Genomic DNA, 576,716 nt, shown 5'->3' on the forward strand with positions numbered 1-576,716 from the left:
GTCCAGAAGGAAGTCAAGGCCCAGGATTTTAAGGAGCTGTCTCACCGTGAAGGTGTAGACCTGAGGGTGATCGCACCTCTTTACCTGAAGCTTTGCCTAAAGTGTTGGCACCCACGCTCCTGAAGCCCCTCCTGAAAGCATATCCACCCAGGGCCTGCAGCCCAAGCCCTCATCGGCCCTTGAGGCCCAGAGTCGAGGATCCCCGGTTGGAGCTGAAATGAAGGTTCAGACCCTTACCTGATGTTGCAGGGCTGAAGAGAGCAAGCCCTGTGCTCCAGGCTCCCAAGTGGGGTTCCCTTCAGGGCGGGCAGGGCTTATAACCCCGAGGCCACGTGGGCCAGATCTCAGGGCGCCCAACGGTCTTGGAGCCCGCCCCCACACTGCCTGGAGATCAGCGTGCCCCTCCCCTCCCTGGGGAGGACAGACTGACAGGAAACCAGAGACAAGGCTGGGTATTGGCAGGAGGGGGGCTGAAGAGACCATCTCACACGCCCTGGGCAGGTGGCTTCCGGGACCCCAGGCCTTCCCATCCCCCATGGCACCAGCCCCAGAGGATGGTTCAAGAGTCTGGGACTGACTCAGGACATTGGGGCTACTGTCTGGGCCTTCCGTGAGTGCCCAAAACACAGAGTTCTGCATTCCGGCACAAGAAAAGGACTTTTTCTTTGAGCTCCACCCCCACTGACCCCAACTCAGAAAACTCCCTTCCGTTGGGAAAGCAGTGGCATTCAGATGAAGCTGTGGCTCTTCTCCAGGTGCTGCCCAGAGCGGCCACAGAGGAGCAAATGCATGAAGGGGGTCTGGGCCAGCACATGGCAATGTCACCTACAGAATCAGTTGCCCTCAGCGCCCCACAAAGCCACCCCTCCCCAGCCCCAGCCTGCAGGAGGCAAGACCTGCACCCTCAACACAGTATGGGGTCACACTTGGGTCAGGTGGGCCTGTTGGCCCTAGACTGGGTGTTCATGCTTCCCTCGGGCCTGTAGGGATGGGAAGGCAGGGCAGAGCAGTGGTGAGGACAGGGTCTCAGGTGGGGCATGGGTGCCATTGGGCTTAGAAGGGTGGAGGGAAAAAGGCTCTGAAGGGAGGTTCTGGCAGTCACCGGATGTGGGCATGGCCCGCCCACCTGCACGCCACCCCCGCTTTCCCCATGGGGAAGGCAGGAAGCTGCCCATCCCAGGGTCCCTGGCTGGGGGAGGGGAACAGGGTGTGGGTATGTGTGGGGAGGGGGCTGGGTTGAGCTGGGCCTAGGCCACACATTTTCCCCAAGGTTCTCCAAGCTTCTCAGTGGGTTTGACTCTGGAATATAGAGGAATAGATTGAGGGAGGCAGAGGGCGTAGAATCACCCAGATTCCTTCCCAGAAGGCCATCGGCTTCTTCTCTGGGTCCCCCATTCAGGGTCAGGCCCACACAGACTTGAGGGAACCCTCAGATTCAAGGCCCAGAAGAGGACCAGCATGGGCTGAGGGCAGCAGGGAGGGAGATTGCCTCCCATCCTTTCCTTCAGGAAGGCAACCCTCAACCTGGAAAACTGGTTTCCATCCCCAGTTTTCAGAGAAAGACCTGCCAGGGTCTGAAGAGACAGGGGTAAGGAGGGCGGGCTGGCCAGAAATGGGACAGTGCCCCTTTAACAGCACCCCGCTGCCCCAGACCCTGGGTGGAGGGGAAGTGGCTGCCCCAGGCGATAAGAAGATAAGAATATCAAAGATGTGCAGTAACCTGGGTTCCCGGACCCCCACCCTTCAGGGCCCCTCCTCCTAGAGGTCTTTGCCCCTCACCCTCTGTCTACAGCACCTCCATGGCCATCACCTCATGGGTGCTCTGCCCCAGCAAAGGGGAGTCACAGGCTGGGAGCCAAAGGGCCTGGCTTCAGAGCCCAGCTCTGCCATTGACCCCTCAGCGTGTGACCTGCAGCAAGTCAGACCTGAGGTTCCTTCTGTGGGACACACTCGTCCCTCTATAGTCTCCAGCCCAGACCCCTCCTGTCCTGAGTAGGGTAGGGTGCTCCTGGTCCCTGCTGTCCTGTGACAACAGAGCCTCCTTTCCTTTGCGTGTCCTCAATGCCCAAGACCAAAAACCACCATGATTTTTTAAATTATATATCTCATTTTTTGAGGAGAGAGACTGAGTCCCAGCCTCTCCACCCACAGAGCTTCTGGGGACAAGAAGTTTCTGGAGGGGCTGGGGCTGGGGTTGAAAGGGGATGGAACTGAGGGGGCGCTCAGGGTCCCTGTACCCTGGAATTCTCCCCCAGTCCCGCAGTGAATCCCAGCTCTTCTGGGCCTCAAACCAGGAGAAACGGGACAGGGCCAGAGACAAATCAAGGAGGAGGAAGGGGCATGGTCTGAGATAACGACACAGAGAGAGTAAGAACCAACCAACTGAGTGGCGGGAGCACTGGACTAGAAGCCCTGCTCCAGGTGAGGCCTGTGTGACTGACCGACAGGAAGACCAGCAGGTGCCTACCTGTGCACACATGCGCGCACGCAGACACACACAGATACACATGATACACACAGACACACAGGGCCCGAAGACCCCAAAAGATTCAATCTCTTTTCCAGAGAGGCAGAGCAGGCCCGTAGCCACACAGGCACACTGTGGGTGGCACCCAGCTCAGGCCTGCAGACACACCTTGCAGGAGGCCTGCTGCACACTCCTGGACATACCTCCCTCTTCCCAGAAACACCCAGGAAGGCTGGCTTGGGAATCTGAGGCCGGTGTTTGGGAGGGTGCCTAGAGGGAGCTGGGGATGGCTTCAGAACACAGGCACTGTTTTGAGAGAGGCTTGACTCCCACCTCAAAACCACCTGTTGGCTGAGTTCCCCAGGATGAGCGAAACTAAACAAACCCTTGAGGATGGCCAGTGGCTGAGAGAGGAGGTGGCTGAGAGGGGATGCCTCTCTTGGTGAAGGAGAGAGTTCAAGTTGACTTTTCAAACTCCACCCCTTGGTGGTAGGTCTGGGCTCAGCCAGAGACTCCCTGGGCAGCCTGAGCTCACTAGGACTCTGCTATAAAACGTCCTCCATGGTCTTGTCCAGTTCTGACATTCTAAGTCTAGGGGTCAGATTCCTGCCCAGAGTAGCAAAAGGGGAAGGGGGAGTAGGGACCAAGATAAAGAGTAGGGGTGGGGCAGCGATATCAGAAACAAACCGGGTACAGTCCTTCACCGGGCGGCAGGGCTGAGTTGGCTGGGGTCCGGACTTGGGATCCTGGAGGACACCAGGCTCACAACTCCTCACTCCCACCTCAACCCCACTGACCCCGGAGACAGCCATCTTTGTGTGCAAGCTGAGGCTGTGGGCAGGTAAAGGTGAGCCCGAGGATTAAAGGACACAGGACCTGTCTTCAGGGACTCCCACTCTGACACACACGCCGGCTATGGGAGCTTTGTGTGTGGGTATCTAAAGCAGGCCCAGAGGTTCAGGTCCGATGGGGACACTTGGCTTCTACTTGTACAGGCGTGAATCTGACAGTGAAGTAGGACACAAAGACACACCTCCACAGGTACCTATATCCTACAAAATTAGAACAACACGTGCAAATTAGTCCTGGGTGGGGCCGAGGGTCCCGTGGGGCTGGATGGATGCTACAGTGACAACCCCAGAGTCACAGGGGGTCCACCAGAAAAGGCTCCCCAGAGGAAGTGAGTATGGACATGAGAGGGTTGGCAGGAGAGGAGTTAGGGTAGAAGCTGACCGGGCAAGGAGGGGGAACAGAGAAAAAATGTTTGAAGGCCTAACACCCACAAGGGAGAGCAGGCCCTGAGGGTGGGAGAAATGACCGCGCATTGTCTGAGAGAAGAAAAGCAGGCCCTCCCCTCCAGCTGCACGCCCCCGGCCTCACTCAGCAGGCAGGCGGAGATGGCAGCACAGATAACCTGCCCCGAGGAGACAACAGGAGAGAAGCCACAGGCCTTAACCACTCACAAACAGGAAGTCAGAGGCTGCGCAGGCCCGCCCCTCCTGGGAGCTAGGCTTGGGGACAGGCCTGGCCACAAAGGAGGGAAACTGAGCCCCGGCACTGCAAAATGGGGCTGAAGACTGTTGGAGTCAATAGTCCCAAATGTTGGGACCTTTTCCCACTTTCCCCGAAGGGGCCGCCAAGGGAAGCAGGTGCTGAGAGGGAAGTGCCTCAAGAACCTGAGCCAGCCCGTGTCCCTTGTAGAGGTCATGTCAGTATCTAAGACTCATGGGGTGCCCCCACTCATCTCAGAGCCCAGGGAGCAGCAGGAAGGCTGAGAGATCCCTAGGCAAGGAGGGTAGCAACACTGTCCCCTGGGCCCTGCCTGCACTGCCCAGATATCCTTCAGTTTAACTTGAAGCTCCCCTGCTCTACCCGGGAAGCCAGCACTGCTCTGGGACGGGCTTCTGGCTCAGCTCTCCGGACCACAGTATCCAAGACTTTTTAAATAGCAAGGTCAGAGTCAGGAAACTGAGCTGCAAGCCCAGAGAGAGGCAGTAGGCAGCCTGAAGTCACAAAGCAAGTGAGGGCCAAGTTCAAGCTTTTGTCCACAACATCTGGGAAGAGGCAGGGAGGGCTGGGTAGGAAAGGGGGTGTGTAAGAAGGCCACCCTGACCACTGCTGTGGGAGTGGCCACGAAACCAGAAGTACCCTCCACAGGGAACTCCCAGGGACACTAGCAGGGAAATGAGAGAAAGCTCCCTCCTGGCTCCCTCCACACAGGGGTGCCTGGGCTAACTCGCAGAGCTGCACCTGCACCCATTTTAACGGCTACAAATAAAGTGTGTGTGTGTGTGTCCAGAAAGCTGGAGCCAGGCAGTATGATCTTTCATCAGCCTAAGTCCCTACCCCCAACATCAGGATCACCAAGCAGAGGGCAAAACTAGGGGCAGGAGACTAGGGGTCCAGTCCCCACACTGTGGTTATTTACAGTGACTTTGGGCCAGTCACCGAATCTGCCCCTGAACCCCCAGGCTTTGTGTCTTCATCTATAAAATTGAGGAGGAGGTTGACCAAAGCTGCTGTTTATATTCTGGGAAGTCCCCGAGAGCAAATGGGTCCAGGGAGCTCAGAGGAGGAAGCAGCGAGACCTGTGTTCCAAGACTTGCCCAGCCGCTGAGTAGGCCATGGATTTCCTCCGCTGGCTGAAGGGCAGACCTCCCTCAGCTCAGAGAAGGCAGGAGGCTGGGAAGGGATCTGGAGTAAAACCCTTCCCTCATGGTGGCTGGGAATGAGGGGCACAGGCCGGGTGGACTCCTTTGTCATCCCTCCTTACAGCATCCTGCCCCCTCGGGATTCCTCGGGTCCCAGGGATAGCTGGAGCAGCGAGCGAGGGGAAAGAGCAGAGAACCCTGTGAGGACTGCCCCTCGAATGACTCCAGGCTGTTGCTTCCCTCTCCTGCAGGTCCACACCCTGAGGGGGGTGGGGTGCAGCAGAGGCATCTAGAGAACTTTATAAAGCACATTCAATCTGAATCTCATTTGATCACCGCGCTGACCTAGTGATGTAAACGATGGTATCCCCATCTCCGAGGCGAGGAACCAGAATGAAGTTTCACCTTCCTGAAAGTCGGCCAACAGTCTGCATAGTTTCTGTCCCCCTAAGGGACTCCATTCAAAGTGCCCTCAAAAGGACCAGGCCCCGGCAGACCTTGGAGGGGGTACTCAGACAGGGGCCATGCGGCCTGTGTCTGCTCACAAACCCAGGCGCAAGAAGGGAGCTGGAAAAAGCAGTGGTTGGAACTCAGGGCAGACTTCCCTGCCCTCAGGCTCGAGGGTGGGGGGAGCAGAGGGGTCTAAATGGGTAACCGAGTGGTCTGCACAATCTGTCCAACAGCGAATGGCCACCCAGCCCCTTCCCTGTGAGCCCGTTAAGCAGTCAGATGGGGGAGGGTTGGCCACGAAGGCTGGAGCCCCAGCAGCCCCAGCAGCAGCAGCTCACAGCACTGGAGCCGTTAAAAAGTGACTCAACCAGAAAGTGTGTTTGAAGCGACGCCCGCCAGGGCCCCAGAGCCAAACCTCAAAAAGACGAAGTGAGAAAGACAAGCCTGCGGGGGCTGGGCTGGGGGTGGAGGCCTGGCCTGGAGCCGCCTGGCCAAATAAGGGCAAATGTTCCCAGGCCAGCCAATGGGGCTCAGGCAGCCATGTCATGGGGCTGTGGCTGGAAGGGGGAGGGGAGAAGGAGGTGAGAGAAGTGGGGCAAAATGGGGGCCAGGGGTGGGGGCAGGAGGCCCAGACCCTCCAGGAAGGGTCCCGGGTGAATGAGCATAGGGAGGTATTGTGGCCCTCAGCCCCCAAAGACCTTGGTGCTGAGGTTAGTAGACTTGGACCCTCAAGAGCCCCACTTGCAGGCTGGGGCTCAAGGGGACAAAAGGAAGACCCCCTTACCCAGGCCCCAGTTATGGGCCCTAGATCCCCATGTGCCATGGCAGAATGGAGGCCATAGGGACAGCTGGGCTGGGTGAAACACCACTGCAGCTTTGCCTGGCCACTGACCTTGGGCAAGTGATATAACTGAAACTGTTTTCTCCTCTGTGAAAGGGGAATAATGCCTCACAGGGTGGTGGGGATCAAGTGCAATGACGGAGGTGGCCAGTTTTGAACCTGGTAATGCCACACTGCTAATAGGTTATTATTGTAGAAACACTGGCCCAAGGGCTGCCTATCACTCATATCCTTGCCTCCCAGTTGCTGTGAAAGGTCCCTTTGCTAGGACACCATGTGGTTCTCAATTCTGGCCTCTGGTGTCTATAACGGGGAGGGTGTGGAGGCCAGAGGGGTCCTTCCAATCTAAGCTTAGTCCCACCTGCTACCGAAGCAGATTAGACACGCTCTTCCCAGGCTCACCCACCAGGGACATGCCTTGCCCACCTAAACCTCCATCTCATCTTCCCGCCGGCCTACTGAGCTCCAGACCCCGCCCCCATCTCCCTGCTCCCCTGGGGTGCAGGGCTGAGGAAGTGAGTCTACTCAGCTGCCCGGAGAAAGTGTCAGTGCCGCAGCTGCCGGCACAGGGTGGGGGCAGCTTCTGGCTTCTCCCAGAGCCTGTGATTCCTCCCTTGCCTCAGGCCTCCCCAGGCTCTTCTGGGACCACAAGCCCAGGAGGAAGGCTGGGCCATGGCTGCCACCCTCTTCCTCTCTGTGGAGTTCTTCTCTCTCCCAAGCATGGATTTGCATTTTCCCCTCTGCCCTCGCTACTCAAGCCCCCAGGGACAAGGTGACAGTTAAACCCCCTCTTCCGGCTAGTGGCCTCAGAGCACTCATTTCCTTCCAGGTATTTTCCGGGATGGGGGTTGGCGCTGAGAGGGTGGCAGTTGCTGGGTTCAGGGAAAGAAGTAATGAAGAATCTATTTTGGACAGAAGCTGCCCCCCCCCCCTTGGTGTCTGAAGCTGTTCCTTACCTTCCTTCCAGTTCTCTCTGTAGCACAGAGCTCAGTTCAGAGAAAGAAGGGTGCACAGACAGGAAGCAGCAAGTAGGAGTTCTTGAAATGGGTCTGCTAGCTCCCTGACTTCTTTCAGCCCCAGGCCCCCTGTGCTGTGGGATGGACACCCCCTCCCCAAAAGCTTGGGCTTCAGATCCTCTGTCCAGGACCCCATAATGCCTGCCCTCCACTCTGGGGGAGTGTTGAGCATAGGAGTGCCCAGGTCTAGAGGGGAGATGTTTTCTATTGTATTTCTCAGAGGACCTGGCATCTTGGTGCCAGCAGCATGGGGCAGAGTTTTCCATGCTCTCAGTTCCTACTTTCTGGAATCTTAAAGCAAAAAGAAACACCAGCATCTGTAGACAAAAGGTGCTGAGGCAGGCAGTGTAGGACAGACAAAATAGCAGTGACCCCCTCTAGAGGTCAGGCTGACCACTGGCTCTGGGGCTCAGTCTTCTCACAATAAAGTGCAGGGCTGGCCTAAGTCAGGGCCCTCCCAGGCCTCACATGCTCTGTCTGATCTGCCTTCACTTTTTCTGCAGCCCCAACACTGGACCTCACCCAACATGGTGCAGGCCTCCGAGCCCCAAGGCCCAGGCAGGCAGCCACGTGCTTTCTTCCTCAGTCTAAACCTTACTGGCTCACCCTACAGCAATTTTTACCAAGCACGGCTGTCTGTCCTTTTAGCTCAGATGAGGCTGGAAGGGGGACAGCCATACATGAGTGGCAGAAGTGACAGCTGACAGGTTGACATGAATCCAAGAGGTAGAAAGTGATCAGTCCCAGAACCACTGCACCACATGATACAAAAATGGAGGTTTATAACAACGACTTTGAGTCAAGTAGAGGTTAAATCATATCCAGAATCTCATATCCAAATAGCAAGGAAGTATACATTTAAAAAAAACCCAAAACATTAAGTCATAGAAAATGAGAGAACAGAAAGATTAAAATAAAAAACTATGTACTTGAAGGAAAATGTTCCAGTTTTGATATATTTATATATGACAGGTGTATTGGAACATCTACTAACCAACAATGCTAGCGGGATGACAATCTTGCCACACGGATCTAGAACTTATCTAGAGGTGGACAATTTTGGATCATGATGATTTCGAGACAGTCACAGCTCTCAAATTGCTTTTACCTAAATTAATGTATTTGATGCTCCTAACTATCCTCAGGGATGGCCATCTATATCCTTCAGGGAACTTTTGAGGTATAACGTACAAACAGAAACGCTGTGCAACACAAATCATGAGTGTATAACTCAATATATTTTCAGAAAGGGAGCCAACCTATGTAACCAGCATCCAGATCAGGAAAGAAACTATAACCAGCACCTTAGGAACACCTCATGCCATTTTCTACCCCGACCTTTCACAGGTAACCACTATCTTGCTCCCTAACATTAGAGTTTTTTGTGTTTTTTAAAAAATCCTCACCCAAGGATATGTTTTTACTGATTTTAGAGTAAGGGGAAGGGAAAGAGAGAGAGAAACATTGATATGAGAGAGAAACATCGATCAGTTGCCTCCTGTACATGTCCTGATCAGGGATGAACCTGCGACCTAGGCATGTGCTCTGACTGGGAATTGAACCGGCAGCCTTTCGGTGCACGGGGTGATGCCCAAACCAACTGAGCTGCTCCAGCCAAGGCAACATCAGAGTTTTTTCAACTGCAATGTATAGAGAGGAAACTTCGTTTTAAAGAAGTAAAGTTACTTAGAAAAGCCAGGGCTGGTGGGTGGTGAAGGCACAGGGCTGGGAGGCAAGGACAGTGCCCCTAGTTGGATATGTATATTTTCATCACGCGAGCCTCAGTGTTCTGGTGGTATGTGAAGGTGCCATAACTGGGGTGGAGATTGAGAGAGGTGGGAAGTAGAAAAAGCAGAAGAGGTTAGGGGTATGGGGCACAGGTCAGCAGATACCTAGGAGCTGCTGGAGAGGAACACAAGATTCAGCCAGGAGAGAATTGGACAACTGACCGGTTTCCCAGTACTCAATACAGGGATCCTTGAGTAAACCCCAAGGTTTTCTTTCATGGGCTATTTCCCCACACTGCTTCCCTATCTTTGGCTAATTTTAGACTTGGGGACTAGAGTTGTAGGTGTTGGGCATAGGGTGGTTGGGGCACTCAGTGTGCAGGGACATGTAACTTTCACTCAACAAGCTAATGCCTCACGCTGGTTCTGTGGAATACTCATGAAGGGAGCAGGCCTGCTGCATATGGGGATAACTATGTTGGAAACGGTAGCCCTAAACTGGGTGTGAGCAATGAACTTTTTGAGCTAAGGCTCTACTGCTTGATCATAATTAAGTCACTTTAATTCTTTGAGCTTCAGTCTCTTCATCACTACATAAGGATGTTAACTCTGACACAGGGGTTTTGTGAGGATCAAATAAGGTAATGGACATAAAGTCTCTTTTGTCAACTGTAAAATGTTATTTAAATGAAAGGCTTTACTGATGCTAAACCTGAACCAGATTCCCAGACAAAGCAAGATGTTATTAGTCTGTCCTTAAACATTACCTGTCTCTTTTATACAGATCAGCTGTCAGGAGGGGACTTGAAGATTAAATAGCAGGTTATAGACAGGCTGGGAGTTAGAAGGCAGTGGTTGTGCCCAGAGGGGTGAGGCCTCAGTCTCTAAACCTGAGACCCCAGCCCGAGTTTAGGCCTTCATCAGTCCATCCCCATTACTCTGGGGGAAACAGTTCCCCTCTAAGACCAGAATGTTCCAACCCTTGTTCTATCAGCTACCAATCCTGTCTTGAGCGGGAGGCTGCATTCAGCAATGCAGTGCCACTTAGTCCTCAGTCTTTGGGAGACACCCTAACCCCACAGCCTGTGGTGGGTGGGGAGTGGAGAATGAGGAATAGGTGGGCAAGGGGAAGGCGGCCTGGTCACTACTGTTTCTAATGTGCCTCACTTGGGTCTGTTCTTATTTATTTACTTTTATATATCTTTATTGATTTCAGAGAGAGGAAAAGAGAGGGAGAGAGAGAGATAGAAACATCAATGATGAGTCATTGATCGGCTGCCTAGCCTGCAATCCGGGCATGTGCCCTGACAGGGAATTGAACCCTGATCGCCTGGATCCTAGGTCGATGCGCAACCGCTGAGCCACGCCCGGCCAGGCCAGTCTGTTCTTATTGAACTAGGGAGGAGCCTTGCCTTTCTGAAGGAGAGAAGTCAAACTTGAGCAAGAGACCAAAACCCTGGGCAGATGTGGGACCTCAGCTGTCAGAATGGGGCCGAAACTTTGACAGGCACAGTGAACAGGGCAGCAGTGCTGGCACCTGAACCATCTTCCACACAGCACTGCTCTCTCCCAGGGAGCCTTGAAGAACCAGCAGTCCCTGTTTCAGCTTCCTTGGGCTCCCAGCAAGGCATGGGACTCCAGAACTGTATTACCTGGTTGGGCTGCTGAGTGGCACCACAAGCAGGTTCAAGGACCAGCGAAGGCACGGATGCAAATTCTGAAGCAGCTCCCAGGCAGAACCCACTTGGCACACTGTGAAATCGGTCACTGCAACTGGCCGCCCCTCCCCCCAACCACCAGCGCCTGTGTCTTTCGCTTCCTGCGAGGCTGACAGTTAAGGCCCCAGCGCAGTGTGGCAGCCTGAGTGTGGTTATTTGTGCACAGCTCCTCTTGCCTCTCCTCCCCACAACTGTTTCCATTCTCACCAAGTAGCCACGTCCGGGTCAGACACGCAGGACAGCAACTGGGGATTTCCAAGGGACTTTTTGAGAAAGCCAGTGAAAGTTGGGTGTTGGCTGCATGGCCTAGGCACTCTTGCTGAAACCCACTTCTTCCCTCTGGGATGTTAGCTCTAGCCTGATGGGGCCGCTTCCCAAAGCTCCTTTCAGATTGAAATTGAACAACAGAAACCACCACAGCTGGAGCTCTTTTAGTTTGCTGGGCTGGGAAAATCCTTAAAAAATTGTTGGAATTGGGGTTTCCAAACCATTCCCTCAGAACCTGAAGGCATCAGAGAAAATGGTTCTGGCTTTAGGACCTGTGAGGGGTGACTGGAGCAGCTGTGCCAATCCCAGCTTCCTTCCCATGGGCCTACGAGACAAGGGAGGGGGCTGGTCACTTGAGTCAGCACCTCTCCCTCCTTCCCACTCCAGGCCACAGGTAACAAGATACTGACTCACTAGCAACACCAGGTGGCCAAGAGACAAGGCCCCAGTGCAGGCACCTCTGCCAGTCAGAACGCACCCTTCAGTGGGTGGCTCTGAGCATTTTTCCACTATTTTGACTTTGCACATATTGCTAATATTGAAGAATGGTTAACAAAAGGAGAGCCAATGAATTTTACTTTTCTTGTTGCTAATCCTCACCAGAGGGTATTTTTTCCATTGATTTTTAGAGAGGGAGAGAGGGAAGGGGAGATAGGGAAAGAAAAAAACACATTGATACGAGACTCAATTGGTTGCCTCCCACATGCACCCCGAAGGGGGCCATGCCCTTGACCAGGAATCAAACCCAGACCCTTTGGTGCATGGGCCGGCACTCTAACCACTGAGCCACAATGTGCAGGGCTGAATTTTGCTTCTATAAAACTTAAGTGGTAGAATTTCCACATGGCTTTATTTATGATTACCAACAATCTTGAGGTACATAGGCAGAGCAATCATTCTCATTTTAGATGGAGAACATATCTAAGAAAATAAAAATGGGAATACTAACAGGATTTTTTGTGGAAATTTAAGAAATTGAGGGGTTTTGGTAAATTTTTAATTCTAAAACAAATAACTCACCTTGGCCAATAACATGACATTATTTAAGGCCCCCTACTAGGCCAGAAAAGGGAGCAGCCCACCTCCTATGGAGGTACAAACTAGCCAGACAAAGACCCAGCAGCCATCTGAGGGTCCCCAGTTAGGGGAATGTGATCGAATGTAACTGAGGGAAAGGGAGGTCATGGGTTCCACTGGCTGGCCTAAGGTATAGGAAGAGCGGTAAAAAGAAAAAAGACAAGAAAGGAAAAAAAAGTATTAAACCTGGTCAAATGGTAATGAATATTAAGTCTCAGTATTTCTTTAAGGGACACCTGTTGTGCCAGGTCTAGAGGGCAGAAGGTGGCAACCCCCAGATACCAGGACTACCAGGATGATGGGATTGCCTAGACTCCAGACAGACCTCCCAATGAGACCCAAGGAAGCAAACCACAAAGGCTGCAACCCTGGAGGCCCAGAGACAGCAGGGGCCTCTGTTGCTCTGGGAAGGTGCCTAAAGGGCAAGTGAATTCTTACTGTACCCAGCTAAGAGAAAAGGAGGCAAGACACCTGTCATGGGCTATGGGCTAATGTTTATTGGCATTTGATAGAGTCCTGCCCATGGCCAAGGAGGGAGCCCAGGACTGTGGGTAGGAAAAATAGCATCCTACTTCACACTCAATTCACTCTATTAATCCACCAACCCACACCACTCCCACCCACCCCCAGTAGTTCAAAAATGGTAAAATGGCCCAGGAACACGCTGTGCTGCTCTCTCAATAGTCCAGTGAGCCTCAGAATTGGTGAGGAGTATTTGAAGTTCTGTCCATTTCCTTTCACAACAATAAATAAGCAGAGGCAGGAGACAGTGGCAAAGACACTGGCAGCCATGCATCTTGCTAGGTCTTTATAGCTGTGTCTCTGGATTTGTAGGCCACTCCTCGGCTTTTCAGCTCCCGCACGATTCCTATGGCAGAAAAAGAAAACAGCTCTGTGAGTGAAGAAGAAAGAAAGGTCCTTCAGCTACCACTCTGGGTGCAGGGAGGAATTCCTAGACTGCTCAGAGGAAGTCCTGCTTGGTTGGCTTGTTACCATCGAAGATCCAAGGAAGTGTTTTGGCAATGACTTGGTAAGAATGAAACACACTGTTGCTCTGGCCAGTGTACTCAGTGGTTAGAGTATAGGCCCCCCGCACCAAAGGTTTGCGTGTTCGATTCCTGGTCAAGGGCAGTACCTAGGTTGCAGGTTCAATCCCCTGCCCAGTTGGGGTGCATGCAGGAGGCAACCAATCAATGTGTCTCTCTCACATCAATGTTTCTCTCTCTCTCTCTCTCTGCCCCCCCACCTCCCTCCCTTCTACTCTCTCTCTAAAAAAAAAATAAAAAAAATCAATGAATTAACAAGACAAAAAACAAGAAAAGAGAGAAAGACACATTGTAGTTGTCAAAAGCAAGGATTCTGGAGTCAGAATGCCTGGGTTCAAATTCTGGCTCCTCACTTACTAGCTGGGTAACTTTGGGCAAGTTATTTAACCTCTCTGTACCTGTATTCCCTCAGAATTATGAGGACTGGTGATAATTCACACAAAGAAATTTCACAGAGCTTGGTGCAATAAATAAACACTGGCTGATACTGATTACTGTTACCTTGGGGCAGGCGACCAGTGACTGATACTGCATACACACCAGGCTTAAAGTTACCTGAAAGAGAAGAAGAGAGATTGCAGTGAGAGTGAGTTAAGACTAAAGACCAAATAGAAGCTTAAGCTAAAAATAAAAGAAATGCTACCATTGCAAGAGAAAAGCAATCACTTCTGGCCACAAATAGTAAATGACCAGGCACAGGACACTTTCCTTGCCTGTCCTCCATCTTTCTCACTCTTGAGGCCACTTACTCACTGATTTAAGACTCCCCCGCCAGACCAAGAGATAGCAACAACACTAGTCCAGGATAAGGAGGAAAGGAGATACTTACTAACTCGCTGCCACTTGGAGACCCAGCTGTCCTCTGGGCTCATCATTGCAATGATTCTAGAAAGGGAAAAAAAGTAGTCAGCCAGAGCCTCACCTACTAAAGAAAAAAAACAAGGAACTGCCCTCTTTTTGTTCCCAGCCAGCACAACAGAGGAAACCCAGAGTTGACTGAAACTTTGATTAGGTTGTTTATTAAGTTTTGGTTTGGTGACATGACTTAGCAAAAATGACTCCATTTTGGCCTGCTGTTTACTTTTCTTTTTAAACAATGCTAATAAATGAACAAGGGGACTAAAGTATCTGAGTCTGCACATGTATACATAAGAAGTAAAGGTTCTATGACATTTTTTTTGCCCAATCCTTTATTCTTCCTTAAAAGAAACCAAAGAAAGAACACAGTTGGCCCTCCTTGAAGGAACTTTAGCAAGTACTGGGTTTGAGCCCAGTTTGTGTGTAAACCCTTAACTGGCTTATGGGCAAAAGAAACAACAGTACCTTCTTAATCCCCAAAGAATACTGCCCTCTAGCTCCTACCTTGGGAAAGGAAAATTGAGACCTGGCCACCTAAGTTTATCTCATTTCCTCTTCTTCCCACTGGACAATCCTGACAAGGGAAAATTTTCCTTATAGGGCTTCTTGAAGATATCTAAAAGCATCAGCTTTGGGCAATAATTTACCATCACTGTACCTTCCCTTCCCTTCATTTTCAGAAAGTATCTTCATGCATTCAACAAACATTTATTAAGCATCCATAACCTTCCACGCCCTGTGCCAGGTCCTGGTGCACAAGATAAAAACAATCCCTACCCTATCATCATCAATGAGCTCACAGTCTAGTGGAGGAATGTCCAGTGGAAATACAATAAAAGCCACACAAATTATTTTAAATTTTCTAGTAGCCATGCTTAAAACAATAAAGACAAAAACGTAAAATTAATTACAGTAATATATTTAACCCAATACACCCAAAGTATTATCACTTTGGCATGTAATTAATACAAAAAAAATACTGACATTTACATTCTTTTTTCTCATGCTAAGTCTTTGAAATCTGGTGTATATTTTACACTTAAAGCATATGTCAATTTGGACTAGCCACAGTTCATGTGCTCAAAGCCACACATGGCTAGTGGCTACTGTACTGAACAGTATGTCTCAAATAACTTTGAGATCAATCAGGATTATGGTATCAAAAGTCTGCCACACACTTACTTGGTGGTGTGGTGTAGGGGTAACGGATAAGTGAATAAAGAAATCTAAAGGAGCTTACCCATCAAAGGAAGAGCTGGTGCAGTCATATACCATCTCTCGGTTACCCTTCATCTGAAGGTATGCATCACAATTGTCACAACCGTCATATTCAAACTGGTCTATTGTCTGCGAGGGAAAAATTTTAAGATGATAAGTGAGTATGAACAAGGCCAAACAAAAAAGCTGCTTTCTCCATACTTCTACCTGGTCAAATAGAAAACTCCATATATTGGCTCTGTCTCATCAGGTCCCTCACTCATCACTCCCACAGTCCCTAAGTTTCATCCTCACATTCCTCCTTCTCTTGTTTCCACTTGCACTTTACCTGTCCCTTTCCCTAGTCTCCCTAACTACTCTCTCTCCTACTGATCCCCACGCTTCTCCGACTCCTAGCGTCATTAGGATCCATCAGCAGTTCACTGAACGTCTGTTAAGGGTCAGGCCTGTGCTAAGAGTTGAGGAGTCAAAGGCATGTAAGACCGCCGGTGCAAGCTGCAATATCTGTTCTACTGATGTAAACAATGGCCTCCTGCAGTTTCCCACATCCCGTTCCACCCTCTTTCCCCCAGCTTGGTCCTCCACTCCTCCTACAACCAGGTCCCCCACACATACCTTGACCAGCGAACACAACAAACACGCCCGGAGATGCCGCAGGTCCTTGGGCACCGTCTCCAGAGCCATGGTCTCCAACGGAACAGCGAGAAGCTGCCAAGCCGGCCAAATCCACAGACTATAAACAGTGAATTGCCCAGAATGCCTAGCACTTCCGGTGCCTCGCACTTCCGCTTCCGGCGTAGGAGGCTTCAGGCCCCTTCTCTACCCCCGCCGTAGGAGATGGTTTCTCCCGCCTGGAGGCGGGGCCGGCCGGGAGTCACCTGGGCCGGCGCGCGCCCGCGCCACCTGGGCCGGCGCGAGGGCGAGGCCGGGCCGGCCGTTGGGCCTGTGGGCGGGGCCCTTGGGGGAGGGGCGGCGCAGCTGGCGCCTGCGCGGGAACACGCCCGCGGCGCGGGCCATTTGATCTAGGCCGCCGGCTCCGGGCCGCGCGCCAGTTCCCTTAGGAGGCTCCCGGGTGACAGCCTGGATCCTTTTTTGTCCTCCCGTTTTAAAAGGGCAGGGCCAGAGTCCACTGTGTCCCTCTCGGTCATCTCTGCAGAGACGGGAGGGAATGCAGGGGCAGCCCCCTCCGCGCCAGCTGCGAGCGCGTTCTGGGGTGTCCCCTTGCCGCCCGCAGGAATGCCGGCCTGCGAGTGGGCGGCGGGCGGGGAAAATGCCCATTTCATTATCTTTTAAAACGCTTTACGTTCGCTTCCTCGTCCCAGCTAACTTATGCTTCGTACAGCTTTTTTCATTTAGACAGTTCTTTTACTCCAGCACATCTGTACGAGATTAAGCGCCCTTTATTCTTATTTTCCTTTTACCCTGTAGGAAGCTAAATGCCGTGCCCTGCCTGTGGTTCAGAATTGGGCACCAGACAACCGCCACCCCGACCAAGCCTTCCCGGGAGAAGCAGAAGGGGAACGTGCTCTGTGGGGAGGGGGGCAAAGGCCTCCCCAGGCCCGTGGGCTTTCACGCCGACGCCGTGCGTTTACCTGCCCGGCGGGGTTCAGGCAGCTTCTGCCCTTCTGGCTGGACCGAGCCTCTTCCAGGCGGGGGGCAGGCTGTGTTCGGCTGGGCTGTGACTGGGGTAGGACCGTCTCTATCACTGAGTACTTTCCACTTGGGAACGTGCTCTCCCTCTGTCATCTCAGGGGAGCTCTGCAAGAACTGTGAAGTAGACCCATTTTATGGATGGAAAAGTGAGGCACGGAGTATTAGGCCGAGGTCACAAAGAGAGCCACTGAGGTATCATGAATTAGTGTGAAGTGAATAGTACAAGAATAATACAGACTGAACCACAGTGAGGATCCAGTCATTCTTCTTCCCTGATCCCACTTAGCCAAGCTTTTAGGGGCTTACAGACCTGTTCTTGTTGCCGAGCCCACCGCTCTACCCTATCCTTTCATCAGTCAGAGCCTGGCCTCTGATACCATTTATTTCTGTTGATGTAGACGACGACATTGTTACCCTGAGTGACAGTCATAACAGAACAAAGCCACGAGACCAGACTGCATTTATGGATAAATATATTAGCAAATAAATACATTTCTCAACATAATGCCTGATTCAAGCGTCTTTCTGTCTGGTTCAGATATAAATAACCATGTGGGCGCCTAGGTGCCAGTTCCCCACTGACTCTGAGGGAAGATTCCCAGGTGGGGTCCTGAGCCCACTGTGCTCCCACATTCACATTCCAAATGGGATAATGTCTGAGGGGCCAACAATGGTCAGGCTGCCCTGGGGGGAATGTCACCCCAAGGCGGCCCCTCAGCCCTTGCCCACTCGGTACCAGCTGCTCAGACCAGACTTCCTGCTCCAACTCTGCTCTCGCGTGCACACCTTCCTGTGCGTCCCTGGCCTATATGGCTTATACTGGGAAACTGAGCCTGTGGAACATCTAAACCCAAGGGTCCCGCTTCACTTTCCTTTGTTCTCTCCTGTTCCCCATCCCTGCTCTGAGAAGAATTCCTTGCTGTTCTTGTTTGGCTTTTCTGCCTTTATTCCATCTGCCCTCTTCCTAGATGAAGTCCAACAGAAATCCTCTTCTTTCTGTCCACTTTAGGACTTTGAGATAGATCTCCAAGAAGTTATTCCCTCCCACTACTCCTATCCCCAACTCCTGGAGAAATTGGGGCTGCTGGAGTGACAAGGGAGTTTGACGATGAGAGGCTCCACCTCAGGGAGAGAACTCCATACTCTGGCTTCCCAGAGCCTCCCCTCTGACTTAATACAGTGTATCTGAAAATTAAGGACAAGAAGGGAGAAACATATTCCCTTATGTACCAGGCAGTACTGCCTGGAGAAACTACATAGTTCCCTCCTCCCCACCACTCTGCTTCTAGGGCTCAGGGGTCACCTCAGCTCTTGATCCTTTTGCAAAGAAGGCGAGTGATAAGAGCCAGGATTGGCGCTAAAGCAGCAGCCTTACCAAGGAGGAGCCAAAGCTGGTGTGCAGGATTCACCCAAGAAAGGAGGTGAGAAGGGGTCATGCATTCGGCTGGACCCACTGGCTGGTATTAACATGAGGCCTGGGATGAGGGAGACCTGCTGGGGCTGGGGGAAGGAGCAGCACCTTTATAACACCTATCTACCCATACCTAGCTTCCTGCTCTCAAAAAACAGCCTTCAGGGGAGCCAGCCCACACAGGCAGTAGCTGGTTCCCTGCTAGACACAGACATTGCTGCACCGCAGATGTCTGCAGACAAGCTCTGGAGCTGGGAGCAGGAAACACCACCTCCTGCCACCCACCATCACCACTCCTCTTCCAGTGGTTCCAGAAAGGGCAGCAAAAAGAGGGGTGTTTTCTGAGATCCTTTCTTCTCTCAGGAGCAGGACTCTGTGTCAGGTAGGCTCTGAGTCACCCCAGAGCACACTCTTGGTTGGAGGTAAGCCTGAACATCTCACACGGCCTGTTCACACAGCTCCTCGAGCTCCTCCTCCGAGCCTGCATGTAGAGAGAGGGGAGGAAAGAGGTCACGGAGGGTCACACAGCCCCTTGCTTATACCACCTGCAGGAGAGTATGGCTGGGAGGGAACCACAGAGAGGGAGGAACAGGGAGTGGAGATACAGTTAACAGAACCTGGCATTGTTTGGATTTGAGGAACAGGGAAAGGGGAGTCACTGAAACTAGTTCTGAGGTTGGGAGAGAGGGGAGGTGGTGGTCTGTCACTGGCAGCACTGAGAGTACACACATGACAGGGTCCAAATATAATCATCAGACACATGGCCAAAGCCTGCATTGCAGGGCTCTATGAAAGCAATTATGTATTTTCTCTACTGTAACTGTTTGCATGCCTGTCTCCCCATAGACCTGGGTCTCCTGGTTGACAAGTTCCATGGCCTTGGAGCCTAGCATATAGCAAGCATACAATACAGAAAGGAAAAAGGGGGGAAAAAGGAAGGAAGGAATGAATGAATGACAGCAGCTCTAGGATTCCTAAACTCCGAGGTCTTATATTTCAAGAACTCTGAGTCCCCTCTTGGATGGAGGGATCCTCCTAGAGATTTCTGCAGGCAAAGGACTATGTCATCCACACAATGGGAGAAGATGGGGGAGATCAGGAGGTCGAAGGTCTGGAAGAGGAGGGTTTGAGCCAATAAATACCAAGTTAAAGTTGAGGATTTACATGATCATCATTGGTTGTGATACAGTAACAGGGATATACTGAGCCTCCCCCCCCCCCCAAGAAAATGAGGTCCATCTTATTAACAAGGTGCTTCAAAGGGAGGCCCTACCTGTTCTTTTACCCCAGGGGAGAGGAGAAAGCCAAAGGCCCCATACGGCTGCTGGGACCACCCCTGACCTGTTTTTTCTTTCTGCATCATTCACGCAGCAGTTCTCACATGGCCTAGTATTATATTATCAGTGATTATTTCTCCTCCGTGCTCTCTTCAATGGCAAGGAATACTTCTTGGCCTTCTTTGCATTTAAGGCTAGCATTGAGCTGTATGCATGGGTATGGCTGTACCAATTATTAAAATATTAAAGCACTTCCATCTGAGCTGCTGCCTCAAACCACCCCAAATGCTTTCTACTGTCTCAGCCACACTAGGACTTTCCCTGAGACCTCCCTATGATCTGGCAGCCAAGGACTGACACCTGGCAGAGCCAGAGCACTCTAGCCAGCCTCCTATGCTTTGCCAGTTGTTCATTATTTTGAATGTCATGCTTGTATACTTCTCAGCTTCCATCAACCCCTCGTTGTTTGATTTCATTCGTTCTGCAATAGACAGCTCTAGTCTCCTCTCCCCACCACACCCGCTTCCCCTGAAAACTCACCAGGCTGGGCTGGCAGCACCTGGCAGTGTGGGTAAGGGCATGGCCTGCCCTCTGGGGTGCCAGAACTCCATCTGGAAGGCGCTTCCCCAGGTGGGTGTGGTCCCAGGGGCTGGCGTGGAGTCAGACACAACCACACTGGCTGTGAACTTGAGTAACAGGGGCCTGGGGTTTCTGGTAGCATCCTCCTGTCCAGGCCCGGAGGTCCAAAGATCAAGGGGTGGGCCTCTGGGGGCCAAGGGTATGCGAGGCTGGGCTCATAATGGGGGAAAATCTGGCAAGCTGGGTGTGTAGTCAAATCCTGGGGCCGAGAGGCCGGGACAGGCTCTGAGGGACCCCCCCGCCGTTTCCTCTGTGGGTGTCGGACAGGGAAGCTGGATTTTTGCAAGTGGAAGAGACTGCTGGGGCTGGGGCTGGGGCTGGAAGCATCATTCAGGTCTGGGGCTGGCTCTGTGAGGGCCCTGGGTCGCTGTGGGTTGGGGGGCTGCCCTGATGGAGCTGCTGGGTTGGATCTGGCAGCTTGTTGATCAGGAGAAGGTGGCTCTGGCTGGGGCTGTGTCCGAGGAACCTCATGCCGGGACTGCAGGACCCCCGTTTCGGCACCAGGCTTCCTGCCGTGCCACTGGAAGCGCTTTTTGTAGTGGTGGTGCCGATGGCGGTGGTAGTGGACGTGGCTGGTTACCTGGGCTTCCCCTTTGGGCACCACAGAGTCCAAAGAACGGGGCCGCGAGGTCACATTGGGCTGTGTCTCCTCCCCCTGGGGCTCCCCCTCAGGGCTGCAGTACACCAGGGGGTCAAAGTCACTGCTTAGAGAGCTGCGGAAGGTAGAGCTGCTGCCGTGGATACCTTGGAGGCTGATGTCCGTGCAGTTGACCACTGAGTCACTTGAAGAGCCATGACAGGGCCCTGAACTGGAGTCACTGGCTGGCCCATCTGCCAGGTAGCCGCTGCGTTCTGTGCAGTAGCTTTCTGCAGACCCACTGCTGTCATGAGGCCTGGACCGGCGCGGGGGTGCTGGGCAAGCGGCAGTGTGCTGTGAGGTGCACTGAAGGCGGCTCAGACCCCAGCCCTGCGCAAAGGGGTGCTGGGCCACCGGAAGGCGCTGTTGCTCACTTGGAGCCAGGGGATGTGCAGTTCTGGGGAGACGGTGGTGCCGGGGGCCCATGCTTGGCTCCTGGGATGGTTGGAAGGGACCAGGTCGTGGGGGCCGAGCCACTGAAGTCTGGGAAGGGCCCAGCAGGTAGGAAGCGGGGAGGTGGTAGTGGGCATGGCCGGGATGCTGACGAATGAGGTGGAGTCTCCGGCCTGGTTCCTGGTAAGATCGAGAGGGTCCCAAGGGCTGGGAAAATGAATCTCCCTCTGGAAGAAAGAACCAAGAGCACAGGTGTTTGCACAAACCTATGGAGGGTGCATTCAGGAAGGTGTGGCTATAGCATACCTATTGGAGCCTGCATAGCTTTAGAGCCCAGTCAGAGTTTGGAGGACCACAGACATTCCTGACCTGCTTATGCCCTGGGCTGTCTTCACTCCCTCCAGTCAGGTTGTCCCCTGGGAGTTCCACTGTGCATGTCAACCCCTGCTCTTCCCCCAGTCATTTGGCGCTCTTTCACACAGGCCACTGCAAGCCCACACTACACCTTTGGGTGCATTAGAAAAAGGCTCTTTTCCTCAATGTACTTTATTTACATCTCTTAGAAAACTGTCATATAATATCCTGGTTTTGTTAGAATAGGATACTTTATTGCCAGAAAGCTGGAATAATAAACATACAAATTCAGATTTAGAATTGACAAAGTTGTCATAAAAATACGAATACTTTTTGGCATAATAAAGATGTCCACAACGTGAAGGGCCGGCCCCTCAGACAAGGCATCCTGAGCAGTGCTCAGCTTAAAGAACAGTTGAGGCAGCGTGGCTTCTCCCAGCTTCAAGGCAAAACCCTTTCCCACAGGGAAGCCACATTCTAGACCCATCTACCTGTACACAGGACAGACCTTGGCCCACCTCCTACCTACGATGTTGAACATGCAGAGGGGACAAGTCCGATGCTGATGTAGCCAGGGGTCCACACAGACACGATGGAATTCATGGAGGCAGGAAATGACTCGTAGCTCCTGGAGAAAGCAAAGGGGCCCGAACCAAAGTTATCTGTAGCTACAGGAGCGACCAGGAACCAGGACGTCCCCCTAACTCCCTCTGGCCTCTCCTTTTTGCTTTTATCTACTTGCAAAAGACCTCCTAGTGGAATAGAAAAGGTATGGGCTTTGGTATAGGGTAGGCCTGGATTTTGCCACTTAGCTGCATGACCTTGGGTAAGTTTCTTAACAGACAGTTTTCTGCTGTACAAAAGGATAAAACACTAATCTACCTTTATCCCTCGTGGTCATGGGACTGAAAGGAGATAATGCATTGAAAGCACCCACTGCAGAGCCTGGCACATAGCACATACTCAACAAACAATAGTTCTCTTTACGGCAAGACCAGGAAAATAACAAAACCTCAGGGCTGCCCCCCTGCCTCTGCCCCATGCATGGCACAGAGGACACAGATGCAGCCGGAGCGCCCACATCAGCCTCCTCCCCCAAGCTGCAGTCTCCCTCCCCAGCCTGGTCACAGAGGTGACCCACAAGCCCTGCCTTACCTGGCCCTCAGAGAACTCCTCCAGGCAGATGGCACACACAGGGGCTGAGCTGCAGCTGCTCCCTGAGTCCGGCCACTCAGCCCGGGCCCTCCTGCAGCTGGCCCGGTACCTCCTGGTGGCCAGCTGGCTGATGGCCCAGGCTGTTCGCTGCTGAAGGGAATCCTGGGAAGACGGGTAGGGCTCGAAATGGGCAAGGGCTCCTTTTCCCTCATCCCTGGGTCCCAGCTTGGACTCAGTTCCCGGTCACCCAGATAGATTATGGGTCAATTGACTACCTTTGAAAGTTTGTCCCTTTCGAGCTCATATATGGCTCTGCCAAGCAGGCCAAGCCCTCCCACCCCACTCCCCCACTCATCAAGCCTTCCTTCCCTTGATGCCAATGGAAAAAGTTTTTATACAACTGTCTGCTTAACATTTCAACTTGCATATCTAATTGGCATGTCACACTGTATCCAGCCCACTCAAACACCACAATGTGCCACAAATGGAATTCCCTAATCCCAATTAACCACCCCTAGCCACATATCTGCCATCCCCCAATCTTCCCCATCTCAGTAAATGGCAATTCTATTCTTTTAATTGCTCAGGCCAAAAATCTTGGTGCCATTCCTGAGTCCTCTCTCTCACACTCCATGATCACCCCATTAGTAAACCTGTTAGCTCCACCTTCAAAATATGCCAAGAATTTAACTAACTCTCACTACTTTCACTGCTACCTCCCTAACCCAAGCTACCATTATTGTCACCTGGACTCCTGTAATAGCCTCTTAGTTGGTTTCCCTGTTTCCAGCCCTGCTTCCCTGTAATCTAGTCTTCTCAAAGCGGCAAGAAGGATCATGTTAAAACTTAAGTCAGATCATGGCACTCCTTCTGTTCAAAGCCTTCCAGTGGCTCTCATTTCACCCAGAGTGAAAAACAAAATCCTGACAATGGCCTAAAAGGTCCAATGCAACTGGGCCCTCATGAACTCTGTCCTGACTCCTCCTCTGCCCTCTCACTCACTCTGTTCCAATCACATGGCCTTCTCACTGCTCCTCAGACATCCCTCAAGGCCTTTACACTTACTGCTCTCTCCACTCAATCACTTCGTCCCAGATACCTGCACAGGTCACCCCCTCCCCCATTTAGGGTCTTTCCTGTAATGTCACCTTCTCAATGAGGCTTCCTGGCCTTACTTTTTAAAATTAACCCTGTCTTCTTTGCATTCTCTCTCCCCCTTTCTCTTTTTTTTTCCCCCTAGCACATACCACCATCTAAAATACTATATATTTTACTTATTTTGTTCATTGTCTGTCTCTCCCCACTAGAATGAAAGCTCCTGAGGGAAGGGATCTGTTGTCTTTTTTGTTCCCTGCACTACTCAGTTCCTGGAACAGTGCCTGGCATATAAGAGGGAGATCAGTGTGTTTGTTAAATGAATGAACAAAAGGGCAAACCTATGGAGAGAGACTGCTGGACATCAACAAAGCCAAATGCCAGTGTATTTAGATGTAAACTGTTTCATAAAGGGCATAAAGGCACCTTCTTTCCTCACTTTTCTTTCCTGCTCCCCACCCTTCCACACACATGCACACGCCCACCTCCACCAGGGAGCCCACCCTGCTCACCGGCCTGCTGTGGCGGGGGCGGCACCGGATGCGGAGCACCGAAGCCAGGATGACCACAAAGATGGTACCCACCACTGTCAGGAGGATCCACACATCGTAATCTGGCTGGGGGAGATAGCAGAGAGGGAAAGGGTTATAGTTATGGAAGGAGCTGCGCCAATTTGGCAGGAACACGGGAGCCCAGGTAGCATAAAGATTGCTAAAGATCCCCTTGAGTCTTCCAGCAGAGGGGATGGGGTGGGAGGCACCTGCAGATGGGGTCAGGTAGTTCTCTCTGCCCACGGGCACTTGTAGGAGAGGGTCCTCTAGATGTCAGCTGTGAGAGGCACTGTCTAAAGACTTGCGTGCTTGGGAAAAGGGGGAAAGGGGCCCCTCTGAGAGGTAGGAGCTATCCTGTGAGCAGCTAGGTGAGGTTTCTAGCCAGCAGAGAAACATCAGCCAGGGTTTAGGGGGCCAGGAGGCCAAGGTTTCATTCTGGCTCTGCCTCTCTGTGCCATGAAACCACAGCACTGAAAACCACTTTAGAACTCAGCTGGCCTGGTCTGCTCTTTCTGTAGATGAGGCCCAGAGAGGAAAAGAAAGTGCCCAGAGGAACACAGCTGCTGGATGAAGTTGGACTAGGGGGTTTCTAAGGTCTCTCCAGCTCCAGGAGTCTAAGGGCTTTTGATGGGAGATGCTGTGAGACAAAGTGAGGGTAAGCGCAGTTGCTGGGGCAGGGTCTGGTGTGCTTACCCAGGCCGGGGGCTCCTTCAGCTCAATCCTCACAAGGGCCTTTCGGTTCTTGTACACAAACTCCATCAGCTTCTCGGCATCATTACCCCAGATCAACACCACTGGCCAAGTCAGCCCCAGGGGCTGCTGCAGCTGCAGAGAGAAAGTGCCCGCAAGGGCTACTGTGTCCTGACCTTTCCGTGCCCTGTCACTTCATCTTCCTCTGTCCAGCCCCCACCCGCATCACCCCAATGTCCCTGGGTACCTGCTCTGCAGCAGCTCGATCCTCAGTGATGTCAAAGAGGACAGCACTGGCTCCTCTCTCACCCGCCATTCGGGCCTGCAGAGACACACAGCAGAAGCCCAGCTGGGGTCAGAGAAGGACACACCCCATCCACGCCCAGCCTCACATCCTCTCCTTCCCAGGATCTTGCACGCACCACACGCCTGCACACTTACATGTAAGGGGTCAGCGGAGGACTGGGACCCTCTGCCCTGCCCTGAGCTCGCCTGGGTCCTACTGCCTTCAAGGACAACATTCAGGCCTTCCTTTCCTAATGGAACAAGCCTTTAACAAGGGTTTCATAGGTGTCAGGTGGTCAACTAGGCTCTAAGGCTAAGGCCAAATAAGGCAGCCCCTGCCCTCAGGCCTCCACCAGTCTGTCTCCACTAGGAAGAGTGAGAACAGAGAGTAGGGAGTGGCCAGCACCCCAGGCAGTGAGGATGGCGAGTCCCCAGTACAGAGAGGGAGGGGCGGGGGCAGAGAGGTGGAGAGATGCTTCCGAATGGAGCTGGGTAGCCCTGGCCACAAGAGGAGCCTGCAGGGCACCCCCCAGCGCAGGCAAGGTTCCAAGACCCTGGGACACAGCTCCTTCCCAAGGTCTCCGTGGCACAGCCCCAGGCTCAGCCTGTCCCTTGAGCTCTCTCCCCCTGCCACACTCTAGTTTGCCAGCTCTTTCTCTAACTCCAGTTCAAGGACTTGATGGAGTCCCTGTCCAGTGCTTTTCCTTTCATCTCCTCCCTGAGAGGTGGCACTAGAGACTCGGGTGGGGAGGGACCTGAGAGGCTGTTCCCACAAGGACACGGCTCTACGCGTGTGCACATGCATGCTCGCCAGGGCTCCAGGAGCAGCAGGCTTGGGGAAGCAGAACCCAGCCAACCAGGCGGAGCAGAGAGCACAGCCAGAAAGACAACAAAAAGTGGGAATCTAGGGGCTCAGGGTGTGGGCAAGAGAAGGGAGATAAGAGCTGAGGGTGGGGTTTAGGCACCAGGGCAAAGGACCGACAGACAGAACTGCTCTTGGCCTTAGTGTCAGGTCTCCCTACCCAGCACAGCCACCTCCAGACTTCCTCCCTACAGCAAAGGCTGGGCCCCCATGACCCTGGGGGCCTGCTGAGTCTTTGGGGCCTTCTGGCAGGCACTGAAGGAGTTAATCCTTCTGCAAGTAGTGGTGGCAGGAAGGGGAGCCAGTGCTGGGGCTTACTCACACTCTCAGCGCTTTGATCTCTGTTTCCCTTCCCGGAGAGAGCCTGTTGGGGCAGGTCTCCTGCCAGGCAGGCCAGGGGAGCGGCCAGTGCTCCCCGCTCCCTGCTCCTACTCCCCAGGTGGCAGCAAGGCCAGGGGCCCCTCAGAACAGGCAGCCTGCAGGCAGGGGAGCCAGGGGATGGTGGTGGAGACGCTCAAGTGGGGCCCTGTGCTTGTCAGGAGGGTAACTTTCCTCTTCCCTCCTCTCCCAGAGAAGCTGGGCTGGGCCCTCTACCAACACCCAGGCCCAGCCCAGGCCCAATTCACCAGGCTAGTGACTGGAAATTCACAGGACTCCGGAATGGAGTATCTGGTGAAATTCAGAGGTCACAGCCTTTATTCCCCTCCTACCTACTTCCTCTCAGAAAGTCCACCCCATCTAGGAGACCCCAGGCAAAAAGCTCTTCAATTTTCAGAGCCCTTCAAGCCAGGGTATGGGAACAGCCCCAGGGGGAAAGCAGAGGGACTCCTACAGCTAATCTCAGAGTCCAGAACTTGGCCAAGGGGTGGGAGGTCACCCTCGAGCCACAGAATTGAGACTCTGGGATCCTCTGTGCTGCCAGGGCCTCATGTTTCTCATCCCCAGAATGAGACCCTGGACCCAGCCCGGCCTGGAAGAGCATGAGGGAAGGGCACAGTCTTCCTTCTCTGGAGATTTTCTTATTTCCCCACCCGGCTCTCTTTGAAGGATTGGGGTAGGAACAGTGGAAAGTAATTACCCTGACGTTCAAACACCCCAGCCCATTACAGCCCATAATTACAAAGCTGTAAAAGTGATCAAAGAGAGAAAGTCGGCCAAGAGGGGAAACAAAAAGGACTTTCAGGCAGTGGGTGCCTGTGTCCAGAGTTCTAGGAATCAAAAAGCAAGATTGGGGGCCTCTGGGGCTCTCTATTTCCTTCCCTTCAGTCCACCTGCACCAAAGAAAGTGGGAGAGAGGGAGAAAAAGCACTTCTTCAGGGACTGGAATCTGGAAATCAGAGAGGAAGAGAAGACTGGGCTTTAGAAAGATAATCTAGAGACCTCTGGGAGCTGCAAAGAGTCAGCCAGCCCCCTAGGGGCAGCAAGCAAGGCTGCCCACAGCCTCCAGCAATGGGAAACAATACAGCCCAGGACTTCTACACTACACCCTGCACTTCTCTGGGCCTTAGGTTTTCCTCTCCAGATGCAGTGACAGTCTCAGTACATCTCCTCCTCATCAAAGATTGACTGAGCACCTATTGTGCCCAGGGCCTCAAGCCAGGGAAGGCCAGGCCTCCAGAGCAACTCATCATGTAGTTGTGGAGACAGGGCATATACATAAAATTATAACGCTGTTAACAACATTCTAGAGCACAAATGAAACAGACCAGTAGTTTCCAACCACTGAACACACACACACTCACACACCCAATCTGACACAAATCTTCAATATATGAAACATATATTGGGGGTAAGAAGGACTCGTGTGGAAAGCATGGCCAGAGACCCTGGGAACGTTCCAGGAGTTAGGGATTTCTGCTCTGGGTGGGCTAGTTGGGCTGAGCCTGTTGGGAAAGATTCAGTGAAAGAGGTGGGATTCATCTGGGCCTGAAGGCAAGGGTAGAAGGAAGTAGAAGGGATAGAACCTTTATTGACACTCACTCTGCCCAGACTGCTTAGGTTTGAGTCCTGAATCTGCTACTAATTATTAGCTGTGAGACTTTAGGCAAGTCACTTAACTGTTCTGTGCCTCAGATTTCCTTTCTGTAAACTGGGGGTAATAACAGGACCTACTTCACAGAGTTGCTCTGAGGACTATATAAATTAATCCGTGTAATGCCTTATAATAGTGCCTGGCACATCATATATGTTCCTTAAGCATTAGCTATTATTACATCCATGATTTCATTTATTCCACACAGCAACTCTATGAGATGGTCATCAGCCTCTCTTTGGAGCTGAGGAAACCCAGGACCTCAGCCTCATGAGCGCCTAGTTACCAGAGAGCGGTCTCTATAGTGAGAGAGGCAGGGCTTGTGCCCATCTGCTTGCCCAGAGCCAGCTCCTTCCACCAGGCAAAAGGCCATGGCTCCAGTGAGGCACGAGGTGACAAAGGCCTGGGTAATCACAAGAATGGCTGTGGAGTTGCTAATAAAGAAACAGCAAGCAGTTTGGGTGACTGGATAGGGGGAGAGGGAGTGGTGCTGAGAAGAATGGATGAGTCCAGAAGAATTAGGATAAAGGTTTCAGAGTGAAACCTGAAAGAAAAAACCAACCTCATCACTCTGAAAGCGTGGGTGGATGACGACAATAGTTGTACTACAGTCATTTATTGAGTGATTGCGATGAGCTTGGCATAAGGCTAAGAGCTTCCATCTGGACCATCTCATTAAATTCTCGTAACTACCTTATGATGTAAGTCCCACTATCATTCCCCTTTTACAGGTGAGGAAACAAAGGTTCAGAGAGGTGAGCTAAAATGTCCAGGTAACACTGAGGGGCAGTGGAGATGCCAGGTTTCAGGCCCAGGGCTGTCTGGCTGAAGAGCCCCAGCTGCTAGTGGTGATGGTACCACTGACACTAATTGACATGTCAGAGCAGAGTGGATCGAGGTCAGTGGTTTTCAAACCTTCCTTACCAAAGGCCCACACTTTACCTATGACTCCCTTGAGCTATTTTAAAAATATATATATTTTACCAAACTAGCTGCATTTATTCCGTACCGCATTTTCCTATGAGATAACTTGTATTAGCTGTTAGAACTCTAACCAGAAGCAAAGTTAGAATATTTCAGTTAAGCCTATGGGACTCTAAAGTATTATAAGGAGCTCAAAGACCCACATTACTACCTTCACAGATCTGATTTGGTCCAGACAGTCCCAGGTAGGAGCTACTTGGTGAGGTCAAAGGTGAGGGAAGTCTTGGCCCTGACCAGTGGGGCAGCTTGGGGCTACAGCAGTTCCCACCAGAGGTTCCTACCCAGTGGAGGGGGAGATGCCAGGGGAGAAGCCGAGGGGAGAGTGCAGTGGGGGGCAGCGGGGAGGAAGCGTGGGCAGTGACCGCAGAGGCTGAGAAAGACCAGGTCCCAGGGCAGAGGCCAAGGTGCTTCTAAATCCCTGGCTTTTGTTTGTTTCAGCTCAGGCACCATTTGGCACTTGAAATACATTATATTCATCGCAGGTATCACTGGGGTCGGAAATAAAAGTCCCACTTTAAGGTGGTGGGAACAGAGGCCCAGCGAGGTTCAGCAGCTCAGAGCCCTGGCCACACACAGGTTCCTCGCCCCCCAGCGTCTGTGCGCAGGCCCCATTTCTCCCACGGGAGTGGGCTCCTCCAGGGGGCGGGAAGGGGCCTCCCATGCAGACAAGTCCCGACAGGCTGCCCAGTTCACAGGTATGTGAAATCATACGCTGCGCTGCAAGGACAGCAGAGCTCCTCTGAACCCCCCCCGCCCTCTGCGCTCACATTCACACCACCTAACACCGAGGACTTCTCTACCAAATGAACAAATGAATGACATTTGCCCGTGTTTTGTAAGGCGAGGGAAATGAAATGGCCAGAAGCAGGGGAGCTTCGGCCTCGCACAGTCCTGCTGCCGTTAAGGACCCTCCGCCTTGCAGAGGGAACATCTTCACCTGCCTGTGGGCGCCCACACCCTGCCCCCCACGGGATCACGGAAGAACCCCGGCTGTTCCCTTGAGACGCATGGTTCAGGAAACAGCGCTCAAGGGGGACCAGAAAAGCCTCAGGGGATCTGGGCCTGCGCACCGTGAGCAGGTACACAGGCAGGGGCTGTCACCCTGCTGGCAGCAGGACCTCGTCCCCCAAGTCCGCGTGACTGTGCTGCGCACAATCTAACTACGCTCTGGCTTACGTCCCCATGAGGATCTTTTCACCTATGTTCTGTTCTCCCAGCCAGAATGGGAGGTAACAGAGCAGAGAGAGTAAAAGCCCGGGTTTGAGAACTGGACAAGGCTCAGTTCACATCTCAGCTCCACCCTTCCCAGCTGTGTCATCCTGGCAAGTTACTTAAACCTTCTGATCCTCACTTGCCTTATATGTCAAACAGGGAATAGCAATGTCTAGCCTTCCTGGTTTTCATGAGTCGCAAATGAGAGAATCCGTCCCACGTCCCGCCTGGCACATGGTAAGCACACAGAACACAGTAACTTATGTTAAAACAGGGCTCACGGATGCAAAGGTTTCCAGGGCCTGCGAGGTGGCAACCAGACAGCCCATGTCTGAAAGGCCGCAGCTGCTGCCAGCTGCGGCCAGTAGTGCCCCGTGGAAATGCGGGGCTGCCAGTTTGCAATCTGGGAGGAAGAGCGGGGCCACAGCTTCGGGGCCACAGCTTCTGCTCCTGCTGTTCTTACTTAGTGCCCAGGAAACAGTCCCCAAAGATGGGGAAGCCCTCTGACTGGCTCTGTTTGCTCTGATGCTGGGCAGGGGAAGCGGCTCAGCAACTCCCAGGTGATGGAGGAGGAGAGGGGGGAGGCACATGCCCTAGGGGACAGTCAAAAGATTCTGCTGATAGGAGGGTGGTGGGAAAGGACAGAGGCCTGACTTTTCTCTCTCACACCTGGCTTAGGAAAACCTGAGTGAACCAGGCACACATCACTCATAGGAGACAAGGGGCCAGAGGGCCTCTGGAAGCCAGAACTGTGTGAAGTTCAGAGTATACGTGGGGTTGAGTATGAATCTACCTTGCTGGCCAGTGACAGGCAGGGGCGGGGAGCCCTCTGGGGACTCTCCAGCTTGACAATGCTGATGAATCCAGGCTCCAGATTGTCGTCATCACTGGCGTTGCACAGGTACAGGGGGTGGGACTGCAGAGAGAGAGAGAGACAGGTTAGGGAGGCTCCAGGGAGCAGGAGTAAGCTGTGAGAGCCAAGCACTTCTCCACTGTTCCAGGCAGCAACCAGGCAGGCCCCTGGTGCTAGGAAAGAGGGAGCATTCTTATTAGATAGCCTCTTAGTGAGCTAGTGAGCTGCTCCCAGAACTTAAGGACTATTAGTCTAGTGATCAAGGTTTAGGTGAAAATGGAGGCAGGCAGTAAGAGGTTACAGCCGTCTGCTGCTTTGCTTGACCCCTCCCCTCTCCCCCGACCCCACCATACTACCCGTGGTCCAGCTTTCTCAAGATAACTCCAAGAGATCTCTCACTGACCAGAGGGTCACTTGGGAGAAGGGAGAAAGTCACTTTGGAGAAGAGTAGTCTTTAGAGAAGGATCTGCAAATACTTAACCACCTCTCCGCCCCCAGGCCTTCGCAGTGCTATGTTGTAGGATGCATCTGAGGAGGTGGAGGGGGAAAAACTTGGTGTCAGAGTCACCAGACTGTCCTAGTCCTGAACTAACAACTCTGGGAGAGGGAAGGGGGGGAGATGACCATTAGTAATGCCCCTGGTGTGCCAGGGCCTTTAGATGTTACCTCACTGTGAGTAGGTATGATTATAGCCATTTAAAGAGAAAGAAGCTTGAAGCTCAAAGTTAAGGTCACTCAAGACTAGAACCCAGCTCTGTCTGACTCCATCCTCTGGAGTCACGAAACTCCAAGTGAACCCCAGTCAGCCCTCCATTGTTGTTGACGATGACGATGATCGTGATGATCATCACGACGATGACAGTTTAGGGTTACTGGATGGATACGGTGGGCCATGGATTGTTCTGAGCACTTTGTGTATTAACTCTTTTCATCCTTAAAACCCGATGAGGCGGAAACTATTATTGTCTCCATTGTAAAGATGACAAAATGGAGGTCGTAAGAGGTGACATAAGCGCCTAGGATTATGCAGCTAAAATCAGAAGAAATGAAGTATAGGATAAGATAGGTTAAAAAAATGTTTTTGAGAACAATTTCCATTTGACTTTGACAACATGATACTGTCCTTCAGCTTATGACCAGGAAAATTTGCTTTCTTCATTCCACATTCCTAACGCATAAAAGCCCAAACACAAGTCCCTGGAATATTAGTGCAGTGATGTTGTCCAGGAATCTGTCTTAGGCCCTCTTCTCTTTTCACTCTCCATGTGTCCCTGGGTGACCCCACACAATGCCATGGCTGCGTTTTCCACAGAGAGGTTGCTGACTACATGTGTGCAGCCCACACCTCTCTTGAGTTCTAGACTCAGATGCCCAACAGGTAGGGCCTAGATATTTCTGCAGAAACTTAAATGGCACACCTCAAATTCAGCATGTTCAAAATGGAACTAATCCTTTTGTCCCTCAAAACTTCTCCTCCAGGGAGTGGAACGACTCTCTGCCTATCCCCCACGTCAGATGTTGTCCCCATGGTCTCTTCTCTTTTTCACCCTCTACCACCAACCATCACATTCTCACAGTTCCCTCTCCTCAACACTTACCTGTCGTCTTTTCTCCATTCCCACTACGGCTACTCAATACAGGCCCCCACCATTGCTCTTCCAACTCACTGAAACAGCCTTTTAATTGGGGTCACCTCTCCCCACTCAGTTCTCTATACTGAAGCTAAAGTGGTCTGAAATGCTAACTCAAGCATGCCACTCTTCCAACTTTAAGCTCTTAAAAGGCTCCTTATAGCTCTTGGAATAAAGTCTGTGCTTTGACACATAGCTTAAGAGGCTCTGCCTGCTCCGGGCGATGCCTCCATGCTCTGCCTCGAGGCTTCCCTTTCCCTTCCCACACCTCTTCCTCCCTTGCAGCACATGATCCAGAAATAACTGTTTCATGTCCCTACGTTTGGCACTTGCTGCTCTGTCAGGACAGATTAGAGGCCTCTCCTCGGGGCCCCTCAGCACCCTGTATTTCCCCAATCATAGGCTTATCCCATGGTATTTCAATCGTCTACTACGTGTCTCCCCCTCCCCCCCCAGGCTATGACTGATCTCCACCGCCGCCCCTTCGGAGCCTGCTACATGGTTTTCTTTTATTAAATATTGAGGGTCTACACCCAGATTACTGGTGGCTAACCTTAAAACAACACAATGCACACCCAAACCTCGATCGTGGTGGCTCTGGAAAGAGGAACCAGAGAAGAGGCGATGAAGAGGGACTCTGGTGCTTTGCGTTGAATATTTCAACCGTAGGACAACATATTGAGATACTGATTTTTATTTTTGCTTCTGTGGAAGAATTAAAAAGAATAAGAGCTTTTTACATTTTGTTCTGGGTCTTTTCCCTCTTCCCATTCTAAGAAGATAGCCTCACCTTCTATTTCCTTGCCTCAGGCGCATTTGCCAAAAGCAAATGTTGCTAAAGACCTGGCTTTTGCAAGAGACTGAACTCTGAGGAAATGTGAGTGTCCTGAAGGCGGAGAGGAGGGTGTGTGGGGCAGGGCAGGGTGAGAGTCCCTGGAATCTTGAGGGATGGAAGGGGGGTCCTGAGGATGAGCGGCAAGGTGTGGGAATCTATAGCCTTTGCCCAGAAGGGGTGGACCCTGGGAGGCTGGTCCCTGGGCTTGCACAGATTTCAAGGGAAGACTTGTGCTTGGACACTGGGCATATTTGTGACCAGCATGGACAAATATCAGAGGGGCCCCTTAGATATTTCGGTTTGGGCTTTTCTATGAGGGAAAGCTCTCACAAAAACTGAAATCTCCACCCACCTAGTAGAATAGGGCGTTGAAGTCAGGTTTAATTTGATAAAAAGGGACCGTATTTCTTTTTCATTTTATATATTTTTATTGATTTCAGAGAGAGGAAGGGAGAAGGAGAAGGAGAGATAGAAACATCAGTGATGAGAGAGTCACTGATTGGCTGCACCCTAAACGGCCCCAACTGGGGATCGAGCCCGCAACCCGGGCATGTGCCCTGACAGGGAATCGAACCCTGACTCCAGGTCCATAAGTCGATGCTCAGCCACTGAGCCACGCCAGCTGAGCCCCCGTTTCTCGTATAGTCATATTTGCAGCATGAAAACCATACTCCCTACACTTCTATATGGCTTGACTCATTTACAGTGAGAGTTTTTCAAGTATTTTCTGATTAAAGACAAAGAAAGGTCATTCAACCAGGACAGGAGTCTTCCTTGGGTGTAACACAGGGGCTGCCTCTGGCCCTCCTTAGGGAAGCTTCAGCCGGGAAGTGAGCTCCTAGGAGGAAAACTGGTCCAAATGCATCTGCTTCCTTAAGATGCGTGGTCTCCTAAGAAAGAGGCAAACCTGACTTCTGCACTGGGCCACCTATCCCATCAGTGACACCAGGAGAGGGCCAAGAGAAATGGGCTGGCAGGATTTGGGGAGGGCAGGGCCGGGGAGGGCTCCTGGAAACTTGGTGGACTTAAGGATCCCTTATCTTTACCTGCATCTTCCTGAAAGGCCAGGAGATGGGAAGCCCCTGTCCCAGATCTGGCACGAGGGACAACTTAAAAGGACTTGCTCTCAGGGTCCAGGCCGCCCCAGCTGAAAACTCAGCTTTGCACACACGTTTCGTACACTTTCGTAAGGACGTGTGTACTGTCAGTGGGGTGCATTGTATTTCATATTCTTGAGTCTGTTCTCTGTGTCTTTGTTTTCCTCCTTAAACTTATTTGTTCTGACTTTTTTCCCTTCCTTCAAAAACAGACCTAAGGTGTAAAACTCTGACTCCATCATTTACCTGTGTGACCTTGGGCAGGTCACTTAGCCTTTCTGAGCCTTGCATTCCTCATTTCAGAATGGGATCAAAAATGCCTCATGATTATCATGAAGACTGGCGATACTGGCTATGGGTGCGAGCACAGAGCCCGACACGACCAGTGCTCACTGAATGGTGGCTACTTTTATTATTGCATTTGGAATAATAAAATCCTTCCTTACTCTTGGACGGAACAAAGCTCTGACCGCTTGTCCCTTGGCAATCTCAACTGTGCCCCTGAATGCCAGCGTTCCACAAGGCGCAGCCTGGGACAGCATTACCCACAGTCACTTCCCTCCTGAACTCGGCCCTCCAAACCCCACTGAACAAGCTCTTCCAGTTCCCAGCCCGCCTCCTTCCCATGAAGGCGGCCATGTGATCTCATTACCTCCTCACAAAGGGCATTCCAGGGCTCAACTGAGCCCCGAACTTAATGCTGGTCTTACTTTATCCGTGGCATCTCCTCCTCCTGGGGCGTGTGCTTTTGCAAGCAATTCTTTACAGTCTCCTGTTTCCCAGCCACCCTCCTCCCCCCACCTCTGCTGGAATAATCTCTTACTTCTCTGATTCCACATATAGACCTTCACCCAGGCCTTGGACAGGTAACTTTACTGCCTGCTACAATTTTGCCTTTGTAATCAGGAACGTTGGCCAGGCATCAAAGGCACCCTTCTCCCCATTTCCTCTTTTCAGATTTTATAATCATCATCTCCTGTGCAACCTCCATTACCTGAACTTAGAACTACCTGGCTTTTATCTCAGGTAGCAGGACACACCAGAGGTATAAAGTCAAGCTCCTGTAGCGAGGGGGTTGGGAGAAAACAGATTGGCCTGGAGCTGTGGCTTCCAGCTCCAAGCACCACAAGGGCCTCTAAGGCCCAGATTGGTCCCCTTGCCTTTATTTAAAGAGGTCGGTGCTAATCTACAGGTTAATCCTACTGGTGATTGCTTGGATTTGGCAACCTCTAGACCTCGTTTCCATCCTTACCTTAGCCTGTTGCTACCTCCTGGGGATAGCTGAGTTGCCTAATGAATTAAGTCGGGAGGCTAGGGAATTGTCAAGAGGATTTCCCCTTTGTCTATTTTGCTAAAATGTTTTTTACAAGGAAAATGTATTTCTGCTTAATTGTGTAATTTTTTTAAGGTACAAAAGAAAATAACGTTGGTGGGATGAGAGAAGCATAACCTCAGGCTGCCTGATGGGAAGGGACTAGCAGAGAGATTATAGATAACAGAGGCCTCCAGTACTTCTTGCTTGATCTAGAAACCTTCTTGGGGGGGCTGGCGCTGGCGAGCAAGGGGGCTGACAAGAGAACTGGAATATGCCATCGTCTAATGGAAAGCAGGGTGACAAAATCTGAGAGGAAAACAGCTCATTGAAGGTCCAGTCTGGGGCTTTGCATATTGTAGGCCTTCCATTTACTACTCAGTTTGAATCCAGTTGCCATACAGTTTATAAAAGAGATACGAACCTAGGAGCTGAGCCTGGTTCTCAGCTGAAAGGGACATTCAGAACTCGCTTTTTAAAGATGAGGAAGGTGAGACACGTTACAGGCTGCCCAGTTACACAACTAGAGCAGGAGGCTGAGGGCTCCCGAATTCAACCCCGGCCTCTGGTCCACTCCACATGCTGCCTCCAAGGTAAGCCCCTCGGAGAGCACTCTATGTGGTGCAACAAATGGGAGCTGCGTATTATAATGCATGAATTGAAGGCTTCAGGGCCTCCCTTTCTAAAATTTCCAAAATTCTTAGCAACAAGCTCCTTTTCCCTCCAGGCCTAGGCTCTCTCTGCCCTGCAACCTCAGCTTCCTTCCTCTCCCCTAGGGCTTATCTCGTGTGTTCTCGCCACAACAAAGGCAGCCAGACCCAGACTCTGCTCAGAAATGCCTTCCCAGTGAGTAGTCCCTGTTTGTTTAGGATGAGAAAGGTGTGCCCTGAAACTAGAGGTCACAGAAGCTCGGGCCAGGATAATGGTCCTTCAGCCAGACTGCCATTGCCCTCACTGTCTCCCCCGCACTGAAGACTTCATTCTTCAGTTAAAAGTTCACCTGTCCCTGTCTCAGACTGTGCCCAAGCTCCACAATGTAACTGGGTCCCTTTGCCCTCCGACGGCCCGCACGGTAGAGTTTTTCTGACCCCACATTCTGCCCGGCATCTTCGGGTGCTTCACAGGGTCATAAGCAGAGTTGTAAGCAGAAAAAGGAAGGAAGGAAGGAAGGAGAAAAAGAAGTGAGTTGCTTATGAAATAAATTGTACCGGAGAAGGAAGCTTACTTGGCAATAACCAGACAGAGAGGAGAAAAATCTCAAGCAGCCAAAAGGTAGAGCTTCTGTGCATTATATTCCCAGATAGAAACAGGTCCGTTCCCGACTCAGCCCAGAATGACCTCTAGGTACAGGGGCACCAGGAAGCTACGCATGAAGTTAGAGCAAAAGAGAGGGAACCCATCAACTTGGTATCATGCTAGTTACTTCAGTGCTCTTTGGAAGGAAGGCTATGAAATAGGATATCAAGGTTCTGAAGCCCATGAAGGTCAACCTTAAAAGACAGCCAGTCATGTGGTTTTGGCTCCTTCCCTCCACCAGGTGAGGAATTCAGGGCTCCAAACACCAAGAATCCTCCTAGGAGATCTTGAAATGTCATTTGGGTTCTGCCACTCAGTTAATGGCCACTGTCCCAGGGAGATCTTGCCACTTTCTCTGGCCTTCATCCTCTAGAAAGTACCACTTGAGGGACCTCATTTAGCTGTCTCGTTCAAAATGGTCTTTTGTAGACAGGCTGAGGTCTTGACGCAGGTGACAGTATTGCTAAGGGTAATACCGACTCCTCACACTTCCAGGATAAAGGTCTGAGAAGGCTTTGGCCAGGGATCTTCCCAGGCATGGCCTAAACTCTGACCACAGTGAGGTAAGTAACCGAGCTCTCACATTAACCCGGCGTGCTATTTGCAAACAGCCTTGGCACAGTGTGCTTTCTGATTCTGCTGTTCTTGCTCCAGCCAAACTCATGCCAGAGGCTGCAGGAATTTAGAAACCTGCTGGAAGCAGGTAGTGTTTGTTTTTAAGTTATTATTCAGGTTAAGATTTTAATGCTGAAAAAAGCCAAAGGTGAAATCCAGACAGTCCTTGTGAAAAAAGACCAAAGAAATGAAACTTGAGGAGATCAGATTATTTCTTTACATGGGCCAGAGGCAGATCAGGATGACCAGCAGAGCTACTTGAGTGTTGCCAAGTTTGGTGATTTCAGTGCAACGGCGTAAATGGCTAAACTCATCTGGTTATTCCATACACGTTCCATGTCTTCCAGGCCTAGTCTCCTGCTTAGAGGCTGCAGGGATTTCAAGTTTCCCTGTTAACTCTGCTCCATACTGACTGCTGTCTTCCACGACTGGCTCCTAAGCCAGTGAGGGCAGCTTTTGCATCCAAGTGGGCCAGCTGACCTAAATCTATGCGTGGAGATGGGGTGAAGCCATGCAGTTTGCTGGGCTAATCCCAGTGCCCAGCTCCTGGGCAGTAACACACAGTATTGCACTGACGTTGCAAAGAAGAAAAAATATGGGACATGGGGCCTGTGCTTCAATAAAGAAACAATAGAGGGGATGGAGGGGTAGTTGCACTTAGAATTACATCAGGAGGAGAAAGACAAAATTATTCAAGCCAACAGCCAACTCAGATGCCCAGAGTCTCTCCTCAGAAGCCATTGGGGGTTGAGACCAGGCCAAGGAGGCTTCTGTTCAGACGAGGCAACAGTCAAGAGAGGCTTGTGTTGGAGAAAACCCAAGGGCTCCAGCGGGACTGCTGACAGCCCTTTGACCACAGCTCTGAATCCCTGTCCATGGGGTGGCCCTGGGGAAGAGGCCTGCTTTGGGGGGACTGTTTAATGATTTGCCAGCAAAGAACAAGGCAAACAGACTTCTGGCAGCTGCCTGGATGCAACAGGAGAGTAGATTTTTATTCCCACCCACAGTGTAGCCTTCCAGGCAGGGGATAAAAGAAAAGTGAGGGATGGTGTTGTGAGAGCCTGGGAGGGATTGCCACTTTGGACTCAGCATTTCCCTGGGTCTCTATGGATGGTGCCCAGATATCTTGGCATTGGTGCCAGTTGGTATTTCTATCCTCTGAATATTTCAGTAATTCCTAATAGCAGCATCTCTTGAGCTCCTAGGAACTAAAGAGTAGGATATGTAAGTGGCCTCTTATGGCAGAGATCTGGGCATTAAAGAGAATGAAACAATGACCCCAAAAAAGCAACCACTGTCTTTGCTCTTAAGAAAATCTTTTACAGAAAATGTCTGAGATGGGAAAGTAGTTGGTTCTCGGTTGAATTCCTTTTACTTTCTTTTCCCATGGACCTTCCCTATCTCCTTGGCTCTACACAGAAAAAAAAATGGTGGCATCTCCCTTTCCCCTGTGAGCCAGGCTCCAAGATCTAAGTCCTGCAGCGCTCCACTTCTTTATGCCCTGGACCTCCCAGCCCAGCCCAGCCCAAACTGGCTCCTTTTCTAATCCTGACCAGCCTTCAGTGCCAGAATTAAATGTTGTTTTTTAATATGTCTTTATTGATTTCAGAGAGAGGAAGGGAGAGGGGGAGAGAGAGAGAGAAACATCAATGATGAGAGAGTCACTGACCAGCTGCCTCCCGCACACTCCTCACTGGGGATCGAGCCCGCAACCCGGGCATGCGCCCTCACTGGGAATCGAACTGCGATCTCCTGGGTCCTAGGTTGTCACTCAACCACTGAACCACGCCCGGTCAGGCCAGTCCCCAGAATTAATCATGTTTTCCCATACAGTCCCCTAAAGTGACATATGCAAAATTATTGAATGACACATTTGCCTGCTAGTTCTATCAGTCATTGTTCCACTGTGACCCACCCTCTTACCCACTCCCAGCAGCAGAATGCCTGCTTCTGAAATGTTTAACGAAACACGAGTTCTTTCCTCTTCCCTGTAAACAGATCCTGAGCTTCTTCACATCAGGCACTAGGTTGTATTCATCCCTTAGCAGAATGCCAGGCACATAGATGTAAAAAAAAAAAGCATGTTGAATTATCAGTTTCAATAAACAGAGGTGAGATCAAATAAATGTGGTGGCTGTGTTGTCATTTGATCAGGATGTTTATTTTCAGATTTCTGCTTTCTATTCAGAAATCTTCACACTCCCTATAGGTTTCTGACCTCCTGGGGAAGGGAGTGTGCTCTTCCTCTTTTTTACATCACACCTAAGTCTCCCCTATAGCCCTGAACAAAACTCGCTTCCTTCAGGAAGACCTCCTTGCTGAATAACCTATCACTAGTTTGTCTTTTGCCCTCCCTCATATCAGCGTGCTGAGTAGAACATAATCCCTAACGGGGAAGAAAGCATCTCTCCATCAAAAAACGGGAATGGTGCCCAGTTGGCATGGCTCAGTGGTTGAGCATCGACCTAGGATCCAGGAGATCTTGGTTCGATACCCAGTCAGGGCACCTGCCCGGGCTGCAGGCTCGATTCCCAGTTGGGGGAGTGCAGGAGGCAGCCGATCAATGACTCATCATTAATGTTCCTATCTCTCTCCCCCCTCCCTTCCTCTCTCTGAAATCAATAAAGATACATTTAAAAAAGAAAAAAATGGGAATGGCTCCTGCTCTCAAGAGACTAGAATCTGACTGTAGTAGACCCATAGCCATGCATCCACATGCTCACGCACGGGGTCTTAAGGCCATTTGTCAAATGACAAAGAATACAAATTCACAGAGCACAGCATTCACATAATGGGAGAATGGGGAATGAATGGGAAATTCCTTAAGCTTGCTATGTTGCTTTGGAAGTGCTCTCTAGTTATTTGGGGCCCTTCGGTCTATCTCCCAGATCTGAGGGGAAGCTCCTTCAGGGCAGGAGCTATTTAGGGACCATTAAAACACAATTTTAATTATGTTTTTATCCCTATAGAATTGACTCAAACTCTTGCCCACCACTGGCTCTAGGCCATAGTGTTGGCTGAATGTCCTAGGTGAATGAACTTCAGTCCCCGCCAAGATTTTATGAGGATTTGACCAGTGATCTGCATGGAAAAGGTCTAGAAAAGCTCAGACTTGATTTACTCCTAACAGTATTTCCTTTTTTTTTTCTTTTTCCTGAGTGGGCCTTTTATCTTATCTTTAGTGGAATGAGAAATGAATTATATCTCTTTTCTCCATTTTTAGACCCTAAAAAGTTGATGCATCTAAAAGTCCACATTTTAAAGACCAGCTGAGGAGCCATTTGGTCTTCACCTTTCCTTTGTTCAAGCTTCCTAGCAGCGTGGCCAACTCTCCAGCCCGCTCTGGCCCTGAAGATGGACGTAGGCTATACACGCAAATACTCCAAACAGCCCTGGACTGGCTCTTTGTGAACTGTGAGATCTGTTACTTCCTAATTGCTCAGACCTCTTTATTTTCCTTGCTAAGTGCAGATGGTAAGAGATACGAACAGATAATCAAAGTGCTGATAAACGCAAGAGGCATCTTCTCAGTTAGCAAGTTGGCTGTGCTGAATAGAAGTTCCCGTCCGCATTGGTCAGCAGGCCCTCGGGAGTGCCGTGGGCAGCCCGGTGGGTAAGGCGAGCACGCAGAGGGCAGGGAGGGCGCCGGGCAGCGAGGACCCACCGCACACTTCCGCTTCACACACTGTTATCAGGGTGCAGAGCCGCACTACCCTTTGTCCTTTTGATTTTTAATCTGCTAATGGAACCCTTTACCCCAAATTAAGACTATTACTGTATTTTATATGAACAAAGTGCTTTATAATCCTTCATTAGCTGTTTTATTCTCCCTTTATCAGTCCCGCCCGTTTCAGAAATTCGGTGGAAGAGGCAACGCAGTGCACACTGGGCTTGCAACCAGGGACCGTGAGTTCTGGGCACGGGTTTCTAAACACTACATACAATGTGCTAACTACGGGGAAAGGAGACTTGACGGGCCACAGGCAGAGTCACAAAGAGCAGAAGCACCAAAATTATAAAAGCCTTCTTGGCAACAAAACCTCCAATGATTTTAGAGCAAGACTTGACATTTTTACTTTATTTTGCTAGCAGTAAAACTAAGAGCCTTTACTAGTGTAAACTAAAAATGTGAACACTGGACACATCTTTATTAGGAAGACAGTTCCCTTGATGGCCTTTCCTCCATCACAGAGGAAAGAAAAAAAGGACATACCTGCACCTAGTGGTGCCAGCTGTTTCCTAAAGGACCGATGCTAAAGGAAGGCAGAGATCCCTAAGCTCCTTCGGATCTGTCCAATAGCCTTCTGGGCACCCTCCTCACTCTGTCTCTGCGACATAATGCTATCCTAGTTCTTCCACTTCTCTGTCCCTCGTCTTGTCTTCCCTTCTCTCAAATATAAGGACATATTCTCTGATTTTTATTCTCTCTCTGGGGTTCTGATTCACGCCAATCTCCAATGATAACTCTCAAATTTGTCCAAAGTCAAATTCCTCTTCACTTCAGAAGGCCTGCAGACATTATTTCTGTGCAGTCTTACTGGGATCTCCAACTCAGCTATACCAAACCTACCTATCATCTTCTCCCTGCCCTCCACCCCAAACCAATAACCCCTCCTACCTATTTTTGTTAATGGCACCGTCATTCCCCTAGAGACCCAGGCTAAGCTCCTCAGTCATTACAATTCCTCCTCTCCATATCCAATTACTTTAACTTGCCTTTGGAAATCTACCTTCTCTATGTCTCTGGAGTCTGAACCATCACAGTAGACTTGTTGTACCTATTCTCCAGTCTCCCAGCATCCTAGAGCTCTTTATATATCTCTGCAAGATCAATCTTCCTAAACACGGCACCGATCAGATCACAGTCCTACTCAAATACCATCAGAAGCTCTCCACTGCCTTCTGAACTCAATTCAGCATTCTCAGCCTGTCAACTCAAGGCTCTGCACTGGCTTTGGAATTAGACAACTTGGTTTCACATTTCAACTCTGCCACTTACAAGACGTGTGTGATTTTGAGTGGGTGGCCTAACCTCTTGAGTCTTGGTTTCCTTATTGGTAATAAATAAATAAACTAATTAATTAATTAATTAAAAATGCAGATATTACCACCCACCCAAGAAGATCATTCTAGAAATGAAATGAAATAACATATTTAATAAGTACCTGCGGTTCATGCACATAGTAGGCACTCAAAAAAGTATTAATTCCTTCCTCTTCCCCTCTACTTTTTCAGCTTTAACCCCCCTCCCCTCCTACTTGTACTATATGTTATTTGTCCAAACCAAAGTATATCACTCACTACTCTCTCACTTCTCTTGGAATGCCTATTACTCCTATGCTGTCACGTTCTAAAATCCTACTTATCCTTCAAAAGCACATTTATATGCTACCTCTTGCATGAAGAAATTTCTTCTTCATTTGAAATTTCCCAGTCAGCTTGTTTGTATTTGTAGGGTGGCACTTTTCACCTTCTGCTTCATACTCTTATCTACAAAACTGAGGGCAGGGACTTCTTTATAGCCACATGGCACAATGCCCCACCATAAGGCAATCAATAAATATGTGCTGAATTAATATTGAAAGCTTGAGCTTTTGGTCTCCCCAGAGTCCATTCATTTGTGATTCATACTTCACACTGAGCACTCTTTAGAAACAATCTCTGGCGGGATATCAGAATTTCAAACAACTTTAGCAGAGAAGCTGAGTCAGTCTAGGATTAAGTTCAGTCCTAGTTCAGCCAACAGGAATTGTCTGGACCCTGCTCTTGCTTGAGATATCATAATTTGGCAACTTGTATGAGCCATGGGAGCTCATTTGAATAAATTTAGATGAGAACATATATCTTTGGAAGAGGCCAACAGAAATGCATGACACCTATAGAAATGAATCACTATTAGGTTGACAATGACAATGGCTTCACTGGTATAAAAAGGAATCCCCAAAAGCCATTTGGTTCCACAGGTTTGGAATGTGGCTCAGCTAAGAGGTTTAACTATACCTTACTTTGACTTTCATCCAATGCATTTCCTTTTGGCCCAGTTAGCAAATGGGTAATTATATGACATCAGCCACCATGGGGTGGCTGGAACACAAGGTGGTTTCATGGTGCCATATAATGTGGCACCAAGTTTCTGAATCACCAACCGCAGGTGCATCGACTCTTCCCCTCACCACTATCCCCTCCATAAATCATATCTGATATTGCTGTTGACACAGTGACTATGCTTAGGTCCTGGGCGCCTTCCTCTGCTTCTTGTTAGTGTTTGTTTGGGTGGGTACTTCTGTGCGGAGATGCCTACAGTGAGGACTTACGGTGCAGGAGTAATCACCCAGTCATCAGGCCATGCTTTTGCCTTTAGGTAGGCTGACCTCAGAAAGTAACAGCACACCTAATTGCTACTCCCACACCTACCTGAAATGCTTCAGAGGCTGAACTCCCTTCCTACCCAAACACCTAACTAGCGGAGTTGCTGTCATTGAGTGTGTCCTTAGCCTGGACATTATCAGGCCTGTTTCTGGAGCCATCTATCTCTAAAACAGCAGCTTCTGCAATTTTGCCCTTTGTAACAGGGAAGATCAATAGCCCCCAAATGCTCCTTGTCGAGATGTAGTCACTTGATGTTATTACTGAGCAGGATGTTGGATGGGTACTCATGGAGATTTCCCCATGAGCACATCAGAATGGGCCTGAAATAACAGCCTCTTAGCTGGAAAGCATTTGATGAACACCTATCTTCTTCCAAAAATTGTGTTAGGTCCTTCCCAGGAGTTACAATCTTACTGGGGAGGTAACAAACACATATATACAAACTAAATGGTGGTACAGGTGACATATTATCAGTGTCACATGGTATGGTACAACCAATAGCTCCCGTGGGCTTTGTGGAGGAGATGAACCTTCAGCTAGCCCCTAAGGAAGACAGAATTTGAACAGAAAAAAAATAACTACATAAGTAAAACATGCAGGACCTGGCCCATAGGTACCTGTCAAGTGGATTTGGGGAACTTCCCAGCTATAGCCTTGAGAACAAAACAAGGGGCCAAGTGAAAGAAAAAGTAGGGTTCTTGACCAGTTTCTCTCAAGTTTTCAAGGTATAGGAAGACTTGTCTGACTGAAGAAAAGATCTACAGAGACAGTTTGAGATAGGGTCAAATTCTGAAGGCCACTGAAGGCCAAGATAAGAGTTAAACCCTGCAGAACAATTTAGTATCAGAGTGGAAACTACAGAGGAATGAAAAGAAAGCCAGCGGTAGAAATACCAGTCAAGAGAGCTGTTCCAGTCATCTAGTACTGGCACGATGAGAGCTTGAACTCTGGTGGTAACAGTTAAAAGGCAAAGAGATGAATCACAGAAATTATGGAGAAAGCGTTGAAGTACTTGCAGACAGGCTGTGACCTATAGGGATGAAGGAATTAAAGGTTCTAAGTCTGGAGAACTGGGGAGGAAGATTGTTGCATCAACCAAAAAAACGAATCTTAGAAAAAGAAGTTAATTTTGAGCAATCAAATTTTAATTGTCTTGGGAATACCGAATTAGAGATGATGAACATTTAAATCCTACGGGCAATTTGAAATAAGAATTGGAGTTTGAGTGAAAAGATAGGGCTGCAGATACAAATTTGCCAAACACTGTTGATATCTTTAGATATAGTATTATTGATGTAACATTTTATTTTATTTATTTTTATCTTCATCCCAGGATACTTTTTCCATTGCTTTTCAGAGAGAGTGGAAGGGGGAGACAGAGAGGGAGGAAGGGAGAGAAACATTGATGTGAGAGAGACGCATTGATGGGTTGCCTCCCGCACACGTCCTGTCAGGGGCCAGATCGAGCCTGCAACCCAGGTACGTGCCCTTGGCTGGAATTGAACCTGGGAGCCTTCAGTCTGCAGTCCGACGCTCTGACCACTGAGCCAAACTGGCTATGGTTGATGTTACATTTTAAATGTCAAGTTTAATGCATGAAGACACTTAGAAAAAGTTAGAATGGCTGCATAAGTGAATCCGATTAAAAGTATAGTTCGTGGTTATTGGTTCTCTTGAGCTGGTCCCACTACAATAAATCCAGAAGGAAGGATGCTGTGTAACCTGCTATGCTAGAGTGAAACTCAAATCACAAGCTTCTTAAATAAGCTAACGTACAACCTAAGAGGTTCCATAGCTCAGGGAAGTGGAAAGAAGAAAAATGAGAATTTCTAAAGGCAAGGCAACCTTGGAATCTTCTTTTTGAGGGTGACATAAAAACCAATCAAAAGCACTGGTTTTATTCTCCTTATGTCATATCATATGTTCTGTAGCCTAGCTAATAGTTTTTTTCCAAAAGCAAGTTCCCACCTGCTAGCTGCTGCTTGAAAGAGCCAGTAAGCCATTTGCCAGGTGCGTGTAGGTAAATGACCTACCTTTCTGGTCACTTAATCTTTGCAAGTAGGACAAATCCCTCATAATTGAGTGTTCACTTTCAGACATTCAAGCCACAGTCACCTCAACACAAGTTGGATGCTCCAGCCATGTAAAGGCAGCCAATCTGTTAAAGGCATCGTGGTTATAAAGTAAGCAGTATCCTTGAAGGGCGGATCTCAAAATGTGGTCCCCTAGACCCAGCAGCATCAGTATCACCTGGGAATTTGTTAGAAATGCACATTTTCAAGCCTCGCCTCAGACGTACAGAATCAGAAACTCTGGGGGTGGGGCCCAGGAAACTGCTTTAACAAGCCTTCTAAAACTGATTCTGATACACATTAAGAGGCATGAACCATTGATCTAGAGGGACTGAAATAGTTCTAGGAAAGCAATGAGGGTGGGGAGCTAAAATTCAAGACCTATCATTTCCCAGATGAAAAACCATATTCAGGTAGAAGAGCAGGAGCTTCCTCCATTATTTCCCAGTCACGCCGAACCTGTAAATGTCCTCAGAATTAACCAGGGCATTGGAATGGGTGGATCAGATCGCACGCCTCAAAGCCTCCTTGTAAAAGGACCTTCTAAATTCTGTATTTCTACAATTCTACTGAATAAATGTGATTCAACACATCCTTTCGAATAACCACTCTCCTGTTTGCCACGAACAAATAACGATGCTGAGCAAATGGTAAAGAAACTTGATTTTGTTTGCTCTGGTGCCTGTTTTCCTCTAAAGGATTTCATTTCTGCTTTAAAGATTGAACTGCTTTTTCCTGTGAAGTAGGGGAAGGTACTAGTCGTCCTAGGCAAGAGAAAGGCCTTGCTGGAGGCTCACCCTCAGCAGATGAGCAAGTCAGAAGCAGAGCTCACAAAGGAGTGCAAGGGTGCATGTCCTCAGGCCACGCCTTCTCTTTTATTTTGTCCATGCTCCTCCAAAGCTACATTCAGAATCAGCAAAGAAAAGTTAGGTGGTAGGACAGATGCAAACCCCAAATCTAAAACATGTAAAGGGAATGGAAAGGTGACCCAGAAAATTAACTAAAGAGAAAATGAAACGAAAAGAAGAGGCGTGAGATCAGAGCTTTCTAACTAATAAGTTATGAGGCCTCCAATCAAGTTAATTATAGAGCAAGTCCTCGAATAACATCATTTCCTTCAATGTTGTTTCCTTATAACGTTGATGAGGAAAAAAATTGATTTCTAGCCAGGGCCACTGTGTGGAGTTTGCATAGGTTTTCTCCAGGTGCTCTCGCTTCCTCCCACGTCCCAAAGATGTGCGGCTGAGGATCACTGGTGTGCCTCGCTTGTCCCGGTCTGAATGAGGGGTGTGAGTGCGCCCCGTGATGGAATGGTGTTCTGCCCAGGGTGGGTTCGCTCCTTGCACCCTGAACTGCCAGGATAGGCTCTGGCCATCAGCAACCTTGAACTGGAATAAGCAGGTTGGAAAAGATTGACCTTATTTGTTTTTAATCATCTTTTTTATGTGTATGCGTAGCTCACGTTTATTTCCTATTTAACATTAGAAGTGTCTTGGGTCCTTATTTAGAAGTCTGGTGATGTTGCTGTGATGGGAAATAGGCCGTAGAAACGTAACTCTTGTTTATATCAATCAGCCTATGGCCACACTGGTTTCATTATGCGTCACTCTGCTTAAAGGCACAGTTTCCCAGGGCCCATTGATGACATTCAGCGGGGACTCACTGTATAAGGCAGTACACAGTACTGCCCGCCCGCGCTTTCGGATGAAGAATGTCTTAAGGCTCATCTAAGTGGGGTATGAAGATATTGTTCACAGGGGAAAAGAGTCTAGATGCTTTACATTTGGGATTCTGGTGTAAGGGACAAAATCTGGGTCTTCCACGCCAACCTCGAATGCGGTGAGTATTGGATTTCATTCCCTTCTTTATTTAAAACCCTCGGCCAAGTCTAAGCTTCGCTCCTGAGCAATGGGAACAAACTGCTCCGGCAACAGCAGCCTTCAACCAATCTGAACATCTTTGGAAACAGTCATCAACCAAGGGTCTTCTGCAATGAAGATGCTTAGAATCCGCTGGGCTTGGTTTCCTGCACCATCTTTTGGAACCAGAACACTCAGTGGGAAGGCAGGTCTCATACTCCACCTCTGCAAAATTCTACTCAGAAAAATTCTCCGAGGGGCTTAATGGTGCCATTTTCTAAGTGCCCGGAACACTCGATATGTGCCTAGCAAAATTAGCAATTTAATGAAAAAGGCATTCTAAAGAAAATGAATGCGAAACATGAAGGAAAAGAAGCTAATAAAAAAAAAGGACTGAAAAGCATTCTTTTCACAGAACTGGGAAGGAGTTTCCCTGACCACCCCCGTCCACATTCTGTTCTTTCTCCTTACTATAAATTCCAGTAGAAGCTCATCGCAACTTTATTTGGCACTTGTAAACGGTCATGGTGGTAGTTATCTCTGTTATACATCTAGTATTATCTTAAGGTCTCAATTAGTAAGCACTTTGAGGGCAGGAATGCTTGTTATTTTATGCTCCTTTGGGCCCTCTCCAGGACCCAGCACCGCGCCTTGCACTTAGGGTCTAGTAACTCTGAATAACTGTAAAGCTAGAGACATGGGACACACTGAGGATAAAACTTGGAATCAATTTGGAGTAAAAAGGCAAACTAAAAAGGTGAATGTAAGGTTGTAAACCTTTCGGAACATGAATGTAGGTAGGAAAATTGAGTTGAAAAATGAAGTTTCCAATCCCAGGTGTTAATTCCTTACCCACTATTTATTCCTGTTCAAGGTGGGTCCCCCGCCTGCCATTTTAAAATCATTTTTATTTTTTAATTATAGTTGACATACAATATTATATTAGTTTCAAGTGTACACACCAGTGGTCAGACATTATATAACTTACTAAGTGATCATCCCAATAAATCTTGTACTCATCTGACACCATGCAAAGTTATTAGAATATTACTGACTACATTCCCTACGGTGTACTTTACATCCCCAAGACTTTTCTGTAACAACCAATCTGCACTTCTTAATCCCGTCGCCTTTTTCAGCCATCCTCTAACCTCTCTCCCATCTGGCAACCATCAAAATGTTCTCTGTTATCTATGAATCTGTTTCTGTTGTGCTTGTTTATTTGTTTTGTTTTTTAGATTCAATTGTTGATAGCTATGTATTTATTGCCATTTTATTATTCATATATATTTTTTCTTTTCTTCTTCCAGCATCAGCCAGGTACAGAACAAAGGAAATGAATGATTGAGTTACTGCTGCAATGCTGAACGTTTGGAATCAGTCATTCGGAGCAGCCCATTGTATGTCCCTGCGTGTTTTGGGAGTTGCTGGCCGTGCACAGAGTGCTGTGGCTTCAACTGCCACAGTGGGGGCCAATGCTGGACGCCTGGCTTCTAAGCAAGAGAGATGAAAGGCTTCTAATGTAATAACTGACGGCCTCTCAGTGCCGTTTGAACTGTTTACAGACTGAGTTAACGATTACAGGCAATGTGTATCTTGGCCAGGTGCCCAAATTTCTTACCCACCCGCCAGATATTATCAAAGAGCCCTTCCATGCCTGGCTGGAGTCCTTCCAAAGCACCTCACAGAGATGCCGACACAAAAGGAGTGTTCAGAATGTGCTCTCTCTCTCCTGAGGCCGGAGCAAGGAAGTCAGAGTATCAGGCATGAATTAGGTGCTGAGGGGGCTAAGTTTCCAGGGCTGCTCAGGACTGGGGAAGGGGTCAAGGTCAGCTCTGAGGCCGGGAAACCCAGATTCCTTTCTGAGCAGTTTGGAAGGTGTAGGTAAGAGTCTTCACAGCTGGCAGCCAGAGGATGGCCGGGGCAAGGAAACACGACCCTCGAAATGGAGCAGGAATCTGCAGTGCCACATGGCACAGAAGCCCCTGTGGCAGCAGATCTGTAAGGCTGGAAGGAGGGCATCCACTCAAGACTAAGACAGAATAAAAGACTTCGAAAATGATAGTAAATGAAGTTAGGGGGAGCTAAGAGGACACCTCTTTATTGGTGTGAGTCCCAAGAGACAAAATGGCATTGGTTTGAGTATTATCAAACTGTTTTTCACACAAATACACATGAGTATTAATCATGAGATATAACGGGAAACTGGTTGGCTTAGGGTAGAAAAACAGACACCACCAATAATGCCAGAAGAGCTTTCTGGGGGCAGCAAATATTTAAAGAGCACTTCACCAGGGAGAGCTGAGTCCAGTTATTATTTAATTATATGTTAACTTATGGACTACAAAAGAAGATGGAAGTGTTTACTTCTTTATTAGGTATCTATTGGCCTCTGGATACATTTGAAAGTGAAATAAAAGACAGCTCCTACAACTAAGACCTATACGTCTGAAGTCAGTACGTAAGATAGTTGCACATGCACTCCAAAACTATTATGATTACTACAGCTCTCTTGAAAGGGAACACCTGTCTTCAAAATCTAAGGAGGGGTTATATGGCTTTTTTATTTCCACACATGGCCTGATGTTGAGGGAACAGATATAACATTATAAAGGATCTCACAAGAAAATGTGGGTACAGTGGCTGTAATTCATGCTCTTTTATCCATATATGAATATAATCATCATCATTACATTGTTTCCTTGAATTTCCTTTGCAGCATCAATTGGATATGGTTGTTTTAGTCTCTTGCCCTAACTTGCTGGGTAATGTTGCTATTATGGAGCAGCTGGTGACCCACCCTGTGCAATGGGGGTTAGGCCTTCATGTTAAAAGATTCTTCCTCAGACTATCCACCTAGAGGTGGAGATGAATGTGACATCACTCTTTTGACGACAGTATGGGTCAAGAAACTGACGGATTAGATTTTTTAGATTCACTGTAATGTTTTATATTTTCTAAAAGAGACCACAACCCATTTACTTGCACTATGCCTTGACTAGAAACACAACTGAATATTATTAAGTGGCTTCACAGGAGCACTTCCAATATCCTCTAGACTCCCATCTACTGGGGATACGCTTCTCTCCTGGGAAAAGATTAGCATTCAGTTCGATTCTCAGAATACAAATCAAAATCTTGGTTACACTGAAACTGTAGAAAGAATGTGAGTCAGTGGTAAGCCTGAGAGGTAAAACTATGAGAGTAAATCCTATCAGTCGATGGTAAATTTTATGAAAAAGTTCCAGATAAACCCTTAGATTTAGGCCCCACACTCTTCTAGAAAATAGCCTCAAAGAGGAAGAGGTCAGTCTCCAGCCTCTCCAGGTAGGTGGTTATCAAGGACTTGATATTGGATAGAACAAAGAAACATAGCAGCACACTAAATATTGTACAATTGGAGGGAAATAGTTTAGAAAGCCATTAGGGAAACAGAAGAAATCAAGTGAGCAAGAATTTAGAGGGTGATGTTACCGCAGAAACAAGGCAGTTCAACAATCCACCACACAGAGCACAGAGCGTGGCTGAGCGCGCACCTGGAGTATTTACTACCCACCGCTTAGCTTAGGGCCCTCACTTTGTACAAGAGATTAACACACAAGGAGTTCAAAGCAGCCAACAGAAGGATAGGTGGACTTGAGATGATTCACAGGGAGGGGCAAGGGCCACCTAGACGAACTCTTTAGAGGATAAAAACAGGAGGCTATAGTGCAACAGTTGCCTCCGCAGTGGCTGGACTAGTCCAGATGCATCCGCTCCACTGGAACAGCAGCTGTGTCTTTGAACTTTAGGACTCTTGGGGGTGGGGATCAGGGCCCTCTTTTCCTCCCAACTACTCTCACCTTCAGGGCTGTGAAAATCTATGGAGGCCCAATGGTTTAGCTATTTTACAGATATTCCACCTTATCTAGGGAGCCGAAACTACCGCAGTGTTCTCCCAAGTGGGCCATGGTGCTGTGCGGGCAAGTCTATCAAGAGCAAAACAAAGTTCCTTATCAGTTTTCCATATAATCGGTTTGCTTGCACAGATTGACAATATATGGAAAATAGATAAGAAACCCTGATTTCCTCCTCCACGAGATTACTACTACAACCTCTCTGCCTTCGGTACCTAACAAAACTGGCAAATATTAAACAGGATCTGGAATTCCTTTGGGGAAAAATATAAGGTAATGGCTTTGAGGCAGCCAAATGGTCTGTCAGAGCATGACCTACCCACCCAAAGACTATGGAAAGGGTACTGTCAATCCCAGGCAACACAATGGGACGGTAGATTTCCTAGCTGCAATCATACACGCGTTTCGGTTATGTCAGAAGCCTGGACCCCGGGAAGATCCAGACCTACTCTCACTGCAGGAGCCATGAGGTTATTCCTTCTTTATGAGGGGCAGTTCATTATTGTACATACCTGAACTCCTAGAAACAGTCACGGCTCCCTGACAAGTAAATCTATCGTGGCAATGAAATCAGAAAGCTATACAACACAAAAATCTGAGACACGTTCTTTTGGAAGGAAGATCATATAACTTAGTTCCTCGCCATAAAGACCAAGTGTTAAACAAACTAAAAGTAAAAGAAGATTAGATTGTTTCTGCAGCTTAAGAAAGAAGATAAATGTGGTTTCTCTAGCTAAAAATTTTCTAGATGATGCAGGAACTGCTGCTTAGAAACTCCTTTCTAAACAGACTGCAAAGGGATGACTCTTAACATTTCATCAACATATTACAACAAAGTCCTCTAGGAAGCTGCCTTACCATTAAGGATAGAGAAAACCACAGATGCTGTGATTTCAGTTCTTCTCTTTCATTTTCTGGATTTTGTCATTTTCTTTAAAATCTAAGCTTTCATTTGATAGGGAGGGTAAAGGGATCTTTTTCTGATGGGAAGACACAGCTGTCAGCATGTAACCTGGCATGCACTTGCCTGTTAATACAGCCTGTACAAAACTGTCTCCAGATGAACAATAGCAGCAACACACCCACTGACTCAACAAAATAATGGTTATTTTATGACACTGACTAAACACATACAGTGAACCTGGTGCAGTGGACGGCATAGAAGGAGATGAGCCCAACCTAAGTAAGATCAACAGAATATGGAAGCTACAAATGTGAAAAATTGCCATAGTGAGAAGAGACGTTTAATCTGACAAGGGGCATAGATTCTTTAATGAACCCAAAATGAAAACAAGAGAAAAGAAACAGAAGGACCATTATGTAGGTTAAAATTTTGAAGGAGAGAGGTACCCAACAAAACTGAAGAGAGATAAATGAGCAGAACTTAAAAGGATAGAGAAGAAACTCAGTTCCGAAATGCTGAATTTGAGACAAGGCTGAAACAGAGAGCAAGGCATCGGTTTGTGAAAAGGTTAGACTTCATTGTTTTCTGCTAGGTGAAACTCACTAAAATTATGAATACAGGGAGGGGAACTGTCCCTAAGGTTATCTATTTTTCATGTGACTGTTTTCTCAATAGGTGAAATTTAGAAAGGCCAGATAATTAATTTGGCTTCAAAGTCTCCAAAGCCAGCCATTTTCAGAGGCTGGTCCAAGGTTTGCTGAGAGGAAGTAGCTTCCCCTAAAGGTTTGAAAATAAGTATTTAGAATATGTACATATATTCTACATTTCATATTTATGGTCTATATACAATATAAATAAGTATATTATATATAAATATATATATTATTTATAAGTATGTATAATATATTAATGTGTATACACACAGAAACACATATTACCATAGTAGTCTCAAGGTGGATGCTTTTGTGTGATGTTAATTTTAAATAATTGTTTATTTAAAATTTTTATTTATACCATCCTTATCTTCAATTTCCTATAAAATCTGTTGAGTTCCTTTGGTTCTAAGGGAAATTTTCCATTTTTTCCCCTTACTTTACATTTATGTGGTGAAAGCTAGGTTAAGAAATTTAAAAATCTCTGTGTGTAGAGATATGTAAATTGGGGTGGGGATTGAAGAAAACAAACTCAATTGAAAAACTAGAGGGATCATGTGATATTTGTCTTTCTCTGCCTGGCTTATTTCGCTTAGCATAATATTCTCTAGGTCCATCCATACTGTCCCAGAGGGTAAGAGATCCTTCTTCTCTACATGATCTCACTTATATGTGGAATCTAAAGAACATAATAAACTGATGAACAAAATAGATTCAGTGTCATAGAAGCATGGAACAGACTGACGAATCTCAGAGGGAAGGTGGGGGTGGGGGTGGGTGAGTGGGGAGAGATTAACCAAAGAATTTATATGCATCTATGCATAACCCATGGACACAGACAATAGTGTGGGGAAGGCCTGGGTTGGGGAATGAGGTGGAAGGGTGGGAGGGGTTAATGGGGGAAAAAGGGGACAGCTGTAATATTTTCAACAATAAAGATAAATTAAAAAAAAAAAAAGAAAAACTAAAGGGAGGGGAAAAAATATATATGTGTATATAAGCAAGTTGTAATGTAGGAAAGCCATTTAAAAGCTAAAGCAAATAATTCATCAAGTAGGGTTATGAAAAATGTGCCCTTTTTTACATAACAATACAGCAACCCCACAGACTCAAAAGAACAACTTGAGCAATAATTCCACTTGATTTTCAAATACAGCTGCCAATCAGGGAATTGGATAGTCTGATTAGCACAAGTCCTGGAACACAGAAGTCGCAAAATAAAAGTTTGTGATTTATTTAGCTTTCCTAGGACCAGCAGGAAGTCCTTTTAAAAATTTAATCCATACTACTGAAACCCGTTCTAAAATGTATTGGTGTATTTTCCTGACTAAATACGATATACTGAACATAATTTAACCTTTATTTGGTCTCTTTGGTGTCTTATAACACTACAAGGCTATCATTCTGGTCATTTTTAGTATGAAATAATTCACATTCTGAAGTATAGAAGATAGGGCTGAACTTAACAGTGTTCCTAGGAAGTCCCTAGGAAATTCTTATATTATTTGCTTTTTAGATCCTTTATATCTGTTTCTTTTAATTTATATCTAACTCATAAGCACAGTACAGAAAAAAATCCCAGTTAATTTGGTATTTATTCTATTTAATAAAAACTTCTTATAAAACTCTGGTTCTAAGGTAAGGAATAGAATTGGAAATAAAAACTCAAATGAACAGATATAAAATTAACTTTGCCACCAAGATGGCCAAATTTATACAAGGTATCCAAAGACTGAACTATTTACTTTAAACACATTTTCAGACACCCCACCCATAAAAATGGAGGCTGGCAGTCGTTCATTCTTAACACCCTATTGCTTGGGATCTCAAGACTTTGTCCAACAGCCTCAATAAAAGTATAAAGATATCAAGAGGTAAAGGTCAAAAAAGGAACCATGAACATCAAACAAGGCCGCTGGAAGTGACCCAAAACATCACATGCTGGGTTTTCCTTTTTAATGATAATAACAGTGATACTGAGTGTTTATCCGTGCCTTCCTTTCAAAGAGCTTCAAATGCTTCCCAGACATCTCTCCCTAATCTTTATTAGGTCTTGGGAAGAAAACAGTTTTCCCCAAGAAGTACCATCAGAGAGGGAGGACGCTTCGCAAACCCAGTGGAAGGGAAAACATTTGCCTCTCTCCATCTCTGCCATACCCACTTGTTTTCTGACTCCCACTGCGATCGAAATGGATTATAATACCACCAAGTGTTGAAAGGGTAATAATGGTAACTGAGTTTGTTTCTAAAAGAGCTATAAGCTCCATGTGTTTAATCATAACACGGAAGAAGTAAATAGCTTAGAAACCCCATAATTACCTTTATCCCATTATTTACCTATTTTGCAGAGAGACTTCAAATTGGTAAAGTGAGAGTATGGAAAACAGCTTTTCCATACTGCAGAACATTAGTCTCTGAAATGGCTCAAAGGATGATCTGTACCTCAAAATGATTTCTGGGCCACAAATATTTGGTAAGTGTTATGACTGAAACTGCTTAGTCTCATCTTGATCTAATACTTTTCAGATGGGGAACTGGGAGTCTCAGGGACTTGTGGGATCATTTCCAAGTAGGCTATAGAACCTTATCTGCTGAGCTTCAAAGACCTACATGTTGGGACCAGCATAGCACGAGTATAATGACCTGGATAAATCAGTTTCCTTCACAATTCTGAACTCCCTGCCTTCGAGCCCTTAGAAAACACCTGCGAAGGTGGACAGGGACCCGAAGCTTCAGCATTCTGAGCAAGTCTTTCCGGGTCGCAGCAATTAAAAGAATACCCCCAAATTTCAAACAGGGAAAATGTAAGAGTGACATGTAATACGGTTCTAGGATCCCTCTGACTCTGAGAAGTAAAATCTTAGAAAATAGCTGCTTTGTATTGTGTCAGTGATCATGGAAGGAAGCTAATGGGCTTACTAATGTAGAACAAGACCCAGGGAGGGCAAGTGATTCACCCTGGCACAAGCAAGGCGGTAACAGAACCTAGGTTCCCACCCTAGAACCTCTACACTATTAGTCAATCCCTAAGACACTCAGGCTACTGGTTAGCATATTATGGTAACATTTGATTAGTCCTCTGGGCCACAACGTTTTGAATTAAAGCTTTGTCTTTTTAGCTACGTAAAAAAAGACAAGTTCTCTTGCCTAGTTATTTAAGGATAATGCCAAACTGAATTCCAAATCAATAACCCTCAAACTTAGTATTTAGGTGAAGAAGAAAGAATTCAAGTCTAATTATTATTGATAATAAAACCTTACCTCTGCGACTTTCAAAGACAATTCTCATACATTATTTCACTTCACGTAGGCAGGCTATTTATTATTATCCTCATTTTATTCACGAGGACACAGGCTCAAAGAGGTTAAGCAATTTTCCTTAAGGTCGTAAAGCTCAGAAGGATCAGAGCTGACATTAAAACACAACTACTGAGAGCTCTTTTCCCCGCAGGATGTTGCAACTCATTTCAGAATGCACTTTATGCCTTATTATCATATTATATCATTACATGTGGACACTGTGCAAAGAGCACTATTTGACGGGCACATTATCTTCAATTATCTGATTGGTGAGAGAAATTATGTTCTTAGGTCAGAAGGCCTCCAGTTATACATAAAATTAGAAGATAATGAAGTAACTCTACCCTGAGGGAACCCAAGAAAGGCTCTGATAATTCAAAAGGAAAATGTCCTCATCAAGGAAGTGAGATTGCCTCTGAAACAATTGCCTAAATGGAGAACATTCAAGGGGTGGCCAACAAGGGTAAGTTACATTCCTGAGAAAAGGAAAAAAGAAGCCAGGGACAAAGGGTAGCTCCTCACTCCTGGAAATGCTTCATGGTGTTCTGACTTCGGAGATGTGCTCCTGGTCTCTTTTGGATAGATCATACTCTCCTTCATGTTTACTAGATGCATAAATGCACAAGGCAATTTCCAAATAATAAATTACCAAACAATGCATTTTCATTAATAGAGCTGCACAAAAATCTTGAAACCAAGTGAACCAGAAATTTACCTCCCCTCCATCTGATGAAGCAGTAAAATAACCAATGAATGCAATGCTAACACTACCTTAGAAGTGAGTAGGGGAGCTAGTACTAGTCATCCCGGAATTGGGACTCCCAGTTTGGGGGTATGTGCACCCACTGGTTAGGTGCCAAGTACTATATAGTTTCTGGGTCGAGTTTGGCTACAGAAGAAAATCAGGTCTTCTGGCAGCACTTGCAAGGCAGGTGCAGTCATAAAGAACTTGACTTTTGATTCCATTGTCTGTGTCAGGACAGGTGGTTTGGTAGAAGTATGGAATCCTGCCAGACAGGCTCCAGCTCAAACTTCCCTTTAGAAACAAAACAATAAAAATGGAAGCAAAATGCCAAATCCTGTTCCATACCTTGAAGATTGATACTGCTTGAGAAACAGGGGTATTTTATATAAGAGCACTAATTTGGTTCAAGCATATATCAACTCAGGAGAAATAACATTACAGAAATGAGAGGTCAGTTGTAGGTTGGGCTCTCCCCTTATAGCTCAGTTCCTTCCCTATCCCCTTATATAAACCAAAGGGACACTTACATTTCAGTGAAATTTATACATAAATTCTTACTGTAAAAAAACCCCAAAAGCCCAATCTGTAATCTAATGCCTACACAGGCAAGTTAGCAATGCTGAGTGGAATAAAAACCTTTGGCAAATCCTGCCTACCCCACACACCCTGACTCACCTTCCTAACACAAACTACTGAGACTTGGTCAGTTGATGATTCCATCAAAGAGACTGTCTTTCTCTAAAACGAAACTAGAGCATGTTAGTTCAGAACAGAGCAAAACTATAAAGGATTGTTTCTGGTGACAAAGACAACTGACATTTTTACCAGGTCTGTCTCAGAGCAAGCCTTTGTGATTAGTGATGCAGGCTCCTAACCACCGCGAGGACACCACAAAAGGCGCTGAGGAAGAGTGCTCAAAGAATCTTTGTGAGGGCACTGTAGCTGCCACCATTGGAAATTGTGAGCATTTTTGGTGTTCTTGGAATTCTATTTCCAACCACTACTTTGTGGTTGCGATGAAGGGGTAGGAAGAGATTGGAAGTCTTCTAGAGCAAATACTTTCTTCTGTTCATAATCACAGAGCCAAGATTAAAATAAAAAGAATGTACTTTGCCCGGAGCATAATTCTGCCTGCATCTGTCCTACCCATCACTTTATTTTTCCTAATTCTTGTTTTGGTTGTTGTTAATTTGCTCTAGGAAGGAAAGTTAGATCATCTATAAAGGGGTTCCAGAAAAGCTTGGAAAAATTCATGGATTCAGAGGAGGATATTTAAGAAGGAGCCATAATCTCTGAGAACAACGCCCTATAAATGTCCCAAAGTGCAAGAACCAAAATATTAAATGAATCATTGTTCTTACCCAGTAAATAATTTCTTAAAGTTACAGTCTTAATTCTCCCTAAATGACAAATGGTCTATTCAGGCCCCAGAGATGAGGCTGTGAAGCTAGTACTTAACGTGGTTGTGCCTCTTTATGCCTGACTCAAACAGTTTAAATCCAAAAGTAAGTTCCTCCTTCATTTACCTGCCAAGACCTGAGTTCAGGCCCTCAGGGTGCTAAGGTTTTCCTTTGTGGGTGAAAATGACATCATCAACACCTCAGAGACAGTAGGGTATGCAGGGAATGTGGCTCCCAACATCGGTGATATCATCAACTGCCCTGAGAGAAACACAATCCCCAAGAGCTGAAGTCCTGAAGGTTAAAAAGGTGTTTTTGCTGTTGTTTTAAGCTTACCAACAGAACGTGATGTTTTAAAACAGCAGGGAGAGGAAGGGTACCTTTTCCAATGAGAACCTCAAGACCCGAATATACAGGAGTTAGGTCCAGGTAGAGCCACTCAACTGGGTTGTATCTTAGGGGTACATCCAACTGAGGAAGAGTAGAGACTTAGTTATATTAGGCTCTCTCCCAGCTCTGAGATGAGTATATTCTTTGGGGGGACTTGCTAATGTTGCAAGTTTGCATTCAAAATAAATTCTAGGCACTCACATAATCCCCCAGTCTCCTCTGAACTTTCTTTGATGTCCAACAACTAAGGATAAGAATCTTTGATTATAAAACAATTTCTTTGGCTGGAAGAAAATTCTTTGCAGGGCGTAAATAGCAGGAGAAAGAAAAGATTTTCTGAAGTGCAAACTAGCTGGAAACCCCCTGGGGAAAGAATCTGATTCCCAGTCTTTGAGAGGAGCGGGCCTGCCTGTACAAGCTGCTTCTGCAGCAGGCCTCTAAGACGCTTTTGTGTCTACTATATGGCCCTCAGCAACAGCAGCAGCCCTTCTTTTTTTTTTTTTTTTGCCAGCAGAAGTTTTCCACCTCTGGGGACACACAATGCAGAAAGTCAGGCTTTAATAACAAGGCGTAGTTCCTAATCAGATGGCCCCATTTCCACTCCTCCCAGATGCCTCCAGATGCATACAACCCCCAGCCCCACACATCTACCAGCTGTGCTGAAGTCTTATTTCTAATGTAATTATTCAGCTTATCTCCAAAAGTTCAACTTCACGAAGTATTTTAGGACCAGATGCATTCTCTTCCTTCTACTACTACAGCCCTTTCCAAAGATGCAGATTCACTTAGATGCAGGTTTGTGATGGAAGTGATCCAAGTCAGTGTGGTTTGGCCACTGGGACAGCCTTGAGGAAGGATTCAGAATAAGGGTCCTCAATACACTACAGATATTTTAAAATATAAAACTCCAGAGAAACACCCCTTTTTGTGTGTTACCTGAATGTAAAGACAGTACAGCACCAGAGGAATAGTACAGCTGAGTCTGATGCTTAGTTTCGCTGCCAAGCTGTTGTGTGACTAGGTAATTCGGTCAGGTTCTTTTGTACTAACTTCCAAACAAATTTTGTCTCAGGGAAAAGAAATAAGTAAGCAATTACATGTCCATTTAGTATACTGAGTCCATTTCTGGAATAAGCATAAGCTCTAAGTGTTTAGAGCTGTTGGGGTGGTGAACACAATACAGATGATGTATTATAGAATTGTACACCTGAAACCTATATCATTTTCTTAACTAATGTCATCCCAATAAATTCACTAAAGTAAAAAAAATTTTTACAAATAAAACACCAAAATTAAAATATTTAAATAAATAAATGTTTAGAGTTGGAAAGGATCTTAAAGATTAGTTACCCCACCAACTCTACCCCAACAGATGAAAGGTTAAGTGACTTGCTTTTACTTTTTAAGTGGACATAAAGCACCTATGAACTTCTCATATACCCGAAGGGGACAACTAAACTCCATGTAATCTCTAATGGTAATAAAAATGTATATAATGTATACCATCCAGTTTACTAACTTTAGAGCAAGTAATAACCTAACGTCATAACAGATATGTACATTCTTCTTGAGTTGGTCTTTATATCCCTCATATAATACTAAAACCAACAAATTTCAGAGAATGGGAATAACAGATACTAATGACTAAAGTCAATCATTTTTTTTAAAAAAACTTGATATTAAAAACAGATTTTGCTCAATCAGGATGATATTCATATACTCTTCTTATTCTACACAGTAGTCTTAGTATTTATTTCTTCCTCATGCAGTTTGTAAAGAATTAAAGGAGAGTCTGTGAGACTATCAATTTAAACAGAACTCCCAATATGCTGAATTCTATTTACAGCTCAACTTTCTTTTCTAATTTTACTACAATCTAGCAGGAACTTCTTGTACATTTTAAAGTCAGTTTAAAATTTGAAAAGGAAGCCAGGGTGTTTAGTTATTTGGACTTCTAAAGAAAACACTACAGATGAGCATTACACACACAGGAATATTTATACAGCCAATGTTATAGCCTATATTATAACCTATATAACTGTTAACAAAAAATAAGAAGGTATGACTGTTTGGGATTAGTTGTCCTCTCGCTTTAAGTTGCCTGGGTTAAAATGTTATATTTTTGGGGTTTTTCTTTAGTCATAGGAAAGACCTCAATACAGAATTACCAAAGTCATTTGGATGCCTCCTGAGAAAATGAAAATCAGCACTCTAATGTGTCTATGCCTGTACCCCTCATTTGGCATTCATCACATGCTGCCTTCTGCTGTTGAAGCTGAATCTCCTCCATTGCGCTAGGCTAGGGTGTTCTTTGTGTTTCTACAGGAACTGCCACAGCATTTGGTACATAGTAGGAGACCCACATTATAAGACATGGAGAGAATCCAGTGTAGCTCCACAGTCAGTACGATTCCCAGCCTAGACTTCATAAAGAGCCTCTATTGCTGTGTAGTGAGTCTCTGGCAGAATAAATGACAGGTGTACCGCATAAAGTAATGCTGTGTTGCAGCAAGGTATTTTTTGTTTGTTCACTTGTTTTAAAGTATGCCTTCTACTTGACTAGGAACCAAAGAGGAAAGAGACCCTATGGCAGTCCATAATATCTTCTTAATGGAATGTTCAGGGGAAAATACCTGCCAACATCTGCTTTTTAATCTCCCTGCAATGACCCAAAACAATTTAAAATAAATAAGGTTTACTGAAAGTACTGGCCAGTAAGATATGGAGTAGATTGGCAGTTCTTTGACTGGCAAACCACTAATATCTCTGAGTCTATTTCTTCCTCTGTAACATGAAATGATTGAATTAGGTGTTTCTTCTAGCTTGAAATTTGATGATTATATTTTACAAATGAAATAGCTTGTCCCTCTAGCCCTGCCCCCCAAAAACCCCTGTATTTGATTCTTGGTATGGAAAACTGAATAGGACTTAATTCCAGGATAAGGCCAACAAAGTCCTTCACAAAGTTAAAAAAAAACACCAAAAACTTGACCACAAGAATTTTAAAGTCTGATAACCAATATGATTCTAAATAGAAGATATACAAATGAAAAAACATGAAAACTCAATCATACAAAGGACTTTTTTTTTTTTTTTTACAGTGGATAATACACAAGACTATAGAAATGGTTTAGGGGGAAAATAATGGGAATCTGTATTTTAAGGCCTTCATTCAGTTTCACCCAAATCTTCACTTAGTATCTGAAGAGCACTGGTTTTTTTTACTACACATAAGCAGATCCTCGTCAGATACCAATTTTTACAGCTAAGGTAACCTTAGTTCAGGCTAACCTTCTTATAATTACATCATCATATTGTCTGTCTGACTTCAGATAATGTATACAAATACTTTTAAAATTAAGTAAACTGACAGTAAATTAGTTTTGAGAATTTGGTTTCATTTCTTGAAATAATTGGGATTACTCTAGGATAGCGTTCTTAGTCTGGTGTTCTTAGAACCCTATACATGTCTCAGAGAGTCTCAACTCACTGAGATTTTGTGCACAATTGCATGTTAAGTACATATGGCCAGTAACTTTCATCATGTTCTCAGTACCCCAATAAGTCTCTTGGAAAAGTGAAAATTCCTAAAAAGCAGGGGTTGAGCTCTTAAACCAAATAAATGCTGTGTAAAAATACTGTATAAAAGAGCACCTAAAACGTATTGTTTACAATTTGGAAATAACCACCAAGGAGACACGGTCAGTAAGACAGAAGGACTAAGGAATAGAGCATGCTGTCAAACTCAGAGCACCCAAAAGAGCTGGCTCACAGTCTACTTAAAATGTGGTGAGATAAATAAGCCCGCTTCACCTTCAGCTATCTGCCAGCTGGCAGAGTCAGCACCGTAATGGTCCCTATTTCCATTAATGCCCACTGTGCCCACGGCACCAAGCAAACACGAAGGCGCCATTCCCCAGAATACAGCCTGACCTAGACACAAAAACCCCTGCTTTTGCAGAGGGGACAGGCAACTGAAGAAGTAAAGCATCACAGTATGTCCCACGGCAATAAGTTTATAAGAAAAATAAAGCAAGGAAGGAGAGCGTGACTCAAGGGGGGACAGGAAGCGTCCTTTGGGATAGGACGGTCTAGACAAGCCTCACTGAGAAGGTGCATTTGACACTTGGGGTGGCACTGGAAGGACTAAGAGGAGAAAGTAACTGGGGAATAAGTGGGGCTCGCAGTGGAAAGGCCCGGAGGTGGAAGTGCACCACGTTTAGCTGAAGGACAGCAGGAGGTCGGAGTGGCAGGCGGTGAAGGGGACAGCGGGAGAGGCGGGGTGCCAGCCAGGGCCTGAAGAGGCCTAGGGCTCACTGTAAAGACTTGGCTTTTACTCTAATTACAATTCTCAAAAGAACAATGAACGCAGGTCAGAGCATTAGCTCATAGGGCTTTTTGAGACATAAAGTTGGCAAACAGCTTCACCAATAGTTTTTTGACTGAATTATCACATTGAGCAACATAGGTCCAAACAGAGACTATCTCAGCCATTGACAGTATTTTAGGTTTTTAGGATTCTCACTCAGGAGCAGTGAACCCTGGACAATTTACTTGCTTTCTCTGCCCCATTATGTTTTCTTTTCTGTAAAATAAAGCAAATATCACCTGCTCTTACGTGGCTTGTACATATTAGTGAATCATTTTAGGCTTCTTGGAAGAAAATATATACATTCAGTGGAACATCATTATCACATTACCAATTCTGGTCCCCAACAGGACATTTACAACCCTGGTCATTTATAACATCTTTTTTTCTCTACTCTACTTAGCAATTTGAAGGGAATAGAGGAAAAAAACAAAACAAGAGTTCCAAGAAAACCACTTTTCAGTGAATAAAATATAAAGGCAAAACCTATTAAAAACAAACAAACCTAACCATAAGCCCCAGGAATATCCTTAATACTGTATGAAAAGTAAACTATGGCAAATTTTTATAAAGAAAATTACCACACACACAGACTTTACTATAAAAAACAAGGAAACGCTTACCCCCAGAATCAGCTAACTGAACACTAAATAGACTGGGAGGGACAATAACCAGGGCACAGCTCATTCATTACATCCTACTAACCACATAGATTTACGAATTTGAACTTACAAAATTTTTGCTGGACTCGGGGACATGAAGTATGAAACTATTATATATACAAATCTGTTTGATGGGTGCTTACAAAAGAGCTATCTTCTTAACTTGAAAAATTATCATTACAAATGTCCTGCAGCTTCCTTCTCTCCTCTGGGTGCCAGGCTTCTAGCAACAGTGCCAAGTCAAGAAGGTGCTGAGCTGGCACTGCAGGAGGCAAGCGCCTAAGACTGTGCACACAGAGGAATTACGTCTGATGATATACTGCTGACTATATTCCAAAGTCAATTATAAATTAAGTGGATTATCTGCACCTCCATTAACAAAAATAACTGAGAGTTGACTGTACCTCGAATATGAATACTTCTCTTAAAGGTTGGCCTCAAAGCAAAATCACAAAACCTTTGAAATCTCTGCTTCCAAGGAACTCTAACTTAAGTAATGACAGTGAAATGCGTGCTGTTTCGAAGTTTATTATGTCGGGTTCCTATATTAGATACTTTACCATAGGCGGTTATAAAAGAAAATGAAAGCTGTTACATTAAAGGGGAGATACTGAGTAAATAAACATTCTGCTTTACAAATATCTTTGCAAATGAAACACAAATGAGAGAATAGAAGAGATACAGAGGTTATTAGAAGTTAGCAGGATATATTTTCTGGATCAATCTCAGAGAATAATGCCCATCATTTTCACTCCTTTCTGTTGTAGAAACGAATTAATCATTTACACAAACCTACGCTGGCGTTCTGGTCACCTATGGCTTTCTCAGCTGTATAGAATTGTAGAGCCGGAAAAGCATAGGCTCTAGGGTTCAAGTTCCAACTGTGCCACCTACTAGCTACGGTCATGACCTTGGCAGATACTAGGTTGGAGCCTCAGCTCCCTTACCTGTCAAATGAGAAAAATAAAGCACTGTACTTCTTTCTTGAAGTCATGGTGAAGAATAAACGAGCCAATACATGTGAAGTTCTTAGCACAAGGTTGTTACACTATTATACTGCAGTCACTCAATTTCACAGAATATGAAATCTAAGGCCTAGAACTATAAAAACCATTTTGTCCCAAATCACCCAACTACTTAGTGGCAGAGTCAGAACTGAAAGTCAGTCCCTTCAGTCACAGTTCAGTTACTTTGTCAACTACAGTTTTACTGTATAGCTTTCTTTCTCTCTCTTGTTTTGTCCAAAACTCTATAATAAAGCTTTCTCTCCCTCCCCAAATAATTCATTTCAGGACCTGGCTACAAATAAAGTAAAAATGCAAAGTTGGGATAACTAGATGTTGACTAATAGGTAAATTAAGGGGCAAGCAGAGACACGGTGCGAGGGGGAGTTTGTCCAGGAGGTGCTCATTGCTGCTGCCCGAGAGCTAAACCGCATCAATCCCATTGCAGGGCTGAAGCCTCAGGGCAGCACATTCTAATCCTGATCATCGCTTTGTCCTGGTCTAAGAAAATCCAAGACAACCAGCTGAGCAGGAAGAGTGTGAGAGCTGAACTGGCGACCTCTCTACCCTACACTAAGATCCTCTAGCACTTCTGCTTTTTAAAAATCATTTTTTAATTTTTCAATTACAGTTGGCATACATTATTATATTCATTTCATGTGTATACCTCAGTGAATGATAAATTTTGAATTGTCCCTCTAATGATTAACATTTATAAATAAGGAACAGAAACTGAGAAAGAAGATAGGGCTGTAATCATTTTTAGAAGGGGTAGCAATGATATTACTAGAAATAATACGAAAACACTGAAAAGAGGCAAACAAACTAGAAAACTGGAAATTAAAATATGCGTAAGCTCCAGCACGTTTCCCATCTACAATGGTCCAAACCAGAAGAATATATTCAAATGAAAAATAAAAATTGTAAGAAGTCATAATCACTATTTAGTTAGTTCTCTTTATCAGTCACTGCCATGTAATTAGGAAATCTGAAAAGTTTCTTTAAAATTAAATTTTTTTTTGGTCCCCGCCCCCCAATGTAATGGACATAGAACATTGTATTAGCTTTAGATGTACAACATGATTTGATACAGGTATACATTGCAAAATAATTACCGCAGTCAGTTTGGTTAACATCCATCACTACACAGAGTTACAAATACTTTTTGACATGGATTTCTGCTGGCTAGTTAGAAAAATACTGATCAGAATAACAGTGGGAGGTTATCCTAAATATAAAAATTAAGTGGAAACACAGACAAAAAAGTGGAAGGAAATCAGAAGAAAGGAAGAGACGACGATTGTGGCAAATGCAGGGCCAACCTAAGAAGCAGACACTTAAAAGACAAGCGGCACACAGGCACAGGGATGTGAAGTGACACAGTGATGTAAAGAAGCAGCTCCTGGGCAGAAAAGAAAGGAAAACAATATAATCTGGTCAGGGCTACGGTGAGGAGTTATGCAATGGAAGAACACAGCAAAGGCAACATTTCCTCTTCTGTTCTGACTTTCTTCTGGTAGTCCCCAAAGAATGCTACAATTTAAAACTCTAAACATATCTTGTAAAATGGATATTACTGTTGGTAATAGGAAAACTAAGCACAAAGACTGAGGTGGAAGAATCAGGACAAAAATTCACCGAGGCCTGACCTTCATGTCCTTGAATACACAGCCTCAGCCTCAACTGAGACAAGCTGCTTCAGAGGCAATTATTTCAGAGGCAATTCATGGTCCATTTTATTATTAAACAAATTGGGGCACACTGTCAAGGGATGTTTCTCTTTGAGAAAAATTAAAACTGCAGTACAAGTGAAAATCTAGTAAATTTGTTCCTTATGAAACTGTACATATCCTGAATTAATTGAGCAAAATGTTAGATATTCTGAAACTCTCTGGGAATTCGAGAAACCACAGCAAGGTTATTAATCAAACTTAACAAGCAGCTAGAATAATTCATTCATAGGTAGAAACATACATACAATTATCCCAAATTCCTCAAAGCCAACAGAGAAGGCCCCTTTAGATCTGTGACACCAGGGTACAGCTATCCACCAAGAAAACTAAAGTGTGGCAAAGCACAGCTCTAGGAGATACAAACAGAACTCCGGTTAAATGGAAGGCTTGGTTAACCACAGTTGAGTAAACCTGAGTTGCAGTGTAATCTGATAAGGAACGAACAGCATGGATTCTAGGAGTGTAAAACCATGTGTCCCCAACACACTAGAGTTCTCTGAAAGAATTAATCAAGTAGTGGATGAAGAACAACTGATGCTTATCATTCAAAAAGTTGTTTTTGTTTTTTCATAAGAGACTATTAAGAAAATTTAGTAACTATTGTGGATTAAAAATTGATTAATAGACAATAAACCAGGAGCAATACTGAAAGTCTCCAGAGATTAATACTAGGCTAGTTTATAAATTTATTAATGACCTAGAAGCAGCTTGCATGGACAGAAAAGGGAAATAAAGATCAAAAATTGCCAATGACTCAAACTATCCACTATAAAGCCTGAAAGGCCTTGCTGAATAATAGATACAAGGCACTTTCTCCACAAAATGAAGAAACAATACTTAAAGTATATTAATAGGCTCAACATTAAAAGCTGAAAAAATTAGCCAATTTTACCAGAGTTAGAAAAAGAGCAGAATAAGAGGAGATATAATCAAGATTAACAAAATAATGAATGGCAAAGAGAATTGCCAGCTAGTGCCTCTTATATACCTTTTCCTTTGTGAATACATAGGAACTTTATGTAGAGCTTTATGGAAGAAGATAAAAAATTTAAAATAAAAAGGATGCTGTTTTATGCAGTATATAAGTAACCCATTGAACATGCTGCTTCCACAGGACATTGACAAGGCACAAAACTTTGTACGGCTCCCAAAGATCTCAGAGATCAAAATATGGTTCTACAGTAAAATAGCTGAGGGTAAAAATTAAAATGGAGCACATATCTCATGATTCAGGGTATTAACTAGGCAAGTTCAGGAAGGAGGTTTCCTTTCCAATTGCTGTATTCAAAATGACTTACGTTTCAACTTTTAAATGCTCCTAATTCCATCCTAGAGTTCAAATTAAATGATTAGACTCTTATCCAAAAATTATTATGCCATAGTTTTCCAGATTTGTTCTCTTTCCGTTTTTCTAAATAGCAGGGCCTTCTCCATTTCACCCAATTCTTCTTCCACTTCACTTATCCCAGCTTCAAAATATTGCTTAAAAAGTAATCATGAGGAACCACTAAATCATATATGTAAAAATCCATGTTTGGAAAAGAGAGTTCTAGAATATGTTAAATTTTCTCACTGTCTCTCGCAAAATAGAGCAGAATTTAAATTACTGTAATACTTTGGTTTTGTTCATATCACAAAATAAAAATCTGAGCCTGGGTGATGAGATAAATCATATTTAACAACATTTTAACCTGTGTCCAAGAGCTACAGAAAGAAGTGTCCTTTCATAAAATCAAATGTAATCAATAAGCAACATAATTTTATGGAATAAGACACTGGATGGCCACATTAAAAAGGTACAGCCCTCTGGGCTCTATCTTCTCCATGGGGAATGAGCAATTCCTCTGTGAAATGCTGTGGCCCCAGTTCATAAATTCAACACATAAAGAGGAGGCTATGAATGAGTTATGGGCAAAATTCACAGCCTGAAAGCCTGAGAAACTGTGTCTAAAAAACTTTGTGGGTCAATAAAAAGACATGTTAAATTTTAAAATTTTGAAAATAATAAAAGTACATGTAGACAAGACCAAAGTGACCAGGAGGCAAGTTGACACCTTGTGTCCATTTTGTAATCCAGTCCTCTCCATTTTGGACTTAGCAATAGGGTGCCACACGTGGTAGAAAGCCAGCCTTAGCATTCAAGCTTGACGGAATTTTAAAAGTGACACAGTGATCAAATATGCTCCAAGGGCATTCTAGAATTTCAGGGTACTGTTGACCACTAAAACCAACCTCCTTAGTGCTCACTTCAAATTTAAATAGGGTATAAAGTACAGTCCTCAATTAAATACAAGCCCATGCAGTTCATCTATCAAAAAATTGTGTCCAGAATATATCACTTGCAAAGAAAGGTCTTACTATGTGTATCTTAAAAGGCAATGTACTATCAGAGCTAAACACAAGCAGATGATCTTCTAAAATGTAGGATTTATATGTTTCTTCTCGATTATGAAATAAGAATTTGCTTTAGAATGCCAATGAGGCAACATCGCCAAAAGATGGAACAAATAAAAAGCGAAGCAACAGAAGCCCTTGAATAGTATTTGGTTTGGGAGACAAAGAAGAAAGGCATATTCCAAACAGATGGAAAGTGAAATATAATAAAGGCATCCTTACCTGCATTAATTTTCCTTCTGCTGGAGTTATTTCAGCAACACCAGCAAACACACCTTCCAAAGTGAGATTCAGTTTTCCTGTGGGGTCCATTTTCAAGGGGATCACTCTGATAATAGCTTTCTGCTCTGCTGATCTTTCAGACTCCACCGCTGCCGCCAGTACCAGTCCTGTGCGTCCGAAGCCTGCCTGCAGGGTAGCCATCAGCAGCCAGGGCCAGAGGGCAGCCAGCTGCAGCTGGTGGCCGCCACTCATGCTACCAGCTGCAGCAATGCACTTCGGCCATACATACTGCTTCCACTAGCTAATACCAAACGCAGGTCCTCAGATCCAGACAAACGAAGGAAGAGAGAATTTATGCTTCAGTTTCAGAAACCCAAGTCAAAGTTTTGGCCCTTCCTTCTTCTAAAGTATATTCCCAAGAACAGGTGGCATTCCTGATCTGGCAGGGAAGAGGGTGTTTTCAGCCCACGTCTGCCGCAGGTATGTCATTTTCTCCCATCTTCGCTCTTATTAGTAAGATATCACCACTTCTCTTTGGAATTTCCAACTTTGCTTGAGGTTGAATGTCACATCCTGAATTTTTTTTTTAATGTCAGATCACTTGGTGCTGGTCTTCCATATGCATCAAGTTGTCGAGCCACTAAACCCAATGTTAATGAACAAAACAAGGCAAAGTAAACAACTAAGGCCATGCATTGAAGGTGAGAGTGAAAAACTCCAGCTCAGAAAATGAAGACATGGTCCTTTTTAAGCCACATAATTTGTCAACGGTAAAAGGTTAAATATCATAGGAGAATTTTTCTTTTAAATGGGGAAGGAGAGGGAACAATATTTCAGGTCACACTTTGAGAGATGTCCAAAGATGCTACAACATGTATTCATAAAAGTTTACACTTTGAACTGTATTTCAACGTGGCCAAAGTTCTAGGCCCATTGAATTTATAATACTTTTCATAAACTTAAAATATACTATAATATTTTAATGTTCTACCTAAATTTGCCCTTAAATCAGGTGGTAATTTATATGTCTTCACATATTACAGGATACTCCCGAGCATCCCAACCTTTTCTTCAAATTAGAAGACTATTTTAAAAGGTTAGCTTTTCAATTATTTTTCCCAGTTAAAAACCGTATTTCTATCTTTATTTCACTTTCTCTCTTAGGGATTCCAGCTTGTATTCTGCTTGAGAATGCCAAGTACTTGGATTTCCCATGAGATGCTTTTGGAAACTACTTTATTATCCCGACTTTATAATCTGTAATTTTCTAGGTTCATAAGTAAAACAAAGGACTATTCCTAACACGTTTTCAAATTCCTTGAGGGGGTGGGGTATAAAAGATAGGGGGAGTCGGGAGGTGATTAGTCTACAGGCTGAGTAGAATGCCCAGAAAAAGTAAAAAAGCCTGAGCAGGGTAGATCTGTGCTATTTCTGGGCACACTTCAGAATTTGGGTCTTTTTACAAACAAAATCTTATTCTAAGATTTTAAAATGTGCACCCTTAAGTAAATACAAATGCACTTCAACCACAAAGCCCACGGTGTTCAGAGGTCAAATTTTAAAAATCTTATCAAGTCTTCAGAATAAGTGCTGAAAAGCCAAGCAATTGAACATGAACCTGTTATACAGATTCTTTCTTTTGCTGAGGCAGAGGGAGAAAAAAAAAGAATTTCAAAAGAAATCTGCAAACCTGTTGCGCTGTCGGGCCCACTGGAGTCCACGGGGGTGAAACAAATTCAATTATGCTTTTATAGATCCTGCTCAAAAAAGATTTCAACTGTTTAACCAAGTACAGCTCATTCTTCCACCTTCTTACTCTGCAACCAAACCAAGTGCCCCGCACTGCAGGTAGGTGCCGAGAAATTCCGCAGCCTGAAAAAATAATCCATGCAGGTCAAAGGCAGAAGCTTACTCCAGGGTTAGAGCTACTGTCCCCAAGAACTCTAAAAACACTTATAGAGGATCCAAAGTCATTTCTGAAATCTCCTTTCTAACAAAAGTTCTTTTTCTCCCCGAACAGCATATAAAATGATCAAATCTTGAAAGAGAGAAGCAGCAAAGCAACAATTCACTACCAGGAACACAGAAAATCCCAGAGGGAGAAGGCAATATCTCTGAATCATGGATGGACTTGGAAAGTTCAGAAGGATTCGAGTGCTTCCCTTCCAGAAAGACAATTCTGGATCAACTCCCTAGAGGAGGAAGCCTGTGGTTTGTAATTGGTGTTCTAGCTCGGCCTCCCTCCCCTGAGACTGCAATCACGCTCTCTACCTGCTGACACAAAGTGAGGGTGGAGCAGCCAGAGGCAACCACCCCCCAACCTGCCCCTCCTCCTCCGGGCCGCCTAGGGCCCGGCTGGGGCGCGCACACTAACCAGACACGTTCTTTGGCTTTTTCTCTCAGCTCCTCTGCTCCCTCTATTGAGCCACAGCCAAAATGCATGCAGCTGAATCCTCAGTTCCTTTCCCCGGGTAAGCCAGCTACCGCATGAAAATCAGGGCCGCTCCAACAGGTATCTAAGCAGATTCTGCACCTAAGAGAGCATGGTGGTATGAGGAAATAAAGAGGGGGTAAAGGAAAACCAGAAAATAAAAAGAACAGACCCAAGGTTTTGCAAATATGAGTTCGGAGATTTCTGCTGTTTCCGGGTTTTGGTGTCTGTAAGTGGAGCAAAGCCAGACTAAAGTGATCCTGTGCTGTCGTGCTTACTGATTTATTGCTCTCATGTCTACCACCCTGGCAAGAAGTCCGTCTATTTTATGCATAGGTTTTCTCCAGCTCTTACTAATTTAAATTTAATAGCTCTTTTCTAAATTGTGTCGCTATGGAGTTTTTAGATCAGGTTGCTGTCAGAGGTCTGGAATCTGTTATTTTCTTCTCAATCTTTGGGAGCTGAAATAATATGTACTATGGACCAGACCTATGCCCTCAGTATCAGACTGCAAGTAAGTCTACATCATAAGTACAAGCAAAGGGGTAAAATATATATGCCTAATGAGAAGGTAGGCAAAAAGAAAAATAATTTTCTGCCAATTACCACATGCATGAACTATAGCCCTTCCAGTAACCCTGTCATTAGAAATAATGTGTTTCTAATATGTTCCTAAAATTTGAATTTTCAAATTTATATTTAACTATGGCTAGACATTTTTTTTTACCTGCTGCCAATAATCTTTCCAAATTGTACAAATGTACAATGATGTGAATGTGGTTAACTACTGACCTGTACACTTAAAAATGGTTAACATTTGTGTTATGTGCTTCTTTAAATTGTGGCAAGAAGCACATAATATTAATCTTAAACAGTTTTTTTTTAATTGTACAAGTGAATTCTACAAATTGGTTATTTGTAAAATGTGGGTAATAATAATTGCATTGTAGATTTGCTGTAAAGATTAAAGGACATAATGGCTCTGAAAGGAAAAAGTATAAGTGTCTATTCACTTTGAGATTTTTTCCCTAAAGAAGGGTTATGGGGATAATTTTGACATTTTAGGCCTAATAACTAACCTAGAGCAGAGAGATACATTCTAATGTAAATTCTTAACTTAGCACTTTTTCATTATTGGTTGGACATTAATAATGCAAGTAGAGACCTTTTATAGCTCCTTTCTAAAGAATAGAAATAGATCGAATTCTTTTGGAGAGAATTTTTAAAAATCTGTTATGGTTTAATATTTTTATTTTATGTATGCCATGTAATAGTACAGCATAAATAATGCAAAATATACATTATTATATGTGCAAAAATATATTTAAAGTTAAACTGAACAAAAAGGTACTAATGGCCTTTGCCTCACTTACTCCTACTTGAATCTTGCAAAGGAAATCAAAGAACCAAACCTAAGAGTTAATACACACATTTAGTTGAAAGAAGGAAAAAATATGAATGTGGCTTCCCCCTCTTAGGGAAACTCCAAGATCTGGGAATGATAATATATATCATGAACCTGGGTACCTGGAGATGCCCAGCATCAAACCAAACAGCTCTACACAGTTTAGTTCACTGATATGCTGTGTTTGTTTAGGCCACCAGAATTGACAAGCAAGAGAAAGTAGTCTTTGACTTCAAAGTTTTGGAGTTATCCTTCAGGGGTCGACATATCACAACTTCACAGAAATGTCATAAAGATGCCATCACTGTGGTGAGGAAACGTCCACCTCCCTGACATCTACCACCTGTTCCTACACAGGAGACAGGTCATCCCTCAGGATCTGCTTTCACACCTGGATGGACTGAAGTTACTGAAGACCATTCTTCCTCTTCCAAAAAACTAGGTTTCTAAAAATATGTCCAAGAATTGTCCTTATCACAAAGGCATTTAAAAAATTCAATCTGCCCGGCTGGGCGTGGCTCAGTGGTGGAGCATCGACCTAGGACCCAGGAGATCCAGGTTCACTTCCGGGTCAGGGCACATGCCCGGGTTGTGGGCTCAATTCCCAACGACTCTCTTATCATTGATGTTTCTGTTTCTCTCTCTCTCCCTCTCCTTTCCTCTCTCTAAAATCAATAAAGATATATTTTTTAAAAAAGGAAGAAGAGCCTTTAAAAAAATTCAATCTATATTTCAAGTGCAAATGAAAAAATAAAAAAGCCGGAACACATTTTCTGAAAAAGTCAGATTCTTTGAAAAAAAGAGTGCATTCTCCTTTGAACTTTACTGTTACAATTAATAGTCATAATGACTAAGGTTTCTAATAATCACCAATTAACAGCAAAAACAAGCAAGACAACAAGCCAGGTTGAAACACTCACTTTATTGTTGACTGATCGAAATTTATCATGCTTAAGGTGCTGAAACACTGAGGTGCTAGTCGGGAACCTTGTTAATATGTGTCAGACCCGACTGGCTAATTCATACAAAGATTTTATTTTATCTTTTTCCATTTACCCAAGTCAGTGATGATAGCTTTAGTTGATAGGCAGCAGGCATGTGAGTATAGCAGGAGATCTAGCTCCTTGGCCTGTTGTATTCATACATAAGAAAAGTTTGGAAAGCTGATAAAGGCATTTCATTAAGCCTTAAAAACCACTGAAACCAAATCCATGCCAAGGTTCTTACTTGACACATGTTCCTCAAAAGATATTATCTCTTTCAACATATACAAAGCTAAGAAAGGCATATTTAAGGGAATAAATATCACCACAGTATATCGGCTTTTCAACACGACAGAGAAAAAGCAAAGTTCCTTCATTTGGAAATTGGGTCTCCTCTTCACATACTCTGCCAAAAGACAGTCTGGCCAAAAGATGCAGGAGTCTTGATAATCTGTTCATCGTTTAAACCTTGCTAATAAAGATGAATAAATGCCCACCACATGGACATCAACTTGTAGAATCAGATGGACCAAACAGGTCACTTTTCAGAACCTACTTTCATATCAAACGGAGTCACCAATACAGAGCTCATCCTTTTCCAAAACACTACTATCTCTGTAACCTCTGGGGTTCGACATCATTGGGAAGGTACAACGCAATTCAATGAATGGTCACACTCACAATGCTAACACAGTACTCTGATCATATCACTAAGTGCCTTTTCAATTACTTTCATATTCCTAGGCTTTCCTTTGGTTTCTGCAGTGCTTATTAGGAAAACGAAAGCAGAATCCAATTAGAAAGTTCTAGTCAATTTCAAAGACTTTAAATCAGAAAGTTTCTTGCTGTCTTTGGATAAGCAAGTGAGGGATCAACCATAGAAAGTGGACAACCAAGATACCTCTCCTAAAAACCAGTCCCACAATCCCACAACTCAAATTTAGAATCCTACAGAGGGGACAAGATAAAAATGGTATAGTATTTCCCACTATCCAAAATTCTCTCAGAAGCTTAAACCAGACATAAACAATTAACAATATCAGCGGTAGAGCTTCTGTTAAATGACTACTAATCAGTTTCTCCCAAAATTTGCACACAATATCTTATATAGATGAGAATTTATACTTACTGGGTGTAAAAATCTAAAATAAGAAAGCACTGTGTTAAATCTCTTAATGTTTTTGTACGCACATTGCACATTTCCCCCTCAAAGTAAAAATATTACACATGCATCCTTTATCCTTCTATCCTGCAATATTAATAAAAATATAAAGCTTTAAAACTTTAAAAATCTATCAGCATTTATAAATATATTAAACCAGTTGAATACTTTTCTTTAGAAGACATTTAAATAAGTGATATATTAACAAAACCTTATCATTTATAATAACATATCATTAAAATTAAAGAAAGATATGAAAATAGAAGAATGCTCCCATTAATATAAAATAATTAGAAGCTGTTAAGTGTGATGGATGCTCCAAGTCCGGATGCCTTGCTCTTGAAACAGAATGCTGGCTAAGGAAGTTAAGAGCATTTCCTGGTTAATCACTTAGAAAATTAGCTCTTTCCCAGAGTTTTGTCCCTGGAATTCCTGAACCATTTAGACCTGTGGTCTTGGTGACCTTACATGCCTTTGTTTCTCACACAAACTTCTCTAAAAGAATCACACTGTGACTTGAAACAGATAGACTGAAGTCCCCACTGGAGTTGTGCTGATCATAATTTGAGTGGCAAGATGACAAACCAGCACACACACCGATTATCCTCCAGTACCATAGATGCAGCAGTTTTTAGGTGCTTCTTGACTGTAACAGAAGGCCAGGACTTTTCATTTGAAAGGGATCTGAGCAGCAAAAAAACAACAAAAAATGGCTGCTAGATGTTTAGTAGTTTGTCAAGGTAAATAATCTGAACAGCTGTAGTAAATACCAAATTCCCAATTTTCAATGAACAAAATTCTCAATTAACAAAACAAAAATATCTTTTTTCCTTAACAGAACTGAAAAAATCCCAACAGTGTGTCATGTGCAAGGCTAGTCTGCTTCCAGCTACAGCTAGTGCACAATGTCACATGTGTCATCCATGCCTCACTCTTTTAATTCCTCCTCCTTTGGAAAGTGCTCTTGCTTGCAGGCCACGTCCACCAGCAGATGAAGATCTAGAAAGAAAGGAGGTTTGTTTACTCCCTCGGAGCCTCTCAGGCTGCAGGGTTCACACGCAAGTCTTCAGACAAGAAGAACAAGTTGCTTAGGTTTCTAAAACCATTCTCTCATCAGAGTCTCAACTTTAGGGCATTCCTGTACCTCTAAAGCACACAGATACAGCCCATTTGTTAACCCAACGAGACCAACAAAGTTTAAAGTGACTATCCCTTCAGTGATGTGGCCAAGCCTTTTTTCATTTAAAATGCCTTTAATTATAAGTGAAAATTTAAGAAAAAGTGTCAAAGGGATTAGGTGAAAAATACACATGAAAATTCGTTTCTTTGATGCTAAAGAACAGGTAGGTGGGTTGTGGGAATATGAAAAAAAGTAATGCCTTCAGAAATACAATGTTAAAATAAGTAATCACTACTTTTCAAAAGTTGCCCCCCTAATCTTTTTACTTGTTGACTAACATAGCTGATCTCTTACAAAAACATCTATCTGAACTGTCTGTAAAAACAAAGCGTACCCTTCCTTCACAGAGGTCGACAGGCAAAGAACAGTCCATTAAGAACAGAAAGAAGTAAAAAAATCAGCTTTTAGCTCTGGTACAAGTTCTGTAACGCAAAAAGCTAAGACTATGTAGAGAGGTAGACTAAATGGCTTACCTGAGTAACAGATAGAAATAAAAGGATGCTAATGAGGCTTCTAGATTCAATCTAATGCGTTCATAACTTCTACAGTCACGCCATGACTAGGGAGCTTTTTAGGTTGGTTCTGAAACTTACAATTTTGCCCTAGTGGCATTTTAGAGTTAAACTAAACTATACAGCATGAATCCTTTATTTCATTCTAGACAGAGACTTTTGTCACTATGTTTGTAGAACACAGCCTCTGCAGGATTGATCCACAGCCTGGGTGAGAGTTGATTCAATAAAATAATTCTTTAAGAAAATCTAGAAAGCATCTGAAAAAGTACCTAATTTTTGTCATATTTTGTAAAAGACAGACCAGTCACTATGGGCAGGTACTCACTCATCTGGTGAACTGTACTACAATCTATCTATAAAGAACAAGCAATTTATCCAGATGCACATCTTACAGAGGAACAGGCCATTGTTTATCACTTAAAATTGGCTTCTTGCACACCCATGGCCATAGCAGCATGATTCACAACAGACAAAAGGTGGAAGCAATCCAAGTGTCCACTGATGAATGAATGGGTAAAAATAATATTCCATTGCATGTACTTTGTACATGCAATGGAATATTATTTAGCCTTAAAAGGGAAGGAAATTCTGACACATGCTATAACATGAATGAACCTTGAAGACATTATGCTAATTGAAATAAGTCATTCACAGAAGGACAAATACTGTATGATTCCACTTATATGAGGTAATAGGAGTAGTCAAATTTATAGAGACAGAAAGTAGAATGATGGTTGCCAGGGGCTGCAGAGTAGGGAGTTACTGTATAATGGATCTGGAGTTTCAGTTTAAAAAAATGAAAAAAGGTATGGAGATAGAAATGGCAGTACAACAATGTACACTTAAAAATGGTTAAAATGGTAAACTGTATTTTATGTATATTTTACCACAAAATGGCTTCTTTACAGTCTAAATAATAGTAGTAATAATAATAGTAATAATATCTTATATATATATCACATCATTTTTTCAAGTAACTAAAATGCATTTTTATAAGGTCATCTAATTAATTCTGAAGAGTAAATAGATACTCAGAGGAAGAACCTCTAAGCTATATGGCCAACAAGTAAAGCCAGTGGTTTCTAAACCTTGCTGCACATTGGCAATCTTTAAAAAATATACTGATGCCCACAGCTCCTACCCCATACATTCTGATTTAGTTGGTATAAAGTGCAACCTAGGCATCAGTATTTTTATTTTAAGTATATCTTTATTGATTTCAGAGAGAGGAAAGGAGAGGGAGAGAGAGAGAGAAACATCAATGATGAGAGAGTCGTCATTGATCGGCTGCCTCCTTCATGCCCCCGACTGGGGATCGAGCCCGCAACCCGGGCATGTGCCCTGACCGGGAATCGAACACCAATCTCCTGGATCCTGGGTTGACGCTCAACCACTGAGCCACGCCCAGCCGGGCGGCATCAGGATTTTTAAAAGCTGACCAAAAGGAGTAGGAGGAGTAGCACCTACTTAGGATCATTCTCCAAACACCTTAGCTCCATATCAGGCAAGGAGAGGCCATATCTTAATGCTAAAATAAGATTTTGGGATATGAATAGACCCAATTGTAACCCAGCTTTGAAAGCAGAGTAGGAATTCTTGATAATGACAAAGGTAAATACTATTAAAGCAACTACAGATTTCATATGGGGTGGCAGACTGAAGGACAACAACAAATCCTCTTCTTTTTTTCAGTGAACAAATGTCATTTATTTAATGGCTTATTAAGACTTCATCACATTGATAGGTTCAAATAATGGACAAGGTCCCAGCCAGGTGGCTCAGTTGGATGGAGTGTCATCCTGTACACCCAAAGGGTTGAGGTTCAATACCCAGTAGGGCACGTAAGGAGGCAACCAACTGAGGTTTCTCTCTCACATCAATGTTTCTCTCTCTCCCTTCCTCTCTCTCTAAAATCAATAAAATATATCCTCAGGTGAGGATAAAATATAATAATAATAATGGACAGGGGCACATCACATATAGGCATTTAAAATAACAGTAGATATATGGCTTTATAACAGCCTCTGAGTGAGTTATATAAAGTAGTATGAGCAACAAACCATCTTAACCTTAATGATTGGCTTTAAAATAGTATTTGGCACATAACTTCTAATAACAAGCATCTAAACATAATAATTTTATTAAAGTGAACTTCCTTAATTAGCAAAGCTACCAATCAAGGAGTTAGAATCTACAGACCAATAAAAATACAAAAAGAGCCCAGCCCACATGGCTCAGTGGCTGAGTGTCAACCCATGAACCAGAAGGTCACGGTTTGATTCCCGGTCAGGGCACATGCCTGGGTTGCCGGCTCGATCCCCAGTAGGGGGCATGCAGGAGGCAGCTGATCAATGACTCTCATCATTGATGTTTCTCTCTCTCTCTCCCTCTCCCTTTCTCTCTCTGAAATCAATAAAAACATGTATTAAAAAAATATAAAAAGATATATATAGCTTGAATCTACTAGACTTCATTCAGAAGAGAACCTTGCATACTTATCAGAGAAAATAAGTATTTGAGAATCACAGTAGCTGAGTTGATTTGAGAGCTAAAAGGCTTTGAAGAACAAGAGCACTATGTCTACTTGTTTGGGAATGTTTATTCCTACTACAAGCACTCTCTACAGTTTGGGGGCTATTACCTTAATGAAATCTCACCCATAATCCAACAGCTACAAAATTCCTTTCTTCAGGAATGAACTGAACTTTACTCTTAAACATTCAGTTTCCCTTAACTATAAATACCCCATCAGAATATAAGACAGTGTAGCTTCCACAATAAGATTACTATTTGGGTATATTCAGTTTAGGGTAATATCATTATAGATATTGGAGGTGCATGATTGAATCTAACTTTCTTTACCTCTTGGTATTTTTAATCCACAAGATATTTCCTTAAGTCAACATGTGCTCAAAAGGCCACACAGCATGGCAATCACTGATTAACAACCTCCTTCTAATAAAATGCACGTCTATTGAAATCAATACAATGTGGATACAAATCAAATTGAAGTCACTTATTTTAAAAATTTCAAAGAAATCTTGAAGTGTGAGGAGATGCCCCTACTTAAAGAAAGCTGATAAATTTTCAAAATAATTCAGTTATAGAAGGGCTCTGATAAGTTCTGGAATACAGAATGCTCCTGTTCAATGGGATATTGAGCAACATAATGACATTTTCACATTTAATGTTAGAATCATAGGTTCAGAATTTGGAGCCAAAGGAGTTTCTAGAGGTGATTTCATGAAATTGTAATGTATTATGAGAGCTGGAACCTTATTTTTAAAATAATTTTTATTTATTGATTTTAGAGAGAAAGGGAAGAAGAGAGAAACATTAATTTGTTATTCCACTTCTTTATGTGTTTATTGGTTGACTCTTGTTATGAACCCTGACCCGGGATAAAACCCACAACCTTAGCATATCAGGACAACGCTCTAACCACTGAAATACCTGGTCAGGGCAAGAGCTGGAACCTTACTGAGGCTCTGCTAATCACTACTCTTAATGATAGTGACAGTTGAAATTTAAGTGATACTTTAGGAATTTTACATTCGGTTCCTATCATTAATAGTTTAACCATATATTTTAGTAGCTACCAAAATAAAAAACATTTGTCATCTACAAGAACTAAACTGAATACTAGTCTATTGTGAGTCCTCCCCACAAGTACCTCCTTACTCTCTTAAGGGCTTCTCTGGTCATCAATGATCAGAGCTCTGAAAAGATCAGAAGCTAAGTCACAAAGATTTTCTAATATAGGGTGCAACAGACTGAATGTTTGTGTTCCCCCCAACCCAATTTATATGTTAAAACATAACCCCTGATGAAGGAAAGGTGAAAGGAATTTCTTTTAACATAGAATCTATAATGGCATATTTATATGCTTACGGGAATTATCTAACATAAAAGGTAAAATGTGATTATTGAAGAACAAGGGGGGGTAACTGTAAGTGCTAAGTCCGTAAACACACAAAAGGGAATGGAGTCTATACACAAATGAAAGGACTGGCCTTTTCCCACTGTAACAGGAAGAAAGGCAGGGTGTATGGTTACAACAGGAGGTAGATTTGTTGGTGGGAAGATATAAAAGTTCTAGCTGCTTCTGTTTTCTTGGGAAAATAAGCAACAAGATCATACCTGAGAATGAAAAGAAAGGAGGGGTGCTGGAAGTTGGAGCAGAGAGAAGGTGAGAGTGGCTTTGGGAAATGGGGAATGCACTGACTAGGGAAATATAGAATCCCTCACAACACTGAGACTTTTAAGTGAGACCAGTCATTTGAAAAGTATTTAACAGTAAATCTTACACTGACTTTGGGTAAGGTTTCTAAATGCCACAGGACCATGTTTTTGTAGACCAACTGTTAGGCTAAATCCTGTCAAGGAATAATAATTTTCAAGTTCATAAATTGTATGTCTGCTTACACTTCATCAGAAAAGCTAACTCTTTAGCAAAGAGGTTCTAGCTTAAGCATAAGTCATTTATTTGCTCCCTGACCCTAATAAAATGAACATGTAATTAGATGTCATAATAACTCCAATATTTCACAACTCTTGTTTCACAGCAGGAAGCCAAGGTCAATTAAGACTCATTTATCAACACTACTGACCAAAGGATAAGGCTTTCCTCAGAAAAGAGGGGAAAAAAAAGAAACAGGAAAAGTTAATAAAGATAACTAATGTGCTAATTATTTTATCAGTTACACTTATAATCATACTATGAGTGAAAGAGAGGAAATCGTTACTTTAACAGCAGACACCAGAGTTCCTCTTGGGGAGGTAACTGTCATTGTTGAGGAGTATATCTTGACAGGTTATCCTGGTGAGAGAAGATGTGGCCTCAAGGACATTAGGAAATAGAAGAGATACCTAACCTTCCCTGCCTAGGTAAGATGCAGAATTCACGACCTGAGTAAAAAACAGGGAGAAAAGAGGCAGGAGAAGAGAAGGAGCGGTGCTAGTACAAGGAAAGACGGCAGCGTGGCAGGGGGCCATACTGACTAGTGACAAGAAAATGTGAGAAGTGGAAAAGTGACTGAAGGTCTTTCAAAAAGAGGGATGGTTAACACTCCATTAAATTATTTGCAATATTTTAAATGCAAACCCTTTCTACCTCCCCAAATCTTCAGAAAAGTGTGCTACGCATACAAATGCCTAATGTAAATGCTTAGGGGAAGGAGGGAGCCAAACTCTGCATCTGCCATGGCATGGAGCAGAAAGAACAGTTTTAGGAGGTGAGGAGTGGATGAATCTGGAATTAAGCAGAAGTAGACTAGAAGTGACTAGAAATAAAAGTGACTAGAAGCTCTAGAAATTCTCAGAAATCTCAGAAAAGCATTTTTGGTGTGGGATAAAGGTTACCCTGAGTTAGTCATATCTAAACCTCAAAAGTGAGGTTAATATCTGGGATATAATATTTTTTCAAAACATTTTTTAAATCACTCATTCCTATTTTTAGTATTTTTGAACTTTTTTTCAATTTAAAAAAAATCTAGGAAAACACAAAAAGTGGTGAAAATTTCCCATAATCCCACCATTGTGTAGATTCATATAAAATTGAAAAGTAAAAAAAATACTTCTCAACACCACCAATTCTACTTTCCCAGAGGTAACCACTGTTATATGTATATCAGTGTTATCATATATACTTCCAGATTTTTTTCTATGGCTATATCGTATATGCTTTTCTTTCTTTTATTCTTTCTAGAAATGGGACTGTCCTAGACATATTATGCTTCAACTTGCTTCATTCACTTAACATATTATAAACATTATCTTTCCAGGTAACATATCAAGCTACTTCATTTTCTTAAACGGTTGCATAGTATTTATTGCATGAGTTTATCATAACTTAATCTAATTCCCTATTATTAGGCATTTATGCTTTTTCCAAATTTTTGTTATTATCAATCACTATAGCAAACTCTGTAGGAGAGATTCCTAGGAGTGGAGTTCCTGAACATTCTAGTTATTTATAGATAATGCCAAATTGTCCTTCAAAAAGTCCTATAAATTTACATTCCAATTACAGTTATAGGAGGTTCCTTTTGCCCTACACCTTTATCAAACCTGGATATTAGCAGTAGTTTAAAAGGTTTTGCAGAAAGAACCCAATGAGTCTGAGCAACATCTTGATCATATCATTATTAATTTACCTTTTGGAGAAATTCTCACAGTTCTCAAAATTTTTCAAATTTTTATAGGTTATAAAATTATTGCTTGACCTGATTAATTCTACCTTAACTGCATGCCTCTGACATGCATATAATTTGAGAATAGTAAAGTTGTCCACTGGAGATTTTGATGACATGTTCTTGGATGACATAAGAAAAACATTTTATTAGATGTCACTATTTTCTTTAAAAAATGATTTTGTTCAATTTTCCTAGAAAGAGTAGATGTATTATTTCCCCATACACAAACCATTGAAATGTATGTGGAGAACAAGTGTTTGTGCCTAAAACAATCACTAATTCTGTGCACCTACAAACCACAAGAGAAACAGTCCCACTGAAAGAGCCATACTTTATACTGTCTTTATAATATGCTCAGGATAATGTCTTTAATGTTCATCTAATTTTTTCCTGCCATAATTTAAGCACATTCTCTCCTGTCCTATACCCTGTTAATAAGAGAACAAGGACATCTATTATTACAAAGTCTTTAGAATTGGAAGCAATTATGAAATCACCCGTCATTCTTGCCTTCTTCAAGTTAAATAACCCAAATTCCTTTGCTTTTACTTAATACGTTCTATCTTTTTAAAAGCTCAAATTCTTACATAAAATATTAGAAAAAAAATCTTTTACATACTTTACAAGGATAATTAAGAAAAACAGTTAAAATTACATGTAAAATAGCAATGTGATAAGTAAAATACAATTAGTAATTAATGAAGACCCAGAAAAACTGTTGTTCATATATTAATTCTACACCACAGTTCTACTTCTAACATTCTAGAGCATAATAATCCTTACCAGGGGACTTTCCTTGCTGTGAGCTGCTTCTTCGCTCCCTGTATCTGCCTGGAGTGGATAAATCTGTGTCTTTACTTGGCTTGCTAGCAGGCCCCATCTCTGAAATAAGGAATCCCATCTGTTCTGAAGGCAAGATGTTCTCAGGTGGATTGGTCTGGCATTTTATACTGGCATCCACCTAAAATATTAAACCCACTCATTAAACTCACTCATTGTTCTGAATTTCCCCCAAATATCTACTAAAAGTTAATATATTTTATCAGAGTTCTATTATAGAAACATGATCCAGTAAACATGTTTGTAAACATCCTTATGAATGATATTATCTTTGATTTTGTTGATTTAATCTAAATATTCAGTAGTAAGATGTATTATTTCCCCATACACAAACCACTGAAATGTATGTGGAGCTTAAACATTTACTTACACCCGGAGAAAAATTTACCAGGAAGCTTGTTTTGTGTTTTTTAAATTCTGCTTTAGGAATGCAGATATTAGTAAAGAAATTGCAATACAGTATACTCACAAGTCAATTAGAATTCAATAATGCCATAAGAAAGTATAAAAAGACCTCCAACCATCTCATTTCGATGCTACAAATGCCTAGGAAGTCCTGATGTTATCTGTCAGATAAACTATCCCTTCCGAGTAGGGGAATTTAATCAGCCAAGCACACCTAGTCCATCCAAATTAAGATAGGAAGCAAAACTCAAGGAATGCTTTTAACATGAAAGCAAGTCTTTTACCACAATGTTCGGTCAGACCACCTCTCTAGAGGTTGACTTCAGATCATAATATAGTGAGAGGAGGCCTGAGGGTTAAGATTACTTCTTTCTGAATATTTTGTGTAGAACCCTTGGGACATGATCCTTCTAGAAAGCACAATAAATTGGTATTAAGCCCAAATAAAATCTGAATACACCCTCCACTAGAACAGCAAGAAAACTAGGCACTTTAATAAGCTTTATTAGCACTGTTTCTTTTCCCCTTACCTGGTGTGGGCTGAATGGTAGCCCTTCCTGCACAAATACTACTGAAGGTGGAGATGGATTATGACTTAGCTGCTCCTTCAGTTTGACATGAGCTTGTTGGATGGCAGATTCCTGCATTGTAGTATTTTCAACAGGCTGAGCTGTGTGGATGGTATACATGTACTCAGGTGACTGTGGTAGAGAGCAGGTAATTGCTTGTTCTGTTCCAACCACAAAAGATGTAATATCTGAACCTACAGGAGTAAGTGGCTCCAGCTGGCTAGCCTGACTTGCGGAAGATGGATTGTTATTGCTTGAATTAGCTAGGATATGCTGGCCTCTGTTAGACTGAGATGTTGGGCACTGATTCTCAACAGGCTCCACCTTTACCATCTCCAATTTAGGGGAGGAATGCAACTCATCTAAGATCCGAAAAACAGCCTCTAGGTTTACTTCTGTCTTTTTATTTTCATCAGTAGTACCACAAGGCCAATTAGAAGGCAGAAATTCAACTGGATAGGAGGATGGCATTGGAGGATTCTGGGAAAAGAGAAAATAGGACTGTTTGGATAGAAAATCAAATATGAGATTAAGGAGGAAAGAAACAACATATAGGCTGATGAATGCTAAACATAAATAGATTAAACTTAAAGCTTACTAAAAAACTTGAATACCAATCAACTTTTCAGCAGTGATAGCTTCAATTCTACTGTTAACAGTTACTTAGCAACTATATGTCAACCACTATGTTAAGTTTAATATTGGAGTGGACCAAAAATTCTCAGGGTTAAAGTATACAAAATCAAAAGGCTACAGTCCCCAAATACCTAATTTGCTGATAAAATATCTATATGCCAAGTTTTTCCATAAAGGTTGACAGACAAAAACATCACTTGTATCCATCATATACTGTTTTAGGAATGCAGTAAGGAAATTTCAAACATAGGATGCTCATAAGTCCACCAAGGCTTCTATAGTTTCAGGGGGAGGTACTGTTCCAAATGATCTGAGAAAAAATGGATGGAATATCAACTGTCCTTTGGTTTCTGAGATTGTTTCTTTTTAATAATAAAACAATAGATTAAAAATAGCTATCAATTCTAGACTGATCTTTAAGATGTATTATCTTATACATTGGACTTTGCACAGAGTATGCATTCAATTACGTTTGGTGATAAATGATCTCAAGCTATGAACATAAAATACTGAAAAGTAATGATTAAGTAAAACATGTAAAAAAACAAACTTTGCACCTAATAGGCATTCAATAAATGTTTCTTGATTATCTCAGATTATAAACCTAAAATACAGGACAGTTATGATTAAATAAAACATGTAGTGTGCTGATGTTGCTAAACACACTCCAAAGATTGTGTCAATGATTTGAAGAACATTAATGCCAAATAATGTAAATTTAATGGTTAGAGCATCAAGCTACTTTACTACAACAAACAGCACCATTTACTGAGTTCTCACCATGTGCCAAGCACATGAAACGTGCCTTACATATATTATTTCATTTAATCCTTACAAGAGGTCTATGAAATATGATAATCTCCATTTCCAAATGATGAAACTAAAGTTCAGAGAAACTTCATAATTTACTGAAAATCACAATGAAATAACTGATAGACCAGGTTTCAAACTTAGGGTTGCCTGACTCAAGATCTCTTGCTCTTAACCATTACAGTATACTGACCATTCATGCACTTTCACCAATACCTACAGTCCAATTTATTGCATTTATTTCCAGAATGGCATCTGAAATACTTTCCCTTTCTTTCCATTTTAAAATTTTGTCCACTTATCTTTATTTTCCTATAATAAACATGCATTGTCCTTGTAGTAAGTCTTTAAAGATGCTTTAAATTATTTAATACAAACATAGTCAAGATAAAAACACTATCAGAGTATTGCCAGTATGATTCAGGGAAGATAGTGTCTGGGTCCACAAACAAGAGCATCCACTTTGTGTGACAGATATGTCCTTCTAGAAAGATAAACAGAATGGACTTTCATGATTGATTATATCTACCATTAAAAATGTCAAACTAAGCACCCCTGATCTGATTCTATACTCTTCAAACAATCTGATCATAATTTAACTTCCCACATAGACTTTCTAAAAAAAAAAAAAGAAATGTTCTTTTGAATATTGGAATGCTACTAATAAGATATTCTCTTAAGAACAGAAGCTATCTTGGCTACATAATATCAAAGGCAAACACGTAATTCCAATCTTTCAACAATTATTATAGCATAAAATACAAAGCACAGAATTTAATCTTATCCTAGAAATAGCAATCTAAAACAACTGTTTCATAATAAATAATGAGAAGATACTTGAAGTACATTGTTTACAACATGGGAACTGAAGGACCACCACTTAAATTTGTTTTTTATATAATTTTTCTTTTCTCCTTAAAAAAAATTATCATAACCTATGGACACGGACATTGGTATGGGGAAGGCCTGGGGGTGGGGTGGATGCAGGCTGGAGGAAGTCAATGGGGGGGAAAAGGGGACATCTGTAATACTTCCACAATAAACATGTATTAATTTTTTAAAATTACCTATACCATCTTGGAAGAATCTGTCATTTGAAGGCTTATATACTCTTAAAGTTTATCTGGTATTCATTTTACCATGGAAGAGCCTAGAATAGCACTTGTTCCAACTAACCTCCGACAATGATGGAAACGTTCTCGATCTGTGCCGTACATTCGGTAGCCACTAGTCTATGAGACTACAGAGCATTTGAAATGTGGTTAGTGTGACTGAGGAATAAATTTCATTTAATATTAATTAATTTTAATTTAAACAGCCACATGTGGTTAGTGCCTACTATATTGGACAGTGCAGGTCTAGAAGAATCCTAATATATCATTTATATCAACTCTTTTTTCAGAACTGAGAAAACTGAGGCCATAATCCACAGTTTACCTGTGGCTACTCATTAAGATAAAATTACACTCTGAAATTCTGCAAGGTCAATACTATTGCGCCTGATGTACAGAGTATATCCACTGTTCCAAGATCTTACCTGGAAGTAGTTGCAGTGTGCATACGTAGAGGCAGTGGGAGTGACACAACTACTGAGAGCGTCCATGTGGGTAGGAGGAGAGCAGCACTGTAACACAGCTGGGACAAATACAAAATAGGATGTCCATTAACCAAACTAAACCTCTATAGCATTCAAGGTACTCCCCTCTTTCATCTTGGAAAAAAATGCTTTCCTTTGTAGGTGCAATAAAATATATTTAATCCAATTAGGTGCTACTGTTTGTTGAAAACATGGTAAGAAATCAATTTTAAAAGTCACTATAAAGTGTCATGTCTACTTTTATAAATGATTTTTTTAGTACCTAAACATTTTTGTACCTTTCTAACCACACATTTACTCTTATTAAAAGTAACTTCTTTTTGTTGAAAATATCAGAACAAATTTTGGAATTCCAAAATAATTATTTCAATCATTTTAATAGTGGCAAACACTTGGACGAGGGTGTGCTTTTAAGGATAAAATAAGTGTGAAATACTCTCCAAACATTCCTACCACCATACAATGCATCCAGTGAGATGTATGCAAAAAAATGTTTAAACATTTAGACAAGTGGTTAGGAAGTCAAATCCTAGTGCCAGACTGCCTGACTTTGGAACCCAGATCCAAAAACTTAATAGCTGCATAAGCTTGAGCAAAGTTCATCTCTTTGGGCTTCAGTTTCTGCATCCCAATAGAATAGGGATTATAATAGTACCTACCTAATATGTTTGTTGTGAGGAATGAATGAGTTAATATACATACAGCGCTTAGAACTGTACTGGCATAGAGTAAGGAATCAATCAATCAATCAATCAGTAACACTCCTATTATTTTAACTAAAAAGATACATTTTCCAAACTTTCTCTTTATAGCTAGGATACCATGAAAAGATTGAACTCTTTATACTGGAATAGTTATACTCACAGATGCAGTCTTAAAAATTGGTTGAGTATGTCTTTTCCAGAGAGAGACTCTCCAGAATGAATGAAAATTAAGTTATTATATCACACCTTTGGATTAAATAGAGAATGACATTTATTTGAGTATCTACCATGTTCCAGGCACAGTAGTAGGTACTTTACATATATTGCCTCATTTCATCCAAACAGCAATTGAATGAGGTATTACCATTACTTTACAAAAATAGGGAAACTAAAGCTCAGAGATATGAAATAATTTGCCAAAAGTCACAAAGCTGGTAGTGATAGATGCACTGATCAAACTCAAGCACGTGTCCTTTAATATTCCACAATACTTCCCTAATCTTCCTTCTTCCTAAAACGTAACATTTTAATTTTACTAGAACTCTACTTACTGAATATTTTTAAGATGACTTCATTACACAGTGCACTTTCTCTTTTTATGTACACGTTTTTCATATTTCCAGTGTGCTAATAAAATTACTAAGTAATCTCATTCTGTAATCTCTGAAAGTAAAGTAGCCCAAGGACTGTAAAAATCCATTGAAATGCTTCCCTATTTCTCCATTATTGACTACTGACATTTAAAATGTCAGAAGTTCATAAAGGTACACTAGAAAAAAATATTTCCTTATATTTATGTGCAATTTAAGGCAGATTAACTTTGCACATGAAAGGGAAAACTTGAAGTACTGGATAGAATTCTAGTTCAGATCCAGATATTACTTAGAAGGTCACATAAAATTCAAACTGTTGTCACTTCCTTTATCCTTGAAGATTCAAATTTAGTTAAAATGTTTTGGATTTGAATTTGGTTTCCGAGGATATTCAAAAGCATGAACATCCTAAGAAATAAGTTAAATGTTAAGAAAGCCAAACACGGTCTGCAGGGTTTGCCAAAACTCTGAAAACAAAATGGGACTATAGTTTTCTAGTTTTAAGGTAAAGAAAACCTAGCCCCCTAGCGGCAGGAAAAGATGATGCAGGTTTACATCCATCAGGGCACCATCAGTGTGCCAGAGAGAAGGCTGATGGAGGCAAGGTAGAGGTGGGCAAAGGGGAAGAAAGTGGGGACAGAAACTCTGCTTTGGGTGGTGGGTGCACGAAGCAGTGTGCAGATGATGTTTTGTTGAGCTGTACACTTGAAATGGTTTTGTGAACCAATGTCAGCCCAATAAATCCAATAAAAGAAAATAAATCAATGAAAGGTTATTAGCTTTATTTTTCTGATATTGCTATGTCTGACTCTATTGGTTACACATTTTAAATAGTTGTTAAAAGTGTACTTTAAATTTCTTGGAGAAATAAAACAGAATATGCAACAGAGAAAATATTTGTAGTTGATAGCTAATTTGGTATCTCAGAAAACAGCAAAATAGTGAATGTCCTCTAAAGTGTCCAGTAACAAATGAAAAGTAGAAAGTTACCTCATGAAAAAAAAGGGCTTGAATAGGTAATCCAAAAAGATTCCTCATGCAGCTGTGAGAGAGAGGAATCTCTTGCCCTTAGGGACAGCATGGACGGACCTGGAGAGTATTATGCTAAGTGAAATAAGCCACGCAGAGAAAGACAAGTACCACATGATCTCGCTCATATGTGAAATATAATGAACAAAATAAACTGATGAACAAAACAGATCCAGAGACACTGAAACATGCAACAGACAGACGTATCTCAGAGGGAAGGGGGGAGGGTGGGAAGAGATTAATGAGAGAATTTATATGCATATATGCACAGCCCATGGACAAAGGATAGTGGGGGAAGGCCTGGGGTGGGGGTGGGATCAGGATGGAGGGATCCAACAGTGGAGGGCAAAGGGGCGATATCTGTAATACTTTCAACAATAAAGCTTAAACCTATTAAAAATAAAATAAAAAGATTCCTCAATGGCTCCTTCCTTACCCATGCAGTCCTACTTTGTACAGTAAACAAAATAGAACAAAGCCAGGCACATATTAGTAAGCTTATTGAATACAAAAACCTAGCTATAAAAATGCAACTGTGTCCTTAATACATGTATTAAGAGTTTCTCTAGCATGTATTATGAGTTTATCGCTATGTCCTAAAACACATTCTTCGGCATAAAAAACTTCTGGTGTCTTCCTGAAGGCAGCGTTAAGACATTAAATTGCACGTAAGATGAAAAACTAGAAAAATGAACAAGATTCTATTTCAAATACATTCATATAAGAGTTGACTGCATTTTTAAAACAATTCTAGTAATTCAGAAAAGCCAGATTACTAAAAATTATCTAAAGGTAAAGCTTTTCAAAAAATTAATAAAGGTAAAAAATTTCACTCCCGTTGTGAAAACAACATCAAACGGAAAAAACAGAATTTAAAACAGGGCAAAAGTAAAAAGAGTCAACTAATAATGGATCTACAACATTTTTGTCTTTGAAGGAGTGACGAGAGTGGAAAAAATGTAAATGAGCTAGGCAGAAAAAACAGATGCTTCAAGAGAGGAATGAAAAATGTAAGAAATGATTCAGCTGAGTCATTTTATGAGTCAGTCTGATGGCAATTTTTTGGTCTCAATGTTTAGCTTTACTAGATATAACAAAATTCAAATTTTACTGGTTATACTATAGGAAGACCAGATCCACATTTATTTTCAAGGTAAGTAATTTTTAAATGAAAATTTTTTTTTAACTAAAATTTCATCAAAACCTCAGGTGATATAACTCACTTTGAAAGGACTCAAGTATGACCATTATTTCAAAACTGGTTACTTTATTAGGACTTACAGGGCTGGATTTGGGAGTATTATCCTGCCCCTGAGAATAATATTCTACTTAACTTTGGGCAAAGTTATTTGTAATGCTCATCAAAAACTGTGTTTAAGTTACTGGTTAAATTGCTTACTACTGTTTGCTTCCTTTACCTAAAGTTTGAAAGAATTAAGTACTTGTACAGCATTTTTATGGCACTTTTTTTTCCATAGTAGGTCTCTTGTATTTAACAGTCCAACTTTTTATTTATATAGTACTTCAGAATGTTCAAAGCAATTTTGCCTACATTATATATTGAACCACTCTACATATTAGAAGTCATCATGAGATCCCGTATCCTCATAAGCTCAGAAACATTACAGTCATTTCAATTATCCCTACTGAGGAAGACAAAACAAAACTTCTGGCAACGAGGTTCTACTTCCTAAGCACATCAAAACTTTAGCAGCACGTACCTGTTCTTTCAATGTTTCTTCCCTCGTCCTTACCTTGAACTCTTGGAGACAATTTTCAATTTATAAATTTATATCCAAGCTAACATAAAACACTTTTAAATAACATATCCTAAGTCATAATAATTTAACAAATAGTATTTCTATAATGAATGAATAATATTAACTGTAGTGTTTTCTGATAAATAATATATAACTGGCTCTTATAAAATTTAGAACTAGGAGTTTCCAAGAGGAGTTTCCAGAATGGAATTTGGAATACATTTCCCACAGAAGCATCATCATACAGGCTAGTTTGGCTCCTGAGCCAGACTGTAACCATCTGTACGTTAAGTGTAGGACTAATACCAATATAGAACCTAACCACCATATCTAATATGTCCATAGAAAATGCCTCCAAAATTCCAAACTGGAAGGCCAAACACATTTCTACATCTCTTTGCTGCAGTCTTTCCAAATTTCAACTCCTCAGAAGCTTTTGAGTCTTTAGTAAGTTCAAGGAGGAGGGTTTGAAGGGAGTTAGGAAAGGACAGAGAAACATTTCTTGGTAAAAGGAGGAGAGATAGGGTTACTATGTGGTTATGGGCTACAGAATATAAAGCAAGTGTAAGGAAGACAGGCTGTCTCCATGCATATATTCTATGAATACAGGGGATGCAGCCAAAATTACAATGTAGATAGCCATACCTAACGTGTGTTTATTAAAACATTGGATTCAACTCACTAATAAAAATCTGACCCTATTTGTTGCTACACGAAAGATATTTAACTTATAACATAAAATTAGTCATCTACTGTTTTTAAAGATCACACAGATATTTTTGTTCTTCAAAGAGGCTGAACCTGGCCAGAGTGGCTCAGTGGTCAAGAATCGACTTATGATCCAGGAGATTGCAGTTTGATTCCTGGTCAGGGCACATGCCCGGAGGCAGCTGATCAATGACTCTCCCATCACTGATGTTTCTATCTCCTTCTCTTCCTCTCCCTTCCTCTCTCTGAAATCAATAAAGACATATTTTTTTAAAAAAAAGTAGCTCACAATCTGGAAAAATACTAGCCCTCAACCTTTTTCTACATAAAAAGGTGAAAAATAAAATTTCTAATAGGCAAAATGATTAAAAGTGCTAAATCATCCTTAGTCCATATAATCCCTTCCTCTTTTTCTTCTTAGCTCCATTCACAAAAACAGTAGCAGCTCAAAAAAATCTATAAAATCCAATGTAATTTAAACTCTGGTTTTATTATTTTAATATTATTAAAGTTATATGTTTTGGGAAAATAAAGCAATCCCTTTAGTTACTGTATTTAGATAGAATGAAATGAGCCAATAGTAAAAGAATATAGTCGATATTACAGCTAGAAAACAGTGAGAACAGCTACCAGATTTACAACTTTTAAAAGGGAACAAATTTAGTTCCCTTATCTAATTTACATTCCTTCCATTTATTTTAGCTTTTGATGTCGTCCTGCCTGAGAAAAATAGTCTAACAAATACCTTCAGTGGTTGCTTCCAGATCTACATATCTTGAGTAAATTAATTTTCCTAGAGTCTTAACTCACAGGGCAAAGAAATGCCCCCTTTCTTCTCTCTCTGGTCTTTTCTGAAAGCCTTGACCCTTGTCTTGTTTCTATTGCCCCATTTCATCACTGTGTAAAGCGCACTACATTATGAAACATACACTACAGCTATGCTGCTTCTGCAAAATAGAATATACATTTGACTAAAATAGTAAGGCTTTTACCTTGCAAAAAGGTATTCCCCCAAAGAAGACCCCCCCCCAAATCTAAACAGATGGTCACTATCATAAGGATTCCCAATTATTGGCTTGAGATCTACCAGCATGTCTTCAAGCCCTTGGCTGAGCTCTAAGTCAGTTGTCATTGTCAGGTCCTCCTTTCTACTATTCCCCAGTTCTTAGTTGGCTGGAATTAACATTGCAGGGACTGTACTGTCAAACCACACCATCAGAGTTTTCCTAAAAGAATATAATTTATCCCAGCCAGCGTGGCTCAGTGGTTGAGTATTGATTCACGAACCAGGAGATCACAGCTTGATTCCCAGTCTGGGCGCATGCCCCGGTTGTGGGCTCAGTCTCCAGCAGGCGGCATGCAGGAGGCAGCCAATCAATGATTGTCTCTTCCCCTCTCCCTTTCGCCCTCTGAAATCAGTACAAACATATTTAAAAATATGTATATATAATTTAGTTTTAAGAGACAGAAAACACACTCTTTTATTAAACTTCATTACAGGGATGCTAAAATGATTTCATTATGAAGTAATCTCACTTATAAAATCAAAAATATATAAAATATATAATATGTATATAAATATATTTTAAAAAGAAAAAATAATTCTGCATCAAGCACAGAATTATAGCAAGGTTCAGTGTAGTCTTAATTTCATTACTCCAACACAGTTTGAGAATACAAACGTTTCACTAAAAATATACACCTTTATGCACCAACAGAATTTTTATCGATTCTTAAGAACACATGAAATTTTATAGATTGCTTAAAAATATATCTTGATGAGAAATCTTTGACATTTCTGAGGTGAATATTCCTAGGATTTTTGTTTAAGCATGCAGAAATGTATTAAAAAATATAAATGCTCCTTATAAAGAAGTACCTTAAGAGAAGCCATTGAACTTTAATTTCTCATACCTGTTGGATAGTAGGCTTGGGAGTACTGTGCTGAGGGTGTGTAGTTACTATATTTTTGGGAGGAGTTGACCATTGTTTGAGGACCTTGCTGAACATGTACAGATGTGGCACTGGGCTGCAGGGTATAGGTAACTTCAGTTGGAAACCTCTGCAGTACAGGAAACGGAACCCCTTTATCTGAAAAAGTCGGAGATGTTTCTACTTGTCCTGGGTGCATTCCAAGGGAGTTCTGCCATGTTCTAGGAGGAATCGGGGTCCGATCTAAACCTTTCAGAGGGAAGGCACTGTGGTTGTGGGATGCAGTTGATACGTAGGAATAAGGAGACAGACTATCTCGCCGGAATGACCGATGGAATTGTCCTACAGCCACGGGTCCTGCATAAAAGAGGAAAAGCACATTTATTAATTTTACATTACATCACTGGGGGTAGTAAACCAAACATCAAAAAATACATACAATTCTTCACCTATGAAATGTTGAGTTTTCAGTAATTTTTTAACACAACAGAAATTAGGTATTGTACAGAATCCAGAATATGAGATTACATATATAATGATGAAAAAATAATCACATAAATTTTTGTTTGGTTTTCAACTGACTGTCATAAGAGACAAAGTGACCAAACTTTAAAATTAAATCAAATGTTAAATTAAATATTCAATGTTAAAAGCCTTTTATAAATTATTCAATCCTTTTACCTTTTACCTCAATTGACTGATCCAGATTTTTCCTATGTGTAAGTAACTTCCTAGAAGTTTTAGAAATTCCATTCTGGCCTGGCCGGTGTGGCTCAAAGGTTGAGCATCGACCTATGATCCAGGAGATGTTGGCTTGATTCTCGATCAGGGCACATGCCTGGGTTGCGGGCTGGATCCCCAATAGGGGGAGTGCAGGAGGCAGCTGATCAATGACTCTTTTGTCATTGATGTTTCTCTCTCTCTCTCCCTCCTTTCCTCTCTCTGAAATCAATAAAGACATATCTAAAAAAAGAAAACAGAAATTCCATTCTGTGTTTCAAATCATTTAGGAACCTTAATAGGCACAAAAATAAGTACCCTTTTATATACATAAAAGAAATAAGTGTGGAACAAATGAGAATTATAACACAAACCAAAAAGAAATTTAATATTCTTTGCTCCCTTTCAATTAAAAAAAAGAGATAATTTTCACCCTGGCCAGTGTGGCTCGGTTGGTTGAGCATCATCCTGTGCACCAAAAGGTTGCCAGTTCAATTCCCAGTCGGGGCATATGCCCAGGTTTCGGGCTCAATCCCTGGTCAGAGTGCATGGGGGAGGCAGCCACTCAGTGTTCTCTCTATCCCTCTCCCTTCTGCTCTAAAATCAATTTTTAAAAACATATTTTAAAAAATGATAATCTTTGCAGAAAAATCAGGCTTGAAAACTTTGACTTAGTTCTCTATTTCATTCCTTAAATCAATCAGTAATTTCCATGGTCTGTTTTTCTTCAAATTATCTCTACTAGTGTCCTTTCCTAGGTATCAGTGGTTCTCAAAAACTGATTTACATATGAGACACCTGGAGAGTCTGTTAAAAATCCACATACTCAGGCCCAGAAATTCTGATTATTTGCTTTCTCTTATCTAGCAAGGTAGAAAAGAATTAAAAAGTGGGTATGAAGAAGAGAAAGGGCAATATTATGCAATGAGAAAAGGGAAAATATAAATGTTGCAAGCTGAACTTATTTTATAGACCGTGGTTCTTGAACATAAACAAAGCTAGCCTAATTTATTCCTAGGAAGGGCTTTACGTATTATGTGGTTCATAAATGCCATTCAATTCAATTTGTTTTATTAATCAAATCCATAAAACAGAGGGAAAGTCCAATTTATATGCTACTCATCTGTTTAACTACATGGTGAGAATGACACTCGAATACTTACTTTTTCAAATATTTAAACTGTAACCCTATTCTACATGTTACACACTGTTCATTTTGCTTCTATGGTGTTTAGTTTCTCTAAAGAATAAAGCATTAGAGAGTGCTCCTAATTTTTTGCTCAAATAAACTCTTAAAAAATAAAATAAAATAAAGAAAAAGCATTAAAGCCAAAAGTAAATACATACATACAAATATATACAAAACATTCTGGAACCCTGGATCAAGAGCTCTAAACTTAATGGGGGGAAAAAATCTTAGTTCTGAAGAATGTATTTAAATGATATAGCTCTTAAAAACTACTTTTCCCATTTCCTTTAAAGAACAAAATATAGTTTTTATGCTACTTGACTAGCAATTCAATATGTATACACTTTGAACTCACCACTGACAGTTCTTTTAAAACCTAGAAACATTTTTTGCTCTTCACAACAGGTATTTCTGAGGTCCCAAACTACCCAACACTTCATTTTTCCTCCACACTTCATGGGTTGTCGTAAGCAGACACACATGAGCAGAGTAGGAACCATAGGCCAGGTGCGGAGGGTCACCAGGGCCTACAGTGCTGGGTGCTTAGCAACTGGCAAAACTACAAGCCCTTGCACAACCACTCCCTTAAGTATTAACCCCTGGAAATGACATCTAGGCCTTAGTTGTGGTTCATTCAGCTCCAGGCCCAGAGAAGCAGCAAAACCAGTCAGAACCAGCTGCATTGACTAAGGACCCTCTGCCCAGGTGCAGACAAATTAGTGGAGGTGAAGACCCTAGGGAGGCACACCTAGAAAGCTAATGAATCTTCTATTGAGATCCTGCCCGAAGGCCCCCAGATAAAAGCCCTCAGGGCAGAGGACCCTGCATGGTTTACTCTATGGAACACACGCGCCTCCTCAAGGCACATTTTCCTTGCTCTTTCTCCTAAACTCCAAGGACACTTCTTTTGTCTTCGAACCTTGTTTCCTGAGCTCATTTCTTCTATGGCTCACTTATACCTCTATGACTTTCTAAATAAACTTTCTCTTATAGTTTGAGTCTTGACTCTGAATTCTTTCTAGCCAGTACTGAGGCTGCTGAATCGAGGTCAGGTCTCACTCCACAGGTCTAACACCTGTTGCCCTTTTCCCACCGCTAACACTATCAACAGTGCAATAGCTCACTAATCCTTTTTGTACCCTCTTTAGAGTTAAGCTGTTGATGAATTTTTAGACTGTCAATAATTTAAGCAGCTAAAGAACTCTCTACCTTGATTTCTCAATTTCTGGCTTAGATCTGAATTAAAATATAAATTCTACTTCTACCAAGATAAATTCTGAGTGACGGCCAAATATTAACATATTTTAGATGCTGCTAACATAAGGACAGTTAGGATTCGAAGGACATTCCTTTAAATTTGTTTGTTTTTTTGAAATAAAAATCTAAAAACATGTTCAGGTGTTTTTTTGTTAATATGTCTTTATTGATTTCAGAGAGAGAAAGGGAGAGAGGGAGAGAGAAACATCAATGACGAGAGAGTCATTGATCAGCTCCTCCTGCACGTCCCCTGCTGGGGATCGAGCTGGCAACCCGGGCATGTGCCCTTACTGGGAATCAAGCTGTGATCTCCTGGATCATAGGTTGATGCTCAACCGCTGAGCCATGCTGGCAGGGCTGTATGTTTCTTTGTTTAAAGTAGTTACCCTATTTCTCTCAAGAACACATTTTCCAGTCTTTTCTCATTATTCTTATCAGATACACAACCTGAAAAACAAATATCCATGGCAGAGAGTCTGTCAAATGTATGCCATCGTATTGTCTCCACTGCCCTTTCCCCATTCGATTCCCTACCAAAACCAATAGCCATCATATGGAAGGAAGTAGCTTAATAATTCCTTCAGAATTCCTTTAGAACATTCCTATGCCACTGCTATTTTTCCAACTTGTTACTAGAACTCTAACCTAATCCCTTATCTTCTAAACTCCACAGAGGCAACCTAATCCCTTATCTTCTAAATTCCAAACAAACAAAGTGCTGCTTCATTCATAACTCTTGGCTTACATTAAGTTGAATGCAGTATTACTTTTATTTGTATAATTTTAAAGGTTTCCATAACTAAAAAGTAACCCAGAAATCTTTATGTTAAATCCACGTTAACATGCTGAAAACATTTCTGTTCTCTCCTACTTGAAGGTAAGGAGTGAATTCTCAATATTATATCCTGTTGCTTTCTTGGAGTTCACATCATAGACTCCTTAAAAAGAGAAAGGGAATATTGCCACTCTTACCTTCCTGGAAGAAGGGGAAGAGCATCAGAAATCAAGTTTATAAAATTTTCTATCACAGAGAATTTCTGAACTTTTAGTAAACACAGATTTATAAACACAAATACTTTTTCCCCCCAAATACTTATAGCCAATAGTGAAAAATTCAAAGGCCATAAATGTGAGCTTTCTAAAATTCTTTGTAGTAACTGAAACTTAACAGTGTAAAGAAAATCATTTTTGCCTTACATGTGTCCTACCATAACCTCTTAAAATAAGTACCAGCTCTAATTAGCTATACTGAAAGAATTGTTTAGCAGACTCCACCCACATACGAAGGGTATCTGGTAAATAAAATATATTACTACATGTTTGCTCTTAAGATATATAAACAATGTCCTATCCTTCTATACTTGGAGCCTAAAATATGACTGTCAGGACACCTCTTCCAAGATTTCTTAGTTACGTCAATGGGTGGAAAATGGCATCTCTTCAAGGGCAAACTTCCACTCAGCGTACCCTGTTTACGTTCCCTTGGTTGGTATAAATGGTCTAAGTTCTCCTTAGAAACTTGGCTGGGACTTCGTTGCTTCTTCCTACCTTGACCCCCATCAGTCTCACCCTGTAGTCACTGCATTCTGCTTCCCGTTAGAGTGAAGGAGACCCTGCCGTGTTTCTTGCAGACCCGGTGCTTCAGCAAAGGACTCCTTATTCTAGATGCTCACGGGTCTCAAGAAGGGAATGGCTGCGGCCATATGGAGTCCCAGAGGGGTACAGGAAGAGGAGAAAGAGCCTAAAGAAGAGGTCCCTTTGGCCGCTAGCGGATATAGAAGGGACCAAATGCCCGCAGGCTCTTTCCACGGGTATGGCAATTAAGGGGGTGCTGGTGAGAACGGTGATGGCGACGTGACCTACATCTGGGGAAGCACAGCGGAAGGTGGATCCTGGGCCCATCTCGGATACCTCAATGACGAGGACGTGTGACAGTGTCTTTGAGGTGGCGGTTGCTCCCTGTGCCCTGCGGGGGCCGAGGGCACAAGAGACCCGATGGGACTCACCGTGCGGATCGGGCCGGGGCCCCGCGGGCGGCGGCGGCTCCTGGTGCTCCAGCGGGGAGGTGGAGGTGGAGACCGAGGCTGAGGCCGGCACTGAGGAGGAGGCCGAGGCGGAGGCGGAGGCGGACGCCGAGGCGGACGCCGACGTGATGAGGAGCCTCTGGAAGCGGTTGGGCGGGCGGCAGGGCACCTTCAGGCCGGCCGCCAGCTTGGCCTTGTTGGCGCTGGTGAGCCTCTTGAGGTGCACGAGCAGCTGCGGCTGGTCGCGGCGGAAGTGCGGACTGTGGAAGTGGTGGAGCGGCCCGTCGCCCGCAGGCCCGCCGCCCCCGGGCCCCGGCCCGGGCCCCGCCGCGCCCGGCCCTCCCAGCACCACCTTGCGGAAGCCGTAGAGGTTGAGCTGGCGGATGAAGCTGGTGAAGTTGGTGGTTTTGAAGAGCTCCGGCTCGGCCCCCGCGCCCCCGACGCCGCCGCCGCCGCTGCCCCCGGCGCCGCCGCCGCCGCCTCCCGCTCCCGCCCCTGGCGGGCTGAGCAGTTCGGCTTCGAAGAGCGGCTGGTCGATGAGCAGCCCCTCGCCGCGGCCGTCCCAGCGAATCGAGCGGTACCGAGGGCTGTTCACCAACCGCCACAGTTTGGCGGGGAAGTTGTTGGGGTTGATGGGGGTGGAGAGCAGCGCCTCCTCCATCGCCCCCGCCCGGGCCCTGGGCCTCGCCCCACCGAGCCTGGCTCTCCTACCCCGTTCTCGATCCCCCCCAGGCCTTCGCTTCGCCCTGCCCCCTCCTGCCAGCGCTCGGCCTTCACGGACCAGGGGACCGTTGGCGTACGAGCCCCCACCGCGCCTTCCAGCGCGGCCAATGGGGCCTCGAGTTGCCACCTCGCGCCCGGAAGAGGCGCCAGCCGGCCTGCCTCCGGCCCCGCACACCCGGCCCTCCCGGCCCGCGGGCAGCGCGGCGCCCGGGCCACGCGGCAGCATGGGCGGCGTAGGCCACGACGCGAGGTCATTCCCTCGGACCGCCGGTTTGGGCTGGGAATTGCTGCCCACCAGGTAGGGTTAAGTCCTGCAAGGAACAAGCCGTTATCCACCGTGGAATACTAAGGTTCCCCAGTCAGCGTGCGGGGATTTAGAATTCAGGAAGTGTGCGTTTGCAGTAGGAAGTCGATCATTCTTGAGAACAAAGGGCCCAATTCTATCATCTTAATACTAACAGTTGAATTGCTCATCTCTCCAAATAAAAATGGGGATGGTCGGGTAGTATCCTGAGTAAACAAATTCACCTTTTAAATAGTATTTTATATATTTGTAAGCACAATTTTAAGCCAGGAAAATCTACTCAGGAAAATCTGCTCAGGAAAATCAACTCAAGGTAGGATGAAAACAGGTGACTGAGGAGGGTATCAGGAGACTATAGGCACAATCCTGTGTGCCTGATCAACTAGTTGGTGACATTTTGGACCATAAAGAGAAATAAACCTCACGATGGGATAGAATTCTACTGTATCAATAAGGTAACTCCCTAGATTGATAAAGAGGAATGTAACTGGAGCTGTGCTGATAAAACGAGAAGTCCATAAAAAATGGAAAATGTTGGGAGGAAGGGGTGTAATGTTTTAGTCCTTTTTCATGATCAAAGAAAAAATTAGTATTTATTAGGTTTTCTTAGAAATGAAAATGAATAAAAAGACCCAACAAAGCAGCACTAATATAGAGATTTTATTTAAACTGTATTGAGTTTTTACAGCACATTGCATGTTTGTCACAACGCAACTGCACAGTTTGGATTTTTGGCCACATCATGTCACTTACACCCACAAGAGCTCTGAAAGGAGTATTTGATGAATACATCTGAGCTGAGAGCCCAGAGTCTCTCTCCAAGGCCATGCAGTATGTTCACCGATGGGATAGCCCCTCAAAACAGACAGATACAGTCCCCTCAAATGTCACCAATCTTACTCCCCCTGAAAATGGGCAGAGTGAAGTGCAATGAAAGTCAAGTTAATTAAAAAGCCACTCACAACTGGCAGTAAATTTTAATGATTGAGAAAATGCTTAAAAGAATTTTATGTGTCAGAGACAAGGGATAGTTTGTTACTTTTTCAATGATCTCAGGAATTTCCCAGACACAAAATCTCCATTATTCAACTTCATTTAAACCAAAGAGTTCTGCTAGGCTGACCTAAATACGCCAAAACTTTTTAGGTTACATCCATGGCATGTATAAAAGCACAGATGCTTCTCTGTAGGATTGAAGGAAAGGTCAGGACAAATACGATTCTTGTTCTAAATGCAGATCCTAGTTATTTTCAAATAAAAAATTTTTTTTCTAGGAAGCAACATTGAAGTAGCAATTAGACAGCTACCATAGTAGTTTTAAAACAGGATAAGCCTAAGTGTAATTTACCTTTTATACACCAACAAATTAAGAAAAATGTATAAAGGAAATCCTAGTGGTTTTGTTATAGGTCAAGAAGACTGTATCTGTCCCACCCATAGTACATGGCTATATCATTGTATCTTTTGGTTAAGTGCCACTGGTACATATTAAGATGAAAAAAACAAAAAATAAAACACGGTTTGGTCCAAATGGACACATTTTCTCTCCCAATTTTGGTATCAAGGCTTTATTCTCTTCTGTTTGGGTTCCATTGTTAAGTGCACAGAAATAAACAGCAGCATTTGTACTGAAACCCTCACATACCAAACAGCATATTCTAGGAGGTAAAAACCAAACACTAAATTCTACCCTCAAGGTGTCAAGTGTTCAGGATAAGAAGCAGTGTGACCCAGAGGAGGCAGCAGCCAAGGGAAAGACAACATGGGGGAAGTGGGCAATGGAACGACGACAAAAAAAACATGGTTTTATTTTCATGCCAGGAGAGGATCAAGGTGTAGCTCCTGTGTTAGCACCAGGACAACTAGGAAAAATCAGGCGCAAAGGGTAGGGCACAATCAGCAAGTATTTCACAAGGATAATTTCTGCTTTTTCCTTCTCCTTCACAGTGCATACCTCAAGAGCCATCACTGAGTAACAGATTCCTGCCTTCATAGCTCAAAATAACTGAAACTGATCTTTGCCAGGACTGAATATCAGCAGAGTTTTCCTCTGCTCCCAAAAATGTCTCCTTCCCTAGAACTGACCCCTAAACTGAATATTCACCGATGCTGGCCAATAAGCCAAGTGAAAAATACAGCAAAACCTCCACTTGCTGAACCAGTCTTTAAACCAAACTCCACAGAAAGACAGAACTAATGCAACTAGAGGAAATGCCTCTAAAGACTGAGCCTTCATGCACAGACACAGAGCACAGAGGTACAGGGTATAGTTCATTTCAAATAGGATAGGAATTCCTATCTTATATACTATAATCTGCTTTTTTCAAGGTGGAGGAGAGATGGATCTGGTTATCACTTGGAGTTTGGTTATACATATGCCTTTCTATTGCTGTTTGGGGCACACATCACCAGGCAGTATCTATTAAATCATTATCTTGTGACTCCCCCAGGAGAAAGAAGCTGGAGTCACCAACTCAATGTTAAGCTTCCAGACTCTGGGTCTGGATCAGAACCATTACCCCACGGTGAGGGTCTCACCCGTAGAGGACCTCCTGTGAAATTGGAATTCCTCTGCTCCAGTCTCATGATACCGAGGATTTCTCAAGATGGTATCTTGGAGCTGTGATTTCATGAGCCACACCAAGGAACCTTCAAAACTACACCTGAAGCAGATCCTCCCTTCAAACCTGCTATAATTGGACAGGTCATCTCCTCTAGCATTCAACTGGAAGCTGTAGCAATGGGTTTCTTCAGATGTTGGCTCATAAGTTCCCTGGCACGAGATACTTGGATGTGTTCGTAACATGAGTTACAGACGAGAACTGGGTCATAGAGTTGTTGATCAGGAATGGGCAACTTCAGGTGGCAGCAACCAGCACAAAATACATTCCCACAATTTCTGCCAATGCACAAAGAGGAAAGAGTTCATCAGAAATGCCATTATGCTGCACACCTGAAACTAATAAAAATATTGAATGCAAACTGCAATTGAAATACATTTTTTAAATAAAATAAATGCCACTATACTGAGAATGAACTGATACTCTAAACGGCTTTACATGAGTAAATAAAAAAGTTGGGAGCAAACAAAAATAGTTCTTATAAAGATGTCTCCATTTTCAGATTAATTCAATTTCATTCATATATATGTACCTCACTGTTTTTCGAGCCATACTAAATCATATAAAACATCTTACCTGCAATGGTGTCTTCGTTTGGCCAACCAGAATTCACAGTCACAGTTATAGCAGTGTGATGCCATATGGTCTGGAACCCAGCGAGTCACCTAACAGGACAAGAAAAAATCCCAGATGGTTATCAACAAAGCAGAAGAGCAACACTGCAACAAGGAGAGTGTCCCAGGAGAAAAGGACAATGCCTGTCTTTAGAGTTGGCCACTACTCGCCTAAAAAGAAGACACTGGTCTATAGCACGTCACTCATCTCTCAGAAATGTGAGAACGCACTGGCTCACATAAGTACCTGTATTTGCCTGGACATACCTCAGTCTCTTTCTTATCAACAGGTTCCCAGCTTGCTTCTGAAAGGCAGTCTTCACTGTGATCAGATCCGAAATCTTCTGTATCACTGCCATCTGACTCCTTCAAACACGTCTGAAGAAAAGGTGAAGACATCCACATCATCTTCATCTCTAACACTTATTGATTACTATGTGTCACCCACTGTTCTAAGAGTGAACTTCTTTAATTCCTCACAACAATCTTATGATGTATACTACTATTATCCACCTTTTTACTAATAAGGAAATTGCACCACAGAGAAAGTTAAGAGCTGACTGGTAGTAAACCTGGGACTGAACCTGGTATTCTGGCTTCAGACCCATGCTCTTAACCAATATGCTGTAGCACAGTATGGAAGGAATATTTCTGTTACAGCTAAACCTGGGGTTTGCAAACTATAGCCCACAGGCCAAATCTAGCCCACTGCCTGTTTTTATAAATCAAGTTTTATTGGAAGAGAGCCACACTCATTTATTTACATATTGTCTATGGCTACTTCTGCCAACTAGCTGTGAAGGAAACTATGTATGTCCCACAAAGCCTGAAGCATTTACTATCTGGCCCTTGACCAAAAAAGTTTGCTGACTCCTTCTTTAAATCATCACCCTGCATAGTAAAAAGTTGTTGGACCTTCCCATCCCAACAAGTGTGCGTTGACGAAGTGGGAATGTCTTAGCAGGAGGAAGTGCAGTGCCTGTGTAGATGACAAGATATTATGGGCAAGAAGCTGACGCCTAGAAGCTCCTTGAGGACTGCTGTGCCAGAACCTGAGGCCTCCCAACACAGCAACGCCTAAATGGGTCTTATCACCTCTCACCTGGATTATTCTGAAACATCCTAACCAGCCTCCTAACCTGGGTTTCAGCTGCCTCATCCACTAGACAAACTATTGCTATAGTAGTATAGTATTCTTAAAATACAAATCTGATCATGTTACTCACTGGTCAAAAATTATATTGCCTTGAGGGTAGAATCCAAACAATAAGGGAACTCAAGCTGACCTTTCCAATTCCTGTCTACTTCCCCAATTCCACCTCCCACCACTACCCAACTGCCTCCCTCACCTTTCTAGCACAAGTATATGTGTACTTACACACATACACAAACACACACATGCGCATGCACACACCCACTACCCATTTATTCAAGCCATACCATTAGAATACCTATTGCCTCCATACTTCTGAAAATGGTTATTTCCTTTTCACTGTCTACTGAGCTAAACTACACATTCTTCAGCACTCAGCTCAAGCATTATCTTCTCAGAACACCTTCCCTGACCTTTCACTCTACCCTGGGCCCCAACACCTGATGCTTCCTTCAAATAACACTTAAATAATCATTCTAATTGTCTGTCTCTCCCAAGAGACTGTAAACTCCTTGGGAGGAGATCCTATGTCTTTTATCCTACAGTGCAACCAACTAACACAGTGGCACACAGCAAGTATCCAATGAATGAATGTTGAACAGATGGAAGGCTAAACGAATGGATGGGTGGCAGTAGGTAAATACTTACAAAATCATCCTCATAGTCCATGGGAGGCTCTGCTGGAGGGGCACAGCAATGACGGATATCCAGCCTCATCTGCAGTTCTCGCACCTGTCGACGTAGCTGCTCCACCTCTTGCTTGTACCCTGCTTCAATTTGCCGTAGTCTATGCTGAATCACATCCGTGGGAAAGGGGAGTCCATCATCATCCAGATAGAGAGGAGGCACTGGAGAAGGGCAGCTCATTGGAACAGGCTTTGTGCTGGAGACCTGCTTGGAGTGACCGGACAACCATATCCGGTTGTTTTTTCCTCCTGGACCAGTACAGTGTCCATTGGAATGACTAGAACAGAGAGGAGACTTCACCCCTTCTCTCTGAGCCCACTGGCCCCCAAAGCAGGGCCCCATTGGCCGCATATGCTTACTGCTCAACCTCTTGCTACAGCAACCATAGGAAAGCAGCCGCCGAGGGGTGGTCTCCCCACTTGGGAATGAAGTTACCATCCCTTGGAAACTGTCCCAGTTGGACCCTAAGAAAGAGAACTCACTGATCTGGCTCTGAGAAATTGGCTTTCGGACCAAATCCAATGGCACTTTCCCAAAGCGAGGATTTTCCAGTAACTGCCCATTCCTATTCCCTCTTTTGCCAGTGTCTTCTTCCCCATGAATCAGATCTGGCACAGAACTGGGCTGTTCCTGTTGGGAGATACTTGCCACAGACCCTGGGGGATCTTGGTTGAGAAAGTCAGTGCTTGGGTCTGGAGGAGTTTGGCAGGTAGCACTCAGTGGTTTGCAAAGGGTGCCCAGACTGTGATCTGGAGCAGATCTGGAGGGTTCACCTAGCACAGAGTCTAGCTGGGCCTCTTGGGGGGCACCTGTAAGGGAGTCCTGGGAAGACTCAGGAAAATCACAAATTCCATCACACTTGTTGGAAATGACTTTAGAGAGTGCACTGACAGCTTCTTTTTCAGGAAAATGTACAGGTGGCCCCTCTGTGCCATCTAAAGTCCTACACAGCTCCTGGGCAGGAAGGTCTAGAACTGATGCCTTGGTCTCTTCCAGGACTTCAATCTCAGGATCAGAGGTGTTGCTCTTCATTTCCTGGGGCACTGCGACATTAAGCAGTTTGTAACTTGGAGAAGAGCTTTTATGACTCTTGAAAGGTTTATTGCTCAAGTAGTCTTTCTGGCTGCTGGGCAGAGGGGGAGGAAGACCCATTTCTCCTGTAGTCTGCTGAGGACCTCCTACCCCAGATTCCAAGAAGGCTGTCTCTGATCCCTCAGGATTGCTATGCCAGGGCTCCAGGCCTACTCTGGCCTCCTGACAGTGGTTATTCAGGTTAGGGTCACTGGATGTGCGTGTCAGAGGGCTGCTTGTGTCACAGGCAGAAAGGAGATCATCCATAGATCTGGTTTTGGGTAATCTGGAATGACAACACAATGCCTCCAGGTCAAGAAATGGGAGCCATCTCCAATATATAGAATCAGGTCATCAAAGCATTATCAAAGCCAGAGTCACAAGAAGTAATGACATTTAACATTACATATAACCAATGTTCACTGCAAAAAGTCTACTCTGCAAAAAAGTGTAGGACATGAACCCTGTCCCAAGCTTTCATCAGTCCTCACCCTACACAATCTCCCTGGACAATCTCAACCACTCCCGTGGTTTTAACTGCCTTCTAGGCTGATGCCTTCTAAAACTATTCTAGCTAGGACTATACCTGAGCCCAAACCTCTGTCACACATGGTAAGACAGAAAGATGGGCTTTGGAGCTAGACAATATTGGCTCTGACTCTGATTAGCTGTATGACTACAAGTAAGGTATTTAACCTCTCAGGCACTTGGTTTCCTCCTCTATAAAATGACAATAAATTATACCTTGTAGAGATGCTATGATCCAAATATAGGCAACCAACCTCAAATTGATTAAGACTACACTTACCACTCATTGTTACAACTTCCCTTATTATAAATTATCCCTCTATCACAGTAGTAACCAACACAGCTTTTTACAACCACTGAACAGCAGTGTTCTCCTCTGAGTCCCAAGTCACCATGGAAACTCCCCTAGTATACAGCACTCAGAGTTCCAGAGGCATGTGTACACACCAGATGTGTAACATTTTCAAGAATGACCTCTCTGATTTTTAACAGTTCAAAAGTCCTTAGAGCAACTAAAACTTCAGAAAAATTTGCGAGGAAACAGCAGAGACATCAACTGGGCTCCTTCTTTCAGACACCTCAGTCCAGCCCATACAGAAAAGTCCCTTGAAGGTAGAATTACAGTATAGCTGAGTTTTCTAAGTGTTTGCTCTTTGAAACGTATTATATTTTAAAGGTATGTTTGTGATTTTACTTATGTAATCAAAATTTTTTTCTTTGTGGGATGAAATTCCAGGAAGGTGATAGCAATGGTTATGATTACAGTCTCTGGAGTCCCATAAGCAGGGCTTGAATCCCAGCTTGGCAACTTTTTAGTTTGTTTGTTTTTAATAGAAACTTTCAAATATGCAAAAGAAGTAAAGAAGTAGACAAAAGAATATGAATAACTCCCATGTACTCTTTACGCAGATTCAACAGAACCAACAGCCTGATTCCTATATGCATCAAAGGTTTAATTAATACAATAATGCTGGTACAGGGAGTAATGCCTGAGGAGTTTGGAACAATGAGAGAACTCATGCAGCTAGGGCGGTCAGGGAAGGCTACACACAGAGGGTAGTATTTCAGCTGGGTATAGAAGAATGTGCTGGACTTTAATGGAAGAGGAGGAAAGAGGCCAAGACATTTTTGATCTAGGAAAAGGTAGAACCAAAGGTAAGTCAGGTCAGCTGTTAGAGAAACCATTTCCTTTAAGACCTTTACACCACTTATTCCTCCAAATCCATCTCTCCACCTTGAAATGCCTATAGCACACCTTGTTGCTGTCAGCTAATATTTCAATCCCAACCTGCGTGTATCTCCTCTTTCTCCCCAAACTGACTTCTCAGCTTTTCAATATCTATAGGTGGGTCTGATATCCTCCTGGTTTCTAAACTCAGAGACTTGGGACCTGTCTTTGGTCCTCTTTACTCTTCACTTCTACCCTCCAACATTCAATCAACTCCACAGCCTGCTAATGACTTCTCTATAGTGTCTGAATTTAACCCTTATCTTCTCCAAGGCCTCTTCCCCCTATATCTGAATTACAGCAGTGCTGGCTGGTCTCTGGGCCTCTTAACTGCCAGGCTCAGTGATTAATCCTCCCCAAATCCCTGTCCTGTCACCAGGCCACAATGACTTCCTACAGTGATTTATTATTGACAATGGAATCAAAATAAGCTCCTCAGTGTAATGTTCAAAGCCCTCAATGAACTATCCTATACCTATTTCTATTCCTCAAAATAGCCACTTCCTAACCCCTGCCAGCTCCAGAGAGCTTTTTTTATAAAACTCATGTATCCAATTCCTTTGGACCCAACTTCACTAACCCTATTACCAAGCTCACAGCTTCCTTTATTCCATTCATTTGTTCATTTAAGTATTTACTAAAGCACCTATTATGTGCCATGCCCTGAACCAAATACTAGGGTACAAAAGAGCCATGGTTCCTGCCTACTCTTCCATGAGAAGTTCTCTGAGTACATAGTCACCAAATGGCCCGTCTTACTTCTCAATTCTCTAACAGCTTTGAACTACACACATTCTTATTTGCTTAGATGCTGAGTCGTTCTCTAATTGTCTTATGTCTTATTTTACAGCTTTTTAAAATATCTTAAATAGGGTCAATATCTTCTATTTCTTTGGTATAGTCCATAAAACCTAGTACAGTACCAGGCAACTTGTAGGTTTTAAAGAAATATTATTGATGTAAAAAATTACATTGATTTACAGCAATGATTATTAAATGGGTCACAGAACTTATTGAGAATTTGATAAAAAGTTATGGCCCATTTCCCTGGAAAAGTAAACTTATAAACCTACACCCCAATTCTGCACAGTTTAGGGAAGGAGGAAAATCACAGAATTCCTGAAGCCTACCCATGGGTCCCTGACAGTGGACTCAGCTCCAAAAACCCTAAAACCAGTAATTTAGGGGGTTGGGTTTTTGTTTTCCTTTATAATATTCAACCAATTATGTAAGTTATATTTTAATTTTAAATAACTTTCTGCCAGTACACACAGATCAAAATTTGAAATGTACATATCCTTCGAACCCAGCATTTTCATTTCCAGGAATTTATCTGGCAGAAATACTACACAAATGCAAAGGTATACATATAAGGTAACACTACAGAACTGTACACTTAGAAATGGTTTAAATGGTAAATATTCTGTTAGGTGCATTTTACCACAATTAAAAAAAAAGATATGCATATAAGGATGTTAACTAAAACACTCCCTGTAACAACAAAAAAATGGAAAATCACCAAATGACCAATAGAAAACTGGTTATATGAACTATAACATACTCTAATCTATACAGCCACTAAAAACAATAAAGCAGTTTTATATTGTCATGGGGTGACAGCCTAACACAAAGTGGGAAAAACAATTTGCAGAAGAGTATGCAAAATATGACTGTTTTTGTCTATTTAAAAATATTTAAATGGACAATATTTAAAAATAGTTTCTATATGACAGTGTGAGAGTGTGAACGTATCTATGTAGCTAAACATCTGGAAAGACATGCACCAAAGTGTTAGCAGTGGACACCTGTGGGGACAAGGAGAGAGGACTTTTATTTTCTAGTTTTATATTATTTGACTTTTCCTTTTAAATAAGGGACATGTATTACTCTTATAGTTTAACCAATCTCCATTCTATTTCCCCCCCAAATATTCAACCAGAAGATATCTAATTTTTATGTCTCCCTTTAAATTCTGGCCTTTTTCTGAGAAAGTAATGTGAAGGCCATCCCCCTTCTGGGAGCCTATTTCCCTGAGAGTCAGATGCTTCTGGAACATAATGCTGGACACAGCAAAGATTACTACTAAGATAGCAAGCTCTCCATGCCTTCTATCAGTGAACATAAGACCATTCCCACAAACTTTCCAAAATAGTCCTTTCTGTCCTGTTCTCCTCTTCCCTGCTTGGTATGTCACATAGGGCGATAACAGTTCCAGGAAAGGAGGTAGCCAGTCTTATCTTAAGAGAGGACCTTGAAAATGCACACAGTGCACTCCAGGCTAGCTACAAGTCCTGGGCCAAGTTTCTCCTTCAACCAACTCAAGAAGTTGCTTTTAGATATTTTGTTTTTAAAAGAGACTAATTCAAAATAATATTGAACATAAGCTATAATTTTAAAAGAAGAGAACATTTAGGCAAGACACAAAGCAGCTATTGACTTCTAATAGAGAGAAGAGAGAGCAAGAAGGGCAATCTTACCTGTCCAGAGAGCGACCAGAGAACTCCTGACTCTGAGCCGCTGGGGAAAGGTAAAGATCCATGTTCTCTTCCCCGAGTGTGCACGGGGATGATGCTGGCAAGTAAACAGCCGTCCAGAGGTGCAGGGCCCGGACGTGACACACGGGATGCAGGACCTAGGGAAGTAGACCCATACTAGTGTTGTGTGAGACGTTACAGGCCCTCTGCCCTCCCCACTGACTCAGCCTGTTCTCCCTGCAGGTCTTGAAGCAGCACCTACAGGCTGAGGGTTCGTGCTTACCATGTCTGAGCCAGGTGTGTAGAGGAAGTTATGAAAGTTCTTATTGCCAGCTCGCAGGAGGGCCCACACAGAGCAGGTCCGCTTGTAGATGTTACGCTTCTCTCGTTCACAGGGGTTGTTGGCCAGGAACGTGCCGTAGAGGCAGGAGTATGTGTGCTGCACCAGTTTGACCTAGAGGGCCAAGACAGCTTGCACCTGGGGGCCTCGGCTGCCATCCCCCACCCTGGTCACAGGCTTTAGATCTTACCAGGAATGCTTCATTAAACTCAAACAAGCAGGGGAACTGTTTGAGCAGCTGATGAACAGAGTCAAGCCACTGGAGGAACACAGGACACTGCTCATTTTGGTCCTCTGCATTCTCCTGGTGGCCACAGCGATCTCCAAACTTGTGTCCAAAATCCAGCCAGTCAGACTCTACTAATACTTGGAAGCCCTGCAAAGAAGACAAAGTTCAAGCACAGGGACTCTGTGAAAAGGCTAGTGTGCTACTCCCCAGGGGGTGCCCGAAGCAAGAAACTGGCAGCTTCAGAGAACAGAAATGAACCTAGAAGGGGACTCAAAGCTCCAATGGCCTCTACTAAAAATCCTCAAGAGATCCAGAGGGCCGAACACCTCCCCCACCCCACCCCCTTTCCCTCTGTTCTTTCCCACCCCACCCCTCTCAATACCTCCAATGTCCTGTAATATGGGTCCAGGAGTATTTTGGCCAGGGCTACGATCTGTGGCGTCCGGTCCCAGCCATCTGAGCAGTGCACCAGCACAGGCCGGCCTTCCCGGTCTACCGTATTAGCCACGAGCACAGCTGCCTTTAGCATCATCGACAAGTGCTGCAGCCATTTGGTGCTCTCCAGTGCCGACAACCAGCTATACAAGAGCAGAAATCAAGTCTGTCACTAACAGCACTGAGGCTACAACAGTCTCTTCACCACCTACAGCTAGCCACACCTAACAAAGTCCCTAAGAGGGCTGAAGCAAGAGCCCAGGCCATGGCCTTTCTGCCAAGAGATACTTAGCAGGAAAGTAGGGAAGACAGGACCTGAGGCAAACAAGAAACTCTGAGGATCAATAGAGAACACATTTAGCCACTTTCTGTCCCCAGTTCTCTGTGTTCTTTGAGTACACAATTGATTCAAACAAAAGGAACCCAATGTCCTATGGCCGTGCCAGAGTGTTGGCTGAGCAGAAGCATTCTTGGAACTGGCTCACTGCACCCAGGCCCTCAGGTCTCCTGCATCTGCACACTTCCCACCTCCCCATCTAACCTTCCAATTTCAAGAAGCCCTGGGTTGGGCATAAAACTGGAGGCAGGATAGAATCTGAGCAGGGAACACCTACTTGCTGGGGTCCGGCATCTGGCTACACACAGCGCGAAGGTATTGGAAGCTGTTGCGGATGGCATGGATGTTGGCCATTCCCATGAACACAACCTCACAGTTGGGGTAGTACTCTGTAGATGTCAAAGAGGAGAGTGAGCCTAAGGCCATGTCCTGGAAACAGGCATGCAGGACAAGGGCAGTCCCAGTGAGCAAAGCTTCCCTGGCAGGACGAACACTCCAGGATGGGAACCAAATATACTCTGGAAATCTCAATCGCCCTTTTATCTCTAGATACTCAGGTACCATATACTAATAGTAGTAATAATAATGACAAGTGACAGCCACAGTATTACTAGTAATAACAACGTAAATTCTCAATAAGTAGTAGTTGCTCTGTGCATGCCAGTAATTTTATACATGTAACCTCTAATCATCCAACAACTGTGCAAGATAAGCATCACCCCCATTTTACAGAGAAGAAAATGAAACAGATTAAGGAACTTAAGCATAGTTACAGCTAGTAAGTGACAGAGTCCTGATTCTAAGCCAGGTTTGTTTGGCATCTTCTACTACACAACTGGCCCCTGCCCTCTCCTCACCAAGGCCACCCCGAGCACAGACTGGCTGCAGACGTTGGAAGAATAGCAATACCTTCGCATTCGCAGCCTCCACCCTTGGCCCGGTTAGCCACTGCTGCTGTGTAGGACCGAGCATCCAGGATCAGCAGCTTCTGGGGGGCTGCTGTGCTCTCCACCCCAGAACATGCAGTCAAGGAGGAATCTAAAAACACAGCAGAGAGAAGACCCTGGGTCAGCAGGCCACCCAGCCTCACCCTACACTGGGGCACTCCCTTTCAGAAGAATATACAACTGGGGACCCCTCACACCCCATAGCCTCCCAAAAGGCAGGGACCCCGGCACCCTGGGTGGTATAATTTTCTTCCCATCCTCTCACTGAGGACTACCTGGAAGCCAATGAGGCCAAAGTGGGGGCAGCACCACCCACACCTTACCAAAGTCAGTGTCACATGCCTCGCTGGCATCACTGTTCCCAGTGCCGAGGGAGCCCCCAGTGGCCCTTGTCCCTGGGTCGAGGGCACAGGCTTTAGCGATGGATGTCACCAAGTACTCATCGTCAGCATTGCGCCAGCCCCACCAGCTGATCTCCGGCTGGCTGCAGCGGGCGATGGCAGCCCCATTGCGTAGGTGTCTGACAGAGCAGAAAAAAACCATCATGCCCTTGGCATTCACAGCCCCCAGAGGCCTACCACTGAGACTCTAGGGGGCCAGACCAAGATCTCCAAAGCCAGCAGAGGCTACTAGTTCATCCAGGCCATGAAAATAGCAACCAAAAGCCCCTAGAGGGCTTTATAGTTTACAAAGCGCTGTCACACACATTTCTCAAATGGGCTCTATATTCCCAAGGTGACCTTGACTCATCAAGTCTGCACAGCACCTGCTCCAGGTACAGACACCCAGCAGGAGAACAAGCCTGAGCCCAGAGCATGAACAACTCCAGACCTCAGCACCTGTCTCACTTGACTTTAGCTACAATGTTCTAGTCAAGGGTCGGCAAACTTTTTTGGTAACGAACCAGACAATACATTTTCAGCTTTGCAGGTCACAGCCAGTCTGTCACACATTCTTTCTGTTTTTGTTTTGTTTTTTCAAATAATCCTTTAAAAATGTAAAAACCATTCATAGTTCACAGACTGCACATAAAGGAGGCTGCAAGCTGGATTTGGTTCACAGGCCATTTTGCCAACCTCTGTTCTAATGCAATATTTTTATACAAACACACACCCTCAAAAAAAGGAAAGTGAGGCAGTTTTTGTTTTAAAATTATTTCAGAGCCCTTTCCCTGCAGGGTGTCAATCCTCAGTCAACCATGCTGCTGCAAACCTCCGCTTCTGACTCCTTCCTTATTGCACAAAAACACTCTGCTTATTTCTATCCCCCATTGCCTCACCTATACACGACCACGGGGATCCGCTTCCAGGAGCGGAAGGAAGCCACATTCTCCAGCTCTTTATCTGTGATCCACACAGGAACCAGCAGCTTCTGGGGATAACTGGGGCACAATCTGAGAAGAGACCAGATGGGGTCACTGAGCTTGATCTGAGACAGGTAATAACAAGATCCTGAGGGATGGCTTTGTGGGAAGAGGGACTGGGAGCCCTCCTCACCACAGAGCCAGGGGAACTGTGCCCACTGTGCTTTATCCGTATGTGCAGGGGACCTGGGTCTGAATTGGTGTTTCGGTTCCTCACCCCCTGCCCTCTTACTTGTAATTGCTGTTGATGTGAGAGACTCTCCAGACGTTCTGCAGGTCAAAGCCCATCCTCACAAGCTCAGCCTCCTGCCGACATCGTATGTGTTCTCCTGCAACACAGCCCCCACAGCTGTCAGCATCCAAGAGCACCACGTCCAGGGGTGGGGAGGGGTGAGAACCAAGAGATAAGAAACCTCACAAAGAAAACAGCCTGGCATTACCTGGCTGACACAAGTGGGTATGCTGGTCCTCCTCGGTCAACCCCAGGCACCAGGCGTGGTAGGCAAAGGCAAAGAGGTCCTCAGGCTTGGCAGGTCTCGCTGTGGCCCGGCTTAGCCGTGACAACCACTCTTGGCACTGCTTGAAAGTGGAGAAGTGACACCTGCCAGGCAAGAAAGCACAGAGTGAGGCAAGAGACAGGTGTGCATTGGGGCCAAAAGGGTCAAAAACGGGCATAGGAAGGCTGTGGGGAGAGGAGGCTGCAAAGCAGGAGGTAATAGGTACCCTGGGGAGGACCAGGGACACTGGCCAACACCCAAGAAAAGTTGTCTTTGTGACAACTCTTCCCAAGAGCTCTTGTCCTTGAGACACACTTGTCTCCTCTAATAGGGTCCTGCCATTGCTCATATCAAATCTAAAGGCTATCACATGGCCCTAAAAGTGACTATTCCTTGTATTACTTCTCATGACTCCTTAACACAAACCTTCTGCTTTAGACAGGAGGTCCTCCTCACACTAGTCCTGGCTCCTTGTTTTTTCACTTCTGCTCGATAATGTCTTCTCTCAGCCTAGCAACATCCTACCTATACTCTGAAGATAGTTCCAGTCCCACCTCTTCCTTGAAGCCTTCCCAGCCTACTCCATTCCACAGACCCTTCCTTTCTTATTCTTACTGTGCCTGAGTATTAAACGATGAGCTTTTCCATAGCACATCGCCACGTTAACTCTTCCTTCAGTACTGGACTTTCACCTCCTTGAAGGGAAGGGCAGTGGATTCCCCCTCTGAGTCCCTACAGACTGAGCACATGGCAGGCTCTAAACTGGGCATCCTTTAAATGATCCTTGGAGTCATCCCAGTCTCCCCTTTTTCTCATATCCAATCTGTAAGCAAATCCTGTCTTCTTTACCTTTAAAAATCTGACTGCTTCCCACCATTTTGAAAATAGTAGACCTACCGCCCTTTTGAAAATAGTAGACCTACCATACTGCACAGGCCAGTATGATCTCTCACCAGGATAACTGCAAGAGCTGCTTAACTAGTCTTCCAGCTTCTCTGCCCTTGCTTTTGCCCCGTCCCCTTCCACTTATTCTCAATATAGCAGACAGAGTGATTTATAAAACATTAATCAGATCACATTACTCCTTTGCTCAAAACCCTTCAGTGGTTTTTCATTTCCCTCAAAGTAAAAACCAGTCATATGACAGCCTGGTGCGCCCCTGACCTCTGAGGTCTTATATCCCACTACTCTCACCCACGTACACTCCACTCCAACCAAGCTAGCGTCCTCACCATTCTTTCAATATGCCAGGTACAAACCCACCTCAGGGCCTTTTGCACTCAGTTACCTCCATCAGGTACACTCTTCCCCCAAATATGCACATGGTCACTTTCTTCAGGTCTTGACTGAAATGTCACCTTTTCAGTGTAGCCTTCTCAAATCCCTTTGTTTAAAGCTACAACCTTCACCCCCATAACACTCCACATCCCTTTTCCCTGCTATATTTTTTACCTTTACACTTAGCATCATGTAACATGAGTTTTACTCACTTATTATTTACTGCTAGTATCTCCCCTCTGGAATATAAGCTCCATGAGGGCAGAAAATTTTGTATACTTGTTCCCTTTTGTATCTCCAGTTCTTAGAACAGTCTGACTGAATAAATAAATGAACCAACAATAAAGATATCATTCTACATGTTTTCATACATATTATCTCACTTAATCCTTATGACAATCCTGTGAGCTAAGTATTATCCCCATTTCTTCAGGTCAAGATAATACGGGTAAGAAAACTGACCTCCCAACCCAGGCAAGATTTTTCACCTTTTTTTCAAATTGCAAAAGTTAGGCACTATTTTTCCTTTCTTGCTCCATAGAAACCCTGCAGCAGAGAGGTCTAGGCTAGACCAGGGTGAGAGGACCTGAGTAAAGCCCTGTTGTTCTCACCTCACCACTTTGGAGTCCTTGCAGGCAATGTGCAACTGGAACATATCACGGCTCTCCACACTGTCAATCATCCGGAGGGGGACCTTTAGAGGAAGGGCAAACTGAAGCTCAGATCCCCACTGTCCACATCACTCCTCATCCCCACCCCAGCCCAGATGTTGATGTATTAATAAAAGAAAGGAAACTGACATTTACTGAGTGCCTGTTAAGTGACTGGTAATTGTGCTAGGTCCTCTACACATATGACCCCAATTAATAATCACAAGAACCTTGCAAGGCAAGTGTTTTCACCCCTTATTATCAAGAAGGAAATTGAGTCTCAGATGAGTGACTTGACAAAGGAAACACAGTTGGCAAAAGGCACTCTTCTAACAGTGCCACTATGCCCCTTAGAAAAGCCAGCAACAGAATACGGGAAAGAGAAAAAAGGGGAAGGGAGACTAAGTGAGAGAGACAGAAGACCTATAGCTAGGAAAATGAAGCAGGACAACAAAAAGTTACTGAGAAAAGGAAGGGAACCCCAACTTTTTGGAGACATGATCAAGCAGAGCATTGGGGCAATCCCACCTTGCACCTCACAGGAATTCTGGCTTGGTTGTGGGAAAACAAGACAGGAACTCACGTTGATGACAGAGTCCTTGAACTTGATATGCAGCCGGTAGTTGGAGATGGCAATGAGGGCATCAGCTGCCCGGCCCAGGAACTCCACTCCCTCACCCTGCAGAACTGTGAAGGGCACCTGGCGAGAGGCAAAGCATTTCTCAGTCCAGAACTGAGTCACCCTTCCATTCGCCTCCCCAGCCCCTGACCTGTGGGATCCCCTCTAGAAAAGCTGGGCCAACACAGAAGCAGAAGAGTCCTCTCCATGGTTACGGCACCAGGCAACAGCTGTATAGGAAAGCTGCCTTTCCTTCCCTGGGGCCAAAGGCTCCATAATGCACATGCAGAGACTCCCTTACTTTCAGAGACTAGGGAAGCAGGAAGCCAGAGCTCTGGTACTAGATCCCCTTGGAGATATTTGGGAGGAGGAAGGGTATTTTTTAATAAGACAGGGAGCTCCACCCACCCTGGGCCCCCAACTCCTCCTTACCTGCAGATTCTCCTCCTCTTTCACCAGTTCCTTGGGAGGGAACAGATCCTTCGCTTGGATGTACTCCAGGCTGGGGGGCCCCTCCTCACCCTGTGGGGAAGGGCTCAGTCTTAAGTCATTAGGTCTCATTCTGCTCTCCTCCCCTCAGTAAACCCATATACAACCCATGGACACTTATAAAGGTTCTAGTCACGAGAAGAGGGAAAGGAGACCTGGCTAGGTGGGAGGGGCAGGCTGGAGGGCGTACTCAAGCCTACTAAGCCTCAGGGAACAGAAAGGTCCAAAGAGGAACTAGGAATCTATACTCCTCAAAGGGGAACTCTCCTATAAAACCAGAATTTCCCAGGAGGAGGAGAGAAGCCTAAGAAAAAGAAAGTAATGTAAAGGTAAGAGAAGGAATGGGGAGTGCTGTCCCAAGGAAACCAAACCAGGTGTGGCAGCTGGTGAGAGACAGGGGGGAAAGCAGGCACCTAAGGCCACTGAGGCTTCAATCCGGTGGGTAAAGGAGACAAAGAGGAGTGGGCTGGGGGATTCAGTCCTGTGCCTCTAGAGGGCCTTCATGCATGCTTTCAAAAGAAAGATGTTCTGGAGCTGAGCTTATCTTCCAGTTAGGCCCACACTGCTAACCAACCCCCAACACCTGCCAGGCCTGCTGATCTGAGGGGAATTCCTGAGGATACCCACAGCAAGCAGAAGTCACTCCTCTCCCAACCACCAGGGAGGGGGGTAAGAGGGGATCCACGGGCCTAGGAGGAACAGAGAGACCCAAGGACAGCCAGAGTAGAGAGGCCTGGCAGACACCCACAGGGGGTGAGGAGGGGAGGGTGGGAACATCTGAGAGGACAGATGGGGAAGCTGGGAAGGAGCTTTAAGCCAGAGGGGAGGAGGGGAGGGCTGGAAATAATGCAGAGGTACGGAGGCCTGCAGAGTCGGGGAAGATGGAGAACAGAGGCTGTCTGGGGGACAGTCAAGGAGAAAAGACTGGCGTGTTAGATGAGGGAAGGAGTGGTGGAAGGGGGAGGGGACTGGAGTCAGGGAGACAGCTCGGACATCCAGTGCTCCCCAACCAGCCCCCTAACATCCCAGACGACGTACTAGCCACATCCCACATCCCCTAGCAAGAATGCAGCGGGTGGGACCAAGATGGAGAGGAGGAGGTGAAGAGATGTACCCCTGCAGGGCGGGGCTTGGAGATCTGCAGTCAAGGGCAGAGGCTGCGGGACCAGCACGGGTCACAGAATTTCCATCCCCGGCCTTCCACAATACCCAGCACCCGAAGATCAAAGCAAATCCAAGAAAGAAAAGGAATAAGCCCCCCTCTCCTGCCAGGGTCCTTGGGAAGGGGGATGGGCTGAAATTCGGAATCTCGAGGGCTGGCGCTGGGCGGGGCTGCGGGTGCAGCGAGCTCTGGGGCCCCGGGGCCCACGCAGGCGGGGCCGGCACTTACAAAGCAGCTGAGCATGGAGCAGGAGACGCGGGCGGTCAGGCTCATGGTCGCGGGAGGTCTGGGCCAGCGCACATGTCCCAGGAGCCGCTGCGCTGCCCGCCAGTCCCGGGCGCTCGCCGCATCCCGGCTGCGGGGCCCGCCAGGTGCAGCCGCGGCGGCCAGGAGGCAAGCGCGCCGGCGGCAGGGCCTCGGCGCGACTCCCGCGCGCCTCTCCCCTCCTCTCCACAATGGAGCGAGCCCAGCTCCGCCCTCCAGCACGAGCGCGCAAGGGAGGGGAGCCAAGCGAGGGGATCGCCCGAAACCGCGCGGGGAAGGCGGGGGGCGGGGCGGGGCGGACACGCGGCCCCGCCCACACCCCAAGCCCCTCCCTCCCCTCAGCCCCTCAGCGGCGCGGGAGGGCGTCCTCAGGGGACTTACAGGGGCTTTCGGGAGTCTGGGTTACTCGGCTGTCCCCAGACCGCAGGAAAGGAGAGACGCCTACATCTTTTCATTTCCCATCTTCCCAGGTGAGCCACCCCACATCCCTCTTTACGGATCCGGCCCCGCGCCCCCCCACCTCTGAATTCCCAAGATGGAGTCACCTACCTCCACCTCAAGCCCTTTCCAGTTTCAAGGCTTCATCATTTCCCTCCAAAACCACCACTATGGGACCCCTGTCCATCACTGTCCTCCAATCCCTCGACTTCACTAAATCCCACTCCCTTTTTGCCCCTTAGAATGGAAACTGGGCTAGTGCCAGGTTGGTCATTCCATACTCCAGAAAGAGAAATGCTCTGAGTGTTTTATTCCAAGGCCCCTTGCCCAACCCTACTGCTTCCTCTCCATCTCTCCCTTGTTTCACATCCTCTGACTTCTGGGTAAGAAGGTCTTTCTTAGAAGAGAAAGAATTTCTTAGGTTGAGACACAGAAGAGCTGGAACTATGGATCATGGAAGCTATGCAAAAACAGAACTTGGAACCTAAGGGTAGGGGCACAGTGGGAATTAGATAGCGGGCCAAGGAATAAGGAGCAGTGATAAGAGGCTTAGAATGTCACCAAGAATGACAGAAGGAGCTGGTTGGAACCCCACACTTGGGCCTGGTAACTTTCAGAAACCAAGGCTTTAGTTTGGATTTGGGTTTGGGTTTTGGAGGAAAGAATGGGAGAAAACCTGACATTTTATTAAGCATCTATGAACCAGACATATTTCAAACTTTTATCTCACTAAAACCTTTCAACTCCCAAAGAAGTAAGCCTTATCCTGTTTTACTGGTGAGACTTCAGGCTTAGAAGTAGGTATACAGTTACAGTTAATAGAAAATATAGGGGATCATTATAACCACCCACCACCCCCAGAGATATTCTGGCACCTTGAGGGTGCTATGCTGCTAGATATCCAGTCATCTGTTGACTGCAGTAGCTTAATGGACAGCAGCACCTTGGAGCTGGAGAAACCCCACAGTTTTGGTGAAGTCACTTCTGACACAGCACCCACAATATTCAAGGGTGCCACTAGGAAGTAAAAGGATCTTGAGATAAAGGAGGCCTGGTTTTTCAGACCAGAACAGAGAGCTTCTACCAGGGACCCAAGAGAAGGGCCATTATGAAAGGCTAAGAGAGCCAGTGGTAATATGGGGAAGGCATGGCATAACAAATGCAAAAAATGATTTCTAAAGCCTTCCTGTCCCAGTGCCTTATATTGGCTGATGTTTTGCAATCTAAAGAAACTTAATTTAACTCCAGAGCAGATGAACCTTTTTAGGGCCTGAACAGAGTAGCCTGGAGCTCAAGGTCCAGGAGGGGTAGGTCAGCTTCACCGAGAAAGACACAAGGATGACAGAACACACAGAAGTCTGAGGAAGGAGAGAGTACTCACCATTCTACCGTGGTGAGGGTCCTGGCTGCCTGCTTCTCACTATAAGGAGACAGAGAAACGTAAGAGTAAAGAACAACATTAACATCACCATAGAATCAACAAATGCTGTATACACATCTACTCCTGAACTTCTCTACAACTTTTATTATCCTTCCTCACAGAAAATCCAGCCTCTCCACAAGTCACCATGCCAGAGAGGCAATGGGAGCTACATGGGAAGAAAGCAACAAGTGATTCTGCGGGGTATGAAGCCAGCCATGAAGTTCTGGAGCAAGAATGAGTATTATCCAAGATTATTCAGCAGAATTCAAGAGTCCTGATTTCCAGGCCCAGAAGGAGAAGTACAAAAACACTCCCAAACCCTGTTCTTTGTGGGAGGACAAAAGAACTGCCAACTCTGAAAAGACAGAGGCTGCTCCACTAGGACTCACTTCTGGCCCTGGTGGGGACATAATCCGCAGGAATGCTCTGCCGGCCTCTGAGTCTGGGAGTAGCACCCACCTGACATGTTTACTGGGGGCAGAGTCCAGAGCAGAGGACAAGAGGGAGGGGACCACAACCTGAGATCACAAAGCAGCAGGGCTGGACAGGTCCTGTTGAGTTACTTGACACTATGTGGGTTGTGGATTAGTGAGAGGAGGCCACATAACAAGGATAGAATCAGGCCTCAGAGTCAGGACCTGTCAAATGGGCACAAGCCACAAATTTCAAGATGGGCCTCCTTGGCCCACTTAAGGCACGAGGCCCAAGTTTCACTGACACTTTCTTTCTTGCCTGCTATCTGAGCTTGGGCTGTCCAGTAGTACCCACCCCCTCCAAGGGTGCAGGGATAAAGGCCTCCATCTGTACTCCTGCCCACCTCCCTGATCACAGCCCACGCTTCCTCATGGGAGAGCCAGCAAGCAGCAAGCCAAAGGTGCTGCCTCACCACCCACTGGCACGCAGCCTCAGGGAAACGGAGGGAGAAACATGGACCAAGCCTGAGAGGCCCAGGGTTCCTAAACCTAAAGGATCTGGCCCGGGGCTGGGTAGGGGGGGCGGGCCAGGCTGGCGGGGGATCCCAGGTGCCCAGGTTCCAGGGGCGGAGCCTACAGGCCCGGAGGCGGGGCCCCGAATGACAGAGGGCGGGGCTCACGAAAGCCCGTGGGGTCGGGGCGGGGCCGTGCAAGACGCGGTCTTTGCGGTTCCCAGACTGGCAGTGTACGGGGCACAGTGACTCACCGAGGCGGCGTCCGCCCGACCCTCCGAGGCCGAGCTCTCACCACTTCCGTCTCCCGCAGCTGCTGAGACCGCGCAGCTACAACCCCACCACGGTGCCCCTCTCCCCAACCAATCGTATCCCTCGTCTGTGCCCGCCCTGGCCAATCGCCACACCAAGTCCCGCCCTGCCCCCATCACGCAGCCACCGCCCTCACTCTTCACGCAGCTCATTGGTCAAATTGGGCAGACGCCCTCCCAACCTTTAGCCTATCGGATGCCGGAAGACAAGACTGTACCTGGAGGGAGGAGGCGCGGTACTGGAGAAGAGATGCGACCAATGGGAAATCACAGCGCGTCCCTGCGGCAGCCAATGGGAGGGCAATGAAAGGGGGGCTGCGGGTTAAGGCTCCAGGGGCCGGAAGTGGGAGAGGCCTGCGGCCTACCGGCAGTGCAATTGGAGGCGGGGCTTTGTTGGGGCACAGGCCTTTACAGCCACTTCCGGTGGCGACCCCTCCTTGGAGATGTTTCTTAAAAAGATCGCCCGTTCCACCTCAGTCTATCCATTTCCCGTTTTGGTTTCGCTGCTATCGTCCCGGCCCAAAGTCGGAAAGAGAGGCGAGACCCCGTAGGCTGAGAGGAGGAGGAGGGCTGGGCCTAAGGCTCCGTATCTCTCTCTCCTCCGACAGGCGGCGGGAGGGTTTTCCCTCTTCGTGTTGACAGGTCCCTCTGACCCTCACTTTTCATCGGCGAGCGGGCCCTGCCGTCCTTCATGACCAGCATGGCTCCCGTCATTCCTGAGTCAAGACCTTTCATCTGAGAGATAGGAAATCTGGATCTGAGACAGCCACTAGCTAGCCGCCACCGCCTAGTCTGTGCAGGGAGTGGTGAGTAAGACTGTCCCGAGACCAGGCTCTTCGCTCCTCCCTTCCTCTCTTGGGGAGCCCGAGCGGAGAGCAGGACGGAGGGTGCCGCTGGGGGGCGCCGTGGCCCCGCATACACCGCCCCTGACAGAAATGGAGAACAGTGGGTTCAGGTTCTCAACGGATAGCTTGAGTTTGGAGTGGGCCCTGAATGCTTTAAGGCCACGCACGTCCTGGAGCCAACGTGTCTGTTTATAGAACGTTGGAACTTGTACCACAGTTAGTAAATTCCAGAACAGGAACCTTGCCTGGGTCTAGTGCAGTGTCTGCAACCTAGGAGATGCTTAATAAATATTTGTTAAATGCTGAACTCTTCCGGGGCAGTGACTATTCATTCCCAGCATTTACTGTAGTGTTCGGTGATTACAGAGGTTTCAACGTTTGTCCAGTGCTCTGTCACAGGATTCCTCGAGTGCAGAGCTTAATTCTTTATATCCCTTTCCCCAGATGAGGGGAACAGGAAAGCAGGAGGCTACATGCAGTTAATACCATGTTTTCCTAAGGGCAGATATCACATCCAAAACTTCCATAGAACTGAATGTACTGTATGTGGGAAAAATGAAGAAAGGCCCATGTCCCAGATATTAGAGGCAGGATAGATATAATCAGTAAAAAGGAGAGGCCAGACTGGGTTCTAGGGAAGGGCTGAATCCTGTCATGGGAGAGAAAATTTCCCCCACTCTCCCTTCCCTACTAGAAGCCATAAACCAGCACCCTCATCCGGCAGCCTTTCAAAACTGAGTCCTAGGATCTTCTTGGTTCCCAGGAGGTGGTAAAGATACAGACAGTGACACCAGAAGCCACCTATATATTTGTTAAACTTTATTTCCTCTGAGTCTCTGGGAGGCAGCAGGGATGTAAGGCGAAGTGGCAGTAGCTGCAGGGGCCTGAGCAGAGCTGGTGCTGGGAGGGGCTGGCATAGGCAAGACAAAGGGGAGGAGATTTAAATATCCAGGGCTGACAGCCAGCTAATGGGTCTCCTTCATCTGTCTTTGGATTTTGTACAGCATCTCCTGCATCCGCCGCAGCTGGAACAGGCACATGCATCAAAATAGGTACTTTCAGAGAGTCCTATAGTGTTAGGGAAGTATCCCCAAGCTCTAATCCCTTGAGCCAGGGTCTTGGTAGCCCTGGGGTATGTTGGAGACCCTGGGTAGAACCACTAATTATCCAGCCCAGGACTAAGATATGCACCAGGGCCAGGGATCTTCCTATTCCCAAACCAAGGGACACTAAGGTTTATGATCAAGCAGGGGAATTCCCAGGCTGTCAACCCCTACCACCCCATACCCCTTCTCACCTCCTCATCTTTCTCTCGGATCAGCCTTTCAGTTTCTTGATCTGTCCCTGGTGGGACAGCAGGGATGGGGAAGTCGGTACCACTCTCTCGAGTCAGTTTGCTGAGGGAAAGGGGAAAGGAGGGCTGGTAAGGCTAAGGGGACCCCAACACCTGCTTGGATCGAGCCCAGGGTCTGTAGAAGAAAAAGGAAGGGCTCAAGGGCTCCGTCTCACCCAAGGCTGTGCTTGGGATCCCCCCTGCCAGCTCTGCCCTGGCTTTTGACCATACTTGCGATTCCGTTCTTTCACCACCAGGCGGGTCATGCTCTGGATACACTGTGCCCGGTAGTTCTCATAGTGTGTCTCCCGTGTCACATCCTTCAAGTCCTGCATGTGAGTACGCACCAGCATTGTCCTCAGCTTCACAAAGTCGCAGTGCCCTGGGTTTTCCACTGCATAGCAAGGCTAGGGGTCAGCCAGGGACGTGGGTAGGGTAGAGTCACTGAGGGCAAGGAGGTACCCCAATCAAAAGTTCAGGGCTTTACCTTCCACGATGCCCCAAGGGTAGAGACGACCCCTGACTCGTCGCCCTCTGGCCTCTACCACAGTGTTGCTACCAATGACAGCAAATGGGATGCTTTCCTGGAAGAAGTTTGGGGTGTCTGTCAACACGCCCCCTTCTCACCTGTTCCTTTTTATCCACATCTTCATCTTCTCTGCTTCACTCTAGGAAACCAGGGGCCTCTCCCACCCCACACAGCCCATCCTCATACAGAATGCTACTTCTTTCTTCTGCCCAAAAGAAACAAGATGGGAAAGGGATGCCCTGGGGTGGCCCCACCTTTAGGGCTTGGTCCTGTAATTTGAAGTCCTCGTCCTCATCAGAGTCACAGTCTGGGAACTGGTAGACCTTGATTCCAAAGTGCTCTATCTCCTCCCGAATCTGGCAAACACATGAGGGGCCCACAGTTCTGGGGACCCCATCCTTTCCAGAAGCCCGCCTACTCCCCTCCCCGCACCAGCTTCCCTCACTTTGCGTTTCTTGCGCTCCACTTCAGGAGGTGTCAGTGTGTCCGCCTTAGCCAAGATAGGCACGATGTTGACCCGCTGATGCAGGGCCCTCATGAATTCAACATCCAATGGCCGGAGCCTGGGGAACAGGAATCTGTGACCACCTGCTTGTGGCAGCCCTGCCCCTGGTGCTCTTGGCCTGTTCCCTTGGCAGCACCCGGTGGTGTCAGGAGCCTCAGGCTCGGACCATACCCGTGGCCGAAGGGTGAGATGAAGTAGAGGCAGCAGTGCACCCTGTTGTCTTGGATGTTCTTGCGGTTCAGGCCACTCTCATCTCGGAAATACTGCTCAAACTGCTGGTCGATGTATTCTGCCACAGGCTTCCAGCTGGGGCAGGGACAGACAAGCAGAGAAACTGTGGGAGTGGGGGCTGCCTAGTGAGCTTTGGGACTACAGAGTAGCCCCCGCCCTGAGCAGTGTTTTCAAGACTTTGTTATTCCCTGGCTTGCTGCACTACATCTTCAGGAAGGTACCTGGTGGGACGTGGGTGCATCTCACATGTCCTGATACAAAACCAGACTAAGCACACAGGCGGGGTTCAATAATACTAGTTTGATGGGAGACAAAGAGCTCAGGTGACCAAACAAAGCAATAAGAATAGCAAGGTGCCTGCAGGTGAACACCAATTGGGGGAAGCCAAGGCAGCCCTAAGTCAGGTTCACGGTCCAGCCTTGGAGCCTTTGTTCATATGGTTCCACCCTCTTCTCCACCCCTTCAAACCCACTCCATCCTTCAAGGCCATATCCAAGAACCAACTCTTCCATCAAGTCTCCTTTGACTGCACCAATGCACACTCTCCCCTTCTCTATACCACACAGTGAGATAGATGATAGACAGAGATAGATGATAGATAGATGATAGATAGATGATAGATAGATAGATAGATAGATAGATAGATAGATAGATAGATAGATAGATAGATAGATAGATGATAGATAGATAGATGATAGATAGATAGATAGATGATAGATAGATAGATAGATAGATAGATAGATAGATAGATAGATAGATAGATAGATAGATGATAGATAGATAGATGATAGATGAGAGATGATAGAAAGGAAATCAGGGTCTTGAATATATATGATTATTTATAGAGTATATATATATATAATCTCACAGTGTGGTAAAGATGAATTTATATATCTGTATCTATCTTGAATATATATATATATATATATATCTTGGATATATAGATATAGATATATAGATTCAAGACCCTCAATTTTCAAGTCCTTAGTTGAATCCTCACTGATCAGTGCCCTGATCAGTGGACATTCTGAGCATCATCACTCTCATTTTATATATGAAGGAACTAAATCCAGAGCAGCTAAGAGATTTAATCCAGATCATTATGGCCAGGAAATTCTCTACCCAACCGTGTCCCTGACCTTCTGATTCTCAGCTCAGTGTGTTTATCACTACACTGCCTGATCCATTAACTAATTTGTTACCCAACTAACACTCATATTAGAGAACTATTGCTCCCCACTCCCCTACTCCCACTGCCACTAGACTGTACGCCTCTCAGGGACAAGGATCATTCAAACTTGTTCTGCATCCCTTAAAGTGTCCAACACAGGCTAGACACCTAGTATATGTTCAATAAACTCCTGCTGGTTGACTAAATGAATATATGAGGAGGCACAGTAAACTGTGAGGTGCCAGGCAAATACAATATTATTATTATGGACAGTAAAAGGAGCTAAGTAGATTGAGAGTAAAGGAGGGGATGATACAGTGGGAACCAGGAGCTGGCTGAAGCAAGAGTTTCAGGGAAAGGCCAGTTTACTGAGACACATTCCTAGAGCAGGAAGGGTAGTGATGACATGGAGGCCACCTCAATCCATCAGGAATATTTGTGGAGACCACAAAACATGTACTAGCACAGTGCTGCAGCAAGAATGTAAGAAATGACCCTTCCCTCAAGGCTCAGACTATGAAACTGAAGATAAACCAGAGTGCTGAGCCAAAAGTCACATGCTGCAAGGATAAAGCATGTGATGATGGTCCAGAGCACAGAAAGGTCTGTAAGGGTCTGATTAGTTTGTGAGGCAATTATCCAGAGTCAGCTGCATGGGCTGTGGGGTCAACAGCAAGGGACCCCACATTTTAATTTTGCCCTGGTCTGCAATTATCATCTTAAAATCCATGGGTGTGATGTAAATGGCACTTTACAGCTTCTAATGCACATTCCCATGCATCATTCTAGGTGATTTTCAGGTCAGCTGGGTGAGGTGAAAAGGGCCAGTATTTTCCAATTGAAGAAACAGGAATGCAGTCATTTGGTCAAGATCGAGCAGTTCCTAAATGCTGAGTCAAAATTTGAACTCTCAGTCTAGAGGTCCTGGCACTACCCTAACTTCTTTATCAAAGGCACCACCCTTTCTCCTGTCTTTATCATCTATGCGTCTCCTCATCTACGTACTTAGGTCTGACCATTATCCCTCCAGTTGCTGGAAAAAAAACCCCAAAAAACCCAGGGATGATGTGGGTGGGGGGCAGTGTAGCAAAGCCACCCTTTCTTTTGGCAGGTAGCCTAGAGTGTGCCTGGAGTTTAAACAAAATTCCACTTTCTTCCCTTTGTCTCTTCTTTCTCTCCTTCCATTTACTCCTCCCTCCATTTACTTCACCCCTTAATAGCACTTGGTTGTGGCCCCTAGAATGTTGCTGTGAAAGGAAAGGAAGGAAGGAGGGTGACATTTACTGAGCACTTACTACATGTCAGGCCCTATTCTACATGTTTTGACATGTGTTTGATTGTTTGAAGCTCTTCTTTCTTATCTTGTGTCCTCACCCCCATTATAGAATTACAGGTCAGAGTTAGAAGGAACTTTAGAGACCATCTATTTCAATCCTTCCCTCTCACTTTTCAGAGACAGCTTCCAGTAAGGAGCAGTGGCCACGAACATCTTCCTCCTGACAAATTTGAATATGTCTTTGCCTATGTGTGCACCTGGGTGTGTGTACGGAATGGGTGGTAGGTGGGGAGGCAGCTGGGGTTGTGCCTGGTCAGACATACCACTCTGTGTTGTTGACTGCATCCCCAAAACCTGGCGTGTCCACAATGGTGAGCCGCAGCTTCACGCCCTTCTCCTCTATGTCCACTGCATGCTTAGTGATCTCCACGGTTTGCATGATCCGCTCTAGAGAAGGGGGAAACTGAGGCCAGGGCAAGAGCAAGGCCCTTCCCTGTCAGAACAAACTGCCCACCCTAACCAGCCTGGCTGCCCAGACTGCCTTGTCCACACTGCCCCCCTTCCTACCCCGAGGCTGCCTGGGGGCCTGTTCTCTGGGAACCAGCAAGGAGCACATTTCCCAACACAGGAAATGCCGGTGGCTGTTGGCTCTGGCCCCAGCCTCTCGTTGCTCTCTGCTCTTTTCTTGGATTCCTGGAATCCTTTTGGAGGTCAGAGACTCACTCAAAGGGCAGGATTCTGGTCCCTGCCCTGCCTCAGCACCCAAATCTTTAGGGAGCTGGCTGGTGGGCTGCCAGGCTAGATAGGCCTAAAGAGAGATGCTGTCAGTGTGTCTAGAAGCCATGGTTTCCTGCGTACTGGGGAAGGTCCCATCCCCCAGACTCAAGTGAGTTTGTTTTCCCAAGTCAGGTCTGCCTGCCTGTCTTCATGCTCCCCAGCTTTCCCTACCTTCAGCACTGAGGAGTTTCCGGTCCTTGTAGAGATCAGTGAGGAAGAGGCTATTGACAAGAGTGGATTTCCCCAGGCCAGACTCTCCTGATAGGGGAGAGAGCACAGAATTACCAAATCAGAAGATGAGATCTATAGCCAAGAGGCAACCCCACTAGACAAAGGTGTGAGGGGAGCTTCTTCTTATCTAATTGGGAAGAGACCAACCAAACCATAGCATTTTAGAGCTGGAAGGAAACAGAGAAAACAGCTTGTCCAGCCTTCTCATTTGAAGGAGGTCCAGAGAAGGTAAGAGATCACCCAAGGTCCCCCAGAAAAAGGCAAATACAAGAAACCTACTGGTCAAGTGTTCTTTGTACCACTTTATCCCGCACACAATTTCAGGCACCCATGGCTCCTAGCTACTTTGCAAAAAGGGATCGCTGCTAGCTTTCTCCTTCGCTCCCCATACTCCCTCCCCAGGTACATACCGTCCCTACCTGAAGCACCCCAGCCCAGGTCAGCCCAGCCCTGCCCCTGCTCTACCTGCCACCATGAGGGTGAAGTCAAAGCCTTTCTTCACGGACTTTCGGTGAACTTGATTGGGGAGAGTCGCAAAGCCCACGTACTCCTTGTCATCCTAGTGTCCAGGGAGGCAGAGTGCATCAGGGCAAGAGGCAGGAGGGGCCCCAGGACCCAACACCAGTCTTCTGCCTCCCTCCTCAGTCTCTGGCCAGCCTTAGAGGAACAGTGCCAGAGTCCACCAGCTGGACTCCTGCTCCTGCTGATAGTCAGTTTTCAATGCACATCAGGGCCCACGCACAGAGCTGGGGCCAACACAGGACAGAGAGAAGCTCCTGCTCAACATGCATGAACATGTGTGCGTGCACATACACGGGTGCATATGCACACGCACACACTCAGGCTCTCTCTGCTTCCTCCCTGGGTCTTCCTGCACCAGCCCACTGAAAAGGAAGGACAGGACTGGCCGCTCTACCTCAGAGGAGTCATAGGGATCAAGCCTGCCCCATGGGCTGCGGGGCCGGGCTGAGGGGCTGAGAGGGGCTGAGGCAGAGAAGCACTGCTGACTGTCAGAGGGCTGGGGCCACAAGGGGGTTCTGAACTCCGGGTCATCCTGGTAGAGGTCTGGGGCCTGGGGCCTTGGCTCCGGAACTTGGGGCCTTGACACCCAGGTCTTGGCCTCTGGTTGGTGGCTGCACTGGTTTCCTGGGAAATCCTTCACGAACTTGTTCAGTTCTGCATCATCCGTGTCCTCCAGGAAGCGCTTGATCTGGGGGGTGGGGGTGGGGTAGGTGGGTAGGTGGCAGGAAGGGAAGAATGAAGGAGGAAGACAGGAGAAGGCAAGAGGAAAGTGCTTGTGGTTAGAGGGCAAAGAAACTGCACTAGCAGCCAAGGCAGAGGAAGTGCTCACCATCCCTCCCTCACCTGCTCACACACAGGTCCAAAATGCCAGGAGAGGTCCCAGCGTCCAGGAGTAGCCCTGGGCAGCCCCAAAGCCTAGCAACTGCCTTTGGGAACTGAGTGGCTTCAGTCCTGATGCCCCTCTCAACAGGGTGCTGGTTGAGGCTGCCCTTCCTGGGGGTCTGGCCAAGCCTGAGGCCAGGGATTCCCCCAAAGGCCAGAAAGTCAGACTGAATAAGGGGGAGCAGACAGAGGCATCAGAGCTGAGAGGAAAATGTGGCTCAGGATTCAAGGAGAGTGCCCAGAGTCAGAGGGGGCAGGGGCAAGAGGGCAGGAGGGAGGGGAGAGGGGACCTGCCAGCTATATATCAAGAACCAGCAGGGGGCTCCATGCCTCCTGCCACTGCAGGTCAGGGAGCTCTGGGACTGCTGTGCAGACTCTATTGGGCATGCTCACTGCCCTGAGCTCAGTACAGCTGACCTGACTCCCTCTTATTCCAGACAATGAGCCACACCAGAGCCTGAGCCCGGGCCCCAGGGGAGAAGGGTAAACCTGTCAATGAATGCTGTGTCTGGATGGAAGGGATCTGGGAGGGACCAGAGGATGTAGGATGGGAGGACATCAGCCTCTGGAGCTGCTGACAGCCCCCAACTGTGAGGGACGCATAAGGGGAAGCACCCCTCAGTTGCCCCTTGCCCCCTCTGCCTGGATCTGGGCTTACCCAGCAATGCAGGAGGGCATCTGTCCTGAACTGGGAACCACAGGGGTCGTAGACAGAGAATGGCTGGCTCCTCTGTAGAGACCAGTTCCACCCTATCTCCAGCTTGGAAGAGAGGCCGATCCCCTCACTCTCACCCTCAGCTCTAGACCCAAAAGCTTCCTCTCTCTCTTGGGGGCAGCACCCTTTGTGGGGTGCCTGGCAGTGCTGGGCTCAGCTCTGCCTCACAATAGCCACGTGCTACCCCCAGACAATGGACAAGGGCCGGCATCAGAGGCTAACTCAGCCTCTGGGGATGGCCAAGCCAGCAGGGGTTACCCTGGACCACTGTGGAGTCCCAGCCAGGGTCAGGGGAGCTAAGATGGCCACAGTCTTCCTGCAGGTCCCCGTTTTACAGATGGAAAAACTGCAAAGGGGGACATGCATAATGCCAGGTTAATGCCAGGGGGAAGGGATTGAGAGGGAGGCTAGGGGGAAAAGTCCCCTTAGAGCTGTCACCTCTTAAGTCCCCATACTTGCTTATAGACAAATCTACAGGGCTTGCCCAAATGGGGGAGGAAAGAGGCCCTTTAGACTGAAACTGGAACCAGCATGTGGGGGCTTAGGGACCAGAAGAGGCTGTGCTGAGGCAAGCCTGACCTTATAGGCTTTCTTGTCCATATTATTTGTAGGGTCTAGTGGAGTGACAACACATCCCAGTTTATGTTTGTTGTCCAATGATTAATTGCGCCCCTTTCCACTCTCAAAATGTCCCAGCTTAGACAATGAATTATATGGCAATAGAGAAGGGATGGGGCTGGCGGGTAGCAGGTCTTGTTTTCTGGTAGCTAGATAGTCTGGGGAATTCCAGGAAATCCTGTCCCCTGTACAACCCCACAGTGGCCCAGCAGTTGGTCTGGGCGTCGGGGGAAGGGTGGGAGAGGACTGTGGTCCAACTGGCTTCCCCAGGGGTGCTGAGCAGGGAAGGGAGAGGGAAGGCGCGGATGGAGACCCCCACCCCACACCTCCAGCAGAGCCACCAGGAATCCAGCACCGTTCTCCCTCCAGCCCTGGCTGCTTGTCAACAGGGAGGGGCCCACAAGGGCTCTAGGAAAGGAGTCAGGACACCAGGGTCCTCACCTCCCTTCTGTCCTTCCCCACCCCCAACTGTCAATGACTAAATATCATTTTTTGACTTTTCCAGCCAAGGCAGGGGGAAGACAGGTCAGGTCCACCCATCTCCCAGAGCAGCACCTTACCCCAGCTTCAGTCCTGTCCTCAGGGACAGAACTTCCTTGACATCCCATTGAACGATCCATGTCCCACGCTTCAGACTCCCTGTCAGCAAGCTCTAGGTCTAAGTTTATCTCTCAGGCAAAGTTCCTCACACACAGAAACAGCCTGGTCTTGATGCTCTTGTTGTAATCCCGAGTCCTGGCTTGCTCCTTTCCCTTTCTATTTGACCCCCCTGTCTCTGTCAGGGGCCAAAAAAGCCTGTGGAATGTCCTTCCCCACCCCCTCCTCCTCCCCTTCCCTTGGCTCCCACCCTCCAAGGACAGCTCAGCTGCAGCAGGATCACTCGGTTTCTCTGCAGTTCCCTCCTCCTCTGATTGGCTGCCCCATGACGCCTGCCCGCTGCCTACCCGGGTGGGCACAACACCAGCCTTCCAAGTCTGTCTGCAGCACAGGTTCTTGATCTGTTTGGCCTCTCCCGTTAACCCCCAAGGACACCGAGACCTGTTAGAGGGTCGTGAGCTATCCCCAAGGTGATCTGGCCCATCTGTCCATGGGGCTGGCTACCCAGGAGACTCCACTCCCAAAAGGATTCCAGTCTCTCTCTTTCACTTTAACTTTAAGCAGTGCTCAAGTAGGGTGGGATGTCCTACAATCCCCTGGTCATAGGTCTCAGGGAAACGGATCCAGTTTTCTTCCCAAGTGTCCCTTAATGTTTTTCCAGCAGAGAACCCCACTATCTTCAGAAATCTGCCCCTAGATTTCCCTGCGGAGAGCCACAGAGGGACTCCTCCCACCCAAGGATAGTCAAGGGGACCTGTATCACTTCCACCACTTGCAGAGTCAGTGGGAGAGCTGCTAGCAATTGGTCTCTGAGGGGCATGAGTTCAGGCAAACAGGAGGCTGGCACCCCAGTGACGAGCTTCCAATTAGGTGGGAGTCGAATTAAGGGGCCTGACTGGGAGTGTGCAGATGGAGCACTTGACTAGGAGTCAGGAGCCCAGTGTTTCTGGTTTGGCCAGAAACACCCCTTGTAATTTTTGAATAGTGTTTTAATTTCAGGGCCTTAATGTCCAATTGTGAACAGTGAACCTGAGGAGAGAAGGTACATCACAAGTCTCAGGATGGTTATTAATGTTGGCCTGTCATTCTTTTTGCATGCAGATTAAAACCCCCAGGGGTTCCTGGATTAGGGAGCTCTCCCCACTGATCTCCTTTCAAAAAGAGACCCTCACAGAGGACACTGGCTTGAAATGAACCAGTCTAAGGACTGAGCTGGCTTAAGGGCAGGGGCCTGAGGCTGAGGACTCTGGTAGTGGTGGGGTGCCTTTAATTAGAAAGGAATAGGGTGGCCTCAGCCAAATTGAAAGCACCAAGACCTCAGCTGAACTGAGCTTAGTGTGTGGCCGAAAAAGCCCCTCTTGGCCTCTACTGGGCTTGGCACTAGGGACAATCAGTGCTCCCCCAGGCTTCCATCTCTGGAACAATCCTCCTGCCCGTCCCCCTGTGGGGTGAAGGATAGAGGGAGGGATAAAGACAGGCACCACTTGGCCTCTCCCAGGAACCCCCCTTTGGGGAAAGTCACAGGGTCACCAAGACTTCCTGGCCAAGACTTGGGCCTCAGCCTGGACACAGCTTGAGAGACAAGAGCCCAAAAGGTTGGCCTTTCCAGACCCAGAAACTTCTGATTCCGTGGGGCCCAGGGAGCTCCCTTCTGGAGGTTGCCACAGCCAACATCCTGCCTCACAGGCTGGTTATGGATCTCCTCCTGCTGTAAACAGCCTGTGCCTCCCAATGCAGAGGGCAAAGGCTGGGGGGCTTCCAGACTGGGAGAAGCTGGCACTGGGCCTGACGCCCTGACACTTGGCACAGTGTGCTTGTGGTAGGCTCTGGCAACAATGGCAGGAGATGAGCTGGCCAAACATCAAAAGTTCCTACCTGGGGGCCTCCAGGGAGGCTGGCTGGGGCTACTGTTTCTCCTCCCCCTACAGGCAGGTGGCAGGAATGAGTCGTCCACCCCCACCCCCCACCCCCGCCCCCCACCACTGCAGAGGGACCAGGTTTGGAAGGGGGGTGGCATAGGATGCTGCAGAAGGGAGCTTTCCCGTGGTTCCTCTCTTACAGGCAAAGGGATATAGCTGATCCCAACGAGTAGATGGTGGACTGGGCTTCCCTTTCTCACGGGTTCCTGGGCAGAGGGCCCTGTGGGAAGGGCCCAGGTGCTGTCCCTTGCCAGGCTGTCGGAAGGAGGGCCCAAGCATCTCACCATCCCGCCACAGGAAGCAGGCACTGTTTGTGGGCCTCCTCTGTTTTCCAAAGGAAGTTGGTGCTGGCCCCTGAGCTTAGGGGAGGTGGGTGAGAAGGGGTCTCGCAGTAATAGCTGACCCAAGCAAGGGCGGGGACGCTCACCTCCGCTCATCGCTGACGCGCCCTCCCTAGCACAACATACGCTTATGAGCCGGTGCACCCCAAACCCCAGCATGGACCCACCCCTTTGTCCAAGAAGGGGATCGGGCCCGCTTCGTAGCTGCTCAGATCAGAAATAGAAACTTGGGAACGGCGATAGAGCAGTGCCTGCCTGTGACCACGGCCGGCCGGCGACAGCGCCCCACCCGGCACATCCCGAGCTGCAGCCCCACGGTCCCCGTGAGCCGCGCGGGAGTGGCAGGCCCTACGCGACCCGGCCCTGCCCGGTGCCCCAACCTCTGCCTTACCATGGCTGCAGCCCGGGCAGGGCCGGCTCTGCCTGGACAGCGCCAGAGGAACCCGCGGCCAGAGCTGCGCGCCGACCTCGCCGCGCCGCACCGCCGGCCCCTGCCACCCTCCGCCCTGAGCGTGGACCGGCGGGGGGGCGGGGCCCGGTGGCAGGGGCGGGACGAATCAGCCCCGAGGCGGGGTCTGCATCTCCGCGGAGCGGGTAGCGGCGTGAGGGCGCGAGCAGGTCAGGGGCGGCCAGCCGGGGGCGAGCCTTGCAGCCCGCGCCGGGCGCAGACAGGCGCCCAGACAATGCTGCACCTGGCTCTTCCTTACTCAGCTCCTGAAGAGCGGCCTCTTGGGGCGGCGCATCACCCTCGGGGTTGAGCCAGTCCCTAAAGAAAAAGAAAAGGTCCACCGGGCATCCCCAGGAGATGCCTTTGGAAGGAGAGGGGGGTTTGCCCCATGAGTTGGAGAGAACACATGAACTCCCCCAGAGTCCTCAAGGTTTTCAAGAAGTGCATCTATGTCCAAGTTACTGATTATCCGTAACCCCCCACATGCCTAAGGTTGAATGGCAGACATTCTCTACCTCCACCCAAGCTGTGAAGAGACAGGAGGTACCCTTTGTGCAGGACCCTAGATTAAAGATTAAAGAGGATTTGCTGCAGGAATTATCCAGGGATCATCTGCTGGAAGGGTGGAAGGGAGAGGTTGAGTGGCCTTTCCAGCTTGCCCAGCGCTGAGGAAAGCAGGGAGGGCCACAGGAGAGGCCATCCCAGGCATGCTGGGCAAGCAGGAGAGGTGCTGTGGGGACAGATGCCCCCGCAGCTTGAGGCAGTAAGAGGCTCACAGGGTCAGCAGCAGTCAGGGGGAAGAAGATGCTCAGGGGGTGGGGATTTCCTGAGCTAATACAGGTCTGAGCTGGTCAGGCTTGGATGGAAGTTTCCAGAAGCATGCCCTCCCTGACTCCTAAAAGCCCTCCCCCAGAGCAGACTGACTGGCCCCAATCCACTCTGGACAAAACTGAAGCCCATAGGCATAGTCTTCTCTATTGGTGTAAGTGCGAGAGACCTGCCTACCCTACTTCAGTATGATCTGTGATCCTATGGTCATGGCTGGGATCAGTTAAAACTCATCACAGGGTGGGAGGGGAGCCTGGGTAGACAGATGAGATCAAGCTGAGAAAACCAGGGGCTGCTATTGGAGATGGCATTGGATATTTGGCACGAGTGGGCTGCAGGATGGAAGGGGCGGTTGATGCTTAAAGAAATCAGTTCATGCAAGGAAACTTTCTACCTGGGTGACTTTGCCTCACCTCTCTGGGCCTCAGTTTTCACACCTGAAAACGAGAGGATTAAACTAGGCTAAGAGCAGCTTGGCTCCACTAAGAGGATGAGAAAGTCTCCTGCCTGGGGTAGATCAGGAGATCTGACGCTGCACTCAGGAAAGCAAAGACATAAAGGACTTTCTTTAGAAAGAAACCAAAGGCTGTTGGAAGTCTGCAGAAGCACCAGCAGTTGCTGCCGTGAGGCCCGGATGTCAAACTTGGGCTACACAAAGCCCCACTATTGAGAACTAGCTGGTAGCCACTAGTCCTCATGCACCCACACATAAGAATACCTCTTGGGCGCTGCCACCAGCAGTCTGCATGGCCTGGGCTGGGGGTGCTGGGCCCAGGGGAAAAAGGCCCCATCACAAAGCCTTGTCTTCTACAATCATAAAACATCCTTCCTTCCCCCAGTCCCAGCTGCAGTCCAAGTGTGGACACAAACACATCTCAGAAGGCTGCTCGGCTAGCTCATCCTCAGCTGCGACTGGAATCCCAGCTCTGTGCTGGCACCTGCTGCCCAAGCCCCAGAGAGCCTTGTGTGTTCTGAGGCACTTTGGAGCCAACTTGCTTTGAGGGAAGTGAGGCCCCAAGAGAGACCTGGGACCACTGAACTCATCCATAAGCCAAGAAACTTGGGGTCTTAATAGTCTTTTTGTAAGCACTGAACCACAGGCTGGATGTGAGGCATGCTGGGCAAAATAAAAAAACAGATATTGAGTCATTCTGCACGTGCAAACCCCTCAGCATTCAGGGAGCTCTGGGAGAACTTGCTCTTAAGTCCCCATGCCAGCTTTGATGATTATTGCACTGCCTGCAAGTCCCTACTCCTCCTTGGACCTCTGTTTCCCCAGTCGAAAGAGAGGACTGGACTCCCCCCAACTCCAGCTCCCACATTCTGTGTTGGTACAGGTAGGGTCTGACACCTGGTCAGAAGCAGGACTGAGATACAGCTGCCCTTGCCTGAGTCACTGACCACTGAGTTCTTTTCCCCACCTCCAGCCATCAGGTGGCCTGGCCAACCTCAGTGCCCTTTGGCTCTTAGAGCTCCAGTTTTCCCTTGAAATCTAACATCCCACCAGGCACTGATGTCCTTACCTAGAGCACAATTTCCCAGGCACTACTGGGGTAGGGTATTCAAGCCAGAGGTCTGAGGAGTGGACATTTAGCTTGGCACAGAGGGTGACTCTTCTGGGAAACTCAGACCAGCAACCACAGCTCCAGCCTGCTGTCCTGGGCTCCCTCTTCTCAGGTCAGACCAACATGTTCTCTATAGAAAATCTCTTGGCCCCCTCCACTGGATCTTTCCTGCCCACTCATCAGTGAAGGTTGTATATCACAGAGCTAAACAAGAATGCTACCCCTGGGCCAAGCTAGGGCCCAGGTTCAAAGCCAAGAATAAAGAGTGAGTACCACAGGAAATCAGAATTTCAGATCTGCATGACTAGCAAAGGCCATTTTACCTCCTAGTAGCAGAGTTTCCCTTAAGTGGTACAAGAAATAATTGTACTTCTCTTCCCCCAGAGGTGATGAGTCACTGATGACATGGTCAGAGAGCCATGGTGGGGCCAAAAGGCTATCATTGGGTTGTGTCTTTCAATGAAACCTTAGCCAGTCTGTCCAGCAAGGTCTGTGCAAAGGCAAGAAACCAAAATAACCTAAGCCCTACTCCTCTCCCTACTGCTCCTCAGTGTCCCATGATCCTGGGGCAGGTGTCAGATGTAGGTGGCAAGGCCAGGGAGCACTGTTTCCTGGCACATGCTGCATGGCTGTAGTTCTGGAGCTAGCTGGCAGGATGCTAGAAGCTAGCCAGAGGGCCCTTTCAACATCCTCTCTACAGCAGGGCAGGGCACAGGAGCTTAGGGGTGGAAGGGACTTACACACCTCCCAATGCCACCACCCACTGGAGTCTGACTCCCTTCAAGGACACACTGACCTCCCAGCCTCTGCTTGAATACCTCCTATGACCAAAAACTCACTCACTCTAACAGCTGTTCTTCCATATTTGGGCAGTGAGTTCCCAAGGTCATTATACTGAGCTGAAATTTGTCTCTCCCTTACCTTTACCTCCCCAGTGCCTTCATGCCAGAAGCTTTGCTCACTCATTTTGCTGGACTTTGTTTTGTCCTTTGATGTCCACTCCCTTACAAGTGACTCATCTGTATACTTTTCTCTCCCAAATTCACCACAAACCCCTCAAGGACAGGGAGAATGTCTTCTATTTTAACTTCTATTTACTTCTGATATCTGTCTGGATGAGTGACCAGGCCTCTGCCCCCAGGAGATGTCTGGTCAATAAGCATTGACTGAAAGGATTCATTGATCAGTTTCCTACTCTGATTTTGGAGCACAGACAAGCCTTGAGGCTCTGGGCTTCTTTGACCCATAACACGCCCTTCACTCTGGCTGCTTACCAGCTCACACCCAACTCTAAGCCTCAGAGTTCACATGCAAAGACACAGATGCTACCCCCACTAAAACCTTTCCCTTCATCAGACTTGATCTCTAAAGGTGCTGCTGAAATATTGAGAAGTTATTTTCCAGGAAAATATGGCTGCAGAAGGGCTTCTCCACCATGTCTGAATCCCTGAGGGAGGATGCTCCCTAAAATGCTCCCAGCTTTGATAAGCCAGCTCAGAGTCTCTGTTTCTTCTCAAAACAGGGAGAAAGAAGTTCTCCTCATAGGGGTGCTATGAAGGTTCACTAAGGTAACACATTTAGGATGGAATAATCACAAAAATGAGTGGCAGCTATTATCTCAGCTAACGAGAAAATTATTGATACCAAAGCAGCAACTGTCAACTCTGACCATTTCAAGTGCCTTTCCTACCAAAGACTAGGCATGTGCAAGTGTGTGTAGAGTGATGGGAGAAGAGCCTTAGACTAAAGTGACATGGGAGTGACCAATGACCATGCTGCCACCAACTGTGGGGTCAGCTTTTCCAGCTAGACATCACTTCATCTTTAGAAAGCAGGTCTTGGTTTCAGGCTCTCTGAACCAAATTCCCAAAAACAGCCGCTGTGGAGACTCCTGTAACCAAATGACTTGGCCTGTGGTGGGTGTGCCAAGGAAATTACTTTGGCTGGCCCAGTCTTCCCACCTACAATGGCAGAGCCTAAGCCTCTCTCAGGAACTGCCTCGCATTCTGTCCCCCTCCTCCAGGCCTCCATTCAGCCCCCAAGGTGCAGCTGTCCTGTGCTTCTGCCTTCATGGCAGCTGGGCCAAAGGCAGCTGAGCAGAGAAGGGTGAAGGGACATGATCATTTCTGTCACTCAGGACAGCCTTCCTCTGGCTGAGCAGCTGTAAGGGTGCTCTCAAGTATGCACTCTGCCCTCAAAAACCACACTCACCAATCTAGCCAGGCCCCCTGTTTTTCCTCTTACTTGGAAAAGAAAAAACCCACCATTTCAAACATCACGAGGCTATTCTGACAGAAAGACATAGTGTTGGAGATGGATTCCAGGCAGAGAACCTAGTAGCTTCTGGAAATACACCAGCAAGCCCAAAATGGATGTGGCAGATTCTTCCCTATGGGGACCATTCTGGGCAGAACAGAAAACGGAAGGATTCTTGCCTCAGTTCTGCCATCAAGATTGAGGAGGAGGCATAGCATTTTCCTCCTCCCAGTTTACGGGCAGAGGTAGCAATCTGCCTAGGTCTCAGGTGAAGGTAGGGCAGTACCCCTCTGCCCTGTGCTTCCAGATGCTCTTGCTGAGGCATGCCGCATCCCAGCCTGTCCTGGGGTGACCAGTTGCCCTGGTTTGCCCAGGGCTAAGGAAATTCTCAGGATGCAGCACTTTCCATGCTAGAACCAGGAAAATCCTGGGCAAACCCTGATGAGTTGTTCAACTTAGCTTGTCCCCAAAATAGCAAGACTAGGCCAGAGATCACCAGCCTCCCATCCTGCTCTGGACTTGAAAAAGGTTCCATCTGACAGGAAAAGAAGCTGCGCAGTGAGGGTCAAGCTGCTATGAAAAGCCTCCTGAGGTGCCCTGTCCCATTTTCAGCATCTCTGCTTCATTCTCTCAACAATTCCCTTTCGTCTCAACTACGAGCCTCTGTACAAAGAAAAAATGAGAGGAGTGGGAGAGATGGGTCCAGGGCTCCTTTCTGACAGCCCAAATCCTAGGATTCTGTTAACATCCCATGAATGCAGAGCCTCTCTGCTTCCTCCTAGGCTCTGGAGTTTTTCTAGGAAGTCTACACGAGCAAATCATCCCCATGGCTCAGGAGCCAACAGGAGGCTGGCTGTATCATGTCCCAGGCACCAAATGACATGTTACCCTAAAGACACTGAAGTCTGCCTTAGGTATCACCGAGACGACCTCGTCTAGTTCCTGGCCTGCTTTCCAGAGTTGGTTTCTTGCATAATTGATAGATATAGCAGAGAGTAAACCACCTTGTCCGCTGACAGCCTGAGAAGTCACATCTAAGGGTAAGTAGGTTGGGTGGCTTGAGGACACAAGATCTTGGGGCCAAGGCAGCTCCATCCCATCATGGGTGTTACAGCCCCTCCCATGAAGAGCTATTTTATTTCACAGAATCCCTCAGGGCTGTGTGAGAAGACAGCTCCTGCTGACCCCATACGGCACCCCTCAGACCTTCCTGTTGAGCTTTGGCTAGTTCTGATATAAAAAACAACAAACAAACAAAAAAACCATCAGGAATGTGTCCCTCAGTCCAGCATAACCTCCTCTGCGAAGATTCCAGCCCCTAATGTCCCAATCCAAGGATGAGAAGCATCTGTCCACCCTACCCCTTAGACAGAAGAGCCTTGAGGACCTTGGGAGGAGATTGACACAGAGAGACGGGCTGAATCATGTTCCATCCCCAGCTGCGGACCCAGAAGGGCCTACAAAGCTCAACAACAAACATGCTGCTATCCACGAGCCAGACGCCATGGCTGGGCCACCAGACAATTCCTGGCCAGGAATGGAATCTGGAACAGACTCTATAGTCAACTATTCCCAGATCAGAGAAACCAGAGGCCTTGGACACCAGCATCACAGTGTCTCCATCCTGGGATTGCCTGTGGCCCTGCAGCCTGGGGGGGCAGGCTGGGGAAGGCCTAGCTCTCTCTTTGTGAGGATAGTACCTGACCCACCTTCACACTACTCCACTTCCAGAGAGCCAGGAAGACCGGCAGGCCCAGCTGCCTACGAGTCTTCTCTTCCCAGCTTCTGGGGGAGCAGCTCTGCTACTGCACAGGGCTGGAGAGCTGCAATTATCCAGACAGGATAAGAGCTATTTTGGGAAGGAGCTGTCCTGCTGCCAAGGCATTTGACTTCCTAAACTAAAACAAGATGGGGCAGAATAGGGAGGAACTTGCTCAGTCAAAAACATCATATCCTGAAATAGAAGAAATACCCCTTCCCAAAGGTATAGATTTGCATCCAGGGGTGAGCGAGATGCTAGCTGTTAAGATACCCCCCTGGCTTTGGGAAGGAGTGGGTAGGTAACCTGACCCCATTAAATTCCCAGCTCACTCCCTCTCTCCTAAGACCTTCCAAGAGCACCTATTAAGTCTGTTGCATTTATTTGGACATCTGAACACTATTTTATATTGTTTCCTGTCCATGTCTTATCTCCTCGTCCAGATGGTAAGTTTCTCAAGGCCAAAGAAGCGTATGCTATGAGGCTTCAATGCTTTCCCCAGTAATGCCTAGCAGAGTGCCAGGCATCTGAATAAAAACTGTTTGTGGGAGGAAGGGAAGGAAGGAGGAAGGAAGGGAGAGAGAAAGGGAGGAAGAGAATGATTTACTGTTTCGCACTGAGATAATCTCTAAAAGTAGCTGCTCCCTCCCACAGCTGAGCTCCAGGAACAGGGCTGGATAAGAAGCCATGGCAGGGGGTGGCAGCCGCATTTCTGGCACCTCCTTGGCAGCTGTTCTGTTATCTGAGCTCAGGCTGTCCTGCCCCTCCCCCCACTTGTTTTTCATCTGTAGTCAACTGTCCATCCTGGGCTAACCCATGGATGAGACCCATTAGAGGCCATACTAGGCTTTGGGAAAGAAAGAGAGATGGCATGAGACAGAATGGAAGCAGGAAGAGCTTGGACTATCTTATCAAACACAGGCCAAGAACTAGAGTACTTAGAGGAACAATGAGCTATGAAATCAGGACACTGCCAAATTCAGGACATGGGGCTGCTGAGAGCAGAGTTCACCTTGTGGCTTTCTGAGGTGAGGACTCAAACAGTGTATAACCCAGAAAAGTGTCCCCTTTCTGGAGTGCCCTAGGCTGGAGAGGGGAGGGCCAATGGGGATCAATCTATGGCTTCCCAGACAGCCTTCCCACAGAGCACTTGGCAGGATTCATCATTTGCCAAAAGGTCTCCACTCTTTCTCTCCAGGGCTGCAAATTCCCCTCTGGGGAGATGCAGCAGCGGAGGAGCACAGCTTGGCACGTGGAACACAGGCTAGATTTCAGCCCCCGCTTGCCTGCTCTGCCAGGTGCCCTTGTACAGTGAAGAGCCTGCCCAACAATGGAGCAGCTCTGTTTCCCTCCACACCTGCTTCCATCAGAGAGCAAGACACAGACTTGGATACAGGGGAGCATGGGAAGACCAGAAGCAATTCCCAGGGTATTCTTACCTCCTCATCTGTCATAGGGAGAAGTAGAGGCCAGGCGTTCCCAGTGGGCAGCACATGGAAATCAGAGAGTGCCAACGGAAGGGGAAAAAGAGAATTTTACTAATGATGTGCAGTGGACTTAGGCATAACCTGGACCAAATCCCATCCTAGTGCAAGTGGCCTACCTAACAACAGCTGGCATTCACCGTGCCAGGCACCATACCATGCTAACTGTTCTACATGTCATAGCTTGGTCAGTCCTCACAGGAACCCTAAAAGAAGCCATTGTTCCCATTAACAGATAGAGAAAACTAATGATTAGAGAGGTAAACTACTTACCCAATGTCCTAGTTAGAAAATAGTGGACACAGGGCTCAAACCCAATAATATAACTCCAGAATCCATACTCTACTAAACCTCTAATTTATGGAGATTTGCTCCCTTTGTGGGGCAGGGCTGCCCTTCTCTGCTGAGGGCTCATCCTGGCTGGGATCAGATTGCATTCCCAGGGCTCTCTCTTCCCTAGGAACTTTTTCATCCAGAGCCCTGGCCTCCCTCATGCTCATGGGACTGAAGCATATTTTGGACTACAACACATGAAGCAGGGACTCCTTGCCACTAAGATTCACGTATGATTGGTCCTTACTTTCCTTCCCACTAGAGAAGTCAAGATACAAGGGGAGTCAGGGAGGGTCACAGGCCCTGAAGACACTTCTCTTAAGGACTTTAAAGTTGGCTGCAGAACCCACTGATGCCTCAAGGTGGAGGCCCAGACATCCCTGGAGATCTTGCTGGGCAGCAGCCAATAAGGACCTCCCAGGCCCTGGAATAGAGGTGTGAAGAGGGTTCTGAGGAACCAGAGAGACATGAGGAGACCCCTCAACCTGCATGACTGTGGGGTCAGCCCTGAGTTAGACAGTGAAGCAGGTAATTTGTCTTGGTGGGGTTTGTTTGTTCGTTTATCATAGGATAGGTAAGATCAGCTAAGCTGAAAGGTCATGGGCCTAAATTGCTCTTCATTCCACAAGGGCCTACTTCCCATTATAGGGAGACTCTTGAAAAGGGTTCCTAGTCCCAAAGGAATACCTAATGATGGAATTTTAGGCAAGACAAGAAGTCCCTCTGCTTTTTTAAGTCAAAACCCCAGCATGCATCACGGCCTGGTAGACCTAGCTCTGTATGTACATCAAGGCTACCCTCCCACCTGTCCTCCTGCCTCCCAAACCCCCACCAGGGACCCACAGGAAGGAAAAGCACAGACCTTTTAGCCACCAGATGACACGATTGTACATTTCCTCAGAGACATCTGAAAGTAACAGAGATTTGTGCTTTTTTTTCTCTCTGTGGGATGCATACTTCCTTCCCCCCACTCTTTAACATCTCCCTTTCTAGCTCCACATTTCTCCACCCAAAGGTGCCCTCAGCCTTTGATGCTCTCCAAGAAGGTCCTCCAGTCTAGGACAAAATGTCACATTTTCTACTCGTCCTCTCCCTTTCTCCCACCCTCTGTGCCACACTGTTAATGCCTTTCCCCTCTTGGAAGTCTTAAGTCCCAGTTCATCTATGCCCCACCTCCTCCACTTGGTTTCCAGAATATTTACCTGAGGACCGTCTTCTCCTTACTGGCCCTTACCGGCCCTCACCCCAGCTGTTCTTCATGTGCACTCTCGGGAAGCAGCTTCCCCACCCTGCAAACCACTCTCTACTACCTTCCATTGAAAGGTTAAGCATTGCCTGGAGAGTCAATGCCTGACACCTACCCAAGCATCATTGGCAATGTCATTAGCCTGGAGCTCAGATAAGCTGGCAGGGAAGGAATGGAGCAATGGGCTCAAGGATAGGTCTAGCTTTGGCACTGGCAGGAGAGCAGCTCAGAGGCCCAGAACGAAGAGGCGGCCTTCCCTGCCCATGTCCCACCTCACTAAATCAGGGTTGTACCTGGGCAGTCTGCTTCTTCACATACCCAAGAAGAAAGCACTAAACCTTTGAGTGGGTTGTTTGGAAGTGTGCTTGGGAGTCTGTGGCACTTCCCTCAATGGTGCCCAGCTTGGAGGCTCCTTTGGTAATTGTAGATGTGGTGGTGGTGTTGCTCGTGCTGGTGGTGGTGAAGGACTTGCCTTCTCTCTCTGGAACACCAGGTCCTCACAGAAAGGGCTTGAGTCCATTTCAAAAAAGGACAATGAATAGTCTACAGGAGAGGGGTATTTAGGCTCGAAATCAGGTGTTGTTGGCCGGCTTTGAGGCATTTCAACATCACGATTGAGTAAGGTCCACCATGAGCAGTCAGGCCCATACCTAGGTAAGGACCGAGGGGGTAAGGGCCGAGGAGTCAGTTCCACTTTTGCATGAGCAGAGGGATTTGGGGAGGGTCCTGGGGGCATGCAGATACTTTCTGAGGGTCCTTGGGTTCGCTGCTTATAGACAGGCTCGGGAGAGGTATACATGGAAGGTCTTTGGGCACTCTCAGATACTGCTCGAGGTGTCACACGGTAAGATGACTGTACTTCCTGTACTCCTGAGGAGATGGTGACTCTGCGGTGGGTCTCGCTGTCTCTTAGCACTGGGGACTTCATGTTGGCCTCTACTTCTGATGACATGAAGGCTTTTGGGGAGGGCCTGGTTTCGGTGTAGGCAGAATGCTTGTGGGTTGATTCAGGCTCTATACGCATAGAAACTCGGTGTCCACCGCCCACATCTTTAAGGACAGAGAGTCTGTGAGATGATTCCAAGTTCTTGTTCCTATGCAAGGCCTTGGGTTCTGTATAAATTGCGCTGCGATGACCCAATTCAGACTCTTGGCCAGGGATCCTTCTCTGGGCTGCATAGAGGCGGCTGCTGACCTGTTCTGGGCTAGAGGCTCTCCTTTGAGATTTGATCTCAGCAGCAGTCATACTCTTTCGAATGGGCTCAGTTTGGACTGCTTCATTCTTTGGGCAAACCAAGGTCCTACGAGGAACTCGGACCCCTTGTGGGTACTGGACCTTGGAGGGTGGGTCTTCTTCTTGTAAGGTTTGTTTATTGTCCTTCTGGTCTAAAAAACTCAACCGAGGAGGGGGTTTGGCATCTGGGATTAATGAGTAACGATTACTGTCACGCCCTGACTTGCTCTCACCCCTTCTTCGTGGTGATTCCTCTCTGGTGGGACTATTCTGCTTCATCTGAACAGCATAGGAAGGTGGTGTCTGAGCTTGCTGGAGCTTTCGCTGAAGAGAGGAATGGCGGTATGCTTCTGATTTTGATCGGCGATCGGTTCCTCTGGGGATGGGTGCTCCAGAGGAGCTGGGTCCTGACTGGGGGTAGCTAGTGCCAGGATAGTTTGGTGATGTATTGGGAATGATGGAATGCGCAGGTTCTGATCTTCGATGGGTCGGAGGGCTCACGGAGATTGCAGCACTTCGATGGGTTGAGGCAGCAACGGACGCTTGTCCCTGCTGAGGGTTTGTGGTAGTAATTTCAGCCCCTTTATGTGCTGAAACTGTTACCTTGGACCCAGTTTTATTTGTCTTGACCATTTGATAGATGGTGCCCTTCTGGGTAGAACCCATATTTTACCGGCTGGCTTGTATTCAGGGTCCTAATGAAGCCTGAATATTTACCCTCAGTTTTAAAAGCTGTTCTTGCACTCCCACAAAAGTGGCTGTTGTTCTAAGAGTGTCTCAAGTAGTCAGCCCCCTTAGCTACCTGCCTGGTGATGTCATAAAGGAAGGAGCTTCCTCTTAAACATCCTGGCATATAGCCACAATTCTTCAGAGAATTTCAAGCAGTAACTGCAAGGAAACTGGACTTGTCTTTGGAGTTGACACCAGCAAGGCTTTGGCTAAGTTCTCAGCAAAACCAGGATTTCCTGGTGTTTAGGAAAGGCTCCATACCCTCCTCTTACTCTCCTCAGATTCCAGGAATTCCCAGAGACTCATCCAGAAAAGGAATCAGCCTGAATATCCTCCTAAGGCAAGGCTATTCGAATCAATCACACTGCGTTAGCCCCTGTCTTAATTAGGTGCAAGGTCCAAATCTGTCCCAATTTGGTTTGGAACTGCACTGTATACAAGTCAAAAAATACAGTCCAACCTTTTCCAGGTTTTGCGGGTGGTTTGGTTGACCCTGGGGTAAAAATGCAGCATCATAAATTCTCACATGCTTGGCTCAGGAGTAAGAGTAGGATTGCAGAAGGAATCTGCAGTCATTGGTTTCGGTCATAAGTGACTACTTGTGCACCTCAGACAAGTTATTTGGCTTGCCTGAGCTGTAGTTTCATCGTCTGGAAACCACTGTCCAAAAGGTGGGTGTCACAGAATAAATGTTAGTGTCTTTTCTCACCATTCTCTTGTCTCAGCTATTTTTATCAACTGGACTCTGGCTCTTTCTTTATTTGAAGGGTGACTTTCCAACTTGGATGACCATTTTGGATAAGCGAGACACTGTCATCTTCTTCTCCCTTTCACATGCTTCTCTGTGTGTCTCTGTCTCTGTCTCTCTCTCTTTCAGACACAGACTCTACCATATCCAACATTTATTTCCCTACTGACTCTAAAGGTCATCAGTTACACAGCATGGTCAGATTCATCGTTTCTGGATCTTTAAATTCAAACTTGATAAGAGACAAAGTTGAAACTGAAACCACATGGGTTTTGTTTTTTAATCCACATCCGAGAATATTTTTTCCATTGCTTTTCAGAGAAAGTGGAAGGGAGAGAGGGAGAGAGAAATATCAATGTGAAAGAGACACATCGATTGGTTGCCTCCTGCACATGCCCCAATCGGGGCTGGGGATCAAGCCGGCAACTGAGGTACGTGCCCCTGGGGGGAATTAAACCCAGGGCCCTTCAGTCCACAGGCCGATGAGCTAACCACTGAGCCAAACTGGCTAGGGTGTGAAACCACATGATTTTAAGTAGCGGGGATCTCAATAGATTGAGAAACTGAGCTACTGATACAAGTCTTTAGAATATAAAACATGCAGCTAGTCATTGTGTCTTTTTTTTATGTAGAAAAGGATAAAAGTGGGAGAACATGTACAAGTCAGGTATTTTGAAAACATTAAGGGTGAACCAGGTTGAAGTAAAGATGCTTTTTAGTGATTTGTAGTCATTTGTTATCTTGTCATCATAAAATTGAGACTGGCTGACTTGAACAGAGCTTTGTATGATGGTTTACTGATACAGAACCTTTAACCACGAGCCTGTAATGTGTTATTTGTTGAGTTTCAGGAGTTCTCTGTATCTTCTGGATATTAATCCCTCATCAGACATATGATTTGCAAATATTTTCTCCCATTCTATGGGTTGCCTTTTTACTCTGTGGATAGTGAAATTGTAAATTTTCCTGAAGTCCAACATGTCTTATTTTTGCTTTTGTTGCCTGTACCTTTGGTGACATATCCAAGAAATCACTGCCAAATCCAGTGCCACGAAACTTTCATCCTATGTTTTCTCTAAGAGTGTTATTGTTTTTGGTCTTATGTGTAGGTCCTTGTTCCATTTTGAGTTAATTTTTGTACATGCTGTTATGTAAGGGCCCAATTTCATTATTTTGCATGTGGATATCCAGTTTTCCCAGCACCATTTGTTTAAAAGACTATCCTTTCCCCGTGATCTTGGTACCCTTGTCAAAAATCATTTGGCCATATATGAAAGGGTTTATTTCTGGATTCTCTATTCTATTCTGTTGATCTATAGTTCTGTATTTATGCCAATAGTTTTGATTACTGTAGCTTTGTAAGCTTTCAAACCAGGAAGTGTGAGTCCTCCAGTTTTTTTGATCTTTTGCAAGATTATTATGGCTATTCAGGGTCCACTAAACTTTCATATGAATTTTAGGATTGGGATTTTGATAGAAATTGCACTGAATTTGTAGATAGCTTTCGGGAGTATTGACATTTTAAAAATATTAAGTCTTCCATTACATAAAAATGGGATGTGTTTTCATTTATTTACATTTTCTTTAATTTCTTCCAGCAATGTTTTTTCGTTTTCATAGTATAAGTGTTTCACCTCCTTGGTTAAATTAATAAGTATTTTATTATTTTTGATGCTTTGTAAATGTTGTTTTTGTAATTTCCCTTTCAGATTATTCATTGTTCATGAAAATGCAACCGATTTTTGTGTGTTGCCTTGGTGTCCTGCTACTTTGCTGAAGTCCTTTATTCTAACAGTTGTTTGTATGGAATATTTAGGGTTTTCTACATATAAGCTCATATAATCTGAAAACAGAGATAATTTTACTTTTTCCTGTCTGCTGCTAATTTACTCAGTGGGAGAGTAGACTTATATAATTCCCAGAGGATCAACTTATTTCTAAGCAACATATACAGCATTACCATTATTCAGAAAAAGGCCAAAGGAATATATCTGGAAAACAACAACTGAAATATTATCCTGTTTTCCAAGGACGGGGCAGTAATTTCATTCAATAATGAGCCAACATTGATTAATCATCTACTATTGTGTTTAGACCTCTTCACATAGTCTCTGCTTCCCCATACTGACAAAAAGTGAACAACTCAGTATACTCCAAAAACTTGGCACCACACCCACAGAATAGATGTGAGGATGGGAACTAGATTCATAGAGGATACATCATCAGTTTTAACCTGAAATTAGCTTTTGGTTCATTTCCACAATCCTTAAACTTTGCTCAGGGTACTCTTGAGCTACAGTCTCAGGGAAAGCTACTGTGTTTTGTTGTAAGGATATAAATATGTTTGTTCCAGTTTGATCTTGGGCAGGTTATGGAACCATCTTTGGGCCAGTTTCCTCTTTTGTAAATAGGGATAATAATAATACAACTTTTAGTGGTGTTGGAGGATTAAAAATAATTGCTCAGTTAAATATTTGCTGAGCACCTAATGTGCGTAAGTTCTGTGCCAGGACCTAGAGATACCTCAGTGAACAATCCGGACATGATCCCTGGTCTCACAGAGCTTACAGTTGTATGGGGATGCATGGGGGTGGAATATTCTAGTGGTTTATAAGTGTGCCACATGTGTGCTATGACATAAAAATAAGGTCTATGTGTGACGTAGGGGCAGAGCAGGCAGGTACTATGGGAGAAATCTTACAGAAGGCCCTAACCTAGTCTGAGGTTCAGGGACTTCAGGAAGATTCCCTGAGGAAATGAAGTCATGTTAGTAGTTTTGGTCGTGGGAAGCTGAGTTAGTTCCTATCTGATGGCTTCTGTTTTCTTTGTGAGACTGGAGGTGAAGTCATCTGTTGAATGTTAATGGGAAGTGAAGGATGGAAGTTTGAAATAAGAGCTGCTGAGAATGGGCGAAGAAGCATACTAAAGAAACACAGGGGGACTGCCACGTGCAGGAAAAGGATTCATTTATATAAACTACCCGGCACAAATACATGCTCCATAACCGATAAACACTAACTACCAATATTATTATGGTTAACATTTGCCACTATTACATAGTCACTGGCCAGATAGAAGAGTCTACTCTGCCAGACCTGTAGGCAAAAGGTTACAAACCTTTTGTGTAGGATTTGTAGCCTTTATGAATACTAATAAATAATGCTACAATATCCTAACTCATCATTTATCATGATATATCTTCTATTAGCCCATAACAGAAATTGAAGCCTCTCTGGGTGGTGGTTTCTCTCCCAATAACTAAAATAAACACATCTTACACAACTGAAAGTCAACTGGTATTAAAAGTAAACATTTTATTATATAACAGAAGTAAAAGTTTTCAAAAATCTGTGTCAACAAAACCAAAGCTATTCTGGGCACAATGAGAAACTTTTATGATCAAAAATACTACCTTTCACTTTTCAGAAATCTAACTGAAAACAAATTATTACAACCACTGTGCTGAAATAAAAGCTTAAAATACAGCTCCGAAAAACAGAAACAAAAACAAATGGTTACATATGCTATAAACAGGCAGGGCCAAATCTTTCTGTCTATTACGGCAGCTGAACAAAGTGTGAGTTACGGAACCATTACCCTGATGGTGACTGAAGGAGACTAGGAAGAAGGGAGCTCACAAGCAGGATATTCAAACTCAGGCCAGGAGTCCATCTATGATCCAGTTCCGGTCAGTCTGACAAGTCACTCTGATCCAGCACGATTATCCTGTATGCATGTTTTTTAAAAAACAAAAAAGGGAGTTTTGAGTTGGCATGTACATTTTTAAAAAAATATATGTTTTTATTGATTTTTAGAGAGAGAGGAAGGGAGAGAAAAAAGGGAGAGAGAGAAACATCACTCGGCTGCCTCCTGCACGCCCCCTACTGGGGATCAAGCCTGCAAACCAGGCACATGCCCTGACTGGGAATCAAACCATCAACCTTTTGGTACACAGGAAGACAACCAACTGAGCCACACCAGCCAGGGCAGCATGTACACTTTTAAAAGACACAAGAGCCCAGCTGGCATGGCTCAGTGGTTGAGCATCTACCTATGAACCAAGAGGTCCCGGTTTGATTCCTGGTCAGAGCACATGCCCAGGTTTCAGGCTCGCAGCCAACTGATGTGATGTCCCTCTCATCGATGTTTCTATCTCTCTACCCTTCTCCCTTCCTCTCTCTTTAAAATCAATAGAACATATTAAAAATTTTTTTAAAAAGAAGACACAAAAACAGCCTCTTTCTGAATTCAAGGGAAAGGGATTCTGATTTTTAAAAAATTTTTATTAAATTTATTGGAGTAACATTGATTAATAATATTTTTTTATTTTTATAATCAAGGGAGATGGGCTCAACTAAGGTATCGTGGAAACGCAAAATGACTACAAAGCAACTGATAGCACCTTCTGTAGTTCCTCCATCTAAAACTGTTCTTTTCTAACTACTGATTACTTAACCAAAGTTAGTGTTTGCTTTATCTTACGTTTTATTAAGTATAAACATTAACATTTTTAAAACTGAGCAACTTTGAAGTCAAGTCTGTCATTAATGTTTATCAAGATGCTGATAAATGTTTATATAGTCTGCCTGTGTTGTCTAGAAATAGTGAACTTTGACCTACGGACATCTAATATCTCATTACCTGGAAGGTTCCGTCCAACTCCGTCGCTTCCAAAAACAAGATTTCAGTTCCTCTTGATGAAATATAGGAGGAAGAAAAACAACCTGATTACTTTCTAGGTCAAAAGGTACCAGTATTCAGAAGTCACATTACTGCTCTCTAGTTGAAGATGAACTGTTTTACCTAGAATCTTTCTAAAAACAGTTCATGGGTTTCCTCTTCTAACATTCTGCAGTTCCCTGTCATAGCTATGGACACTATCTATGATGCTAACTCACAAAGCCCCTCCATTATATTCTCAGTGAATTCAGTACTAGCCAAATGCTCACACACCTGGGCTCTCTCCCAGTCAGGGTCCTGGAGGAAACAGAATGCCACCCCAGGCCCTTCGATGAAGTTCTTACTTAGAGAAGTGTAGTCAGAATTGAGGCAGCAAACAAAGGATGGCAAAGCATCCCATGACTAGCAACAGTGGGAAGCCATTATTACTACTAAGTCTGAAAGGACTGGAGGGTGGAAGTAGGGACAAGACAGTTACTGGAACCCAGTGAGAGCTGGACCTGGGAAGAATGGGCTGTGTTTACGGAGGGATACCTCTTATAGGCAGAGGTAACGTGCTGAATTAGGCAGGCAGGGGAAGTAATACCCCAACCACTCTTGTGCCCTCTGATATGCTGGTGCCTCCCACTGGCCAACAGGAAGCCAGCTGGCCTTCAGGAAGCCCAGGAGATGCCGGGTTAATGGCCTGGGGCACAAAGCAGGGCAGAGGCAGAATGAGAATGGGCCGGAGAAGGATGAGAGGGATTCCTGATGACCTGAAAGAGTTCATGTCTCTTCCTGAGTAGAAGGAATTTAAAAACAGGAGGGTGTCATTTGTAAATGAATCTTAAAGCTCTACCAAACTGTTTTGAAATTAAGATTAATTTATACCTTTCACATTACTTGCAGACTCCATTTAAATTCTACAATTTATGATTTCTTATTGGATTCTGCAGCCTCTGTGTGAGCTAAATTTAGAACTCTTTTGAAGGCACTAGACAGTTAGAAGCAAAACATCTTTCTAGGCAATGTGCGAGATAAGAATGATGAGACTGGCCAAAGCCTTGCTTTAGAAATGAAATTCAATGTTGTTACTGTTTTGTGATGAAGACATGATTGGCAATTAACAGAAATCCCTGGCTGCGCTATGGGGGAAATGTGTACAAGGATTATGTACAGCATCTGGGGAACACTTCTAAATAACTTTGATGTCCATCAAAGCCCAAGGACTCCAAGCTACACTATCAAGGATTATTCATCCATCCATACCTTCTTTAGAAGTCCCTAAAAAGCTCTCTGATGTCTTCTCTGGCTTCATGCCTTCTTCCTCTCTTCTCTTCTTCTCACCAACTTCTCGATCCTTGGTATTTATCTCCCTTCAATAACAATGATTTTTGGTATCAAAACATATGCACAATGGCCAGGGCAAGAGGACTGTGCTCCAAAGGAAACATAATAATAGCTAGCATGAATGGAGTGTTCCCTATGGGCCAGGCATCGCTTCAAGTATTATAATGTATATTAACTCAGTTTTCATCACAACTATGTAAGGTAGTTACCACTACCATCCCCATTAAGTGATGAGGAAACTGACACACAAAGAAGTTAAATTACATGCCTAGTAAGCCCCAAGAGCTGGGATCCAACCCAGGTGGTCTGTCTCAGACTCTGCTCTCAATCACTAGGTTATATTGTCCCAAAGAAAAAGAAGGCATTTCACTTATGTTGTCATTGGTGTTCTTTTACAGCCACCACTTTATTACATCTTCCTTTCCTGAATCTCTCTGAAATGAAATATCTAAAGTATCTAACAACTTTTGTCAAACTAGTAAGCAGAAACTTTCTCTCCCACTCAACTATAAGCTCTTAAGGGCAGAGACGTCTTATCTCTCTGCATCTCTAGGCCCTAGCACAGCACTTGGCTTGTGGCCAAAGCTCCACAGACGCTGGCTGAACCAAACTGGCACTGTTCAAAGATTTCTCTTCTGTTTTCACTTGCTGGATATTCAAAACAAATATGTAAATGAGAGAGAAAATAAAGCCTGGGGGGTGAAAAGGACTTTTTCATCCTAGCCTCTCATCACTAACAGAATCATAGGCTCTAGAGTCTGTCCGGAGGAGGCCTTCAGGTTATCTTCTGCTCTGTCCAAATGCCCCGGACCAGAGTCATCCAGCCTGTGCTTGAGAGGAAGGAGCTGTTTTCTCTGCCAGAGAGCTATGGCTATGAGAAAGTTTATGCTTTACTGAATAAAAATCCCTTACTCTGCAGTCTCTAGTCACTAGCTCTGTCCTTTGGGGCAGAAGACAGTAAGCTGACTCTCTTTACTTTACGATATTTCAGGTGTCAGGGCAGCTATCAAATTCTCCACTCCATCTGCTCTTCTCAGGCCGAGCCTCCCCAGCTTCTTCAGCTGTTCTCATATGACATGGGTCCTTTCCAGACCTCTGACTGTTTAATGGCCATCCTCTTCTGTTTGCAAATGTCCCTTTTAAAATGTGCCTCCCAGAAAGGAGCCCCATACTGTGTCACAGCAGCATGAGTCATTACCTTGACCTGGTCAATACATTTCTGCTGTTCATCATTCATGCTGCACCGACCTTTATATTTTTATTTTTCATTGACTTTTTAGCAACTGCATCAAACTGAGGCCTCATGGAGTTGCTGTCTATGCCTTCTTCAGAAAGAATGTCTTGAATTCGTATTATCTCAAGATGCATGTGAAATGCCAGGCATATCAAAATAAGACACACACATACTCCCTCTCTTCCTCTCTCTCTCAAAAAAATAAAAATAAATAAAAGTAATACATATTTCCTGCCTTCAATGGAATTACAATGAGTAGGATCTTCCAATAAAAAATTCCCCGTTAGGTCAGAACTCTCACATTCCATACTTTGGGATCCAAATGCTCTGCTTCATCTTTGAGGGAAATCTAACATTTCCACCTGTTGAGACCATTTTGAATCCACAGTCTATCACCCATCACATTAGTATTCATTTTAGACTTGTTATCTAAAAATTTGATAAGCATACCTTTTTTTATTTAATTCAAATGACTGATGAACATGTTGAAGGTGACAGGGCCAAGATATAGCAATCTTAGAGGCCTCTCTCTATACTGATATCAACCTGTTAATATCTTGAGTACTATGGGTGTTTGGAGGAAGACGGGCAGACGGAAGTCAGGGCTGGCTTATCCACAGCAATGTAATGCCATCACCAGATATTCATTCTCCCAAAAGGTGTTTTTTAAAAACTGAAATCTAGTCCCCCTTCCAGAGAAAGAAGAAAACAATCCCTGGATGGAGAACAATATAATAACCTTGCAGAGCCCTTGGGGAGATCCTGTTGCTCCAAGATGTCCTCAGGTGGCAGCAGCCATCTTTCCAGGTCCTCGTCTAGAGAAGAGTGAGCTCTGCCCAAGGGCAAGAAGAGAATTGAGACCAGTCACTTCCCGTCTCCCTTAACAAGGAGGCACAGCACCTTAGAGTGCGAAAGGACCTTCAAACTTGTGCTTTCACTATACATATAAGAAATGGAGAGCTTGCTAAGATTGTATGCAGAGTTATAGAGGTCACCTAGATCCGATAAATGTGCACAAAATCCTCTTGACAAAAATCTTCGGCACCCATGACATCCCTACCTTCCGAAGTCCAATGCTAGACTATCTCAATTCTTGATCATTAAGTCAGTTTCCACCTGAGGCTAGAACTGTACCCTCTGAGACTAAAGGATGCAGTGTGTGTTTTCAGAAGGCCCACAGAGTTCCACCCATCTGAACAATATCTTCCCCTCTGGCTTGGTGCCAAGGACTGAGATGACGGAGCATCTGTGGGCATCTCTCCTTGCTCGGCCCTTTTGGGAAAGAAAGAGACAACAATAATAGTAGCTACATTTTGACCATGTGCAAAGCACTTTATATAATCAAATGTAACTCGGCCTTCCTGAGCTACTCTTCTTTTGCCTTGAATAATGGCATAGATGTTACTGGAGATGTTTTGGAGATGGAAGGAATGGAGTTACACCACACATTATGGTCAGAAGATTTCTAAAACTTAAAGAACTATATCGTCCTCCCCACCCCACCCCCCGCCTCTTTTTCTTCTCTGTCTCCCCCAAAACCCTCTCCCCACTTCCTCGCAGGTCCCAAGGCTCTTGTCTCCTCTTCCACTTCCCAGACCTTCCCTTACAGGTCTCTCTTTTCCTTCCTTATATAGAATAATTTTGCCCTTGAAGAGTGTGGCAAAAACAAGACTCACTATCCAAAAGCTACTCAAACCACTCTTCTCCCTTGCCGCCTTCTTCTACAGCAGCTAAAAAGTTAAAGGCTCAAATTCCAGTCTCCCTTGTAACTGAAGATGATCATGCATCCCATTTGCCCAATGAGATATAGTGAGAAAAGCGGCAGAGTCAGCTAGAATAGTCCTTTGCCCCACCCTCTTTTCTCTGCCTGGTGTGTGGACAGTAGTCATCTTACAACCAGGAGGTGACAAGCCTGAAAATAAAGGCCAACATGCTATGCTGTTGCTATAGGTGGCACACCAGGAAGATCAAAAAAGCCTGTCTCTGGTGGCATCTTTGATGCCCTGCCAACCTGTGGGCCTCATCATGTGTGACAAACTCATTTAGGCATGATGGTGGGGTTTTCTATCACTGCAGCTGAAAGAATTCTGCAGGGCTACCTTAAGGATCCACAGGACCAGTAACAGGATGAAGCAAGTGGTCCAAAGACAAATTCAGATCCTGTGTTTCTTTAAAATTCAGATATTCTGTTCATCATGGATTCTTTTGTATTAATTTTGATTTTTAAAAATATTACATTAAAATAGCACTTATCTTGACTCCTGCGTTTTCTGGGGCCTCCTTCAATTTTGTGTACAAGGAGTGTCTTACTCACCTCGCCCTGAATGATAGGACAAGGCAAGAGAAGTCGGGAGGCAAAGGAGATGAGCTGCAGTGGTTTACCTTCCAACACAGGTCAAAGGAGAGCTCCGAATCAGGACGAGAATCAGGCTTCCTGAGGCAACCTTGTGTTTTAAACTGAATTGTCAGATGATTGCCCCCACTTCCTCCTATTTGGCTAGAAAGATCTAACAATTTCTTTTCCAATGCCTTTAACTAAGATGTCTTGAAAAAGCCAAAACCCATGTTTGCCTAAACAAACCACACAACTTGACAAGAAAAAAACCAAACAGCCCTATTAAAAAATGGGCAAAGAAGTTAAATATTTCTCCAAAGAAGATACACAAACGGACATAGAACACATGAAAAGATACTCAGCATTAGTGATGATAAGGGAAATGCAAATCAAAACCACAATGAGATATCACCTCATATCTACTAGGATGGCTACAAAAAAAACCCCACACGCAGAAAATAAGTATTGGCAAGAATGTGAAGAAACTGAAACCCTTGTACACTGTTAGTGGGAATGTAAAACAGTGCAGCTGCTGTGGGAGACAGTCTGGTATTTCCTCAAAAAAATTAAAAATAGATTTACCATATGATCCAGCAATACCACTTCAGGGTATAGATCCAGAAGAATGGAAAGCAGGGTGCCTTGAAGAGATATTCATACACCCATGTTCACAGCATTATTCACAACAGTCAAAAGGTGGAAGCAACCCAGTCTCCACTAACGAATGAAAGAATAAACAAAATATGATATACACATACAATGTAATTAAGCCTTAGAAAGTAAGGAAATTCTGACACAGGTGACATGAACAGACCTTGAGAACATTATGCTCAGTTACAAAAGGACAAGTACTATATGATTTCACTTACATGAAGTCATCAAAAGTAGTTAAACTCACAGAAACAGAAAGTAGAATGGTGGTTGCTAGGAACTGAAGGGAGGGGGACATGGGGAGTTTTTTAATGGGTACAGAGTTTCAGTTTTGCAAGATGGAAAAGTTCTGGAGACTGGTTGCACAGCAGTGTGAATATAATTAACACTAGTGAACTGCACACTTAAAAATTTTATGTTATATGTATTCTACGACAATTTAAAAAATGTTTTTAAACCTTTTAGGAATAGGGGCTATTAGGATAGTATTGAAAAAGACCATTTTCCCCCTTCTTCTTATTTGTCAATAGAGGAAAAACACTAATACAAACTAATACAGTATTTTAAAACCTTTCAAAAGTCCAGCTTTTTCTGTTACCTCTCTGTGTCTTCTCCTACACACTGAGTTTGCTGGGTCCAAAGTATACTATCTTCTTTTGTACTGTTAGTTTCTTGTTCTTCTAAATGACTCTGATCTAAAAACAGTTGAAAAACTTCACTTTATTTGAACAGCAACAAAATAATTCAAAAAGACTGCCTTAAAATGGAGTGCAAAAAACTTAGGGTTAACAGTGGCCTCTGTATCCTGCAAAGCACTAGTCCCCTCTTCCCAGGAAAGCAGGGGCCAGGTGGCAGTCTGCAGGGTGCCTGTGTTCACAGCAGCTGCTTCTGGGGTCTTGGGAGCTCTTCAGTGCCAGGTAAAGCTACAGGAAACCCAGCTTGTGCCAGGGCTCAAGAGAGACAAGGAAGCAGAGGAAGGAAAGGGCACATAAGAGAGGAAGTAAGTGGCCCTGAAAACAAATTGCACAGATTTACTTGAGGACCACCCTGTTCCCACTTGTTAGATATTTCTAGGTTGGAGCCCCAGGGAAAATATTTGGGTGGGGAAGGGTAGTACCCTTTAATGTATGCCAGGCATTTTACACATGCTATCTTGTTCCATCCTGCCAGCAATCCTATGAAGGGAAAAGAACTAACATTTGTTCAGTATCTTACAATGTACCAGGCACTGTGTATGGAGCTATTACGCACATCATGAAGTAGGAATTATCATCCCCATTTTATAGATGAGGATAACTGAGGCTCAGACACATTAAACAGTTGGCCATACAAAAGCGGAGTCAGAAACAGTTGGCCATACAAAAGCAGAGTCAGAATCGAGGTGGTTATGCCTGACCTCAAGGTCTACACTCCCCCAAATGTACCACTGTGCTGCCAAGGACAGCATCCCAGCATGAATCAGATGAGAAAGATCTGGGTAGTTGGCTTACCGTTTGCAGTGATGCCCAGAGGACTTGCTGTGTCCTCACCCAATGCGGTGGACGAGGCCTGCTGCCGCTTCAAGTGTTCTGTCCAATACAAAAGCAGAAGGCAACTTATTTCTTCCTGTTCATGTCACACCATTCTCTAGGGCAGTGGTTCTCAAAAGGGGTCCTCAGGCCAGCCACAGTATACCTAACTTGTTAGATATGCAAATTCTCAGGCCTCATACCAGACCCACTAAATCAGAAACCCTGGGGGTGAGGTCCAGCAATCTGTAGTTTAACCAGCCCTCCAGGTGATTCTGATGCCTGATAGCTTGGAAACCACTGCTTGAGGACATTCAATCCCATACAATAAAACTAAAACTGATGATGGCAGGTAAGACTTGCAGAGCCCTATGTGGCAGGTATGGTTTCTAACCCACATTAAAATCAATGTTTGCAGTTATTCTCACAACAACCCTATGAGATGGATCACATTATTGTTATTCCTGTTAAAGAGACATGGAAATGAAAGTAAAGAAAGGTTAAGGAGGAATTTACCTAGAATCATAGAGTAAGAGGTAAAAATGGGATTTAAATCCAGGCAGTCTAGCTCTAAGGTTTATGCTCTCAATCTCCATTTTCTAATCTATGTTTGTAACAGCATCAGAACAACCCATAATTTCCTCCATCTCTATTAGACTATTTCATAGTTTTACCTAGTTTATGGGAAAGACAGAAAGCAAAGAATATCTATAACTTCTAGTTCCTAAAGAATTGCTCACTAGACCCAGACAAGCAACTGCTAAGCTCAGCACACTGCATTTGTTAGGTGCTTAGTTTCCTCCAAGTGTTCCCAGAGCAGAGCAGAGCAGACAGCTGGGAGGCAGCATAGACAGGAGCCCTGGGCTACCTCACCACATGGCCCTGCTATGTGCAGACACAGGTCTCTCCCTTCCTGCAGGTCAGGATACAGGCCCTACGTGGTAGTTCCTGGGCCATTAAGGGCCCCATAAGATCATTTAATATAATTTGAAATAAAAACCCCACTTCATCCTTGTTAAAAGTAGTCCCTTGTTGATCATAAAGGATCCCCTAGAGTTCTAGAGGACCTCCCCTTTAGGCCCTTGTCAGAAGCCTAGGGCTTTGGATGTGGGCGCTCCAAAAGCACAGGTGTTAGCTCTGGGTCACTCCCCAAAGCGCTCTGGAGGGGAAACAACAGCAGAGTGATGATACAGTATACAATAACCAGATGGGAGCACCTATTAGGAGAAACTACCCAAATGCCCTCTGCCTTTTGTCTTTCTGGAAAATTACTGACCCATCTCAAAGTACAGACATCACCTATAAACCTGGCCCAGATAATTCCCCTAAGTACGTGAAGGGAAGTTTCACAAAGTGCACAGGGATACAACAGTGCCATGAGGCTGGAGCCTGGGAAGAGACCTGGTGACAGCTGCTGAAATGGGGGACTCCACGTGGTGACTGAAGAGAGAAGACAACAGAATCCAGAGGAAAGTTTCACTAAATTCAAACTGCAAAGGAGTCTACAAGTACTGCCTTAATTAAGGCAGGACCAAGGAACAGATGACACCCGAGCAGGACATGTGTGGTGACCTCTACTCTCACAAGCAGCAGTTCTATTGCTGTATTAAGAAGAGCAACTGGAGAGCACTTTGCAAGGACTCCCTAGGGAGTTCCAGAGCAGGAAAGTCGGTGTGGGGGTAGGGCCCTGAGAGAACGACACCCAAATCCTGTGACCTGTATGAACCTGTGGCACCAGGAGAGGGGTGCAGTGAGGTAAGAAGGACCTAGGACTACAGAAAACAAATCTAAGGAAGGTTCTGGCAGCTCTGATCAGCCCCACCCAAGTTCATCAGACCAATGGGGCTCGGCCTTGTGACAGCATAGACTGTAGCTTTCTGTTGAATCACAGCAGGTAGTCCTCATTCACTTTCCTCTTCCTGATGAGACACAAAACCTCTGAGACCCTGAAAACCAAAAAGTTCCCCTCAGGAAATTCTCTAGGGGCCGCACACCAAGAATCGAACCAGCAGAGGTCTGACAAGATGTTCCTCTAAGAGTGCAAGTCTGGTGGACCAAGCTCTCAAGAAAAAAGCAGTCAGGTCGTTTCTGGACAAGCAAACCACTTGCCCCAAATGTCTTTGTACCATTTACTTCCAGCATTAATTCAACTGGGAAAGGCTAGCCAATCAGCTACAACTAAAACTGAGCTGGTATTGCTCAGTCTCTGCCTGAAATGGAAAATTCTGGTCACATTAGGTTTTGTGCCACTGACTTCTCTGCCCTAGGGAAAGTGACTCATCCGCAATGCCAATACCTTCAATACCTCCTGCTAATTGCAAGACTAAAAGAACAGGGTGTCTTGGTCTCAGTAGCCAGACATCACGCCTTCAAGGTATGGCTGGTTTGGTTAGAAAAGGAGATAACAATTCCTTCAATAACAGAAGTTCATCATAATAAACCACTTGTATGTTATTTCCTCTTAGAATCATTACCATGGACCGTCTAAGTAACGACAACAGACATAGGCTAATTATCCTGGCCAGGCTGGTAGTAATCTGAGGTCCATTTTATTGGAAAACTGCCCCTTCCTGAATTCTGTACACTCATATTGCCTTCCACACTATATAGTGCTCAAGCCCAAGGCAAAGAATCATATTGTGGTCAGTGACCACAGCTAACAGGGCCACCGTGTACATTCTGTATTGAACATCCCTTACCAATTTCGTCAAGTAGCTCCTGAGATGGAGGTGGTAGCTTGTCAATGTGTTGCTGCGAGATGGCTTCTACTAGTTCTGAAAAAAGATAAAAGGGAAAATGACTTAACACCCTCCTGGACCTGAAGTGGATTTTCTAGGCTCCCACATGGATGTACCTTAGGATTTCTCAATGATGAAACAAACTAAGGCAGGAAGAAGGCCTCTTCCAATAACAGACCTATTTGAGACCTCCAAATATGTGGATGGCTTTACTCTCCCTTTTACTCCAAACCGTTTCCTGTATCACCCCTATCCCAGGACTGCTTAATCTGTGCCCCGTAATCTGTGCTCCCCATGGATATTTGGGGTAAGTGAAGTACAACTTCTTACTGAAAGGCTGGGGGTCCAGTCTGGAACAGGGCTATTGGAGGTATATAGAGGCTCTGAACCAGTCAAAATGAACAAAACATAAAGTAGAAGGCCTTTCTCTGTAGATTTTGAGGCCAGGGCACATAGGAACAATCATCCTTTGGGCCTTCCCCTAAGTGCTCAATTATAACATTAACCAAATTCCCTCAGCATAATCCACAAAATCCTTATACCCCAAAGCGAGATTGCAAGAGTTGTACCAAAGGTGCAAGACATTAAAATTAATGTGGCAAAGACAACATGCCTGTGTAAGAGCTGTTAACACATTCATACCTTTGCTTTGGAATTGTCTTCTGAGAAGCTATCCTAAGGAAAGGAGCCGAGGTGCAGACAGACTTCTGCACAGTTCTTCAACATAAGGGCATGGTTAAGCGGGATATGCAGAACGGACTGTGATGCAGCCATTACATATATTTACAAATAATTTTTATTGACAAGAGGAAAGCCTCAAAATATATCATCAAAGAAAAAAAAGCAGGCCAGAGCTGATATACGATATAATCTCAGCTATGCTAAAAATGTTTTTTTTGTATATTTCCAAAATATAAAAAAGATATGTACCAAAATAGTACAAGAGGTTAAAAAATGGTGGCAGAATTCAATGCTTTTCTTTTTTAAGTTCTTCTTTATTCTCCAAGTTTTCTATAATGAATGTGTCTTTTATAATCGGGGGAAAATAGTTTTGTTTAAATCGAATGCAGCATCAAAGATGAGACTATGGCTCCCTTAAATTGCCTTCCTATTATGAACCTGTATTTTGATAAACACAGGGTACCTCTTGGCAGGCTCCTCTTCTGGGTGGCATGGGATGACGTGTCAGGTGCCTTAGCACTGCTGGAGGAACAAGCCCCGGTACATGTAGATGATCTTTTCTATGAGTAAGACATAAATAAGGTAATTGACACATATATTGAGCTAAAAAGGCCCGTGCAGCTCCATCATTTCCAACATTAAGGCTGTGTATCATTGATAGAAGTAGCCAGGTATCTGTTGATTCCTTCTCATCCCTCCTCGCCTCTGCAGCACTGAGTACTTACCTCTTTGTTACAGTCTTTCTCACTAGGTGGTGAGCTCCTTGGGCACAGGGACTATGCCCTTTATATTCACATTTGGATGCCTAGAAGAGGGCCTGGCACTGTGCCTTGTACTTAGAACCTGCCCAATTAACAGTTTGATGAATGAAAGCATAAAATTCTTTATTGCCCTACTTCAGAGTGAGACCTTTTGTGAATCAAATGCCCAGAGAAGGTAATAGTTGGTTTTTCATTGAAGGCCAAAGCCAGTCATCAATCTGCTACAGAATGGTGAGTCAACAGGTTCTTTTTATCTTGTTTTGAGTGCATAAACATAAGCATTTTATTACTCATGATTCTGGGAGTCAGGGTTCAGGCAGTGCTCAGTAGAAACTGCTCCACATGATGGCAGTTGAGGTAACAATGATTTGGAGGATTCGAGAGGGTTTCATTCACACGTCCAAGGTCCTGGTAGTGGCAGGACAGGCAAAGTTACATTACAAAGGGATGGAATGATAGGTTCTCAATGCACAGTACCAAGCAAAGAACTTAGTTTTCTTGAAGAGACTACACATGTGAAATATGAGGGAGGAGAGAAGGTAGCACACAATTGACTGTTTTTACTGCAGACTATTCATTCAGGAGTTCAGAGAAGACTCAATATCAATCTGGAACTAACCAGAGGAGGCTTCAAGGAGGAAGCAGAACTCGAGCCTCCTCAAGTGGGTAGGATATGGTTAGAAAGAAAGAACAATGCAGGTGAAGGCAGCATCATAAGCTATGGCAGAGGTTGGCTCTTAGAGAAATTGCCAAACATTATCTCTAGGGAGAAAAAAGGCACAAAAACCCAGGGTCTATCTTACAGTACAGACTGAGAGAGGAGCCCCAGGAAAGCCTGGAGAGGAGCCAACCTACTTCTTGCCCTCTTTGTAAAATGGATGTGGAGAAATTGTGGTACTCTAGACCACTGAGGCCTTTGAGCTAACACCATGGAGTGGAACGCAGAGCTGGCATACTTACGTGATCAGTCCGTCTTGAAGGGAGAGTTCCAGAGAAAGTAAAAAGGGACTCTAGGCTCTTTGCTTTCTCTTGGACAGTTGTAAATTTATCAGATTCCTGACAGCTCCAGCATGAGGAAGACCCTGTTTTCACCTGAAATGTGATGCTTTCAAGGCAGTCTTTATAGCGACTGTCAGTTGAAGAAATTGACTCTGTTGTGGAAAAAAGGGCAGTTAGTGTCTGAATCCTTTATATTATTTAAAAACAAAAACAGAAAACCCCACACAATTCTATACCTATACCAGGGATTTTCCAAATTGTTAATAACGGAAATAATCACTGATTCAAGACACAGCTCCTCAAAGTATAAAAAATGACAGTCTCTAAACTGAGTCATCAAAATAAAGGGAGATTATTTGAAGTACAAATATACTGGAACTAAGGACACCAGAAAGAGGATATTGATGCTGGCTGCATACACTTGCAGGACTCAGAACTACACATGTTTAAGCACAAAGGAATGAAGTTACAAACTCTAGAGAATGCAATGTATTTGCACTAAATTCAATAGTGCTCAGAATACATAGTAGCTTTTGCATTTGCACGTCTGTACCTCTGAAGTAAAAATGCCTCCTATAGCTGTTTAATAACCAACAGTACCACCCCTCCCTGGCCTCCCATGGGCTTATTCCCTTCAGCTTTGGCCCTAAAGAATGCCTCTGCACTGGGAGAAAACACCAGGTCTGCTCCCAAGACCTGGCTTCCCAAGGCAAACGGGGCAGGGGCTCACTCCCTCTTCCAAAACACTTCTCCTCCCTGTGGGTGATTACCTGGGCTGAGCGGAGTGCTGACACTAGTAGGTGCGTGGTTTGTTTTGGGTGTTTTGCATGAGAGTTCCTTAAAACAACCATCTTGTTCATAGGAGATACTAGACAGGTCTTGAATGTCTGTCAATGATCTAAAGAATTAAAAACACACAATAATTGGGAGATGTCTGGAAAAATCAAACAATATATTCCTGAGAGGGACTTTTTAAGGATGCTCTTGACAAAAATCTTTATTTGGCAATAGGTCAGAATTAGAGAATATCTTATATATATATTAAAGAGAATATTAGAGAATATCTTACCAGGAGATACCAACTTTAAATATATCTCAGCAACTAAAAATATACTATGTCCAGAGATGAAAGTAACTTGTGTGGAAACCAAATTTAATCTGTTTACATAAATATGTTTCTACCTCAGGTAGAAACATATAGTTGTTATAATTATCATCACTGTCTTTCCTTGACTGTAATTTAGATCCCATCTTGGTGACAGAAGAAATAGGCTCACATAAAATGGGAAGAATGCAGATTCTTACAAAGGAAATACTATTCCCCTAAAATGAAAACTTTACACAGGCAATCCTTCAGTGGCCATACATGTCTTTCTCTTTCAGTTCCTTCAGTGACTCCTTTAACGTCTCCTCTTGTTCACCTTCAGGACTGTAAGAGAGAAAGTAAGAAAATTACATGAATTGCCTGTCAGCTGAGTGGACAAAAGTGGTACAAGGGACCAGTGTGAGAAGCAGCAGGAAGGGCACTAAGCTCAGAAGTGGAAAGTGTGAATTCTGGTCCTGGCTCTGCTGTCAACTAGCCACATGTTCTCAAGCAAGTCTGAGCCTTGCTCTGCACCTCAGTTTCCTCTTAGAGGCTGAATAAATGCTCTCTAAGGGTCAGTCCATGTGAAATCAGCTAATGATGCTATATGACAGTGAGCAAGTTCCAGGGGAAATCATTGGAGCACAGGAACTTTGCTGGGGATGGAGGCTGGAGCAAAGGGCACAGTCATGGGGCCTGACCATATGAGGTAGCTTCCAGGCGCAGAGTATCAGGAGAGGCCTGTGCCAAGAAATGGCCAGAAAAGAATACTGAAGGCAAACTTGACCTGTTTCTACTTGAACCAGTATTTAGGATTCAGTTTCAATACTTGTTGAACACAAACTATAAGCCAGATCCCAAACTAAATCCTTCCATGTTTTCAAAATTTTAATCTTTGCAACAATCCTGTGAGGCCAATGGTAAAAAGGAAAGGGCATGGACTTTGAGTTGTGACTTTATTCTGTTCACTAAAATATTTGTTTCTCCTTCTAAGCACACAGTAGAACAGCACTTTTTGGCCCTCCTAATTTGCATAAATGGCCACATGTCTTGTTTTAACCAGTGAAATGTAAGTTAAAGTGATGTGCGCAACTCCTGGGAAAAAACTTCAAAGGACAGTGCACAATTCACCATGTCCTCTCTCTGCTGCCTCAGCAATTAAGGACGCACGACAGAGCCCATCCTCAGCTTGTATCTCTGACAGAAGGTAACACAACACAGCACACTCCTGGCCATCCCATGATGGACAGGGAGCATGAGCAAAAGATAAACTTTCATTGCTTTAAGCCACTAAAACCTGGGGATTGTTATGTAGCATAATGTAGCCTCTCCTGGCTGATATAGCCACTCACTAACTGTTCAACCTTAGAAAAAATACTTAAACTCTCTCAACTTTGCCTTCCTTACTGGCAAAATAGAGATAACAGTGTGTACCTCCGAGGGTTATTATATGACTTAAATCTGACAAAACAGTGTACCTGGCATGTGGTAGCTGCATAGGAAACACTAGCTATAATTATTATAGATAAGGAAATTGAGGCTCAAAGAGGGGGAAAGTAAATTGAATGTTATTGTACCAGGCCCTTTACATCTATTAGTTTAATGAAATTTTTTCTTTTGAGATAACTGTATATTCACAGGCAGTTTTAAGAAATACACTTAACGTAGTTTCCCTCAATGGAAACATCTGGCAAAATTATAGAACAATATCACAACCAAGAAATGGACACTGATACAGTCAAAACAGAGACATTTCCGCCACCATAAGTCCCTTCATATCGCCCTTTTATAGCCATGTCTATTTCCCTCTCACTCCCTACCTCTTCCTTACTCCTAGTAACAACTCGTTTGTTCTTTATTTCTGTAACTTTATCATTTCGAAAATGTTATATAAGTGAAATCATATAAATAGCTTTTGGGGATTGCTTTTTCCACTCTGCATAATTCTCTGGAGATTTATCCAGGAAGTCACATGTATCAATAGTTCATTCTTTTTCCTGACTGGGTAGCTAAGTTAGCTAGAGCATCATCCCAATACTCCCAGGTTGAGGGTTTGATCCTTGGTCAGGGCACATACAAGAAAAAAATATTAAAAATAAAATGAACAAATAAATAAATAAATGTTCATTCATTTTTATCTTATTTTAAGAGAGAGAGAGAAGGATCCATGTGAGAGTGGAACATCCATCGGCTGCCTCCTACACGTGCCCCCTACAGGGGATCAAGTCCAAAACCTGGCATGTGCCCTGGCCGAGAATGGAACCAACAACCTTTCAGTGCACTGATGACACTCATCCAACTGAGCCACACTGGCCAGGGCATTGTTCATTCTTTTTTATTGCTGAAGAGTATTCCATGATACGGATGTATCACAGCCTGTTAAATCATTTACTTGTTAGAAAAATCTTAAAATGTACTAGCCAGTTTTTGGCAACAACAAAAGTACCTATAACTTCCATGTATGTATTTTTGTGAGCGTAAGTCTTCATTTCTCTGGGACAAATACCCAGGAGTTTTATTATTACTTTTAATCCCTATGTCAACATTCTCAGTAAGGATTCTTATTCCTTACAGTTTTACAGACAGGGAAACAGAAAACAGGGGCTGAGAAACTTGACCCAGGTTCACACGGACAGAAAAGCAGTTAGGATCTGAATACAGATAATGACTGCCTTTCACGACCCCACACATTCTGCTAAACAAGTGCTGACAAAGCTAATCTGCGGGGTCTAATTTTTAGAATGTGGTAGCTAGTACATTTTAAGATGAGCAATATATAAATATGGGGTATTATCACCAATTAACATTACTACTATGAGTGAATAAAATCAGAGCACACACCTTGGTATAGTTTGGAACTGAGACCTGGTAAAAACCTCAGCATTCTTTCCAAGGCTTTTTCTCATTTGGACCTTTCTTTCACCTGAAAGAATAAAGTAAATATATTTTGGCCAACCCAGATTATTATTTTCATTCCCTTCACTTTCCCTTGGTCTTGTCCAGAATAAGAAATAATCTGGATAAACAAAAGCGCTTCCTAATTGGGTTTGGATTGAGTGCTGTAGAAGAGGTTTTTGCTCCAAAAGTTTCTTTTCCTTTCTCAGAGGGGGAACTCTGACACTCAGAACACAATCAAGCCATTTACTGGCCTTCCAGTTATAACCACACAGTTATTTCTGGAGACAAATGTTGTTTTGTCTTTTCAGGAAGGCAAACTGACCTGGTTCCTGTCAACAGACACCAGGGGGCGTTGAAACCAAGAACTATTTGTTCACTCAAGAGTCAGTAGAAAAGACCATTAGTTGGGCGTTTCCAGAGTGCTGTGCCTCTTGGTCATCAAAAAGCACTTAAGGAGTAGGGGTGGGGTCTTGAGTACTAAGGAGCTAATTCAACTGTTCTCTGTTCTTCCCGGTGCTCAGTGAGATACTGTGCAGACCTCTGGCACATAGGGCGAATATCCATGTTCCTTCTCAGCACTCTACTGCTGTGGTTTACAGAGAAGAGGGCAGAGCAGCCTGCCCTATTGGCAAATGCTCATGATCCCCCTGCCATTCCATAGGTCCAGGCAGTCTGGTGGGCAATGGGGAGGTCCATAAGAACAACGCCACCTTTAGCAGGTACTAATGAGCTCTGAAACCTCACCAGTAAAGACACATTGGGGTTCTTCCTGTGACCTTTCAAATACTAGAAAGCATAAATTCCTAATAGGTTCAATTTAGAGCAGGAGGGGAATTTAGAGATTTTAGAGCCTGACCATCACCTTTACTTTATACAAGGGGAGAGTGGGACCCTGGGGTAAGGTGACTTGCCCAAGGTCATGCAGGGGAAAAAAAATCAGTAGCAGAACTAGATTTGGAAGCCAGCATGTGTCCAACTCTTACCCCTGTTTCATCACCTGGTGTGAAGGCGATATATATCAGAGCCTAGCAGGAAAGGGGGAAGAAAGGGCTGAAAGAATGAAACAGTAGAAATTAGAGGCTTCTTCATGTACTGCAGATGTCTGGATCGAACTAGCCCAGGTTTTCTGACCTGTCTGCTCCACAACTTCTCTATTCCACTAAACTCTCTTCCAAACATAAGCGAAGTGGCCACGTGCAGGCCAGGCTCACCCAGAAAGTGATCATGGGCAGAAGTTACACAAAAAGAAGTGGGTGGCCCAAGACCTAAGTCTGTGGACTTTTAATACTTATTATCCTGAGAATTTAACTGTTCATCTAAAAGCATAGTTCCTTAAAATGCTCCCAACTGTGACAGGGGCCTGGATCAGGTTAGAGATGGAAGCTCGAATGTGCAGCAGGAGGAAAAGAGTGAGTTCACAGCCCAAGCCCACCCTGCCTGGCTGGGTTCAGAGTGTTGAGACGTGACTGTGGACAGCTACATGGCCAGGACAGCTGGATAACTAGTTTTAAAACAGACAGACGGTTATGTATCTTAAAAAAGCAAAAGTGTACATTTTAAATGTCTGTATCAGTACCAGTAGCTCACTTACATGTGGTCTTGTGCCATACCTCAGCTGCTGATCCAAGGTAATTTGCCATGTAGCAGAAAGCAGTTGCTAAGCCATATAGAACCTAAGGCCTCCCAAGGGAAGGATGTTATGCTGCTGACTTTGTGCTACTGGCTGTTGTAAACTCTTTGCTAAGATGCTAAGCAAGCAAACAAAAATGATCATGAAACTCCACCTTTTGGGGTGGAGAAGGACATGGAAACCTAGTTCTGGGTTTGGTTGTGTCAATAACTAGCTGTGTGACCTGGGCAAATCCCTCAGGTCAGCTCAGCAAAGATAACTGAACACCTAATATGTGCCATGAAGGAGCCTGAAATGTAGTGAAAGACTAGGGAAAAAAAGGAACAACTTCAACACATGCGGTAAGAACTCAAGGCGAGGATAGGTAACATAATGTGTGGATGTCTTGAGGCCGATGAGGGGCAAGAGATTCATTTTAATGAGGGGAAGTCACTGAGCTCAGGTTTTCTACTTTGTAAAATGAAAGGCCTGGAGAAGATTATCTCCAAGGACTGCTCCAGCTCCAAACATCTATGTTCCAACACAGGGAAAGCAAGCAGTTCTCAAAGGAATCTGCCCTAATGGCTGATTACCAGAGCCTTGACCTTGGGCAAATGCATCTTGTATTCCTTTTATGGGACTTGAGGTCTGCAAAAAAAAGAAAGGAGGTTCAGTGGAGGCAGACATATCATCAAAAGGTCAAGAAAATTTCTTGATGTTCTTAAACTTTGAAAATCTTCATAAGATTCCTGCATCTTTTATAGAAAAAGAACAAACCTGATTCACAGACACTAAGTTCTTATACGTTCCTCTTCAACAAGGCCTCCCCTCCCCTTCCACTGTAAGGAGGAATTAGGTGACTTTTCCCTTCATCATTCTACCGTCCTCACCCCAACCTTCCAACAAAGATGTTTTGATTCCTGGGAGCTTTATCAGGAGAGCCAAAGAGCTGGAAAATGGTCCAGCCTGCAAAGCTACTCCATGGGGCAAGAAGTCAGAACACTGGTTCCTTTGAAGGGAGGCAGTGACGGGGAGGAGGCACAAAGCGGGTCTTTTCTGGGACCAATAATGTTGTGTTTCTTGATCTGGATGCTGGTTACATTGAGTATTCATTTGTGGAAGTTCATGAGCTGAACACTTAAGATCTGTGTACTTTTTTCTATGTTACACTTTTTATGTACGTTTTTATATATATGTATATATTACATGTATATACATACATATATATACTTAATACCTTTTTATTAAAGATTTTCATGCTGTCCCAGTCTGCTCACAGTAAAATCAAGAATGTGTAAGGGATTAATAATGGAAAACTGCTCTGATTGAGTTTTCAAAAGCACAGACAAGTGTAAGTGATGCTTTTTGATGCATCACTGAATTCTTCTTATCAGTCAAATGTTGTGATTGACATGCACAATCCTCCCTTTCCTCTACCCCACCTTCCATAATAAAAGAGCCAAAAAAAGGTAGCAGATTAGTGGGGAGATGTGGTAGAAATTGTATAAGTAAATAAGAGAATCCAATGAGTTTCATTTTATAAACGAAACTACTCTGTACGAATAGGTTTCTGCAAAAGCCAGGCAGATTCCCGAGAAAGCCTAGTGTGCTGGACAGCTTCATGTCCACTGCTGAACCCTTGGTCTAATCCTGGCTCTGGGGGTCACTAGTTCTTCTTCACAGAAAAATAATAGCAGATCTTTTTTCTGTCCCCGAAAGGATATGTGAATTAGATAAAATGAAGAAAAGTGCTTTGAAAAAAGTACAAAGTGCTGTAGAAATAAATGCAGGAACCATACATTTGGGAGAAAATACATTTGACTTTCCATTCTCGTCTTATTTTTCAGATTTTTTTCAAAGCACATGAAAACACTGATTAAGTTGACATTATATACCTTTATGTGTAATCTATTTTCCCTCAATACAAATAATTTAAAAGGAATAGATGATGGAGAAAGCTGAAAATGTACCTTACCCTGAACTGTTAAATTTTTACCTCTAGAGATAAGTTTTCTTGAGCAGTCGTGGAGTAAAAATATTCATTGTCTGGAGTTAAAAATTCATCTCTTATGTCCTCTGAAGACTCTGGTGAACCAGTCGATGGCCAGGACTGTTCCTATTAGTAATGTAGGAAATCACTTTTAAGTTGGTGTTCATTATAAAGAAATCTCTTTACAGTGGGACGCAGTGTTAACAACGGGGTTCTCTAAAATCACCCAGCAGTCAGGGAGACGCTTTTTGACCTGGCCCTTCCTGCCTGCTTGTACACCTGCCTCTGCCCTCCTTCCCCACAGTGAGCTGTAAACAGGACAATCCCGAGTGTCCTCAATCTCAGTGTCCTCATCTGCACAACGGAGGGGAAGGGGGCTGGGCAACCTTTCTGCTCCAAAATTCTCAAAAAGAAGAAAGGTCCTAGACAACTCAAGCTGAGGACTGAATTTAAATACACGTGCTGGCATCATTCTCCGGATGAGAAGGCTGAGGCTGCTCAGAACTGCGGACTCCCTTGGGTGTTGTTACAGTTTAAAGGCAAGGGAAGGATCGTGATTTTAAAAATAGCAATGCAACCTCAATAGTAAAAACAAATTTTTTTTTTTTAATTGTGTTTTTGTTAATCCTCACCCAAGGATATTTTTTCCACTGATTTTTAGAGAGTGGAAGGGAGGAAGGGAGAGAGGGAGAGAAATATCGACGTGAGAGAGACACATCTATTGGTTGCCTCCCGCATGCGCTCAGACTGGGGCCAAGGATTGAACTTGCAACCTAAGTACATACCCTTCACCAGTAATTGAACCTGAGACCCTTCAGTGTGTGGGCTGATGCTCCAGCCACTGAGCCTCACTGGCCAAGGCCAAACATTAAAAATTTTAAAGTAACAGTTATTTCTTAAGCATCTCTGCTCCACCCCTCCCTCTGCTGTTTATTCCCCTGTGTTCAGGCCCTGACCCCACATGGCAGACAACTGGCTCCTCTCCTCACCTTCAATCATCCCTTTGCAGAGGTTTTGTGGTTTATTTCCTTGGACACCGCTTTTGCCACACACTTCCTCCTCCTGGGCACTTAGCAGCTGCTCGCCTTTACCTCTCATATCAAACTGAAACTTCTCAGACAAGCCTGGCCTCCCATACCTTCCCCACTTCCCTGACAGACCTGCTTCTCTAGCCAAGCCAGTCTGCTTACTATGGCATGTCCTTCTAGCCCTCACGTGACAGAAGGAATAAATTATCCCGTGAGTGGTTTATGTGCAATGATAAAATACAGTAGTATGTTCTTTGAAAGACCTAAAATGTTATCACAATTGTATTTTTACACTGTTTCGTTCTTGATTGATATTTACATTTTTTAAGTGATTGTGGCACCATGTCAATGATGATAAAAAACTTGGTTCCTTAGCCTGGATGGACTGTGGCCCAATTGCAGGCTTCAAGGATGTATTAAACCCCTGAAGCAAAGCTGTAACCTCAATGCAAATACTGGGAAATGACTGAACCCCACAGATCCTGCTCAGGCACAATTGTCAGGCACGAACGTATTCTTTCACTGAGCTGAGAGCTGAATTTGGGTCTTAGAGGACATCCAGGTGAAAGTGCTCTCATCACAATCCTGGACTTGCTTTTCCTTCTCCAATCTGGCCTCAGTCACCTGCTGGGCCACCAGCTCTGGTATCTAACCCATGCTGTACTTCCAGAGTTGATTTTGTCTACCCAACTAGATGGGAAGTTCAAGAGCCAGAGCTGAATCTGATGCCTGTATGTGTTCCCCAGAACCAAGCTCCAAGATACACAACACTTTGAGTTGAACTGACTCAAAAAGTAATACGTAGAGAGATAAAGACTTCTTCATCCATGTCAGAGACATGAGGGCACATACTCCAACAAAAAAGAACTACTACAGATATTATTTCAATGTCATAATACATAACAACCTCTCAGTTCTACTTTATTAGGTCCATGGGTTCAACCTGGCTCTCCGGAACATATTACTTACACTGCAAGATTTCTCAGTGACCACAGATGCTTCAGAACTTGCTTGAAAGACTTCACTAAGCTCTGGCTGCTCATTTCCTCTGGGGCACAGGTGCCTGTTACCTAATGATTATAACACAACCCAACCAGGGCCATAGTTATTCAGTGGTATTCAGATGGCATGAAAGGGAAAAGGGCAGCGTGAGAGAAGAGATGCATGGCTATTCTGGTGGCCATGTCCCAGATGGCCAGGTCAGGTTCAGTCTAGAGAGTAGAGACTGTTAGTTTAGCCTGGCCCCAACATAAAGCCCTAGATCATCCACATTTTTGTTCACCCATTCAAGTGTGGGGCTTGACAAGTTCCAAAAACAGAAAAAAAACAAAAGAAACCTAAGCCAATAGATTTTCTACCTAAAATAAATGATCAGTTTAGATGTACCTTTCTTTGACTTGTAAACAACTTTGAAATAATATCCTATGCCTTAATTGCAAGCAAACTACCAAGTGGAAATACACAGCCTTCAGTTTTAACCTACAAATCTATAAAGTGTTGACAGCCAAAGATTCCTCTGGCATAGACTCTCTAGGAGCCAGTGGAGTATTTCCAGCTTAAAATGAGATGCAAAGAAAAGGGCAGTAGGGAGTGGCTGTCCACCACTGCCCTCAGGTAAGAAAGGTTCAGTTCCTCGCTAGGTTACACCCAGGACCAGGGGCAATGCATGGGGATTATTTCACTTCATTTGAGAAAATGGGTTTGCTCTGGCAATAGAAAAACTCATGAATCTCTGGATTTCTTTACCTATGGGAAGGATAGTGGGATCAAAAGGGTATTCTGCTTTCCTCTGGAACACAGGGTTCCCAAACAGTTGGGAAGGAGAGGAGACCAAGCAAAGGAAATATTCCAGGAGGTTTACTTTTGACAGCTGATTACTTGACAGAGTTCACCTATCTCAATTCCTCCAAGTGAACTTACTGGTAAAGCTTCCAGGCCCAGGCTGTGTGCCATGCTGGCAGTCACGGTCACTGTTGTCTGTTTTGTCATGTTTGCCATTTCGTCCTGGAGCATCACTTTTCCTGGGATACTCTACAACATGCCGCCAAGTCACATTCTCAGGGTCCCTAATGGGGGGCTGCAGCAAGTGATCAGGCTTGTTTTCAGCCTCATTCTCTAGAGTCAAACCACTCTGAGGATGCCAAGGAGGTACAGCCAGCTGCCCAGTAGCTGCTTTCTCTGCCATTTTTTTCACCTCCACTGGATACAAGAGAAAGTCGTTATTTAAAACAGCACTGTGAACATTGGAAACAAAAGCTTTTGATTCTTAAAGAGCTATATAATATTTTTATAGCTCATATTGTCACATAATTGCCTTTTTAGAATTGCATTGCCCTTAGCTTACCCTGTTTTGCTTGAAGGGCTGGAGAGAGAATTGATGACAGAGTGAGGAAAGGGCAAAAGAATTTCCATTAGTTCCAGGCCTTGTCACTGAATTCCAGGCAGGAGAAAACTTGTAGATGGGCCTCCTTGCTCTGAAGATGTCACAAGAAAATGACATCTGAAGCCCCCAGTCTGAAGAGATTCTACAGGATTATATTTGAGTTCGTCTAGCCTTTCTAGGCCATGATGAGTTGCTATTTTGGGAATGTGTATATTTTCATTCCAAATGTTCTATACTTTTGCTAATGTCACTTACCATTAGTGTTAAAAAAAACCCACATGGACATTGTTTCCTTTTAAGCTTACAAGATAAAACTGACACAAAAGGATAATGCCCACAGGATATGTGAAAGTGACACTGCAGGCTTCTACGTTAATAATGGCATGTATGTTAAATATCTCTATTGTAGTATATTTTTACTACACTTGTTATATAATTTACATTAATATACAATAGAAATATTTCTTATATGGTCTAGAAATGAAAAAAGCATTTCTCTTCTTCATTTAGTAATCAGAAAGGCCTTGCTTTTAAAATGGAATGATCTAACAGAAGAAAAGAATATGGGAGAACAGTGCGATACAGGCTGTGCACTTAGAGATGCCAACCAGGTTAGAGACATACTTTAAATTTCATTTTGTCCAACAGAATCCATGACTTTATACTTACTTATCCATTTTAAGTGTACCTTTCCAGCATCTTCATTATTTCTTGACTTTGTATTATATGTTTTGGAAGACGCCGATTCCATATTGATCCTAAATTGTATAGGTTTTTTTGGAGGGGGAGAGGAGCGGGGTGGACACAAACCATCAGTTTGCTCAAGTTCTTGACACAATCCTGAGCCCACCAGCCCACCCAGAGGACTGACACCACTTTAAGCCATTCCTGGGGTTTTACTGACTCCTGATCACCACCAGAGGGGGCCAGACTCCCCAACATTCAACTAGTAAGACTCCTTACCTGGTAGAGCCTTGGACAGGGATGGATGTTACTGGAGGTCCCTTCGGGTGGTTTGATGCAGCGAAGAGTGAACTATTCAGCTGTGTCACTTTGGCTTGGGCACTGAACTCTCTAGGCTGTCCCTGGCTAAGAAATAAAAGGAATGGGTTAGAAGATCTCTAGGGGTTCCTTTTAATTTCCAAGTTCAGATTTCAAGATAAAAATGCTCTTGGGAGATTTTCAGAAGTAGAACAAACCCAAAATTAAAATACTGTTTCACCAGACAGAATCCTGGTTCTTAGGCTGTTGCAGAGCTCCCTCTTCCCCTCAGTGCCTCAGAACACTAGCGATGGTTCAATAACTGCTCTCGCCCTTCTACCAGAATTCTCCGGCAATAGGCCTCCTGCATACCAGCGATAGCACAATAACTAACATTTGTAAAGATGGACTTAAGGTACCAGGGATCTTAAAGACACTCAGAGATCATCAGCCTAGTTTCATTAAGTTCTAGACCCTGACCTGCCACTGGCTGACTTTGGCAAACTTCAATCTCTCTAGGCCAAGGTTTCCTTATCTGCAAAACAAGAGAGTCTCTTTTCCTCTAAATATCCCATGGTCATATATATTTTATTGTCTATTAAACTCTCAAAAATGTATGTGTGATCTGTGGCATGTATATGAACTCCCTGTTATCCAGAACATCCTATTCTGCCACTGAACCAGACAGCAGAGAGACTGTTGCATTGGAAAGGTCAGATCTGATCAGCTTCTTTAAAGAGCAATTTGGCAACAGCTATCGAGAATCTTTAAGACGCTCGAACCTTTAACTAGCCTAGTAAATTTGCTCCTGGGAATCTATCAAGGACCTAATCCAAAATGCAGAAAAAGTTTTATAGACAAGTCACTGTGGCACTATTCATAACAAAAAAGGTAATGAAACAACCTAAAATTCATCAATTGGGGAAATCCAACAATTTCAAAATAAGTTTACATTACAAGAATGTTTTAATAATGTGGGATAATGCTCGTGTTCAATGTAAAGTGAAATATCAGGATATAATACATTATAATTAAAATAATATAATCAGGATATAATGAAGATTTATACATGTACTGTAAAGTTGTGCACCTAAAATTTATATTATTAACCAATGTTACCTCTATAAATTTAACTTTTTTAAAAGATATATACATGTATATAACTTTTATATTTTAAAAGCATACAAAGAAGACTAGGTGGATTGGTAGCAAAATGTTAAACTTTGGTCTGTTTTTTGTTCTTCTGGAGAAAAGGGAAGGTCACAACCACAGCTTTTGCTTTGTCATCTAATGGCTATACTGGCACCCCATCTGCTTCTATCAATGATGTGAGTGCTAAACCTGATGTCAGGTGGTTCTTCAATAATTCCCTGCGTAAAGGTAAAATACACTAAACTAAAATGTCTGGGCATTTTCCTTGATTCTCTCTTAATGTAGATATTTACCAACATGCAAGGAGCAGCAGACTTTTGTCATTAATCTCAGTCACCATTGCGGGAGGGAATAAAAAAATTTTCTTCCAGAACTGATTTCAAAGCTGTGAATAAATGCTGCCATTTAACCACAGAAAAGGGAAACTAAAATTGACATACTAGTCTATCTTGAAAAACATTTATTGCTCCTTTAATAATTCCCCCAATGCAAAATAAAGTTAGCTTTACCTAAGTTCTTAAAAACCCAGGGTACACATATGCTCTCCTTCCAGTGATCTGTGCTGAAGCTACTTCACTTTACTGATCCAGCTGGAAATCAGAGGCTGCAGGATAACACTGATAGCGTTCAACCCTCTTTCTGCCCTCCTGTCAGTGACACTTTTTTGGAACCAAATAGTCTGACTTCTGGACCACAAGCAAAGGGAATACCTGGCATTTCTTTTTGATAAGAAAACCCATCTGGGCAGCTTTGGAAAGGCAAAGGTGCTTTGCTTTTGACAAGTGATGAGTCCTGATTAACCTGCCAGGTGCTTCACCTTTGATGGCTCCTACAAATTTCCATTACCCAGCTCTTTTTGTTCACTTAACAGAGAACCTGCCAAGATCTGTAAACTATTTCTGTGTCACTATTCTTCATCACTCACAGACTCTCTGTCACTAGACATATGAAGATCAGTAAGTGACCTCGGGGTCACAGGGGAATCTAAAGGCATGGAGATACAAAGAACAATAAAACATTAACCCACCTGCCAGTATTTTGGTTCCTATTTCTTTCCAGACTTTCCTTGGCTTCTTGAGTGGGCTGGAATTGTTCACCTGGGCTCTGTTTTCCAGGACCACAAAGAGTTGGCAGCTTGAAAAGAAATAAACATGCTTCAGTAATTTGATGGAGTTCTTCTCTTCACTCTCCATTCTAGTTTTTAAAGCTATTCTTGCTAAAAGTGTAGAAATAATCAGACCTGCCCAGCCGACGTGGCTCAGCAGTTGAGTGCCGACCTATGAGCCAGGAGATTGCAGTTTGATTCCTTGCATTTGGCTTAGGGGCAACGTTGAACCCAGCTCTGGGTCCTGCTCAGACACCCTACCTCCCACTTCTTAGCTTTACCTGATGGCTCTTTTCCGATGGATCCCCAGTGCTTTTTTCAGAGACTTGAGTGAAAGCAGTGAGAGGTTTCCAGCCACAGCCACTTCTTTCCCTGCACCTTTTGCCAAAATGTCCCCCTTGAAAGTCTCTCATTGTTCTGGGAGACCTTGCTAGGATCGGGCAATTGCTACCTGCATCTGGCCACTGGCCCCCTGGGAGTTGCAAGACAGGAGGAATATAAACAAAAGATGGGGGGCCCACAGCTGCAGGAAAGTCGGAGAGGTTAGAAAACATTCTTGAAGAAGTCCACAGAGAGAGGCACTCCTCCTGCTCCTTCTGCATCCTTTCAAACTCATTGAATTTCTGCTTGATTTTCCCCAGTAACTCGTCATTCTGGTTCGCTATTGCCTGTGCAATCTTTACATCCAGCATGCACTTACTGATGTACATGTCAGTCTTGGACCACTTGTTCACATTGCCCTTCGCTTCTCTCGCTGGCTCAGGTGGGCTGGGGGAACTAAGTGAACCATTTTGCCGGTCCCAGTCCTCAAAGGAGAGCTCTGTGTCAGCTTCTGAAGAGCTCCCACTCTTTTCACAAAAACAGCATGCCTCTCTCTCCATCTTTTCCAACGCTTCTTCCAGGGACTTCAGATCATCTACCTGGTTTGGGCTAGGCCCCTCCAGAGATAAACCAGCTCTTGGGGGCTCTTTCTTTTTGTCACTTTCCATGTCCAGGCAGCTTGAGTAGATTTCATTCATTTCAAAGCTGCAGAGGCTTGCCTGATCTGGGCTGGGGCTTCTGGCCTCGTCTGCCACAAAGGAAGCAGGAGAAGCAGCATCTTGGTTTTGAGTCTCCTTGGCCATCAGACTGGGATCTGGGGCCTGAGGATCTGGTGTTGCCTTTTCACTGGGACTTCTTGGTGAATGAAGCTGACTGCCTGTTGAAAGAAGCAGCAACATGCAAATGGTTAAAATGATCACGTGCAGCAGCTAAGCAGCCTCGGCTATTGCTCGAGTGACATGAGAATGCAAAAAGAAGCTTTCTATTTTCCCACTCCCTTCCCAGGTGTGGGAGACTACCAGGCACACTCAACAGAGGGGGAGAAGGTATTTCTAACCTAGGAGAAAGTTCCCATTTTGACATGCGCTGAGGTAGAAAATCTGGGAGGGACCAAATCCTGGGGGAAATGTTCTAAGCTTAAGGTCAGTGTGGTTAAAACATGTAAAACTGGAAACTTCCACTTGGGCCCTGCAGTTATGGCTCAGGAGCTCAAACCTGGGATTGTCATTCCAGTTCTGCTCTGAGTCCAAAAAGTTCCTGGAGCCATACGTATACTTTCTGATTTCCCCCTTTGTTAGTCATGTGTGGCCTAGAAAAGCTACACAAGAATCCTTTGATAAAAGCAAAGGCAAAGTGGACTGTAAGGATGCAGACATAAATGGATTACCAACAAAAGGACCAACAGAAATCTCTGAGGACCTCATTATTTTCAAAATGGACCTGATAATCTGAAGCACCTTCTTAGTAACTGTCTTTGACCTTTTTCTTAGACCAGAATTCAATATAAACAGTTTAGATATTTACCTGATACTAATCAGGAAATACATGGTATTGATATTGAAAATGTACTTAGTTATATTTAATGATCTCATTCCTGAATTCCTTTTTCATTAAAGTAGCTTTCATTTCTATTACAGCAGTTTTAATAATATAAATAAATAGAAGGTTGGTGCCAGCAGACCCTGTCACTAAATCAGTACCTAACCCTGGGCCTCTGGTTTCGTCCAGGCTCTCTGAATTTGAGTAGAACATATTTTTACTGTGAAACAGTGTAGTGAGACTGTACAGTGAAAGGAAAGGGAGTTTTTGAAGATGATAACAACTTGAAACGTAAAGTTATAAATACTGCTCAACACAACAGAGCAGCGTACCTATGGAAGTAGTAATTACTGTTTACTGCTTTGAAGAACGTAGCAAAGACAGGGAAATGAGGGAAAAGTCTTTGGGGAAAAAAGGAACACCTCTTCCATAAATGTCTAATGTATACCATAAAATTCTAATCCTTGTTGCATTTCTCCTACTCCTACAAAATGTATTACATATTCAGTTAAAAAAACAACACATGCCTAACTGTCAAGACATGCAAATTATAGGCCCCTGATTCTTAAGGACTAAATTCACAGCTTTCTTTACACACACAAGAGTCTGAATAGTCATGTCAGTTAAAGTTATGCTCTTAGTGAGCATTTGATAAAAGTAGACACTGCCCAGCCCGGCCAGCATGGCTCAGTGGTTAAGCGCCAATCTATGAACCAGGAGGTCATGGTTCAATTCCTGATCAGGCATATGCCCTGGTTTCAGGATCAATCCCCAGCAGGGGGTGTGCAGAAGACAGCCAATCAATGACTCTCTCATCATTGATGCTTCTGTCTCCCTCTCCCTTCCTCTCTCTGAAATCAATAAAAAACATTAAAAAAAAAAAAAAAATAGACACAGCCCAAGACACCGCTGCATCATGGGAACAATAAGACCTCAATAAGTAATGCCAGAACTGACCACCCATCACCCTTGGTTGATGGTGTATAGCTCGCAGAGAACAGGACAGAGGAGCCAAAGCAATGAGAGCTTGGGGAGCCACTCTGGAGGTCTCTACCCCTGTCCAAAGAGAGTTAGAGAACATTCAGCTGGCTTGGGTTCCAGCTCTGTAACAAGCTCTGGAATCTTGAGTGAGCCACGACCTCTATGACCTTTAGTTTTCTCATTTGGAATGTGAGGGCATTAAGCAGGATGACTGCAAGGCTCTTTCCAGCTCTGAATTTTAAGGTCCCAAAATGTACTAAAAAGCAGTAAAGCCTATAGTAAAAAGTTAGAAACGCCAAAATGTTAGCAAATTATTTCTAAGTAGCAGAATGAAAATGGTAATCTTATTCTTTGTACTGTCTCAAATTTTTTGAGCAGATAATAGTTTTTTTTTAATATTTGACAAAATTCAACATCTATTTATGAGAAAGACTTTCAACAAACTAAGAATAGAAGCCTGGCCGGGCATGGCTCAGCGGTTGAGCACTGACCTAGGATCCAGGAAATCAGGGTTGGATTTCCGGTCAGGGCACATGCCCGGGTTGCGGACTAGGCAGCCGATCAATGACTCTCTCATCATTGATGTTTCTATCTCTCTCTCTCCCCCTCCTTTCCTCTCTCTGAAATCAATAAAGATATGTTTAAAAAAAAAAAAATAGAAGAAAACTTTCTTAACCTGATAAAAGGCATCTACAAAACACCTAGCTGACAAGCAGATAATAATTTTAAATGAAGAAATCATCATTTTTATTTGTGAAGCAATTAGATAAATTCCTAAGGGTAATCATGCTAGAAATTAACTGGTTACTACTTAGTTCTGGATCCACCAAGGTGTATATGGAGCTCAAAATTTTTAACAATAATTTCAAGGATCTTGACTTTTTTTTCCCCTAAGGCATCCATCTTTTCCCAGTGTAAGCAGCATGTACAGTTTGGGGGAATTGATTAGTTGCAACTTGTGACTCTCAGGACACATTCATGCCAAACCTGTGGGTTAAGCCCTAGCTGGTCTGGCTCAGTGTTAGAGCATCAACCCATGGACTGAAGGGTCCTGGGTACAATTCTGGCCAAGGGCATGTACCTTGGTTGGAGGCTCGATCCCTGACTGGGGAACGTGCGGGAGGCAACCAATTGATGTGTCTCTTTCACATTGATGTTTCTCTCTCTCTTTCCTTTGCACTCTCTCTGAAAAAAAGCAATGGAGAAGACGTCCTTGGTAAGGATTAAAAATAATAATAATAAAATAAATGGAATGATATAATAAAGTTTAAAAAAACCTGTGGATTAAGGCCATACCCGCTTCCTTCAGCTCTTTTATTTCCAAGTCTGGGTTCTCTTTCGGATGTTCTGAAGTCAGTCCTAGATAGACACTGATATCAGGATGGGGTTCATACCTCTGCACCCTGGGGCTCTCAGTTGGCTGAGTTCTCTGGGTTCCAATAAAATCCTGTGACAGGGGAAATATCGTTAAGGACATATTTGCAATCATCTGAATGTCACTGGTGTTTCTGAAACAGATCTAGGTATCAAATAAACTCCCTCTTACTCCTGTTGGGTAGACTGACTGTATTCCTAATTAGCTAATTCAATGTTATTATTTTAAAAGTAATAACGATAGCTGCTATTCACTGAATCTCAGTATGTGCTTACTGGGTGCCCCAGCTATGTGTTGACCCTTCCCAGCTTCCCCCATCAATTCCTTGCTGCCCTCAACAAATTAGGCAGTTAGGCTTTTCTCAGGAACACAGAAAGGGTGTAATAAAATGAGGATTTCCAAAACTTCTTACAACCTGACCTCTAGCTTCTTCTTGGTCTCTAACTCCCCACTCTCCCGAGATGAGCAAGCAGAAATAAACTCCTAACAGCTTCAGAGCTTACCTTTAGGTCATTCTTCAGGATATACTGGATATCTTGAAGGTTCATAGTTCGGTCTTTGTGTTTGACCTGGATGCCTGACTTAACAATATCATAGTAAGGTTTTGGAAGCCTGAAATCAGCTTCTAAATAATTTCCCGTGACTATGGCTTTTTTAATAACTGAGCCATCTAAGCCATCCCAGGGTATGTTGTCTGTCAAGGAAAAGGTAAGAAGAAGGAGTAACATTAAGAAATCAAATGAAACTGGGTTCCCTTGGTCAAGTCACTCAACCCCTTTAAACATTAATTTCTGGAGGAAAACTGCCTGGAAGTCCAATCACAAAGGAGAAGCCACTTTACCCAGTTACTTGGGAAATCCCTGCTGTAGAAATAGGAAAAAGTAGTCACAGAGTCATGTACACATGGGCTTCCCACAGACAGACGTGGGGACCACAAGGACTATTTCATGGAGTCAGGGTGGGTTGCCAATGCACTCCTCTCATGGAAGGTGTGGCTTTACCTCTGAGACTGCGAGCGCTGCTAAACGAGGGCTCTCTCTTGCCCCTCAGTAAATGTGGCTTTATGGTGTGCGTGTCCTTCTGAAGGATTCCTTCTGTCTGCGGGTATGTGACCATATCTTTAAGTGACCCTGATTATACATACAAGGAACCTGGGTGTGTTTAATTTCATAGTTTACTTCTCAGAGCTCAGTCTTTCCCCCTCACATACAAATTCTTCAGGGGATCCTCACAGAGATGCCTATATTCAGTTTAAAAACTTTGCTTGGATTAAATGCACTGCCACTGATAAGCTGATCGGTGGGTGTTGCTGAGTCTTAAAGAACAAGTTAAAAGAGAAGGATTTCTGGGAGGTTATCTTATATCCTCCATAAGGAGGAAGAGGTTTCCTTGAAGAAATTTCTTTTTTCTATGTCCTACATTTTCATAAAACTCAGTAACTCTTGGGGGGGGGGGGGGGGGGAATCCAACCTAAGAATAGGGACTTTGGTCACAGTCAATGTACTCTTTGATCTACCTGTTAAAATCTCCTGTATGATCATAGAAAAGCTGTAGATGTCCGACTTCACTGTGGCTTCCTTCTGCAAAATAACTTCTGGGGCAGCCCAGTTGTACAGCTGGGCTGGGAGGGGTACTCGAGTCAGGTCCCTGTGTACATCTCTGTCCTGGCTACAGAAGGAAACACAAGGTAGAGCTCATGTCTTAAAGGATCGTTGTGATTGATCATCGCACAGTACATTTGTACATTTGCCTCTGAAGACTAGCAACCTCCTTGAGCTTCTAGAAACTCAGCTAGACCCTAAGCTAACCCAAGCTGCCTGCTATTCCAACACCTGCAATTCTTCACTGTTCCTACACAGTGGGCCCTGCCCATTCTCCCACCTCATTTGGCTGATCTCTCTTGCTCACTTACTCCACTCAAATCACAGGAACCCTCTTTCAGTTCCTCATGCCAAACATATCACCACTTCAGGTCTCTGCACTGGTGGCTTCTTCTGCCCACAGATCCCAGTGTGACTGCTGCTTCTTCTAACAGAGTTATTAGCTTGAAAATCACTTCTTCAGAGAGGCCTTCCCCTAATTTAAAGTAGTCCCGTTTTATTGGCTTCAGAGCAGTTATTATCTGAATTTCTTGCTCATTTATTTATGAACAGATGTTTTCCTTCCATCAGAGTCAGCTCCATGAGGGTAGGCAGACACCTTACCTGTCTTTTATATCACTGTATCTCTAAATTTACACCAGGGCCTCAACACTTACTTTTGGCTAAGACTCTTTCAAGACCCTCTTGAAGCCCCAGCTCTTTAGCAAAGCCTTCTGGGGCTCCTCCAGCTCCTTGTGGTTGCTTCTTTTCTGAACTCTGCCCTCTTGGGAATGAGCCCTCTCAGTTCAGCACTCAAAGGTTCACAGATTTGCTTAAATAACTCAATTTCCTCTGGCCAGGTATCTCAGTTGGTTAGCGCATCGTCCCAATATGCCAAGGTTTTGAGGTCGATCCCCAGTGAGGGCACATACAAGAATCAACCAATGAATGCACAAATAAGTAGAGCAACAAATCCATGTTTTTTTCTCTCTATCTCTCACTAAAATCAATAAATAAAAATTTATTAAAAAACAACAAAAAACTCAACTTCCCAACCAGACTTCTTGAGAACTAAGTCAGAGCATCCTAAATGTATTCTGAGCCAACAAGAGTCAGAGTGAGGTCAGCTGACTTCTGCACCCAGCTGTCATGAGCATCAAATGAGATCATGTGTGTGGAAACACTCCGTGAGCCATAAAGCACTATGGCAGTTAGGAACTAATATGAACATTATGGTAGGCATTTGGTAAAGACTTGATGACTGCTGATTAATAATTAAGAATTAAGTGTTTAAAAAGAAAGTGACCAGCAGTTCTTTGCTGGTCTGGGAAAGGACAGAGGACAAGATGCGCTTCTCAGACTTTGAACAAACTTCCCCAAATAATATTCCTTCAAGCAGAGCTTTTGATAGATGGCAGTGAGTTCAGGAAGCCACAAAGTCATATAAGCTGATATTGACTTTTTAGTTGCATTGCTAATAAGTTAGGTGTGGCCTGGTATAGTGTAAACAGCACAGATACATATGCCCATATTATATTAGTATCACAGGAAAAGCAATGGAGTGTTTTATGGTCAGAGATATATTCTGAGGACCTGGCACACTTGGCTCTTTAAGTTGTGGGAAATAGTCACCTAGCGTGTCAGACCTCTCAAGTTTGTCTAAGGCTCTAGCAAAGGACAAGTCACTTATAGCCAGAATTTATATTCTTTCTCTTTTACTTCCACTCACCTTCCTCTCTCACAATCCCTCTTCCTTCTCTCTTCTCTGTTAAAGCTAGTTGAGTGTGGGAGGGAGGGCTCTTTTCTGGCTGTCATTCTAGGGCAGTTATTTTTCTGGGCTTCAGCTTTGACATCATTAAAATTACATTTGGCTGTGGCTATGTGATACCACTGGCAAGGTCAATTCCAGCTCTCAAGACTCCATTAAGGAGCTGAAGAATAGGAGATAGTGCTGTTATCATTTTTACACCAAGAGATGGAGTGCTACCCTTGACAATGACATTCAACAAACGGACCTGCTCAAATAGAGTGTTACCAAAAATAAATGTGGAACTGGAAGCTATTTTGGATTCTTGTAGAATCAACTGGTGTTATCAGCTGTCACAGAAGGGTACACTGCTATAGATGCAACTACTTGCTGACTGAGATTTCTGTCTGAAGTTCCATTCTGAGATCAATAAGCCCAAAAGAGAACTCACACCTTCCTACCCACTTACCTTCTAGACCCTCCATTGACCAATCTGTGGACACCAGCAGCTCAGTGCATCTCACATTTCCCTTCTATTTTGGCTCCTTGGTCACCACCAGGCCTTCTAGTGAGTCTTCCTTGGTCACCACTCTATGGCCTTCTAGTTAGTCTTCCTACCTTAAACCTCTAATCCATCCTGTCCCTATAGCCACAGCTGGGTAACCACACTATTTCTTCATCTCTCTGGGCCTCTGTTTCCTCATCTATAAAAGGACAAGGTTGCGCCTCTCCAAAGCTCCCTTTTACTCTAGGATTCACATTTCTACTAAGAATTCAAACAGAAGACACTGTTATACCTCCACGTCAACAACAGATGGTGCTCCATCACTGGCAAATGGCTTGGATTCTGTCACAGCATCCCTGAAAAGCCTTTGCTATCCACAGCAAATATGTCCAAACCACTTAGCTTCCACTGCTGTTGAACACACAGCCAAAGTGATCAACCCTGTCCTAAACCACTTCCAGTTTTCCCTTCACCTAGACTCATCCCTTCCCTTAATAAACATTTGCTGAGCACTTACTAGGTGGCAGGCCCTGAGCTGAGTGCTGAAAATGAACAAACCATGTTCGTGCTCTCTCAGAGCTTGCCATCTGGTGGGGCAGACTCACTTGACTGCAGAGAAGTGCAATATGCCAAGTGCTCTGGGGACAGGGCTTCAGTATAGGCTTCATGGGATGCAGTGGGAGAAAGTGTATGAAGTGAGTTTAAAAGTATAAACAGGTGAGTGCCAAGTATTCCAGATGTGGGGAGCAGCACTGTGAAATGGCATGGACTGAAAGGGGCTTCAGAGGGCCAGGTGAGGAATGGGAAGTGATGAGGTTGGCACTGGGGGTAGAGCCCCACTCTGGAAGGCCTCACACCCTGCAAAGTCCCTGGACTTAATCTCATAGGTAGTGGTTTTAAAAACTGAAAGGTTTTGACTGAGACTGAGAATGGACCAGATCTGAGGCTGAGCAGCTCAACTGGAGATAATGGTCTGGACTCTACTGGTTGCCATGTGTGCAGGGGCCATGATGGGACAAGAGGCAGGCAGGGACAGTTAGACTGACTCGAGCAGTTTTCCAGTTTCCCCTTTAACCTTGGCAGACAAAGCACTTGGAAAACCTCTTGCCCCACTGATGGACAGTTCAGCCCACCAATGAGGAGCAGCCTGCCACATTAGAAGTCATGACTGAAGCTGCACCTACCTTTCCAACATGTACTCCAGGTTGGTCAGCCTCGCTTCCCCTGTGGAGACGATGTGGATGGCATAGGAGCTGAGGGAGCGGTGGATAAACCCCCAGGAATGCAGGTATCTCAGAGCGTCAGAGATCTGGAGCAGCAGGTGCACGATCATCTCCATGTGCAGCAGAGGGAACTCAGACCGCTGCAAGCAAGAGATAAATTGACCAGGAACAAAGGGACTGGGCCCCTGATACTGTAAAATGCTTTGTAGCTTCCAAAGTTTTTTCAACTGATCTTCACAGCTACCCATTGTCCCCATTTTACAGATGGAGAACCTAAAGCTCGTTGAGGCAAAGTGACTGACCTAACCTCCTACTGATCCAGGCCCCCTGGCTCCAAACCTGGGCTCCTTTCCCTCAGCTCAGCTGCTTTACACCACAAAAAATGAGGAGAAAGTTCTCAAAGCCTGGTAATGGCATCCAGGGTGGGCACACCAAAACCAGCATGAACCTGCCCTGCCCCTCAGCCCTCATCCAAACCTGTGCTGCTGGGAGAACCTAGAACATTAAAGGACCAATCCAGACCCTACCCTAGTCAGGTAGCCTAGAAAGTTCATCCTAAGAGGACAGAAAATCACTCACACCCAGATGATTAAAGCCAGAATAGGTCTCCCAGGAGTGGCATTTCAAGTTAATGCCCTCACCCACGGAAAGGAAAGGGAAACTCGGATACTACCAAGAGGTCCTCAGGCAGGAGGGATGGCTAGCCACAGTGGGGAAGGGTCCTTCCTGGAGGGTCGCTTCTCACTCCTGCCCAGGGTCTTTAGAACAAAGTCATGGAGGAAAAAACAATGAATCTTTCAGGACCTCTCTGAAGCCAAAGCACACTTGTCAGGGAATCTGTAGGCCAGGGAAGATGCACCTGCCCCCAGGAAATCCAAATAGTGAGACGGACTAACAAAGGCTTGTATGTTAACAAGCCTCTCTCTATAGCCAAGGTCCTGCAGGGCACAAATGAAAAGACAGGAAAATAAGGCCTGTGGCTATTTGATTAATTAGCTAGAAATGCTTCTGTATGTCTTCTGGGTCTGCTAAGCTCTCAGATATCTGCTACAAAGGCAGGCTAACAACAATAAAATCACAGTAGTTCCAAAGCACTTAGCCTTAAATGGTGTGTTACATAGCCTCCATGAAGTAAAGAATTAAGATTTATCTTCCAGAATGAAAACAAATTATAAATAAATAAATGCCTTACTATTATTTTAAAAAAAGAAAAAAGATTTCTCTTCCACATATGCACACATTGGAATTCTCCTGCTCAGGCAGGGGAAGAGGGTAGGGAAGAGAAATGGGGAGGACAAGGGAAAAATCCATGGAACTTACCCGTTCATGGAGGACACTAAACAGTGTGCCGATGGCGATGCGCTCATAAACCAGGCGGGTCTTCTCTAGGTCCTGGGACAGGCACACAGCCATCAGCTGCAGCAGGTGGCGGTGCCGCAGCTTGCTGCAGAAGAAGCTTCAGGTGAGGCACAGGGAAGAAGAGCATGATGGGGAGAAGGGGTGCTTTCCTTTCTTCTAGGCCCCTTGAACACATTCTAAACAAATACCATTTTGCACACAATGTTTTTCTAAGAAAACAGGATGGAGTGGGTGGGATTCTCTGTTGGTGCAATCTGTGGCCTCTCACTGATCAGATCCTTATGGCTTAGAGTCATCAATGACAATGTCACTAAGAGCTACTAAGCAATCATCATACATTGTCTCCATCCCAACAACCACCTGCAAAAAATGTATCATTATTGTCAATTTAGAGATGAGGAAACCAAGGTCAGAAAGATGTCAGGAACCTGCCCAAAGTAACACACCCCACTCAGTCTCATGTCAAAGTCTATGCTGTACCTGAGCCCTTCCAACCTCCTTGGGTCCCTTTAGGCTGACTTCCCCAAAAGGAAGGGTTTGGCTTCGAACACACTTGCTGCAGGAGTTTGACCTTCTCAGGAAAGAGCTCAATAAGCCAGGGTCCATTCCAAGGCCTCAGCAGCCCTGGTGCGAACCATAAATCAAGATCCTGCCCCCACCAAGAGCTGAAGGAGTTAGCCTGGGGCCACACGCAGCCTAAGGTACTGAAGAGACCCATGGGTGGGTCCTCAATGGCAGACACACAGTTACTCAGATGGGTGGATCTCATGCACTGCCATGTCTATGAAGTCAGGACAGCACATGCTGTCCTGATGTGTACAGGGCTGAAAACAGGGCAGGCCTCAGGGGCTGTAGCAGGAGAGCCAGTGGGGTTATAAGGGAGTCAATCAGCCAACAGAAGTGACCCCTCTCACCACCACCATCCCCATCCCTCAGGCTTTTCATTAATTCCTCTTTTTCTTTCTTGGCAGCCAACAGTCAGGAAATGCAGAGCCTGAGGGGGGCTAGTCTCCACACCCCAGTGAGCCCTGAACAGCTCAGAACTTAAGTTTGTCAAGAGCCAGAACATGTAATGCCCTAGGGCTTCCTTCTCACCTGCTGTGCTCCTGCTCAGCAATTAACAAGTCAGCCAGCCGCAGCTTGCTGCAGTGTAGGTGGGTGGGGAGATTCAGCTCCTTCACTGTGACCCTGCTCCCCTTCCACACCAGGCTGCAAGGGTAGAAGAGAGTTTGAGCAGAAGGGGGTGAGCTGCCAGTTCTTCAGGGAGTTCTCCAACCAGAGACCAGAGTAGTGTTTACACAGACCTGTAAAGTACCCATTGGGTCTTCTCTCCTCCTCCCCCCAGGTCCTAAAACACCTTGAAGAACTTAGTACAGGTGGTAGGGAGCCACTGAAAGATTTAAGGGAGGGAGTAACTTGACCAGGTTTGTATTTTAGAAAGACAATGGTATGAGCAGTGTGGAAAACGGTAGGGCAGGGGTGGTCTGGATAAGGGGAAGCCAGTTAGGAGGCCAATATGGATGAGGCACAGTGATAACTTGGGCAGAGGCCATAGCAATGGACTGAGAGGAGGAAGGGACCTGATGACAAATTGGTGGCATGGGCAGGAAAACAAGATGCATATCTGCAGGGGACACAGAGTCTTGCCAAGTCTAGCAGAGGCCATTTTAGAAGGGTATTTCTTCTAAGCAAGAAAGTGTCCAGGTTCAAGGAAGCCAAGAGACCTTGGCCAGGACAACTCCTGTGACCCCGCAGGAGGGAGGTCTCCCAGGGACTTTTGTCATAGCTAAATCCTGTTACTGCCACCTCTGCCGCATTTGGTTGGTAAAGGATGCAGCTAATACCGGTTCTGGCTTCTATAGGCGCCTCGATACCGTCTGGCCTGTATCAGAGGCCAGATAGCTACAGCTATGCTGCTTCTAGCTCTCTAGAAAGCAGAGTTAAAACACGGTCATGAGTAATCTTTCAGAAAATTGTTCTCACCGGGGGACCATTTGGCAATATCTGTAGACATTTGGGTTGTTACAATCACAACTGGAGGGGGTGGCAAAGAGGGCTGCCACTGGCATCTAGAATGGAGACCAGGGATGCTCCTAATATCATACAATGCACAGGACAGCCACCAACAACAATGATATCTGGCCAAATATGTCAATGGTGTCCAGGCTGAGAACCCTTGACCCAGACATATGTCCTTCAATGTTAGGTTAGAAACCCTCCACACATAAGGAAGTCACTCAAAGCCCATACTTCCCATGGGACTAAATGAGAACCCCCACTGGCTGCTTCTGCTTACTTGGTCATGACCATGTAGGGGCCACTGCAGAAAGAGAAGGCGGGCTCATCATCAGCTTGAATCACTTCCTTTTCTCCAATTATTGGAAGAGATCCTAGATAGGCCACCCTCGTTCTCGCTGAAAGATAAAACTAAAAGCAAAGCACAGCTTCAAATTGTGAGGAGAAAAAAGAAAAAGTAAAATACCTTCAGAATCTTATCAGCCAGATAAAAATAATGATGGCTGCTATTTACCAACCTTCCAAACACCCCTGGGGACATTATTCTGTAGTTTCTACTATCTTTAATCTAAAACCTGCAAAGTTATAATACCCTTCCCTTTTTACTAATGCGGAAACTGAGGCTCATGGAAAGACGTCAGAAACCTGCCTAAGGCGTTGGGCAGGGGGCTTAGGTGCCTCTGGTAGTCCCCACAGAACCCAGGCCTCTGTGCAGCCAACATCCCTCCTCCCCTACCTCACCCCAGGCCACATTGGCACAACCAACAGACTCAGGGCTGGGGGCTGAGCTGTGAGCAAACATCACCCAGCCACCCAGCAACATTTTTCTACTGTCTCTTTCTTTGATGGGCAGAACCAAGAATCCAAAAGATACTTTTCCCTCAATTTAAAATTTCAGTTCCTTAAAGGTATTCCAACAATACTCATAAACCTTTGGGAGGGCAAGGTCAATCACAAATAAGATCCACGGGGTCAGCACAGCTCTCTGCCTCTCTACAGGAAGGTCATGTTTGGCGCCTTCACTGGGAAATTAAAGGATCATTTTCTAAACTCCGCAAATCTAGGCCAAGGTCATTCAAGGGATCCCTGCAGAGTTTCTACCTTTTTTTCAGTAAGGAGAGCAACGTAAGAGGTACTTGTCCTGCAAAAGCGGTAAAGAAGGAAAAAAACCCATCACTTTGGAGACAATAAGAAAGAGGAGCTGGACAAAGTTGAGGGACATGGGTCCAGAAGGAAGGCCAGGTGACTCTCCATTAGTCCTACAAACACTGGCTATCAGTGACAACCTCTTACCTTCCCAAAGCCAAAGCTGTGGATATTTTGGGCAGAAATTACTCCAGTTTTATGCAGTCGGTTAGAAGGGCCATTAGGGCTTCTAGAAATATTTAAAAAAGAAGAAAAATAAGGATTAACCACCCATGTCCAGAGGAACAATGATGAACCAAGTTTTTAGAATGTGTAGTGGGTTTTGTCTTTACTACTTGACTTGTTATCGTGGAACTACAGATGATACAATAGCCAGCGTCTCAGAGGGTACCTGTGATTCTTATCTGGAATTCATGACCCTGTGTGGCCCCTCACACAAGGTCAGATAAGGCTGACCTGTTAACCCAATAGGATATTGCAGAAATGAGAGTGGTGTGACTCCAAGGCTAAATCACCAGGGCTTCTGCCGTGATCTCTCTTAGGTCACTTGCTCTGGATAAGGTCAGCTGCCACGTTAATGGGGACACTCCAGCAGCCCAATGGGGAAGGCCAAAGCCCAACCACATGAGTGCACCATCCTGAAACTGGATCCTGTAGCCCCAGTCAAGTCTTCAGGTGATTATAGCCCCAGCTGACATCTCTACTGCAACTTCATGAGAAACCCTGAGCTAGAACCACCCTGCTAAGCCATTCCCTGATTCCTGACCATCAGAAATTATGTGGGACACAAATGTCTACTGTTTGAAACTGCTAGGTTGGGGTGTGGGAGTGATTCATTATGCAGCAATAGATAATCAATACAGATGGTCAGAGTTGGAAAGAATCAAAGCTTATCTTGTCCACCTTTCTCATTTTACAAATGGGGAAAGTGGAGCCAGAAGGGGAAACCTGCTGACCTGGGTCACAGAACAGCAGCAGAGACTAGATCTGAGACCTAGTCAGTCTGCTAAGATCCAAACACTGGCTGGCCAGGAGGTGAGACAGGGTAGGAGGTGGACCAAGCAGAGAAACAGGCCAGATGAGGAATGTGGGAGTTTATCTTGATAGTCATGGGAAAGACCCTTTTTAGCAGAGAGTGGCACAACCCAATTTCCATGTTTAACAGGTCATTCTGGATTCTGGGTAAAGAACCAAGACCAGCAAGAGTAGCAGCAGGGGGAGCAGTTAGGTGTAACTGGTCCTCAAAGGCCTCTCTGACTCATCTTGCCTGAGACACCAGCAGCATCCCAGCCATCGGAGGGAAACCAGAACTTCATGTACACGGAAGGACAGGATGGGGGAGCCCTCAAGAGTGACAAGTCTAGCCACCCTGACTACAGAGAGACACCATCAGAGAAAATCAAAATGAAAAGGATTCTCTGAATACAAACCCTAAGTCAACAAATCCAAAGAATTTAAAATAACTCTGAGCCTGGGCCCATCTCCTGCAGCTGCCTACCCAGCTAGCAGCAGGTCTCTCACAATAGCTTAAAATAGCCTGAGGAACTGTAAATTAAGCATCTGTGGTCTTTTGCAATCTTAGTAATAAAGAAACAAGTTTTCCATAGTTCAAGATGTCAAAAAAAAAGCCATCTAGAGGCTCTGAGAAAGGGTTTTCTGCTAAGCTGCCCAGACCTAAAAAGTTCCTTCTCTGCTGAGCACAGGGTGGCTCCCACTGGAGCCCATAATTCATCTCCCCCAGACATTCCTGGAAGAGGGACATGGCCGAAGGTGCCCCTCTGGCCATCCTTTTCCAGTGGCCACATCTTCTTCTGAGCTCATCCCTATGGGTGGGCCAAATGCTGGAAGGGACTTATGTGGCCCATGCTGCTCCAGGCAGCACTCACCCCTGCATGAGGCCGCCAAACCGGGGCAGGCTGCAGATGAGCCGCTGAGTGGAGTCGATCCTCTTCAGGAGGTCACAGGAGAAGTCCTGGACGATGGCCTGCATGTGCGAGGCACAGCGATGCATGAACTCCACCATCTGCAACACCACAGAGGTGCTCAGTGCCGGCACAGCGAGTGGCCACCCGCTCTTCAGTGAAATTGTGAAGTGGTCTGAAGTGAACAGCCTGAGTAGGCGGGAGCCCCCTCCCCACAGGAAAGGGAGGAGCCCAAGTGATTTTCTAAAGGCATGAGATGTTTTCAGGGAGATGTTGGCAATAATTTCCCCCAATCCCCTCCTCCTTCAACAGATGAAGAAACTGAGGCAGGAAGAGTGAATTTATTTTTCCAAGGTCCAACAGCTAAGGAGTAGGGGAACCAGAGGAAGGAAGTGAGGGGAGAAAACTCTGCCTACCTGCCCCCCTCCCTCCATGTGCCAATCGCTCTGCATGCCATTCATGCTTTACATTTATGTTACTTAGCTCTCCTTTCAACACTTCACACCTGCCAGTGTGTAGCTCAGGAAAGTTACTTCATGTCAATGGGCCTCAGTTTCCCCATTTGTAAAATGCAGTTAATAACAGTACCTCCCTGGGAGGGTTGTTGTGAAGATAAAATGAGTTAATATTTCACTAATTTAATTACAATGTCTGATGTGTGGTGCTAGTTAAAGATCAGACAAAATTACAACTGTTCACCCTCCCCACTTAATGAATGACCAGAACGGTTCACTGGAGTTGCCTGAGGTTCTACAGCTAATTAACTTGCTTCAGGCCAGGCCTATGTGTCCAGTGCCAATGGCAAGGCCACTGCAAGCCTTGTGCTGTCCCCAGGACCACCCTCAAGCCCCTGGGCTCCTGACTCCCAGTCCAGTGCTCTGCCTGGGACAGCACATGGAGCGTGTGGTACAGAGTGGGTTTACCCTTACCGTAGTGCTGGACTCTTTCCCTGCGGTAAGGGCCCAGGTTTGTGGGTTTTGACCCTTCTCATCATGGAGTCGAAGGTCACCGCCTGCATCCAACAGTTTGCTGAGGATCCACTGATTGCCTGAAAATGCTGCTGCATGGACAGGGGTACTCCCATCAAAGCAGCGGCTGGAGGGGATACAATGAGTGTCCATGGCTACACTCCTCCCTTCCGCAGAGTGGGGTGGGGAATTCAATGGGTGACACAGGGCTCCCTTTCTAGAGAGGCAGCCTTTGGAGATAAGGATTATAATCATACCATTTAGAAGCTCCCCCACCGTCTATGCCAACATGAGTTTTACACACATCCTCTCTTCATCGTTGCCTCTACCCTTCAAGGCACCATCATTTCCCAAGATACAGGTGGGGAAACATAAGGGCAAAGCTAAGGGACACACCCGGTGTGGGTGTGGTTCCAAATTGGTGTTCTTTCCCCCTCTAACCCGACACTAGCTGCCCTGAAACAATTTCTTCATGAACGCTGAGGCACAGCCCAACCAGAGACCATCTCTCTCATCTGAGAATGTCTCTATCTCCCAGCTCCTCTGGCAGAGGCCCACAAACCGCAGCATGAGCAATCTAGTCAAGGTCCTACAACTCAGAAAATTTAACCAAAGCCAAGAAACTATCTCAGCCCTTATTGTGTCCAAGACACAGTAAGATGTGATCTGAAGCTGTGGTTTCCTAACCTGACTGCACATCAGAATCACCTGGACAGCTTTCTCTCTTTAACTGAAAACAAACACACACACATACACAAATGAGGAAGCAGAAGTTCTTCAAATAAATGAGGATGAGGATGGGAAGGAGGAAGAGGAGGAGGAGGAGGAGGGGAAGGAGAGATAAGAAAAAAGTCTCCCAACTCCAGACCCCACAGATCTCTTGCCCAGAGACAACTACTATACAAGTTTTTGTATCCTTCCAGAAATTTCCTATGCATATACAAGTAGGGGTAAGAATGTGTTATATAAACTTTTCTGCACCCAAATTTTCCATTTAATAATATATCTTAAATTTTCCATTTGAGAACATACTGGGTGGGGCAAAAGTAGGCTCACAGTAGTTTGTATGGAAAATAAAATAATTAACAAATAATACAACAATAAACTTTCATGTACTCACAACTGTAAACCTACTTTTGCCCCACCCTGTACAAGCTACACAGTATTCTAATGTATGAATGTACCGTAATTTAGTTATTGAGCCACTGAAATACTTGTCAAAAACATAGATTCTCTCCCTGGCAGATGTCATTCAATTGGTTGAGCGTTGCCCCATGCACCAAGAAGTCGATTCCTGGTCAGGTGACATGCCCAGGTTTCGGGCTTGATCCCCAGTAGGGGGAGTGCAGGAGGCAACAGATTGATGTTTCTCTCTCATCTATGTTTCTCTCTCTTCTCCCACCCTCTCCCTTCCTCTCTCTGTAAAATCAATAAAAAAGTATTAAAAAATATATTTTTTCAGACTACATGCCAGACTAAATCAGAATCTGCAAGCTCAGGAATGTATTTTTTACAAATTCCCAGGTGATACAACATGGCTGGCCTGTCCCCGGTCATCTGGAAACCACTGGGATGGCTCACTGTGAGCCAGCTCCTCTTGCTGGGTTTGACAAGCAGTATAGCACACATAATAATACCCTCTTTGCTGTAAAAACACATCTGTATAATGTTTTACAGTCTTCTAATCATTCTTCCCAGAAACAGTTAAGGAGGGTAGGTGGGAAGAGAGGGGTCAATATTATTCATTTCTCATGAATGCTAAGAAAGAATGTTTTTTATACCAAACTAAACCTTTCACTTAAAATTTCTGGGCATTGGCTCCCTAATCTGGAATGCTAAAGTTTATTTTTCTTTTTTTTAAACTGATTTTGACAGAGAGAGAGAGAGAAAGGGACAGAGAGAGAGATCATGGATTTGTTGCTCAACTTATTTATAGAGGGTGTCCCAAAAAAAATGTATGCACACTTTAACAGCTGATAGCTCAATTTTGAAAATGAAATGTATTTTAATAAACACTGCCTTTTTAATTATTCAAAGTGTGTGTATACATTTTTGAGGGGACACCCTATATATTCATTGGTTGTTTCTTATATGTGCCCTGACGAGGATCAAACCTGCAACCCTGGCACATCGGTATGTTGCTCCAACCAAGCGAGCCACCCAGCCAGGGCTGGAAACCTAGAGTTGAATAATTTAATCTTTAAAGAACCCAGCATTGCCCTGGCTGGATAAAGCGTCATCCTGATATATCAGGGTTGCAGGTTCAATCCCTGGGTCAGGGTGCAACAACAAATCGATGTTTCTCTCTCTCTCTCTAAAATCAATTATAAACAAAACACATAGCACTAAGCCTCTATGAAATAGAAGTAAATGCCAAATGACTGGAAAATGTTGCATTTTCGCTGAGGAACTGCAGGAGGTCCCGAATGGCCTCCCTACAAAGCTGTTTTCTGCAAATATCAGGTGAGCGAGCCCTTTATTTCTGACCTTTGAAATTAAACAATACTGTAAAGACAGTAGAGTGTGTGTTAGTCTAGAGAAATTCTGGATGGAAACACAGCAAAATTTTCTTTGTGTTATCTCTGGGTTACGGATTTCTCATACTGATTTTTCTTTTCTTTTTACTTTTCCAAACTTCCAAGTTTTCTCCCACTAAATAAGGAGACTTTTTTTTTTTTAATATCTTTATTGATTTTAGAGAGAGGAAGGGAGAGGGAGAGAGAGAGCGAAACATCAATGATGAGAGAGTTGTCACTGATTGGCTGCCTCCTGCAGGCCTCCGACTGGGGATGGAGCCCGCAACCCAGGCATGTACCCTGACCGGGAATTGAACAGCAATCTCCTGGATCCTAGGTTGATGTTCAACTGCTCAGCCACACCCAGCCGGGCAGTAAGCAGTTTTATAATGGGGGTGGAAGGGGGCACACAACATACGACACAGGAAAGTAAAACTTTCCGACATCAATATGGTTTGTTTTTAAGTACATTAAACAGGACCTCCTTATGTAATATGGGAAAGCTACTATATGAGACTTTTATGATTGGTTCACATTTTGGCATTACCATGAAAATCAGGTGGAATCATATTAAGTACTCAAAACGCATTTCTGGTTATGTCCAATGTGAACTGTAAAAATACATGCTTGTCTCGGCCCTGTCAAGGAGGCGGTTGTAAAGATCTAGAGAGCTGTGTCTGGGAAGAACCTGGGAAAATCAAAAGTGTTACACAAAGAAAAGGGATGTTCACTGGTAAAGTGGATTCATTACATTGTGCTGCTGTTACATACTAAAATTTGGGCCAACTATTAATCAGAGATTCTTTAAACCACAACTACAAAAGCCAGGCAAAAATCACTGTGATAAAGTGATACCAAGTATGTTAATTGGTAAAAACTTGATTGTTGGGTATATTAAGCTGCTTAAATGAATCATACAAATTATAACCTGGGGTGGAAATATACAAACCTTGCTGTTAATGACGAATGAATGAATGAATGAATGAATGAATGATAAGTTTCACTTTTTTTTTTTTAAGATTTAACTTTTTAATTTATTTTATTGTTGAGAATATTACAGGTGTCCCCATTTACCTCCTTTGCCCCCATCCACCATTTCATAGGGCATAGTAAAACTGCTTTTATTAGCAGTTGAAGGTATGTTTCAACATAGTAGAAGTGTATTTCATTGATAAAAGTTAAAATTATCTTAACATCTTGTCAAATTAGATTCCAAATGCCCCCACTCATCTTAACAGCATATACTACTACTTATTTTCTAAATAGCGATGTTATTGTACTTACTGATTTGGATCTGATCCATAATCCACCAGAATATCAACTAATTTTGTAAGGCCTAATAATGATGCAAGGAAAAGCGCAGTCTGGCCCAAGGAGTTAATTGCATCAACATAAATTCCTGCAAAGCAAATACCAAGATCAATGTACACAAAAGGCCACAGATGAACTTAGAAGACCGTGAAAACACACCTATCTCAGCTCTGCCTTCACGTAAACGTTATTGACTTAGGTCAGAACACTGCACTGGAGCATTCTAACGCTTCATTTAGAGTAATAAGGGAGGGGGTGGGGATAACGATAACTTGTATCGCAGAAGAAACAGCAACAAAACATTTATTTGGAACAATAAGCTCCACATCTTTACGCCAGCTAAAACGTGAACACCAGCTTGAAAAAGTAAACAAAACACTGTAATCCTGCTAAAAAAACACAACTGAAATGTAAATGCACATTCCTGTAACATGGAGCAAAAACTAAAAAAATGAATCTTGTAAATAAAAACCTCATAAAGCTAAAAATACCACCGAAATGAGTTTCCCCACTGGAAAAAAACTTGAGGGGCATTTTAAACCGAAACCACTCAGACTGCGTTCTCTCCCTCTCACCCTCCCGAAGGAGAGAAGAACGATCATCAATGGCTAACAGCAGCTGCAGAAGCAACACTGAGAGCCGGCTTCACGCTCAGGAGAGAACACTGCACCTCCTCCTCGTGGCTTCGGGTGCTCTACACGTTCAGAGAAACTTCTCTAGTCACAAACTATAGAAATGATCCCTGAAAGTATAGTCTTAACTGTGAACGTACAGCTTTTCCCAAGTGAACGAAACCCACACATATTACACTGATGGTGAATTTTTCTACCGGTTACCATTTTACCCAACCATATCCTGGCATGTATTTTCTCAAAAACTTTTCACTCGCAAAGCTAGACAAAGCGTTTTAAATACTCCTGCGTTTCCGAACAGTTCAAGCTGTCACTTTAATTAACATACGATTCTGAACAGCCAATCACACATCACCTATTTCCAACTCCACCCCACTTCTCCTCGCAGTTCCGCAGCCTCTGGATGACCTAAACGCTGACGCCTACAAAGGGCGCCCCCGCGTCAGCACAAGCCTCAATTTAAACCCATGCGTACAAGCGGGAGATCTTCCACAAAAAACGCAGAAGAGGAAGAAGAAAGCGACGACCCAAAGCAGATCTCTGACATTTGCAAAGCACGCCCTATTTTTAAATTTTGTCCTGTGATCAAAGTACCAGACATATGTGGAGGAAAAGGGGCCGCATGCTAACCCCACTAACTCAGGGACCTAAAGTAACCACAATGAATGGTCTGAAATTAAAACTTTTTAACTAAAAAGCAGTTTATGGTGGGTAATAATGTCCTAGGCCGATATCTTCCCTGACAAAGGCCAATCTTTACCTTAACTGAGCCTGTTGTCTTTTTTGCATCTATGATAACGTATCTTTGGAATGTCAAAGTAATTTTCCTTTTTCTGGACGCCTCAAAGCTCAGGTACTGCTCTGCGGAGACCACAAATCCCCTCATTGTTATTAATTGTTGACTTAACTATCCTGCACCCACCTAAGTAAAAGAAGTATGTCTATCATTTTACTTTTTACCCAATCCCAGAGGTTTCTGGGATTTGCTTTCTCCTGCCTCCTTTATCTACCACCAAAGGATTTCATGTAACCCACTTACATCTCCTCTTTTGATTGTAATTATAAAACAAGATGCAAAACTGCCATTCTCCAAAGTATTATCTGAATCCATTGAGATTCTGCTTCCTGGCACGCATCAAAAGTTTGGCTCAAATAAACTCAAAAATTCTTCGCAGGTTTGAATGTTTCTTACTTTAACACATATAAATGTTCTTTTGAGTTTTTCCCCAAATCAAGGGATTTTCAGGCACATAAAAATCGTGGATTGTGTTTAAACAATCAGGACAATACATCTGTGAAGGAAAAAAACCCCATAGGTCCTGGGCTAAAAATGGTATCACCTGGGCTATAAGCCCATGATGCCAAACCCAGATTTAAATACCTAACTGCAGTTTTAACTCCTTCCAGAAACATAATTTTAACTAGCAGCCTGGAATTTTCTGGTCAAGCACCAGTAGGTAATCTACAGGATTTTAAAAAACCCTTCCCTTCTCTTTCCCCCAAGAAAACACATCCCAACCCAAAAATTATCATTTCTTTCACTAATAACTCCCTTGCTCTACCCTACTTCATATAAAAACCTATTTTGTACCCCTCAGAGATGGGCTGGTGCCCAATAGGTGACTTGCTTAATAAAGCAAATTATATCTTCAGATATACTTGAGTTTTGTTTCTTAACAAATCATTCCCATGTTTAAAGCTTCCTAGCTTCCCAGCTCTTTGGCTAAAAATAAAACCTATTTAAGTAGCTTATAAGGCCCTGCACCTTTGTCTCCCCTACCAGGCTGTCTCCCTAACCTATAGGGTAGGAACTCCCTAATTTGCAGGAAGCAATCCACCGACATTTCTCTGTCTCCCTTCAATAAAAACATACCTTCTTCAATAAAAACATACCCTCTGGTGAGGATTAAAAAAACAAAACAAAAAGAAACCAAACCAAAATTCCAGATGCAGAAAACCAACAAAGACTGGAGGGTGGGGGGGTGCGGTGGGAGGGGGAAGCCTCCTGCCAAAAAAAGACACAGAGATTAAACTACAATAGTTGAAAGAAATAAAAAATAAAATAATAAAATAAAAACATGATAGAAACAAGGTTAAGAACTACACTTCCCCCTGGCCGGTGTGGCTCAGTTGGTTGAAGTGTAATCCCATGCATCAGAAAGGTTAGATTCCTGGTCAGGGTATACAACTAAATTGAGGGTTCAATCCCGTCAGGGTGCAGGGCACAGGGCGCAGGGTGGGAGGCAACCAATGGAGGTATCTCTCTCACATCTGTTTCTTTCTCTTCTCCTCTCTCCCTTCCTCCCTCTGTGGAATCAATAAAATTAAATTTTAAAAAAATTTCAAGAACTACACACTCATTTTGTTTTGTTTTTGTGATTTTTTTTTTTTTTTAAAGAGAGAGAGAAACAACTAACCCATGCAGTCACTGGTTGATTCCTGCACGGACCTGACTGAGGATGCAACCAGCAACCAGCAACCATGGTAACCATGGACAAAGCTCCATATATTGAATCTGGCCAGGGCCTATGATTTAAAAAAAACAAAAAACTACACAATCCTAACTGGTTAGAACATCGTCCCCACGTTTCTCTTTCCTTTAATTCTTTTTTTAAAAATTAGTAAATCAAAAGTTACTTTAAAGAAAAAATGAAGCAAGACACTCAAAAACAAAAAAATAACACCAATGTCATTCATGTTTAAACTAAAAATCACACGAAAACCATTCAGACTGTGTCCTCTACCTGTTACTCTCCCAAAAGAAGAGAATGATAATCGATGGCTAATAGCTTCATCCCACATCACTCTCTCTTATCCCTTCCTTTCTCCTCCAACTCAAGTCATCCTCTCCATCCTCAGGGTCTTTGCATCCCTTTAATCCTCCCACACCTCTGACTTTTACCTTTTACCTCCAATTTTCACCCCAGCTCCTTTTCTTTCCTCACATCCTGGCCTAAATATCACTTCTTCTAAGTTTCCCTGATTACCCCCCAAACAAGGAGGCTGAGATGTACCAGCCGTACTCGCCCTCCTGCCCTTCTCAGTACATCAATTACTAACTCACGTCGGTTTCTTCTGTTGTATTACACTTCTAGAAGGCAGGGCCATACATCTCTTCTTGGCTGTTCTAACCCCAAGGTTTGGTTAACATACATGTGTAATTAAAAAATTAAATGTGTGGGTTAAGGTTCTAAAACTCATCTTTTGGGTTTTAGAACTCATAATCTGTAGTAACTGATCTTCTGGATGGGCTGAACTGAGGATAGAATCAGGAAACAATGATTACCCGTCTACTACCCTCAAGTGTACTCTGTCAGTTGGCTCTCCCTCCCCCTCTCCTGAGAGACATCTCAGGCATATTCCATAGTCTTTCAGTCACTTTGAAACATTCAAGCACAGTCTCATTTCAGGTAATAAACTGTCCAGTATGCTCTTACTCGGCACCACCTACAGAGGTGGCAGTTATCTCCTACTCAGCACCATGGCTACCCTCAGACCCCTCAAGAAATTCAAGATTGTCAAAAAGAGGACCAAGAAGTTCATCTGGCACCTGTCAGACCGATATGTCATAAAACACACTTAAAAAAAAACCAAACAAACCCCAGCAGACTGCGTACATTTGTGCTAATAAAACCATAAAATTTAAAAAAAAAATAGTTTGATCTTGTTGAAATCAAAACTGCTTCCTTGCTCTTCTACTCCTCTGATCTCAAGGCTGTTTCTGGCCTCTTCAGAGCTGAAAGTAAGAGAACCAATGAGATGACAAGGGGCAAAGGACTTTGTACACAGCTGATGTTCTTTGTAGCTTTTGGCTTCATCCTAATGCCTCTTCTTTTATGGGAGAGTTTAGTGGGCCCTTCCGGTACCTCCACTCCACTGCACAGCACCCTAATGTAGGTCAGTGCCCTCTCCTGCTGACTTCTTGCTACACCTCCAGCCTCTCTGTTGGGATTCTTCCTTCCTTCATAGGTGAGATCCCTTTAAAAGGCTTAGCTACCTTCTGGAGAGTCTACTTACCCCACAACTGGTAGAAGTGTGTGACTAGTACAACTGCTAGTCTCCCATATTCAACCAACCATCAAGGATTGCTTCAAGTAGGAGGCAGATGGCAGTCTCCCTGACTCCTAAATTCCAGGTAACATGCCAGGTTCTGTTCATGCCACCTAAGTGGCAGGCAGCTAGAGTGGGCTGACACATTACTGTTCAGCAGGCTGGGACACAGGCTCCCATTTTGTCCTGCTGCAAGTACCTCCCCATGAGGTTCACCTGAAGGGTCTCTTAGTTGGCTTGAGGCTGGGAAGAACAGGAAAAGCCACAGCATTCTATTCTTGTGTATACATACATTTTAAAGAATCTCTTCCACTGACACTCCACCACTTCTCTTAGATAAGCCTGAGGTGGGTGATGGAGTTGAAGGTCCAAGGACCATTTTGGCCATCTTCTAAGAAGCTCTGCTTATTTATTTCATTTATTTTTTAAATATGTTTTTATTGATTTCAGAGAGAGGAAGGGAGAGGGAGAGAAACATCAATGATGTTTGATCGGTTGCTTCCTCCTAACCCCATGCTAGGGATCAATCCCGCAACCCAGGCATCTGCCCTGACCAGGAATTGGACCCTGACCTCCTGGATCATAGGTCGATGCTCAACCTCTGAGCCACACCGGTCAGGCAAGAAACTCTGCTTTAGACTGTGGGGAAACATATCACCCATTGATCCCGACTCTGAGGCTTTAGAGGAAATTCCCAGACACAGATGAAGTCCCGCTTCGTATCTAGTTACACCCGTCAACCCCCTCCCCTGCTCTAGCTTAATGCCAAGAACTTGAAGATGCAGAATGTTCATGTTCAGAAATGGCTAGGGGTTGGACACTAATAAATGTCCTAAAACTCTGCTTCTCACACTAGGGGGTATAGGTAGGCAGACACTGAAAGCAATATGCCTATCTTGAACATCAAATTTTATGTTGAAACACACACACACAGTGGAACAACACTCAGCCATAACAATGAAATCTTGCCATTGTGACATGGATGGACCCTGAGGAGGATAACATGCTCAGTGAAGTCAGTCAGAAAGAGAAAGACAAATACTGTATGATTTCACTCATATGTGACACCTCAAACAAACAAAACAAAACAAACTCATAGATACAAAGAACAGATTGCTGGTTACCAGAGGGAAAGAGGGCTGGGGGGGGGGCAAAAAGGTAAAGGGGGTTCAACTGTGATGGACGGTAATGACGATGGATAGTAACTATTCACTGAGGGGTGACCACTTTGTAGTGTCCACAGATGTCGAATTATAATGTTGTAATGGACACACACAAACACACATGGACATGTTATCGGGTAAAATGCAAAATTCTGAGGGGGCAAAGGAAACCTTTAAAATAAATTATTGAGCTCACTGTCAGCCACTTCATTTACAGACTCTAGGGGTGATATATGAAAAAGTTCAAGAACTTTTTGAGGAAATTATTTTATGCGAGATAGTTGGATCCTACAAAAATTGGGGAACCCTTCTGGAAGTCCTCAGGAATGCTACTGAGGAAAATGGAGAAACACTATAGAGAAATTAGGTCACCATGACTGTTCCACAAACAATCTGAGAGAAGCTTCATAAGCCTCTCCCCTTCAGTACTAAGAGCAGAGAGGGGGAATCCAGCAGGACTGGTTACTCTGAGAAAAGCAGGGCTGGATCTCCAGACTGGAGGCCAAATACCAGAGAGGTTTTGTTCAACTGTGGCTTTTTTGCGTTTGTTCTTTTGAAGATTACCTGAGCTATGTATGCTATTTCTGTCTGCCCTATAGGCTGAGTTGCCTGTAGCCTCCAGCAAAAAAACCCACCTGGAAACAAAAGCACCAAGCACTTGGAAGGAGCAAGGATGAGGAGAGCTGTGAAAGGTGGCCTCCGAAGACTCAGTGGATAAAGTAGATTTGAAGGAAAAAAGGGAATCAGGCAGAATCAAAGGTGGGAATCCAGGGCCTGAGGAGAAACCTTAGGAAACTAACAAAAGGAAGACTGTATGGTTCCCCAGCACAAAACAAAACAGCCTCCAAGCGGTGATTTAAAACCTCTAGTGAACAATGACTGCACTGGCAGAGAACATCTCGTCTCATTAATTTAACTTCTGATTTCCCCAAGAACTCACCGTTTTAGGATATGCCTCTTTTTCTTTCCAACACTATGCAGAAATGTGTACCAAGTGGCATCTGCCATTTCAACACCATGCCTACCTTTCTTAAGAATCTTCTTCACTTTTACATAGCTTCCTTCTTTGACATACTCATGAAGCTGAGCTTCCAAGGAGTCATCTTTTAAGGAACCAAGCTGAACAGGACAGGGGATTGGAAGGTGAACAGCCCGAGACATCCTGTTTCAAAAGAAAGCAACATGCTTATTCTAACTGAATCAGAAATGCAAGCAAGCAACTTAGATTCTTTCACATTTCTTTCACTTTTATTTTCATTTATAATGAACAGGATTAGGGAAACAATTACTGAAATTCTACAAGATTAAAGTATATTCTCAACGTTACTGTTGAAATTGAAGCACTGAATATGTTTATTACTAATTCCCATGACTAATATAGAATTACTACTAGGAAGTAAAATTAGAAATAAACATGTTTGTTGTATCATTGAGATAACTAGGAGAGTATTAACTCTGTAAGGTTAGTACACAAATGCAGTCATTATGTAAGAATGTACACAGTATAATGTAGTGGGTTGAGTACACAGTTCAGACTCTGAAGCTCTGTCGCTCCCTAACTATGTGACCTTGGAAAAATTATTTAATCTTGATAGACCTCAATTTCTTCCTCTGTAAATGGGGACAATAATAATCAGAAGTTTGCTGAAAGGTTTAAATGAGCTAATATGTATAAAGAGCTTAGAGCTGTGCCTGGCACCAAGTGAACTCTCTGTGTTTTTAGCTGTGACTATACACAGTACGAACTATGCTGAGAAATTTTAACTTTCTACATGTGGCATCCACACCTGACCATAATACAATCACGTGTTTGTGCCACACCTACTGTGCGTCTCAAATGTGACAGGTGCTGTGTAAGCCACCTCAAAGTGGATCACTGCCATCACAATGCTCATTTTAGCAGGGCAGACAAGTGGTACCATGTTGGTGCTCCATAGAGTGGATATGAAAAAAGAATTACACCCACATGAATCAACAAGCATGCACATCAAGGGCATAACTAAGTGCTACATGAGACACACAGAGGGTGTGATATGAGGTGAAGTAAAAGGAAAAGCCATGAAGGCTGACACATTTGGTAGGTGTTCACTAGCCAGGAGGCATTAGGTTACTGAGAAGTAACACATTCTTAATTTACCCACTGACAGAATGTGGAAAATGCTTAAGTTGAATATTTTAACTTTATTTCCTTTGGTATTTGTTAATATCCACATCAGTGACTAAAAGCAGCATCCTGGTAATTCAATAACATCACAACATTCTTAATCAAACAATAGTAACTAAGAAAATACTCTTTAGTTTAAATATGAACTGAAGCTTTTTATTGAAAAAATATCTTTATTGATTTCAGAGAGAGGAAGGGCGAGGGGAAGAAAGAAACATCAATGATGAGACAGTCATTGATCAGCTGCCTCCTGCACGCCCCCTACCGGGGATCAAAGACCGCAACCCCGCATGTGCCCTTACCAGGAATAGAACCCCGATCTCCTAGGTCGATGCTCAACTGCTGAACCACGCCAGCGTAGCCATGTTTAATATTTTTGAGGAACTGCCATACTATTTTCTATAGTGGTTGCACCAGCTTTGTATTCCCACCAGCAGTGCACAGAAATTCCAGTTTTTCCAGATCTTCACCAACACCTGGCAGTTCTCACTGGGAGTTTCAGCTACAAGCACATATTACTATTACTACTTCAGACTCAATGGTTTCCTCCTCTCTATGTAACAACCATTATTCCACACCTAGAGTAAAAATTAACCGAGGGCTTTGGCAAAATAGCTGAATTGGTTGGAGGGTCCCCGGAACATACATAAGAGTCGACCAACTGGGTTAACATTTCTATCTCAAGTCAGCGAACAATAACTTATACTGCAACAAAATGTCTACAGGACGGGAATATCAACAAAAAAAGCCTACAGTAAACATACTGAGCAAATGGAATTCAAAACACATTCAGAAAATTCAGTTCTTTTTCTTCAATACCAGCTTAACAGGGGAGAGCGCGAACGCAGTCCCCCACTACCACAAATTATGCAGTCGAGTTTCCCACATTTGGGGAAATCGCAGGGGTCAGCACATCCGGAGTGCAATGGATAAGCCTCGCCCTGGGAAAACCACCTTCTTGATCATGGTATCTCCCCTGCCAGGTAAGTATGAGTTGTTCAGTTTGCCTAGCACGTCACCATGGTCCTCAACACACTTTTAAGTCATGGTTAATTATATTGCGAGTTCTTTAGCCCTTCAGTTCTAAACTGCAGTGTTATTTACTTGACAGAGACTACGGTACATTCTTTTGGATACCCAGAGGAAATTCTGCTCCGTTAATACCATCAAACCAGCAGTCACCGCACTGCTCATCTACATATCCCCGCCTCTTGTCACTTACGTCACTCTGATACTTAAGGCTGATAAATTGGCTGTAGTTAGGTCTGGTGACCACCCAGAAGCCAATCGTTCACAGGCGTGGCTGGGGATAATTTTCAATTCCTCGCCTTTCTGGGTGCAGATTCTGGCGTGGATCTGTTATGATGAGTCTGCGTTCTGCGCTGCAAGGCAGGGCCAGTTTGGGTGGCAGAGGTCTGCAGCCCACAGAGGGGAAGATAGTATAATGGTTATGCCGGGGCTGGGTCGCGGCTCCACTCTGGGCCTAGGTCATACCCTCAAGTTTCTGTAAGTCTCCATCTCCCCAGGTTGTAAAGTGGGAGTAACATGCCGGTCTACCTAACAAGGTTTCTGTGAGAACTAAGAAAATGCATGTGTAACAGGCAGCCTCAAGCCCCTCCACACCCACCCGGGCCATTCCACTTCTGGATAGGTGCCCTGTGTAGATGGGGGTCCCAAAGTCGGCTTCACTGTGACTAGTCTGCAGTACTTGGCATAAAGGAAATCAGCATTCGGCCTGGATGTGGTAAAAAACCGAGTGCTCCTCCCCCCTTTTTAGACAACGAAAATAGATGACACCTATTGTCTTTCCTAACCTTTTGGGTAGGCCCTCTGGGCACAACCTCTGCCTTTAGGGTCTCTGGCTGGGCCTAAGAATAAACTTGGCAGATACAGTTTAACACAACAAAAGCATTCACATTTATTTAATGTAAGTTTACCTGACACAGGCGCCCTCATAAGAAAAGAAGACCCAAATAAGTGGCAACACCTGAATGCTTTCATATTAGGTTCAACAAAGTGAGGAGACTGAAAAAGTAACTAACATATATGGCGCGGCTAAAGGTAAATAGGAGTTGTTTTTTAATACACATATATCTTTATTGATGTCAGAGAGAGGAAGGGAGAAGGAGCGAGATAAAAAATCAATAATGAGAGTCATTGATCGGATGCCTCCTGCACGCCCCCTACTGGGGATGGAAGCCCACACCCCGGGCATGTGCTCTGAACGGAAATCGAAGGGCAATTTCTGGATCACAGGTGGATGCTCAACCACTGAGCACGCCGGCCGGGCTAAATCAGTCATTTTAACAAGGTCTGTTTGTACAGAATTCTGTGGCTTTGACTCCCCTTCTCTGGGAATGTTTATTTTTCTCTGGTATAAAGTATCCTCCCGGCCCGGCGTGGCTCAGTGGTTGAGCATCGACCTAGGATCCAGGCGATCAGGGTTCGATTCCCGGTCAGGGCACATGCCCGGCTTGCACGCTCAATCCCCAGTTGGCGGCATGCAGGAAGCAGCCCATCAATGACGCTCATCATTGATGTTTCTATCTCTCCCCTTTCCTCTCTCTGAAATCAATAAAGATATATTTTTAAAAACAAACAAAAGAAAGTATCCTTTACGTGGAAGCTTTATCTCCTGCTTTCAGGAAGAAAAAGGGAGGTCAGAACACTCTTCATATATCTGGTGTTTTTCAAATGCTTTTAGCTAAAAATAATCCTTATGTCAAAATGGCATGCTTTGGGGTAGCATATTCTGTAACCCTTCAGGGTACTTCCCTCTTAGCCACACAATTTTTTAAAAAGCTTTGCTTTATTTTTTTGAAGGGTATTTTTATTTATTTTATTTTTTTAATATATCTTTATTGATTTCAGAGAGAGGAAGGGAGAGGGAGAGAGAGAGAAACATCAATGATGAGATAGTCATTGATCGGCTGCCTCCACCCCGGACTGGGGATGGAGTCCGCAACCAGGCATGTGCCCTGACTGGGAATCTAAGGGCGATCTCCTGGACCCTAGGCCCACGCTCAACTGATGCTCAACTGCTGAGCCACGCCCCACAGGGCTGAGAGGTATTTTTAATTAATAGTGATAAATTTCCCATGCAGATGATTAGGAAAAGACAAAAAGTGTTTATTTAAATTAAAATAATTACAATCCCACTAAAAAATTACCACTGTTAATACTTTGATATCATATGTGATAATTTCAATTCTTTATACATATATATTTTAATAGGGTTACACTTCATACCTGTTTTATAACTTTTTTCATTCATTTTATTATATACTGTCATAATTTTTATGATCACTATTCTGCTGCTTTCAGTTTACTGCCATCATATCTATCTCTACATCTATCTATCAATGTATCTATCTATCTCTGTAATGAACAGACTTGCAGATATATCTTTGTGAATAATTAATAACGGCCCTGGCCGGGTAGTTCCATTGGTTCGAGCATTGTCCAATGTGCCAGGGTTGCAGGTTCAATCCCTGGTTGAGGTGCATACAGGAAGCACCCAATGAGTGCATGAATAGATGGAGCAGCAAGTCAATGTTTCTCTCTCAAATCAATAAGTAAAAAATTTAAAAATAACAAATAATTATTTCTTAAGAGTAATTTCTAGTTGTTTTCCCTGTTATTTTAATGTTTTAGGCATCTTAAGAAATGCCTTAAATTATTTGGAGTAGAGGTGACATATAAATATTCTTAAATTCTTTACCAACTACTTTTCCCTGATTCCTTTAATCTTTCAAAGTGGAGATCTCTTTTTAATTTCATGATTCATAGTTAATTATAAAAAGAACTTCAAGTTAAGAATGAGAGGGAAGACTAAATTATATAATGTTACATGCAACAAAGAGCAGCATATGAAATTGAATACTATGATTAAAACTATTTCTAAAAAGGCAAAGTTTAAGAAACTTAAAGGAAATATACCAGAATGCAAACTAACATAATTATGTTAGTGTCAATACGGAACTATGGACTAATGTTCCCCCCCAAATATTCTGTAACATGATTATATTACGTATAGTAAAATAAAAGTTTTAACCCTAATTATATACATCTACTGCCAAAAAATGTTCATACTTTTTGACCCAGAAATTTCTTTTACTTGACCTAAAGGTAGTAATTCTACAGAAAGACAATGTCCTATGCACAAGGGTATCCATCAAAGGTTTACTTACAAATGCAAAAAAACAAAATCACCCTCAAACCCTAGATATCAAAGTAATAGAGAAGTGGAGCATTTAGCCAATATAATAGTAATATAACAGTTAACAACATGAAAAAAAAATTGTTATCTAAGGTTAACAGGAAAAAAGGGATATGAAATAGTATGCATACCATGACTGCAATTTTGTAAAAATATGTATCCTTAAGGAGAATTACTAGAAGAAAATGCATTAAAATTATGTTACTGATTTTGAGACACAGGTTATATACTTTCAATACTAGACACTATTTTTCTTCATAATGACGGGACCAAATTCTAGCTGAACATCCACCATAGGGGTATTTTGCATAGTATTTAAAGAGTTTGAAAGCAGGGTTAGCATCAGATAGACATAGCTTCAAACTGTGATTTTATCATATTTTAGTTGTCATCGCTTGAATTTACCCTCCAGGAATGAAAATATTATCAGTGATTGTATCCCAGAATAAAACAATTACAGTGACCAACAAAGTCAAAGATCCCAAATAAGGCAATATAGAGGAAAACAGCCCCACACCCAGTACAATAACTATTTGTAGAGTTCCTGAATACCTAAGGAAGGGCAGCACTAAACGCACCTACCAATCCGTCTTTTATCATAGATACCCTGCCAATACTCCATGTTCCAACAGACTGTGTTCTAACTTATACCTACACCAGATTGTTAATAAGTGTTTAGTTTTTCTTCTCTACGAATAAGTTATAATCCAAAAAAGCACTCAACGTAAAGAAAAAGTCTATCACAGCTCCACCAGCCTAAAATAACCACTGTTTTAAGGAAAAAAGCCAATAAATATCTATTTTTCACACAAGAGACCAGGGGAGAGCGCGAACGCAATTCCCCACTACCACAAATTATGCAGTCGAGTTTCCCACATTTGGAGAAATCGCAGAGGTCAGCACACCCAGTGTGCAATGGGCAAGCCTCACCCTGGGAAAACCACCTTCATGATCATGGTGTCTCCTCTGCCAGGTAAGTATGAGTTAAGTTTGACCCGGGCACTACCGGCTGCCGGACACACCACTGTAAGATTCGGGTCACTCCTGAACCGACTCTAAGTGGCCTTTATCTACATAATAGCGAACAAAAACTCAGATTTTCGTACTATATCTCAGTATTGGTACCAGCGGAATACAATGCATATTTTCCCAGGGAACGCGGTTCCAAACGGCCCTACATGTGTCATCTACATACTCCACCTCCCGGCGTTACGTCACTGCGTTACCTCACGCGCACCCCGTGGGTCGCAGCCTGCAGCAGCGCACCCTCGAGAGGCCTGGGAAGGTCGGTTCCTACCCCGAGTCGGGGCGACGTAAGTGACGTCTACGAGGCTAGTTTCCTGACCGAAATCCCCCCATCTCCCAAATTTGTGTAGCTGAAGGTCTTCTGGCCTCCCCGTGTGGAGTCCCCTTGAGCAAACCGACACCTAGCCGTTTAATCACTAGCCGGCCTCAGGCGGTCCCTGGACACAAACAGCCCGCGCGAGCACGGGCGCCATTTCCTCCTAAGAGGGGAGGGGCAGGATGTCCGAGCGAGAATGCTGACGCTACGTGCTAGCGGGGTGTATTGCGAAGAGTGAGGGTTTTGGCATCCAAGATCTGGACTGCAATTCAGTGTTCACATTGCTCGACAAGACTCTGGCCTCTGGATGTGTTCTAGCAGTGAGTACGTAATGGGGATGAACTATCCAGTCAGACCTCCCACCCGGCTCAGGCTTTGTCTCCTGCTAAAACTTAGTCCCCAAGCTTCTGCGATGGACAGATGTCCTCCAAGGAATCCACATGAATTTTTTTTTCTTCTGATCTTAGTTTCTTTTCTTTTTTAAAGGTCTCACTTATTACTGAACTAACCTACTAGTGCAGAAAGATATTAACAAAGAGAAAAATCATTCTTCCAATAATTTCCCAATAAAACACACCCAACTGTCAAGATAGTGGTGATCTTTTCAGTGATTATGGTGAGATGCAGGCAACCCAGATACAACTATCAAAAATAAAGCAACTAACTTTCCCACCTTTAGAGAAATCACAGGGGTCAACACATCCATAGTGAGTTAAGCCTCAACTAGGAAAAACCACCTGCATCATCATGGTACTCCCCCTCCCAGACAAGTATGAGCTCCTATGCTGGTAAGCCTCCAGACTCCTCCCTGCACAAGACTGTTTATACAGGGTTACTACAAAAGCCAGTATCCACAGACCTAACTCAGTATCATTAGATATTTCAAGAAACAGGAGCATCAATATTGCTTCTAATTTTTTTCTGACATCTTCAGAATACTGGCATCCCTGAAGATCTGAGCATGCACTGTGTTTATTTGCATATCCACACCCTTTGCCCTGTGATGTCACTCCCTTTGCCTTTTTTTCTCCTATGTCTAGTTTATTTAGAAGTCAACTATAAAACACAGAAGACACATACATAAGTCTTCATAACTTTAGTTCAGGAAATAGTTTCTTATATATGACATCAAAAGCAAAAGTGGCAAAGGAAAACCTAGATAAATTTGACCTCATCAAAATTAAAAACCTTTGTTCTTCAAAGGGTTCTGTCTATAAAGTGACAACCCAGAATGGGAGAAAATATTTGTAAATCAAATCATATATCTAATAAGGAATTTGTACCTAGAATATAAAGAATGATTACAACTCAATAAAAAAGACAGCCCAATTTGATATTTAAAAATGGGCAAAAGATCTAGGTAGATTTTTCTTCAAAGAAGATAGGCAAATAGCCAATGAGCACAAAAAAAGATGCTTAACACCATTGGTCATTAGGGAAATGCAAATCAAAACCACCATGAGATACTACTTCACACCCAGTGGGATGGCTAGAATTAAAATGACAGATAATACAAACGGTGAGGATGTGAAAAAACTGAAACCCTCATACACTACTGGTGGAAATGTTAAATGATGCAACCACTTGGAAAAGTCAGGCAGTTTCTCAAAAAGTTAAACATAGAACTACTGTATGATGCAGCAATTCCACTCCTAAGTATATACGCAAAAAAATATGAAAATATATATGTCCACACAAAAACCTGTACATGAGCCATGGCTGGATAGTTTATTTGGTCAGAGCAGAGTCCCTATACACCAAGATTGTGGGTTCAATACCCAGTCAGGACACTTACAAGAATCAACCAATGAATGCATTAATGATGTTTCTCTCTCTCCCTTCCTTCCTCCCTTTTTCTTTCAAAAAATCAATAAATAAAAATTTTTAAAAGATGCAGAGAACTTAGAGAGGTGGGAAGTCAGCCCTCTACTGGTGAACAGAACAATTACACCCTACTCTGATAGGCAATTCGGTATAGGTGAATCAACATGCATATTGTAACCCTTGCCCACACCAAAATACATTACTGTTGAACATAAAATAAAACAGAGGAAAGCGGAAATGCAGGTGCCCACCGCCACAAATTATGTAGTTGAGTTCCCCACATTTGGAGAAATCACAGGGGCCAGCACACCAAGAGTACAATGGGTGAGCTTCACACTGGGAAAACCACCTTCATGACCATGGTCTCTCCTCTGCCAGGTAAGTATGTGTTGCTGGTGTTGCCTGACACCTCACTCTCAGATTCTAAACACTAAACATATACAGTCACTCTCTTCATGCAAGTTCTAGACCACCACTTACAAAATAAGGACTTCTCCAAATCTTAGTAAAAGCCAGACAATAACATATTGGATACTGTAATATTTGCAAAAATCAGAAATGTATGTATAATGTGAACAAGACACTGCACTCATTTACATACTCCAAGCACCTTTTAGTGACATCATTCTATAGCTCCTGACAAATCTATCATGGGGTTTTGTTGATAGGGCAGGCTGAGTAATAGCCCACCAAAAATAACCAAGTCCTAATCACTGGAACCTGTGACTATTATTACCTTACTCTGTAGGAAAAGAGATCTTGCAAATGTGATTAAGGATCTGAGATGGGAAGATTGTCCTGAATTATCCAGGTGAGCCTAATGTAACCTTTCAGGGCCCTGATACAATGGAAGAAGGAAGCACTGGCAGGCCTAACAGATGTAAGGACAGGACAGAAGAGATAACAGCCTAGAGAAGATGCTAAATTGCTGTCTGTGAAGTGGAGAAAGGGAGAACAAACAAAGAATATATAGATGTAGCCTCTTTTTAAAAATCTCATTTATTGATTTGCAAGAAACATAGCTGTGCTGTTTCAGTTATGTGTTCATTTTGTTGACTCCTATATGTGTCCTGACCAAAGAACCTCTCTACATATAACCTCTTGAGACAAAAAATAAAGGTAAAAGAACTTTTTTGCAAAAGTGACAAATCTTGCAATTAAAACTTCTGCTCTCCAGAATTACTTACAAAACTCATAACAAGGACTGACTGAGATCTACATGTGAAAAACAGTAAGTAATACCCTAAGGCAAGGACATAAACAGAAAAAAAAAACCCTTCACAAACCTTTTTTTAAACACTTTAAGACAGGGGAGAGCGCGAACGCAGTCCCCCACTACCACAAATTATGCAGTCGAGTTTCCCACATTTGGGGAAATCGCAGGGGTCAGCACACCCGGAGTGCAATGGATAAGCCTCGCCCTGGGAAAACCACCTTCTTGATCATGGTATCTCCCCTGCCAGGTAAGTATGAGTTAGGGAAGTTGCCTGGCACTTAACCCTCTGAGTCAAATCACTCTAACAATAGGATCATTTTTATCACTCATTCCATCGACCCTCTTACTTCTGGAATAGAGTCTCCAAACTACAATTACCGTGAAGCAATAATTTCTATATCTAGATATTGCCAAAATCTTAGGAAATATACGTCTAGTATAAGCATGACCAGCAGTCACTGCGCTTATCTACATATTCCACACCCCTTTTGATGATCTCAGCAAGTCCATTTCCTAGTCGTTAGTGCTGCTGTTCAAATAAAATAAAGGTAAAGACACTCCACAGATTTAAAGATAAACAATAAAAATTTCTTCTTTCCTTCAAGGGCTTGGAGCTAATGATATCACTGTGATGTCTGGCACAGGTCATCAAGGCACTATCTACATAACTGAAAAAGCAAGTCTGAAAAGATGAAATTTGGCAAAATCACATTTAAAAGTCCAGTCCACGTGTTGCTAAAAAGTAGGTTATCAGTTCAAAGTTTCAGGGACATGTACAAAACATGCTCTTTCAAATACGTGGCAAATGATCACCCTTACTTGAAAGACAAGTTGCACAAACACTAATTCTAATTTTGAACTGAGAAAACTAGGGAAAAGTTCGCATAGCCTGTGACCCCTCACTTTTGAAGAAGTCAAAGAGCTCTGCACAGCGGGAATGTGATGACAGCCCTCAGGATTAGAAACCCACCTTCATGATGAGTGTCTCTTCTCCCAAGAATATGTTCTGACATATTCTTAAACCTTCCATGCTCAACACTACACAGGTCATCCTTTCGGCTTTTCACAGGTGCCTATGAAATCTAGAGCAAAACTATCAGAGAATCCATCCTACAAGAAACTCCTGAGCCCTCCTAGAACCATAATACACTCTTCAAAAAGAGTATATCCTGTCTTCGGCAATGGTTAATACACACACACACACACACACACACACAGTCTTCTCAATCCTCCTTCATTGTAAATTGGAATTGGAGTTTCCAAGTTTTAACTGTTTTGTCTCGTCAAGATTCACACTAGAACCACCCTATTTTCCAAACTTCCTACTTTATATGACTCTTCTGCCAAAATAAAATAGCCACAGTTTTACATCTCTAAAACACGAAAAAATGCCCTGGCTGGTGTGACTCAGTTGACTGGAGCTTCATCCCGTGCACCAAAAGGTTGCGGGTTCTGTCTCTTGTTGGGGCGCAGATGAGAGGCAACCAATAGATATTTTTTCTCTCACATCTCTCTCTCCCCCACACCCCCCCCCTCTCCCCACCCCTCCTCTCTCTGGAATCAGTAAACATATCCTCGGGTGAGGATTAAAAAAAAACAAAAAACCCAGAACAGTAAGAAATAATGCTGTTTTTAAAAATCTTATTAAAGATTAACACACAATAACTGAGAATACAGAGGTGTCTGAGATTGAGGGAGAAAAAAGTATAGGGTTGGAGAGGGGACTATATGATATGAACTGCATCTACTAAGATTTATTATATACCTTTTCTGTGCCAAATACTTCATATTTGTTAATTCAATCTTTCCAACAAGTAGAAATATTATCTTCTACTTGCAGGTGAGAAAACTGAGTAAACTTGCTGAAAGTCTCACAGTTGGTAATTTCTAGAGATGTGATAAAAACCAAATTTGTATGACTCCAAAGCTTATATCCATCACAGTGCCTCTCAAACTTTTTCAACAAGTAACCCTGATTACAAATGAAAATAAAAACATATACGTAGGAGGCTTTGGGAGACTACTGAAGTGTCCAGTTTAAACAGACTCTTCCTTCAAAGTCTTATGTTTATCTTATAATGTATTTTTATGTTTTCAGTTCACTCTACAATATATTAATACTTATTCAATAGAAAACATTTTAAGTGGCTTACCAATTAAATAATTCAACCCTTCTCTCTCTCTAAAAAAATACCTATTTGAGAAAACCTAACACTATAGGAAGGAAGATGCACCTTCCATATAAATCCTATAACTTTATTAGTTCCTGGTGCCTGGCCTCATAAACCTGGATCTCAGTTTGAAAGCCTCATTAATACAGGCTTTTTAAAAAATCTTAAGGCCTGGCTGGGCGTGGCTCAGCGGTTGAGCATCCACCTAAGATCCAGGCGATCAGGGTTCAATTCCTGGTCAGGGCACATGCCCGGGTTGTGTGCTGCAGCTAATCAATGACTCTCATCACTGATGTTTCTGTCTCTCTCTCTCTCCAGCTCCTTTCCTCTCTCTGAAATCAATAAAGATATGTTAAAAAATTATAAAAAAAAAAATAAATAAAATAAAAAATAAAAAAATCTTAAGAATGATGATGTTTATAGGCAACTCAAGGGTCACAATAAGATATAAATAACACATAATTGTATAGCTACAGATAGCTTTAGTTTAACTCTCCAATGCCAATGAAACAAAATTCTAAACACTGCCGATCCCACTGAATTTGACCAAACTAATTGAAGAGCTTTCCTTGAATATGTTAACACCATCCCTTCTCCCCCAAGACTCCGGCTGCTTTACAAGTACAAGCATGAATCCTCCCTGTGGACAACATTTATGAAATGCCCACTGTGTGCCCAGATGTGGATCCTACTAGAGGTTAAGCAACGTATTGACTGGCAAAAACACATACATTTTTATCAGTCCTACCAGACTTTCTTTGCCCTACCAAATAGGGGACAAACACTTCTCGAATTCTACCCTCACCCCAGCAAGGGCTCACAGTTTCGAAGTAGCTCGTGGTAGACAGAAGGGCACTAGGCTTTCATTTTGGCTTCAAGAAAACGGTGCTGTCGGCTCCTGTGTCCTTTTTTGCCTCGTGGACCGGTGGCGAGCATTTGAAACATATACGATTTGCTAAAGTGTCCAACATATGTTGGCCCGAAAGAAACCATAACTCACCTAGTCAAGGACAGACTTAGTAAACCTCTCAAGTCCCTCCAAGTCCCGTTTTAGAAGCAGTCTCTTCCCAACTCTACCAGAACGGGAGTTCTTGCGTAGCCCCACTACTCCATCTCCGAACCGGGAGCCCATGCCCAGCCCACTATGGGGATAATACTTGCTTACTTTTCCGGGTACTTCTTAAGCTAGGCAGGACGTTAAGGACTAACGGTCTCAGAATTCAGCTTGCTCCAAACTGATCTCGCAGAAAGGCGTTGGTGGGTGGGTGCGGAGATTGGACGCGGAGCGATCTCCAGAGGTGGTGCGCTAGCCCACAATCCCTCGCGATGGCGAGGGCGGGAAAGACAGGTGGCGGGCTAGCCCACAATCCCTCGCGATGGAGAGCGGGAAAGGCAGGTGGCGGGCTAGCCCACAATCCCTTGCGATGGCGAGGGTGGGAAAGGCAAGGGGGGCAAGAAGGGGTATAGCAGGCGAGAAGGCCCAAGACACTGGAACCCTACAATGGGGACCCAGATTAAAACTTATATGGCTGTTCTGTATCCCAAACGGGTAACTGGCCAGTACGTGTGCGTGTTACTCCCACTGGGGTGAACATTCCAATTAACAACCCTTAAGTTTCATCCAACCGGCCAGGGCAGAGGTGAGGAAATATGGTGTGTAGGGCCCAGTGGGCCTGGCTCTCCATCCTGCGGTCTCCATCTGTATTTTTAGTGGCAGGATGTACTTTTAATGGGGAAACCGTAATGGGCTTTGTAAGATACACAGCAGAAAGGCGCGCAAGTGTGGAAATCCAGTATGTCTCCGCAGAGCAACAAACCCCAAGGCCGCGTGCAGCCAGGCCGCAGACTCCGCCCCTTCCGCTTTACGTCTGACGTCACGCGGCGCGGCCGGGCGCTGGCGTGCGGAATTCGGAAGCCTAGCGTTTAGCACCTCTGCGCAACTGTGCGCGTAGGGGATCGGATTTGAAATGCAGCGGGATTTAGTGAGTTTTCCACTGTCCCCAGCGGTGCGGGTTAAGATGGTGTCTGCAGGTTTCCAAACTGCTGAGGAACTCCTAGAGGTGAAACCCTCCGAGCTCAGCAAAGGTAACGACTCCCGACGTTAAGCCCGTGGTAACTGGCTGCGGTCTGTGCCGCCTCCATCTCTGATCTCCCGCCATCACAGCCCAGTCTCCGCAGATTCTGCTGCTGTCCACGGCTGCGTTTACAACGTGAAAAGGCGGCTTGACTACACTTAAACATGGTTTGGATGGTTAGAACTGTGGTCTTGGAAACATTTACTGATTGCTTTCTCTGCCAGCGCATGCAGAATGCTCTGAGGATTACATCATTTATACTTAAAAAAACCCTCCTTACGTGGACCGTGCCCAATATACAGATAAAGGAACAGATGCTTGGGGAGGTTAAGTAACTTTTCATGATGACTGGGCTAGGAAGTTGTGCAGCCAGGATAGGCTATATAATTTTCGTTGTTCCGAAATCCAAGGAACAGGGATTAAATTTGAGAAGTCAAGGATTCGTGATAGGACTAGAGACACTATGAGTGAGAAAAGGGGTGGAATCCCCAGAATCTGGTGAAAGCAGTAGAAAGAAGACATTGCTGCTTTTATGTAACTCACTGAGAAAACCCTAAACCTCGCATTCCAGAGCACTGTAGGTAATACGTTGGTGAGAACCACTGCTTCCTGAGGCACACAAAAATAAAGCTGTCTGCAGTCAGTCTCACTGTGCACATTACACTATGGTATGCCTAGAATTATGCCATCAAGATAGAACCAAATTTTAAGTCATTGTCTTTAATATAAAGTAAGGAAGTTTCAATTAGTCACTCAAAAATAAATGTAGCCCTAGCAGGTTTGGCTCAGCGGTTACAGCGTCAGCCCCTGCACTGAAGGGTCTCAGGTTGGATTCCGGTCAAGGGCACGTACCTCCTTTCTGGGCGGAGCCAGGTTGTGTGCGAGAGGCAACCAACACATTGATGTTTCTATCTCCCTTCCACTTTCTCTCTGAAAAAGCTAATAGAAAAAATATACTTAGGCGAGGATTTAAAAAAAGCTAAGGAAATTTCTTAAAAAAAAAAAGTGTAGACCCAATGTAAACTATTTGTTTTAAATCTTACACTGCACATTGTGTCCCCCAAAGTTTGATGGGCTCTTTTTCTTTCAGTAAGTTGGTTTCACAAAAAAGGAAGTAGAGAATCTGAATGATGAAAAGCTAACCATTGAGGATTTTGGATGTCCTGGTATTCTACAAGCTTTTTACATGTATTGTCTCATTCCCATTTTATAGAAGAAAAAATCTGAGGTGCCAAAAAGTAACTTGCCCAAACTTGGTGACTGTATAGTCAGTGGTGCAGTCAGGCTTTACAGACCCAAGTAATCTGACTGCAGAGTTCAGGCTCTTAAATTGGATTGGATTTTCATTGTCTTACTGTCTTTTGGTAGCACCAAATTTACGGTTTATATCCTTGCCAAATCAAGCATTGATATATCAAACTTATAAGTGATATTCGCACCATTATTTCTCTCATTAGCAGCTTGTTTTTTGTTTGTTTTATAAATATGTTTTTATTGATTTCAGAGAGGGGAGAGAGAGAGAGAGAATCGATAAGAGAGAAACATCAATTTGCTGCCTCCTGCACACCCCCTACCGGGGATTGAGCCTGCAACTTGGGCATGTGTCCCAACTGGGAATCTAACCAGCAACCTTTCTGTGCAGGGGATGATGCCCGGCCCACTGAGCCACACCAGCTTGTTTTGTAATTACCATTTTATCTTCTCAGGCCATATTGTCAGATAAGAATGAAATTGTATAGTTGAGGGAAGCATAAGAGTATTGTTTAAAATATTTATGCATCAAATAATTGTTCTCATTACATAGTTTAGAGTGATACATGAATTTTTCATGCCAGTGTTTCCATGAAAAGTTTTTATTACGAATAATACATGCACATGCACTTTTTTTTTTTAGAGCAAAACTTTTTTTAATTGATTTTAGAGAGGAAGGGAGAGAAATGTTGGTGTAAGAGAAACATCAACCATTTACCTCTCATAAGTGCCCTGTCCAGGGATTGAACCTGCTACCTTTCAGTGTACAGTAGGACAGTCCAACCAACTGAGGGCCACACCGGCCAGGACCACACGCACTTCTTAAAGTTGATTCTTGTTTCAGGCAATTAAAGAGGCCATTTTCATTCTCTTCTGAAAAACAATTTGTATTCCTCATGAAAGCAAGATAAGAATAGCTTCTTAAGACCAAAAGAGATAGTAAAAGGATTGACTGCTAGTACATTTTATTTCTACATCCTGAGATACTTTTGTAGGTACTTAGAAATGCTTTAGAGGTTTAGGTTTTTCAGAGGTAATAAATTTGTTAAATATGTGAGGACTAAGAAAACATAAATTCCTTTATTAACTTGAAAGGTTAAATAGTTAATGAAATTTTACATTTTTATGTTTCTCTACTCTTGGCATCACTCTTGTTATCTAAAAATTAAAATTAATGAAGAAAAGAAAATAGTATGTTATCCTGTTTTAAAGTCAGATGTGTTTTTTTTCTTACTCTACTTTCAGAAGTTGGAATATCTAAAGAGGAAGCCTTAGAAGCTCTGCAAATTATAAGAAGAGAATGTCTCACAGATAAACCAAGACATGCTGGTACAGCTGAGCCAAGCAAGAAATGTACAGCACTGGATCTTCTTGAGCAGGAGCATACCCAGAGCTTCATAATTACCTTCTGTTCAGCACTTGATAATATTCTTGGGGGCGGAGTACCCTTAACCAAAACAACAGAAATTTGTGGTGCACCAGGTGTTGGAAAAACACAATTATGGTAAACTAAAATGTTCCCTTCTTAAGGGTGGGCTTAATAACATTTTATGTAAGTAATAGAGTATTGTGCTGTGGATCTGTAGTCAGACCAAAAACGACATGTATGTATTCACAAATTTTTGTGTTTGTGGACACACATCAAACAAAAACCAACTTAACATTTGTGTTACTTTAGCACCCCATCTTGATATATTGATACAGTTATTTTGATATAAAAAAATTTTTTTAAAACATTGTAATGTAGTCACTAGGCTAAATAAACAGTCTTCTACTTTATTAGATAATTAATTCCTGAGAATATATTTGAAAGTCAAATGTTTGAAATTAGATTTACATATAATAAGGGTTTCATTCCCAGAGGCCTAAAAACACACTAAAATTCCTTAATTGTGATTTTATAGGCACGCTCTTTTCCTAATCCAAGCATCAATTGATTCACATATACAGGGTGGGCAAAAGTAGGTATATAGCACTTTGTATGGAAAATAATACAATAATTAATAACTGATAATAATACAAGAATAAACTGTTTTGAGTACTTATAACTGTAACCCTACTTTTGCCCCACTCTGTATTTGGAGCCAGGGAGAATCAGCCATCTCTGTTGTCTGGGAGAGTATATTTGCATTTATAAAACATTTAGTGGTACCTAATGGGTGGTGATCTGGAGTTTGGAAAACACTACTTTAGAAGATCATGATAATGATTTGTTCATTGGACTTCTTTCTCTTGATAGTATGCAGTTGGCAGTAGATGTGCAGATACCAGAATGTTTTGGAGGAGTAGAAGGAGAAGCAGTTTTTATTGATACAGAGGGAAGTTTTATGGTTGATAGAGTGGTAGACCTTGCTACTGCCTGCATTGAGCACCTTCAGCTTATAGCAGGAACACGTATGGGAGAGGGTAAGTTAGCAAGTGATTCTCTTTTTCTCTGTATAAGAAAAGAAATTTGTGTTTGTACTCATCTCAAGCCTTAGTGAGAGACCATTTTGGAAAGTGAAGCTTAATGACTTGACAGTGTACTGGTGTTAAATTCTCATATCCCTCTTACAAATTAGAAATGCTACAACCTGAATTGGGTTTTCCTTCCCCTTTTATGGCCCTTACTTACTGCAGGAGCTCTAGGGCAAAATTTGTGTATGTATTTCAGTGTATGACTTCAAATCATACTTTGACTTGCCAGGTGTAAACTAATTTTGTTGGAACTTTAATATAAGTGTTGTCTTAATGAATTCACTGTACTCAGTGCATTCAGTGTATGGACTTTCATAATGGTTTTTTCAAAAACCAAAGGTAGTTTAGAAAAACCATGTCTGGAAATATTTGAAACGTTAAGCTGATTGACCTATGGGGCTCGGAGTAGTATATAATTGACTTCATGACTATGTTAATTGTATTGCTAAAGTGTTTGGAAGTTTTTTTATTTATTGTGTGGAAATAAAGTATTTGATTTAAAAGAAATCTTAAAGGTAGTTTATATTCAAGTTCTTGTCCTTTCATTTACTTATAAAATTAAATGGTTTCTGGTTTGACTGTGTGTGTTTTTTTTAATCTTGGATGTACAGTCTTTATTCTTTTCTCTAGAAGTTTCAAAAAACAATGCTTTTTATATATGTTTGTATTTCCTTTAAATGCTTGTAATCAGCTGCATATTTTTATTTTTGTGGGAGTGCTTGGTGTCCTTTTTTAACTAATGACCAGTATATCTGCTGAAAGTCCTTAAAGCTACCCATGTCACAATGTATATTTGTGAGATCAGACAAAATTGGGTGTATTTAGGGTGGCATGGCTGTAGACACAATGTATATTTGTAATAGTATTTTTTTAATTCTCACCTGAGGATATGTTTTTTATTGATTTTAGAGAGAGAAAGAGAAACATTGATTAGCTAGCTGCCTCCCATACACACCCCAACTGGGGATTGAACCCAAAACCTAGGTACCTGCCCTGACCAGGAATCGAACCACAGCCTTTTGGTATAGGGGATGATGCTCAGCCAACCGAGCCACCCCGCCAGGGCTGTAATACTGTCTTAAAATCTTAATGTAAATATTATAGGTATAACAGTGGGATATAAAGTTTTTAGTGACTTGTGTGACTAAGTTGTCATTTGTTTTTGGTTAAAAATTAACTTTTAAAATGTACATTTGGCCCTGGCTGTTGCAGCTCATTTGATTGAACGTCATTCTGTGCACTCAAGGGTTGCCAGTTCAATTCCAGTCAGGGCACATGCCCAGGTTGCAGGCTCGATCCCCAGTGGGGGCGTGCAGGAGGCAGCCAGTCAGTGTCTCTCTCCCCCTCTTCCTCTCTTTCTAAAAATCAATAATAATAATAATAATATATTTTCAACAGGCAGTGTTTTCTGAAATTTAATTTCTTGGGTGTTTTTTCCCAGTGTTAAAACTTAAGGACATTTTAAAATGAAACAATTTTTAAGTGGTTTCTCTGAAATATGTAGAAATCCAAACTGCTTATTTTTTAAATCCAATCTAAGTAGGAAATTTCATTTTATATTATTGTTTCTACTTAAATTATCAAGTTACACTATAGCATCTAAGGGGAAGAATGTTGCTTCTGAACATTTTTTCTTTTAACTGTTAGTTTGTAGTTCTCTGACAAAAAAAACAAGAAAGAGAAAGTTCATTATGTTACTTCTATTCAGTGGAAGCCAATAACTAGAAATATGAAAAGGCAGACATTAAAAACTAGCTGTGCCCGGCCAGTGTGGCTCAGTGGTTGAGCGTAGACCCAGGAACCAATAAATCACTGATTTGATTCCCAGTCAGGGCACATGCCAGGGTTTCGGGCTTGATCCCCCGTAGGGGGCATGTAGGAGGCAGCCAGTTGATGATGTTTCTCATTGATATTTCTCTCTATTCCTCTCTCTCTAAAAGTCAATAAAAACATATTTTTAAAAAACTAATTGTATATGTGTATAAACAATTTCTAGATAGCCTAGTATGTAAGGAAACAGTGGAAAGGGTGAAAATAAGACAACAGGAACTATGAAATGATAGTTTATAGTAATTTTGCTAAAATTTTACCTTTCAATTAAAGTCAAGAGTTTTGTTGTTCACAGTGAAGCATTTTATTATTCAAAGGTATTGTTTTTCTATAGTCACCAGTATATCAAAACAGATAACACTAATTATTTTAAGATTGTTTTTTTGTTTATTTCAGTGCACCCAAAGGCTTTGGAGAATTTCACCCTTGAAAATATTCTTTCCCATATTTATTATTTTCGTTGCCGTGACTACACAGAGCTACTGGCACAAGTTTATCTACTTTCAGACTTCCTTTCAGAACACTCAAAGGTACGGCTCAAGCTACTGAAATATAACCAAGTATCTTAGGAGGTGTTTTGGTTAAGCCAATTCAGGAAATCTCTTTATTCCTTGTCCTACAGTTTACTTATGTTTACATTTATTTAGCATGTATATATTAATATTATGCCCAAAGTAAGAGATTGAAATAATATAAAAAGAGGTTCCACCTCCAGTAATGGTGGAATTAGCTCCTATCAAACAAACTGTATAGAGAGGTATAAAATGAAAAATAACACTTCCCTTCTGCTGCTGCTTCCTAGTACCTCTCCCCAAAGTTGACCACTATTAATAGTTTCTTGTGTGTCTTATCAGAAAAATTTTATACATAATATCTAGCTCCCCATTTTTAACATTGTTGATGGGGTTATACTGTAATATTGTTCTGCACCTTCCATTCTGGCTTACTGTTTTACATATCTTTCTGTACGATTATGTAAGGATAGTTGTTATTCTTTTTTCAGCTGCATATTTCATTTTAAGAAGGTACTTTTCGCTGTTGGTGGGAATGTAGAATGGTGTAGTTGCTGTAGAACACAGTATTTCAGTTCCTCAAAAAATTGAAAATTAGAACTATCATATGATTCAGCAATTCCACTTCTGGGTATATAACCAAAAGAACTGAAAGCAGGGTCTTGAGATATTCGTACATTTATGTTCACAGCAGCATTATTTACAGTAGCTAAAACATGGAAGCAACACAAGTGTCCATTGATGGATGACTAGATCAGCAAAATGTACATACATACAATGGAATAATATTCAGCCTTAAAAAGGTAAGAAAATCTGACATGCTACGACATGGATGAATCTTGCGGATTACATGCTAAGTGAAATAAACTAGTTATACTTTTATAAGGTATCAAGAGTAGTCGAACTCATAGAAACAGAAAGTAACATGGTGGTTGCCAGAGCCTGGGGAGAAGAGAATGGGAGCTGTTGTTTAATGGGTATAGAGTTTTAGTTTTAAAAGATGCAAAGTGTTCTAGAGATGGTAGCACAATGTTATAAATGTATTTAACACCACTAAACTACACATAAAATTATTAAGATGGTAAATTTTCTATTATGTGTATTTTATCACAATAAAAATGGTTGGGGGGAGTAGGTATCTTAATTTATTTAACCAATCCTTTATTGGTGGACTTCTAGTGTGATTATTATTATTTTTTAATCCTCACCCAAGGATATTTTTTCCATTGCTTTTCAGAGAGAGTGGAAAGGAGAGAGAGAGAGAAACATCAATGTGAGAGAGACACACTGATTGGTTGCCTCCCACTCTCCCCTCTGGCTGGGGCAGAGCTTGCAACTGAGGTACGTGCCCTTGGCCAGAACTGAACCAGGGACCCTTCAGTCCTCGGGCTGACGCTCTAACCACTGAGCAAACCGGCTAGGGCCTGAATTACTTTTTTTTTTTTTTTTTTTTAAATATGTCTTAATTGATTTCAAAGAGAGGAAAGGAGAGGGGGAGAGAGAGAGAAACATCAATGATGAGAGAGTCATTGACTGGCTGCAGCCCGCAACCCGGGCATGTGCCCTGACCAGGAATTGAACCCCGATCTCCTGGATCCTAGGTCGATGCTCAACCGCTGAGCCACTCCCAGCCGGGCTGAATTACTTTTTAAAGTGGATAAATTATCAAACCAGAGTACATTTTATCTTTTGGTGACTAGTACAAAAGCATTGGATGAATCACCCTGGCCAAGTGGCTCAGTTAGTTGGAGCAGCATCCTGTATACAAAAAGGTTTTGGGTTCAGTTCCCAGTCAGGGCATGTATCTAGGTTTCAGGTTTGATCCCCTATCTGAACGCAAATGGAGGTAACCAGTTGATGTTTCTCTCCCTCCTTCCTCTTTTTCTCTCTCCCCACTTCTTCTCTCTAAAATCAATAAACATTCTTGGGTGAGGATTTTTTTTTAAAAAAGCATTGGATGAATCGATATATAATTATCTAAAATAAAGCCGTTGAGTTGGAAATAGAACACAGAATTTTAAGGTTTTCCATGCAATGGGCTGTGCTTTTTTGATAATTTTATTTTTAATACCAAACTTAATATCATTATCTATTCTGTATTTAGGTTCGATTAGTGATAGTGGATGGCATTGCTTTTCCTTTTCGTCATGACTTTGATGATTTATCCCTTCGAACTCGATTACTAAATGGCCTGGCCCAGCAAATGATCAGCCTTGCAAATAATCACAGATTAGCTGTAAGTATAATTAGTCAAGAGAATTTTACAATAGTTAATAAGATTGTATCAAATATTAATGTCTAGAAATAGCAGAATAAAATTTATCTGACTAAAAGCAAATAATGTAGACACAATTTTAAATGTAGTTTTGTTTTGTTTTGGTTATTATAAAAAATTCTGGTTGTAAGTGTTGTGTATCACTTTTCCTGGAAAATAATAAGCATAATCAAGATGCCATATTTTAAAAATGGACTTTGATGAAGAAATGCCACCTTTGGTAATTGCAGTGTTGTCTTTATCTAAATATACTTCATATGTTTTAGGTAAGCTCTTCCAACATTCCCATTTTTCTTTTAATTTGAGTCTTTGATTATTACTTAGTGTATAATCACAGACTCAGATGGATAGGAAAATTATATAGTGTAAAGAGCCAAGATGTTTGGAGGTGGAATTAACTCTTCCAGGTTTGAAATATGAGGAGCGAGGTAAAGGTAAGTTTAAAAGTGAAGGGATAAAAAGGAGTAAGGTAAAAACTTTTTTTTAATTGCCTGTTTGCCAGCACTTTCCACTCTGCAACCCTATCCCACCACTGATACAAATATACACACTTGTATGTGAAGGAGATGGGAAATCATACTGCTTGACTTTCTTTACCCTGTGTCCTTAGCACATGCCTGTAATACATCGTAAGTAAATAAAGAATTCTTCGATAAAATAATTTCAGAACATATATCTTTTCTTTTGAGCTATTAGATTTTTTTTGCCATGTACTGAAAAACATAGTGTCTTGTCTTTGAATTATTTCCATTAATTTGTAATTTTATGCATTCTGTTAATATCAGTGAAGAATCCCCAGTAGGGGGCACTCAATACTAATGGGTTGCATAGTTCCTCAGGTTTCTGTTTGTTTTTAATAGAAATAGCCTTATCTTTTCTAATTAAAAAAAAGTAATGCAGCCCTGGCCGGTGTGGCTCAGTGGTCCTATACACCGAGAGGCCTCCACCGGTTTGATTCCTTGTCAGGGCACATGCCTGGGTTGCAGGCTTGATTGTGCAGGAGGCAACCAAAGTGACCCTCTCATGTCAATGTTTCTTTCTCTCCCTCTTCCTTCCTCTCTCTCTTTCTCTCTCAAGTCAATAAAACAGAACATATTTTAAAAATTATTTAAAATATTTTTCAAAAAGGTAATACAAATAACACGGAATACTATGCAGTGTTTAAGGAGAATAATGTAAATAATATACATACTAACATAGAACAAGATATATCCAGATATATGATTAAGTGAAAAAATTCAAGTTTTGTAACAATATATTTAGTGAATCCCACTTTTGAGAAAAATAAGAATTATATATGAGTATTTATATTTATATCTATGAAGAAAATTGTTGAAAGGACCAAAACATTAACAGTGGTTACTTCTAGAGATAGGATTTTGTGGGGTTGAGAGCATACTTTCCTCTTTTACTTTATAAATTCTTTTTTGCTTGGTTTTTAATTTCCTGGTTAGCAGATATAGAAGCATGTTAGACCTTTGATAATAAATACATTTTACAATTTTAAGTTATGTGCTTGCTGTAAAAAAAATTCTAAATCATCAAAATGTAGACAGTAAGCAATTATGTTATCTATTACTCAGAGATGATTGTTATTGAGTTTGGTGTACATATTTTTCCAAAGTTATTCTACACATACATAAACATGTTTTTAAAGTAATATCACATCATGCATGCTATTATGCAAAGCAATGTTTTGTTGACTTAATATATTGTGAACATCTTTCCATATACACTACTATATAAGTTTACCTTACCTTAGCTACATAATATTTTGTTGTACAGTTGTAGAAATTTTTTTAACTATTGTCTTTAAAGTTGACTCCAGGTTTTTATCACTTAAAATACTGCAATCAACAACTTTATATATACTTTTTTGTCATTCATCCAGTTATTTCTGAAAGTATTAAGCCAAAGGGATATCTCTGTTTTAAATATTTTGTTATATATTATCAAATTACCCTCAGAAAGCCAGTTCCAAAGTATGTCGTCTACAGCAATGAATGAGAATTCTTGTTTTTCCACATCTTTACCAACTTTGAGTCTTTTAAATCTTTGCCATGCTGATGTGGAGAGAGTCCTTTTAGAGATGCGTTTATTTGATTATTAGTAGAAATGCTTATTTGACTGTTTTATAAAGATATAATTAACATACCATAAAATTCATCCTTTTAAAGTGTACAATTCAATGGCTCTAGTATATTCAGAGTTGTGCAGGCATCACTACTATCTGATTTTGCAACATCATGCACATCAGCCCCAAAAGAACTCCCTCACCCGTTAGCTGTCACTCCCCATGCACCCTCCCTTTTAGCCCCTAATAACCACTGCTTTGTACTGCTTTTTATCTCTATGTATTTGTCTTTTCTGGATATTTTCTATAAGTAGAATCATGCTGTATGTGGTCTTTTATGTCTGGCTTCTTTCATTTAGCATAATTTTTTAAGATTCATCCATGTTGTAGCATGTATCAGTATCCTTTTTATGACTGAATATTTTTGTATTTTCTCAATATACCATATTTTGTTTATCTGTTCATCAATTGAAGGACATTTGGGTAGCAGAAGTATTTTTAAAGCAATGAAGTTAACTTCAAAGTGATTGTTACTTCACTATTTTGAAGACTCATTCTTTAGGAGCTTGGAGTAATTAACCAATAATTTTCATTTGGATCCTGGTAAACCCAACATTTTTTGCAGAAGTGTAATTACTTTATAAATATTTGCTAACAGTGCAAATTCTAATTTTGGGATGTTGAACAGCTGATGTTGCTGCTGTTGGACTGGTTGTTCCTAATGGCTTATATACAACTTAAATTTACAGCTTGGATTTTCCGGCTTTCCCCAGTTAAGAAGTTTTTGTCCATGGTCTCTTTAGGCCTTTTTGTATTATCTGTTATATTTTTATTCTTCCATTTTCACAATAAGAACTTCTCTGTTTTTGGTTGTTAAAAAAAAAAAAAGCTTTCTGTTCAGTAGACTCATGTTTTCAGATAACTACTCATTTTTATGGGTAGGTACCAGAAAAGTTTTCATTACCTAAATATGTCTTTCTTTAAATTAGATTATATTCAGAATACTAAAATCATGGGACTATTTACTTGATAAGTTTTCAGGGAGACTCACCTAATTTTCTCACATTTTGTTTTTGTAGGTAATTTCAACCAATCAGATGACAACAAAGATTGATAGAAATCAGGCCTTGCTGATACCAGCATTGGGTGGGTAATAAATAAGATAAACATTTTCAGTTAAACACTTTTTCCCTACTTCTTTCATTTGATGCTTATTGAGTACTGTAAACTCCACAAAAGCAAAGACTGTATCTGTCTTATTCACTGAAAAATCTTAGCACAGAACACTGTGTCCTTATATACTGACTCATCCTTTCAGTTAATAATCTACTATATAGAAACTGTTGTGTCAGGTACTGAGCATATAATATTCATATGATGATTCTTGCCTTCAGAAAGCTCAGTTTTAGACAGGAGGAAGGGTGAATCCATTCAAATACTAATTACAGTGAACAGACTTATGATTTTGTTCCTAACCTCAGTCATGGTTTTGCTGGAATACTGTGCTTCAAGATTTGTTTCTACCAAAATCTTTAAGAATAGTCTGTCAGAGTTTTTGCTTTTTTTCTGGTGGTTAGAAATATGTTAGTCCTGACATATGGAAGATTGATAAATATGTTAACTCAAACTATTAAGTTTTCTAAAAGCAAATAGAAGATATTGATCTGCAGTATTTCCTTAGATATGTAAAAATCCATTAATCTCAGGATATTATCTACGTACCAGGTTTTTTGAAACCAAGTATACTCTCATGTTAAATTAAGCAAAGTAAAACTGTATTTGATCAGAGGCATTCTGAGAGACTTATAACCCTAGTAGGGCAATATACAATTACTATGTTCTTTTTCCCTCAGGGGAAAGTTGGGGACATGCTGCTACAATACGGCTGATCTTTCATTGGGATCAAAAGCAAAGGTCAGTATAGAAACAAATGAATAATTCTGAATATTGGGTTAATTATACTGAACACTTACCCATTTCTTAGAGCCAATCCAGTGGATGAAATCTACAGTGCCCCATGAACTAAAGCTTTTGTTTCCTTGTCCTTAATCACCTAGAGCAAACAGAAACATGTTTTTATCTGCACATTTAGCTACATAGAAAATGCTTTGGAATATTTAAATGATGGGCTGCACCTGAAATGAGTAAGTGGGCCAAAGAATGCTAGCTTCTAAAGCTCTTAGAAATCAAGGGCCATTTATTAGCCACGCAGAAGGAGGTGGGTACTCTGTGTTCCTGGAAGGGACTGAAAGAATAAAATTTGGACAAAAGGTTAGCTTTAGGATCACTTTTTGTGGAAAATAGGATGGTTTTTCCTAGTTGCTTAATATATTTCTTGTATGAAATTGTGTCTGCTTTTGTTTTCTTTTGTTATTTTCCTATCTCGCTTTTGTTATCCAGTTGCTTACCTGGGTTTCACTGGTATTGTTCTTTAAAATAAAACTATGACAGCATGAAACCCTTGTATTTGTTTTTAGAGTTGCTGAGCAAGTGAACAAACCAGCTTTTATTTTCTTTAAAATAGGCAATTGAAAGCTGCAGAATCTTTTATTCTACACTTCTAGAAATGTCAGATTTATGTCAGCCTCTCTGCTTTGAGATTAATTGGTATAAGCTAGAGAACTTGGTTTTGAAATGCTCTAATGAAAGGGGGAAATTGAGACAGCATGTGGGCAAGGATGGTAAAAGGGATTACTTAAATACATTTTGGTTCTCGTCAGTGATATTTTCTATTTCTTTATCTGCATGTCTTTTTAAAAAATATATGTTTTTATTGATTTCAGAGAGGAGAGAGAGAGAGATCAATGTGAGAGAGGAACATCTATCCGTTGCCTCCCCTATCCACCCCAACCAGTGCACAGGATGATGCTCCAACCAACTGAGCCACACTGGCTAGGACAGTTATACTTGATTTTTAAGAGTTAACCATTTTATGACTTCAGCTTCTTATTAATCCTTTCCAAGAAATTAGAGAATTAGTGTAGAGCACTGACATTGAATAGATAGATTTAGGGGAGATCTACTGTTCTATAAAAATTTTCCTATATCCCATACTATCATTTTAGTGAGTACTTGCTTGTGCTAGGTATTTAACTGGGCACTTTATGTACAACATTTTATATAATCCCTTTAGTAACTCTTTGAAGAATCTATATCTATTACTAACTGTGAGAAGACCAAGGTCCAGAAGATTAACTGACTAGTAAATAATAGCTACTATTCATTGAATATTTATTAACTCTCCTTTATTATGCTAAGCACCATGTCTGTATAAAACTTAATTTTATTTTCCAAATAATTCTGTGAAATAGATAGTAGTATCTACATTTTATAGCTGACTATAATAGAGTCCATTCTTTTTCTCCTATAATTGCTGTTTCTAGAATGTAATTCTAGTATTGTGTTGATTGCCAGCAAATCTGAAGGTACAGCTCTTACCCACCTTTTTAGGTAAAATCCTTTTTCACCAAACTATTTTTTCCCCAGGCTGTGGATATATGATAAGTAATGTTCATACTTTATGATTTTTAACCTTGGACTAATTACAGGATAACATTCTAACAGAAATACTAAAACGTTTTGCCCTAGCCTGTTTGGCTTAGTGGTTAGAGCATCGGCCCACAGACTGAAGGGCCCTGGGTTCGATTCCGGCCAAGGGCACATACCTAGGTTGCAGGCTCAATCCCTGGCCCCAGTTGGATCATGTGCAGGAGGCAACCAACTGATGTGTCTTTCTCACATCGATGTTTCTTTCTCTCTCCCTTTCTCCCTCTCTCTGCAAAGCAATGGAAAAAATGTCTTCAGGTAAGTATTTAAAAACAAACAAAACCAAAACCTAAAACATTCTAATAACGGAATAACATTCTAAAAGAATTAGTTCGGTCTCTCTCCTGTATATTGTGCATGTTTTCCTTCAATTTACATATTCATGATAATATGAGACTGAGATTGTTCAAAATTATACCACTCTTTGCCAAGAAGATCTGGTTGTAGAGTGGAGTAATATAGCAACACCCCCACATAACGTTTCATATGTGTGCTCAGCTTTAGAGCACAAATTGTGCTTCTGTCTTGTTTCTTCCTGACCCAAACTATGTAGTTCAGCCGTATGTTAAGCTTTATCTCAGCTGGGGCCATGAGCCAAGTGATTCTTTGGTTTATTTTGTTGTTTAAAAAGATCTGTTGAGATATAGACATGAAATTTGAGGAAGATTTTCAACCTGAATACTTAATGCCCATTTGCCTTTAGGATTCTTAATAAACATGTAAATACTTCTTAAAGCTTATTTACTTTTTAAAAAATATATATATCTTTATTGATTTCAGAGAGGAAGGGAGAGGGGTAGAGAGAGAAACATCAATGATGAGAGAGTCACTGATTGGCTCCCTCCTGCACCCCCCCCCCCACTGGGGATCGAATCCCACAACCCAGTCACGTGCCCTGACTAGTAATCGAACCACAATCTTCTGGATCCTAGGTCGATGCTCAACCGCTGAGCCATGCCAGTTGGGCAAAGCTTATTTACTTTTTAATAATTTTCTCAGAAAAGTCAGATGAACCGGGTACCTTTTTGGACATGGTATGAGATACTAATTTTTCAGAAGGTTAGCTATTTTTTGTTATATTGAGTCAAAAAGAGATTTTTTAAATAAGGTGTCTTAAATACACCATGCTTCTATTTTTCTGTTGTATTTTGCATTAAAGATGGAATTCAACTTTAAAAGCATTGTAAAAAATCATAATCTCACTCCCTATCACAACTATTCTTATATTACATATGAGCAGTTATTTTATTTATGCATATAGTTCAATTATAGAGTAAATGACATTTTGGGTTCTTCTGTTTTCATCCTGAAAGTACAAACCTAAAACATTAAGCTAATGGACCATGGTTTCTGATTGCTTCTCTTTTGAATTGTGCCTGAGTAGAGGGGCAATTTCAAAATTAAGAGAGTAACAGATCATAAACCAAGATGTCTTTTCTTTGAAAACAAATCAACATTATATTATATGTAAATAAATGACCCTTTTAACTCTGAGAGTCTATGATTTTTCTCTAAGTTAGTGCAGCTATATCAGTTTTTTTTTTAATTGTGGTAAAGTATACATAACATGAAACTCAACATCTTAACCATTTAAGTGCACGGTTCAGTGGCATGAAGTACATTCACATTATTGTATAATCATCATTACCATCCATCTCCAGAACTTTTTCATCTTCCTATACTGAAACTTTGTACCCATTAAACACTAATTCTCCATTTCCCCCTCCCACCAGCCTCTGGCAACCACCATTCTACTTTTGTCTCAATAAATTTGACTACTCCAGGCACATCAAAATAAGTGGAATCATACAAAATTTGTCCTATTGTGACTGGCTTTATTTCACTTAGTACAATATCTCAGTTTTAAAGTAATTTTAAAAGTTTTTGCTTATATTTGTTGCTGTTATAATATTTGAACATAGTTAATAAGAACTTAGAATTTTATTTTTCAACTACTTTCAGCTTTCAGCTCTACTTTGTAGAGTACATAATAAAAGTCTACCTAAACAGATCTTGTTCTGTCATGACTGGTTTTTCTGGACATAATCATTTTGAAAGAATGTGTCTTCCTAGCTTATTTTATTAGTATAGTATGAGTGTATGTTTCTTATGTATATCCCAAGAAATTGTCATAATACTTCTAATATAACACCCCCAAAAAACAAAAGTTTGAAAAATATAGATAAACCAAAAAAAATCTTTACCTAGTAATAACTTTTAATTGTAGCCTTCTAGTAATTTTTTTATATATGTGTGTATACATACTCATAAATCTGGGATCATATAGCATAACTTTTACTTAATATAATATTAATATTTGCTTATCTCATTAAGTATTCCACTATGTTTTCTTAAGCATAAATAGTATCTTATGTATAAAATAGTTTCTTTCAGCGATTTCCAACCTTTTTCAGCTCATGGCATACATAAACTAAGTACTAAAATTCTGCAGCACACCAAAAAATATATTTTTTGCTGATTTGACAAGAAAATAAGTGTAATTTTGACTCATTCACACCAGATGTTATTGTTGTGTTAGCTGTTGTTGTTTTTTTATTTGACAACCTGAGAGAAGAGGTCAGTGCAACAAGACTAGTTGGGTACTGGGTGTCTTAAAAATTCTTGCAGCACACCAGTCGAAAATTGCTGTTTTATGGGTTTTTAAAAATTTTTATTTATTGACTTTTTTTTCCCCCCCAGAGAGAGAGGAAGGGGGAGAAAGAGAGAGGAAAACATTGATTTGTTGTTCCACTTACTTAGGCATTCTTTGGTTGCTTTTTGTACGTGCCCTGACCGGGGATCAAACCCACAACCTTGGTGTATTGGGACGATGCTCTAACCAATTGAGTTATCCTGCCAGGGCGAAAGTTGTTGGTTTATTTGAATCAGTCATTGGACTTTTAGGTTGCTTTAAAATTTCACTTATATAAACAACTCTATTGTTAATATAAGTAATAATTATTACATGCATATATACAGTTATTGTTTGAAGGGAGTACTTCTGATATTTCTTTCCTTTCTGTGTCCTTGGAGAACAAAATAATAGAATTATATTAAAAAATTATAAATGTAAATGAACAAATCAGTCATCTGAACTAATTAATTAAGATTATGTCTGTGTATATTTTTTTTCTCTAAGCAGGTTGGCAACATTGTACAAATCACCAAGCCAGAAGGAATCTACAGTACTGTTTCAAATCACAGTCAGTATTATTTGATTAGAGTGCAATTTTGGTGTTGGTGGGCAATAATTATCTAAAGAGAGTATTTACAAATTGCTTCTGTTAATGTCTGTAGGCAGCAAGCCATTCTGAGGACAGCTTTTGATACTTAGAATTATCCCCAAAATATCAATATATATTATATACAATATACTAGTCACAACTAGACTGAAATTTATTTTCAAGAACTGAGGAAATAGTTATTTGTAGGGTAGTATGTTCCATGCCATGTATAATGTCAGGATATTAAATATTTTTAAAGTGAAAGTTGTTAAAAATTTTCATAAAAGAAAAAATACCAGCCTTACTCATTTTGGTCTGTAGATATTATAGATCTGTCATAGCCACCAAATATGTCTTACTTTAAAATGTTAATTTTCCTGTAATTGTACATCATAGAACATAAATTTTTTACTGAAATATGCATATTTACCAATAATTTTGAGCCAAATATATTGTTGGCATTTCATATTTTAAGGATAAAAACAGAAATAGAGATTCTGAACCTGAGTTATCCATTTAGTTTTTGCACTACCTAGGTATATTTAAAAAACTTTATTTTAGAGTATTTAATTGTGAAAATAAGTTTGTAAAACACTTAAAGAATTATTACATTTTGTTTTTCTTTCACTTCTTTCAATCATGTCACCACGAAGATTTTTAGGGTTGTCTTTTAGAGAACATTTTTATAATACAATGTTATTTCTGTGTGTATGTGTATGTATAAATAAATATATATAAAATACTCTAGATATAAAATACTCTAGTAGAGCCCTGGCTTGGACTTCTGTCCATGAGTTTTATCTTCTTCATTCACAGTGGTTGATAACTTCTATCCCAAGAATAAAGTAGCTTTCTTATCAATTACTTAAAATATTTGGAAGACCAATCATTATTTTAGATGTTCTTAAAGCATACTTGTGTTTTTTTCGTCTTGCAGCCTCAGGGATTTAGAGATGCTGTTGTTGCTACTGGATGCTCATTGCAAACAGAAGGTTCATTAAATTCCCGGAAACGGTCACGAGAATCAGAGGAAGAACAGGAATCCAGAGACTAGTATCAAAGTGTGTGTACGTGTGTGTGTGTGCGTATATATATGTACATATATATATTGATTCTTTGAAATGCAATGTATATAAGTAGTAGACTCATTTCTTTAAAAAATACACACACAGTATGAATCAGGAATGTATCAACTAAAATATACATATACTTAAATTAATATGATTCTGTGAGTTTTTCTGAAGCAGTGTTCTACAGTTATATTGTTCCCTGTTTTCATTTTTAGTAACATTCAGTAGGGATGTTATAGGTGTTGTATTTTGCAAATGTGGAAAGCTGATCTCATGTGGCTGGTTAGGCTGTTTTTTCTTCTTTTCTTTGCTAATTGCCTAGAAAATCCTAGGAAGAAAAGATTTTTTAACATTCCTTTTGTGTTCTCCTCCTTAAGCGTAGCTTTGATAATTCTTAAAATGACCCGTTTTATTATTGTAAAGGAAGCCCAGCACTCTGAGTCAGCATATCATTATATTCAGTTTTATGGGTAGGATACACATTTTTAGATGACCAATCTGGTTTAAGTTACCTCAATCCTAAAATCTAATCCATTTGTTTATTTTTATTTTGTAATGTTAAAGGAAGGATGTTGGAACTGTTAATTCCGTTTAGAAATTTTATGGAACATACATCTTACAGAACAGTCAAGTCAGTAAGCTCACAGTTAATTATTTCTACATTCTAGAATTCTAGGTGTATTGACATTTTCCTTTGAATCTTATACTGCTTAAATAAGTTAAAAATTTAGATTTGGGTTTAAAAATCATTAAAAATGTTTTAGCATCTGGTTCTTTTTATTACTTTTTCAATTCATTTGCAAAATTTACTTTGGTTCCCAGTGGAAAAAAATTATTTAAATAATTATTATATACTGTGACAACTATATTTTCCCAGATTTTAGTGACAGTTGGTATTTCCTGTCCCAGACTGAACACTAAATTTATAAAATTTAAAATATATGATTACTGTTTAATTGACTGTATACATAGAATAACCATAGTTTGCCAGGACTTTTTGAGAGTGAAAGTGGGTACTGCTGACAATTATACCAGGGCATTATACATAAACCAGGATTATCCCCAGCAAATCAGGCATATGGCTATTCTAATTATATAACACTAATTTTAAATGATTAATGTAGGACAACTGATTGTAAATACCTTATTTATTACAATTAGTGCAGTCATTATAAAAAATCACCCATCGTGCCTGGCTGGCATGGCTCAGTGTTTGAGCATTGACCTATGATCTAGAAGATTGAGGTTCTATTCCCGGTCAGTACACATGCCCAGGTTACGAGCTCGATCCCTAGTAGGGGACATGCAGGAGGCAGCTGATCAATGACTCTCTTATCATTGATGTTTCTATCTCTCCCTTCCTCTCTCTGAAATCAATAAAGACATATTTTTTAAAAAATTACCTACTGTTTTATACTCAACTTGCTCTAATTATCAAGTCTAGGGGCAGGGGTTTTGTAAGTGATGAATATCAGTGTTACCAGGCATGTACAGTAGGATTTCATTTTATAAAGCATTATAAAGAACTTTAAAGAGCCCGGCCGGGTGTGGCTCAGCAGTTAAGTGTCGACCTAGGATCCAGGTGATCAGGGTTCGATTCCCGGTCAGGGCACATACCCGGGTTGTGGGCTGCAGCCGATCAATGACTCTCTCATCATTGATGTTTCTCTCTCTCTCCCTCTCCTTTCCTCTCTCTGAAATCAATGAAAATATATTTAAAAATAAATAAGTAAAAATTAAAAAAATTTAAAAATCCTCACCCAAGGACATGCTCATTGATTTTTAGAAAGAGGAGAAGGTGGGGAGAGAAAGAAACATCAATCGGTTTCCTCCCGCACACACCTCGATTGGGCCCCGGATCAAGCCTGCAACCTAGGTATGTGCCCTTGGAAGGGGATCAAACCAGAAACACTTTGGTGCAAGGCTGACGTTCTAACCACTGAACCACACCGGCCAGGGCACATTTTTTAAAAACTGATTTTTAGAGAGGGAGAGAGAGAGAGAAACACTTATAGGCTGCATCCTCCATGCCCTCCACTGGGGATTGAGCCTGCAACCTGGGCATGTGCCCTGAGCAGGAATTGAACTGGCAGTCTTTTGGTGCAGGGGATGATGCTCAACCCACTGAGACACACCGGCCAGCGCTTATGTGACAATTTTAAAAGATATTTGAAAAATAACTTTATATGTGAAGGACCCAAGCTTACGTTGCATAGACATTTTGCTTTGCTGCCTTTGTGCAAATAACTGCAATTTATTGTACTGATATTTAGGAATATAGAGGTTCATAAAATCTTAATAGTCCTCAACTTGCAGAATTACTGGAAAACACATGGCTATATTGGTGCCAGATATGTCATTTATAGATCACTCTTTCATAAGGCAGCAAACCACTTCATATGCCCAAATCATTTCCTTTCTGGAGAAGATATAGTATTGTGTCAGCATGCTTACCATGTGTGGTAATTGATAATGTCTGTGCCACATGGCTTACTTCTAACCTTGTCCAACACAGCTATTCTACCACCTATGATTACCATATGTTACAGCACTCTAGGTTAATGGAATCATTTCCATCTTCCCTTCTAGTCACAAATGTCATTGTGGCTCAGTTCCATCAGCGCTACACTCAATGAAGAATAAAGTGTTCAGTCCTATCTGAGCACAGAGGACACATTTGTGAGGAATTTTCATATTTAGTTGCTTAATTTTCATTTAAAAAATTAGCTGGGTTTTTTGATGCTCCAGAGTGAGGAATGGGTATCTGCTAACTAAAATAGAACATAATCAATATCACTCTCAATTCTTGCATGTATTTACTGTAAGTAAATATATAAAGGCAATTAAAAATTAGGTGATAATAATAAAGATAATTTGTTTTACTACCATAGAGCACTTTTTGATTTTTTAAAGTGAAAACTAGGAGCAAAAGACTGAAGTGGATTTTAAAAAACAGAGTCTATTTATTTTAGAAGAACATTTTGTTATAGAAGGAATACACATGAGCCATTTATAAAGTACCTCCATCAGAAATTACCATCAACCCCTGCCCTCTTCCTCAGAAGCGTGTCTCCTCCATGCCCTTTTCTTCAGAAGCATGTCTCAATAAGTTCAAAAATAATTTGGATTCCTCTAAGAACTATGCTAGCTGAAAACAAAAGATTATTACCAGTAATGGTTAAAGCATTTTTAATAAGTTAGAACCTGTTTGGGGGACTTTTCTGCTGATGAAAATAGTGCATGTGGACCTATTATTTGATGTGAATTTTAATTTTGACAGTTTTGGACTGTTGCAATATAACTATGTTAGCTAACAATACAGAAGGAAAAGGAAAATTAATACAGCAATAATATATTTGGCAATAAATGGAGATGATTTTAAAGTTATATTATTGACTTAGGCTGTAGAAGATGTAACTAAAGTATATTAAAGAGAAAGGAGGAAGAAGTTCTTATTTGAAAAGAGTTCTATGTTCTCAATTTTTTCAGTTGTCAGGTATTCTGTTGCTCCTTACTAGTAAGTTTGACAACACTATGGAATTAATATCTTTTAAGAAGTATTTACATATTAATTCATTTTCTTTCCATGTAATTTTAAAAATATGAGTAAAAAATTACACATTTTTATATTTGCAACAACATTCATCATTAGGCCTAGCCTTAAGCATTTGCATAGGCACTAAGATCTGATATATATACATACTTTATTGTTATTACACTTACTCAAAAATATAAAATGCTGCCAGTCGGAATGGCTTAATGGTTGAGAATCAACCCATGAACTTGTAGGTCCTGGTTGGATTCCTGGTGGGGGCACATGCCTGGATTTTGGGCTCGACCCCCAGTAGGGGGCATGCAAGAGGCGGCGGATCAATGATTCTCTGTCATCATTGATGTTTCTCTCTCTCTCCCTCTCCCTTCTTCTCTCTGAAATCAATAAAAACATTTTAAAAAATATATATAAAATGCCAATTAAAAATACATATGTTTTTTATTGATTTTAGAGAGAGAGAAGGGAGAGGAAGAGAGAAACATCGATAAGAAACTGCCAATATTTTATGTAAATAAAATGTTTTATCATTTGAGATACAATATCAGCTTCAAATCAATTTTTTTACAATCAGCAAAATTGAGGCTTTTTTGGGGGAAATGGTTTTCTATTTTTTGCCTATAAAGAGATAAAACAGGTATACTTTAGAATAGACAGAATATTTTAGACTTGCATAACCAAGAAAATATTAACGAGATAAACTGAGAAGTTAATTCATTTTTCTAAGTTATAAGCACGTTTACCATATATCGAATATTTTATTAAGTTAAAAAAACTTAAACTATTTTTTTAAAATATGTTTTTATTTATTTTAGAGCGAGAGGAAGGGAAAGGGATAGAGAGAGAAACAACAATCGGGTGCCTCCTGCACACCCCGTACTGGGGCTGGATCCTGCAGCCCGGGCATGTGCCCTGACTGGGAATCAAACTTGATCTCCTAGATTGCAGGTTGATGCTCAATGGCTGAGCCATGCTGGCCGGGCCACTATGACAATTTTTGACAAATGAATATACCTATATAACCACCTAGTCAAAATATAAAATATAATCATCCCACAAAGTTCCCTCTTACTTTTTTGCCATGAATCCTCTACCCTAGCTCATTCCCAGGTAACCGCTAATCTGCTTTGTTTCACTATAGTTTTTGCTGTACTAGAATTTCATATAAGAGGAATCATAGAGTATGATTCCACTCTTTTGTGCCTGTATTAAAAAAAATTTTTTTTTACTCAGCATGTTTTTGAGATTCATCTATGTTGTTGTGTTTATCTGTAGTTCATCTTTTATTTTTATTTTTTGTTAATCCTCACTCAAGGATATTTTTCCATTGATATTTAGAGAGAGTAGAAGGGAGGGAGCGAGGGAGGGGGAAAGAGAAACATGGATGTGAGAGACACATCAATTGGTTGCCTCCCCCACGCATCCTGACTGGGGCCGGGAATCAATCCTGCAACTCAGGTAAGTGTCCTTGACTGGGAATTGAACCCGTGATCCTTTGGTGCACAGGCTGATGCTCTATCCACTGAGCCACATCGGCCAGGGCAGTAGTTCATTTTTTAATTGCTAGGTAGTATTCCATTGTATGAATACACCACAATCAGTTTATCCATTAACCTATTGATGGACATCTTTTTTTTTTTTTTTAATACATCTTTATTGATTTCAGTGAGAGGAAAGGAGATGGAGAGAGAGATATAGAAACATCAATGATGAGAGTCATTGATTGGCTGCAGCCCGCAACCCGGGCATGTGCCCTGACCGGGAATCGAACCCCGATCGCCTAGATCCTCGGTCGATGCTCAACCACTGAGCCACGCCCGGCCGGGCGGACATCTTGATTATTTTCAAGTTTGAGCTATTATGAACAAAACTATCGTGAACATTACAAACAAGTGTTTTTGTGGTGTGTATGTTTGGTGGACATGTTTTCACTTCTTGTGGGTAAATATCTGGGAGAGGAATTGCTGGGTCATATGATAAGAAACTGTCAAACACAATTCTTTTTAAACTTATAAATGTCATCATTACCATAAATATCCATGAAACATTTTCTCCAAAGAGCTAAGGGTTAAAGAGGCAACAATTCTTATGAGAAAAAAAATCTCAAAAAATTTAAATACCTTTGATAACATGCTTTTCATAGCTCAATATGTTTTCATAGATAGTAAGAAAGGGGATGAGGGAAGTGTAAGAGGTGAGGAACTGGAAAAGAAAGTAAAGCAATGCAAAATAATGACTAAAAAGACTTCTTGACAATGGCAAAATCATCCTACACAGCTGCTCTGAGATCCCAGCACTGCTGTCAGCAACCTTCTGGCAAAGCTACTCTGTCAAATGGATGCACTAGGATTGATCTTTTGTGAAGTAATATCTTTATTAATATAAGCAAACACACCTCCCATTTATTGTAATATAGAGGCGTGGGCTTTTTCTTTTATTCTTAGTAGTAATGTTTCTCCAACATATAACACTTTCCTTTGATATGTGGGTTGAGTCATAAATTAATGTCACAAATAAATGTCACTTAGATGACAAAGGCAACCACATTACAAAGTAGGGAGGTGTAGCTTGATGTGAATTGTTATAGTTGAATGCCATGTACTCTTGAACTCAATGTCATTGTGTCAAATTCTGAGATATTAAATAATTGTTGGAACGTAAAATTGTGGACATTTAAGTTTGCAGTCTTGAAAGTTTTGTCAGTCTTTTCTAGACATCCTGAAATGGCAATGAACAGGTAGATTGAAAATAAAGACAAATGAGGAGTTTAAAGACTCTCTTGGCATCTCAGAGAAGTTGCTCTACACTGGTGATATTTTAAACAAAATATATAAATATATTTAACTTGTCTGGAAACAGACTTATTTATTAGGTCTTTCTATTTACCTTTGAGACAAAAATAGTTATAGAGGATTCATGTGCGTTACTCACTATATACTTTCTACCATGTATTATTTAATCTCAAGCTGGGAGAGAGAATGGACGTGTATTTTACATGATGCCCTAATGTACATTAGTGAGCTCAACCCACTTAATCTTAAAATAACAGTATCAGGTCAAGGATTTAGAATACAGTATTATATGAAAACAGTTGGCAGGGATACTCCTGCCATTTAACTGACTATAAATGGTATTTCAGACCTTAAATCCAGATGAAACCCAGAAACAATGGAGAGAATGGGTGGATAATTTATGAATATATATATTTTTCGATTTGGAGGTGAACATGTTTTTCAAAGTACAAAAAGAATCACTATATTTTTGCTGAATTATATGTTACATGGACATAGCAGTATGCAGAAAGGATGCTATCATCTATAAAGCTGTATAACAACACAGCTTCTCCCTCTCCCAAGCCTTCTCTCAGTAAGGCTTGAAAATAATAGGTCTGTGTGTGATTTGGTAAGAAAATTAGAGTCATTCAAAGTTACAGTTTCAATCTAAAAGAAAAGAGACTGGGGAGATGAGGAAGAAGAGCAAAAAAAGGTAGAAAAAAATACATATTATACAATACACTATAGTATGTATTATGCAAAGACTAAAGAGGGGTGTGCTGAAAACTAGTGTCTCTGCAGTGAAAAGATCTGGATTTACTCCTTGTTGCATCACGGCATGTGACCTTGAGCCAAAGTCACAACGACTTTAAGGCTCAGTTTCCTCATCTATAAAATGGAATCATAATGGTAGTGTCTTCTACCTTGAGGCACTATTGAAAGGATTAAAGGGATGAAAATCTGTAAACTATAAAGCCCCATAAAAATGAGGCTTTACAGACATATTGCACTGTTGAATCTTCAGAAACTGAGAAAAGAGAAAAAAGATGTCTAGCAGGCTTTGGAGTCTGATAACCTGGATTCTTATTCCAATGTCATGGCTAGTAGCTTTGACACCTCCAAGCGAATAAAGTACTTAATCCGGACAGCATTACTTTCTTCACAGAATCAGATGAGGACGTAGGCAAAGGAACCTACCCCTGGGATGTGTTTGGTGCCCTCCACTGCCCCAAACTACTTACTAAAGGAATGTCATCAACAACAAAGGTGTTCACACTGTAGCGTCTTTCAACAGATACAGATGCTGGGGCAAGGCAGGGATAGACAAGGAAAACTTGAGGTAAATCCAGTCAAAGTGGGAACCAACAGCTAGACTTGGAAATGTCCTAGTTCGCTTTACCCAATCGAGGCTAGGGTATCCATACAATAAAGACATTCAGAGTTGGAGCGAGGGCGAGTCAAGTGTCCTTTCGACTTCGAGGACTCGACGGGAGGGACCCTGAAATTCTTAATTAGAGCCGGTTGCCATGGCAACAGTCTCCAGGCAGCGTGGGCTGAGCTCTCTGTGGGGCTAGAGGGTGGGCCTCCGCTGGACCCTGAGCGCGCGCCCGCCACCAACTTTCCCTCCAGATCCGAGGGGCGGCGCGCTCCACCCCCGCCCCTGGGCCGCGCACGTCCTCACTCGGCGGCGCGCACGCCTGCGGGAGCCCTCTCCAGGCAACCTAGTGCTGATCGCTCGAGCCGGTGCGGCCGTTAGCCGCCCTTGCAGGAGCCCGAGGCTCGAGAGTGGCCCCCTCCCCTTCCTAGGCTTCCCCTTACCCACTTCCCGGTCGGCCCCGGGGCTTGAGCAGCGATGGCCGGTTGCAGCCCTGAGGAGAAAACTTACCGGCGCTTCCTGGAGCTATTCCTGGGCGAGTTTCGCGGACCCTGCGGCGGCGGCGAGCCGGAGCCGGAACCCGAACCCGAGTCGGAGCCTGAGCCCGAGCCCGAGTCCGAACTGGTAGCGGCTGAGGCGGCCGAGGCTTCGGTCGAAGAGCCTGGGGAGGAGGTGGCCACAGTAGCCGTGACGGAGGAGGGGGAGCAGGAGCAGGAGCAGGAGCAAGACCCCGAGCCTGAGGAGGAGGTTGTGGAGGAGGCGGCGGCGGCGGCGGCAGAGTGCGAGGAGGAGGAGGCGGCGGCGGGAGCCCCGGGGCAGTCGGCCGTGCCGCCGCCGCCGCCGCCGCAGCCCCAGCTGCCGCCGCTGCCCCCGCTCCCGCGGCCGCTGTCGGAGCGCATCACCCGGGAGGAGGTGGAGGGCGAGAGCCTGGACCTGTGCCTGCAGCAGCTCTACAAATAGTTAAGTAGCGGGGCTGGGCTGGTGGTGGGCCCGCCGTCCCTGCCGCGTCGGCCCTTCAAACTGCTCTCTTTTCCGCTCTTCGCCCCCCGCCCCCGCGCCTGGCGCGGCTGAAAGCGCCCCCGCCGCTCTGACTCGGGCGGTCGGCTGCGAGCTGCCCACGCCCGCCTCGGCCCCCGCGCCTCCTGCCCGGCCCGTGAGCCGCTCCCCGGGACCCCGCGCCCTCCCGCCGGCCCCCGGCCGCTTCTTCGCGGCTCACCTCGGCCGGCCGTCCACTTCTTGCCCCTCTTCCCGAACCTTTTTCCCTTCGTGCCTCGGAAGGTCCTTCCTTCCAGTGCCGAGAGCTCCCTCTTCTTCCCAGCTCCCTTCCTCCTGGAGCTTTTCTCCCGTCCCGGTCTGTCTCTTTTCCGATCTGGGCGCCTTGTTCGGCGGTGGAGGCGCGCGACTAGGCTCCAGGCTGAGCTGAGAGGCGCCTCCTGCGTAGCCGCGACGACAGTGATCGTACCGGCCCCATAGCCACAGGGGACTGGAGTAGGTTTCTCCGCCAGGCGCTCAGTGTTGAATGTGAAGAGCTCTTTAGATGGCTTAATACACCGGAGCCCAGTATCCTACTTTAAAGATATTTGGTAACTCATAATTGAGGGAGGTGGGAAGGAACTGGAAGGTAAGGGTAAGCAAAATTTTACAAGCGAGCCTTCAGGTGAAAGACGCCCGAAAAAGCCCTAACGTGGAAAAGTCAGGCTGGCTTGATAAAATTACAATTAGGTGCAGTATTTTCAGTCCATTAAGTAGATGGGGTAGGGGAGAGAAAGCAGATGGCTTAGCTACCCAGATGAAGTCGAAAATAGAAAGGTCAGAGCTTTGTCTTTCATCCCAGTTACGGTTTTTATGGGCTTGAAATAGAAACGGTTTACAATTGCGTCTCTTTCTAAATGGAATTGTTCTGAAATAATGTCAGGAGAAGACTACAAGCGAGTTTCTGGAAACATTGGTAAACCTGGGAATCTTTTGCCATTCTGCTGATAGTTGAAATGAGAGGCGTTGCTCTGCCCCCCAACCCCCAAAGTTTCCTGCAAGATTCACTGCAATTAAATTCAAACTGACTTCTTGGATTTTCTCAAAAGACTAAATCAAGAGAAGGAGCTGGAAAGGAAATGTTTTGTCTTCATTCAGCCTAACAGACACCTGATCAAATAATTTTCTTGTTAAAACAAGATTATTGTTAGGGAAAGAGCATTTAATGCATCTGCTGTAGTAGTGGACTGTGTTAATGTTCCAGACTTTATAAGCTATTTAAAATTTAATTTCAAAATACTCTCCGATTACCAAAGTAATAATGCTTTTTGGTGAGCAAAAAAAAAATGGCATGTAATACCCCCTCCCCCCCCAGACAAATAGCATTAACATTTTAGCGTCTTCCTAGTGTTTATAAACTGTTGTTGAGAATGGCTTCCAGAATGTCATTTTTAAACACTATATAGAGACACTTAAAACTTCCTTTTAAAAGCAAAATGAAAATGTTCACCGAAGTGGAAGAATTTACCTCAGCATCAGACTAATTCTATTTTGACAGTTCTTACTTTTATAGATGCTGTAGCAAAATTAAAAGACTTAAACATTAAAGAAGTTCCATTAAAAAGAGTCATTAGTTCAGAACAACCATAAACATTTGTCATCCAAGGTTTTTAAAAGAATGAAATCTATATAAAGCTGATGACAAGTAGATGTGTGTTTTTCCATATCGAGGAGCAGCAAGATTAATTTTGATAAATGTATAAACTAGAAAAAGTATTCAAGTGATAAAATGGCTATGTAATTGAGAATAAAGTTTGGATGTGAAGTAAAACTAGCAAAATTAAAGTTGGAAGATATTATTTTGCTTTAAATCTGAGATTTAATCATTTATACTGTATTTTGTGCAGAAGCTATTAACCTATTTTTATTCATATATAAAATGGCTGTTTTTTTATGTAAATGAACTTTAAGATTCTTAACAGATAAACCAAGAACTAAAAAAACCCCCACACCCTCAGAGTTTAGAAATCTATACTTTTAACACTTTTAGTTTTTATTTTATTTATAAAAGGAAATCATATCACTTAGTTACAAGAATCAATACTGGAAGACATTCTCTGATTAGGAATATGTTGGAATTGCTTATTTGGGGAAAGTAAAGATTGTTTTTCAAAATATTTCCTCAAATATTCACTTACTCTGTTTATTTTGGAAATTTTTAATATTATTTTTTTAAAATATGTTTTTATTGATTTCAGAGAGAGAAAGGGAAAGAGATATAGAAACATCAATGATGAGAGAGAGTCATTGATCACCTGCCTCCTGCACACCCCCTACTGGGGATGGAGCCTGGAACCTGGGCTTGTGCCCTGACCCGGAATCCAGCCGTGACCTCCAGGTTCATAGGTCAACGCTCAACCCGAGCCACACGGGCGTGGTGGGAATTCTTAATAGTCTTTAAAAATTGTCATACTTTCAAATGGGCTAAAGTTCTTAAGTGAAGTTATCTGAATTATATATTCACCAATTTGATAGTTGGGATTAGTGTAAGAAGAAATTAACACTGTGTTTAATGCCAGTTTCATAAATCTCTAGTGTGTTTTTTTTGTCCATAGTTTAGAAATATATAATATGTAGTTGCTAAATACACTGAGGTTCTCTGAAGAAAAAATAAAGGTGTTTATCTTTTCAATACTGTTTTGTATACACTGTTGAAAATTTACTTTTAAAAACAGTAAATTTTTTCCCAACATTTTGCTTCTCAAAAGAGTTATAGAATAAGAACAGCAGATATATTTATCATTACTCATTTTGGTAAACTCAAAGCTCAGGACTAGCTTGAGATAAGCAGTTACTTAGATAAGTAAAGGATCAAGGTTTCAATGGACAAAATATAATTATAATTAGCAACATAAAGTGTTTTTCAGAGCAGTATTTATTAAGTTTTTGCCTTTAGTCTTCAAAATGGGAAATATGTACTTATATATTCCTTTACTAGATAACAACATGTAACATTATGAAAGAAAAATAATGAAATATATTCTAATTACGTAATATTAGTATTTCTAAGGTGAGAGACTCTCTTTTAAAAGGAGCTGGTGAGATATTTTATAGCTTTGAAATAATTTGCAAATAAAAAATTTATAACTGGTCTTATAGTAGATGTGAATGTGAGGCTACTTGTATAGGTTACATGGTTCAATACTGCGTATTTTATTTCTTTGTACTATACTGAGGATAAATCTATTTGTTTTAATCCCTAAGAAACACTCCCAAATTGTTACTAGAGCTACATGTCACTACATTTTTAGAGCAGTGTTTCCTCAGTCATGCATTTGTCCGGGTGGATTTCTCAAGAAGGGGAGACAGATATCCTAGCTACCTGGCAAAGTTAAGTAGTTCCAGATGGTTTACAGTAGTAATGAGGGTGGGCACTTTAAAAATGGCTTGGAAGAGAAAATCATTGATTAGAGATACTAATAATTCAGTTATATTGAATTATGTGAATCATAATGACTTTGAGATAGGTCAGAAAACCATTCAACTTTGTCTCACTCATATATATATAAATTGAAAAATACATAGATGCAAGTTATAACAATCTTAGGCCTAGGTGGGGTGGGGGCGGATGCCGAGTGGAGGGGATCAGAGGGAGAAAAAGGGGGGGAAGGGGAGACATCTGTAATACTTTCAACAATAAAGATAAATTTTTAAAATATACATCTTTTTTTCTTATTATAAAGTATTGTTCATTATAAGAAGTGGGGAAAATGACATTAGCAAAAAGAAGAAAATACCAACCATTCAGTGTCAACTGTACTTTTCAGGTTTTTCACCTACGTCTCAGGCCGCCACTTATTCTCTGAGGTGTTTTTTTGGTTTGTTTTTTAATACATTTTTTATTGATTTCAGAGAGAGGAAGGGAGAAGGGAGAGAGAAATAGAAACATCGATGATGAGAGAGAGTCATTGATCGGTGCCTTCTGCCCCCCCCCAGGGGATCGAGTCCGAAACCTGGGCATATGCCCTGACCGGGAATCAAACAGCAATCTCCTAGATCATAGGTCGATGCTCAATTGCTGAGCCATGCCTGTTGGTCTCTCTGAGTTTTGAATACACTGTCTTTTTCTTTATTATTGGTGTTTGATCCTTGGCCTTTCAAGTCTGGCTGACTTGTCTCCCTTGACTTTGGTAATTGTAGTTATGCTAATGGTCCCTGATTCTATCTTCATCCCTGCTTTGACAGATAATGGAACAGTCTACCTAGATGTCTAAAATGCTTCTCAAATTAAACTGTCCAAAATTGAGTTCATTCCTCCAACCACAACCTGGCTATGTGCCCTGACTGGGAATCAAACCCGCCACATTTTGGTGGATGGGATGACACTTCAACAAACTGAGCCACACCTGCCAGGACTGATTTTTCTTAGAGTATGTTTCTAGTATTGGACTATGTTAAAAGATACTGACATATCTTTTAAAGATGTTAAGAAAGACTTTATTCAAGGAGGACTTCTGCATTGGGGGCTTTGCAGGAGGAGAGAGAGATCAGGTTCAACTCTGAGATTTATGTTTAAAAATAAAAAAGATTCTAAAGAGGGTGGTGAGAGAGACAGAGAGAGAGAGAAACATTGATGTGAGAAAGAAACATCCATCAGTTGCCTCCCTTACAAGTCCTGACCAGGGATTGAACCTACAAACCAGCCTTTTGGTATACTGGACAACACTCCAACCAGCAGAGCCACCTGGACACGGTAGCTCTGAGACTTTTGATATATAGTTTTAAAATGTCCTCTAATAAGGTTTTGCTAGTTTACCCTCTAAGCAAATACATATAAGAAAAAATGTCCCAATAGACCGAGGTTTCGAGTTCGATCCCCAGTCAGGGCACATACAAGAATCAACCAATGAATGCATAAATAAGTGGATCAACAAATCAATGTCTCTCTCTCTCTCTCTCCCACTCTCGCTCTCTAAAATCACTAAATAAAATTTTTAAAATAAGTAAAAAGATTATTGGTATTATGAAATAATTTAAACATTTAGAAAATAATGGAAAACAATAAAGCAAAAATCCATATACCCATCATGCAGTTTTAACAAATTAACATAATCATTTAAGATTATTTTAAGGAAGTAAAAATTTCATATGGAATTGGAGACTTTATTGTCACTCTCCTCTCTGAACTTATTCCCTTTTCTTTCTTCCCAGAGGTATTCTGGAAATTCTAAGATTACCCTTCTGGTCTATATTTTTGTATTTTTACTACACATGAATTTGTATGGTCAAATATATGGTGAGCTTTTTTTCCCACCATAACTAGCTATCTTGAGACAAACTTAAAAAAAAAAAAAGATTTATATATATATGTGTGTGTGTGTGCTTTTTTTTTTTTTTTTTTTTTTCATTTTAGCTACTACCTAACATTTCATTGTATGATTGTACTATGATTTATTTATCTGATCTTTTGATTGATATTTTGGGTTGTTTCTAATTTCCACATATTATACACTATATTAGTAACTGCTCTAATAGGTAAATCCTGAAATCTCAGAAGTTTAACATAATGTTAGTTTATTTCTGGCTCACAGAGTACCTTCAGTGGAGAAGAAGGCACTGTTTTTATAGAGTGATTAAGGAACCCAGGCTAATTGAGGGCCGGTTATGTTCAGCCTATGGTTTCCAAGGTTGCTCTAGGCATCAATATCCAGCCAGCAAACATAAGAAGAATGGAGGATGATGTCGATGTTGGAGGTTTTTAGGGGCTTTCCTCTGAAGTGGCATATGTAATTCTGTTCCTTTTCCATTGATTAGGGTCCACATTTCCTAGCAAACAGGACTGGGAAATGTAGTTGCTGTCTGGGCATTTACTCTACATTATGAAAAATAGAACATCAAACTTTTGTTGATAGCTGGCAGCCTCTGTCATACAAATAATGTATAGTTTGGATATGTTTCCTTTGTGTATATATTTATAGATTTCTTGGGTATATACCTGGAAGTGGAATTGTCCGATGGAAGTTATGTGTACTTTTACAATTTATTAGATATTGCCTAATTACTTTGTCCAAAGCACTGTATGAGAGATCTGGTCTCTCCATGTCCTCACTAATCTTAGAACTGCCATACCACTCATCTTGTATTTTTATACAGCTGTGTGCCTTTAATGTCACTGAACTATGTTGGAAAGATAATACTTATAGCTGATTGTGAACTTGACTTAGGGTATTTTGGAAAAGGATGCTTGTCTTAAAGTCTAGACCAGTGCTGTCCAATAGGAATATAATTGAGTCACATATATAATTTAAAATTTTCTATTAGCCAAATTTTAAAAATTGAAGAGACAAGTGAATTTAGTTTTAGTAATTTATATTCTTTCACCTAATGTATCCAAATATTTTATAGCCAAATATGTTACCATTTAAGCATATAATCAATGTTAAAATATTATTGAGATATTTTATACTTTTTATACCAAGTTTTCAAAATCCTGTGTATATTTTATACTTATAGCACATATCAATTTGGAATGTTACATTTCATATATTTAGTAGCCACATGGGGCTAGTGGCTGCCATATTGAATGGCACAGGTTTAGATTTAATAAAAACTTCAACTCTTTAACACATATCTGACATTTAATTTCAAAGTATTATTTAAATGGGTTCTCACTCCAATCACCAAATACATCTTTATTTAGCCTTTGGAGGAATAGCAAGCTGAATTTATTTCCCTCAGATTTCTTTCTGTGACTAGAGAATAATCTGATTTAGATTTAGATTATTGAATGTTAATTTCTCCTCACATTGTTTATGGGGTGGTAGTTTTCTATTGCTGTGTAACATATTACTATAAACTTAGTGGCTTATAACAACAATCATTTATTATTTTACAGTTCTATAGGCCAGAAGTCTAGGAATGTTCAGCTAGGTTTTCTGCTTAATGTCTCAAGTCAACGCCAAATGCAAGGTGTATATATATATATACACACACACACACACACACCAGGCTCAGAAGAAGACTCCATCTAGATCCTTGTAGATTTGTGGTCCTCATTTCCTTGCTGGCTGTCAGGCAGAGGCTGATTTTCACTCCTAGAAGCAACCCACATTCCTTCTCACATGGTTCTCTCCATCTTGAAACCAACAATGGCACGTCAATTCTTTCTTATGCTTCAAATCTGTCTGGCTTCTCTTACTGCTAACCAGAGAAAGCTCTCTGCTTTTAGGGGTTCATGTGTTTAGATCAGGTCACCAAGATAATCTCCCTCTCTTAAGATCAACTTGCCATGTAACATAACACAGGAGGGATATCTGATTAGTATTTACAGATTTTGGTGATTAGAGTGTGGCATCTTTGGGGGACCATTTTAGCAATTCTTCATATCACAGTAGAGAAGCAAGATGGAAGAACATTTTAATTATTTTGTTTAGAGGTCTTTTAATTTTAGTTCTATATGAAAGAAAAATACTCTCCCATTTCTTTTTGTTTCCACTTCTGCCAACCTGATCCAAGCTCCCATCAGCTCTTCACTGTCTGTAGCAATACTCTTAACTGCTATTTCTGGTTCTACATTTCCCTCCCTTCAATCAGGTTTTCATATGGCAGTCATTTGGTCTCACCTTGATCAGACTCTGCTCTTACTCAGTTACTGTGCTTTATTCACAGTGGTCTAGATTTAGTTCCTAGAACCTGGCATGCTCTGTCCTGCCTCAGGGTCTCTGTACTTATGTTTTTTTTGCCCAAGCAACCTTTCCCCTTCTCTCCAGCTGTTCAGCGCAACCATTAAATCTCTCTCATAGAGATGTTTCCTTACCTATGGTCTAAATTAAGTCTTGCTTTTTCGTTTTCATAGCATCCTTTACTTTTTTTTATATCCACTTATCATAATTTATACCCATATATATATTCATGTTAGTTTTTTAATGTGTCTTCCTTAGACTCAGGAAAACAGATAAGAAATTTTTTTTCACCCTTGTATACTCAGCACCTAGTACAGGTCCTGGCACATAGTGGGCATTCATTAACTATTTGTTGAGTAAATGAATGACTCTTCAGTTTCTTCTCTGCCCAGTCTACCAGATTGTTTCCTTTTCAGATTTTTGTAGGCCTATTTTCATTCCCTTCATTCTTGTTATTTTCTTTCTCTCTTCTCCTCTGAATTGTAGAGGAGCTTGGCTTCCTATTTTATGTTATTGTTGCTGTGTTTATTAACATTTTCAACTGCGTAGCTGCAGAAATATGTTTGCAGTTCTCATTACTGATTAATACTCCACAACTTTGTAAATGAACATTTTCATGGACTTAAGAGTATTCTCATGTAAATTCTTTGAGAATATTGTGAACAGTGACAAGTTTGAAGAATAATCATATTGTATAGAGAGTAATGAGCTAGTTAAGAGGTTGAAATATTCTTAATTCCTTGCGTGTATTTTCACTTATGACTCTATTTCCTTGTGTATAGCTCTGAGGAAGACCAGTCCATTACTTCCTATCTTGGTTTAAGTCATCAAAGGAAAAGAACCAAAAGATGAATCTGCTGGTTAGTAATATCAAAGATAATTTTTTCCTGGTGATATGATTCTGTAATGATTTATAAGATTCCTACAGAAACATTATAGTTCTTGTCTTTTATGGATTTGAAGTATTTGACCTACTTCTATTATGAGGCACAACTTCTGATCTTCTATCCTTTATAGTAATTTCTTACATTTCTGTACTTTGTGAATCTAAATACAAAAACTAAAACTAAAATTGGTTTTTAATAAGTCTGTTTTTTGAAAAGTATATTGTGCTATAGCTAACACTCATCTTTGCATTGAAAAAACAACCAACAAAAATAAAATGTAATGCTGTTAAGGTGATATATAGTATTTATAAAATTGTATTTGAGGTATATGATATAAAAAATTCTTTCTTAGGTTAAAACTCTAGAGGGCAAGAATTGTGTTGTGAACATATTTTTTATTGAACCTAACAAGTTATTACATAAATATGAGAGGTGACAGTCATTAAACCAGGCTATTACTGATTTTGCAATAGGAATGACCTCTTAAGTTTTAGGATTTGATTTCTGGAAACCCTGAATATTTATTAGTTCATATAGTCTTGGTTTAAGGTAGCCTATAAGTGCAGTCTCATCTATTACTTGAAAGAGACTTGTCTTATTATTCATAATCTATGCACAGAGGAAGAAAATATTTTCAACTTTTCAAGGTTATATGGAACTAAACCTGTGTATCTAGAAATAATTTTGAGTCTTTTAAAAATAAATACAAACTTGAATTTAAATGCCCTTTGCTAGGATATTCTCTAATCTTGGGTTGGTAAATATAAATCTATTTTTAAAAGAGTTAACAATGTGAATCTGCAGAGAGTGTCAGCACTGTCTGCACCTGAAGTAATATTTGTAGAACTAGTAGTAGTAGTAAGCTGCTCCTGTTTCTACTGTTGCTATTACATTTATTGAGAGCTTGTTCAAAAAATATTTGACAGTAGTTAATATTATTAGCTCATTTTGCATATACAAACGCCAGGGCACAGAAAGTTTAAAGGACTTTCTTAAGTTTCCACCACCAGTGGTGTCACTAGGATGTGAACCCAGGCAGTTTCACTTGAGAGTTTATAGCTATGAAATTTGTTTTATGATTTTTGTGCTACATTACAAACATATTTCTATAGGGAAAAATTTTGGTGAATATACAATTCAGTTGTTTGAATTTTGACCACTGCTGTTACTTAGTTGTGGCTCTTATCACCGCTTGCTTTGATTACTTTAGTACTCTCACAACAAATTTGCCTGCCGTCAGTCTCCTTTCTCTCTAATCTAGCCTCACGGGATTTTCTGATTGAATTGACTATAGTTTTCTAAAGATATCATGTTATTTCTTGTCTCTCTGCCTTTGTAGATGCTGTTTCTTCTCCATGGAATATCCACTTTCTTGGATAACTGTAACCTCCCTTTTGAAGGAGAGAGGATGGTTGGATTTTTATTTTATCTTTCACCTAAAAAGTCCATCTTGCTCACATATTACCCATAAATAAAGAGCAGTTTAAGGTTTTTGCACCATTTTTTTTTCTGAATCTAATGAAAGAAAAGGTCAGCAATTAGTGCTGCTTATTAAAAACACAATTTGATATCTAGGAATTCTTTAAACAATAGACTAAAAAAATAGTTCACAACTTATTGTATAGTTTATAACAATGGCAAACAAATATATCACTATTTACTCACTAAAGTGCCTGAGATAATTTTTTCCATTTTATACTTTACTAATCCTGCAATAGATTTTGATTTTTCAATTTCAGTTTTAATTATTGAAGTAGCCAAAGGCATCTGTTTTCCATACAGTTTTAATGCCTAGTGCAGTAGCCATCTACTCAACATAGTATCTCTTTTGGAAAGAAATTCTTTTTAATTTTTAAAAATTAAAAAGAGAAGAAAAATATTTTTGCTTAATTAGTTTGCAGTCTGTATTAATGTCATGAATTCACTATGCAATTTTTTAGAAGCCAGTAAACTACATACTGGTTATTAATAAGCAGTGTATTATATAAATTAACATAAAGTAATGACTACTTGTATTCTAGAAATGTCATGGATTACAGTTCCCACCATTGGTTCATATGCTGTAACATAGTTTGGAATCATTATCATTGTAAAATCCTTATTCCTTTGAATAATGCATTTAAAAATGCCTCCAAGTAAAGGTTGTACTTCAGAGTCAGAATTCCATTTTATAGGTTAAAATATCCAGTTTATGTTCAACATGTAATAGTAAAGTAAAACTATCCTTGACTATCAAGGAAAGGAGGAGGAAATAGGACAAATGTTATATCAGCTTCCAGTGCAGATCTGTACAAATACTTTGAAGATTAAAATATATTGAAGGTCAAATATAAAATGAAAGCATTCTCTCAGAAAGAAGCCTTATACACACTCTTACTCAAAACAACTAAACATTACAATGAAAAGGTCCATTAAATATTACATTAAGTAATTAGTATATTTTTATATTCTTACATAAGTCAAAATTACCAAACCATGAAACAATTTCTTCTCCCTTCCCCAAGGAGTATAAAATATTTTAATTAAGTTTTGCTATGTTAAGAATTTCCTCAGTTTTAAAAAGCTGTTTATTTTACTATAACCTTTCTAAGTGGTTGTCTAAATAAAGATAGCCTTGTGTATGACTTGATAATTTTGTGGTTAATAACATGAAAAAATTATAGGTATTCAGTTCCTGAGGCATATGTGATCAGTTATGTTCAAGCAAGATATTAAATCATTTGGTATTTCATAACATGCATAATTAACAGTAAATTCTCAAACCAATATGAATAAAGACAGTATCCTTTTTTGAAACTGACATTAATGGAGTTTATTTTCTTTACCTATTCACTTGTTTTCCACCTCATTACAGAAAGTATTTCAAGTGGCAAGTTAATTTTACTGTTATGGGAGTAATATGTATTTAGTTATCAAAAAATTATTAAGTGCCTATCATAAATGCCACTTACACAGAAATAAAATACATGTTCCTTTCCTTAAGAAGTGTATGGTTTAGAAGGAAAATCAGAGAAGTTAACCTGCAAGTACAGTACAATGTGAGTACAGTAAAAGTTATTATTAAATCTGCTATGTATGAGGTGATATACTAAGCAAATTACATGCTGTTATTTTCTGCTTTAAAATCAACTTAATGTTTAGCAACATTAGGTGACTCATCCAAGGTCACACAGTAAGTATTAGGATTATTTGAACGCAGGTGTGTCTGACTCGGAAGCTTGTTGTCTTGCTGCCTCTCTATACATACTGATAAGAGTACACAGTGAAGCGGAGGATTTTATGGGGACACTGAGGCGGGTGTGCCAATGTAGGCTGTTAGATTCTGGAAGGTGATACTTAAATGGAGTTTAGAGGACTAAATAGGAATTAGCTAAGAGGAGGAAGTTGAAAATCATTCTAACAGAGAAACTACCATGTGCAAAGTCATGGAAATGAGAGGACACAGACCACTTGGGACTTGTCTGACTCACTTATTTCTCTGAATAAAGGAGGGTAAACCCGTGAGAAAGACCAGAAAAATAACCCCAAAGGCCAGTCAGTCAGTCATTCAGTATCGGGCACTGTAGACTTTGTATTCACTGCATCACTGGAAAGATACCGGAATTTTTAAAGTTATGAGTCATAGAAATGTCTCTAATGTTACACAAAATTCCACATAATCAGGAACATAATCAGGAAACAGAAGAACCTTATGCTTTTTCCTCTGCCCTCTAATTTGTCTTATTTGGCTTTTAGAACAATGGCTTCTAAATTGTTAAAACTTTCTCTCTTTTTCTGATCATTTCTCTCATCAATGCTACCTGATGCCAATCTGTGTGGAGATTTTAGACTGCTTAAAGTGCTCTCATTTCAACTGTGCTTAAATCCTACTTACTTCCTGAAGATTTGTGAAAGGATAAGTATGTTTCTCCTTTATCAGTATCCACTGTGTGACCTTATCTTTCAGAGGATAAAGGTAGTAAAAGTACCAAAACATTCTTTCAAGGATTATATATAGTAATATACATGTTTCTTTAATTAAAATTACTTGGATGTCAAAAGGTTGTTTTTGCATGCCATTTTTGGTATTTGTGATTGCAGCAGATGATCGTTTGTGGTAAAAATAGAAAAGTGTATTTAGGCAAATATTCACATCTTCAGCACTGATTGACTCACGTGAAAGTTCAGTAATTTTAATTTCTGAAGTTATTGTAACAATTGGTTTGTTTTTGTTTTTTTAAAATATATCTTTATTGATTTCAAAGAGGAAGGGAGAGGGGGAGAAAGAGAGTTGAAACATCAATGATGAGAGAGAGTTATTGATTGGCTGCCTCCTGCACGCCCCCTGCTGGGGATCGAGCCTGCAACCTGGGCATGTGCCCTGACCGGGAATTGAACCTCGATCTTCTGGATCCTAGGTCGATGCTCAACCGCTGAGCCACGCCTGGCTGGGCACACAACAGGTTTTTATGCAGTAAAAAAGCTAGATAAATTTTCATACTAATGATTTAAAAATTATGTATGAAAGATGTTTAGTAATATATATTCTTTCTGATAAAGGTTCCTAAAGTTTTTCTCTACAAAAAAGAGTACATTTTTTATTGATATTTCTGTGGCACACTTGAATAAAATATTTGTTCTTGATGTGTGTCATTTCCTCACTTTTAATTCTACAAATTGGTTATTTTAGGTATCATTAGTTGCTTTGTTTCAGTAAATAATTCCTGAAGAAGATTTAACTACCTTAGGCTATGTTTTAATATGTTCGTTTTATTTAAAAATCTATCTCTTCAAAACACTAACTTGTTTAAAAGGTTTAATTGAATTCTACCAGTCTCTGTTATAATTAGGACAACTCAGAAGAGGAGGAAACCTAAATTAGAAACTCAAAAGGGAAAATAAAGGAGAAATTTTTACGCTTAGAAGAAAGGGTTCCAAAAAGTGGAGGTGGGCTATAGGAATCTTGAATAAGATTATGAGAATGCCCAATTATGTGGCTCTTAATAGCATCATTAAGATATGTTTATTTTTAATGCAAATTTATAATCTAGTAAATTGAAAAATAGCATGAACATTGAATTATCTGTGGAACTCTTAAAGAAAGGATCACTGTAATTTTATATGGGAAAAGATTTCTTGAACTACTGTCTTTTGAGCTATATTTTGTTAATAGTGGAAAAAGAATGAACATCGTTTTTTATGAACAAAATTTTTGTATTTTCTAAATTTTATATCAGTATCATACTTATTCTAAATATTTAATTTTAAAAAAATATAAACTGAGGATTTGATTGTGCTACTATAGTACCATTTTACTTGATGGCTAGGAGGAGTCAAGCATAGTCAAGAGGGGTGCCTAGCAAGTACCTTTAGAAGAGTACATAGGCATTGAATAACTGCCGAAATAATGTCCTATTTCTCAAATAAATAGAATTTTAATTTACTATACAAGGAAATTATTCTATAATCAGATATTCTCTATAGAGTTTCCTACTAGAATATAAGCTCCATGACGGCAGGAACTGTTTTGCTCACCATCCTATCCTCAATACCTAAAATACTGAATGTTTAGTACATAGTAGGTTTTCAGTAAGTACTTGATGAATAAATGAATATATGCTTATGCATATTTATGGTAATAAATACATAGCAATTAATAGGAGCTGTTAATAGTAAGTAGGCATATACCCTCCTTATTCTTATTTCTGAATATAATTGTAAAATTTTAAAATTATCTTTAGCATATTCCCCACATCTGTAAATTCTGGGTTTTAGCTTTTCTGACACACTTAAATGTTTGTGTCACTTTTCTATACTCATCTTCTATAAATATCCTTTGAAAACCTGAGCTAGGATTGCTCCAAGTGGAGTCAAAGTCCTCTTAGTTATTTTTGCCTTTTAAAAAGCGCACTGCTACAATCTATATAATTGTATAATTTTACAACTATTTTTGAGTGCTTCCCAACTTTCCTAGCCTCAGGTCAAAATGCCATCACTATATTTTTTTGGTTCACTTAAAATTTTTTCTTCCTACAATCTAGTACGTGGCTACTTCTAGAAATCTCCACCCCAGCAATAACAAACTCTATAATAAGGTCACTTTGTCTCCAAAGGTTCTTTCATTTCTACCCAGCAAGCAGTTCTTCCTCATTGCCTAGAAATAGATCCAGAGCAATATTATTTTGTATTATTTTTACTAAATTATTTTTCACCCAGCCGGCATGGGTCAGCGGTTGAGCATCGACCTATGATCCAGGAGATCACGGTTCAATTCCTAGTCTGGGCATATGCCTGGGTTGCTGGCTCGATCCCCAGTGGGGGCCATGCAGGAGGCAGACAATCAATGACTTTCTCATCATTGATTTTTCTATCTCTCTCTCTCTCTCCCTCTCCTTTCCTCTCTCTGAAATCAATATATATATTTTTTAAAAAGACTTTTCAGAAAGTGTATAGCAGTTTGTACTACTTCCAGCAGTTTATGAGAGAAAAGATTTCCCCATTGTGTTAACACTAGGTATTTCCAACCTCGATTTTTGCTAATCTGATGAGCAAAACATATGTTTAATCTTGAAAACAATTCTATGAGATAGATACTATTTTTAAAAAATATATCTTTATTGATTTCAGAGAGAGGAAGAGAGAGGGAGAGGGAGATGGAGAGATAGAAACATCAATGATTAGAGATTCATCATTGATTGGCTGGCTCCTGCACGCTCCCTACTGGGGATTGAGCCCTCAGCCTGGGCATGTGCCCTCAACGGAAATTGAAGGGCGATTTCTGGATCATAGGTCGATGCTCAACCACTGAGCTACGCCTAGCCGGGCAATTCTACCACTCTTAAACAACTTCACTATTTTGTGTATTCCCTTCTAGTCCCCCTTCCACAAACACATAAATTTTATAGAGTTGCAGTCATAATACAGTAATTATATGTTTCATCTTTTCACTTAATATATGAATATATGATACACACTTTCCATATCACTATATAGATTTCCAAATTATTTTTTTTGTTGCCTAAGGTTCCATTTACAGGCTATACATAGTGTAATCTTTGTGCCTAAGCTATTCGTCTTCTGTTGAATAATTTCCTTAGATAAATTTCTGGAAGTATTTTTTCCAAACATATATTTAAAACCAACTAGAGACTAGTTATATCATTTTGATTTGGGGAATTCTGGAGTGTGTGTGTTGTGGTGGTGGTTGGCTCATTTAATATAACAATAGCATCTGATACTTCTGACTGAGTCAGGCAAAGTGCCAAATACTTTGTGTGTGTAGTTGTATTTAATTTTCTCACAAATTGTATTAGATAAGGGATTCAAGGATCAGAAAATTTTGACATCTTGCCCAAAGTTGTACAACTAATAAATAGCTAAAATGGTATACAGAACTGTGTGACTCCAAAACTCCACTGGCTCCCAGATAAAATATTAACAGTTAAGATGGCAAGATTTCTATAGTAGTAGACTCTATTAGGTTAGCTATTTTGTGGAGAAGTTCTTGGAATACACATGACTTGTTAAGTACTAATGCATTACTGGCCCAAAATTTGTTTTTTAAAAACGGGAATCTAAAAACTGACTTTTCTCTGTATATTTAATAATTCATTATTCTTGGGGCCCATGAACTACTCATTTTATATTATTCCCAATTGTATACAGTGTTTGCCATTCCAAAGGATTTATTTAGGGAGCATACCTAACCACTACAGAAATTGTTTCACTCAATGAATAAATGCTGCAATAAAAATGAAAATGGAAAATGAATTAAAAATCTTTAATACTCAAATATAAATGAAAATTTCCTGAGATCTTAAAGATGTAAATTTTAGTATTTGGGGGAGAATAAACACAATAGCATTTCTGTTCAAGACATCTAAGTCCTATATAATGTATATTTAATTGATATTCAGCTGTTAGTAGCTATTTCAATTGTAGAATTATTAAATGTGTTTATTATTTGAAAAAGTTATCTTCAAATCATAATCACTGCTGTAGTCTGAAGTATGAAGAGGAAAGTCACAATTAGAAGAATAAAATGATGGTTAAAAAGAAACTAATTTTGAAGTGCCAGTAGTCTGAGAAAAAAATGGCTTCTGTCATGTTCGGAGACAACAGTTTTCTTTCAAGCATGGAAATGCCAGTTCTTTATACAAACTCTTGTTCCAGGGTTCTATTTTTGCAGTCTTTCAGCACATCAAACTGCATAAAGTCTTTCTTTCCTTGATTTTCATCCAAAGAGACTATTTCCTCAAGATTAACAAGGCAACTGGAGCTATTTGTATGCCCTAGACAGAAGAATGAGCGTCTTCAGCCGGGTAGAATAGTTCTCTTTCATGAAGATGTAGCTTCAAGAAGGATTCACATGGAATTGTGAGGGAAGAAGCAGCAGCAGTCCATTCCACCAAATGGCAATTCCCTCAGCGTGTTTCTTTTCAGAGGTAGCTGATCAGTGTTCTTGCTCAGAGGCTTTAGGCCTGGACCTCGTCCTTTCTTTGCCTCAGTCTCTGGCAACAGTAGCAGGGAGTTAAGGCAAACAAACTGAACATTCTTTTTATCCCCCTCACCGGAGGATATTTTTTCCATTGATTTTTTTTTTTTAGAGAGAGTAGATGGGAGGGAGGAAGGGAGGGAAAGAGAGAAACACTGATGTGAGAGAGACACATTGATTGGTTGCCTCCTGCAGTTGCCCTGACCTCCCGAACCAGGTCAGGGATTGAGCCTGCAACTGAGATACGTTCCCTTGACCGGTAATCAAACCCGGCATCCTTCGGTTGCGGTCCGACACTCTAACCACTGAGCCAAACCTACTAGGGTGAACATTCTTTTTAAATACTATTATGAAAGGCAAATCCTATCAACTAAAAAGTTTAGGTGAATTCAGTGAATTGGCCTTTAGATAAAATGATATTTGATGAACTTACTTTCGGCCAATTCACCTAAACAGCCAGATCAGCTGAATTAATCCTAAAAGATACTTCATCTATGTTGCCTTCATATTCTCAAAATTGAAAATTTTCATAATGACAGACCACATGAATGGACTATTAAACCTAACATACAATGTACATCTGTTTTGGACTGAAAGACAACCTAGTAAAAGCAACTGAACTTTTCTGTTTCTTACGGTGATAAACATACAGCTCCAGTCTCATACTCTTACTGGAGCTCAAGCCCGTATTTCCAAGAGAACATAGGAAGCATGGTCACTTTTCATTTCATTACACTCAAATCAAGATTCTGCCTCTTTTTTCATCAAATAGCACCTCTAGAATTTCTAAAGATTCAGAGTCATCTCATGCTTTCCCGTCCCCACCTCTATTTAGTTATTCCCCAATTTCATTGTCACTTTTTGAAATGTGTCTCAGATTCTCTCTGCATTCTTATTGCAGCCACCTCAGTTCCAGTCTTCATTCCTCTGCCTTCTAGTTGCTTTCCTGCTTACATTCTTCTCTCTAGAAGGTTAAGTTTACACTGCTTTCATGATATGTGTCTCTGAGCTAACCCCAAAACTGCGAAAGTCAATAGCTGTCCTTTCTGTCTCAAAGTAAGATGTTGTATCAGAAGAATCAGCTCACCCTGTGGTGCTTTTCTTGCTAACTTGACATCTACCTGCCGTCTGAACAAAAGGCATCTTATCCTTATTCCTTCTACTTAGATGACTTACAGATGTGACCTTTTGCATAGTACTTGTGGTCCTAACCTATTGCCTTCTCCTGATGTGACCGACAAGAACCCTGATGCCTATTTCAGATATTCAATAAGTAGTATAGCTCATTGAAATCTCATATTCTAAATTTGTCAAGTAACCTAGTTCTCAGACTTTAGTTAGGTATCTTCCCTCACTACTGTCACCCCAAACCTCCACTTCTGCTACCCAAGATTATGGGTGTTCTATACAGCATGTATCACACTGTTTTGAAGTAGCCAGGTGTTGTTTTTTTAAATTGAGATATAATTGACATATAACATATGTATAACATAATTAGTAGATATTTGTATATATATATCACAAAATGATCAGCACAATAAGTCTGGTTAACATCCATCAGCACACACAGTTAAAATTTTTTTCTTGTGATGAGAACTCTTTAGATCTATTTTTTTAACCACTTTAAAATGTACAATACAGTATTAGTAACCATAGTCACCATGTTGTACATTACATCCCCATGACTTATTTTATAACTGGAAATTTGTACCTTTTGACCCTCTTTTCCCATTTTGCCCCCACCCCCACCCCATGCCTCTGGCAACCATAAGTTTGATTTTTTGTTTTTAGATTCCACATATAAGTGAGATGATATGGTATCTGTCTGACTTATTTCACTTAGCACAATGCCTTCTAGATCCATCCATGTTGTCCCAAATGGCAAGATCTCCTTCCTTTTTTGGTGACTGAATAATATTCCATTGTACATATACCACATTTTCTTCACTAATTGACCCATCAATGGACACAAGTTACTACCATGTCTTGGCTATTCTAAATCCTGTTGCAGTGAACATGGGGATGCATAACTTTTTTGAGTAGTGTTTTAATTTCATTCAGATAAATGCCCAGAAGTCAAATTGCTGGGATCATATGGGAGTTCTATTCTTAATTTTTTGAGATTTCCTTCTTCCTAAAGTACATACTTTAGGAGTTCATTTAAAGACAGCCTCTTAGTCATGAATATTAACAGTTTTTGTTTGTTTGAACACGTCATTATTTGCTTCCACACTTTAAAGATCATTTTTTTAAAGTATGTCTTTATTGATTTCAAAGTGAGGGAGAGGGAGAGAGAGGGAGGGAGGGAGGGAGGGGGAGAGAGAGGAGATAGAGATAGAGATAGAGAGAAAAAGAGAGAGAGAGAGAGAGAGAAGAAAGAAAGAGAAAGAAAGAAAGAAAGAAAGAAAGAAAGAAAGAAAGAAAGAAAGAAAGAAAGAAAGAAAGAAAGAAAGAAAGAAAGAAAGAAAAGAAAAGAAAAGAAAGAAGAAAGAAAGATCAGTGAGAGACAGTCATTGATTGGCTATCTCTCGTACCGCAATCGGGGCATGTGCCTTGACTGGAAATCGAACCTCGATCTCCCGGATCATAGGTCGATGTTCAACTGCTGAGCCATGCCGGCCAGGCTCCTATATATTTCAACTCCAGGTTGATTGTTATTTTCTTTTAGCTTTTTTTTCAATTATTATTCCTTTGTCTTCTGAGTTTTATTGCTGCTATTGAGAAATCAGTTGTCAGTCTGTTTATCAGGTATCTGTCTTTTCTGTCCTGTGGCTCCTAAAATATTTTCTTTGCCTTTGGTGTTTTCCAGTTTCACAACAACATTTAGGGTGGTTTTCTTTCTATTTCCTATGCTTGTGATTTGTTGGGCTTCCTGAATCTGAGAATCTGATTTTCTTCAGGCTTAAAAAATTCTTAACCATTGTTTCTTCAAATATTGCCTCTTGATTATTCTGTCTGTTTTCTTCTTCTGGAGCTCTATTAGATATATTAAACCTTTTTACTCTTTCCCTCTTTTCTGTTCATATCATCTCTTTTATGTCTTAATTTTGCCTCTCAGTAAATTCTTCAGATCTCTCTTTTAGTTCAAACTATGAATTCTCACTTCAGGTTCATCTACCCTGTTATTTAACCTGTCGACCAAATTTCTAATTTTATTATTATATGGCCAGTTTCTAGAAATGCTATTAGGTTCCTTTTCAAATCGGTCTGCTCATTGAATAGAATCTTGTTTCTTAGTCATATTTTTATAGACTTTCTTGTTTCTTTAAATGTTATTCTGTAGCAAGTAAGTCCACTGTCTTTGTAGGTCAGAGTCTCATGTTTAGTATTTCTGCTGACCCTTAATCACAGTGGCTTGCTTCATATGTTTTGTGAATTAATGTTTATTTATCTCAAGATGATTTTCATAGTTTAGCCAGCATTTTTAGGTGACTTATGTTAAGAGGGGTTTTTTCAATGTAAATTAGTATTCTATTTGCCTGAAATGGAAGATATGAAGTATTTTTAGTTAATTAGGAAAAAAGTAGTAGAAATAATGTATCTATAGTAACATAAAATAGAACTCTGCCTTTTGAAATATAAATTTTAGCATTTGCCTAGCCTGCGTGGCTCAGCGGTTGAGCATCGACCTGTGATCCAGTAGATCGAGGTTCGATTCCCAGTCAGGGCACATGCCCAGGTTGCAGGCTTGATCCCCAATAGGGGGCGAGCAGGAGGCAGCCAGTCAGTGACTCTGTCATCACTGATGTTTCTGTCTCTCTTTCTCCCTCTCCCTTCCTCTCTCTGAAGTCAATAAAGACATTAAAAAGAGAAAAAAAATGACGGACTAAAGATAAAGGCAGGACAAGTGTCTCAGAATTTTATTTTTTTAGTCTCTAAAGCCCTAAAAATGAAGATTTCTAATATAATCTGTTCAGCATGTTTATGATGCCAAATTCATAGCAAAATATATGTTTGATATTAGTTTTACATTGTTGTAATAAAATGGTAGGAGATTGTGAAGTTTCATATTTTTAGTCCAAATGTAATCTGCTCACCTCAGGTGATTTATTTATTTTTCTACTCTGTTTGAGGGGATATATTTTGTTTTAACCATAAATAGCACAGATTTACTCTGCAGATTTCCTCAAGTCCTTTCAGAAGCAAGTGGAATACAATTCATGAAAAATGAAAAATAATCTTCTTCCCTTCAATTTCTGTGGCTCAATCTTAAGGACCAAATAATGCTGCATGGTTTTTTTAGGGTAGTAGTCATAATACTTTGTGATACAGGAGTGAAAGGAGAGAAATATTTTGAATCACTGCCTATAAGACATGATGTTCATTATTATTCTCAAGTTATTTCATGTGTTTATTTTATCTTCTCCAAATAAAACACAAGCTCTTTAGTGACAGAGATTTCTATTTTGTTTATGTATCTCTATCTTTTTGTCAAACTAGGTCCATATGAAATCTCTATCTTATTCAAAATATTTTTGTCTTGGCTAACTTGTCCAATGGGATTTTTATTTTTTAGCCTCTTTCTCATGAAAACCTCATATGCTGGCATTTCTCTATCATAGAAAAATTGTGCACATGGTGGAGAAAAGTCCAATTTAAGTTGACTTAGTGGGACTTCCATATTTGTGGAAAAATCCTAAGATGTCTTTCTGGGCCATTTGATTTTTTATATATACACAGATTGTTCCTTATCTCAGTAAAAATAGATATAGGAGACTACTGTAATTAGTTAATCCTTTAATTCCTGCCAGGATAGTAGGGGTTGTTGTTCATTGTGAACACATTCTGCCGCCAACATCTGAGTTGGAACATTGTGTTTATTGTGAGAGGATTTGAGTATGAACAATTTGGTTTAAAGATTAAATGAGGAAATAAATTCTATTGGTAAACCTGATGAAATCTTTAATCTTTTAAAGAAAAATTACTGAATTATAGAGAGGAGTTCACATTTACAGTATTGAATACATACTGAACATGGTAGAAGCTGAAATTTCTGTGCATATTTCATTTAGAAGAGTTTCTTAGCTTTCCCTCTTGTCTTTTTGAGCAGCAGACAGATTATCTGGAGGCAACCTAGTCTGGTGTAATAAGCAACCGATTGGAACATAGAGCAGAATTAGGTGTACAATATCAGGGACTCCAATTCTGTGTATATTTACAATATGTAAGGAACTTTGATAGACACTTGGGGCAGGGGGATGTTGAGCTGGATATATAGGTGAATAAGAAATAGTCTTTTAAATAATGTAGCCCTGGCCAGTTTTGCTCAGTGATTAGAGCGTCAGCCCTTGGACTGAAGGGTCCCGGGTTCTATTCTGGCCAAGGGCATGTACCTCAGTTGCAGGCTTGATCCCCAGCCCTGGTAGGGGCGCATGGGGAGACAACCAATCTATGTATCTCTCTCACATTGATGTTTCTCTCTCCCTCTCTCTTTCTCTCTCTCTGAAAAGCAATGGAAAAAATATCCTCGGGTGAGGATTAAAAAAAAAAAAAGTAAAATACAGTGGGAGAAATAGACCAGTAAATAACAGAAAATAGAAAGAAACAGACACCAAAGACTTCACAGTAATATGCTGTAGCGGAACATAGGAAAGAGCAATAAAGACTGATTAGAAAATCAGAGAAGGTATCACTAAGAATGTGGCATTTAAGTTGATTCTAGAAAAGGAGGAATATTTGGATAGATCGGTGATGTTGGGAATAGGAGTGTGAGTTACTCATTTTTTGAGGGATTGGTAAATATAGAGGCATACATGGTTAAAGCCCCAATTTTGTGAAAGGATAAAGAAGAATGAATATAAGGCCAAACTATATAAGTGTTTGAGTTTTACTCTGTAATAATATTAATAACAACTAATATTTGAGACTTATAAGAACAGCTATGGGAGGTGTTATTACTGCCCCCCAGTGACATGGTCTTATGTGATTTAGTGGAAAGAGCTGGATTTGAAAGTTGACTGTCACTTAAAAGCTACATGACCTTAGACACATTACTTAATATTATTGAGTATTGTTTTTTTTATGTCAAATGTGGATAATACCTCCTTCAGTAGATTGTTTCAGGGCCGCTGTGTAGGCTCTACTGCATTATTCCAGGGACTAGCTTTTTTTTTTTTTTTTTTTCCTGTAAAGGGCAAGATAGTAAATATTTCAGGCTTTGCAGGCCATATGGTATCTGATACAGCTGCTCAACCTTACTGTTGTAGCACAAAAATAGCCATTGGCAATATGTAAACAAATGGGTGTGGTTATATTCTAATAAAATTTCACTTACAAAAACAGGTGTTGGGCCTGTTTGCTTGCCACCAGCTTAGACCAAGATGTGAATGGTGCACCCTTGAGCTGTGCAGTTATGTGACACAGGTTGTTTTAAGGAATAAATTATACAAGCGATCAGAAATACTTCTTATAGTACAGAAATATTCTAGCTTATTACATGTGGATGCTCAATGAAATAAGTCCATACACATTCCTCTTTTCCCTTTTAAAGTTATTACCATTGAATTCTTGAGTAAATCACTTAAAACTTTATCCTCAACTTCAGAATTCTTAGTAGGAAAATAAAAACTACCCTTCTACCATTACCTAATTATATTTAATTTGTTAGAAGGATAGTGATAATATATGAATATTGTTTTAAATTCCTTAAAATCAGTGTTAACTGGAAATTATGGTTGAGACATTATAATTGAGTGCCTGTATATCCAGCAGTCTTAAACACAACATATAGGGACACTGAAACCTAAATTGATGGCACTGTTCAACATTTCATGTAATTTGTTACTTGTGTAAACGAAGATTTTTATCTGGAGAATATACATTGCTTTGGATCTCTGTAGAATTAGCATATGATAGTATGCTGACCTGATTTTGATCCCCATGACACAGTTTTTGTCAGACTACTACTGCCTTATTCTTTAAAATACAGTTAATAATTGAAAAGAAGCACATGTTCTGGAGATACCCAGAAGGAGACTATGGGCTTTCTCTCCCTTTAACTTAGTGATAGCTTTGTTAATGCTGTTCCTTTCAAGGAGTATTTGTTGTTGTTAATCCTCACCCAAGGGTATTTTTTCCATGGATTTTTAGAGAGAGAGAGAGAGAAACATTGATGTGAGAGAGACACATGCATCGGTTGCCTCCCGCACTCGCCCCAGGGGCCAGGGATCGAACCTGCAACCCAGGTATGAGCCTTTGACTAGGAATCAAACCTGAGACCCTTCAGTACACAGGATGATGCTGTAACCACTAAGCCACACCAAAAAGAAGCTGTTTCATTTTAATTAAAAGATTCCTACATTCAACCCCCTTTTTCAATGAGTGCCACTCAGAGACCAGAATAATCACACATTTTTGTTTAGATATACATACTTCAGATGTTTGGTTTAACTTAGCTTAGGGCAGGGCAGGCACTTTACCAATGTAATAGAAATGGAATCCCTTCATTGAAGAGCAAATATGAGGGCCCAAGGAAAGTAGTAGAAGTGTTGAAAATAGAGTAATATTGAAGTCCTCTTCAATAATGAAGGGAACTTATTTTTATGAGTCGACAGATTGGTGAAAGGATTTTCCTGGGCTTACTAACTTCATTATTCTTTGCTAGAAGCAAGGAGAGTAGTGGGCTGAATTGCCTGAAAACTGTCCTTTCCCAATTTCTCTCCCATTCTGTCTGAAATGACACCAGTTATTCAAGAGTTATGCACCTTTTAGTATGAACTAGTTTAATCAACTAGCTTTTCTAATACCTGACTGAGATGCATCAAGGTAATGAGATTTTGAAAGGAGATCATGGGAAAAGTAAGAGAGATCATTTTAAAGCATAAGCGGTTGAAAAAGTCAAGGCTTTAAGTGGGAATTGAGGTGGCAGTGTCAGGAAGGAAGCTGGCAAGCAGAAAACAAAGACAGCCCAAACAGAGATGAGGCTTACTGAGGAGTAATGGATAGAAAGATATAATAATGGAGGTAAGCTAGTAACAACACCAAAAAGTGGAAAATAGATCAAAGAAAGAAGGCACTGAAACGTCACAGAATGAGATAAATATGTAAATAGGAGCAGGCGTTATAAAACATGAGTAGCAGTGTGGGTTGTTTACTTAAAAGTACAGTTGAAACATACGATTTTTTTGGAAAGAGAATCCCAAATCTCTGTCTTCAAATGAGAGAATATGAGCCTTTTTCTGATTTTGTTACGGGTTTAACTAATAGTTATGGTTAGAACAATTTGCTATGTTGTTAGCTGGTAGGAAGAATATCAGAGATGGAGCCAGTTTATATCCCCTTTCTGTTCTGGCTTTATACTAGGCTTAAGTGTTTCCTAAAAATAGAGTGTGTTCTCACATTCCTAAAGGTGTAGCCCATAGGAATCTGTAAACTTGCTCTTTGAATTAAGATAATTCATATTTTAAACACTGATTGGCCATGAATAGGAAATGTGAAAAGTTGTATCTAATTCATGGTTCTTTTCTGGAATATGATGGACTTTTGGGGGGACGGGGGGATTCTAATTATAACAAGCATAAGTTTAAGCCTATAGTTGATAACAAAAGCTATGATATCAAACAGATCCACCGAACTGCCAGGACTTGATGTTGGAGAATGTAGATTGTAATTGATTGTGTTGTTCAGGGTCTGTAACAACTGCAGGCTGCCAAAGTCAGTTGCCCCACTTTCTCCTCCTTGTCACTTATAAAATAGTGAGGCAGCAGAGTGCTGTGAAAAAGGAGTGTCAGGAGAGCGGAGTTCTGATTATTCTTGCTCTTCTTATTTGACCTGCAGCAAACTCTTCTAGCCTCATTTTTTCCTGATTTTAAAAATGAGAGGAATCTCTCTCTTACCTATGTCAAAGCATTATATATCCATCAGATAATACAGTTTTATGTGAGCACTTTTTAAACTGTAAATGCAAAATATAAAAATAAATTCTTATCCTCATTTCTGTTACACAAGAAAATTGTATCTAATTGAAGAGAAGCTGAAATGAGCATATTCCTGTCATGTAAGCGTCTCTGATAACTTGTTCAAGGAATCTGGAATGGGCAAGAAGGGAAATACAAAAGTAATGGGAAAATAACCATGTGGGTACTTGTAGGAAAGGAAGACTTACTTGAAATTCCAGGCACAGGAATGGTTTCTTAGGGTTGTGATGATGCTATTCTCTGAAAGATTTAGGTGAAAGGGAAAAGACCTCATTTAATAATTGGATATGCTTTATATCAAAGTACAATAGTAACGAATATAGGAGAATGGTTCTTATGCATCTGTAGTCAATCCTTTGAAATTTGGAAATAACATTGCCACTGCTATTTGAATTGCCTGTTGTTTGGTTCTTAATTTTTTTCTTTAGGAAATTGTCTTTTGTACATTTTTAAATTATTATAAAACAATTATTATAAAATTAAGTATAAACAAGGTGTGAAATTTAATTTTCATACAAATTATAGACTATTCCCAAATATGCTGATGTATAAGATATTACTACATATATATGCTTTTAAAACATGAATTATAGTTAGAGAAAAGGGGTTGAAAGGAAATGAGCACATAGTGAAAATCTCAATCCAGGGTAAAAATGGATGTAATGATTATCAGTCAATAAATTTATTTATACATAATTTAAAACTTTTTTGTGTGTGGGTATAAACAGTAGGTTGTCCTAACTATAGTAGTCTTAATCTGGGTGACCTATTGAGCTAACACCTTTCTGAGACTCTAGCATGGGCACAGATCCTCTCTAAGAAGTTTCTAATCGACTGCTACATGCTGCAGAATAAACTTTTTATTTTTATTTAATTTTTAATGTTTTTATTGATTTCTGAGAGAGGAAGGGAGGAAGAGAGAGAGAGAGAGAAACATCAATGAGAGAGAGTCATTGATCAGCTGCCTCCTGCACATCTCCTACTAGGGATCAAGTCCCTAACCCAGGCATGTGCCCTGACTAGGAATTGAACCACGACCTCCAGGTTCATAGGCCGATGCTCAACCACTGAGGCAGGCCAGCTGGGCAATCTTTTGTTTTTAAATCATGTATACTCAAAAACTCATATCAGTGAAGATAGACATTTCTCCAGCCTAATTATTATTAGTCATTTTAATGGAACCATTACAGTCATTTGGAAAAGAAAAAGGATTCAGTTATTCTATTTTTCTAAATTCATTTATGTTGCCTTAGCTGCTGATATATGTTGTTTTATGTAAATGCTAGTGTTTACTTATTTGTGTATTGTCTTGCATTTTTTAATTACGGAGAGAAGAAGTTCATTTAACATATCTAAGTATATTTCAATTCAGAAAAACGGTTGATAGTTTAGAAAGTTTTGTGTTAACATAATATTTCTTCAGGAAATAATGCAGTGAAAATGCAGTAATTTTCCATTTTCTGATTTATTCTATATAGTTTATAGTTTTACTTTTAATGGTCCCTGTCATTTTTCTCAAGTTTTTTTGGAGCAAATGAACTGCTTTAGTGTCTTATAAAAAAAAGTTAGCTGGACAGATCCAGCTGTTGCATTTATAAATAGCTACAGATGTCTGAAGCAATAAAGGGTTTACTCAGGTTGTTATGGCAACTAAGATTTAGCAGAACCTCAAAGATAAGCTATATTGAAGGAGGAGAGTACATTAAAGATACATTTCATCTAATTATATGATAACAATTATTGCTTGCTATCATTTTAGATTGCAAGAGAGAAATTAGTTTCAGCTTGTCAATGTAACTTATTATCCTTAATGTATAAAGACTTTGTTAGTTATTGTCTGTATGGTTTTTATATACTAAGGAGGTTTTCTTGCAGTAGTAATAGACTGTGCTGACCTATTTATTTATTTATTTATTTAATCCTCACCTGAGGATATTTTGCTTTGATTTTAGAGAGAGGGAGGGAGGGAGGAAAGGGGAGAGAGAGAGAGGAAATAAAAAAGCATCGATGCTCGAGAGAAACATCAATTGGCTGCCTCCTGTACGAACCCCAACTGGGGGTCGAAACTGACCGGGAAGTGAGCCCCCACCCAACCTTTTTGGTCTACGGGATGACATTCAACAACCGAGTCACCCGGCTGGGCTTATGCTGACCTATTTAAAATCTTTATCAGTCCTCTAGATACTACCTAGTCTATATTATAAAATTGACAGGTAGATGGGTTTGAAAGTGATAGAACCATAATCCATATTTTTTAAACTTTAAATACTATAAATTCAGTGACATCCCTTAGACTGCCTGAATACTCACTAATTCAGTGGCATTTTTAGTTTCTTATATTTGTCATTTTAGAAAAAATTGGTCTTGGAGGTTAGTAGACAAATGATTTAAGATTCCATTAATAGTGTAACCCCAAGAGCTTTGGATAAGGGATTATCTGACCATCATTCAGTTTCTAGAATGGTGTCTGCATTTAGTGTTAAATAGTGTTCCCCCTTAGAACACATCTGATGGGATGTGTTCCAAGACACCCAGTGGATGCCTGGAACCACAGATAGTACTGAACTCTATACACAGGGTGAGGCAAAAGTAGGTTTACAGTTTTTCATATGGAAAATAATACAATAATTAATAAATAATAATACAAGAATAAACTTTCTCATAATCAAAACTGTAAACCTATTTTTGCCCCACCAAGTATACTATTTTTTTTTATACCTATCTATGATAAAGTTTAATTTATAAATTAGGAACAGTAAGAGATTAGCAATAATAACAAATAATGAAATAAAACAATTTAACAATATACTGCAGTAAGAGTTCTGTAAATGTGCCGGCCGGGCTTGGCTCAGCGGTTGAACATCAACCTAGGATCCAAGAGATCCGGGTTCGATTCCCGGTCAGGGCACATGCCCGGGTTGCGGGCTGCAGCCGACCAATGGCTCTCTCATCACTGATGTTTCTATCTCTGTCTCTTCCCCTCTCTGAAATCAATAAAGATATATTTTTAAAAAAAGAAGAAGAAGAAAAAAAAGAGTTCTGTAAATGTGGTCTCTCTCTCTCAAAATATAACTGATCTGATAACTGAGAGGGCTACTAAGTGGCTAACAGGCCAGTACCTATACTGTACAGTATGGATACACTGGACAAAGAGATGATTCATTTCTCTGGTGGGATGGGGCAGGAGGTGCAAGATTTCATCACGCTATTCAGAATGGCCTGTAATTTAATGAATTGTTTATTTCTGGAATTTTCCATTTAATATTTTCGGGCTGTGGTTGACCATGGGTAACTGAAGTCTCAGAAAGTGAAACTGCAGATAACGGGGATTACTGTATAATTTAAAACAAATTAAAAAAAGCATGGAGCAGCCTTGTGTTAGGAAGCTGGATACAGGAAAATAAATAATGATTTTGGCATGTACTTAAGATTTAGTTAATGTTATGTTCATTCAGTTTCTTGTTAGCTATGAAGCAAACTTCAGCCTTGAGCATTTATTATTTAACAGCATGTCTAAGGTTTTGGCAAGAAAATATTAATTTCTGATATTCTTTGCTGACCATGCCTCTCATGGCCTTTATATAACAAGTAAAGGCAATAACAACCTAACAGATTTTGCAAACATTTTATGGAAATTTTCTACTGTGCTATTTATTCATATTAGTTTTAAATAAACTATTGTACACACTTTTTATAAGCAGTTTAGACATCTAAAGTTAAACACTAAAATGAAAGTCTTAGCATAGAGTCATGGAATTTCTTTCTCTAGTGTGGTTATATGGAATTTGTATTTTGTTTAAAAAAAAATTTTTTTTAAATCCTCTTCTGAGGATTTTTTCCATTGCTTCTCAGAGAGAGTGGGGGAGGGAGAGCACAAGAGCGAGAGACACATTGATGTGAGAGGGACACATCGATTGGTTGCCTCCTGCACACGCCCCAGACTGGGGTGGGGATTGAGCCTACAACTGAGGTATGTGCTCTTGCCCAGAATCGAACCCAGGACCCTTCAGTCTGAGGGCCGATGTTCTAACCACTGAGCCAAACCGGCTAGGGCTGTTTTAAAAATTTTAATATTTTCCCATTCGTGATTTAAATGACCAAATATATTGCTCTAATTTTGGGCAAATATATTATTCTGAATAAAAACATGCATTAACAAATTATTCAATATATAATTTTAGATTTTTAATAATTGATAGTAATTTAGTATGTACTTCAGCAAATACTTAACTCTCTCTACATGCCATACGTATATCTCTATAGTATTCTTATCTGTTTAAGTCAGAAGTGTCAGAGGTAGCTTCCAAAGCACTGCAAAGTTGTGAGAAAGTCCTGGTCTTATTACCTGAACTCATATTTGAACTAAAACGTACAATCTTCATTCCTTATGATAAAGACAATAAGAAGACCCTGTCTCAGGGGACATAAGATTCTCTCATAGTCACTTACTTTCAACCCAGCTTTCAGTTCATACTTCCCACCCAATGTGGTTATATATTTTGACCTTACTTAGTCTCAAAAGAAATGTAAAAATTCTCAGTGATTTTACTCTAGCTCTTCATGAGTATTGCATGACTTCACATTTAAGCAACATATAGCTCTGCCTTTTCAACCACCTTTCTGAGAAATGAACTATTTTTCCCTGCTTTAAGCACAGAGAATCCGAAAATAGGTACCAGATTCACAAAGGCAATAGAAAGGAATGGCATACTATTTTCTAAATATTTTTTTAAAATATGTTTTTACTGATTTTGAAGAGAGAGGGAAGGGAGAGGGAAGGAAAAAGAGAAGGGGGAGGGAGGGAGAGAAAACATTGATCGGCTGCCTCCCCTATACACCCCGACCTAGGGACGCACCTGCAACCTGGGCATGTGCCCTGACTGGGGATCAAACCAGTGACCTTTCGGTGCACGGGACAGCGCTCAACCAACTGAGCCACACTGGCCAGAAAAGAAAATAAATACTAAATACTTCAGTCAGATGGTTTTGATCAATGCTGTGAGAAAAAATAGAGGATAAGGGACTAGAAAATGAGGAGGTCAGGGTGCATGGAGAGTTTGCTGTGTTTTTAATAAGGTGGACAGGGAATGCCTGACACTCTGATAAGGTTAAGTAGAGATCTGAAATCAGTGAGGAAGTGAGTAATGTAGAGATCTGGATGAAAATCTTTTTAGGCAGAGGAGTCAAAAAGTGCAGACAGTGAGGTAATAGAGTGCTTGGCATGTTTGAGGAAAAACAGAGAGCTTTGTATGACTTGGAGTGAAGAGAAAGAAAGAAAATATAAGACAAGGTCAGAGAGGTGGCAGTGAATTAAATCAAGTAGGCCCTTATAAACCACGGTCAGTATTTTGAATTTTTCCCTGAATAAGATAAGGCAATAAAGGGCTTTGAGCTGAGGAAGAAAATGATCTGATGTACATTTAAAAAAATTTATTGATTAAAAAAAAAGTCTTTATTGATTGCAGAGAGAGGAAGGGAGAGGGGGAGAGAGAGAGAGAAACATCAGTGATGAGAGAGTCATTGATCAGCTGCCTTCTGCACGCCCCCTACTTGGGATCGAGCCCACAACCTGGGCATGTGCCCTGACCAGGAATCAAACCTCGATCTCCTGGATCATAGGTTGATGCTCAACCTCTCTCCTCTCCTCTCTTTGAAAATAAATAACTTTTTAAAAACCCGGCCGGCATAGCTAGGCTGTTGAGCATTGACCTATGATCCAGGAGATTGAGATTCAGTTCCTCGTCAGGGAACGTGCCTGGGTTGCAGGCTCGATCCCCAGTTGGGGGTGTGTAGAAGGCAGCCGATCAATGACTCTTTTCATTGATGTTTCTGTCTCTTTCTTCCTCTCCCTTCCTCTCTCTGAAATGAAAAAAACAAAACACAGAAAACAACATATAAAAAAAATAAATAAAAATTTAATTTAGTTTAAAAAAGGGGAGAGAGAGAGGGGAGGGAGGGGGGAGGGAGGGAGGGAAGGAGGGAGGGAGGGAGGGAAAAATATCGCTTTGTTGTTCTACTTACTTATGCATTTATTGGGTGCTTCTCTTTTATGTGCCCTGACTGGAGATCAAACCCACAACCTTGGCATAACTAACTAACTGAGCTACCCAGCCAGGCTTAATTTACATTTTTGATGAATCACTCTGGGTGCTGAGTGGAAACTAGGGTATGAAGAAAAAAGGTAGAAAAAGGGAGAGCACTTAATAGGCTGATGCAGTTGTCCAAGTGAGAAATGATGATGGTTTAAGGAGGTAATCTTGGAAGCAGTGAGAAGTGGTCAAGTTCTGGACATACTTTGAAGGAAAAAACCAATAGGATTTGTTTAAGTGGTATATGAAAAAGGAAGAGTCAAGAATAAGTCCAAAAATTTTCGCTTGAGCAATTGAAAGAATGGAATTGCCATTTACTAAGATGAAGAAGGCTGGTTTCAGACACATTAAGATTGTGGCACCTATCCAAGTGGAATTACTGAATATTTATGGTTGGATATGAGATCCTGAAATTCAGAAGAAGTGTGACTGGAGATACAAATTTAAGCATTATCTATAAATAAGTGATATCCATGGAACTGGTTTTATAATTACTAGCTATACATACAATGAAAACTTCTAAACTTCTACTGATTTTTCTTGCATTATGGAATATTGCTTTTTTGTTCTGACCTCTTCTTTTTAAACAATGATTTTTATCATTTCTGTTTTTAATAGAATTTGAAATTGTCATAAGACTTTTATCTATTAGCATTGTCAGTCTTATCAGCTTCTGAAAACTATCTTTTCAAACTACAAATGGATATTAAAATGTACAATATACAACTCTTCATTGTTAGACCATTAAAGATAATTTAAGAGGTACAGCCATTCAGCAAAGATGGAAAAGGTTGCATTATGAAGTTAAAAATGTAGCATTTTTAAACAGATATGGATTTATGACATCATTCTCAGTCATGACTTAGTGTCTATATGTTCTTTTAGGTTCACTTTAGTTTTTCATTTTCTCTATTCTAATGAAAGAAAATGTGAATTTTTGAATTATGTACTTCAAAGTTATTGGAATCATAATTATAGGAAATGTTAATGTTAAAAAAGTCTTCATAAAGTATTAAATAGTACAACTTGCTTATTATACTTTTCTATAAAGGTTAACATGTCTGTTTAAGGATACTGCCTGCTTTTTCACTGTAATCTATGTGTGGGATCTACTATGTTTTTTTCCTAATTGGAGTCTAATTGGAGTCACTTTTGGAAAGTACGGTTCAATTCTGTTAACTGATTGGGGAAACCTTTAAAAATCATCTTTGAATTTTTTCTACTGCACAGTTTTTACCATACTATGTTTGCTGTTATCACAATAATACCTTGTAGAAATAACCAAATCAGTAAAATTATGCCACATCTGCTTCTGTAAATTTCTATTCCTTCTCTTAAGTGGTTGCAACAAGTACATTAGCTATCTTTATGTGAGGCCTTGTTGTCCCTACTAGAAACCTCATAATACTTCATAATACCATGCTACTAAGGAATTTAAAGATTGAGTATGCACTATAAGTTGTCAGTTATCTTCATTATTGTAACTATTTGTTACTTATTCAAGACAAGGCACTACCCTGTGTATATCTAATCAAAATAGTCAGTGGTTTCTATAAGTAAATTTTATTCAAAGAAATATTTCATTAACTAGGAAATACACACCCATGTACACACACAGAACTGATTCTCATTATTCACAGTAGTTATGTTCCATAAAGTCACCACAAACACTGAAGTGGTGATTAATGAATCGTGTTTCCTAGGGGAAACACGGAGTTAGGTTCCTATGAGCCTCTGGTCACATTTTCATCAACTAATCAATACAACCTTGTTTTATGTGTGTTAATGCTTAAAGATATCTTAATATCTATTGTTGATTTCATAACATTGAACTCAAAGCCAACAGCACTATAACTCATGTCTGAATGAAGGTTATTAAATATATGGATTTTCTCCGTAAGGCATATCACAACCTTCTTGTGCTTGGGAACACTAGACAGCACTTCAGCATTATGCTTTAGGACTATTTTAAGCAGCAAAATCACCAACAATAAGCACAAAAATATGAAAAACATAGCACTAAATAGACTGTGAAAAGGACACTTGTTTATAGTATGAGAGCTAAACCAGGAAGGCAGAATGAGTATTGCCTTGCTTGATTTCAGCTGGGAATGTGTGCTTCAGGCAACTCACATTTTTTTGTCACTTTGTGTATGTCCATGAATGACTGTGAAAGTAGTACTAACTTTAGGGTTACAAATAAATTTTAATGACTAGGTGGATTTGCAAATACTGAGTATGAATAATGAGGACCGACTGTATACATACATATTTTTTCATTTCTGCCTGAAACATATGATCCTATCTGTTTTTTTCTGTTGATCTGTTACTCATTACTCAAGTCCCACCTCAAATGTTACCTTATCTCTGAAACATTTCCCAGCTTTTTCAGATAGAATTACCATTCTCTCCAGTACTCATTGAGTGATTCCATATCACCTTGGACATTCCTTTTTATATTTATCACATTTTATGTTAATTTTTTGTCAGGATTCTTTAAATTGTGAGCTCCTTAAGAACAGGTATCTTTTCTTGTTCGCCTCTGTATTCTTAGTGCTTAACATAGAGTCTGTTACATGATTGAAATTAAATAAATTTTAAATGAACAAATCAAGCCTCTGTACAAATGGATATATATGTTTTATTTTAATGAGAGTGTCTTAATTCAGAATTGCAGACTAGCCCTAGCCGGTATGCTCAGTGGTTAGAATGCTGGCCCATGGACTGAAGGGTCCTGGGTTCCGTTCCTGCCCAGAGCACGTACCTCAGTTGCAGGCTTCATCCCTGGCCCTGGTTGGAGCATGTACAGGAGGTAACCAGTCAATGTGTCTCTCTCACATTGATGTTTTTCTCTCTCTCCCCCTTCCACTCTCCCTGAAAAGCAATGGAAAAAAGATCCTCAAGTGAGGATTAAAAAACAAAACAAACCAAAAAAATCAAACAAAATTGCAGACTATATAAAATGGAAACTTATACATTTTACACCAGTGAACATCTCTTGTTATCTCCATTTTTGTTTGTTCTTTTTTTTATTTGGCTGAAGATGCTTTTTTTTGGAAAGGAGTGAATAATGAACCAGATAATCAGGTTTTCCATTATCCTTTAAGTTCTATACAAACACTTACTGAGCACAGTGATGACTAGGCTCTGTATCAAACTATCCTGATTCTAAACTGTATTAGAGAAAGTTTATAGTCAGGTAGATATTAAGATATATGCTTATGCTACATTTTAATTTTGAAATATTCCAAAAATATAGATTGGCACTGAAAAATAACAAGGCAAACATCCGTATGCCCACCACCCTGTTTGTCATGTTTATTGGCCATATTTGTTTAAAGGTTTTTTAAAACTAAGCACAATTGATCCAAGTTGAAGGACCCTACAAGCCCTCCCTTAGTCCTATGCTTGCCCTTCCTGAATCTGATAGTTATCTTTCCCAGCTAAGCCTCATATGGGTGGATTTAAGGATGCTAGGGATCCTTCACTGTTTTTGTTTTGTTTTTTAATAAAATATATTCATTTAGTCTAGCATGTGGGATGTGAAGCATTTCTGAAAGGAGTCATCATTCTCTGTCTGTCTATAGGCCTTTCTAGGGAAAACTAAATGAGATTGCTTTTTCTCTTCCATTTCTTCAGATGTTTTGTTTGCAGTCCCTGAACCCAAATTATAAATTTATCTTGCCATGTTATGTTTCTTATGATGATAAATTTCTTATTGATAGCCATAATCCATTCTGCCATAAAGCCATCATTGTTTTGTTTCCAAAGAAAAACTTTTTAGACTTTCAAAATGCAACCATTTCAGTTATTCTGCTATAAGGGGTTGTGAAGCACAAATAACAATAATGAACAATGAAAATGTATATTAAAGTATATTAGAAATGTACAGATCCATATTACTGTGTTAGGTGGATTACTTATACCACAAATCCATATATGCAAGAAATACAAAATTATTTTATTTCCCATAAATTAAATTAAATCTGACTTTGAACTGCCCAACCTGGTAAGACAGGTATTCATTCCAGGCATTGTGGGAGCACGTGAAGAGTGAGGCTCCCTTCCCTCCCTCCCTTCCTTCCCTGGCCCACTTCACTCTCTCCCAACCCACTTGTTTGCAGTTTATCATGGTCACGACTGATAACCTTACTAAATAAAATAAGTCCATGTGTTTCTTAAAGTAAGATGACTTGACTGCTTTTTGGCCAAGCTTGTGCATGAGAGTCTATGCTGAATGAGTCCCCAGGACCTAGAGTGTGGCCTCCAAACGTACCCCACATAGCCCTTCTCTATAGTCTTGCCATTTCCTTGAAGCACAGCCAAGAAGTAGTATTCAGGTTGACTATGCCTGATATTGCTGAACCTTTTCCAGTCTGGGGAAGTTATTAGGTTTAGGAGGCTCTTTCCCAGGCTCCCTGACACCTCTCAAAGGCTTTGCCTTTACTTCAAGCTTCCAAAAATGAAAGTCAGAAAGCAGGTTATCCACGAGTAACTTACAATTTTTTACTCAGTAACTCAGATCTTCCATAAATAATGGGACTCTAACACCTGGTTACCTTTTTAGAATGGGGGAAAGGAAAAAGATAAATGGAGAACAAAATGCAAATTCAGATCTTAACAAATTACCCTGCCTATTACGTGTACACCCATAGACACACATGCCACCTCATCTCTCTGCCTAGGGCTACTTCTAAGTTGTTCAATTTTTATTGAACACTGGTAGGAAGAGGCCTTAGATTATTATAGCTGAATCTATATTTATGAACAATTAAAACATGACTGATTAAATGAGTGACTTGGATATTGTATTTATCTCTTATTTGCTGTAAAAATCAGAGTAAAGCATTCTGTTACATAGGCTTTTCTCCTTCAGATATTTAAAAGGCAGTATCTCCCAAATAAAATATATTATTATTGTGTATTTTCAGTAGACATTAAGGAATAGCAAAGTACCACAGATCTATAATGAGTCATAAAACCCAGAAATGATATTATTATCACACCTTTTACTTGAATTTGAAATAATTTCAAGACCACTCAACAATCATTAATTGAAGCCTAGACTATTCTAAGAGCCGAGAAAGAGAATAAAGTTGAATATGCTGTTTCACCCTCAAGGATCTTGCAGACTAGTGAAAATATATGAGTAAATCAATAATTATAGTGCAATAAATGAAAAAGATGCTACTGTGAAAGTATGCAACTGGAAAGGAAGGAGTCAAAGGATGCTTCCTGAAGCAGTTAATGCTTTAAATGAGTTTTTTAGAGCCTAATAAGGGTTGTTGACTAAATGAAGAAGAAAGGGTGGTCCAAGCTGAGGAAACGGCATTTGTAAGTTTGTATTAGTATAAAACAACGTAACACATAGTTATGGCTGGAGCAAAGGGTGAATGGAAGGAATAGGTTGAAGGCAGAGAGACAGGATGGGCCAGATATGCTAAGTGAAGGTGTTTGGGGGCCTTTTGTCTTCTGTTCCAGTAATCTTATCACTGAAGACCTCCTTAGAGAAATAAACCTGAAAGAAATTTATTATATATCAATATAATTTTGTCAAATTTACCTTAATTCTTATGTAGCTAATTTTAAGTTCCTTTAGGGCTATCCCATGGAGAAACTATCTCTTAGCACCATAATGAAGTCCAAATAAAAGCCATATTGATATTTTATTATCTTTTTGCTAATTATCTATTACTTTTTTATTGTATGTAATTTAGTACTGGCAAATGTATTATTAAGTAATTGAAGTAATGATGTTGTTACTCAAGAGAATGGAATATATTGAGAGAGAAAAGTGAAGAAAAGCAGTTAAAAGAATGATTTTTATTAAACAGCAAGATCAACACTGTGAACGTGACAAAATTTATGTGAATACATGAAAATTATTTTGAATAATCAGTCATTTTACCCTAACCAGAAAAGTTAAAAACTTTTTTCTAGTTAGCTATCAAGTACAGTTTCTTTGCAGTTTACCCTTTATACATTATATAATGTAGCATTCTGCAGCTAAAAAAATACCTATATATCTTGGATGCTGTAGAATATTTTGAAACAAATTATAAATATGTAGAGAGAAATGATTTCTTGATACTCAGGAGCCGTTTTCTTAAAACAAAACTCAGGACAGTATAAATGATTTTATATTAGATTTTTAAATACGTTTCAGTGAAAACTGAAAAAGACTTCTTTTATAGTTAATGATGTTATTAGGAAGAAATCAGATTATTTTGGCTTTCCAGATTAACTGAGTACCAAGCAGAGAGAAATCATTAGTGTTCTCTTTACTTTCTTGAAGTGCCTTTAGATAGTTGTTAATCAGCAGAGAAACTTAGAGTAATAGAACGTATCTCTTGCTTTCCACACCAGTGGAAGGTAGCAGGAGTAGCACAGAAAAACCTCAGAGGAAAATGAACACAAGGAAACTTCCACACCATCCTATCTTAGCAGAGTGGGTTAGGCGAAATTGTGTTTTGAAACTGCATCTGCTTTTATGCCATCTCCCACTGAGTTCCAGATGACACTCCTTTATATTCTCTGCTTGACTCTCCTTATTCTCTGTTGTTTTCTTCTAAATGTTATACATTTTTCCCTAAACCTGGCTACTTGCTCTAAAGACAGTTCTAGCAAACCAGGTATAGTCAAACGTCATATAATAAAAATCAGTTACAACTAGGAAGTGTTTTAAAACTTCAGCCTCTGGAAAAACTAGTATATCTGTAACCATTTGTCTACCAAGAAGACTCCTAATTAGCCTCTGTCCTTGTCCAATACAAGCAGGGTCAGTGTCTTTGGCTTCATTAATTTAATCGATACTTACAGATGGTGTGCCAACTCTTCCGATTATAGCTAGTGGGAAGGTAAGGGAGATTATAGCTGTGATACTGCTTAAACTAGATAAAGTGGTAAACAATTTAGATGCAATGAGAAACTAATGAAATTCTTAGGGAACAGAATAAAGTTGATAGCTCAGCTGAATTTTAAAAAAAGTTTATGTTCTTCATTTTACATTTTGTATGTCTTATCTGTGTATTTTATTATTTTATGTAGAATACCAATATTTTTATAATGAATATATTAATATTTGTCTAACCAAAAACAATGAAGATATTTCCATTTTGGAAAAGATGAAAAAGATGAGCTTAAACTGATAAGGAAACTTTTCTCTCCTTTTCCATATATAAATAAAAACTAAAATTATATTGTTGATGTACAATAAGATAATTTGGGATTGAGATAGTTCTCACTTGTTCAACAAGTAGATGTAAAATTTGCATTGCCTCAGATCCTATTGTCTCTTTTTGTTGTTGTTGTTATTGTTTTTTGTTGTTTTTTAATCCTTACCCAAGGATATTTTTTTTTATTGATTTTATAATGAGGGGAAGGGAAAGAGAGAGAAATGTTGATGTGAGAGAGAAACATTGACTGGTTGCCTCTCATACATGCCCCAACCGGGGATCGAACCTGCAACTTAGGTATGTGTTCGGACCAAGATCAAACCTGCAGCCTAGGTACGTGCCCTGACTGGGGATCAAATAAGCAACCTTTGATTAACCAACAGCCACCAGGCCAGGGTGAGAGCGGACATTCTTGCCTTATATCTGATCTTAGTGGGGAAGCGTTGAGTTTTCACTGTTAAATATCATGTTAGATATAGGTTATTTGTAGATATTATTTATCAAGTTGAGGAAGTTCTCTTCCTAGTTTATTGAGAGTTTTGATCATGAATGGGTATTGGATTTTGTCAAATGGTTTATCTGCATCTATTGATATGATCATGCGATTTTTCTATTTTGGTCTGTTGATATGATGGATTACATTACTTGATTGTCAAATGTTGAATCAGTCTTACATACCTGACATAAATCCCAGTTAATATTGGTGTATACTTTTATACTTTAAAAATTTGATTTGTTAAGAGCTAGGTTCTAATATATAGTATAAATTCCTTCTTTCTAGAAGAAAACCTGCTTACAAAAGCCACTTTTGTGTTTGTCCATTAAAGTATTTTGACTGACTTTGAGAGACAACTCACTGAAGTGGCTAAGAACAAAATGCTCAATTTTTGAGTCATGTGACTTTTTGGCAAGTTATTCACACTTTTTGTGTTTCAGTTTCCTCCGCTATAATAGTATCTATCTCACCTGGCCGCGCGTGGATTAGCAGTTGAACATGGACCTAGGATCCAGAAGATCGAGGTTCTATTCCTGATCAGGGCACATACCTGGGTTTCAGGCTCAATCCCCAGTAGGGGGCGTGCAGGAGGCAGCCAATCAATGACTCTTTCATCACTGATTTTTTCTATCTCTCTCTCTCCCCCTTTCCTTTCCTCTCTCTGAAATCAATAAAGATACATTTAAAAAAAAAATAAAAAAAAAATATATATCTTTATTGATTTCAGAGAGAGAGAGAGAGAGAGATAGAAACATCAATGATGAGAGAGTCATTGATCAGCTGCTTCCTGCACGCCCCCAACTGGGGATCGAGCCCGCAACCCAGGCATGTGCCCTGACTGGGAATTGAACCCTGATAGCCTGGATCCTAGGTCGATGCTCAACCGCTGAGCCACACCTGGCCGGGCAAGATATATTTTAAAAAATATAGTATCTATCTCATAGAATTGTTTTGAAGATTAAATGAGTAATATGGAAAGCACTAAAAATAGTATCTAAAACACTGTAAAAGTTGAATAAATGTTAGTTGGCTTATTTATTTATTTATAGTAATGGAAGAAAAGAGCAAGTTTAAGAAACAAAGAAAAACATATTTTAAAGAGATAAGAGGTATTAATTCTTCTAGGAAACTTTGCTAGCCATCTTTTGAATTTCTATTGTATCCAATGCAGAAGTCTTACATTTCATATTAAGATTATCCATTCAGCCCTGGCCGGAGTGGCTTAGTGGTTAGAGTGTCCGCCTGTGCAAAGAAGGGTGTGGGTTTGATTTCTGGTCAGGGCATGGACCTGGGTTGCAGGTTTGATCCCCAGACCCGGTCGGGGCTTGTGCAGGAGGCAACTGATCCATGTGTCTCTCTCACATTGATGTTTCTCTTTCCTTCTCCCCCTCCTCTCCCTCCCCTCCCCTCCCTCCCTTACACTCTCTCTAAAAATCAATGGGAAAAATATCCTCAAGTGAGGATTAACAAAAAACAAGCATACAAAACAAAAAGAAAAACAAGAAGTTCCTCCTTCCACTGGGTATATTCTAAAGGAGGAAGCCAGATAATAAACCAAAACAAGACAGTTACATATTTTAATAAAAGCCATGATGGAGTGGCCAGGAGTAGAGGTTATGATGGAGTGGCAGAGCACAAAACAGATCTTCAATAACATTTCTTAAACTAAGTATAGAGGATAAGAAAGGATGAGTTAATAGTTAATAAAGAGTAAAATCCCACACAATTACCACCATAGGAAACCCTCTGATGAAATAATGTTATCATTATTAAGTATTTAGTCTAAGCCAGGCATAGAATTAATAATGTAGCTCTGTTAAGTACTATATGTTAATTATGCCATTTAGTTCTCACAACAGTTCTGAAAGATAGGTAGTAGGCCCATTTTACACATGAATAAAAATTTCAGGAGTTTAAATGACTTGTCAAGGTCACATAGGTAGTATGTATTAGAGCACAGATTTTAATCCAAATTCAAAACCAATGCTTTTAATCATGAGGTAAGACCTGCTGAATTCTTAGACATGCAGCTAATTTGGGTAAAGGGTAGTGGTATCCCTGTGAGAAAGACCTTTTGGATTTAGGGCAGAGTTAAGTCTGTTGAAGATTAAGCCTATAAATCAGATTCCAAATGTAAAAATACAAGCCAGTGGTAGGAAAAAAGATTACTACCCTTGCTAGAAGTAATTTCCCCCTCCTCTGATCTCCTACATATTATGACTATACTATTCTACCACTTGCTCTGTGTAATTGGGCAAGATTCTTAACCTTTTCCAACTCTAATTTTTTCACCTGGCAAGTAGAGACCATGATACCTGCCAAACATGATCAAGTGAAATACTGTATAAGAAAGACCTGTACACTGGAATGAAGTTTTAATTATCTTAATGGACTATAAACTACTTGAGGGTGGTCACTGGGTTATATATATCTTTCTGGGCCACACAGCACAAAAGGGATGATCCAATGGTGTGTGTTTGCAAGCACTTGATAAATATTAATTGAATAAATGAATGACTCGTTAGTCTTTTCACCCAGCAGAAACATGCAGATTGGCACAGTTTTGTTAGTAATTCCAGTTATCTCGATACCTTTGAGATTACCTGACCTGTACTTTACCTTGGGCCTTAAATGTAATAAAACACTTTTTGCTTCTGAGAACCATTTTAGTTCTTTTTTAGTAACCTTGCCTGCTGCATAAACAGTTTGGCAGAGAGTGGGAATGTGATGTAGTGGAAGCAGTTGGCTGGCTGACACAAGAACACTGGGGTTTGTGCTGCTTAGCTGTAGGTACGGATGAGATACCATTCTGATGCCATACAGTGCTTGTTAGAAACAGATTTTAATATGACTATCAGAATTAAAACTAGCTCTTGGGTTTTGGTCTTCCAAGCTAAAATCTAAAATTAAAGAATATAGTATGATTTGGCACCATTATTGTCTGAATAACATATGCTCCTACCAAATCTGAGAAACTAGCTTTGAGGCCTTCCTATTTAAAAATATCACTGTCCTAAAGGTGTTTGAGGGTGTCCTATCCATAAGGCACGTGTTCAAAGAGGAGGCTTTAATTTTCCGCTTTGGCTGTGATCATATTAACTTAAATAATCTCTATACATTTCTTCGCTCTAATTTCATTGTAATGGGAATAGGGGATAACATTAAACCATGTTCCTGTGTACAAAAGAATGGAGTAGGCTTTAGGACCAGATGCATAAGCACTAATCTACACAATTTCAAGGGGTGGTTTGAAAGCTGTTCTGTTATGTTTATAAGTACTTCTATTGATTAATAATGATCTCTACAATTACAACATCAGAGGTTTGTTCCTTTGGTTTAAGGTTTTGTCCTTATAAAATGAAGATATCCCTGAAGGATTTTTAAAACCTGTTTTTAATATGAGGTAATCCATTTATTCAACAAATACTTATTGAGTGCCTACTATATACTAGGTGCTGGCGATAAAGCAGTGAACAAAACTGACTGCGCCCCTGTGGAGAACAGGAGGGAGACAGACAATATATTCAGAAATAAGTAATAAGAAAGACGGTAAGGAGCTGTTTTTTGTTTTGTTTTGTTTTTTTTAAATACACAGTTTACATTTGAAAGAGACATGAAGGAAATGAGGGGTTGAGCCATATGAATATCTGAAGAAAGATCATTCCAGGCAGAGGAAATGATGCACAGTAGAGGGCCTGAAGTGAGTACATTATTAGTATATTTGAGGAATAACAAAGAGGCCAGGATGGCTGGAGTGGATTGAGGAAAGAGCAGAATTGTAGGAGATGGTCAGCAAGGTAATGAATGAATTTATAAGCGTGTAGCCTTGAGCAGTATTTTAAAAAGTAAACTTTTGTTTTGAATAATTTTAGATTTACAGGAAGCTTGTAAGATAATTTCCCCATTTACCTCTTATCCAGTTTCTGCTAACATTAACGTCTTACATTACCATGGGACCTTTGACAAAACTAAGAAACCAGCATTGGCACATTACTATTAACTAAACTCCAGACTTAATTGGGATTTCATAGTTTTTCCACTAACGTCCTTTTTCTGTTCCAGGACCCAATCCAGAATACCATATTGCATTTAATCGTCACGTCTCCTTAGTCTCTTCTAGTCTATGACAGTTGCTCAGTCTTTTCTAGTTTCCTATGACCTTGACAGTCTTAAGGAACCCTGGCCAGGCGTTTTACAGAATGTCCTTCAATTTGGGCTTATCTGATGTTTTCCAAATGACTAGACTATAGTTATAGGTTTTTGAGAAGAAATCACAGAAGTGAATTGCCTTTTTCCTGGAGACGGAGTTAACCCAGACCCACATTGAGGGGTGACTCACTTCTAAATTAAAGAGTATAGAAAAACCTAGAAAACACTGTCTTATGACCCAGTTGATCAAGGTTAATATTACCAGTGGTAAATCATGTTAACATGATGTGATGAATTTAAAAGTTTTTGATATGGAGATAATGTGAACAAGACCTGATTTTCAGAAAGTTTTGTCTATTTTCCATAGACTGTACTCACTAAAAAGTACTACACATAATCTGTGGCGAAGTTAATGTAAACCTGGATTTCTAACATTTCTCCTTATTGTCCAGTCTTATTCACTACTTAGCATCAAAGATTGTTGAAAGGTGGAGAGGAGGAGAGGGTTGAGGGGGAGAGAGAAGAGGAAGGCGGGCTTTGTCTGTTTGTGCTTGTTTTTGTAGTGATCTGCAGGTATATCAGTTGCAATGGCCAAAGACCATATTGAATCACATAGTCTTTGTTACTTTGTAAAAGTCCTGAATTTCATATCTTTATAATTCATTCAACTTAGAGGTGGCTGTATGAAACACTGTTGTTGCCCTGACTGGGTGGTTCAGTTGGTTAGAGCGTCATCCCCATACGCCAAGGTTGTGAGTTTGGTTTCCAGTCAGGGCACATACAAGAATCAACCAATGATGCCTAAGTAAGTGGAACAGCAAATCTCTCTCTCCCTCTCACTCACTCTCCCTGCCTCCCTCCCTTTCTCTAAAATCAATAAATTAAAAAGCCCCAATATTGTTATATTCCAAAACAGATTTAAGGGACTTTTATAATATTTCTCTCTATTAAAATGCATTGTAGCTCACCTGCCTTGCAGTGTGGAGTGAGATTAATACTGGATTGGTAGATCGAGGATCTGTGTTCTAGGTGCTACCCCATTACTTCCTAAATGTGACTAATTCACTTAACTCATTTTTTACATCTACAAAATGGATATAATCATATTTTATCTTTAGCTATGCCTCTATTCAACATGTATTCTCAGAAGTGCTTTATTTATTTATTTATTTTTATTATTTTTTAAAACTGTATTATTTTCTCATTATCCTTTTTTTTTATTTAATATATCTTTATTGATTTCAGAGAGAGGAAAGGAGAGGGAGACAGAAACATCAATGATGAGAGAGTCATTGTTCGAGCCCACAACCCGGGCATGTGCCCTGACCGGGAATCAAACCCCGATCGCCTGGATCCTAGGTCGATGCTCAACCGCTGAGCCACACCCGGCCGGGCTATTTATTTATTTTTAAATATGTCTTTATAGATTTCAGAGAGAGGAAGAGGGAGAGAGAGAAACAAACATCAGTGATGAGGGAGTCATTGATTGGCTGCCTCCTGCATGTCCCCTACTGGGGGTTGAGCCTGCAACTTGGACATGTGCCCTGACCAGGAATTGAACCACTATCTCCTGGATCATAGGTTGATGCTCAGCCACTAAACCATGCTGGCAGGGCAGAAGTGCTCTATTTAAATAGATTTTAAAGGTCATTAAATAGCTTTGGAAAAAATAGTTTCAAGCAAAATATGCCAATTAAGCAGCTGTTAGCTGCTCCTTAAAGGTTGTTGTATGGATTAAATGAGATCATGTGCATCACATGACAAGACAGTGCCTAGCACATAATAAATTCTTAATAAACAGAATATAGCTGATGGAGGTAGAATTTTCTGTTGCTGTTTTCCTGATCCTGTTTAAGAAAATACTTAGCTAAGCCTTGTTCATTCTTCGAGAGCCTTTGAGAATTTCCTGTCATTAAAAAAATAACAGAAGCTAACTAATGTAATCAGATGTTAGCAATACTATAGAAAGACATTCCTACCTGCAAACTGAAGGTTTACTAGATGACTTCTGTGGTTCCTTCCAATTCTATTTTACATTTTAATACCTATTATACTTACCTCACAGGGTTTGTTAAGGGATAACCAAGGTAATATATGTGAAGACCTTTTGTAAACATAAAGTTCCATACAAATATGTGATGCTATATAATAATTAGCTAGTTAACAGAGCAACTACAAGAACTGTCCGTATTCATTGAAAATTAAAGAATACACCTGATGCATGAGATTTCCCCCCCATCAGACCTTGAGTTAATAATTATAATTGTTGCTATTGTTATTGTCTATTTGTTTATGTTTGTTTTCCTAGCTAGAGGATTGCAGCATTTTATTTTTTTAATACATAATACTTTCTCCTATTTCTTCCAGTCTATTTAATTCTATGACAGTTTTTCTTAAGGGGATGCCCAGACATGTTGCTATGGTTAAGGTTATAATACAGCACTTCCATTAAGGAGACATCTTTCCAAAAACCATTTTAAAATAGAAAATAGCTCTCTGCAATCAGATTTGCTCAGCTTGATACCTCTACTCTTCTTTTAACTTAAGTAGCACAGAACCAATTTTACGGTGACTTCTGAAGGGAAGCTAAAGCTGGGAAGTAAAATGATTTTGAACCCTGCTATAGTGTCTACTGCCAATTATTTCTTCTTCTCATTATGAGATTAATACGTACTTTGTACTATTATTGTTCCTCTGCAAAAAAGAAAAATGTTTTATGATCCATCTTTTATCTTGTTCTTGTTTTTTAAGTTTTTTGTTTTCATTTATTGACCTTACCAGATCATTTCAAAGTCCAATTGTAATTTTATTCTCTGGTTCTCTAAGGAACAGCATTTTTAAAAAATCTTAGCAAAATAATCTGTCCTTAGTCTGAATTTATTTTACCACTATGAATAAATGTATTTTCCTAGATATTTTAATATAATTAATGAAAATAGTTTTTCAGATCTTTCTCAGTATCAAAAACCAGGTTGAGATTCTCATTTTGTCCCTAGTTACTGTATTTTGTTACTTCCCCTGTCAGCATTCCTATCCACACACACCCCCAGTTTATTTTCTGAATTTAACAGTGGGGAATCCACTTGACTGTGTTCACAGCAGGTAATAAATACCATGATAGTCATGGATTGGTTTCTTTGCATGATTAAAAGAACAACAGGGTAATTAAGCTTTTCTGAAGCTGCCAACTGTATTGGGGGTTTGGTGCATATTTAAGGCTTATTTAAAAATAGTTCCTTCAGAAATTGAACTACTTAACTGGTAGAATTCCTAAGGGCATATTCCTTTCTCAGAGAGAGATTACTTAGATGATTGGAATTTGTGTCAAGTAGAAGAAAATCTTTTTTATGTAAGGCTAGATTTAATGCTATAATCATTCTGATTCATGTTTAATTTATGATTTTTAGTGGGGTGCTTTTTACCTACCATAAATTCCCTAAAATAGATTTTTACAAACAATGCATATTTTTTAAAATGCAGATTTCTAAACTGAATAAGAAATATTTATTCAGGTACTTTTAAAGATTCAAATTCAGCAATGATCTTTGCCTCTTAAACCCAAAATCTAAATCTAGATAAAATACAGAAAAGACATTGTGTTTATGAGCTACAGTTATGAGGTCTAAATGTTATATAAATAAACTGGGACGTTAATATATTTAAGACTCCAACCATTCTAACTGAACCATAAATGAGAACAGAACTATCACCACTTCTAGTAAACATAGCACTGCCTGCTTTCCCCACTCTTTTCAACACAGTGCTGGAAGTTCTAGTCAAAAAAATTAGGCGAGAAAACAAAATAAAAGGCATCCAAATCGGAAACAAAAACACAAAATGATCTGAGGATGATATGTGCTTAAATGTAGAAAACCCTAAAGGTTCCACAAAAAACAAACAAACAAACAAACAACCTGATAGAACTAATACATGAATTTTGCAAAGCAGCAGGGTACAAATTGAACCCACAAAAATCAGTTGTATTTTCATACACAAATAATGAACAATCTGAAAAGGAAATCACAAAAACAATTCCATTTACAATAGCATCAAAAAGAATAAAATACTTAGGAAATAACTTAACCAAGGAGGTAAAAGACTTGTACAATGAACTACAAAACATTGCTGAAACAAATTAAAGACATATAAATGGGGAGACATCCCATATTCATGGATTGGAATATGTAATATTGTTAAGATGTCAGTACTACCCAAAGCAAAATACAAATTCAATGCAATCCCTATCCAAATTCCAAAGATTTCCCCTCCCCCCCCGAAATAGAGAAACCTATTCTAAAATTCACATGGAATCTCAAGGGACCCAAGTTGCCAAAACAATCTTGAAAAAGAAAAAAACCAGAGGACTCAAAAGTCCTGATTTTAGCAATGTACTGTAATGCTACAATTATCAAAACCAGTGTGGTGCTGGCATAAAGACATACACACCAATGGAACGGAAGTGAGCCCAGACATAAACCCTTGCATATATGATCATATTATTTATGACGGGTGCCAAGACCATTCAATAGGCAGAGGACAGTCTTTCAGCAAATGGTGCTAGGAAAACTGGATATCCACTTGCAGAAGAATGAAGTTGGATGCTTACCTAACACCATACACAAAAGTTTACTAAAAATGGGTCAAAGACCTAAATATACGACCTAAAACAGTAAAACTCCTACAAGAAAACCTAGGGCAAAAGCTTTATAACATTGTATTTTACAATGATTTTTTTTTGATATGACACCAAAGGCACAGGCAACAAAAGAGAAAACAGACAAATTGGACTTCGTGAAAATTAATTTTTTTGCATCAAAATACACTATCAACAGAGGAAAAAGGCAACCCACAAAATGGAAGAATATATTTGTAAATCATATATCCGGTAAGGGATTAATATCCAAAATATATAGAGAACTCCTAAAACTTGACAACAGAAAAACAAATCCAGTTTAAAAATAAGCAAAGGAGTTGAGTAGAAATTTCCTCAAAGAAGATATACAAATGGCTAATGAGCACATGAAAAAAATGCTCAACATCACTAATCATTAGGGAAATGCAAATTGAAGCTACAATGAAATACCATCTCACACCCATTAAGACAGCTACTATCAAAAAGAAAACAGTATAACAAGTGCCAGTGAGGAAACGGAGAAATTGGAACCCTTGTGCATGGTTCATAGCAATGTAAAATTGTACAGCTGCTATGGAAAACAGTATGGCAGTTCCTCAAAAAATTAAAAATAGAACTAACATATGAACCAGCAATTCCACTTCTGGGTATACATCCAAAAGAATTGAAAGTGAGGCCTCAAAGAGATATTTGTACACCTATGTTCATAGGAGCACTTTTCACAACAGTTAAAATGTGGAAGTAACCCAAGCGTCCATCAGCAGATCAATGGAGCCTGGCTGGTGTACTCAGTGGCTGAGTATCGACCTAAGAACCAGGAGGTCACTGTTGGATTCCTGGTCAGGGTACATGCCTGGGTTTTGGGCTTGATCCACAGTAGGGGGTGTGCAGGAGGCAGCCAATTGATGATTCTCTCTTATCATTGATATTTCTGTTTCTCTCTCCCTCTCCCTTCCTCTCTCTGAAATCAATAAAAACATAAAAATAAATAAATAAAAGAGATGAGTGGATAAACAAAATGTGATATATATATATACAATGGAATATTGTTTAGCCTTAAAAAGGAATGAAATTCTGACACATGCTACATGGATGAACCTTGAGGACATTACACTAAGTGAAATAAGCCAGTCACAAAAAGACAAATACTGTATGATTTCATTTATATGAGGTACTTAAAGTACCTCATATAAAAACCATAGAGACAGAAAGAATGGTGGTTGCCAAGGGCTGGGGTGGTGGTGGCTATTGTTTAATGAGTATAGAGTTTCACTTTTACAAGGTGAGAAGAGTTGTGGACATGGATGTTGGTGATGGTTGCACAACATTATGAATGTATGAATGTATTTAATACCACTGAACTGTACACTTAAAATGGCCAAGAATATACCTTTGTAGAAAGCATTTTTAAGAATACTGTGTTCATTTAACAAAAGAAAGCAGGCCATTTTTCTTACTGGAAGGTCATAAAAAATAAAGTAAGCTGTCTTTGTAAGGCTATGATGATAAAAATAGTACATCTTTTTGATGGAACCAGTTTTAGGTATACATACTCTTAATTTCACTTACTCTCAGTAAATTATCCTTTACTACATCCATAGTCCTCTGATAATGAATCTCCTAATTTAACAGTTTTATATATATTTGTAATTCTGTAACATTTTTTGACACATATTGGTGTTGCCAAGTTCCATGATTAAATATTTTCTTTGTTTCAATCATATTTCCTCCCCACATGACCACCTGAAGCAATGAGTTTTCATGAAATGGTATCCTCTATTCTTTTTTCTGTTACTTTAGAATACATTCATGATATAAACGGATATTTCTGCTTTAAACCTAAGATTATTAGGGTATTGAGTATCAAGATATTATCAAGTTATCAGACATCAATTAGTTAATTTGTGACATTTGTTTTTCTGTCAACTTGGCAATATCAAATTTATATGACCATATCCATTGATATAGATATAATAAAAGATTGTCACTTAACAATGTGTCTGCTTTTTAAAGTAGAATTGCTTTGTCCTGGCCAGTGTGGCTCAGCTGGTTGTCTGTCATCTCATGTGCCAAAAAGTTGCTGGTTCAATTCCCAGTCAGGGCACATGCCCAGGTTTCGGGCCCAGTCTCTGGTATGGTGCGTGCAGGAGGTGGCTGATAGATCCATTCACATTGATGTTTCTCTTTTTTCCTCTCCCCTCCTCTCTCTCTAAAAATCAATTAAAAAAATTTTTTTAAAGTAGAATTGCTTTGTCTGGCAAATACAACCAGAAGCAAAAAAAGCTCTTATTAGGGAAAAATGTACTATTTGGCTAAGACGTATTCTGATACTGCTAGCAGGACTATTTCACATCTGAAAGAAATAATTATATTATTATGATTTATTACATATTAGTTACTTATATTATCTCAACTTTTTTTTTTCAATGATGAGGGGAGGTTTTCTTTTTAAAAAATATGTCTTTATTGATTTCAGAGAAAGGAAGGGAGAGGGAGAGAGAGAGAGAGAGAGAGAAACATCAATGATGAGAGAAAGCCATTGATCAGCTGCCTCCTGCTCGCCCCCTAATGAGGATGGAGCCCGCAACCCTGGCATGTGCCCTGACCGGGAATCAAACAGTGATCTCCTGGTTCATAGGTCAGTGCTCAATCACTGAGCATGCAGTTTGGGCTATCTCAACTCTAAAAAAAGGATTTGATCGCAAGTTAAAATCACAATAAGATACTACTACATACCAACCAGAATTGATAAAATTAAAAAGACTGACAACAACAAATGCTGGTGAAGATGTGGAATAACTGGAACTCTAAACATTGTCAATGGGCTTGTCAAAATGGTACAATCACTTCCACCAGAATGTTTAGAGCAGCTTTACTAACTACAGCCAAAGACTGGATACAGCCCACATATCCACCAACAGGAAAATAAGCAAACTGTAGTATATTAACACAATGGAGAATGACTCAGCAATAAAAAAGGAGTGCGCCCTGGCCAGTGTGGCTCAGCTGGCTAGAGCGCCATCCCAAAAGGTTGTAGGTTTGATTCCCAGGTTTTCGATTCGATTCCTGTTTGGGGCGTGTGTAGGAGGCAACTGATCGATGTTTCACTTTCATGTCGTTCCTCTCTCTCCCTCTTCGTCTCTCTCTAAAATCAATAAAGGCATCTCCTCGGGTGAGGATTTTTTTAAAAAAGAAGTGGACTATTGATATACAATAATATGGCGAATCTCCAAACAGTCTCTTACAGGAGAATAGACAATTCTGAAAAACATAGTAATGTACATGGAGGGGAAAATTGAGGAAAAAAAATGAACAAAATGAAATGGAAATTAACCAAGTATTTAAAAGGAATGGAGAGTCAATGTTAGATGTGGCGCACTCATAAAGGAAAATAACTGTCCCTGAAGGATCAAACTCAAATAATAGAATGCAATATTTAAATATATTTTTCTTTTTACAATTACTGTTTAGTTTTTATTTACAATTATTGTTTAGTTTTTATTCCTTAGAGAGGGTAAGGACAATAGGGAACCCAATGAACTGCAGTGAGAGTGCAAAGATTATAGAACATTCCAAGCAAATGGGGATAAAGGGGCGCTCTCCTGAGCTACAGAAAGAATGGCTTGGTGGTTAAGATAAAACACAAGTCAAATTTATTAGAGTTGTCCAGCAATGGCGATCTTCTTCCTGGACTTGGCATTCCTGGACCCAAAGCACTCCATGGCTTCCACAATATCCATGCCATCTTTCACCTGGCTGAAGACCACATGCTTGCCATCCAACCACTCAGTCTTGGCAGTGCAGATGAAAAATGGAACTGTTTGTGTTGGGTCCGGCATTTGCCATGGACAAGATGCCAGGACCTGTATGCTTCAGAGTGAAATTCTCGTCATCAAATTTCTCCCCATAGATGGACTTGCCACCTGTGCCATCATCGCATGTGAAGTCACCACACTGGCACATAAATCCCAGATTAATTCTGTGAAAGCAGGAATCTTTACAACCAAATCCTTTCTCCCCAGTTCTCAGAGCATGAAAGTTTTCTGCTGTCTTTGGAACTTTGTCTACCAACAGCTTGAAGGAGACACAGCCCAAGGGCTCACAGTTGATGACAATGTGGAAGAACACAGTGGCGTTGACCATGGCTGAGCACAGCCAGGGCTGCAGCATCTTCAAGGCAGAGCAAGAAATTTTTCAAGGAAACTTCAGAAACAAATGCACACTTGAATCTGTACGTTGAGAGGGCACATCATGAGCCAGGAAAAACTGACATAGAACAATATCAAGGCACTATCTAGTAATTCTATTGGACTGGAAAAAAAATTTTAATCCTCACCCGAGGATATATATATATATTTCCCCCCCACTGCTTTTCAGAAAGAGTGGGAGTGAGAGAGCGAGATAAAGAGAAACATTGATGTGAGAGAGACACATCAATTGGGGCTGCGGATCAAGTCTGCAACCAAGGTATGAGGTACATGCCCTTGGTCAGAATCAAACCCGAGACCCTTCACTCCAAGGGCCGATGCTCTCACTACTGAGCCAAACTGACTAGGCTAAAAAAGTTTTTACATTACTCCAGAGAAAAAGAACAAATATATGAAGGGGAGAGAGAGATTCAGATAGGCTTCAGAATTCTTCTCAGAAAAGTTCAGTGTCAGAAGACAGTGGAGCAATATATATAAAGTCCCCAAGGACAAAAAGTGTGACCTAAGAATTTTTATCTAGCCAAACTGTTGTTCAGGTGAAAAAAATAAACAGACATTTTTAACATGCAAGACTCAGAAAATACAATCTCCCTGATGCTTTCTTGATAAACTACTAGAGGACACACTTTAGCTAACCTATTGATAAAGAAAATATAGCGAAAGACCTGATGTGTGTGTTGAATCTATAGGATTAATATTGAGCTTACTATTCTAGGACAGAATTTGTATGCTATAAACTCTGACAGTGTAGATATTATATGACTCAAAAAAATTGGGAGGATAAGGGATATAGTAGAAGGTAGTAAAACTATAGGAGGATGTGATGTAGCAAAAATCTAAAAAATAAGTTAATAGGTCAAGAAAATAAACCATGGACACAGATAATAGTGTAGTGAAAGCCACAGGACTTCCTTATGGAGCTCTCTGTGTTGGGTCACTAGTTTCCTAGATCTTACCACTTGTTTTACCGCACTACTCACTTTATTCCAGTGGTCTGGCACTATTTTCAAGGTATGCTTATATATATATACTGTTAGAGGTTTACGATATGGCTTTCAGAACTTATAAACCTGGGTTTAAAATGTAGCTCTACTATTAACTTCTATAATCGTCAGGTTCTTTAGCTAGGAATTTCAGATACATTCTATTCATATTGTTACTGTGAAAATTAAAAGAGCCAAAAGATGTAAAGTTTTTAGTATATTACATTAGCTGGAATGTAATAGAAACTCAGAAAATTGTAGCTACTCTTACCATTTTTTTGGAAAACAAGATATGATATAACTTTATCAATATTGTATTCAGAATGTATATGGAACAGGTTAGTACTTAATGTCCAGAAATAGTAGCATGGATTTCTAGAACCATTAAATAGGGTTCTATTTCTAGTTGTCTTTCAAAGGATCATTGTGTATCATTTTCTCTCTCCCCCCCTTCCTCTCTCTCTAAAAATCAATAAAACATTGAAGATTAAAATAGTTTTTTTAAACCATACATACTTTTGAAATATAAATACACTGTCTTTTAGAGAGAAGGACTAAAGTCTCTAATATAAATGAGACCTCAGCGTACAACAGTTAGAGTTGGCAACAAAAGTATAAATATGACCATAATTCCTGTTTGCCAGTGGTTATCACCTATTTACTGGTATTACCCAAGTTTCATAGCATACATATACAAATTCAACATATGCAGAATACTCTCTTGTAAATATATTGATTTTCTACTCTTAACAAACATTGATTATAAGAAGTTAGGGAATGGTTTAAGCACTTATAAATCAGAAAGACAGAAGTTTATTCATTCAGCAAATATTTATTGATCAGTATGCTAGGCACTGATCTGGCCATTAGGCATCAATGACCAAAAGCAGAGAAAAAACATTTGCAGTCTGGTGGGAGGAAGAATGGAGACATAAACAATAAACATAATAAATTCATACAGTGTACTATAAGTTGATAAAGGCTATGCAAAAAGAAAAAGACTTGCAACATAGTGAGAGGAGTTACAAGTGACAGAAGAATAAGAACCATCAAAGGAGGCTGAGAAGACAGAGCCCGTGAGTAACAGGAGTGTATGATGTTCCAGATCCTGACGAAAGTGCATCAGAGTAGAGGGAATATCAGTGGTCAGATGCCGCCAAATGAGGTGGACCTGAGAAGAGTCTGTGGGATTTGGCATTGTGATGCTGACAAGTTTCAGTAAACTTGCTACTACTATTGGTTATGGAGGGAGGATGACAAGAAAGCTAGTTACTGCTAAGCTCTCATTTTTTGTGGTCTTGTGGCACTACTGGTAGTTTGATCTTTGGTAAGTGCTTAACGTCTAGATTGCTATTCACAGAAAACTTAGTACACTGTTGGTTTTGCTTGAATGTCAAACTGGTCAATGTGAACAAATGGTTGTGAAAATTACATTGATACTAGCAGTAGGGAATGAGATTTCTGTTGTGAGGATCCCTAACCCAGAACTGCAGGAACTAGTCATTTGGTAGGTAACATCATTTAGATTCAGAACAGCTAAGAGAAGCTGTGATATGTGGGCACCCAGGTGGCATTCCTAGAGGTTGCCATAGAAAGAAAATAGCTTAAAGAGGAAAAAACTCAGTGCTGATTTTAACTTCATTTAGTCCACTAAGAAAAATATCAAGCCAGGCGGAGAATTTGCCTTCTTTATTTTTTCAGTTTAATGTGGTGTTCTAGACTAACTTGGGGGGAGGTGATCAGAAATTCAGTATTTAAGTGTTGCCCCCCAGCAAGGACATACTGAGGAGATAGCATCATAAAATGTGGGCTACGACTAAGCTGCGCCAGATGAATCTCTCTCAAAGTTAATTGATGGGAACGTCCCACCTTCAAGAATTTTTATTACCTTAGCAATGCTATGCCAAGGCTGCTGAAACCCAGCTGTGGGTGCTGTGCCGACGCCCACATTGCCAGTGTCAGGAAGGATGTACTTTTAAACCTCTAATTTATCTAATAACGTCTTTAGTGATTTGTGTAGGTTTGGCATTGTGATGAAAATGCTTCCTGGCTTGGTTTGTAACAAGAATTCAGGTTGCAGTCTTAAAATGTGTATTGTTTTAGAATGCATGTGGAAGGTACTAACAAGTCATCTTAGAAAAAGATCTGAATAAAATACTGTCCTCTTCATCTAACAGAACTCATCCACCCTTTTTACTTGAAAATGATGCACCTTAAATGGTTTTATGCTTGAATCATCTATTGTGGTTTGTTTTATAAATAAAGATGGCAATATATAGTGCTAAGAGTCAGCTTTCATATTCAATTACAATCTGACTCCTTTCCTTTTCTCTAATGAGAAACCGTAATTGAAAAATTTTAAAAAGAAAATGTGGATTGGACTATGTCAGCCTATAGAGTGAAAATAGAATAATAAGCTCTTGTAAATAAATATTTATAAAGAGGCAGGAAATAGTACTCTCGTTAGAAATATAAAGTTTCATAACTTAATATTGCTAACAATATTATTTTACATGATGCTTATTGTGTCTCTTTAAGAAAAAAAGCTATACAAAATCCTAACTAGTGGATTTGCTGCAAAGATTGATATTTATCAAAATAAATATATATTCAACTTTTCAGAATACACCTAGTCTTTAAAGCAGAGTACCCCATATTGCTTACAAAATAAATGTATAGAGTTTATTTCCATTCTGCTGGCCCATGTGAAAACATTGTTTGGATCAGAAGTGTCTTAATTAATACTTTTAAACTGCCTTTGTCCTACCTTTGAAATTTAAAATGTTATTTGAAATAAAATTATAGAATTAGAATTTTAGATCTGGAAGAGACTTTAGAGTTATTTTATTACAATTTCTTAATTTTCCAGTTGAAGAAACTGAAATCCAGGGTTTAAGCATCTTTTCTAAGGATACACAGCTAGTATTAGAATTTGGCTTTCTAACTCCTTATATTTCTGTTCAGAAACAAACTTATAGGTAGAACAAATTGATGGTCGCTAGATGGGAAGGGGTTGGGGGTGATGGGTGAACATGGTAAAAGGGATTAAGAAGTACAACTTTCCAGTTATAAAAATAGACATGAGGATGTAAAGTACCACATAGGGAATATAGTCAATAATGTTGTAATAACTATTATATATCAGATGGGTACTAGACTTACCTGAGTGATTACTTTGTAAGGTATATAAATGTCTAACTGCTGTGTTGCATACTTGAAACTAATATTTTATGTCAGCTGTTATTATAAAATAATTAAAGAAACCTAAAAAATATATCTATAGTCTGGCCGGCGTGGCTCAGCGGTTCGATTCCGGTCAGGGCACATGCCCGGGTTGCGGGCTTGATCCCCAGTAGGGGGCGTGCAGGAGGCAGCCGATCCATGACTCTCTCGTCACTGATGTTTCTCTCTCCCTCTCCCTTCCTCGCTCTGAAATCAATAAAGATATAGTAAATATATATCTATCTCTATAGGTAACAAAGACCCACATATAATAATTAATGCCTGCACCCACTAGTTATGATAATGATTTGGGTAGTTCCCATGATTGTCTTAGTCTGTTTGACCTGCAAGACAAATTACCATAGACTGGCTGGCTTGTAAACAATAGAAATGTATTTCTCACAGTTCAGGAGACTGCAGTGTCCAAGACCAAGGTGCCAGTAGATTTGCTGTCTAGTGATGGTGTGCTTTGTGGTTCATAGGTGACTGTCTTCTCCTTGTGTCCTCACATGGTTTATGGGGTGAGAACACTTTTATTTATTTAATCCTCATCTGAGGACATGCTTGGAGAGAGGAAGAAACATTGATGTGAGAGAGAAATATCGATACTGGGGACCAAACCCGCAACCCAGGTATGTGCCCTGACAGGGAATCAAACGTGAAACCTTTCAGAGTACAGGACGGCGCTCAACTAACCGAGCCACTCCGGCTGGGTGGGGTGAGAGCACTCTCATAAGGACACTAATCCCATTCACAAGGACCCAACCCTTGTGACCTAAGCAGCACTCAGAGCTTCCACCTCCAGCTACCACCATATTGCGGAGAATTTCAACATATGAATCTGAGGGGGACGGACGTAAACTTTCAGCTCGTAACAACGATTTAACATCTGCTTCACCCTAAATGCTGCTCCCAGATATACTATATCGCTTTTTAAATGTCTAGTTTGGGAAAAGGCTGATTTAAAATAAAACAAAAGAATTTATATAAACACTGGCAAGTACTGAACCATTGAAGGTCATTAAAATGCAGTTGTATTTTTATAATTCAAAATCTTCCACCAAACATGTTTTGGGCTGTGGTTATTTTTAAAATAGAATTGAAGAGTCAAGACTGACTGTGTGTGTCTGAAGAATAAAATCTGTGCTTTGTTTACAGAGTTCAGTTTATGAATCTTAAGAGTCTGGACTTTTGTTTTACAGTATATAACACTGAGAAAGTCAGTATACACAGAAAATCAAACACACATTTATGTATTCATGAACATAAATAGCTTTAATAAAGTGGAATATTTATGAGACTAAACTTAAAAATTAAAACTAAATGGATCCCTGTTAATGATATTTCGACACTGTTCAGAGGTATTTATGCATATAGTTTATATGTGACTTAAACATAAACTAGATAAGGATTTTATTTCTTTCTATGAGTATATAAAGCCTGTACTTTGATATTTAAAACAAACAAGAAAGTAACAAGTTGGTATGAAAATACATTTCCTTTTGTTCTCAGGACATGAATTACTTGAAGATAGGAATAATAAGCACCTCAGACATATCTGTTAACAAATAGCAAAGGCTCATTTTTGGACTATATTTGAGGGGCCTGACAAGATTAATTTGACCTCAAAAGAGCCAGTCCCCCAAAATGACATAAACTGCAAAAGTTAAAAAATTTCTAAACATACTCTCTTCTTTAGCAATGTTCTCAATAACATCTGTAATTCCAGTCCTCCAAATGCCGTGAGTATTGGCCCTCCTCTAATATTTGCTATGTAATACATTTGCCTAACTTTATTTTTATTATTATTTTTAAAATTAATGGTATATTTTAATGAAATCAACAAAACTTATAAATATATTAGATGAGGTATATGAAAAAAGTAAAAACTAAAGCATGCTCTTTAAGGTTTTCAGCCCAAGTAACTCAATATTTTCAAAGTTATGAAAAATTATGAAGGATTAATTTTATTTATTTATATTTCTTTGTGGTGTGGAGAACTGTTCATCAAGAATTCTGTTATGACTGCCTGGCTGGTGTTGCTCAGTGGTTGAGCTCAACTCATGCACCAAGAGGTCCTGGGTTCGATTCCCAGTCAGGGGACACGGCCTGGGCTGTGGGCCCGATCTCCAGCAGAGGGTGTTTAAAACCTTCTGTATCAGGATCTTTCAAGCACTGAATGAGAAATGATGAAAAAAAAAGTGGTTTGCTATATTATTATCTTTTTACTCACTCCTGGTAATTCTCTTAAAAATGACAAGCTTTAATGATAAGCTTCTATTTGAGTTGTATGAGATATTCTCTGATGTGACAATGTTTTAAAATATATTTTGCAATTCTCATTCTTTAGAAATAATCACTTTCAATTCAGAGTCAAAACCATAAGAACTTATTCTGCTGATAGCTTTCTGACATGTAGGAATAGCTGATGTGGGTGAAGCGTCTAGCTTGATGTTTTATATCTAGCTATTAGTCAGCTAATCCTCCTCCCTACTTCACTGAAAATATTTTCATTCTGTCTGACAAAAAGTAAAAAATTACATTAACTATGACTAAAAATGTATTGCAGATGACACATTAATGAGACTAATGGTTCTTGCCTTCTTGAAAGTTTTCATGGTCTTACCTTTGGTGAACTTAGATCCAGATAGTTTAATAATTACACAAAAGATAGCATTTTAAAAAAATTCTGGGTAACAAGATTACAATAAAGGTTTCAGATAATTTTAAATATAAACTTTAAAATAATTAGAAGGACTAAGTAAATATTATACTGCTAGTATAAAGTCCACTTAGGCAGAATATTTGGATGTGTCCAGTTATTCAAAGTAAAGCATGACTGAAAAGTGAAAACAAGCAATGCTGACAGAGTTTAGGTATATGAAGGAAATTTTTGACCCTTAAGGAAAAATTCAGTTAACTTAGCATGAAAAGAGAAATGGTTATACTGTTTATAAAGCATTTGGACTTCAAAGAATGCCATCAATTTATTTTGTAATTATTGAGGGCAATGGCTTTCAATTTCCTCCCCCATCAAAATCAGGATTCACTATATACTTACACATATATATCCAGAGTACTTAGTCTTACCTCACGTACCCTATTCTATTTTCTTTTTAAAAAATACTGGTCGCAATTCATAAATTGATTTTATTACCCACTAATGGATCATAACCTACAATTTGAGAAATACTTAAGAATAAAGAGAATTTTATATGGTTTTTTTCCCTTAGGGGCTTAGAATGTAAACATTGTTACTTTATCTGTTTCTAAACTACTCATTTTCTTGGTCTCACCAGCTCCAAAATCATATAGACAAGCATTCTGTTCTCAGACAACATTCTGTCCTTCTAGGTTATGTGCCCAAGTACTCCCACTACAGTTTTTAAATTACATTTAGACCACATTGATTTGCAGCTCATGTCTGTCCTTTCTTAGCCAGTAGTCCATGATCAAACTTCGTCATCATATCCTTAAAAAGATACTCAGTTCCCATGTCTCTTCTTTATTTTAGAGTACTCACCTTGCAAAACCCCAAATCTTGATCCTTTTTACCTACACGTTCTAGCACATAGATGGAGAAAACTGTACAACCAGAAAGACTGGTTTCATTAAAAAACTGTTTCAAGCCCTAGCTGTTGCTCAGAGGTTAGAGGGACAGCCCTTGTACCAAAGGGTCGCAGGTTTGATTCCTGGTCAAGGGCATGCACCTGGGTTGCAGGTTTGATCCCTGGCCCGGTCGGGGTGACCAGGAGGCAACCAATCTGTGTGTGTCTCTCACACCGATGTTTCTCTCTCTCCCTCTCCCCCTTCCACTCTCTCTAAAAATCAATGGAAAAAATAGCCTCAGGTGATTAACAACAACAAAATTGTCTCGAACTTCCAATAATGTCTTGGCACTATTTGATAGTTATACTTCCTCTCTGACATGACTGTTTCATGTTTGCTTTCTCTTCATTCCTCCTCCCCCATGTGCTTTCTACCCTCACCATCCAGCTGATGATATAAACCAGTGGTTCTCCAAGTGTGGTCCCCAGACCAGCAGCAGGAACATCATATGGAAACTTGTTAGAAATGAGAATTCTCAGGCTCTACTCCAGGGCTATGGAGTCAGAAACCCTAGGGTTGGGGCCCAGGTAGCCGTTCCTCCCTACCTACCCCACCCCTCAGCCCTAGGCTACTCTCTACTCTACTTCCTGTTGCTATAGATTTGCCTATTTTGGACTTTTGATATAAATGGAATCATCCACTATGTGGTCTTTTGTGACTGGCTTCTGTTGCTTACCATATGTTTTCAAGGTTCATCCATGTTGTAGCATGTATCAATACTTCATTCCTTTTATGGCTGAATAATATTCCATTGCATGAATATATTGCCTTTTACTGATCCATAAGCAGTTGGTGGACATTTGGTTGTTTCTACTTTTTTTACTATTATGAATAATGCTATGAATATTCATGCATGAGTTTGTGTGTGGAAGTGTTTTTCTCTTGTATATATACCTATGAGTGGAACTGATGAGCCATATAATAGCTTTGTGTTTAACATTTTAAGGAACTGCCAAAGCTGTTGCACCATTTTACATTCCCACCGGAAATATATGAGAGTTCCAATTATTCTATGTAATCACCAACACCTATTACCCCTCTTTTTTATTATTATTATTATAGTCATCCTACTTGGTGTGAAATGGTTTCTCATTGTGGTTTTGATTAGTGTTTCCCTAATGACTAACGATGTTGGGTATCTTTTCTTGTGCTTATTGGCCATTTATAGATCTTCTTTGGAAAAAGACCTATTCATATCCTTTGTCTATTTTTAAATTGGGTTGTCTTTTTATTATTGAGTTATAAGAGTTCTTTATGTATTCTAGATACCAGTCTCTCATCAGATATGATTTGCAAATATTTTCTACCATTCTGTGAGTTTTCTTTTCACTTTCTTGATTTGTGCTTCTATTTAACTTTATTTTATTGCTTGTGTTTCTGGTGTCATATTTAGGAAAGCCATTGCCTAATTCAAGGTCATGAGGTTTTACTCCTATGTTTTTTTTTTAAATTTTTATAGTTTTAGCACTTACATTAAGTTCTATGATCTGCTTTGAGTAAAGTTGTGTATATGGTGTAAGGAGAGAGTCTAACTTGATTATTTTGTATGTGGATATCCAACTGTCCCAGCACCATTTGTTGAAAGGCTGTTCTTTCCCCCACTGAACTGTCTTAGTACCCAGTGATGATTTGTATGTTATTAAATTCAATATTCACCCCTGGCTGGGTGGCTTAGTTGTCTGGAGCATCATCCTATATACCAAGAGGTTGAACGTTCCATCCTCGGTCAGGGCGTGTGTGGGGGGGGGGGGGGGGCGCGGAGGCAACCAATTGATGTTTCTCACATCAGTGTTTCACTATCTCTCTAAAATCAATAAAAACATATCCTCACGCAAGGATGAAAAAACAAAACAAAACTATCTAGCCTTTGCCCGTGTGACTCAGTTGGTTGGAGCTTCATCCGGTACACCAAAAGGTGGCAGGTTCAATTCCTGGTCAGGGCACATAGCCAGGTTGCCGGTTTGACCCCTGGTTGGCTGGGGCACGTGTGGGAGGCAACTGATCAATGTTTCTCTCTCACACCAATGTTTCTCTCTCCCTCCCTCCCTAAGGTCAATAAAAAAAAATTCAATATCCATTTTTTCCCTTACCTTATTTGACTTCTCAGCAGTATTAACATAGTTGACCATTCTTTCCTTCAAATATTCTACTCTCTTGGTTTTACTTTTTACTTATCTTGCTATTTCTTTTCAGTATTTATAGGTTCCTTATATTCTACCAAGCTTCTAAATGTTGGGTTTTCAGTTACTATGGCTGTGTAACAAATTAGCACAAAAATTAGTGGCATAAAACAATCATTTATTATGCTCATAGTTTCTTTGGGCCAGAATTCAGACCGGACAAAGCAGGGCAGCTTATCTCTGTTCCTTGATGTCTGGGGCCTCAGCTGGCAAACTCAGGCCAGGACTGGTATCATCTGAAGGCCTGTGCCATTCCATGCCAGGCAGTTGCTAACAGCTTCCGAGAGCCTTAGTTCACACCCACATGAGCCTGTCCATGTCCTGGTGGGAGGATGGAAAGGGAAGGAGAAAGAAGAGGGAAAGAGAGAGGGAGGAGAAGCCAAGGGAAGTCCTACAGTCTTTTAGGACCAAATCTCAGAAGTCACACAGAAACACTTTTTACATCATTATCATCCTGTGTGTGTTAATCTTCACCTGAGGATATTTTTTTCCACTGATTTTTTTTTTTTTTTTTTTAGAGTGGAATGGAGGGAGGGAGAGAGAAACATTGATGTGAGAGAGACACATTGGCTGCCTTCAGCACCCAATGGCCTGGGTCAGGGCCGGGGATAGAACCTGCAACCCAGGTATGTGCCCTTGACCGGGAATCAAACCTGCAACCCTTTGGTGTGCAGGCTGATGCTCTAACCACTGAGAAACACTGGCCAGGGCACTGTATTTTTATTTTTTTGAGGACGATTTACTTATTTATTGTTTTAATTAATCTTTGTTGTTAAAAGCATTACAAATGCCTCCCCCATCCATTGACCCCCTCCACCTTGTACCCCGCCCCAGTCTTTCCCACACTGTTGTCTGTGTCCACGGGTTATGCATGTATGCATATAAGTTCTTAGGTTAATCACTCCCCACCGACCCCCACCCCTGCTTTCCCTCAGATTCATCAGTCTGTTCCATGCTTCTATGTCTCTGGATCTATTTTGTTCATTAGATTCCATATATGAGTAAGAACATGTGATATTTGTCTTTCTCTGACTGGCATATTTCACTTAGCATAATACTCTCCAGGTCCCACCATGCTGTCTCAAAGAGTAAGGGATCCTTCTTTTTTACAGCTGCATAGTATTCCATTGTGTAAATGTCCAAGAAGATGCTTGATATGATTTCAGTCTTCTTGAACCTGTAGACACTTGTTCTGTGTCCTAATGTAACACTGGCCAAGGCACTTTTTTTTTTTTTTTTTTTTAAATCAGAGTCTCACATTCAAAGAAGTGAAAATATATCTGCCTCTTTATGTGGAATGGTAAGGTTCTTAAAGAGTATATGGGACCAGAAATGTTGCTGGGGACTTTTTTAGAAAAACAATCCTCCACAGCATGTTCTGGCCACACAATTCACATCCTTCCCACACGCAAAATACACTTCATCCCCTTCCTGCAAAGTCTCCCTTTATGGTACCAGGCTCAGGCTTCAGGTTCAGGATTTCACTGAGGTCAGGTCCAGGTACAAGTGAGATTCCTTGGGTACAATTTGTTGATGACAGGTCCCTGAATATAGTTTGACTTGCTTTGAAAACTTGGGGACTAAAGAGGCAAACTGTCTACCCTTTACCCCACCACTACCCAACATAAAATGATAAGGCATAAGATAACCTTCCTGTTCCAAAAGGGGGAAAGCAAGGGCACATAGAAGTCACAGGTCCATAGCACTTTTCATTTTATCGTTTTAAATACCATCCATACATTCATGACTTCCAAATGTCCTAACATCTCGGAGCCCCACACTAGGCTATGTAATTAACCATTTGACACCTTCCCTAGGACACTGCAGATATTCCCAACTTAATATGCTACAGTGATCTCATGTTTCCTACTTTACTTCTCTTCCTGGTGTCTCCATCTAGATGAATGATGCCACCATTTATCTAGTTGCTTAGAGCAAAACCCAGGTCTCAGCCTCAATTCTTTTCCCTCTCTCACCTCTACAGCTAATAATCAGCAAGTTCTACATTTTCTTTCTCCAAAATATAAGCATTTTTCTGTATCTCATCTGAATTATAACTGTCTCTTTATTGGTTACTCTCCTTCATTCCTGCTCCCTTCCAATTTCCTTTGGCACAACAAAGCAATGTTTTAATTAATATTACTTTAATAATATTTTAAGTAATATTTTAATGAATGGCATTCTCTTGCTCATAATCTTCACTGCATTTTGAGTAAAATCTAAATTCCTTACCATGGTCTAAAAGATGCATATAACTGACCTTTGCCTGTTCCTCTGACCATATTTCCTGCCATTTTCCCCCTTACACTCTATACGTCATCTTCTCTGGGCTTCTTTCAGTTCCTGAAACATACCAAACTCTTAGAAAGGGTCTGTACGCATGCTGTTTTCTCTGCCTGGAATATTCTCTCCAAAATTCCCACCCCCACATAACTGAGGCTTCCTCATCCTTCAAGGTATGGCATTCCTGACCATTCTAAGGAAGTACCCCCCCTTTTATTCTCTTTCACTGTATCCTGTTTGTTTCCTTTATAAAACTTGTCCCAATTTTAAATTATATCCTATTTGTTTACTTGTATGTCCCCATAACTAGACTGTATGCCCCACTAGGTCAAGGGCTATTTCTGTGTTACTCAGCAGTATATATACCCAGTATCTAGGCAGAGTGGCTGGCACAAAATATGCACTCAACAAATATGTGTTGAATATTGTTTTGAGAAAATATATTAATAAGTAATTATTAATAATGCTGAATGTATTGTTTCCATCTTCTTACTGAAATAGTCCTTTATTTCTCTCTTTTAGTAACTGCCCTTCCTTTTTGGCTGCTGCTTTAGCCAGAGCCACATCAGATGAAGTCCTTCAGAGTGATCTTTCTGCACATTACATCCCAAAGGAAACGGATGGCACAGAAGGGACTGTGGGTGAGTACCATGCTACATTATTTGTTTGAAAATATTAAAATCTTCTCATGTGTGGTGATCCACAGAAAATGTCTGCCAAATACTAACTCTAAATATGTTTACCCACTGGTGAATTGTATAGTGGTTGCAAGAGAAAAAATTGCAAAAAATTTTTTTCAAACTAATCAATAAAAGGAGGGGAAAAATATAAAAAAATATGGGCATATTTGAAAATATGTGAAGGTACTTGGAGCAAGAGATTCTCATAACAGGATATTATCATTAACATCTAGACAAATGGAAAGAGTAATTAAAGTGAGAAATGTGAAGACAACAAAAAAGATGAGTATGGGAAAGGAGAGTTTGAGCAAGACCTATTTAAAACTTCAGCTCACCTTTAAGAATCTAGGTAAAAAAGTGAGATATAAAAATTCAAGAAATCAGTTGCAACAAAACCTCATTAATTATATTAAATTTTATATAAATAGAGCTCTTTATGAGAGCTATGCAAAATGTGATTTAATTGCATGGACCACTTCTTTTTTCCAGGCAAATTATGAAACTTTATTTATTAAAGAAGGCATATTAGATTTATATATATTAGAGAAGCTCTAGAGAAATACCAATTTTTATAAAAATTAGGGAATTACTACTCAAAATTGTTAAGGAATTTTAATATTTCATTCTGTTTGTACTCAGCATTTGCCTTTAAACGTGCATAAGGAGCAAAGCATATATTAATGAATCGGAGTAGCTAGATTCCAGAGAATGTGAGGCAGATATAAAAGTAAACATTCCTGTTCTTATGTTATCTCTCTAGATCATTTTTTTGTATTGATTTCAGAGAGAGGAAGGGAGAGGGAGAGAGACAGAAACATCAATGATGAGAGAGAGTCGTCGATCGGCTGCCTCCTGCAAGCTCCCTACTGGGGATGGAGCTCGCTACCCAGGCATGTGCCCTGATTGGGAATCAAACAGTGACCTCCTGGTTCTTGGGTTGACTCTTGACCACTTAGCCACACCCGCCGGGCTGCTCTACATAATTTTTGACAGAAAATTGGCAAGGAAGGAATTCCTCTGCTTATATTTACTGAGAGTAATTGGTTCACTTGGAACCAAACTATTCCAGAGTCAAGTTGGATAGAATTCCTGCTACAAAGCATTGGTCTTTCCTCTGGTACTGATGCATAAAGTAAAAGCCCTGTAATGAAGAGATAAGGGAGAGTAAATTCTGCTTTACTGCAGCCAGGCTGATGGCTGACTCAGCTCCAGATCAGTACAGTGACATTAAGACTGATGAGTAGTTTGCAGCTGTTAGGGGGTGGACTACTACTTTGAACAATTTTCTCTTTTTCACACCCTTTTTAATTTAATTTTTCCATTTCAGGCAGCAATTATTTGTATGCTAATGTTCTATACCACTCCCCGAAGGAGAATACTTAAAGTAGCAAGATTGAAGTGTTACCCTGCATGCCTACTTTGTAAGAATTTTCTGATACCCTTTCCCCCCATAAGATAGCAAAAGTGAAATGAAGGTGTGTTTTTCTTTTGGTGGATATTATTGGTCATTTTGATTTTATATTTTTCCAGCATATTACCCAGTAATGTCTCCATGCCACTGCAGCGATTCAGAATGATTATAATTCTAGACTGTTTGCAAGTCCTTAATCTTTTTAACCCAAATCACTCATTGTGAACCGCACTGAAGAGGATCTCTACAGGGCATATTGTGTTTCTCCATATACCAGAGTGGGAAATGAGCACACTGAATAAGGCCTGCTGTCACTGGCTTAAAGGCACTGAAGTCCCCACTGAAATACCTTTTGTCTTTCCCTTGTTTCCAAAAACAGGTTTTTAAAAAAATCCTTCAAGTTCTTTTCATGTTTATATCATCCCTAACAATGTTTGCTAAACAACCTTGCATATCTGTTGGTACAAATTTAGTTTAGCAGATGTAACACCTATCTAGACAACCTAAATCCAATCTGAAATATCCCCATGTAAAGATTAAAAATAAAAAGGGGGAAATTATCACTAATATAGAGGAAATTAAAATACATTTGAAAACCTAGGTGTTTTCCAGAAAAATACAAATGAACAAACTTTATGTAAGAAGAATGAGACTGAGAAGATTGTTTAGGAGCTAGCCGTCTTCGCAAAAGGGCAAAGGGCATGCGATTCTACCAGTGAACAACTTCAAATGATCAAAGACAGAAAATTCCAAAGCTTTTTAAAATGAACTATTCAATTTCATAAAAAGGAAAATTTGCACAGCATAACAGTGATACCGAAACTTAGACAAATCGTCTAGGACAAAATTTAAAAAAGAAATGACAGATCAATATTAAATATATTAAGTAAAATATTGGTAACATTGAGTACAACAGTTAATTCATTTGATGAGCATTTTATTGAGAGCCTGCCATACACTGTGCTGGCAAAACAGCTGTGAACAAAACAAAAATATTGGGAAGTCCGTTAGCATAACATCCAATGCAATAGCTACTGGCTATATGTAGTTACTGAGCACTTGAAACATAGCTAATATGACAAAAATACTGCATTTTAAATTTTATCTAATTTTAATTAATTTAAAGTAGACAGATGCAGCTAGGAAGCTACCTTATTAGACAGTCCAGGTCTCTATAATAAGAGTAATATGCAAATCAAAGAATGATGTAATGGTTTATATTATCACTTGGGAATTTGGGAACTATCCTGATAATTAATATCAGTTATTCATTTCACCCAACTCTATTATCCCTCAAAGTTTCTGAATTCACTTAGCATTTTGCAGTCCTCTGTTGTGATTGAGTTAAATGCACACCCAAATGCAGGGTCCAGATGGATTGGAGTAATACAAATAGGTAACTGCTGGCTGAAAGAGACAGTCTCTGGCAACTGGTGCTTAAAAAAAAGAAAAAAAGATGGGAGTTGCTTAAAACATAAAAATGTTGGGTTGTCGGCCTCAGGTTCCCTCTTATACACACACACCTCCTCAGGTTTTATTTGTTCTTTGAAATTTTTCTCTCTCTAATGTACCCTTGATTTTCAGTATATAAAAATGTCAAGGGGACACAGCCACAAAACATGGTTTACCACTCTGTATTATGTTAATAAGAAAAACAACAAAATCTTGAGGTCAGTTTCTGAACAGTCATTTAAAAAAGAAATCTGAATAAGAAAACAGGTAACTATGGTCACAGATTTAGGCAGTGGCAGGGTGAGGAATATAAAATGAGACTCTAAGTTCCCAGGCTGTTCTAAGAACACACAGTCTCTCTTCTTTGGGATTTGTGTCGTAGATCGCAGGAGGCATGCACAGCCATTTCCCATCTGGCACACATTTTCTCAGGCTGTCAAGCTTTATCTGAGTTAGTAAAGTAAAACAAAAATTTGAGAATTTTAAATTTTTTTACCTGGGATGTAAGAGGAACCTCTAAAATACTGGCCTGAGAAAACCTAATCTCCCCTTGGCTATTTCAATAGCTGCAACTTGAGTAGAGGACAACTTGAGTGGAGATGATGAGAGACAATCTCGTCAATACCATTCAGTGTTGCTTAAAAGGCTTTCTTTCCCATCTGTCCAGACACTGAGGGATGCAAGTCAGCCTCAGAAATCAGCTAGTTGGCTCCACTTAATAGGTCAAGTAATGCTCTTAATAGTCTAGGGGTAAAGAATCCTCTGATTGCTCTCCTTTTTTTCTATCCAGGGTTACACACATAGACAGAATTTAAGTCCTTTTTCCTTAGAGAAATAAACACTTTGTTAACCTATTGGCTAAACTATTTAAGCTATTGCCTAAAGCTTTAAATAAAAATAATACACCAACAAAAATGTATAATCTACTTCTGAGTTATAGGAGAGAAAAGTGTGAAGAGGTCAGGAAGAGGGAGACAAAGACTAATGGTAATCAAGGTAAACTCTCTGATCCCTGTAGTCTGTAAATAAATAATCTGTTGCTTATAGGCCTTTCATGTTCCAATGAACTGGAGAGCCACTGTTCATATTTCAGTCACTCTTCTAAGCACACGGGGCTTGGCTCACCAGGTGATAACCATCGCAGCCAATCGAAAGGGAACCAGTGCCCTGAACTAGACAGCAGTGGCCAGAGCACTTTGCAGCTAGAAGAAATCCAGCCGTGGCAAAGAACCAGCCCCGACCAGAGGTTTCTCCTCATGACACAAGGATCATCTTAGTGGCAGCTGCTGGCTAATTAATTACTGTATTAATAATACAGTAATTAATAATAATGCAAGAATAAACTCCCTACTCATCATATCTACTAGATAGGATGTCATTTTCTCTCTTCAGAAGCAACATTTCCTTTTTCTTGAGGAGGAATTTCTTCTATTGAGGAGGAGCTTGACTAGTGTGACCTACTTCTGTCTTTACCAATCAGGCAAGTGAAAAGCAGTTTTACAAGGCTCTTCACTGGGGTTTTCTGTGTTTCTTTCCAGAGATCGAGACAGTGAAATTGGCCCGTTCTGTCTTCAGCAAACTACACGAGATTTGCTGCAGCTGGGTGAAAGACTTCCCTCTCCACAGGAGACCCCAGCTTTACTATGAGACATCAATCCACGCCATCAAAAACATGCGCAGGAAAATGGAAGACAAACACGTCTGCATTCCTGACTTTAATATGCTCTTCAACCTAGAGGTAAAGGGCACTTCTGATTTAAGAAAAACACCTTCATGCTCCTGTTTTCTAACAGAACTCCTTGTACACAGGGTGGGGCAAAAGTAGGTTTACAGTTGTGAGTCGGGGAGTTTATTCTTGTATTATTAATCACTGTGTTATTTTCCATACAAACAACTGTAAACCTACTTTTGCCCCACCCTGTAGTTCTAATAGTATCTCTGATAGGTTGAAATAGGATTAAAGGCAAAGTGGCACAAATTTGCTTGCATTAGACAACAGAAAAGGAATTATTTTATTTTGAATAGGTAATGCAGTCACACGGTTTAGAATAGGGAAATAAATCTCTTATCTTTGTGTCTCAAACACTCAGTTCCCCTCCATGAAGGCAAGGGAATTACTGGTTTCTTGTGTAACCTTCCAGAGCTATTCTATACATACAAGTAAAAAAGAATACTGTTATATCACTATAAAGCTGTTTCATTTAAAGGAAACTATTTTGATAGTATAATCAAGTGGTGTTTATTAAGTTGCCACATTACTATTTGCTGAAGCAACACAAAACAAACATAAAAGAACTAATTTGAGACTGAGACAGTTCTCTAATTTCATGTGGTTTTCTTTTTTAAATCTTGGTTTCTGAGATAGGAAAGTAGCTGGAATTACATTCCTGAATCTCTGTTGACAAATTGGATCATATGAGCCTTGTCAACCTAATAACCATGTTCTTGTTATATTTCTCTTCTCTTTCTATTAAGTGTATTACATTAATGCAAACAGAGGTAGGTTTGTTTCCTTTGCCTGTCACTTGCCTCTTTCCTTCACTCAAGTCCATAACTTAGAAATTACAATGCAGTAATTTCTACAAAGCACAATATTTCCTCCATTTAGCAGTTAAATTTAATTAGCTGACTGTGAAGGTCTGATAAGCAGTGATGGTGTGCTAGTAATTGGCGCTTATGTTACAAAGGCAGATCAGGTGATATCTTTGTTTCCAAATGTTACCATGTCTATGCAAATGTAACACAAAGGATGCTTTGTTTGAAATAACTCTTTTATACAACATTGTCAATAATAATAAAAAATTGGAAATTATCTAAATTATTACATACAGGGAACAATAACTATGATAGGCTCATAAGATGTATAGTACACGTCCATTTAAAGTTAAGTCTTTGAGAATACTTAATGACATGGGGGAAATACATTTATATAAAATTCAATGTATAGTATGATCCTAATTTTACTGAAAAATGTATATGTACAGAAAAGAGACTGGTTATCTGTGGATGGTGGGACTATAGATATTTATTTACTTCTTTATCAGGCCAAATAAATGTATGCCATCTTTATAATAGGAAAAACATCAGTATTTTTTTAAGTTTAAGAAGCTATACTAGTTATTTAAGAAATCCATTTGGTTCCTCCTGTTTCTTGATGCTATACTAAGAATCTCCCCACCAATCTCACATTGTGTAGTTACAGTCTCATGTCCCAATAAAGGTATTATTTCCCCCCTCCCTCTTTATGATAATCCCACAATAGTATACTCGTCATTTAAAAACTGCTTATACACACACACACACACACACACACACACACACACACACACACACGCTGTTTTTTGATATGCCAATTGAGTTTTTTAAAAATGAGTACTACTTTTCAGTACAGGTAGAAATTCTACATGTCAGGACTGTTTTTCTAGAAAGTTCTATTTAATCAGTTAATCTTCAATGGCATTACAGATGGTGTTCATTAGATTGCTAAATTAACTAGTTGTAATGTCTGAAGTAGATATAGACTTCATAATATTTGGGTGTTATTACATTCTGGATGTTTATATACGGTACGTATGCAAATGTAGTATACTCTTTAAAATAACTTTCCCAAGGTACAAATATACCTGTTCTTTCAGTAGTCCTTCCAAATCCTCATGAGACAGCAACTCGTCCCTACCTAACAGATGGGAAAACAAGCACATAAAAATTATGATTTACTTTGTATATTTGTTTTGCTTTGAATGACAGGACCTGGACTCATCCAAGCTCCTAGAGCCCAAGGAATGTCAAAGACTTACAAATGAAAATCATTACATACTATTGCCTAAAGGTAGTCCAGGACTCAGAGTTCAGTGATTGATCTCCTAAGTGAGCTAGATTGAGATTTAAACACTTGAGTTGAAGCAAACTACTTAATGGCTTTAATGTAATCTTGAGATTAGGCTTCCTTTGTCAGGACAAAGCACAGGTTTGGAAGCCCTTCCTCTGGCAGTTGTTTTAGCACTTCAAGCAGTGGGTGGGTGAGCAGGGAAATGGGAAGCTCAGAATTACATTAGGGGACGAGGAAGTGTTACTGTGCATTTGGAAATCTTTGTGGTTCAAGTTTTGCCAATCAGTTGAAGCTGTTATTTATGGTGAGAATTCAGTGACCATGATTTATAAGGGAGATACTACAGTTTAGAAGTACGTGTATGCTTTCATTATCTGTGTATCTTAAACAACCTAACATAATTGGTCTTGTGCTGGAAGGCCAATTATTTCCTATTGTTCTGAGTTTCTAATTTTATGATTAAAATGCTTTTCTTTTTGGAACTACTCAATCCAGAACAGCTTTTGTTCAATCCCTCCTCATACCTTCTCTCTCCTCCCTCTCCCCTCAAAATTGTAATAGCAATTTTGAAGCAAATGCATGTGGGTGGTTTCCATGGTGCAAGACAACAACTCTCACAGAGAGGGCACTTCAGCCTGAGCTAATTGGGCATGATGTGTTCCAGTATTCTGGTGTAAACACAGATGCCCTTGTATTGCAGGTATTTTAGCAGTTGATCAGGCGTATCAGAAAAGGGAAACATTTAGTCTCATTACCTGGTGACAAATGTGGTGGAGGAGGAAGGGCCACAGTGCAGGGGCCACTGTTTCTGTGCTTCTATTGACAGGACCAGGAAGAACAAGCTTACTTTGCAGTGTTTGATGGCCACGGAGGAGTGGATGCTGCCATTTACGCCTCCATTCACCTGCACGTTAACTTGGTACGCCAGGAGATGTTCCCCCATGATCCTGCTGAGGCCTTGTGCAGGGCCTTCCGGGTCACTGATGAGCGGTTTGTGCAGAAAGCAGCCAGGGAGGTATGCATTTTCTCATAAATTCTAGCCATGACTGCACTAGCTGAGCTCAACTTGGTCTGTGGTTAAAGGGCTATTTGGATTTTCTCTTTTGGGGCAGGCATTTATTTAAAGTTCTTTTCCAAACTGTTCTTGACCCACAGCATTGGATTCTGTTGTAGTTCTAATTCTCTCTTCAGGAAGAAATTTAGTGGGGTGCTATGATGTCCTGTATAGAAACTCCCAAGTTATAATTTTCTAGAAAGGCACTCCACTGCTGGATTTGGCAGGTGAGTTTTGTCTTTCTTATATCCTATTACCTGTCAGGGTCACACGAGGACCATCTCTCTAAGCAGACTTTTGCTGATAAAACCTGGATATGGTGATTAAAACAATGGTCTAAAGAAGAAACAGAAGCTGGGACTACTCCCATACATTTAGTTCTAAATGGGTTGGCAGTGTTTTGCTATGTATCTGTTGAGGAAAAATTTGCTTGGAGACAGTGAATCCTTAGATGATCCTTGAACTGATTTTCTCTTAACAGGAAGAAAAGTCAGAGCTCATGTCCTGATTTCTTAAGGTTAATCAAACATAAGGTTTTTACTCTGAATAAATGACAGGGGCTCTATATTAAGATCTAAAAGTAAAATCTTTAATTATCAGTCTGGGTATTGGTACATAATTAACTATGGTACTCTATATTCATTTCTAACTGGGGGCCGATGGAGAATAATTTTTAATTTTAAAAGTAATTACAGTATTATACATATACACAAAATAAGACTCCTGTCCTATGACCTAAACATTTACTCTTTTCGAAATGGGCTTAGAGAGAACAGTGTAATCATTTTAATCCATTTCTTTGATCTCATAGTTAGCTATACAGCAGTAGTGGGGCTTGTAACTAATAAAACAGTAATTCAGAACTATTTGTTATTAGGCAAGAGAAATAGTATTTCCTCACCTGCACCCCAGGTTTAGATTAATATGTAAATCCACCAACAGCAACCACTAAGGTCTACATATAGAGGTGTGGGGCTAGAAAACAAAATACAAATGTTGACCTCAGACCTTCCCGGTCTCTCTTGAGCACCAGCACTGCTCCACTCTGCCTTAGAGCTACTGGCTGTCATCGGTCTGACTGAGGACAAGACCTGGCCCCCGAGAGATGATCTGTAATCACCAACGTGAAACTAAGAGAATCACTTGTCCTTTTCATCCTCTGTTCTGTTCCTTTTCTTCTGTGTACTTAAAAGTATGGCGCTTTTTTTCTGGCCAAGTTCACCTTATTTGCTTTGCCAGTGATCCTAGTTTCTAAATCTCAGTCCTGCCAATAGTTCTCTTGAATAATTTAGGTTTGTCTCAGCAGTTACTTTTCTCCTTCTTGTGCTTTCCATGTGCTGCTAACTGCTGGGAAGTAGCTATTCCTGTTGTGAAGCAGCCCTGCCTCCTGTTCTCTCCAGGGCATATGCACTGAAGTGTCTTTATCATGTGTTCCAGGGGGCTGAGTTTTTGAACAGTCTGTGTGGGAAGACATTTTATTGGTGGGTGAGGATTTATAACAAACTATCTCTATATAGGGAAAATGAGAAGTTGTTTTTCTCATTGGCTACAAGGGGCCTTTTACCACCCATGACGCACTGGTTCTAATTTGGGCCAAGTCCTTAGTAACAGAAAGTCATGCTCATTTGGTGGTGACTCATGTCAAATGGAGATGTCATATTAGTACAGTAGTATCAAGAGCATTAAGTAAAGTGGTACTGAGCTACTGCAGTGAAATTCCAGGTTGTTAGTTCTTCATGCAATGTTCCTCAGCAAATTTAGAAATTTCTCATTTCTAAAACTGTTTTTTGTTTTAAGGCATAAGTGTCTTAGCACTCACTCCAGGGAATGTATGTTATCTCTTGGCTCCTATCTTACTATCCAGAGTATGGGAGCACTTGTGTACCAGTTAGATGTTTTATATGTTATTTTGTAAAGTGAGGAATCTCCCCCTAAACATACAGTATGTCAGTAACAAAACAGACCACAATATGGTAATCTTTACTCTTAGGATCGATATAGTGGATTCAGCACTGGACTAGCAGGAAAAAGAATTTCATTTCTCTTATGTGTACTAATCAGTTAGTTACCTGCCGTTAGACAAATTGCATAACCTGCCATTGTTTTCTTACCTGCATATAAAATGGAATCATCCCTGCCTTGCAGGTCACAGATCAAATGGATCTATGTATGTGCACATATAAATACATACATGCACATAAAAATGAGAAATTCAAATTTAGAAAAAGAAATTTCTATTTATTTGTGAAATCAAGCTATTAATAATCTAGCTCCCAACTGAAAGGTCTGTATCAATTATAAATTGCTCCTCATTGAGAATTTGATAACTATTTTAACTTTGTTGACAGTACTACAGATGTCTCCCCTTTTGCCCTCCTCTATCCAAACCCTGCCCCACCCCAGGCCTTTCCTATACTATTGTCTGTGTCCATGGGTTATGAATATATGTTCTTAGAATTTGATATATATTTATTTTTACTGACTCTAGTTTTATTTAAACTATTTCAGAGCTTAAGATGTGGAACCACAGGAGTGGTGACTTTTATCAGAGGCAATATGCTACATGTAGCCTGGGTGGGTGATTCCCAGGTTATGCTTGTGAGAAAGGGCCAAGCTGTTGAACTAATGAAGCCACACAAACCAGACAGAGAGGTAAGTATAGTCTGTTCCACAAAGGCAGTTTTCTAGTTATTAAGATCCACTTAATTACATAATTATCACCATTATCTCAGAAATCATGCCCACCTTCCAAAGAAGAAATAAAGAGAACCTTTCCAGGAAGCTGATGAGTATTATATCTGTTGTTTATTGTTAAGGTAGATGAATAAATTCTGAATCTAATTATTTGCTTCTTTTTATTGCATTGCTGTTTAGGATGAAAAGCAGCGAATTGAGGCCCTTGGAGGTTGTGTAGTCTGGTTTGGTGCCTGGAGAGTGAATGGAAGTCTATCGGTCTCCAGAGCTATTGGTAAGAAAAACCAATTAATTTTTGTTTCTCTAAACTGTCCACTTCTGGCTCATTGTCTTATATTACCTCTGATACAAGGAACCTGAGATGATAATTTATATTATCAGTGTGCTTATTATTATGTAAAACAACAGTTGGATGATGCCTCTTTCAGTTATTTGATTTAATTAACCTACTCACTTATATGCTTAAATTCCATTATTGAAAAGGAACTATATTAAGAAATGCAGAACTTATTAGTTTCTATCCTTTAAAAAAAATGGAAGTCTTTAATCTTTGGTATACATATCCACCTAAAACCACAGCAGTCCTCATTTCATTCCATTTTGGGTCATATTTAATTTTTTAAAAATATATTTTTATTGATTTCAGAGAAAGGAAGGGAGAGGGAGAGGGAGATAGAAACATCAATAATGAGAGTCATTGATCGGCTGCTTCCTCACGCACTCTACTGGGGAGTTAGCCCTCAACCTGGGCATGTACCCTGACCGGGAATCGAACCGTGACCTCCTGGTTCATAGGTTGACATTCAGCCAGTGAGCCACACCAGCTGGACAAGTCATATTTCATTTAAACCCGTATTTTCCAGAGAATGGAAACCTCCCCCCATATTTTACCTTGCTTATGTCTTTATGTCATTCATTATGAATTCTAAAATGAGAGAAACAACAGAGAACAAATCCATGGGAAAAACATTGTGCTTTTTAGATGGAAATAATTTTCTATATAAGGAATGTAATAATTTGCCAGATAACCCTGGGGTTTCAAAGAACCTGCTCCCTGGGGCCTAAATTCTTCAAAAGAAGGGAGAAGTCAACAAAATTCTAAAACTTAGAGAGTAAACAGCTACGTTGACAAAATTCAAGGGTGTAAGTTCAGAGAATTGACCTATAGTCCAGTTTCTGTCTTTGTTTCACTTTGGTACCTGGGTTTATTATTTTAGGTTTCATACCTTAGCTTCATTTTCTGTTTTTAAAAAAAGAATAAATAGATGTATCTATATGGGTGATATGCACATGTGCATATACACTGCAGTTCTTAGTCACTGCCTCCTAAAGAAATGAGTAGCCTGACATAGGGATAACATGGACAAATGGAGTTCACCTCTGGTCCCCAACTGTGGCTTACCATTACCAAAAAATTCCAGAACATTAACAAAGTAAAGTCTCAAAGGACTAATTCAGTTTCACCACTGATGTGAGTTCCTCCCACTCTCTGGGAAGGTGCTGGCAAGCTGTGAAGTGGCCCAGAAGGTTGAGAGAGAAAGAAAAATTCTGCAAATATCTCCTGAAAAACTGAAAGCTGGCTTTACCTTATGACTGAGGGAGTTATTAGGAACTCTGGAATAAGGCCAAATAGGGAAAATTTCTCATTTCTAAAACATACTCCTATACAGAATTATTTTTTGACAATTCCAACCAAAGACCTCTTCCTCTTGATCTTCCTGTCTTTGTCAGAGTTTGAGAGGTATCTTTAATGCCTGTTACAGAACCAGCTTTACTAGGGGATACTTGCCTTTACTTGTTTCTAAAAATATAACAAGGGGAAACTAAAGCAGGGGAGGAATGTCCTTGAATACATTGACAGTCTAAGAGAGAATAGAACTTCACAGAGGAAGCGACTTTTGAGTTGGACACGGAGGGTAGTGTTCAGGGAAGAAATCCCAGGTACAGGGAAATACAAATACCTGGGCGTCTAAAAGACTGTCATGTTTTAGGTACAGCAACAAGTACAGGAGGCTGGGGCAGAGGTGGAAGTGCTGGCGCCAGGTTGTGAAGGGGCTAAGTAGTCTGGGCTTTACCATGTGATAAAGCAGAGGCCCACATGATCAGGTTTGTATTTATAAGATATGTGTAATGATGATTTGGAAGACAGACTAGAGTAGAAAGCCTACATGAATGATCATTCAGGAGGCTGTTGATACAGTTTGCAGAGATGAGGCAGCTAAAAATGGATACAGAGGAGGGTATAAATTGATCAAACAGAAATGACAGTTTGTGGGGGAAGAGGAAAGCTAACTTCCAGGTTTCGACTTGTGTGACTGAAAAGATGATAAAGTATTTGTAATAAAGCAGCAGCAATTTGGTGGGTGGGGAGGAGGGCAGATGATGAGTTCATTTTGGACATATTTTATATTCTAGGTACCTGTGGGATGTTTTGGAAGATAAATTCATATGCAACTGGAAATACAGATCTGGAGCTTAGCAAAGTGCTCTGAGTTGGAGACAGAGATTTGGGAGCTCATCCCATTTGGCAATAATATTAGCAACCTACCCCCCCCCCCCCCCCCCCCGCACGCATGCACAATTAGTTGAAACTATGGGCATGGATGACATTCCCCAAGAAGAGTACATAGTGTGGACAGGGAGAGCCTTAAGGTAGAATAACATAATGAAGTCGGCTGTCTGTTTGTCTTCGATCTGCCATTTTACAAGTGTGCACCTTGGGAAATTTACTTAATGTCTCTGTGTCTATTTGTTCCTTGTAAAGTGTGAAGAGTAATGGTACCTAACTCATGAAGTTTTTGTATTAAATGGCAAGATACATACACCACACTCAAAGCTCTGCCTGGCACAGTCTTAGCACACAGTGACTGTTAGTGCTATTATTTTTAATTTTTTTAAAAAGATTTAAAAAATTGATTTTGAGAGAGAGTGAAGGGGAGAGGGAGAGACAGAGAAACACTGATGTGAGAGTGAAACATCCAGTGAAACTGTCTTCTGCACGTCCCCAACCAGGGATCAAGCCCACACCCCAGGCATGTGCCCTGAGCAGGAATTGAACTGGCAATCCTTCGGTACACAGGATGATGCTCAGCCAACTGAACCACACTGGCCAGGGCTGTTAGTACATTTATTAAGTGAAAGAGCCAGTGAAAAAAATAAAGAGAGGATAAGAGTTTTAGAAGTGGGGTATCAGAGGTGCTAGGGGAAGGTTTCTAGGAGCAAGTAGTCAACAGAGTCAAGTGCTGTAGAGGTCAAGTGAGGAGGGGGTTAAAAAAAGACCTGGAATTTTGAAAATAGGAAATACAGCAGGTCCTTGAATAATGTTTCCTTCAATGTCATGAGATGCTGTAGGATCTTACTCTTGTTTTGTTATCAATTAGCCTATGGTAAAACTGGTTTCCTTATGTTGTTTCACTTAAGAGTTGCAGACCCTATTGGCAACAGTAAGTGAGGGCTTACTATGATTGGTAACATCTGAGAGAAATGTTTTGGGTCAGTAGTCACAAAAAACAGAAAATAATCAGGTGAAGGAAAATGAGCATTAACATGAAGGAGTGTGTGCAGATTTGGTTTCTTGGACAATTTGGTGGTGAAGGGAGACAGTGTGGTGACTTGAGGGAAAAGCTGATTTGGGAAAGAGTTGCTTTTATTGTTTTTAGGTGAGATTTTAGATCAGACCCTGTTTATAGGATAAAAGAAGAGAGCAAGTAGAAGAGAAATTGAACATGGGAGAGAGAAGCCAGAGTCCTAGAGAGACAGGTCCAAGAGCACAGGTTAGCTTTGAGAAGGGAAGGGACACTTCTTACTCTGAGAAATGGCAGCTAATATGGGTGAATCTCTACAGATTTTCAAAAAGAAGAATTGGGGGTAGGTCGAAAGGAATTGAGGAAATTCAGGCCTGATACACTTAATTTTCTTTGAAGTAGTAAACTACGCCATCTACCCAAATCCAGTAATTTAACTGGAAGAGGGAGTTGAAAAATGTGAGATTTGGAAAGCTCATGAAATAAAATAGAGGGTTAAATAGGGACAAGAAAAAGGACTCCTAAGCAGAGTTCAACTCTTAGGAAAAAATGACTCTTAAATCTTTAAAAATGAAAAGCTTTTAAAATGTTTCTCCCCATGAGCCCTTCAAATTTATGATCCAAAGTTGACTAGCATATGGAGATAGGCGGTTGAAGACAGAAAGATGTTGCCATTTCTACCATGAAATGGATAATCATGCCCTCCTACCAAATTTGGGGGCGAAATGTCATGAATTTGACATACAGTAGTAGAGCAGGTGAAAAGCCAGAATTTTGGCAGCATTTCCTCTGCAAATCTTTGTATGTTCTGTTCTAAACTAACAGTTGCAGTAGCCTTTTACTTGAAGCACTAAAACAAGATTTTTGGGAACAGTATGACTCAGATCACATTTATTTTTAGAGCTGGAATTTAGAAAATAATAATGATGATAACAATACAGTCAGGTGGAGTAGCAGAGGGGGAAATCTGTGAAGTGGATTGGTGGAGGACATTGAACTCCATGACTGGAAGTTTTAAAGCTAATTGTTGAAAGCTAATTAAAAGGCATTAGGGTACAGAAGTGAGATGGTTCTGGCTACTATGTGAAAAAGATAGTTTCTTACCTAATAGATAAACTAATGCAGGCAAACATATTCAGTATTGGTTGTTCAGGGTATCCCTTGCCAACTGCTGGATAGGGCATGCGGCCCATTTGGTGCTAGCAGAGTTCTCCATAGGGTTCCTATTCAGCTATCTGGGCCTACTTGAGGATTAAAAAGGGATGTGAAATGTTGGGGAGAACCTTACTTAGGTAGGAGAGCCTGTAACAGATACCAGAAACAGTGAAAATATAGGCAGATCACTTAAGTATATATATCTTCTCCTAGTCAAAGAGTTCAGTTTTAGTGCAATGCAAAGAATAGTAATTGATGAGGGTTTTTAACAAGTGCTAGATTTAGACCCAGGCAGTGACTCCAGTGCCAGCGTCCTTAACCCACTAAGCTATGCCTGGCACTACTTTACAAATGATAAAAAGCAGTCTGTAAATTTTTTAAAACTATTGTTTACCGATGAATTATGATACCCTAATCTAGGACTTACTGCTTAATACTCTGTGGTTTTGTCAAGAAATGCATATCCTTTGTCATAGTAATAAGCTGTTTGGTTACCCAATAGGCTAAGGACCCTTTTTGCTAGTCTCTCTCCAAATCCCTAAGGAAAACAATGAATGTAAACAATGAATGGATTTGGAAGTGCTCCGGATCTGGAAGTTCCCAACTGCACTGTAGATGATGGCTTGTCTTAGTAGTCTGATGATAGAAACCTAGTTCAGTGTAGGAACCAAGGGCTCCAGTCTGTCCCTACATTACTTACTCCCTAAAAGTTCCCTCTCTGCCTTTGCCATTCTGTTCCCTCAACCCAGGGCCCTTCTCTGCCTGGTGATAACTAACTTCTTCAAGGCTCAGCTCAAATGTCATACTGTAAGTGGATGAGCTGAGCAGATAGGGCTTTGGGGGTTCTCGCAGTTGTTCACAGGTGGAGAATGAACAACAGCAATAAGAACAGAATGGGGGAGAGGGGAAATGATGGGGAACATGAAGCAAGCAAGCATACGGTAGTCCCTGAAGATGAAAAAAATGATCAGACACATTCTGACTGTTCTCTAGAAGTAATAAGCAAAGCAGAATTTAAAAAGTGAAAGCAAATTGGACTGGGAACCGAGACTAACATCCTAGTTCCCTTGTCTGAGGCTTGAGATGACTTTTCCTGGCTTGTGGGAGTTGGGGACTTGATTTTTTAAAATCCCTTATAACTCAAGCCTTCCTTTTTGTTCCAGCATGAAACTTGATTTCTAAACAAGGATATAACAACAGTTAATGCTTAATGAAAAGTGATCAGAACTTTGGTTTGTTTTTCAATGAGGACTTGTTCTCAAATTTCAACTGAAACCTAGCCACCAGGAAAAGAAAAGATCTACTAAATTGACAAGGTTTTCCTACATAGGACTGAAGTTTTCAGTACAGCAACAAATTTAGATTTCACATTTGTTGCCATGCTCAGCTAAGCCTAAGTCATAGCTAGGGCACAAGATTCAGAGTCTCAACTAGATAAGAAATTAAGCCCAATTAATGGAAATTATTTAACTGAGAGTGAGGAGTAAGCAGTATCTGATTAACAGAGAATTCAAGCAGTTTATCTAGTTTATAAATTCTTTCCAGTAAATTCAGATCACAATGCAGCAGAACGTGGTCAGAGCCCTAACAACTGGCCATACACACTTACATGCAAGGTAACCCAAATCTGACCTACATTCTAATTCCCACAGGAGATGCTGAACATAAGCCATATATCTGTGGGGATGCAGATTCTGCCTCTACTGTGCTGGATGGAACGGAAGACTACCTCATTTTGGCCTGCGATGGTTTCTATGACACCGTGAACCCCGACGAGGCTGTGAAAGTCGTCTCTGACCACTTGAAGGAGAATAACGGGGACAGCAGCATGGTCGCCCACAAATTAGTAGCATCAGCTCGTGATGCTGGGTCGAGTGATAACATCACAGTTATTGTGGTTTTCCTGAGGGACATGAACAAAGCTGTAAATGTTAGTGAGGAATCAGACTGGACAGAGAACTCTTTCCAAGGAGGGCAAGAAGATGGTGGGGATGATAAGGAGAATCATGGAGAGTGCAAACGCCCGTGGCCTCAGCACCAGTGCTCAGCACCAGCCGATCTAGGCTATGATGGGCGTGTGGATTCATTCACTGATAGAACTAGCCTGAGCCCAGGGTCCCAAGTCAACGTGCTGGAAGACCCAGGCTACTTAGATCTCACACAAATAGAAGCAAGCAAACCTCACAGTGCTCAGTTTTTGCCAGCAGTTGAGATGTTTGGTCCTGGTGCACCAAAGAGAGCAAATCTTACTAATGAGCTAATAATGGAGAAAAAATCAGTTCAATCATCACTGTCAGAATGGAGTGGTGCTGGAGAGTTTCCCTCTTCCTTTAATTTGGGTTCAACAGGGCAGCAGATGTACAGAAGGGAGAGTATTTCTCCTGCCTGTTCTAGGTTGGGAAATGAACAGTTCGAATTCCTGGGAAAGACAGTTTCTAGATTCTCTCATCTACGCTATCACTACTCAAAGAGGCGGCATGGATTCAGGTTTAATCCAAAGTTTCATTCACTCCTCTCTGCTCATGAGCCTTGCCACAAAGTAGGAACGAGCCTGTCCTCACTTATTCCAAGTGGGAAAAGAAATAGGGTGTTAAGAAGTTCTCTGCCATGGAGGCAAAATAGTTGGAAAGGGTACAATGAAAACATGAGGAAGCTCAGAAAGAGTAATGATATCCCATATCCAGATCTCCCCTGGAGCTGTAAAATATAATACTTTCTCTTTAGAGTAGGCTAGCTAGCTCTCCCCCAGTAAAACCACCACTATCAGAGTAGAAACAAGGTAGACATTTCTGAAATATGTGTTGATTATGAAACCATGGATGGCTCAATTCTTAAATGTAAATAGATCCCTAGGAAACTCAAAATAGTGTTTTCAATCTAAGAAAAAAAGTATTGGCGGTTTCATTAGCAAAATTATACACTGATCCTTGTGATGTATCTCCACACCTACACACAACCCCACCCCACTGCCTCTTCACACCACTAGTGGAAGCTTGCGAGCTCCTATTTTTGTCAGGATATAGTGTTGAAATTTCAATGCAGTTGAAATCTGGTCTGATGTGCCCAATATATCTTTGGAAAACTTAATGCAGAATTAGATTTAGTTGAGGAATGTTCCTCAAAAGACTGGGGACTACGAGGGAAACCTCTCCCTCCCCACTTTTTTGGTAAGTAAAAGACTAAAAGCCATATGGGTTTTAACTGGTAACAATGAAAGTAGAAACCTAGTGTAAAAATGTCATATTCTAACTTGTGAGGCGGCATATAAAAAAAAGATTTACTGATTTCTTCCCCCCTGTAACATAAAGGACAAAGTTTTTTGAATAAGTATTTCATAGGGCTGTAGCTATTTGGGAGTTTCAATCTGTTATGGTGCTTTTGGCAGAATTTTTATTATTTGTCATTTTAGAAGACCGCTGTCAAATGGTTTCTACTTATGATGCTAACATGTTTTTCACTGTACCTTCATCTCAGGAATAACTGGTTTAATGGAGATGATACCAGGTACAAATATACTAGAATCAAGTTGCCATTTAAAAAGCATTTGTTTTTTCTGCCTTTTTTTTTTTTTTAAAAAGATCATGGACAGCAAAGGCGTATACCACTGTAAAGGAAGTGGTTTTAGAGAATGAAAAATACTAGTTTTAACTTCTCTAAAACTGTTTCCTCCAAAGGAATGAAATGGTGTGAAAGTGGCTGAAAGTACTGCCTAAAGTGAGCCCAGAGGCCAAGTGCAAGGGAGACTACAGATTACTGAGACGGCGGTCTGCTTAGTTAGAAATGGAGAACACCCCAGAGTCCTGTTACATGCAACTTCATACTGCAGGCAGCACGTGTGTTTCTCATTTCAATATTTATTTGTATTTGATATTTTAAAATTGTCTGCTTTTTGCCATTTATGCAGTTTCAAGTCAGAAGCGTATCTTCAACTAAAGAGAGCAAATAGACTAATAATCAGATTCATTCAGTGAAGTAGCCTCTGATTCTGAGAATCATGAATGTCTCCACACAACATGTTACCCTCCAGTTAACCGTGGACCAGCCATGCCAATGGACAGGAGGTGCCTGTTCTAGTGCTCATCACTCATTATTAGGAGGTACTAGATGCTCTTGCTGAGACAAGTTTACTGCCTAACCATGTTTTTACGTAATAATGCAATTACTCTGTTTCCCAGATCCACAATGGACTAAAACCCCTGGATTTTAAAAACAGAGGACTGTAGCATACTTTGGGTAAAAACAGCTTCACTTTAGCAATGATCACATCGTTAATTTAGATTTTATTTAAAAAATTTGAATGTAATTAGAGATTTTCAGTATTTTTTCTCTCCTGGTGTTGAAGTCATTTTTTTCTCCAGGCTTGTGACACATGGCTGAAAAGGAGTAAACATGGCCCCAGCTATCGGACCAGAATCTTCTCACCAGCCTGATGCTTTACCCTCCACACGGACCTCACTCACATCTCTCATTTTCTGAGGCCTAGATCTTGTTAACCCATCAGGTAGAGTGTCAATTTCAAATCCAATTATCTAAGGAGACAAGAAAACATAGGCAGCAGAATATTGGTATGTTATAGTCCAAAGCATTTAGCTAAGTTAAACATTTTTTAAAAGATTTTCTATAGTTGTCTATAGCTAATGTTTTTGATCAGAATAAAGATGGTGAAAGGAAAGAAGGTACAAGTGCTAGGTTTTTTTCAGTGGGGAAAAATGGTTGGATGAAATTGGGATGAACACAGACCACATATTCAAGGGTCTGGATCTTGTAGGTTTGACTACATAAGCAATGTTAACGCCATTCTCATACCAGTCACCCTCTAGAAAATAAAGCAAAGTAGTTCTAGTATGATCAAGTTATAAAACAGTATTGTAAAAAATAGCAAATTTTCATTTGTCCACAACATGCATATTTATAGTAGTTAGGTACCATTTGTAAGGGAAATCCTTTAAAATTCTGTAATACATATTAAAGTAGTGGTTATTGGTCTGATATATGCTGCTTTTGGTTCTATAAACCAGGTAAAAGCAGTGCTTTGTGAAGTGCAATGTTATATCTTAACGCCACTGGTGATAGAAAGTAGTTCCCTTCAGTTCAAATCCTGTGCCCTTATCTGCTGCTTGCTGATGTAAGCAATAAGTACCCTCTAACTAAAGGTTTCTACACATTTCTGTAACTTGTGCTTTATGATGGTGTATCTGGTGATTGTAAAAATATTAGATAGATATAAAAGTATCTATATAATATATATTAACTGTTAATGCTGAGGTATAGTCTGTGAACTATGTGTTCTGTACTTTACTCACTGTGTAATTTAGTGGTGGTGAAAGTTCTACACTCAGTCTTTAAGAGTGGCAGTATCCCTTTTTGAATTTAACATGATCTGCATCAATTTGTTTGCCTGCTAAAGTTTTGTTAGAATAGGAAATAGTAAAACAAATATAAACAAGAAAGTATAGGATTGGTTAGGGAAAAAGACTTCAAGGCACCAACTGAAGTAATTACAGACTCCTTGTACATTCACTGTGAGTTTCAAAGGGAATCCGCCCCTAATTTATTCACTTTCTGGATGTGTACTGTTAAAGGAGATCTCAGTTAAGCAGCACTATTGCACCAAACACTGGGGCTCTCAATGCCAGTTAGGTGTATACTAAAGAAGAGGGTGGAAACACACATGTATATACCTTTTCTTTACCTAAAAGTGCCATCCATTGTCCTTGAGGTAATAAAATGAAGGTTCCTGTTGCATTTAATTTAAGAGGATCCTTGAAAGTAACACCTTTTTCAAGGACAGTGTCAATAATGTAAATGTCAACACCGAGTCTGATTCTGACCACATTTATAGTGGTACAATGTCCACATGGTGGTAGATTGTCACGCTGCATCTCCTGACAACCACACTCCATTGCTGGAACACTGTGCCAGTAAGAAGTGCAACATCCAATGGGCAGATGAAAATGATGCAGGAAGAAGTTCAATGTTTACAGATAAAACTGCTGTGGTTCAAGTACTTCCTTCCCCATCAAAGGTTGGCCAAGGCTTTGAAAGAAAGTGATCTAAATCATTATTCTGATGTTTAAACATAATTTGTTCACACAATGGTCATTCTCACCTAAGCAAGGCCATAAAGGGGGACAGACAGATACCCACTCTTCTGTTCTGACCAGTGAATAGCTTGGATGGTTTTTTCAAAACAAAATACCACCAGTATTATAACTATTTTCCAGACAAATGGTACTGTGTTGAAAAATAACTGTTACTTCCTCTAGCAGCATTTTATCTTCTATTTTGAAGATTATTTATTGTACTAATTAGAAAATATGAAGATAGGGAACTCCAGACTGACACAGCAGTTGTTCTGGAAAAGGAACTACTCTAATAAACTCTGATGTATTAGACAACCCACAGATGCATCATTGTTAACCTACTCTAGGTGCTCTTTGGTGAGAGAGAGGCTTTGTTCTCTTGTTCATGAGATTTCTCTGCAAATAATTCTCTACATAGTGAAGCGAATGAAGTAAATCACTTCTTACCAAGTAAATTTATCAATTTAAGAACCTGCTCTACTCTCATTTTTTAGTTCAGTTGTAATCATCAGTGATCCTTCATACTTTATTTATTAAAACTGTTCATTCGGGTGAGAAGTATGTTGAAATTTTGCCAATATCTTAATAAAACCCAGCAATTTAAAACCACTAGTCATTTGTCTTTTTATTCAAAGGAAAAGATATTTAGTGGTGAGATTTAGGCTGATTCCCTCAGAACTGAAAATAAAATCCTGAGGTGGTAGTTTTCTTAAACTTTAAAGTAAGAACGTTGTTTTAAAAAGTTGCTAAGTGCTGCTATAACTGTTATTTCCTCCCCAGAAAATACAGAAGAGATATATTTCATCTTCTACATGTTCTCCCTGTCAGTTTAAATGGGGGAGCGGGAGGTAGGTAGAGGGTTAGTATCCTCAAATAGATGAGGAACAGAACCTGCCAAAGGCTAAGTGTTGACTCCTCAAATCTCCCAACTACTTTAGTCTTAAACTGCGTCCAACCAAAGTTTTTTCCTTTCACTTCAGTCTTTCCCTTTTTAGCTTCAAACTGCAAAGAAAGGAAAATAATCAGGTGAATTGTGTTTGAAATTGTCTGGAGGTTTGCTGTTAAGAGTAACAGGAGATAGAAACAAAGAGGTTGAGGATGGAATTGAAGCTAATAAAAGCAAGACCCCTGCATCTAAGGAAATGGAATTAAACATGCAAAACAAGTAAAACTAGAAATACACTGCACTGCTACTCTCTGCTCCCCACCACTAAGTCCCGGAAAGTTCTTAACCCCGTAATTCCCTAAATTCATTCAGCACTCAGTATGACTTTATATGGAACTGAAAGAAAGCAAGAATTGAGAAGAAAAAGCAAAGGTCTGAAAGAATATTTGAAGAAGTTTGCTAACGCAGGGAATAAAGGAAAGTAATATTGAGATATTCCTTTATTCAAGTATTTACACTCAAAAAGATCCCCTAATACACTATTACTTAGTTCAAAAGGAGTATCTCTTCTCGAAGGAAAAAACAAACCACAGACCCATAAAAGAACACATAAAAGCTGTGGGACAAGATCAGTTTAACATATGCATAATTAGGATGCTAGAAGAGAGAGATAATGGGGCAAAAGAAATAATGGCTGAGAATTTTCCAAAATTAATGATGGACACCAAATGATAAATCCAAGAAACCCAGAGAACACTAAGCAGGATAAATACCAAAAACACATTCCTAGGGAGAAAAACAACAAAAACACCTCCCAAATGGTTTCACTGGTAAATTCTACCAAACATTTAAAGAGTAACACCAATTCTATACATTCTCTTCCAGAAAAGAGAAGATTCATTTTATTAGGTCAGCATTACTCTGATACCAAAATAGATGAAAACAGAAAACTACAGGCCAATAATATCCCTTGTGATAATGCAAAAATCTTCATCAAAATATTAGCAAATGAGTATCACTACACACTTACTAGAATGACTAACATTAAAAATAATGACAGGACCAAATGTTTGTGGGATGCAACTGGTACCCTCATTATTTTGTTGGGCATGCAAAATGGCAGTGCTACTTTTGGAAAAGTTTGGCAGTTTCCTATAAAGTTAGTATATACCTATCACACATATCAGTGCAATGACTTCTGTTACCAACTACCTGGAGATAGGCCAAACTTCACAGGTTAAAGGCAAAGTCCTCCACAAGACTGCTCTCACTTCAGATGCCAGGTTTGGGAGTCCCCACCATCGGCCCTTAGGTTTTATAATTCGCTTGAGCAGCTCTCAGAACTCAGAAAAATACACTGCTTACAATTCCAGTTTTAAAAGGATACAAATCAGAACCAGGGAAAAGGAGACACACAATAGGGTGAGGTGTAGGAGAGTCCCAATGTGAAGCTCTTGTGATCCGGGCATGTTATCCTCCTGAACTGTAAATGCGTGACAATACAGAGTACCGCCACCAGGGAAGCACATCAGAGCTTCAGTGTGCAGAGTTCTTATTGGGGTTTCACTCCGTAGGCACGACTGATTCACTGGAAATAAGGCTGAAATATTCACGCTGATAACATGTAACTCTTAGCTCCAACCCTCTAATAACATGGTTAGTTTTTCTGGCATGGCCAGCCTATCCTGAGTCATCTCGTTAGCATAAGCTATCAGGAACAACCACAAATAACAGACACTCCTACCACTCAGGAAATTCTAAGCACTAAGAGACTATATCCCAAGAACCAAGGGCCAAACGCCAACCAAATTTTCTACTACACACCCAGCAATCCCACTCCAAGGCATATACTACCTTTGAGAATGAAAACTAATGTTCACACAAAAATCTATACAAAATGTTTATAAAGTTCATAATCACCCCAGACTGGAAATAACCCAAATGTCCTCAATGCGTTAAACTGTGGTATATTCATATAGTGAAACACTACTTGGCAATAAAAAGGAATGAAGCACTGATCCACACAGGATGGATGAGACTTAACTGCATTTTGCTAAGTAAAAGGCTACATACTGTGTAATTCTATCTGACACTGGAAAAGGGAAAACTAAAAGGACAGAGAACTGCCAGGAGCTGGGTGTTGGCAGATTTACCTATAAGGGGCCAACACAAGGGAACTTGGGGGTACTGAGCTGTTCTGTATGGCAGCAGATACACAACTGTGTATTTGTCAAAACCTACGAACTGTACAGAACACAAAGGCATTTAAATACATGTAAATTTAAAAACCAACCAGGGTGTGTGGGGGAGCACAGAAAGCAGACTAACAGATGAATCTAACTCTATTACAAAAGAGCCACATAATCACACTAGAGAGACTAGGGAAGAAAGGAACTAGTGTAACTCTGGATCTTAATACCTAAATAACTTAAGAAAAGTGTTTTGACATTATACTCAAAGGATAAAAACTGTACACAAACACTGTACTGCAGTTGGTAAATACGTTTTTCATAAGGATAAAGTCAACAAATCTTTGTCTCTAAATACCACTGTCCCAAAAAGGGGGGCAGGGAAAATACAAGATGAGCCTGGAGCATCCTGGGGGACAGGGAAGGAAAGGCAGGCAGGAGAGGGAGGACAGGGAGAGAGGGAAGGAAGGAGGAGCAGGGAACACATCAAAAGGATACAGGAGCCAACCTGAAAGAGCTTCACACAGCCAAAACTGGAACCAACTGAAGTGCAAAATGATGACAGTATTGGATCTGAGTCCAAACTCATATAAATAAGTATGTGGGGGGAAAAAACAACAAATGAGAAAGAAAAGACTTTTCTGTACAGAATTCTAATAATAAATATGGAAGAAATTAGGGAAATAGCAAACCACCATTAGAACACTGCAGTAATAACTGCTGTAAGCAAGATCTACTCCTGGGTGCTAAAATTAGTTAAGAGCAGAAACAGAATATTTGCAGTCTCAAAGTATTTCCCCCAAATATTTAGTAGTTACAAAGGGAAAAACAGTAAATAGGGGGAATTGTGGCAGATACCACCTTAACCAATCAAGATCACTACCAATAATAAACATCTGCACCATATACGCTGCACTTGGAAGTACATATCATCTCTGTGGTAGCCTTCCCAATTATACATAATCTCAACTGAATATGAGAAAATATCAGACAAACCCTAATAGAGGGACATTCTATAAAATAGTTGACCCTTGAATAGGACGGTAGTTAAGGGCACTGACCTCCCATACAGGCAAAACTTCTGCCTCCCCCAAATCTTTAGTCATCCCTTGGTATCTGCAGGGGATTGGTTCCAGGACCTCCTGCAGTCACCAAAATCCATGGATGCTCAAGTCCCTTATAGTACTTATTGAAAAAAACTGCACATAAGTGGATAAAACAACACAATTAAAAAAATGAGTAGAGGACCTGAATAGACACTTCTCCAAAGAGGACATACAAACGGCCAAGAGACATGAAAAAATGCTTAATGTCACTAATTATCAGAGATGCAAATTAAAATGACAATGAGGTACCACCTCACACCTGCCAGAATGGCTATTATCAAATCAACAAACAAAGGCTGGCAAGGAGGCGGAGAAAAGGGAACCATAGTACACTGCTGGTGGGAATTCAGACTGGTTAAAACAACTGTGGAAAACAGTGTGGTTTCCTCAAAAAAATTAGAAATGGAACTGCCATTTGACTCAGTAATCATCCCACTTCTAGGAACATATCCTAAGAAGCCTGAAACACCAATCCGAAAGAATATATGCACCTCTATGTTCATAGCAGTTATTTACAATAGCTAAGATCTGGAAATGGCCCAAAGTGCCTACCAGATGAATGGGTTAAAAAACGGTGTTACATTTATACAATGGAATGCTATGAAGCTGTAAAAAAGAAGGATCTCTTACCCTTTTGAGACAGCATGGAGGGACCTAAAGAGTATTATGTTAAGCGAAATAAGTCAGTCAAGAGAAAGACAAGTGATCTCATTTATATGTGGAATCTAATGAACAAAATAGATCCAGAGACACTGAAGCATGGAACAGGCTGACCTATTTCAGAGAGGGGCATTGGGGGGGGAGGGGGGAGAGATTAACAAAAGAATTTATATGCATATATGCATAGCCCATGGACAGACAATAGTTTGGGGAGGGGGCGGGAGTGGAGTGGAGGGGATCAATGGGGGAAAAAGGGACATCAGTAATACTTTCATCAATAAAGATAAACTTTAAAAAATCTGTATATAAGTGGACCTGCAAAGTTCAAACCCATGTTTTTCAAGGGTCAACTGTAATTGGTTGTCTTCAAAAATGTCAAGGTCATGAAAAACAAGGAGAGACTGAGGAACTGTCACAGAGTGAAGGAGACGAAGGAAACATGACAACTAATTGCAGTGTGGCATCCCGGTCTGGATCCTGGAACAAAAGAAGGGCATCAGTGAGTGAAATAACCAGTGAAATCTGAACAAATCCTGTAGTCTAGTTAACAGTATTAAAAACAAGATTAACTTCCTCGCTTTGTTCACTATTCTATGGTTACCCAAGATGTTAAAAGGAGAAGCTGGGTAATAGGTATACAGGAACTCTTCTGTAAATCTAAAATTATCTTTAAAAGTTTTAAAAAGGGATAATCTTTAGGTCTTTAAACATGAGGTTTTAAAAGGACAGGTTTGGTTCAAGTGTGGTAAACTGGACAAAGTATAAGACAGCAATTCAATCCATCCTTGCCAGTAGTATTGAACTTGGAGAGAACCACACAACCTTCCTGAACCTATTTCTGTGCCAAAAGGGTCTGACGCACAACTTATCTACCTCAAGGTTACTTCAGGATTTAACAGCACAGTTGGTTAAAGCTGTCCAGAAATGGTATGCCTATGCACAATGCAAGCATTACCACTGTATCTTTAGGTCTAAGAGTATTAAGAAGACATTTTCCAGGAATGGAAAGATAAAAATACTAAGTACTGAGCAAGGTAATGGTGGAAGGAAAGATTAAGACAAACTATGTTCTTCAGCAAAAGAGGGAACACTATATATTTTTTAAAGGTGGGGACTCCTATGGTACAGAATGGAGCAATGGATTAGAAATTGGGTCCTTATACAGACTGTGGGTGATGATTGCTATAGCTGGGAGAATGGGAGAGATCTCATTTGTACCAGATCTTTTGCAGACCACAAGGACAACCAGTGGGGAGAGGGGAAAGGAACTGATATCTTCCCTCACTGCTACCTAAAGTCTAGCATAGCCAAAGCAGGCATACCACATCAAGGAACAGCGAAAACATGAGGGTGCCTGGCACCACTGGGGAATTGGATGCAGATTTAGTATGCAACACAGCTAGAAACAAGGGAAGGAATCACATTTTCCAAAGATCCTACTATTAAAAGCTAATAGATCCTTCATCTTTGAAGAAATGTTTTGGTCTATAGGCTTATGATGATTCTAGAATGACTGGGAAAGCAGCTGCCCATCAATCACCCTTATCCACAAAAACCAAGCACAAAACAACTAATCAAATGTTCAATCTTTTTGACTTAAAAATCATGCTTTCTCAAACCTAAGCTTTCTATATTGGGGGAAAAAAGTGACATTCCCATTAATATCAATGACAGAGCAGAAGTCCGTAAACTATCTGTAAAGAGTGTGAAAGTAAATATTTTAGGCTCCGGGAATCATTTCATTAGCAGCTACTTCAACTCTGCCTTTGTAGGGAAAAGCAGCTATTGGCAATCTTAAACTTTATTTACAAAAATAGACAATGGCAGGGAATTGGCCCAAGGAGGGTAGTTTGTTTCCCCCTTGAGAGAATGTCAGATAGAAACTTGCTAATTGAATTCCAGATAGTTTCCTCAATGAACTGTGTGAATGTGTATATATATGCTGCATATTTCTTGCTATTTCACAATTCACAAACATTAGTTGAGGTGAGCTGGAACCCAACAAAACAAGGCATGATTTTCATCATCATAGAACTGCTTTTGAGTAGAGTAAGTTCTCATTTAATATCATCAGTAGGTTCTGCAACTTTAAGCAAAACGACGTAAAACAAAACCAGTTTTACCACAGGCTAATCGATATACACAAGAATTAAGTTCCTACGTTAGAACAAAATGATGTTTTTCGAGGCCCTGCTGTATTCAGTTCATCCTTTAGCTACTTATAAGTTTGTTTTTCTTTTTTGGTGAAACCCAATGTCAACTTTAATTACAAAAATGGAGAATATTATACCAGAAGGGCAGTTAATATCATTTTTTTAGAAGCTTAAATTTTTTTTTCAAGAGATAGATTTTATTCTTAAACATGGAGTTCAGAATACAAATGGATGGGTTACTCGAACACAGAAGATAATATACCAATTAAGTTCAAATAATTTCCCCTACAAATTTTTGTGCAAGCATAAAGAAGTAAATACCTTCAAATTTTCCTACAACCGTAATAACCAAAAATAGTCTCGCTGACATAATGAACTCAAACTCCACCAATTAAAAAGAGTCTCAACCAATTCTCCACTCATCTAAACAAGGGCAGCACTCTTGTTTTTTTTGATCCTCACCCGAGGATATTTTTTCCACTGCTTTTCAGAGATAGTGGAAGAGAGAGAGGTGGAAGGGGGGGAGAGAAATATCGATGTGAGAGATATATCGATATATCCCACACATGCCCCAACCAGGGCCGGGGATCGAGCCTGCAACCGAGGCATGTGCCCTTGGCTGGAATCAAACCCGGGACCCTCCAGTCCATAGGCTGACACTCTAACCACTGAGCCAAACCAGCCAGGGCACTCCTGACTGTTTTTATACATAACCTGAGAGCAGAAGAAAAGCCATAATACCTGAGATTCAAGTGTACGGTGATCCAAATATCACTATGACATTTTGGGAATTCAATGACTACAAAAACCTCAAGGTCATGAAAAATAAGAGCAAAACTTAAGAACACTTCTGATTATAAACTACGTTCCTAGATGTACATACCTATGCTAAAGTTTCATTTATAAATTAGGCAGTGTAAGAGATTAACAACAATAAAAAAATAGAAAAATTATAGCAACATTCTCCACTAATTCTTATATTTTTCAGTCCAAACCTACTACTGAATCTGTGTAACCATTCCTTACTTGATGTCATTCATTCCAGGGGATCCCTTGCTGAAGTCTTCGTATGAGCTCAATTCTTTCTGATGCAACACTGAGCAGGATGGGACGAGATTTTATTATGCTATAGAACAGTGCACAATTTAAAATACATGAATTTTTCAAATATGGAATTTTCCAGTTAATATTTCTGGACCACAGGTAACTGAAACCTTGGAAAACAAAACTGTGGATAAGGGGGGACTACTGTATACAGATTAGTGATCCAAGAGAATCCCATGGCTAAATCATTCATGCTAAGAAGCTCTTACAAGTAAATTTCCCCAAGTGAAGAGTCTACTCTCAGGTTTCTCTTAGTTCTTAACCACATGCAGTTTTCCATATTTTGAAAATAAAAAGAATTATAAAGGCACATGGAAAAGCACTCAGTTCTATATCAAATATGTACAGGTGAAGAAATGGCTAGGCAACAGTGAGAAATTCAAAAGTGTCAACCACGCTTGTGTTTATGGATTTATTTTTTTTTTAAATTCATCAATTTTTACAATGGTTTGCTCTCAACACTAAAGGTGCAAAATTCTTACATTATATTTTCACCCATTACAATGTAGTGTAGAGATAAGAGAAAGCTGGATTAAAAATTTGATCTCATCAAAATGTAATGAACATGAGTGCCTTTCCATCTAATAGAAAATGTTAGATCACTGCATGATAAACTATGTAATAACTATACAACAGCATGCCAATTAACATGTTAGTAAACAAAATACTACATTTTTACTTTTCCTCAAATTATAGTACTTAAATATTTCCAATTAACTTTTAAAGAGATTATAAATAAGTCTCCTAACTTTCCCATGCATTTACTAACAGTCTGCAGAGCTCAATAGCCTTTGTAAGAAACAGGCAATAACAAATAAATAGAAAAACAGAAAGGGAGCTTCCTGACCCACTTCTAATAAATTGCAGAGGCACAGTATTTTCTCAAGTTCATTTTATTAACAAAAAGCGCAAACTGTTTTGAACAAAAGCAAACCATGAATCACGGCAACCAGCAAGACATCAAACATGGAAAAGTGAACAATATTAATTAAGTAAAATATAAGCAGATGAGATACCTCTCACATGTATATGTATATTCATGCTTTTTCAATAGTCTCTTAGTCAACTTTCAGTGTAATTTTCACCAGCAGTCTAGCAGCTCAAACACAAATGCAGGAGCACAAAGGCAAAGTTTGGCAACTACTTTGGGCTCAATGCGAGTATGAAAGTAACCCTTATACCACAGTTTCATGTAAACCACTGCAATATGCATAAGTCTTTAAACGTATTGACGCTGAAATCAATGTCCAACTAAAGAAAATAAAGGAGGAGAAAAGAGGACTTTTAAATACTTGTACGTTAGAGGCAGAAAAATGAAATAATTTTAAATGATCTTACACGTGTTTATGTAACCAGGAAAATAACCAATCTGCATTAACTTAACCCATTTAAAATTACACTTGTAAAAGTCACACAACAGAAAGATTATGAGCCATTGATCAGTGTGCCTGCACTTGAAAAACAAGAAAAGATACATAAGTTAACTTCAGTCAGTCAACACGCTCCAACGAGGAGATTCAGTCTAGTGTTAATTCAGTTATTCACGTAAAGTATCTACGGGTCAGAATCTACATTAAGTAATTTTTCTGTTCATTAATCTACAGGCACTAAAGAAACTATATACTGTGATTAAAACCCAAAATATAAAGGCAATCACTTAAGCAAAACTGAGCATCTAGCCAAAACCAGAACAGCACCGGACCGAGCATCACCGAGCGCATGCAGGTCTCTCAGGACATTTTCTGGAAGTTACATGCCCTTCTGTTGTAACAGACAGACTGCTCTCCATGAGTATGCTACTTCACTAAGTTAATTAAAGACTACATGTTTACTCATTATATCACACAGAATTCTTCCTACACTTTTTTTCTGTGTACTCAAGTCTTATAAGAGAATTGTGCTACTTTCTAAACTTTCAGAATTACTATTTCAGGTAGATATGATGAAAAAATTAGACCAAATCTGATTATCTGACAGATGACAATTTGAGCACCAACTACAGCAAATATCAGGATCAAGACAGCTTGCAAGTCAGTTCTCTTGGTTTGAAAATTACCTTCCACTGTTGCCTTCAGTACAGAAGCTGAGATCTTCAAGGCTTATTTGTTCACCATCAGGAAGGCTGGCATGTGCATCTAAGATAAAGAATTAAAAACAGATTACATTTTCTAAAGACTAGTGAGGCTTTTTTCCCATGTCTTTAAATGATCTTACCAAGTGTGTTATTTAAGTGATAAAGATTGCTGGGCTGTGAACAAAGCTGTCTGTAGGGAATTTGTGATCTGAGCCAGGTGTAAGCAAACACAAGGGGAAAAGAAAGAAGAAAAGAAAGGTACAATAGATAGATATCTACAATTAGAAAACGAAAGGCACTGCCTCGCTCTGTCCTCCTGGGGACACTGTGGGAGCAGCTGAAGGAAGAGGAAATGGTGATGTACACTCTACAGGCAGTGTAAACATAAAATGTATTTCAAAGCCAATTAAATTGCTCATGCAAATATCACGACAAACACCTATCAGCACTCAAAAAACTTGCCAAAATTTGGCTGCTGCTTTGGGAAGGAGAGAAAATTACTAAAAGTGTTTTAATACTTAATCATCAAATGTTTGGTTCAGCATTAAAAAAGACACTAGAACATGAGGGGTATGTATAAAATATAAAGCTGACAATTAGCATAAGCTTGACAATGCTGTCATTCCAGAAAAATTTTGTGGAGGAATACTCAGATTGATCATTAAAGTCTCTGGATATAATATTAACAATGGATGATAGATGTTAACTAAACTTACTGTGGTAATCATTTTGCAATATACACATACATAAAAATTATATTGTACACCTAAAACAAAACAAAAAATATTAACAATGGGTTTCTCTTAGTTTTTCTTTCTAAGACATTTTTAGGAGGAAGAGGGAATAAAAATTGATTCCACTATCTGCATATATTTCTAAAAAATCAGAAAAAGTTACCTTTAAAAAAGAAAAAAAGTCAAACATCTGAGGCCTCCCTAGGGGCTGGCAAACATTTTCTATAAAGGGGCAGAAAGTAAATACTTAAAAACCACAGGCCACAAATGGTCTGTTGAAAATTCTTCTGTTCGTCTATTTTACAACTCTTTACAACGCAAAAGCTATTCTTAGAGGTCGCAGGCTGTACTGAAGCAGGTTGCCACCCCTGCTTCACCCAGTAAGTAGCACCCATTAGGTGTCTGACCAGCCAAATATTACCTACCAATTTTCTTCAGTACTCACCATTTAGTTTACCCCATATATATTGTCTCAAAAGTGACATTAATTAAAACAGGGGAAAAAAGCAGAAGCAGTAGAGCAGAAGCAGAAACAGAAGCAAATAAGCAGCAGCAGCAGAGATGGCTTTATTCATCTCTGGGAAATGACATCATGTGCTGCACCTTCATCTGGAGGCTGTGCCGTGAAAGAGTCATTGAACCCGCCCAAGCTGGTGTGCTCCTCCTGCTCCTCGTTCTCAGTGTCACATTCCACATCACTGTCGCTGCTCATTCCTGGCAGGAAAGACAGGAAGAACATGTCTGTGACAAGCAACCACTTCAAGTGAAAGGAAAAGGAAATCTCCTTACTACTAAACTGTGATTCCCACTGAATTTTACGTTGAATGCCAAGACAATGTAAGACACCACACAACAAAACGAGGAAAAACAAGCACACAGACCTCAGTTCTCTTTAGTTATTAGAGCAGGGGTCTTATTTTTGTCCTCAAAGATTAAAATTACCCTTTCCACAGTACCTGAAATTTGTAATTTGAAAGTAGTATTAATTTCATTACACTGAGACTATTTTTTCCGAAGTACATTTTTTTCTAGGGCCATAAGAAATAACAGTAATTCTTAATCCTGACTGGATGTAGATATAATATTTTATAGCCTAAAACATATAAACATGTTACATAAACACAAATACATATTTACACACATTTATCTGTATATGCACAGATAAAAAAAATTCCAGTAATTCTAGCAATACATCAGTTACTGTCTCATTTGGGCCTCCAATTTTGAATTTGTGTATTTTAGCTGATTTTTAAAAGAAAAAGTTTATAGAAAGTATTTCTGTTACAAGAAAATAGTGATCAAGAAAATCTGAAAGTATATCTGCTACACATCCTTATAAATGGCGGAAAAAAAAGTAAACTTAAAATATCATTTTAACACACAGCCACATTTAAAAGAAAAATGGAAGCCACAGCTGCAAAAACAAGCAGAAGGGAGAACAGGGGTCTAGTGCGGCAGTTGTCCAGAGGGCGTGACGTTAGGGTCTTTCACACTCCCTCGGGAATAGGGGGAAAAAAAAGTCTTTGGAAGCACCATAGAAAGGGAGTTGATACTGAGACTAAAGCTCCACTCCCTGTATAAAGTTAAAATTCGTATAGAAGGAATAAAAAAAGTCAGCCAACTGGCATTGGAGGACAGCAGGGAATTTTCTGTTTCTGCTGGGCTCAGCTCACCTCTGATTCAAACTAAAGCCTGCGTACTTAATTTAGGTTTGGGATTTAAAGTTAAGGTTCACTTCTCAGGAAATTAAAATAAAAATTGGCCAGGAGCTAGTGTTATTTGAACAAAACAAATGTAAAATCCTTTGGAGAGAAGGTTCTAGGTAAGTGGAGTAAGCACATTCCACCCAGTCCTTCCCACCGAATGGAGCTATAAATGTGGACAAAATGCATGAAGTCGCTATTTAAGGACTGAAAAGTAAACAGAAACAAGCATATTGTTGTAGACCAGAATTGGAAGTACCGCCAAATTCGCAGATTTAAACAGGATTCAGTCTCATAAAATCATATTTAAAACATCCAGGATACAATCGAAAATTACCTTAGCATATGAAGAGCCAGGAAAAGATAATCAACAAATATCAATGCTGAGATGACAGAGATGTTGGAATCATCTAACAAAGAACTTTAAAGTAGATCTAAAGATGCTCATGAACACACTTGAAACACGTTAAAAACCTCTCTGGAGGGAAGCTTCCACAATCCAGCTCACAGAATTATCACAGGGGGGAAAAAAAAGAAAAAAAAAGAATTCTTGAAGGGTAGCGGGTGGGAGTCTCATAAAGGAGTGTTTCAATAAAATTTACCAAACAAGGCCCACAGTCCACCTGAAGAGTCAAGCAGATACATAGAACAATACCATGAATCTTCCATATCACAAAATAACTTGTAAGACACTACACAATTCTGTTTAACGTGGAAAACAAAAGGAGATATATTTTTAAAATTACTAAGTACTTTATAGAAATGATAGTCATTTTAAAATTAAAATATTAATAGATGCATTTAGAGAAAGTTGAAAGAGGTTAGCAAACTTACAGATAGAACTCAGGAAATTAACCATAACACCAAAGAAAAGTGAGATGAAAATTATAAAACAGAGGTTAAGAAACAGGAGATAAAAGGGAATGTTTCAAATAGACTGCCACTGAGAAAGCAAAAGTAACAAAGGAGAGGGCCAATATACTAAGAGAAAATGGCTTTGAATTTTCCAGGATTAACAAAAAATATTCTGAATAGAAGGAAAATAAAAATACAACATGCCGGGGGATTCCAAGATGGTGGCAGATTGAGTAGCAAGCTACACTGACACTCCCAGGACCAAACTAGAATTACAACTAAAATATAGAAAAACCATCCTGAATAATCAACTGAAGACTAGCTGGAGAGCACCCTCATCACCAAGGTGGTAAGCAGAGACCTTGTTGAGACTGTTTCTACAGCCTGAGGCTCACTAAGAGACTGAATAACAATCAGCCTCTGGGTGCTTTAAGACTTGGCCTAATTTGCTTCTGGACTGAGGGCTCAGAAAAGCAGACCTTGGTGTCCATCTTGGTCCTTTCCAAGTGCCCCCAACCCCAGCAGAGGGAACCACAAGCTGTGAAGTGAGGAAAACTTCAAACAGGGTACTCAAGGCCTGTTACAAACAGCATCTGACATTGGTCTGCACCAGAGACCATCCAAAAGTCTGGGAGTCCTAGCAGATCTACCTAATACATAGAAACAAATCCAAATAGGCTGCCAAAATGGGGTGACAAAAAAACAAGACCCAAGTGAAAGAACAAAAGAGCTAAATGAAATGGAGATAAGCAATCTATCAGATATAGAGTTCAGAACACTGATCATAAGGATGCTCCACAGCAGCAGAAAAGATATGGAAACTATGAAGGAAATTAAGAATGACATAGCAGAAATAAAATTTAAAAAATTGGAAGGAATAAACATTAGGGGAAGCTGAGGATCAGATCAGCAAATTAGAAGACGGAAGAAAAAAAATCAATCAGAGAACCAAAAGAAAAAGCAATTAAAAAACAGAACAGTTTAAGGGAGCTGTGGGACAACATGAAACATAACATTCGCATCATAGGAGTGCCAGAGATATAGACAATAAGCAAAAGTTAGAGAACCTATTTGAAGAAATAATGGCAGAAAACTTCCCTAACCTGGTCAAAGGATAAGTCACACAAGTTCAGGAGGCACAGAGAGTCCCAAGCAAGAAGAATCCAAAGAGGCCCACGCCCAGACGCATCATAATTAAAATGCCAAAAATTCAAAGCAAAGAGAGAATCTTGAAGGCAGCAAGAGAAAAGCAATCTGTTCTCTACAAAGGAGCTCCCACATAAGGCTGTCAGCTGATTTCTCATCAGAAACTCTATAGGCCAAAAGAGAATGGCACAAAGTATTCAAGGTAATGCAAAACAAGGATATGAAACCAAGACTACTCTATCCAGCAAGGCCATCATTCAAAATAGATAGTGAGATAAAGAGTTTCCCAGACAAAAAAAAAAAGGCTAAAGGAGTTTATCACCACCAAACCAACACTGCATAGAAATGTTAAAGGGACTACTATAATAAGAAATTTAAATAGAGAGAACGAGAAACATAGGCATAAAGAACTAAAATGGCAATAGATAAGTACCTATCAATAATAACCTTAAATATAAATGGGTTAAATGATTCAATCAAAACATGGGGTAGCTGCATAGATAAGAAAACATGACCCAAATATATACTGTCAACAAGAGTCCTACCTCAGAACAAAAGACTCACACAGGCTGAAACAAACAAGCAAGCAAGCAAGCAAACAAACAAAAACTTCTGGAGGACTTTAAAGGAGAGATCCACAGCAATACAGTCATAGTAGGGGACTTTAACACCCCACTGACTTTACTGGAAAGCTCTTCCAAACAAAAAAATCAACAAGGAAGCAGCAACTCTGACACACTAAATCAGATGGATTCAATCGACATTTACAGAATATTTCACCCCAAAGCTGCAGAATATAGATTCTCCTCAAGTGCACATGGAACATTCTCAAAGACAGACCACATGTTAGGACACAAAACAAGTCTCTACAAGTTCAAGAAGACTGAAATCATATCAAGCATCTTCTCAGACATTTACACCATGGAATACTATGCAGCTGTAAAAAAATAAAAATAAAAATAAAGGATCCCTTATCCTTTGAGACAGCATGGTGGGACCTGGAGAGTATTATGCTAAGTGAAATAAGTAAGTCAGAAGAAAGACAAGTATTACTCATATATGGAATCCGATGAATAAAACAGATCCAGAGACATAGAAGCATGGAACAGACTGATGAATCTCAGAGGGAAAGCAGGGATGGGGTATGAGAATAATCTAAGAACTTGTATGCACATAAGCATAACCCATGGACACAGACAATAGTGTGATGAAGGTGGGGGGGAAATCAATGGGAGGTGAAAGGGGACATATGTAATACTTTCAACAATAAAGATAAATTAAGATGCAAGAAAAATAAAATAAAAATTGCATTGTGAAAAAAACAACATACCAATAGTTCTGGGATGTGGCTATACCAGTGTTTAAAGGGAAACTTATAGCATTAAGTGCTTTTATTAGAAAAGAGAAAAAGGTTTCAAACTCATGATCAAGGTATCTACTTTAAGAAACTAGGAAAAGGAGCAAATAAGCCCAAAGCATGTAAAAGGAAGAAAAATAAAGAACAGAAATAAAATCAGCAGAAAAGTGTTCTAAACATTCTAAAAAGAGCAAATAAAATCACCAGTATCATGAATATAAAAGGGGACATCACTATAGTTCCTACAGACATTAAAAGGACAATAAGGGAATAGTAGAAACAACTTAATGCTCATGAAATCAAGAACATGGATGAAAAAGACAAATTCTTTGATTCAGACACACACTACCAAAGCTCATTAAGATAAAAATAACTTAAATGGGTATTTTAACTACTAAAGAAATAGAATTTATAATAATAAAATAAAATAAAAACACCAAAAAAAACTTCCAACAAAGAAAACTGTAGCTGCAGATGGCTTCACTGAACCCTTCCCTTTCTGTTTTCAAGAAGAGTTTGTGTAGTATTATTTCTCCCTTAACTATTTAGAAGACATAGACAATTTATAGACATTTCTGAAATCTCTTTCTTTAGCAAAGAAAAGGAGAGAAAAAATTACTTTCCTGCTCTACAAAGTGACACTACTTAGAGACCAAACCAAGCACTTCCATGAAGCACCACCACCACCTCGTGGCCTTTCATGGAACTGTTCTGAAAACAAAACCCACTTGAGTTCCTGAAATTCTAGGCACAAATTTTAACTCTTGGTACTAGTGTTTCTAAATTTCCTTACAAATACTAACCTTCAGGATTCACAAACAAGGAATTGAAATTCTCTGGATTTCCCAAAATCTTAGCTTACTTTAAAAATACTTAACGTTACATTTTCCAAACTCTTCATTCATTATATACCTTTTTAGAAAACTGTTAAATTCGTAGTATTTCTAAGAACTGTACTACAGTGACTATTCAAATACTGGAAAATGCTGTGAAAAGTACTGGATAGTATTTAAATAATGTAACATTTAGAACTTTTAGCAAGGTTTATAGTACTGCATATAGAATCATAGGTCAAAAATGCCAATTTAAGGAATTATTTTGCTTCCCAAACTCCTACTTCTTATAACACCACTCATAGGATTCATATAGAGTATAGTATAAACCCATTAACATTTACATAGCAGCAGACGGCCATGCACAATTATAAAATGAAAACAGCTATAACCAGGACTGATTTGGCTGTGATCGCTTCTTTCCAAGGCACTCCTGTTGATCTTAACCTCCAGGTATCATTATTTCCAGTTTCTACTTTCAACTTGCCATAAGTGGATTCCTTCAAATCAGTAATGTTTGTGTGTTGACTGTTAAGATTAACTCTAACAGAATTAGAATAACTTTTCCATTTTTTTATTTGACTCATTTTTCTCAGGATTCAGGAAAACATACATTTCCCAAGAAATGCTGCATGAAAACACTATTGGTCTTGTACCAAGTCCTAACATGTGGAAAAGCCCTAGCTTTGTGAATGTAACGAGAAAGACAAATTAGTCTCTTGACCTCTAGTGTAACAGCTGGACTACTAGGTCAACAGGTCCTGTACAACCCACTGCCATCAGTAACTGAGAGGGAGCAAACACAACAACAGTTCAAACACTTTGGTTTTTCTGAAATGAGACTAGCTGCTCAAGCAAGAGGCCTCAAGCTATTGGCTATGCCTTGCCCCATATACTGCAATGTCTACCACTGTATTAAATAGTAAATGATTAAAGCAAACTAGTGATATTTCACCTGCTCTAAGAAATTTGGATACTGGACCTTCCTTGATTTCACCAGGTGTCAACAGGTTTTCACACAACTGTCATTGATAGTAATTATAAGGTACCATTAAACTTAAGATGCTTAATGTGGAAAAAAAATTACATCAAGTAAAATTTGAAATAGGTCATTTCTGTTTCAATCACCTACCACTTTTTGAGCACCCTTATGCTCAGTACTGTCCAAACTTTTTAGTTATAACTCCCTTATTCAAGGGTGTTCAAATTCCTGATGCTTGGAAAATCCATTTATCACTTGGTACACCAAAAACTAATGCTTCCCCTGCCGTCCTCCTTTCTAACAGAACCTCAATGTTGTTTCACATTACCATGTAAAGTGGGCCACGGAGGGAGACCAAATGTTTAAACTTTGCCAAGTTTCCTTTTCTTGCCAGTGATTGAAATATAAGGTGAAATAAGGAAGTTGTTGAGGTTCTCTGAGAAAGGTTTTCCTTGTTGATAAATAGAGACACAGAAATAATCCTTCCTTACTCCTAGAATGTGTTCTGACTCCATATAAAGTTTGGAACTGCAGCAACCATCTTGCCATCCTGAGGGGAGCTGAGCCAACTCACTGAGTGGCAGAATAAAAGATGGGGAAAATAACAAGTTTTTGATGACAGTGAGTGGCTAAATCTTCCAACCCTTTAACTGTCCTACCAGAGTTTAGGTAAGGCTTCTTGCTAGTATGAGAGTAAATATTTCATATCGCTTAAGTCAGCTGGTTTGAGTTTTTGTAACATGTTAAAAGCTCTTCATCAATATTCCAAAATGAATCAGCAATGCTGGAGCACTACTTCGTATTCCCCTTAGATTGGCTGCCGGTACGGTCTGTACCAGGTGTGCCACAGCTCTTCTCTGGGATGGGTGTTTTGATACCCATCTTAATTGAAAGGGATCTGTGCTTCTTCAGTAGGAACTCAATCAGAGCACAGTCTCCAGTTTTAAACAGACCACAGAGCAAGAAAGAAACTGGTCTACCTACAGGCATCCTGCAGGCTATCAATTGGAGGGGCAGGGGAGAGAGTCAAGCTTTTCAGCATCAGGCCATTAAACAGAAGATTAATACAAGCTTGTCCTATATGGTCCCAGGTAGAAAGGAAAGGCTGGTTGATGCCTGTCATGTCTAAGAAAAGTCACATTTTATTGACACTCAAGAACTTTAAGAGACTACTTCAGTAGTCCCAAATTCCCACCTAGTAATATAACAATGCCTTATTTTAAAGCTTCTTCAGACAGCTTGAGAAGGGGGGAAAATAGAAGGGGGGAAGAAAAAGGGGTAGTGGAGGAAGAGAAGAGAGATGTCAACCCACAGTGGTATGACACAGAACATTTTCTTAGGTATTCCCCTCAAAAAGAGCCTTGTTGCTCCTAAGCATGGATACAAGAGAAACCCACTCAACTTCCTATGACAGAATGAATACCCACAGGAGTGAGTGTGGGCCCCTTCTCCTCTCACAAACAAAGCAGATTCCAAAAGGCACAAGAGCTCCTTTTGTCCACTGTGTTCCCTTCTTCCAGCCTCATCACTTAGTCTCCTCCTCACTGCCTACCCCAAGACTCCTCCTACTGCAATTTGTTGTGGTAAACCAACAAATTGCAAGGTGTACTTCTTTGGCACTGTTGATCTGCATGTTTACAACTTTTCTTACCGAGTTTTAGGTGCTTTATATCACAACATTCCTTACATAAGAGAAAATGTGTTACTGAGTAACACGGACCACTTGCTAAATACTGCCAATTATTTTTATTATTACATATTTGTTCTTTGAGCTCCCTATATACCTAATCACAGCACTCATCATTCTATATTACAATTGGCTATTAATCGGTCTCTCTGAAAACTGACCTGTGGTTTCAATTGCTCTCCTTGTCTCCCCCCTCCCCCCAACACATATAGGGGTGGGCAAAAGTAGATTTACAGTTGTAAGTACACGAAAAACAGAATTTTCTTGTATTATTTATTTTTCCATTATGAACGTTTAAACCTACTTTTGCCCACCCCTGTATAACCAATATACCTGAGAGCTAGAACTTGCTCCGATTCACAACGGTGACCCACTCTGGCAAGTAATTCTTAAGGAGTGGTCACCCCTGGTTGAGAGTCATTCTACTGAACCAGTGGTTCTCAACTGGAGATTATTGTCTCCATGGAGACATGTGACAATGTCTGAACATTTTTGGTTATCATAAGTTAGAGGAGGCAGTACTGAAACTTAGTGGTTAAAAGCCAAGGATGCCTCTACACATCCTACAATGCACAGGGCAGCCTCCTACAACAATCAGCTGGCCCAAAATGTCAATAGTGCCACAGTAGAGAAACCCTGAACTAAATAGTAGGTTCAGAAATTACTTTAGCACCAGCATCATATGAAATGCCAGCCAAATCAGAAGCATTTTTAATAAATGTTGCATGAATAAAAGGAGCCTGTAATTCCAACACATGCTGTAAGAATTTAAGACACTATAGTTAATGATCATATATATAAATGCATGGAAACAAATCACCACAGGTCCTCTCTATAAAGAACCATCATAATATTTCTTTCTTAATGTTTTAACAATCAATACTTCACTTTTAAAATCCTTTCCATTTAATCTCTTCTACTGGAATAATGCTGCCCACCACAGGAACACTAAGAGGGAAGACCAAAACGTTTAAAGTTCTTTCACTAAAAAACCTGAAAATGCCACCACCCACATGTGTTCTCACAGGGTAGCCAGTGTGCTTGCAACAGTATGTAAGCTTTGACCTACAATTCATCAATCACTGGAATTCAAATAAGTGCAGGGGTGGAAGGTGGTAGTTCCACTGAGAAAAAAAAAATTCAATGTCAAATATCACTAATAAAGTTGATGTGCTATTCTGCTAACATAAAGAGGACACAGCAAGGGCAATACACATAAGCCCTGTTTCAAATACCTTCCAAATAACAAAATGTTTTCTATGCTTTTAGATAAAGAATGAGGAATCGGAAAGAACAAGTAGAATACTAGAAATATAATTGAAAATGAACTTGTAGGGTTTTTAAATGTGACAGTCAACACTTTAATCTATCGATGGTTAAAGTATGGAAATACTTCTACAAGAGCGAAGCAGTCTACAAACATTAATCAAAACTGACTTTAAAAGATGGATTAACACTTAATATTCTAATTATTGTTCTGGGGCATGTCTCCTCCATAAGACTGAATATACCTAATTTCATCTTTGCATATCTAGCAAAAATTCAATGACTGTCATGTAGGTGGCTTAATATATTTATTGAATGAGCAGATAAACTATCTGCAGATTTTCCCCCTCCTGTAAACGTCCCTTCTAGTAAGACATGTCCTTTTATGGAATCAAGTATCCATTTTGCCTTTCTCTGTGCTTAATGGCCTAGTAAATAAAATTCAGTGGCACAATGAATGTTATGTTCAGATGAAGGACATCAGACAGTGTCTCAATAACTTTTTTATTAAACCAACAAATCCCTACCACCACCACCACCAAAAAAAAGGTCATTATTCCCACCTAATTATGACTTATCGTTCTTTACCTTCCTCAGGGGCAGCTGAAGCTCCATCAGGCAGTATAGGCTGTAATTCCCCAGTTTCAGAATTATTTTCCAAGTCAGTCATTTGCATTCCTTCCAGACGACTTCCTTTAACATTACCCCTTAAAGAAGAAAACAACTTGATATTTTTGCATAAGTACTCACTGATAATTGTATCTATATTTTCTTCTCCTGAAACTGAGCATCAACTAAGTAGGGTATTATGGCACTGATGTCTAATACTAACTTTCAAGTTTCTTTTTAAAAAATTCATTAGAGGACTCACAATGAAGTTTATAAAATGTCGTCAATGCCAACATCCCAGTTGTGATATTGTATTAGTTTTGCAAAATGTTATCGTTAGCAGAAACTGGTTAAGGAACACAGGGTCTCTATGCATTATTTCTTCTAATTGCATGTGAATTTACAACAAAAATTCCAATTAAAAAACAGAAGTCTTAAACAGTATGTTCTCACCAATATGGAAAGGCTTTTCAGATATACTATTGAGTAAGAAAACAAGTGCATCTTTTGTATTTAAAAAGCTATATGCTCACAGTTGCTTAAATATGCATAAAAACTGAGAAGACACATCATCTATGAAAAATTAAGAACAGCAGGAATGTGTGTGGGCAGGGGGTTGGAAAACTAAGCAGATGGAAGACAAAAATGTGAAAATTTTCACTTAATATTCTTTCTTTTACTAACTTTTTTGAACCACTCATTAGTATTTAAAATTTTTGCTTATACTACTTTAAACCAGGAAATGGAAAAAAGACCCAAGCTGGACACCACCACATGAGCCAAGCTGATGATACAATTGACTGTAAAATGAGGTTACAATTAAGAGCTGCAGACACTTATAAAGGATTTGAGAGTCTAGAAAAAAGTCTATGTTCATATACATTTAATCTTTATAGGTAAAGGCAGGCATAAATATCTCCATTACAAAATATAAAAGCTAGTTATAGCTTTAATTTGAAAGGAACATGTATAAAATCAGGGTAACTAATGAAGAGGACAAGTTCATCTCCAATGATCAGAACACTTTCCCACTGCTTCAGCCTGAGCCAAAACAGAAAATTAAGCCACCAGCCATCCTTTATTTTGATAATTGTTCAGATATTAAAACTGTATGAAATTAAGTACACAGAGGTGTAAATCCTTCTCTAGATTTAATTCAAAGTTCTTTTCAAAGTCTCCACGGTAGAACTATTATTCCACTGTTTCAATTTAGAAATGTATTTAATATCCATAAAATAGATCAGCAGATGGATATTAAGGCTCATCTAGTGCATTCATGGACAATACATCCCACAACCACCCTTTCTTTTGAGGGGATGGAAGTTTAATTGACATGGCTGGGATGGGAGCTTATGTTTCTTAGGAGATAAAGGTGTAGACTATCACATATATCCTTTCGGGAAATTTCAACTATGAGTTTTGAGAACACTTTTATAAGAGAAGAGGAAAAGGTGAGATAAAGCAGTGTTAAAATAAAATTGCCAGGCCTGATAGGGCATGGCTCAACAGTCGAGCATCGGCCTGGGATCCAGGAGATCGCGGTTTGATTCTCAGTCGGGGCACATGCCTGGGTTGCAGCCTCGGTCCCCATTTGGGAGCATGCAGGAGGCAGCCGATCAATGACGACTCTCTCCTCACCTCATTGATGTTTCTCTCTCTCTCCCTCTCCCTTCCTCTCTCTGAAATCAATGAAAACATATTTAAATAAAATAAAATGAAATAATAATAATAAAATCGCCAGAAGTGCTTTGTTCCATACCAATTATGTGTAAAAGGTCTATGAGATATAATACAGCCCAGCAGAGATGTCTTTAAAAAGTGTGGCACAGATGGAGAAAAAAAAAGGTGACACAAAAAAATATCACAAGGTAGAGGTCATACAAGGTTTCACACCATTATTATCCTAACTTCAGTGAAAATGAGCTCTAACATATTTAAACTAAACTTCTGATACTATTTCATCCCATTAAGAAAAAAAGTAAGGTTTCTGATACTTTATTTTTTGTTATTCCTCACCCAAGTATATTTTTTCCATTGATTTTTAGAGAGAGTGGAAAAGAGGGAAGAAGGGGAGGAGAAAGAAAGAAACATTGATGTGAGAAAGACACACTGATTGGTTGCCTCCAGCACATGGTACTTGGGCCGATGCTCTAACCACTAAGCCACACTGGCCAGGGCAGGTTTCCGATACTTTAAAAGTTACACTTGAATACAACAAATGAACTTTGTCTCTGCTAAAAAGGTAGCATAGTGGAAATTTATTTTGTTCATTATAAAGCTATTATTCCATTTCATAAACAAAAAAATTTAATTTACCCCAAGGTGACCATCTTCCTCCTTTTCTCAACAGCAGGCAAGCCATTGATAACTGCAACCACAATAGCATCTGAATCCAAAGCCTGACACTGCCGGTCTTCGGATTTTGGCAGAATGTCACTGATAGTGCCATGTGTCAAGGCTCGGGGAGAACTATGCCTGCTCCCAGACTGAGAGCTTCCTGGGGAACCTACAGAAAAGGAAAGAGATATTCAGAAAAAAGGAAAAGTTCTCTCTCTCTAGTTTCCACTTTATAAGACCTTATCATATATACATTTTTAAACTGTAGGAAAACTCAAAAATAATTTAAAAATATACTGCAATCTTTTTGATGCCAACTATTTAAAATTAAGGCATCCAGAAAATGGAATCTAATGGCTCCATTCTCTTACTGATGGGTCTATTCTGTTGTGAGATCAAGAAGCTTTTAAATCAAATTTCAGCATTTTTGGTGCCGTTAAAGATCTAAAGCTATACCATAAGATCAATTCTGAATAACAGACACCTACCCATGAAAACTACATTCTGAACTCCCCAAATTTACCTTCCGACAGAGGTTGGCAGTCTCCCCTTGAATGGCTATTTTCCCCAGAGTCTACTGCTCTTCGAAGTGATAGACTGCCTGCTATACTGGACCGAGCTGGCTTGGGTGAATTACTCTTCTTATTTGTGGCTGCAAAGACATTTAAAAACATTTCTGAATATGAAAAATAGCACAAAACTCACTACACCTAGGCAGTCAGAGAAAGGTTTAATCATAACATGCATGGAAGGTATTCTATCTACTGTGTCAAAAACAGAAACAAAACAAAACAGGATGCTTTGGTCCCAACTGGTTTATTAGGGTTTTATTCCAAAAGTATTCCTACTTTGCTGCTTATGGAGGAGTCTTAACTTATAAAACTTAAACAAAAAAAATCAGTAAACTTCAAAAAAAAACTATAGCAGACATAAACTCCAATCTCCATGAAATTAAACTAGGTATTAATAACAAAACTATAACCCATAAACACTTGGAAATGGTAAAATATTAGTGGATTGAAAAGAAAATCAATGCTGAATTAGAAATGGACCACGATTACAATGCTTCAAGATGTTTGTGGTTAAACCAGTAATTAGCAGAAAATATATGGCCTTAAAATGAATTAGAAAAAACTGATACTAAATGGCTTAATATGCATAGACTCAAGAAGCTAGAAAAAGAATTAAAATAAATTTTACAGAGGCAGAATAGATGAATTAAAGGGTAATAAACAGGTTCAGGAAGGTAAGATACAAGACCAATAATCAACTGTTTTTTAATATATCAGCAAAGACCAATCTGAGAATGAAACGTAAAAAACAATTCCACTTGCAAGAGCATGAGAGGAGACACTGGTAACCTAGGCGCAGCCTTCTATTTCCACCCAAATAAATCTTACCACCAGACCTCATCCTCCTATGTGGGTTCCCGAAAATGCTTTCCTTGTCACACAGCAAGGACTCCAATTCCACCAGCAACAATCTCACAACTCCCTCTCTCAACCCTTTTCAGACCCTTCTCCACACAACAGGCAAAGTAATCTTTGTAAAAGGTAAATTAGATCATAAATACTCGATTTATATTCTCTAAAGACTTCCTCCTAAAATCAGAAAACACAAAACTCTTTACTGAGGTCTTACAAAAAACCCTACCTGAGCTAGATTCTGCCTACCTCTCTGCTTACTCTCCCCCCTGCTGCGTTCACAGTATTCAGCCATAAGGGTCTTCCTTCAAGCCTTCAAACATGCAGAGCAAATCCAGTATCAGTGACTTTGCATTTTCTGCTGTTTACCCTGAACACTGTTCCCACAGATCTTTGCTTCTCAACCTTCTGGCCTCAGTTGAAATGTTGCCTCCTTAGACTTTCTCTGACTATCCCAACTAAAGGAACACACTCCTCACCTGCTCCTTCCACCCTACTCTTCTGTTGTTTCCTTCACAGCACTTTTTACTTTTTACCAAGTGCACTTATCTTTACTTGCCTACACATTTAATGTCCAATTCCCACCATATAAATACATGACTGCAAGATCCATAAGGTTAAGGATTTTGTGTTATTTACTGCCCAGTGCAGAACAGCAATCAAGAAATGTCAGCTCTAGCCCTGGCCCGTGTGCTCAGTGGTTAGAGCATCAGCCTGTGAACCAAAGGGTCGTGGGTTAGATTCCTGGTCAAGGGCATGTACTTGGTTTGCAGGTTCGAACCCTGGCCCCAGTTGGGGCTCATGAGGGAAGCAACCAATCGATGTGTGTCTCTCGTTCTCTCTCTCCTCCTCCCTCCCACTCTCTCTAAAATGCAATGGAAAAAATATCCTTGGGTGGGGATAAACACAAAGGAACGTTAGCTCTATTATATAGTTAAAAATAGAGTCAGTTTTATTTTTTGTTAATCCTCACCGGAGGATATTTTTTCCATTGATTTTTAGAGAATGAAAGGAAGGGAGAAAGCGGGGGAGGGAGGAAGGGAGGGAGGGACATATTGACTGGTTGCTTCCCACATGTGCCCCAACCAGGCTGGGGATCGAATCCGCAACCCAGGTATGTGCCCTTGACAGGGAACTGAACCCAAGACCCTTTGGTGCTCAAGCTGACACTATAACCACTAAGCCACACCAGCCAAGGCAAAAATATAGAGTCTGTTTTAGATGGGAGAAAGGGCTGTATATATTTATAGTCTTAATTCCTTGTAATAGAGATTTTTAAGTATTATTATTAGTCTGAAAATAACCTGTCCTTTAGCTTCCCAACTGATATGTGGAGAAATGAAACTAATAGGATCTTTTTCACTTACAGTTTCGTATGTAACAACTGGCAACTGATGACTTTGCCAAGAGCTCCATTCCCAAATCTTGTAATCTGCCAGAGTTTTCAGTTCCACATGCAGCCAGAGCTGCCTGGTCAGCAGAAAAAAGGCTTGTCTGCATGTCTCCAGAAGCACTGCTGCTTTTTATTTCTGAAAGTGGATTCTTTACATCAGTTTTCATACATCGAACTTCAGCCATTTGAGTTTTGAGTCTTTTCAGCATCTTTAAGTCAGAGGGAACTCGCCACATTGCCTGCTGCTTCCTTTGATCTTTATCTTTTCGAGAATACGAAGCTTGAGAGAAAGAAACAACTCATTTTAATATAGATGTCAATATTCATGAACCCATTTTGCACTGTGAAATATCCAAATCTAATGTGTAAATAAGATACAATGCTTTAGGTGGTATCAACAATAAAAGTATGTATGGAATACCATTAATAAAAATAAAGATAGTCACAAGTATCTTAACTTTATTGATACCTTCACAGTTAGAATCTGGGTCTCATTACAGTCACTTTAACTCTAAAAGTTTAAAAAGCTGCCTACTTCCTGTGCTTTCTTCTTTACATTTCTCTTACTTTTCTCACATTTCTACACTGGGTTTTAGTATGTTCATAATTTAAAATATAGCCAAATACTTAGTCAAATCTGATATAAAAATATATATATTCTAACTAAATTTAAAAAGCTGATTTACTGAACTACTATCCAATGCAGATGCAGCCATTATGTGCACTGGAACAACACAAATAGTTCCCTGTCGCTGGGTCTGCAGCCACTAAAGTAACAATGTTTTCTTTTTTCCCAGAGAAAGTAGTTGCAGTTGTTTTTAACTTCTTCTCCCCCTTCCCAAATATTAAAATAAGACGCAAGGAAAATATACTTTCTACTGCAGGAAGGTAAAAGGAGCTAGATATTTTGGAAATCAAAGATCGTGACTGACTCAAAGCAAAAATAAACCAAGCCAAAAAAACCCAAAAAACATGTGCACACACCACCCCCACAAACAGGGGACCAACAGGCACCCTAATTAGACAAAGGTAGATGTTGTAGTGTAACAGCCATTTCCCCACCTCCCCCTTGCAAAAAAGGACCAAGACTGTGTTCAGGTATCAGGTGAGCAGCAATGTGCTCAGGGAGGTTAGGTCCCCCCTTTGGCTCCAGTGGATATGGGTCCAGGACTGGTCTAAGCTCATTTCCTCTTTGATAGTGAGTCTAAGACTCAGTGAGGAGTAACTTCTGGGAAAGGTTTTCTATCATGATAGGGAGATTTATTGTATTATTTATCTTTCTTATTGTTCAAAATATTACAGATGTCCCTTTTTCTCCCCATTGACCCCTTCCACCCCACCTCTAGCCCCCTCCCCAGTCCCTCACCACACCATTGTCTGTGTCCTTGGGTTATGCATATAAATTCTTTGGCTAATCTCTCCACCCCCCACCTCCTCCTTCCCTCTGAGATTTGTCAGTCTGATCCATGCTTCCATGTCACTGAATCTATTTTGTTCATCAGTTTATTATATTCTTTAGATTCTACATATAAGTGAGATCATATGATGTTTGTCTTTCTCTGCCTGACTTATTTCGCTTTGCATATTATTATCCAGGTCCATCCATACTGTCCCAAAGGGTACGAGATCCTTCTTCTTTTACACCATGGAATACTATGCAGCTGTAATGTGCCACAGCTTTTTTATCCACTCATCTACTGATGGGCACTTGGGCTGTTTCCAGATCTTAGCTATTGTAAATTGCTCTGCTATGAACATAATGGTGCATATATTCTTTCTGATTAGTGTTTCAGAATTCTTAGGGTATATTCCTAGAAGTGGGATCACTGGGTCAAAAGGCAGTTCCATTTTTAATTTTTTGAGGAACTTTCATACTGTTTTCCATAGCGGCTGCACAGTCTGCATTTCCACCAGCAGCGTACCAGGATTCCCCTTTCTCCACATCCTCGCCAGCACATGTATATTTATTTAACAAACATCTATAAAGAGCTTACCGAGTGTCAAATATTTCTAAAATATTAAGTCATTTAATCCTCTCATATCAATCCTCTGAGGTAAGTACTATTACCTCCATTTTATAAATGGGGAAAGTAAGACACATAACAGTTACACAATACTCCAGGTAACACAGCTAATAAGTAGAGGAGTTACTGTATTATTTTCCATACAAACAACTCTAAACCTAGTTTTTGTAACTGTAAACACTGTATTTGTTGGATAGTTTCAAACTCTGATTTTCTCTTTGGAATATACTCCTAAAAGTAAAGTTATGTGATTAAAGGGTAGAAATAATTTGAACCTACTATAAAATTTTCCTTCAAAAAGGTTAAATCAATACACCTATCTACAGAACCTGAACTTGTCTGGTTTACTAGGTCTTTAACAACAACACTGGTTATAATTTAGGCAAAACCTTTGTCAATGTGATAAGTTGTGGGTTTTTTTCCTTTTTCTTAAAAAGGCATTTCTCTGTTGATCACAAGAACAATGTATGATTTTTCTGTATAATTTTCTAAAATAAAAATGTCTCAGAAAAAAATGTTAAATTATATACAATGTGGTAAGTGTTACAAAAGTACAAGTATAATATAAAATGTACCTGGGTCATAGATAGCAGACAATTGTTTCATAACCTGGTTGTAAACCTACAGCAAGTTTAGCTTACAAAGGAAGGGACCTAAATAATCCAGCCTCTGAGAGTCCATCTCCCACTAGAGAAGTTCTAATTCTCTGTTTTCTACACTGAGACTCTACTTTACACTTTGAAAAAATGAGTTCCACTGCTTTAAAGCAGCATCAAAATCACTGTTCTAAATCACTGATTTAATTTGCATAATACTACTGTTTAAGAATGTAGGAAAAGGTTAGGTATATTTTTTTTAAAGTTTTCCAACAAAAATGGTTTTTAAAATGTGTCATTTAAAGGTATTCAAAATGACCATGCCTGAGAGTTTCAAAAAGTCCAACTTTGAGGATACCTCTAATATGTACGTGTATACACTGTATTACAGTAACACAAATGTAATTTCTCTTCAACAAATAACCTTTGCACTTAAAATACTGCTAACTGGTATAGGCTTTTAGGCTACTGAAATCAAACTATAAGTAAACCATCTTTTTCTATATTCAATTTAGACGGAGTTCCACTTGGAAGTTACGGTATTCATGAGGTGTACAAAACTCTAAGTCCATTTGCAAAGAGGAAAGCTGTACTTCATATGGATCAAACTGTCAATTATATACAATTTTTAAAAAACCTTCTTACAGGCATTTTGACATTATATTTGCACAAAACACCTTCAAACATTAACAAAAAATTAATTTGATTAATATAAAGATCATTTTATGACTTATAATGAAAAATCAATTTGCTACAGAAATATACTGTGTTCTAACACTTAGATGAAATACTTGGATTAAAATTCAAGAGTTCTTTTGGGGAACCACAAAAAAAAGGGAAATCACTGTTAATATTTTACCTGTGGGCTGCAGCAGTGAAGCAGGTGGGCGAGGCTGTAAGCTCCACAAATTTTCCATACCGCTCCGGTCCTTAAGGTCCAACAAATGTATTAAAATGAAAGGGTCAATGTCTAATAAACTACTTGTAGCAGTAGAACATAAGTGTGCTCTTCTTGACATTCTACTACTGGCACCAACATAGCCATAGTTACTACCTGCAAAAAAAACAGATACAGAAAATGCATGCTATATTTCTATTCAAATTTAAGTATACTTAAAAAAGTAAACTGGTTAATGTTTGAATACTGGTCTATGGACCTCTCTCTTAGGAGTTGGTTTTCATGATGAGAAGCATAAAGAAGAAACCAGATCACCAGAGAGTATACACAAGCACAGGAGCAACACTCAAACTCATCCTGAGCTCTAGAAACAAAAAATGGCAATGTATACAATACATACAATTAGTGGGAGGAGAATTAGGAAAGGAGAACACATCTCATAACCCAGTGGTCTTGGATGAAAGACAGATCCCCGTGGCATAACAGATCCCAAAGAACTAGACACCAAAATGGGAATCTTCTCCTGCAAAGCAAGCTGTACAGATCCATGACAGTTAGGTAGACTCCTTTTCTAGCTTAATTAAGTACTAGAGCACAACCTGAAGATTTTAGACTGAACTTGTTAATGACTAATGCATAGTATAGTCATTTGTGAGCAAATGCCATATTTACATCACCTATATTGAACTAAGCTTTAAGTCAAGAAAACCACCTGACTTTTCTCCAGTGCTTAATACAATGCCTAACATATAGTAAATATGAAAATGTTGGTTAAAACCGACCTTTAATAGCTCTAGCTGGTTTGGCTCAGTGGTTAGAGTCAGCCCTCAAAACTGAAGGGTCTGTTTCGGGTTTGATTCCGGTCAAGGGCATGTACTTCGGTTGCAGGTTGACCCCTGGCCCTGGTCAGGGCGCGTGCAGGAGGCAACCAATGGATGTCTCTTACATCAATGTCTGTCTGTGTCTATCTGTCTGTCTCTCCCTTTCACTATCTCTGAAAAGCAGTGGAAAAAATATCCTCGGGTGAAGATTAAGAAAACAACAACAAATTGACCTTTAAATATATTTTACTGTAATACCTGGAAGCAAGTCACTAAGCATAGCTTACATTTAACGGTGTAGAGTTACGCTCCACCTCCTTGAAGAGGCAATAAAGAAAAAATTTGGAATTCTTTTGTATGTGTACTGTCTTTTATTTATATATATTGTTCATACATCTATTCACCTTTAGATTATAAATTACTTAAAAGTAACTCTTTTTCATTGTATTTTCCAGAAATCCTGAAATAGGGAAGAATTTCAACAAATGCCTACCAAATATATAAAACTCCCCAAAGCACAAAATACAAATTAACTATTTGATTCACTATTGTATCCTCAGCACCTATAATTCAATGTCTAAACTATTAATAGGTATTCAAAAAATATTTCACGAACAAAAATATTATAATTTCAGAATTACAGAACATGAGGTCCATGGGAACAGGGACATCTTTTTATTCAATACTGTAGCTCCAGATAGTAAAACAGTACCCAGTTCCAGTTAAGTGCTCAGTAAATATTTGGTGAATGAATTGAAAAATATAACCTCTAGTTTACCTAGAGCGTCTAAAACTGTTATATACAAGAATTTCCCTACAAAACAGTTTAAGAGAGGAAATCACAGATTTAACTTTAAAAAAAAAAAGGCTGAAAAAGATTCAGTAACCTTGACTTAGTCATACTCATCTTCCATTTTATACCAAGACAGCCTCTGAATATATTTAATATTTTAATTTTTAAAAAATATATCTTTATTGATTTCAGAGAGAGAAAAGGAGAGAGAGAGATACAAACACCAATGATAAGAGAGTCTTTGGGGATTGAGCCCTCAACCCGGGCATGTGCCCTGACCGGAAATTGAACCTCGATCTCCTGGATCCTAGGTCGATGCTCAACTGCTGAGCCACGCCCGGCAGGGTGCCTCTGAAATTTTTTATGTACTATTTAAAACCTTAAAAATTACATTCAGCCCAGCCAGCATGGCTCAGTAGTTGAACTTCACCCCATGAACCAGGAGGTCACAGTTTGATTCCCAGTCAGGGTACATGCCCAGGATTGGGGCTCGATCCCCAGTAGGGGATGTGAAGGAGGCAGCCAATCAATGACTCTCTCACCACTGATGTTTCTCTCTCTCTTTCCCTCTCCCTACCTCTCTCTGAAATCAATAAAAACATATTAAAAAAAAAAATTACATTCAAAACTTAGTAATAAAGTGCATTTACTCAACAATTATCTGAAAAATATTAAATGCTCCCTATTATACTATTAAAAATGCTAGGGATACAAAATTAAGATGCACATTATATTGGTTTCATGGAGTTCAGAGGTGAAAAGCAAAATGGGCAGCTATATAAGCAAATAGAATAATGTTTAATATAGGTTAAATAGGTTTTACAGGTTCAAAGAGATTAATTTGAGAGAGCAGAAAAGAGGCAAGCAGTCTAGGAGGGCTTCTAGGAAGAAATGAAAAAAAGCTAAAATAAGAAGGTAGACAGAACAACATACTGGGAAGCAAAGATGTGAGAGATACCATAGCACATCTGATGGGCTACAAATTATGCAGAGGAGTGTAAGCAGGCTAAAGAAATGAGCAGGAGCCAGCACATAAAGGGCCTTGTGTACCATATTAAAGAGTTTGGACTTTATCCTGTAAGTAAATGGAATCCAATAAAGGGTTTTAAGTAGAGAAGTGACACGATCAGATATCAATTTAAAGCAAACAGAATCACATCTGAACTCATGCTGTGGGAAACAGAATAAAGGGGAGAAAAATGGATACAAGGACCCCAGATAAGAGGCTGTTTTGAAAGACAGCAGCCTAGGATCTCATAGAATTTTATAAGGTAAATGAGATAAGGTACACAAAGTGCTTTTGTACAGTGCCTGGTACATAAGAACACGTATCAAATGTTAGCATTATTGTTTTAAACACCATTAGTAATATATGTAAAATGTAGCACTTCCAACACCATGAGCTACCACATATTAAAATATGGTACAGTCAGAAAAGAGCAAAGACAGAATGGCTTATGGGCTTAACCCCTGTACCTGGAGGTCCTGCAGCAGCTGCATCTTCCATCAGTTCCCCCTCTTCCAATTCCATGTTGTTGTATTCCACATCATTTTCTCCAGACCTAAGAATACACAAAATTCATTATTCCCACAGAGTAAGTAAAAATTCACATTATTTGTCACATCTCAGTGAATTTTATAACAATAGTGCATAGCTTTCTCTTGTGAAGACGGGATATTTCTAAATATAAAAATGAAGAAAAGGACTTTGGTCATTATTACATGTATCAGTACTATTAATAATCAAACTACCTTTAAAAAATACAATAGCTTGGCAACATTTTATTATTATTTTTTAAATCCTCACCCAAGGATATTTTTCCATTGATTTTTAGAGAGTGGAGGGAGGAAGGTGGAGGAGAGAAGCACATCCATTTGTTGCTTCCCACACTCGCCCTGACCAGGGCCGGGGATTGAACCTGCAACCGAGGTATGTGCCCTTGACTGGGAATCAAACCACAACCCAACCGGCCAGGGCAACATTTAATTTTTAAAAGAGAAAACCTGAGAACCATTGTAAGCAAAAGATTATAGCTTTAAATAATTTGTAACTTAAAGGTAGTAAATTAGGCTTAAAACACTACATTTTAAGGTTAAAAAAGACACTCAAATTACTGTATATACTATTTTCTTAAAATATTTCAGAAAAAAATGTTGTTACCCCCTATCAAAGTCCTCACAAAGTCTCATACCAAAAAACACTATTACTTTATTTTAAATGACAAAGTACTATATGGAAAAGCAGTAATCAATGCTAGTTTGGGGTATTTAAAAAAGTCTCAAGATTGCCTTGGTCAGGTGTTCCAGTTGGTTGGAGCATCATCCCATACACCAAAAAGTGGCTTGTCTGATTCCTGGTCAGGGCACATACCTAGGTTGGGGGTTTGATCCCTGGATGGGGCATGTTTGGGAGGCAACTGATTGATGTTACTCTCAAATCTATGTTTCTCTTTCTCTCTTCCCTCCTCTCTCTAAAATTATATATATATCCATCCTCAGGTGAAGATAAAATAATTACAACCCAGTTTGGAACCCAGAGATGAGAGAGAGGAAACTAATTCAAGTCTTTCCTTCAAGATTCTTTATTTATAAAGATTATCAAGAAAAAATGCTAATATCCCCACTTTTAGGCCTACTTCATATGCTTCTAATTATCATGTAGGTGGCTTTATGATGGTAGTTAACGTGTGACACTCACATAGTTTCTTCATCGATGTCATTTTCCTCCGTGTTACTTGTTGCTGTGGAACTGGCAGAGGAACTGCTGCCATCAAGGTGATTTACTTCATCCTCACCAACAAGATCCAGATCCAGATCCCCATCTGAAAGCTCGTGCTACAACATGGCAAAGAAACAACATTTTTACCTCAAATAGATGGGTATGGACCGAGTGCTAAGCAATAATGGAAACATCAGAATTCTCTACTCTGGTGCCTAGACGCCTGAGCTGGAGAAAAATCACACAACCACATTACCTGGTACTACTAATCCTTTATTACTGCCAGTTTCAGCTGGGCCCTCAATATAACTGGAAATGTTTCATATATTCCACGTTAGCTTCCCGTAAGGCTCTAAACAGAGTAACACTTCAAACTACCATTCCTCAAATCCTACTTAACCTCTATTATCTGCAAGGTCACTGTAAAACCCTGTCACCTACCTGCACAGAAAACCGTACTGGCTATTAAACAAAAAAAAAATAAACATAAAACCCTCCAACTTTCAGCTGCCCCACCTGTAAACTCCACCCTACCCTTCCTTTACTTCATCCCATCAAACGGTGAGTGCTCTGTTCCAACCCCTTTTAATTTCCTTAAATACTTTGTTTTGTCAATCCCTTAAACTTATCTTCAGTCTCTCTTCCCAATGGGTCCTTCATTTTAATGTATACCTGAAGTCTCAAAAAGTTTGTTTCTGCATCTCTGTCTTACCTAGAACAAAAACAACCACTTCTTGAATTCTCATTCTGGGTGTTGTTTAGCTGGGACAAACCCTGGCTATCTCCCAAATCCTAAATCAATCTATCTACATATGCAATGATAAGGTATTTACTAGTTTCAGTGAATGGAAATAAAACGCATTTTTTTCAATTCACAACCTATACAGTTTCTAGAATGTACATCAATTTGTTTTGCAGAATGTAGCTCTCTACAATAAATTTTAAAACCTTAAAATACTTTGATTCATTAACTTCTGACTTGACTAACGGACACGATTTTAAGCACACTGATTCCCCTACATCATATGTTGAAAACCATCTTATTAATTTCTCTTATCAAACACAAAATAAATCTTAAAAAAATTGGTCTAATTATTACATGATAATCTTCATTCTGAATCTTCTCCTCATCTTCATCCTCTTTGGTCTCTCTTACAGAGGCTGAAGTAGGACTATCCTGGAGAAGCATGTCAGCACAGGACCCAGACTTCTTAGATCGTGTCTCAGGAGTGTCATCATTTTGGGGGCTAAGATGATTAGCTGGTGGTGACAAATCTCTTGACTTCTGAGTTCGAGATAACTCAATAGTGAGTCTCTTTAAGACAAAAACAGCACAAATAAACATGAATTATAAGCAGTGTTTCTGTGGTAAAGCAAAAAATATTTTAAGTAAAAAAATATAGTACGTTCTTACAACCATTTCTTATACCATCTCTCTCACTACCTGCCTTTTGCTTACGGAAAAATCTATGACAAAGAAAAACTGTCCAATTTATTCTCATCCAGCCCAAGCTACATATACAGTTAGCAAATGCTATAGTAAATACACGCAGTTTTAAATAGTACATATAACATGAAAACCTCTGAAAGTATGTATTTATTCATATATTCCTCCCTCATCTATTAACCACTCTCAGCACTTCAAACCTTCCATCCCATCTCATTTTCCAATAGCAGAAAGAAACAGTCCTTACATAATTTAGTTTACTGTTGTAAAATAAAAATTAACTGATCCTCCCTAGTACTCGACTCAACAATAGTGAGCATTCAAGACGAGGCAACTTTCAGTTGTTCTATAGCTTTGAATCCTCTAAATTCAAGATAGCATGGGGAAGAGAAATACAGAAGTCACTGAGAGAAACACAGAGAGAGAACCTCAAAGTAGAGCAGCACTGTAATACAAGTTTATGCAATGATGCAAACGTTTGTATCTGCAATGCCCAATACAAGCATTTAAAATGTGGCCAGTACAACTAAGGAACTGAATTTTTTTGTTTTAATTAAGTTTACATAGACGTATGTGGCTACTGGCTACTGAACAGGAAAGACTTACAGGTTCAAAGGTGGTAAGGATGGAGAACAAAATAATAGGACTTTTTTACAAAATTACAAACAGCAGTAAATACCCCAAATCTAATTATAAATGTTAACAGGCCAATAAGACAAAATGAAACACTAAACTCAAAATATGTGGGGGGTTTTTCTTACCTCTTTAAGGTTATTTATTTGTTGGATATAACTAGTCTGTGCAGCCTCCAATTGAGTAATATACCAATGCTGGTCCCGGCATTTTTGAAAGAAAGTTGGTGAACGAACCTGAAACCTTAAAAGAACAGTTGCATGTGAAAAATAATCCCGAAAGTAACATATGATCAACCAAGCCTTGAATCTGTAACTATAAATTCTAAAACTTTGTTTCATTATATTATAAGGCCAAAATTCAAAATGCACTCATATTCACCATTTATACATGTAGTTCACAAATTATAATAAGGTTCTGGAAAGTCATCTATAAGTCAGTTGTCTAAACTTAAACTTTAGTTTTCTAAGGAAATAACATTTACCTATCATGGTTAACTACTAAAGCTTATTTACTATGATAATCTAGCTGAAATACAATGATGATCATGACTCGAGAACATGACCATACTACGCAGGAAGGAGGAAGCTAACATTTCCCTTCCCCTTTCTCGAATAGGTCAGGCCCTAGCAAAACAGGTAGTCTGTTTTGGGCACTGCTCTTTTTCCCTCCTTATTCCATCTCAATTCCCATATTTCTTGCTCCTCAGTAAAAAAATCACTTAAAAGGTCAACTACCAACCCCTCCAGATAGCAACTTAAAATCAAAACTCTCCATATATCACAATATGGCATATTCTAGCTAGAGTTAAGGAAAAAAACAATATCTATATTAAAACCTATTGAATGATAAATGACGGGGTCTTAATCTATTCAGAACTATTTGTACATTTAAAAAACTAACACTTATTAAAGAAAAAAAATCCCCAACCTTCTGTTATATAGCCAAAGACGACTCCATTTACACTAAAAAAAAAATGACAGTAACATATAAAAATGTTTCTGAAGAATCTCAACAGTCAAGACTAATTTGGAAGCCTGCAAATCCTCCTTCCAGTCTTGCCAACCTTATGTTAACTACCATTCCATTTTTTTCTACGATTTTACAGTTAGTGTAAGAAGCTACTGACTAATAGTTATCTGCATCAGGTATCTATTTTTAGTAAGGATACTCATGCATCAGAGGGTAGAAAAAATTTACTCAACCACCATTCTAAGTGGATACTGCCCAGACAGTATACACTAATATCTTTGAATGACTAATAAAACCACGGTCAACCCTGCACATTTTTAGTATTTGTGCCATTAAAACAAAAGCAAGCAGCCCTGACCAGTGTGGGTCAGTGGTTAGAGCATAGGCCCTCGCACAGAGGGGTCAAGGGTTCAATTTCCAGTCAAGGGCACATACCCGGGCTGCAGGTTTGATCCCCAGCCCCTGTACGGGCGTGTGCCAATCAATGTTTCTCTTACACATCAATATTTATTTATTTCTCTCTCTCTCTCCCCACCCTCATTCCTCCTTTCTACTCTCTTTAGAAATCAATGGAGAAAATGTCCTCGGGTAAGGATAAAAAAGTTCTGGACACCATTATTCCTTCATGATAAAAGCCACAATATCAAATGTTTCCTATTACCTTAAAATCACTGTATCATTTTGTCGATTCAAGTAGCCTTCATTTGCAAGCAAGTCCAAACGGAAAAATCTATTATAACCCCAACATTCTCCAACTTCAAAGTCAGATGCAAACTCTCTAATTATGTTTTTCGTAGGATCATTGCAGGACTGATGAACCATTTCTACACGATATTCATATCTAAAATTTAAAAACTAAATATTAATATAGCTGGTAAGCCAGAATAAAAAACAGACTCATCAAAACATTAAGTGAAGTTACTAAGTAATTACCCGAGAAGGAATTTATCAATATATACAATTACATTCTTTCAGAAGGATTGTATTATTTATAAAGATAGCAGTGTTGTGAATGGGCTATCCAAATATGACTGGCACTAGGTCCCTCTTTCCTTTCAATATTATTTATCAATATAGCAGGTATAAAATATCAACTCAGTAAATAAACAAATTTGTATAAAATAGTACTTTCAAAGTTACTTTTATTTTAGCAAAGCTATATATTTTCATATATTCATTACCTATATTTCCTCACATGTAAAAATTCTGCCATTTCCTTTGAGATTTATAACCATGCAATTTTAAAATAAACAATTCTGAAGTACTCTATTTTTCCAATTCAAGTTATAATAAATTAACTGCATATTCAGAAATTCAAGCCTATAAACTTTCTTAACGAAAAATAAGTATACATTGGGAAAGCCAATATATTTAAATTTCCTATTTTACAAAGTATAAAACTTGAAAGTCTTCAAACTCAGTTTTACTGAAAAAGCACTATTATTACAAAAAGAAAGAAAAACGAAGAAATAAAGATAATCAGAAGTAACACTCAATATTAATGTGGACCAAAAAGGGGTTCTATGGAAAGTAACCTTATCGGGTGATCTGACCATAAATTCCTAAGTGGTCATGGTGGGTAGTCATGCAGCAGGCCCATAACTTCTTTAGAAAGGTTTTCAAGACAGCCCTGTCCATCGTTCTTGTGCATCGAGGTTAACATATCTAGAAGTAGTACCCCTTAAAAGGGGTTATTAAGCCTCAAAAGAGCACACAATCTTAACTATCCTTTAATCCACTCCCCACAAAATAGTTAATAAAAAATGATAAGAGGAATGTATATAAATATACACTAAAATTTGTTATTTAATTACATGTCTTACTTGGAAGTTTCAGGCAAGCCAGCTGACAGTTCCAGAAACACAGATAAGTAGTAACCACGAACAACTCCATTTCCATCCTTAAAAAAGAAAAAAGAAAAACAGTTATAGAAATACAAACTCCAGATCAATTTAAATTAAGCCACAGTTAAACAAAAATAATACAAACTAATATATGCTATTTGAATTGGGAAGTACTTCTAAACTTAGACGCAATAAGAGAAATAATAGGAAGACCAAAGATTTGAGTTTTTAACAATTCAAAACTTTTGTACATTAAAAAAAACCACTTGAAAATATTAGTGACTATCAAGAGTTAAGTGTTTTAATATACAAAGAACTCTTAAAAATCAGCCAAGAAAGATGAAAACACCAACGGGTAAAACAAAAAACAAAACCACTAAATTTAACTAGGAATGAAACAAAAAATAATATTTAATACCAATAAAGAGTATAATACAAAAAGGTAACAGTTGATGTTGAAAGTAATTAAAAATCATTTCTATGTTTTATATGTTAGGATTTCATATAAGATTCTGTCTGGAGACTGAGAAGTTGTTTAAATTTCTATCACAGGATTTTGCAAAGATAAATATTCTACTCTGTATTTCTCCAGTACTTTGCTCACATGACGACTTTTTTAAAAGGGTTACATATCCCTACCCAGTTTTTCTCAAAGTATAGTCTTAGGCTTAAAAACAAACAAAAAAACCAAAACCTATAAAATGTACAACACAAAGAATGAACTCTAATGCAAACTGGAACCTTGGGTGACAATATGTCAATGTACATTCATTAACTACAACAAATGTATAACTCAGATGCAGGATGTTGATAGTGGGGAAGGCTGTGTAAGTGTGGTGCCAAGGGGTGTATGGAATGCTCTGTATTTTCTACTCAATGTTGCTGTTAACCTAAAACTGCTCCTAAAAATGAAGTCTGTTAAATAATTTAAAAAATAAGTACAGATCACCCCTCCCCAGAAACATCTACATACATTTATTTACCTATGTATTTGCTAGCTCTGTTCACTAAGGAGGTCTATAAACAGTAAACAGCTGAAATGAGCATCCCTAATGGCCAGTTAGGTCCTTAAATACAATTTCCCTGCTAAAAGAAATCAGGGTTATTTGGATAAAACAGCCAATTCCAGGTATGGAGTAAAAAAAAAAAAGTACAAGATGAGCTTAGAACATCTTGCCATGGAAGAAACAAGATAGCTAACTACTAAGGTCACTACTAGGGAATATTAGGGCCAAAACAAAGGGGCACAGAAGCCAACTTGAAGAGATTAAATATATGTAAATCCATGAGTTCATAATATTTTTAAAAATCTAACTAATCACTTTCAGAGAATAGTAAGGAAAACTGGTAAGTAACAGGAAAGAATCCTGCCTCTTCTAAATTAACTGTTACTGAATAACCAAATAATAAAGAAAAGGACCTCTTTATAAAAGTATTACAACTAATAAGTAAAAACACACCAATAAAATGAGAATATCACTGTTTTGCAGAATAGATGTAGGCAATGAGCATCAACAGCTGCTAATACCACAAAAAGGGATATGACTAGACATCATGTGATTAAAAACCAAACTACCACCCTGGCCAGAATGGCTCAGTGCTTAGAGCATCAGTCTGTGCACTGCAGGGTTGAGGATTGGATTCCCAGTCAAGGGCACATACCTGGGTTGCAGGTGGGATCCCCAACCCCAGTCAGGGCACATGTGGGAGACAAACCAATCAATGTATGTGTCTCTGTCGCATTAATGCTTCTCTCTCTCTTTCTTTACCCCCCTCTCTCCTTCTATCTCCCTTCCCCCCTCCCTTCCACTCTCTCTAAAATCAATGGAAAAAATATCCTTACTCCTAGGGTGAGAATTAAAAACAAAACAAAACAAAACAAAACAAAACACACTACTACTTATATCCTTGCCATAGGAATCTACTATGTATCTCATCATGCCACTGGATCCAGCTGCCAATTTAAAGAAAATATATAGATCAAAGGAGCATACTGAAATGCACGATGAGTACCCAATCAGCACACATGTGTTCTGATGGCTTTCTGTATTTTATTTTTAAAAAGACTTTTATAATAAGAATTTTAAACATGTCTTCTAAAGATAAGTATCTTCCTACAAACAAGAAATAAGATTCAGCAATATGTCAGCGTTCATATTGTTCATATTTAATTCATTTTTTCTGTAGAATTAGTAATAGAACTCATAAAGAAACATTGAAATTGTCATTATTTTAATTCCTTACTCCACCAAAAAAGTGAGCCAGTGTACTACAGAACCCTGAAAGATCGATCTTGGGTTTAAAAAAATTATTAAAAATATGTAAAACTTACTGGGTAAACTTTTAACCTCCAACAAAGTCCTGAAACTTGAAGAGGTGGACTGTAAACAGGATCTGCTCTCTGACGCAAAGTGCTAAAGAAAATCAACCAAATACCCAACATCAGAACCAAAACCAACCACTTATGTTACTTATTTCAAGCCATAGACAAAGTAAAAGAAGGTGACTAAACAAGTCAAGATTATACTGCATAAATTTATTTGCATCCTGAAATAAAACAAAATTTAATAATGCTGAAGTATTTGGCAGTAACTTTTCAGTTTCAGATTAAAAATACCCTCAAAACTGTGACATTTGTGAGAAAAGGAAAAAATAACTAAGTATCCTGAATTTAATTACAACTTCAACAAGCAGTTTTTCATCATTAAAGAAAAAAAAAGTGTCTCTCTTCCTCATATCCCTGTAGTATAATTATCCTTTTAAGTGGGAAAACAAAAGAACATGTTCCAAATCTTAATGCAAGTGGGAAAAGTCTCAGAAAGCTTATATTTTAGCTACAAGATTATCCCATAAGAAAAACAAATTATATATGCAATGGTATAAATTCTCAGTTTGGTCTTATTTTGATGGTTATCACCTCCTGGAATTTTCCTCCCCAAGGTAAGACCTTATATTCTTGGTATGCAGCCCTTGAAGACAAGTTCTTAGGACCTTTTTAAGATCTTTGTTTCTAATCTTAGAGAAAAAGCAATAATGGCTAAAAAAATTAACATGTAAGTTACAAAGCTTACAAATATCTTACAATAATGGCCTCTTGTCCCAGCTCCTCACTTTTAGTATAAATAAATAGGACCCAAATCGACTTGTTCTCATCACTTTTATTTCTGAGGATGGGTAAGGGGCTCATTGACCTTTATCATCCCATTCACCCCACCTAAAAAAGGCTAAGTGGACCCTCATTTAAAACATGGTTCCTTTCCCCAGACTAGAGAAGCAATCTGTCCTGAAGAAACAATACAATCCAAACAAATTACCACTATGTTTCTAATAGGAAATTTGTTTCTTCTAGGACAACACTGAGTGTCAGAGTTCACTAGGTCTATATCCTTTCCTGGAATAACACCTTCCTACCTCTTACTTATTTATATATACAAAAATCCAGAGTTGTCAAAAATTCTTACCTGAAATTCTCTAAAACAAAAGTAGCTGAATCATAAGATGGTACTAATTCACTAAAGAAAAAGCAAAGGCAAATTAATATTATTTAGCTTAAGTAAGTTTAAAATTTCATTTAGTTAAAAAACAGCAATATCTTAAAAATTTTATTAAGCGAAGTCCCTAAGGAATATTTTTAAATCCTTATTAAAAATAACATTAAATCAAATAAGTTCTTAAAACCATCAAAAAATTATATCAAAAGTTTGCAAGGCATTTCATCCATTTATGAGTTTTCCTTTTGACAACATACATGTAAATGAGTTATAGTTACTGTATAATAATACATAAATGAGTTCTAGTGACTGGGTAAAAACATAAGTAAACTCAAAAGGTAAATAAAAGAATGAACAGAAGACAACATGAATGGACCTTGAGAGCATTATGCTAAGTAAAATAAGTGAGACAGAAAGAAAAATGCTGTATGACTTCATTTCTATGAGAAATCTTGAAAAAGAGGTCAAAAGGTACAAACTTCTAATAAATTATGGGACTGTATTTTACAGCATGGTGACTATAGTTAATAATAATGTATTGCCTATTTGAAACTTGCTAAAAGAGGACTTAAAAGTTCTCATCACAAGGAAAAAATTTTTCTATGTATGGTAATGGATGTAAACTATAAACTAGACTTACTGTGGTGATCATTTCTCAATATGCAAAATCTTATATCATTATGTTGTAAACCTGAAACTAATAGGGTATTATGTTGATTATATCTTAAGAAAAGGACTGAACGGACACTCATGAAATAAAACATGATCCACTATTTTTTTCTACAGCATGGAAGATGAAGCTCCAGGAAGAAACCAATTCCTAACTCACTACCATTTTCTCTTCACACTCAAAAATGTCTAACTCCAAAAGAATTTTTTTAAACCAGATTACATGCATAAGCTAAAGTTTGCTACACCACATCATTATATAAATAACACCTTAAAAAATGAAGAAAAACATTTTCTTTTTAAAAACAAGTATATGCATTTGCACATAAACTTAATATGAAAGTGAAATTTAAAAACTGTCATACCTGGTAAAATCTGGTGGAACAGGAGTGGTAACAAAGGATGCCATGGGCTTTCGATGAACTTGCTGAAACATCATGAGGATCTCTGAGCTCTTAGATATCAACTCACTCTTACTACAAGATCGTAACTGTGTGAAGAAAAAAATTACCTGACTAAATAAACAAAATTACTGTTCAGTAGCACCTCAAAATCCCTAATAAAGAAAATAAAAATTGTTCTGGTTATATACTAAAAAAAAAAAAGAGATAAAAAAATAGAATGACTCAAAGTGGGTTTGAGAATTAAAAATCTACAAAGAATCTAGGTTTATTTATTTATATTCTAATGGTAAAGTCACTACGTGTATTTGATTTTTATTTTTTTTTAGAATTGGGTGCTTTTATTTTATTAAATATATCTTTATTAATTTCAGAGAGAGGAAGGAAGAGGGGGAGAGAGAGAGAAACATCAATGATGAGAGAGTCATTGATCAGCTGCCCCCTGCAGGCCCCTGTCTAGGGATCAAGCCCGCAACCCGGGCATGTGCCCTGACCGGGAATCGAACCGAGATCTCCTGGATCCTAGGCGATGCTCAACCGCTGAGCCACACCCGGCCGGGCAGTGTATTTGATTTTAAAGCATTTTTCTCTCCTCATATAGTACAGTAAATCCAACTTTAAAAACTACAAATATACTTTACATTGCTACAGTGAAGCCATTATGTATATTAATGAACAAACCCCTACAGGTTTATAGTCTTCAAACAAGGATTTCTCAAAATGCATTCTACGGACCAGAGAAACCTTAAGATGTAATACATACACAAAAGTGTTAACCTATACTGATCTGGGAAAAAGCCAAAGGTAAAATGTCAGAAATCCAACTTGAGTAAAATAAGCATGGTAGTTAAAAGACTACTAATTTTGTATTTAAGACAACCAGTTTGATGTCCTAGTTCTGCTACACACTAATTATATGACTCTGAGAGTCTGTTTATGTGTAAAATTGGAATAATATCTATGCTTGATTTGCTGGGTTTAACAATCACGAAGCTGCATATGAAACAGCACGTAAACTATTAAGGGCTGAGTTGCGTCTCCCCAAAACTCGTACGTTGAAGTCCCAACCCTCAATACCTCAGAATGTAACTATATTTGGAGATAAGGTCTTTAGAAAACACAGAGAAAAGGCAGCCATTTACAAGCCAAACTGAGGGAACCTCAGGGGAAACCAGGCCTGCCAATACCTTGATCTTGGACTTCGAGACTCCAGAAAAATAAGACAATTTTTTACTGTTTAGGCCTCCCCCGAGGATATGTTTTTATTGATTTTCGAAAGGGGGGAGAGAGAAAAATCGATGTTGAGAAACATCGATTGTGTGCCTTCTGTATGTGCCCAACCAGGGGCCCAACCTGCAACTCAGGTATGTGCCTTGACTGGGAATTGAACCAGGCAACCTTTCAGTGCACAGGACAATGGTCAACCAACTGAGCCACTCAACCGGGCATAAATATTTAAATGTTCTTGCTTTTCCCTTCAACACTCCCACTCATAATTGTACACGTTGTTTCTCTGGCCCAGAGACTTTATTTTATCCCTTCCAAAGAATAAACCAGCAACCTTCAACTAGAGTGACATGACAAATTCAAATCAGCTATGGTGAAGGGCAGGGATCTGGGGATCGGTGTGGTTTTTTTTTGAAAAAAAAAAAAGAAAATAATCACAGGTTTTTTGAGGAATAATTGATGTAAAATAAATTGCATGCATTTAAAGTGTATAATTTGATAAGTTCTGACAAATGTATACACCTGTGAAGCCATCACCATAGTCAAGATAATGAACATAACCATTATCTCCCAAAATTTCTTTGTGCCTGTTTGTAAGCTCTCCTGCTTCTACCTATGCTTCCTCCTCTAGACAATCTATCTGCTTTCTTTCATTAGAGATAAGTCTGCATTTTTTAGAGTTCTATGTAATTGGAATCATACACATTATGTACTCATTTTATGTCTGACTTCTTTCACTGAGCAAAATTATTTTGCGATTTGTTCACATATGAACTGTAGCTTTATTTGTAAAAGCCAAAAACAAAAAAGCAACCCAAATGACCATAAACAGTTGAATGGAAAAACAAATCATGGTATGTAACATACAATGGAGTTCTATCAGCAATTAAAAAGGAAAGACAGATGAATACAGTGCTCACTTCAGCACACACATTACTATCTGAACCATACAGATAAGATTAGCATAGCCCCTGCACAAGAACGACACATTAAAACAGAAAGCTAGTGAATATCTCAAAGTTACATAACACTACACATTTATTCATTCATTCACTATATACTTAACACCCACCAATATAAACTCTATGAGGATAGATTTTTCCCCCCATTTTGTCCACTGCTGTGTTCCAAACACTTAGAATAATGCCTGCTGTTTGATTCTTAATTAAAATTCCCTTAATAAAATGCTTTTAGACTAAGAATCACTATATGGCCCTGGCCAGTGTGCTCAGTGGTTAGAGTGTCAGTCTGTGAACCAAAGGATCTCAGGTACATTCCTGGTCAAGTGCATGTACCTGGGTTGCAGGTCTGTTCCTGGCCCCAGTCGGGGCACGTGCAGGAGGTGGCCATTCGATGTCTCTCTCTCTTTTTCTTCTTTCTTCCTATCTCCCTCCCTCCCTCCCAGACCACTCTCTTTAAAAAAAAATCAATGGGAAAAATATCCTTGGTTAAGAATTAACAACAACAAAATGAATTCCTATATGTAGGTAAATGGCAATAACATTCTCTCTCAAAGGCACCACTTAAGTCACAGTGTCAGAGATTTTAATCTTTTATAGATGTTATGCACCATTCTTAAAAAGCAGAATAAATCTTAATTTTATCTAGTTCCCAAACATGATGGAGAAACCTTGAGAAGAATCAGCTAAACTCTATTTCATAAAAATCCCCAGTATAGCACATAGATCGCAAGATGTTTTGATCTTATATAAACTCTATTAAAAAAGAATTTTAAAGCATATGAACAAAAAAGGATAAAGACTTCATTACATTTAATATTTCATTACCTGGTGCTCTACCTCCTGAAGTAAGGATTCTAAAAGCTCTGTTTCTTGTGTTAGAGAAGTCTTCTGACCTGATTGGAAATAGCAAAACATCAATACTCATGTTCATTATTGGTTTAATAATAGAATTAACTTTCACTAAATACATTCAATAACAAGAAATCAATTTTAGGTAACCTAACTTTTTCATTACAGCTACCCTAAAAAGTTTTCCCAGACCTTTAAGAGGTTGATTCTAATATTCTAATAGCTTTGACAAGAGGATTTCAGAACCAAGCCCTAATTAGTTTTAAACAAAATACAATTTAGATCTATTAAATTCACCTAAGAAATATACAATGACATACTTTGTAAAGAAATCAATGTTACTGCTTCTTCCAAAAGGGCTATAGTGATCTAGAACAGTAAATTTTACTCAGTCAACTATTCTGAAATAATTCCTCCCCAAAACTTAACTGTAGCTTAAAATGAATATAGTATCGTGGGCTAAAATGAATGTAGTAAGTGGGTCATATATTTATGTTTACTGTCAGCAAAAGATATGTTCTTAGAACATAAGAAGCACCTGTGAAAAATGAAGGCCCCAAAAGTTCTCAAGAAACTGGAAACACGCAGTAATAAAGAAATCATTATTACAGAAATTATCAAAAAGGAAGAAACTGCTTCACATGTTAAAAAAAGAATGCCAAGATAGACATACTTGCCTAATCAGACCACTTCCTTTTTAAATCACAAAGTCTGAAGAGCTGGAAGCATATCCCATGAGGCTAACAAAAGTTATATTAACTTGGAGTAATGTTTTTGATAAGGGGAACACTTATTAGTAGGAACTTGTATTTTTTAAACCAATCTTTTCCTAGCCTAAACAACTCACCAAACTTTTCTCTTCAAAGACTGAACCTCAAGAAGACTCAAAGTACCAGGTATCCCAGCCGCATAGAAAAACACTCACCCATCAGTGTGATAAGCTTATTTTTCAGCTGTGTGTCTAGCCGTGCAATCATCATCTCCACTGCATTCCTAATTTCCCGAACACGCTCATCTTTTGCATTTCTTACAGCTTCTACATTTCTTTCCTAAGAAATAAACAGGTTGCGGGTTCGATTCCCAGTCAGACAACACACCTAGGTTGTGGGTTCAGTCCCCTGCTGGGGCACATACAAGAGGCAACCAATTGATATTTCTCTCTCTCTCTTTCATTCTGCAGAGCTCTAATTCAGGACATCAGAAATAATTCACTCCTCGGTAGCAGAAACTCCCAAAAGCTGAGGGTCCAAAGAATGAACAACGTAATGACTTTCTAAAAGTCAATATTGATTTTATAAAAAAACAGGCTTATTTAACTCATTAACTGATTCTCTATTTCTGTGTAAGAGGCAATTCTCTGGCTCCAACTGTAGAACGGGCCAGGGGATTGGATCCAAATTCCTCGGCTAGTTTGAAGTTGGTGAGATTTGACTATAAATATATCCTACCAAATTTTCAAATCTTGATTTTAACATCTGATTGATTTATTATAAAAATATACATTACAGCCTGGTCGGGCGTGGCTCAGCGGTTGAGCGTCGACCTAGGATCCAGGAGATCGGGGTTCGATTCTCGGTCAGGGCACATGCCGGGGTTGCGGGCTCAATCCCCAGTCGGGGGTGTGCAGGAGGCAGCCAATCAATGACTCTCTCATCATTGATGTTTCTCTCTCTCTCCCCTTTCCTCTCTCTGAAATCAATAAAGATATATTAAATATATATATACACATTACATAGTAGAGTATAAAAAGGATAATGATCTTTTAGTAGTAGTCTTACCACTTCTTGAACTAAGCTGATTAGTTCCATGAGACGCCGACGAAGTTTGGCTACCTCTTCATTCACTTTAGTAACATGCTGTTCGTAAATTTCCGCCAAAGGTTTAAAGGTATGTCCACCGTGCTATTTAAATTAATAAAGTAGTTTTAAGACATTTTCATATATCTCATCTGCATTTACATTCCTTTATTAACACTCTATGAACACTAGTATACTGGTAAATATTTCCAAATGAATTTTATCTTTTTGGCTGCCTTTACTTTGTTAAAACAAGTCAGAGCTTGCTTAAAATCACTTGGCCCATGTAAGAAATCCTTCAATTTTAGATAAAGATCTTAAGCAAAATGTTAACATTTATCTAGAAATCTTCACTCATTAGAAAGAACCAAAACCCTTAATCATGGCCAACCTCATTTGCCACTCTTTTGGTCAGCACTTGCCTTCTTCGATGTCCTCAAACTTCTTCCCACCAGGCCTTTGCAAAAGTAACTCCAACTTATTAAAAAATAATTCTCCTTGATGACCTTCCCTTCCAAACTCTACACCTCTTAACTCCTACTCATCCTTTGGAGCTTAGCTCAGGATTAGAGGGACAAGTCCCACAGTTATCCACTCTTATCAGCAATGTATATTTATTCCTAATATCCATCACAACAATTAAATAACTAGATGTTTGATATCTGTCTTGTTAATCACTGAATACCCAGTCTCTAGCACAACTGAATAAATTAGAAAGACATTTGAAGAAAAGACCCACGGTACACTATTAGCAAAAGCAATGAACCCATTCCTCATGCCACAAAGTTACCGCAGAGACAGAACACCCATACAAATTAGCCTTACAAATCCAGTCGTATTCAAAGAACAATTTTTTAAAGCTAAAAGCCTAAAATCAATTTCCTATCCAATTTTAGTACAGTAATTTATAACTCTCTGGATTGGTAAATAGAACTTAAATTTCTATTACAAACAATTTCCTATAATAGGTAAGTTCTTATTAGAATTGTCTTGTTTGCCCGGCCAGTGTAGCTCAGTTGGTTGAGCGTCACCCATTGCACCAAGACATCACTGATTCAATTCCCAGTCAGTCATATGCCCAGGGTGATGGCTCGATCCCCAGTAGGGGGCATGCCAGAGGTAGCCAATATATGTTTCTCTCTCATTGATATTTCTGTCTCTCTCTCCTTCTCCCTTCCTCTCTCTTTAAAAATCAATAAAAACATATTTTAAAAAAGAAAAAAAAAATTGTCTTATTTAATTAAAACATCCAACTGTGGTCTCTAAGAAAAAAAAGGTGCAAATTTTTGCATGTCCACTTAAAATATGGAAAAGAATGTTTCCATTGCTTCTTACAAAAACCACTTAAAGTACTAAATTGTGGGAAATGAATTTTTTCTAGTTAGCACAGTACTCTTCAGATTAATAGAAAGCTCTCTGAATTGAGCTCTACTCAACCAATTTGCCTGCCATTCTTTCTCCAAAATATGCTAACTGATGACCAAAGAATGATTAATTCTCATTGCTAACAGGCACCTCTAGATGTCTAACCACTTCTGCTCCCACTAGGAATAACTTTCCCCACCAAGAATCTACTGTTTATTCTCAAACCTATTTATGCTTATTGTACTTATTATTGTAAGTATATAATTTAATATTAATTAAACAATAGGACACAAATATAAAATAAAAAGCTATTTCTAGGAAAACTAACTTGAATGTTTTAGACTTGAGAGGTAGGTAACCTTAAAAAACTACTTTTGAATTAGGTGGGGAGAAAAATTTAAAAACAAATCATAAGATCTAGATGTTTGCATTCATATTTTTCACAAAGTTGTTGTTCTACTTTAAATAAACCAAAATTGGAAATTGTGGCCAAGATACGAGATCAACTGAACTTTAGAAAAAAAAATCTTGATTGTACAAAAGATTTGCAGATGAATATACATTTTATAGGTTTATAATTAAATGAAAATATTTATGTACAGGGTACATATCCCACATCAGAATCTCCCACAAAAGTTGTTTTTCTGGAATAACAGAAGAAATTATACCATCTGCTACAAAGCAGAATCATTTAATTTTCATTCTACAGACAAAGTAAAATATTATTTTCTACCTAAATCAAACAAGTACTTCAGTGCTTTCTAGTCTCTAACTAAAAATAATATGCTGAATTTGTTCTGCTCACCATTCCTCCCCAAAGTGCACACTGATGGCAGATACACTTCTTACAAGTCCAGCAAAATACACTAAGTTTTTCATGGTGATTTTCACATCTATATATCATGAAAAGAAAATACAGTTATAAATTAAATAAACTAGAATTGGAACATAATTACCTCAACAAATTCCTAAGTTTGGGCAAACAGGTTGGTCAATTTTAAGCAATTATATCTCAGGAAACAATATAAAATGTGTTCCATAGCTTCTTCTGTAAATTAAGCTAAAGAACTACATTGGAACACAATTTTCTTAAAGTAGTCTTCATTAATCTATAGAAACTTAGAATCACATGAAAAATGCAGACTAGTTTCTGAATAAAGTACAAATATAAACATCATTTCCTAGTATCACTATAGATCAGCCATTTTCAACCTTTTTCATCTCATGGCACATACATAAACTTATTACTAAAATTCTGCAGCACACCAAAAAATTTATTTTTTACTGATTTGACCAAAAAAAAAAAAAAAGGTATAATTTTGATTCATTCACACCCAATGGCTATTGTTGTGTTGGCTGTTGTCATTTTTTTACTTGTCAATCTAAGGGAAAAGAGGTGAGTGTCCCTGACTGAAATAGTCAAGTACTGCATGTTTTAAAAATTCTTGCGGTGCACTGGCTGAAAACTGCTACTACAGATGATAAATTCTAGCCTACTACTACATTTTTGGGCAAATCAGATTATGTGTTTATATCTACATGAGCATGTATGCATGCACAAATACTTTTCCTACATGTGCCCAATGCTAACAATAGGATGAAAACTGAATTCAATTTTAAAGTTTTCCCATGCGCGCTTTGGCAGTTCGTATACCAAAATTGGAACAATACACAGATTAGCATGGATCTTGTGCAAGGATGACACGCAAATTCATGAAGCATTCCATATTAAAAAAAATAAAATAAAATGTTTTCCCTTAAATTGGATGTCTACGTGCAAAAGAACGAAGATGAACCTGATTATGAACTGCATTCACCGCCACCAAATTCCTATGTTGAAAGACCTAATATAACCGTACTTGGAAATCAGGCCTTTAAGGATGTTAAATAAGGTCATAAACACGGAGGCCTAACTCAACAGGACTGACGTCCTGACAAGAAAAAGATGCCAGAAGAGTATAGGAGCAGAGAAAAGGCCATGTAAGGATACAGAGAGAAAAAGCCAAGTCAAGGAGAGGTCTCACCAGAAACCAAATATGACAATACCTCAACCCCGAACTTCTTTCCAGCCTCCAAAATTATGAGAAAGTAAAATTCTATTGTTTAAGCAACCCAGACTGTGCTATTCTAGTATGGCAGCCCTAGTGGAGATTAGTTGCAGACAATGTGAACATCCTTAACACTGCTGAACTGTACACTTAAAAATGGTTAAGGTAGTCAACTTTGTTATGGGTATTTTACCACAATAAATTTTTTTTCGTTTTCTCTTGCCTTTAAAAGAGACTGTTGCACTTGTTTTGTTCATCACTGAGCTTAAGAGAAAATATCTAAATAGATCTACATTTTATACTCTCATTTATAAGTAATATGAATATCAAATAGAAAATTAACAAATGAAGAAACAGCATCCTACTGTCTGGACACTCATTTAGAATGATTTCCACACCACCAAATTTAGGATGTATCTTTTAAAATATAGGAAATTTATCAGAACAATTCTTACTCAATGACCTATAGGCACCTTCAGCAAACCCAAAGGGAGCCAGTAGGCATCAAGAGGCAAAGAAGAGAGATTAGCACATTAGCAACTGTGGTAGTTCCACTCTTTTTATCAAAAGCTCTGATAAAAGAAGCCAATCAAGAGTTAGAAGGATCTTTCCATATAGTAATACCCACACCACATCAGAAGAAAAATACCTGTGTTCACCTACAAAACTAAAAAACAAAACAAAACAACTTTCAATAGTTTCATTAAAATAACATATAACAAAATCTATGAAATACTTAAAGAAATTGAGGACATACTTGTCCTTTTCGTTTTCTTCATGTTTGGTGAGACTACAGAGCTGAAGAGTATCAAGCTGCTGTGTTACTTCTTCTGCCCAACGACAGTTTACTAGTTCTCGTAGCTGGAGTGGTGCACTGGAGAGAAGATAGACACATATATTCTAATTAAGGAATCTGAGATCATTTTCTAAAATAAATACATTCCAAAGGTAAATATGTGAGGTGATGGATATGTTAACTAACTCATGGAGGGGAATCCTTTCACAATGTATACATGTATCAAATCACCAATTAAGTATCTTACAGTTTTTTCAGTTATATCTTAATAAAGCTAGGAAAAAAGAAATTATCAATTAAGAAAAAAATACACTGGCTATAAAATGCAATTAATCAATTTTGGTGAACATAAAAAAAAAAAACCACAAAAGAAAAAAGCCCACTACATTTCTCAAAATAGAGCTCACAATCACATTCATACCAAATTACTATTAAGATAATGATGCAATGAAAGTATGTTTTGCAACTTAATTTTATGTATGTATTTTTTAACTATCTTTACTGATTTCAGAGAGAGGAAAGGAGAGGGGGAGAGAGAGAAACATCAATAATGAGAAAGTCATTGATCGGATACCTCCTGCACGCCCCCGACTGGGGACTGAGCCCACAACCCAGGCATGTGCCCTGACTGGGAATCAAACCTCGATCTCCTGAATCCTAGGTTGATGCTCAACCGCTGAACCATACCCGGCTGGGCTGCAACTTAATTTTATGTTAACATATCATTTAAAAAAATAACTAAACAAAAAACACTGACAATTCAGATTACAGATTGAATTCTTAATTCCTTAGTCTAAAGCAATATTGTCAAAAATGATAGCTACTAGCCACATTATTTAATTAAAATAAAATAAAAATAAAATTTCATTACAGTCACACCAGACATTTCAAGTGCTACATGTAGCCAACAAAATGGATAGCACAGCTATAGAACATTTGCATTATTACAGAAAGTTCCATTTGATAGTGCAGGTATTCTTAAAAGTTAATATGGCCCTAGCCCATCTGGCTCAGTGGTTGACTGTTGATCTATGAACCAGGAGGTCACGGTTCAATTTCTGGTCAGGGCACATGCCTGGGTTTCGGGCTCAATCCCCAGTAGCGGTGTGCAGGAGGCAGCCGATCAATGACTCTCTCTCATCACTGATGTTTCTGTCTTTCTCTCCCTCTCCCTTCCTCTCTCTGAAATCAATAAAAACTATCCTTCAGTGCAATCTGGTATCATTATTTGAAATAATCAAAACTGGAAACAATCTAAGTGTCTCTCAATATAAGCATAAATAAATCAATGTATGGTCACATAATAGGTAAATCAAACATTTTCTTAAATGACATTGTGTACATCAAGAAAGGTACCACCATATTTTATATTTAAAAAGCAAAATAGTATTATATCATTTCTGTGTTGTAAGAAAACAATTACATGTATACATATCAGTATATACATAGAAAAATGTTTAGAGGAATAGATAACCACCCAACAACTTCACCTGAAAGGGCTATTTCATTAAAAGACTAGGTGGAGAATAACAGAATTAGAAGACTTTTTATTTTATATTTATCTATACTATCAAGATTTTTAAAACCAGAAACCTTTTTATTTTTTAAGTTACACGTTTTCTAAAGGAAGATAAGCAATGTAATGCATTCTACATAATTCTAAGTCAGATAAAGTAGTTTGCATTGCTATCTCTAGACAGATTACTTGTTTTCTTTTCAGCTGTATTCACAAGAGAGGAAATGTAGCAGACTGCAGAAAGAATTTTATGATTAGAGCACACTTGGACTCCATCACATTATTTTCCAAATTCACAAATGATCACAGCAAAACACTTACCGGCAATGAGGACATTGAGCTCTCTGCTCTGTCAGCCAGCGCTAAGGACGCCAAGAAAAAAAAAAAAAAATTGATTGTAGAAACACCATTACTTTAGTTTGTACATACTGAATACTTATATACCAGATTTAATAAGTTTAACTCTCTAGTGCCTGCATTAATTATAGAGATACTTATAGAAATCATAGATGACCTACTGTCTTCCTCTCATTATCATCGTGACCAGGACAAACTTTCAAAGGGACAGAACTCATCCCAAAACAGTTAAGAAGCTACTCTCTCATAGGAAAGAAAGTGACCCTAGAACTATCTGGATCTCACAGGGAAGATGTGAATAATCTTCACAAAAATAATGATATTGTCACGACCACCTCCAAACATAAACCACAGGGTTTTTCTTCTACCTAACCTACCCTAGAATCCGCGAGGAAGTTTAAGGAACTACTAAATTCCTTTTTAGAAAAGCAAACTAGTCTTGAAGCACATACATTATATATATATATTAGACCTAAAATACGAATAAGCAATATAGCAAAACTTTGTCTTGAGTTCCACAGTTCAATAACAAACATCTACATAACTTTGTTTCCTCAAAATTATAAAAATGCTTTACAAAACCTTTTAATTATAAAATGTCTCTACTAAACCTAAATTACATGAATCTAATCGTTTTAATTATTACTGGATAGGGAGCAGTATCACACCATACACAAAGGAGATGCTAATATTTTCAGAATGCCCTTCCAAAAACCATATTTATGGTTAAATATTTTTTGTTTTAATAGTCTGGTAAATAGGTTCAGAGGTAAATGAGTTAACTATATAATCCTATACCTATGTATTGCCAGTATCTGATATTTCTGTTTATCCCTATGTACTTCTATAAAAGAACATAAGCTTTTACCTAAAGTCAACTAATTAGTTCAGAAATAAAATTCCCAAGGAAACCTTAGAGGAAAATAAAAATTAAAGGCAAGAGGGAAAAGGTACTTCACAGCAAAATAAATATATAAAGCTAGAAGAAGAAAATAGATGGAAGAGGACTCCTCCATTCTTTATAACCTTGAAAGTTATTTCTTTGGTCCCTTGGCAAAAACAAGATTTGGGTCAAGTTTCTTCCTCTGAAACAATGCTCCGCTAAAGTCATAGCACCCCCCCAGGGTTGCTCTCAGCCCACACCTCCCTAGCCTCATCTTCTACTTTATCCTAGGGGACCCAGCAAAATTAAGCCTGTAAATGTATTTGGTATCTCACTGCCCAGGATATTGTCACTACCTCTCTTCAAATGGTTTATTCCTACTCATCCTTTAGATTTCAGTTTATATACCACTTCCTTCAGAAAGCTTCCCCTGACTCTATAGAGACTATTTTAAATACCACTGCCATGCTCTACCACAGCAACCTGTACTTCTCCCTTCATTGTGCTTATGGTCTCCCTTCTCCTGCTTCACTGTAAGCTCTATAAAGGTTGGGGCCAATTTATTTTTTTAATATACTCCTCCCATCCAAACAGGCTTACTGTTGCAATATATACCACTCTTGACATCAGATCTGTGTATTTGCTTGTACAGTCCCTCTCTCCATGTGCTCTCACATGGCAATGTCCATTGATTATAACTATAAAACTTTCCTGCCTATCCCAAGCTAGTGACCTTTCCCTTCTCTGTATATAAGTATGTGGCATTTTTACCTTGTATTCCACAATCTAACTTAATCACAAAATAAATACAGCAATTTTAATACTTTGGGGAAAACAACTGTTTCTTCCAAACCAAAACCAAAGGTAAGAACCAATGAACAATATTAATGCATAATATTAAAGAAACACCTTTATAGTAATTCCTCCACATTCAACTGAAGAACTAATCTCTCTCTCTCATTAACTGGAAGAATCACAAGCTTTAGACATCTCCACAGTACTAAGCGATATACATTGATGGTCTCCCTATTAAGGAACATTCATTTAAGATATTTTTTAAAAGGGCACAAAAATGTAAAGTAAGGAAAAGATAAAGAAAATAGTTAATTTCTACAATATATCCTAAATACATGGGGGGAAAAAATACGACTTACCCTGATACAGCTGAAACAACAAAGCTTGGAGCAATGAGGACATAGGCGTGCATCCCGCAATTTCTCCATACAGATGAAACAACGGAAAACCTCAGCAATGCTCTGAAAATAATAAAAGATGCAAGGCCCACCAGATTAGGCTACTGAATCAAGAGTAAAAAAGCATGATTAAAATAATTCACGTGACATTTACATTTATTTTGGGCTGATAACATTTGTTTTAACTTTATTCCATATCAAGACTTGGTTAGCCAAGGTCCAGAGTACCTCAAAACATCTAAGATTCACAATGGCTCTATTCTAAGGAAAGAATATGAAATGCAAATAGAGACTTATGCACAAATATTTTCACTGAAGCATTAATTATAATAGTAGAATCTGGCTGGCTCAAATAGTAATTAAATTATCAGTTAACATAGATTATGATACAATCAATACAAATATTTCAATTATTTAATGATACAGAGAAAAAAAAGCAAACTATATAATTAAAGGAACAATATGGACTTTTTTCTTTTTGTGCAATTTCCCCAAGGGGGATGAATTGCTTTTATAATTTTTTAAAAAGTTTTAAAAAGGTACATATCCTAATAGTAGTGTACTTTTGATCAATGCCTTGGCTGGGTAGCTCAGTTGGTTAGAGTGTCATCCTTATTGGCCAAGATTTCAGGTTCAGTCTGGTCAGGGCGCTTATAGGAATCAAGCAATAATGCATGAGTAGATGGAACAACAAGTCGATGTTTCTCTCTAAAAATTCAATTAAAGCCCTGGCCCATGTGGCTCAGTTGGTTGAGCGTTGTCCCATGCAACAAAGGGTCTCCGGCTGGATTCCAGGTCAGAGAACAAGCCTGAGGTTTCAGGCTAGATTCCCAGTAGGGGGCAAGAAGGAGGAAGCTGATGGATGTTTCTCTCTCTCTCTCCCCTTTTCCCTTCCTCTCTCTCTAAAATCAGTAAAAACATATTTTAAAAAACTAAAATTAAAAAAATTAAAAACATCCTCAGGAAGGATTAAAAAAAATTTTTTTTAATTTAAAGAAACTAATTCAGAACCCAGAAATCTGAATTTCTGCCCTGATGCTGCAACCAAGTATCTACTTATTTCAGACTGAGATTCTGCCTTTATTGAAAATTTTGGTGGCAGTTCTACCAATGCTTTGGGAAGAAAAAAAGATCATGTAAATAGAAGAAACAGTATTATCTTTGCAACAAGCCTCATATGAATCAATTTAGGAAGTAACTGAAAAGAAAAACATAATTAAATGTAGGTTATATATTTTAAGTTTATTTTTACAGTAATCACATTTATTTTTAATCCATTCCAGGAGAATTAAACTCTCCTAAAACCAAGGTCAAATTACCAAACCTTTATAATACTTTCACATGAGGAATTAATAAGAAAATTACTCGAGCCTAATTATGACTCTGCAGGCCAGAAGAACCTGTGAGGTGCAGATACTGGGGGCGGGGAGGGAAGACCACTGCGTGAACTAGTTTCAAATACAGTGCCCAGCAACATCGCTGCCCTTACTAAGAAGCAAGGATTTAGTAAGTACTTTAGTATTTAAAAGGTTCAAGATTTGACAATTATTATACATTTATGTCCAAAAACCAAATTTTTTTTTTTTTTTAATCTTCCTAGCCTTTACGTAAATATCCCAACCATTTAAAATCATAGCTTACGAGTGTCGGATATAATAGGTTGTTCTGGCAAACTACAGCCAAATAGGATAGTGAGAGTGTATGTTCATTCAATCTAGGAAGGGCAGAAGTCTACCAAATGTACCGCTAGGAGGAATGATTATCCATTTGGAGGGCGATCTGGATCCGCGCAGAACTCGCAAGAACTGGTTGCGAGTGGCAGGGCACGTCCACGTAATGAATTTGCAGTTTTGCTCTGCACAGGCTGTAGTTTGCAAAAAACCCTGTGGGGATGAGGACCGGTGCCAGGACAACCTGAAAACGCCAAGATACGCACCACCTGACTGCGGGAGCGGTCAGAGCACAGGCACCTGAGGGCTGCAGAAGCACGGCGTCCTCCGCACCTGGCCAGCCCTCTCCTCGGCGGCAGCGGGGCAGTCCCTACCGGAGGGACTGGGGCAAGGCGACCCGATTAAAGAACACTCAGCGGGTGGCGGCGGAAGACTAACCACCAACCTCCTCAAACCTCCTCACCTCCACGCTCTGTTCATCCATCGCCTCCGTCTCTCGGCGGGGCCTTCGGCGACCCGCGGAGTCCGTGGTCTGACCTTTTAGGCGCCGGCCCGAGGTCGCCAGTTCAAATTGCCGCGGAGAACCACCTGGCGCCCACGTCAGGAGGCTCCAACGACCGCCCCACTTGCGCGCCCCATCGCTTCAGGTTCCGCGCCAGCTACCCCCACTTCGCCATTTTTATCCGCGTGCCCGCCCCAGGGAGTAGTGGGAGAGCTAGAGGTGGCAGCAGATCTTTCCTCCCGGCTCAGCCGCCCGCCGGGGACCGCGAGGCAGCCTCTGCCCACGTGACGCGGGGCGGGCGCGCGCGTACGAACAGCGGCTGAAGCGGCGCCTCAGGTCTCCAGCGAAGGCGCTGCAGGGAATTCACAAACACCTACGGTAACCAGGGCAGCTGGAGGCGCGGCGGCGCGGGGCGCGCATGCGCACAGAACGCAGCGTTAGGGGAGCGGAGCGGAGAGGCGGGTACCTAGTTCCCGCGGTGCCGAGGCGCACACGAGATTTGGCGGTTCAAAGCTGCAGGAATGTGAGCCTCCGACCCCTGGATAACACGGGCCCTGGCAGGGCCCCGCCCTTCGGGGGTGTGGCCTCGCCCCGCCCATCTCAAAGTTGCGCGCGCCAGAGCGGAGCCACGGGGAGCGCCTGTGATAAACGTGAACTGCGGAGCCGCACCCCTGCGGCGCCAACAATACCGCGTTCTCTGCCACCTCTGGGGGCTGCAGGGGGTCTATGGCTCGCCGCTAGCGAAACCGTGGTGCAGAGGCTTTCTGGCTGGTGGTATTTTCTCCAGGAGGAAGCCCAGTCTCAGGTTTTTGAGACTTCCGCTCCACCCATCGAAGCGAAGCTCCAAATTCTAGAGCCTAGAGCGGTGGAGTTTCTCATTTCGGGGGTGGGGGAACGGGCCCACAGATTGTGTCGACGACGGAACACCCACAGCACACCCTGCATTTCTTGCCGCTTGAGGTGTGCTGTCGCCATGAGACTATACAAAGTGCAAAAGGTATCAGCTGTATTCAGCTTTACTATATTGGCGGCCGCTTTCCACAATTCTGTAGCCTAGATGTTTTCAATATTGCAGGAATTGGAGGTCCGAAACCAGGGGCGTGCATCAAATCCTTAACTTGAATTTGATTTTTTCTTTCTGGTTTGTTGCAAACTATTATACGTAGCCCAACCTAGAATGCATGTGTAGAGAATCAACAATAACCTAGAAAGTTCTTGAATATTAAAGCATTTGGACTTTATAATTAGTGGGCAACAACTTTTTTAACTACGTGAGTCGTCGACAAAGATAATTTAGGAAGGTTAATTTGTGACTGAAAATTCTTATACCAAAAATTATTTATGTATAGGAACAATATCGGTTACTAAGGTGTAACTTATTTTTCTGTAATTTAAAAAAAAGGAGGGGGGCTTTCTTGAAATATTCAAACTAGACAGGACAACTTTAACTGGAGCTACTCTCCTAACCCTGTTTGTCAGCTGTTGTAAGTTGGCCAATGGGCAAATATATGGCCATAACAGAAAATTTAAAAATTATATTAAAGTATAATCTGTAACCCGCAGACCTAACATTTGATGCATTTTTCCTACTCCTTTCAATGCCTCATTTTCATTACACATAGGGAAATATAATTTATTGAAGGATTATTAAATATCCTTCAATATTTATCCTTCAAAACCAAATAGCATTTCATTATGCTTCCAACTATCCAGGCACACAGAAGTTAAGTGATTGGCTCAGAATCACACAGCTGGAATTTAACACCTGCTATTTACATCTCAGATACGATGTCAAAGCCTAATCTTAACTTCAAAACTGCTATATCTGCTTCCACTCCCCCATTCAGCATTTCCCAGAACAGTAACAGTAATAATTATAGGCAACTCTGACCTCTTACTTTCCTATTTACCTGCTATTAGCCAGATGTGTGTGTATCGCTATTATAAATAATCCTGTGGTCAACATTTGTATCAAGATCTGTCCCTACTTTGGACAATTACCTTATTGTCAAGTTATTTAAAAATAAGTAGAGAAATACATACAAATACACACAAAACTGGCAAGCAGCAGTTGCCAATGCTCTTCTGATTTCAATTTCTTAGCTTTCACATAGAACAAACAATTACAGTAATATAGGCTGAGGAGAACAAAGGTGGCATTGAAATACAACAGGGACAGCCTAAAACAGCATTTGAAAGCAGAACTCATGCTGCTCAACATTAGCAAGCAGAAGGAATAGGACAAAAATAAAAGTGAGGCTGTCACAGAAAAACCAGTTTATTACAAAAGTTAAGTTTTATGGGCGACCATCGGTCACACAGCAGTCTCACCGATAATGTGACCACATACATCTTCAATCAAAATTTTCAAAAACAAAATTCTATACATATATATAAAATGTATAATATAATACAAATATTTTTTCTATCTTTTAATTTCCAATGCATGCTCATTCATATTTGACTGATAGTACATAAACATTCTTTAATGATAGCCCAGGACATCTGTTATCCTGATTATACAAAAACAGATGCAAAATAATGTTAAGACTTTCTTGCCTAAATTGCAAAACTAAGCGTGTTTGCATATATTATTTAAATGCCTTTTTTCCCACTCCATCCTTTTGACTGAAATTTATTCATATCTGCCCTTCTTATACTCCTCTTTCTTGTGAAAGGCATCAGTATCTAGTTACCCAGGCTAAATCTTTTCTTTTACCACACCCCACCTCTAGTTACCAACTGCTAATAAGACATCTTCCTAAATTTCTCTGGAATTGATCTCTTTTCTCCACTAGGGTTCCCTTTTGCAAGTCTATTTCTTCATAAGTCTGGCATGTGAGATTTTAATTGCTGTACTGCAGTTTTCTCTTCTTCGGTAAGTGGTGACAGCTAGAAAACAAATGACAAAGTATTTAAAAACTGTTAGAGGCTTCAACTATACTTTAATTAAAAAGAAACTAAAAAAAAACGCCTTTAAAGGCCGTTACTTTAACTTCTTTATTACACCAATGTTTTCATAAGCTCATGCCATGTATATGGTCACAAATTTAGGAAAGCAGGGAAAAAATAGATTATTTGACTACCTATGTACAAAGTACTTTGATGTTTGAGCTTCCAAAGAACTTGCAATTAAACTGAAGAAACAAGACCAAGAAATCAAACAATTTAAGGACTACAACTGAACAGAACCAAAGAAGTCAAGTTTGAATGCCATATGTAAAAGTATTTTGATAAAGAAAGGTGAACAAAAATAATCTGGAAGATTCCTCAGAAGTAGAAACTTGGGCTAAATTTTAAGGATAATTAAGATGCTTTTAGCTGCAAGTAAAAGAAACATTTCAAAATGGATATTAAGAAAAGTTATGATTACAAAGTAAATACAGAAGGGCAGACTTCAGGGCTGGTTTATCAGCAGATAAGGGCTCAGTTTTTCCCATCGGATATCCTTGATGGTGGCTTTCTCCTCAAGCTGACAGGAAAACAGATCTAGCAGTGCTAGGCATCACACCATACAAAATGTTTAGAAGAAGAAAAGTTTTCTCAAGGCTCTCTCAGCAGTGAGGAAACTCACTTCCTACTTCCAGACTTTCTCTCCTCGCATGTCATTTGGGTTACAAACCTATTCCTGAATCAAGTTTAGCTAAAGGGAAATCCATTCCCCTTGCCAATCGGGCACACACTGAAGCTGAGGGTAGTGCCAACTTTATCTACCTCAGGCATGAGGCTGTGAGGGACACACATCTCAAGAAAATCGGTACTCTGTAAGGCAGGAAGGGAGAACAGATGCTGAGAAAACCTGCCAACAGTATCCACAAAAGCAGGTAGGAGCAAAAGCAAAGGGGAGAAGAGAAGCTGAGGGGAACTTGTAAAGGATTTTCAGAGCACCAACAAACAGGCTGGATGAAACAGTGTTATATGGGGAAATAAAAGAAGGCAGAACCTAAAGAATCACTCACGCAGTTACAAGTCGGCCTAACTATATACAGTGGTCCCAATATATGTTCCAAGACCCACAGTGGATGCCTGAAATTGGAGAGAGTTCTGAACCCTATATATAGGGTGTCCCAGAAAAACATACACACTTTAACAGCTGATAGCTCAATTTTGAAAATGAAGTGTATTTTTAATAAACACTGCCTTTATAACTATTCAAAGTGTGTGTATACATTTTTTGGGACACCCAGTATACTATGTTTTTTCCTATACATACATACCTATGATAAAGCTTGATTTATAAATAGGCATAGTAAGAGATTAACAATAACCAATAATAAAATAGAACAATTATAACAATATACTGTAATAAAAGTTCTGTGAATATGTTCCCTCTCAAAATATCTTCTTGTACTGTACTCACCCTTTCACTTAAAGGAAGCACTTTATGGCTTCTCTTTGGCATGTCCCAATTGCCAGCATCACTACTCTTGCATTAAGTAAAATAAGGGTGACTTGAACACAAGAACTGCAATCCTAAAACAGTTAATCTTATAACTGAGGCAGCTACTAAGTGACTAATGGGTGGGCAGGTAGCATATATGGAGTGGATACGCGGGACAAAGGGATGATTTCCATCCCCAGGCAAAATGGAGTGGGACTGCATAAGATTTCACCATGCTAGTTAGAACAGCTTCAAATTTAAAATTTATGAATTGTTTATTTGTGGAATTTTCCATTTGATATTTTTGGACCATGGGTAACTGAAACTGGGGAAAGCAAAACTGTGGATAAGGGGACTACTTTAGGTCATCCCTAGAGACACTGCCAAATCTAGAACACCCCGTAACTACATAATTAGAATCTCTAGGGCAGTGCTGTCCAATGGAAATGTTTGTGATATTGGGAATATTCTATATCTGCACTGTCCAATCAGTAGATAAAGAACTGAATTTTTCATTTTATTTAATTACTTTAATTTATATAGCCACATTTGGCTATTGGATGGCCCAGCTGGTTTGGCTGATCAAGCCAACATTTGCCCCAAATTCATATGGATTAAATGAAAAACAGTCAAACACCTTACCTTATTGCAGCTGAAGTAGTTACAGAATTTCCCTCCTCTATCTCAAAAATAGGAAATGGTATTATTCTGGCAAGACCTTGATTTGTACAAATCTATGTTGTTCTTTGTGATCACTGTTCAAGAGATTTCAAACCATTTGTTTATTAGTCTTCAGCCCCACTGGCATGGCTCAGTGGGGCTGAGAGCTGACCCATGAACCAGGAAGTCACTGGGTGGGTTTCCAGTCTGGCACATGCCGGGGATTCTGGCTTGATCCCCAGCAGGGGGCATGCAGGAGGCAGCAGATCAGTCTCTCTCAACCTGATGTTTCTATCTCTCTCCCTCTCCCTTCCTCTCTCAGAAATCAACAAAAACATATTTTAAAAAATAAAAAAAAAGTCTTCAAAGAATTTTCCCAAGAATTAACCAGTATAAGATTTGTAGAAATTTTTCTTATTGAACACAAATGTCTTGAAGCATCAATGGAATATCACATAACTTTTAATGCCTTTTTAATTTTCTATTTATTGCTTTTTCTGTACCACTTTGTAACCTCAATCAGAAATATAACATCTATGTATTGGATCCAGTGGAGAGAATTTTTAGAAAATATTCAGAATATCATTTTTTTTCTTTCTTCACTCGCCAAAATTTATTCTGTGCTTCAATAAATGTATGGATTTCTATACATATATTTTGGTATGTACAGCCAGAACTACACTTAATCTCCCTTCAAGATTTATTTCCTTAGAACAAGTTTATATGCTTCTGCTGTCAGGCTCTGATCACATACAATGAAGAACATGTGATTTGAGTTGTAGTTATGAAAGGTTATCATATACATACTTTTTTTTGCATTCTATATATTAGCATGTGACACCGCCCTTACTGGATTTTTATTTTTTAATTTTTATTTATTGATTTGAGAGAGAGGAATGGGGAGGAAAGGGGAGAGAGGGAGAGAAAGAAAAATCGGGAGAGAGAAAGAGGGAGAAGGAAACATCGATTTTTGTTCCACTCACTCATACACTCACTGGCTGATTCTTCTATGTGCCCTGATCCGGGATCTAACCGCAACCTTGGGGCGTCGGGATGATGCTCCAACCAACTCAGCCACCCAGCCATGTCCACCCTTACTGTTTTAAATTCCTATTCCTTATTACCTCTGTGCCCTTTTTAATTGCTCTTTCTTCCTCCACTATTCATCTCCCCATGACATAACAAAAACATCTAAGGTATCATTTTATATTTTTAACCAGGTATTGTTTCCATTGGCAAAAAATATAATAAAGAACTCTTGATAAAATTGGCCTGGGAAATCCACCTTTGAGATTTACTCTAGCTTCAAGCCCATAATTCAAGTATCGTACAACATAATCTAGTGCAGAGTTGGTAAATAAATATCATGATGCTGCCCCTAGTAGCACGCCCACAGCAGACAGCTTCTGTGCCTTGCCCAGACATAGTTCTTTAGTATAGCACTCTAAACAGCTATGACCAGTTAATTGATTGTTGTTGGCACCTGAGATAAAAATGTATTGACCATCTTTTGTCCAGATAATTACGTTCTATTCTATAATTCCACCTACAAACAGTATATCTTTTCTTTCAAAGGCTCCCAACTTTGTCTTAATAGTAAATGAAAATACTACCAAATCCTTCAGTTGGCTCTTCAAGATGTTAGTGTCTAGATCAGCAGCTCATATTCCTTTTTTTTAAACTCCAACATATCTGAAGAGTTTTACAAATCAGTGATAGAGGCTCACAATGATAAAGATTCTTACACTAAATGAGAAGGGGAGGGGAACGGGGAATGGAGGGAGAGAGGGAGGTCAGGCTTATCCAAGCCCACCAACCCAATTAAAGGAATAGAGAACTAAAAAAAAGTCAGTTATAGATGCTTCCCAGATTTCTCAGTCTCACTAGTTCTTATAGAACCAACAGAGCTGGTAGATTTAATAAATATTATCACCTTTCTCTTCTGCCATGGCTACATAATCCAAGACAGCATACCTCTTAATCAACCATGCCACGTCCACATGCTCATTTTAAAATAAAAGGAGATAATAAAATAAAAGGGAATCAAGAAAAATCTCATTTCTATACACAGTTCAAACTGACTGCTGAATTTTAAAATGAAAGTTACTGAGGGTTTACCTTTCAAAGCAATACTCAGAATAAAAACACTACAAATCCAACATGTCAACTGAAAGCATTACCTCCAGGTCTGTTTGCTTTTGTAGTTCTTGTATCGTGGTCATAGTCTTATTGAAAGTAGCACAAATGCGGCTCTTAGTCTCTTTCTGCTCGTCAGCAATTGGCTTAAAGCGTGCATGCAAAGTTTGATATCGAGACTTTATTGCTGACAATTCCTGTAAGAGTGTAACTGGATTTTTCTACATCAGGAAAAAAATTGATATATATTAAATTGTGGAAATGAAAAAGTAAGCTTCGTTTAGTAATTAAAATATATACAACACGTTCTACCATCCATTCAATCAAGCACTGTATTTTATTATGCAACTGTGTAACAAGGATGGAGAAGGGGAAGAAGTCTAAGACCTAGATTCTATTCTCAGGGGATTTAAAGCCTAGGTACAGAAGTACAGCATAGGGAATATAGTCAATAATATTGTAATAATTATGTATGATGTCAGGTGGGTACTAGAATTATTGGGGGGACCACTTTGTAAATTATATAATTGTGTAACCACTATGCCATACACCTGAAACTAATATAAAATAATACTGAAATGTCAATAATTGAAAAATAAATAAATTTTAAAAGCCTACGTACAGAAATAGCACACAAAAAAAGCAATATTAAACAGCAAGTAAGGTCACTTTATATACATATTTGATGTATAGTTCACAACAATGAATTAGTTTTTCTAAAATACAATTCTAAATGCTATTCAGATGATGATTAAAGGAACAATATTGATTTGTTGTTAAATAAGACAACTTGAAACCACTTATAAAATTCTTAAACATACTGCCATGGGGCTAAAGTGTATATAAATACCAATTCATTGACTTCACTATAAAAACTCATGCCAACCCAAGCAACTGTATTTATATATTATATTGGTTTTTCAAATTCTTTTTGGAATATAACCACTATTCCATAAAAGACATTTCATTTCAACTGGGTCCTTGCTGCCACTTGGTAATTCCTTTCATTCCCTGATGGTTCCTTACTTAGCAAACCCTCCAAACTAGCTATTTCAAACTTTCTCCACTTCCTCCAATTTCCATCTACTCCTTCCTGCCATAAGACCTATTTTACTGAGAAGGCAGAGAATTCCATCTCCCTGGCTTTTATCCCATCTTAAAACATCTATGGACATTCTCATCCATACTCAGCCCCCTGACACTACCATTGTTATTGTTGTTTCCTCCCCACATCCCCCATAATTTAAATTTCCTATTATTTCAATAACTTTTTCAATACACTGACTCAAATGGTTCTTTGGGCAGTCATTAGGCGGTACCACTGAACCAGAATTGGTTGGTTGGTTGTTCTTCAATCAGAGAGAAAGGAAGGAAAAAAAAACCAACAAAGGAAAAGCTAAGTCAGTTAAGAAGCTATAACAGTTCTAGTAAGGAGTTAGAATGTTCAGTAAAAACTAAATACTCACAATGCTTTCCCAATTGTATATAAAATATTATTTTAATTTGCACTTCCACTCAATCAAAAAAATTTTAATTGTATAAAAATTTTTGAAAACCTGTGAAGTATGATATTTCTTGTCTTCTGGTAAGTGCTATCAGAGATAAACATTAATGATTCAAGTAGCAAATTACTGTTAACAGACAATGCTTAAAAACTGCTTTCATCTCCATGGGCACGTGTACAAGTAGTTATGGCATATAAACAGAGTTAATATTTCTAAATCAACCTAAACTTAGAATAACTAAGTACAAAAATTTATGTAAAAACCACAGTTCACATAACAAACTGAACAATACATCATCATTTTCTTTCAAAGGCTATCATTACTGCCAAGATTTCTCCCCTCTTATTTAAAGATTGCCCTAGAGGTATCTATATTCTCTGTCACAATTTCAGAATTTCCACAATGGCTCGTATCTCCTGACACAATAGTTCTTGTTTAAGGGTTTAAAAAAGCTACAAATTTCCTTAACTTTGTGTACAATAGTATGCTCTAGTATGCTGTGACCAAGTTTCCAACATAAAAATATTTTGAGATTCTATAAATTTAGTACTTAACACTGTAATTGTTATAATCATTACTATTAGAAACACTATCAGAAAATCTTTTGATAAAGCATTCTGTTAAACAGACACTGAGTTTGCAGATTACCTCGCCTGCTGAATCAGGATGATTAGTCTTGATTTCATATGCCAGCCTGTATTGAATGTAATCCAGATCAGAGTCAGCTTTCTGGAACTAAAAATCAGCATTAATCATCATTTTGTGAACCAAAAGACTTAGTAATAAACATGGTACTAAACTATTCTTTCTTTTCTCTTTATATTTTTGAGTATTTTAATAATGTGATATACAACTAATTTTGAAAATACGGAAATAAAAGAGTACAAAAAACCTCCATGGTCTATAATACCCAGGCTCTATTAAAAATTTTTAAAACTAGTTAACATTTTGAAAATTATTTCTCTATGCATCTCTCTTAGATTTCAAGCCAAAATTAAAATACCAAGAAGCCAGTGTCATATGTTAATACAAGAACTAACAATGGCTTCAAGAATTCCCTAGGGTTACTGACACACTCATCAGTTAGGCATTGGTTTTCTATCTCTGGAAGGAAAAGTGGTTTCAAATTAAAACACAGAACAAATTTATTTTCAGGGATACTTAGTTTTCATTATCTGCAACCCCGTTAACCACAGAACTACAGATTAATGTCACAAAGACCAAAATTAGAGATCTTAGAGTCACAAATTATACAAGGAAAGCTGCATATTCCACAGAAGTAGCAGTCTGAATAGCCCCAATTTGAGGGTAAGTCCTAGCATGGAATCTTCACTTGTAGTAAACCTCTAAGGGAGAAAAAAGGGGAAAGCTGCCACAGGCCTAAATATGTGTGTGTACATATAGGAAAGCTGTAAAGGATATCTAACACAGTGGGAGAAGTGGTTTATGTGAATGTGGCTAATCTATCAATTATTCATAACTTTTGGAAATTCGCGTCTTTTACATGATCTTAAAGCAGGTACTGTCCTGTATGTGTCAGGCAAACACCCATGAGTTTGAGATGGACGGCCTAAGTAGTCACTTGTCATTAGTGAAGTCAGCAGGGAATACGCAGGGGACAAAAAAGGAAAAACGACGCCAACGCAATGCTGAGAAACAGAAGAACAGTAAAGATTCTCTGATCCGAACCCTTCTTCTTACAAATGAGGAAAGAGACTGTGACTTGCCTCTGGTTCTATTTTCATTACTCTGTTTTTTATGAAGTTAGACCAGAGTTACATATAACATTAAAGTCAATAAAAGTCACATAGATGGGGTGGGGGGGGGGGGGGATGCAAAGACTTTACCCTAAATTGAGGGATCTCAATGTTATCAAACTTAGGGCCAGAAAGAGAAGTGGCACAGAAGCATATCTTTACTTTCTTTATCCTTGGCTACTCGTTAATAGTCAGGACAAACAACATATCCTTCACTTATGAGATATTTCCACATAACTAGACTACACTGCTAGAATGGAATAGCTACATACTAGTAAGTGAATGAGCAAGTTTCAAAATTCAAACAGCAGCCTAGATTAAACCAACATATTTCAAAATTGTGGCACATGATGCCAAGAAACTCATTGGCTTAAAAACAGCATCATTTATTCTCAATAAGTGATCTGACTAGGTTCAGATGCTCTAGGCTGGGCTGAGTTTGGTGGCTCTGCTTCTCACTGTAGTTCTGTGTTGCTTGGTAGGACCTTGCTCCAGGTATCTATCATCATCCTTCAACCAAAAGACATTCTTTTCATGGAGACAGTAGAAGCACAAGAGGAAGCAGAAACACACAAGGTCTTTTAAGGCCCAAATTCAGGGCTGGCACACTGTCAATTCCTACCCACATGCAATTGGCCAAAGCACATTCAGAGGTGAAATGTACTTTACCCATCATGAAGTCATGACAAAGATGTGGGTACAAGTTCAGGTTTCCCCCTGAAGTAGAGCATTCCTGAAACCTTTTTAGTAAGCCAAAATGGAGTAAAACAAGGAGTATCCCTCCCTGACCTTTCTGAAAGTTCACTTTACATCACTTTACTTTTACAAAAGACCTACATTATTAGCACTGTAGCAGTTTTTTACATAAAAGGGAAAATTCTCTTCATACTTCTTTTGGTTAGCAAAAAAAACCTTCCAGTTATAAAATAATCAAGTCCTGGGGATGTAATGTACAGCATGGCAGCTATAGCTATTAATACTGTATTATATATTTGAAAGTTGCTAAGAGAATAGATTTTTAAAGTTTTCATCAAGAAAAAAGTTTCAATTCACTTTTTCAGAGAAAACAAATGAGGTCCTCAAATTACGCAGTTTCTCCCCTCAGTCTCTCCCCATGTAATATCCTACATTATTAAAAAACAAAAAATCTTAGTCCTAGCCAGTTTGGCTCAGTGGTTAGAGCATCAGCCCGCAGACTGAAGGGTATTGGGTTCAATTCCATCCAAGGGCACGTACCTTGGTTGCAGGCTCAATCCCAGGCCCAGTCAGGGCCATAACTTTAGCTATAAAAATTATTCTCTTAACGTGTGTCAGGGCACAAGCGGGAGGTAACAAATTCATGTGAGACATATCGATGTTTCTCTCTCTCCCTTCCACTCTCTGAAAAGCAATGGAAAAAAATATCCTAGGTGAGGATTAAAAATAAATAAAAACACAAAATTCTACCCACTGCTCTAATAATCTACTAGTAAATGGTAGGAAATTAAAAGCCAAAGAAGAGGAAAACAGCCATACTTGAGGCCAGGGAAGGTAATTCAGAAGGATATTTTATATAAAGTTGGAAATAAAATTTTATATACAAAACTTGGAATAAAATGATTTTATGATAAACAATCACATTCTTCATTCCCTTCAATGATGTCCTTGAGTCTATGCCTAACATCTCAGGTATCCTACTTCTACCTGATAGCTATTCTCCCAGCCACTTTATAAAGACATTTATTTAACAAATACCTTACTTTTTTTCTGAAATTGAATGCATTTAGAACACATGTTGTAACTGTTCTTGCTCTACTTTTAAGATATAAAGCACCAGTAAAAAGCACACTAAGCAGATTATTTTTTAAAGTATAAAGAACTAGCCACTGAAAATTGCAAAACACTGAGAGAAAATTTTAAAGATCTAATAAACGGAGAGATAATCATGCATCAGAAGACTCAATACTGTTAAGATATCAATTCTCCCCAAATTGTTTCTTTAGATTTAACATAATCCCAATCAAAATCCCAGCAGGCTTTTTTGTAGAAATTGACAAAAAACTTATTTGGAAATGTAAAATAATTTAAAAGTTTTGGAAAACAAGAGCAAAGTTTGAGGTCTATACTAAATGATTTCAAGATTTACTGTAACAGCTACAGTAATTATTACAGGGTGATACAACATAATGCAACAAAACAGAGTTCAAAAATAAATAAATCTACTCATACATGCTCAATTGATCTGTTAGGAAGGACCCAAGGTAATTCACTAAGGAAATGATACTCCTTTCAAGAAATGGAACCAAAACAAGGGGATATCCATATGCAAAAATAAAGACCCTCCACACTTGATACCATATACAAAAATTAACTCAAAATGGACAAAGATCTAAATATAAAAACTGAAACTATAAATCTTCTAGAAGAAAACACAGCAGTATTTGTGACGTTGAATTAGGCAAAGATGTCTTACATAGAACAAGAAAGCATAAACCACAGAATAATAAAACATAAATTGGACTACGTCAAAAATCTGAAGTGAGAAGGCAAATAACAGAGAAAATTAAAAGACTCTTATAATGTAATAATAAAAAGATAAACAACTTAATTTGAAAATAGGCAAAATATTTGACACTTCACTAAAGAAGCTATACCGACTGCAAATAAGCACATGAAAATATATTAAATATCATTAGCCATTAAGAAATGCAAATTGAAACTCTGAGGTACAACTACACACCTATGAGAACAGCTAAATGAAGACTGACAATACAACATGTTGGTGAGGATGTGGAGAAACTGAAATCCTAATACATAACTTTGGGAGAGATTTCAGTAGTTTCTTATAAGATCAAGCATACATTTATCATGCTGCCCAAGAAAAACGAAAACATTATGTCCACACAAAGACTTGTAATACAATGTTTGTAACAACTTTATTCATAAGTAGGCAAGTGCTGGAAACAACCCAAAGTTGATAATCTAGTGAATGAATAAACAATCTGTGATATTCTATACAAAGGAATATTACTCAGTGATAAAAACAGTCCAGCTACTAATACATACAATGTGGACAAATCTCAAAGCATTATGATAAGTGCAAGAAACCAGACACAAACACTGCATGCTGTATATAATTCCATTTACATGAAATTCTAGAAAAGCAAAACTAGAAATCAGTGATTGTCAGGGAGTTTGGGAGGAGGAGGTTGACTGCAGAAGGGCATGAAAAAACTTTTTTAAGTTGATGGAATGTTCTAGATCATGGCTGTGATGGTGATTACATGACTGTATACATTTGTTAAAACGCATCAAATTGTACACCTAAAATTGGTGAGTTTTAGTGTATGGAAGCTATAGCCTAATAAAACTGATTACAAAAAATAATGCTGATTCACACTTTATTATATCTCAATTACAAAAAAAGAACTTTAAATCAAGCATTCTTAAGTTTTAAATTTGAGCATTTACTACACAATACACAGATTAAAATATGAGGCAAGTTATCATAGGAAATATACAACTGACATTGTTTTCATCACTTACTAATTCATCTTAAAATTCAATTAGATAAAACCTGAGATTTGCCAGAGCCTATCCAAATCTGTGCCAGAAAGAAGCAAATTACAAAGTACTACTCATTTAGATTAGCCATAACAACTTCAGCTATAAAAAGTATTCTCTTAACGTGTTTCATAATGCATTACAATAATGAGTTTTTAATTAGTTAAAAACATTTTTTTTTTTTAATTATGAGTTTCTAAAACACTTTTGGTAATAAAATTTTTTGTAATACAAAAAAAGTTTTCAGGAACAAAGATTTTGGTAAATTACACACAGATACTGAAGATGTAAGGCGAGAATCAAAATTCTGGTGTGCATCCTGCTTTCAGATGCTTTGACAATACTATTGCACTGCTAGTGTCAAGTACAGTAGTGCAATAAAGTCAGAGCATTTGTTAGCAGTAATAGGTAGAAAAGGAACACAAGAGCATCTTGCAACAGTTGAAGCTTCAGTGAGAAAAGAATTTAAAGAATTTAACTGATTATGAAAGGGGATTTTAAAATTTCAGTTAACCCCTAAAACATCATAAACATAGGACAAAATCATCTCCCTTTCAAACTTAAAATCAAAGAGAAAATAATAATGGGATAATGGGGAGTGGGGGCGGTATCCAAGATTTAAAGATTTAAGTATCAGGTTTCCTGGAATTCAAGCCAATTAGCATCCTAACCTTCTAAGTGGTAAGACACCATTCAAAAGTCAGATGTAGGCCCAGAAATAGAAATAGTATTATAGTATCACATTGTACTACCTTTTGCGCACAATCAGTACCACAAAAGAAGGACACTGGACAAATACCCCTCATTAAGTGAAGGAAAAGAAGTTAGAGAACAAAGACACCCTACAATAAACTTATTCCCCCATTAATAATGTTGATTGATGGAAAAATACTTTCCATTATTTTCACTAACCTTCGCTTAAATGGTCCAGTTCAACTACTTAGTTGGATTGGCCTATGAAGAAATGAACTAAAATTCAGGACAGCTGGAACATGAATGTCTTGACCTCAAATCCTAGGCCACATAAATGAGATATTAGATATTTCAGCTAAAAATCAGGGGATTGTACAGAAAATGATTTACCTTTAGAATCTTAGAAACCAAACTGGTTCACAGATGCATGGAATTCAAGACCTGCTTTCCTGTCTTCCTCTTTTAAAAAGATTTTTTAAAAACTACCCCATCATTCAAACATCTAAAAGTCTGAGTCTGGCTACCTCATAATTTTCTAAAATCTACTTTTCAAGATGTACACGTAATCATTTCCCCCTTAAAATAAAATATGTTCAATCTAAACAAAAGTCCTGTGAGAATATTGACTCAATATATTGCCAAGTCTAGAAAAGGCTTAATTGGTACCTCAACTAAACAGCCAATTTGAGGGGAGAAAAACTGTTAAAAGCAAAATTAGTATCATTTAGCATATTACAATTAGGCAGAAAGTGTGGATATGGAGGGAGGAATTCAGAATGGGGGAGAAGAGCAAGGTAATGTCAACATATATGCCTGTTGATAGAATCAAACTACTACAATTCTTTAACATGTTTTTGTGGTTTTTTGTTTTTCTTTAAGACAGTTAATGACAAAAACAACAATATTTTAAACTAAAAGTTCATTATTTGGGTTTATAAAGCTGTAGAAAATCCTCCTTTGCCATTTCTCTCCCTACCTATCTCCAACCCCTGCCCCACAAGAAAATTAACACTCAAAACGCTAGAAGTAACAGAAAATTCAAATCGAATTTGTATATGAGGCACTACAATTCATTAATACATCAGAAGAAAATAATAAGTTATATCAAGGTCTCACATTTTCTGGGGGAGGAAATAGGGGCGAGAATGGTATTCAGTTTCTTCCAGGATCATTACACGTGCAGATGTTAAAGTGACCCCGAGACTCGGCTTGCAGAGGGCAACACAGGCACAAATGATACCTAAGAAGTAATACCAGGGAAAGGCAAGGGGAAGAGGGGAGGATTGTGCAGGTGGAGAAGAAAGAAGATTTTGGCCTCGTTACTTAATCTTATTTTTCTTTTAACGAAAAACCGACGGGAGCTCAAATGATGGGTGCGTCCTCCAAATGACACGTTTTAAAGGAAGACAGCCCAATAAAAAAACAACTGGTAATGCAGAGGAGAAAGTAGGACTGAAGATAAAATGAGAGAACTAAAAAGAGAAGAAAAAAGCGCGGGCGGTCAAGCTGGTAGTCTAGGGATGGGAGGGAGGGAATAAAGAGGACAAGTGAGAGAAGGATCCATAGGAGAAAACTAGGACAGCTCTCCAGCTCGGCGCCCGCGTGCAGGCCAAGCAGCAGCGGGAGGCTTTTCCAAGCATTCGCCCCCGCCCCCTACTTTCACAAATGAATGAAACTAGGCAACTCGGGAGCAAGGCGCCTTCCTCGTCGCAATCCCGCCCGCGCTCCGGGAAAGGAGCTCACGGCTCAGGTGCCCATCGCTCTCTCCCCCAAGCAAGCACTGCCGGACCCCTTGGGGCCAAACAAAAACTGGTCTAGGGGTTTCTCGGCAGCTAGGAAGTTGAGCGCGCAAGTCCAGCATCCTCTCACAGACTTTCCCGGCCCGCCTGGGAGGATGCGAGCAGTTAGGACCCGAAAGGATTTCTCTCCGCCCCACACGGTTGATCCCCACCCAACCCCACCCTTCATCCCCTTTTTCTGGAGTGTGAACGACCTCTTCCCTTTTGGGGGCGTTTTGGGACCATTCCAGTCTCGGTTTGTGGGGGTTTTTTGGTGGGAATACAAACGTCTGCACCAGCCACTGCTCCTTGAGGGGCGGAAAGGTGAGGGCAAGGAACAAAAAATTCCAGTGGCCCCACACCCTCAGCATCTCCCGCCATTTCCCTCACCAGTTTCCCGGATGTAACCCCTTCCCCCTGCGGCGGTTAAAAGACCGAGAGGCAGGGACTCCCTTTGGTGCAGGAGGAGGGAACTGAGGTCTGGTCCAGCCTCCGCCGCCCAGGGTTTCCGGCGACTCCGAATTGCGTCCCACTTTGGAGGCCATCGGGGAAAAATAAACTACCCAGTAGATCTCCTTTACTTTACACTCACCATCAATTCCAGCTTATCGACCTCCTCCTCCATGTTGAATAGTTGACATTCCTCAGGCCGCCGCGGCGCTTAAGGCGCTAACCATACTAGCACTGAGGGTCCCTATTGGACAGCTGTCACTCAACGTCTTGCACTCATTGGCTCCTCCGCTCACCAGCGCCCGCCCATTGGCGACTAAGCAACGCCTCCCCTCATGAAACACCGTTTCCTGTTGGGCAAAGACACAAAACGCCGCCGATGGATTGGTTGCTGTACACTTATATTTTTCCATTGGCTGCACCCTCATCTCTACTTTCAATTTCATAGTTAGGGCTCAGCAGAGAAGATTGTGATTGGTGCAATCGGAAGAAGAGCCAACCAATTACACAAAGGCTTCCACATACAGTATAGGGGAAGTGACACACCTTCTTTCCTCTCAGGCTTCACCTCTCCTTCGCTCCCGCCTTCTCCTTATTCATACAAGAAGCGCCTCAGCTCTGATTGGCCGGAGCGTGGTGCGGTCTCAGCCAATCACAAGCCAGGCTGTGCTCCTACGTTACCGGGAGAACTAATCGTGGAGAGGCCGTGGCTACGATTGGTCGCTCCACGTAAGGTTTTAATTTTGAATTTTTCTTCATGGCGAGGGCGAGGCCGCTGCCTGGACTTCATCTAACCCCTGGGCTCTTAGACTAGTAAGTGCAGGGATATCTTCCTTTGTTGCTCGGACTCGCGTCTGCCGTGGCTGAGCGTGTTGCTGCTTGTGTTCTTAGGGGCTTACGGAGGTGGGGACTTTGGCTGGACTCCGAGGGGAGATGGAGCGGGGCAGAGGCGGGCAAGAAGTTGTCCCCTGGTTCCAACCTAGTCATATTTCTATTTAATTAACACTCTGCTAATTATGTTTTGGAGGAAAGTATCTGCCTTCCTTTTGCACAGTCCTTTACAACTTTGCTGCTCAAAAGTGCGATCCACGGACATACGGCATCTGCATCACTTGGGAGCTTGGGAGCAATGCAAATTACCGGGCTCCACCCAAACTTACTGAACCAATATGCATTTTAATAAGATTCCTCGCGTACACGCACACACAGTGCTTCTCATGCACATTCAAGTTCGAGAATGTCCATTTCTTGACTGGGAGCATTACTGTGTTCCTTGCTAGAATCTTACTATCGTCCGACGTTCTGTGAGCGAGTCAATTTTAGAAGTGTGCCCTGTTTACTATGTACCTACTACTGTGCTGGGCAGGGTTTAAGGAGCCCCAATTTCTTCAGGGGGAAAGAAAAAAGAGCCAGGAACTAAAAAAGCAATGCTGTACAGCATAAAATGTAAAATTAAATATATGCAAGTACCAGAAATAGCCCTATGGATATTCAAGAGGAATCCATTGAACTGGTTGGTAATGGAAATTGATTAATTGACTGAAAGCTGTTTATGGCAAAGTGTAAGAAACCTCCATTAAAATGTGTTTTAGGAAGATAGTAATGCAATTAAGTTGTCATTTCTGTTAATGCCACAGTTTTGGAAGTGCCCTTGACCAAAAGCACTTTTCATATCACAAGGTGGAGTTTAGTAGCAGTGCCAAATCCTGCAGATGATTGCAATTCTTACTCTTTTATTTATTGCATCTTCTTACTGGAAATCGTTTTGGGCCCATCTTTTATCCATATGAGCGTGTGGTATGATTTGAAGAACTGAAAACCTCTCTCATCAGGAGATTTTTCCAGAATTTTGTATTAAAGCATATTCCTTAACTAAAAGAGAGAACGCTTGCTAGCTAACACTTAGCGGGAACGGTTTCTTTCCGTCATTTATTGAATGAAACATTATTTAGTGTCTGCTATACTCTAGGTCCTGGGAAAACAAAGATGAATAAAATTCATCCTACCCTTGGGAGTGACAAACATGCAAACAAAAATAAGGGTCCTAGAGCAAATTTAGCCTGAAGCATCACTGGAGGCAAAAATAATAAAACTGAAGTGGTCCTATTTGGGACACATCATGAGAATGTAGGGTTCTTTGGAAAAGACAATAAAGCTGGGAAAAATAGGCAGCAGGAAGAGAGGAATTCCAAATATGAATTGGATTGACTCCATAAAAGAAGTCATAGGCATGAGTTTACAGGAGCTGATCAGGGCTGTTGATAGGATATTGTGGATATCACTCATTCATAGGGTTGCCAGGAGATGGAGCCAAATCAATAGGCACCTAACACAAAGTGCTATAGAAATCCGAAAGATGACATTTCAACCATGTAAATTCCTTAAGAACAAAGACTATGTCCATCTTGTTCAGAATTGTATCCCAGCACCTACCATGGTACATATTTCAACAAGTATCTGTGAGACAAAGTAACAGAGTTTTGAAGGCTGCATAAGCTGACCTGGAGGAATATACCCCAAGCAGGGAGAAAAGCTGATAACACTATAGAAAGTATTTGGTGGTTGGTATACTTGAAGTACAAACTACTAATCACTAGAAGAGATGAGGCTGCAAAGGGCCATTAGAGCTAAATTGAGAAAGGTACACTAAGGAATTTGTTTTATCCAGTGAGTGATAAGGAACCTTCAAATACATTTGAGCAAAGGAATATCGGGTTTATATTTTTACCTTAAAAAACTAACTCTATGCCCTGGCCGGGTAGCTCAGCTCGTTAGAGGGTTGTCCTGATATGCCAAGGTTTTGGGTTCAGTCACTGGTCAGAGCACAAACAAGAATCAACCAATGAATGCATAAATAAGTGGAACAACAAATCAATGTTTCTCTGTGTGTGTGTGACTCTCTGTCTCTGTTTCTCTCTCTTTTCCTCCCTTCTCCTTTTTTCTCTCTCTCTAAAATCAATTTTTGAAAATTTTTTACAGAAATCATGCTCAAGTTCAGACAACAAAGAAGGAAGCGAAAAGCAAAGGCAAAACGATTATTTAAAAAAAAAGAAACCTCTCACTTTCAGTCCAAGCTTATTACACCTCCCCCTCCGCCACCCTTAGCAGAAAGGTAAGGCATGATGTGGAACAGAGAAAAATATTAAAAATCCTGTCAGTTTAGGATAAAGTTACTAGATTTAGCAAATGAAGATACAGAATGCCCAGTTAAATTTGAATTTCAGATAAACAATGAAATTTTTTTTTGTATTGTCCCATGCAACATTTCTAATATCCTTATACGAAAACTTATTATTTATCAGAAATTGAATTTTAACTGAGCGTCCTTGAGTTTTGTATGGCAACCATAGTCTAAGAGTTCAAATGAAGTAATGATCACAAGGAATTGTGTTGGAGGTGCACAGTAACTATTTTCTCTTTTCCTACTTAATTTAATTGCATAAATATGATAACCAAGCAGTGAAAGAGAGGTATAAGAGTAGAATTTAAATCTTAGTTTTGGTAAAGTTTGGTCATTTATTCTCTGTGACTCAGGGCTTAAATGTGTTATTGAAAGAGACTAAGTTCCAGCAACCCAAGGGCACTAAGTGTCACAATAACATATTCTATACATTTTGTTGTTACCGCTCTCTTTACAGAAAAAAATAAGAAAAACAGGCCCTCAAAAAGCAGTAACCATGATATCATGCTCTTTTCCATCTCTCCCAAATATTGAGAAAGCCCCCTAACTGGCCTTTCTGCTTCTGCCCTTGCCCCCTCTGCGGTGAGCCTGTGAAAATCATGTCATGTTGCTTCTCTACTTACAGCTCTTCAATGTTTTCCTCTCTCAGAGTAAAAATTAAAGTCCACAGTATGACCTCCAAGGCCTTTATGATCTGACTCTGACATTCTTTCTTTCTTTTTTTTTAAAAAATATATCTTTTTTGATTTCAGAGAGAGGAAGGGAGAGGGAGAGAGAGAGAAGCATCAATGATGAGAGAGTCATTGATCAGGTGCCTCCTGCACGCCCCGAACTGGGGATCGAGCCCCCACCCCAGGCATGTGCCCTGACCGGGAATTGAACCGCGATCTCCTGGATCCTAGGTCGATGCTCAACTGCTAAGCCACACCGGCTGGGCTCTAACATTGTTTCCTAATTCCCTTTCCTTCTGTTTCTCTACCCAAGTTGTCCTGGCCTCCTTGCTAGTCCTCAGACACCTCAATAAGCTTCCACCTCAGGGCCTTTGCACTTACTGTTGCCCCTGCTTGAATCCTCTTTTCCCAGATATGTGCATTGTTAGCTTCTTTATTTCCTTTAGGGTTTTTTTTTTTTGCTTCCCTTCAAGAGTCCCCTTCTCAGTGACTTTCCCTGGCTACCCTATCTAAAATTTCACCTCTACCCAACACTTCACAGTCCCCTCTCTTGTTTCACCTTTTTCTCCTTAGCACTCACATGCTGACAACCCACATATGTTTTTTATTTACTTATTTTTACCTTTCTTCCATGAGACTATAATAAACTCCATTGAGAGTTAGGGTTTTTGCCTGTTTTGTTCATTACGGAATCCCTGATGCCTATTTTTATACTATTTTATTGGTTACTGTTTATTTACTCAACAAATACAGGGTATCCCAAAAATGTGTATACACACTTTAACAGCTCATAGTTCCATTGATCTTTCTTTCTTTTCAGCCAGACTGTTTTGAACAAAGGAAATTCATCCTAAAATGCTACTGGAAGTTTGAAAACACAGTTGAAGTACAAACACTGCCTTTATAATTATTCAAAATGTATACACATTTTGGGGGGGGACATGCTATATTTGCTGCATAAGTGAATCCCAGAATTCTACAATTTACTGAAGAATTTGGCTTTAGGTAGTCTCCATTCCTGACTTATCCTATAAAACTAGCTTGTTGTTTAATTAGAGGCTGTTATTCCAACTCAGGAGTTTTTACTTTACTTGGTTTTGTTTTTCCTACAGAGAGGTTATTCCTTCAACAAATACACCCCTTAGCAGAAGCTGGCTAAGATCATTCTGGAATTTCAAATTTCCCAGTATCAAAGATGCGGTAAAACTTTGGACAAATAGAGGATGGTCTGTATACAGCTGGTGCCAGAACTGCATAGCCCAGGTATGGGTTCGACATACCTGTTTTCAGCGATACAGTTTTTCTACACACTTGCTGTGTGTGCGCACTCAGGTCAGCACAGCACTCAGGCTGAGCTCAGATAAGATGAAATGATGGGGTCATGTCTGCCTTTGTTTCTATAAAACACACATCAAACCACTTGTCGTCTTTTATTGTCTTTATCTCATTGCTCATTAAAGTCAGGCTTGTGTATTTTTTAATTTTAGAGTTTAGAAGTATTGAAAAACACCATCTTTCCTTCCCGTTCATGCCACCAAGAACTTCATAGTCTAAAACAACGGTTTTGCATTTTGGAAAGTGAATTATGCAAGCTCCAGGAAGCACTGAAGGTTAGTATTATCAAATAAAAAAAAAATCTGGAATTAGGTAAGGAGGGAAGGGGTTGTTTCCCTTAGAAATCCCAATGTGCTTTTACTAGAAAAGGAACGACTACAGGCCAGTGCTAGTCCTGGGCCTATTTGCCCTCAGATCTGTTCCTTAAAAGTTAGAGGCTCTGGCAAAAAAAAAAAAAGTTAGAGGCTCCGTTCCATATTGCAGGGATGCTGACCCTTGCAGGCTACATTTCCCAAGCTCTTTAAAAAAATCTGGTTCCTGGTTGGGCTGAAATAATAGTAGACACCGATGAAAGACTAGAGGGAAGGAGAAGACAGGGTGTTTTTCCCTTTCATTCTCTGTGTTGGGCAATTTCTGCAGCAATGGCTATAGTTATTTCTCAAATTCCAGCTCCCACAAGTAAGTCTACCACATTTCTTGATTCTCTGGGTTAATCTAGCTCCAGATATCTGGTTCTACTGCTATTTCCTTTGTCCCTCCATTTGTAGGATATTCATAGCTTTCTGCTGTTGCTAATTTCTGGGCTGCTTCACTGTCCCCTGTGTGCTTCTCAACTCTTCCATCAACAGTGGGACCAACTGCCTACATTACATTCCCCAACTTTGAAATACTCAGGGTGTTTTTATTTTCTTGACTGATATAGGCAGAAAAAACCCCCTGTAAATATCCACCCTCTCCTAACTCTCCTAAGCAAGGCCTCTATTCCCAACATCCAAAACTCTAAAAATAAGCATTGCATCCATTGGTTTGGAGAGAAGCTTCTGAGGTTATATCCCTGCTCCCAGAATTTGTATCTCAATGTGAACTAGCCAGAGGGGGGAAGACAAATCACCTCACTCCTCTAGGCTTCAGTTTCATCATTTATAAGATGGGGATGATGCCACCTGTAGTGGCCTGAATGATGCCCTCCCCCCCAAGATATATCCAAGTCCTATTCCCTGGAACATGTAAATATTACCTTATTTGGGAAAAAGGGGCTTTGCAGATAAAAGTAAGGATTTTGAGATACGGAGATCATCCTTTGTTACCTGGGTATACCCTAAATATAATGGCATATGTCCTTATAAAAGAGACACACAAAGCAGAACACATGGTAAAGGAGGAGCAGTGGGACCAAAGAAGCAGGTATTGGAGTGATGTGGCCTCAACCAAGGAATCTTGATGGCTACCAGAAGCTGGAAGAGGCAAGGAATAGGTTCTTCCCTAGAGCCTTGGGAAGAAGGAGTTCAGCCCTGCTGACACCTTGACTTTAGACTTCTAGGCTCCAGCACTGTGAGAAAATGAATTTCTATTCTTTTAAGCCACCAAGTTTGTGGTAATTTGTTACAGCAGCCACAGGAAACGAAAACACTATCTTATGTTATAGGGTCATTGTATAACAAAGTAGCACAGACTTAGTGGCTTATACAACAGAAATTTATTTCCTCACAATTCTGGAAGCTAGAAGTCAGATCAAGGTTGAGTTGGGGTTTTTTGAGGCCCCTCACCTTGGCTTGCCTTCTTGCTGTGTCCTCACATGGGCTTTTCACTGTGCACATCCATCCCTGGTGTCTCCTATATATTCAGACTTCCTTTTTTATAAGGACACCCTGACAGTGTTATTTTACCTTAATCACCCCTTTAAATACTCTATCTCCACATACATTCTGGGGTACGGGGTGGGGAGGGGGTTAAAACTTCACATGATTGGGGGGCAGTGTGCACAATTCAGTCCATATAGTCATGTTATAGCTTCTTGGCCTTTTTATCAGTTCCTTGAATATACTATATTCTTGGCTGCTAAGTATTTCTCCCTCTAGGAGTTCTCCAGTCATTATCTCTCTTCACATGGTAAATCTCAACTCATCCTTGATGTTACCCCCAGATTCTCACTCTTCATGCTCTCAGCACACTTCATTACCCTTACCGAATTATTATTTTGTTTGGTTTTTGAGTATATTTATGTATGTTTAATGTCTGTGTTCCTCGCCAGACTGCCAACTCCATGAGGTGGCAGGCAGGATTCACACTGACTTGTAGTGCCTGGCATATTGCATACATAAAACAAATGTATGAATGAATAACTGAATGAATGAGTGAGCTTGTGATAAATGAGAAAATACTATGAAGCACCAGGTATACTGAAAAAGTATTCAATATAGTGCCTTTTATTTTAATGCTTTTTGGCTGCAAGAACCAAATTAATCTGTTTTTCCTTTGTCAAATGTAATGTCTTCTTTCAGACCATCTCAGAAAATTCTTCCTGCCCAAGCTGTGGTCAAACCTGTTATATGAGTGGAAAACTTACAAAAGTGCCTGCCTGTGCTCTAACCATCCCTGGAGAATCCCAGGCTGTACTTCCTGCCACACTGTCACCACCTGTGGGCCACCTTCCTCCTCCGCCCCCGCCTCCACCCCCTCCACCTCCGCCTCTGCCTCCCCCTCCACCACCCATAGCACCTTTGCTGCTCAGAAAATCCAATCTCACCAAAGCACTTCAGGTAAAAAACAACATAGTAAAGGTGTGTTTTGGTCAGTTTGTAATGGAGGAGTAAAGACAGGTGGCATTTCAAGGCTGGGCTAAGGACTTTGACAGGAAAGCTATATTTTGTTCTGATTCCGTGTTTGTTTTTTTTAATTTATCTTTATTGTTAAAAGTATTACAGAGGTCCCCTTTTTATCCCCATTGACCCCTTCTCTCCTCCCGCACTGCCCCTCAATTCCATATCTTAATTACGTCAATTATTGTGTTTATAATACTTAGTCCCCTGGGAACTCACAAAAGCTGGATATAGAAATTAAAGTGATTTTTTTTAAAGGATAAATTTATGAAATTTAGAAGAGTGGAAGATTTCTGTTGGCTTCTCAGCATATCTTTTTTTTTTTTTTTTCCCCCTCCAACTAAATCATTTAGTTTCCCTTGAAAAATCTCACCATATCTTTTTACCAAAAGGAAAACTTCCCTGGGAAACAAAATTAGGAACAGAAGATGGCTTAGTGAGTGAACTCAGAATAGAGTCTGTGGATCCTAAAGTATAATGCCGTAAGGCTGGAGAACCAGACTCCATTAGGTTTACTTATCTGCCAAGGGGACTGGAATATTTGTGAATCGCTAAGATAGGCATGACCCTGTTTTAAAAGGTGAATTCTTACTATAGATACATTTGATTTATAATGGCTGAGTTAAATCCAGAGCCTACTGCTATATTTGCCCTAATGTATACCTCTCTGACTATATATTTTTGCTGTATGGGAACTGGATCATCTTTTTATGTAGTTCAGGTAAATTTCACTTTGACTTGAGGAACTACTTCAACTCCTGTCTTATTATGACTCCTGAGGAAGATGCATAGTTTCAGGAAACTAGCTTATGTCTTAGTATCAAAGCTGTACCATTTGATGAAGCTGTACCATTTCAATAGCCTCAGTATCTTTGGGTGCTGAAAACAGGATCATTCTTGGTTGAGTGAAAAGAATTTGATAGGTTCCTAAGGTAAAAAGAGTTAACTTTTAACTCCAGGTCTTTAAAAACTGTATTTGGATTTGCATTTGACTAGGTATCATGGTTCCAAATTGAATTCTAATCTCTCCATGTATTTTAAGGCTGGACCATTAAAAAAAGATGGACCCATGCAGATAACAGTTAAAGATCTAATGACTGTGAAATTAAAGAAAACACAGAGTTTTGATGAAAGGAAGAAGGTAAGATATCATTGACCATACACATAGTTTTTCAGCTATTAGCCCGGTTGTCTCTTTATGGAAATAAAATATAGTCTTATGTATAGAAGCTATTCCAAGTTAAGTATCTGATGTCTTATTTAAGTAGTCGTGGATCACCACAACAAAATATGTAGATCCCAAAATTATTTAATTAGGCAATTTTATGTACCAACCATTAGTCTAAAGAGGTAGAGACATACTTTGGAGCTTTAGAGTAAAAATTAAATGGAGCCCTGGCTGGTTTGGCTCAGTAGTTGAAGTATCAGCCCACAGACTGAAGGGTCTCAGGTTCAATTCCGGCCAAGGGCATGTACCTCAGTTGCAGCTCATCGCTGGCCCCAGTCAGGTGAGTGCAGGAGGCAACCAATAGATGTGTCTCTCACATCGATCTCTCTCTCTCTCTCTCTCTCTCTCCCTCTCTCCCCCCTTGCTCTCGTCCCCTCCCCCACTTTCATTTTCTGAAAAGCAGTGGAAAAAATATCCTCGGGTAAGGATTTAAAAAAAAAATTGAGTAGAGTAGTGGATATGTCTTACACATACTCAGCACTCAAATATTCATTGTTTCATCATGTTTACACTTTGAATATTTTTAATGTGTGTTTTAACAATGTCTCATTTTACGGTTAAAGCTTGTTCCATCACCAAAGGCACGGAATCCACTAGTTACAGTCTCTGACCTGCAGCGTGTTACCCTGAAGCCCAACTCTAAAGTGTTATCAACTCGAGTTACAAATGTCTTAATGTAAGGAATTACACCATGTTATGTTCTACCACTACTTAAAAGAATGATTTTTTTTTGCTTTTTTTCTAACTTTAAAAATTATATGTGTACATTGTAGAAAAATGGTATCTACAAAAAAGTTTAAAGAAGAAAACAAAATCATCCAAATAAATATACCATTAAAGATGACTACTGTTAACGTACTATTATTTATTATTCTTATCTTTTTCTAGGCATATAACCTATTGTTTATTATAAGATATACCATGGATTTAATAACAGATTTTGAGGAGAAAAGAAATACTATCAAGAATTTTAGTAACTTCTATACCTCAATAAAATAAATCTTAAAGCAGTTCGATTTCAGAAATAATAAAATATGAAAACTAGTATATCTTAGAATCAAGGAAATATAATGTATATATATGTGTATACCTCTACATAATCATATTATAGATACAGTTATGACTTTTCCCATTCAGTGTGTCATGAGCTTCCCCCATCTTATTAAAAATTTATTTAAAGAATCATTTTGACTTCTTTAATACATACAATTTATTATATATAAACTTCATAGATAAAATTCTATTTTGAGACACTTAGGTTGTTTATGATTTTTTATTTCTATAACTCTTCAGTGAACATCCTTGTCTATCATCTGTGTGCATAGCTGAGTTTTGTAATTACTAAGTCAAGAACTATTGCTTTGAAGAATTATTATATCACCTTATGCTCTTATCATCATCTACTGCTATTTTTTAATGTACCAAGTAGAACTACTTTCTAGGATGTTGCCTGTAAAAATGACTGCTTTGCTTTGGGACAAATGATAAAATCCAGCAATCTCTAACTCTGATGTCTTTTTTTTATCAGTACTCCTGGTAAAAGTCAGATAGATCTGCGAAAACTACTTAGAAAAGTCGATGTAGAGAGGTAATACATTCTCTTATCTTTATGCTTTCTAAATCCACTTGGTAATTGGTGTAAAACACAGTTTCTGATATTTTTATTACCTTTGCAGGAGCCCAGGTGGTACCCCTCTTACCAATAAAGAAAATATGGAAACAGGAACTGGACTGACCCCAGTAATGACCCGGGCCTTGAGGAGAAAGTTTCAGGTAAGCCTTTAGAAAAAAAAATTTGGGGGGCTTCCTTTTCTTAAAAATTATTTATTTAGAATCATAATCTAAAGCAGCTTTCTTAATAATAATAATTTTTAAATGGTACTTTATGCTTTACAAAGCACTCACATATTTAGGCTTCATAAAATTGTACAAGCTAGTGAGGATTATCATCTTAATTTTATCAATGGCTGTCTTTTTTTAAAATTCCTTTATTAAGTATTAAACACTTCCTATATGCCAGGCACTGTGCTGGAGTACCAGGGATATAGGGATAAGCGAAACGGACACAGATCTGCTGTTTTGGAGCTTTCCGTCTAGTGGGGAAAATAGATGTTAGTCAAATAACCACATATGTGTATAATTTGCACTGAAGTAAGTGCTGTGAAGAAAAGCAGTAGGGTTCTGTGGGAGCCACGATTTCTGTTACGTGCAGCCAACAACAGTCTTCACTAGACATCTTCCTAGTAAGTGACTGGAGGAGCACCATGTATGGCATCCAAATGCCACAGGTAACGGAAATCTGACTGGATTCCCTTAGGGAGTAATGAGGTGAGACTTGAAGGATGAGTAGGCATGAGCTGGGAAGGGTACCTATGGGGTGTGGGGGTGCCCCCCATGGATGTCATGGAAGAGAGAGTTTCAGACATAAAGAACAGCATGTGAGAAGGTCTCTCGGTGGGAGGAATCCTGGCCTGTCAGTGGAAATGAAACTTGACCAGTAGGGCTGCAGAGAGAGCGAGCTTGACCATGGTGACAGACAGGGATGGAGATGTAGCTAGGAGTCAGATCATGCAGAGTTGATAGGAAAAGGTCTTGGCAGCTTTTTCCTTTGCCATCTACATGCGTGCCCACTCACCAAAATCCAGTACATCAGCTCACCTTGTGTGATTTTTTTCCCCAAACCCTGTTTGTCTCTGTCATCTCCATGATCATCAGATCTGTAAGGAGCAGCCAGTGCAGGGACACAGGGCTGCTGGCCTCTTTGGCTATGAAGCTTACATTTCTGTGTCCCTCTGGCAGCAGAGATGCACCAGACTCCACTGCTGACACTGTCCTCCCTTCGTTTCTTCATTAAGAATCAGTGCCTTTTGCAGGCCAGCTTGGTGTCCTTGCAAATTCAACTTGATCATCCTGGGCACCACAGGGCCTTCTTTGGAGGTGTGGCCAGATTCCTCCTTCCTCCTTTTGGGGCATCCAGCGGGAGTCTACCCGCAGATCACCTTCCTTGGCGATAACACAGACTGTGAAGGGCAGGGGCAGAGGGCAGAGGCCTCACTAAAGGACTAAGCCCTTCCTTTCCTCATTCAGCTCTAGGATCCTCTTTGTCCCAGCCCACCCATAACTACTATGGTGGGCTGGGTAATGTAGAAACAAAAATAATAAATAATGTACCCACATATTGAGCAACATCAGAAATCACAGATAGGACCTATGCCATATGTTGTGCTCCTCAAAAGTCACTTACTAGCAGGATGCCTAGTAAAAACTGTTGTTGGGCTTAGAAGGACTTTTCACACCCAGCCCTTAGCCTTCCTTTCTCCTCTGGCTCGGAAGCCACTGCATCTGTTAGGTCTTGCATTTGGCTGCAGGTAACAGAAATCTGACTATAGTGGCTTGGGCAACTAGGGGCTTATTTTTCTAACCTACATATTCCCTTGAGAAGTAGGCAGACTGCAGTTGGTACACAAGCTTCATTGCTTTTCCTCCTTAATGTGTGTCTTTGATTAAGGTGCAAAATGACTGTACTTCCTGAAGCCTCCTGTTACATTCTAAGCAAGATAGGAAGGGCAAAGGACAAGAGGGTGTGCCAGCTAAGCGATCCCTTATCTCTTTAAACAGTTGCTATCCAGGAACTTCTGATCATATCAGGGAAGCTGGGAAAATTGGTTTTTAGAATCTGGACGCATTATTGCCTTGTACAAAATCTGGGTTCTGTTAGTAAGGAAGGAGAGCTGTGTTGGCTACAGGAACATAATTCATATTATAATTGAGACCTTTTTTCCCCCCCCATAGCTGGCTCACCCTAGAAGCCCATCTCAAACTCTGCCACTTTCTACAAGCAGCTTTGATGAACAAAACTGATGCCAACTCTGCCTGACTCCATGTGATCATCCATAAAATAGCCGTAAAAATCACCCCACTCCTTTTTTTAAAAAATGTAGTATGTATAAATAATTATTCTAATTTATAATTCCATTTAAAGAATTACAGTATGTATGGAGCCCATATATACTGTGGTATAAAGTGGGTATTTGGATATTTTCTAGTTTGCATGATCAATAAGAGAACAGAACAAAAAATGCAATCCCAAAGTGATGTTTATCCTGGAATTACCCAATTTAGGGTGGAGAGGTTGTTCAAATTTAACTAGATAACTTTAATTTGTACTCCGTACACATAGTTATGACCTTAAGATAATAACCTAGTTTACATTCATCAGGTAATTGAAAAGTATTTCAGCCTGTAAAGCTCAGGCATTCATTAAGTGCTACAAACGATCAATAAAAAAGACCCTCTAGGTTTGATTTCCGTTCATTATTAACAGTTAAGTGGTAAGAGCATCCTCTCTCCAAACCCCACTATTTTCCAAAAGGTTTAGAAGCAAAAGATCCAATGTGACCTTAAAAATGAGAATGTATCATTTCCAGCATCTTAGGTAGGTAGTTATATCTGGCTCACTGAAGTCTGAGATATTTGTTATTTTGATGTCTGCTGTCCACATTCATACAGCTAAATGTAAGGCTGCTCCTTGCAGATCTGATGATCAGGGGAGACGACAGAGGCAAGCAGGGTTTGGAAAAAAAATCATGACTTCCACATGAACCTTATAATTTCCCCAGTGCCCTGTGAAGGATTCTTTGAGGTCCATAGCAGGTTTACTCTAAGACCTGATAGCCTGTCCTCAGTAGCCTGTTGATTCAATAACAGTAATAATTCACACCTAACTGGGTTTTTGTTCTTTCTAGTCCAGGTTGCCAGATTTAGTAAATGTAAATATGTGACACCAATCAAATTTGAATTTCAGATAAATAACATAACTTTTAAATATACATATGTCCCATTAAACAATGAATACTTTTTTTAGTATAATTATGTCCCAAATATTGCATGGGACATATGTATATTTAAAAATATTCAGCCCTAGCCGGTTTGGCACAGTGGTTAGAGCGTCAGCCTGGGGACTGAAGGGTCACAGTTTCAATTCCAGTCAAGGCCATGTACCTGGGTTGCAGGCTCAATCCCTGACCCCAGTCTAGGTGCGTGAGGGAGGCAGCCAATCAGTGTCTCACTCTGTCTCTCCTCCTCCCACTCTGTCTATAAAATCAATGGGAAAAAATAGCCCGGGGTGAGAATTAACAACAACAAAAATTCATTGTTTACCTGAAATTCAAATTTAACTGGGCATTCTTTATTTTATTTGGTGACCCTGTCAGTCAGTCCCCTACAGTTGTCAGATGTTTCTGGGAGCCCCCACTTTGTCAGACACATCTGCTTAACAGTGGACACTATTATAGCTTCATCGAGGATCCCCATCACTAATGTTGTTAAGTATGGAGGAAGGGAAACTCTCATTAGTGTGAGTGTGACTGAATATTCAGGATTAGCTTTAATGCTGTAAGCTCCACTGCAGTTCCAGAATTAAGAATAGCAGCTCTTCATGGATAGGAACCAAGGGGTTTCACATCTTCATTATACTTTTTAGCCTGAGAAGAAGCAGCTACATCGATGATATCCTTGAAATACCCCCCTGGTTACCTTAGGCTTAAAATATATTTTAGCATTTTCTCAGAAATGTCTATATTTCCACAGATAAATATTGCTTTGCGATGCCAAATAATGTTGTAAAAGTCACCAGACTGGAAAGCAAACCTGGGGACACTGTTTTATTTTTATGACATCCACATATATGTTTACAGAACATTTATAGATAAAAATTCAACAGATAATAAAGTTAAGAAACATGTGCTTCCAGTAGTTATTTTTTTAACCTGCTAAGCGACATTTATACTATGTGCGAATAAAGGGAATGACCACTGAGAATAAAGCACTTGAGCATTATAAAATATTTCGTGAGGCACTCATAATGTTTCTAATATTAATAAACTGCTGTGTACTGTATCAATTTTAATTTGATCATTCATGTGGAATAAAGGTTCATAATGGTGGGGAGAGGGCCTGGGGAGGGGGAGGGGACGGGGTAGAACGGGTCATTGAGGAGAAAAAGGGACATCAGTGATATTTTGAACAAAAATAAAATTTAAAAATTTTAAAAAATGTTATAGAAATCCTATAGATAAATGTCTGTGAAGCTGCTATTGCCATTGTACCAGTATTAAAATGTATTCTACCCTGTATCATTTTTAATTTTTATGACAGATTTTATATTGCATCCATTTGAGGATCCTGTAAATGCTATGGCTTCATTGAACTGTTGCTAATCATATGCTCCCAATGTTTATTCTGAGACTAAATGACAACCAGAGAATATAAACTACCAAGGTGCATCTGGTTATGTTTTTAAATAAAGAGCAATAAAAGAATGTTTGGTTTTTGTCTTAATGTTTTCACTAGAACCATGGCATATACAGAAAAGTACATAAATATATAAATTAACAAATCATAAAGCTAACACATCTAACCATCAAGAAAGAGACAAATGTCTTTAGAAACCCTGTCTCCCTCCCATATTATAATTCCTTTCTTCTAATTACTGATATGCTTATTCCAATAAATATTTCTTGCTTTTGTCCACTTAAGTGTGCATCCCTAAATACTATGGTTTATTTTGCTTGCTTTTGAACTTTCTATAAATAAAATCATACATTATATATTGTCTTCTTTTGTTAATCCTTACCGGAGGATATTTTTTCCATTGATTTTTTTTTTAGGGAGAATGGTAGGGAGGGAGGGAGGGAGGAGAGAGAGAGAAACACAATACAGTATATCATCTGTAGTCACCATGCTATACATTACATTCCCAGAACTTTTTATCTTAAAACGAGAACTATGTACTTTCTGATCACTTTCACACATCTCCCTGCCCCCCTCCCCCATCTGTTCTGTTTCTACAGTTAGGTGGTTTTTTTTAAAATTCCACATATGAAATCATACATAAGTGAGATAATTCTTGATAAAAATTGAACACATTGCCACATACAAAGTAATCTATGTTGAATTATTTTATTGTCATTTGACACCCCAAGTGAAAAGTCATTACATACAAATGATCAAATTTCCATTTCTTCTTGAAAGCTAAGAGTGTTAAAAACAACAACACAAATCTAACCATTCAAACTTCCAATCAACTAAATCAAATATTGAGTTAAGGCTTTCCACGTTTCTTCAAGGAAGAATTTTTTAATATTATCATAAATTAAATAAAATGTTCACTGTAGGAAATAGAGATAAAAAAAAGAGGATGTCCACCCAAAACTCAGCACACAGGTGTTTATAGCAACTTTATTCATAATCTCCAGAACTTTGAAGCAACCAGGATGTCTTTCAGTAGGTGAATGGATAAACTGTGGTACATCCAGGTAATGAAATATTAGCACTAAAAATAATAAACTATCAAACCATGAGAAGAAATAGGGGAAATTTAAATGCATATAAGTCAGTGAAAGAAGCCGATGTGAAAAAGGCTGTGTCCTCTGCAATTGCAACTATATGACATTATGGAAAAAGCAAAACCATGGAGCTGGTATAAAGGTCAGTGGTTGCCAGGGGTTGGAGGAAGGGAAGAATGAATAGGCAGAGCGGAAGGCTTTTAGAGCAGTAAAACTTCTAAACCTGTGTTCCAAACCCGTAGAATGAACACCACCAAAAAATACCCTAATGTAAACTATGGGTTTGGGGGTGATAATAATGTGTCCATGTGGGTTCATAGATTGTAACAAATGTACCACTGGAGCTGGGTGATGCTAGTGGGACAGGCTGTGCCTGTATGGGGCAGAGGGTACACAGGAACTCTCTGAACTTTCTATCAATTTTGCTATGAACCTAGAACTACTTTTACAAATAAAGTCTTTTATTCCCTCTGGTCTGTGTAACTCAGTGGGTTGAGCGCCGTCCTGTACACCAAGGGGTCCCTTGTTGGCACTCTGCCTTTGCAGCGTTTTTGTATCCCTTGAAATGCAAACTGTTCCCGACTGTCTTTTTGATATGATATCTCAATTCCTACAGTCTCGGGCTGAGAAAAATCTTAAACCGCTGTCGTGCAGGGCTGGGGAAAAACCTTTAAGAAACGAGAAGAGGAGTCGCGGGAGGCGGAACCTAAAGTGAGAGGGAAGCAGGAACTGAAGAGACGGAGGAGGGATTTCAAAACGGGACGAAAGTCGGCTGGGTTTAGCCGGAGGACCGGAAGGACTCGAGAGAAGTCGGAGCGCCATGGCGGGTCCTGTCAGCCTGCGAGAGCTTCTGATGGGCGCTTCAGCCTGGAACAGCCCTGAAAGTACGGAGGGGTCCCCTACAGAGGGCGGAGGGAGCGTGGCGAGCGGACCCGAGCCTCCTTGGCGAGAGGATGAGATCTGCGTGGTTGGAATCTTCGGCAAGACGGCGCTGCGACTCAATTCGGAGAAGTTCTCCCTTGTGAACACGGTTTGCGACCGACAGGTCTTCCCTCTTTTTCGCCACCAAGATCCTGAGGACTCAGGGCCTGGAATCAGGACCGAGGCTGCCGCCGTCGGGGAGGCTGGTGGAGCTGGGGACCCTGGGGCTGGGGCCGCGGATCCAGTTCGGGAAGGTGTAGCTGCGGCGGAGGGTAACCAAACTGAGCCAGGCTCGCAGGACTACAGCCTCCTGCAGGCCTATTACAATCAGGAAAGCAAAGTTCTGTATCTTCTTCTCACTTCCATCTGTGACAATTCCCAGCTTCTGCGGGCGTGTCGGGCCCTTCAGAGTGGGGAAGCTGGAGGTGGCCTTTCTTTACCTCATGCAGAAGCACACGAGTTCTGGAAACATCAAGAGAAACTGCAGTGCCTCAGTCTCCTTTACCTATTCTCTGTTTGTCACATCCTTCTTCTGGTCCATCCCACTTGTTCCTTTGACATCACTTACGATCGAGTATTCAGAGCCCTGGATGGACTGAGACAGAAAGTACTGCCCCTCCTGAAAACAGCCATTAAGGATTGTCCAGTTGGCAAAGACTGGAAACTAAACTGTCGACCTTGCCCACCTAGACTCCTTTTCCTGTTTCAACTCAATGGAGCCCTCAAAGTGGAACCCCCTCGGAACCAAGACCCAGCTCATCCAGACAAACCTAAGAAGCATTCTCCCAAAAGGAGACTGCAACATGCCCTGGAGGACCAGATTTATAGAATCTTTCGGAAGAGTCGTGTCTTGACTAATCAGAGTATCAACTGCCTTTTTACTGTGCCTGCTAACCAAGCTTTTGTGTACATAGTTCCGGGAAGCCAGGAGGAGGACCCAGTAGGCATGTTGCTGGACCAACTTAGGAGTCATTGCACTGTGAAGGATCCTGAATCTTTGCTGGTGCCTGCACCCCTTTCTGGTCCCAGGCGATACCAGGTGATGAGGCAGCACATCCGACAACAACTTTCTTTCCACGTTGACAGCAGCAGTTCCAGTTCTTCAGGGCAGCTAGTGGATTTCACTCTTCGGGAATTCCTATGGCAGCATGTGGAGCTAGTCCTAAGCAAGAAAGGTTTTGATGACAGCGTGGGCAGGAACCCACAGCCTTCTCATTTTGAACTTCCCACTTACCAGAAGTGGATCTCAGCAGCTTCAAAACTGTATGAAGTAGCTATTGATGGGAAAGAGGAGGACCTGGGATCTCCAACTGGGGAGCTAACATCTAAGATTTTAAGCAGTATTAAAGTCTTGGAAGGATTTTTGGATATTGACACCAAATTCTCAGAAAACCGGTGCCAAAAAGCTTTACCCATGGCCCATAGTGCCTATCAGTCAAATTTGCCTCACAATTACACAATGACTGTCCATAAGAATCAACTTGCCCAGGCTCTGCGAGTATACAGTCAACATGCTAGGGGTCCAGCCTTTCACAAATATGCCATGCAGTTACATGAGGACTGCTACAAGTTTTGGAGCAATGGCCATCAGCTCTGTGAGGAGAGGAGTTTAACTGATCAACATTGTGTACATAAATTTCACTCATTACCTAAATCAGGTAAAGTTTTCCTCAGAATTTTGAAATCAAAACTTTGAGCTGTGTTTTTATTCTGGTTTTAAGAGAGTTTGTTCACCATTGATACTTTTTAAAAGAGCCCTATAGAAATGTAGGTGTGTCAGATTTAAGTTTTCTTTCCTGCTGTAAAAAGAAAATAATCAGCTATGACTACTAATTATTTTCTTGTATTTAAAGAATGAACCCTAGGGGATTAGTGAGAACTGTTAAATAATACAAAGTTTCAGAAATTTCATATTAACATTTTTATATTGTAGTTTTTGTTAAACTAAATATAATGAAGTATAAGATCACCATAATGATGATAAAATTTACTTAGAAACCCTAATGTATTTTTACTTGTTTCTTCTGGTATGTGTATTTAGTCAAGGTTTGGTGTTGGTTTTTTGTTTGTTTTTTTTCCTTTTCATTTCCAAAGTACTGTTTGGAGAAATTTTGGGGTTAGATACTATAGAATGCAAAATAAATTCGATTCTGCATTGTGTGTGTGAAATTAATAGTGACTCTTATATTTTCCAGGAGAAAAACCAGAGGCTGATAGAAATCCTCCTGTGCTTTATCACAATAGCCGAGCTCGATCCACTGGTGCCTGTAACTGTGGAAGGAAACAAGCACCTCGAGATGATCCCTTTGATATCAAGGCAGCTAACTATGACTTTTATCAGGTAGACACTGTTTCTTTTCTTTTCTTTTCTTTTCTTTTCTTTTCTTTTCTTTTCTTTTCTTTTCTTTTCTTTTCTTTTCTTTTCTTTCTCTCTCTCTCTCTCTCTCTCTCTCTCTCTCTCTCTCTCTCTCCCTCCCTCCCTCCCTCCCTCCCTCCCTCCCTCCCTCCCCCCCCCACCTGAGTAAAAATACATCTTTTCAGAAGTAAAATATCTAGAAAACTAAATGTGACTTCAGTGATATATATAGACAAGAGAAAGTTCTTTCTGTGTGCTTACTTGCTTACTCATTAATTGTTGATCTTGCTTTTTAGAGTGAAGAATGTGTTATTTTAAACGAAAAATTCACAGGTTTTTTTGTTTGTTTTCTTTTCTCCTTCCTCTATAGCTTCTGGAAGAAAAATGTTGTGGAAAATTGGATCATATTAATTTCCCAATATTTGAACCAAGTACTCCAGATCCTGCTCCTGCCAAAAATGAATCTTCTCCTGCCCCTCCAGATACAGATGCTGATAAACTTAAAGAAAAAGAACCTCAAACCCAAGGAGAGAGCACAAGCCTGAGTTTAGCTTTGAGTTTAGGCCAATCCACAGATAGTTTAGGTACCTATCCAGCTGATCCACAAGGAGGAGGAGATAATCCAGAAGTTCATGGGCAAGGAGAAGTTAAAACTGAGAAAAGACCAAACTTGGTTGATCGACAGGCATCCACAGTTGAGTATCTCCCAGGCATGCTGCATTCAAATTGCCCTAAAGGTCTCCTACCCAAATTCTCGAGTTGGTCTTTGGTTAAACTAGGCCCTGCTAAGTCTTACAACTTTCATACAGGTTTGGATCAACAGGGCTTCATTCCAGGTACAAACTATCTTATGCCTTGGGACATTGTCATCAGGACCAGAGCTGAAGATGAAGGAGACTTAGACACAAATTCTTGGCCTGCTCCAAATAAAGCTATTCCTGGAAAGAGAAGCGCAGTTGTAATGGGAAGAGGAAGACGGCGAGATGACATAGCTCGAGCATTTGTGGGCTTTGAATATGAAGACTCTCGAGGACGGAGATTTATGTGCTCAGGACCTGACAAAGTAATGAAAGTACTGGGAAGTGGACCAAAGGAATCAGCTTTAAAAGCCCTGAATAGTGACATGCCCTTGTATATTCTGTCATCATCTCAGGGTAGAGGATTAAAACCACATTATGCTCAGCTCATGAGGCTTTTTGTTGTGGTTCCTGATGCCCCTTTACAGATAATACTAATGCCTCAGGTAAGAAATACAACCCTTTCCGTCTTCAGAAACAAAAAAATGCTGATGCTTGTGTTTTGCTTTTTGGCTTTTAGTTTTTAATTTTATTTATTGAACCCTGGTGGGGTGGCTCAATTGGATGGAGCATCATCACCCATACACCAAAAGGTAGAAGTTTCAATTCCCAGTCAGGACACATACCTAGGTTTTGGGTTTGAAACCTGGTCAGGTTGCATGTAGGAGACAACCAATTGATGTTTTTTTCTTCCTCTCTCAAATCAATAAAAATATCCTCAGGTGAGGATTAAAAAAAACTATTGATTATTTTAGACAGTGAGAGAGAAAGAAATGTTCATTTATTGTTCCACTTATGTATGAGTTCATTGGTTTCTTGTATGTGTCCTTAACGGATATTGAACCCGCAACCTTGGCATATCAGGACGACACTCTGACCAACTGAGCTACCCAGCCAAGGCCTGATGCTTGTTTTGATTATTTTTTAAAAGTACAGGATAATGTCAAAGTAATTATTTCATTAAACAGGTCTTAATTTTCAATACTTTTGCCCTGGCCTGCGTGACTTGGTTGAATGTCATCCTATGCACTGAAAGTTGCCAGTTCGATCCCAGTCAGGGCACATGCCCAGGTTGGGGGCTGGGTCCCCAGTCAGGGTGCTGATGGATGTTTCTCTCTCATAACAATGTTTCTCTCTCTCTCTCTCTCTCTCTCTCTTCCTTCCTCTCCTCTCTCTAAAATCAATAAAAACATTAAAAAAAATTTTTTTAATACTTTTTATACCTAATATTGTTCTTCTTAAAAAATAAATTGTGTGTTCATCAGTTCATGCCATCAGTTCACATCAATTGGTTCAGAGGCAGAACTTGAAGTTAAAAGTCTGTAAAAAAGCAGGATAATATTTGAGCCTAAATAATGAAGTATTAGAGTGTAGCCATTACCTACAAACCTATTATTTGTTTAGGCATTTATCTTTCAGATGTTTCTAATTGAAAACTAAAAATAATTATATTACCTGTGTTTTTCAGGTTCAGCCAGGCCCACCACCATGTCCAGTATTCTACCCCGAAAAACAAGAAATCACTCTCCCACCAGATGGCCTCTGGGTTTTGAGATTTCCTTATGCATATGTGACAGAGAGAGGACCTTGTTTCCCTCCAAAGGAAAACGTGCAGTTAATGAGTTACAAGGTGCTCCGTGGGGTTCTTAAGGCAGTAACGCAATAAGTGTGTTCTAGCCGGTGCAGTTCTAAACTTGAGCTGGTTTTAGTTTTGTGTGTATATGGAGTATTTTATTTGATACGTGTATACTGTGTTTTCTTGAACCCAAAATGTGTTTGGTTACAGAAATTTAGTATTTGGACAATAATTTCATGATATTGTTGATATTTATTGTCAGTGAGGCTACAATTTCCTAATAAACATTGGTTATTCTAGAAAAGGACTCAAAATATATGGTTGATACCTCTGTTTTCTCTTGTTTCTGTTTCACTGTCAATAAATAAATATGTTTCTATTAAAACAGAAAGTTGCATAATCATATTCAGCCAAAACTTTGTTTTGCTAAAATTATGTTTTAACTAGGATTTTTCTTAAGATGCTCCTCATGAAGTTATCTTCAGAACAAGCCCTGTTGTTTGGTTCACAATTCTTTTACCTGAGTTAGATTCTTTTTTTCTTACCATTTTATTCTTGGGCTGATGAAATACCGTATTTTAAATGAATGCTATCTGAGCTAAAGCTTTTCAATCCAAAATATTAACACACTTTATTCTTTTTTTTAATCTTCACCTGAGGATATGTTTTTATTTATTTTAGAGTGAGAGGAAAGTGGGGAGCAAGAGAGAAATATCAATTGGTTGCCTCCTATACATGTCCTTACTTGGGGATCGGACCTGAAACCCAAGTATGTGCCCTAACTGGGAATCAAACCTGCAACCTTTTTGTGCACGGGATGACTCTCTGACTAAATAAGCCACCCACCCAGCCAGGGCAACACAGTAATTCCTATACTGTGAAACAATTTGCTAAGTGATACAAATCTTGTTAATCTCTGCTAACTTTTCAAGAGCATCAACATGGTGACACTGATATATCACCAATTCAATAAATGTGCAAAATAACATACCAAAATTTTAGTGTAATTGATTATATTTTCCTAAACACATTGATTCTGAAATGCTGGGCAAATAAAATTAGAGATTTTAGTCTCTATATATGAAATACAGTGTTTACATAATATATCCTATTAATAGCTTAAAGCAGTTATTTAGGTTTTAATAAAGAAGTGCAAATTGGCAATTACAAAAACTGCCAATATATAGTTATAGCAATATAAAGTACCATGTAAGGAATATAGTCAATACTATAGTAATCACTATGGTGTCAGATGGGTACTAGTCTTTTTTTTTTTTTAATAATCCTCACCTGAGGATATTTTTTCCATTGCTTTTTCAGAGTGGAGGGGAAAGAGAGAGAAACATTGATGTGAGGGAGACACATCGATTGGTTGCCTCCCAAACGTGCCCCAACCAAGGCTGGGGATCAAACATGCAACTGAGGTACGTGCCCTTGGCCCAAATCAAGCCCAAGACCCTTCAGTCCACAGACTGATGCTCTAACCACTGAGTGAAACCTGCTAGGGCCACAGTTTACATTTTTATACATATTGTTAAATTGCCCTACAGAAAGTTGAACCATGCTCTAACTCAGTGATTTTCAACCTTTTCCATCTCATGGCACATTAATTACTAAAATTCTGCAGAACACCAAAAAATATTTTTTGTTGATCTGACAAAAGAATAGTTATGATTTTGATTCATTCACACCAGGTGGCTATTACTCTGTTGGCTGTTCTCATTTTTTTTTTTTTTTTTACAATCTAAGAGAAAAGAGGCTAATGCCCCTGACTAAATAGTCAGGAACTGCATGCTTTAAAAATTCTTGCGGCACACCAATTGAAAATCGCTGCCCAGTCGATGTATCTCTCTCACATCGATGTCTCTCCATCTTTTTCTCTCTCCCCTCGTTCCCTTCCACTCTCTCTGAAAAGCAATGGAAAAAATAGCCTCATGTGAGGACTAACAAAAATAAAAAATAAAAAAATAAAAGCAATTTATGTCAGGCAGTCATGCCCTATGCTAAAATCTTCCCTGACAAAAGTCAATATTTGCCCTAGCTTGTTTGGCTCAGTGGTTAGAGTGTCAGCCCATTGACTGAAGCATCCCGGGTTTGATTCTGGCCAAGGGCACATACCTCGGTTACAGAATCGATTCCCAGCCCTGGTCTGGGCGCCTGTGAGAGGCAACCAATTGATGTGTCTCCCTCACATTGATGTTTCTCTCTCCCTCCTGCCCACTATCTGAAAAGCAATGGAAAAAATTTCCTCGGATGAGTATTAAAAAAAAAAAGTCAGTCTTTCCCTTAACTAAACCTGTCTATTGTCTTTTACATCTACGATAACATTCTTTGGAATCTCAGTGTAACTCCCCTTTTTTCAGACCCCTCACGGCATAGCCAGTGCACCAGGGCAGAGACCAAAATCCTCTTATTATGTTATATTAGTTGTTGACTGTTGACTATCTTATACCCACGTATGTACAAGATGTATATGTCTATCATTTTACTTTTTATCTAATTGCAGAGGTTTCCCTGCTTTGCTTTTTCTTTCACCTCCCTAATCTATCACCAATGGATTCATGTAACCCACTTGTTGCTTCTCTATTGATTACAACATATAAAACAAGGTGCAAAACTGTTAGGGGCAGCCCGGCCAGGTGTGGCTCAGCGGTTGAGTGTCTACCTAGGATCCAGGCGATCAGGGTTCGATTCCCGGTCAGGGCACATGCCCGGGTTGCGGGCTGCAGCCGATCAATGACTCTCTCATCATTGATGTTTCTATCTCTCTCTCTCCCTCTCCTTTCCTCTCTCTGAAATCAATAAAGATATATTTTAAAAAAACAAAATTGTTAGGGGCAGAAATATTAATCATACTCTGTTAACCGTGATTGTTCTGTTCTAATTAGAGAAAGCACATTCTAACCTGGCTAGAAGTTGTACGCCCTGGGGCATGGGAATTAACCTTGAAATGATCCTCATGGAAAGATTAACAACCTCATTCCCAAAATAATGGAGACACCGAGGCCACCTGTAAGACCCCCAGCCCCCATCTCCTCAACCCAGAGGTGGAGGCATCCTACCCTTTTGTAAACCCTCAGCCCGTTTTGAACAATTATACCCATTCTTAATAATTTTGCCTACTTCCCCATGCCTGTAATTCCTTTTGCCTACTTCCCCATATAATCTTTGTCCTTCTGCTCAATATAAGCAACTGGCTTATGGTGGGGAGAGGGGAGTTAAAGCAGATTTTATGTGGATAACCCTGCCGCTCTCCCATACTGCTAGCATTATTGGGATAAACACTCTTACATAATTCAACCTTGTCTCTTCTTAATTGGCTGAAGTAGTGAGAGGCATCCCAGACCCATTGTGTCCAGTTTCAAAACTGCCATTCTCTAAAATATCTCAGTCCATTAAGATTTTACTTCCCTGCAATTGCCCACAGTTTGGCTCAAGTAAACTCACAAAATTCTCTATAGGTTTGAATGTTTTTCACATTGACACCCCCAATTCCCCACCTTCTTTAACAACCCCCATCCCACCATCCCTGGGCTGCTAGACTCCGGGGCCACCCAGATGTGCGGCCCAAATCCTGCCTCACTGTGAGGGGTGGAGGGGAGACCCAGTGGGAGGTAGTTGTCTTTTCTGCAGGGGAAAAGGCTTGCTCTTCTGCAGACTCTCAGCCCAAGGCTACTAAAGGTTGCCTAAATAAATATTGGAACCTGAGGCAGCCGAGAGGTGCTTGGTTGCTAAGGGGCGCATGCATGACATGGCTGCCAATTGTGACATGGCTGCCAATTGTGACATGGCTGCCAATTGTGACAAGGCTGCCAGTTGGGCTCCTGCTCAGCACATGGTGCTGGCATCCCACTTGTCTGGGTCGGTCGCTGTGCCCCACTCACCTGGGTTGCTCACTGTCCCTGTCATGTCGGAGCTGCACCTGTGGGCCCCATGGCTCCTGTTCATGTGGCATCTGTTGTGGCTGCAGGTCCAGGCAGCTCAGCCTCCAGAGTTGTCCCTGGACCTTGACCTGCTGACCTCCATCCCCCTATCATTCCAACCTTCTTCAGTTGAGCTGGAGGGTCAAGATCAGCCTCCAAAATACCCTAGGGATGTCGTAGCTCAACCTTCACTATATCATGAGGAGACAGTTTTACCTCTAGAGTTGGGTGAAGCTCAGTATCCAGTTAAAGATATCATTGTTAAAGATACGGGCTTGGGGACTTTGATGACTTCAGAACCCCCAAAGAAGATCGAACCATCTGCAATGGGTAAGGACTTAGCTCATCCTGCAAAGTCCACTGAAGAAGACAGACCTCCATCCCAGCAGGAGACCACAGCTCAGTCTGCTCTGGCTCTGGAGCTCACCATCACTCCTGAACCTACTATGGAGGCTAATGCTGCACTCCTGCAGCAGGCTACAGCTCCTTCAAAGCCCCCTGAGGTGACATTTCCACAGCTAGAGCCTGCTCAGGTTCAGCAGCCAACCTTTCAACCATTGGCCGTGGAGCTCAACATCACCCCTGAACCTACTTTGGAGGCTAATGCTACACTCCTGCAGCAGACTACAGCTCCTCCAGCGCACCCAGAGGTGACATTTCCACGTCCAGAGCCTGTTCTGGTTCAGCAGCCAACCTTTCAACCATTGACCGTGGAGCTCACCGTCACCCCTGAACCTACTTTGGAGGCTAATGCTACACCCCTGCAGCAGACTACAGCTCCTCCAGCGCACCCAGAGGTGACGTTTCCACATCCAGAGCCTGCTGTTCAGGCTCAGCAGCCAACCTTTCAACCGCTGGCCCTGGAGCTCACCATCACTCCAGAAACTACTTTGGAGGTTAATGCTGCACTCCTGCAGCAGACTATAGCCCCTCCTAAGCACCCTGAGATGACATTTCCGAGTCCAGAGCCTGTTCAGGCTCAGCAGCCAACCTTTCAACCACTGGCCCTGGAGCTCACCATCACTCCAGAAACTACTTTGGAGGCTAATGCTGCACTCCTGCAGCAGACTATAGCTCCTCCTAAGCACCCTGAGATGACATTTCCAAATCCAGAGCCTGTTCAGGCTCAGCACCAAACCTCACAACCGTTGGCCCTGGAGCTCAACATGACTCCTGAACCTGCTTTGGAGGTTGATGCTACAGCCCTGCAGCAGACTACAGCTCCTCCTATGCACCCTGAGGTGACATTTCCAAGTCCAGAGCCTGTTCGGGCTCAGCACCAAACCTTACAATCATTAGCCCTAGAGCTCAACATGACCCCTGAACCTGCTTTGGAGGTTGATGCTACAGCCCTGCAGCAGACTACAGCTCCTCCAAAGTCCCCTGAAGCGACACTTCCAAGTCCACGGCCTGTTCAAGCTCAGCAGTCAACCTTTCAACAGGTGGACCTGGAGCCCACCAACACTCCAGAACCTACTTTGGGGACTAATGCTACAATCCTGCAGCTGACTACAGCTCCCCCCAAATCCCCTGAAACGACACTTCCAAGTCCAGAGCCTGTTCAGGCTCAGCAGTCAACCGTTCAACAAGTGGACGTGGAGATCACCATGACCCCAGAATCTACTCTGGAGACTTCTACTATACACCCGCAGGAGACTTCAGCTCCTCCAAAGCCCCTTGATGTGATTCCAAGTACAGTGCCTGTTCAGGATCAGCAACCAACTGTTCAACAGATGCCCGTGGACCTCGCCATCACTCCAGAACCTACTCTGGAGTCTTCTACTACACCCCTGCAGCAGACTCCAGCTTTTCCAAAGCCCCCTGAGGTGACACTTCCTCATCCAGAGACTATTCAGGCTCAGCAGCCAACCTTGTCTGAAGTCACAGTTCCATCTTTGGACGTGCAAGTTACAATAACTCCACAACCAGAGACATCTGAGGAAGTTCCTCCAATGACTGAACAGAACATGTGTGAGCTCTGTACCTGCACTAATGATACACTGTCGTGCACTGGTCTCCACCTAAAGCACAGGCTCCACACAGTCCCTGTGCTAAATCCCAACACCTACAAGGGCAACATCACCATCTTGTAAGAATTGCCTTTCCTCATTTGTTCTCTGCATCCTGCCTGACGGGACAGCCTTTTCCTTGAGGTCGTCTGGGCTTCCTCATCTTCCCCAGTCCACATGGACTGATGTTCTGTTTTTTTTCTTTGTCGTCAACTGTTCCTTAGCATCATTCTCCTTCTCACTATTGTTACCCCCTTCACCAGTCTTTTACTTGTAACGACCCGTATTGTTTTTCCTGGTCCATATTTTTAGCCCCGTCATTTCATTCCTTGATCTCTGCTGTCCTGCAACATGGCCCTCTCCCCATCTCATTGGTGGTGAGACAAGAAAGTGCTTAAGAGTAGAGATTCTAGAGCCAGAGCGACTGGGTTTGAACCCAGGTATGCCATTTATTAGCATTGGGGCTCAGTTTCCTCATCTGTAAAATGAAGATTATGGTGGTTACCATCTCATAGTGTTGTTGTGAGTTTGAGATGAGTTAATATATATAAAGTACTTATATCAGTGACTAACATGTATGTGTTTGCTATTATTATTATTTGATCCCTCAGTTATATCCAGAAGTCACCTTTGCCCCCTGGCTTTCTATATACATCACCCATTTTGTGCCCAACCCAGGTCTAAGGAGTGTGTGTGCCACAGAAGTATGACATTGTCCATGGAACATGACAGTGGTAGGTGGGAAGAAAGGGAATGTGCATAAGAAAGGAGGTGACATAGAATTAAGTAGTAAGAGAGATGCTGTAAATTCAGCAGAATCTGTAGTCCCTGGGATGGGGAGTGAGGGAAAGCTCCATGGATAAGCTAGAACTTTAGCTGGGGCTTAAAGGGTGGCTGTGGTTTGTCATATAGAGAACGAACAGAGAGTACAACCTAGGCAAAGGCATGGCTGCAGGCATGACCAGGACTTAGTAGATCAGTGTGGCCGTAAAGAATGGGTTTAGGAAGCAGTGGAAAGTATGGTTATGAAAAGCCCTGGCTGTCAGCTCTAGGGATTTGGAAGTTACACTGAGAAAGGAGAGCCACTGAAAGTTTTCAAGTGAGAGAGACAGATGATTAGAATAAGCGGATTATTTTAAATTCCATAGGTAGAGCGATCTGGAGAGGAAAGCCTGACTCGGGGAGACCAAATAGAATGCTCTAGCAAAACCTAGGAGTCAAGGGAGAAGGTGCTGAATAGAGTGGTTATGATAGGAGTGAAGAACCTCCTGGGACCACTATAAAGGAAGAGCTGACAAGGTTTAGTAACTGACTGGAGCGACGGGGGACGCAGAGGAAAGAGAAAGATCAGGTATGACCCTGGACAGTTTCTGTCCTGGATGAGGAGGAGAACGATGGTGGTGTCACAGGTGGACACAGGCGCTGGAAAGGAGAGCCAGTTTGAGGGAGATGAGTTCCGTTTGGGCATCTTTTATTGGTGAGCATAAAGCAACCAGAGGCTTCTGGTTGAGTGGAACTGTCCCCTAGGCAGAGGGGCAGACAAGTATCTGTTTGACTTTTCCTGACCTTCCTGAAAAGTGTGTGTGCAAGTGGAGCAGGTGCGTGGTTGCTGAGGGAAGAAGACAGAGGCTCAGCCACGCACAGTGTTAGTGGTTGAAATGACCCTCAGGGTCCTACCAGCTGCTTTTAAACACCTGGAGTTCATGGATACATTCTCACTGTTGCCGTTGTTGGTAAATGTCACAGAAGTGTACAGGATAACGGAAAATCCCACCCAACCCTTTCCACCACTCCTGCTACCATTTGATGTGTGTCTCTCCTTCCAACCTCTCTCTCTCTATTCTTTTCTTTCCTATTTATATGTATTTTTTGCATTTTCCCTCTAAAGAGGTAATACTTTACTCCTCACTCAGTGATTTGTGCTTTTCCCTGTCAAATATGCTTGAGGGCTTTCCATATTCTAGCTGCCCCTTTCCTTCTAACTCCTGGAAAGATTTCCACAGAGGGCACCGAGCCGAAGCTTTGGTGTGGCCTGGCATAAGGTTTCTTTACATTTATCTGCTGATAACGATACTTTTGCAACTTTTCTGTTGAATTGTTCTTTTCTCATTGATTTGCAGAAGGAGTCATTTTAGACAGAAGTGATTCTGGGGAAAATGCATTCAAAGTAATGAACTGGCATTACCTGTCCGAGAGAAGAAGTCCAGGCTCTGAGGAGATGCCTCAGTGTCTGGGCCAGTGGCCCCACATTATTATGTCTTTATTCATTGTGCAGACTGGGAAGCTGGTGGCTATGGACATTAGAAAGCTGGTATTTTCTGCATTTGAGTGTTTCCCACAGGGCTGCCATGGTGGTTCTACTTATTCCATTCATTCTTTCCTACCCATTCAAGGATATTTCCTGTGTTTCTTCACAGAAACTTGCAAGGAAACTCTATTTCTTACATTGGGAACGATACATGGAAGTCATACCATTTGGTTGAGAGACTGTGAGTATATTCTCTCCAAAAATGAATTTCAAAAAAACTAACTGCATTGTAAGATCCTTCTTGGTCCAGAATTTAGAGGTCAGCATCTCTGAGAAAAGGTATTTCCCCCTCCGTATCCCAAATCAACGTGTATTCATTGCAATTTGTGTTTATTTTAAAAATTAAATTTGGTAGGTCCTCTTTAAAATGAGTCAATTTAAACTTGTTTTCCATTTTAACAAGTAGTACATAATTTTATTGTTAATATATAAATATTAAATAACAGGTATATTGAAACCCTACCTGTGCCCTCATCCCCCACCCTTAAGGTAACTTCCACTCTGTTTACTATATATCCTTCCAGACCTTTTTTTACACATTTGCCTATATACATTTTTACAGATAGCAAAGTAGGTGTGCTGTGTGATTTTTATATCGTTTTAAAAATGTTTTGATTGATTTTTTGTAGAGAGAGAGAGGAAGGGAGAGGGAGAGAGAGAGAGAAACATCGATGAGACAGAAACATGGACGTTGATCAGTTGCCTCCTGCACACCCCTCCTGGGGAGCAAACTGGCAACCTGGGAATTGAACAGGTGACCTCTCAGTGCACGCACGATGCTCAACCACTAAGCCATATCTTTTTTTTTTTTTTTTACATAAATGGTAACATCCTTCAACTTGATTCTTTTACCTCAGATATATTTTAAATTTGTTTCCTTCTTGGTACATAGAAGGTTACCTAATTTACTTAAACTCCTACATAATATTCCATAGTTTTACAATCCTCCTATAGACGGATGTTTAGATTGTGTCCAGTTTTCTTGAAAATGATGCCTGTCGCTTTCTGAATTCATTGAACCAGTATTTATGGAGCATCTGCTATGTGCCAGGAACTGTTTCACGTGCCAGGGTTACAGGCCCAAGAACAAAATAGACAAAGTACCCCAGTTCTCAAGGGGGTTAAAAGTATGTAATATAAAAATGAATATATAAATATAATAAATAGATATAATTTCAGGTATTGATAAGTTCTTTGGAGAGAAAGAAAGCTGGGGAAGGAAAGGGAACCAATGCTAGGATGCCTATTGTTTGCATTTTATATATAGTTAAGCCCTCCAAAAAACCCCGAGCCTTCTCAGTTTTCTAGAACTTAGAGAGGTGGGGCTAAGGATAACTGTCAGTAACATAGACTCAAGAATGAATATTGTGAAATTCAGAGGCTTGCCTATGGGAAAGGAGCCCTGATCAGAAGTCAAACATGGATATTTCTTAAATGTTAGTTCATGCCTGGATTTGATTTTCATGGTGTGAGAAAATTTTAGATCTGGCTTTAGTTTTAAATTTTTTTCTTTAGTCAAAATGAATATTTGAAGTTCTACAGATAAGTGTATTTTACACAAGTTAGTTGCTTATTTGAAACTCCTTTTTTTGGGTAATTTTTTGGTGACAGACTCATTCTCAGTCTAAACTTTCCTTCCAGGTTTAATTTATTATTGTTATTTAAAATTTTTACTATCCTGTCATGCAAATAACTTCACAAAATAAATGTAAAATACATACAGACCCTTTAATTACACCCCATCTGACCATGATATTCAAACTGTGTCACCAAACAGTCTGACATGAGAATCAGCCAATTAGAGAAGACTGTTATAAACAGCTGAGGATTAGCCCTCATTTCTTCTCTGTCCTTATTGAAGCATTGTGAGGTTTACATTTTTTAAAGTTATAATTAGTATATACAACTTTGATTTTTGTCTTGTTTTTTTTCATATACCATTATTTCCTATGACCTTTTTGTATATCATGTATATTATACACATATAGATTTGTTAAGTGATATGGGGAGGTACAATTTTTCCAACTTTTTATTCTTGTGAAAAGGGTTACTATAAACATCGTTGAACATATTGATTTGTTTTTTCTTTTTGGATCATTTCCATGGAAATATGAAACCATTACTTAAGGGAAATGAAAAATAATCAATCACAGCATCACTTCTGACCATTCCCCTTTCATACACATTTCCGCTCATCACTGCTGTTCCTTCTAATGTGAATTTCAAATTGAGGTCAAGGTCTTTGCTACATTCTTAGGACTCCAAGAGTTATTTGTGGAAGTTAAAGTTTTTGTGTTTTTAATGGTCTTTTAAAAATGTGACTATATTCTGTGTCATATGAACTACCTTATAACTGAGAACTGTCTTGGTTTCAGTTGTAGAGTTTCTGGGCAGTAATATTTTGCTATAAGCTATGAGTAAGGAATTAAGCTTTGAGGTAGAATGATGCTATGCAATGGAATTAATAGAAATATGTGGCCAACAGACACGGTGAAGGAAAGCAAAATGTTTCAGATGCTGAACTTGGTGGAAATCATTTCACAAGGCAACATAGCACGTTCTCAAATCCCCAAGGCTCCTGAAGGGTGTACAACTTAATATTATGTGCAAGGATGGGGATTCTCCCAGCAAGAGACCCTTCCCTTTGACATTTTACAGAGTTTCTTCTGTACTGGACCTCCACGATGCCTTTCTGCCCCTCAGGTATAAGAAATGAGTGCAAACTCCCCCCACTCCTACTCCTACCCCAAGCATGTTCCTAGTCATTACTACGAGACTAGGTAAAGCAAAGGCCTTCACATTCCTTGGGCAGACCAGGTGTCAGGCTTGTCTGTGGGTCATTCCTGTTCCCTTCCTTTCTCATTATGGAGAACTCGTTGGCTGGATCTCTCAGTATTCTAATTTATTCAGTTGTCATTTCTGCTGCTCATGTACTGAGGTTGTTGGGTTTTTGTGGGTTTTTTTTATGAGTGATAATTTGTATAATCTTGTGTGATTCTTTTCATGGATGTACTGTCTCCTTACATTTGTCTGAGGATATTAATTATGCTATTCTGAAGTGCTCTTGTGCTTTCTCTGTTAACTCCGATTCATTGGCTATAAGCTCTTATGTTGGTTTTTGTCTTCTGTCCTTAATGGAGCTGTCTTAAGTCATTCCTGAGTGCAGTTCATCTTTGTAATGGAGTTCCTACTGCTTCTGTTTGCTGGCTCCAGCGGGGAGGTGAAATGAACTGCTGGGGCTTGTTTTCAGATGTATTCCCCTGAGAGTAAAGAATAGTGGAGAGCCCTCCTGGTGGCTAGCCAGGGAGTGCAAACCCTTTCTCCAGGGCGCTGGGACCCTGCCCCCTTTCTAACACCAGTTGCTCCTACCTGGAGGAGGACACCCTTGCTGACTGGTCCAAGGAGGGAAGAAGGGGTTGATGTGCTCCAGCTGCTCCTACTGCAGCATCCCCACGACTCACCTGCAGGGTACTCCAGGGCATTTCTGGTAGGGGAGCATTTGTGGAGCTGCTCCCATTCTTTGAGCTAAGTTTGTGATTTTTAAATGATATCTTTTCCATTATTCTTAGGGATTTTGGTGGAAGTTGGAGGGGTAGAGACTTGGCATGTTTCAATCCGCCAACTGGAAATAGCATAATCTCTTAGGAAAACAATTTTGTCCCCCTATTATATCCTAGAGAAAACAGACCAATGTGTATCAAGATACAAGAATGTTCAAAGCAGCACTGTTGTAACTAAAAACTAGAAAGTTCTTAGTATCCAGGAATGGTAGAATGAATAAATAATGTGTGGGATAATCATGCAAAGGAATACTATTCATCAGATACATAATGCAAGCCACATGGGTAATCTTAAATTGTCTGGTAGCCACTTAAAAAGAAAAGTAAAAAGAAACACTGAAATAATTGTTAATATGTTTTATTTTACTCTTATCCAAAATATTATCATTTCACCATGTAATAATTATATAGGTTATTAATAAGATAGTCTACATTTTTTCACATTTAGTCTTCAGAATATCCAAAGTATTGTCATTTATGTATGGAATCAACAGAAAAATTGTTAATGAGAGAGTTTACATTCTTTTTTCCATACTAAGTGTTTGAAATCTCAATTTGGTTGCTAAATTTTTTATCAGAGAGATTTGATCTATATTTAGATTTTATGAATTTACAGTTGAAAAAGTAACATCACATACCAAAGTTGTTGCTAACATCCTTAAAGGGGAGTCAGAAAGGGTTATGATGGGAAAGAGGCATCCTGTGGGCTTCTGGGATACTGGCAGTGTTCTTTCTTGACATGAATGGTCTTATATGGGTATTTGTATTTCTCTTGTGTGTTGTTTATACACATTTTAGTTATCAAAAAAATTTCTTTACTGAGGGAAATAATTAAATGACTTTATTTGCAGACCTGATACATTTCTGTATGGGACTTCCATAACAAGTTTTGGGAAAAGAGAGGAGGAAATGGCAGTTCTGCCAATGTTGGTTACACCCAGAGTTGGGTTCTAACAAAGACTTTGTGATGTAGACTTTAAATATATGATTTGGTGGAGAGTATAGACAGGAGAGAGAGAGAGAGAGAGAGAGAGAGAGAGTGTGTGTGTGTGTGTGTGGTGGAGAGAGATGGACACAAAGAGGATGTGAGAAGAAATGTTTGAATAAAAAAAGAGCAGAGATCACGATCCTTGAGTTAAATAAAAATTAGGGTATTTTGATGGCACCATTATTCAGGTTTCCACATATATATTTCTGTGCAGTAAATAGTTGTAGTTATTATGCATTTTGAGCCAGAAATAATGATTTCATTTTTTAGAAATCTCAGTGGAAACGATTTGAAAGAATTACACAAGGATTCATTTGAAGGCCTTCTTTCCCTCCAGTATTTGTAAGTTAATCATATTTATTTATGACTTCTTAGTTATATTATCTATAAATAAATAAGGGATTCAAATTACATAATCTCTACAATTTCTCCCAGGAATAAAATTCTACAATTCTGTAAGTTTCTGTAGGGTTTCAGCCCATCTCTAGCAGTTAGTATCTCCTATGCATTTTCAGTTTTGTAATCGCATAGAAAAGGTAGAGATGGAAAAAACTCTTCGGTTATAGAGAAAAAGTGGTAATGATGTCTGAGTAATAATAAACATCCATATGAGCCTAGGTATATAAGTTTTCATATACCATCTGCCTTTATTTATATGTAGTTTAGAGCCCATGGATCAAATCCGGCCTATGTTTGTTTTACTCTTGCAGCACATAAGTTAAGAATGATTTTTATACTTTTAAAGGGCTGTAAAAGAAAAGAAACAAAGAAGAATATGTGAGGTAGACTGTCTGTGGCCTCAAAGCTGAAAATATTTGCTGTCTGGCCTTGACAAAGGATTTAAAATGTTGATTTAGTAAAATGAGAGGAATTCAGGTTAACCTCAAATTGTCTCCTGTAAGACAAGAAACTATAGAACATTTATATTAATTTGAACGCCATTAACCCAGAATTTTTTGATAATTTAATCTAAATTAGATGAACAAATATTTACACATTAAATATTTAAGCAGATTAACTATGTAAGCAATATTATTAAGAACATATTAATTTACCAAGAGAGCAGACTGGTGTTAAGGATTTCAATGCAGGAATTGTTATTCCTATAGCAAAAATAAATGTTTAAAATGATGGTTGAGTGGTATAGTTAGAAGTGTCCACACTAAGTAAACATATCAGAAATGCCCCTAACTTCACTAATTACAAAATAAAAATCTCTCCATCCTCCTTGCCAAGGAAGAAATGCTTGCCTAGTAATTCTATTTATTTAGAGATAGGGTGCTGTTCCTTAGTATAAAAACTTAATTATGATCTTTTGTCCATGGTATCCAGAACTGTGCATGTCATAAATCCTTATTAAGCTAATTACTGATGGTCTTCAGCAAACAGATTCTTTTTGCTTATGTCGAAGAGTTAAGGGAAGTAGGCATAAAGAGCCTCTCAGGACACTAAAAATAGTTCTTTGGATTATCAAACCTTTCAAGCTTCAGAGGGACAACCACTTTTGTATTGGTCTTCTTGGGTATCTCTACCATTGGCTTACAAACCTTACAAACAGCTTGGAGGAAAACAAATGAGGTAACTAACTGCCCAATAGATTAGGTCATTCATTACTTCTACTGTGAAATACTTTGTAAACTAATTATTTCATGCTAGTGTAAGTATTGCCATTCATTAAAAAATGCCAATCAGTAAACAAGCTAAAAAAGCATCTGCTAAGCACTGTACCTAGTACTGTAGACATCAAGATGGGTACATCAGGGTTCCTAGCCTTCTAGCAGTTCACGATCTCACAGGGAAAATAAACATATAAGCTCAAACCATAGAGCACAAGTACTAAATGGAAGACAAGAGGTGCACAAGATGGAGCCTTGCAATAATAAAACTGCATTTCTTTTAAAACAGTTATTTTTCTCCCTCTACTTCCCAGCTATTTGTTTCTTTTATAAATATTTGGGTTTGCACCTGTTCATGTGTCAGTAGACAATGCAGATGAGCAAGACCCAGTCCATGCTTTGAAGCAGTTTATGTTCAGAGGAGATAGGATGCAAAAATAACTATTAAAAAGAAGAAATGGACCTGGACAGTGAGAGAGATAAACTGGCTTTGGTCACATCAGAGGGAAAAGAGACTTCAAGTTGGATCAGCAAAGATGTTGCTACAGCAATGCTGTTTGAACAGGACTTTGAAGGGCCCTTGGGGATCATCACACAGTCATCTTGTAGAATAAGCTTGCAGAAGGAGCGTGGGGAAAGGCAAAACACAGGAAACATACCTTGAGTACCTGTAGAGTACAAGTAGGGAGAGCAGGAGATCAGAGTAAGACCTTCTAGGGCTTCGACGGCCAACTACCGTGTTATCACCCCAGTGCTCTAGGAGAAACTTAAGCCGACAACAGAGTCACTTGGAGGGCTTGTTCAAACTCAAGCTGCACCCACAGTTACTAATTCAGTCGGTCCAGAGTAGGACTGACAATGTGCGTCTTCAGGAAGTTCCCAAATGATGCTGGCTAGTATTTGAGAACCACTTCTGGAGTGTTCATCTGGTGACTGTGTGCAGGATGGATTAGCAGGGGGAAACACCAGTAAGAAGACAAGTTCTACCCATTCAGGTGAAAAGTGAAGGACTAAAGTGGAATCAATGGAAATAAGATGGTGTTTTCAAAAAAATTCCAGTAATGTGTTGTTTTCTGTACAACAACTGTACAACTGAAGCAATTAAATTCATGGAGTATTAAAGCAATGTAAAATAAAAAATGCATTTCTATTAATAGAAAGTGTCATTCAGAATTAGTTCCAAGTTCTGTATTATTTTGAGGAATAACTTCCTTTCAAGTTATGTGAAAAGACATCGTTTATTTCATCTGGTATTGAATTGGCTTAGAAAAACAGAACTAAACCAGGAGGGTGTGTAGATGTGAGACTATTTCTTTTGATATTAGAAATTTGTAATTATATATGAACATATAAACTGAATTCATTATCTAAATTTGATGAGACCACATTTGGTCGTCATCTGCTCTCAGGAAAGATTACCTTCAAAATCTATCAGGATCTGTAGTTGTCTATTTTATGTATAAAGATATGAAAATGAGACTCTTAAGAGAGGGGAGGGCAGCACAAGGGGCTCTCAGGGTTCAAATCACAATTCCTGAGGTTCAGAGTTCAGACGAAAGCTGTGTTTTCAATGTTATCATTCTAACCGCTAACACTTGTTCCTACTAATTCGATATCTAAGAGCTAATTGAGGCACCATTTTTCCTTTACTTTTTCTAGAGATTTATCCTGCAATAAAATAGACTTTATTGAAAAGAATGTATTTGAATCACTACCTCTTTTGCAATATCTGTAAGTTATAAATATAACTTCATTTTGTTTAGAAATTTTATAAAACTTAATTGTAAACCTCGTCATTTATTTTGAAGATTAAAATTTGATAGTAAAAAACTACTAAAGTTAGCATAGATGAGTGTAAGAATTATCTCACGGATCAGAATGAACCATTCTATAGCAGTGTTTCTCTACCAGGGTAATTTTGCACCCAGGTGACACGTGGCCAGAGATTTTTAGTTGTTAGAACTGTAGATATGCTATTGGCATCTAGTAGGCAGAGGCCGGAGTTGTTGGTTAACATCCTACAAGGCACAGGAGAGCCCTCCATAAGAAAGAATGATCTAGCCCAAAATGTCAGTAATGTTGAAGTTGTGTAATGCTATTTTAGAGAAACAATAATCACTTAATGCAAGTATTTTTTGAGCACTTACTGATTTGTATCTAATGCACCACATGTATAAACATGAAAGCATAAATCATAAACAAATATCTCCCACAATGAGGTTTAGTGCATAGAGGGAGTATTGAGGTTGTTTTATCATATATAAGTTAGATCACTAGTAAAGGATTAATGATCTAAGAAATTTCCCCCATGTTTTTTTGCTTGTGTTTTTGTTGTGTTTTTTTTTGTAGAAATCTTGGTTGCAATTTAATAAAAAACCTGAGCTTTGGAGTCTTTGATGCCAGCCACGGACTGCAGTTATTACATGAGCTGTAAGTGAAATAGAAGATGAATACATGTCAAAAGCTATGTTTAAAAACATCATACAGTGGTTGGCTGGGTGTAAGCTCAATTTATACTCTGAAAAGTATGGCTTAAGAGCCATCCGTCTTTTTTTCAGATGAGGAAACTAAGGTACAAAGAGGCCAAGAGACTTGTCTGACTCATATGTGGCATGCTCTGCTTTCCCTGTACTGCCCTTTGGCAGGGGCAGTAGAAGGCACCAAGCACATAACATTCAAAGTTGCATTGTAATGGGAATCTCTGTGGTGCTGCTGCTCCAATCTATGAGTGGTCCTTGAAACTCTACTTCTGAATTTAATTTGATTCCTGCTCATGTGCAAAGGTCCTAAGTGCTTAAATGTATGCAACATAGAACTGAAATGATGGAGTTGAGCTCAGACTTCCCCAGGGAACAAAAGGTGTGGGTGCTTCCTCAGCTATGAGTCTATTTATTTATTTATTTACTTACTTACTTAAAATGTTTTTATTGGTTTTAGAGAAGGAGAGGGAGAGAGAGCGAGGGAGAGAGAGAGAGATACGTTAGAGTGAAATATTGATCTGTTGCCTCCTGCAGGTACCCCAACAGGGGATTGAACCTGAAACCTGGGTATGTGCCCTGACTGGGAATCAAACCAGCAACCTTTTGGTTCACGGGAGGACACTCAACGAACTGAGCTGCCAGCCCAGGGCCATGAGTCTCTTTTAAATGGTAAAGCAGAAAGAATTCTTACAATCCTGCCACAGGGCACTATTCTCACCAATCATCCAGAACATTATTGTTTTTCAGAAACTATGTGCCTCTGCAGTGTATTATCTGTGGCAGTGGGAGCCTTTGAGGGATGGGAGAGGATGCTGTTTATGTTAAGGTGTGGTGTGAAGAAATATAAAGAAAATACATTGCTGTAGCCTCATTGCAACTTCTCTCCTGACTATTCCTCAATAAGAAATGTGGGTTTTATTCCCTTTCAGCTTGAAAATTCTGTGATTTCTCTGTGACACAAGCAAATCATAGTGGGTATGTTTAGTGGCCTGAAAAGGTTTTGAGACTCAAGGTGAAGATTGTCCTCTAAAGTTGTCTTTGGAGAAGACCGTCTTGCTGTCTTGTGTTTAAGAAATCCAGTTTGACACAATTCATTTTGGGTTAGGTGGGGGCGTTTAGGGGGTGTCTGGAGCTGGATTGACAGTTCCTGCAGATGCCCATCTGTAGCGGCATCCCCTCTTCCCTCATTAATTTGCTGATGCCTCACTTGGGGAAGGGACACTGAGGGTCAGTTTTCCCTCTGCCTGTGCTCTGAGAGCAGGCTCCTTAGGTCCCTACACCAAGAGGTTTTGGTAGTGTCCATACAATGTCATAATCTCACCACCTTTACTTAAGCATTATGTAACGCCGACAGTCCCCTATACGAATCTGCGTTTCACTATAGTTATGAAGGCAACACAGGAAAAAACCCCCAAAACTGTGGAGTCACAGTTGAAAAAAATTAATGAATTCATTCAGAAACCTTTACTGGGTGCCATGCCCACTGTGTGTCAGCTCTGTACTATGTACTGGGTGTACAAAGAAGAATTGGACAGGGATTTTGTCCCCAAGAAACTTTTATACTAGAAGGAGGAAGATGAATGTTGATGAGAAAAAATACGAGAGCCATGCCAGCATTTCTCCAGCAGGGTAACAAGATAGGAGGGAGACAAAGTGGGGAATGGGTAGTGGGTTAGAAAAGATTTGTAATAGAGGAGGCACCAACTTGTTTATCTTGAGTTCCTGGGTTCATTTTAAATGACAGAAAAAGGTAATGAAAGAATCAGAGCTAGTTGGTGTTAGAAATAAATGAATACTCCTATCATGTGACTTGAATAGAGCTGTACTTCTAAAACTAACAATTACTTCCAAAAGATAGTCACAAAACCGTAAGTGTGTATTGGGGGCTGTGCTCCTTTGTTTTGGGCCAAGTCTTTCTTTGTTTCTGGGCAAAACTCTAAGTTGCTTTAGGAAACATTTGCCATAGTGAGACAGAAACGAAACTGCATGTCTTCCCAAAGGCAACTTGCCAAGGGAAGATGCCACCCCTCGAGTTAAGTCATTTAATCATCTATATGATATGTTGCTGGGGTTTTTATAAGTTAAAGCAATATTTTCCCCTGTGTTAAGTTTGTAATAAGTGTGAGGTGGAGTTATCATGAATTGAATGAAGCTTAAGTTTCTGGGCTGTTGACCTGCATAAGCCCCTTCCAAGTTCTAGCAAGTGGGAGGGCCTGCAGTTTTCATATTCATAATTAGGCATGTTTTTATTAGGATTTCCCCAAACAGATGAGATCAGGCTCCACAAAACCCTAGGTTTCAGGTAATTATAATTCAGTACGTTTCTTGAATGAAGTTTCTATGTTATCAGCAAACACTGAATTAGCAAGTTAGTGTGGTAAAGAGTCCATTTTGAATCTGAAATTCAGCTCAAAGTCATGCCGAGTGTATTCATAAAGTAACACTTCTTGAATGGTAGTGATCATCATATTTCTTTCAGATAAAATCAAGAATGAAATATATTATGGAACACAGCAGTGGTTGATAATCCTAATGTTAAGTATACTTATTTTTTCTGACTTTAAAGTGCTTCTCCTTCATGCACTTACATAGGTCCAAACTCATGGCCTATTTTAAAAACGTCTTTTAGTTCACTTCATTGATTCTACCAATACAAGCTCTGTGATTTTAGAAAACGAAGGACTCTACAATGTAGAAAGGCTATACCTTATCCAGATGAAGCACATTCATCAGCTGGCTTGTCTGTGTTACATTAATATTGCGCCACAAACATAAGCAGTATGAGATTAAAAGAGGAAAATGAAAGTTTTACCCCTATTGAAATATTTACCCCAGTGTTGAGAATATCAGTGAGGTAGGTCAGGGCACACTATGAAGGCAAATTGAGCTGTGGTCACATGGCACCCTAATGCTCCCCCGGTCACCTAGCACTGATTGGTTTCCTTTAGGTAGCTGTGAGCATACAGGCCACTACAGGGCATTGTCATCACTTTCTGGTATGTACTGAAATCCTGGCAGCTTCTTGTTAGGTTCAGAAAGGCATGAACACTGAAGGTGAAAATAACAACTGGGGTCTGTCCTTTGGGATGATTTAGGGTGGCTGTTTATTTGTAATGGTTCAGAAGTTGAGATTGTCAAACCCGGCAGTTCTGATGATACTTTCTTCTCCAACTGCATCTTATTCTCCCACCTGTGAAATAAGGCATCTTCTCTCAAAAGCATAAGAATTCTTTCTCTGCCTCATAATGTTTCTCTAACACCTACATTTATTAGGGCTTATTAGGGTTCAGGCACTATACTTAGTACTTTCACTTATTATACAAGTTAGATGTGTATCTGAAGGTCTTAGAGTAGAGCTTGGCACATGCTAAATGGTCATTGTGTTACCTTACACTATATCTCATTCTCATTTCCTCAGCAACTCTTGTGATGGAGATACTCTTATCCCCATTAAAACTCAGAGATGTTGCCCTGCCGGACGTGGCTCAGCAGTTGAGCGTCGACCTAGAATCCAGGCGTTCGGGGTTCGATTCCCAGTCAGGGCACATGCCCGGGTTGCGGGCTGCAGCCGATCAATGACTCTCTCATCATTGATGTTTCTCTCTCTCCCTCTCCTTCCCTCTCTCTGAAATCAATAAAGATATATTTTTAAAAAACCAAAAACAAAAAAACCCCAAAACTCAGAGATGTTGGATAACATGCCTAGGTTCACACTGTGGCAGAACCACTTATAAGTTCTTGAAGTAATTTTCTACTCTTTTTCCTATTCTTACTAATGCTGCTATGAACATTCACATACAAGTGTTTGTATGGACATATGTTTCTAATTCTCTTGGTGCATACCTAAGAGTGAAACTGCTGGGTAATATAGCAACTCTATGTTAAACTTTTTTGAATAACTGCCCAATAGTATTCCACAGTGGCTTCACTATTTTCTATTCTACCAACAATGTATGAGGATTCCAATTCCTCCATATCCTTGCCAGCATTTGTTATTGTCTGTTTGGTTATAGCCATCTTAGTGAATGTAAAGTAAGTATCTCATGGTGGCTTTGATTTGTATTTCCCTAGTGACTTAAGAAATTGATCAGCTTTTCATGTGCTTATTGGCCATTTGTATATCTGTTTTGGAGAAGTGTCTCTTTAAATGTTTTGCCCATTTAAAAATTGGGTTATCTTTTTATTGAGTTGTAAGAGATCTTTATATATTCTGGATCTTTTGGATGTAGGCCTTTATCAAATATATAATTTGAAAATATTTTCTCCCATTGTATGAGTTGTCTCTTCATTTTCTTGATAGTGTCCTTTGAGGCACAAAAGTTTTTCATTTTTATAAAGTCTAATGTACCTATTTTTCCTTTGGTTGTTTTTGTGCTTTTAGTATCATATCTAAGAAACTGTTGGCCTAATATAAGGTCATAGAGATTTGCTCCTTGTTTTCTTCTAAGAGTTTTATAGCTTTAGTTCTTACATTTAGGTATTTAATTCACTTTGAGTTAATTTTTATATCTGGTGTAGGCGGAGTCCAACTTCATTATTTTGCCTGTCGATATACAGTTGTCCCAGCACCATTTGAAAAGACAATTCTTTCCGTATTGAATTGTTTTGGCACCCTTGTTGAAAATCAATAGACAATACATGTGAGGGTTTATTTCTGGACTGTCCATTTGTTCCATTGATTTATATGTCTAGCCTTATGCCAGTACCACACTGTGAATGCTGTGGCTTTGAACTGGGTTTTGAACCCAGGACGTGTTAGTCCTCCCGCGTTGTTCCTCTTTATCAAGATTGTCTTGGCTGCTCTTGGTCCCTTGAATTGCCTCATGATTTTAGAACTAGCTTGTCCATTTCTGGGGAAAAATCAGTTGGGATTTTGATAGGGGTTGAATTGAAACCATAGATCAACTTGGGGAGTAGGGCCATTTTAACAGTATCATCTTCTGATCCATGAACACAGCATGTCTTCCCACTTATTTACGTCTTTTTAATTTTTTTAAGCAATGTTTTGTAGTTTTTAGTATATGAGTCATGCACTTCTTTGATTAAATATTTTGGTAAGTATTTCATTCTTTTTGATGCTGTTATAGATGGAATTGTTTTTTTAATTTCATTTTTTGATTACTCATTGCTAGTGTAGAAAAATACAGCTAATTTTGCATTTTGCATATTGGTCTTGTATCCTGCCACCTTGCTGAACTCATTTATTAGTGCTAATAGTTTTTTTCTAGATTCCAGGAATATGTCTCATGGTCTCCCAATTTCCCAGGCATATGTTGGAGCACTTCAGAGTCTCTATAGACATCTCATTTCTCCGCTTTTTCTTTCTTCTTTTTAAAAAAAAAAAATGTTTTAATTGATTTCAGAGAGAGGAAGGGAGAGGGAGAGAGAGAAACATCAATGATGAGAGAGTCATTGATCGGCTACCTCCTGCATGCCCCCTATTGTGGATCGAGCCCCCCCAAACCCGGACATGTGCCCTGACCAGGAATCAAGCTGTGACCTCCAGGTTCAACAACTGAGTGACAGTGGCAGGGCTCAGCTTTTTCTTTTAAGCTTTTTTTGTTAGCCTATTTTTTGCACCAACTGTAATCCGTTGCCTCAGCAGCTGCCGTGTTAAAACATTTACCTGCAATTGTTTTCATAAAATTTCCTCTGAGGACAGAGGCTTTCCTAGGCAGCTCTCAATCAGGTCAAAGACAAGACTTTAAAGTGAGGTCTTCCAGGGACCCACTGACAGGTAAAATGATAATTCCTTGGGAATGTGATTTTGTTCCATTTACTCTCTGGGGTACTGGGTCTGTGCGCTGGTTTTCAGGGTTTCCCCTGGGATGGAGAGCAAAGGTCTAGGATAGGTTAAAGCAACACAGATCACTGTTCTTACAGAAATTAATCATTTTTCTTGACTAAATGTTCCCTGGATTCCTTCAAGACTTTCGGTGAAATTTCCAGAGTTTGAAAAAGTTGATTCTGACCATTTTCGCCAGTAATTTTTTGTTTCTCTTTTAGGGATGAATTTGCATATTTCATTACTCTACCATTTTCACTGATTTACCTTCAGCATGGTTTTAAATCTCTAAAGTCTCAATGACTACAAGCTATTTAAATATTTAATAACTAGAGATAATTAGGGAACAGGAATAAAAAGAAAATGTAGCCCGGCCAGCTTGGCTCAGTGGTTGGACATCGACCCATGAACCTGGAGGTCACAGTTTGATTCCCTATTCAGGGCACATGCCCGGAGTGTGGGCTTGATCCCCCGTAGGGGGCATACAGGAGGCAGCTGATCAACGATTCATCATTCATGTTTCTATGTCTCCCTCTCCCTTCCTCTCTGAAATAAAAAATATATATATTTTTAAAAGAGAGAGAGAAAATGTAATTCTCATAGAAGCTTTCCTAGATGGGTACATGAAATTTTGCAAAGGAATTTCTATATTTGCTGGTCTCAAAAGTAAGGTTCAAGTAACAGCTGTTGAATCCTCTTTTCTTTGTAAAGTTAAACACAGTCTTTGCAGTCAGAACTGAGTTCAAATTCCAGCTCTGCTTCTTACTAGCCTGATGACAGGACAAGTTATATAACATCTCTGTGCCTCAGTTTCCTCATTTGTAAAATGGGGTAATAATAATATCTATCAATAAGGTTATTGTGCTCCCTGGCCGGTGTGGCTAAGTGGTTAGAGCATCCTCCCCACACACACTCCCCCAAGGGTCATGGGTTCGATTCCTGCTCAAGGGCATGTACCTGGGTTGCAGGTTCGATCCCGGGCCCCATGTCAGGGCTCATGCGGGAGGCAGCCAATTGTTGTGTCTCTCTCACATTGATGCTTCTCTCTCTCTCTCTCTGCCTCTCACTTTTTCCTTTCCACTCTCTCTAAAAAAAGCAATGGGAAAAAAAGCCTTGGGTGAGGATTAACAAAAAAAGAAGAAAAAGAGTGCTTTACAGATTCTAAGGGTGATCTATAGGTATAGACAGAAATTGATTTTTTTAACCTTCAAGTTTTGTAGACAAAATGAATGTAAACTTTCATAACAGTTATTGAAAATGCAGATAATTTTAATTCTATTGCATTTTTCAGAATTCTCAATCATAATCCTCTGATAACTGTTCAAGATCCATATCTTTATAATTTGCCAGAGTTAAAATATTTGTAAGTATTTCAACAATCTCATGCTCATGAGATGATTTCTGCTCTTTCTTACTTTCGTCAAAGATTAAATATTCTGCATTTTGACTAAAAAGTCCTAACTTAAATTTTAACTGGGAGATTGAAAAAGAGTTATTGGCACAGAAAAATGATTAAGAAAGAATGCACAAGGTCAAGACAGCCAGCAGAGGAAGGGAGCTGTGTTGAAGAACACATTCAGATATGAAACATGTAGATGCATGTAGAAATACCATTGATCTCAGAAAGAAAAAAGGAATGTGTTGTACATTATGTGTGGGGTTTTTTTAAGAGTAATCAAGTGGTGGTTGCAATTGAGAATGACAAGTAGGATAATGATAAAAATGACAAACAAACACAGATTGTACTGTTCACCAAGGTCATTAATTTGATGATGCCAATAAATTTAAATTTCATCAAGAGAGCTCTCTGAAATGATCATCTATGGCAAGTAAACTCTTAGGTTGGCTTCACAGAGAAGCCAGAATTGAAGTAACCAGATGTTGTTAAGTGTCTCTTTAAGTACAGAATTTTTGCCTTTAGGTTCACATCATGCATGTTTGGTCTTTCTCCTCCAGAGACATGGGAGCAACACAAATGTCATTTATAACACTTGATAACATCCTCGTGATGAACGAAAAATTGGAAAGACTGTAAGTTGATTTTTCTTATATTTATTTTCACTTAGTTGTTCTTTAAGGTTTGCTTTATTATTTTCTTAAGTCAGGTTTATTGAGGTATAATTTTTAATTAATATAATTCACTCTTTTAAAGTGTACACTTTATTGAGTTTTGATAAATGTGTAGTTATGTGCCACCATCACATTTGAGATACAGAACACTTTTGTCATCTCAAAAAGGCTCATGTTTCTTTGCAGTCAGTTTCTCCTCCCACCACCAGCCCTGGCAAGCACCAATATGATTTTTCTTGCTATAGTCTTGCCTTTTCCACAGTGCCTTAGAAATGAAATCATGTAGAGTGTAACCTTTTGTGTTTGGCTTCTTTTTCTTAGCATAACCCTTTTGAGATTCATCCATGTAGTTGCATCTGTCAGTAGTTCATTCTTTTATTGCTGTGTAGTATTTCAATTATGTGGATATACCAGTTTATTTATACAGTCATCAGTTAATGGATATTTGGGTTGTTTATAGTTTTTTGGTTATTATGACTAAAGCTGCTAAAAATACTCACATAGGGTCTTTGTGTGAAAATGTTTCCATTGCTTTGGGGTAAAATACCTAAGGGTGGGATTGCTGCATCATATGCTGAGTGCTTATTTAACTTGTTAAGAAACTGCTAAACTGTGTTCTAAGATGGTTCTATCATCTTGTCTTCCCACCAGCAGTAGATGAGGGTTGCATTTGCTCCACATTTTCACCTGATCTTTATATTTGTTTGTTGTTATTTTTAAATTAGCCTTTCCAGTAGGAATGTATTTGTATCACTGTGTGGTTTAAATTTGCATTTCTCTAATAGCTGATAATGTGGAATGTCTATGTGAAAATATCTTTTTCAATGAAGTGTCTGTTCAAATCCATTTTTTAATTGGATATTTATCTTATTATTGAGTTTTAAGAGTGTTTTTTTCTGAGTCCATTCTGTCAGATATGTGTTTAGTAAATATCTTTCCCAGGTTGTTTTTTGTCTTCATTCTATTAAAAGTATCTCTGGAGACCAGAAGTTCTTTTTTTAAATCCTTACCTGAGTATATTTTTTCCACTGATTTTTCAGAGAGTGGAAGGGAAGGAGGGAAGGTGGGGAAAGGGGGGAGAGAGAGAAAGAGAGAGAGAGAGAAGTGAGAGAGACACATCGATTGGTTGCCTCCCTCATGCTCCTGGATCTGGGCCAGGAAGGAACCTGTAACCCAGGTACATGCCACTGACCAGGAATCAAACCCTTTGGACCCTTCAGTGTGTGGGCCAGTGCTCTAACCACTGAGTAACATAGGTCAGGACAAAACCAGAAGTTTTCAATTTTAAAATTTTGATGAACTCTAATTTAGCAATTTTTTTCTTATATGACTTGTGCTTTTCTTATTTCTTTTTTTTTTAAATTTATCTTTATTGTTGAAAGTATTACAGGTGTCCCATTTTTCCCCCCGAATTGACCCCCTCCACCTCGCTCCCACCCTCTCCCCAGGCCTTCACCCTGTCATTGTCTGTGTCCATGGGTTATGCATATATGCATATAACTTCTTTGGTTAATCTCTTCCTACCCTCTACCCCCCTTCCCTCTTCCCTCTGAAATATGATTGTCTGTTACATGCCTCAATGTCTCTGGATCTATTTAGTTCATCAGGTTCTTTTGTTCATTAGCTTCTTGTTAAAGAAGACCCTTCAACATTTCCTGTAGTGCTGGTGTGGTTGTGATGAACTCCTTTAGCTTTTCCTTGTCTGAGAACCTCTTTATCTGACCTTCAGTTCTAAATGATAGCTTTGTTGGGTAGAGTAATCTTGGTTGTAGTTCCATGTTTTTCATCACTTTAAATATTTCTTGCCACTGCCTTCTGGCCTGCAAAGTTTCTGTTGAGAAATCAGCTGGCAGAGTATGGGTGCTCCCTTGTAGGTAACTAACTGCTTTTCTCTTGCTGCTTTTAAGATTCTCTCTTTGTCTTTAACCTCTGGCATTTTAATTATGATGTGTCCTGCTGTGGGTCTCTTTGAGTTCCTCTTGTTTGGGACCCCCTGTGCTTCCTGGACTTGTAAATCTATTTCTTTCCCCAGGTAGGGGAAGTTTTCTGTAATTATTTTTTCAAATAGGTTTTTAATTTCTTGCTCTCTTTCCTCTCCTCTGGCATCCCAATAATATGAATATTGGGCCTCTTGAAGTTGTCTCAGAGGCTCCTTATGCTATCTTCATATTTCTGGATTCTCTTTTCTTTTTGCTCTTCTGGTTGGGTGTTTTTTGTTTCTTTATGTTCCAAATTGCTGATTTGATTCTCAGCATCCTCTACTGTTGATTCCTTGTAAATTATTCTTCATTTCAGTTCGTGTAGCATCGATTTTCTCAATTATTTTCGTCATACTCTAATATCCTTGAGCATCCTTATAACCATTATTCTGAACTCTGTATCTGTTAGTTTGCTTGGATCTATTTTATTTAGTTCCTCTTCTAGAGATTTCTTCTGTTCTTTCCTTTGTGACATGTTTCTTTGCCTCCACATTTTGGCTGCTTCCGGGTGTTTGTTTCTATGTATTAGGTAGAGCTGCTATGTCTCCTGGAATTTGTAGAGTGGTTTTGTGTAGTAGGTGTCCTGTAGGGTCCAGGGGCTCAGCCTCCCCAGTCACCTGAGCTGGGCCCTCTAGGTGCTCCCCTGTGTGGGCTATGTGTACTGTCCTATTGTAGTTGAGCCTTGGTTGCTGTTGGCGTCACTGGGAGGAACTGACACCCAAGCGAATCCGCTGTGAGGACCAGCTGCAGCTACAACCAAAGAGCTGCTGTGCTGGAGACACCCCTATGGAGCAGGATTTACTTCAGTGGGGCTTTGGTGTTCACCAAGTGCCCCCTTGAGTGTCACTTGTGGATGTGGTAGGGTTGTAATCCAGCGTGGTTGAGTCTGACCACTAGGTGAACTGTCTCTGGGGCCTCTTGGGAGGTGCAAAGTCAGCCTGTGCCAGTGCCTTGCCCAGGGCCACCCAGCATGAGCTACACAGCAAACCGTAGTTGGCTGCTACTTGTGCTGGGCTTGGCGTTGTCCAGGAGAGGCCCAGCTATGAGCCAATGCAGCTGCCGCTAGTGCCAGGCCTGGGGCCACTTATCAAGCCGTATGGGGCCCGCTGCTGCTTGTTTGAGCGATTTTAGGAAAGTCCAAAGCATGAGGCTCAAGAGGCCACTTGCACAGAAAAGCCCCTGGAAATGGCCTGGATGAGCTGCAGGTGGGGAGGGGCGGGGCCTCTGGGAGTCACGGGGCGGGGCCAAAGGTGTGTAAGGTGCTGGCGATTCAAACATGGCGCCTGCCTGCCGGCTGTGTGGGGGGAGGACTCGCCCAAGGAGCCATGGCCTCCGCCAGCCCTTCTGCCTGGGAGGAAGCTGCCCCTCCAGCTCTCGCCCCAATTTCAGGCAGGTTAGTTCCTCCCCGAGTGTCCCGGGTCCTTTCAGGCTGCTCCCGGCGCTGGGCTCAGAGGGAGCGTCCGAGTGAGTCCACACTCGGGCCCTTTAGAGGAGCTGCTGGGGCTCCCGCAGCCTCCGCGACCCTCAGGGACAGTCCCCACTGGGTTTCACAGCTGAAGGTGTGGGGCCGTCTCTTCCCGGCCCTGGAGCCCTGGGCTGGGGGCTGTGGGAAAACCCCCACCCAGAGATGTCCCTCCCGGGTTTACCCCGCGGCACCCGGTGTGGGCCCCGGCGCCTCTCTCCAATTCAGCCCCGATCGGCCCGCGTCTCCGCCCCTCCTCCCGTCTCGGTGCTCCTTCAGCTCCCTGGTTGTGGGGCTTCTGTGCAGCCAGATCTCAGGAGGCTCTGAGTGATGGTGGTTCTGTATTTTAGTTGTAATTTTGATGTGGTTGCGGGAGGCGGCGGGTGCAGCTGCTACTTGCGCTGCCATCTTGTTTCTTCTCCTCGTTTCTTATCTAGGAAAGTTTTGTGTGTGAGACCCCATTGTCTAATCCAAAATCATAGAGATTTTCTCCTGTGTTTTCTTCCAGAAGTTAATCTAGTTATATTTAGGTATGATCCATTTTGAGTTAATTTTTATATATGGTGTAAGTAAGGGTCCATTATTATTATTATCATTATTATTATTATTATTTTGCAGTTTGAAAGATATTTCTGTGGACCCCTATTGTGACAATTTATCACAGAACTTACTGCACCTTAATTTGTGCCCCTCCTTCCAATATTGCAGGCTAATAGAATCTTGCTGTTATGTCCAGGATAGTTGAGATTTCATGAAATTAGTATGGGAAAGGGCTCTGCAATTAGCAGTCTGCTCTAATTGCTTTTGACAGGTCAGCCTACCAATGACTGTCTTCCCCACATTGTAGAATCTATTGGCGACTGCTCTAGCCTCACCTTCCTCAGCCTTCCTCAACCTTCCTCAGCCTTCCTCAGCCTTCCTCAGCCTTCCTCAGCCTTCCTCAGCCTTCCTCAGCCTTCCTCAGCATCTGCCATAGTCCCTCCCTTGTCAGTTAGATGACTTCCTCTCTGGATATTCAAAACCATTGCTCTGTATAACTACAATACTATTAATGCACTGAAGAAATTAAATTCCTGCACTATAATACTATAATAAAGACTTGATATTCAAAGTTCCCCAGTTGTCTATATCATTTATTTTTAACTTTTTAAAGGTACAATTGACATAAAATAATTTGTGTGTACATATATATATATATTCCTATATCATGAAGCTATCATCAAAGTCAAACTGTCCATCGCCTCAAAAAGTTTCAACATGTCTCTTTGTAATTCCTCCTTCCCACCCTCCTTGCCCTCCCCAATCCCCGTGCAAACATGGATCTGCTTTCTGTTGCTATAGGCTAATTTGCATTTTCTAGAGTTTTATATAAACGGAATCATACAGCATCTACTCTTTTCTAACTGGCTTCTTTTATTCAGATGATTATTTTAAGATTCATCCATGTTGTGATGTGTATCAATAATTCATTTCTTTTTATTGCTGAATAGTATTCCATTATATTATTATTATTACTATTATTATTATTACTTTTTAATCCTCGCCCGAGTATATTTTTTCTATTGCTTTTTCAGAGAGAGTGGAAGGGAGAGAGTGAGAGAGAGAGAAACTTCTATGTGAGAGAGACACATCAATTGGTTGCCTCCTGCACGCAGGATCAAGCCTACAACTCAGGTATGTGCCCTTGACAGGAATTGAACTGAGACCCTTCAGTTTGAGGGGCGACACTCTAACCACTGAGCCAAACTGGCTAGGTCCTCAATAATATTCTTTAAATCTGTTTTATTTTTATTTAAGATCCACTCAAAGATCAGGCATCATGTGTCATGTCTTTGTTTCCTTTAGTCTAAAACATTTTCCTACCCTTTTTTGGGGGGTGGAGGGGGTCTTTTATAACACTGGCATTTTTTATCTGTCTAAGATAGTTGTTTTGTAAATTGTCCCACAGTCTGGATTAGTCTTTTTGCTCATGATTAGATTCAAGGTAAACCATTTTGGAAAGAATCCTATCTGGGTGATGTATTCTCCCTACCTCACCATTTCAAGTGGCACATAATGCTAAATTTGATAATTTGGTGAAGGTGGTATCTTCCAGATCTCTCCATTGTAAAGTTATTTTTTCCCCTTGGTAATTCATAACTAATCTGTGGGATGATACTTTGGGATCAGTAAAGATTCCACTCTTAACTTCTTACTCCAACTGTGCATCAATTATAATCCGTGCCTGAATTGATTATGGCATTGCTGTTTACAAAGTGACAATTTTTTCTAATTCTATTATTCATCTATATTTATTAGCTGGCATTATTCTATAAGTAATAGCTCCCCTATTTTATTTTTGAGTATCATTATGAACTCATGGGCTCTTCTTTAAATTAATTATGTTATACCTTATTATCATTATTCTTTTGAATGTTCAAATTGCCCAGATTTGGCCAAGGCAATCTGTTATTATTTAACCACACAATATGTTTTATGCCCATAATAATTTCTAATATATTTACCACTCACAGTCAGGAATTGAGAAAGGGACTCTGTAAGTTGGGGCTTACCCAGAGCCTTGTTAGAAGTCTTCCTCTCTCTGTACTCTGAACCCAAAGTGAGACTTCTGGGTTGGGAGAAGGAGATACATCTGAATGAAGCTACAGATCAGTGTCACCCAATTCTAATCCCCATCACCTTTATTCTAGGCATCCCGTACCCACTGCAATTGGTACCCTTCTGTTGGGCACTTCTGTTCTCCTCCCTATTTATTTACAATATTCAAGAGTAACAAGTGTCCAACTGATCCATACCAAACTGTTCAGGCCATATGCTCCAACAACTCTTTTCTGCCCAGCCCTGTGGTAGCCTTGGCCTACCTCTCTACCTACTCAAGTAACTCCTTTCTCACTAATATAATTCTCTATGTTTCCAATTATAGGATCTTACCAACCCATTTGGCCTGCTGCCTCTGCCAATTTAGAGATGATATTGAGACTGTCTCCCAGACAGTCAGTCTGCAATGTGACCCTGAATGTCTGACAAATACACCTTGTGGTGAGCATGAATTGCCTGATGATAAATTTATTATTTTTTATTTTATGCTTTACTTTTTATTTTTAATTAATGATAAATTTTTAAGCAAACAATATAACTATTATTTTTATTCATTTATTCAGAGTTCAACTCTTTAAAATTTTAAGAACTACTCCTTACTAAACATCAGATGAAGGAACAAGGGAGAGAAATGGAAGGGGGAAGGGAATTAACATTAATGGCCACATAGTGTGTGTTGTGCTCCCTGCTTAGTGCTTTATTTACTTCCAAATGAGAACTTGTTCATTCATGTGTCACAGTTTGTAAATTGTTTTCTATGCATTAGGTTTCAGTTGCCCTTTGCCTTGTAGGACAGGTATAGAAACATTTTTATTTTGTTTGTTTTTGCAAGTTTATAAAAAGAGTACACATGATGCTATTTTATGAAACTTTTATTTGGAACTTGAGAATTTCTGGATCTATCACCAGAAGCTGCTACCAAGCCCTTCTAATGGATGGGAGGGCTCTTGTATTCTTAGGCTGTCCAACTCTGAGCTTGCTCTGAAACATAAGGTTTTCTGTCCACCAATTATTTTTCTATACATTAGGTTTATTGGCACCTACTCGATAACTTCCAAAATGTGCTTTCATGCCCAGATGGGTTGAATACGAGTCTCTGTCAGTGATCTGGGCACATTATAAATATTAACGCTGTGCTTCTTATATAAAGACAGTGTTTCTTATTTTTCAGAACAATGTGTTGACCAATTATATTACTCCCTTCTACCCCAAGGGTGAGCAGAACAGGCATTTTAATCTCCTTTTACAGGTGATTAACAAGATCAGAAAGTGCTAAATGTTGTCACCTAATGCCCAGGTCTCTGGCTCCCATTTTTGGGCTCCCCACTAGTCCATGCCCCTCCTTTCTCAGGACACTTACCTCCTCCTCTGACCTTAACCACCAGCAGCAATACTTTTGATTTTTCTGGAAAAGAAACCCAGTTGCACAATGGCCCACTTGATCTTCATGCAGTGAGAAGCTTTGGCTGGTTCCCCAAATAAAGCTGAAAATATAAGAAATGACATGAAATGAAAGCACAGTAGGCATCTGACAAAAGTTGTTTTTTCCCTTCTGTGTTTTAGGACCCCAAGTATTATTCCATAGATTCACTGAACATTCCACAGTGGTACACAACCTGGCAAATCTCTTAACATACATCCCAGATGCCTACCTAAATTTTAAGCAAAGAGCAAGGGTAGACACATTTTTTTTCCTGTATAGAGCCTCCTGCTATAGGGGCTGGGATATGTGGAAGCAGGGACCAGGCTAAGGAATCTGTGGGAAAGTGGAGAAGGGCATGTCCTGATGATGACCTGTTCGCAGTGGGTGTTAATCGTGGTCATCTGCGATGGTAGCAAGAATAGGAGCACCCTGAAGAGGTGGAGAGAGGAAGCCTCATGCTCCCTCTGCATCTGAGGCAGGACAGGATGGGGTACATGAAAGTGAGGAGTCACAGTAGATCTGCGGGGGGTGTAACTGAGTGGGGTCTTCCAGCCTTGGCTTTTCTTCAGTACCCGGCAATTGGCGTTTGGGATCCAGTGGAATAATCCTAGATATAGTTAGTATATTTCATACTATGGAGTTTTCTGAGTATATAACTACTTTTAAAAAATATACCTTTTCTCCTTATGTTGTGTTAACAATCATAGGTTTAAGTTGGGATTTATTTTTCTCATCTGTATGTGGCACTCAAATATTTGTTGATCCCCTATTTATTTCCCTGGGATATATGGCTGTGTACTGACAAAAAGCTGTCCCATGAGTCCTTCAGTATCAAAAGTGCTCTATATTTTGTTGACAGATGAAGAGCTACTAATAGAAGGACCGTTCATGAAATTGTTACGAAGCCGGGGGAACACCAGTGCTGAGCTGACTATCGTGGCAGAGAAGACACCCTCATACAAAAATGGTGACAATTCATCATCCCTCATGAGTGAGCAGCTAGACTTTAATTATAAAAGTGATGTTATTAGTGCACTAAATTACATATTGCCTTATTTCTTGGAGGGAAATGCAGAAGATATAGAATCAACATTATTGCCATTCATTAAACTCACTTTTTCAAATGTACCCGATGCAGATATGCCCGAGACATTTGAAAAACAACAGAGGGAACCCTTCTCTTAAACCTGAATTTGACAATCAAGTTACAAAAATAAATTGAAGAGACTCTATTTTCTGGAACAGGCCTCCTGATGAAGCTTCTTACTGATCAAGAAATAAAGGTTTCCAAATCAGAGTGGGATACAGAACAATGGAAAAATGAGAGGGCAGGATTCCAGGGTGAACAGGAAGAGGAGCCAAAAGAGGTGAGGACAGCTTCGGAAATACAGGACTTGGGCTTTTAGTCAGTTTAGGAACATGCCGTGAAAGTCCCCAGGCAGCATGACCAGGGAGCGTAGTCTGAATCTTGTCTTGACCATGTGACTTTGGCTAAGAGTGATCTTCCACTTTGCTCATTTCGAGAATGGTGTCACTGTCCCTAGGATAGACGAGAAGGGGACCTAACACCCAAGATAAATAAATCATATAAGAAAATCTCAGATTACATAACATATTAGATTTGGTATGTTCTTTAAGAACCACTTGAAAGAGGGGTTTTAGAGTAGTAGTTAAGAATAGTTAGCTATTCTTTAGAATAGGCCAGAGAATAGTTTTTATCCTTCCCATGTCTTTGTTATTGTTTTTTTAATGTTCTTTGTTGTTGTTTTTTTGTTTATTTTAGGCCAGGAAAGTGCCAGGATATAACAAGAAACTCCTCATGGCAACACCTGTGATTGGAGTAACAACATTTTTTATTATAATTTTCTGTCTCATTGTGGTAAGACAACAGTTAAATCAGTTTTCCAAAATATATTCTGTCTTTGGAGTAGATTCAGAATGCACAAACTGAAAATCAAAGCCACTTTCCCACCAATTCCTACTTGATATGCTTCTTTAGTCATGAGCACTGAGATATGCTTTGTTCTTTTTTTCTTAAATGTTTTTATTGATTTTTTTTTTTTTTTTTTTTTTTACAGGGAGAGGAAAGGAGAAGGAGAGGGAGAGAGAAACATCCATGATGAGAGAGAAACATCATGGGTCGGCTGCCTCCTGCACACCCCCTACTGGGGATAGAGCCCGAAACCTGGGCATGTGCCCCGACCTGGAATAGAACCAGTGACCTCCTGGTTCATGGGTTGACTCTCAACCACTGAGCGACACTGTTTGAGCTGTTTTTTTTATTACAAATTATATTCCAGGGATTTTTAAAGGAACCCCACTCCCAAAGGTCTCTGTGGAATTAAAATCAAGATAACAAGCCACTAGACTTTCGAATCTTAAGTTTAATAGGCTAGAATTATGATAGTAACATTTGTTCAACTCTGAACAAACGATGTCGATTTGATGTACTCACCAATTACTCTCTTTCTACCACTGATTTCTTTCCTTATTGGCTGGAATGAGAAAAGATATAGAATCTCCACCCTCATGAAGCTAGGTCATCCTGGCAGAAAGGACAGGGCTAAAGAGATAAAAGTGTGATCTTGTCAATTCATAAGATTTACTTAGCAGCTTTCTTCTCCAGTGTGTAAGGCATGGTGTGAATAGGTTCAGTTAAAACACTGCAACCTAAATCCTGCATCAGACTTCTCTAAAGCATGTCATTTTATTTACTTACTTACTTACTTACTTACTTATTATTTTTAATCCTCACCCAAGGATATTTTTTCTATTGCTTTTCAGAGAGAGTGGAAGGGGGAGAGAGGGAGAAATATCAATGTGAGAGAGACCCACTGATTGGTTGCCTCCCGCGAGTGCCCCAAGACGGGGCTGGGGATCAAGCCTGCAACTGAGGTACGTGCCCTTGGCCTGAAATGAACCCGGGAAACTTCCATCCATGTGCCGATGCTCTAACCACTCAGGAAACTGGCTAGGGCTGGTAAACAATTTTTTAAAAGGTGGCTCCCCAAGAGAGAATTACCAAAGTGAACATGTCACGGAGCAGAGCAGAGATGTGTAAAGACTAAATGGCTTCAGACCCATGTGTTTCTAAGACTCTTGAAATGTCACCTTTTAATATTCTAATCTGTGGAAGAAAATTAATAAATCGTAATAGAAAAGCTACCTAACTATTTGAGGGGGAAATAATAACCGATCTCTATTTCTTGCCTTAAATAAACATATTCAAGTAAATGTAAAAAGAAAAAGAAAAAAAAAAAAGGAACCCGTAAAAGTACTAGAAGAAAATAGAAGCAATATTTTTATAATCTGGTGGTAGGAAATAGCTTTCTGAGCCTAATACCACAGGCAGAATCTTTGATAAATTTGAACTTATCTGTGACACCATTAGCAAACTTAGCACTGGTTTCTGTCAAGCATAGGATGAAGAGTTTTCCATAGCTTGTCTGATTCAATCCCCACAATCCTGTGAGGATGATAGTACCACCCTCTTCCATAGATGAAGCACATCAACTTAAGTTCCCAGTGGCAAAGCCAAAAGCAGGACCCTGTTTTGCCTACTGCAAAGCCTGTGCTTCTTACTTCACCATTCTGTCTCCTTAAAGACAAAACCACTGGGGAATATCTGAAACATTGAAATTGAACGAAAGCCACTAAAGGATTAAGATATGCAATATAAAAAGAATTCCATAAATCAACTGGAAGAAGACAATCGAGGGGAAAAGGGGGCAAGAGCTGTGAAGAGCAGGATGAGTGGGCACAGTCTGTTACCATATCTCCCAGTCTTCTCATGGCTTAAGGAGTGGGGTTCTGGTGGTGAGGCCTTTGTCATTTTACAGTATGAAAGTAGTCTCTGATATTTTCTTCTAGTCCTTTTTATAACATTTCTTGTTCTAATTTTAAAAAAAATCTATCATTGGTTTTATTTGTTTTTCCTGTGGTTGACTGTTTTCCCCTACATGAAGATCCAATTGTCTTCAAATCTTTTATTGAATGGCTTATTCTTTCTTCACTAATCTGAAATACTATCTTTGTCAGAACTCTATTGTGTAGATCCAGTTATCTTTTTCTGTACCTGTACAGCAGTATCACTATGTAATTCCAGCTCCTTCATAACCTTTTTTGATATCTGGTAGGGTAAGCTCCTCCCTCTTTATCTTCTTTTTCATACATTTCATAGCTATTCTTGCATATTTTCTCTTCCAAATGTTAGCTGGCCAGTTTTTGTTTAAAACCTATCTTGGGCCTTGGCCGGTGTGGCTCACTTGGTTGGAGTGTCATCCTATGCACCAAAGGGTCATGGGTTCGATTCCCAGTCAGGGCACATACTCAGGTTGTGGGCTCGATCCCCAGTTGGGGGGGGGAGGCAACCCACTGATGTTTCTCCCTCACATCGACGTTTCTCTCTCTCAACCTCCTCCTTACTCTCTCAAATCAATTTTTTTAAAAATCTTGAAATTTGAATAGGATTGCATTGCATTTGTAGGTTAATTCAAGAAGAATTGGCATTTTTACAACATTCTAGGGACACAGTACCTCATGTCCTGTATTCTTCCTAATGTCCTTCAGAAGTTTTAATGTTTTCATGACATAGGTCTTACACATTTTTTGTTAAGTTTATTTCTGGGAACTTTATTATTTTATTGATATTGGAAATGGGCTCTTTCTTTCATTTTTTAATTAGCTATTTGTGGCCTGTAAGAAAACTATTGAGGTTTGCATGTTGATCTCTTGATTTTGGATTTTGCCGTCTTACTGAATTGTTGTAGTACTGCCAGTAAAATTTTAATCTATGTTCTTGGGCTTTTTAGGTTGTGCATCATCTCATGTGCAAATATGCTTTTTCACTTTCTTTCCAGTACTTCATTTTTCTTGTTAAATTGATTAGGACCTTCTCAACATTGATGAACAGTAACAGTAATAACAGGCATCCTACTCCTGTTCTTGACCCTAAAACAAGCTGCTGTGTAGGTGTCTGGTAGATACTTTCACTTTCTTTTCCTAGTTCCAAGAGTTTTTATTAGGAATTATCTGCTGAGTGTTATCTAAAACAGCCAGTAAAATGCATTGCCAGCTGCATGCAAGATCCTAAGTTAGGGACTAGGAAGAGTCAAAGGACTATTCAACAGAGTTCCTGTCCTCAAAAAAGTTGTCATCTCACTTAAAAGGGAACAAATAAAGCTTTACAGATCACTGTCATTGTGATGAATAATCATGATGTTGTTTTCTTCCAAAACAGATTTGTCACAGGAAAGAGGCTACAGAAAGAAGCTCAAGGTAAATATAAGTCCAGCAATTTTTAAAGTAAAGTTTTAAAAGTAGAGGAACTTCCTCTTCCTGTAAATGGCCAGCAGTGACCTCTGAAAATGACCCAGATAACCCCGCAGAATCATGAAAGTCAAGAGGTTTAAACCTTTGTGTTCACTTTAAGAACACCCGTGACAACAATGAAGATACATTTAAAAAACAAACAAACCAAAAAAAAGAATACCTGTGAAACTACGGAGGCCATCAAGGGTATGCGTATCCAAAAAGCCACCAAGCATCTGAAGGATGTCACTTTACAGAAGCAGTGTGTGCCATTCCCTCATTACAATGGTGGAGTTGGTAGGTGTGCACAGCCCAAGAGTGGGGCTGGGCGCAGGGTCGGTGGCCTAAAAAGAGTGCTGAATTTTTGCTGCACATGCTTAAAAATGCAGAAAGCGATGCCGAGTTTAAGGGTTTAGATGTAGATTCTCTGGTCACTGAGCGCATCTGGGTGAACAAAGCTCCCCAGATGCGGTGCAGAACTTACAGAGCTCATGGGTGGATTAACCCACACGTGAGCTCTCCCTGCCACATGGAGATGATCCTACTGCAAAAGAGCAGATTGTTCCTAAAACGGAGAGGAGGCTGCACAGAAGAAAAAGATATCCCAGAGGACCTTAAAAATCAAAAACTTATGGCCCAGAAGTAAATTCATCATAAAATAAGTGCTAATAAAAGAAACAAAACAAAAAACTAGAGGAGAACTGAGAACTCATTCATTTCAATCTCCTCAATTTACAGTGAGGAAAACATCAGATTTGGAAAGAATAGTTATTTATCCTGATGCTTTGTCTGGATTTTGCAAAATTAGCTCCCTAGCCAAAGCTGTGATAGAATGGGACTGGCACAGATGCATCTGCTGTCAGCAGTCCTTTGAGGAAACGGTGCAGAGGGAGAGAGAGGTCTTGGTTGTATGTGTTCCTGCTGGTGGTGGAGGATCTGGGGAAGGGGTGGGGAAGCCACCTGGTCTTAGGGTAAGGGCGCTAGTCTCCTCCAAGGCCCATGGAAGGTGGAATGTATGAGTCCTTCCTGTAAAGTAGCAGGAAAACTTCCCTTTTATGCTACCCGTTTTCAGGGCCCTACTCTCTATTCCCTTCATCCAAACCAGAGAATTTTAACTGGGAGAGACCTTAGACAGTAGTTTGTCTTTTCCTTTAACAAAAAGGGAATGGAGAAGGGGAAAGGAAAGATACCTTGCCCCATGGTCACACTGCTAGTGAGTGTCAGAAAGAAGATGGTTACTTTCCCTTTGGGGACTTCTCCATTGATTATACTGTACTTGGGCTGTGAGCTACATTTTATGTCACAACTCGGTCCACACACATCATATAGACATAAGTAGTTTCTAAAACAAACTTATTATGCACTCTGATTTTTTCCTATTCTGTTTGTATTCAAAAACAGTACTTTGTATTTTAGCATCAGCTATGACCTTTAAACTGATTCACAACTCATTCGTCAGTGACAGCCTGCAGTATGAAAGTCAGCAAGCTAGATAACTTTGCTAGCTGGAGTCAGGCATTTAATTGGTGTGATTTAACTTATAGGAAAAAGCAGGTAGGAAAATAAAAGCACCCCCCACCCTGCCCCAGAAAATGATGCATGAGACTAAGTCTAAAGGGGACCAATGTAAAATGCTTCTGGAGAGAGTAAACTGCTTTTGCCCAGTGTGGCTGTGCTTTTTGATTTTTGTTCATTGCATGAGGGCACTTGGCCAAGGGCCGAGAAGGTGAGTGGGGCTGAAAATCCTGCCTATACTCCATGCCAAGCCACATACAAAGGCCCCCCAGAGACATTGTGGGGCCATTTTAAATAGACACAGGAAACTTCTGGAAGCCCAGCATGCAAGGAATCATTGTCAAGTTTCCAGGTCTATGGTGATTTTGCTCATGAGTATGGACCCAGGTACCCATTTAGTCCTAATAAGACCTGAGCTTTATGTGTGAGAGACACATAAAATGGCATGAATCACTAATTGTTGGTATGTATTTTCCTCCAAGTGGCTTCTTTCCATCTCTCCGGAGTAAGAGCTGCTCATCAGAACAGGAGATGGAGGTAAATTTGAAGAAGATGAAGTACTGTGGCGGGACAAGGCCGGCGAACACAGAGCTCATATTTCCCTCTGTTTTCTAGGAGGGCGGGTTCTGGAGAAGGCGCCCCCTTTGGCTGAAGGATATGTATAGACCTCTCGGTTCCACGAAAACGAAGAGAAAGGTGGAGCAGAAGCCACGGCACAATGAGAATGAGCTTTTCATGAAAATGTAAATGATTGGGAGCAATTGAGAATTCTTGTCTAAAATGAGGAAGTAATGAATAGTTTAATCGTTTCTTTCAAGAGTAAAAGCCTTGGCCTTCTTGTCACCCCAGGAAGCAGAGTGAAGTCACCTCCTCATCAGCCAGGATTGAAGTATCAGACTCTACTGCTGAAGAGACAGGAGGAGAGGAAAGTGCAACATGAAACCGCCACTGAGTGAACCCCATCCCATCCTCAGGCTTAGCATTGTTAATAAAACATATATTTGAAATGTATCAATTCATAACCAACTCTAGCCATGAGGTAAGGAGTTAAAGTGTAAATAGTTAAGTATTTATATGAAAATAACAAGGACCATAGGCAAGAAAAGCTGGGCTGAAGCTGAATCCCTGGGGAAGCCAGTACCTCCTCAAGTGGCAGTGTGGTCCAACAAGGTGAAGAGGGGCTTCTCTCCCTCGGCTCCCCAATACAGCCCGTCCCTGAGAACTGGAAGACACATCCTCCACAAGGAGTGTAGGTTATTCTGGTGCTCTGTCCCCAAGCTCACCAAGGACCAGTTATTTACAACATACTTGACGTCCTGTCCATGGAGGGTCATTCACTTCCAGCCCTTCTCATCAGGTCTTTGGGGTTGTCAGAGTATTTGGATGCCTGAGCCTACCTGCACGGTGGGGGCTGTCTTTTTCCCAAGCTCTTAAGATTATGCACAAATGTGTGTCCTGTCTTGGTGTAGTGGGTTCTCCACCCTTACAAGGTAGTAGAAAATTCACAGTAGGTTTTTGGAGTTTCTTTTTTAATTGAAAAAACTCCCAACTATTGGATAGCTAGCAGGGAGGTGCTGGAAAGACAGGGTAAAGAGGAATGTGTGGGAGCAGGAACTGCCCAAGACTTTCCTCCTCAGACCTTCATTTCAGAAAACGTACTGGTGGGGCCGCTTCTCCATTCACTTGTCCTGCCTCAGCCTCTCCAGACCCCACTGAGGGTCGTGTGTGTTGCTCAGCTCCCTCCAGCTCATTCCAGCACCAAACCTACCCACTTCCTTCTGTGTCCAACACAGATCCATGGCTGCTTGATTCCAAGTGATAATGCCCAGGTTCCTCCACTCCTGCAAAGAGAGTCAGTCATTACTCAGGCACATTCAGTAAGTCAGTGAGACTTAAATGCCTGAGTGATTAAAATGAATTCTGCATGAACAAGATTTAATAATCGACCTAAGTGACCACAAATAAATGCTGGTGGCTTTCCAATATGAGATGAAGAATGGTGCCAACCACACACAGGACAAAAGCACAGAGCGTGCCAGTGCAGTAGTGGGACTGACTGGGAAACAGCTCAGCATGTTTTGTGGCAGGGGAAACCCAGAATTCATATTTCCCTGTCTGTTTTCTAGGAGGGCTTTTTCTGGAGAAGGCAGCCACTTTGGCTAAGGGATATGTATAGATCTCTCAATGCCACATGCAAGCAAAACATGGCACAGAAGCTACATGACAAGGGTTTGTCTGATGATGAGATTTTCAATAAGGATAAAGGGTAAATGATTGGGGACAATTTAGAATTATCTAAAATGGTTAGGTGTAGGGTTCCAGGCAGAGTGAACAGGTCTCCAGTTCCTATCTGGTCTATTAGTTTGCTGATGCTATTCTCTTGGTGCCTGCCCAAAGTTTCTTACTGAGAATGAAAACTAATGTTTTTCTCTGTGTTGACCAGTGAGCCAGCAAATATATACTATGTTTAAAGCACAGCCTGGGAACTGGGATCTGTGAAGTGCTGGGAATCCAGGAGGTGAGGAGAAACAAATGAGACAGCACTGGAGGCTCATTTCCTGTCCTCTTTCAGTAGCTCAGCAGCTAGCTAGCTCAGCAGGTACCAGAGAGCAATGGAAAAAAGAGAGTCCCCTTTTCTAATGAGATCATTTCTTTCATCAAGCAGCTTCCATGTTGGTGGTATAGATGTTCCCTGCCTCACCATCCCTATAAATCTGATGCATTCCAGGAAGGCTCCCTCTCTACAGGAGCTGTAGCTATGGGACACATGGTCCAACTAAGTCTGGCTTAATCCCTTTATCTGAAAGTTTGGGGATTGAGTAAATTCTGTTATTGCTCTGCTTGTAAGTTTTCCCCCAAAACAACAAAACCCTACTTTATATTTGCACATTTGTACTCTTTACAAAACAGAGGGTCAAGGAATTTCGTGCCCAGGAAAATCTATAGGCTGTTGGCACAGCAAATGTTATGTATGGTACACAGGAAGACCTGGAGCCTGGGGCCAACGTCTCCAACCATTACAAGGGCATTATTCATTAATATACAAGCTCACAGGATCTCAAGTCTGTCTAGCTGAACCCCTGTATCACACAGTGTATTGATTACCTGGTGCTATGTAACAGATCACATGAAAATAGTGGCTTAAGACAATAAACATCACTCACAATTTCTGTGAGTCGAGAATTTAGGAGTGGCTTGGGCAGTTCTGGCTCTGGGTCTCTCATGTGGTTCTCAAGATATTGGCCAAGGCTGCAGTCATCTGAAGGCTTGACTGAGGCTGGAGGGTCTACTTGTTTATTCTCACTTAGATACAGTATTCTATTATATGAATAGTCCAGAATGTATTTATCTATTCTATAGCTGACATAGAGATTGTTTTTTATTTTTAGCTAGCATGAAGAAAGCGGCTATGAATATTCTTATGCATGACTCTTGGTGAACCCATGTACTCAGGAGTTGAATTTCTGGATCAGAGGGTAGGATGAGTTTGCTCAGCTTCAGTAGATATGGCGAATTTCCCAAAGTAGTTTTTACAAATTACATCCTCACTACCAGTGAATCAGAGCTTCCTTGCGAACATTTGATATTGGAAGTCTTTTTCATTTTAGACCTAGTGGGTGTACAAGGATATCAAATTGTGGTTTTAATTTACCTTTCTCATCAAAGGACATTGTAATGAGCTTTCCAGATGAGAAAAAGCTAAAGGAGTTCATCACCACCAAACCAGTATTACATAAAAATGTAAAAAGGGTCTTCTTTAAAAAGAAGGGGGGGAAAAGAGATCAAAAATATGAATAATAAAATGGCAATACATATATCTCTATCAACAATGGAATCTTAAAAACAAATGAACAAGCAGGACAGAGACACTCCTAGATACAGAGAATATTATGACAGTTGCCAGATAGAAGGGGTTTTGGGGGGATAGGTGAAAAAGTTGAAGGGATTAAGAAAAAAGGTGAAGTACAAATTGGACCCGGGCTGATGTGGCTCAGTGATGAGAGCATCGGCCCACAGACCAAAGGGTTGAGGGCTCAATTCCTGGTCAAGGGCACGTACCTGGGTTTCAAGTTCCTATGCCAGGCTCGTGTGGGAGGCAACCAATTGATGCGTCTCTCTCACATTGATGTTTCGCTCCCCCTCCCTTCCTCCCTTCCACTCTATCTAAAAGCAATGGAAAAATATCCCTGGGTGAGGATTAACAAAACCAAAAAAAAAAAAAATACAAATTGGTAGTACAGAATAGTCATGGGGTTATATAGTACAGCATAGGGAATATAGTCAGTAAAAAAATTTTTAAATTTATCTTTATTGTTTAAAGTATTACAGATGTCCTCTTATTTCCCCATTGACCCCCGCTTCCCCCACTGTGCCCCCTTCCCCAGGCCTTCACCACACTGTTGTCTCTGTCCATGGGTCATGCATACATGCATATAAGTTCTTTGGTTAATCCCTTCCCACCCCTACCTTCCCTCTGAGAATCGTCAGTCTGTTCCATGCTTCTATGTCTCTGGATCTATTTTGTTCATCAGTTTATTTTGTTCTTTAGATTCCACATATGAGTGAGATCATGTGATACTTGTCTTTCTCTGACTGGCTTATTTCGCTTAGCACAATACTCTCCAGGTCCCTCCATGCTGTCTCAAAGGGTAAGAGATACTTCTTTTTTACAGCTGCATAGTATTCCATGGTGTCAATAATATTCTAATAACTATGTATTGTATCAGATGGGTGTAAGATTTATCGGCATGATCACACAGTAAGTTATATAATGTCTAATCACTGAAACTAATATATTGTATGTCAACTGTAATTGAAAAATAAAACATGATTTTTATTTTAATCCTCACCCGAGGATATTTTTTCCATTGCTTTCTAGAGAGAGTGTAAGGGGGGGAGGCTGAGAGAGAGAGAGAGAGAGAGAGAGAGAAACATTGATGTGAGAGAAACACATTAATTGGCTGCCTCCCGCATGAGCCCTAACTATGGTGGGATGGAGCCTGAAACACAGGTGTGTGCCCATGATTGGGAATCAAACCAACAACCCTCAGTGCACGGGCCAATGCTCTAATCGCTGAGCCACACCGGCCAGGGTAAAAAAATGATTTTTTAGAAAGATGCATAATAGCCCTTGTCTGGTGTGGCTGGCAGCGTCCCTTACATTGAAAGGTTGCTGGTTCAATTCCTGGTTGGGGCACATGTCCAGATTGCAGGCTTGATCCCCAGTACAGGACATGTGCAGGAGGCAGCCAATCAATGTTTTGCTCTTACATCAATGTTTCTTTTTCTCCCTCTCCCTTCCTCTCTCTCTAAAAATCAATTAAAAAATCTTTAAAAAAAAAAAAAAAAGCCTGGCTGGTGTGGCTCAGTGTGTTGAGCATCATCCCATGCACCCCGAGGCTGCTAGTTCGATTCCTGGTCAGTGCACATGCCCAGGTTGCAGGCTTGATCCCTAGTACGGGGCGTGTGCAGGAGGCAGCCAACTGATGTTTCTCTCTTGTCGATGTTACTCTTTCTCTCTCCCTCTCCCTCCTCTCTCCAAAATTAATAAAAACATATATATATATATATATTTAAAAGTAAGTGGTATTTTTTAAAAAGTTTTTAAAATAAAATGTTCCATCCCAGATGTCACACAGGGCTCTTCCTGAAATAGTCATTATTGCTTAATACATGGTGACAGGGAAGCATTGCAGACCACATGAGAATATAAGTCATAGTACTAAAGGGTTGTTTGTTTTTTTGTCAGGATATTTTCATTGATTTTTATCTCATTTATATTTTTAGCAGATATACACTTTAAAAAAAATCATAATCTAACTTTATTTTTAGCATTATTGATATTCTCAGAAGGAAGATGATGATTATAACTTAATGGTAGAAGTGTTTCACATTTCAAAATATGATGAAGCATAAACTTAGAACTTCATTTATTTTATGGATCTATTATAAAGCAAGACAAATGTCTTTTCTCGAATTAATATAAACCATACATATTGTGAGATAAGCCTTTCTACATTTTCAAATTATTTTGTGAGTAATCATTTATGTGAACTCTAATTAGGCAAGGATTTAAGAACTTTGAAAATGGAATATATGTCAAGGTCTACAGGATTATACAGATATAATATGGCATATGGTATTTCTATTACTATAAGCATATATATCTCTATATCTGTGGCAGCAAAACATATAATTTACTATCTTGTATTTTGCTACAATGATCTGAATGTTGACTAGACAGAAATAAAAAGTTGAGTCTTAGTCCAAAGGAAAAAAGTTATTTATATGTCCATGTTATGTTGACCCCAAGTTATGATAACCTCATTGAGAATATGTGATTAAAACTGTGAGGTACTGTTGCTATGATTAGAAGTCATAAGTAATCTATGTGTTAGCATGACCTGTAATATTTCTCTTCCACCTTTAGACCTGAAACAATGTCAGGTCTAGCTTAGTCTTTTGTCAAATTCAAGATGTTCACAGAGTTAGATTGCTATTACCCTTTTAATCACTTTTCACTAGAGAAAGAAGTCAGAGATTGGTCACTTTAGGCAATTGCTGTCACCAAGGGTTGTTTCTCATGTAAGAAACTGGGTGTTTTTGAATGGTTGAACGCTTGTCCCCTGTTAATGGCATTAAATCCTATGCATTGTCATTCATTCAAAGTTCTGACATTTGAAATAATTACATCACTCTGTTGGATTATATTATATCTTTGAATATGCTGTCTAAAATATGTTATTTATATTCATTTTGCAAGATAAAATTCAAGGTCCAAAAATGTATACCCCGTCTGTTATCACAAATACTTTCTTTTAATCCTCAGGAGGATATTTTTTCCATTGCTTTTCAGAGAGAGTGGAAGTGGGAGAGTAATATCGATGTGAGAAAGATACATTGATTGGTTGCTTCCCATACGCTCCCGACTAGGGCCAGGGATGGAGCCCATAAGGTGCGTACATGCCCTTGGCCAGAATCAAACCCTGACCCTTCAGTCCGAGGGCTGACGCTCTAACCACTGAGCAGAACCAGCCAGGGATGTTTGTAATCTTAAGATGTGAAATATATTAAGATATATTTAAGCCTTACACCTCCTAGAAGATAAAGAGTAAACAGAAAGAGGCGGAGTTATGAAAAGACCAAAAACTGTTATACTTAGAAAGCAAAATTATATATTCATTGATTGTTAAATTAGAAAGCAATAGAAAATAAATAAGTATTGAACTAAGTGACACACCAAAAGATGGTCCAGAATGAAGTAGGTCAATTGCGGGCTGGAGATATTGAGGGAGGATTTCTGTAGAGGTTGAGACTGAGTAGAAAAAAGCTTAGAAGGACAATGTAACAGGAAAATTCAGAAATAATAGGGATTGGAAGTTAGTAGGAAATACTTTAAAGATCAATAGAATAAGATAAAAGTATCCATATTGAGGAATAATGGATTTGAGAGTAGATTTTACCACTATAGCTTCTTGAGTGAAAGTTTATGGAATGAAAATTGTCATTTGTGAAAAACAGATTTCAGGGGTGGTGTACAGTGGGGATTACCGCTAGTGACAAGGCCATTTCTTTTAGGGTCAATTTGTCTTTGTTGGAGAAAAAATCTTGAAATCTCAGTGTGAGTTTTATGAGTAAGTCTGGGACAGGGGCTTTGGGGAGCCAAAGTCACAAAAGGTATTTGCTACAAAGCTGGAGCACGTTCTGGGAAAACGGCCCAAAGACTTTAGAAACAAAATACTGTTATGTTGCAAAACCTTTCATTTCTGCAAATTCTAGCAGAGTATGAAATGTAAATACTTAAAAACATATGGGGGTGCAGGGTGTTTTCCAGGGTTCATTTTAGTATCATTCAAGTAATACATGAGCATGATGACTAGATAATGCCTCAACTTAATTAAGCAAAAGCACTATAAATAAAACGAAACTTCTTAGACCAGAAGAAAATATTGCTTTATATCTGGGAGAAAAAAAATACCCTTACACTAAAACGTACTTACAAATTAACCTTAAATGGCAAATACCCGTAAGAACAACGGAGGCGTCAGACTGAGGAGCGCGCACTTCCCCGCCAGCGCCGGGGCCGCGAGGCTCCCTCAGTCTCGCGCTCTCGGGCGGCACGGATCACGTGACCACGCTCCGGGGCCGCGAGGCTCCCTCAGTCCCGCGCTCCCAGGCGGCACGGATCACCTGACCGCGCCCCGCACCACGCTCCGAGGCCGCGTGCCGGCCACCATTGGTTTCCCCGTCGCCTGGCGAGGGGCAAGGAAGGAGTTGGCGGTGAAGGCGATCCAGAGCGGGGCCCCAGCAATTCCGCTGGGCCTTATTCCTCCAGCCGCCTCGGCCCGGCCACTCCCGGCCGCCCCTAGCCCCTCCGCTTTCCCTTCTTTCCCCGGCCTTGGCTCTGAGGTGAAGGGCCCGCGGCCCCGACCCGGCCTCGCCCCCGCCCGGACCCGTCTTGGGGCTCCGCTCCCGGCACCCCAGCAGCGGCAGCCGGGACTGGTTGGCCGCCTCCCTGGCCGAGGTGACGCCCAGGATGCGGCGGGTGGGGAGGGGCAGCAGTAGCCTGAGGCAGCCACCGCCACCCCTACTCCCAGCGCCTGGGGCCGTGAGGGGCTTGCCTGGCTCGGGCCACAGTGGTGCGGGATGACCACGCGAGCGAGAGGAGGATGGCGACGCAGAGGAAACCCAGGATTCTGAGGAGGATGAGGACAAGATGGACGAGGAGGAGGACGCCCGCGACCACCCGGAGGAGATGGGAGACTAGACCTCACAGTTACTGCAGGGAAAGCAGCCTCTGGAGCCCTAGCACCTATGACCGCACTCCAGGTGGAAGGTTAGTGGGTGGGTGGGGGTAGGCTAAATAGCCCTCTCGGGCGGTGGGGAAAGAAAAACTGAATTTATTTAAAGAAGGGGGGTTGGGGACATCCAAAGGGAAAGGCCACACAGCACTGAATCAAAGGATATTGGGTCCAGATGGCAGCAAAAATATACTTAGGGCAGTGAAACAAGGGGGGTGCATAGGAGGAGGAACAGGAGAGCCCAGGCGGGGCTGCTTGGGCTCACTGAGGAGTCAGAGAGAAGGGGGCCTTGGAGACAGGTTCAGGAAGTTAGCCTGGGATGGGCTGCTGCTGCCCATTGCTCCCCTGGTTGCAAGTCTCATGGGGTCCCCCCCCCAGGGAAGAAGGGGTAAGGGAATGGCCTAACTTGGGTCCTTTGTCCTGAGCCTAGTTATCTCTCTCTTGCTGGTGGAAACCTTAGGGTAGGTGTCAGGGGAGGGTGGTAATAGAATATTCATCAGCTTTCCAGGTGTGCTCTTTCGGGGTCTCCTCTCTACTCATTGGTCAATGCCAGGGGTTATTAGCCTGAGGCTGTGGTAGCCTCACTTGTCTGGTTTTGCTGCTTTTCTGGGCCTGAAGCTGAAATACAACTGAGGCCTAGATGTTATCTTTAGGGAGGAAAAGGGGGGGGGGCGGGGACTCTGACCCTTATGACTAGCAATATGCTGGGGGAGGATAAGTTATTCTCAGGGTGAGGTCCTTGTTTTCCCAGTCTTGTCCCTTGCTAGGCATCCGGGGCTTTCTGCCCTGGTGAGTTTCTGAACCTGGCCCATTGTCCTTGCTCTGCTTATGTTTGTTTAATACCAGGTACCCAGCCAGCCCAGTTGCTGCAGACTCCTTCCCTACCTCTTCTCCCCACCTCCCATGCTCACTCACCTTCTGGCCTCCCCCACTCCACTTCCCCCCAACTGAGGGGAAATGCCAGGAAACATAAAGTGATAAAAAAACACACACACCTGCATTTACCAGAGGTAAAAGGCATATTGTTAATGGAGACTGCATTGTCCCGGTTTGCAAGCCACATACTGGCTTGCTTTCCCCACAGCCCTCTCATTTTCCTCTCCAAAATTTGTGCCAGTGCAGTGTCTCTGTGCGGCAGGATCGAAACTTTGGCACACATGTATCCATTGCATTGGTTTTTCTCCCCTTGTGTTGGTTTGTGGTTTTGGAATGAAAGAAGTCTCTCGTTTTGCAGACCTCTCTGCATTTTTAATGTGGTTTCTTTTAGATTTTTATTATATATCTGTTCATTAAAAGGGACGTGAGGATTTACACAGGTTCACATACACACACACACATACATGCGCCTCTTCGCACCCCTAGCTGTGTGGTTTTAAAATTATGTTGAGGAAATGGATCAGTTTGGGTTACGTCAACATAAGAAACATTGAAACCTGTAGAGAATTTTTGTGAGTTTATTTGAGCCAAACATACACTGGGATTGAGAAAATACCCCAGAGAATGGCAGTTTCACACCTTATATTATACATTACAATCAAAAGAGAAGACTTAAGTGGGTAGCATGAAATCTGTTGATGATAGATTAGGGTGGCGGAAGAAAGCAAAGCAGGGAAACCTCTGGGATTGGATAAAAAGTAAAATGATAGACATTTCTTTTACATAAGTGGGTACGGGATAGTTATCAGTAAACAATTAATTCAATAACAGTGAGCGATTTGTGGTCTCCACTCTTATGCAGTACCTGTGCTTTGACGAGTCTAGAAAAAGGAAATTACTTTGACATTCTAAAGGTATGCAAAAAAGTAGATGCAAAAAGACGACAGGCTTAGTTAAGGTGAAAATTGACCTTTGTCAGGGGAGATTCTAGCCTAGGACATGACTACCCAGCATAAACTGCTTTTAGTTAAAAAGTTTTAAATTCAGACCATTCTTTGTGGTTATTTTAGGTCTCTGAGTTTGTAAGGTTGCCACTCAGGCCTCCCTTGAACTTGTCAGGTTTAATATGTGGCCCCTTTTTGTCCACAGTTATTAGGAGAGCCTTATCTGGTTGTGTTTTTATTCTTGAGTGCTAATAAGCTCCTGCCGCAGTTGCTGGTGAATGGCTGATTAAAAAGCAAAGCAGAAATCCAAGCAAAACCAAAACAGATGTGATAATTCATCTGATTCAGTCATTTTGGTAAAATCCAAAATAAAAGTAAGAAATCCTAAGAACAGGCATCTTACTAATTTGATCCCTTTGCTTTGCCTGAGAAACCCAGTTTGGTGTCACCTGTTCCAAGAGATGTGCAGTTGATCATGCAGATATAATTGCTGAAGATGAACTTTTGGACCAACTTTTGGAACAACAGCTAAGTCACACAGCAAAAGTATAGGGGGATTTATTAGAAAATGACTTTTTCTTTTTATCCTATTTTGAAGGGCAGAAGTCCTTCCTAGATCTGTAATGAATTTATCCATGGTGACTCCTCTCCAGTTTTCTCATAGGAAGTTTCTCTAGCCTGATGCTGAGAGGCATTTTTCTAAAAACCACACAATTGCTGCTTTGTATGAAATATGTAGTTGTATTATCAGAGAAATGCATGGAGAGGAGGAAATGGGGGTTCTGCCAATGTTGATACCACCCAGAGTTGGATTTTAACAGACTTTGTGATCTAGAGAGTAGACATTAAATGTATGATTTGGTGGGAAGAGTGGACAGGAATGTGTGTGCGTGCGCGTGTGCGAGAGAGATGGAGAGAGATGGAGAGAGATGGACACAAAGGAGTACCTGAGAAGAAAGGTTTGAATGAAAAAATAGCAGAGATCAGCATCCTTAAATTAAATAAAAATTAGGGCATTTTGATGGCACATTTACCCAGGTTTCCCATATATATCTGTATAATAAATAGGTATAGTTATTTTGCATTTTGATCCAGAAACAACTTTTTCATTTTTCAGAATTCTCAATGGAAATAATTTGAATTATGAAGGATTCATTTGAAGGTATGCTTTCCCTTCAGTATTTGTAAGTTAATTATATTTATTGATGAGTTTTTAGTTATTATCTATAAAATAAATAAGGGGTTCAATTAAGATAATCTCTCTAATTTCTCCCAGCAATAAAATTCTGCAATTCTGTAAGTTTGTGTAGGGCTCCAGCTCATCTCTAGCATTAACTATCTCCTATGCATTTTCAGTTTTTTAATCGTATAGAAAAGATATAGATAGGAAAAACTTCTGTTATAGAGGAAAAGTGGTAATGATGTCTGAGTAATAATAAACACTCATATGAGCCTAGTTATATTAGTGTTCATATATCCCTGAATAAACTACAGCTCCTCCAAAGCACCCTGAGGTGATACTTCCATATCCAGAGCCTATTCAGGCTCAGCAGCCAAACTTGACTGAAGTCACAGTTCAGTCTTTAAGCGTGAAGATCACCAAAACTACAGAACCTATCCTGAATATATAGAAATTTCAATCCAGCAGAAGAGCTCAGCCTTGATTCACATGTGTCTGGCTGGTGTATAACCTTCTCCAGTCCAGCAGAAGGGTCAAGCTCAGCTTCAAAAATCCTCTATGGATGTCATAGCCCAACCTTCAGTACATCACGAGGTGACAGTCACCTTTAGGTTCAGGTGAAGCTGAGCATTAGGGGTTGCCTAATATCAATTTAAAGATGTGTATCTGGGGCCTTTGATAACTTCAGTGCACCCTAAGAAGATTGAACCATATGCACCTGAGAAGGAGATCTCAATTTGTCTTCCAAAGTCCACTAAAGAGGACAAACCTCCATCCCAGCAGAAGACCCAAAACCTACTTCTGAGGATGATGCTACAGCCAGCCCTTCAGTAGACTACATCTCCTCAAAGCACCCAGAGGTGACACTTCCACCTCCAGATCCTAATTAGGCTTAACAGCCAAACTTGACTGAAGTCAGTTCAATCTTTAAACATAGAGATCATCATAACTCCAGAATCTATCCTGAATATGTTGAATTTTCAATCCAGCAGAAGAGCTTGGGTCTGCCTCACATACCTCTTGCTGGTGAACATCTTTCTCCACTCCAGGAGAAGGGTTGAGCTCAGCCTCAAAAATTCTCTGTGGATGTCGTAGCTCAACCTTCAGTTGGCTGATGCTACTGTACTGCCTATGACTGCAGGTCCTCCATAGCTCCCTGAGGGGACACTTCAATTTCTAGAGCCTGTTCAGGCTCAGCAGCCTACCTGACCTGAAGTCACAATTCAGCTGATGGACCTGGAGCTCACCATGACTCCAGAACCTTCTTCGGAGGCTGATGTTATTGCCTGTAGCAGACTATAGCTCCTCTAAAGCACCCTGAGGTGGTACTTCCTTATCAGAGTCTCTTCAGCTTCAGCAGCCAAATGTCTCTAAGAAGTCTCCTTTCAACGTTTGGTCCTTGAGCTAACCATCACTGTGGAAGCTAGAAATAGAGTCAGAAGGTAGAGCATTGATGCAGAATCTAGCTCCTCTAAAACAATGTGAGGTAACAATTCGATATCCAGAGCCTATTCAGACTCAGCAGCTAACCTTGTCTGAAGTCCATTTTAACTGTTGGCCTTGGAGCTCACCATCACTCCCTGACCTACTTCAGAGGTCTATGCTACAGCTATGCAGCGCACTATAGGTCCTCCAAAGCACCCTGAAGTGACACTTTCATATCCACAGCCTGTTCAGGTTTAGCAGCCAAACTGGACTGAACTCACATTCAACCTGTAAACATGAAGTTCAACATAACTAGAACTGATGGTGAATATGTTGAATTTTCAGTCTAGCAGAAGAGATCAGCTTTGACTCACATGCCTCTAGCTGGTATACAGCCTATTCCCCTGCAGCAGAAGGTCGAGCTCAGCCTCCAAAAGCCTCTTTGGATGTCGTAGATCAACCTTGTGTACATCATGAGGTGACAGTCTCGCCTCTAGATTTGAGTGAAGCTTAGCATTAGGGGTTGCCTAATATCTATGTTAAAGATGTGGATCTGGGGGTTTAATAACTTCAGGGCCCCCTAAGAAGAATAAATAATCTGCAGCTAAGGAGAAGGTCTCAAATCAGGCTCCAGTGTCCACTAAAGAGGTCAAATCTGCATCCCAGCAGGAGACGCCAGCTCAGCTTACTTCAGGGACTGATGCTAGAGTTCTGCAGCACAATACAGCTCCTCCAAAGTTCCCTGAGTGACACTTCCAATTCCAGAGACTGTTCAGGCTCAGCAGCCAAGTTTGTCTGAAATCAAATTTCAACCATTGGACCTGGAGCTTGCCATCACTCCAGAACCTATTTAGGAGGCAAATGCTACATCCCTGCAGCAGATTACCGCTACTGCAAAGCACCTTGAGGTGACACTTCCACAACCAGAGCCTGCTCAGGCTCAGTAGCCAACTGTGTCTGAAGTACTGTGCATCGTTTCCAGCATGAAATGGAAGCTTCTCCTCTGTGACCTGACCTCTGCCTCCCTCTTTGGCCACATCCCTTGCTACCTCCAAATTTCCTGGAAACCAAGATTCAGCCCTCTTGGAGTTTACATGCTGGAGGTTGTGCCAGGCAGTAAACAAGGCATAAAATAAAATAGAATATAAAAAGGACTGTGAAGGAAGCAAATGGAGTGCCAGTTACAGTATTTCAAAAAAATTATTTAACATGCTGGCTTTTAACACCCTAAGTGTCTTCTCCATGTGTGCACACAGGGTAGACCTCAGAAAAGTAACACTCACTTTTCTAGATTAATGGCTGTGTTGAGCCGAAGTGGGAGGGGGGCATGTTTTCCCATGCCACTGTAAAGGGTTATTCACTTGGTTTCAGATGCTCTTTCCCAGAATGAATTGCTCACCCTCCAAAACCCCATGTACAGATTCAGTGGTAGCGCCTGTCAGAGTGGTGAATTAAGAATCAGACATGGAGCCCTGGCCGGATGTCTCAGTTGGAGCATTGTTCCGTGTACCAAGGGGTTGGGGTTTGACTTCTGGTCAGGGCACATACCTAGGTTGTGGGTTTGATCCCTGGTTGGGGCGTATATGGGAGGCAACCCATCGATGTTTCTCTCTCTCTCTCTCTCTCTCTCCCCCTCTCCCCCTCCCCCTCCTCCTCTCCCTCTCTTCCCCCCCTTCCTCTCTCTCTAAAATCAATTAACATAACCTTGGGTGAGAATAAAAACAAAACAACAAAGAATCAGTCATGGATACTGAGAATTTTGAGCAAGTAGAACTGTAAAGTGGTATCCCCCTCCCCGCCGCCTTAACTGGTGTATTTTGTATGTCAGCTACTTTTCTTGGGAGCAGTATGGCCGGGGGAGGAAGAATGTCTCTCAGATTTCAGCTTTGGGGAGGAACTCAGGTTGCCAGAACTGAACTAGCCCTCTGAATTTCCTGGGATGCCAGGCCTTGTGGCTTCCTTGGGAAGCTCTGAAGCACCCCCCAACTCTCCACCTTCTTTAACACACCCCAACCCCACCATCCCTGGGCTACTGGACTCTGGGGCCTCCCAGGTGTATAGCCCAATCCTGCCTCATTGTGAGGAGGGGAGGGGAGACCCAGAGGAAGGTAGTTGTCTTTTCTGCAGGGGAAAAGGACTACTTGGTCCCTGGTGATTCCAGGAAAAAGGCTCTCTCTTCTGCAGTCATTCTGAGCCCAAGACTAATAAAGGTTGCCTAAATAAAGGTTGGAACCTGAGGCGGGGGAGGGATGCTTGGTTGCTAAGGGGCGCATGCATGACACAGCTGCCAATTGTGACATGGCTGCCAATTGTGACATGGCTGCCAATTGTTGGGATCCTGCTCAGCACATGGTGCCAGTACCCCACTTGTCTGGGTGGCTCTCTGTGCCCTACTTGTCTGGGTCCCTCCCTGTGCCCCACTCACCTGGTGGCTAGCCGCTGTGCCCCGGACTTCTGCCTCTCATGTCCGGGCTGCACATGTGGGCCCCAGGGCTCCTGTTCATGTGGAAGCTGTTGTGGCTGCAGGTCCAGGCAGCTCACCCTCCAGAGTTGGCCCTGCACTCTGTCCTGGTGACCTCCATCCCCTTGGGGCCCACCGAGCCCTGGTCTTGGAATCAGGAAAATCCTGCAAAGCTTGAACTTCCTTCACTCAGCCATGAAGCCTCAGCTCTACCTGCAGAGGCCCCTGAGGTAACTTCTCCACAACCTCCTGAAGCTTCAGCTCTGCTTCCACTCCAACAAGAGGCCTCAGCTCAGTCTACAGTGTCCTTTGAGCCAGTGAAATTCTTGTTAGTCCACCAGGGATTTCCAGATAAGCAGGTGCCCTACATTGCACAGGAACCATATTCACTCCAGCAGAAGAGCTCAGCTCCGCCGCACGTGTACCTTGTCGCCATACAAACTTCTCCAGACCAGCAGCAGGGTCCAGGTCAGCCTCTAACATCCTCTGTAGATGTTGAAACTCAACCTTCAGTACATCATGAGGAGACAGTTTCATCACTAGGTTTGGGTGACGCTCAGCATCCAGTGTTGCCTATCAATGTTAACTATGTGGATCTGGGATATTTGGTAACTTCAGGGTCCCCTAAGAAGATTGTATCATCTACAGCTACCAAGAAGGTCTCATCTGTTTCTCTAAATTCCAGTAGTACTGGAGCCCAGCAGCAGACTACAAGTACTCTGCAGACAACCTCATCTGTACCCACACTTCTAAATTTGGGCCTGGGAGATCTCAAAGCTGAGCAACAAGAACCATCTGAGACAGTTCCTCCAATGACTGAACAGAATACCTCCATGAACATATGTGAGCTCTGTACCTGCAATAATGGGACGCTGTCATGTACTGGTCTCGACCCAAACAGGAAGCTCCAGAAAGTGCCTCTGCCAGAGTCCATCAACCACAGTGGCTCCTTCACCGTCTTGTAAGAATTGCCTTTCCTCATTTGTTCTCTGCATCCTGCCTGACGGGACAGCCTTTTCCTTGAGGTCGTCTGGACTTCCTCATCTTCCCCAGTCCACATGGACTGATGTTCTGTTTTTTTTCTTTGTCGTCAACTATTCCTTAGCATCATTCTCCTTCTCACTATTGTTACCCCCTTCACCAGTCTTTTACTTGTAACGACCCGTATTGTTTTTCCTGGTCCATATTTTTAGCCCCGTCATTTCATTCCTTGACCTCTGCTGCCCTGCAACATGGCCCTCTCCCCATCTCATTGGTGGTGAGACAAGAAAGTGCTTAAGAGTAGAGATTCTAGAGCCAGAGCGACTGGGTTTGAACCCAGGTATGCCATTTATTAGCATTGGGGCTCAGTTTCCTCATCTGTAAAATGAAGATTATGGTGGTTACCATCTCATAGTGTTGTTGTGAGTTTGAGATGAGTTAATATATATAAAGTACTTATATCAGTGGTTTAATGTATGTGTTTGCTATTATTATTATTTGATCCCTCAGTTATATCCAGAAGTCACCTTTGCCCCCTGGCTTTCTATATACATCACCCATTTTGTGCCCAACCCAGGTCTAAGGAGTGTGTGTGCCACAAAGTATGACATTGTCCATGGAACATGACAGTGGTAGGTGGGAAGAAAGGGAATGTGCATAAGAAAGGAGGTGACATATAATTGAGTAGTAAGAGAGATGCTGTAAATTCAGCAGAATCTGTAGTCCCTGGGATGGGGAGTGAGGGAAAGCTCCATGGATAAGCTAGAACTTTAGCTGGGGCTTAAAGGGTGGCTGTGGTTTGTCATATAGAGAACGAACAGAGAGTACAACCTAGGCAAAGGCATGGCTGCAGGCATGACCAGGACTTAGTAGATCAGTGTGGCCGTAAAGAATGGGTTTAGGAAGCAGTGGAAAGTATGGTTATGAAAAGCCCTGGCTGTCAGCTCTAGGGATTTGGAAGTTACACTGAGAAAGGAGAGCCACTGAAAGTTTTCAAGTGAGAGAGACAGATGATTAGAATAAGCGGATTATTTTAAATTCCATAGGTAGAGCGATCTGGAGAGGAAAGCCTGACTCGGGGAGACCAAATAGAATGCTCTAGCAAAACCTAGGAGTCAAGGAAGAAGGTGCTGAATAGAGTGGTTATGATAGGAGTGAAGAACCTCCTGGGATCACTATAAAGGAAGAGCTGACAAGGTTTAGTAACTGACTGGAGCGAGGGTGGGACGCAGAGGAAAGAGAAAGATCAGGTATGACCCTGGACAGTTTCTGTCCTGGATGAGGAGGAGAACGATGGTGGTATCACAGGTGGACACAGGCGCTGGGAAGGAGAGCCAGCTTGAGGGAGATGAGTTCCGTTTGGGCATCTTTTATTGGTGAGCATAAAGCAACCAGAGGCTTCTGGTTGAGTGGAACTGTCCCCTAGGCAGAGGGGCAGACAAGTATCTGTTTGACTTTTCCTGACCTTCCTGAAAAGTGTGTGTGCAAGTGGAGCAGGTGCGTGGTTGCTGAGGGAAGAAGACAGAGGCTCAGCCACGCACAGTGTTAGTGGTTGAAATGACCCTCAGGGTCCTACCAGCTGCTTTTAAACACCTGGAGTTCATGGATACATTCTCACTGTTGCCGTTGTTGGTAAATGTCACAGAAGTGTACAGGATAACGGAAAATCCCACCCAACCCTTTCCACCACTCCTGCTACCATTTGATGTGTGTCTCTCCTTCCAACCTCTCTCTCTCTTCTTTTCTTTCCTATTTATATGTATTTTTTGCATTTTCCCTCTAAAGAGGTAATACTTTACTCCCCGCTCAGTGATTTGTGCTTTTCCCTGTCAAATATGCTTGAGGGCTTTCCATATTCTAGCTGCCCCTTTCCTTCTAACTCCTGGAAAGATTTCCACAGAGGGCACCGAGCCGAAGCTTTGGTGTGGCCTGGCATAAGGTTTCTTTACATTTATGTGCTGGTAATGATACATTTTTGCAACTCTTCTGTTGAATTGTTCTTTTCTCATTGATTTGCAGAAGGAGTCATTTTAGACAGAAGTGATTCTGGGGAAAATGCATTCAAAGTAATGAACTGGTATTACCTGTCCGAGAGAAGAAGTCCAGGCTCTGAGGAGATGCCTCAGTGTCTGGGCCAGTGGCCCCACATTATTATGTCTTTATTCATTGTGCAGACTGGGAAGCTGGTGGCTATGGACATTAGAAAGCTGGTATTTTCTGCATTTGAGTGTTTCCCACAGGGCTGCCATGGTGGTTCTACTTATTCCATTCATTCTTTCCTACCCATTCAAGGATATTTCCTGTGTTTCTTCACAGAAACTTGCAAGGAAACTCTATTTCTTACATTGGGAAAGATACATGGAAGTCATACCATTTGGTTGAGAGACTGTGAGTATATTCTCTCCAAAAATGAATTTCAAAAAAACTAACTGCATTGTAAGATCCTTCTTGGTCCAGAATTTAGAGGTCAGTAGCTCTGAGAAAAGGTATTTCCCCCTCCGTATCCCAAATCAACGTGTATTCATTGCAATTCTGTGTTTATTTTAAAAATTAAATTTGGTAGGTCCTCTTTAAAATGAGTCAATTTAAACTTGTTTTCCATTTTAACAAGTAGTACATAATTTTATTGTTAATATATAAATATTAAATAACAGGTATATTGAAACCCTACCTGTGCCCTCATCCCCAACCCTTAAGGTAACTTCCACTCTGTTTACTATATATTCTTCCAGACCTTTTTTTACACATTTGCCTATATACGTATTTACAGATAGTGAAATAGGTCTGTTGTGTGATTTTCATACCTTTGTTTTTTAACATATATGGTAAGTAACATCCTACAATTTGGTTCTTTCACCTCATGATATATCTTAGATTTATTTCCTTCTTGGTGCATAGAGGGTTACCCAATTCATTTAAACTCCACTATAATATTCCATAGTATGGATGTATTACAGTTTAATAAGTCCAGGCTTATGTTTAATAAGTCCAGGCATATTTTTTAAAAATGTTTTTGTTGATTAGAGAGAGAGACAGAAACATCAGTGATGAGAGAGCCATTGATCAGCTGCCTTTTGCATGCCCCAACCCGGGCATGTGCCATGACTGGGAATTGAACCATGACTTCCTATTTCTGGCTGGGCAATAATCCTCCTATTAATGGATGTTTAGATTGTGTCCAGTTTTCTTGTTACATGTATTGCTGCAACAGACATTCTACTATATGCATTTTTGGGAACATGGGCAGGTATTTATGCAGAATAGTTGTTTAGAAATGGAATTGGGGTGAAGGCTATATTGATATAACATTTTAATTGCCCTCAAAGAAGTGGTGCCAATTTCAACTCCAATCTATGGGCCAAGACAGCATTCGTTTCCCTCTCCCCTTCCACCATCAGACAGTCTCCATTTTCTGATCTAATGGGTGAATGAAAGGGGTCCCATCTAAATTTGAACTTTCTGCGTGCTTGTGAACTTAAATATCCTTATATATATTTATTAAACATATTTATTCTCTGAATTTGCCCTGTCCATTTTTGCCTGTTTCTTTTCTTTATCTTTTTTTTTTAATAGAAAAGTCAATTTAGGCACGTAAGGGATTTGAGGAAACATATTTACATTCCAAGTAATTAACTGGCTTTTTCCAAGAAGGTTTGTCGTCATATTATTAGTTCAACTTGAGTATGTCATAAATGACTTCTGAATTTATAATGAAAGACATAATAGTCATAGTAATCTCAAAATAGAGTTTATAACCATCCTACAAGATTCTTTCCTTAGTCTATATCTTATTGGTAAGGGGAAACAATCCTAGAACCAGACAGTTGTTTTTTAATTTATGAATTTTTTGAACTATATATAGTTTATATTTTCCATGATAGTATCTGGTAAGAAAAATGAAAGTCATTTGGCACAAGAAATAAATAACGTTAGTTTCCTTTAAGCAGTAGAGGGAGTGGGGTAGTCTGAAAGATGGTGTAGGAGAAAATTCTTTGGATTGTGTACTATATACCTTTGGAATTTTGAGCCATGAGAATCTGCATTACATATTTTTTAAATAAATTGAACTTTAAGCATTAATTTTGAGAAAGCTTGTGTTTGGGAGTTTATACACAATAAAATGAATCTCATAAGGTTTGAATTTCTAAGTCAGCTTGAGATTTATACCTTGTAAGGGAGAGGTTCCTAACTTAGGCTCAATGGACCCCCCAGGGCAGGATTTCCTAACCTTTTTTTTCTGTATGTCTCTTTGGTGATCTGCAGAAGTCTGTGTTCTTAAGGACAATGTTTTTAAGTGATTTATGAGGTAAAATATATAGGAAAATAAGAGAAACCTATTATTGAGGAAAATAAAGGAAACCTATTACTGAAATGCAATTTCAAAAAATTTTTTTAAAAAGATTATGGATATAGTAATAAATCTGCTTCTCTTAACATATTAAATAACAAACTAGAGTGGTGGGTCTAATAACTGTTGATAACTTCAAGGTGTGATGAGAATGAATAAATGATATTTTGAGATATCTGCAACAAACGTGGTAGGAAATAGCTGTGATTTCTATTGGAGACCCAATTAACTACTACACTGCTAATCTACTGTGGTTTGTTGGCTATGTTCACAATGCAAGGCAATGCAAACTTTAGTTAGAGGTTTGTGACAATAGAGATGTAATTTTATTACCCATTCAGGTTTGGCGCCCTGAATTCAGTCCACTCAGTCCTATTCACCAATCTCTGCCGTAAAGGGAGAATCCACAAATGGAAATTACATGCACACTTTTGCATGTATTCCAGAAAGTGCAATGCCCGCATTGCGGGCTCGGTCAGTGACTCTCTCATCACTGATATTTCTCTCTCTCTCTCCCCCTCTCCTTTCCTCTCTCTGAAATCAATAAAGATATATTTTTTAAAAAAAAGAAAGTGCAGTTTTCTAGGGAAAGGCTCCATAGCTTTTACGAAATTTTCACAGGGCTCTTGTCTCCAAAGATTAAGAGTCACAAATGTAGGGGAGAAGAAAGACATTTCTTTTACTGTAAAGCTGTACTTACCCTCATGAGTGATAGTAAATGGGTGATTTGTTTTAAATAAAAGCAGTAGCCCGGCCGGGCATGGCTCAGCGGTTGAGCGTTGACCTAGGATCTAGGCGATCAGGGTTTGATTCCCGGTCAGGGCACATGCCCAGGTTGCAGGCTCGATCCCCAGTCGGGAGTGGCAGGAGGCAGCTGATCAATGACTCTCATCGATGTTTCTCTCCTTCCCTCTCCCTTCCTCTCTCTGAAATCAATAAAGATATATTAAATAAATAAATAAATAATAAATAAAGGCAGTATACTGAAAATGATGCCTGTTGCTTTCTGAATTCATTGAACCAGTATTTATGTGATTTTTAAATGATATCTTTTCCATTATTCTTAGGGATTTTGGTGGAAGTTGGAGGGGTAGAGACTTGGCATGTTTCAATCCGCCAACTGGAAATAGCATAATCTCTTAGGAAAACAATTTTGTCCCCCTATTATATCCTAGAGAAAACAGACCAATGTGTATCAAGATACAAGAATGTTCAAAGCAGCATTGTCATAACTAAGAACTAGAACGTTCTTAGTATCCAGGAATGGTAGAATGAATAAATAATGTGTGGGATAATCATCCAAAGGAATACTATTCATCAGATACATAATGCAAGCCACATGGGTAATCTTAAATTGTCTGGTAGCCACTTAAAAAGAAAAGTAAAAAGAAACACTGAAATAATTGTTAATATGTTTTATTTTACTCTTATCCAAAATATTATCATTTCACCATGTAATAATTATATAGGTTATTAATAAGATAGTCTACATTTTTTCACATTTAGTCTTCAGAATATCCAAAGTATTATCATTTATGTGTGGAATCAACAGAAAAATTGTTAATGAGAGAGTTTACATTCTTTTTTCCATACTAAGTGTTTGAAATCTCAATTTGGTTGCTAAATGTTTTATCAGAGAGACTTGATCTATATTTAGATTTTATGAATTTACAGTTGAAAAAGTAACATCACATACCAAAGTTGTTGCTAACATCCTTAAAGGGGAGTCGGAAAGGGTTATGATGGGAAAGAGGCATCCTGTGGGCTTCTGGGATACTGGCAGTGTTCTTTCTTGACATGAATGGTCTTATATGGGTATTTGTATTTCTCTTATGTGTTGTTTATGCACATTTTAGCTCAAAAAATTTTTTTTAAATCAAATGACTTTACTTGCAGACCTGATACATTTCTGTATAGGACTTCCATAACAAGTTTTGGGAAAAGAGAGGAGGAAATGGCAGTTCTACCAATGTTGCTAACACCCAGAGTTAGGTTCTAACAGAGACTTTATGATGTAGACATTAAATATATGATTTGGTGGGGAGTATAGACAGGAGTGTGTGTGTGTGTGTGTGTGTGTGTGTGGTGGAGAGAGATGGACACAGAGGATGTGAGAAGAAATCTTTGAATAAAAAAAGAGCAGAGATCACCATCCTTAAGTAAAATAAAAATTAGGGTATTTTGATGGCAGGTTTCCACATGTATATTTCTGTGCAGTAAATAGTTATAGTTGTTATGCATTTTGAGCCAGAAATAACGTTTTCATTTTTCAGAAATCTCAGTGGAAATGAACTGAAAGAATTACACAAGGATTCATTTGAAGGCCTTCTTTCCCTCCAGTATTTGTAAGTCAATCACATTTATTTATGCCTTTTTAGTTATATTATCTATAAATAAATAAGGGATTCAAATTACATAATCTCTACAATTTCTCTCAGGAGTAAAATTCTTCAATTCTGTAAGTTTGTGTAGGGCTCCAACCCATCTCTAGCAGTTAGTATCTTCTATACATTTTCAGTTTTGTAATCACATAGAAAAGATAGAGATAGGAAAAACTCTTCAGTTATAGAGAAAAAGTGGTAATGATGTCTGAGTAATAATAAACACCCATATGAACCTAGTTATATAGGTTTTCATATACCATCTGCCGTTATTTATACTTAGTGTAGAGCCCATGGATCAAATCTGGTCTATGTTTGTTTCATTCTTACAACACATAAGTTTAGAATGATTTTTATACTTTTAAAGGGCTGTAAAAGAAAAGAAACAAAGAAGAATATGTGAGATAGCCTGTCTGTAGCCTCAGAGCCAAAAATATTTGCTGTCTGGCCTTTACAAAGGGTTTAAAATGTTGATTTAGTAAAATGAGAGGAATTCAGGTTAACCTCAAATTGTCTCCTGTAAGACAAGAAACTATAGAACATTTATATTAATTTGAACGCCATTAACCCAGAATTTTTTGATAATTTAATCTAAATTAGATGAACAAATATTTACACATTAAATATTTAAGCAGATTAACTATGTAAGCAATATTATTAAGAACATATTAATTTACCAAGAGAGCAGACTGGTGTTAAGGATTTCAATGCAGGAATTGTTATTCCTATAGCAAAAATAAATGTTTAAAATGATGGTTGAGTGGTATAGTTAGAAATGTCCACACAAAGTAAACATATCAGAAATGCCCCTAACTTCACTAATTACAAAATAAAAATCTCTCCATCCTCCTTGCCAAGGAAGAAATGCTTGCCTAGTAATTCTATTTATTTAGAGATAGGGTGCTGTTCCTTAGTATAAAAACTTAATTATGATCCTTTGTCCATGGTATCCAGAACTGTGCATGTCATAAATCCTTATTAAGCTAATTACTGATGGTCTTCAGCAAACAGATTCTTTTTGCTTATGTCGAAGAGTTAAGGGAAGTAGGCATAAAGAGCTTCTCAGGACACTAAAAATAGTTCTTTGGATTATCAAACCTTTCAAGCTTCAGAGGGACAACCACTTTTGTATTGGTCTTCTTGGGTATCTCTACCATTGGCTTACAAACCTTACAAACAGCTTGGAGGAAAACAAATGAGGTAACTAACTGCCCAATAGATTAGGTCATTCATTACTTCTACTGTGAAATACTTTGTAAACTAATTATTTCATGCTAGTGTAAGTATTGCCATTCATTAAAAAATGCCAATCAGTAAACAAGCTAAAAAAGCATCTGCTAAGCACTGTACCTAGTACTGTAGACATCAAGATGGGTACATCAGGGTTCCTAGCCTTCTAGTAGTTCACGATCTCACAGGGAAAATAAACATATAAGCTCAAACCATAGAGCACAAGTACTAAATGGAAGACAAGAGGTGCACAAGATGGAGCCCTGCAATAATAAAACTGCATTTCTTTTAAAACAGTTATTTTTCTCCCTCTACTTCCCAGCTATTTGTTTCTTTTATAAATATTTGGGTTTGCACCTGTTCACATGTCAGTAGACAATGCAGATGAGCAAGACCCAGTCCATGCTTTGAAGCAGTTTATGTTCAGAGGAGATAGGATGCAAAAATAACTATTAAAAAGAAGAAATGGACCTGGACAGTGAGAGAGATAAACTGGCTTTGGTCACATCAGAAGGAAAAGAGACTTGAAGTTGGATCAGCAAAGATGTTGCTACAGCAATGCTGTTTGAACAGGACTTTGAAGGGCCCGTGGGGATCATCACACAGTCATCTTGGGTAGAATAAGCTTGCAGAAGGAGCGTGGGGAAAGGCAAAACACAGGAAACATACCTTGAGTACCTGTAGAGTACAAGTAGGGAGAGCAGGAGATCAGAGTAAGACCTTCTAGGGCTTCGACGGCCAACTACCGTGTTATCACCTCAGTGCTCTAGGAGAAACTTAAGCTGACAACAGAGTCACTTGGAGGGCTTGTTCAAACTCAAGCTGCACCCACAGTTACTAATTCAGTCGGTCCAGAGTAGGACTGACAATGTGCGTCTTCAGGAAGTTCCCAAATGATGCTGGCTAGTATTTGAGAACCACTTCTGGAGTGTTCATCTGGTGACTGTGTGCAGGATGGATTAGCAAGGGGGAAACACCAGTAAGAAGACAAGTTCTACCCATTCAGGTGAAAAGTGAAGGACTAAAGTGGAATCAATGGGAATAAGATGGTGTTTTCAAAAAAATTCCAGTAATGTGTTGTTTTCTGTACAACAACTGTACAACTGAAGCAATTAAATTCATGGAGTATTAAAGCAATGTAAAATAAAAAATGCATTTCTATTAATAGAAAGTGTCATTCAGAATTAGTTCCAAGTTCTGTATTATTTTGAGGAATAACTTCCTTTCAAGTTATGTGAAAAGACATCGTTTATTTCATCTGGTATTGAATTGGCTTAGAAAAACAGAACTAAACCAGGAGGGTGTGTAGATGTGAGACTATTTCTTTTGATATTAGAAATTTGTAATTATATATGAACATATAAACTGAATTCATTATCTAAATTTGATGAGACCACATTTGGTCGTCATCTGCTCTCAGGAAAGATTACCTTCAAAATCTATCAGGATCTGTAGTTGTCTATTTTATGTATAAAGATATGAAAATGAGACTCTTAAGAGAGGGCAGGGCAGCATAAGGGGCTCTCAGGGTTCAAATCACAATTCCTGAGGTTCAGAGTTCAGACGAAAGCTGTGTTTTCAGTGTTATCATTCTAACCGCTAACACTTGTTCCTACTAATTCGATATCTAAGAGCTAATTGAGACACTATTTTTCCTTTTTCTAGAGATTTATCCTGCAATAAAATAGAGTTTATTGAAAGGAGTGCATTTGAATCACTACCTTTTTTGCAATATCTGTAAGTTATAAATATAACTTCATTTTGTTTAGAAATTTTATAAAACTTAATTGTAAACCTCTGTGTTATTTATTTTGAATTAAGATTAAAATTTTACTTAGTAGAAATTTTATTAGTAGAAAACTACTAAAGTTTGCACAGATTACTGTAAGAATTATCTCAAAGGTCAGAATGAACCATTCTACAGCAGTGGTTCTCAACTAGGGTGATTTTGCTCCCAGGTGGAACTTGACAATATTCAGAGATTTTTAGTTGTCAGAATTATAGCTATGCTACTGGCATCTAATGGGCAGAGGCCAGAATTGTTTAACATCCTACAAGGCACAGGAGAGCCCTCCATAAGAAAGAATGATCTAGCTCAAAATGTCAGTAGTGTTGAAGTTGTATAATGCTATTTTAGAGAAACAAAGATCATTTTTAATACAAGTATTTTTTGAGCACTTACTGTTTTGTATCTAATGCACCACATGTATAAACATGAAAGTATAAATCATAAGCAAATATCTCCCACAGAGAGATTTATTTAGTGTATTGAGGGAGTATTGAGGTTGTTTTGTTATATATAAGTTAGAATCACTGCTAAAGGATTAATGATCTGAAAGAATATTTTTTTCTCTTCTTTTGTAGAAATCTTGGTTGCAATTCAGTGACAAAAGTGAGCTTTGGAACGTTTCAGGCCTGGCATGGAATGCAGTTTTTAAACAAGTTGTAAGTGAAATGGAAGATGAACATATGTCAAAAGCTATGTTTAAAAACATCATACAGTGATTGGTTGGCTGGGTGTAAGCTCAATTTATACTCTGAAAAGTATGGCTTAAGAGCCATTCTTCTTTTTTTTTCAGATGAGGAAACTAAGGTACAAAGAGGCCAAGAGACTTGTCTGACTCATATGTGGCATGCTCTGCTTTCCCTGTACTGCCCTTTGGCAGGGGCAGTAGAAGGCACCAAGCACATAACATTCAAAGTTGCATTGTAATGGGAATCTCTGTGGTGCTGCTGCTCCAATCTATGAGTGGTCCTTGAAACTCTACTTCTGAATTTAATTTGATTCCTGCTCATGTGCAAAGGTCCTAAGTGCTTAAATGTATGCAACATAGAACTGAAATGATGGAGTTGAGCTCAGACTTCCCCAGGGAACAAAAGGTGTGGGTGCTTCCTCAGCTATGAGTCTATTTATTTATTTATTTACTTACTTACTTAAAATGTTTTTATTGGTTTTAGAGAAGGAGAGGGAGAGAGAGCGAGGGAGAGAGAGAGAGATACGTTAGAGTGAAATATTGATCTGTTGCCTCCTGCAGGTACCCCAACAGGGGATTGAACCTGAAACCTGGGTATGTGCCCTGACTGGGAATCAAACCAGCAACCTTTTGGTTCACGGGAGGACACTGAACAAACTGAGCTGCCAGCCCAGGGCCATGAGTCTCTTTTAAATGGTAAAGCAGAAAGAATTCTTACAATCCTGCCACAGGGCACTATTCTCACCAATCATCCAGAACATTATTGTTTTTCAGAAACTATGTGCCTCTGCAGTGTATTATCTGTGGCAGTGGGAGCCTTTGAGGGATGGGAGAGAGGATGCTGTTTATGTTAAGGTGTGGTGTGAAGAAATATAAAGAAAATACATTGCTGTAGCCTCATTGCAACTTCTCTCCTGACTATTCCTCAATAAGAAATGTGGGTTTTATTCCCTTTCAGCTTGAAAATTCTGTGATTTCTCTGTGACACAAGCAAATCATAGTGGGTATGTTTAGTGGCCTGAAAAGGTTTTGAGACTCAAGGTGAAGATTGTCCTCTAAAGTTGTCTTTGGAGAAGACCGTCTTGCTGTCTTGTGTTTAAGAAATCCAGTTTGACACAATTCATTTTGGGTTAGGTGGGGGCGTTTAGGGGGTGTCTGGAGCTGGATTGACAGTTCCTGCAGATGCCCATCTGTAGCGGCATCCCCTCTTCCCTCATTAATTTGCTGATGCCTCACTTGGGGAAGGGACACTGAGGGTCAGTTTTCCCTCTGCCTGTGCTCTGAGAGCAGGCTCCTTAGGTCCCTACAGCAAGGGAAAGTACATGTGAGGGTTTATTTCTGGATTGTCCATTTGTTCCATTGATTTATATGTCTAGCCTTATGCCAGTACCACACTGTGAATGCTGTGGCTTTGAATTGGGTTTTGAACCCAGGACGTGTTAGTCCTCCCACGTTGTTCCTCTTTAGCAAGATTGTCTTGGCTGCTCTTGGTCCCTTGAATTGCCACATGATTTTAGAACTAGCTCGTCCATTTCTGGGGAAAAATCAGTTGGGATTTTGATAGGGGTTGAATTGAAACCATAGATAAACTTGGGGAGTAGGGCCATTTTAACAGTATCATCTTCTGATCCATGAACACAGCATGTCTTCCTATTTATTTACATCTTTTTAATTTCTTTAAACAATGTTTTGTAGTTTTTAGTATATGAGTCATGTACTTCTTTGATTAAATATTTTGCTAAGTATTTCATTCTTTTTGATGCTGTTATAGATGGAATTGTTTTTTTAATTTCATTTTTTGATTACTCATTGCTAGTGTACACAAATACAGCTAATTTTGCATATTGGTCTTGTGTCCTGCCACCTTACTGAACTTGTTTATTAGTGCTAATAGTTTTTCTAGATTCCCAGGAATACGTCTCATGGTCTTCCATTTTCCCAGTTATATGTTGGAGCATGTCAGAGTCTCTATGGACATATCATTTCTCCACTTTTTCTTTCTTTTTCTTTTTTAATATGTTTTTATTGATTTCAGAGAGAAGAAGGGAGAGGGAGAGAGAGATAGAAACATCAATGATGAGAGTCATTGATCGGCTACCTCCTGCATTCCCCTTATTGGGGATCAAGCCCCCAAAACCCAGGCATGTGCCCTGACCAGGAATCAAGCTGTGACCTCCAGGTTCAATAACTGAGTGACAGCGGCAGGGCTCAGTTTTTTCTTTTAAGCTTTTTTTGTTAGCCTATTTTTTGCACCAACTGTTATCTGTTGCCTCAGCAGCTGCCGTGTTAAAACATTTACCTGCAATTGTTTTCATAAAATTTCCTCTGAGGACAGAGGCTTTCTTTGGGGGCTAGGCAGCTCTCAGTCAGGTCAAAGACAAACCTTTCAAGTGAGGTCTTCCAGGAAACCACTTGACAGGTAAAATGACAGTTCTTTGGGAATGAGATTTTGTTCCATTTTGTTTCCTGTGGTACTGGGTCTGTGGGCTGTTTTTCGAGGTTACCCCTGGGATGGAGAGGAAAGCTCTAGGATGAGTTAAAGGAGCACAAATCACTGTTTTTACAGAAATCAATAATTTCTCTTGATTAAATGTTCCCTGTATTCCTCCCCTGTTGGTTAATTACAGAGTTGAAAAAGGTGATCCTGACAATTTTTGCGTTGTTTTTGTTGCTTTTTTTTAAGGATGGATTTCCAGGTGTCTTTACTCCACCGTTTTCAATGATTTGCCTACAACATGGTTTTAAATCTCTAATGTCTTAATGACTATAAGCTAGTTTAATATTTAATCATGGGATATCATTTGGAAACAGGAAGAAAAAGAAAAAATGTAATTCTCATAGAGGCTTTTCCAGATGGGTACATGTAATTTGAAAAGGTATTTCTATTTAGTGGTCTCAAAATTAAGGTTTAAGTAACAGCTATTTTAAACCCCTTTTCTTCATAGAATTACATATAGGCTTTAGAGTCGGAACTGAGTTCAAATTCCAGCTCTGCTTTTTACAAGCTTGATGGCAGGACAAGTTATATAACTTCTCTGTGCCTTAGTTTCCTCATTTTTAAAATAGGGTAATAATAATATATATCAATAAAGGTTATTGTGAGGGTTAAATGTGAAATGTTCATCATAGATACCCAGCAGCCTAATAGATATTAGCTTTGATAATCATCTTTATAATATTCTGTAAAAGTACATTACTGATTCTTGAGTAGAGTTAGCCTAAAGACAGATTTTCTTTTCTTCTTGTTTTTTGTTTGTCTTGTTTTGCTCGTTTGTTTTAAAGAACTGAGAAGAAAATTTAGTCCAGCATTTAGAATATAAATTTGTGTCAAATAACAAATTCATTCTTTTTTTATATGTAATCAAAATGTTATTTATTTATTAAACATCTATTAAATATCTAGTAAATCTCAGGCACTAACAGTCTAAGAAATGTACAAGTAACCAGGTGATTACATACAGTGTAACAAAGCCTGTGATACAAGAATACACATGGGATTATGTGATGGGAGCATGGCTTTCACTAGTTCCTCTTAGATTTATCCCCTTTTTGGCTCCAAAATCAAGGAATTAGTTTTAAACCACTAGGATTTTTAAAAAATTCTGGAGATGAAAGAAAAGCATGTTGAATTATGGAGGACACCAGAAATAGTATTTATTGTAGAGCAAGAGCTCCCTATCAGCATAGTCGCTAATGGGGTTTTCAGTCTGAAAAGTTCTTTGGCATTCTTTTTTCTTTGCTACTCAATTTTTTTCCTTTTTTTTATTACATGCTCTTCTTCACTTTACCATTTAGGGACCTGGGTAGTTCCCCCCAAAATAATGCTTTATAGATTCTAAGTGCGATCTATAGGTAAAGACAGAAAATGATGTTTTTTAACCTTGAAGCTTTGTACCCAAAAAATGAATATAAACTTTCATGACAGTTATTGAAAATGTAGATAATTTTAATTCCATTGCATTTTTCAGAATTCTCAGTAATAATCCTCTGTCAGCTGTTCAAGATCCATATCTTTTTAATTTGCCAGCATTAAAATATTTGTAAGTATTGCAACAATCTCATGCTCATGAGATGATTTCTGCTCTTTCTTACTTTCATCAAAGATTAAATATTCTGCATTTTGACTAAAAAGTCCTAACTTAAATTTTAACTGGGAGATTGAAAAAGAGTTATTGGCACAGAAAAATGATTAAGAAAGAATGCACAAGGTCAAGACAGCCAGCAGAGGAAGGGAGCTGTGTTGAAGAACACATTCAGATATGAAACATGTAGATGCATGTAGAAATACCATTGATCACAGAAAGAAAAAAGGAATGTGTTGTACATTGTGTGTGTTTTTTTAAGAGTAATCAAGTGGTGGTTGCAATTGAGAATGACAAGTAGGATAATGATAAAAATGACACACACAGATTGTACTGTTCATAAAGTCATTAATTTGATGATGCCAATAAATTTAAATTTCTTCAAAAAGAGCTCTCTGAAATGATCATCTATGGCAAGTAAACTCTTAAGCTGGCTTCACAGAGAAGCCAGAACTGAAGTAACCAGATGCTAAGTGTCTCTCTAAGTACAGAAGTTTTGCCTTTGGGTTCACATCATGCATGTTTGGTCTTTCTCCTCCAGAGACATGGGAGCAACACAGGTGTCACTTGCAACACTTGTTAACATCCTCGTGATGACCTCAAAATTGGAAAAACTGTAAGTTGATTTTTCTTATATTTATTTTCACTTAGTCGTTCTTTTAGGTTTACTTTATTATTTTCTTAAGTCAGGTTTACTGAGGTATAATTTTTATTTAATAAAATTCACTCTTTTTTCTCTGGCCTGTACTACTACTCAGTGGTTAGAGCATCGGCCCACATATGGGTTTGATTCCTGATCAAGGGCAAGTACCTGGGTTGCAGGTTCAATCCCTGGCTCTGGTTGGGCGAGTGCAGGAGGCAATCAATCGATGTGCCTCTCTCATCAGTGTTTTCCTCTCTCTCTCCCTCTCTCTTTCTTTCTCTCTTCCTCTCTCCTTCCCTCTTCTTTTCTCCCTCTCCCCTCCCTCCCTTCCACTCTCTCTAAAAATAAAATTAATGGAAAAAATATCCTTGAGTGTGGATTAACAAAAGTTAAAAAATCATTCTTTTAAAAGGTACAGTTACTGAGTTTTGATAAATGTGTAGTTATGTGCCACCATCACATCTGAGATACAGAACACTTTTGTCATCTCAAAAAGGCTCCTCATGTTTCTTTGCAGTCAGTTCCTCCTCCCACCACCAGCTCTGGCAAGCACCAATATGATTTTTCTTGCTATAGTCTTGCCTTTTCCACAGTGCCTTAGAAATGAAATCATATAGAGTGTAACCTTTTGTGTTTGGCTTCTTTTTCTTAGCATAACCCTTTTGAGATTCATCCATGTAGTTGCATCTGTCAGTAGTTCACTTCTTTTTATTTCTGTGTAGTATTCCAATTGTGTGTTTATTTATACAGTCACCAGTTAATGGATATTTGGGTTGTTTATAGTTTTTTGGTTATTACGACTAAAGCTGCTAAAAACACTCACATGAGGGTCTTTGTGTGAAAATGTTTCCATTGCTTTGGGGTAAAATACCTAAGAGTGGAATTGCTGCGTCATATGCCGAGTGCATATTTAATTTGTTAAGAAACTGATAAACTGTGTTCTAAGATGGTTGTATCATCATGTCTTCCCACCAGTAGTAGATGAGGGTTGTAGTTGCTCCACATTTTCACCTGATCTTTATATTTCTGTTTTAAAAAATATTAACTTTCTAGTAGGAATGTATTTGTATTGCATTGTGGTTTTAATTTGCATTTCTCTAATAGCTGATGATGTGGAATGCCTCTGTGAAAATATCATTTTCCAGTGAAGTGTCTGTTCAAATCCATTTTTTAATTGGATATTTTATTATTGAGTTTTAAGAGTGTGTGTTTTTTTTTAGTCCATTCTGTCAGATATGTGTTTAGTAAATATCTTTCCCAGGTTGTTTTTTGTCTTCATTCTATTAAAAGTATCTCTGAAGACCAGAAGTTTTTAATTTAAAATTTTGATGAACTCTAATTTGGCAATGTTTTTATTGTGTGGTTTGTGCTTTTTTGTTTCTTATCTAAGAAATTGTGTGAGAACCCATTGTTTAATCCAAAATCATATAGATTTTTCTCCTCCATTTTCTTCTAATAGTTGTATAGTTACATTTAGGTCTATGATCCATTTTGATTTAATTTTTATATATGGTGTAAAGTAAGGGTTACGTTCCCTTTTTTCAATTAAAAAAATTCTTAGACCCCTATTGTGACAGTTTATTACAGAACTTACTGCACCTTAATTTGTGCCCTCCTTCCAATATGGCAGGCTAATAGGAAGAATCAGAGAAGCTGAATAGGCTAATAACAACTGATTAAATCAAAGCATTAATAAAAAAAACCTCTCAGCAAACAAAAGCCCTGGTCTGGACGGCTTTACAAGGGAGCTTTCTAATTCTTCAAGTTGTAGGGTTAGTTTACTAAAAATTTGTCTTGCATTTTGAGGTAGGCCTATAGTGCTATGAATTTCCCTCTTAGGACTGCTTTTGCTATGTCCCATAGATTTGGGGTTGTTGTATGTTCATTTTCATTTGTTTCCAGGAAGTTTTTGATTTCTTTCTTGATCCTTTTGGTAACCCAATAATTGTTTAATAACATGCTGTTTAGCCTCAGTGTTTTTGAGTGTTTCTACTGTAGTTGATTTCTAATTTCATTCCATTGTGATCTGAGATGCTTGATATGATTTCAGTCTTCTTGAATTTGTAGAGACTTGTTTTGTGTCCCAACATGTGTTCTATCTTTGAGCATGACCCATGTGCACTTGAGAGGAATGTATATTCTGCAGCTTTGGGTAAAATGTTCTGTAAATATCAATTAAATCCATCTAATCTAGTGTGCTATTTAGAGTCACTTTTTCTGTGTTGACTTTTTGTCTGGAAGATCTATCCAGTGAAGTCAGTGGGGTGATAAAGTCCATGACTATGACTGTATTGCTGTTGATCTCTCCCTTAAAGTCCTTAAGGTTATTATTGATAGGTCCTTATTTATTGCCATTTTAATTCTTTATGCCTATGTTTCTCTGTCTATTTCTTCTTATTACAGCAGTCCCTTTAACATTTCTTGCAGTGCTTCTATTTCTGCTTCTAATTACAGCAGTTCCTTTATGTTAATTTTCTGCAATGCTTGTTTGGTGGTGATAAACTCTTTTAGCCATTTTTTGTTTGGGAAGCTCTTTATTTCCCATTTTTTGTTTGGGAAGCTCTATCTATTTTGAATGATAGCCTTGCTGGATAGAGTAGTCTTGGCTTCAGATCCTTGTTTCGCATTACCTTGAATACTTCATGCCATTCCCTTCTGGCCTGTAGAGTTTCTGATGAGAAGTCAGCTGACAACCTTATGGAAGCTCCTTTGTAGATAACAGATTGCTTTTCTCTTGCTGCCTTTAATACTCTCTCTTTGTCTTGAAATTTTGGCATTTTAATTATGATGTGTCTGGGCATGGACCTCTTTGGATTCTTCTTGCTTGGGACTCTGTACCTCCTGAACTTTTGTGACTTTTTCTTTGACCAGGTTAGGGAAGTTTTCTGCCATTATTTCTTCAAAAAGGTTCTCTAAATTTTGCTTACTTTCGACCTCTTTTGGTACTCCTACGATGTGAATATTGTTATGTTTCATTTTGTCCCATAGCTTCCTTAGACTGTCCTCCTGTTTTTTAATTGTTTTTTTCTTTTCGGATCTCTGATTGAGTTATTTTTTCTACCCTGTCTTCTAATTTGCTAATCAAATCCTCAGCTTCCTCTCATCTGCTGTTTATTCCTTCCAGTCTATTATTTATTTCTGCTATGTCATTCTTAATTTCCTTCATAGTTTCCATATCTTTTTTCATGCTGTTGAGCATCTTTACAATCAGTATTCTGAACTCTGTATCTGATAGATTGCTTATCTCCATTTCATTTAGCTCTTTTTCTGGAGACTTTTCTTGTTCATTCATTTGGGGCTTGTTTTTTTGTCTCCCCATTTTGGCTGCCTGTTTGGGCTTGTTTCTATGTAGTAGGTAGATCTGCTAGGACTCTCAGTCTTTTTGGAGGGCCTCTGATACAGGCCAGTATCAGATGCAGTTTGTGACTGGCCCTAAGTACCCTGTTTGGAGCTATTAACAACCCTTGGCTTGGTCTCCTCTGCTGGGACTGGGTGCAGTTGGACCAGGATGTACACCAAAGTCTGCTTTTCCAAGACCCAGGTCCAGAAACAGATCAGGCAAAGATTAAGCACTCTGAGGCCTGCCTTTGGCTGCAGGCTGATTAACCTGATTCTCTTAATGAGCCTCAGGCTATAGAAACTACTCTGGGCAGGGCAAGAGGTTTTCTAGGAGGATGGGGCATTTGCTCCCCGCCCCGGCAAAAGCTGTTTGGGAGGTAAATGTCTGCCTGGGAAAGATGTCCTCTGCCATTTGGGGGAATAACTCAGCACAGGAATCCAGAGGGGTGCCTTCTGATCTCTATCTGCAGAGCCCACAATCCTAGATTCTCCTCACACAGCTGTAGTCCACTCTGCCCACCCTCAGCTGGAGCCCAAGGTGAGTGGCTACACACAAAACTTTGTGCGTTGGCTCTTTAAGAGGGTACCTGCATTTCCAGCCATCTCTCCCTCGCCAACAGAAATCCTGCTGCTTTTCACAGCTAAATGTTATATGGGCACTTTTCTCAGTTCTGGTGCTCTTGGCTGGAAAGCCCAGCCAGGGGGAGTCCTCAGTGGAACCCCCCACAGCTGAGATATCCCTCTGGACCTTCAGCTGTTGCCCCAGCCCTCTTGTGCTTCCGCACTTCCTACCAGTCTCTATGCAGCCTCCTCTTTAGGTCCTTGGTTATGAGGATGCTCTCCAGCTCATCTTCAGTGGCAGTTGATTATTCAGGGTGGTTTTTCTATATTTTAGTTGTAGTTCCAGTTTGGTCCTGGGAGAGTGTCAGTGTAGCTTCCACTCAGTCCGCTGCCTGTATCATTTACTTTTAACAACATTTTGAGGTATAATTGACATACAATAGCTTGTATATGTATATATACACATATATATACCTATATCACAAAACCATCATCACCTCAAGCAGTTTCATCATGTCTCTTTGTAATTCTTCCTTCCCATCCTCCTTGCCCTTCCTTATACACATGTAAACATCAGTCTGCTTTCTGTTGCTATAGGTTAGTTTGCATTTTCTAGAATTTTATATAAATGGAATCATGCAGTATCTACTCTTTTCTAACTGGCTTCTTTTACTCAGATGATTATTTTAAGAGTCATCCATGTTGTGATATGTACCAATAATTCATTTCTTTTTATTGCTGAATAGTATTCTATTATATGGATATACCACTGCTTTTCAACATTGATGACTGTTTGAGTTGGTCCAATTTTTGACTATTACAAATAAAGCTATTATGAATATTTATGTACAAGTCTTTTTATGGAAAGATACTTCTATTTCTCTTGATAAACACCTGGAAGTGGAATGGCTGGATCATACGGTAGGTGTATGTTTAAGTTTTTAAGAAACTATTTTCCAAAGTGGTTGTACCATTTTACATTTCCACCAGCAGTGTATGAGAATTTCATTTTCTTCACATGCTCGCCAATAGCTGCTATGATCATTCTGTTTAACTATGGTCATTCTGTTTAATTTTAGATAGTTTAATAGGTGTGTAGTGGTGTCTTATCGTGCTCTCATTTGCATTCCCCTAATATTTAATGATGTAAAATATCTTTTCATATGCTAACTTGCCATCTGTATATCTTTGAATCACTTGTCTATGTTTTTATTGAGTTTTGGTTCTTTATGTATTCTGGAAACAAGCCTGTATTAAATATGTCATTTGAAATGTATTTGCTTTCATTTTATGGCTTGTCTTTTCCTTCTCCCAAGTCTTTTTTGTGGGGCACAAATTCTTAATTTCTATAATGTCCAATTAATCCATTTTTTTCCTCTATGGAATCTGCTTTTAGTATTGTATCTAAGAAACCTTGCCCAATTTAAGGTCATAAAGATTTTTTTGTATGTTTTCTTGTAGAAGTTTTATAGCTCTAGGTTTTACATTTAGGTCTTTCCATTTAAGTTCATTTCTGTATATGGTTTGGGTTGAAGTTTACTGTTTTTACAGGTAGGTAATCCAGTTGTTTCAGCACCATTCATTGAAAAGACTATCCTTTCTCCCCTGAGTTGCCTTTGAACCTGAAAATCAGGTGTCCATATCTCCCTACTTTCTGATTTTTTATTCTACTTCTTTGATTTATTTGCCTATCTTTACACCAATATCTCAATGTCCTAAAAGTGTAGCTTCTTTATAAGTCTTGAAATAAGGTAGTGTTAGTCCTCTAACTTTGCTTGTTTTTTCAAAATTATTTTGGCTATTCTAGGAGCTTCACATTTCCATCTGAATCTTAGAATTAGCTGGTCATTTTCTACAGAAAAGCCTGCTGGGCTTTTGATCTATAAATCAACTTGAGGAAAATTGACATCTTAACAATATTGAATCTCCTGACCCATGAACACATTATATCGCTCCATTTTTAGGTCTTCCTTAATTTCTCCCAGCAGTTTATAGTTTTCATTGTGCAAATCTTTTACATCTTTTGTCAGGTTCATTCCTAAGTGCTTTATACTTTGGATGCTATTTTAAATAGTATTTTTATTTTCAATTTCTGATTGTTCTTTCCTAGGTACTGGAGAAAAATTAATTTTTTGTATATTGACCTTGTGTCCTGCAAACTTGACAAACTCATTTATTCTAGTAGCCTTTTTGTAGACTCTGTCAGGTTTTTTCTACATAGATAATGATATCTGCAAATAAATATAGTTTTACTTCCTTTCATTCGGAATGTCTTTTACTTCTTTTTTTTCTTCCCTATTGTACTGGTTAGAACATTCAGTTCAGTGTCGATTAGAAGTAATGAGAGCAAACATCCTTTCCTTTGTCCTGAACTTGGAGGGAAAGCACTTTGTCTATTATGATTAAAAATGGTGTTAGATTATTTTGTTGAAGTCATTTATCAAATTGAGGAAATCTCCTTTCATTCCTGGTTTGCTGAGGGTTTTTTTTCTTTTTTAAATCAGGAATGGATGTTAGATTTTGTCAGATACTTTTTATGTATCTATTGCAATGATTGTATGATTTTTCCGTTTTAGTTTTTTAACTTTGGTAAGTTACATTGATTTTCTAATATTAAACCAACCTTGTATTCCTGAAATAAACCTCATGATGTATCATTTTTTAATATATTGTTGGATTTTATATGCTAAAATCTTCTTTAGAATTTTTGCATCTGTGTTCATGAGAGATTTTAGTCTGTAGTTTTCCTCTTATAATATCTTTGTCTAGTTTTGATAAGGGGAAATTTGGCCTTACAAATGAGTTGATAAGTATTCCCTTCTATTTGGTTTTCTCATAGAGTTTGTGTAGAATTACCTTTATTTCTTCCTCAAATGCTTTCATGGTAGCATTCACCAGTGAAGTCATGTGGGCTTGAAGCTTTCTTTGTGGGAAGGTTTTGAACTATATATTCAATATCTTCAATAGTGCTCTTTAAGTTACATATTTATTCTTGAGTAAGCATTAGTAGTTTCTGTCCTTCAAGGAATTTGTCTATTTCATCTTCAATTTATTGGTATAAAATATTTTATCACTATTCCTTTATTATCCTTTTAATATCTGTAGATTCTGTAGTGATGTCACCTGTCTTGTTACTAATATTGATCATTTCTCTTGTCTTTTTTTGCATAATCTGGCTAGAAGTTTGTCAATTTTATTGATCTTCTCTAAGCACTATTTTGTAATTTCACTGACTTCTCTGTTTTTCTATTTTCCATTTTTTAAATTTCTGCTTTAATCTTTATTATGTCCTTTCTTCTCCTTACTCTGTGATTAATTTGCTCTTCTTTTTCTGGTTTCTTAAGGTGGAAGCTGAAGAAGCTGAGTATTGCTTTAGCAACATCCCACATGTTGACATCTTGTGTTTTCAGTTTCAGTCAGTTCCAAATAGTTTCTAATTTCCCTTATGATTTCTTCTTTGACCCACAGGGTTACTTAGCATGTTTTTTACTTATTAGATATTTGGAGATTTTTTTTTAGGTCTCTTAATTTCTGATTTAATTCCACTGTTGTCAGAGAACGTATATTGAATGACTAAAATCTTTTTAAACTTAGAGAGACTGATTTTATGGCCAGTAAATGCTGGTACTAGGCCAGAATATAGTCTATTTTGGTAAACCTTATGTGTCCACTGGAGAGAAAAAAAAAAGGTGCATTCTATTGATTTTGGGTAGAGTGTTTTATAAATATCATGTAGGTTAAGATTCTTCAAGTCTTCTATATCCTTACTGATTTTCTACCTACTTGCTCTATCAATTATTGAAAGAGTGATATTGAAGTTTCCAACTATAATTGTGAATTTGTTTGTTTCTCGTCATTCTCATTTTTCCTTCATATATTTTGAAGCTCTGTATCAGGTGCGTAAATTTCTAGGTTATGTGTTTGTCATTAATTGACTTTTTATTAACATGACCTTTATCTCTGGTAATATTCTTTGCTTTGACATTGACTTTGTCTTAGAGAAATATAGCCACTCCAGCTTTCTTTTGATTAGTGTTAGCATAGCATATATTTGTATCTTTCTTTTGAAGATGGTTCTTGTAGATACATATAGATGGCTTTTGCTTTTTTAACCATTGTGACAACACCAGCTTTTAATTAGGGAGATTAGACCTTTTTTTTTTTTTTTTTTTAATATATCTTTATTGATTTCAGAGCGAGGAAGGGAGAGGGAGAGAGAGAGATAGAAACATCAATGATGAGAGAGTCATTGATCGGCTGCAGCCCGCAACCCGGGCATGTGCCCTGACCGGGAATTGAACCCTGATCGCCTGGATCCTAGGTCGACGCTCAACTGCTGAGCCACACCCGGCTGGGCCGACCATTTTTGTTTAATGCAGTGATTGATGTGATTACATCTAAATCTACTATCTTGCTGTATCTTTCCTATTTGTCCCATCTGTTCTTTGTTTATTTTTTCTTCTTTTTCTTTCTGCTTTTGGATTAAGTACATTTTAGTGGTTGCTTTATGGTTTATAGTGTACATCTTTAGCTTATCACAATCTATCTTGAAGTGATATTTTGCAATTTCATCAGTAGTATAATATAATAGTATATAAAGGCCAGGAGGGACAAATGGAAGTACATACATACTATTGGAAGGAAGTACATATGTACTGTTATAATAGTATTGAAAATTTGGGGCTGCTCTTTATTCAGATTTTTTTTGTCTCCTTCCCTTCATGGACTCTTAAGTACACATATTATTAGGCCACTTGAAGTTGTTGCACAACTCACTGGTGCTTCATCCATTTGTTAGTTTCCTTTCTCCTTTTTCATTTTGTGTAGTTTCTATTGCTGTGCTTTCAGTTAACTGATCTTTTCTTCTTCTGCTGTGTCTAATCTGCTATTAATCCTATCCAGTGTCTTTTTCATTTAGACACTGTAGTTTTTACTCTCTGGCTTTTATGAACACTATTCCCAACACTGTGTGGTTCTTTTCCTAGCCTCAAGCAATTCTTCACACATATGTACTGTACTTTGTTGAATGCTCAAGAGATCTCTCTGTATATCCCCAGAGTTCTTGTCTGTGCACCTCTTTGCTTTCTATAATTCTAGTCACCTTGGTTTCCCCCAGCTCTCAGCTCCATTTCCTTAGGGAGTTCACCAACCTCCACGTGGGTTTCTCCTTCCCTGCATCATGACCTGGAAACTCAGAGCTATAAGCTAGGGCAAGCATAGAGTTCACTTCATTTATTTCCTATCTTTTGGGAAATCACAGTCCTTTATTGCCTGAGGCAAATACCTTGAAAAATGTTCTTACATATATTTTGTCTGTTTTTTAAATTGTTTTAGGCAGGTGGTTAAATTGGTCCCATTTACTCCATCTTGGCTAAAAGACAGTAATATTCTTTTCCCTTCCAATAATATTCTTTAAATCTGTTTTGTTTCGATCCAGGATCCACTCTGGGATCAGACATGACATGTTATGTCTTTGTTTCCTTTAGTCTAAAACATTTTCCTACCTTTTTTGTTTTGTTTTGTTATGTTAATCCTCACCCAAGGATACTTTCTTCCATTGATTTCTAGAGAGAGAGTCTAGGGGAAGGCGGAGGGGGAGAGAGAAAACTTCAGTATGAGACGGACGTATTGATTGGTTGCCTCCCACATCCACCCTGACCTGTCCAGATGGAGCTCGAAACCAACGTACATGCCTTTAAATGGGAATCGCACCTGAGACCCCTAAGTCTGTGGGCCAATGCTCTAACCGCTGAGCAACAGAGCTTCCTAACTTTTCTTTATTTTTTTTGGTCTTTTATTACACTGGCATTTTTGATGTGTCTAAAATAATTGTCTTATAAATTTTCCCACAGTCTGGATTTGTCTTTTTCCTCATGATTAGATTCAAGGTAAACTATTTTGGAAAGAATACTATATAGGTGATATATCCTTCCTACCTCATCAGTTCAAGTGGCCTATAATACTAAATTTTTAATCACTTGGTGAAGGTGGTATCTTCCAGATCTCTCCATTGTAAAGTTATTTTTTCCCATGGTAATTAATAACTAATCTGTGGCATGATGCTTTGGGATCAGTGAAGATTCTCCTCTCAACTTTTTACCAACTGTGCATCAGTGATAATCAGTGTCTGAATTGATTATTATACTGGTGGTTACAAAGTGAGACTTTCTTCTAATTCTATTATTCCATCTACATATATTGGCTGGCATTAGTCTGTAAATAATAGCTCCTCTCACCTGGCCAGTGTGGTTTAGTGGTTGAACATCCACCCATGAACCTGAATGTCATCACTTGATTCCAGGTCAGGGCACATGCCCAAGTTTCTGGCTCGATCCCCACTAGGGGGAGTGCAGGAGACAGCTGATCAATGATTCTCTCTCATCATTGATTTTTCTAGCTCTCCTTCTCCCTTTACTCTCTCTGAAATCAATAAAAACATATTTAAAAAAAGATTTAAAAAATAACTCCCCGGTTATTTTTGAGTATCATTATGAACTCATGGGCTCTTCTTTAAATTAATTATGTTATACCTTATTATCATTATTCTTTTGAATGTTCAAATTGCCCAGATTTGGCCAAGGCAATCTGTTATTATTTAACCACACAATATGTTTTATGCCCAGAATAATTTCTAATATATTTACCACTCACAGTCAGGAATTGAGAAAGAGACTCTGTAAGTTGGGGCTTACCCAGAGCCTTGTTAGAAGTCTTCCCCTCTCTGTACTCTGAACCCAAAGTGAGACTTCTGGGTTGGGAGAAGGAGATACATCTGAATGAAGCTACAGATCAGTGTCACCCAATTCTAATCCCCATCACCTTTATTCTAGGCATCCAGTACCCACTGCCATTGGTACCCTTCTGTTGGGCACTTCTGTTCTCCCTATTTATTTACAATATTCAAGAGTAACAAGTGTCCAACTGATCTGTACCAACAGTTCAGGCGATATGTTCCAACAACTCTTTTCTGCCCAGCCCTGTGGTAGCCTTGGCCTACCTCTTTACCTACTCAAGTAACTCCTTTCTCACTAATATAATTCTCTATGTTTCCATTTATAGGATCTTACCTAGCCGTTTGGCCTGTTGCCTCTGCAAATTTAAACATAATATTGAGACTGTCTCCCAGACAGTCAGACTGCAATGTGACCCTGAATGTCTGACAAACACACCTTGTGGTGAGTCTGAATTGCCTGATGATAAACTTTTTAATTTTTATTTTATGTTTAATTTTTAATTTTTAATTGATGATACATTTTTAAGCAAATAATGTAACTTATTTTCATTTATTCAGAGTTCAATTCTTTAAAATTTTAAGAACTACTCCTTGCTAAATGTCAGATTAAGGAACAAGAGAGAGAAATGGATTAACATTAATGGCCATTAACATTAATGCCCACATAGTGTGTGTTGTGCTCCCTGCTTAGTGCTTTACTTCCAAATGAGAACTTGTTCATCCGTATGTTACAGTTTGTAAATTGTTTTCTAGGCATTGGGTTTCAGTTGCCCTTTGCCTTGTAGGACAGGTATAGAAACATTTTTATCAAAAAGAGTACACATGATGCTATTTTATGAAACTTTTATTTGGAACTTGAGAATTTCTGGATCTATCACCAGAAGCTGCTACCAAGCCCTTCTAACGGATGGGAGGGCTCTTGTATTCTTAGGCTGTCCAACTCTGAGCTTGCTCTGAAACATAAGGTTTTCTGTCCACCAATTATTTTTCTATACATTAGGTTTATTGGCACCTACTCGATAACTTCCAAAATGTGCTTTCATGCCCAGATGGGTTGAATACGAGTCTCTGTCAGTGATCTGGGCACATCATAAATATTAACGCTGTGCTTCTTATATAAAGACAGTGTTTCTTATTTTTCAGAACAATGTGTTGACCAATTATATTACTCCCTTCTACCCCAAGGGTGAGCAGAACAGGTATTTTAATCTCCTTTTACAGGTGATTAACAAGATCAGAAAGTGCTAAATGTTGTCACCTAGTGTCCAGGTCTCTGGCTCCCATTTTTGGGCTCCCCACTAGTCCATGCCCCTCCTTTCTCAGGACACTTACCTCCTCCTCTGACCCTAACCACCAGCAGCAATACTTTTGATTTTTCTGGAAAAGAAACCCAGTTGCACAATGGCCCACTTGATCTTCATGCAGTGAGAAGCTTTGGCTGGTTCCCCAAATAAAGCTGAAAATATAAGAAATGACATGAAATGAAAGCACAGTAGGCATCTGACAAAAGTTGTTTTTTCCCTTCTGTGTTTTAGGACCCCAAGTATTATTCCATAGATTCACTGAACATTCCACAGTGGTACACAACCTGGCAAATCTCTTAACATACATCCCAGATGCCTACCTAAATTTTAAGCAAAGAGCAGGGGTAGACATATTTTTTTTTTCCTGTATAGAGCCTTCTGTTATGGGGGCTGGGATATGTGGAAGCAGGGACCAGGCTAAGGAATCTGTGGGAAAGTGGAGAAGGGCATGTCCTGATGATGACCTGTTTGCAGTGGGTGTTAATCGCGGTCATCTGCGATGGTAGCAAGAATAGGAGCACCCTGAAGAGGTGGAGAGAGGAAGCCTCATGCTCCCTCTGCATCTGAGGCAGGACAGGATGGGGTACATGAATGTGAGGAGTCACAGTAGATCTGTGGGGGGTGTAATTGAGTGGGGTCTTCCAGCCTTGGCGTTTCTTCAGTACCCGGCAATTGGCCTTTGGGATCCAGTAGAATAATACTAGATATAGTTAGTATATTTCATGCTATGGAGTGTTCTGAGTCAGTAACCACCTTTTTTTTTTTTAATTGTCACCCGAGGATATTTTTTCCATTGCTTTTCAGAGAGAGAGGGAGAGAGAAACATCAGTGTGAGAGAGACACATCAATTGGTTGCCTCCCGCATGAGCCCCAACTGGGACCGGGGATCCAACCTGTAACCCCAGGTACATGCCCTTGACTGGAATGGACCCCAGACCCTTCAGTCTGTGGGCCATCGCTCTAACCACTGAGCAAAACTGGCTCGGTCAGTAACCACTTCTTAAAAAAATACCTTTTCTCCTTTTGTTGTGTTGACAATCATAGATTTAAGTTGGAACTTGTTTTTCTCATCTGTATGTGGCACTCAAAATTTGCTGACCCCCTATTTATTTCACTGGGATATATCGCTATGACTGACAAAAAGCTGTCCTATGAGTCTTTCAGTATCAAAAATATTCTCTTCTCTTTTGACAGATGTAAAACTACTTAAACAAGGACCATTCATGAAAGTATTACAAGTCCGGAAGAAGAACAGCAGTGAGCTGACTATTGAGTCAGACAGGGTATCATCCCAAGTCAAAAGTGGCTACAATTTGTCATCCTTCATGAGTGAGCAGCTAGACTTTAATTATAAAAGTGATGTTATTAGTGCACTAAATTACATATTGCCTTATTTCTTGGAGGGAAATCCAGAAGATACAGAATCAACATTATTACCATTCATTAAACTCACTTTTTCAAATGTACACGATGCAGATATGCCCGAGCCATTTAAAAAACAACAGAGGGAACCCTTCTCTTAAACCTGAACTTGACAATCAAGTTACAAAAATAAATTGAAGAAACTCTTATTTTCTGGAACAGGCCTCCTGATGAAGCTGCTCAGTGAGCAGCAAGAAGTAAAGGTTTCTAAACCAGTGTGGGATGCGGAACAATGGAAAAATGAGAGGCCAGGAGTCCAGGGTGAACAGGAAGAGGAGTCAAATGAGGTGAGGACAGCTTCGGAAATACGGCACCTGGGCTTTTAGTGAGTTTAGGAACATGCCGTGAAAGCCCCCAGGGATGCCTAGTCTGAATCTTGTCTTGACCATGTGACTTTGGCTAAGAGTGATCTTCCACTTTGCTCATTTAGAGAATGTTTTCACTGTTCCGAGGATAGATGAGAATGGGACCTAACACCCAAGAGAGATAAATCGTACAAGAAAATCTCAGATTACATAACATATTAGATTTGGTATGTTCTTTAAGAACCACTTGAAAGAGGGGTTTTAGAGTAGTAGTTAAGAATAGTTAGCTATTCTTTAGAATAGGCTAGAGAATAGTTAGTTTTTATCCTTTCCATGTCTTTGGTTGTTTTTTTTTAAATTGTTCTTTGGGTTTTTTTTTAGGTCCTAAACGAATTGCCAGAATATGAGGAGATCAACAAACTCCTCATCGCATCGCCTGTGATTGGAGTAACAGTGTTTTATTTTGTACTTTTCTGTTTCATTGAGGTAAGACAACAGTTAATTCAGATTTCTGAAATATATTGTCTTTAGAGTAGATTCAGAATGCACAAACTGAAAATCAAAGCTACTTTCCCACCTGCTCCTACTTGATACACTTCTTCAGTCATGAGCACTGAGATATGCTTTGTTCTTTTATTACAAATTATATTCCAGGGATTTTTAAAGAAACTCCACTCTAAGAGATCTCTGTGGAATTGAAATCAAGATAACAAGCCATTAAACTGATTTGAAACTTAAATTTATTGGCCAGAATTGACATGATAGCAAAATTTCTTCAACTTGAAACAAACGATGTCGATTTGATATACTCACCAATTACTCTCTTTCTACCACTGATTTCTTTCCTTGTTGGCTGGAATGAGAAGAGATACAGAAACTCCACCCTCATGGAGCTAGGTCACCCTGGCAGAAAGGACAAGGCTAAAAAGATTAAAGTGTGATCTTGTCAATTAATAAGATTTACTTAGCTTTCTTCTCCAGTGTGTAAGGCATGGTGTGAATAGGTTCAGTTAAAACACTGCAACCTAAATCCTGCATCAGGCTTCTCTAAAGCACGTTATATTAGAGTCATCTGTTGCTAGAGCTTGCCTGTCTCTCCTCTTTTTTTTTTTTATCCTCACCTGAGGATATTCCTTCCATTGTTGTTGTTTTTTTTTTAAATATATCTTTATTGATTTCAGAGAGAGGAAAGGAGAGGGAGAGAGAGAGATAGAAACATCAATGATGAAAGAGTCATTGAAGATCGAGCCGGCAACCCGGGCATGTGCCCTGACCAGGAATCGAACCCTGATCTCCTGGATCCTAGGTCAATGCTCAACTGCTGAGCCACGCCCGGCCGGGCTCCTTCCATTGATTTTTTAGAGAGAGTGGAAGGGAAAGGAGTGGGGGGAGAGAGAAAGAGAAACAGTGACGTGAAAGAGACACATTGATTGGTTGCCACCCACTTGAGCTCTGACTGTTGTCTGGGATGGAACCTGCAACGGAGCTACATATCCTTGCTTGGGAATCAAATTCTCAACCCTTTTGGTGAGTGGGCTGATGCTCTAACCACTTTTATTCAATTACATAATGGTTTATTTTCCCTACAGGCAGGTTGCTAACATTAAAGAGTGATTTAATAAGCTGAAGATCTTGACTCTACCCTACTAATCCAACCTAATTTACTTTATTTCCCTTTTCAACAGTCATGGCAGCCCTCTATTCCAGCCAAAGCAGCCCCTCATCATAACCTAGCCACACCATGTCCATTCCTACTTTTGTTTATGCCTTTGCCCATCTAAAATTCCCTTATTTTGCTCTTCCTAAGAATCTCTCAAAAGCCAGCTAGCTCAAGTTCATCTTTCTTCATGAAACCTTCCCTGAGTACTCTAGCCCCACTGGTTCTAGTCCTCTTATGAAATTTGTGACCATTTGGGGAGGGGGATAGTAAGGCATTCCCCTCCCCTGAGGACTTAAAATATGGCAAACGGGTTTTTAAAAGGTGGCTCCCCAAGAGAGAAATACCATGGTCAACACATCATGGAGCAGTGCCATGATGTGTAAGAACCAAATGGCTTCCTGGTCTATCAGACAAGTAAAACCTGATGGGATGTATTAACTGCTAAAGAGAAACATGTCTATCTATAGGAGGGGTGGTCAGTAGTAAAGGCAGAGAAAAGGTGAAGAAAAGACCAGCATGAGCATTGCCCATCCTAGCCTTGTCTAAGAGTAGAGATGGCATCTCAGGCAGCAGATGTGGATAGTCAGGCCCACTAGCCAGGCTGTGCCTGTCAGGGAGACAGATGGATCTGGCTAATTCAGTCCTTTCCATTAAACACTGGAGTCCGCTGATCCCTTTTGTTCTGATTCTGTTCTCACCAAGTAGCCTTCTGATTGATTGTGCTTTAGTCTGCCACGGTGGCTTGTCTCTACAAAATGTATTTCCCTAATCATGTAGAGACGCAGATGCTGTCTGTGGAACAGACGTAGTTCTCATTGTCAGGTCATAATCTGGAATTCTGATTTTTTATTAATCCTGTGGTATTGATAAGGTAAGACCTCCACAATAGGAAGTGAGTTCTCTCTTAGTGAAGAGAGTCTGACTTCTGAGCCTAGCAGCCTAGGGAGTAGCATAGGGTCACCTTGCCAAGGCCTCTGGGAAGAAAGTAATTGGCCATTGCCCAGGGGGGATGTGGCCTTTTACTTTTTTGGAATTTCCATAAACTCCTATACTGTATTTAATTTCTATATAGTTTAACCTTGCATTTGTATTTATTTATGTGGTTTCATTATTTTATCTCCCCACTTAGATGATAAGCTCTTTGAGTATGTTTTATTTTGTAGTGGACAGTAATGGTATTCAAAGGAAGAAAGATAAGGCAATTCCACAAGGAGGAGTGATGCAACCTAATATTTGTTTGAAGTAGCATACAGAGTACAGCAATAGACAGGCCCATGTGTTCCTAAGACTTTTGAAATGTCATCTTTTACTATTCTGATATATGTAAGAATATGAATAAATGGTAATAGAAAAGCTATGTAACTATTTGAGGGGGAAATAACAGCAGATCTGTCTTTCTCACTTCAAATAAACATATTTACGTAAATGTAAAAAAACAAAAACAAAAAAAACCCGTAAAAGTGCTACAAGAAAATAAAAGCAATATTTTTATTTATTTTATTTTATTTTTTGAAAATATTTTTTATTGATTTTTAATGAGAGAAGAGGGAGAGGGAAAGAGAGAAACACTGATCACCTGTCTTCTACATGCCCCCTACTAGAGACTGAGCCTGCAACCCGGGCATGTGCCCTGACCAGGAATAGAACCAGCAACCTTTCAGTGCATGGGATATTGCCCAACTAACTGAGCTATATCAACCAAGGATACAAGCAAAAAAAATATATATATATATATATATACACACACACATATGTATGTATGTATATGTATATATATATGTGTATGTATGTATGTTTGTTGTTGTTGTTAATCCTCAACCAAGGATATTTTTCGATTGATTTTTTGTTTTTTAAGAGAGAATGGAAGGGGGGGGCGGAGAAATCGATGTGAGAGAGACCCATCAGTTGGTTGCCTTCCACATCTACCCCAACTAGGCTGGAACCTGCAACCCAGGTACATGCCCTTAACTGGGAATCAAACCCAGTACCCTTAGGTTTGCAGGCCAATGCTCTATCTGCCGACACTGGCCAGGGCTAGAAGCAATATTTTTATAACCAGTTGATGGGAAAGAGTTTTCTGAACCTGATAGCACAGGCAGAACCCTTTGATACATTTGACCACCTTGTCTGTGACACCATTAGCAAACTTAGCACTGGTTTCTGTCAAGCATAGGATGAACAATTTTCCATATATTGTCTGATTCAATTCCCACAATTCTATGAGGATGATAGTACCACCCTCTTCCATAGATGAAGATCAACTTAAGGCCCCAGTGGCAAAACCAAAAGCAGAACCCTGTTTTGCCTACTGCAAAGGCTGTCTTCTTGCCCCACTGTTCTGTCTTCTCAAAGACAAAAACACTGGGGCCCTGGCCAGTGGCCTAAATGGTTAGAGCGTCAGCCCAAGCACAGAGGGGTCTCGGGTTCAATTGCCAGTCAAGGGCATATACCTGGGTTGCAGATTTGCTCCTTGCCCCCAGTGGAGGCAACCAGTTGATGTCTCTCTCTCACATGGATGGTGTTTTTTTTTTCTCTCTCTCCCCCCCTCCTTCCCTCCCTTTCACTCTCTCTGAAAAGCAATGGAAAAAATATCCTTCGGTGAGGATTAACAACAATAACAAAAGAGAAAAACACTGGGGAATATCTGAAACATTGAAATTCAATTAAAGCCACTGAAAGGATTAAGATATTTACTATAAAAAGAGTTCCATAAATCAACAGGAAGAAGGGGGAAAGGGCTGTGATGAGTAGGTCATGTGTGGTCAGTCTGTCACCATGTCTGCCAGTCTTCTCATGGCTTATGGCTTGGATTTTGTTAGCAAAGCCTTTGTCACCTCACAGTATGAAAGTAGTCTCTGATATTCTTTTTAGTCATTTTTAAAACATTTCTTGTTTTTTCTAATATTTTTAAATCGTCATTGGTTTTATTTTAATGTGGTTGTCTGTTTTTCCCCCACGTTAAGATCCAGTTGTCTTAAAATCTTTTTTTTGAATGGCTCATTATTTCTTCACTGATTTAAAATATAAAATACTACCTTTGTCAGGACTCTGTTCTGTGGATCCAGTTATCTTTTTCTGTACCAATAGTAGTATCACTATTTAATTTCAATTCTTTCACAACATATTTTGATACCTGGTAGGGTGAGCTCCTGCTTTTTTTAGCTTTTTCATACATTTCATAGCTATTCTTGCATATTTTCTTTACCAAATGTCAGCTGGCCAGTTTTTGTTTAAAACCTATCTTGGGCCTTGGCTGGTGTGGCTCACTTGGTTGGAGCGTCATCCTATGCACCAAAGGGTCGTGGGTTCGATTCCCAGTCAGGGCACATACTCAGGTTGTGGGCTCGATCCCCAGTCATGGGGTGTATGGGAGGCAACCCATTGGTGTTTCTCCCTCACATCGACGTTTCTCTCTCTCAACCTCTTCCTTCCTCTCTCTCTCAATCAATTTTGTAAAAATCTTGAAATTTGAATAGGATTGCATTGCATTTGTAGGTTAATTCAAGAAGAATTGGCATTTTTACAACATTCTAGGGACACAGCATCTCATGTCCTGTATTCTTCCTAATGTCCTTCAGAAGTTTTAATGTTTTCATGACATAGGTCTTACACATTTTTTGTTAAGTTTATTTCTGGGAACTTTATTATTTTATTGATATTGGAAATGGGCTCTTTCTTTCATTTTTTAATTAGTTATTTGTGGCCTGTAAGAACACTATTGAGGTTTGCATGTTGATCTCTTGATTTTGGATTTCGCCATCTAACTGAATTGTTGTACTACTGCCAGTAAAATTTTAATCTGTGTTCTTGGGCTTTTTAGGTTGTGCATCATCTCGTGCAAATATGCTTTGTCACTTTCTTTCCAGTACCTCATTTTTATTGTTAAATTGATTAGCACCTCCTCAACATTGATCAACAGTAACAGTAATAATAGGCATCCTACTCCTGTTCTTGACCTTAAAACAAAGCTGCTGTGTAGGTGTCTGGTAGATACTTTCATTTTCTTTTCCTAATTCCAAGAGTTTTTATTAGGAATTATCTGCTGAGTGTTACCTAAAACAGCCAGTAAAATGCATTGCCAGCTGCATGCAAGATCCTAAGTTAGGGACTAGGAAGAGTCAAAGGACTATTCAACAGAGTTCCTGTCCTCAAAATAGCTGTCCTCTCGCTTGAAAGGGAACAAATAAAGCTTTACAAATCACGGTCATTGTGATGAATAATCATGATGTTGTTTTCTTCCAAAACAGATTTGTTACGGGAAAGAGGCTAAAAAAGGAAGCTCAAGGTAAATATGAGTCCAGGAATTTTTAAAGTAAAGTTTTAGAAGTAGAGGAACTTCCTCTTCCTGTAAGTGGCCGGCGGTGACCTCTGAAAATGACCCAGATAACCCCGCAGAATCATGAAAGTCAAGAGGTTTAAACCTTTGTGTTCACTTTAAGAACACCCGTGACAACAATGAAGATACATTTAAAAAACAAACAAACCAAAAAAAGAACACCTGTAAAACTACGGAGGCCATCAAGGGTATGCGTATCCAAAAAGCCACCAAGCATCTGAAGGATGTCACTTTACAGAAGCAATGTGTGCCATTCCCTCATTACAATGGTGGAGTTGGTAGGTGTGCACAGCCCAAGAGTGGGGCTGGGCGCAGGGTCGGTGGCCTAAAAAGAGTGCCGGATTTTTGCTGCACATGCTTAAAAATGCAGAAAGCAGTGCTGAGCGTAAGGGTTTAGGCGTAGATTCTCTGGTCACTGAGCGCATCTGGGTGAACAAAGCTCCCCAGATGCGGTGCAGAACTTACAGAGCTCATGGGCGGATTAACCCACATGTGAGCTCTCCCTGCCACATGGAGATGATCCTACTGCAAAAGAGCAGATTGTTCCTAAAACAGAGAGGAGGCTGCACAGAAGAAAAAGATATCCCAGAGGACCTTAAAAATCAAAAACTTATGGCCCAGAAGTAAATTCATCATAAGTGCTAATAAAAGAAACAAACAAAACAAAAAACTAGAGGAGAACTGAGAACTCATCCATTTCAATCTCCTCAATTTACAGTGAGGAAAACATCAGATTTGGAAAGAATAGTTATTTATCCTGATGCATTGTCTGGATTTTGCAAAATTAGCTCCCTAGCCAAAGCTGTGATAGAATGGGACTGGTACAGATGCATCTGCTGTCAGCAGTCCTTTGAGGAACCGGTGCAGAGGGAGAGAGAGGTCTTGGTTGTATGTGTTCCCTGCTGGTGGTGGAGGATCTGGGGAAGGGGTGAGGAAGCCACCTGGTCTTAGGGTAAGGGCGCTAGTCTCCTTCAAGGCCCATGGAAGGTGGAATGTATGAGTCCTTCCTGTAAAGTAGCAGGAAAACTTCCCTTTTATGCTACCCGTTTTCAGGGCCCTACTCTCTCTATTCCCTTCATCCAAACCTCAGAGAATTTTAACTGGGAGAGACCTTAGACAGTAGTTTGTCTTTTCCTTTAACAAAAGGGGAATGGAGAAGGGGAAAGGAAAGATACCTTGCCCCATGGTCACACTGCTAGTGAGTGTCAGAAAGAAGATGGTTACTTTCCCTTTGGGGACTTCTCCATTGATTATACTGTACTTGGGCTGTGAGCTACATTTTATGTCACAACTCGGTACACACACATCATATAGACATAAGTAGTTTCTAAAACAAACTTATTATGCACTCTGATTTTTTCCTATTCTGTTTGTATTCAAAAACAGTACTTTGTATTTTAGCATCAGCTATGACCTTTAAACTGATCCACAACTCACTCATCAGTGACAGCCTGCAGTATGAAAGTCAGCAAGCTAGATAACTTTGCTAGCTGGAGTCAGGCATTTAATTGGTGTGATTTAGCTTATAGGAAAAAGCAGGTAGGAAAATAAAAGCACCCCCCAGCCTGCCCCAGAAAATGATGCATGAGACTAAGTCTAAAGGGGACCAATGTAAAATGCTTCTGGAGAGAGTAAACTGCTTCTGCCCAGTGTGGCTGTGCTTTTTGATTTTTGTTCATTGCATGAGGGCACTTGGCCAAGGGCCGAGAAGGTGAGTGGGGCTGAAAATCCTGCCTATACTCCATGCCAAGCCACATACAAAGGCCCCCCAAAGACATTGTGGGGCCATTTTAAATAGACACAGGGAACTTCTGGAAGCCCAGCATGCAAGGAACCATTGTCAAGGTTCCAGGTCTATGGTGATTTTGCTCATGAGTATGGACCCAGGTACCCATTTAGTCCTAATAAGAACTGAGCTTTATGTGTGAGAGACACGTAAAATGGCATGAATCACTAATTGTTGGTATGTATTTTCCTCCAAGAGGCTCTCTTGAAGGTCTCCAGCAGGGCACATCAGGAGAACGCTCGATGGAGGTAAATTTGAAGAAGATGAAGTACTGTGGCGGGACAAGGCCGGCAAACACAGAGCTCATATTTCCCTCTCTGTTTTCTAGGAGGGCGGGTTCTTCAGCAGGCTGCTGTTTGCGCTCAAGAGTTTGTTTGCATCTCTCTTTGGCTTCTTTTGGACAACTGAGAAGTCGCAGGATGAGCTTGTAAAAATGTAAATGATTGGGAACAATTGAGAATTCTTTCTAAAATAAGGAAATAATTCGTAGTTTAATTGTTTCTTTCAAAGAGTAAAAGCCTTGGCCTTCTTCTCACCCCAGGGAGCAGGGTGAAGCCATCCCCTCATCTGCCAAGGCTGATGCAACAGAGTCTGCTGGAGAGACAGTAGAGGAAAGTGATGCATGAAACCACCACTGAGTGAACCCCATCCCATCCTCAGGCTTAGCATTGTTAATAAAACATATTTGAAATGTATCAATTCATAACCAACTCTAGCCATGAGGTAAGGAATTAAAGTGTAAATAGTTAAGTATTTATATGGAAATAACGGGCCATAGGCAAGAAAAGCTGGGCTGAAGCTGAATCCCTGGGGAAGCCAGTACCACCTCAAGTGGCAGTGTGGTCCAACAGGGTGAAGATGGGCTTCTCTCCCTCAGTTCCCCAATACAGCCAGTCCCTGAGAACTGGAAGACACATGAATATGCTGTTTATTTGAAAAAATAATAAAAATCCAAAGAATGAAATACAAATTAATAGGAATGAAAGTTGTATTATTTCCTTCCACATCCTCTTCAGAAGCTGCTGGGCAGCCTGGCATTTGACCTGGGGTGGGAGTTGGGAGGATAGCCTGGGGGGATGAAAAGGGTGTGTGTGTCCCCCACCACCACACCCCTGTAGGGCAACATCCAGCCACTTGGGGATCCTCGGGCCCGCAGGGAGGGCCCAATGCAGCATTATCCATGCCTGCCAGCTGCCCACCCCTGCTAGACCGTTGGTCTGGACACATTCCTGTGCATTGCCTGCTGCACAGCTGGTGACAAGGCCCAGGCAACCCTGGAAGCCAGGCCTCGTCCTACGGCCCTGAAGCCACTGGTTTTCTTACTTGGAAACTCTTTTGTCTCCTCTGCTCCAACCAGCTCCTCCCTGGTCCCCAGCATGTGAGGGAAGGAAGGAAGGGAAGCCTTGAGACAAGCACACTCTCAGAGTGTGCAGTGAGCTACATGCCTTAGAACGGTCCCATGCTCCCTCATCTCCAACCCCAGAATCCTAAAGTGCCTGAATGTGAAATGTACAGGATGGCCAAATCTGAGCTTTACCCCGTTGAGTGTGCACCTCATGTTTTGCTGCAGAAATGTACATGCCTGATTCCAGGAGGCTGTTCCAGGTCCCCTGGAGGTGCTGTATCAATACAACTCATACATTGAATTTCCTTTCTCAAATTTGAAAAATTCTTAATTCCAAGCCCAGCTGGTCGCCAGGATTTTAGATAAGCGACTGTGGATCTATCTTATGTCCATTTTACTGAGCAGAGTCAGGGTTCAGAGAGGTCAGTCACAGCTGGGAATGGGCTGGTGAGTCTACTGAGTTGGTATCTCCCTAACCTGCCTCCCATAAGACTCCCCCACCCTCTCAGTCCCATCCCTTCTTCTGACCTTTTTCTGGGAACCTTTTCTTGTCCATCAGCCAAACCTATTGCCCTTCTTGGCAAATGACCTTTTCCTGTTGAGTCCAAGAGCCCAGCCCAGTGCCCACCACTTTGTTGGGAGGCAAGAGAGTATAGCAACTGAAGACTGACCCAAGGCTCCACCTACTCAGGACCCAGCCTTGGTTTGGCCATTTTTCACCTGTGTGACATCAGGCAGGTTACTTATCCCTCTATGCCCCAGTTTTCTCATGCATGAAAGGACAATAATAATACCCTTCTCATAAAATTGGTGTGAGGATTAGAGACTGTGGCCTGGCATTTTTTTAAATCCTCACCGGAGGATTTTTTAAAATTGATTTTAGAGAGAGAGAGACATCAATAGGTTGCCTCCTGGCCTCCTGTATGTGCCCCAACTGGGGATTGAACCTGCAACCTGGGTATGTGCCCTGACCAGTAATTGAACCCACGGCCCTTTGGTGCATGGGATGATGCTTCAACCAACTGAGCCATACTGGCCAGGGCAATATTGTACTCTTTTTATCATAGTATTTGTGCCTAATTTTTCCTACTAGATTTAGAGCTCTTCAAAAGCATTTATTCATATAATCATTCATTCACTTATTTATTGGGCACCTGCTATATGCAAGTCAAGAGTTCCAAGCTTTGGGGATAAAGCATTGAACCAGACCTGGTCCCTACCCTCATGAAGCTTCCAGTCTGTCAACTAAGATGGGTATTAAACACCAATTACCCCAAATGATTAATAAGCATTATGACAAGCCCCAAGGAGAAGCCCCAGCTGCAAGGACAGTAATGTAGGGGCCTGAGCTGGTCTGGGGTGGGTGCCTAAGCTTTGAATTTTTCAGCTCCTCCCTCATACTTCTGCTTTCATTGTCCCATCTGGTGGGTGGCAGGATGGTGGTGCTGGTGGAGAAGGCCTTGGCAAGGATGCTCCTGATCCCTGGAGAAGGAGGACTGATGTGTCCAGTGGTGTCCCTGCAGTGGTGCTGGTCCATCCTGAGCTATTTACACTCTGTCCTCATCTTCCCCATGAATGGAATGAGCTGGGAGATGGTAGGTCTAGTTGAAGACAGCCTGAGATTAAGGTGGATCTGGGCTGAATCCATGCCCTCATCTTTAGGAACATCTTCCTGTGTTTGTCCAGTGAGCAGGCTCTGGGTGGGGCTAAGAGAATGGTTTGGGGGTAAATGATGGCTCTTGAGGCTAGGACAATCAGCTGGTAAAGTCAGGGGAGCGGAGCACCTTAAAGATCAACTGACCTGACATTTGATGGATGAGGAAACCAAGCACTTGAGAGGGAAGTGACTTCTGAAGGTCACATAGATGTTTCCTGGTGAAGCTGCCACCAAAACCCAGGCTGACTCCCACACACCTTGTCCCTTCCTCCACACAGTGGTGGTAAAGGAGAAGGGCCCTGTGAGTTCACTGCCCTTCCCTTAACAGAATCCCTGAAAGGTGTCACCTGGGAGCCCACAGTATTCCTCCCACATCCCCCAGGCAAGATCCTGCTAGTTCCCCTGGCTCCTCACAACCCTCCTCAAGGTTGAAGAGCATTTCTGTGCCATTAGGTAGTGCCTTCTGGTGCCTACTGAGATTATCTACAAAGGAGCAGGGGTGAGGGGATGGAACCTGCTCTCCCTGCGCCCCTTACCTACTTACATCTGGGTTTGCCCAGCCTCTAGGCCCCAGACAGGGAGGGGTCCTCTCCCTCCAGAGTGAAGGAAGGAGGAACTGGGCTGGGAGAGACAGGCTAGAAGCCTCAGTTCGGGGGCTGTTCAAGGCAGTTCTAGAAAAGCTAGTTAACCTGTGCTAACACCTAGTTAACTTCTCATCCTCCTTGGGACCCTTCCTCCACAGCGCCTCTAGCACCATAACCCATGTTCTCCACAGCCTTCTCTTTCCCACCCATCCTACTTGGCTAGCCCATTCTGCAGCTGGTTGGGAAGTCTGCCAAGTGTTTGTCCAGTGAGCAGCTTGGCCCACCCCTAGGTTCAGGTCTGTCTCTCGACCTGTCTGCAGCACTTTCTGGGGGGTCTCAGTGTCCTCAGGGCGTTCCTCCACCTCCTGGCCCTGGTGGAGAGTTCCCAGCAGCCCTTTCAAATGAGGCGCCTCACGGTCAGCAGGTGGAGGGAGGTGTTCTCATTCTCTATCCAGCTTCCAAACCATCCCATGGTCTCCTTCAAACCCATGGCTCTTTTGAACACACACCCACCAGCTATGCCACCCATGCCCCTGCCAGTGCTGGCAGCCACCACCTCCCAGCCACTCCCCGCATTCTGGGGGGTGTGGTGCTCATTGCCTCCCATACACTTGGGCCTCATTCTCAGTGACTCCAACATTCACACGGATATCTCATCAGCACCCTGACCACCTTGCCTCCAGATATCACTTTCTCCATTCTGCCCAGCTGCCCACTCCCAGGGTCACACCCTAGATCTTGTTCTCATTGCTGACAGGCCCATCCCCAAGTTTCCACCCTCACCAGCTCACTTACTCCTAGGCAGACACTCCCCCCACCACCACCAGTGACTCCCATTTTCTCACCTACCACACCCCTCCCTTTTTCCCTTCTCTCCTTCCCACCTTGGAGCCCATGGTCTACCATTTTTTATTATTCTCTTGTAACAACTCCAACTCTTGTCCTTTGATGCCTTTGTCATCCTCGCCTGGCAGAGCCTCCCTGTGGCCGAAGCTAACTCTCCACTTTCTCCCTACAGGCAGCAGAGAAGCATGAAGATGCTGAGACAATCCCACAGCCAGGCTGCCTGGGGCGAGGGGGCGGGGCGTGGGGAGGTGCTTGCCGCCTGGCGCAGACGCGACCCGGCGGACCAGCGCACAGGGCGGCAGCGGACAAAGGATTACACCTTTGGGGGTCATTTCTCAGAGTCGGGAAATCTAAAATTTTTAAATTCAGTAGTGATAACTGCCTAGAACTCTAGTCTTTTTTGGAAGCGAAGATGAAGCCAGCTGCTATAAAGACGTCCCTACCCTCCAGGTCTTTGGACTCTACCCTTAAAATACGCTTGAGTAGACGAGCACTGTACAGTAGTAGGACTTCGGTGAGGTGGGGCTGCGGGGAGGGATCTAGAAGCAAAGAATCCCCGGAGTGGGCGGGGCCAGGGGAGGTCAGGCACCGAGCTGGCCCCGCCCCGCTGAGCTGGCCCCGCCTCACTCCCGAGCCTTGCGCAGGCGCAGTGCCACTTGAGCCTCCGTCGTGCGCGCGGTAACGGTTAAAGGTAGAACGGCGGAGTCGGTGCCTTTTGCAGATCCCACCGAGAGTGACAAAACCTTGCTGGTATGGGAACTGAGCCCTGGACGCAGGGCCACGGCCTTGCAGGGAGCCGGGCCGGGAGGGAGGAAGGGAGAAAGCCGCTTCCTGGAGACTGGGAGTCTCGGAGTCCGGCCTCAGCGCCTCAGCCGCCTCGTCTCCTCTGAGAGGGCGCTTGGTTCCACAGGGGGCCTCAGCAGCCCACAAGCCCCAACTGATTTTTGAGAGAGAACGCTCAACAGCCAGCACATGTTGCCTTCTCATGCTTCTCGAATGTTAGGATTTCAGAGAAAAATTCGTTCATGAAATGAGCAGTGTTTTGAGTTTGCACCGTCTCCGCAGTTGCCTTGGGGAGCAGAAGGAAATGGGGGTTTTTATTTTCTGGGTGTGACGTTTCACGCACTTACTTGACACGGGACCACGGGACAGCATTCTCTGTTCACTGTGCGCTCCCAGTTTGGCCTCCCAAACGCTGCAGGGGGGCGTCCTGATTTCTGTGTCCTCATCGTTTTAGTGAGCCAGCGATGCCCACAGAGCCCCAAAGAAATGAAACTGAATGGTTAAGGTCACTCCTTGGTTAAGAAATGGCTAAGGTGGTGCGCAGGGCAGGCTAAATAGCCATCTCAGAGGTGGATAATTAAAAGGCATTTATTTAAAGAAAAGGGGCTGGGGACATCCAAAGAGAAAGGCCACACAGCACTGAGTCAAAGGGTATTGGGTCCAGATGGCAGCAAAAATATACTTAGGGCAGTGAAACAAGGAAGGTGCATAGAAGGAGGAACAGGAGAGCCCAGGCGGGGCTGCTTGGGCTCACTGAGGAGTCAGAGAGAAGGGGGCCTTGGAGACAGGTTCAGGAAGTTAGCCTGGGATGGGCTGCTGCTGCCCATTGCTCCCCTGGTTGCAAGTCTCATGGGGTCCCCCCCCAGGGAAGAAGGGGGAAGAAGATGGCACTGGTGTGCTCCCCTGGTGGGGAGTGGGCACCGGGTCCTTTCTCTTGCAGGTGGAAACCTTAGGGTAGGTGTCAGGGGAGGGTCTTAATAGAATATTCATCAGCTTTCCGGGTGTGCTCTTTCAGGATTGTGGTCTCCACTGATTGGTGGGTGCCAGGGCAGGGGGTCATTAGTCTATATAGCTGGTCCTGAGTTAGCCACTGCGCCATTTGTCTGGTTTTGCTACTTTTCTGGGCCTGGGGCTGAAATACAACTGAGGCCCAGATGTTATCTTCAGGGAGGGAACGCTCAGGGGGGATCTAAACCTCATGACTATTGATATGCTGGGGGAGGATAGGTTCCCCTGGGGACAAGGTTCTTGTTTTCACAGTTTTGCCCGTTGCTGGGCTTCTGGGGCTTCCTGCCCTGGTGAGTTTCTGTACCCCGGTTTCTGTACCTGGCCCACCTAACATTCCCTCCTCAAGGATTTTTTTGGCACTGAATTCTTTCAGAGTAAAGGGGTGCAGAGTTTCTCTTCTGTAACTACTTTGTGCTGAAAGGAGGGGGGGACGTTTTCCGTCAGAGCCAAAAGATCCTTGCTCTGTCAGAGGGCAGATGAGGCCTTGGCACAAAGGAGATTGTGATGGTGTCCGTGGTGGTATTCCCTGAGTATAAGTAGGGCTTGTAACCTGGTGGAGAAAACTGTTTTACAAATCTTAGTATTACTGGGGCAAAAGCTAGAATGACAAGCATTATGACAAATGGTCCGATAAAAGGAAAATGTTCTGGTTGTTAATAATTGCAAGGCAAAGGATGAGAGAAAAATGAAGCATTAGTTTGGAAGGTTGTAGTCAAATATTTAAGAAAACTAGAAAAAATTTAGTATCTAGTTTAGTTTAGCTCATGGGTGAAAAATAAAACTTTGAAGATAATGAACTGAAAAATTTATAGAGAAGTATCTGCATTCCCTCTTCTAACAGGGGTTAGTAACTTGGGGAGGGAAATGCTGTAGATTAAGATCCTACCTCAGTGGCAGGTCCATTTTATCTGTTCTCTAGGCTATATTCTCAAACAGGAGCTATAGGATGGAATGACTAAAACAGTTTACTTCCTTTGCTTACCCATAACCCTATAATTGGCTTATGCAGGGCTTTCTAAGTTGCTTTCATCATCACTTTCACCACCAGAGGTCAGGGAAACCTTTCAATTTATCAGGGCCTCAGATAATGATGCACAAAACTATTGTGACTTAAAAAAGAATACTTATTTACAGTTTACTATGAACTTACTGCTTAAAATGTTGTATCCTATTTAATGTTCACAACCACTCTATGAAATTGGCATTGATAAAGCTCAGGTGTATTCAAAAATAAGTCTCTGTGTCAGATTGTGATGTTCTTAGGTCTATCTCTTTTTGTCTTTAGGTTTGTCTTGGCACCAGACATAGGGCGGTTTAACATGAGGCCATTGCCCTAAGCAGCTCCCAGTGCCAAGAATTGGCAAATTACTGTTTTCAATGATTGGTCAAAAAGGATCACCAAGGTAAACTTTGTGGATTTTCTTTGACTGACTCGATTCCTGTCAACATTGAAATTCTAGACTTTAGAGAGCAGAATAGAACTGGGTTGTGGGGAGGAGATGTGAGAGACCTTTAAGTCTGAGTATTGGTCTGCCACCTAGAATTAATAATTTCATAGGCTTGGGTGGTGGTGTCCATAACTTTCTCCAGTATTTGTATGGTACATATAAAAAATAGTTGTCTGTATCTAGTAATTCATTTGCAAGTCTTGATTTTGAAGCTATAGGACACCTCAACTGATAGCTGGGATTGGTGGAATTTAGTTTTTATTTCTAATAACAAAAGATTTTGAAGTCTACATTGAGATCTTAGGAAGGACCTTTACTTCAAAATCCTACAGCTTCAGGATCTTTCTGACCTTGAAGAAAGGGAAAATGAAGATACTGTGGTTGCACCACCACCACTTCAGAAGCAAAGCCCGAAATTCTGTGCTTTAGAGGTTGTGTTGCCATCCTGCATACAGCAGTCCTAGAGTTGGTATGGCCGAGGAGCCTTCGGATAAGCTAGAGGAAGGTCTGTTTCCAGTGTGTGTTGGGGCGGTGGGGACCTCTCTTTTTTACTTTCTTTCTGAAACTCATCTTTTCAGAGTCATCATCAAGCCCTCCCCTTCCTAAACTACTAACTCTGGGCAGAGTTTTCTGCCTTACAATATGGGTGTGAGTTTTTAATCTTAGGCAATACTTAACAAAACCTTTAACTTTAAAATTTTAGAGCTGACTTCTTCCTAAGATGCTTAGGAGGAGGGAAATTATGTTTTTTCCATTTTTGGTTAAGATTTTGCTTCAAATACTGGTCTTATGTGGCCTTCAGTTATCCCAACAAAATTATCTTTCAAATATTTAAATAAACTCTCATGTAAATATTGTCCTTTGTCTCCTATAGAAGGGCTTGAGGAGAAAGAGTCAACATAAATACCTAGAAGGGGTATTCCAATTGGTACTGAGTTTTTTCCTAAAATAGCACTCAGGCTTAGGATTTTAAGTCAGAGGCAGGGCTGTTGGTGGATGGAGTGGATTAACCACTACCCTGCCCTGCTTGGGTTGCATGAGTTGCCGTCCCCCAGCTCCCCTCCCCCCACATACCCTCTGGATCTTTTGGTATCAGTTCCCCCAAGGGGAACAGGAGGGGGACACTTTTGGGGGCTCCCCTACCTTCCTCTCCAAGCCGTGGACAGAGGCCCTGAGGAGTTCCATACCACAGCACAGGGGCGCCCAGCTACCCGCAGGCCTCCCCCCACACATATTCCTGTGCTCCCCCTAGCAGCCCCCTCACAGCCTCACTCTGTTCTAGGCTCCTTGCAGACTTAACTCAGGTGACCGCAGTCCCCCCATAGTTGATTCCTGTTCACCCAGCAAGAGGGAAGCAAAGAGATAGTGGCTGAAGGCCATCTGGAGTGAGGACCCAGCAATTCCCATGGGCTTTCTCCCTCCACTCGCTTCTGCAGGCCTGCACCTCCAAAACCCCATCTACAGAAATTTTGGTAGCCCTTCTAATAGAGCAATGAATTAAGAATAAGACACGGATACTGAAAATTTCAAGGAAATGGCAACATTTCTCCTCCCCTCTGCCCTAACTGGTATATTTTGTAGGTCAGGTACTTTTCTTGGGAGCAGTATGACCAGGGGGAGGAAGGATCTCTCAGATTTCAGCTTTGAGGAGGAGCTGAGATTGCCAGAACTGGACTAGCCCTTCTGAATTGCCTGGGGTGAGAAGGTGGCCAAGGCTTTTACTCTTGAAAGAAACAAACTATTCATTACATCCTCATTTTAGACAAGAATTCTCAGTTGCTACCATTTACATTTTGCAGAAAAGCTCATTCTCATCAGCTGAATTCTTGTGGTGTAGCTTCTGTCTATCCCACCATCCCTGGGCTGCTAGGGTCAGGGCCAGCCAGGTGGGCAGCTCAGATCCTGAGGAGGGATGGGGCCCCAGCAGGAGGTCATCATTCCCTTTACGTGGAAAAAGACCTCTTGGTCCCTGGTGATTCTAGAAAAAGGGCTTGCTCTTGTGCAGAGCCAATCTCAGCCCTGGCCTCATAAAGGTGGTGTAAACAAAGGTGCCATAAAAGGGTGGGACCTGAAGCCGTAAAGAGGCCTGTGGTAGCTAAGGACACTTACGGTAAAGGCGCTCCCAGAAAGGCTTGGCTCCTGCTCAGGGCCCAGCCCCAGCACCCCAGAGTCCTTGTCTGGCCACCTCTTTACTTTCTAGTGCTCTGCTTTGTAAATTCTAGTCACCTTGCCCCCCATCCCGCTCCACTTGGGCTTCTCCTTCCCTGCATCATGACCTAGACACTCAGAGCTGTAAGCTGAGGCAAGCATAGAGTTCACTTCATTTATTTCCTATCTCTTGGGGATCACTGTTCTTCATTGCTTAAGATCCATTTTCTTGAAAACTGTTGTTTCAAATATTTTGTTTGGCTTTTTAGTTGTTTCATGCAGGAGGTTAAATTGGTCCCAGTTATTCCATCCTGGCCAAACCCCATTAATTCTGTCTCTCTCTCTCTCTCTTTTTTTTTTTGCCAATAATGTTTTTTATACTTGTTTGGTTTTGATCCAGGATCCAGTCAAAGATCAGGCATCACATGTCATGTCTTTGTTTGCTTTAATCTAAAAAATTTCCCTACCTTTTTTAGTCTTTCATAACATTGGCTTTTTTGAAGATTCTAATATAGTTCTTTTGTAAATTGTCCCACAGTCTGGATTTGTCAGTTTGCTCATGATTAGATTCAAAGTAAACTTTTTTGGGAAGAATCCTACGTAGGTGATGTATCCTTCCTCTGTCATATATCAAGAGGCATGTAATGCAGTGCTGTAGGATGTTAAGCCTCTGAAGAAGGTTCTGGAGTTATGGTGATCTCTGGTTCAAAGGTTCAAATGTGACTTCGTCAGACAAGGTTGGCTGCTGAGCATGAATAGGCCCCGGATGGGGAAGTGTCACCTCAGGTGCTTTGGAGGATCTGTAGTCTGCTGCAGGGCTATAACATCAGCCTCTGAAATAAGTTTGGGATAGATGGTTGACTCCAGGTCCAGAGGTTGAAATGTGATTCCTTCAGACAAGGTTGGCTGCTGAGCCTGAACAGGCTCTGGTTGTGGAAGTGTCACCTCAGGGTGCTTTGCAGTAGCTGTAGTCTACTGCAGGGCTGTAGCATTCGCCTCTGAAACAGGTTCTGGAGTGATGGTGAGCTCCAGGTCCAATGGTTGAAATTTTATTTCAGACAAAGTTGGCTGCTAAGTCTGAACAGGCTCTGGAATTGGAAGTGTCACCTCTGGGTGCTTTTGAGGAGCTGTAGTCTACAGCAGGGCTGTAGCACCAGCCTCTGAAGTAGGTTTGGCAATGATGGTGAGCTCCAGGTCAAATGGTCGAAATGTGACTTCTTCAGACAAGGTTGGCTGCTGAGCCTGAACAGGCTCTGGTTGTGGAAGTGTCACCTCAGGGTGCTTTGCAGTAGCTGTAGTCTGCTGCAGGGCTGTAGCATTTGCCTCTGAAATAGGTTCTGGAGTGATGGTGAGCTCCGGGTCCAGTGGTTGAAATTTGATTTCAGACAAACTTGGCTGCTGAGCCTGAACAGTCTCTGGAATTGGAAGTGTCACCTAAGGGTGCTTTGGAGGAGCTGTAGTCTGCTGTAGGGCTCTAGGATCAGTCCCTGAAGTAGCCTGAGCTTGAATCTCCTGCTGGGATGCAAGTTTGACCGTGTTAGTGGACTTTGAAAGATGAGTTGAGACCTCCTTCTCAGTTGCAGATAATTCAATCTTCTTAGGGGGCCCTGAAGTTATTAAAACTCTCATATCCACATCTTTAAGATTGATATTAGGAAACATCTAGTGCTGAGCTTCACCCGAACGTAGAAGGGAGACTGTCACCTCATGATGTACAGAAGGTTGATCTACAACATCCAAAGAAGCTTTCTGAGGCTGAGCTCAACCCTTCTGCTGGACTGGAATAGGTTGTACAGTGGCTAGAGGCATGTGAGTCAGAGCTGATCTCTTCTCCTGGATTGAAAATTCAACATATTTAGAGTCAGTTCTAGAGTTATGGTGAACTCCATGTTTAAAGATTGAATTGTGAGTTCAGTCCAGTTTGGTTGCCGAGCCTGAACAGGTTGTGTATGTGAAAGTGTCACTTCAGGGTGCTTTGGAGGAGCTGTAGTGTGTGCTGCAGAGCTGTAGCGTATACCTCCGAAGTAGGTTTGGGATTGATGGTTAGCTCAAGGTCCAAAGGTTGAAATGTGACTTCTTCAGACAAGGTTGGCTGCTGAGCCTGAACAGACTCTGGAAGTTGAAGTGTCACCTCAGGGTGCTTTGGAGGAGCTGTAGTCTGCAGCAATGCAGTAGCATCAGCCTCCAAAGTATGTTCAGGAGCGATGGGAAGCTCTAGGTCTAGTGGTTATAATGGACCTCAGACAAGGTTGGCTGCTGAGCCTGAATAGGCTCTGGATGTGGAATTGTCACCTCCTGGTGCTTTGGAGGTCCTGTATTCTGCTGTAGAATGCTGTAGCTTCAGCCTCTGAAATAAGTTCAGGATTGATGTTTAGCTTAAGGTCCACAGTTTGAAATGTGACTTCTTTGGACAGGGTTGGCTGCTGAGCCTGAACACGCTCTGGATGTGGAAGTGACCCCTCAGGGTGCTTGGAGGAGCTGTAGTCTACTATAGTGCAGTAGCATCAGACTCTGAAGTAGGCTGAGCTGGAGTCTTCTGCTGGGATGGAGATTTGTCTTTTTCAGTGGACTTTGCAGGATGAGCTGAAACCTTGTCAGCTACAGATGGTTCAATCTGATTAGGGGGTTCAGAAGCTATCAAACGTCAAGTCCACATCTTTAACATTAATAGGAATGAATGCTGAGCTTCACCCAGACCTGGAGGTGAGTCTATCTCCTCATGATGTATTGAAGGTTGAGCTACGACATCCATAGAGTAATTTGGAGGCTGATCTCAACCCTCCTGCTCAACTGAAGAAGGTTGGAATGATGGTGGGTGGAGGTCAGCAGATCAGGATCCAGGGACAACTCAGGAGGCTGAGCTTCCTGGACTTGCAGCCACAATAGCAGCTACTTGAACAGGAGCCATGGGGCCCACAGGTGCAGCCTGGACATTATAGGCAGATGTCCCAGGCACAGCGAGCGACCCAGGCATGTGGGGCACAGAAAGTGACCCAGGCAAGAGGGGCACAGTGAGCCACCCAGGCAAGTGGGGTACTGGCACCACGCGCTGAGCGGGATCCCAACGATTGGCAGCCATGTCACAATTGGCAGCCGTGTCATGCTTAGCAACCAAGCACCCCTCCCCCGCCGCAGGCTCCAACTTTTATTGGTCTTGGGCTGAGAGTGGCTGCGGAAGAGCCAGGCTTCTTCCCAGAGCCACCAGGGACCCCCTGATCCTCTTCCCCTGCAGGAAAGACAACTACCTCCCGCTGGGCCTCCCTCCAGTTCCCTGCCGCTTTCCTTGCACCAGCCTTGCCCTAGTCATCAATCAGATTAAGAGCTGGTCAGTATTGAGGATCTTATGCAGGACACTTAAAAAACCATGCTGTCATTGTGTTATGTCCACAAATGTATCAATAAGCTTGAACTAGATGATTTTGCCCATCTCTGATATATCCAAAGACTTTTTCTAATAGTATTTCCTATACCCATAAGCCAATACTGGTGCCTGCTAGGCTGCACCAGCCAACAGGTGTCTGGCAGACTGACTTAAAATGACCCCTGGAACACCTGCAGACATTGGCAAGGAGAAACTAATATTAACTGGAAATTCCTTTACCAGATCCCCACAGCACATAGGGTCTCCACAGGGCCAAGTGACCTTCTCCTAAAAGGGGGACCCCTCTCCATTAACTGCAAGGATGAAATCTACTGGGGTCCACCCTAAGAGGCTAGTTTTTAACATATCCCCAGAGGTGGTACATCCCTCATGGATTCCTCTTCCTTTGTGGACATCCCCAAAATAGCCTACCTTATGATGGCAGACCTTATGCCATGTTCCACTAGCCGTTACCTGCTGCTCTAGCCTACCTGTGTGTCGACAATACACAATTTCAAGGCCAGTGCATCTTTGGTTTTCTTGGTCCCTGAGAGATTTCTGTCACTATTCATAGTGCCTCTAACCTTTGAAATAAAAGGGCCGTTGGTCTCATTGTAGCTGGCATAGGGGCAGCTGTTGGCCTAGCAGCAGCCACGGGGAGGATTTGCCTACCATGAAGCCACCTTAAGAAATTTAACAGACAGTATAACTGCCCTAGAAAGAAGTACTGGCAATGCCCTCAGAAACTTAGAACAACAGTCTTGCTCTGGCTGAGTGGCTCAGTTAGTTGGAGTGTCACCCTGTACACCAAAAAAGTTGTGGGTTTGATTCCCGGTCAGGGCACATACCTAGGTTGTGGGTTTAATCCCCAGTTGGGGCATGTACAGGAGGCAGCTGATTGTTGTTTCTCTATCACATTGATGTTTCCCGCTCTCTCTCTCCAAGAATCAATAAAAACATGTGAGGATTAAAAAACAAAACAAAACACCTTACAATGGTCTCTAGATTCTCTTGCTAATGTTGTGCCAGATAATAGACTATCCCTCAGTTACCTATTGCAGCAGAGGGAGGGCTATGTGCAGTCATAAACAAAGCCTGCTGCGCTTCCATCAACTCTTTGAGTCAAGTATACGAAAGCATCAAAAAAAATCTAGGTCCAGGCCACCTGGCTTCATAACTTTCAAAAGGGGAACCCTTCTTCCAGTTCAATCTGGGATACTGTAAAATCTGCTCTCCCCTCCATTACCTGTTTTCCCCCTCCTTGGACCTCTACTAGTTATAGTTCTCATCTTTGGACCATGTTTTTTTAACCTTTTCATCAAATTTGTCACCTCTAGGATACAACAATTCCATACCAAGATGATGATGCTTCAGGGATTCTGGCCCATCCCTACTTTAGAAGAATCAGCTAACAGCCTCTCTGTTCCAGACTTGGATCCCATCCCCTTGCCTCCCTTAGATCAGGCAGGGAGAGACTTCCATACCCTACACAGGCAGGGACCACAGCCCTTGTCAGCAGGAAGCAGTTACTGAAGACAGACCATCTCCCTCATCACCCCTAAAAGATTTTAGGGATGGAAGTCTCTGAGGGGGAAATGAGGCAGGTTAGTAAGAAGCTAGGAAAATTAATTCCTTGGCAAGTGGAATGGGGAAACTGAGAAAGACAGCTGAACAAACTGGCCGAGCAATTTACAGCCAGCTAATAAATCACAAAATCTTATCTTCTCTAACCAAGGACACTTAGGAGAAAATAGTTTACACATTCCAGACCATGCCAGGGCAGACCCACCTCAGTCCCTGTCCCTTTCCAGTGACCTCTTCAGAGAGATTTGAAGGCTCGGGTAAGGGTTTTGCAAAGGAGACTCTAGAGGTACAGCTGGGGCCTTCTGGGTATTAGCAGGATTTTCAGGATCCTTAGGGAGCTGTGGAGGCTGAGATAGGAGCCTCCTGCTGAAGTGGAGGTGGATCTATCTGTTAGATGTGCTCTGGATGCTAAGCCTTGGCCTCTGCCTCCGATGAAAATGATTGAACCTCCTCAGCGGTCTGTGGATGCTGAGTGGGGGCCTCTTGTTGGGGTGAAGCTTCAGTCTCCTCAGAAAGCTCTGGATGATGAGTTTGGGCTTCCTGCGGGGGTGGAGAAATTTCTACCTCCTCAGGGGGCTCAGAAAGTTTATCTGGGCCCCTAGGAAATCCATAGGTAGATTCTCCTCAGGATAAAGGACACCCATACTGGGATTGAAATGATCGTCCTGCAATATTCTAGATGCTGAGGTGTTTTTCCAATTGGCTTGGAGTTCCAACAACAACTTTGGCTAGATGCTGAGCTAGATCTTTGATGATGAAGCTAAATTGGGGCTAAACCAGAGGACTTAGAATTCCTCCAAAAGGGGCTAGAACAGTGGAAGCAAAGGGAGACCACACCTTAGGAATTCTGTCCTTCCAGGGACTATAGAGTTACTTCTCTGAAAACACTAGGCTGTGTTTCTATCGCATCTCTATGATTGCTAATGCTGGTCTTGAGGAAGGTGAAGCAAAGACAAGATCAGGGCAATGACCATTTTCACTGAGGCTTTAGCATTGAGGTGTCTTCCCTTGTTACTGTCAATTCCACTGATCACAGACAGTGCCTCCTCCTCACCCTACCCCTCTACCCCAGTCCTCAGTTGATGCCCTGAATTGCATCCCTTCATTGACTTCTTGGGGGGAACTCCCTTCGTACTCATGATTCAGTTTCTGAGAGCTGGCTTCTATGAGTTTGGCAGGGCGAGAGGAAGGAAATGGAAACTGCTGAATCAGCCACTTTCTGATAATGGACCTTATCCACCTCCATGAGCACAGCACTTACTACATTGTGTTATATGTGTTATTTATGTGATTTTCTCTTTAAAAAATTTACACTATGTCCTGTTGACTTTAAACCAAATTCATGCCATGTCTTGTTGGTGGATTTAAATCAAATCCTAGCACATGATGATAATATGATGACTCTTCTGACATAGTCTCTATTTCTTATAATTTTGTTCTTTTAATAAAAGGGATTTATTAAATATAAAATTCTATCTTAGTAATTATATATGTAAGATTTTCCATATCAGTCCTAAATCCAGGAAATAGCCCTTTGTCTTATGTGTTTTTCCTTGAATTGGAAAATAACATACTTGTTATATGCAAAGTATATGCTACTGCATATGTTGAATGAATAATGTGAGGGAGCCTCAGGATGGTTGAAATGGTTGTAAATGGTCTTAGAAATTTCCTGGGTGGCAAACTGATGTTCCCAGATGAAATGGTTAGCCCAGGATCATGCAGTTAAAATTGGTCATTTTTGTATTTCACTGTGTGCATTATTTAGCAGTGTATCTCCACTGATAACCACAATGCCTGACACATAGTAGAGCTTAATAAATATTTGGTAAATGAATGAATAAATTCCTGATTTGACTAATAGTATGTGTTATGCCCAAGTCCCACTATGGAGCTGAAATACTAACAGGAATGAAAGGACCAGAAGGGCCATGGAGTTAAGCTCTTGATCTTTAGAGCTGATCCAAGATCCCTTAGGCAGTGGTGGCAGAAAGTAGCCAGCAGTCAACACAGTGGATCTATCAGCATGGAGGGGCTTGATTTGCATCCTAACTTTCTGGCTCATTCCAGCCTCTTTGAGGCCCCACCTCAGTCCAGCAGAGTGCCCCAGCCATGAGTACAGGGAATTCTGGCTGAACAATTAATGTTCTGCAAGATTACTGCCTTGTCCTGCTCTGCTCACCTTTTCATTTCTTCCTAAGCCCTGGCCCTGCTGGACTGGTTTCCTTTCTGTTTCTGGCCCTGCAGTTTTCACTTCCCCAGGTGTCGATCTCAGCTCTCTCCCTTCAAGAGCAGTGGCTCCATGGATGGGTTCACTGATAATGCTGCCCTTGTTTGGTCCAGCACCAGCCTCCTTTTTTCAGGTGTGGCCAAGTCAGGTTGCATGAGGCTTGGCTCCACCTTTCATGTAGGTAGAAACAATGTCCTGAGGGCCCCTTCTAGCATCGTAGAGAGACAATGTCTCCATGCAGCCCCTTCTCTCTGCTTTTCTATCTTGAGTTCTTATCATGCTCCTCTGTATGTATACAGTAGATGAAGGCATACATGTGGACATTGGATTAGATCCCCCTGTCCCTCTACTCCTCCTGCATTCTCCACTCACTAAAAGGTATCCCCTCCTACTCAGCTTCCAAGCCAGTAAGCTGGGAGTCACCCTTGGCTCATCCCTCCCCTTCACCTCCTTCATCTACAGTATTGCCCCCTTATCCGTGGTTTCACTTTCCTTGGTTTCAGTTATCCATGGTCAATTGTCGTCCAAAATATTAAATGGAAAATTCAGATGTAATCAATTCATGAGTTTTAAATTGTGCTCTGTCTTGCTCCATGTCGTTGGGGACGTGAATCATGTCTTGGTCCAGTGTTTCCACGCTGTATGCACTACCTGCCAGTTAGTCACTTAGTAGCCATCTCAGTTATCAGACTGATTGTTGGTATCACAGTGCTCGTGTTCAAGTAACACTTATTTTACTTAATGATGGCTCCAACATGCAATAGTGATGCTGGCAATTGGGATATGCCAAAGAGAAGCCATTAAGTGCTTCCTTTAAATGAAAAGGTATGTATGTGGTATAGGAAAGAGCATAGTATATGTAGGGCTCAGTACTTTCAACAATGATTTTAACACCCTTATGAAGTCGGGACTTGCACCTCCAATTTTATAGATGAGGAAACAGAGGCACAGAGGTGATGTGACTTGCTAAGGCTTGTAAGTCTGTTTGGAGAGCACCATGAAAGAATGATCCAAAAGGACAGCTGTGATGCTGAGGGTCATCATGTCAACATGGGGTGGAGAAGTTTTAAGTAACAGCGGCAGTACTATATAGAGGGAAGACGAAGTAGTTCAGTCAGGAAAGTGGGCCTCCGTCACTTATCATTGGCTATTCATTAGGAAAGTCACCTTGCCTTACTGGAGCTCAATTTTCATACCTGTAAAGTAGGGGTAATATTATCCACTTGGAAGGGTTGTTATGAGGTGATGTGTAAAGCACCCATCACAGGGTCTGGCATCTGGAAGAGTTTCTCTTTCCTTCTCTGAGCCTCAGCCTTTTCACTTAAAATGAGCATAGTGTCTAACTTCCTAGCGTCATCATGTGGATCAGCTCTCTAAATCCCAAAGCAAAGGTGGAGTGTTATCATGAGCACAGAGGAACAAGTGTCAGATTTGGTCCTGGAGTGTTGTGGGAATAACCTAAATCCATGTTTCCTTAATAACCCTTCCATCAGAACTTCCTAGTACATGAGTCAGAACAGGGCCCTGACATAGAATCACAAGCACAGTCAAGCCTCGATCTGCAGAATGTAGTTTATTAAAGGTGGGAGGAACCTCTCAGACCATCTCGTTCAACCCTCTCATATTATGAAAACTGAGTGCCAAGGACTGAGAAGTGACTTGCTAATAGCCACTTAGAGGTATAGGGCATGCTGAGGCCAGATGCTGCCTGAAAGATTTTAGAAAAGTCTGAAGCATGAGCTAGGACAGGGCATTTGTATAGAAAGGCCACTGGAAATAGCTTGGGTTGACCTGAAAGTTGAGTGGGATGGGGTCTCAGGGAATCACCAGGGCGGTGAATAGTGCTATCCAGATTGATGGAGACTCAGATATGGCTCCCTGTCCCAGCTCTGGGGGGAGGGCTCATCAAAGGAGCTATGGCCTCTGCGAACACTTCTGCCTGGGAGAAAGCTGCCCTCTTCCACCAGCTCCTGCCCTGATGCCAGACAACTCAGTTCCTCCCCCTATGTCCCCGGTGTCTTTTGAGCTGCTGCCCCAGTGCTAGAGCTCAGAGGGAGCGAGTCTCAAGTAAGTCCGTATGTGAGCTCTTTAAGAGGAACTCTGGGGCTCCAGCAGCCCTCCATCTTGCTCAGCCTCAATCTCTGCTGGTTTTTACAGCCAGGTGTTATGGGGACTTCTCTTTCTAGCACTGGAACCCTGGGCTGGGGGCCTGGTGTGGGGCTGGGATCCCTCGCTCCTCAAGGGGGGGGTCTCTGCAGCCAAGATATCCCTCCCAATTAAAAACCTCTGCAGGTGTGGGGGGGACCAGCCCATTCCATGTCTCCACCCCTCCTACCAGTCTCAATGTGGCTTCTTTAAATCCCTAGTTGAAGGACTTCCATTCAGCCAGCTTTCAGGCAGTTCCAAAAAGTGGTGGTTCTGTAGCTGTAATTTTGATGTGGTTGTGGGAGGAGGCGAGTACTGCGTTTTCCTATGCTACCGTCTTGACTGGAAGTCTTGCCCTCCAGAACTTTAAGAGAATAAATGTGTGCTGTTTTAGGACATCAAGTTTGGGGGATTTGTTACAGCAGCAATTGGAAGCTCATACAATCACCAACTAAAGAATCACCAACAGTGGCTCCCTCCAGCTCAGTGTGAAAGGTAATGGAATATTTTAGAAGGTGAGACAAACCCAGGGTGAAGTGGACATATTCCAAGGTAATGGACTATAATGAGGCGAGACATCTCAAGAGGAGGGTCTGCTTCAGCAGCTGAGAATGAGGGCTGAGGCTTCACCAAGGGTGCAAAACCCATCCGCCAGGTTAAAAGGAAGCCTGCCTCTTCTTGAGACTCCTGTGGCCCTCTGAGGGTGAGGAGAACCTTGGTTACTATTGGAAGATTCTAGCCTCTTACTTGTCACATGAAGTCTAGAGAAGAGCTGTAACCTGTCTCTGGTTTTATTATTAGAGAGGGGGTGGAGTTAGGGCCAGAAACTGGGTCTCCCTCTCACACTGGAATCTTTTTTCCCACACCTCCCTGCCCCTGAGCAAACTGGAAGGGAGGAACTCAGTCCCACAGAGGCTGCATTGCCAGAGAAGGCTGCAGGAGACCCCAGTGCCCTCCTGAAGAAGTGCTTCACCCAGGAGTTATAAACAAAAGCATGGAGTCCTTGTGGTGGGGCAGTGTGGGACTTCACCTGTTTCACAACATGAGACTGTTTTTTTCTTTTTCTCTTTTCATAAAACTTTCTTACCCTGAGGCCAGGGAGCTGGTATCTCCTTACTTGACTTTTCAGTTGAGGTTTCTCTGGGTCTCTGGGAGGGACTCGAGCCAGAACAAGATAGAGGACAGAGGCCTACCATTTGTGGAGCAGCTTCTGGAGGTCAGGCCTGTGTTTTTTCTCTTCTCTTGCAGTACCTGCCTCCCCCAGTTCCCTTCCCTGTCTGTTTCCTCCTGTTCTGGTTTATGCAACTCTTGTCCTCTCCCTATGTCACCCCCACCCAGAATCTTATGTAACGCTCCCCTGACAGGCATTTTCCCCCTAGGACACCAGAAGCTGAGCAAGCAGAAGGAGGGAACAAAGATACAACCTGAGCTGTGGATGGTGAAAGGAACCCCAGTTCTTCCTGATGACTGAGCCCAGCGGTCACATGGCTGTCCCAAGCTACTTTCCATACTCACCCTTCACAGACCCAAGGGACTCGTCCTCTCTCTCTTTTCTAGTTGTCTCCACCTGTTCTCCCTCCTTAATGCCTCTCCTCTTGGGTTCCACTAAGTCTAAGCAGACAGAAAATGGAAAAAGGTGTAGAAATTGAGACAAAATTGTGACTGCATTTTTCTGCTTTTTAAGTAGTGCGGATGAAAAAGGAGCCACATACTAAACCTGACAAGCTCAGGAGAGGACTGCATGATGGCCTACAAACTCAGAGACCCAAAGTAACCACATCGGATGGTTCACACATTGAAATTCCTAACTAAGAGTGGGTCATGGCTGGTAGTCACATTCTCGACATGTAGCTCCCTTGACAAAGGTTAATCTTTACCTTTAAGTGAGCCTGTCTATTGTCTTCGAGCAACTAAGTTAACATACCTTTGAACTATCAGAGTAATTTTCTTTTCTAGATTCCTTGAAGGCACAACCACTGGGACCAGAGCGCAAGACCACATAGTTATCTTGTTGCCCAAATACCATCTCTATGTGCTGTACGTGCTAACTATTCTGTACCCACCAATGTAAAGATGTGACTCTCCACTTTACTTTTTATCCAATCTCAGAGATTTCCCCACTTTGCTTTCTCCCACCTCCTTAATCTACCACCAATGAAGTTCCCTCCCTACGTCGTCTTTTATTCTAATGTATAAATAAGCTGCAAAACTGCCATTGTGGGGAGCATTTTCAAAATCCCTTGAGATTCTGCTTCCTGGCAATTGTTATCAGTTTGGCTCAAATAAATTCATAAAAATTCTCTACAGGTGCAGGCATTTCTTACATTGACAGTAGTTTCACGTTAAAATATTTGATAATTGTTTTAAATATATACATTTAGAAGAAAAGAGAAAGTAAGGAATTTTTTTTCTTTAGGGAAAGACAGACTTGATACTGACAGGATGTTCAGGGGACTTCCCCCTCCCCCAATAGTTTGATATCATGCACTCGGTGGTCTTGAAATAAATAATTTTTGAATAAGTAACAGTAGACATTGTGCAAAATTTTAAAGGACATGCAAGAAAAAAAATTAATCTATACCCAAGTATTCAGTTCTCTTCTCTGGAAGCAATGAAGGCTGATACCATTCTTTAATGAGTTCACTGAGAGATTCAACAACCTTTTAAAGGTGTCAGGAAATGGAACAATGAAAGCAGTAACAAGGAATGTCCAAACCATCAGGGCCTTACATTTCTAGCCTTTATCCTAAGGGTGCTTTGAACCTCTCCTTTTATGTGTCTAGATTTACAAAGTTCTTGCCAATTTTGCTCTGGGACAAATATAATTCTGACATAATTAAGTTCTGAAGCATTGAAAATGCTACCTTCTCCCCCCTTTAATCAATTCCCTACACAAGGGATTGCTGGAAATATCACTGATGAGTTTTATAAGACTACCTCTTTCCTGTGATGCTTATGAATTTCGAAGTCACAGACTTTGAAGTGCAAAAATGGAATTTTTTTTTTTTCCATAATTGAACCCAACTCTCCTGTCCCCATTTTTTTTTGGTGAGAGATCATTTAGCGTGGCCACAGAGTAAACATAATTGCTGCCTGGTGTTTTTTCCGGGTTGAGAATGTTCCACCTGCCATCTTTCTTTTCCTTCGCCTATTCTTCCCAGAGTCCATCTGCATTCTGGGGGGCTGCTGTGTGGTTAGGCTGTGGAGAGCGCAGGACTCTTGCTCCTTGTTGAAGGAATCTTGACCTGAGATGCATCTCAGCCCTCTGGTCACTGGACATCACCTCTCTGGTTTGTCACTTGTCCTCCCATGGCCTCCTGGGTTAGGTTGATGACAGTATTTCTTTTGTCTCATTCTAGGCTCCTCTGTGCCCACCAGGCCTGAGGCTTCTTGGAAAGGCTGACAGTCTTCTTGGGCCACATCTCCCTCCTGATCCCTACATCTACAGTCCGCCCTCTTCCTGGGCAGGTTGGGGCCCGATTAGGATCATTCTCAAATGTCTGTTTGACTTACATCTTTCACTTTATTCTCCTACACATGTCTATCTTATTTTGTCTTCAATATGTGGAAAACTAGCTCTTAAAATCATCATGAATTTAAAAAATACATATATCATTTATGGTAGCAACCCTATCCCCAGTTTTTTGGGGGGCTTGGCCTTATAGTCACCTTCTGTTCCCCAACTGAAATCCTTTTCTCTCAAGATACCCAGGTCTTAAAATGGAAAGCCTGTGCTTTCAGAACAATTGTTATCAGAGTTTTAAGAAAATCCACTGATGAACTCAACTGATTTGTTTCTCTAAGCCATGTCCACCCTCCCCTGAGGGCAGTGAGTCTAGGTTATAGTTGGTTGCTTGCAGGGTATGGGAGTAAGTATAAGAAATTAGGGGAGTGAGAAAAGACACCTTGTAAATTTTTTCAAAATATTATCTGTTACATATGTACAGTAACATAGAAAGGCAAACAGGCCCACCTGTGTTGATGAGACTTCCTTGGCCAGATCTGCGCCATCTGGTTTTTAGTTTCATTGTCTCTGACATAAGTCTCATGCTCTACAACAAAATGCCTTGGTGTTTATCCTCAGCTTTTCAGGAAGCAGGGGAACAATGCAACCTGAACTAGATCTGGGACTGGTGAGCTGAGCATGTGGTTAGGTGTTTGAAGGATATGGCAGAGATAGGAAATGACTCTTTGGAATATGAAATTCCAGGAAAAATGGAATGTTAGCAAATTTAGGAGTCCAAACACAAAGCTGCTGCACCCTCACATGCTAGCCTGAAAATAAAAGAAATAAGACCTCGATGGCTACATGTGTGAAGGGTAAGTGTTGCAGGCCAAGGGCTTGTAGGGATTCCCAACATCTAGACTCAGCCTTCTTCCTGAATGTTTTTCTTTTTTAGTATTAAAATACACATAACAAAATTTACCATCAAAACCATTTTTACGTGTACAGTTCAGTGGTATTAAACACATTCGCATTGTTGTGCAGCCATCACCAGCACCCATCCCTATGACTCTCTTCATCTTGTAAATCTGAAACTCTATAACTATTAAATCCCATTCTCTCCTCCCTGCCAGCTCCGGCAACCACCTTTATACTTTCTGTCTCTATGATTTGACTAAGTATTTCATGTAAGTGGAACCATACAGCATTTGTCTTTTTGTGACTGGCTTATTTCACTTAGCATGATGTCCGTAAGGTTCACCCATGTTGTGGCATATTGGAGAATTTCCTTTCCTTTTACGGTTAAATATTTCCTTATATGTATATACTACATTTTGCTTATGTACTGATCAGTCAATGGGCACTTGGGTTGTTTCCATGTTTCGCTTGTGACTAATGCTGCTATAAACATGAGTATACAAATAGCTCTTCGAGATCCTGCTTTCAATTCTTTTGGGTACATACCCAGAAGTGGAATTGCTGGGTTTTATGGTAATTCTATATTTAATTTTTTTAGAATCCCCTGTACTGTTCTTCCCTTAATTTTTTATATGTCTGATGATTGCTGCAGACACCTGGAAACTATGAAGTGATAATCTGTCATAAGAACTTGCCAAATCCCTAAATTTGTGATTGTCACTAGAGCACTAGAAATCAACTATTGATGGAGACATTTTGTTTAGTTTTTCACAAAGAAATAAAGGTTTTATCAGGTAGGTGAAGTGTTCCTCATTTTCATGTGCATGAGAGCATCTTGGGAGCTTTTCTGAACTCCACCATTGGACATTCATCATCGTTGGGTCTGAGATGGGGTTGAAGTGTTTGCAAAGCATGGACTTCCTTCGAGTCTCAGCCCCTTCACCTGTGACATGGGGGTACCAATGGAAGCAACCCCAAGGCTTGTGAGGCTTCAGTGAGATGACAGTTGTGAAGTACAGGCACAGATCCTGTTGTACAATTGCTTGCTTAATAAAGGTCAAAGATTGTTATAATTGAAGGGAGGCCCTGTCTAGCAGCCTTACAGCTACTGTTATTGAAATGCATCCCTCAGCAAAACTACCATAGGCCATAATTACCTTTGCTTCAAACTGGAAACTCCAAGTGCTAGAGTAGCAAACACCAGGTTATGCTGTCATATGTGATTTCCTCTAATTAAATTTCTTTTCATAACTGTGGTGAGAGTTCTTTGCCCCACATTCCCAACTGGAGTACATCCCAAGGGGAGTGTGGGAATATACAGCTTGAAATAGTCCATTACAATTTAATTTGGGGAAGCAAGATTACAAATGCTTCGGGTCAGTGTGTGAGAAATCCATGTCTCCTTCCCTGTGGGAGGAGGTGTAAATAGGTTAGTCTTTTTGGAGAACAATTTAGCAATATCTTCCAACTCTATAGTAAACACATCATTTGCATTTCCATGTGTAGGCATCTATTCTGGGAAAAATACTGACATATATAAACAAAGAAGCATATACAAAGTATATGGTGCATATAACAGCAAATTGTTTGTGATACAGAATCCATCTAAATGTTCAACAGTTGAAATTTGGTCAAATAAATTATGAACCACTTATATAATGGAATATTAGATAGTGGGTAGTTTAAAAAAGGGGGAAAAGATACTAACATGGAAATCTCTCCAAGACATAATGTTAAGTGAGTAGAGCAACACAATACAATATAATTTCATTTCTGCAGAAAAGAGACATATTTGTAAATAAACATGTGTGTATGTAAAAACATAGAAAAGGGCTTAGGGAAATACACAGCAAACGTGAAAATTTTTTTAAGAAGAACTTTTAAAGATTATGTTAACTAAGTGATAGTAGTCATGTCTAAGTCACTTTAGAGAGGGATTAGGGAGTCCTCCCCTTGCTGGCGGGGCTCTGGAGAATTCTCCTGCAAGTTCTTCGGGGCTGTCCACTTTGGCCCCATTCACTTACCAAGGCCATGCTGCTCAGCAGTCTGGCAGCCGCCTTGGATTTGGATTTGGGCTTGCTATTTGTCATGCTCTTTGCTGCTTTTTGGCCATTGATCTACACCCTGCACTGAGCTGCCATGGCCTCTTCAGGTACTTTGGTCCCTCCTTCAGATGAGGGGTCCTGGGTGCTTGTACCCTTTGAGCCTCCAAAGATTCTGAGATGCTGGGTGTAAGCTAACTACCTGGGTGACCAGTCTGAGCCCTCCTCTCTAGGCTTGCTTAGTGTTTCTCTGCTCTTAGAGTAACTTATCCAGGCCTCCCAATAGGTGCTCATGAGGTGCTTGTCTGAGATCTGACCATCAAGAACAAAGCAGGCTTTCTCTTCCTTCCCGTGGTCCTTGGGAATTTTACCTCTACACTCCCTTCTCTGAGCTTCTGTAACTGGGATAAAAAAGAGGGCAGGCTTCTTACTCAGGCCCCTGTACAACATTTAGTATGCTTTTCCTATAGTTCAGCTCATTGTAGCCCTTTCTCTAGGAACCTCTCAGTTTGGAGCAGGGTAGGCTCAGAGACCACCAACCATCAAGAGTGGGCCCTGCCCGGCTGGGCGTGGATCAGTGGTTGAGTGTTGACCTAGGACCCAGGCGATTGGGGTTTGATTCCCGGTCGGGGCACATGCCTGGGTTGCGGGCTTGATCAATGACTCATCATTGATGTTTCTATCTCTGTCTCTCCCTCTCCTTTCCTCTCTCTGAAATCAATAAAGATATATTTAAAAAAAAATTTTTTTTTAAAAAAAGACTGGGCCCTGTCTCTCAACCTCCAAGGCCCAGCCAGCTTGTGATCTTTGAACATCCATCTCCTTAGATGAGTGACATTACCTACCTATGACTATCTTTGTGATTAAGGGGTGGCCCTCATTCCACCTCTACTTAAGAATCTCAGCTTTGGGCTGGCTCCAAAGCACCACACATTCACCACCTCTCCCAGAAGCACATCTAATCTTCCTGGAACTGGACCTCCAGGGAGCACCAGATGGAGCAACACCTAGCTTCGTAGTTTACACTCTTATTCTGAAATTCTAAATTATACAGGGAGAATTCTTTTCTTTGGCCACTGTTCCTAATGACACCAGAAAAGCCATTGCCAAATTGTGATGTAGCAATGCACAAGGGGCTAAAAAGTGTTCCCGGAACTCTCCTGTTTGGCATTGCATATCCAAGAGAACATGCCCTAATTAGAGAGAAACCAGTTATGAACTAGAACAAAAGATCTAGGTCATGTCATACTCTTCCTACTCTACAGCCCTGCCCCATACTCCTTGCTGGTGACCCTGAGGGTATAAATTGGGGCTGGGCTCTGTGTGTGCATTCTCATCAAAGGCCAACATGAAGACAGGCACAGTCTTTGTTCTAGTGGCTTTCATCGCCGTGGGGATGGAGATGGCCTACGCTCGGATACCTATTAAAGGTGAGGGTGCTGAGGGGGGGTGTCCTACTGACAGCAGAGAAGGCTCAGAGCCCAGCTTCAGACCTGGGGATGGTTTGGCACAGAAGCAGGCAGTGTGTCCACTGCAGAAGGGAGATTTGGCATTGATCAGATCCACATTCTTTGACCTTCAGGAGTGATCACCCTGCATTTCCCATTCTTCTTATCAGATCAGGATGGGTCTGATTAGAAGTTGAGGTTTTCTCTAGATGTGCTTTGGATGCGGGACTCCAACAGGGATTAGCTCCGGGATGGACATAGGGTATGTGTGAGGTGGAGAGATGGCTGTCTGTGATCAGAGATTTTCTAATATCTTCTTATAAGGTGGAAAGAAGAGGGTTGTAACAGTGCAGCTCTCTTGCCTGCTGGGACTGTACAGCCTTTAGAGCAGGGACTGACTGTGAAAATGGGGGGCTATAGAGTGAAAGTGGAGCTGCTGAGGGGAGGGTTCCAGGAGCATGAAGTAAGAAATGGAAGAGGTGGGGGTCCTGCCAGCACTGAGGCCATCTGACCTCTAACACCAATTCTCACTCCTGCTTAGTGACCATTCCAGACTCCACAAAAACCATTGTATGTTTCAGATCAAAGACCTGGATTCTGCCCTGAGGTGCCCAAAGGAACTTTTGGGATTTGTATTGAAAGTTGCTCAGGAGATGGATCATGTCCCAAGGGAATGAAATGCTGCAGCAATGGATGTGGTCATGTCTGCAAAACTGCTCTCCGTGTGGTGAGTATAAATCGGTCAAGAGCTATCCAAGGGTGCAATAACTCCCCAGTGGGCTTTCCTGGGGCAGATGGGTGCTCACGTGTCCATGGGTGCTCCTGCATGCAGGAGTCTGGATAACTCCAAGAGGAAGGGGCTGGAAATGAATGGCAGAAGGACACCCGGCTGCATTATCCAAGACCCTCTCCTTGAAGAGAAGACCTATCCCTATCCCTGGGGGGCTCTCAGTTGAGACAAGTAACCATGATTCTAGCTTCACAGGTCATTATTAACCCAGGGTTTTTCACCCTCCATTCCCTCCCCCACCAAGGGGGCTTAACTCTTTCTGGAAAATGGGTGATTGTGGGAGGAGGAGGGAAAGGAAAGGGAACCCCAGTTATTATCTCCTGTGTTAGTCAGGCATTGTATTGAAGTTAGATAAAAAGGTAAACACAATCAAGTCAGGGAGACAGAACTATGTAAATAATTACAACCCAGGATGATCATTGCTTTGTACTGGTTTCTACTAAGGTCTGTGGGAGCAAAGGGAAGAGTTATTGGCTTTGTCTGGGTGGGTGGGTGGATCGGTGGGTGTTGAGAAGGTTGTCAGAGAGTAGAGAGCATTTAAGAGAGAGCTTAAAGGAGGCATAAAGTTTGCCAGAGGAAGAAAGGGCAGTTCAGATGATGGGAGAATGTGGGTCCTCAGCTGGAGATGGGAAAGTGACTGTGGTAGGTAGAAGCTGCAGCATCTCAGGGGCACAACGTCTCAGCATCTCAGTACAGTGCCATCCAAGCCGGGGTCCAAAGAAGAATGAGCTGCCTGCCAAAAAGTTGGGTAGACTGCTGGAGGTTTCTGAGCAGAGAAAATGTCATGATCAAATTTGTATTTTAGAAGGGTGGCTCTGGTGGCCATGTGGAAGATGGACAGGGTGTTTATTAAGCATGCCCGGAGACCAGCCCCAGAAGATTTCTCATGAATCCACAAATACAGTGCTTGGCTAACAAGACTTCTCCACAATCCACTCCTGGCCATTCTCTATCCCTGGACTTGCAGCCCTAGAAGATGAAGATCTAAAGTGGTGGAGTGACCTCTTCTAAAGAGCTTGTGTCTAAAATAAACTTTATCTGTAGCATTATTCAGGCTGTGTCATTCTTTCCATTAGGCATTCTAGTGGACCCTCTGTGGATGAGCAGGACCCTATGTGTGCCCTGCACTGAGCCCATGAATGCAAGGCACTCATGATAGAGTCCCCTCAGCTAGTCCCTTTCCCCTTTCCATGTCCATGTCTCTCAAAGGGCAAAGTGCATAGTAATATTTTCTCAACCATCCTGTGAATAAAAATGACCTCCTAGCATGTAGCCGACCTATTGGAGCAGCCTTTATAAGGGAAAGACTCAGGAGGAGCAGGAGCAGAAGCAAGTGTGGGGATACCCTATTCCAGGGCAACACACTGACATCTAGCAGGATGGATGCTTAGCTCTAGGAGAGTAACCCTGGCCCCTGGGGTGTGGGGTTTTGAGTAGCATGGGGTGGGAAGCACCTGGAGTGATTAGAAGTTAGGGTACAGTTAGGGGACAAACAGTGACTTCTTGGTACATGGGTCGGTGCTCAACCACTGAACCACACCTGCCAGGCCCCAAGAGTGTTTTTGAAAAGGACTTTTTGACTTTGGATGCCTGAAGATATCTTTATTTTGTCCTCACATTTAAATTATAGTTTACCTGGATATAGCATTCTAGGTTTAAATATTTTCTTTAACACTTTGAGGCTGTTTATTCATAATCTTGCTGGTTAGAAATTCTGCTGAGAATTCTGAAATTAACCTGATTCCTTTATAAGCAGTCTTATCTTTCTCTCTGAAACTTATAAAATTTGCTCTTTTTAAATTGTGGTTATGTTTAAATTGTCATATGTGTTCACGTATGACATTCATTCATCTGGTCATTTATTCATTCATTCATTCTACTGACACTTTATCAGCCTTCAAACTAGAATTTTTTTTTTTTAAGGCCAGGAAACTCTTGGCCATCTTCCCTTTAAAACAAACCAGCTCCTCCTTACCCTGCCCCCTGCAATATGGGAGGTACACCTGAACCCTGGTGGGGAAGGGCATTCGAGAAAAAGGCAGGGCAGGTGGTGTAAAGGAAAGAACATGAGTGAGGAATCAGAATAGGTTTATATCAATAAATATAAACAATTTGTGTCCACTTTCTCATCTGTGAATTAGAGATGCTCAATATGATGAAATTATTGGGCTGGCATTGACGTGATGCCCATGAAGTTCTGGGCATGGGTAAGGTGCGCATACCACCCTGCTTTCTTTTATTTGCTCACGTGGCAGCCTTTAATCTTCAGCGGTCTTGTCTGCTGAGTGGAGAGGGCGGTTGCTGTTGGTGCGAAGAGCTCGTTGGAGAAAGCGGCACACAGGCGTGTGGTACCCTGGGCCAGATGTCCGAGGGCTTAAGCTCCAGGTGCACACACTGGCCCAGCTCGGCAGGTGTGAGGCAGGTCACCCTCTCTAGCCCCTGATTCACCCTCACAGAACCAAAGCTTCAAACAACAACGTAGATCGGATGTCTCTTCGTGGCCCTCTTCTCTAAGTGTGGAGCTAGAGACTCCCCAAGGCCGGAGGTACCACAGGGAATAGCTGCCCGTTAATCTCAGGGGGCCGGAAGTGTGAAAAAAGAAACCAGAGGCTCAGTGTTTCATGTTGTTTATTTTCCTCGCAGCTCCACGGCCCCACTGGCTCAAACATAGACTATAGGGACTGGGGACAAATCCAGGTTATAGTCCCCTAGTCAGGTGGATCCCCATCTCCTCTGGCAACCCACAGCCTTGTTACTGAGCTGAACTCTTCTACTCCAGTCTCTGTCTTTCCCTCAGGGTAAGTCTGTCCCAGGCTGCTGTTCACTCTCTCAAGGCTCAAGGACACCTGGCAGAGCCACCTGACTGGTCCAGCAGGTTCAGTCAGTGCTCTCCTGTGAGTTAGTTACATGAATCCGGTGGGGACAACTTACCAGTAAGTCTGCCCATGTCTGAGACAGAGGTGGAGGAACTGGCTTTCTACCTGCCTTTAGCCAGTATCTCACAGGTCTTCTGAGGCCTGTGAAGATAGAGGCATTCTCTCCTTGCTGTCCAGAACATACTGTGACCACGTGCGAGCAGGTGAAGACTAATGGAAACATGGCACCGTCTTGGCACTTGGATGGACTCCCAGCTTTGGGGTCACCTGGAGAGAGGGCCCTGCTGCAGAGGGCAGCATGGCCATGAGCACACTGACAACAGGGCAGTGATGGGCTCAAGAGGCTTTGCAGAGAGCAGACCACACCCCAGAGGCCATGTGAGAAGGACATGAGATAGTTGTTTGTGAGCACATGCGGACTCCCAGGAATATGTGAGCAAGACTAGGGAGATGAGGTGGGAGGAAATGGGCATGAGGTAGGGAGTAGCCAGGCAGCCAGACATGGGCATAAATAGAAATAACTTCTTTCCTCTCTCTAGGGCAGTTAAGTCTTGGAATCTTGGGCTTAAAGTTATGTGACACATTAGGTGCAGGAGAAGGAAGGGGAGACCTTTTGGGGAAAGCGTTGCCGGTCACATTGTGGTTCACGACAAAACTCATGGGACAGTATACTCCCCCAAAAGCCTATTCTAAATTATTCAGAATGACTCACTGGGACTCAAAAGATGGGGTCTATCTTATGCCCGACTATGATGGTAATAACTAACACGCACCGGCTGCTTTTTAATTTACCAAGCACAGAAAAGATTCTAGTAGCATTATCCTAAGGTGTTTATAACTCTTAGACTACCCTATTAAATGCAAGAGTATATTTTATAGCTATCTGTATTACTTAAAAATTTCATCTCTTTTTGGTTCTCTTTGATTCTTTTAGCAAATATTGTGAAAAGTTCAAGAAGCCCTTTGGGATATCCCAGTTGTGTAGGTAAATTAGAGCAATGCAGGCATGGCCAGCAGATGGAGACAGAGAACACAAAAATCTTCACACTCAGATTTCACCAAAGTTGTTTCTCAGTCTCAGGAGCTGCAGCACCTGCACGTCAGGTTTCATTCATTATAACATTTGGTTCTCAGACCTGACTGCGCATTGGAATCACCTGGGGAGCTTTTAAAGCTACAGATTCTGAGTTTAGTGGTCTGGGGTGCAGTCTTGCCACTGGGACATTTAAAATCTGCACAAGTGATTGTAATTACGGCAAAGTTTGAGACCCACTACTTTAGAACAGGGAACACCAGTGGGCCCCGAGCTGGCATGTTTCAGAATCACCTGGAGAATTTGTGAAAAACAGAGACCCAGACTGTCATAGCTCTCATCCCTTGGAGAACCCATGCTTGCTGAAACGGCGATGCATTAAGCTTAAGATAGTTAAATCTGATAACTGTCTGATTTAAATCTGATCAGGACTAAATCTGATACAGTCTCATGTTGGATTCTAATCAGAGTAACTCTAGGCATCAACTGTTTAAGAAACTTTTATAGGAGGCAAATTTTAATTAATAAAATGCTCACAATCAACTTATGTCTCCCCCCTTGGAAATAAAAAGAAAATCCGCTGGGCCACCTGTGTACTATCATGTGGAACACAGGAGTGGTTCCCAGTGCTGGGCCAGCAGGTTTCCTCTGCAGAGAAGCACAGCCTGCATAAGCTCTCAGGTTCTGGAAGTTCACAGTCCGGCCTGGTCATTTTGTGGTGAGGCCTTAGGAGAAAGAGCCACTCAGGTGGCTGGATCCCCAGCCTCGAAGGGCTATGCTCCCCAAGTGTGTTTTCACTTTCATTCACCAAAGTGTTTAAATTCTTTTAATATTAGAGCCAGCATAGATTAATTTTATAAATAGCATTTACTGATTTTTATTTTTTTTTAATATATTATAGAGGTAACGAATCTTCATTGTGGAACTTTTGGAAAAAAACAAAACAATAAATATGTGTACGTAAAAGTGATGAGATAATCACTATTACTTTGATATGCTTGATTTCAGATTTTTTCATGATCCATGTATATGTACAAGTCTATACTGTACATGTGGACTCACACTAAATGTGTGTGTGCACACGTGAGCACTCTTCTGTATATAGTGGGAAATTTGTCTATAAAATTGTGATCATAGCCTATATTTGTAGCCTGCTATTTTACTTAATAATATACCACAAGAACTCAGTATTAGTCTAAAACATGACTTTAATAACTTGGAAATAGTCCATAGTATCAATATGCCACAATTTAACCAATTCTCTATTGTTGAACATTGTTGATTTACATGCAACTTACTAATAGGTGTTAGGATTTTATTGGATGTGGGATGTGAGGTAGCCACCTTACTTTATGTCTTTTTGAGCAGTTAGCCAATTGTCTCTGCACCACTGATTTAATAATCAAACCACCCTTTCGCCCAGGTTTGGTGCCTCCTTGCTCAGATACTGCATCCTTATATTCCCGCAGGACTGCGTGGGCTTCCTATTGTCATCGCACTGCTCCTCTATCCTCATGCTAGTCCCAAATGTCTTTAACGATTGCGCTTCATAACAAAGCTCAGTAGCCAGATGACCAACCAGACGAGACAGGCTCCTTGATGGACAGGGCTTGACTCCACCTTTTGCTTGGGAATCTCAGATGCAGCTAATTGTTACTGAACGTGTAGTATTGACATTTAAGTCAAACACTTTCTATTCAAAAGGAAATGAATATCAACTATATTTACAAGTGCCCATAAAGTATTCTTTTCTATAAGGCCGTAGAACTTCCTCCTCGGGCTTGCTGTACGCCTGCCCGGTGCTCGGTGGGGGAGATAGAAAGTGAGCAGGACTCGATGCTAACTCCCAGGGGCTCACAGTCTGGTAGGGAGACAGCCAAGTAAGTAGGCCATTGTAATACAGGGTGGCGAGTCGATAGAATAAGGATCATGATAAAAGTAATGATAATAGTTTAGCGTTCATTCGGGTCTTCTCAGTGTGTGGCACTCTGCTAGAGGATGATCAATTAATTCAGTCCTGTAACAACACTATGAGGGGAGCACAGAAAATATCCCCATTTCACAGGTGCTCTGGAAAGGCTTCTAGGAAGGGAGACTGATGAGCAGTGACAGAGTTGCTTTAGACTCCAGGTCCCCAAATCCCAGTTCAAAGGCATCTCTCCTCTACACTCTGACTGAAGTTTGCTCAGAATCAGTCACCGTTGCTTTTAGTATGAGAGCTTTGCCTACTTTGGAATCTGTTTCTAGCCGCAGAACCAGAAAGTAAAATCAGAGGCCAATGAAGAAGAGAAGGGGTCCTCCTGCAAGTGCTTCTCTTCGAGTATGGCTTCACTTCTCTCTCTCCTGATGGACACCCAGCTGTGGGCTTGCTGGGCTCAAGGAAGAATCACAGGCCTGTGAACTTCAGCAGAAGGTAGGAACCTCATATCACTCATTCAGCCAATGTCTAGAGAGACTCTCCATCCACTAGTGTACCTGGTATAGCCGCCTCATTTTATAGATGACAGTGAGTCCTAGTGCTCATTTAAACAAAAAATTCTTAAAATAAAATTTACTTTCAAACTTGGGCAAGCATCAATGGGATCCTAATTAAAAATCGTTTATTCAATCCATTCATTCAACAAATGCTGATTGAGTGGGATATGCTGATATATATTGACTAGGGATTGCCTGGCAGCAGTAAGGAGCCACGTGAGGTTTGAGGCTCTGAATTTAAAGTGTGAGCCTCCTGCCCAGCTGGCGTGGCTCAGCGGTTGAGCATCGGCCTATGATGCAGGAGATCTAGGTTCGATTCCCAGTCAGGGGTTGTGGGCTCATTGATGTTTCTATCTCTCTCTCCCTCTCCCTTCCTCTCTCTCAAGTCAATAAAGACATGTTTTAAAGAAATAAAAAAATAAAAATAAAGTGTGAGCCTCTAGCATGGTTGTGCGTTTTTCTCGAACTTCATGCAGCTACACCGGGTCAGGTGCCAAGTGAGTGGAAAGTTAGATCTAACCCAGTTGTGGTTTTGCCAAAGGAGTGGGATGAAGTGAAGAGGGAGAGAGGGTTGAGGGTCTACAAGAAAGCGAGTAGGGTGAGTAATCATAGGATGTAAAAGTGAGTTTTATTTTTAAAACTTCACAAAATGAATTTTGAAACCAGGTTGTGATGCCTGCTCAGGTTGAAATGATAATATTGCCATCTTTGTGCAGGAGCTGCCTTAAGAGTGTTTGCCTGGGCTGGTTCAGTTTGTAGACGGAGGAGGTTCTACTTGATTTAAATTGTTGTTTGAGCCAGTGCTCGACCTGAGGGCCTCAGGACTTTCCTTCCTCCGGAAGGAGCCTTTTGAGACAAATCTCGGGGTCAGTCCAAAGCTCAGGAGCTGCAACTCAACTTGTAAAGCCCTTTTATAGCATTACTTGCATAAGTAAATAGTTGGCTTCCTATTTCAGGAAGGGATGTATTTGTTCTCAAGGGTACCTTGTGCCCTGGGCACCCACTGGGGTCCTGGAAACAGCCGCTCCTCTCTTGACATCGTTTTTGCAATAGCCACGGCGGTTCGGACTCTTCAATCACAAAACACAATAGTACACTGAAGCCGAAATACAAGCCATACTACTTCCCCTCTCACTTGGGTCATCTGTCCATCCCCTACCTTATCACAGCACTTCCTGAGAATCTGGCCTCCTTGCCGCTCATTGTAGGTGCCCAAGCTCGATACACATCACTTGGTTTTCATTGATGTCAGCAGTCGTAATGATTAAGTGCAAACACCCCACTCCATTCAAATGTCTCCCTTTTTCCTGCAGATCCCCATTGTGAGCAAAAGTGCAGGGTGCCTTCCAACATTTCTCCCAGAACTTGTGCCTAGAGTGCAGGTGAGGCGAAAGGGTAGAAAGTAAATCCTTTTGACATGAATCACGCCACCACCCTTCTAGCACTCTGGATGCTGACCTCTGCCCTACTTGGATGGGGCAGTCCTTGGAAAAACCCAGAACAGATACTTCCCCGCCAAGTGAAGGTATAAGCAAAGCAGAAGTATATATGGATATTAAAAATGTACCAAGATGTACACTTCAAATGAGTCCTCCTTACTGTAGGTAACTTATAATCCAATAGAAAATTTTAAAATAAATCAGAATTCTAGATCATGTTCTGACTAGCATAGGGTTTAGGGGTGGGGGCCAACAAGAATGTTGTTACCCGCTTGAAGATCCCAGGGTTCTGGGTCACCATTGACAAGAGGACATCAAAACAGCAAAGACGGACTTCCCATTGTTTCCAAATGAGAACAATAAAAGGTAAGGCACCCCACCCCCTACTCTTGCCCTCACATTCTCAGTCCCTACAGGAGATTTAAAAAAGAAAAGCCCAGGAAATTCCAAGCATGAATACCTCCCCAGATAAGACAGAAATGGAAGAAAACCAAACTTTTCAAAGTAAGCATTTTGATCTTCATGCAAACATGGAGTTAATCCCAGGACAGCTAAGCACAATTACACAGATGAATTCATTGTGTGAGATGGTCATTGAGCGTAGAGAATGTTAGTGCCAGTTCAGAGTCCAAGCTCTGCAGGGGTCACACCTGAATCTGCTGAGTTGAGCACATGGAAACCTCAGTGTGCATTCAGGCCTGACCATTGTTTTCTCATTTATTTCAGAGTTGCTCACCAGGGTGGCTTCAGGAAATACAAATCGAATGTCCATAGTGGTGTTAAAAACATGCAAGGTTTTGATGCGTGTTAAATTGAAAATAGGAATAGATATCTTTGGGGCTGTATTCACATATATTAATGTTGCTCTTAAGACAATGGTATAATTTTGATAATCCTTTGCCCTTCAGATCAGCTTCCATTCATACAGAGAGGATGAAAGCATTAGACTGGGCACCCTGGCAGTCAGGTTCTAGCTCTTGTTCCATCTTAAATTATCTGGGAGTCCTGGGTTCCTTCCTTCCTTGACTCTGGGCCCCTCCACACTGTAAACTAAGGAGTCTGGACCACATGGTCCAGCTCTCTGGCTCTGAGGCTGTAACTCAGTGGAGTTTGAAAACACCACTTCCCCTCCAGGATCTTATTGTAAGCAAGTGGGAAATGTTTTTACAGTATAAAATGCATAAGACTCTTGTTTTACCAGGTTTTTGAGACCTAATTCTACTTAGAGACCAAAAGTATCCCAATGTCAGCAGCTAAAAGCAAATCAGATCAAAAAGCATCCCTGTGCCTCATCTGAACACAATCTCTGCTTTGAACCTTATGCCAAGTCTAGGGCTTATCAGCCAGAGTGTGTGAATTACCATATGAAAGAATTCTCTTGGATCAATTGAAAAGAATCCTCTTTTTAATTTAGATAAGAAAAACACCCAGTTCTCTAGAAAACACATATAAATTCCTCTCTAAATGTCCACACAGATTTATGCCCATAGAAGATGTAATTATCTCCTTCCAGAATAAAGGATTCTTCCAGCTATGAGGAATAGCCAAGAAGCCAGGATGTTCTGCTTGAGACTGCAGCAGGGACACCACAGGAGGTTGCCCAAGTTGCTCACTGCACAAGGGTGCTCGGTTTCTTGGGGGTAGAGGGGTTGGAAGGGGGTGGCTTAAACCCAGCCTGCACACCACTAGCTGGGCCAGCAAGGAGAAACAGGTATTTCCTCTGCTTACAAATGCATCACGTTCCAAAGGCTCCTGGCAAGAGCAGATAGCAGAAAAGCAGAAGTGAAGGCTGGGTTGTGGGTGAGTGTGGGGAGAAACTCCTCTTGGAGGCCACCTGGGTGTCTGGAGGGGCTTTTACCCCCAATGCCTCCCAGCTGGCTTCCAAAACAGCCCACTTTTGAGAAGAACCCAGTAAGAGACTGCTCCCCGCTCCTCCCCGTCTGTGTCTACCCCTCAGCAGGGCTCAGCTCAGCCTTCCCTGACCTCCCTGCCTACGCCAGAGTCCCTGTTATGGGCTCTCAGAGCAGCTTTGTTTTTTCTTTATAACTGTCATGCTGCACTTTGCAATAATATTTCTGTAGGTCATTTGATTTCCCTCCACCTCGCCTACTAGACTGTAAGCTGTGTGAGGGGAGACTGTGTTGGGTTTTGCTCTTATATCCCCAGCACAGCGTCTGGGGCATGAAGCAGGAGCTATGAATGGATGGAAGTGGTGTGAAAGAAAGGGCATGGGTCTTGCACGTCTGCACCCTTTCCTGCCAGGCCCATTTGAGCACAGTGACATGTGGTCTCCATGACCTACGCCCTGTGCCCAGACCCAAGGGACATAGACTGGAAAAGACATTCCCAACCCTGGCCTGGCATCCAAAATACACTAATAAAAATACAGCTTCCCAATTCACCCTAGGAGATTTGGGTATCTAGGATTTATATTTTTACAAGGTTCCCCAGGTGATGCTAAACCACCTGTCAGGGTTGAGAACCCACAGATACTGCTGCAATAGATATAAGGAACCTTAAATACTAAACAGAGGGAGCCCGAGGCCCAGCCTGGAGTTCCCTGGAAGGCCTTCTGGCGGAAGTGACTCCTCAGCCAGGTCTTTTTTTTTTTTTTTTAAATATATCTTTATTGATTTCAGAGAGAGGAAAGGAGGGAGAGGGAGAGAGAGAAACATCACTGATGAGAGAGTCATTGATCAGCTGCCTCCTGCACGCCCCTGACTGGGGACAGGGCCTGCAACCCAGGCATGTGCCCCGACCGGGAACCGAGCCCCAATCGCCTGGATCGTAGGTCAACACTCAACAGCTGAGCCACGCCCAGCCGGGCTCAGCCAGGTCTTGATGGTTGACAAACGTGAGTGATGTGAAGAAAGGAAAGAAGGGCATTCTGGGTCAAATGAACAAAAACAGACAGGCTATTGCATGGGGTACATTTATGGAACAGGGCAGTGAGATTGAATCAAAATGACAACAACTGGGCTCCTAGTAGTGAATCAAGCATAAGTCACACACCATTCAACTGGGCTCCCAGAATCCTATGGGGCAGACACCCACATTTCAGCAACCCACAGAGGAGTTTCTCTACACCCCCATTTGTAATGAGGCCTCACTCCTATTTTCGGTTCCATTTACCTCTCTCTCTCATACTCCTTCTCTAAGAAACTGTGGCCTCACGAATAGCCTTGAGCCCAGTATTGCCCCCTCCAGACACCCAGATGGCCTCCAAAAGCAGCTTCTCCTCACACCCACCCATGACCCAGCCTTCACTTCTGCTTCTCTGCTCTCCGCTCTTGCCGTGAGCCTTTGGGAGATGATGTATTTGTAAGCAGAGGAAAGACCTCTTTCTCCTTGCTGGGGGCTGCCTGCTAGCATCTACAGGGCCTTGATAAACAGGCTTGACTTGAGAATTCCAAACTGTCCTGGGTGGAAAGAAGAGATCACTAAAGCAGGCCAAATGGTAGGAGCACCCAGAGCCAATGTGTACGGCCACACCCATCAGCGTGGCAGGAACAGGTCATGTCACTCCGTTTACGAGCAATGCCTGGAGCACAAAGACCAGGCCACGGAGGGGCCTGCACATCTTGTTTCGCTTCCATCTTTATTGGGCCCGGAGTGGGGATGGTGGCGGTGCTAAGGTTGGGAATGGTGGAGAAGATGCATGTGGAGGGGAGGGAAGATCCTCAGAGGCCTGCCTTGGTTCAAGTGGGAACAGTCGGCAGGCTGGTGCTTCAGGCTGTAGGGGAGACCGCTCACCGCGCCCCCCAGCTCCTCACCCTTCTCCATCTTTCCATTGCCTCCTCGGCCCCTGCTCTTCCCCTCCTCGCCTCCCTCCTGCGCAGCTGGCCAGGGGCCCAGCTAGGTTGGCAGGACGATGCTCCCTCTTAACCGGACTTTTTAAATTGGGCTTTTCTGATGAGCCCGGCTGTTGCCTGGGCAGGTTTTCCAAGACAAACAAATGTGCTGCGGAGAGGAAGGGAGAGTCCTCAGCACAGTTTCCCTCTTCGGACCAGGTGGCCGCTAGGAACCAATGTGGATCTGAAGCTCTCAGCCTGTGCACCAGGCTGCGACCCAGGCGTCTTCTGAGCAATGTCCCATGCCACAGTTCAGTGCCACCCCACCGAAGCCTGAACTATCTTGTCTGCTGTCTAGTTATAAATTAATCTCTTGTCATCAGTGATTAACTTATTCAAGCCACGGGAGCTGCTGAACCAAAACAGCCCCTTGGGGTGAGAGTCTGCAGCTCCATGCGGTGTGTGGATCTGCCTGTGACCCTCACCACTCTGGCCCCTGTGCTGTGTCAGCGGGAGCAGGGACGGCCAGGACAGGGCGCTGCCGCCCTGGAATGCTCACCGGCTCCTCAAGGCGGCGATCCACACAGCAACCGTCTAGGGTTTGTTTTTTTTTAGTGTGTTTGTCTGCAAGGAAGTTTTAAAAATGGGATTGGGGTGGGTGTGTTCTTGGGAAGCCTATGTCACCTGAATACAAGAGCTTGGGACTGATATGGAAGAAAGGGGAGCCACACTTTGGAATTTGTTGGATGTTGAGGGGTCTAAGGGTCATCTCTTAGAGCATCTGCCATCACAGGGGGAAGAGGCCTTGGAGACCGTCAGTTCCGACTTTCTATGGACACCAAGAAAGGGAGCCTGACTCATCAAGGTCACACTCTAGAGCCAACGGGGAGAGAAAGGACAAATGTCAGGTTGTATGTGTATGTCAGGTAAAGGGTGGTTCCTGCGCCAACGTGGAGATAGGCAACATGCAGCTCTCTTTGGAAAAAAGACCCAGGGAACCCCTCCACACATCATGTCTACCATTTGAAGTTCTTAAAAATAAAATTCCTCTGAGTTTTCTGAAAAAATCCTGGCAGATTTGGTCTCATTTCTTAGTTCTGGGGCTCCTCACAGCAATTTTAAAGTGATGTCTTTATTTCTCTGGCCATACCCCCAAAACCCATAACCCCAGCCTAACCATGAGGAAAACATCAGACAGACCCCACCCGAGGGACGTTCTTCAAAGAGCCTGGCCAGAACTCCTCAAAACTGCCAAGGCCGTCAAAAACAAGGGGAGCCTGAAAAACTGCCACAGATCTGAGGAACCTCAGGAGACTGATGACTAAATGTAATGTCTCCTGGGTGGGATACATTGGAGGGAAACTAGTGAAATCTGAATAAAATCTAGAGTCTAGTTAATAGTCATGTAACGATGCTGGTTCCCTCGTTGGAGCCAATGTACCATACACAGCATGTAAAATTTTAACAATAGGGGAAACCGGATGACGGGCGTTCTGAAATTCTGTACTATCTTTGCAACTTTTCTGTAAACCTAAAACTATTTTAAAACAAAGCATTTATTTAAAATTTTTAAATGATCTCCGAGGGGTCACTGCATGGCTCTTAATGTCATCACCAAAGCCCCAGTAAGACCCCCAAGGTGACTCAGCTACTCAAAGGTAAGTGCCATAAAAAAGAAACAAAGAAAGAAAGAAAGAAAGAAAGAGAGAGAGAGAGAGAGAGAGAGAGAGAGAGAGAGAGAGAAGAAAGAAAGAAAGAAAGAAAGAAAGAAAGAAAGAAAGAAAGAAAGAAAGAAAGAAAGAAAGAAAGAAAGAAAGAAAGAAAGAAAGAAAGAGAAAGAAAGAAAGAGAAAAAGGAAAGGAAAACTGCTTTTGATTTCTAGAGCCAGCCAGAAGGAAGTGAATTTTTTAAAATCTGGTTTCAAGGACCTCAAAAATTCTGGGCAGCTATGGCTGGAAATTGAGTGTCATTGACATTGAGGGACTTGGCAGAGAGCTCTCTATCACAAGCAGGAGCTTAGAGGGGAAAGAAATTTGCAGAGCTAGGCATTGCGATCTTGGCAGAATAGCAGAGTAGGAAGAGCAAAGGATTTGCAGTCAGACAAAGCCTGGGTGTGAAAAATAGCCCTGCCGCTCACCAGGTGTGTCATCTTAGGAAGTAAAATCTGAGCCTCAGTTTCCTCGTCTGTAAAATGGGGATACAGTCCCTGGCCTGCTGGGTTGCTTTGAGGATTAAAAAATAATAATGCGCGTGAAGCATCCTGATGGATGTCTGGCGAATAAGGGACCCTCAGTAAATCGCAGGTATTCTTCTTCAGTATTATTCCAATTACTGCTATAGTTACAGCGACACCTTGTCAATTTGGAGGGTATTTGAAAATAAATTTCCATCCGCAAACTCTCACCTTCCAATTTATTCTAAAAACCTATTCAAAGAGTAACCTGAGCTCTGGGTTCTTATCCTGGCTAAACTGCGAATGGCGTTTCCATACCATTTCGCGAGTGTCCGTGATGAAATCTCGGAACCGCAGAAACTGAATTGGAGACAGGGCAGCTCCTGTGCCCTTTAGGCTTGTCTATAAAACAAAACAAAGGGCCTATCCCCCCCAGCGGCTATGCGGAGGAGGAGAGATTTTGCTCCTAAAATATCTCAAACTGTAAAGTGAACTTTGATTTCATCGCCCATCTCTTATTAAGTTTTTGACATTGCATGATGCATTATTTTAAAGTAACCACATGCAGATGTATAAACTCACATGGTTTAAACAGAAGGAAATAAGAGGAGTGGGAGGGGAGAGGGAAAAGGAGGGGAAGGAGGAGGGGGAGAGAGGGGAGGGGGAGACACGGGCACCGGTAATTTTCAAAACTCCCGGGTGATTCAGAGTGCAGCCAGAGGCCAGTGGGATGGGGCCAACCCCCTTTGGCACTCCGCCCTACACCCCCTTGGTAAAATAGTAAATAGGAAATACCTGCTTGCTTGTGTCTCTCTACAGGTGCAGTTTATTGTACTTGATCGATACCGTTGGGTGCCACGTGCTGATTGTAAAACAATCACGGGGAACGCTAGGAGCCACCCTGGATCAACGACAAGGCTGTGTGTTCACCTACGTGAGTTAACAAGTTCACGAGGGAGCCCAAGGCCTCCCTCAGCCAGCTGAGCACTGCTGTTTAAACACTAGATGACTTACAAGGCGTTTCATATATTCGACGGACTCTCTAAGCTGCTGATCTGATCGCAGACGCCACACCCAAAAAAGTAAGTTAAAAAAATCTTAGAGAATTTTTGAAAATCAAAGCATAGCTGCTTCTTTCCAGCTTTCTCGAAATGTTGTTTGCAAGTTGTATCTCAAGAGACTGTGGGTTCTTGGTTTCCTCCTGGCTCATGCAGCCACTAGATGGTGCACATTACAAAACATTAGCCCTGAAGTGGGGCCTCATTTATCACTTGGCCTGGACTAGAAGGGAATCGGAGGGAGGGTTGCCAAATTTAGCAAATAAAAAGAGAAGACTCCCAGTTAAAGTATGAATTTCAGATAAACAAATATTGCATGGGACACGCTTATACTAAAAAACTACTTGTTGTTTATCTGAAATTCATATTTAACTGGGTGTCCTGCACTTAACCCGGGTCCTAAAGTAGCACTATGTTTAGACAGCCTCAGAAGAATGTCCAGACAATGATATGTTTTGGAAATTTTTGCTCTATGAGATATCCTGAATTCCTTAGGTCAACACATGGATGAACAAGAAAAGAGAAAGAGCCTGCATTTTTCAGATTTTCCTTACAACCCTCGAGGCATAACGGTCCTAGAGAGGAAGCTGAGCACGCCTTCTTGGGAAGGGAGGGGAACGATGGAGATTGATTGACGTGTCACCCTCACTCCCCTGCCCAGAGGTCCCCTCCCCCCAGCCTATGTGCATGGATTCATCCCACCCACCTTCCTGAGCACCTTCTGTGCGCCAGGTGCTGCAGATAAAAACGCTGCATCATTTTGCAGGTGAGGAACTGAGACTTCGAGTTCCCCAGATAACAGAACAAGTGATGCGGCTGCGATTTTAACCTAAGCAGTCTGACTACAGAGAAGCCATTGCAGAAGCTTGATTAAAATGCAGTCCCTACTCTCAAGGAGATTATAATATAGCGGGGAAGACAGATAAATAAGTAAATAGATAGATAGATAGATAGATAGATAGATAGATAGATAGATAGATAGATAGATAGATAGATAGATAGACAGATAGATGATAGATGATGATGATAGATAGATAGATGATAGATGATAGATGATAGATAGATGATAGATAGATAGATGATAGATAGATAGATAGATAGATAGATAGATAGATAGATAGATAGATAGATGATAGATAGATAGATAGATAAGTTAATTAATAGAGAGAATGATACTAGAGATGAGTAGCATAGAGAAATCACGGGGTAAAATCACAGGGACTTAAACCAGTGGTGGGTGGGAGGAGAGCACAAGATTGTCAAGGAAGGTTTCCCCAAGATAATAATGTTTGAAAAACAAGGAAGACTCTAGCAGGGACAGGAGTGGAAGAAGGGTTTCCTTGGTGAGAGAGCAGCAGGTACACAGGCTCCAAGGTGGCGAATAGCTTTAAGTCTGTAAGAAGTTGAGGGTCTGAGTGGCCATCCCGAGTGGTGAGAGATGGGCAAGCTGGGTTTTAATCTGAAACTGATGGGGAGCCATTGAAGGATTTTAAACAGAGGGGGGAGGTCATCTAAAACTTGATCAAGTTAACTTGAGCAACATTGTGGAAAATGGATTGGAAGGGGCACAAAGAGAAGCTCCAAAGACTCCAAACATCTTCCAAACCTGCTCCAGGCTGCCCCAGTGGCTGCCAACCCTCTCAGCGGCCTGTCCCTTCCTGGCCTTCCCCCGGAGGCTCCCAGCTTCCTCTTTCTGCCTCACTTTGTTGGAAGGTGGCCATGTAAAAATCCTAAGAAAAGCTGCTTTATAGGTAAAAGTTCTGAGTTCCCATCTGCTTGAACTGTCTTTACTCTGCCCTCACCCTTGATAGAGAGAATTCTGGGTTGAAAAGCTTTTTCGCTCATAACTTTGTAGACACCGCTCCATTGGCCGTGGTGCTGCCAGTCTGGGTGTCTCCCCTTTGACCTCACATTCGAAAGGATTGTGTTGTGCTCCGCGTCCTCCTGAGTGTTGTACTTCAGCTGCACGGAGCCTTCTTGCTGTTCCCGGAACGTGTCAAGCTTCTACCTGCCTACGTTTCCTCTTCCTGGAATTTTCTTCCCCAACTCTGCTCGTGGCTGTTTCCCTCATCAGGCCTGAGCCCGCGATGTCAGCTCTCAGAGAGGCCTTCCCTTACCAACTTAGCTAAATATGAGATGTGCAAAAAAAATGTTTATCAAATTAATTTAAAATAATTAATTAGTTCATTCTATGTAGGGTTCTGTAGGAATATTTCAGAAAGGAGTTGGTTTGGGCCAAATTCACAATCTATTCATTTTCAGTTGGCTTTCCCTATGGGGGGAAAAAAAGAACCTCCAATACCTACTTCATCTGATCTTTAAAAATTTATTCAGGTACCGTATAAATCTGAATGTAAAAGAAAAACTAACAAATATTCTAGAATAGAACAAAATGCCTTCATGACCTTGGAGGATGGCAGATTCTTAAACAGAACACAAAAAATGTTAACCATTAAAATAAAACAATAAACTGGGCTAGATTAAAATTCACAACTTCTGTTCAGCAAAAGATACCACTAAGAGAGTAGGAAGGCAAGTGAGAAAATACATTTGCAATATACAATACGCAAAGGACTCATTTGTAGAACATTTAAAGGACTTTCATATTTAATAAGAGCAAAGGAAAACAACCCAATAGGAAAACAGGCAAAGAAGAGAGCCAAGACCTCTGATTCTTGTTACCATCCATGGTGGTAGCCAAAAGCAAATAAACCAGAATCCCATTAACTTTTGCAAAAAATTAAATTTTGGGGCATAACATTGGTTAATAACATAACATTCAGGAGTACAACTTTATAATGCATCATCTGTATAGTTCATTGCGTGTGCACCACGCAAAGTCTAGTCTCCTTCCATCACCATATATTTGACTCCTTTGTTCTCTTCATCAGCCCCCACCCCCCTCCCCTCTGATAATCGTAATACTGTTATCTGTGTCTATGAGTTTATTTGGGGTTTTTTGTTCATTTATTGCTTTTTGTTTTATTTCCTACATATGAGTGAAATCATATGGTTTTTGACCTTTTTCATCTGGCTTCTTTCACTTAACATGATACTCTCAAGATCTATCCATGTTGTCGCAACCCGTTAACATTTATTTATTTATTTATTTATTTATTTATTTATTTATTTATTTGGTGTAAACAGAAATTTATTCCCTCATTGTGTTGGAGGCCAGAAGTCCAAAATCAAGGTGTTGACAGGGCTGTGCTCTCTTTAAGAGCTCTAGAGGAGATTCTGTCCTTACTCTCTCCTCTTTCAGCTCCTGCTACCTTCAAGGGCTCCTTGGCTTGTGGCTCCTCCACTCCAACCTCTGTATCCATAACTTTTTCAGGGCACCATTTTGACAAAGAAACCTCAAAACTGGCCCACAATGCTCCACGATAGCAATTTCCAGACCCCCCCAAACTCACATCAGCAGGAAGAGAGCTGCTAAAACTGTGCTGTCCCCAGAAGGGCCATCCTCTTCGATGCACACACCACATGGTCCACACAGGACAATCCACAGGAGAGATTTTCCTGAAGAGACAAGCAGGGGCCACAGAGAGCAAAGGGCAAAGGGAGCCCTCCAGAGGGCAGAACTGGGGAAGACTTATACTTGCTACCAGGGCAGGATGGCCCTGTGATTTCTGGTAAACTGTGACATGGGCTATGGACTGGTGATCACTGAGAGTTGTTTCCTGTTCTTTCTCTGCAATTACCCTGTTCTCTCTCCATTCCTGTTTATTGAGCGCAGCAGCATGATTAAACTTACTACTCAGCCATAAGAGCTCCGTAGCTGAGGGCTAAACATCACCCAGAGAACCAGATTGGATGAAATTGTGGCTTATCTCTTTTGGGAAAAGAGGTTGACTGTATTGATGTAGAGAGTGGGTACTTTTGAAGGTATATCTGTGGGATATAGGTGAGTGTGAGTATCGGACAGTCAAAGGGGGTAGACTGTACAGGATAGGTGTTGTTTGGCAACTCAGCAGCCACTCACTTTCCTTCTGATAAAATAATTCCTCCAAATGGGGTTTGGTTGGCATGTGATTCTGTCCCCAGATCTGGGGATGAGCCTTGATTCTCCAGCCAGTCAGCATATCTTATCCCCTGGACACCTAAGAGAGCCAATGACATTTGATACATGTGCTAAGTCTGGGGAAAAAGAGTTCCTCAGGCCTCTCTCTCCCTCCCTCTTCTACAGAAGTTACTGGAAAGCAGACCACTCTTCCCCTGGATGGAAGATGTGAGACTTGTAGTCACTGTGGGAGATGGGGAGGAACTCACCCTCTGTGACACTGTCTGAATCTAGTCTTCACTTGAATCAGTCCCACCTCAGCCCTTTTCAGTTGCATAAGTCAAACTGTCCTCATGCGGTTGAAGCCAGTTCGAGTTAGGCTTTCTCACAGCATAAGGTCTAACACGTATGCTAGCAGGGTTGGTGCTTTTATCTCTTAGTAATAAAGCTTGTTATTTATCAAGAGCTTTGTGGTTTACAAAGCATTTTCCTGGACAGATCCCATGGTCGTGTCACCTCCCTGTAGGGCAGGCCAACCTTGCATGACCAGCCCCCATTTCCTAGATGAGGAACCTGGGATGAAGAGATTCTACTTTTCCCAGACAACCAGCCAGTCACAAGAGGAGCTGGACCTTGAACCCAGGTGTGACTCCAGGAAAAAGTCTCACGAGGCAGCTGGGGCTGCACAGAAACCATCACAAAACGTAGCGAGTAAGACGAGGCAGACACACACCCAGCCCGCCCGCTTTCCTCTTAGCCTCAGATTCTCAACAGCGGAGCCTGGATTTCAAACCCTGAGCCCCAGCACAGGTGCTCCTGGGGAGGGGAAATGACTCCGCCTGAGATATCTCTGGGGCAGTCAAGCGGGAGGTCGTTTTCCCTTGTGGTTTCATTGATTTTATGATGAGGGAGTCTGTGATCTTAGTTGGAAATATTTATACTTTAAAGAGAGAAACTCAGGGGACTCAGTCGTGTCTGTAGGCCAGTCACCCCCAGGGACCTCCTTAATTTAGCAGTGCCTCCCCTCCGCCCCCTCTGCCAGTCAGCCTTCCCTTTCACAGGGGGGCCTGAGTGGGTGATGCATTTAGAGGCTGGAGCTCCAGGGCCCACGTGGAGGAGTAAATTACAAGTGACTGTACCTCCAGGATGGGGCAGCCTCCCTTGTCCTGGCGGCACTTCAAAGCTTCCTGAAAGTTCCCGAGGAGAACAGCCGGTGTCCTCGGGGCTGCGTGCAGCCCTCTGATGGCTGGCAGACACCTGTGGAGCATCCCGCAAGGTCTGTGGGCTTGCCTTCGCTTGTCCGCAGGCTCCTCTCTGCTGTTAGCCTCGCCCCTTGGCAGGGGAGACACTGAGGCCCAGGAGGCACAGGCTGCAAACTTGCCAGTCTTGGGAGCTGAACCCATCCTCCGAAGCCAGGCTCGGCCTCCACCGACCTGCCCTACGTGCCCAGAGGGCCAGGATTGTGCTTGTCTGTCTCTGAATGCCTATTTCTAGCACAAAATTATGGCAATAGCTGGACCTGAATACCATTCTGTGGAAAGAGGAGATTATTTTGCCGTCCTGTTCTTTATGCCAAATTGGATTAAAGTCCAGTTTGAATTTCCAATCCTTTAGGCCACAGAGAGCAAAGGAGTTAAGATGTTCATAGGTATTGGGTAGTGTCCAAACTGATTGCTCAGTAACTTCCAGGCACCAAAACAAAAACACTTTAGTAAGATTGCTGTACAATTGACAAAGCTCTTTTACTTCTATCCTGCCATTAATCTGCATGGGTCATCTCATGTACATGTTATAATAACTCTATGAAAGAATTACTATTGTTATCTTCATTTTACAGAGGAGAGACTAAGGTTTAGAGATGCTCCATTCGCCCCAGATCCCTCCCTCCACCCCCCTTGAGTGCAGGCTGGACTTAGTGTCTTTCTTGGAACAGACAGAGCTTGGAGGAAATGATGGCGTGTGACTGGGTCTTAAAAGGCACCAGTGCTTCCCTCTTGCTTTCTCTCTCTGGGATCATTCATCGCAGGGGAAGCTAACTTTCATGTCTTTATTTCCATTTTACACATGGGACATGGAGAAGGGAAGAGACTGAGGATTACATATTAGTAAGAGGCAGAGCTGAGGTTTGAAATCCAACGGCCTGAGCCTAGAGGCAGCCCACCTAAGGTCGTTCATTTAGCAAATACTGATCCATGACCTATTGCCTGGCCGAGGCTCACAGGATGGAGCCGGGAACAAAGCAGACAGAGACCCCTGTCCCCAAGCAGCCCCATCCTGGCCTCTGCACCCCTCTGCTTCTTTGCAGCAGCCAGGAGACATCCCCTCTCTGGTCCTGGGGCATCATGTTCCCCAGGCAACATTTTTCTTTGTTCCCATTCTAGAGAACTCTTTGGGCCCAGAGACCCTCTTTTGACTTCCACGTTTCTCCTAGAAAGATGGGCATTTATTCTGCTGCATGCACCGCATGTTAATAATGCATGAAAAGTATTTATTCCCAGGGCCCAGGATGTAGAAATAATGATGGTGATGCTGGAAGTGAGCTGGAGGGAAGCTTGGCAGGACTAAGACCCCTTCTACTTCTAACTGCTCTCAAACCCTGCTAGGGTTTGCTCTCTCGTGTCAGTACCAAGCACCAACTCAGCAGGGCCATGTCAGGCACGTCTGACATGCTCTTGTGGTCTAATCCCCAGGGTTGGAGGACGCCAAGCTCAAATGGGGAGCAGGATCTCGTGCTCCATCTCTCAGGGGGTCTCTGCATCCCTCTTTCCCTCCCCCTCCCCCATCCCTGGGAGCAAGGAAACTGGCTCTAACTCACCAGGTTTGTTTATGCCCTGAGTTACTTTGCCGTTATGGGTTTTGAGTTTCAAAACTCTAACGCCTTCTCTGCTCTTTACCGAAAATTCCTTCCCTCCAACTGGATCTTAAATGGCAGAAGGGTCAGGCAAGAAATAACAGAAACCTCAGGGGGATGAAACGACCTGTTAACATTGCACAGTATTAGCTCACTTCCAGCATCACCATTATTATTTCTACATCCCAGGCCCTGGGAATAAATACTTTTCATGCATTATTAACATTCACAATACCTCTTTGACACACAGCCATAGGAAAAATGACATACGCAGGAATAATCATAACCACCTCATAGATGGTTGGGGAGATTTAAATGAGTTAAAAGGTTTCGTTCAAGTGCTCAGAACAATTTCTGGCAAAGAATGTCATGCAAAATGTTGGCTATTATTATTAGTGTAATAATTCCTCGTGATATTTGTCTTTCCCTTTACACATATTACAGGGTAAGGACAATGTTTTCAAAGTTTATTTCTGTATTCTCAGCACATGCCAGGGCCTGGCACATAGTAGGTACTCAGTATATGCTGAATTTTAATTGAAAGAACAAACCGTTGTGTTTTGTTCTGACTCAACAAGAAAAATCAGATTTGGTGCAGTGAAGGGGCGGCTTCTGCATGCTCTCTGCCCTTCCCCACCCCTTGCAGAAGCCTCTATGCCTTAGACGCCAGGCCTGGGGGCTCATCTGATCTGACTCAGTTTACAGAGGAGGGCATGAGCTCTGGCAGGGAAGTGGAGTACCGATGGCCACTGGGTTAGTAGCAAAGGAAGGATTTCTAAGCCAGCAGGCAGGGGGAGTTAGTCACTTCTACTTATGGCCATTCTCTGAGAAATAGAGCTCATTGCTTCCACAACACCTCGTGAACACTCTGCGCTCCGGGGTAGGAAGAATACGGCCTACGATGCTGATAGATCAGGGTTGAAATCCCGATTCCACCCCTTGGTAGTTGTGTCCCCATGGACAAATGAAGCCTCACTTCCTTGCTTATCAAATGGGGACAATAACCCAGCATCTGCAGGAGTTTTGTGAGGATCAGATGAACGGATCGTTCACGTTTCTAGCACACAGCAGCAATGCTGGTTTCCTCTCTACCTCCCAGTCTCCTGCTCTGGTAGCAAACCAAAGAAATAGAAGACAGGACCCTTAGTTCCCAGGAGGTTACAATCAAAGATATAACTGTATGTCTTTTCAAGAATGAAGAAGCTTGCGCAGAGATGAGCTGAAGGCAGTGTCAACGGAGGGAAAGTTGATTAGGGGTGTTCTATGGAAGAGGCAATCCCAGTTTTGAAGGAGAGAAGGAAGAGAGATGGCCAGAGTGGAGCTCAAAGGTTTTCCTGTGTGCGTTTCAGACAGACCACCCTATGAAGTGGCCCTCCCTCACCCCCCTCACCCAGCCTTGTTTATGCACAGCAGTTACACCGCTGACACTCATTTGTCTTTCTCTAATTGTCTGTATCCCCAGCTAGAACGTACATCCCATGAGAGCAGAGACTTCATC

General features: G+C 41.2%; 15 protein-coding genes, 1 long non-coding RNA gene, 6 other non-coding genes and 2 pseudogenes across 30 annotated transcripts; 10 read left to right on the forward strand and 14 right to left on the reverse strand.

The window, feature by feature from the left end:
- Positions 1–11,968: 11,968 nt before the first annotated feature.
- On the reverse strand, positions 11,969–16,093 carry SUPT4H1 (SPT4 homolog, DSIF elongation factor subunit). The gene is made up of 5 exons (XM_016210704.2): positions 15,952–16,093; positions 15,359–15,465; positions 14,090–14,145; positions 13,762–13,815; positions 11,969–13,082 (listed from the first exon to the last, which is right to left on the reverse strand). Exons 1-5 carry the CDS (start codon positions 16,018–16,020, stop codon positions 13,015–13,017), a joined length of 354 nt encoding a protein of 117 aa, XP_016066190.1. The 5' UTR covers positions 16,021–16,093; the 3' UTR covers positions 11,969–13,014.
- Positions 16,094–18,665: 2,572 nt separating this feature from the next.
- RNF43 (ring finger protein 43) lies at positions 18,666–72,392 on the reverse strand. Its single transcript, XM_016210652.2, has 9 exons — positions 70,178–72,392; positions 31,360–31,482; positions 25,439–25,513; positions 25,195–25,326; positions 24,463–24,567; positions 22,856–23,017; positions 22,226–22,328; positions 20,218–21,573; positions 18,666–18,881 (listed from the first exon to the last, which is right to left on the reverse strand). Exons 1-9 carry the CDS (start codon positions 70,427–70,429, stop codon positions 18,838–18,840), a joined length of 2,352 nt encoding a protein of 783 aa, XP_016066138.1. The 5' UTR covers positions 70,430–72,392; the 3' UTR covers positions 18,666–18,837.
- Positions 72,393–77,086: 4,694 nt separating this feature from the next.
- Positions 77,087–101,481, reverse strand: HSF5 (heat shock transcription factor 5). The gene is made up of 6 exons (XM_087825641.1): positions 100,803–101,481; positions 95,613–95,987; positions 88,845–88,942; positions 85,823–86,341; positions 84,831–85,008; positions 77,087–77,157 (listed from the first exon to the last, which is right to left on the reverse strand). The coding sequence occupies exons 1-6, from the start codon at positions 101,479–101,481 to the stop codon at positions 77,087–77,089; spliced, it is 1,920 nt and encodes a 639-aa protein (XP_087681767.1).
- Positions 101,482–102,491: 1,010 nt separating this feature from the next.
- On the reverse strand, positions 102,492–123,928 carry MTMR4 (myotubularin related protein 4). 2 transcript variants are annotated; one of them, XM_016210654.2, is made up of 19 exons: positions 123,874–123,928; positions 122,653–122,691; positions 119,351–119,440; positions 118,883–118,999; positions 118,261–118,343; positions 116,315–116,475; positions 116,107–116,203; positions 115,791–115,904; positions 114,835–115,031; positions 114,474–114,602; positions 113,842–113,953; positions 113,175–113,370; positions 112,754–112,939; positions 112,507–112,677; positions 112,227–112,381; positions 106,884–108,279; positions 105,350–105,460; positions 105,045–105,133; positions 102,492–104,746 (listed from the first exon to the last, which is right to left on the reverse strand). In XM_016210654.2, the coding sequence occupies exons 2-19, from the start codon at positions 122,653–122,655 to the stop codon at positions 104,569–104,571; spliced, it is 3,585 nt and encodes a 1,194-aa protein (XP_016066140.2). In that variant the 5' UTR covers positions 122,656–122,691; positions 123,874–123,928; the 3' UTR covers positions 102,492–104,568. The 2 variants fall into 2 exon arrangements, with proteins under 2 accessions (XP_016066140.2, XP_016066139.2); XM_016210653.2 differs by lacking the exons at positions 122,653–122,691; positions 123,874–123,928 and adding an exon at positions 120,798–120,953.
- Positions 123,929–125,467: 1,539 nt separating this feature from the next.
- SEPTIN4 (septin 4) lies at positions 125,468–148,208 on the reverse strand. Of its 2 annotated transcripts, XM_016210655.2 has the most exons (14): positions 146,660–148,208; positions 145,958–146,002; positions 144,718–144,725; positions 131,745–132,038; positions 131,294–131,387; positions 130,769–130,855; positions 130,144–130,267; positions 127,314–127,448; positions 127,083–127,200; positions 126,892–126,993; positions 126,596–126,692; positions 126,340–126,502; positions 126,073–126,172; positions 125,468–125,800 (listed from the first exon to the last, which is right to left on the reverse strand). In XM_016210655.2, the coding sequence occupies exons 1-14, from the start codon at positions 148,206–148,208 to the stop codon at positions 125,741–125,743; spliced, it is 2,976 nt and encodes a 991-aa protein (XP_016066141.2). In that variant the 3' UTR covers positions 125,468–125,740. The 2 variants fall into 2 exon arrangements, with proteins under 2 accessions (XP_016066141.2, XP_087682359.1); XM_087826233.1 differs by lacking the exons at positions 144,718–144,725; positions 145,958–146,002; positions 146,660–148,208 and adding an exon at positions 134,126–134,301.
- Positions 148,209–152,341: 4,133 nt separating this feature from the next.
- On the reverse strand, positions 152,342–234,010 carry TEX14 (testis expressed 14, intercellular bridge forming factor). The gene is made up of 34 exons (XM_087826236.1): positions 233,936–234,010; positions 223,533–223,687; positions 207,578–207,714; positions 200,681–200,795; positions 196,842–197,007; positions 195,877–196,013; positions 194,138–194,219; positions 193,125–193,255; positions 191,924–192,037; positions 190,790–190,913; positions 189,431–189,609; positions 185,931–186,082; positions 184,918–185,108; positions 184,336–184,486; positions 180,480–181,396; positions 180,121–180,227; positions 177,924–178,049; positions 177,630–177,718; positions 176,498–176,776; positions 175,547–175,647; positions 173,556–173,675; positions 172,153–172,207; positions 169,894–169,975; positions 167,335–167,397; positions 166,739–166,866; positions 165,930–166,120; positions 164,672–164,768; positions 163,489–163,563; positions 160,772–160,849; positions 159,880–159,976; positions 157,035–157,127; positions 154,981–155,087; positions 153,694–153,745; positions 152,342–152,778 (listed from the first exon to the last, which is right to left on the reverse strand). The coding sequence occupies exons 3-34, from the start codon at positions 207,711–207,713 to the stop codon at positions 152,742–152,744; spliced, it is 4,572 nt and encodes a 1,523-aa protein (XP_087682362.1). The 5' UTR covers position 207,714; positions 223,533–223,687; positions 233,936–234,010; the 3' UTR covers positions 152,342–152,741.
- On the reverse strand, positions 201,253–201,465 carry LOC148091278 (small nucleolar RNA U3). Its single transcript, XR_015715980.1, has one exon. It is a non-coding gene; the product is annotated as a small nucleolar RNA U3 (small nucleolar RNA).
- Positions 209,544–209,707, reverse strand: LOC148091279 (U1 spliceosomal RNA). The gene has a single exon (XR_015715918.1). It is a non-coding gene; the product is annotated as a U1 spliceosomal RNA (small nuclear RNA).
- On the reverse strand, positions 213,753–213,916 carry LOC148091280 (U1 spliceosomal RNA). Its single transcript, XR_015715968.1, has one exon. It is a non-coding gene; the product is annotated as a U1 spliceosomal RNA (small nuclear RNA).
- Positions 216,325–216,487, reverse strand: LOC148091281 (U1 spliceosomal RNA). Its single transcript, XR_015715924.1, has one exon. It is a non-coding gene; the product is annotated as a U1 spliceosomal RNA (small nuclear RNA).
- LOC148091282 (U1 spliceosomal RNA) lies at positions 217,409–217,572 on the reverse strand. The gene has a single exon (XR_015715959.1). It is a non-coding gene; the product is annotated as a U1 spliceosomal RNA (small nuclear RNA).
- On the forward strand, positions 221,401–240,573 carry RAD51C (RAD51 paralog C). The gene is made up of 9 exons (XM_016210666.2): positions 221,401–221,573; positions 224,060–224,318; positions 225,054–225,220; positions 227,498–227,631; positions 229,718–229,849; positions 233,042–233,108; positions 233,816–233,876; positions 238,651–238,711; positions 239,670–240,573. The coding sequence occupies exons 1-9, from the start codon at positions 221,456–221,458 to the stop codon at positions 239,784–239,786; spliced, it is 1,116 nt and encodes a 371-aa protein (XP_016066152.2). The 5' UTR covers positions 221,401–221,455; the 3' UTR covers positions 239,787–240,573.
- TRIM37 (tripartite motif containing 37) lies at positions 233,396–394,681 on the reverse strand. 7 transcript variants are annotated; one of them, XM_016210662.2, is made up of 26 exons: positions 394,271–394,681; positions 392,099–392,200; positions 390,026–390,066; positions 388,150–388,266; positions 386,150–386,237; positions 383,962–384,084; positions 383,109–383,232; positions 382,160–382,227; positions 379,110–379,234; positions 378,046–378,096; positions 376,917–376,998; positions 374,564–374,640; positions 373,402–373,581; positions 371,897–372,011; positions 370,788–371,003; positions 369,668–369,804; positions 368,446–368,531; positions 365,317–365,511; positions 361,812–362,117; positions 359,544–359,672; positions 359,000–359,189; positions 356,663–356,781; positions 346,849–346,959; positions 345,494–345,572; positions 343,360–343,429; positions 337,331–340,657 (listed from the first exon to the last, which is right to left on the reverse strand). In XM_016210662.2, the coding sequence occupies exons 1-25, from the start codon at positions 394,289–394,291 to the stop codon at positions 343,366–343,368; spliced, it is 2,946 nt and encodes a 981-aa protein (XP_016066148.2). In that variant the 5' UTR covers positions 394,292–394,681; the 3' UTR covers positions 337,331–340,657; positions 343,360–343,365. The 7 variants fall into 7 exon arrangements, with proteins under 7 accessions (XP_016066150.2, XP_016066149.2, XP_016066148.2 ...); XM_016210664.2 differs by lacking the exons at positions 337,331–340,657; positions 343,360–343,429 and adding an exon at positions 233,396–234,015; XM_016210663.2 differs by lacking the exons at positions 337,331–340,657; positions 343,360–343,429 and adding an exon at positions 274,649–274,670.
- On the forward strand, positions 247,979–332,876 carry PPM1E (protein phosphatase, Mg2+/Mn2+ dependent 1E). The gene is made up of 7 exons (XM_087826235.1): positions 247,979–248,460; positions 313,980–314,098; positions 318,539–318,738; positions 321,656–321,844; positions 324,392–324,535; positions 324,758–324,851; positions 330,909–332,876. The coding sequence occupies exons 1-7, from the start codon at positions 247,979–247,981 to the stop codon at positions 331,964–331,966; spliced, it is 2,286 nt and encodes a 761-aa protein (XP_087682361.1). The 3' UTR covers positions 331,967–332,876.
- LOC107535277 (peptidyl-prolyl cis-trans isomerase A pseudogene) lies at positions 299,820–303,442 on the reverse strand (annotated as a pseudogene).
- Positions 381,285–381,389, forward strand: LOC148091283 (U6 spliceosomal RNA). The gene has a single exon (XR_015715966.1). It is a non-coding gene; the product is annotated as a U6 spliceosomal RNA (small nuclear RNA).
- Positions 386,978–387,077, forward strand: LOC148091284 (U6 spliceosomal RNA; annotated as a pseudogene).
- A 1,882-nt stretch (positions 394,682–396,563) lies between the features above and the next one.
- On the reverse strand, positions 396,564–411,435 carry SKA2 (spindle and kinetochore associated complex subunit 2). The gene is made up of 4 exons (XM_016210668.2): positions 411,355–411,435; positions 403,640–403,726; positions 401,531–401,707; positions 396,564–397,201 (listed from the first exon to the last, which is right to left on the reverse strand). The coding sequence occupies exons 1-4, from the start codon at positions 411,385–411,387 to the stop codon at positions 397,133–397,135; spliced, it is 366 nt and encodes a 121-aa protein (XP_016066154.2). The 5' UTR covers positions 411,388–411,435; the 3' UTR covers positions 396,564–397,132.
- A 463-nt stretch (positions 411,436–411,898) lies between these two features.
- On the forward strand, positions 411,899–424,750 carry PRR11 (proline rich 11). The gene is made up of 10 exons (XM_087826237.1): positions 411,899–412,025; positions 414,192–414,324; positions 416,177–416,327; positions 416,552–416,674; positions 418,901–419,158; positions 420,261–420,359; positions 421,010–421,122; positions 421,975–422,034; positions 422,123–422,219; positions 424,239–424,750. The coding sequence occupies exons 2-10, from the start codon at positions 414,197–414,199 to the stop codon at positions 424,305–424,307; spliced, it is 1,098 nt and encodes a 365-aa protein (XP_087682363.1). The 5' UTR covers positions 411,899–412,025; positions 414,192–414,196; the 3' UTR covers positions 424,308–424,750.
- Positions 424,751–428,601: 3,851 nt separating this feature from the next.
- SMG8 (SMG8 nonsense mediated mRNA decay factor) lies at positions 428,602–433,756 on the forward strand. The gene is made up of 4 exons (XM_016210706.2): positions 428,602–430,371; positions 430,909–431,054; positions 431,440–432,312; positions 433,335–433,756. The coding sequence occupies exons 1-4, from the start codon at positions 428,613–428,615 to the stop codon at positions 433,530–433,532; spliced, it is 2,976 nt and encodes a 991-aa protein (XP_016066192.2). The 5' UTR covers positions 428,602–428,612; the 3' UTR covers positions 433,533–433,756.
- A 37,135-nt stretch (positions 433,757–470,891) lies between these two features.
- On the forward strand, positions 470,892–473,159 carry LOC107535297 (uncharacterized). Its single transcript, XR_015715878.1, has 3 exons — positions 470,892–470,920; positions 472,951–473,005; positions 473,084–473,159. It is a non-coding gene; the product is annotated as an uncharacterized LOC107535297 (long non-coding RNA).
- A 15,037-nt stretch (positions 473,160–488,196) lies between these two features.
- LOC107535299 (leucine-rich repeat-containing protein 37B-like) lies at positions 488,197–526,714 on the forward strand. The gene is made up of 15 exons (XM_016210697.2): positions 488,197–489,116; positions 491,453–491,524; positions 495,758–495,829; positions 498,761–498,832; positions 499,460–499,540; positions 503,538–503,609; positions 504,193–504,267; positions 515,254–515,369; positions 517,426–517,560; positions 517,816–517,940; positions 518,340–518,444; positions 523,866–523,903; positions 525,937–525,988; positions 526,069–526,175; positions 526,282–526,714. The coding sequence occupies exons 1-15, from the start codon at positions 488,197–488,199 to the stop codon at positions 526,364–526,366; spliced, it is 2,127 nt and encodes a 708-aa protein (XP_016066183.2). The 3' UTR covers positions 526,367–526,714.
- Positions 526,715–528,521: 1,807 nt separating this feature from the next.
- Positions 528,522–535,430, forward strand: RDM1 (RAD52 motif containing 1). The gene is given in 9 exon segments (XM_087826508.1): positions 528,522–528,680; positions 530,345–530,420; positions 530,864–530,922; positions 533,249–533,334; positions 533,336–533,366; positions 533,744–533,859; positions 533,861–533,927; positions 534,993–535,036; positions 535,038–535,430. Coding segments are annotated over 9 exon segments (690 nt in total). The 3' UTR covers positions 535,090–535,430.
- Positions 535,431–552,026: 16,596 nt separating this feature from the next.
- On the forward strand, positions 552,027–554,571 carry LOC107535280 (WAP four-disulfide core domain protein 18-like). The gene is made up of 3 exons (XM_016210670.2): positions 552,027–552,714; positions 553,314–553,459; positions 554,328–554,571. The coding sequence occupies exons 1-3, from the start codon at positions 552,633–552,635 to the stop codon at positions 554,373–554,375; spliced, it is 276 nt and encodes a 91-aa protein (XP_016066156.1). The 5' UTR covers positions 552,027–552,632; the 3' UTR covers positions 554,376–554,571.
- Positions 554,572–576,716: the final 22,145 nt, after the last annotated feature.

Source organism: Miniopterus natalensis, chromosome 17, assembly GCF_054644295.1.
Source record: "Miniopterus natalensis isolate mMinNat1 chromosome 17, mMinNat1.hap1, whole genome shotgun sequence".
In the NCBI taxonomy this organism is placed as follows: Eukaryota; Metazoa; Chordata; class Mammalia; order Chiroptera; family Miniopteridae; genus Miniopterus; species Miniopterus natalensis.

What these genes read in the sequence shown, in the direction of transcription:
- RAD51C (XM_016210666.2), top strand. Translation starts at nt 221,456, where the DNA reads ATGCAGCGGGATTTAGTGAGTTTTCCACTGTCCCCAGCGGTGCGGGTT. An exon ending in ACCCTCCGAGCTCAGCAAAG is followed by an intron (nt 221,574 to 224,059) that starts GTAACGACTCCC and finishes CTCTACTTTCAG; the next exon opens with AAGTTGGAATATCTAAAGAG. An exon ending in CATTGGGATCAAAAGCAAAG is followed by an intron (nt 233,877 to 238,650) that starts GTCAGTATAGAA and finishes TTCTCTAAGCAG; the next exon opens with GTTGGCAACATTGTACAAAT.
- LOC107535280 (XM_016210670.2), top strand. Translation starts at nt 552,633, where the DNA reads ATGAAGACAGGCACAGTCTTTGTTCTAGTGGCTTTCATCGCCGTGGGG. An exon ending in CGCTCGGATACCTATTAAAG is followed by an intron (nt 552,715 to 553,313) that starts GTGAGGGTGCTG and finishes TGTATGTTTCAG; the next exon opens with ATCAAAGACCTGGATTCTGC. An exon ending in GCAAAACTGCTCTCCGTGTG is followed by an intron (nt 553,460 to 554,327) that starts GTGAGTATAAAT and finishes TTTGTATTTTAG; the next exon opens with AAGGGTGGCTCTGGTGGCCA.
- MTMR4 (XM_016210653.2), bottom strand. Translation starts at nt 120,842, where the DNA reads ATGAGCCTGACCGCCCGCGTCTCCTGCTCCATGCTCAGCTGCTTT. An exon ending in CAGATGCCGGACCCCAGCAA is followed by an intron (nt 113,371 to 113,841) that starts GTAGGTGTTCCC and finishes GCTCTTGTATAG; the next exon opens with CTGGTTGTCGGCACTGGAGA. An exon ending in TTGATAAGAAAGAGACTGAG is followed by an intron (nt 105,134 to 105,349) that starts GTATGTCCAGGC and finishes TTGTCCTGTTAG; the next exon opens with GTGACTCGCTGGGTTCCAGA.
- TRIM37 (XM_016210660.2), bottom strand. Translation starts at nt 394,291, where the DNA reads ATGGATGAACAGAGCGTGGAG. An exon ending in GTTGTTTCAGCTGTATCAGG is followed by an intron (nt 390,067 to 392,098) that starts GTAAGTCGTATT and finishes TGGCGTCCTTAG; the next exon opens with CGCTGGCTGACAGAGCAGAG. An exon ending in GTGCACTTTGGGGAGGAATG is followed by an intron (nt 384,085 to 386,149) that starts GTGAGCAGAACA and finishes TAATTTAAATAG; the next exon opens with CACGGTGGACATACCTTTAA.
- HSF5 (XM_087825641.1), bottom strand. Translation starts at nt 101,481, where the DNA reads ATGGAGGAGGCGCTGCTCTCCACCCCCATCAACCCCAACAACTTCCCC. An exon ending in CACACTGCAACTACTTCCAG is followed by an intron (nt 86,342 to 88,844) that starts GTAAGATCTTGG and finishes CTCTTTTCCCAG; the next exon opens with AATCCTCCAATGCCATCCTC. An exon ending in ACAGCAAGGAAAGTCCCCTG is followed by an intron (nt 77,158 to 84,830) that starts GTAAGGATTATT and finishes CTTTCTTTCTAG; the next exon opens with ATCTTCATCTGCTGGTGGAC.
- LOC107535299 (XM_016210697.2), top strand. Translation starts at nt 488,197, where the DNA reads ATGTGGAAGCTGTTGTGGCTGCAGGTCCAGGCAGCTCACCCTCCAGAG. An exon ending in AGTGGCTCCTTCACCGTCTT is followed by an intron (nt 489,117 to 491,452) that starts GTAAGAATTGCC and finishes GTTTCTTCACAG; the next exon opens with AAACTTGCAAGGAAACTCTA. An exon ending in AGGAAGAGGAGTCAAATGAG is followed by an intron (nt 517,941 to 518,339) that starts GTGAGGACAGCT and finishes GTTTTTTTTTAG; the next exon opens with GTCCTAAACGAATTGCCAGA.
- SMG8 (XM_016210706.2), top strand. Translation starts at nt 428,613, where the DNA reads ATGGCGGGTCCTGTCAGCCTGCGAGAGCTTCTGATGGGCGCTTCAGCC. An exon ending in TCACTCATTACCTAAATCAG is followed by an intron (nt 430,372 to 430,908) that starts GTAAAGTTTTCC and finishes TATATTTTCCAG; the next exon opens with GAGAAAAACCAGAGGCTGAT. An exon ending in AGATAATACTAATGCCTCAG is followed by an intron (nt 432,313 to 433,334) that starts GTAAGAAATACA and finishes TGTGTTTTTCAG; the next exon opens with GTTCAGCCAGGCCCACCACC.
- SUPT4H1 (XM_016210704.2), bottom strand. Translation starts at nt 16,020, where the DNA reads ATGGCTCTGGAGACGGTGCCCAAGGACCTGCGGCATCTCCGGGCGTGT. An exon ending in TGTTGTGTTCGCTGGTCAAG is followed by an intron (nt 15,466 to 15,951) that starts GTATGTGTGGGG and finishes TTTCCCTCGCAG; the next exon opens with ACAATAGACCAGTTTGAATA. An exon ending in CTCCAAGTGGCAGCGAGTTA is followed by an intron (nt 13,816 to 14,089) that starts GTAAGTATCTCC and finishes CTTCTCTTTCAG; the next exon opens with GTAACTTTAAGCCTGGTGTG.
- RNF43 (XM_016210652.2), bottom strand. Translation starts at nt 70,429, where the DNA reads ATGAGTGGCGGCCACCAGCTGCAGCTGGCTGCCCTCTGGCCCTGGCTG. An exon ending in TGAAGGAGCCCCCGGCCTGG is followed by an intron (nt 24,568 to 25,194) that starts GTAAGCACACCA and finishes TATCTCCCCCAG; the next exon opens with CCAGATTACGATGTGTGGAT. An exon ending in CTGCATGTTCAACATCGTAG is followed by an intron (nt 21,574 to 22,225) that starts GTAGGAGGTGGG and finishes TCTTTCTTCCAG; the next exon opens with AGGGAGATTCATTTTCCCAG.
- TEX14 (XM_087826236.1), bottom strand. Translation starts at nt 207,713, where the DNA reads ATGTCTCGGGCTGTTCACCTTCCAATCCCCTGTCCTGTTCAGCTTGGT. An exon ending in CATCGGAAAAGAGCCATCAG is followed by an intron (nt 180,228 to 180,479) that starts GTAAAGCTAAGA and finishes TTTCTTTTCAAG; the next exon opens with CTGCCAACTCTTTGTGGTCC. An exon ending in CAGCACTCCGCTCAGCCCAG is followed by an intron (nt 166,121 to 166,738) that starts GTAATCACCCAC and finishes TTTCCACAACAG; the next exon opens with AGTCAATTTCTTCAACTGAC.
- SKA2 (XM_016210668.2), bottom strand. Translation starts at nt 411,387, where the DNA reads ATGGAGGAGGAGGTCGATAAGCTGGAATTGATG. An exon ending in ATCCTGATTCAGCAGGCGAG is followed by an intron (nt 401,708 to 403,639) that starts GTAATCTGCAAA and finishes TTCCTGATGTAG; the next exon opens with AAAAATCCAGTTACACTCTT. An exon ending in AAAAGCAAACAGACCTGGAG is followed by an intron (nt 397,202 to 401,530) that starts GTAATGCTTTCA and finishes TTTGTTTTCTAG; the next exon opens with CTGTCACCACTTACCGAAGA.
- PPM1E (XM_087826235.1), top strand. Translation starts at nt 247,979, where the DNA reads ATGGCCGGTTGCAGCCCTGAGGAGAAAACTTACCGGCGCTTCCTGGAG. An exon ending in CTGCAGCAGCTCTACAAATA is followed by an intron (nt 248,461 to 313,979) that starts GTTAAGTAGCGG and finishes TCTCTCTTTTAG; the next exon opens with TAACTGCCCTTCCTTTTTGG. An exon ending in ATATGCTCTTCAACCTAGAG is followed by an intron (nt 318,739 to 321,655) that starts GTAAAGGGCACT and finishes TTCTATTGACAG; the next exon opens with GACCAGGAAGAACAAGCTTA.
- SEPTIN4 (XM_016210655.2), bottom strand. Translation starts at nt 148,208, where the DNA reads ATGGTCAAGACAAATAAAACTGGGTCCAAGGTAACAGTTTCAGCACAT. An exon ending in TGGAGCGCAAGAAACGCAAA is followed by an intron (nt 126,994 to 127,082) that starts GTGAGGGAAGCT and finishes TGTGTTTGCCAG; the next exon opens with ATTCGGGAGGAGATAGAGCA. An exon ending in CCCTTGGGGCATCGTGGAAG is followed by an intron (nt 126,503 to 126,595) that starts GTAAAGCCCTGA and finishes CTTGCTATGCAG; the next exon opens with TGGAAAACCCAGGGCACTGC.
- PRR11 (XM_087826237.1), top strand. Translation starts at nt 414,197, where the DNA reads ATGCTCAAGTTCAGACAACAAAGAAGGAAGCGAAAAGCAAAGGCAAAA. An exon ending in AGCTCCAGGAAGCACTGAAG is followed by an intron (nt 416,675 to 418,900) that starts GTTAGTATTATC and finishes GTCTTCTTTCAG; the next exon opens with ACCATCTCAGAAAATTCTTC. An exon ending in ATCTCACCAAAGCACTTCAG is followed by an intron (nt 419,159 to 420,260) that starts GTAAAAAACAAC and finishes ATGTATTTTAAG; the next exon opens with GCTGGACCATTAAAAAAAGA.